The sequence below is a fragment of the Manacus candei genome, unplaced genomic scaffold, assembly GCF_025592945.1.
Source record: "Manacus candei isolate 608988 ecotype Guabito, Panama unplaced genomic scaffold, ASM2559294v1 h1tg000027l, whole genome shotgun sequence".
Taxonomy (NCBI): Eukaryota; Metazoa; Chordata; class Aves; order Passeriformes; family Pipridae; genus Manacus; species Manacus candei.
The window spans coordinates 7604739-8181454 of NW_026138075.1; the positions used below are offsets into that span (position 1 = coordinate 7604739).

At 38.4% G+C, this 576716-nt stretch overlaps 9 protein-coding genes across 19 annotated transcripts; 4 read left to right on the forward strand and 5 right to left on the reverse strand.

Annotated features, from left to right (window-relative positions):
• Positions 1-202: 202 nt before the first annotated feature.
• Positions 203-51212, reverse strand: CEMIP2 (cell migration inducing hyaluronidase 2). Of its 3 annotated transcripts, none has more exons than XM_051789335.1 (24): positions 50925-51212; positions 38521-38857; positions 33983-34123; positions 32887-33448; positions 29375-29544; positions 27920-28108; positions 25139-25308; positions 22505-22714; positions 21913-22118; positions 21235-21304; positions 18307-18435; positions 16534-16622; positions 14505-14636; positions 13993-14028; positions 13163-13318; positions 10369-10546; positions 9668-9883; positions 8759-8967; positions 7914-8099; positions 6528-6747; positions 5955-6053; positions 3971-4119; positions 3166-3272; positions 203-2500 (listed from the first exon to the last, which is right to left on the reverse strand). In XM_051789335.1, exons 2-24 carry the CDS (start codon positions 38843-38845, stop codon positions 2304-2306), a joined length of 4146 nt encoding a protein of 1381 aa, XP_051645295.1. In that variant the 5' UTR covers positions 38846-38857; positions 50925-51212; the 3' UTR covers positions 203-2303. The 3 variants fall into 3 exon arrangements, with proteins under 3 accessions (XP_051645295.1, XP_051645294.1, XP_051645296.1); XM_051789334.1 differs by lacking the exon at positions 50925-51212 and adding an exon at positions 50064-50198; XM_051789336.1 differs by lacking the exon at positions 50925-51212 and adding an exon at positions 49597-49803.
• Positions 51213-71214: 20002 nt separating this feature from the next.
• Positions 71215-87321, reverse strand: ABHD17B (abhydrolase domain containing 17B, depalmitoylase). Its single transcript, XM_051789467.1, has 4 exons — positions 87064-87321; positions 80709-81183; positions 73191-73370; positions 71215-72741 (listed from the first exon to the last, which is right to left on the reverse strand). The coding sequence occupies exons 2-4, from the start codon at positions 81173-81175 to the stop codon at positions 72522-72524; spliced, it is 867 nt and encodes a 288-aa protein (XP_051645427.1). The 5' UTR covers positions 81176-81183; positions 87064-87321; the 3' UTR covers positions 71215-72521.
• A 98-nt stretch (positions 87322-87419) lies between these two features.
• CUNH9orf85 (chromosome unknown C9orf85 homolog) lies at positions 87420-103328 on the forward strand. The gene is made up of 4 exons (XM_051789500.1): positions 87420-87571; positions 100215-100321; positions 101947-102060; positions 102872-103328. The coding sequence occupies exons 1-4, from the start codon at positions 87470-87472 to the stop codon at positions 103032-103034; spliced, it is 486 nt and encodes a 161-aa protein (XP_051645460.1). The 5' UTR covers positions 87420-87469; the 3' UTR covers positions 103035-103328.
• A 101-nt stretch (positions 103329-103429) lies between these two features.
• On the forward strand, positions 103430-173003 carry GDA (guanine deaminase). Of its 4 annotated transcripts, none has more exons than XM_051789435.1 (15): positions 103430-103866; positions 139474-139694; positions 146378-146466; positions 149357-149528; positions 151993-152080; positions 153334-153439; positions 156186-156213; positions 157607-157714; positions 158744-158851; positions 160979-161076; positions 161571-161638; positions 162086-162232; positions 164438-164556; positions 165473-165500; positions 166501-173003. In XM_051789435.1, exons 2-15 carry the CDS (start codon positions 139650-139652, stop codon positions 166569-166571), a joined length of 1275 nt encoding a protein of 424 aa, XP_051645395.1. In that variant the 5' UTR covers positions 103430-103866; positions 139474-139649; the 3' UTR covers positions 166572-173003. The 4 variants fall into 4 exon arrangements, with proteins under 4 accessions (XP_051645395.1, XP_051645397.1, XP_051645396.1 ...); XM_051789436.1 differs by lacking the exon at positions 103430-103866 and adding an exon at positions 138953-139282; XM_051789437.1 differs by lacking the exon at positions 139474-139694.
• On the forward strand, positions 117377-477923 carry ANXA1 (annexin A1). 2 transcript variants are annotated; one of them, XM_051789454.1, is made up of 13 exons: positions 117377-117381; positions 463901-463972; positions 466116-466209; positions 466984-467078; positions 468391-468504; positions 469090-469180; positions 470135-470214; positions 471126-471182; positions 472506-472599; positions 473201-473296; positions 474316-474374; positions 475253-475375; positions 477316-477923. In XM_051789454.1, the coding sequence occupies exons 2-13, from the start codon at positions 463907-463909 to the stop codon at positions 477373-477375; spliced, it is 1029 nt and encodes a 342-aa protein (XP_051645414.1). In that variant the 5' UTR covers positions 117377-117381; positions 463901-463906; the 3' UTR covers positions 477376-477923. The 2 variants fall into 2 exon arrangements, with proteins under 2 accessions (XP_051645414.1, XP_051645413.1); XM_051789453.1 differs by lacking the exon at positions 117377-117381 and adding an exon at positions 122651-122655.
• On the reverse strand, positions 189579-206119 carry ZFAND5 (zinc finger AN1-type containing 5). 5 transcript variants are annotated; one of them, XM_051789455.1, is made up of 6 exons: positions 205740-206119; positions 202702-202859; positions 202167-202278; positions 201652-201749; positions 191468-191593; positions 189579-191231 (listed from the first exon to the last, which is right to left on the reverse strand). In XM_051789455.1, the coding sequence occupies exons 1-6, from the start codon at positions 206102-206104 to the stop codon at positions 191083-191085; spliced, it is 1008 nt and encodes a 335-aa protein (XP_051645415.1). In that variant the 5' UTR covers positions 206105-206119; the 3' UTR covers positions 189579-191082. The 5 variants fall into 5 exon arrangements, with proteins under 5 accessions (XP_051645415.1, XP_051645416.1, XP_051645419.1 ...); XM_051789456.1 differs by lacking the exon at positions 205740-206119 and adding an exon at positions 204872-205013; XM_051789459.1 differs by lacking the exon at positions 205740-206119 and adding an exon at positions 204852-204964.
• Positions 262157-316996, forward strand: TMC1 (transmembrane channel like 1). The gene is made up of 20 exons (XM_051789360.1): positions 262157-262322; positions 270331-270393; positions 270527-270896; positions 272346-272486; positions 281760-281850; positions 283120-283201; positions 285027-285133; positions 289882-289980; positions 292468-292610; positions 295103-295247; positions 297261-297455; positions 301614-301793; positions 302046-302198; positions 303383-303511; positions 306442-306509; positions 308503-308742; positions 312616-312741; positions 314458-314536; positions 314631-314760; positions 316728-316996. Exons 1-20 carry the CDS (start codon positions 262289-262291, stop codon positions 316994-316996), a joined length of 2844 nt encoding a protein of 947 aa, XP_051645320.1. The 5' UTR covers positions 262157-262288.
• On the reverse strand, positions 335613-385882 carry ALDH1A1 (aldehyde dehydrogenase 1 family member A1). The gene is made up of 15 exons (XM_051789388.1): positions 384904-385882; positions 369359-369430; positions 368938-369056; positions 361617-361721; positions 357548-357688; positions 354317-354446; positions 353207-353268; positions 351115-351243; positions 348551-348664; positions 346335-346437; positions 345604-345788; positions 342397-342561; positions 340348-340505; positions 338390-338464; positions 335613-336230 (listed from the first exon to the last, which is right to left on the reverse strand). The coding sequence occupies exons 1-15, from the start codon at positions 385004-385006 to the stop codon at positions 336158-336160; spliced, it is 1734 nt and encodes a 577-aa protein (XP_051645348.1). The 5' UTR covers positions 385007-385882; the 3' UTR covers positions 335613-336157.
• On the reverse strand, positions 420004-451388 carry LOC127471864 (uncharacterized). Its single transcript, XM_051789257.1, has 10 exons — positions 451379-451388; positions 439218-439418; positions 437087-437191; positions 436147-436268; positions 435628-435708; positions 434063-434185; positions 433394-433499; positions 430621-430817; positions 430071-430237; positions 420004-420178 (listed from the first exon to the last, which is right to left on the reverse strand). The coding sequence occupies exons 1-10, from the start codon at positions 451386-451388 to the stop codon at positions 420004-420006; spliced, it is 1287 nt and encodes a 428-aa protein (XP_051645217.1).
• Positions 477924-576716: the final 98793 nt, after the last annotated feature.

Consider the following 576716-nt stretch of genomic DNA (forward strand, 5'->3'; position numbering starts at 1 on the left):
ATGCCTGAGTTTTGAGACAGGCCCATAACTTCAGTCACCATCAGTGTCTCCATTCAGAGACAAGTTAGGTATACTGGGAAAGAAGAGTAGGATATGCTCCAAAATTTCATAGGTAAATTGGCGTTTGAAATAAAATAGTTTATCTTATTCACACAGCACATATTATAAAATCACTAGATACAAGAACAGAAGACACCTAAACTTTTATTGCCTTGTCAGATGTAAGAATTTATTTATGTCATTTATTAAGTGTTTAAATTTACACCAGAAGACAATTCTTCAACTTCAGGTCAAATTGTTCATCAGTAAGCCCTACATCAGAATATTCTTGAGACTTCCAAGGACAATTTTTACTAGACAGCTTAGAACAGCAGAATTTCATAAATAATGGCCAACCTCACAAGCCTGAGGGTCACTACCTCATCATTATTTCTTTGCTGAGCATAACCCACAAAACAGAGGAAGTCTTAAAGCCATTTAAATCCCCAAACACTACCACTACTGCACTCAAAGCATTTAAATCATGCTGCCCTGCATTAATAACACCAAACATTATAACTAGTCAAAGATTTACCACATCTTCCCCTACCAAAATGACATCTTTTTTTTTTAAACATTACAAGACCAACTTGTACTCAGAACATTAAAGCAACTGCAAAATACACAATCATTCATTTGGCTTGGTTTTACAATAAAAATAATGTCAGTAATCTATTAGTTAACTTCATCTCTTTTGTTGTGCTCCTTTCCCCTCCCTTCTCACTTAGGAAACTACATTAGACCAGGCAGTTAAATTGTAGCACTGAGGTAGCATATTTCAACTGAACAGAATAATAGGTCTGCTACTGTGCCTCCTCTCCTTTAAAGCACAAAAAAAAAAATCCCCACAGTTTTTTAACTTCTTTGGAGAAGACAGGCATATAGCTCATTTGCAACAGACACTGCATTTTGAATTCAAAGCACAAAGAGTCTCTGAATGGTAGATACATGTAAAATGAATGAGAAAATATACAAGGAATTATGTCAGTTTTTTTAGAACTAGGGTTACATTTTAGCTCCATGGCACCTGTTGTTCCCTATTTGAAAATGCATCTTTACAGTCCCTGAAATTTAATTTCAAAGACTAGGATCCTGAAAAGGGGCAGTTGTACCTCTGTTCATCTAAATGATTTTCATGCTATCTGCAGGAAGGGCCAAATAATTGCAACAAAACCAGAAAAAAAAAATCAAACAGACCTAATATAAAGTCAATAGGAATTAACAACATGAGTATACTAAAAGGATCAAAGTTAAGGCAAAAGATATAACCTGAATGAACTGAAGATATAAAGATATATGCCTGAATGAACTGAGAGCACTTTCTGTTTATTTATAAGTTAAAGCTGGGATAGCCTATCAAATTAAAAAAAAAAAAAAAATCACTGCAGGAGTAGAAACTCAGTTTCCTAACAAATTGATATTAACAGAATCTCAGCTTTGCCCTTTTAGCTACAAGCTTTAAAAGACTAAGCTGAAGTCAAACTGTACTCGAGACTGCAGCCTTAAAATCTAGACTATTTACTACAATAACTCTCACAGATACACCTGTGTATTCAGCGGGAATAATAAACAATGATCCTAAAGAACAGTAGTAATTTCCTGTTCTGCATGCCATGCTGGTACACATAGCCTTGTAAAACTCTGTTGCATGGTACACAATCCTCACCCAGCCCCAGGCTGGATCTTTGAATTCCCCCCTCCATCTTTCACACAGAAAGTAAAAATTTTACTGCAATTAAAACCCCTTAAATCAGCTACCTGCATAAGGGAAACTGGGTTTTAACAAGCTGGAAAGCAGACTGAGAATGTAACTAAGCTGACTGCTAAATTAACTCTTAAAAAAACACCTAAACAGCTGAGGGAAAATGTGTAAGTTATAATGATCAATTCAAGCTGCTTATGGAAGCATTAATGTAAATCATTCAAGTAATCCAAGATGCACTCCAACATCTGTTATTAAAAATTTAAGGCTTTTATGAACACCGTCTTACATACAAAAGGAGTAATAAACAGAACAAAACTGTTTACAGTAAATACAAACATCTGAAAAATCTCTGAAACCTGTTTATACAAATACTAATAAATTCTTTAATATTTTATACAACTAGAAGGTGCACAGATTGGCATTCAAGCAGTCAATGCTGGCAAACATCTGTCAGACAATAACATGATTTACTCGGATAACAATATAGTTTAAAATGCCATAAATTAAAAAATAAGTTAGTTCACATTTTTTCCCCAGCTTTTATGTACATCTTAAATCTTTAACGAGATCTTGTAGCCTTCTTCAGAAGCTCGAGGTCTTTCCGTCGGCTTTTGATTGCTCTGGCACAGCCATACTCTTCCAGTTGTAAAGGGATATACTTTTCTATCTGAACGAGCCCATGCCCAGCAGGACCAGTAAACAGCTTAATCCAGGATGGCTTAAAGCTTCCTCTGAAGCCCAGGAAGGCCAGGCTTCCTGTGACAAAAACAGCTCAGCATTACTAAACCAGCCAAGCTCATTGAAGCACAATACACGACCGGTTAGGAAGAAAAGGGAATGTTCCTTCAAAATTCTCTCTCCCACATTATTCAGAACATTAATCCACTCTCAGCTACACACATACCTCACAAGGAAATACTGATTTGCAATTTCCTTTTTCAATATACAATATGAAATAGTCTGAAATCTTAATTTGAAAACACAGCTAATTGGACAGCTAGAAAACCTGCTTTCTGAGACACAACTTGTGCCAAGCCTCTGAATGGACGAGAACTACCCCATGTGGTTTTATAAAGTCATCATCCCTCAAAATACCAAGAGCTGTTCATTTCTAGCTTCAAATTTTGTTACAACAGGAAACACTAGCCAGGCACAGGAGATTGCTTAAAAACAGATTTGCTGGGTGAGGCACAAAATACAGGCTTCACGAAAAAACTCCAGGACTCTTTTTGTATAATCCACAGGCACAAAGAACTGCCACAGTAATTTCTCTGTTTCTGCAGAAGCCCACACCAGTGCAAACTGGCAACCACTCACCGCCAGCTGCATCCTTTACACACACCCCATGAGAAACCCACCACGCCAACATAAACACACAGACCAAGGTGGTGTCAAAGAAAATGTGCAAAATTTCCACCAACCGTTGCTCTGAAGATAAGGTGGTTTCGCTGTCCCCAGGGACATTAAGGCTTCTGCTAAATTATTAGGAATTTCTAAATCACCTCTTGTGCTCAGTAGAACAATAGACCTGCAGTAAAAACAGTACAGAGACAGCAGCTGTTACAAACACAATATTTTTTTAATATTCTGCTACATGTCTTTACAGCTAGCTGGTCTCATAGTCCACTTCTTTAAGAGTACTCATGACATGGAAACAGTCAACCCTTTCTGAAAGCAGTACTAAAATTTTTCATTTTTAAACTGACCTTAAAATGTAATTTCAAAATCACTGTAAAGTGGTATTTAAACAGAGTTTAATATTTTGTATCAAAAAATTAAGTTTAGATATTAATCCCTAATTAGCATATTAGAATGGTGATTTTTTTTCTGACACCAACTCTTTATCTTTCTTTAATGATAAGTAATTTTCTCCCTATGGGGAGAGAACAATATGATATCTTTCACATAGTCCTTGCCAGTGTCCTCATTAAACAAAAAGTTATTGTTTTACACAAAGAAGCGTTATTACATGATGTTTAGTTAAGAAAATAAGGTGAAGGACAGGCAATACCACAAAATCAAAAATGTTCAAAATTTGCTTTATTTTCTTAAATAAGGCTAAACTGTCTGTTAACACGGTCCTGTGTTTGCCCTTTTCCCTCAACCTAGATATCTCTTTTGCTCACTTTCAGTGCTCCTGTATAAACACCATTATGTTAAATCCTCATCAGAAAACGGAGCTACAGCGTACAGAGCATATTGGAAATAAATGGTCATTATGCATACCTTTGTGGAATTCCAGATTTTAAATATCCACCTACATGCTTAATGTCTATTCCAGAAAATAATTTGTTTCCCAACACTGTGCCAGCGCAGGCATCTATTATAACAGTAAGTATACCATTATCCTTGAAGGAAAACATGGTGTCATTGACCTGAATGGGAGGAAAAACAGAGAGAAAATAACGTTTTTCTTCCTTTCTTAAAGTTAATATGAATCAAAGAGCAATTCTACTACATTCAGTGTTAATGTTATTCTAGTTTAGACACAGTGGTATACTCATCATCATGGCTGGGCTTCGCGAATGAAGATCTGGGAAGGGCCCTGCCCATGTTTGTTACAAGCACACTGGTGGCTAAAAAGGCCAATACGAGATAGGCACGTCTGGTTGCAAAAGGCACAGCAGAAAGACTCCTTAGGTGATATATTCTGCAAGACACGATTCTGTGTTGTCTTTTCTCCTTGAGAGTGATCCTGTGTGCATTCTCAGAAGCATCGGCAGTGTTATAGATGGTGTGTCTCCAGGCCTCCCGATTGGAGGCCAGAGTAGACCAGTTATGGTGATCAATATGGCCAAGGCTGAGATGTTGTTTCAGGGAGTCCTTGTATCTTCTCTTCAGGGCTCCTCTCTTGCGGCAACCAGTGGCAAGTTCGCCATAAAGCAAGATCTTAGGGAGGTGGTGGTCCTTCATCCTGGAGATGTGTCCTGCCCAGCACAGCTGTGTTCTCATCAACATGGCCTCTATACTTGTGACTGCCGCTTGTTCTAGAACAGATGTATTGGTCACATAATCTGACCAGTGGATGTTTAGGATTGTGCGGAGACAGCGTTGATGGAAGCGTTCTAGGAGATGCAGGTGGTGGCGGCAGATGACCCGTGATTCAGATCCGTATAGGAGAGCAGACAGCACTGTGGCTCTGGAAACACTGATCTTTGTACTTTCCTTCAGGTGTTTACAGAGGTATACTAATTTCCTTACAAATACTTGTTTTCCCTAACATTTCTTCATTTTTCTCCTCGAGAGGACGCTGCCACTGGGACTTCTAAAATTACACAGGAGCCTTAAGTCCCTGGCTTCTACAGAGATATTGCATACTTCGGGTGACTTGATACCTGCCTCCATCACTGCTCCTGCTTCAGGAAGATAAAATTCAGATTCTGAACCACCTGGACTTCTGGACAATAGTGCAGTTAATTGTTCCCTTCAACAGTCCAGTCACTAACTAGTGAGTGCTCTTACTGCTCTGGATATGGCAAACACATTCCTGTAGAAGTTTGCAGTTGCTAAGGTTATGCTACTCACATGACATTTGTCTGGCTGCATAATTCAACCAAGCCAATGTACTGACACTGAAGAACGAAAGGCACATGCACACTAAGCTCTGTGGTGCAAGGGTGTCTGCAAATGCTATTTCAGTATCATGTGCAAGTCTCCTTCAGCATGAGAATGGAAAAGTCAAATTAAACTACTTTTTATACAGTATTGCATTCCCTAGGCTTATTGGGGCCACACTAGGACAAATACAGAAACCTCTATAGATTCTTTAGTAATTGTCATTTTGAGGACTTCAGCAAAGCTTAGTGGCTTGCATGACCCATCCTATTAACTTGCTAATCTGTTAGCACAAAGAAAATGTCAACAACATGGATTTAACAAACAGGTTGTTAGGTTGTGTGTTTCATGTATTTCCAAAAAAAGCCAAAAATGTATACTCACACAGACTTAAATACAAAACTTCAGATTTTAAACTCTCCCTTATTGGAACATTGTTCTCTCCAGAAGAAAAGGATTCAAATACAAAATGGAGCTTTGAAGCCTCGCTTTCTGAGGTAAAACATCAACTTTTTGAGTGTTCGGTTTTTAAACAATGAACCATCTTTTCATTCAAGTGAAGAAAACTGAGGTAAGCATTATGTAGAGCTATACAACTGTTATAATACAAACTGCTAAAATGATATTTAAGAAGAAAACCATAAAGAATACTTACAGATATAAATGCTTGCTGACCCCTGCTTGATTCTTTTGCATCACATGAATTAATCTGCACAAGGAGGTAGTTTTTGTGAGGATCACTGGTGAATACCATCTAGATATCAAACAAACCAGTTAATTACTGATGTGTCTTCAACATTTTATCATGCCAGTTTATGACAGCCCATGCTCAAAAGCAAAAGAATCCATACGTCAGTGGCATTATTTATGGTACTAGTAATCCAATTTCAAGTTCATGCTAATAAGCAGAGATCCAAAAATAGAGGAGGAAGGTTGGTCATAGATTTTTGCAGCAAACCTATTCTACATCCTCCAAGGAGCACAGACAATACTGAAGTGCAAGGCATCAGATCTACCTATGCTTCTCCTCTGTAGCACTGAGTGAGAGGTGAACAAAAGACAAAAAGAACAAAAACTACAATGGACTTCCCACCTTCTGGCATACAGAGATTAATAGTGTGACCAGTGCAAAGTGGTAAATTCAGTACTCTGTGATGAAAGACTGAAATTTGGACTAAAACTGAGTAGAGAGCATCTACAGTTCATGAAAAGTTTTATTTTATTTTACCTGAGTTGTGCCACAACTTGTACATGGTACAGTAGTTTTTGCTGGCATCTGCTTTATGATAGTTGGTCCTTGGTAGTACTTTGGGTAAGCTTTTGCCATGCAGTTACTTATCCCTTTTGCTGAATCTTTGGTCACAATCTTGATCCTTTCACATCCCTGAGATGAGCAATAACTGTGACCATCCCTATTATATTTGGCTTGAAGAAATAAAAACAGTAATCTAACAAAAAGAGGAAAAATAATCTAAATTAACCAGTGGAAATAGAGGTATTTATTTTAAACCTTAACAGCTATATTTCGTAATTTTCAGAAACACAGAAACTACAGTATTCACTTCTGCACTGCTATCCAAACTTTTTCAAAGTATTTACAGTTTACTAGCATTAGGAAGTCTCCAATGATATACCTGAATTTTCCAACAATTAGAGACATCAATATGAATGCAGATGCTTTGCAAAGAAGCAAAGTCCTCAAATCAGTGGCTTGCAGGATACAAAAACCAAACTGCAGAGTATAAATATTTTCTTTGATCATAACATCTTTAGAGACATGCAGCAGTAATTGCTTGGATATTCAGCTTCATGTACCAGCACTGGACAATGAAACTGTGCTATTGCGAGTGCCTAGAAATGCAATTTAGGGCGTAGTAGTCAAGTATGTTCACGGTACACAGAGACTGGTAGTTCTTCTATTACATATTCAAGTTATCACTGCAGGTCTTAAACAAAGAACATAAATGTCTTTTCAAAAACTACATTCATCTGCATATGTATTAAACACAAATTAGCAGACGAGAACAAAATAAATGAGAGAACAAATTAAAAGTCTAAGATCGATGTTTGCAAAACACACAAGTGGCGTACATAGGACTGCATTTATTGAAAGCTGACCATATCTTAAACCTCTCAGAAGGATCTCAGTGGCCACTGTCAGAAGTACTTTTGAAAGAGAGACTAGGTTTTTTTATGTTCTTTTGAGACAGCTGAAAACAGATTAGGATTTTCAGAAATATAGTTTTTAAATGTTCTTGCAAGAGAAAGCTTCTTGGAAATTTCTAGAATGTTCAATTTAACAAGAAGGCACTAAGAAATTAGCTCCTGAAAGGCATTGCTCTGCAGCACACCAGATACCACATTTTCCCCAGACACAGGGTAGGAAATATCACTGGCAACTGCAGTTCTCTTGAAAAGTATTTCAATGACAATGACTGCACTTTGGAGATGTAAAGACATATAAAGAGAAATATTCTTTCAGAGAGGCTTTAGGCTCCATCACTACAGCTTCCCTCTTACATAGGTGTCTCGATCAGTTGCTTTTAACACTATCAAACTGGACATTTTAAGGTTAAACAACATCTTCTAGTCAGGTCAAGTTGCAAAGAGTTACCCAGTACTGTTGTCAAAGTAAAACTTCTTGTCTGATCGATTCTTTTCAAGCTCCGTAATTGAAGAGACAGGCACGTAGCGCTCTACTTTGCTTGACAGAGCAGACGACCGCCTCTGAAAGGTTTCCAAAACTATAACAAAATCTGTATTTGGTTGGTAACAAAGACCAACACGAATCCAGTCATTCCTAAAAACAAAACATATGAATCATTGTAGGAATAGTTTAGATGTCAAAACACAGCAAACAGACCGTTTCAAAAACAAGCAACAGGAAAACAAAAGTTCCCAAACCCTCAACCAGAAGATCTTTCTTCCCCTCTCTACTTTAAGTCTTCACCATCCCTGGAGGTTTTAAGGATGAGACTGGATGTAGCACTTAGTGCCATGGTCTAGTAACCGCAGTGGTAGTGGATCAAAGGTTGGATCTGATGGTCTCAGAGGTCTTTTCCAACCCGGCTGATTCTATGATTCTTTCCCTCTATGCACAGTCTTTCATTAAACGTTATAGTAACTCTGATTCTCTCAGAACCTTTTTTATACTTCATAGACATTTAGTAAGTTTATCTGACAACAACATCAAGTATGATAAACTGTTCAACCCCAATTCTGCTCAATTGCACTATTTGTACATTTTCTTCTCTAAAGGTTTTTTCTTAAAGACAGCGTACTGGACAAATATTTAACTTCAGGTGGAGGTCTACTGCTTATTCTCTTGCTTTTCATACTTTAGTATTTGTAATTAAGAAAAAAACCCTAACCTCAGCTTCAGTCTTCTTCATGGTTGCAAACTCTCACACACATTAAATGTGCCTTTTTGATCACAGACATGAAAAGAAGTAAACATACTTGTTGAAGTTAATGAGATATAGATAGGTGACGTTTGGAGCTTTTCCATTCCAATGTATTGTGTAGCCCTTCTGGAGCATCACTACTGGCTGATATTGCTGAAAGGCAGCTCTCTGATTAATACCTCGAAGAACCATGGGATTGGCTGGGTACTCATCTCGGATGATAGTCATGGAAAGATTCTGTCCATTCCAGGTTTGGACATAAACCTGTATGATATTAAAGAGGGTGAAAAGAAAGTGGAAGATTTAGACAGTGTGCAAAAGGAAATGAAATAGCAAAGCATAATCAGTACATTATTGACCAAAATGCTATAACTTGATACTCCAAGTTATGTAATACACAAATATCTCCTGAATAAAAGTACTATTTGAAAAACTATTGTAGATTTTGTCCATTTTACAGACAAAAAAGGGGAGGGAGGAGAAAAAAAATAATAAAAAAAAACCAGCTATGATACTTGACCACACAGACCAGGAACCAGAATGGGAATCAAACCTGTGAGAGCTGTATTAGAAGATGGTATTTAACATCTCCAGAAAACAAACCAACCAAATAAACCCTTAAAATCCACTCTGTGAAAAAAAAAGCAGACAGAACTCGAGTGGAAGACAACAGCTCCAATGCAAAAATGTTTTAGCCTATAGGGCTGCAACATATAACTCTAGGCAAGCATCCACATTTACTGTTACCTTGCAGCGTCTAATAACGTACTCCCAGTCCACATGCTGAAGGGAACATGACACAAGACACAATTGGCCAAAAAGTGTAATATACATAAAAGAACTTCAAAAAGCAAAAAAAAATTTGAAATCTAAAGATATGGAATTTTGTATTTCTTGTGACCTGTGACCCCACAAGTAGTTCATGTTGTAGATTTGCCCCAAACAGAATACCAAGAGTACTAGCCTGTGCATAGTTCCCACTGCAAACTACTCCATTCCATTTTGTAATATTAATGCATTTGGGGTGTTGAATCAAGTAATTATCCATTCTGCCCACATAGGTATCCTTGTAGTCAGTCACTGAACCATCTAGATCATGAAATATTGAGTTCTTGTCACCATCCAGATCTCCTTCTTCAAACCAGGGACCAGGCTTTCCAAAGAAGGCTTTCAAAGAAACCTGACAACAACAATTAAAATTTTAATTTTTTTTCCTCAGGTGAAGCACAGACTAACACTTGCACATCTGCAGAAACACAGAACTTTGACAGTTTATTAAAAACCTTATGGCAAAGACAGTGGAATCTTGCAAACCAGACACACTTTTTTAGTAATGGGCTCAGGCCAGTTCTTGCTTCTGAACAGTGTTAATATTTGCAACTGAAAATTCATTACAAAGGATATACCTAATCTTACAAAATCTTACCAAAACCTCCCTTTCAGCTTTATCAGAAAGTCATGAATCATTTATTATAATGTATCCTTCCTCTGTTTGTGTTGGGTTTTTTTTTTGCTCAGGAGACAATACACCCTGGGTGACTGCCAACCAAGAGAGAAACTCTAGAGTAGGCATGCATGGAAAAGACGACCTAGGGCCCTTGTCTGCTTATTTTAAATAGAAGAAAATGATTTACAATACTAAAGGAAAATCTGTGATAAACTTACGTTTGGATCAAACTTCACAAGAGAAATATTATTTTTTGGTGTCATCTGCCATGGATTTTTCATCAAGAACCCAACTGCACTGGTAAATCTGTCTGGAGTTGGCACAAAGTTTTTGAATGTGCACTTAGTAAGGTGAATAGGTCCATCATAAATTTGAAAGCCTCTGATTGGAAATGTCCTGTAGATGCAAGCAAATATTTATACCATCCTGTAACAAAAACCATGATATGCCTGAATCTGTGTCATAAATACATTTCCTCTCAGAGGAATCACTCTGAGAATGACTCACAAGATAGATCTTAGTAAAGGAAATATGGGTTCTGCACTTCTCTAATGAACCAAAAAATCTCCCACTCTTAAATTTTCCTGTTAGAAGAGCTATCACTGCCCACTGGCAATTGTGCCTCTTTTCCAATATGAAAAATACAGCAGGAAAATAATACCAGCTGCTCTTTGACCGATCATGGCAACTGGGAGAAGGGACTGTAGATTGCAGGAAAGGAAATGTCACTTCTAACTTGAAGGAACATGCAGAGAATGGCAGACTGGTAAGCCTCAGCTTGATCCCCAAGAAGATGTTGGAGCAGCTAATCCTGGAAACTATTTTCAGTCATCAGAAGTAATCAGCATGGATTCACCAAGGAGAAGTCATGTCTGACCAACTTGAAAATTGGTACTGGCCTGGTAGCTGGGGGTAGAGCAGTGGACAAGGTTTACCAAAACTGCAGTAAGACTTTTGACATTATCAAAGATCCTATAATATCCTCATGAAGTACAGGTTGCACGAGAGGACAGTTAGATGGACTGAAAACCAGCTGAATGGTTGGCACAAAGTCTACTTGGAGGCATACTGGTGGTGTAACCCAGAGGTTAGTACTGTTCAGCATCTTCATTAGTGATCTGCATGATTAGTCTAAGTATAGTCTCATCAAGTTTGCAGAGGGCACAAAGCTGAGGGAAGCAGCTGATACACCGGAGGGTTGTGTCGCTATCCAGATAGACCCCAACAGGTGAAGAAATGGGCAGATGGGAACCTCATGAAGTCCAACACAGGGAAGTGCAAAGTCCTGCACCTTTGAAGTAACACCTTTTGTGCCAATGAAAACCAAGTTGACCATAAGCCAAACAACGTACCCTTGCCACAAAGAGGCAAAAGGTATCCTGGGCTGCACTGGATTACCAACAAACTGAGGGTAGTAATCCTTCCCATCTGTTCAGCACTGGTGAAGCAACACCTACTTTTTCCCAGTACAAAACAGATACGGAGATACTGGAGAGTCCAACAAAGGACCATAAAGATGACAAGTCCCTGGAGTATCTCCCATAGGAGGAAACACTGGGAGACCTCACACTGTTCAGCCTGGAGCAGAGAAAGCTTAGGCAGGGATCTCAAGGTATAATATCATCTGAAGGGAGAGTGCAAAGAAGATGGAGCCAGACTTCTCACTGTGACAGGACCAAAGGCAATGGGCATAAGATGAGAAAAAGGAGGTTCTTCCTAAACACCAGGAGAAACTTTCTCACTGTGAGTTTGACTGAGCACAGGCAGAAGTTGCCCAGGGAAGTTGTGGAGAATCTATCCTTGGGATGGCTTAAAGCCACCTGAACATGGCCCTGGAACACCAACTCTAGGTGACACTTTTTGAGCAAGGCAGTTGGACAAGACGACCTCCAGATGTCCCTTCCAACCTCAAATGTTCTGTGATTCCCCTCAACTAGACTGAATGCCTCATCTATTACTGTGACATTAACTTCTTTCTTTTAAATGGCCAAGCAGCAAAAAAACAGGGTGACCTAAACTTAACTCACCCTTCATCCTGGTTTTGACCAAGAACATGAAGGGGTGGAGCCTGGAGCTCTGTGGGCATGGTCAAGATACTGTACTATTCAATACCATCTTTCATCATGGTTGGGGAGCAAGGGAAAGGGACTCTCCCTTGTTACCCTTTTTCCAGGGAACAAGGGGCAAACAGAGCAGTGGCATAATGGTGCGGGTGGCATAACAATGGTCCCCACCAGAGAGTTTGTCCACTATTGTTTTTCATTGTCTTGGGCTTGAGGGAAAGACATAGCCATGGATGGTCTGTCAGCAAGTTTGTTCTTTGTCTTGGGAGCTGCATGGCATGGGTCAGGTCAGTCAGTGAGCACTTTTTTTTTCTGCATATAAATCACCCTCTTCTTGTATACTTTTGTTATTAATATTGCTGCTTTTCCTGTTATTTTTCTTATCTCATTTCTGTTTCCAGTAAATTGTTCTTATCTCAGTTCAGGATCTCTCCCTTTTGTCTCTCTCACCTTTGGGGGTGAGAGTGTGGGAGCAGCCTCATGGGATGTAATTTCCAGATGGACTTAAAGCTCAACAGTCTTCTTTTCTATTCTAAGTACTCGACCCTACATTAAACAAGCCTCAGAGCAGGTCAATGAGGAAAAAAAAAAAAAAAGGATCATAGTCATAGACTGTGATTTGTCAGATTGCAGTCTCTAGCCCCAAACTGACCTTTGAAATTCTTTTACCTGAAAGCTTTTTTCCTTCTCTCTTCCAGACCCAAATGTTTTTTAAGACAAAGATTTCATTTAAGTACCATAACTTAAATTGCCACAGAAAAGTGACCTGAAGTAGCATCAGATAAAACTTCCTCAGCAAAAAGGTGAGTGACACAGTAGCACACAAAGCATTATAAAGAAAACGAAACCATCACCTTCAATGGAGTCTTTATCTCTCACAGCTCAACCAAGAAGTGTGTAGAGAGAATGTTTCTTGTATTTCTACTTCCTTCACTCATGACATACTTACCGATTTCTAGGCAGAGTGCGTGTCTTGTTGTCTATTCCTCCAGTTCCTGCATATTTATTTTGGCCACCTTGAAACCCATAATTCTTGCTCTCACCTATGAAAAGTGACTCTGATACCTCCTGGCTGGCACCTTCATCGTTTGGGAAGCTCCCATCACTATCAAGGCAACATCAGAGGTCAGTCTTTAGCCAAGACTCTCCAGCAGCTGAATACACCAAGGGACAGTCCTACTTTTACTTCAGTAACAGTCCTCCTAGACTTAATTATTAAATCTGTGTATTATAAATGAATCATAATAGAGCTCACTCTCTGAAATGTTCAGCAGAGAGCTGAACATTAAAAATTCTAACTCCCTTCCTAATGTAGCACTCTTCCTTTGGCAATCCTAAAACCAGTTTGTCATAACCTAAATGGCAGCAATTTTGGTTTAATACCTAAGTAAGTTACTTGGGTTTTTTTCATTAGAAAGAGACTCTAAGCCCTCTAAATGGTCATCCCCTTTCTTTCCATTATTCACTTTCAATTGTTCAGACGGTAAATAAAAAAACTGCCTAAAGGAATCATACAAAACCAAGAATACCTGGATAAACATAGCCCTTCTGGTGAAGAGGCAGCCAACTCTGGTGTAAACCAAGTACAGGTTAAATTAAAGTGCAAGCTTTGGTAGCTATGTCAGTTTACAGCCTCTATAACTTCATCTGTACCAATGGAAATAGAACCAGGCCCAGAAATAAAACTACAGCCTTATGAAAGTATACCTATTAATTTTAATAAATATGTGTAGATTTTCTAAGGTTCTGTGCAAGAAAATACAGAAACAAAGTACTCACCTAGCAAACGTCAAACCTATTCCATTGTCAGCAAACCTAAAAGAAAGTTCAAAACATCAGGGTTTATTTCTGGATTACCCTACAACAAGCTACCGTAAGAGGATATCCTGCTATGGACTGAAAAAAAGCCTGAATTTTTCTCTTAGTGGAACTTAGAACAACCACACACCTAACTCTTCTAAAAATGCTGTTGTTAAAAGCTAATCAAATAATTTGCTACACATTTTAAGCAGGACATGAGACCTTCAGGGAACTCATAAATACCTCAGCCTAAATTCACGGTCTCTACAGCTTTTAGAGTTCTTTTTATTACATGGTTTCTTTTTTTTGCAGCTTAAGGCAGGTTCTCATCTAATCACATATAAACTTGTATATTTCAAATATGGTGTGAAAGTTGGTCATGATATCGAGAAGTTCCCCAAGTTAACCAGCAACCCTCCTAACAACCCTGTTGTAATGTAATTTACATAAGCTCTGTAACATCATGCAGCCGTTTGCTTCCAAATACCTACCCTGAGTTTTGAATGAGGATATCCCCTCCTCTGACCCAGGCCCCATGATCATTGTTTTTGAAAGAGATTAAACTGTCAATCAGGGCAGCAACTCGAGGCTTTTCAGGGTCTGCATCTTGATGAGGTCGAAACCTGGGAGAGATGAAAATCCAAACATTCAGCAGAAGAAAACTGTTTGTTTCACGTGTCATACATGTTGGGACAAGGTAAGCCTTAAAGATAAACACTCATGCTCATCTGATGGGTAAAGTCCACTCTACTTCACATTTGGAATGAGAGAAGTCAAATTCAGGTGCATCTCTAGCTCCATTACTATTAGAAAAATGTTTCTGGGTATAATGAAGCAGGAATATAAAATTTCTCTTTTCCAGTAACTCTCACAGGCTTCTGCTCAGTCTCTCTGAGTTTCTTTAGCTGCATCTCATCTCCCTTTATCCCCTTTTTCTTTTTGCCCTCCCCACTCGTACTGCAGCATTAATGTAAAAGTTTGATGAAGGGAATTAAAGCTCCTTGGAAGGACTCACAGGGCTGATGTTTACTATGCAAAAACAGGCTGGACATTTGTCTAACTGCTCCTTCGAATCTTTCAAACTTTTCTGACATAAAGGACTATTCCTTCTTTAAGGACTCATGAGATATTTTTCTATTCCAACCCAGACAGTCTGCATTGCTAACAAGATAGTCTCACACAGTAAATTATGGCTGGAATCTAGTCTAAAGAATAGGAAGAAACAGCCTGATTAAGAACTGATGAAAGTTTCACTTGATTATCACCAAAGCCCCAGAGAAAAAGTAATACATTAAAAAAATTTACAAATAGGCTTTTTGAGTGGGTAAAGATATCTACATCCATTACCCAATCACTTTGTATAATCTGCTTGGGTTTGGATCTGCCCCCTCCCCATTCAAGGGAGGAAGGGGAGAACAGGTAAATGTTTGGTTTTGACAGTCTCAGTCTCCTCAATTAGCATCTAAATCCCTCCAGTTTGGTTCCATGTACAATAAATTACTGGCCTCACGTAGTTACACAGTGCCTCATTACTTCTTTTTCTGTGGTGGAACTTGAACCCCATCTCATGCACTGAGTTTCTTACATCCTTAACACACTACAGGTTCTCATAGGACATTTTGCCCCTCTCATGTTCCTCTTGACTGCCTATTACAACTGAGGTAAACTGCAAGGATTACATGGGTTTTCTGTCAAAACATGGAACTAGCAGGTTCATTTCCAAACCATGAAATTTTGAGTATCACCAAAATTAGGAACTTTCCTCTCTGCATCTGCATCTGTCACTTAACCGTCCTTGTCTTAAACACAGGCCAATTGAACCAATATCAACCATATTTTCAGTCCTAATGCTTAGTTGTCACAATAAAGTGTTGACAAGATACAGTTATCCAATACTGTCATTTAATCACCATCCCAGGCTATTTTATTTGAAGTTCAGGACAAGATTAACCAGGCACAAACTGAAACTTTCCAAGACTCTCCATTGCTTTCTTTCACTTTGTAAACCACAGAAAATTTGGTTGACTGTACCATCTCTGCAAACAGCCTTTACTAAAACTGCACCACCGAGCTATGACCTTGAAGTCCAGAATGTACAGCAGAAAGCATTCAGCAGTAGGAAAGGCAAGTGGATGTACTACAGAAGCCTTTTTCTAACAGTTAGTTAAAACTGAGTCATAAATCAGATGATCAGATTTGAAAGGAAACCTTTCCTTTTAGCAGCAATTCCAGAAAACATTTTAAACGTGACAGTAGAGCATGTTTAAAACAATGTCCTCCATGAGCCTGAAAACTACCATGAGCAAGAATTGTGAAGACACAGCCAAATCCTTTAAGATACTCCATCCCTGTTCTTCCCAAAACATGAACAAACGAGGGAAAAGAAAATATATAAATTTATTGTTTTGTTATAATTTATAAATTATTGTATTGTTTTACAAGTGTTTTTCCTCATGTGAATGTAAGAGCAGCCTCAAAACTTCACCGTTTTTCATTAATTTAAAAGAAAATATCCTTTACCTTGCATTGTTGTCCAAACAAAGATATTCTCTGGGATCATCAGCACTAGCATTAGTTGTTTTAACACCCTTATCAATGAACAAACCAGCCTGAAACAAGCAAGAAAAGAAAATTCATACTATTCAAAATTAAAGATAGAGAAACACTGAATTTATAAAATTTAAACACTGCATTCCATACACAAATCAGAAACTCCTATATCTTTCAGTTTGTCTTTAACAGGCATATTGTCTACGGGAAAACTAGCTAAATAATATAATAAACCAGTCTGTGCTAATTTGGGAAGAGGAAACGAACTATCTGGCATTGAAAAAAAAAGAAAAGTAATGGAAGATCACTAAAATTCACTTCGTATTTCTTTCACGACATCTATTTGAGGTTTTACATTTATTTCCAGATGGTGTTCTGGAAAATCTGGAATCCAATCTTATGGTGAATTCAAATTCACCATAATTTCACCATAACTCAAATTCACCATTCGAATTCAAATCTCATAAACTGAAGGAAAAAAATAAAACAAAACAAAAGAAAAACCACAAACCACTGTGAAAAATCCTTTGTATTTCACTTAAAAATTAAACTACCCTCACCACTAAAGGCTCTGTTTGTCTACGCAATCATCAGGTTGGAAATTTATAATCCAGTATGATATAATTTACTTGAGAAAGTAAAAGGAGGAAGCATTTGTGTTCTTTAACCTGAATTCCATAAAAATACCTGCAACTACTTTCACCTCTGATCCAAATTATGATTACAAATAAGTCTCATGCACAAGTACATTCTCAAACCTGTTAGTGGAATTTTCTCTTCTAACATGGAATTTTAGTCCACAAACTGGGTTTAAAGATGATACCGGCTATATAGCTGAAACTTTTTTCTTCCTACTGCACTCTTGTTTCCAGTATGTTTTCATTCCAATCTGAACAAAATGCCCTACAGTATCAAAGAGGTCATTAACACAACCTCCATAAAACATTGCATCCTTTCTTGGTATCCCAGACTGATTTTGTCAAGCAAAATCAGTTTACCTGGCAAAAAAAAGGCAAGAGTGATTCTATAAGGTTTCAATGGCTAAACTATGAAAATGTCTATAAGGCAATTTCAAACATCAATAAGGATTTAGAGTCTAGGTGGCTTTGTGAATGTCATTATATTTATACACCCCCACACAGAGAGCAGGTAGATTTCAAATGAAATACTTTAAGTTAAAATGTGGAAAAAGTATGAAAGTCGCGAATAAAACAATCATCAATGCCTCTGTCTAGGCTGAGAACCTGTAAGAAAAAACTGTTGCAAGTAACTGGGCTCCTGAAGGTAACACTGAAGCTTAATTTTTAGCCAGAGACTGTGCCACCATATGCAAACACTTGAGTTACCCTACATTACAGATTCAGGAAAACAAGTCACAGCTACTCCAGGAAGCTATTAGATGAATTACAACTATAATGAACTTTGATTCTTCAAGGGTCAGCTTTCTTCAGAATAGAAAACAAAGCTACAAAGAGTAGCACCTGAAGCGCCACTTCTGAGAAAAAGTCCTTATTAGAAGTATTAATTGGTCGTTTATGCCTTATGAGGATGTGAAACACAACGAATACTTGAAACGTGGTAAGAAAATATATGCATACTGATTATAAACCATTCTACAATACAGTTCAAACACAGCACAAATCTATCATCTAACCAGTTCAAAATATAAACAGACAAGTCCTAATATACAATATTTGCAAATAAAGAACTTCACTCTTTTTTTTTAATGAGATAATACATTACCTTAAAGTTAGAATGAACCCTGTTGTTATAGAAGATTCCTAGGGGTGTAAGCTCTGATTTGGTTTCAATGGCTAAACTATGAGAATCTCCTGTAGCAACCCTGTGGAACAAATACCATATTCCAGCATCCTGCAAGTAAGGAGAGAATAACACTACTTATAAGTGATTCTGATACTTCTATTGGTTCTGATACATCTTTTCACAAAGTAAGTGTATGCAAAGTTGAACTTGGACATTTTAAGTAAAGAAGCAAGTAACAGCATAGTCCAAATCAACAGTGCCCAATAGAATATATTTTTTAAATAAAGTTTCCAAACAAGTTCCCAGTGAGAAAGCAGGATTCTGCAAATTAGTCTATATTCTAGTGAACAATATGCGCTAAAAAGCGTTTTGCTTCTGACTGAAATCATATAACACCACACATTTAAGATCTTCTAATACTTAAGGAAGAAAAAGTGTCCAGGCTAATGTAAGTAATTTTTGCATTTCAGTTACATGTCATCCCACACACTTGATTTTCCTTTTTTAGTAATAAATCATACTATTCACAATAAAATACTCAAAACCATTCCTTCTCTCCTTACTGTTACAGTCTGACTAAAGGCGGTTCATCTCTGCTCACATCAGAATCCACAAGATCTTTCAGAGGAATGGAAAAAAAGCATATCAAGAAGTCTGGCCAGTTCAGAGCACTGTACCAATAACATGCAGTAACAATTTCAGTATCTGTTCATTTTCTCTACTTCTTCAACATCCCTGCTCTTAAGGAAGCTGGATTTATCTATTAAATAAGACCCACAAAAATTTCCCCTTTCAAGCACATCTGTGTTCACAAGAGGTGGCACCATGACAACACCTGCATAGCAGATACCTACAAAGAGGAAAAATTTTGCCTGACCATACACTCCATGCCCTTACAACATTAAAAAAAATATTCACATAAAGCACATTAAAGGGTTAAACAGTAGCTACAAAAACACTGCATACTGAATGTTCCATCTTATAAAAAACAGTCATCATCCTTTTCAAGAAACATGGATTAAGCCAATTCACCCTGGCTTAAGAGATTTCAAATGTACCACCCTGGGAATATGCTCATTTTTCATTATCTGGAAATTCTGCTTCACAACAACATTCCCCATCCACTATGATGACACACTTTAACATTTCTAGTGACTAACCATTACAAAGCAAATGTGGATGTTCCATTAATAAAAAATACCAAAACCTTCCTTCCTATATAATTAAATACAGATCCGTGTTTGGCAGTAAATTTTATCCAAAACACATCCTGATGCTTGAAAAATCGTAAAATAAATTTAAAAGCTTCTTAAGCACTTGAAAGCATTCAGAAATACGAAAAGGGTTTTTTTTTTTCCCTCTTCTCTCTCATACACAGCCAAAACAAAAGAAACATCTACTGCCAATACACCCTTACAATGGGCTTCATTGTATAATGAAGGAGTTGGGGGGAGGAATAGAATTATTTGCTTGTGAATTGCTATAGTTTATATTAGCAAAGGCTCTACAGTGTAGAGTTTGTATGAACACAGTTGAAACATTCTATTTCTGAAACTTATTAAGCTGTAGTCCGTTTATACCAATGCATTTACATTGGTGCAAGGGAGGTATAGCAGGGTGGTAAAACTTTGTAACATACAGAAATGGTTGCTCTGATCAGGCACATTCTGGTAAGAAAAGGAAATAACATCTACTGGGATGCTCTATGGAGGCAGAAAACAGACCTTACAGGACCTTAAGCACCAGATCAAGGAAGCTGTTGTCTTTAACTTAGCCCGCAACGCTAAAACTGGTCTATATGAAGCAGGCAAAATTGTAAGATATGGCGTTGGGAGGAAAAGAACCGATTTAATTCGGTAGGTGAGTCTAAATCCTTCCTAGTGGTAGACAGTTAAATAGAAAAGTTCGTAAAAAAAAAGACACAATCAAACAAAAACACCACCCCCAAACTCAACCCCCCTCCCCCAAAAAACAAACAAACAAAAAAATCAACAAAAAACCCCCCAAAAACCCCCAACCAACAAAAAACAGACCACACAAAAACAAGAACAAAATTTTCTGATTTTTTTTTATACCTTAGATATTTCAACTCAGTTAAATATTTTGGATCTGATTCTATTTATTAATAACAGTTTATTATGTTATCCGTACCTAAAAATACACACACTCATATTCTTCCAGCACTGGAGCCTTTGCAACAACAATGAACAATCTTTCCTGTTTTCCATCCCACTGATTTCTTTAAAAAAATCCACTCAAAACCATACACATCTCAGACTCTCCTCCAACGCAGAAGTAGAAAAGACTCCAGCCCCCCTCCTCCATAACCTGTACAATGTAGTTCAGCTTTACTTTGCAAGCAGTTGTAACAAGATATCTGCACTAATATAAGGTTAACGACAAGCAAACCCATATCAGTAGTCACTGACTAGAAACAAATGAGTAAACATTGACAGGAAAAAGTAGTTTAGTTGTTTCTTACACAATGAACACCCTTTCGCAGTCATTTTTCATTCCCATGACTACAGCTATAAAGACAGATCTTGCAGAGCTGTCACTAAACTCATGACAACCTACATAAAATACAGAAGCCTTAACTGAAATGCGCTAGTTCTGTGAAAATAAAAGAATTTCTACATATACACATCAACACTATAGTCAGGTCTATTAACTACAAAGAGGAAGAGATCTCCTCTGTTGTGGCCAGAACAAAGATTTCTGGCATCTCTCAAATGCACATCTAGACACAGCCTGCACCTTCAATGTCAATACACTGCCAAACATATTAAGAACATATTTATACATAAAAAAGAAAAATATATGCACTTCTGGCAGTGTAAATGTTACAGATTTTACAAATGCCAGTGACATGAGTAGTTTGTGATGAATTACATCAATATGCCTCACCTGTGAGCCTGCTGCTGCGTTATTTATAAGATGATTGTTGGGGTGAGAAATCCAGAATGTCGAAACCGCCCTGAAATATTATTCAGAAACAGGTTACTGTTCTGAAATATTATTCAGAAACAGAAAAGCTCTAGCTCCAATAAAAATTCCCCCTTGCTAACAAGCACACCAGAAAAAGCTAAACTGGTGAAGTCACTGCTTCACATATGTAATAAAAAAATCACAAAACCTACCACATTTAGAAGACAAAAATGCCTTTTTTTAGTTCAATGCCCAATATTGTATTTAATGTTGTGCAAATATCCCATGCGATGACAAACTATTTTAAGAAGCTTTCACAAGAAATAAGTATCACTTATGTCTCCAGTGGTGAGAACCTGAGAATATGAGTAAATTTACACAGAATAAAGATGTTCAATAGGCTTTTAAAGCCACTAATATAACAAGGAACAACAATCTTCCTATAAAACAACTTATTGTTTTATCTTTAATAAAAGACTAAATGTTACTTTTTATTCTTATTTTTTAAACACCAATACTATGTGAATTATATTTAAGGTGTCTGCATTCACTAAATTATAGATAAAAGTGTTCCCATCTGTATTTTTTTCAAGAGATCATCAGCAGTTTAACTGCTGCAGCTGGCTTGGTTTTAGTTTTTCACCATGACATACTCACATGCAGTCTGTGGCTGGCACTGGGACATAGTTTCCATACACTTTATCCCTAATACCAATACACATGCTGCTGTTTCTGTCTGTAGGTAGAATAGTGCCTGGTTTTGTGACTAGCCCAAGATTGTGGAACAAAGTATTCCTCTGCTCAATGCCATCTTCTATGAAGAAACAGTGACCTAGTGTGTCGTAGCCAATGGTGTCCTTTATCTGCAGAAATACAAGTTCATTATGTCAGTAGTAATAGCATTTACTGAGATTTATTTGACAAATACCATATAGTTATACAATCTTGGCACAGCTGCAGAGTGAAGCTTCAGTATCAGCAGCTCAGATGAGTCAAACACCCAGTTTTATTTATCCCTTACAAACACACTATTATTTCTGGAGAGCTTAGCTGTCTGGAAGAATCCAAAAAAAACAGAATGGTGAGAGCTGTTAAAAATAAATTACTGTTTGCAATTGTTCATTTATTCACTGAAATAAGAAAAACATCACTGAGCACTAAAATTGCAAAAGGGATGGGACTAGTTTGGGGTCTAAATGCTCTTCAACATTTATTCCAACACAGTATGTTTTACTCTCCTTGCACCTACCAGCAAGCCATTAGTTGCATGAATAGTCACACATCTGGAAAAACAGTGATGAATGGAAAGACCTTCCACGTAAGTTTTAACACTATAACCTCCTTTTTCATCCACATCTCCACAAAGGTGAAAATGAACAGGGTAACTTCCAATTTGCTGCTGGCCCATTTGCTTCAATTCCACGTAGGAGAGATGAACAGATGTAAAATTCTTCAAAATCTAAAAATATGAAGTCCAGAGTGAATAACCAATTATTTGCTTCTTAACCAATGGAAATTTTAAGTTAATACATCACCTACACCAGAGGTAAAGAAGTTAGATGTACACGGTTGCCACAGGACAACACAGTAAGTTAGAACAATCATTACTGTCTAGCTCTACAGAATGCCTTACAAAACAGTATCCTTCATAAATAAGTTGAAAAGTTTAACTTCCATGTGGCTAAAACAGAGGAATTTTCCCCAGATATGCTGCCACACTTTACTGTTTGGTCTTTATCAGGTGGCACATTACATATTCTTTACATGTGCTGTCCAAACAGAGAAGTCACTCACATCAGAACCTGTCTGTACTGAAGTTGCACCAGTGTAGTCCACCTAGCACAGGTTTAGCTGAATAAAAACCAGCTATGCAGAAAAATAGATTCAAAGGAACCTGATGAGATTCCTAGTCCAATTGGAAGCTCAGCGCTGGGTCAGTTTAAAGACAGTTGCCCTGAGCACATTGCTCAGAGAACACCTCCAGCCACAGAGATATAAATTGGTTCTGCCCTTTCGTTTTCCCAGTATCTAAGCATTATTTGCTTTGCTGAAGCCTGGTCCCATTGCCTCTTGTCCTCTACACCTCCAAGAATTGCTCTGGCTTCTCTGAACCCTCACCAGTGCCTGAAGACAGCAACAAGATCCCTCCTCTCAGCTCCTCCTCACTCATCATCACTTGCTGCCACACACCACCATCCCTGGAGACACCCCGGTCCATCTAAATCATCTTTGCAATGGGAATCCAAAACTGGACACAGCACTTCAAAAGGAATTTCTTTATTAAGTAAGGATAAAAAACTGCCTTCACAATCATACAAGTTTACAGTAAAGCTACTGAGTACAAAGTAAATCATGATGGGGCTGTAGCAGTAATGAAGGAAAGAAAAAGTATTTTCTTCCACCTAACCTGCTAAGAAAACATAAACCAAGTGCAACAGCTAAACTGCAAGGAGCTAAGATGACAAAAAAAACCAGAAGCCAAACCAAAACAGATCCTGCCTTTGGTTTGTAATTTAATTTTATTAACCTACCTGTACTGAGTATTTATCAAAAATTTTCATACGTACTCTTCTCTAGGAAAATCAGTCATATGGACTTTTTTCCTCCTCCTCCACTAAATGAACTCCTAAGGTTTGCATGCCTAAAATACAGACATCCCTGATCTCTGACTCTTTAACATTGAAAAGCACCAAAACTGCAAAGCAATGCCGCTCCCTCACTGCCTCTAAGCCTCCTTTACGCTACTGTCCTAGTGACCAGTAGGAAAACCAGAATGATCAAGAGCTATTACATTTCTTAGTGTCTAGGATTCCTCTGCTTGGGCATGCAAGATTAGCATAAACTAAAAATGTTTTCAGTGCTAAGTCTAGGTTTAGCAGCAGCCATCTACTACTCTAAACAGTCCCCTGGAAACAGTTTAACAACTTTAATGACTCAAAATGTTTGTCTGCTGTATTTACACTTTTGTGGCAATCAAGGTTACACTTTGCAAGATACCCAGCCTGTCATTATCTTCTTTCATTACATTATCTTAAACATAAAGAAGTGCTTTGAGTCCACCTACTTTCTTCCACAAAACAAAAGCTGTCACACAGTAGGGAAAGAGCATATTTTCTTTCTCACTATTATGTCCACCGGCATAAAATTAAAATCTGCATTCAAATATATTAGAAAGAAATTTAAACTGTGATGACCACATAATGAGCCCAAATACATTTGCAATTAAAATATGAGGCTTCAAACTTCTCTAGCATCAGTGAAGCACTGCTGCTCAAACCTTTCACCTAAAAATGTAAGTGAACACAAGTTTAAATTTTACTTTCTATAATACTACTTTCCCTCAGCTTTATGTTTATAATACAAGAAATCTGAAGCATTTTCCTTTATATAACCTTAGTACTTTCAAATTTTTAAAAAATTAAATACAAAACCCCATGGTCCAACACAGTTTCTTTTCTCTCCATGCCTCTCTAGTGCCCAGTTTCAGATGAGGCAGATATTTAGGATTCAGTGCTTATCACCTGGGGAGGGAGGAAGGAAGTGAAAGGAGGAAAAAGAGATAAGAGGGAGATCAAACTTTATTTTGTAATATAACCGGATACACATACATGGACATTACTTTAAAGGTTTAACCCCTGCCACACAAAGTTGCAATATTTGCTGGATATTTCTATAACACTTGTGCATTGATATCCCTTCCTCCAATTCTGCATAATTAAGTCTTGAGGAGCAAAATCTACTTTTGGGAAAGCTGAGAACAAAGTCATTTCCACACAAAGGAACTGTATGAATTGATGTTAAGTTTTCAAGTACTTTACAGTTTAACATTCTTTTTTGTCCTCGATGTGCATGATAGAAAGTTACTGTAAAATATTTTTCAAACCTTGATATGTCCACCAAACGTATCATAACTAAAGAACTGACACTCCTTTTCACGGTAGCAGGTATTTTCTGTTTCTCCCTTTATTAAGATATTTCTTGTAAGAACTCCAACTTCTGCTCTCATGTCCACTCCATCAATAACTTCTCCTGCATGAGGAAACTGAGGATTTTCTGTCCAACAAAAGTTTTGAAGGGGGAAAAAAAGAAAAAAGTTGTCATTGATTAAAACCAGAACCAACTTATATAAATAAGCAAGTTAACCATAGCAACAAAACCCATGCATTCCTCTTACCACACTATTCTCTCTTAGTTTTTCTTATGGTAGATGTATCTCTTATTTTAATAAGAAACTAATCCTTAACGGATATCAACATTTTATTTGCAAATGTGTCTTAATTTCAGTCCAGTAGTTTGTGAACAGGATGGGGAAAAAAAAACAAAGAAAAGTTTAAATTAATCCAATGTATTTAGAAAACTTCTAGTGAAACATAGGTGCACACTTGCTTTAAAAGAAAAAAAGATGCTGGCTACTTAACCTGTCTAAAAGACAAATTAAAAACTGAAAATGAGGCCCAAACACCTTTAGAAAATACTGTATTCATCCTCTCCTAAAAGAAAAAAGGATTTGCTTTCCTACTTATATTTCCTCTTTCCTAGATAGCTATTCTGAGTATTCATAAACTAATAACAGGAAAAAGAAGAACCTCTGGTTTAATACTGTTCTTCCAAAAACCAATTAATTTCTTATTTGAACTGAGAAAGTTCAAAACCTGCAAACCTTAAAAAATGCTTTTATTGATTGCTGAGTACAGATTGTCACTATCCCTTCAAGGTTTACAGAAGGATTAAAGCCTAAACTACCAGAGAAGCAAAACTAAGAGTGATATTAACTCTGGATCTGCTGTTGAGGATTTAAAAAGACAAATGATGTCCGCAAATGGGCCTGCACTCCTCTCCCTGAAGGCTTACCTATTGTTTTCCCCTGCATTTGACTAGCAAATATAAATCAAGTGAAGAAAGAGCAAGTAGGGCACCTACAATACAATACTTTTTAGGTTTCCTACTACAAAGAGGTGAAAATAGCTAAAAGCTTAGCAAAAACTTCAAGTAATAATTTCAAAAAATGGAACATTCTTCAGCATGTCAAGTTTACCATTCCACAGAAAATTCTTTCTTCATAGAACAAATATGTAGGGTGGTTTGGGGATTTTTTTAAACTGTATATGTTACCAAAACAAAGAAAATCCTACTGAGAGTGAAAAAAAAAAACAAATGGGCAAGTTCACTTCCTTAACACCTTCTAAAGATCTATAAACAATTTAGATAGGATTTATTTTCAAAAAGAGACAAGATTTTGTATTTTATACCATATTGTAAATCTTGTGAAAATGGGGTTTTTAAAAACCTTCGAAAGCAGTTGCTTTCTCACACACGATTTCCAGATGAAACAGAATTCGCACATACACTATTAAATCATGACAAAAACCTTCTTAAATTTTGCACTGCAATGTTCAAGTTAAGTTTGCTCCCTAAAACACACAAAATGATATTTAAGAACAAAGACAAGGAAGCATTGTGTTCAATGGCACTAAGACACCTCCAAAACTTCACGCAGCCTGGCATTCTCCAATGTATAATAAGGTAAACTCAGATACACTTTTTTCATACTCAAGACTTCTCAGTGCAGTAAAACATATGTGCACATGCTAACAAATGCTGTGGGAAGCAAATTTCACTGCAAGGGGGACATACAGACTGGCAGTCCCTTAAGGTAGAAGGGAATAGGGAAGTTTGAGGGCACGCACAGAAAGCTTCCAAGAATGAACAAAGTGAAGGGCAGTTTGAAGAGGAAGTCGCACCATGCAGAGACTAATAGGACAAACCACATTCAGAACAGCACTAATGAGCTGCTGCAAACTAACACTGCAAAAACACTTAAACACTTCTCATTAGTCTGTGCTACCGACTGACACTGCAGCCCACCAGAAGGAGCGAGAGGGAAAGCTCCAGACCAGAAGCTGGAGGACCACCAAGAAGGAGGGCATGGAGTGGGTGTGGAGCAGCAGAAGGAAAACACAGAAGCCAGCATAGCTGGCAAGTCAGTCCCCTGGGAGGTTCTTGTGATGTCAAGCAGAATGATTCAGATAATAAAAAGGAAATGGTCAACAACACACACAACCATTTTGTGCGCATCACACCCAAAGGAAAAACAGATCGCAACCACCCAGGGATATTCTGTGTGAGCAGAGTCTTGGAAGGGCCACTTATTTTATAACCATTTTGTTGGTGGGGGGTAGAAAGGAGACTGAGGAAATGGAGAAAAAAAGGATTGCAATTTTCTTTTTTCTTCTTTTTTTTATTTCTCTTTTTTTAATAACAGAAAAAGTTATAATGATAACATTTCAAAAGAGGGGAAGAACACTAAAGGCAAAGGAAATGGTAATGATCATAACAGCTATTCAAGTACATATAAAGAGAATTTGTGAAAAGACAGAAAGAAGCCAGGGAAAGAAAACAAGCATAATCCTCTTGGAAAAAAACTAAGGCATTCAACAAGCTTGGGAAGAAACTAGAAAGAAAAGTTAGTACGGTAAGCTTTGAGGCAGACCTGACATTATACAGAGTCATTTTGCAGCAAAGAGAATTACACGCTCGTGCATATGGCAACAAAGTCACACAGGGACATGTGAAAAGGCTGTTCTTTACTGCTCCCATTGCAAGGGACTGTCCATGGACAAATATATATTTCACACAGGCCTTCAACTGGGGACTGCTCTCATACCTTTGACTTTAACCTGATGCTTGGTACATTCTGGGCAGGGAAGGAGGGTGAATTCCTCTGTCTGATACATTGAATAGTCTGTGCTTGCAACCACAATCCGGTCTCCAGGCTCCCAACTACTAGCATCATCCAGAAGATTCAGTATTACTCCACCTACCGCTTCGACCTGGAAGCCTGAAACTGGGACACCTAATTAAGGAAAAAAAAAGTAAACACAATATAAGATTATATTCAACTTTATATGAAACCATTCTCTAACCAAGTACATACTAATAAAATATGTATGAGATTTCACAAGCTCCAAAGCCCTCTAAACTAGAACTCTGACCTTAAACATGCCAGTGTGACATTCCTTTACAGCCTGCTTATTTATTTGATCTCAAATAAAACAAAGGGAAAAGTCAGAACTAACACCAACAGGAAAAATCTATGATTTAAAAAAAACCCACAAACTAATATCATATGGCAACAATTTGTAGGTCCAGCTACCTCTGCTTGTTTCTAGTGACATTTGCCATTTTAAACTCTGCAAATGTAATCAAGGTCCTGGAAAAAAAAGTAGAGGGACTTTTTTTTTAAGCACAACTAACAGAACAGTTTGGCAGACTAAATTACACACGTATGATATTTCATTAGCTTATGATGGATTTGCATAAGTTCAGCTGCTTTTGCTAACTCTTGAACTTAACTCTACAGCACCAGCAAGTAAAAGAGATATTTTTTAAAAAATCCACCAAAATACAAGTCTATACATTTTCATAGGGCCATAATGAACAGTAAAAGGGTAGTACCTAATGGCTTAATTACTTAACAAGTAAACACATGACTACCATAAAAAAATTCTTTTGAGGAAAACACTATATTGTTTAATAATTCTAAAACCAGAAAAAGGTAACTACCCATAAAAACCTCAGATCAAAGCTATCTTAAGTTTAAAAAATTAATAAAGGATAAAATAAGTGATAGACTTTCTAGCTTTTTACAGCACAGATTCAACTTTGTATGAGAACAGCTGCCTAAAGTTCAGCATTCAAACAGCAAGAGAAAATTGTAGAAGAATAAAACACTTCTCTTGGCTTCTATCAAGTTTTCTTTTTTAGCACTATAATCAACATCTTGAAAGCTCATATTTAAAATATACATGGCTGAAAAATTACTAAAATAAAATTTAAAAAAGCATCAGCATTTATAACACTCCTATCTCCATTTAAATATACTAAAAATTAAGATTCTTAATATGATACTGATCACATGCTCTATACAAACAGACTGAGAAAATAGGTAGCACTGAAGAACTATGTGCTCATATTTCATCCACAGCAAGCAAAAACAACTTACAGTAGCACTCAAAAATTTAAATTGCAACCAACATCTCTAGCAAAAAAAAAAAAAAAAAGGCATATATAATATTTTTCTTCTTCTCCAACTGCAGGATTTCAAAAAACACTTTCCTACCATCATTCCATTCGCTGTAAGCTCTCACAACAAACTTCTGCCCGTCCACTGTGAAAAACTCTTTCTGAGCAAGAGCTTTCCCACCAGTGCTGTGGTTTTCATAGTTTCTCACTGATTCATTACAGGAAGAATTTCCACCACCTATAACACCAACTAAAGCCCACGCTTGCCTGTGAAAATCAAAAGTAAATGTTTAAATAAAATGGCTTTTAACAAATTCTTCACAGAAAAAGGAAAAGACAAGGAGCACCAAAGTCTAAAACCCCTTTTGTCTGCTCTTCTAGATTAATTTTAAAATGCAACTTCAAAATGTAGAAGAAAATGGGCAGACCTCATTGAAAAGAAAAATTGTTTAAAATAGCTGGATGTCCTATACACAAAATGGCAAATAAAAGAGCTCTCACTGGAGAAGACTTCCATATACATTTTTAGGAAAACATTCAACAAGATACACTTTTTTCCAAAAGCAAAAATTGCTAGAGATGAGCAACAGACAAAAGCAATACAGGATCCTATTCCCAGAAAGCATTAGTAGGGTGCAGGAGGACTAGGAGCCAGTGCCAACATTCCTGCCATGGCCCGCTGCCATCAGCCAGCAGCATCCCAAAGGAGTGGCCAGGACTCCCAGGGGACCACATGTTCATCAGGCCAGGAGGGATGGACACAGCCAACAGCACCCACTGGCACTGGCTACTGTGTTGGACAGTCAATAGTTCTTGAATCTTTCAGGATGCTCAGATCCAGAAAAGGAACCACATGCTGTTACACAACCTCTGCACAAGAGATCAACAAAATGTCTGAAGGTTGAGACCTAGGGTTGTTGTTTTTCACTCCTCCCTGGCCCACCCCTCAGCTGGACACCTACTTGGCTGAGCATCAGCATAGAGCAGGGAACTGCCCTGGATGTACTTGCCCTTCTTATGGCTCTGCTCAATGCATCTAAGTTTTTGGAAATTAAAAGCAAACAACACACCACAGAAAGTTTTTACCAAGTTCAAAAAAAACAAGTCTATTTTGCTGTCCTCTGTAATGCCATAATCATGTGTACAGAGGAAGCAGTCGAGATCATCTAAAAAAGCTGGACAATTTTGCATCATTAAAGTTGAATCATTCACCCTAAATGAAAACAGTCTTAACTATCTGGACTACAGTCTGTTGCTAATGATTGTTTTAAAGGCAGATATTAAAACCACCTTTGATCCACCTGCCTTGATTTCAGTCCCCTCTTGATATTTTTGTTGATTGGGATTCATTAACATGTTCATAGGAATAGTACATATTGGGTCAGCTTTTCAGCAGCAGCAGCAAACAATCTGAATGTTTCACATATCAACATTTAAAATAAAGGTATTTCGATGCATGTTATTTTGCAGGAAGAGGTAGAAGGAGAGAGGGATGTAATGGAGTATTCACCTCCATGCTGAAATCTTCTTCACTAGCTTTACAGGTTTAACAAAACGACCCTCAGTGAGCCATCGGGGAGAGCTTCTCGCCCATCTTCCACAGCAGAACAAAACAATTTTATGTGCTTACAGAGCCTTTACTGACTACGGAAAACAGACAAGAATCAATTCAGCAGAGAAGGAAAAAAGGTTGCTTCTTCCCAGTTGCAGGCTGAAGAAGTTCCTCATTTCAGACAAACTCTGTGGAGGTCACAGGCAGAGACAAATCCCACAAATCTACACCTCTCAGGACAGGTCGGGCTGGCTGCACCACAACCTGAACAATCCAAAGCCACAGGGGGCTTTGCTGCTTTCAGAAGTGGTGCTCTACTTCAGGACATCCAGGTCTTGGCATCTCTGACCAAACTGCTTCAGAGGCAGCACTGCAAGTGCTTTCCATTCCATGACTCCACCCTTACACAGTCAGTGACATAAATGTATTCCTGACAGGAACTGAGGTCAGAACATGCCATCCTGACTGACACGCCAGCCCGCCTCTGCCAAAGCATAGGGAGGAAACTAACAGGAATCCAGATGTTAGGGCCTAGTGAGGGATAAGAATAGAACAGAAAAACTAAATGACCAATTTCCTGGAAAATACTGGAAAAAATAGAGAGGTTATACAACATTGCCTCAATGGAAGTTGAAGAACAGACTGACAGTCACTTCGTAGACTGGGTACACTTTCCCTTGTATCGACAACACAGAATCACAGAATGATTTAGGCTGGAAAATACCTCTAAGATCATCAAGTCCAACCTGTGACCAATCACCATCTTGCCAACTAGACCACGGCACTAAGTGCCATGTCCACTCATTTCCTGAACAACTCCAGGGATCCCTGAGCATCCTCCCATCTCCCTGGGCAGTCCATTCCAATGTTTAACAATCTCTTCCATGAAGAAATTCCTGCTGAATTCCTGAACCTCCCCTGGTGCAGCTTGAAATTAAGTCCTCTTGTCCTGTCACTACCTGCTTAGGAGAAGAGATCAACCCCCACTTGGCTAACAGTCTCTTTTCTGGTTGTTGTAGACAGTGGCAAGGTCTCCCCTGAGCCTCCTTTTCTCCAAGCTAAACACCCCCCTCTCCCTCAGCTGCCTCTCATATGCATTACTCTCTAGACCCTTCATCAGCTTTGTTGTCCTTCTCTGGACAAACTGCAGCACCTCGATGTCTTTCTGGTTGTGAAGGGCCCAGAACTGGACACAGAACTTGAGGTGTGACCTCCCCAGTGCTCAGTACAGAGGAACAATCACTTTCCTGGTCCTGCTGGCCACACTATTGCTGATAAAAGCCAGGATGCCATTGGCCTTCTTGGCCACCTTGGGTACATTGCTTTGTATGTCCAGAGTAGTGTGAACAATCCTCTGCAGCACAAAGCCACGTTCAAAACATGCACTGCAAAAAGCCATTTGCAACAACTAAATGAACGGCACAGCAGTTTAAGTTTCCTGCTTTAATAATTCCTGTTATACCTCTTCTACTGTCTCACCAACCAAATCCTGACCAACTGAAAAGAATGGTAAAAAGATACAGAAACACCTTGTAAGTGCACTTCAATTACAAAAAAATTCCAGAGATCAGTTCCTTTGCAGACTCAACGGAGGAGTAACGTACTTCCATTTCAACAGTGCAGGAGTATGAGTAAGATGGTATTTGATACTCGGGATTAGCATCCCTTAGAATCACAGAATGGTTTGGGTTGGTAGGGACCTTAAAAATCACTTAGTTCCATTCCTTGCTTCTCTAAAGTCAGAGGCATTAAAAGCTCCACCTAACAGCTGTTTTCCACCTGCATCTTAGAATGACAAAATAATCCTTGCTGCACCCAGTTTTAATTTCTGTAAAGAACAGTAAAAGAGAGCAATTACAAGTAATAAAGTCTGTCACACAAATATCTGTAACTATCAGGCTCTGCACTATATCACTAACTGAGTACTATTACTGCAGTACTATGCACAACACGAGAATTCTCTGAAAACTTTATGAACAGACACTGCCAAAGGTAACAAATCCCCCAAATCTGCATCTCATCTTTACTTAGCACAAAAGGTAAAATAAATTATTTACCTGTAACTTAATCCTCTGACAAACTTACTTCCCAAAAGATTTTGAATAGTCACTCTGGTTTCCTCCAGTAGATTTTTAGCAGCAGAATCTCCTACAGCAATAGCAATAATGCGACCAGGACTTCCATTTTTCAGTAAGTTCTGAAGCTTCAAGCTGTCTTCTGAAAATTCATGAGTATCAAACTTCAGCACTTCCAAAATCTCTGCTGTGTCCTGATCGATCACTCTAACATTTAGTCCTCGGGAAAAATTCTTTTTAAATGTATAAGGACCATAGGCCAGCCCTGAGAAATACAAAGTCTTTGACAGAAAAGTCCATGATAGCTTCTGGTGCCCATGCAACTCCAGTGTTCCTTCAGGGCCCACACCAATAAATTTTTCACCAAATTCTAACACATCAGCACCTTCATTTGATTTCCCATACAAAATAATAGTTGCTTTGGATTTATAGCGGCATTTCTCTGCTCCAACGTGAAGCATTCCACCATCCTTTATCAGGATAAATCGAGTTCTCAAGGTAATATTTTTAGAACCTTCTTTATCATCAGCAAAAACAAGTATACCTAAAGGAAAGAAAATATTTCTGTATGTCAAAGCAAAATTCAGATAGACTCAAAAAACTTCTGCAATAAGAACAACAGAGAAATTACAGATTTATTTTCCACACCCACAAATTGAGCTGTTATGTTCTTACATATATTTATGAATATTTGGGAAAGCAACTGCTACCAATTGTGATTTATCTTTGTAAGAATTTGCTTGGTCTATTCCTAATTATTTTCTGCCATTTTTGTAGAATTACTAATATACAAAAGGTACCAGCAGAAGACAAGCAGATCTTGTACAAAGAAGGCTACTAAACAATCTTTTTTTACTATATATCCTACAGAAAACTTTATCAGTGATGTACCGAAAAGATACTACAGTGTTCATTCATCTTTTGAATTACATACTTGACCTGGTAGCAGGCTGAAAAGTAAAAGCACAGCAACTGGTTAATAAGCTGCAATGTAAACTTTCAATATATTTTTATGTAATCACAGAAGTAAAAAATACACAGAACACTGAAGCATGGTGTTTATCCTGCTATTTCATACCTCCATCCTGTATAACTATAGAGTGTACTGTAGCATCTGAGTTCAGACGAAACAAATCCCCTTTTTTGATAAAAACTCTTTTTTCAGGATCTTTTCCAGGGCTCCAGTTTTTAAGACGAGGATTCTGATCAGGACAATTCTCTGCAATACAATGTGAAATTCAACTTTCAAAAAACAAACACCGTCACATCAATCAAGGCATCATTAGGATGAACACAAGTAAGTCAGTCAGTCACTCACAAAAGATTCTCACCTCTTTCTATGGTTACAACACTGTACCCACTGATGCCACTGTTTGTATCTGAGTAGCCAAAAAGACACATGAAAGGTAGCTAAACTCTCAAGGGTAGGAAGGCCTTCTTACACTGTATGAAACTACTGATAACCACACACTGTTGACAATAGATACTTCTGAACTCCATCTGATTTTTTTCTTATTTGCTATATCACCTGTAGTAGATGAGAAGAGGCAAGTAGGATGCACTCAGATGCAGAGTAATCACACTGAGCAATGGAAGTCTTAGGCCAGCTACCTAGGCTAACTAACATGGTTGTAAAGCATCTAGGTCCCTTCCCTATGTCAGAAAGGCTGATACCATCTTGCTTTTAAGGACGCAAATCAATTCTTTCAGTGTAGGTTTGCAGGCAAGGGATAAAAGAGGGACAAGACATCCTTATTATATTTAGTATAATACATAATTGGCTATAGCAGTTTCCTGAGAGACAAGACATTTGGATTTAAACTTATTGGTTTGTATCCCTTAGGAAGTCGGCTTAAGTATCAGGCTACAAACCACACAAGAGTAGACACACATGCAATCCTTGCTGAAACTCCACTGAAGGTCTGGCAATACACAGGCAATAACACCAAGCTACAAGGTCAGAAAAGGAGAGGCAGCAGCAGGAAGTGACAGGATTGTGTGATTTCAGATGAAGTTACAGCAATGTAGTATTTACAACACATACCTCTTTAGCATATTAAGCATCTGAGTAATGCAGCAGCACAGGCATATTCCTTGGAATATGTTACCAAAAGTCAGATTAAAAATATTTTTCATATGCAAAAGACAACTAAAAAGATGCCAAAATAAACATGTTAGCAGCTGAATTGAAAGTCACAGTCAGAATAGCCTTTGCACAATCTATCTTCTGAAGAAAAACACTCACATGTGAAGTGCAATTTCAGAGGCAGAAAGCTATTAGCGATAGTCCATTCTTGCAAAACCTAAAGAAAGCAAAACCTATCCACAAGTTTAACACAAGCCAGCCTTAGTTTTGCTGACAGAAATGTTTTTCCTTCAGTATTAACTCTCAGCTTATCAAATTCCTCCCAACTCAGGAAACCCACATATACCAAAATTTCACTACCACTGCAGAAAAATTAGCAAACTGCAGAAAGAGCAAAAGACATATAAGTAGCAGTGTAAAAAGAAAAACAAAATTAAATCTTTTGGGAGGATCCTATGAAGACAGCATTTGGAAAATGTAATTCAATAAGGGAAAGCCAAAAAGCAAGAAGTATTGCAATTAGCAAGACTGCTGAGCACTCACTGGATAAAGGCAAGTCTACTGTCTGACTCATGCAGAGTCCCTAACCTCTTTTCCCCAGATAGCACACACACAAGCGCTGTGAAGAAACACTTATTTCCTGGCTGGTAGCAAAGGGCAATGTGAGGAAACCATGAGTCAGCAACCTGATGACTTCTGCTTAGTGTGATTCACAGGAGCAGATCTAGTGACTGAATTTTTCTGTTGAGTCAGAAAGAAGAGATATAGCACAGTAACTAAAAAAAAATACAATTTTAATATCTATTGTACATTACAATCCATCAAGAATGCCATCAGAATCAGAAACGGGCACTCCTGTAATGCAAACACATGCTTCTGGGGCATGGCAAACAGATGTGCTCAGCAAGAGTATTTTGAAATTCTCCCTTAGCAATTGCAGTGGGCTGCACGGAAACACCAAATATTTAGAACTTCATCATATGTCACCTCCAAAATTACTGATTACATCTTACAGACGACAGTCATTGCCTCTACAGTTTAGGTTAAATGAAATCAGAACAGATCAGAAACCAGTAGGTAGTGATGACCTTGCCGAATTTAGTCACTCATGTTGAAAACTTTTCAAGTCAAGCCTCTCTAGTTCAGTGCATTTCTGTAAAAATGGGCCAACTCTCCTTAAGGTTTTGTTCCTTCTAATAGCGGGGGGGGAGGAAGTGAAATTTTTGCAAATCGCTGAAGAAAAATACATCACCCCACCCACAAGAAAACACCCTGACAAAAAATAAACTCTAGAACTTTCCATGAAGCCAGTATATGAAACTTGGCAGGAGAAAAGACGGCAGGAAGCAGTTCTGAAGATATAGTTAAACAGTTACTTTCTACCTGCTTAGACATCTTGTCTGGAGTTTTTAAGGCCTCTGGGAAAAAGTTATCAGTGTTATATTATGCTCAGCATAAGTTTATCACAGCTGGGCAGCTAAATTTTCTGAGGATCCTGTTTATCCTGGGCAAGCTCCAGCCCAGAGATTCAACGGCAAAGCAGAACTTTCCACTGAAAACCTCCTCAGCTTGTCATCCTGACCATGCAGCACAAACCCAGGGAAATGGGGAAGAAAATTGCATTTCCAGTGTTCTTTCTGATCTCCAGTGTTCAGGACTCTTTCAAAAAAGAGATGACAGGATGATAAAAGCAAGGAGGAAAAAAGAAACCAATTGACAGGCAGGAACAGAAATGCAGACTATCGTTTTCCCTTTGGGGAAGGTAAGCCAGAGGTTTAGGATTTACGCTCAATTACTACCAAGTGCCACATTCCCTCCACTGCCTTTTAAACAGCCATTACGAGTACTGACAGTATGCATTTCCAATTAGCCCTGAGGAAGAACACACCTAACTGGAACTGATGTCATTCACTGCAGTACTGCATGTGCTTGTGTTGGAGCTAAGCGTAATAACATTTCAACTTGTTGGAGAACTGGGAAGTTGCTCCAACAACCATATGTCAATCAGACTTTCCTTGGTGCTTATAGGAGTTTCTCTTGTGTCAGGATTTCATAGTATCACAGAATGGGTAAGACTGGAAGGGCCCACAGTGGATCATCTGGTCCAATCTACCTGCTCAAGTGGGGCCATCCCAGAGCTCACAGCACAGGGTTGTATCCAGACGGTTCTTGAATACCTCCAGTGAGGGAGACTCCACAGCCTCTCTGGGCAACCTGTTTCAGCACATGGTCACCTACACAGCAGAGAATTTCTTTCTCATATTAAGGTGGAATGTCCTGTGCATCAGTTTCTGTCCATTAACTTTTGTCCTATTGCTCAGCACCACTGAGAAGAGTCTGACTTCACCTCAAAGTACTTCACAGAGTCAACTGGGTGAGGCATCCTTCAGTCCTCTGTGAATGTGTCTGTAACCAAAGTACTTACTTGCATATGTACCCGTTACCAGTGATCCAGATCACAACACAGGAATAACCTTCTGTTTACTACTCCCTAAGGTTTTGTTGCTTTCCTTCATTATTATTAAGAATACTCAGTAACTTCACCCAAGAAGGTATCTCAGCAAGCTACCACCAAGAGCAGTCCAGATGGATATGTGCATTCATTCTGTACTGTCATCTGAAATCTTCAACTGATTATCTGACTTGTTCAGCCTGTGTTGCGTTGACTTTGGAAACTGCATCTTATTAATTACTATGCCAAAAGCTAGTGAGAAGTCTGTTATTACAAGAGTCAACAGTTTAAATTCAAAATCCTCTTTAGCTTTTAGAAACCTGACTTCTGCCTTAAAAATACCCTAAAAATTCAAACAAAACAACCAAAACAACCTATGCTCCAAACTATACTACCAACATTTAGCAACTAGCAACTGCACTTCACAGCAGCTCCTAGGAGTAACTGGCCAGAGTGATGTACACTGTGTGATCAGCAGTTAATCACATCACCTGTTCATGCTTTACAGACACTGACACATCTCAGAGATTCTCCAAATTCCACAAAAGTTGCTCAGTTTTCCAAAATGAGCTGAAAAAAAAATAAATCAAGACTAATAGATCAAAAAAGGGCCCTGCCCAATTTGTGTATAAACAGAGCAAACATGTACAGTTGGTATAGGTTCTCCCAGATTTTTAAATGTTTTTACTTGAATGCTTTTTTACTATCTTCTTCAGTTACTGCTTACACAGATAAGGACTTCATTTTGTCTACAATTTAGGAACCTACGAGACAGCTTCTGCAGACAAAAATAATTATGCTTCTAAAACATTCATGCTTTTTCCCCTCAACCAGTAATATTTATTTACTGCTATGCCTGTTTCACTTAAGTAAATCAAATCATGCATAATAAAAACGACACTGATAACATAAAAAGGAGTTGATCTTTGCCCCAAACACTGCCTCCTTCAATGTTAAAATTGCACTAAGTGTCCTATTTTTGCACTTAACTTTCAACACTAATCCTGATGCTGAATTATTGAGTTATGATCACAGGTAGTATAACTTCTAGGATGATTTTGTTTGCAAAAGAACTTACCATCTGGAGCATATTTTGAAGCTATTCCCAAAAAAATCCCCAGTGCAACAAAAAGTGAAAGGCTAGAAATGGCAAAGCAAATAAGAGTATTTTTATGCCTGTTGGCTTCTGCCTGTCGGCGGTGCTGCTCCACTGGTAGGGACGGAAGTCTTGTCCGGGCTTCTTGTCTGGCCGAGGTAAATTCAGCAGCAGCATGGCTCTGTGAGGGTGGTGGGGGACGGAGAGGAGCAATTCTCCCTGGGATGTACCCCGAAGACCTGTGACTGCTCCCGTTCTGAGGCCGGAGGAACGCAGGGGAGCTCCCCCTGGCATCAGTGTCTTGCATGTTATAAAGTCACTGGAACACACACACACACACATATAGGGAAAAGACAAGAGACAGGCTTTCAGAGCACACATCAAAATACATAAAAGAAAAAAAGAAATAACGACAGGCAACTTTAAGCCACATTTCTTAAGAAGAACAGCCACTGAAGCTGTGGCTATTTACGAAGTATCAGCCACTCAGTTGTTACTGGGCGCTTGACACGGTATAAAAGCATGGAACAATAGCACATGTGTCTTCAACAAAATTAAGCTCAAAAGCATCTGGTGTGGGAACCCAGTAAAGCACAGACCATTTCTTCATAGTTCCAGTAGGTATTTTTCAGAGTGTTTTCACAGTTAACTTGTATTCTGCAATTAAGAAATAAGCTGAACAATGAGAAAGCTAGCAACCCCTGCTTCCCCACAGTTATGTAAAGAATGCCTAAATGTATTTCTTCTGTGCACAGGAGCTGAACAAAATCCTCACTGTTTTCCTTCATGAAAAAGAAGCTGAAAGAGACAAGTCTTCCTTCCACACCGGAAGCAGTAAAATGCATTTAAATATACAAAATACAAAATACTATTTTATGTTTATTCATGCTGACACAACTTAGTCAACACTCTTAATGAGCTGAGGCATACAGGGCCCACAAACTTTACTTACAGTAGGATTTAACTGCTAGTAAATGTGCCTCAGGAACAGTCCTATAAGAGAGCCATCTGCATCTCATTCAGCAAACCCTGTGGTTTTCCTCACTGCTGAGATACTTGAGTTTGGTCACAAAGCCTGGAAGCAACATGTCTCCTCCATATCAACGTACCTATCACCCAGAAGCGAGTGCTGCATTTATTTCAGTTACTAGTACTGCTTCCACCTTTATTCTGAAGCACTCAAAGAGGAATGATTACCAATGCCATCACTATCTGGCCCATCCTCACCACCAGTTCTAACCCATCATGCTTTTCTGCTTTAAGAGACACAAACCTGCATTTGGCTGTTTTCTCAGGTTTTCCAGTCAACAGTGTTGTAGAGTACTCACAAAGCTGGCATGATTTTTTTTTCTCATTACTATTAACATTTCTTATGGATAGAACTTTTTGAGAAGGCTGCTCAAGTTTCAGTTAACTGAAACATAACTTTTTAAACTAAACCCTGAAGGGGATTTAGGCATAAGTCATGTGTATCAAATAGCAACGTGAATCAGGAAAATAAAAACTACTAATAATGGAAGAGCATAAAGATCCTCTTTCTCTTCCATTAAAAAAGGGTTACTCTGAAGTGTCAGGCACGCTGATGAAGAAGAAATGTGACAACTGTAATCTTATTCTGAGAAGTAGCAAAGGAGCCTTTTGTCTCTCATGGTGCAAAATCTCATACTTCACAGTTTCAAGGCAAAAGAGCTGTTACTATTGAACAGGCTGGATAATTCTTTCAGGGAAGACAATGCATCTCCAGATGTATACACAATGACAATCAACGCACTGAAACATTAACTGGAGTAGCTATCCCAAAGTGCAAAAATTATTCCAAGTCCTCCAGTGCGGTGCAGTGTTTCTTGCACCTGTTCGTTACAGCAAATTGATTTTCAACACTCTCCTTTCTGTTCTTTGAGAAACTATTTCCCAAACATAATCTTCTCTTCCCAGACTTAACTGCCCAATGTGTTATGAGTAGTGGAACAGTTTGCTTTCATCACATGTGCTTTTACACTCAACTTGTCATCTCTCAGTAGTGAAAATTCAATCATTTCTATGTTCTAGAAGCGGTGTTAAAAGCTAAGCAGAGAAGGAGCTTTTCAACTAATTCAAAGACAGTCTAGCTGAAACAAATACTGGACTAACTTGTTGATTAAAAGTTTTAAGAAATCTGATCCCACATTAAGATTTATTTTATTTTATGATTTGAAACCCTTACTCCTTAAACTTAAAAAGTTTTCAGTTATGGCATTTATCTGTGACACTGACAAAATAACTACAGAGTTCATTATAGCATGACACAAGGAGTTAACGAGTTTGTTAATTACTCAGCTATATCATCTAAATTCAGATTTGCCATGCAAAACTTAGTTTTACAAAATAATTTTACCACAATTTTGCCTATCAAGGTCACAAAGTACTGCCAGACTCCTAAAGAAAAAAAAAATCATTCCTTACAACAGACATTGAAAACACTTGTGTCATATTTCAAGCATATTTTGTTTTGTACAAAGCATTCTGCTTTGTTTGCAAATCTCATTTTGGAAACCGTAAAAGTTTTCCAATTATCCCATTCAAGTGCAAATACAGGTCACCCCAAAGACAGGTGGAAAAGAGACTGCAGAACTGCTTTCCTGCCCATTTCAAAATAAAAATAATGAAACAAAGCCACAAGGAGATATTTAGGACATGCTAGAGAACTACCGTATAGTTTTCCATTAAAACAGGAGTAACCATTGCAACGCTTCCTGCCCTCTTCATGTATTATTTGAAATTCTCTAGCTGGAAAAGGATCTCTTCTATCCTGTAGAGCAGTTACTGGCTTCTTTAAAAGACAAATTGATAATTGAATTCAAATTATTGGCTTGTTTATTTCCACTCTGTGGAAGCCTTCAGATAGCACCACAAAAATGCATGCATAGTAATTGGTTGTATGGTCAGTTATGTCTCAGAAATGCGATTATTTGAGTGCATGAATACAGTCTGTATGTCACAAATACAAATTTTTCTCTGTAAATCCATTTACAGAGTAAAATGCAGGACAAAAAACCACAAACTGTTGAACTACCTAAACACCCCATTTCCTTGCAAGTTCCCATGCACCTGAATTTCTCCATGTTTCCCTTTAACCTGTGCCTATGCTGTGGTCTCCCAAAGTAGCTCATGATCTGGGCATCTCTTCCTGATGGTATGACCTCAGACAAGAACACCACCCAATTTTACAACTGTACTGTAATATCGAGAATAATGCAGTATTTTACTTTGCGCCTTGCTTCGAATTATTTTCAGTAACAGTCAAGTTCTTGCACCATATACAACCAATTACCTAAGAGTTATACAGAGCTCAATCTGTACAAATGTTATTTGTCATGCCATTCAGGCATGCTGTTGTTTCAGTATTCCTGAACTGGAATTCAGTATTCCCTTCAACAGGGTATCATGCAAGATTTTAAATCCATTATTCAACACAGCTTTTAGTTAGGGCCACACTTAAACATGTGCTTCCAGCTCATCAGTACCAGGGAAGCTTCCTATGCACAGACTCAGCTGGAATATCTCAGATGCTTCAGCCCACAAAGTATTTGTCGCCATCCATCTGCTGGATGACTGCACTACTTGCATATCACTCTTCTGCAAGAGTAGTGCTACTCCACACAATCCAGATTTTTGTTCATGCACCCCTTCCTAAAACATAAGCAAGTAGTTCTCATACTGATATCATCAGCCAACTCAGCTTAAACCACCTAAAATAAAAACTTAAAACATTTTGTTTTGCACAGCATCTAAGTGAAAACAGTGAATGCCTGCAAGTCTGGATCTGCCTACAGAGCATCTGAGCTGTGTAGACAGCAAACCCCAGCAGGCAGACAGCAATGAGCTGCTGAACAGGCTGCAACATCTCCAGTCCCCTCAAGAATTCCTTCATCACTTTTAACTTGAGCCACTACCACACTCACAAAAGCCCACATTGTTCCACACTGCCAGAAACTAGAAATATATGCACTGTACAACCAAGGAATAACACCTGAACCTCCTGAGACGTGACTGTGTGCCGAGAAGCAAGTGCCATACTTATCCATTACTCATTTTGGGGCTGGTTTCCTGGAAAGGGATCTGATTCTTTCACTAGATAACTCAAAACATCACCTGACACCACCCAAAATGTGAGAAATATTCCAAGATACTTCACGCTTCTCTGCTGTCAAATAAAACCCATCAAACATGCTAGAAAACTCACACACCCCTGCACCTTCTGAAAACTTTGTCAAGAAAGTATGCTTACTTCCCTGCAGTGCACAGAAATTAATGTTTCACTTTAAGCATGTTTTAAGGATCATACCTCTTAAAAATAAAACAAAAGAGAAACCAGAAAAAAAATCACACACTTCTGTTGATCTGGGCTATCAAACACCACCAGCTGTAGTGCTGACCTATTACCCCACTGTCTAATTTCAGAGTATATAATTTCCATTAAGGAAAAGGCTGAGGAAAGGTGGAGGAAAACAACCACCAAAAAAAAATAAATATTTCCCCATGCAACACAGCACCACATGCTGCTTTCCTGGTAGAGGCACTTGTCTGGTATGAAATCAAAGTGCAGTGAGAGATCCAAGAAAAGGGACAAGAATTCAGTATTAAAAAGGTTCTAAGTAGGTACAATTACTGAACAGAAAGTGATATAAACCAAACACCTAAAGTACGACATGCACATTTTTACAAGCCTTCAAGTTGGTCAACTACAATGGAGATACTAATTCAATGCTTCAAGTGCCCTGGAAGTCCCCAGTTCAATGAATCCCAACCTCACCATTAAGAATAGTCCCCTATAGATACACAGGGTGCCCACATGCTTTCCTATCTGCTTCCACATTTCCCTATCTGCTTCCACATTTTCTTCTACTTCCTTATTCTGAAATTACACCTACCTATTCACTACGACCACAGACAGCAATGTTTGTAGGAACCCACTTTTCCACCTGTGTACAAAAGCTGGAAAGAATATGTGCACATTAAAACACACTAGTACAGTAAAGTAATTGTTGGAAATGACAATAACTTTTATAACAGCCTGAAAAATCCCAGCTGACTTAAAAAAAACATGTAAAAACTCGTATTGACATCTTCTAGGCACACAAGCCATTTGCTGCATGCCACCACTTCTATTTTTTACTGAATTTTTTGGCATACAGAAAACATGCAAAATTGCATGATAAGCAACCATTTGAGCCAAGGACCATGTTTCCTAAAACAAATCTTTCAAAGTACAGAATCACAGAATCACTTTGATACCACATATCAAGAGACAGAAGTGAAAGCATGCATTATATTTACACTGTAAGACAAGGTCTATAGATAGAAGTAATCTTCATCAGCTGCTCCAGTGAAATCTTAGAGCACACTAGTCTCTCTCCAGGTCAGAAGCAAATTTCAAAATTATAGGGAAAGTTGAACTATGTATGTTTAGGTGATACGATATACGAAACAATTAAGCTACTAGCTATGGATTAGAAAGGATAACATGGTGAGGGGGAGATGATGGTGAGATGATTGCTTCCCAAGGGAAGTAGACAGGTAATTTGTAGCCTCTGGAACACAAGTATGTCTATGGGGACAAGCATGAAATTATAGCATGTCAAGCAAAACCAATATCAGATTCATGGCTTACAGTATACAGGACAGCCCTGAATTTAATTCCTAGCCTCTTGTGAAGGTGTTTGGTAGATCACCATTAGGGATAAGACTGAAAGATCAGAGGTAAAATGGGTATTTGTACAAGAAAAATGGTTCCCCACTCCAATGACAACTGGGCTTTTGTCCTTCACCCACAGTTTGTGTGAATAAACTCTGTAGAGCTTGCTTGTTTTCACTTACACAACTGTCAGGAGAGTATTTGATGCAACAGATGAAATATCTAATTTTGCAGAAAGTTCATCTATAAAACTTACGGATTTTTGTACTTCTGCAGAGATGTGTCTTACTGTAGAAACTGCAGGGACATGTTTTTTTTCCAAACATTGTCCTGCAAGCTTTCAAGAATTCTTAACTGACCAGAAGACATTGCTATTTTCAGTCTGCTCAAATACAACTGTAGTATTTTCAAGTCTTGCCCCATTAATGGAATGGAACATGAATGGAACAATTTTTACTGTTTCATATTTTCAGGAATGAAAGATTTAATAATTTGTCTATGACAACAAGAGTGGAAACTTGCATTTTAATCACCCGTCTGTTATTAGCTTGCTGCATGAGTCACAGCTTATTTCAGCCCCAAGGCTGTAATATGAGAAAAAAAAAGAGGTCACTAGCCTCACAGGGACATTGGAGGGGTAGTTTAGAAAACACTTTGTTCTCCTCAGCTCAGTCATGCATCTGAGTACAAGTCTACTTTAAAGTAAATTAACAGCTCCATTTCAGTCAACACCTTCACGTGAAAGTGATGCATTTGCTGCTGCGTTCATCTTAGAGAACCTGAATATGATGGTAGGAAAAAAAAAACAAACCACACAAAACAGCAAAAAACTTAACTACTTCTCATATTGACAATAAGAAGTGGTATCTACAGCTATCTGCAGTCTTGAGAAAAACACAAATCCCATCCAAACAGCCACAGCTTAGGACTTCACTGCAGAAAGTTTTCTGTGTAAATGGTAATACACTTCAGAGAGGTGAAGGCCAGTTCTGGCAATACACTGAATCACTGATGAAATAGAGTTCAGGCCTACAATCGTCCTCCAAAGAGGAGGAAAGTAAGATTTTCAAATTAGAAAAGTTCTCATAAATAGATTATAAGAAGTAAGATTATAAGCATATATGACTGTACAGAATATAACAGGCAATGGGGAAAAGAGTGAGATCCCATGTTTAGCTTTGTTCAACAGATACAAGCAAAAATACTCCTTGGTGTACTGACAGAACCACTCAATAATCAGAAGGTTGTCATGTTTAAATTATATTTAAAACAATAATCAGTAGCATAATACGCTCTCTTCCATATCAGCATGTGCATTTCCTTCTTCTTAGGCAAATCTGTTAAGTTCTTGTAATTTTTTTCTCAGTCCAACTCAACCTTCAGTAAATGATATCTCACCCCTTATTCTGCTTACTTGAGGGACTGTTTTTAGCCGTGCATCAACCACAAATAAGACAATGCTGCTTGAAAAGCTGAACTGTTGCAGCTGCACACTCACATTCTTTGAAGTTGTCTTGCATATGTATGAGCCAAGGTAAATAAGTATGCCTTAAAAAATTAAGTAAGAGCTCCAAATCACTTCAATGAGAACACAGCTGTGACATCAGCACTTCTTAGCTGTTTGCACTCCCAAAGGATTCTTCATCCTGGTGGTGGATGACTAAGAGAGAGGATATATGACACAGGTCCATACAGTCAGAAGTAGCAGGAAGAATGCAAATGAGTTCATGTCTCTTCCAAGGGGAAAAAAAAAAAAAGGCTGAAACGGAGAGGTTTCTGAGCCTGACTCAGTACTGTATGCTGTGGACTTCCAAGAATTTATGTAGGTTAAGAGAGTAACAAGGCTGCAGAAAAGTCAGTCTCAGTCAGAGGGCTGGTGGATAAGTAATACTGCCTCAAGTTTAGGAAGTCCTTGAGCAATAAGCTGTTCGAGGATGAAAGCAGTAGCATCATTATGTAGTAACCAGATACCTTTTCCTCAGAATTGTCAGACATTTGGCAATTGCCTGGATGGACACTAAGCCTGATACAATGTGGTCACTCTTCTACTATGCTTTAAGATCTCATTTAACTGTCTTCTGCCTTCACTTTTCCAAAATCACCTCTCCTCCTCTAAGGATCAAATCCCTCTCAGCTCAGCCACTGCAACTGTCTGTTGACATTGTCAGCACAAAATACACCTTAACATGACAGCTTACATTAACACGCCGGACTGATACACAGTATATGAAACTTAAGTACAATTTTCACTTGCTGTAGGAATAGTGACATGCAGCAGAATGGCGCAGCACATACCAGCTAAACCCATCAGGGCACAAAGCCTTCAAAGGAAGAGTCTTGTGAGAAGAGTTTCTACCAATAAACTATCAAAGAATAACTTCCTGTATATCTGAATGCCAACATCCTCCACGGCTCTAAGGTACCACAGGAATCACAGAACTATGTGAGTCGAGAGCTTGGTGAAAAACAAACAGTGACGTAACTTACACTGAAACTTACACTGACTTAACATGAAACTTTTGTACAATCTTATAAAATAAAAATATGTTCTATTATTTTCCTTTTATAAAAGTCACAGATGGCATATTTGGGATATCCCAAAACAGAAGTAAGTCTTCAAAGAGCAAAACAAAGACCTGTAATCCACCATTAAGTATGCCTTCTACTGAGCTAGTGGCCACATTCTTATTCTGGCTTACTGTGGTAAATTCCATTCTAGGAAACCCCAAGAAATTTGCACCCAGCCATTAAGTACTGCAACATCCTGCCAGGTATAGCTGGTCATCTTGCAGGACTGTACCACTCTTTTTTTCACATTTCCCTTCTTTAATCCCATGCACCAAAAAGATAGAAGAGCTGCTGATAGGTTCTCTTGCATTAAACTACTTCACACCAAAGGAATAAAATCTGTTCTAAAGTATGCATTCTTTAATGCCTTCAGTATTTCATTTCAATATTGGCAAACATCTGACTTTTCTCCCTCACATCTTTTACAAAGGTATAGAGTTTCCTACTCTTTCTCCATTTTCTTTCTCAGTTTTACTCTTCCAAGAAAATATTTCAGTGGATTTCTACACCCATATCTACAAACAATTGCCAAAAATACCTCCATTAAATCAGTAGTGAAATCCCTTCTAGTAAAAATAAGCTGAGAATGAATCAAGTCTAAAAATCATGATTTAAATCAAGAAACTCCAATTTACAATACAGATTTTAATCATGTTTTGATGCACACGTTAGATGATTCTACAAAACTGTCTTAGTAATGCTAAGCATGAACTTTATTTATACAGTTAAGACTACACTCTTATAATTTTTTAATATACAGAAAGAGAGATTTACCAGATTTGTCTGAGGTTTTTAAATCGTTCGTTCAAACACACAGGTGAAGAACAGTGTCGCTGCAAGCACTGTGGGACAAGTTTCCTTGAAGACATGCATGATGTGGCCCATCAGCCAAGAAGCTCCTTTAGCTGTGGGACAGGGGTGTAGCCTTACAGCTGTATAGGCTGCAGCATTAGCCCCCATCAAACAATGGGGACCAAGTTCCTTCTCCTCCCCACATGCCCCCAGCTCATGTACAAAACAAAGAGGAGATGGAGCTCCAGAGTGTGGTCAGAGCCATCTCACAGGTAAAGAAGGAAAGGGCTATCTCCTACTCAACAGGTAAGAAAGACATAATTGAGTCACCAAGTAAGGTCCCTGGTATTTCTAATGTCCATCTTTTTTTCCTCACATGGAGAAAAAATAATGACCTGCAGAACACTGCTCATTTTCTGCAAACAAGACTTCCACAGCGAGAAGCTGAACTGACTAACCTCAAAACACACAGAAAAAAGCATAATAAAACTGTTTAATAGAATTTTTCTGAAACATGACAGACATACAATAAAGGAAGTTAACGACTGTGTTTTGTATTAAAAGCAAATTAATAAGTTATCTGTAATTAAAGAACATTTCTAGTCCAGACTGTCCAAGGCATGCAGGCATTTATTTGCATCTTTGGTGATAAGAATATTGTTTTGAAGTATTTAAATCAGACTGAAAAGCACCTGTCCCACTGCACTCTCTCATTACTCAAGGAAATAAAACCTCTACCCTCCTTTTAAGTACAAGCTACTCAAACATGTATCAAGTCAAATTTAAAAAAAAAAAGCTGTAAAATAACCAAGGTAGTCCCCCAGCTTGTGCTCCACCTATCTTTATACTTATGCCTTAGAGGAAAAACAACCTTTTTGTACCCCTACTCCATCCCCTGATATGTCAACTTGGAAGAAATGTGAGCTGTGTCACCAAAAGGTAACTCTTCCAGCCATAGGACCTGTTACAGATGGCAACCCTTTAATGGATTTCACAGAGCTTTCTGAAAACAATGGCTTTTCCACACAGGGGCCACCATCTTCTACTAGTTAGTGTCTCCACCAACCAGCGACAAGTCTGATGAACTGCCTAAAAGTTTCCAGCCAACCCTCACCACCATTTTCCCCACAAAATACTGTGGGGGTGAAAGTGATAATATTCATAATTAAAAAACCCTACAGTCTGCCATTGAAAAACACCTATCCACATCTCAAAACAGCACACTCCCCAGCTACTGTTCAGATGATATGCTGAATTTTAGAAGACACTCATTTAGCATGGACCTCACAACACCCCTTGTCTTTGTCCTCTTCCCCCCCCACACACTTTTTTCTTCTCAAATTTGATGATGGGGGCATTATGAGTGCTTTACATAAACTGTTACTCCTGTGGACACTTTGTCTAGCTCAAAGTCCCTGGCATACAGACTTTGTATGTATTAGTAGGGAAAGTGCAGGAGGCACAGGCACAACAAACTTCATCAGGCAGATTCTACATCTGCACAGGCAGTGCATAGTATCTATGCAGACAAAGCATGTTGAAGAGCTACAGACTCCTAAGAACAAAGATGAACATCCCTTCCTCCCTACTGCTACCCATAGGCCATTTCCCATCATTTCACAATTTTTCTGTGATTCATTAAAACTTGACTAATGTCACACAAAAATACGAAGTACTGCTTTATCTTCATTTATCTTCATTTAGTCTTTGTCAAGGCCCAGGTGCTATTTTCTTTTTATAACTACTCAGAAATTTAAAATCTCTCCCCTTTTAAAGAATCCGTGCCACTACTTCACATGTAAAGCACAAACAAGGACAGCATCTTCAGCACACAGCTCTCGCCTAAGCTGTGATGTAGCAAAACCGCGGGGCATTCATCACCGCACACCCTCTTTTCTCGGAAGGGCTGAGATGATGTACAACTCCCACTGTTTCTTCCGTGCCTCTGGGCAAGTAAAGCAGACACTAGTTATTAGTCACCAGGAAGGCACTCCACGATAACCCGATTATTCGGGGATACCTACCAAGTCCCAGCGCAGTCCCTGCCGCGATGCTGATTTGAGCCCAGCTGCTTCCCACTGCGATTCCAGCAGTATCCCACCGGGCGCGCCAACAAAGCCGCGGCCCAGCCAGCGCGGCCCCGCCGCACCTGCCGAGCACCCGCGGAGGAGTCGCGGGGCCCACACCTGCTGGGCACAGGCCAAGCGCCCCGGAGGCTCCCCCGGGCGGCCGCTGCCCGGCTTTCCCCGCCCCGCCGCCGCCTGCTGCTGCAGCTGCCCCCGCTCCGTCCTTCCCTCCCTTTGCTCTCCACTCTTTCCTTCCCTCCCCTCCCGCCGGCCCCGGGAACAAAAGAGGCCACTGCGGCAGAGCCCCGCCGGCAGGCGCGGCAGCCCAGCCCAGCCCGGCCCGCACTCCGGCGGCCCGCCCGCCCCGGCAGGCCCGGCCCGTCTCGACGCTGGCGCCGACCCGGCCGGACCGGGCGCGATCTCACCTGGGCCCGGCGCTGGCGCGCTCAGGGCGGCGGCATGGCGCTCCCCGCCCGGGACACGGCGGGAGGCCGCCGAGTGCTCGCCAAGTCCCGCCGCTCCCCGCCCCGGCTGCCGCCCTTACGCAATTGGCAGCGACCGGAACCCCCGCGGGGAGTCCCAGCTCCCGGCCCCGAGCGGCGGCGGCTGCGCCCCGCGGCCCCGCCCCCCGCGCTCCCACCGCCCCCGCGCCGGGGGCGGAGCGGGGCCGCCCTCACCGCCCTCACCGCCCACCCGCCCCTCGCCGCGCCCGAGCCGCCCGGCAGTGGCTCCGCTCCGCGCTCCGCCGAGCACAGTGATTCCCGCCCCGGCTGGAGGGGTCCCCGGCGGGACTGCATCCCCCCGGCCCGGCCGAGGAACTTCCCGGCGGGACTGCATCCCCCTGGCCCGCCCGCCCGCCCGCCTCCTGCAGCACCCGGGGCTAGGGGGGCAAAGAAGAGGCGGAGGGGTACTTTGCACCCCTGCCCTGACCTACGGGTCTCCTCCCGGCTGGGTGGAGAGAAGCTGATTTACAACTAAAATATCAGAGGCAGCGGTATATGCCCATGTCCGAGTTTTAAAAAAGAAATAAAGAAAAAAGTCCGCAGTGTAGGCGCGCAGGTAGTGCCGGGGCGCTGTGAAAGGTCCGCCGGGTGCAAAAGCAGGTGAAGAAGCGGGAGGCGTCGGGGAGAGGCACAGTGCGCTGCCCTCGTAGAGGCAACGGTGGTGGGGGGATGGAAGGATGAAGCGCATCGGAGGCGACAGTAGCAGAGGGCAGAGGCACGGGGCAGCTGTCGGTACACGCGCGCTGACCGAGCTGACCGGGGAGAGCGAACAAAGTTACTTACAGCAGTCGTAGTCCGGGCAGTCTTATCTGGGGAAAGAGATGACTGGAAAATCTGATTCCAACGCGCTTTTTTAATTTTTTTTTTTTTTTATTTTTGGTGTCTGATTTGAAACAAAATCAAACTAAACCCAAAAACGTACTGAATTTCAAGGAACCTGTTTCTGTAGCTGTTACACACCGAAGAGCATCAATTGGTTTAGAAATTACGAGGGACTGTGAAGCTCCAGGACTTGCCTTTGCTGAGGACCCGGAGCCCCAGGGCACCTCAGCCTCCCAGGCTGTCAGCTTTGATGTAGATCTGACATTGGGCTTGTCTTAAGCTTCAGACCTCCCACCGTTTCCTGTGCAACGAGGTTGGGCCAAACTCATTATAAATCGGAAAAAAAAAAAAAATTAAAAACGCCGTGATCTGATTCGAGACGCTCCAGTGAAATACGTCGGGAAATAGCCAACGTTTGCCAACATAATTTTTTCCTTGGGAAAATTCAGACAGGTGGTAACAAAGTGGTAATTGGGTTATATGTCTATGAACAATGCACTACGTAACTTTGGTTCCAGCGATTTCCTCTTTGTTTACCAGCAAGCACAGCCCGCGTGTGCTTGCAGTACATGGTGACATCTAGCGCCTAAATAATAGACTGCAAATCAGCTGAATTAGTCTGAAATCTTGGAGATCAAACTCGGACCCATTGCTTGCAATATTTCACCAGAACTGCGGGGTTCGGGGTGATACCACTGCAAACCACGACACCGCGGAACACCAGCTGCCGTGCGCAGGGACCGCGGGGGAATGAGCAGCTGCACTACCTCGGGTGGGGACTGTGCTTGCAGCTCTGCTGCACAGTTAGGGCTTCAGGCCGTGGCTTTCAGGACTGAGATTTACGGTAATATTTTATTCAAGACAGAGATTTTTCTGTATAGACACAAAAGAGATTGAGACAGTTCTTAACTTGCTCTTCTCACTAAACTACAGTGAGGAAAGCCTTTAGGTGTATGAATAAGACATTTCCATCTTCACTTTGATCATGTTTCTGTGTTTCTATTCCTTCTTTGTTAGCTTAATTTTGTTGCAGTTCCCAGGACCACAATCATTCTAACAGGTGTGATTGTAAAACTTTGCCTCTTTTCGACAAACACACGTGCAAACTAAATATTTACATTTGCAATTACTTTGGCTCGAATTAAATTGAAGGGTAGTTTGTCTTTTATCAGAATGGCACTGATGACTAAAATGGACATCCATTTGACACATGTAATATTATGTATGTCCATGAAGTGGACATTGAAGATTCAGTTCTCTATTTGCATGGGCAAACTGTATTTGTGTGCTATGAAATTCTAGCAAATAAGTAGTAGCTGTACTGTTTTTAGGATGTGTCTCACCTTCTGAACATTGTTTTTTTTTTTTTAATATCAAAACACCCTTTCAATTATCCTTCATCATATAATCCTGTACAAAAAATAATACTGAATTATTCCTAAGGAATGCCAATTGTAATACAATTTTGATGCAATTTAATTTGTGGTAGTTCCTGTACTCCACGAATTACTGAGGATCAAGCTTTTCCTCTTCTTTAAGAAATTATTTTCACTTAATGCAGTACTTCCACAAAAGATGTCCTTCTGGTGATTTTAGCAGAAGGATATATTTCCAGATCTCATTAAATAATAGAACAAGACTCTACAAATGTGTTATTTCTCAAACAATTTTGTTACACAAAGCACTGCTTATCCACTGGAAAGAAAGAACAGAGAGTATTTACTTTTCTATATACTTGTACACAGAATGAAGAAACGCAGACTGCTGATCAACATTCCCAGCCAGAAGCCTGAAAAAAACTCATTTCAGTGATATCTGTGTAGATGTTTTGCTAGTACTACTATATAGGAGCATAAAGTAGAATCACTTCTACATACTTTAAGTAGTCTGAAGCTAAATATATTGCATTATATATGTATGCATGTATGCATGTGTATATGAGTGCTCACGTGTGTGTAAATATTTTAGGCAACCCACACAACACATACTTGTCAGTCTTAGGCAATTCACAAATTTCTGTCATCCATAAAATCACTAGATCATAGAATCATAGAATCATTAAGCTTGGAAAATACCTTCAAGAGCATCAAGTCCAACCATCAACCTAGCATCATCACAATGTTCCCACTAAACCATGTCCTCAAGTGCCATATCCACAGGTCTTTTGAACACTTCCAAGGAAGGTGGACAATACATTTCAGTACTTTAAACCCTTTATGTGAAAAAAAAAAAATTCCAAATGTTCAATCCAAGCCTCCCTGATGCAACTTGATGCTATTTCCTCTCATCCTGTCCTTTTTTACCTGGGAGAAGATTAAGACTCCCTCCTTCACTACAACCTCTTTTCAGGTAATTCCAGAATGGAATTATCACTGAGCACTTGTAATTTTTTCAAGTGATGGATGCATTTGAATAAAACAATCCCCAAACCCTGTAAGTATACAAAAGATCAGACTGAGATTACCTGAGTATTTGAAATCTCTGTATTAAACCCCAATGTCCCACTAAAGCGTTAGTGCATCTCCATCTGGTATGACTTCTTTCATCATACTGCTTTGAGTTTCAGCAGAGAAAACTTTGGGCAAGCGTATAAACCAAAGTTTTAAAATGGCAAAAGATAGACTTGAAAGAGATTATTGATGGCATCACTATGGTCTAATGATTTCAAAATAAGAGAGAAGGAAGCCAGCTTTTGTCATTTTGAAAAGAAACAGATGGGGGAGCAGTGGTAAGTATATCCAATTACTAGTTAAAATTATATCCTAATCTCCGAATTCCCATCAAGATCCCTGTGATTTAGAAAATACTGCCACTGGTCTATTGAGACAGGACAGCAAATGTACATATTTCTTTCCTTACTTAAGCCTTTCTGGCATATGTCCCAGGCACTCTGTGGTAATACCTTTTCCAAATAGTAGCTGTGTTTTAAATTATCATACAAAACACATGGAATTTTAATTAACTTCCTAGGAGTTTAACACATTGTGTCACCAAAAAAAAAGTTATATTCATGAAATAATACAAAAGCCACCTAGGTTGAAGGAAGGTTTACTCTTGGTAAAAGCCTGTTCTTACTTTGACATATTGTGCTTCAACCACAGTTAACAGCAGGTAACAAAATATAACAATAGTTCAAGGGAGAAGATGGGAGTTTAAAATGCATATTGGGGGCATGTAGAGGTAATTTGTAACCAGGTTTTAGTAGGGAATAGTTTCAGTGTACCATCTTCTCTTGCCCACTGAACAATCATGCCTTTTTCTTACTTTACGTCAAAACAAACCCGTATACAACTCATTTGCTTTAGGCATGTTTACAAAAAAGTGTGACCTATTTCTGAGTTCTGCCTAAATTTCTACCTGCCCTACTCCTCCTTCACTTTGGCTGAAATCAAAAATTTTACAATGGAGAAATACCTCATAATTTCAAGACCCTAGGTCATATAAAGATGAGAAACTGTTGAAACCCAAAAACTGATACATTTTTAGTGGCTTTTAGATTTCCTCCTCTGTAATCAGACTCTGACAGTGAATAACAAAATAATTAAAAAACTTCTGCTGATGATGGGAGTATAGGCTGTGTTGAAGGGTGAAAGGAGAATTAGTAAACTGGATTTTTAAAAAAATAGTTGAAAATAAGTATAAAGAGCAAATAAGAACTAGGGGTAGGGAAGCAGATATACATAGATATACATGAAAGGGAGTACATCATTGAGACAACAAGAAAAAAAGAAGAAAAAGAAACCAACAAAACCACAAAGCAGATATGGGTACAAAGAAGCTGTATTTTGTCTTTTACACTTCTAAAGTGCAGTTTTATGAAAGATAAAATGCAAGAAATCCATATTGCATTAGTTTTAAATACCAAATCAATCCATTCACTCACATTAAGAAATATAGATACTACTTTCTCATTGTGTTTACATTTTAGTTCACTCTTATTAAAAACATGTGATTGTGACTGTCTTCTGTATTTAAACCCTTTTCCTTGGGAAGGCTTCTTGAGACAGGTGTCACTTCAATATTTATTTTAATGTGAATTGGGTTGACATTTATGTCAATTTTATGAGCTAAGTGTAACAGCAAATTTGACTTGCATTTAAGGTAAATATTGATGGAAACTGATTGCTAAATGAGTTATCAGAAACCTAATCATAAGGACTACTGGGTCTAGTTGCTTGTTTGGTCAAGAAACATAAACAATATCTAGCCAGGTACACTGTTAGGCTAGTCAAACCAATGCATCTGCCAGAAATTTTTAATTATGAGACACTCCACAATCCATAATGCAGACTAAAAATTGTTAAATGCATAATTTCCTACAAAGTGCCTGCTAGACTTTACTTGAGATTGTTTGAAATATCTATGATAATTTCTGTTTCATCTCATTGCTTCTAAATTAGGCACATAATATTTCCATGTGGTAAATTTATGTCCTGATTTTTTTGCTTTGTTTTTATCTTAATAGAGAATGATTTTGGTTAAAACTTTGTGAGTGTTACATGAAGAACATAGCATAAACCACAGATTTCTGAACTGCATTCACATTAGCAGATACGTACTAGTAAGCCTGATACATGACAAAACTGAGTTCTTTTAATCTTAGAGAAAGACAGACAGTCTGAATTTCACTGTAGAGAAATGCATTTTAAGTGCTTTGCTTTTATGGTTATTTATTATGTATCTGATTGAAGAGAAAATATAAATATTTTCATAAGGATAAATGCTCAGGAATATTACATATTTTAAAAGCATTAACACCTTTGGAAAAAGAACCAAGCTATAATGCTTCTAAATTGTTGCCAAAAACAGATATAGAAAGTGTTGAAACCCTGTATACTGGTACCTTGATTCCTCCAAAAAGAAACATATGCAAGTAGGAATACCTTTTGTGTATTTGAAAATATAACAGGCCAACTGCAGCTTTAGGACATCAAGGAAACATTAATTTCCATAGCACTAAAACCAAGTTCAAAATGGAACTTTCCATCAAACATAGTAAGGCACATTTCTTTCACAAGGTAACTGGCTAATGCAAATCTTTGGACAAAGCTTTGGATTCTCAATTCTGATACACATCCAAAGCATAGTCCTCAAAATTTTACTCTTTTATAAAAAATTCTCTTAAAGACAGCAGAAACACATTTGACACGTTTAAGTAACACTGTAGAATAAAGCAGTTATGCTTACGTTGTTTTGTAGCAAAGCAATCACGTGCATGTAAAAAATCAGAGGGCTTTGCTTGCTGACTGACCCTTTTTCAGTCAGACAAATGTCTGACTGAAGCTTTTTCCTTTTGGGAAAGAACAAATGCAAAGAGTAATCATGATTACAGGAAAAGTTATCTGTTGGGTCCCTTGCATAGCATATCATCCTGACCTTTTGGATTTTTTTACAAAAAAGCAGGAATTGAAATATCTCATATGAATGACAGCTAAATGTAAAAACAAGAAGTATTTGTTTGCTCAATAGATTTTAATCCTTTGATTCTCTGAGAAGCATTTGCAGTCCTGCAGAACATGCATCACCTTAAACAACTGGAAGTTCAGGTTGAGATACTCAATTATCCTAAAAATCAGGCTACTTTTTCAAAGTCAGCTCCTAAAATACGAGCTTGAGGTAAAAGCACCATGATCATTACTATTTTTGCAGATCATTTCTTTAGAAAAAACATAAAATTATATAAAAAATATAGAACAGAGGTTCATCTAGAAAAGTAGACTCTTTCCAGCAGTAGCTGATGACATTATAAGAGTATATAAAACAAAGGTTGAGGAAATATACATCAACACTTACTTATGTCATAAGATATCTTATAGTTCTTATCTTGAAAGAAATAGTTACTCCTTATTCACCTTTTCCAGGACACTCCACATGTTCTTCTGTGCTCATCTTCTCTTGAGATAGTAATAAATGTATCAACAGAATATATTTCTTTGTCCCTTACATGTAAGCTGTTTCATATCTCACCATTTATTGTTCTTTTGCCAATTTGGCTGCCCTTTTGTTTAAGGAAGACAGAAAGAGAACTGCAGTATGCTCTAGAACATAGGCACCATGGATTAAAAAACTACTTTCTTTTTATTCTCCTTTCTCCCTAAATCATCTCTGAAGTCTTTTTGCTTTGTTGGTCACTACTGAATATCAAGCTGATGTTTTCTTATTAGTATTCATTGCAATGTCAAGATGTAATTTCTGAACAGTAACTGTTTGGAGCCTGTACTTTTGTACCTAAATTTTACTTTAGATTTCCCAACAACCTGTAAGTACTATATGCTATCAAAATCACATCAGCAAGTTTTTAAGGAGCTGCCCTTCAGATTGTTCATGTTCTCTTCTGAACAGCATGTTCCTGTTCTGTGTCAATTACAAAATAGGAACAATGCAAAAACAATAACCTTTGCAATACACTACTCCTTTGAAGAAAATAGACCATCACTTCCCTCTTGTCTCCTTGAACACTGTCATTTAATTTTAAATAAACAATGAGGGGGAAAAAAACAAGAAAAAATACCTAATAACATACTTCATGTTTGTACATAATGCATCCAAAACTCAGGCAGCAAATATTTCTTAGACACTGTTTTCTCAGTGAAACTTCAAGCTGAGCATGGCGAAGGTGTAATATCTGTCCAAGCAATTTTCTCCATTTCTGAATTAGACATAGCACAAACTTTATTGCACAGACTTTATAGACAGGCTCATAGACTCATAGCACAGAGGTGAAAAACTTAGCTGTAGATGAAGTCAGATCCTGGGAAAAAACAATGCTACAGTTGGAGGGGCCTACAAGAAAAACCTCACAACCAAACCTTCAGAGAATCAGAAGTAATGACTGCACAGAAAAGGTCTTGCTGGGTTTATTTATCTCAGAGCCTGTTTACAAGACTTACTTGGAGAATATTTTGCATAACACATGGTGTTTCCTACCATCAATTTACACTGTTTACAGTCATAAGGAATCATCGACAGTGCTGAGCTAATACAATCAGTAGGCCTTCTCATGGGTCCAGACTGAAATTTGGGCAAGGCCTAAGCAATACAGCAGCTTCTCACTGGCCTCTACTGCAGGGGTGCGCTTCACGCAAGCTTTGGAATAAACCTCCACCGCTACATGCACCAGATTCATGCTCCAATCCTAAGGAATTAAGAAAGGAGACAAGAGTTGAACTTAGTAAACAAAAACTTCAATGTGTATGATGACAGCTACTCATACTTTCAGAAAATTTTTTGAGGAGGACTGCTCAGAACCAAAATGTGTATGAAACTGGGAAAATTTGTGTCCTCTCCTTGAAGTACTCAGCAATTGGATATAAACCCTTAGACATTCAGAGTCCAGCTAACCAAAAAGACAAAGAGTGGGATACAGTTGTTTCCCAAAGGTATGGATGCTTTAGGTCAAATCTTCAGCTATGCACAAAGGGTTATCACAAACTTATAGAGATTAACAGGGTATTTGTTTTTTTACTTCATTTGTTATCTAATGTCTTAGTCTTTTGACATTAATATTTCAAATCATACACTTTTCAAGAGATAAAAATCAAATCATATAGTTAAATTATTGCATCAGGAGAAGTGAGGATATGTGAGAGAAACAGACCTGAAGACATCAGGTCCGTGCAGAAGGAGGGGCAGGAGGTGCTCCCGGTGCTGGGGCAGAGATTCCTCTGCAGCACTTGAAGATTATGGTGATGCAGTTGTGCCCCTGCACCCATGGAGGTCCACAGGGGAGCTGAGATCCACCTGCAGCCCCTGGAAGATCCCACACTGGAGGAAGTGGATGCTTGAAGGAAGCTGTAACTCAAGGGGAAATCCATGCTGGAGCAGGCTCCAACCTCCTCCCCAATGCAAAACATTAACTTGATGTAGAGATAATGAATAAAAATCAGACACAAATGGACACAAATATATTTGAATAGTGTTATTTCGCATCTCTTCTCAGATCTCTTCTAAGAGCATAGTGCTGAATTTGAAGCAGTACTACCTGACCATCTGTACTGTATAACAAATACTCAGGACTATGTTGCTAGATACAAATCTAAAGGGTTATTCAGTAGTAATGACCTCTTTTTTAAAAAAATGTACAGCTTTAATTGGTCTCCAAAGTTTAAGCTTTTGTTTACCATTCATCTCTCATCCCTCAAAAAAGGAATCCTATTTTATCTGATGTATTTACAATTCAGTGTCTAAGTTTCTTGTGAGATAGTATACAAATATATTCAAACAGTCTTCATATCTGCCTTAGAGCCTGCAGCTCTACAATTAAGTTTCAAAATATGCATATCTATTTAAGAAGAGAGATTGGTGACTGGTACAATAAAAGACATGAGATGTGAATGGCTCCCATATGTCTCATGGCTTCTAATCCTGAAACTCAGTAATCACATTTTAAAAGGAAATATTAGTAATCACTTTGATTGGGAAAAAAAAAAAAAGAGGTTAGCGTGGCTGATAATTCCTCATCACTATTGATTAGTGCCATATTCCAATCCAAACATGGATTGGAACACATATTTACCTGCTATTTGGAATTGCCTGCCAGGAGAATGAAGTTTAATCCTCTCTTTAAAAGAATTTCATTTTCATCCTGGTACACATGACATCCTTTTCACTAGCCATATTTTCGAATGTTCCCTCAACAAGGAAGGGAGACAGCTACAAACTTTATCTTTCTTATTTTGTGAATAAAATGCTGATTTTTTCATATATGGCTGACAACAACTGAAACTTCACAGGAGGTCTGCTCCTTTCTTCAGACTGCTCTTGATCTGGAACTCAAGTTAGAGAAGCATTTAAGATCTGAGTAGAATTGTCAAGTGATCGTCGTTTTTCTTTCTCTTGGATGTGAACATGGCCAAGGAACAAGAGAGCCCTGGAAAAGATGATTCCTAGACTTTGCACAGGAACTGGAAGGAAAAGAAGCTTAGGACAAAGTTCTCTATGTCTTAAAGCTCTTCTAAACATTTGAATAATGCTAGCAATGAATAAACTGCATCTTACCGGGCAAATCTAAGGCATGTGACTGATACATTTGATGTCTGGCTGACACTCAGCAACACATCTAATCTTTCAGTAGCAGAACTGAAATCTCGTCCAGATTACAAATGGGTTAAACTCAGAGAAGGTGTGAATTAGAGGTCAAACCTGTAATCTCCCACGTCACGTACACCAAGGTACCCATTGGTTATGACCTCAGGCACCTGTCCTTGACAGCCACAAGCCCCAGCATGCGGAATCTCAAAACTGGTCCTGCAAGTAAGCAGCACATAAGGGTATGTGGAAACTCAAGCACATGTAGTATTGTCAGCTCCTATGCCTTCTTCATTAGCTTGAAGATTAATTATGTTTGCCTTACAGTCTCTAGACTCTTTTATTCTCTCTAGAATGTTATGATTACACCAGAATCTAAGCTTTCTTTTTAAAATGAAGTACTTTAGCTTCTGTTTTGAAGATGGAGTTTGGCAATATAACTTGTGTGCCCGTTTCAGGTTCAAAACACAGGAGGTAAAACAAAAGGCCCAGGCCTGGGTTAGTTTTTGTTGTGGGAGGGGAATAAACTCAAGAATTTTAGTGGTCCAACATCAGTTTCAATATATTGGATTAGTATATTAAAGAATTCACTGATCTTCCTTGTTGAAAAACCTCATAAACATCCTCTTAGAAACAGATTTCATACAAAACTTTACAGAACGCATTCTGTTTAGAACTGAATTCCAAACATGCTATCTATAAACAGCTCTATAGAAAACTTTATTTTTTAAGTTTATCTCATTGGCAATATAATTTCTAGTTCACAATGCAGTATGGTCTTCCCATGATTCTGCCAGTATTGTCTCACAAACAGTAGAGCCATTAAGTACTACTTAAAGGGTAGCAGAGACCTAACAGTACACAGACCCTTTTATCTTTGAGTCAACTTCAACAAGTAGTCCAGGAGATGAAAGGAATGATTGATCTGTGTTTATAAAGTGAGTTTAAAAAAAAGTACAGAGGAGTTGCCTGATGCCACCATGGGTAAGCATACTGAAGGCAAGCAATCTTCTCAGTCCAATTCTACCCAAACCAATGTCTGTTTTGTAACAATTACTGTCCTTTCTGATACTCTTAGCAGAAAGGTCAAGCTCAGGAAGATTAAACACATCTTTTTGGTATCTACTTGTTCTGGTCCTTAAGTCACTAACATGGACCGTTTATACCATTGATGGACTCCTACAAAAAACATGTAAAACTACAAGGAAGTCAGAAAAAAATCCCAAACACTAAAATCCAAGTACATATTTGAAATTTAAGTAAATTCATCTAAAGGGGTTAATATAATTTGACAGTTTTTGTGCTGTCATGAATTCCTGTGCATGTAGAGCATTCAAACCCAGAGCCTTTTTATTGAACTCCAGACTGCATCAGATAATCTGATTCTTCAGGCTAGCATGTTATATGTATTAATGTCTGATAATTCAGCTATAAATCAGCAGAGGGCATAAAGAAAGTCAGAAAGCTTTCAGTTGTAATCTAATCTGAAAATACCTTTCAATAATCCATTGTTTTAGCATAATTTTTTTCACTATCAAAATTTGCCTTTTTTTACGGCTACAAACTACTGCTTCTAGGCATAAGAAAATGAATTTTATAAACATTAAATATAAATGTTATCAAACAGATATAAAGATATATTCTTTAAATACAAGTCTATGGTATGTTCTTACAGCTGCTACCTTCCCAAAGCCTTTGTTATATGAATTTCCACAGAAAAGCACATAGGAAAATAAGAAAACAAAGGCAGGTGTTTGCAGACTTACCCTTCTCAAGAAGGCCCAGTATGATTTATAAATGAAGTTTTGAATGTCACAGTACTGGCTTACATTTGAAAACTAAGAGTCAGCATATGTAAAAAAAGTTATGCCTGAAGCAGTGAGTCTAATCTTATCTGTGCAGCTGAAAGCATGATTCAATGTTTAATTCAAAGGACTCACACAACTCAATGTACTGATCCTATTTTGACAAGAATCTTAGAAAAAGACAAAAGACTCGATGTCTTTATCAAACAGTTTTAGGTCTACTTTGGCTGTAGCATGATTAGAAACTTCTAAAGTCATGGCCAGTGCCTTCAGTAAGTTGTGCATATTTTTTGAAACTGTAATTTTTGTCCTCACAGTTGATAAATATAAGATAACAGAACCTAGAAAATTCAAGTGTGGTAAGGCTGAATGATCATATGTCTGATTTTGGCTGTCTTAACCAGCTGTATCAGAATCTGTTCCTGCACAGTACTGGGAACACTTATTAAGAGCTCAAGCAGCTCTGCACCTTGTGATATCACCAAGGCCATCAGAAATGTCAGCAATAGCTTTGAAGAAAGCTCATCATAAACTTTGCATTAGGGCTTCCCTGGTGGTCTCCAAAGCATGTATGTGGTAGGGGGGAGTACACCCCAGGCTGTGTGCAAAACAACCCACTAGGGTGCAGGAATATGGTTTTTAGCATTAACAAATAAAACGAAATGAAATAAAATATTTTTTTAAAATACTGTTTGTTTCATCTTTATCTCATACTGTTTTGATTTTTGTATATGCTTTATAATGTATATAATGTATTAATACAATAGTACATGTATACAAATATATATGTGTCTATTAGGGGTACATGCTTAAAGAGGTTTTACTGATAGAGGTGCATGATCAGAAACGTTTGGACATCACTGTTTCAGCCCTAGTACACTAATGGTATCAGTAAATAAGAGCAGAGGATGTGCCATTCTTAGATGTAAATTCTTTTTATCAGAATGACCTGATTTCTCCTGGACATAAAATAAAATACAGGAAATGGAAAAACAGAAGTAACATAGGATGTTTCCCCCTTTCCTCTCCTTTCCACTTCCTTTTATTTTTCCATTTTCCTTCTTCCTGTCTTTCACTGTATTTGGCACTTCTTCATCTATTAATTTCTCCACTCCCATTAGGATTAGTTACATTTTCCTTTCAAAAAATGTTTTATTTTATAAAGACAAAACTCTTAACTCCTTTTATATTTTTCTTCTCACTTTTCCTTTTACTCATTTTGTTTAGTTCTGTCAAAATCTCTCACTACTCCAGGAATCTCCCATTTCCATCTTATTCTGCTCGTCTTGCCCTCCTGTCCCTAACCACAAGCTTTTTATCTGAATTGCAGATCCATCTTTGGGCCTTCCCCAGGCCTATTTCCTGTCCCCCAGCTGAACTTTAACCTTTTTTCTTTTTCCCCAGTGGAGCTGTGTATTTCCAACATCCTCTCTTTCCTGTTATTTTCTCTTCCCACAACGAGATAGAAGAGAAATACTTAGGAGTAGTGACATGCCTCTGTAGTGTTCTGTTTCCTCTGGCCTTCCAGCTACCCTTCCGCTTGGCAACAAACCTCCCCTTACGAAATCAGGAATAGCTGAACATTTGCTGCAGCAAGTCCCTTCCTGTCTGCGTTCCTCTGCACCACTGAAACGCAGAACATGGCATGCAGTCAGTGGAGCCTCCTCCACTTCTGGCAGCAGGTTGGAAGATTTCTGAGATGATGTACAGGTTTGTGAATCACTGAACTGGTACAGGGACAGCTAGACAAGAAGAGTGCAAGGGTGAAAAAAGGGAACAGGTAAGAGCCTGCAGGAAGAAATGAGTGTGTCCATTCTAGAGGTGAAGCAAAGGAACAAGACAATCTAAACTCAAGGGAAGATTGGCCACATTTGCATGTGGCAATTACTTTAATTCAAATACTGTAACAGCAGCAAACATTAGAATAAGCAATTTGGCAACGTGCAACTTAAAAGCCTTTGAAGTCTGACATTATGTATTTAGTTGTTTCCCTGCTGCTGCACTTTAAAAAAAAATATTAACCTGTTTCGACACACACAATGGTATAAGAAATTATCAGTAACAGTGAAGTGTAAACCAAAAAATAGTAATGTAGATACTTAAGGCAGATATCAAGTAACTTTACGAACATGTGAAAGATGACCATTGAATTAGTCCTCAAAATATTTGCTGATTCATAATTTCACTGCTTTAACTATACTAAAAAAAAATAATCTAAGTGCTTTGGAGAGAATGTCTCCCTTTTTTTGATATATTTTATTCTATTAATATATTGTTTTAATTATTCTATCAGAGAAACATTGTGAGCACCTACATTCCATGAATGCCATCTCCTTTCCTACAGTAATGGTCTCAAAAGTCAATAAAAACATGTCTATAGAAATATTGTTCCATAATATACATCGACAGCTAAATTATATATTTATACCCTATATATATCTACCTATATACAATATATATTGTGTCTCTCTTTATCAGATTATTGGAAATCACGTGCACATATTTTCAGTAATGCAGTTTCTTAGTGCACACTATGTGTGCACTACTGTTCAAACATGACATAGCATAGGAAAACTAAATTTTATTTGCTTTACAAATAAAAACTATGAAACCTGCTAGAGAGAAGTTGGGCAAGACGATGGCAGAATTGTTCACCAAATCCTGCAAACACAAAATGGAAGACAATCATTTAGCAGTGAAAATTTTAGGACATGGATTTAGAAGAGAAAAGAAAGTACTTCTTTTAGGGTGAGTGATGAAACTGTCGGATTTGTAGCCATGGAACAACAGTATCAAGAAGTTTGGAAAGGGAATAAATACAATCATACATAAAAGATATAAAATGGCATAGGTTTGGACATAGCCTTTAACATTTTTAGTTCTCTGATTTCAGGTGTTGGTGGAGCATAAGAAGATCTGACGAGAGAGTATGCACATCTACAACCTCTTCCTAAGTCACACCTCTGATTAGCAATGTTGCAGACAGAACACTGGGACATATTTACTTGACATGCTAAGGCACTGGACAATTTACTTGACATGCTAAGGCACTTTTTAAGAGAATTTACTGCAAGAAAAGCATTCACCATGCATTAGTTGCTAATCTGTTTGCATGTTCTAAGATGTGTAAATGTGATATGATTAAAAGAAAGAAGCATAAGGAATCATGCATTTATTGTGGGTAAGGTCACAGGGTTATTGCAGAAAAACCAGCATATAAGAAATTAATATGTTTGCTTAAGTAAAACCTTTATTGTGCACCTATATTCTGTTGCTCTACATGCAGTCCACACAGTGCAGAAAGCTGCAATGATATAAAATCTAGATGTGGAAACAGATGTCTCTATGTTTCATGGAAGCTCAATGCAGTGGAATGGCTCCTATCATCATAACCAAAATGGTTCTTTAATTAGACTAATCATTCACTAATAATAAGAATCTAATTCTTGGCTATCATAAATGATCACAGTTGACTAAAATGAAGGTATACAATTATTCAACAGCTATATACCTACAGAGTTATGATATGTGTGTATTTCAAAAAAACTAATCAAATGCTTAAGAACACACACCTTAGTTATTCCTGGTTATTTATAAAATAAACAATTTTAAAACAATTTTAAAATTGTTCACTGAAGTAATAACATGCTAATTACAAATCAGAACAAGTGACAAAGTTTAAATAAAAGAACAACAAAGTTACCATTAAACACACATTCTCATGGTCAAGTCCTCACATATCACACATAGAAAAAGACAGATGACTTGAATAGCTGTTGAACACTGACAAAGCAATAATCAGAAATGAGTCATAATTCTTTGTTCCCACATGAACACTACTGCTCATATGTGACTGTTTTTTGAAGTAGCTATTCCCCAACCACAGAATTCATAGAATTGTTAAGGTTGGAAAAGATCTTTAGGGTCACCAAGTCCAACCACTATCCCATGTCCCCGAGCATTGTGTCTACTTGTCTTTTAAATACCTCCAGGGAAGGTGACTAAACCACTTCCCTGGACAGCCTGTTCCAATCCTCGACAGTCCTTTTGGTGAAGAAATTTGTGTTAATACTCAATCCAAATGAGTATTAACATGGGGCAACATGAGGCCATTTTCTCGTCCTATCACTTGCTACTTGGGAGAAGAGACGGACCTATGTAAACAAACCTGTTTATGCAAACTTCAGTACAAAGCAAGCATAAATGTCACAGATCAGACACTTGTGGGAAAATACAATGTGATTTTGTAATTGATGAACAATGCCTTGCATTTCCTTACAGTTAGTAATTGAAAATCTAGCACAACAATGATGCATTGTAACAGCAATGTCTGAAATTATCATAGCTTAGATTTAATGTTTACCTTATCTGCTTTATTCTGGAGTTGCCTTCAGGGTTGCATATTTAATTTGCATAATCAGATTTGCCAGTCTTTGTGGTTTTATCATGCCTTATGATATCTCACGTCTCTGAAGAGCTCTAGTTACTGACAAGTGAACCTCAACTTTTCTTTGAAACAGAACCCTCTAGCCTTTGTGACTACAAACACATAAAATACAGCCTATCATTTTAACTTTTAGAATTACTCCAATTCTTTTTGTTTAGGAATCATAAATGACATAACGTTAGGTCATCTATTAGACACCTGCTACAGCAGAACAGTAACTCATACATTTTCAAGACTGCTTTCTTTGCCTGCCCTCCTGTTCTGGCTCCAAGCATATGGCTTGTGTTCCACCACTTGGGAGGCCACAAAACCTCTGACAGGTAGCAACTTTCATTCAAGCTTGTTGCTAACTATACAAAAGAGTTGGCCAAATACAAAATAAAGACACAAACTATGTACTTATTTAGTGACATCTTGGGTAGTAGAAAGGTCTGAAAACCATAATTCCTCATCAGCACTTAGGCTTTATAACCCAGATCTTTTGTGAATATGCTTCTAGTGAATTAAAACATTGCCATCAACGTAACAAAACAGAACCATCCTGGCAGGCTGTTTTAAAGCAGTAACCACCACTGCTCTTTTAAAGCAGTGATCACACTGAATAGTGTGCAGCATCTACCAAATGGACCTAGCAAACCTAATTTAATAAACGTTTGGGGCAAAATCGCAACGCATCATATGTGCCTACATATCAATAATGCTCTGACAAAGCTGCTGGTGATTTTTAGTTCACACTCTCCTTGCTCTCCTTAGAACGGCTTACAACATTTACAGTGTACTTAGACTGTATGACCTTTAAGAGTTGATGACTTGCCCAATCAAAGATCTTAGCAATACTTAAGGTGCCAGAGAAAGACTTGCACTGCTGTTATATTTCTTCAAACAACTAGATGAGTTGCTGATCAAATGACTTAAAATGCTGTTCTAGCTTAAGACTTATTTGGATCTTTGGCATAGCTCAATTTTAGAATAGAGTAAGTCCACCATTTATCTGACTCCAGAAGAAAACTTGGGGCAAAAACTTTTGTGGTGTTGTGGTTTTGGAAGTCAAAAATGTCCCAGTGTGACAGCCTGATTATATTCATATGGATATGCCCTATGCTCTAGGAGACAGGGCACAGTTACCTATTTTTGATGCCTGCAGCTTCTAGCATAATAAAAACGTAAATCAACTATCTCATCTTCAATAACATCTCTTTCATGTCTTCTCTGCAGTGCTTGCTGAAGGTTAGAAAACTATTTGCCCTCTTGAAGCAAAAAAATTTGAAAATGAAGCATTAAAATTACAACCATTTGTATGATGCCTCCTTTACCAACCACAAAACCTGTTCTAGGCAATAAAACCCTTCTGAGGTTTTCTAATTATTTTGAAATACATTATTAGACTAAGACACCTTAATAATGCCTCTGGGAAAAAGTTAATGCTGGGATAATTTCTTATGGTTGGTCCTCCTTTGCTGGTAGGATAATCTGTTTTTAAGACCACTTTTTCTACACTGTCCTCTTTCTTAAAGCATTTTCCTTGCCACTTCACCAGAAGTTTGCTAGAATTTTACTTCCTTCCACAGAAATAAAGAAGACACATTAACTGAGGGGGAGGAAAAAAAACCCGGAAGAACGTACAGCATAGAATTTATTATCATCATATCATAGAAATTCTTAATAGGGAAACATTGTTCCTTTGTATGGCTATTTCACAATTAATAATCTCACAACACAAATTGGTTATGAAGTTCTATATGTCAAGAGTTCTAAGAGTTCTAATGAGTTCAAGAGTTCTAATGCTGCTATTTAATTTGGTGCTACTTAAGCTCTATTGGTTTTCACACAAACTTTTAACAGTTGGAAAGAGTCAAATGCTATTTGAATTAAGTGACAGAGAGCAAGCCTGCAAGATGCACAGCTACTAGCTCATGACAAACTTCCCCATAAACAACTTCTCATTTCCATTCTACAGAGAAGTAGAGCAAGCTTTATTATTCAGGTTTTTTGAAACAACCCAAAACAACCCTATCTCCATTCGGTCTCCTCTGCTGCTTGCCAAGCACATAGCATCACAGTAGTTGTGAATGCAACAGTCCCATCTTTGAGAATGTTTAAGGTACCTTCTGAGCACTTCTCTTTTCAGCTACTTTACATCTAGTTTTTCAGCCTCCCATTTGTAGTACACTGTAGCAATGTGATCTCTGACACTGTCTGTGGTATAAATTTGTGTATGTCTGACTCAGTAGCAATGCATCAAACAATGACGGCCTCATGATTAAGAGAAAAAGGGGTCTTCCCCTAGCAGTCTCCTTTGTTGCTTTCTGTTGCTTAAAAATGAAAGCATCAAAGGTAGAGAGCATCAAATGAATATAATTCTTGTAACTAAACCTTCACTTCTGAGCTGGTGCACAAATATGTGTAATACTAAATATCTCAATTATTTGCATACTTCACAAAAAACACATAAAGGCAGAAGCTGAAAGGGACCCCTTGAAATCATCTGCTCTGACTCTTGTGCTCAGAGCAGGGTCAGGTACTGCAGGTTGCCTAGGGCTGCGCTCAGCTGAGTTCTAACTATCTGTAAAGATGAGACCTCCACAGTCAGTTCCAGAGTTTGATCTTCCTCACAGGAAAAAAAAAAAAAAAAGCTGTTTTCTGATTCCAGATTAGATTTCCTGTATTTCAGTGTGTGTGATCACTGACTCTTGCCCTCTCAGTGACAAATACTGATTTGGGGAATGTGAGCTCTTGCCACACCCTCCCTCAGATATTCATGCACAATTAATATCCTGACAAACCTTTTCTTCTCCAGGATGAACACCCCCAACTCTCTCAGCCTGTCTTCCTCCAGTCCTTCAGTCATAGCTGTGACCCTGCACTGGACTTGCTTCAGTACATCCATATCTTCCTTACACTCAAGAGCCAATACCTAGATTCAGTTCATGTGTCTGTACTCACACTGCAGAGTTGAGGGGCAGGATACTTCCCGTGACCTGCCATCAAGTCTCTGCCTAACACAGCCCAAGACACTGTTGGTCACCTTTGCTGTAAGGCTGCATTGTTGGTTCATGGTCAGCTTGTGGTCCACCATTCCTTTTCGGCAAAGTTTAGAACAGATCAGTCCCCTACTTACATGCTGTTCTCTTTACTTTTGATTTTAATATAATGACAATATTTACTGTATAGGGAGAAAAATTAGTATCTGTAGGACCTGGAATATTCCATAGAAGAGGTACCCTGTCCTAATGTCATCTAATTAAGAGCCCAAAAGTAAACATGCAATTTTTTTTCCCCACTAAAAAAAAACCAAACAAAAATCCCCCAAAAACCAACCAAAGAAACCAAACAAACAAAAAAGCAAAAAAAAAAAAAAAAAAAAAAAAAAAACAACTCGAAAAGGAAAGCAAGCTTTAAATCAGTCAATAAGAGAATAAGAGTAGCTAACTGAACATATAGTGGAATTCTCTGCTGCCACAAGCAGAGAGTAGAGAGAAGTTTTATGTAGCTGTGAATGTAACACAGCAAAACATGTCCAAAAGACCCCACTTTTAGATGTTAATCTCATATTTTACATAAAGTTATTGTAAAGGTTGATTTGCCAAGGTTTCCAGAACTGAAGAAGACAGTTTACTGTCAAATATTTGTCTCTTAAAGAAAGAAAACAGAAATGACACCACAAGGTTCACAAAATGCTCTTTTCTTTTTCCCTAAAATACAGACATTGTCTCATTAATGAATGCTGAATCAACTCTTATTTATCATGAGACAATTGCATTTATAACATTAAACAACACCCATTGTCAGTTTCACCAAAACGATGGTTGAAGGACAAGACAACCAGAATGTCACATGTTTTGTGCCTAGCTGCAACAGCTCGGAGTTGTCTTCTGTCACTAGCAAGTTTGCTGATATAATACAATTCTCAATGCAAGCTAGGCTTTGCCTTAACCCAATTTTAGTTCCTTCAAGTAAAAACTTATCTGAAAAATCTAGGTGTAAAACACAAATCAGAACGAACTGGTAATAATTAATAATGGATAAGTGGTGCAAAAGAGAGCAGAACCTCTTCTCACCAGTGTAATCCAGCACAGCTGCATATACTGACGACAAAACACTGTTAGTCAGGCCTTTTGTTCTGCCTCAACAAAACACAGAAACAAAAGCAGCAAAACCACTGTGCCACCTTTTCTGCCTCTTTCAATTACAGGGTGCCATAATATTCCCTGGCACAATCAGATAGTTCTTGCGATGCCACTTGATCATTTGCCTGCAATTTGCAAGCCATCAAAATACAGCCCCCATCTGTATCACTTATCATTGCACTTATACATTCTTTATTTGTGAATTTCTGAAGAGGAGTCTCAAAACTGGCTTCATTCATCATACAGAAAGCACTTAAACACTTAATTGTAATGACTTCTGTCTAGAACAGACATAGTGGCCAGAAAGTAGCAAGAAAAGGAAATCAAACTGTGTATTCAATATGATGTAATAAAGCTGAGTTACACACCTTTAGCCAAATACTTTGTATTAGGATAAAAATCCTCTAATCTAATGTTATTTTGCCTGAACATATTCTGAATTTCAGAACACATTGAAGCATACTTGATCAAGAAGACAAACAAGAACCCAGTTGCTTGAGAAAAAAATTTCCTTCAACTCAGTTAACTCACCAAAATGCACAAGACAAGACATCCTTTTAATTTTGAAGGAGGAAATATCAGAATTCATTAAAGAAGAATGTTTACGAGCATCTTTGCAGCAGAAAACCTGTATGCTGAATGGCAAATAATAGCAAGATGAGGCCTGGGGGTGGGAGGGCAATCAGAACAGTCGCTGCTGATGAAGAAATGTGCTGACAATTCATAACAATGGGTTAGTGCTTTAGTTCTAAGATTTCCTAGAAAAAATGGGGAATTGCCAGCATTTTGATATTGCAAGCAACCATTGCTATTTCTTTGAAAAAAAACTAAGGAAGAAGAGTAAGTTTGTGGAATATTGTTTACTTTTAATCAACACATCTTAAAGTTTTCACAATACTTGAAGCTACACTTAAGTATACAACAGTCTCAATCACAAAAAACAAGCAGAACAATTAAACTACATAAGGCCTTAGAAGCACAGTGTGTATTGCTGGAATATTATTTTGTTTCCAAATAGGGTACATATAATTAAGTTTGTTTTTCATAGTTTTATTAACGCAAAATGCATTCTAGGGAAAGGCGACTTTATTTCACTATGAGTTAACAGAAAAATGTCAACATTCTCTTCTTGTCCCTTCTCCCACCCCATCCAGGCCTGAATAGTAAAATTTCCATACAATACTCAAAACCCAATAAGGTTTTGCACTAAGCATTCAAAAGTAAGCCTGATCAGACAACTGCAAACTTGCAAATTGTTTATTACAATGTTGGATAAATTTCCAGGTTCTTTTGAATGAAACACTGTATCTCTACACAATCAATGTTTAAAACTACTTGGTTTTAAAAAAAACATGGTCCAAAAAGTCTTCTAGGTTCTAAAAGTCTTATCACTTTCAAAGAAGTAATTTGTGGCCTCAGTAGCAATGATGTGAATGATACTTGCATTACAACAATGATAACTTCTGGCATTATTTTGGCAAGATTAAGACTCCTGAGGACATGAATAGGTAAATTTTTTTAACCTGAAAGGTAAGGGACAACAGAAGTACAAAATAACTAAAGTAAATCTAAGCACAAAAGATATGAAAAATATGGGAAAAGATAACTATTTTGACCCTCTCCCCCTATAACAGGGCATGGATCATTTCCAGTGACTGTCTGTTCTTATTACATACATTAGTAATTGCTCAAAATCATGGCTATTACATTTTTAGAGAACAACTGCTTAGAAGTCTGGTTTTTAGTAACACCTGTGCAACAGAGTAAGTCACAGTACATTTTGAGATGTTTAAAAAATACCTATAAACTTGTTTTTGATACACTAAAGCACTTGGCAACACTTTTACAGCATTTGATTTTATATAATTAAAATTTCTTACAGTACTCCTTGTGATTTTTTTTACATCTAGGAAGAAAAAACCTCACACAAAGTCATGTGAACTGCTACGTTTGACTGCAGGATCATGTAATTCCAGTTTATAATGCTGGCACTAAAACCTTCCTTAATTATGTTAACAAATCATTACCTGTACATTTAATGAAGGCAACCAAGATGATTTGAAAACACAACATTCAGGTTTTGTGTTATGTATCTATCAAGATGTGCAGTTCCGCAGTGAAATGAAAAAAGCCTATAAATATACAAAGAAAATTACAAGTTCACCAGTTCATGTGAGACAAACTGTTTTAATCTTTCCAGGTACTGTCCGTAGAGTTCCACATCATTATGGCCTGCTCCTTCTACCCACAGTGGTTCTACAGGTCTCTGGCAACGCTCAAACAATGCTAGGCCATGTGAAAAGTCAATTACTTCATCTTCAGTCCCATGGATTATTAACACAGGAGATGTTATTTTAGAAATTTTGTCAATGCTGTAAGAAAAAGATTTTATTCATGAACACAGGGATATAGTTCTGAAATATATGACAGGAATTTTCTTCAGTTAAGGTCTACTTAGTTTTACAGTCTTACAGAAATATATTGCAAAAGACTTTCTTCACAGTTATCCAGATTAACAATTCACTGGACTGGAACGACTTGTTAGAACTAGGAATTTACATGTTATGTACAGGAAAACTAATTACTTCTTTAGCAGATATCCACTAAAAAGATTAGGGATATGAAACATCTAGGTTTACAAAGTTCTACGAACTTCAAATCAAATGTTCCTCTTTGTTATTATTCATTGATTTTTCTCCAACTGTTTTATTAGACCCTTGAAAAATATTTCAGAGAATTTACCAGACTACTTGTTACTCTTCTAGTTGAAAACTTCTGTACTAGAGAAAAATGGTGGAAAAAAACCCATCCCACAACTTACTTCGGGAATGCATCAAAGCAATAGGTCTTCTTTGTATCAGGAAAAGCTACTCGCATTCCTGAGGTCAGTGGAGAATGAAGGATTACAGCAGCACTTTCATATCTAGCAGCAAGATCCACAGATGGTACTGTTCCTATACTCTGGCCATATATAATCACATTTTCAGGGCGGATTCCATACCTAGAAAATTAAAAATGTTTAAAAAAAGTGGCATATAAAGTGAAACAGATAAAACAACTACAGAGCAAGGGAAAAAAGCATTTCTAAAGGTGAAAATCTTCTGAAGGGTGTCAGCAAGACTGTTCTATGACATTTGTGACTAAATGCACAATTATTTACTCTCCACTTGCAGTAACTTTTTTTTCCTTATGTCTGAATGATATTGAAATAAGGGTTTAATTTATTGAATATGGATTTGTGAATACAGTTGTGACTTGCATACTAGTTGAAAGTCTTTACTAGTAACTCTAGTGGATCTACAACAGAAGACTGATGAAAGCCTTACTAGCTCTTTGGTTATCATCAAATGGAGCACAATCAAGCCTGCAAAGATTTGGTCAGCTTTACTCTTCTGATACCTGTTAAAAACTGCAAGCTGGTAACATTGTTCATAAATGTAGTGAGACTTAAAGCATTCTCATACTGACAGTGGTCAGAATATTGTGCATTCCATGGAATAGCCGAGATTCTTGGTCTTATCAACCTAATCCACAAGTAAAACAGCCCAATAAAGCAATACCGAATTAATACCAAAGCCTCCCTCACAGTAAGGTGAAAACACTCTTTTTTCTGTAATCAACAGAGGTAAAGAAAAGAAACATCTAGTTAACACTTATACAAGTCAGACTTAATATATTTTTCTGCATTAGTGTGGATACAAAGAGCCGTTGCTACCCACGTAACACTAGAAAAGCCAGTAAGGAGAATGTTATGTGGGCAAGAGCAGCATCCACAGCAGAAGTGAGCTGCTGATGCACTGACCTCTGCTAACCAAGCACTCTCAGCCCAGGTCAGACTGCAACAGTGTATCTGTACTTGGGAAAGAAAGTACCTTAAATAGGAAGAGATACTGCATTGCATTAAAAGAGAATCCAGAAAACCCCCGGAACCAAGAACAAGCTCCTTCCCGCACTCCCCAAAAAAACAAACCGCAAAACCAAAACTAAACCAAAAAACCCAAACACTAATAATTGTTGTCATGCATCACTAGAAGTTTGTTCAGCTTTCTAAGTGAGAGCGGGCTAGCCTAATGCCACTGTGGAACAGCATGAGGTAACTTTAGTGTTTGCCACTGTAATTCTAAAAGGAATGGAAATCAAGTGAAGGAAAGTGTACCTGTTATCTCATCTACAATAAATGCACACATCTTTTCTGTCAACGCTATACAACACCACCCATACCCACAAAGAAGTTATCAAATTAGTATATTTCTCATACCTTCAGTAAAGTCAGGGAAGCAGAGGTAATGAAAAATTCATAGTATCTTATAAAGAAGGGTAAATAACTGTATAGTAACTGTATAGGTCACCAAACACTAAAAGTCCAAAAGACTCAAAATCAGGAACATTGGAAAAAAGATGTTTCACGTGTACCAAGACATTCAAATTACCAACCAACAAAAAAGCCATAATCCACAAGTACTTTTCAATAAGCCAGAAGAAATGTCCCATATGTTACATGAGTATTTAATACACAGTTAATAAAAAACTTATATCTAGGAAGATTGCAAGAAAAACAATATCACATTTGAGTATTACTAAAATGCTAAGTATCAGTATCAGAACTCATTAGGTACCCCAATAAACTTTCCAAATCGGGTTTAAAATCCACTATTCTCATTTAACATTGTCTATTTAACTATTCATCTCTTTATTTAAATTGTGTTCTGTTAGACTGAAATATAAGATTTAAAAGTATTAGCACAGAGACATTCAAGGAGTCTGCTCTTATCATGACTTCTTAATTACTACTGGTGTTTCCTAGAAAGAGTTTCTAGTCATAATCAGATCATGATCAAATTAAGACTTCTACCAAACTAAGACTCAATCATCAGCCTGGAACAAGCTACACCTCCACCTCCACCTCCCAACAGTTCTTGAAGAATAAAAAAGTTCAAACAGTCTGATTAACAAGATTTTCTCAAAATTCCAACATACAAAAATACAATAAATGAAAGCTTTGAAATAAAATCTAATGTAAGGTCTTCACTATTTTTGCATCTCTTCTGGAACACCTGAGAACAGACGTGCTCCTATCCTTTTACAATTAATCTCCCAATTCACATTTGTCCACTCTGAAGATACAGCACGACCTTCTCTCCCTTCCATAAAATCAGAACAAAACTTGCATTAATACCTGACACTTTGCATCATTAGTATGGCATGCAGATTGCACACAGCACATTATGACACAACACAGCTCTCCAATAATAAACCCTGCAAATTATCACACTTGGATAGTGAGTTTTACAAGATGCACAGAAAATTAAAGCACAACTTAAAAGCATATTTTGGAACATATATTCTCCTCTTTTTCATCATTCTTTCCCCTATTTTGGATCTGTCAGCCTAAAGATAGATAAATGATGGCTACGAGAAAAATAATCCAAGAAAAGCATTTACTATATTTGGATTAAAGTAATCCTTTCTCCGCCACAGTCAAGCAGATTGCCTCACAGTGCCCAGCAGAAAACTATTTGGCTTGCAATTTGAAAACTAAAAGAGCGAGGCCAATAACCAAAAGTGGTGGTTTAAAGTAGACTTCTGAATATTCTGGCTTGAAGAGAAAAAACCAAAACCCAATAAACCCCCCTCTCCCAAATAACAAAATCCAAGCAGCTTGGAAAACAGATCACCATCTGTTGTTTCTAGTCTTCCCTCTTCTCTTGGACAGGCTTCTGAAATCTTTGGGAAAAAGAGTCCACTGTGCCTCAGTTGCTATCTCTCAGAACTATGACTTTACAATCTAAAACAGAAGAATTCTTGAAAAAGTAACTGTTGCTAAGTTTCCTGGTCATAAAATTTGTCTACTCCTTTTGATAGTCCCATAAATGTTAGTTAAACTACAAGAAGTTTTGTACAGAATTATCAGTTGACTATACACCTGGTCTCCCAAATGAGGAAGTGTCAGATCAAGAGAAAAAGTGACAGTAATATTGTTCTCTTAATCAGTGTCTTAGAAGTATAGGCCATCCTGAGGAAGAGAAATGTGACATTTACAGAGCCATATGCTGCAAGTAGTTGTCCTGGTGACAAGAGGTCAAAGACATGCTGTAAAAATTGTTAATATCTTTGAAAGCTCATTATGCTGATAATAGGACTAATATAAATACTATTGGCCATTCAAGTAATCTTAGATAACTTGTATCAGCATAGGTTTTTTGAGGGGTTTTGTATTTGTTTGTTTGTTGTTGGGGTTTTTTGTTTGGTATGAGGTGGTTTTTTTGGGGGTTTGTTTGTTTTGGGATTTTTTTCCTTTTTTTAGTTTTTTAACTTCAATTACCTTTAAGAACCAAATACCATCTTGAATTGCCATGATACACTGTCAGGCTCTTAAAGAATACCTGCTATTTTGACCTTGATATACGTAAGGGAGACTGCTGTTCTTAATCTAGAACACTCACTCAATTTACAACAACAGAATAAAGCATCAGTAAAATCAACCTTAGAAGGGTACATTTTCCATAACACCTCTGAAGCTTACACTGATGAAGAGTTGCAACAGATGCTCTCGAGAAGCTACTGTTCCTAAAGATATTGCAACATACATATTTAGAAAACTGACACCAGCGCTTGAGGCACATGGAACAAAGAGGAACATCCTGAGGGAAATTTCAATGCACTTTCAGAATCTTTTGTCATCATGGACATAACATGTAAATTACAGCTGCAAATGGCAGAACATCAAGGGCACGAACATTATCCACATCTTTAACTATCAACATTCCAGGCCATGAATAAAATTCATGAGTGTACAGCTCCTCCTCAATTGAGATGCTCGTTCCCCTTCTTGTGTATAAAATATTTAACACTGGGAGAAGAAAAAAGAAACTATGTTATATGAAAGGCAAGTCTATTGACAATACATACAGTAATCAACAAACTGCACCTTCTCTGTCTTTCTCATGACAGTCAGGCCTTTTCTAAACTTCACAATGCTACTGATACATTTGTTCTATTAACAAGATTTCTCTTCATAACTGAGTTTTTTCCTATCAATTTAAATAAAAGTTCAATTTCTCTCCAAATATACAAAGTTACAGTACCTCAACTTCCATCTAAAAAAACTCTACCTACTTTTGAATTAAAAAAAATTAATTTGTGAATTCTCAAATGAACACTTTTGGCCAACATCCAAACAGATTCAATCTTATTCCTATATCTGGCTGTTCCAATTATGGACATCCTGTTCACTTTGACACATCGATCTGATGGTGAGATTTAGCCTTCAATTTTTCAATTATTAGACAGCCCATGACAAACAGCAATGAAAATGGCTGTTTGGCTTCTTACAGGTAAATCTGGTCATGAGGCAATTCTGGCAAGTCTTCAGAGGTTTCTGAAGGAGTGCCACTTGCCCTGCATTTGCCTGGGGCTGGTTAAACCTTTCCACCCTTGCTAGAGTGTCATCAAAGGCCTTCAGAGACCAGAACAGCAGAAAACAGGCGTATCCCAAAATGACTCCTGGCATTTCAACACTTTGTAGCTATGACAGTCAGAAAAAGAATGTCTTCACTTGCCACGTTTACATAGTTCCATGCACATGAATATGCAATAATGTATAACTTTTCCTAACATGATGAAGGCAGTGAATCACATTGCCTCCTTTCATGGGCAGCTTCTATATAGGTACCTACTGCTTCCTATTAAAACACTAAAACCAGGTAAAGAATAGGAACACAACTCAGAATCTGCATCTGCTGTTTACCTTTTCTGTTCTGCTACCAAATTAGCTTTCCGTATTCACTTACATCACTGTTAATATTCACATACCCTTACAGCAAAATCTCACCATCACCCTCAATACTAGTTCCAGACTATTTCACCCTGGGTGTCCAGTCCCCACCAGACTGTCATTCTGATTTACAGATGAGCATTGGATTGTCCCTCCAAGATACAAAGCTTAAGATGCTACCAAGTCTTCACCACAATCAGTTTTGTTGACTGTAGAACTAAGTCCACATCAGCATTTCAATTACCCTAGAAACATCTTTTAGTGCTGGGTTCTATGATCCCATTTCCTAGAACAAGGAACGCAGGGAGCTGTGGGTAACTGATCAACCTCCAAAGGTCATTTCTCCATTCTTCATCACATCACAAGCTGTGAGGCACAGCTTAAAAGTCTAGGGTCCCTTATCTCATCAACAAGAATTTCAAAGGAGTTACAGCTACACTTATATTTATCCTGCAAAAAACTTGCTGAATTAATTTGCTTTTGCAGAACAGGTTATAAAATGTTGAAGATGATGCCAGTGTAAACTGATAGTCCAGGAAACTGAATCAATATGGCAGCAAATGTTCAAAGTCTTTGTTCTGGTCCAGATATTCATCAAGTAGTTAAACACAGCTGAGCACTGTCTCAGGGCTCAAAAGAATACCATGGAGTGATAACCAAACATTCAGATACAAGGACAAGACCAACTGGAAAGTTGTTCTAAGTACTACAGATAAAAGTAGTAACATCAACCCCTTTCTAAGCAACGGACAAAATTCAGTTCACATTTGTGAAAACCACAAGTTGGGCAGACATAACCCAAACTTGAGACACTCTACAGAATTATTTCATTTCTATAGAAGGTTTTGACACAAAAAATAAACAGAGACAACAAATAGGACTGAAGTGAGGTCATTCTTAAATGGAAGAGAAATGCAGATAGATGTACGATGTATTTAGAGGTTCCCCCAAAAACATCTGCTCAGAAAAGAGCATGTTTAGATGGGACATTATAGTCATTGAATGGTTTGTGTTGGAAGGGATCTTTAAAGACCATGTAATTCCAACCTCCTGGCCTGTGGCAGGGACATCTTTCACTAGACCAGTTTGCTCAAAGCTCCATTTAGCCTGGCCTTGAACACTTCCAGGGATGAGGGAAGTTGCCCACAATTTCTCTGGGCAACCTGTTCTTCTCTGGGCAACCTGGTTCCAGAGCCGAATCATCATCACAGGAAAGAATTTCTTAATAATATATAATCTAGATCTACCCTCTTCAGTTTAAAGCCATTAGCCCTTGTCCTATCAATAATGAACAATCTTATTTGATTAGAGAAAGTACACTTCATTGTTTAAGAATGCATGTGAGAATTCAAATGGCAATTACAATTCCTTGTAGGTTTTCTACTCAGACATTTATTATGAGGAAAAAGCAACAATAATTACAAATTAGTTCATAAAACAGAGTCTGTAAATTGACATTAAAAAAGTATTGTTTCACCATCCAGTTCTCTCACATTTTCTGGTACATTTAAATAATTCAGACTATCTTCCATATTGTTCACAAACCATATTATGCTTTTGGTCACTATCACTGGGTATTTGACCAAGTAGCTAACTTCCAGATCACCCATCAACTACAAACAGTGCACCTGTTGCAGTGCTGGGCTTATGGAACAGATCTAGTCATATCTCAGCTTTCCACCATAATAAAAATAAACACCAACACCTAATGTAACAACACAGTATGCATGTCTTTGAATATATGAGGCTGAAAATCTGTCCTCTGTGGTTGAATAATGCTTATGATAGTAAGCTTTTCCCCTACTTTATTACACGAATAAAATACACTTCTTTGAAAAGAAATATCATACTGTTGTTATAATGTAAAAGAAATGCAAGACAATATGTGTATTTGAAACACTGAAAAGGGATAATCTGCTCTTTAACACTACATTGACCAAGTTCTAAACTCACTGTGACAACTACCAGGCTCTAGTCTTTTGAAGTCTTTACACATGTCATTACTCTAAGTCACATCACTGATACTGTAATTATTAAACAGGATGCTCAAGTTGCAATGATCAAAGATGCTCTACATTAAATTCAGGGTTTCACACCTTTTCAGTGCAAAATTCACAACATGCTGAGATTATTTTTTTTTTGTGCACAGCTATTCTTATGATTGCATAGGATTTTAAAAAAATATGTTTTGTCGTTTGGGTGTTTGTAACACAAGAAGAATATTGATCTAAATAGAACAAATAATGGTGAATAATGCTCTCAAATTTAAGAAGCTGCACTTGGTGCCTAGGATTCTCACCTGTATCAGTGAATGTCTCCAGTCTTTCATCTTACTATTTTATCTTGCCAAAACCAGAGGTTTAGAACACAGAAGCAACATCCTTCCAATTTGTATTTTTTCCTTGTCCAGTTTTATTCCATTTGAGATAACATCACCGATTCAAAGTCTTGACTTTTTGTTCCCACCACAATGTATTTACCCAGATCCATCACATCATACATGTAAATGAAGTAAAACCATTTGAAAAGCATGCTGTAGAAGAAAAATGGCAACTAATGTCTTACCTTGTTCTAAGAGCCACCCAAGCAGCATCAATGTCAGCATACAGATTCTTCTCTGTTGGCTTTCCAGAACTTGCACCATATCCAGAATAATCATATGAGAAGATGTTGCAATTAATTCGTGAACCCAGTCCTATATAAAAGCTGCTCATCTGACCCAGGTCAACAGCATTTCCATGCGAGAAGAGCAAAGTGTACTTGGCGTTAGGTGAGCAACGCACAAACATACAGGCAATCCTGTTACCTTTACTTGTTCTAGTCATGAAGCATTCAATGGCATCTTTTTCTCTAGAAGAATATTGCCAGTCTGCTCGCTCTGAGAGATGTAAAGTCCAGCGACTACCACTCTCATCGCACATCAGTGTGTATGTGGGATCGGGGGGTAAGAATGCCAGCTTGGAGGCAATTTTCCCTGGGCATGGTGGACAACAGAACAGGCAACACAGTTCACTAAAGGAAAGATTATTCATCTTCTAGTCTGAAACAGGAAGAGAGAATGATATCAGTTTCTAGTTACAATCCTATATTAAAAAAGAAAAAAACCTAATGAAAAATGTAAACAGTGTCTTAGAAAATAATACATAATTTTAGTGGAAACATTTAACAAAATATAGATTCAAATATATATACGTATATTTCCATATAATATCTAAGTTGATATTATTAGTTACTTTACAGTGAGCATATTATTGAAGAAGAGTGATAACTCTAAAGCCCTTTGATAAATATCAAAATTAAATATGATTACCCAGGGTAAGAACAAGCATGAGTTTTGGAGCTCCTTTGGAGGAAATGAAGGGCCTCATCCTATGACATTACAAAAAGTGTTCTTCCCATTGACAAATACATATGTTTCAAAGAACAATTAAAACACCTGGCAGTGTTGCAATGTATTAAGGCTATGCAGATCTCTGCAGCCAAAAATCACTATGGCATTTCCTAAATACAGAGAATATGTACTGCACTCATGAGATATGGGCTCCTCCAGGCAGTATCAGGAGTATGAAAGGTCCATGAAGGCCAAAGCTTAGAAGACAAAAGAACATGACGCTTGTCGCTTAGCTAACACTGCAGAGCTTTGGTACACTAAAATCCAGCCACAAACTCATCTTTGCCCCATGTACTGGCTGACATAAATGTTTCCTCAAAAGCAGACATTAATTTACATCAGGGAAAAAATCCTTTGTTGTGATGATAGTTTTTTTGAGCAGTGGGAAGAGCAATAAAATTTGCCAAGTACCATGCTGAAAACCAGAACACTTAAGATAAGCACTTACACTTCTTTCCTTGTGTTAAGGCATCTGACATTTCATCTCAACTTAAACAAATTTTTAATGTCAAATCTATCTACAGGTCTCCAACTCACCTCCTGACAAGTCCCTGTGAAGAGAAACACCCTCAGCTTCACATACCAGCTTTGACTGATAGCCTTAAGTTTACAAATAGGAACAAATCGAGCAGATTTCAGATGACAACAGTACTGTGCTGTTTCAGAAATATTAGGGTCATCTGACAATAAAATCTTACTGCTAACTATAATAACTGACAATATTTAGGTCATATTTCAACTTTTGTCCTCTAACTTGTATACAAGTATAGTTTTCATGCCTGCACAAATTTCTCTTTAAAAAAGCTTCAAGAACACTGCTATAAAAACACTTGAACATATATCACAGAACAACTATCTGTATTTTGGATGCATGAATGGTCTCTTCCCTGTGGTAGAGTATGAATGCATACTGCAACACAATTCTACATGGAGCAGACTTTCAAAGTAGCAAACACAGGCAGGACAGTCTGACAAACAGCATGAGTGTTCTGGGAATACTACTTCTCTTTGTAGGGCACAAAAAAAGGGGCTGCTGCAGTCAAGAGCTTTCATCCCAAGTCTCCAGTTTTCTCCAAAACAGAGGGAAAACACAGATGCTTAGATATGGGAAATCAACACTAACAGTTTAGAGGAGATGGCAGGAAGGGTGCACTGATCAGCTTCCATGAAAAGGTAGATGGTTTCTTAATGACCACACTCCTGCCAGCTAAAGCAACAACAAACTTGGGTAACTATGTAATCAGCCCAATTAGTCACTCATATTTGGAATAATTCATCTGTTCCATCAATGTTTCATCTGTTTCTCATCTGTCAGATAAGATTATAGGAACATCAAATTTCATTTTTACGCACGAGTCAGGACAAATGGAAGGAGTCTATGGAGGATGGCTAGGGATTGGGAAAAGGCTTAGGCTGTCTTATGCATAGGAAAAACCCTATACTTCTTTTTGTTCCTTCTTTACTTCTCTAACATTTGTGAGCACCAAAGGAGCAACTTTTTCACCTCTACTTAGTAAGTTCATGTTCACAGTCCAGAGAAACTCCTAGGATGCCTCAATAGGTTTTTCATCCAAGGACTACTTATGAGCCAATACTCAAACATACTTCTATTTCTAAGAGAAACTATTAAATGGATCTGTTCCAAGTGAGTTTTCCCACCTTCTCAGAAAAGCTGAAGGCAAGTTAGATATTCTACTTTATTGTAAGAGGTAGATTTTTTTTTTTTTTTGCTGAAAAATGTAAGAGAATATGTACGTACAAAAGTAAGGTATAAATAGCTTGTTTCTGCACCCAGGAACAGCAGACTGCACTGTATACAGTATATTGCATACTATGATAGCTGCAGATAACTTCTTCCCAATCCACTTGTCAGAAAGAATTAGAACAGTTTACATTATTTGTAACTATAAACAGCCTAGCAACACTACAAATATGATCTAACTCAGAAAATATTTGCTATTTGTCAAAGTAATCTCAGAAGACTGGAAGCTGGCTGATGGCATTCATGCCCAGGGCAGCACTGCAGTAACCACAGTTAACCAGCTGAAGTGGTACTGTGCCCCAAGATAGCTTAGATGTGCTAAAAGTGGGCTATCACACAATATGGAAAATGACATGCTGAAGACCATGGATGAAGCATTATTTCTCCCCTGTGCTAGACTAACGCAGACTTTATATATTGTTATTTTAATCCAATGGCAGATCTGTCTAGTGTAACTAAAGATTCTGATTCTAGAGTAATTCTCCATCTAAATCATGGTTAACAATAATTCTTTTCTTTAGAACACACATACTGCTTTCTTCACTTAGAAGACCCAAGAAAAACAGCAGATCCCTAGCATCACTAACTGAACAAATCTGACACAAAACACCTGCTGAACTCCCTCAGGAGGATACCTTCAACTAAATGCAAACAATGTTTCTATTATACTGGAACTGGTTTGTCATTCATTGTATTCACATAAGTGTGTTCTTAACCTCCGGATCTGGAATGGAACCAGGATGTAAGAGAGTCTCCAGGGCGTATAGAGTAATTCTGCTATTACTGTCTGAAAGTTCAACTGAATCAGCATTTCAGCCTAGTAGTTATCCAGTAGATGTCGTAATTTAATGTCAACCAAACATGGATTATCTTTCTTCAAAAGTTATTCTGTTCAGACACCTTAATGGGGGATTAAACTTACCATTACTTCACCAATAGTGTTATTTTGATATTATTATTTTATAATTTGATTTGTTATTTTATATTAATGTTAGAAAACATGATTTCCTAATGATTCCTCCATCCAGAAATTATTATGGTAAAAACTACAAGAAAAGTCACAAAACCCCTTTCATTTAGCACCACCCGGCCTTGGTAAAACCTTTGGAGGTCAACAAAACCAGTCTAAAATATAATTCATGAAAAGTAAACAAGACACTACATGTGATGTTGCATTAAAAATCAATAACAAGTGGGCTTGATCTATGCCTAATCTGAGCTCTTACTGAAACCAGGGCAAAACCAATTCTGACTATAAATTACCTTAAGCATACAGTTCCACTAGTATGGATGAGTAACTTTAATGGGACTCATTTGACTAAGACATGTTGTGCACACCTAAGTCTAACACTTTCTGAGCATGTATGATGTAAATCTCTGAGCTCATCAGAGTAGCATCATCAGACTCTGAGGTCAACACATCCTAACAGCATAACTATCTCACCTTCTATTTGACATTTCAATAATAAGGATGCCAGTGCTGTGCTGCAAACACAGTTTCTTCTGCTGGTAAAATATATTAACAACAAAAAGAACATTATAAGAGAAACATACATTCCTTTTAAAACCGTACTGCATTCTTCAAATTAATTAAGTAGGAAAATTCTGTGGAAGAAACTGTAGAAAGCTGATACACTTCTTTTATTGCAGTGATAGAGGCTAAGAAATAAAACAGACCCAAGTGGCATCACCTACCCCTTCTGCGATAGCCTTTAAAAGGAAGTCCAGGTCATTTTATCAATTTTATCTCTTTCACCCTCTTACGAATAATGAAGTAACACATAAAATTACAAATGTAAAACTGCCCACAGGCAGTAATTTCCATTTGTTCTTTGGCAATTAACCTTCTCATAAAGGCTGGCAGAAGGAAGGGGAAACATCTATTTAATCTTAAAGAACACCTCAAATACTTATCTGGTGATTCCTATGATAACACAAATGTAGTTCTTTCATATAAGCAATTACTCCTGTCCTCTCTCTGCAAATTGTAACAAGAAGGTGGAACCTATTATTCACATCTTTGAGTACTTCACCACATATTAGCCGTAAAAGCCCAACCCTTGTAAACACTTATCTAGAAATCTTATATTTACATTAAATACAAATTATTCTAATTGTATAGTTAAATTAAATTACATTTTTCATAGGAACTATTCACAAGAACAAAGTCAAACTTGTAAATATAGCTGCTGGTTTGTAATTTTAGTGTTGCACTAACTGTACCAGGCAAGGTATTAAAATTTTGGGGTTTTTTTGCTTGGCTGTTGTTTGTATGTGGTTTTTTGTTGTGGTTTTTGTTTGTTTGGGGGTTTTTTAATTATTATTTTTCATCATATATTACTGGAACAAGAAATTCTAAAGTATTTTCCCTCACACTTTCATTAAACACAATGAAATGAAAACTTGAGGTCAAGTCACTACTGAAGTACACTTTAAATATTTACTTCAACATCTGCTTTAAATAAAAAATGGAACAGAAGGATAGTCATCCTTCTAAAGGATGGCCATCCTTTAACTACTTCAACAGTTATCTGGTGTATTATATAAAAGGATTAAGTTTACAGAATATTAAGAAAGAATACACAATAGCTCTGGAAAACAACACAAAGGAAGCGTATTCAATAATGAAAAAGCCATACCAAGAAATACTGTGAAGTAACTGTTTAAGATAGTTTTCAAAGAGCAAAGCAACCTACATAAAAACACAGAAGCCTCACATAACCAAAACTTCATTTTGCTTAATTTGATTCTAAAGAAATAAACAGCTTTACTACTCTCACAAATTGTAGCTAGTTTAGCGTATATGGGGATATTATTCGCCTGCTGCTGGTTACATTGTATATCTCAAACCCAATGGCACAGTTGGAAAAAAGAAAAGGAATACAGGAAACACTAACTGAAAAATCCAGACATTCCTTATCACCTAGAAAACAAACTAACTCTCTAAAGGTCCCAGACAGACAACTCCGGGATTAAGTCAATTGCATAATGTCTTGCACGCTCCAAAGTAAGGCTCTGCCCCACGGATCTGCTCTGCTAAAGCCCCCTGCCCGCCGTGTTTCGGCCCCTCCACCTCGGTGTTCGCCCTGGCCGGGCGGTCACGAACCCGCAGCTCCGCCTCTGACACCGCTCTGCGCTCAGGGGGCTCCGTTCTCACTTCCGCAGTCACCAAGTTTCCAACCTAATCCCTGACCAAGCACTTTAAACTTTCAAATTAACAATACCTGAGAGCAATTTTAACGCCAGCGTCACTCCCACCCTCAACAGCAGAAACTGAGGGAATAAATTACGTCAGGCTGGAGAGAACTAAATGAATTCCTCAGGTGTCTGTATCTGAAAAGGACTTCGGAAGTCCACAGCAGTAACACGAGGACAATTGTTTAGACCTGAGAAGAGCCAGGCTTTAACAATCGTGTCACAAGCCACCGAGCTGGTTTCCAACAAAGGCGTCCAGGGCAAGACCACGGAGACTGGAGCGTCGAAACAGCCCCGGACGCTGCGGCGGCGACACCCGGGGGAATCGGCGGGAGGGCGGCCGGGGCCGGCTGCTCCCCGCGCGGCTCAGACCCGCCGCCGCCGCCCTGGCCAAGCAAATGCGGTGGGCGCCGCAGACCTTCCCGCCCGCCCCGGGCCCGCCTCTCGCCTGCGCCGGGCGGCGCGGAAGGACCGGGGGTCCGAGTGGGGGGACGGCTCGCCCACGCACCGGGCAGCGGGTCATCACCACACCGCCCACCCCCGCACCGCCGCCACGGGAGGCGAGTCCGTACCTGCACCTGGCGCTCCGCCCGGCGGCCCCGCGCTGTCCCGGCTGCCGGGCCGGCGGCGTGGGGAGTGCCGGCTGTGCTGAGTAACGGCGCGGCGGGGGCGGCCCTCAGCGCCCCGGTCCGCGCCCGCAGCTCCACGGCAGAGAACGCGCGGCCCTGGCAGCGCTGAGCCCGCCCCGCGCGGCCTCGGGAGCGACGCCGGCCTGGCCTCGCCCGCAGACTGCACCGGCGCGGCGGCTGCCGGGGCGGCCGGGGGCGGCCGGGGCGGGGCTTCGGCGGCCGCAGCGCCAATGGGGCGCAGCCGCAGCGCTGCCCGGCCGAGGAGGCTCCGCCTGAGCGCGGGGGGAGGCGGCGGCGTGTGCGAGCGCCGGGGCCGCGGGGCGGTTCCGGGGCAGGGGATCGGCCGGGAATGAGCTCGGAGCGGGGGAACGTGTCCCGCACGCGGCCCCAGCGCCACCAGAACGCCCGCGCCTTTAGGAACGACAAGTACGACACGAGCACCCGGCTCAAGGTAGGCGGGGGCGGCCCAAGGGGTGTGGAGAGGTCCCAGCGGGAGAAGGGACCCCTCCGGAGGCGGCGGAGCGCCTGAGGGCGGAGCGGTGGAAAGGGTTTGGTGCCGACACTATGAACAGGGCCCTCTGAGGCCTGTGAAGCCACGGCCTGCCCCTGTGAGGTCTGTGCCGGGTCCTGGAAAACTTCGGGATTGCAGACGAAGTCACGGGGCAGTGGAAGCCGAGGCACCTCTTCGTTAGTGTTGGAGATACCTTTCACCCTGGCCTGCCCAAACCAGACACAGTGGTGCTAAGGGAGTGATCGGAACAAGGCGCTTGAGTAAGCTGTCACAGATGTGTGGTGTGAAACTTGAATCATATTTGTGACATGAAAGTACCTCGTTAAGCCAAAGAATTATTAAGAGGAAGACTGAAAAAAAGCACATTTGTGCAGTGAGTGCAGTAATTAAACGTTCCATGCGGTGTTATCCATGTGAGTTCCTGAAAGGTGCTTGGACTTCTCAAACTTTGTAACTATATGGTCATACTTCAGGGATCTTGAAGTTTTCAGATTTGAACAGGAGTTGTTTAGTTTGAACAACTCCCCCATCATCGATATAAATCTTGAGCTTCACTTAGTATACTTTTGAGACTTTAAACTGACTCACGTTTGCTTTAATTTCTTAAAAAAACCCTGAAGCATCTTTTCTGATTAGTTACATAAGAAGCTATTCTGTCAGTGCTTTTCCCACGCGTTACCATGGTTTGATATCTTTGCACTGTTGTTACAGAAGACTATTTTGTGTATTTTGTTTCTAAGCAAGGAAGCGGAAATGTTTTACAATATATTCTTGGAACACACTCATGCTTGTAGTTGTGGTAACATACTAGCACTGTGGGAGGGTATGAAGACAAGTAGTGTGACTGAGAGGGGGTGTTTCCTCTTACAAGGTAAACTGGAAAGGTGAATGAGACAAAATAGAAATGAGCATTCTAGAAGAGACTTATCTGGTGCTATTGCTGTCATGTCAGTGTTCCTTTAACTGAACCTTACTGGGCTGTAAAAAGGGGAAGAAAGTAGTAGGTTAAAGCCATGACACCAAAAAGGGAGATTTGGGTTTTGTGTGTGTTTGTTTTGGTTGTTCGTTTAGATGTTGTAGAACTAGTTCTGCAGGTTCAACGGGCTGCTTTCCTGGGACTCTAAGCAGTGACAGTATTATTTATTGAGTGATTCACTGCATGAACTCTGATAGGAGAGTGTTTTCCTGTCAGGCTACATGCACACACACCTTCAGGCAGTCATCCTAGGAGGACAACTCTAATTCCAAACCCAGGCAGATGGAGCTCTCTTAGCCCTGTAAGGCCATCCATCCAAGAGAAGGATACTCTAATTAAACCTACATCCTAAGGACCTCACTGTCACCATCCAAGCTCACTAGGCCCTGGCACATGAACTTTAGGATTCAAGGGTGGGTCCTGTTCTGTGCTTGCTGCGTCTCACCTAAAAAATCCACTGTGCAGGCTCGAGAGTGATATCCACATTTTTAAAGCCCTGTAGCAAGAGGTGAAGGTCGAAATGGCAGGTGAAAGGTGCACTGGAAGCCACAGACCCAACCCTGCATGCAGGAGGTTCAGGACATTGGTCGCCTGAGACTGACCCCAGAGATGACAGTCTCTTTGGGCAGCATCCTGAATGACCAAGCAGCCTTTTTCAAGGAGAGCACTGCTTGCTCCACACAGAGAGGGGCCTAGAAAAGGTGGCCTAACCAAAGCCACCCTTCACCCAGTTGGTTAACCATGGCCAACGGGCATTTCTGATGCGGTCAAACAAAGTCTAAGAAACAAAGGCATACACCTGCCTTCAAAGGTGTACCCAAATTGACACTCGCATGCTGGAACATTAGAACCATGCTTGATACTGCAGATGGTGGTCGTCCTGAGCGCCTTTCTGCCCTAATCGCCCATGAACTGTCACAACTCAACATGAACATTGCTACTCTCAATGAGGTTTGTCTCCATGAGGAAGGCAGCCTTAGAGAACATGGTGCCAGTTATACTCTCTTTTGGTCAGGTAAACCCAAAACTGAAAGGCATCTTTCAGAGTTGGCTTCATGATTAAAAACTCCATTGTTCCTAAACTTGAAAATCTGCCGACAGGTCATTCTGATGGCATTATGTCCTGCACCTCCCACTACACAACAAGCAACACGTTGTCCTCTTTAGTATATGTGCCTCAACTCTCCAAGCTGACCCTGCCAAAAAAGATAAATTTTTTACTGACCTGTGCCGCCTTACCCAAAAGATTCCCGCAGATGATAAGATCATTATCCTTGGTGATTTCAATGCCAGAGTAGGAAAGAACTTTGAAGCCTGGAAAGGAGTTTTAGGCAAGCATGGTGTTGGAAACTGCAATGATAATGGTCGCCTTCTGCTGGAATTCTGTGCGGAGCAACAGCTCACCATCACCAACACTATCTTTCAGCAGAAAAATAGTCTGAAGACAACCTGGATGCATCCCAGATCTAAGCATTGGCACCTCACTGATTATGTCTTGGTGCGACAGAGAGATGTCTGCGATGTCCATCATACCCACGTGATGCCCAGTGCAGAATGCCAAAGAGATCATCGCCCTGTGCATTGTAAATTTAACTTCAGCCTTAAGTTCAGACCTATAAGGGGCGGTATTCCAAGGAGGAGACTCCAAGTTAACAATCTTCAAACAGCCACAGTGAGAGACAGATTCCAGGCAAATCTTCAAACTAGGCTTGAAAATCATTCTATAGATCCCTCTCCTGAAACACTTTGGCAACCTATTAAAAATAGCATCCTGCAGTCCTCTGAAGAATCCTTAGGGTTCTCCTACAAGAAGAAAAAGGACTGGTTTGATGAAAACAATCAAGAGATCCAGGAATTGTTGAGGAAAAAGAGATCTGCTCACCAAGCACACCTTGCTCAGCCATCTTGTCATGTAAGAAAAGCAACCTTTCGTCTTGCATGCAGCAAGCTCCAACAGAAACTCCGTGGCATCCAGAACAAGTGGTGGGTCAATCTAGCAGGAAAAATTCAGTTATGCGCTGATACAGGTGATCACAGAGGATTCTATGAGGCCCTGAAAACAGCATACGGGCCTACATACCAGGTCCAAAGCCCTCTACTCAGTGCAGATGGTCAAATGCTTCTAACAGATAAAATCTCCATTCTGAATTGATGGTCTGAACACTTTCAGACTTTTCAGTACTAGCCGTGTAGTTCAAGACTCAGCAATTCAGTCCATCACACAACAACCGGTGAAGAATGAATTGGACACTGCCCCTACTATGGGAGAAACTCTTAAGGCCATACAGCAGGTGAAAACTGGCAAGGCAGCTGGGGTTGATGGAATTCCACCCGAAGTCTGGAAACATGGGGGCCTTGCACTCCATGCTAAATTTCACGAGTTTGTGGTGTGCTGTTGGGAACTAGGTGAACTACCATCAGACCTTTGTAATGCAGTCATCATCACTTTGTGTAAGAAGAAAGGAGATAAATCAGACTGTTCAAATTACCGTGGTATTACTCTGCTCTCCATTGCTGGCAAAATCCTGGCAAGAATACTTTTGAACAGACTAATACCCACTATAGCAGAAGGAATTCTACCTGAAAGCCAACGTGGTTTCAGAGCCAACAGGAGTACCACAAGACATGGTGTTTGTTCTCAGACAACTGCAAGAGAAGTGTAGGGAACAGAACAAAGGTCTCTATGCAACTTTTGTTGACCTTACCAAGGCTTTTGATACTGTGAGCAGAAAAGGTCTATGGCAGATTTTGGAACGTTTAGGTTGTCCTCCCAAGTTCCTTAAAATGATCATCTCACTTAATGAGGATCAACACGGCCAAGTCAGATATGGCGATACACTTTCTGAGCCCTTTCTAATAACCAGTGGTGTGAAACAAGGCTGCATTCTTGCACCAACCCTATTCACAATCTTTTTCAGCATGATGCTCCAAAGGGCCACAGCAGACCTCGATGAAGAAGATGGTATCTACATTCGATACCGTACTGATGGAAGCCTTTTCAACCTAAGGCGACTGAAGGCCCATGCCAAGACCTTAAACCATCTTTTCCAGGAGCGGCTTTGCGCTGATGACACCGCCCTTGTTGCCCACACAGAAGCAGCTCTGCAGTGTTTAACATCCTGCTTTGCAGATGCTGCTAAGCTCTTTGGGCTGGAAGTCAGCTTAAAGAAGACAGAGGTTCTCTATCAACCGGCACCTCAGGAAGTCTTCCATCATCCCCATATCACCATTGGCGAATCAGAGCTCAAATCAGTCCAGCAGTCTAATTACCTAGGCAGCCTCATCTCCTTGTACGCTAAGATTGACTGAGAGATAGACAATAGGTTAACAAAGGCGTATAGTGCTTTTGGAAAACTCCATAAAAGAGTTTGGTGAAATAAACACTTGAAGAAAAGTACAAAGATCAGTGTTTACAGAGCCATAGTGCTGTCTATTCTCTTATATGGTTCTGAATCACGGGGCATTTACCGCCACCACCTGTGACTCCTAGAACGCTTCCATCAGCGCTGTCTCTGTACAATCCTAAACATCCACTGGTCAGATTATGTGACTAATACGTCTGTTCTAGAACAAGCATTGAGGCCATGTTGATGAGAACACAGCTGTGCTGGGCAGGGCACGTCTCCAGGATGAAGGACCACTGCCTCCCTAAGATCTTGCTTTGTGGTGAACTTACCACTGGCTGCTGCAAGAGAGGAGCCCCAAAGAGAAGATACAAGGACTCCCTGAAACAACATCTCAGCCTTGGCCATCTTGATCATCATAACTGGTCTTCTCTGGCCTCCAGTCGGGAGTCTGGAGACACACCATCTATAACACTTAAACGCACACAGGATCACTCTCGAGGAGAAAAGACAACACAGAAAGAATCATGTCACCTAAGGAGTTTTTCTGCTGTGCCTTTTGCAACCAAACTTTTCTATCTCATATTGGCCTCACTAGCCACCAGCGCACTTGTAGCAAATGTGGGTAGAGCCTTTCCCAAATCCTCGTTTGCGAAGCCCAGCCGTGACATACATACACAAAAATATCCTCGAGAGTTGGTCTATCAGAAAAGTCTTTTAAGAGAAACTGAATTCTGACATCAGTTTTGTGACTTTAATACCCACATGGCTGTTTTTCTTCCCTTTTAAAATATTTTATATCCTATAGAACAAAATACCGTGCACTCCTATAAATGTAATTTTTTAATGTAACCAAGGTTTACTGTGGGCATCAATTTGTATCTTTTTCCTTTCTGTTTCAAGCAAATTATTTCTTTTCTTTCTGATCCTGCCAGTTCATGGAGAGGGCTGAGCACAGGGAAGAAGTGTCCTAAGAAGGTGCTTCCTATCCTGAGGTTAGGTTAGGTGTGTGGTAGGGGGAAGAGATGCGTTTTGTTTTGGTGTTTGGCCTGTCTACTGTTACACACTGTCCAATGCAATACTATCTTTAAAGGCTACAAAATGCTTATTAACTTAAAATTTGGATCCTGCTGCATTTGTCCTTTGAATTACCAATATTGAATATTTACTACAGTGACTTCAGGTTGTACAGTGTGTGGAGTTGAGGTGGTTATTTATAGTGTAATTGCTGCTTCTTTTGATGAAGCAGTATCTGCAGAGGAAACTGATCTAATAGTATTTTGACTTTTCTCTGCTGACAGTCGTTATCCAGTTGTTTTGTGGTTTTCTGAAAGGTTTTGTGCTCTTTGTCACTGACCTTGGCCATTTCTAATCTTAAAGGCCATAGATCTGGTTACTTGCAAAAGATCCATCTTTCCTCTAATGATTAGTCTTTACTACAACATTACTCTGGAATAGGCTTGTTGAAGTGAAACACACTTGTGTTAAAGTACACGGCCTTTCTACTGTATTTGCTACAATAGTACTGGGAAAGCTTGCATTTTAGAGTGAGCTGAAGAATGAATAGCCAGGGCAGGGTAAGACACTGTGTTCTTAGTGATTGACTCTTAGAATTTGTTTATGGGTTTTTGATTTAAATGGTATATTCCAGAACAGCTCTTTGGAGTACTGAGGTGAGGATCATACATTATGTTGTATGATTATGCATTTTATGTAAAGCACATTACATAATTCATCATGAAAGCTGCAGTAGTTCCAGAAATGAAAACAGGTATCATTCAATGAGAACATTTAAAACTCCATTGTAGTAAGATGGTAAACCACAAAGTGATTCATATTTACACCTCGATGACTGATTTTTTTCTCCATTTCTTTCCTTTCATTAAGTACAACCCAGATGATAATCCACATTTGCCTAAATTTCAACTGTTTTTAACTCTGTACCTCAGCTTTACCATTGTGTTGATGTCCGCTACATTTTCAGCTGGATATATGGATAAATAACTTATTGGAGACAGTGGATGAGGCTGTGGGAAGGCAGTAGGAACAGAGCAGGTGAATATAGATTAGATGCTGAGTCAGTGATCCTGACTTGAAGCACAGAAGGGAGATAGAGATAAACCAGTGCCCAACTGGAATTGTCAGATAACAGCATTGCAGTGTTTTTAACTTATGCTCTTGCTGCAGCATATGGTTGCTTGATAGGCTAAAGTTTATTCTCTAGCTATCCCTGTTATTCTGTGTTCAGAAGTACCTTCAGGCTTGGGTTGTAGCCTCTCATGTAGGGAGAATAGGAGCAAATATAACATCTGTTCTGGACTCTAACTCAACTTTGGAAGTAGTGGGGAGAGTGAGAGAGGGAATGAGTGGTTGCACAAGGTGTATATGGTGTGTGTGGGTGTGGGGGGTTGTCTTCGTGTGTTTTCCATTCTTTCTGGGCTATGTGTTGAGAGTTGACTGACAGTCCTTCCAGTTCTCCCTTAAATGCTATATAGACATCCATGTGTTGATTAAAATTTGAAATACACTTGATGAGAAAGTATCTGTAGAAAAAGAAATTTCAAGTAACACTGATAGAGTATATGAGCAAGTGAAGCTCTATGGGAGACTTAATTTCAGCTGGTGAAATATGTCTTAGAACCCTGAAATCTGCCATCTCAGTTTCACATTTGCTAGTCTGCACTGATCTGCTATAACTGCCTTATAGTGATGTGCTGCAAATCCTGGGGAGTTTTGTTTCTCTGAGAAGTGCAATTGTTCGGAAGTGCTGCATTCATCCTTGTTGATTGAACCAGTGTCACCTGTGTTTCTGACAAGAAAATTTGTGGGTGGCGTTAACATTACATTCATTTACAGCAGAATAGACTACTGATGTGTGCTCAATAGCAGGAGTCTGCTTTCAATAGAGAAAATCAAAATACTCATGGATTCACATATAATTAGAAATTTACAAACAGATGCTGAAGCTTCTTTGAAACCCTGTCATTACACCTTGCTTGTGAGTGCTTTAATGCTAGTTTAAGCTAGGGATTATTTTATTTGCCAAGTTAGTAGGTGTAGATGCATGTGTTTACTTTAATACATTCTGAACTGCTTTTGGCAGGATGTTAAGTGTTTTATTATTAGGTTTTGTGAGCAGAGGATGTTGATTCCTTAATGTACAACTGTGTGTATATAGGGTGCACATGGAATATTTTGTGACTTCATAGGTTAAGATTGTTTATGTCTGTCTATTTACGTATTGCATAACTGTAATTTCTTTGGAGAATATATAGATCTACTGTAAGCACTAGATGAGTTGCACTTGTCATTGAAGCAAAGTATGGCAAAGAGAGCACTATTGTCTAAAACAGAGAAATGAGCATAAGGAAAATCCCAGAAAAACTGCTGTGACAGAAACATAATCTAACCTGTTGAAGTAGTTTTCACACCAAGAAATTAATTTCAGACCACAAGCACTACCTCCTATTTGGGTGTAAAAGCTGGGTAGAAAAGTTGGAGGGGAATAATGAAGTTGACAAGCCTTATGCAGCTGTTTGTGTGATTGTTGGTTTTTTACACCCTTAAAGGAAAGCAAGCAAATGGGCAAAAGAAGAAAATATGAGTACATGAAAGTTTAAACAATATACAAAATATAATAGGATAATAGGTGACTATTAATAGGAAAAGTAAGCAGCAGAGGGGTTTCTTTGATTTTACTGGTGACTTCCCCATTCTGACTGGGAACTGAGAAACCAGAAAAGTTTATCTTCCAGTTTGTTAGGAGAACTTACTCTCAGATGTTCTTTAGTGATTTCAAAAATCCGAAAAAACAGCTTATTGAAATCTTTCATTAGGGACAGCTTTCTTTAAACTTCTTTAGTCTGCATTGCTTTTGGAAGTGGTATATTACCTTTTTTTGGTCAAAGAAAATATTGTATTCAGTGTAAAAAACCACAGTAAATTGTCAACTTGTTTTAGTAATAGTTGCATTTAAATATCATGCTTTTTTTTCTGATCAAAATAAATGTAAAAGACAAACACAAGTCAAGGTTAAGCTCTGTAATTGCCTGCTTTACATCAATCCATCATTCTCTATTGACTTTCTAAACCAACAGTCTGGTAGAGGGATTGTAGAGTCATAATCTCTCTTGTATTCAGATGTGCTAAGCCAATGATTAACTACACTGTCCCATACTTGAAGTGTCAACATTGAGTAAAAAATGCAGGAAATTGCTGAGGGGGAGGAAGAGGCTGTATGTGTGCCTTTTAGAAGGAGGAAATTAGAACTTTCTTTCTTCCAGTTTGTTACCTTCTGAGCAGATGCTATGTGATTTCTTTGAGTAGCTGTGTAAGATTTATGGTCCTGCAGGTAACAAGGTTGAAAAATCCAGGTGTATTTATGCCTTGATCAGGACCCTAAATGTGATTTTTGGCACACATAAATGTAATTATAGACTCATAGAATGGTTTGGGTTGAAAGGGACCTTAAAGATCATCTAGTTCTGCCCTCACTGCCGTGGGCAGGGATCCCTTCCACTAGACCAGGTTGCTCAGAGCTCCATACAACCTAGCCTTAAACACTTTGAGAAATGGAGAATTTATAACTTCTCTGGGCAACCTGTTCCAATGCCTCACCACCTTGACAATAAAGAGATTTTTCCTAATATCTGATCTAAACCTATTCTTTTTCAGTTTGAAGTAATTTCTCCTTGTCACGTCACTATATCCTCTTGTAAAAAGTCCCTTCTACCTCTCTTATAACCCCATTACGTACTGGAAGGTGCTCTGAGGTCTCCATGGATCCTTCTCTAGGCTAAACAGCCAAACTCTCTCACCCTGTCTTCATAGGAGAGATGTTCCAGCCCTGTGATTAACTTAGTGGTCATCTCTGGACTTGTTCATGTCTTTCTTATGTTGAGAACCCCAGAGCTGGACGCAGTACTCCAGATGGGGTCTCACAAGAGCGGAGCAGAGGGGCAGAATCACCTCCCTTGACCTACTGGCCACGCTGCTTTTGATGCAGCCCAGGACACAGTTGACTTCCTGGGCTGTGAATACACATTGCTGGCTCATGTCCAGCTTCTCATTCACCAGCAACCCCACAGTCCTTTTCCTCAGAGCTGCTCTCCACCCACCGTATATTTGTGCTTGGGATTGCTCTGACCCAGGTGTAGCACCTTGCACTTGGTCTAGTTAAATTTCACGAGGTTCACACAGGCCCACCTCTCAAGCCGGTCCAGATCCCTCTGGATGACATCCCTTCCCTCCAGTGGGTTGAACCTGCCACACAGCTTGGTGTCATGGGAGAACTTGCTGAGGGTGCACTTGATCCCGCAGTCCAAATCCCTTCTTCTTGTCCTGAGTAATGAGGTCTTCGGCATCCTTCCAGAGAGGACCCACATTTTCCCTAGTCTTTCTTTTACTGCTGATGTACCTAAAGAAGACCTTTTTTTTGTTACCTTCGATATCCTTGGCCGGATTTAGTTCTGCCAGTGCTTTAGCTTTCCTAACCATCTCCCTGGCTGTTTGGACAATTTCTGTGTATTCCTTTCAGGCTACCTTTCCCTGCTTCCACCCTCTCTGAGCTACCTGTTTATGTTTAAGTTTGTCCAGGAGCTTGTTCATCCATGCAGGCCTCCTGGTTTTCTTCCTTGATTTCCTCTTCGTAGGGATGCATTGCTCTTGAGAATAGAGGAGACAATCCTTGAATATCATCGAGCTCTCTTGGACCCCTCTTCCCTCTAGAGTTCTATCCCACAGCACTCTACCAAGGAGGTCCTTGAAGACACTACTCTCTGAAGTCCAGGGCAGTGAGCTTTCTCTCACCCTCCTCACTGACCCAAGGATCTTAAACTCCACTTCTTCATGGTCACTGCAGCCCAGGCTGCCCCTGGACTTCACATTGCCCACCAGCCCCTTCTTGTTGGTGAGAACAAGGTGCAGCATAGCACCTCCTCTCATTGGCTCTTCAGTCTTGGAAAGTTGTCATCAGTGCATGCTAGGAACCTCCTGGATTGCCTATGCCCTGCTATGCTGCTCCTCCGTCCTTGCCATCTTGGGCTTTCAGGATGGCCAGTGTTTCAGCCTGATTAAAAAAAGAAAAAGAAATCACTGTGTGATTGTTGTGTATTCTGGAGCCAGATGGTAAGCGTATTGGGAAAGAGAATAGCTTTATAAATCTTCATTAATAATAGCTTTGCATATTTCCTTGTTCTATAGCAGATGCTTAGCAGAATTTATCATAGGCTGCCTGTTTGACAAACTTTGGTTTTGCTTCAGATGAGAGGTGAAGTAGTTTCTGTTTCATTCTTCTACACTGTATATGCCACATGCAGTCCTGAGCCTGGCCTCTTGCATTCCAAGTGCCTTACTCATGGCTGAGCCTGTCTCTCCATCACTTGGTACTGTAGCTCCAGCCCCAGCCAGCAGCTATTGTGTCAGGATGTGTTGTGGGAAATGAGGTGGTTTTCCTTCAGGAGTGCCTTTGGAAAGACAACTGTCTGTCTTCAGCTTAAACTACTGCAGTCTTTTGATATTCATTGGGTTTTGCCCTAGCAATACTAGAAAATAGCAGAAAACAGTAAAGAGCATCTGGAAATACAAATTACAGTGTTTGTGTCTGTCCCCCCTCCTGCATTACCAATCAGTGCAAGTCAGGCGAGTGAGAGGGAAAACTGGAAAGTTCAGGTTAATTTGCAGGTTGATAGAAGCTTACTGGAGCCTTATTTCAGTGCTGGTCAAGCACTGAAAATAAGGCTTATCTTCGAATGGCATGAATTTTGAAACACTGAACACTGTGCTCACAGTGGTTTGAACTGTGAGCCCTCTAACAGGGAGAAGTTACTGATGCTGAAAACTTACTGATTATTTTCTTGTCTCAGAAAGTTTGTACATTAGCCAAATGTTTGTGTTTCTTGGAAAATGTAATTCATGATACCTCAGAACCACACCTTTCTGTATTCAATATTCAAGCAGTCTGCAAAACCTTGTTTCTTTGATTTCCTAATGTGCAAAGTCTGTAATTGATAATTTGGAAAATAGTTTTATTTTAACTGAAATTGTCAGAGTACACCACACCTTCAGTTAACCACACCATGGGAAAACTCCTACCAAATGGTGGAAGTTTAGTAAAAATGGAGACAATGGAAAACAAGTCCCAGATTATACTCTCACTTGGAAGTAGCATTTTCTCTGCCACAAACATAGAATATGATACTGTATTTTTAAAACCGGGCTTGTTGTTTGTCTAATGTATCGAAGTAGAACTTTGTGGAGTAGAGAGAAGCTCTTGTGGGTCATAAAAGCAGGAAAATACTTCAGAACATGTTATATTCATAGAATATACTCAATGGAATATTCATATTCATAGAACTTTTGGTTTATTTGAAAAAGAATAACATGAACTGTAATCCAAATTAATACACAATCCGTTCCAATGAACGGATTTTAGGTATTCTAAGAGGTAGATGTGGTTTAGACCATCTTAATAATGTAATGTTAGTGTGGTAGCCATTTTTAAGTCTAAAAAAGGCACAATGATTTTTTATTACATGCAATTTCTTAATTGTGAAATTTCTTTTTTAAATTTCTGAATGAATACAACATCCATACGATAGATAATGTTACTGCTGTCATTCTTAGATAGAGGAGAAATAAAACTATGTTGAACATACAAGTATATGTTGCCTGTTATTTAAGGTGGCAGTGTGGTTTGGTACTACTTTCTATCTCAGAATAACTTCTCTTGCACAAATAGTATTGGCAAATTGACATTTTATATTTCTAAGCAAGGTAAAACAAAATGTTTTGGAGATCTTAAGGTAAATTTTGATTGTGTTGAAAATACTCTGTTGTTTAAATGACCATTTTGAGGATTCTATCTTAGTTACATGAGAGCAAAAATGTATTAGTTTTTCATAAAAGAAGGTTAGGGTTAGAGAGGGATTGAATGGTTTGACAGCAAATAGTGTTTGGATTCTACTTTATTGTTATCTGAGAAAAAAATCCTAAGGCTATTTGAAGTATGTAGTATAGTGATAACTTGAGCAATAATAACTTAAATCTTAAGTCTTGTGAGTTGCCTTCTTTGGATAAAAACGGTATATTTCCAAGCTCTTTTATTCTTAAATCTGTTTTGTAAAATTATTAATGTTAAGATCAAGTAAACATATTTCTAAATACTGTATTAATCATATGATTGATGGAAATGCTTTCTAAGCAAGATTACACTTATTACAGTAGGAAATCTTCAATGTATTTTTGTTTTTATTTATTTACTTAGAAAATAAATGCTAAGCTTCATGATGGTGTATGTCAGCATTGCAAAGGTATCTTGGAGTGGCGAGTAAAATTCAGCAAGTACAAACTACTATCAAAACCTAAAAAATGGTGAGTTAAGATACTTTGTGTTAATTGCTGATCATGTAGTTTTTGAACTTTTGGAAAATATTCTTGTTTTGGAAACTTAAGGAGCTGCTACTATGTAACATTTCTAAAATTTGGAGTCTGCAGTGACAATATATAAGCAATCAAAAATTTTAAATTTGTATTAATGAATTAAAATTAATTTTCTAATTCATTATTCTTTTACCTTAAACTTTTGGATAGAAAACACAGAGGAAAAGCAACTGCTTCCCTCTTTGCTGTTAAAAATGGTTGAACTGTGGACCTGGAAATTTCCAAGACTTGCAGTGTGTCCTCCTGAATAAAAATTCAAACTGGACCTGTTGTAACACAATTTTCTAAGTCCTTGTTTCAAGTCAGTACTAGAGGAATCTGCACACCTCTTAACTTTTGTACTTCACAAATGTTTGCGATACATGCATTTCAATACCTCTTAGCACGTTTGCTCCTTTTCTGTAAGAAACTATAATTTCCTAAATATTAAAATGCTGGCATTGTTTGCACACAGTTCTGTATTACGTGGTTTTGTATAAGTGCATAACAAAGATGATAAATATTTTAACCTATCACAAACCTATACATTATTTTAATTTTCCAAACTAGATGCTCTCTGCTTACTTCTTATTTGCTCAGGTCCTTACCCTCCTGTGGTAGCAGAACAGCCGGTGTTTCAGCAGTGAAACACTGAACCCAGAGAAACCACAGCTGGGCTGTGGTGTGTGATGCAGCCAGGTTTGTCACAGTAGCTTGCTCAGTGTTCATGTGTTGCATTCTTCTGAAATACTCAGGAACTGCTTGAAGAGGTTCTGTAGATGTATTTGTGCAGTTCCCTGAGTAGATGATGTATTTTATTTTTACCTTCATTAGATTAAAAAGTCATTAATATTGTTGCTGTTACAGTTCGTTTACTTTTGGGGGCATGAGAACCAAGAAGTGACTTCTAAGACAGCTGCATTACATGGAGTATATTGTTCTGGGTTATGTTCTCCAAAGATACAAGGCTTTAGAAACATCAGCTCAATGTTAAGCCATAACATTTTGGAAATTGCTTAATCTACAGGGTTTTATCATATTTTGAAAAAGAATAGGCCAAAACCTCTACATAATTAGGTTGGGTTTGTTGAGAATACTTTTCCATGCAGGCTTGTGTTCATAGAAAACAAAGTCCAGCACTGACTCAGTTTATGCTGATAAGTTTAAGAGCAGCGTTTGAACTGAAAGCTTTTTATTTGTAAAATCCATGTACCTTTTTATACCGTATTCTACTTTTATCATTAAACGAGAAGAAGTAGTTATGCAACTTTAAAAATAAAAACTACCTAGTGAGATGAATGGAAACCTTTCTTTTGTCACTTCAAATATAAAAATTCTTGATTTAGTGTTTCTTTTTCAGTTCTTGTTTTAATAATTCTTCCTGAAAAAGGTATAGGAGGGAGATAAAAGGCAATGATATTGATAGTGCTACTTGTTGAAACACTGGTTGTTTTACTTGAAACTGGCATAAAACAAGTTGTTCCTCTTTTGAAGAATATGTCTGTATTGTGTTTGAACACAGAATGTTTGATATGTGTCCACAATATTTTTTAATCATGTTTTCTTTCTCTTCACAGTGTGAAGTGCCTCCAGAAGACTGTAAAAGATCCTTATCATATTATTTGTCGGCCATGTGCTAGTAAACTAGAAATCTGTGCAAAATGTGGAAAAGAAGAGGAAATAGTAATTCCGTAAGTACCTTATAGTTTATATAGTTTCAGTACTGCACTGTTTCTTCCCCTTTTAATAAACCTTGTTTGGAAATTGCCAAGAAGCTGTTGTACTTTACGCCATATTCTGAATAATTCTAACAGGAATCAGCAGGAGTAAATTTCCTCACTTTCTTCTTATGAAACTGGGGGTGAAGTGCTTATTGATGTTAGTGAGGCTGAGCCAAAAAAAGTTGTACTCAGATAAGACTTCTAACACCAAAGGGTGAATTACACATCTTCCTTAAGAGCAAAGCACTTCAAAACAGCTTTTAGTGTAGAGCATCATAAAATATGCATAAGCCAACTTACTGTTTGCATTTTGTCTGTCACTTGGTGATTCAGTTACTAGTGAACAGAAAAACTAAACAAGGACTGATATTGAGCACAGTTACCACAGTATATTTATTAGACTTTGGGGGTTTTTGTTCTTTGACTGTCTCTTTACTGAGTATGATGCATAAAACACTTTAATTTACTGTGGACAGCAACAGCTGTCCAGCAGTTGCTTAGGTGATCAAGCTGTTAATTTATTTATTTTTTTCCTTCACAGACTCTTCCATATGAAATACTTTTTGATGTATAAAATACGTACTTTACTGTGTTCTATATCTTTGCTATTCAATGTGAAAGTAACTTTAGGTTATTGTTCCCCTCCTCCTTCTTCTTCCCACCTCCTGCCATCATTCATCCCATACTGATATGAAATATTGGGAGAGTATTCTATCTTCCATCCCATTCTTGTTTAAATTCCAGAAGTGGGTGGTGATAACATCCATCTTGCTTTCTGCAGGATTGACAAAGGACAAGGCAGAACTGAGAGGGAGACTACTAAAACCAGCCAAGAGAGCAGTGGATTGGAGGATGAGCTGGATTTTGATACAAACTTCAGTAGTACAGATAGTGATGAAGATTCCGATGTGCTTAAAGAACGATTTAAAAGTATGAACTTCTGAAGGACAGAGATCTAAAAGGTTGAGTTTATATGAGAAACTATATGCGATCAAAAGTGGTAAACCACTTTTAAACTGCTCTGAAAACCTGATTTGACATCTAAGGTCTTTACATGTAAATGTTGGCACTCTGTACTATGATGTTTTTTGGGGGGTTTGTATAAATAAATATTTTTTTGTATTAAGAGTAGAATTTCTTGTGAAAAGATTCAGAAATTGAATCTGTAAGCACAGTTAGTTATTGCATACATATAACAACTTACTGTTTCTCTGAAATAAAGCCTCTTTGTATAATCATGTAGTTGTTCTAAATTCAATATTACATGATTGTTGTATTGCCACTTGGAAAGCTACATGAAAGTCTAGAATAAGTACAGTCTCGTCATAAAAAGAGTTAAACCAGATGTAATGGCTTATTGAAGGAAGAACTTGCAAAATTCTGTCAATGAGTTTCCAAATGGGGTCAAAATACCAAGTGGTCATTACCCTTAAGCCTGTTGTCTCTTTTTTGTGGGAAAAAAAAAAAAAGAGGGTCTAAATGCTATCACCATTTCATGAGCAGTTAATGCTTATTTACCGTATATAAATATGCATAGCCAGCTGGAAGTCAGTCTCTTCTCCCAGATAACTAGCAAAGGACAAGAGGACACAGTCTTAAGCTCCACCAGGGGAGGTTTAGGTTGGACCTTAGGAAGAACTTCTTCACAGAAGAGGTGATTGGGCATTGGAATGCCCCAGGGACGTGGTGGATTCACCGCCTCTGGAGGTATTTAAGAAGAGACTGGATGTGGCACTTAGTACCATGGTCTAGTTGACAAGGGGTGTTGGGTCGCAGGTAAGACTCAATGATCTCAGAAGTCTTTTCCAACCTAGGTGATTCTGTGATTACAGATTTGTGACCTTGTTACTACCAATGTTTTGTAAAGAAAATACCTGCAGACTACTTAGAATTCATCATAACAGGTTTCACACTTCCTCTTCCTTTGACTCTAGGTCTAGTGTTGTGAATGATGATCATACAGTTACTCCCTTCCCAGTTTTCAATTCTCTCTAGGAGTCATTCCAACATAGATTAAGCTCTACAAAGAACTTAACTGAATTTGCAGTAACTGTGTTTTACTGGATTCAAGATGGTTTGATTTCTTCTCTTCTGCCTTATCTCTATATACATTCAACTAACAATATATAGGCATTAACCTATGACAATGTGCTGTACCATCTTTACTAACTGTATAGTAGCTACACATCTGCTTTGGTGCTTTGTCTGATTTGCAAGTGGGTATGGAAAAATTTGCTTCCCAAGCTACCTTTTTCAAGTGCACTGTGGGGGAATTCAGCTCTGGGATTATTCCCCATCCCTGCCCTGGAATGAGGGAAATACTGCAACTTAATCCTTTGGCTACGGATAGGCACCCCATGTTTGTTCTGAAGAGTCAGTGAAGCTGCAAAACACCAGTAAGCTTTTCTGCTTACTACCAGAAAAGGTTGTTGTCAGGTGTTTTCAGAAGTGACTGAATCTGAAAGTCACGTTGCATTGACAGATAAACCCTCCCAGCAGAGCAGCAGTGACATCTGGCTTGGTGTTACATCTGTTGTCCTGCCACTTTATTCAACAAAGGCAGAGTAAACAGGAAATATCACACATATACACACACTGCAGATGACCATGTAGAGGGGTGGGTAGAGGGAAGTTAATAAGTAATCTGGATTTAGCTTCAGAAAGGATCTGTCTGAAAGGGAAACCATGTCACCAAAAGCTTGGCTTTTGAAAGTGACATGCGTATGGGAAATGTTCTTCCACTTGGAAAAATCTATAATGGCCTAATCCTTTGTCAGAAGGTAAGAGGAAATCCTGAAATGATAGGAAAACATGTCATGGAACTGGCAGGACCTGTATAATGAGAAAATTAGGGGAAGTACTCTCTTGTCGAAGGAGTGGTGCAACCTGTCAGTACCAGGGGTAAGCAGAGCCACACACAAATAAGCCACGTGTAGCAACAGAATATAAACAGCACGGGAAGTCCTCTGAAGTCAGCATCCTCATGTCACACACCTAATGCTCTGTCTGGAGCTTAGGTAGGCAGTTGATACCAGAGCTGATGAAACTTTGCTGTGTGACGGCAGCCTAAATGATGCTCTCAGACTGCAGGCTGGCAGGCAAAAGATTTTATTATAAACAAACTTGTTCTTTTTATCTACTTTTTCTCTGTCCACGTGCTAATATAATATATGTCATTGCTGAAGTGTTCTTGTTCACACGTCTGTATCTCATCACTAATTGGTCTCTAGCTTCTGTGCACGCGCCCCATCCTGTCTCCTGACAGGTCACCGGCGTCTCTTCTCATGTCCAAACATAGTCCTCTATCTGCAGCTGTTTTTCTTCTCTTTCTCACACTTTCTTCCTTAATGAGGTTTTACTTGTTCCTTTGCCAGGCCACAGCTGTAGCTCAAGGTCAAAGCTGCCTTACTACAGCTGTGAGTGAGCACAGCTGCAGAGGTGACTGGCTGGTGTTAGTCCAGCCTCTCTGAAGACAGCTTTTGGTTCTGGGTCTATGTCTTTGGTCATAACTGTGGTTAAAAGATATGCTACTGGAAATGATTGCTGCAAGACCATGTACCATGGTGGCTGTGAGTCAGCTTACAAAGTTGCACCTTTGCAAGTGTGATAGTTTTCACCCTAGGCCTTCCTGGAGATGTTGAAAAAACACTTCTAACAGGAACAATAAGAACAATTTTAATTTTAATTTTGACTGAAGTTAGAACATATTTGTAACTGCATTAAGATATTATTTTTCTAAGAATTTAATAGTTCTGAATTTCAATTTTTCTTTCTTTTTTTTCCTTTCTGTTATATGAAGAACTTATAGAATATAGGATTATGCAGGGGTATGACCCCTTTAAAATATAAAGAATATAAAGAATATAAAGAATATATAGATGAGAAAATTTTTAAGAAAGGAAGAAAATCAAAAGTCACCAGAGATTTCTGAAAATATCTTCAGCTTAGTCACATAAAAGAAATTATTTTTAGAGTTTTTAATTGAGATTTTGAAAGCTTTCTACCTCTTTTTTCACAAATAATAATGAATTTATGTTTATAAACCTTCAAAAGATAAGAAATAATAATGTCACATTGCCTGCAAGGTATTGAGATGCAGTTCAAAAAGTACATCTAGGATGACTGATTGGGGGTTTCAAGAATTTATCTGGACCTCATGGGTCCTCACTGAATACATTACTGAAGAAGAGAATGATGGGTGTTAATAATTAGTCATCTGAAAAATAAATGATGCATCACAACTAATGCAGTGATGTTGCTGACAGTTGAATTCCGGTTATCTGATTGTCTTTAGGAGTGTTACTGATTCTCATTTGGCATGACTCAGTGCTGAAGTAATTAATTAGATAATGGACTGTCAGCATGTGCAAGACAGACATGCAAGATGATTCTGAATTCACAGGGGGAAATGCTTATCACAGGCTTGAGCTATCAGAACTTGTCACTGTTGACTCATACACATTTCTGGGAACCAAATTCCCATATATAAGGATTTCCTGGGACAACCTGGATGCATAGCAGTATGAGGAGAGTCTCATATGAATATAGTGCTACCTCCTAGCATAATTCCTTAACAGTCTTCTCTGTCAAAGTTCACAAGCATCTCTGAGGCATTGTGTCATCAAATGTTTTGAAGGATACAAAAAACATTGCCCAGTGATTTACTTTTAGTTTTGCATGGGCTGGGCTCTTCTATTCTTGTCTTGGCTACTGATTAATCTGTATTCCTGTAAAATACTAAGGTAATACCAGCCTCTGAAGGTTTATAGGACTACTGGTTAATTAGGAAAAGCATAGCTTGTTTTCTTCCTATAATGGGTGTGTACTTGGATGTTGAGGTGCAAATCATAGCATTAGCAAGGAAAATAGAAGAAAATATAGCAGGTAATCAAATGTGAGCCACCTTGTGAACCTCTAGCCCTACAATTATATGTGTTTACTTTGTTTAGAAGTTCTCATAAGTAAACACATGCTGGTAGAAAATGCAAAACTAACTGCTTATTGGAAGCATCAGACTGACCTACAAAGTTAATGAGGAAAGCTTTGTAAGTGACATGGAGAGACATTCTCAACTATCAGATATATAGGGAGCTGCTCATGCGCACTGCCAGCATCTCACTTAATTCTCCTGCATGCCTTTTATCTGAAAGGTAATAAAATTCAAAGCTATATGAAAAAGAAAACATGTTCTCTGCATGCATGCTCTCATCACATATGATGAGTGTGTAAAGTAGGGTTCCTAAACTTTGAAACAGTTGAAAATACACTAGTATTTGAAGTGAACTCCTTCTAGGAATTGATAACATGTTCTCAGCCAACTTACCTGTAACAAACTAGAAATCAAATATCTGGCCTGTTTCAGACAGCAGACTTTTGTGTCAGAGCCTCTAAAATACTTAAGATGAAATCATGCAGGAGTTACCTTTTTTCTTCTGAAGTCAATGAGGAAACAACAATTTTTACTAATAGAAAACAACTGATTTATTGTACTCATAATTCAGTCATCAATAAGAAGCTTGAATTCAAGGGTCTGAAAACAGGGGTCAAAGACCACATACAAGACATCCAAGATTTTACCTGAATCTCCACTTAGCTTTGCCTTTGACATATCTTTAGAAACTCATATTGGAAGGGTCTAGTGTATTCTTATAGCTATAACTGCTTTGAAAACAGTATCAAATATGTTTTTCTCCAGAGAGAAGAGAGTGGTTTTGTATTAAAAAAAAAAAAAAAAAAAAAAAAAAGAAGGAAAGAAGATTACGCCTGTTCCAAACTGGCAGCACTCACTTGAAATCTCTCATTTTAGGACACCTTGCATTTCTGAGTCTCAAGATTGTAATATCTGTACTTCTTGTACTAGACTTGCAGTTTTCCTAATCTTAAGTGAGTAAGTATGCCATAATATGTAAAAAGTATCCGTGAAAAGTATCCATGGTTTACTTATTAGTATATACAGTAGCAATGAAACTTGTAGTGTTTATTGAATCAGCATTTGCAAAGCTACATGTATAACAGTTTGATTTTTTTTTTTCTCATGGACTTTATGATGTCCTGATTGTTACATTCCTTTTAGGGAACATAATAATCTATCTTTGTTCTACGGCATGGCTCTGCATTGTAGAAGTTGCTAGCCTGAATGGGAGCTGATACAGCCTCAGACTGTCAGCAACAGTATGTTACTGTGGGTTATTCCCAGTAGAAGCAATAGAACTAGTGCCAAAACTGTAAAGCAAACTTCATGGATCCCTCTTGGAGACAGATTGTGTTGGCTTCATTGGACACAGGGGAAGCTTCTACCAGCTTCTCAGAAAGAACACCCTTGTAGCAGCCTTCCTACCAAAACCTTGCCATGCAAACCGAGTACAAAGTGGTTTGTGAGATGTATGTGAAGTGAAATAAAGCCATGGGTTTTGGTGAAAAAAATAAAAGGGCCCTACAATACATTTTTTTAATAGTAGAGAAATGCAGAATAATCCCAAGACTTCCAATTCCAAGGAAAAATAAACCCCATAAAATCAGACTACTACTATTCTTTTTAGCAACAACAGATTTACTATTGCCTACATGACAAAGATTTTAAAAGTCTTTCTCTGGAAATGGCTAATATCTCATGCTCAAAGAATAACTCTTCAATAGCAGCTCAATCTTGCTTACAATAAATTAGTGATGGAAGCTCCCAGAATGGAACAAGCTCGTACCTTCATTATTTAGAGAGAAGTCATAATGCAATCTTTATGTTATAAAAGTCAAATCCTGTGCTCTGAAAAGACCACAAGGAATTTGGCTAAAAGATTCAAGCTGTTTTGCCAAAATCTTCCTATTTCAGGAAATTGTTACATAAAGGATTAAGCCATCTCAAAACTATGCAGTGACCAGAACTTCAGCACTATTGTTTTTGCTGTGTTTCAGCAGAAAGTGTTCTACTCTTTCCAGTTTTTGTATTATCTTGAGTTGCATTTGAGTATTAGTAGTTCTGACATTATGATCTCTTCTTTCAGGAAAGAATTACATTTTGGATCACCATATCTAGGTAGTTGCTCCTTTCTTATCCTCATAACTACACACAAGGTCTATGGAGACAAAGCATAGGTGATGGCTATCTATGTTACTTCAAAAAATCACATTAAAAGAAAAAAAAAAGACTGTAGCAGTCACCCAGTGTACTGTCAAGATGCATCCTGTTGGGTATTCTTGTCCCTTGCCACTCCAGACCAGTTTAAACCTCTCTCTAGAGGCCGGAATTAAAAGTGTGCTCAGCTTCCCTGCTGAGCAGAGATATTCTGCTCACCATTAATGAGAACACTGTGTGTGGTCCAAAAGGATAGGGTAATGTGTATGCCTCTAGTCTTTAAATGGAAAGAAGGGTCTCTGCAAAATATCTGAAGGTGTCAGACAAGGTTCTCAAGGTGTCAGACAAGGTTCTCAAGCCGGGTTTGTCCAAAATGCCATTTAAAGGAGCGGGGGTCAGGGAGGAAGGGGGTAGTGATGGTGAAAGAACTTGTGAGTAAGTCCAGAGGTTCACACAGCCTGCACGTACCTCTCTTCATCTTCACAGTCTTCAGCTGTCACTGTAATGTTCATGAAAGTCAATCCAAATAATAAACCTACAGCTTTACCGTAATTAGCCTGACAACAAGTTAGTGTTTGTTGCCCCCTAGCATGTCAAAGGAGGTATGCAAGCAGGTTCCAAGAAATGAAATACGTTGTTGCTGTTTGAGTGCCCTTAATTTTGGGTGTAATTAATGTAATTTAAATGAGACTTTGTAATAGACAGGAACTATTACATAATGTATGTGTTCTCCTGGGACCTAAATGGAAATTAGCTACAGATTGAGACTCCTGCTCCTAAAACTGAAGCTAGACCTTCAGAGTGACAAGAGACAAATTACAGTTATCGCCACTTTAACTCGGTAATTTGATAGGATTTTTCTTTTTAACGAGTTTTCTGGGAGATAGGTTTTTGGTTTGGGTTGGGTTGGGTTTTGTTTTTTTTAATAATAAAGTTTACCATTAGTGATGCTATTGAGCATAGGTCTGTCCTGCACAAAGCTACTGCTTTAATAGCCATACCACTTAGTTGTGTTATGCTGGTAATGCTATGCTCCTTCCTAAAGGTAAGTTGTGTTACAGGGGAACTTCATTTACTGGTCTTGAGTAAACTATATTGGTGGTTAAATATATTTTCCCTGACTGTTTTAACATCAAAATGGTTAACGGGGTTTGATGTCAGATATGCTTTAACTGAGAATTGAGTTCAGGTTTTTTTGTTTATGTTTTTATTTAGAGGAGTGCTTTGCTATTTCATTACAGAGATGGGCCCCAAATGTGTGTGGCGGTTGCTGTTCCGGAGTATACTGCATACATAAATCACCTAGGGTAGATGCATGAGGTCACAGGAGCTACCAGATCAGCAAAAAACTAGCAACAGAACCCAAAACTTTCACATCCTAACCCGGTGCCTTACTCAATTCATTTTGCTGCTCACCGTGTAACTTCTACACACAGTGTTAACTGGGAGGTATGGCCTCATGCAGACTTAGAAAGTTGGCTCTGTGTTTTCACTTAATTGGTGTGGAACAAAGAAAATAGTGCTAAAAAAAACCCTTGTGATCGAAAAATCAGAACATTTGTTTGCCAGTGACAAGATACAAGCCGTTTTGGTGCTGCTTTTACTGAAGTTATCATGCTTCTCTCGAAAAAGCTAACTTTCAACACCAGGTGTCACTGTAACAAAGTGAAAAAGTTTGCTTGAAAGTTAGCTTCGCATTGATCGGTGATACTCCAGGCTGGGTATCTCGAAAGAGCTTTGTTTGCATGCCTCGGAGTTGGCTGGCCAGCTTTTATCTCTCAGAGAAGCAGCTCTTCTTGATCTGTGCATTGAGCTGCAACCCAGATGATGTGTGCTCCTAGCAAGTTGCTGAGGAGAGGAGGTTGGCATTAAGAGCAGACACCTGAGCTGGTAATCATGCTTTTAATGTGGAGTCTGCTCTTATGGAAACCTTAAAAGGTCATGCTTCCCAGCCTGGCCAACCCACCTGCAGCTGGAGTACCACAAGCAGACATATATTGAATTTCCAAAAGTCAGAGCTACCAAGCTCATACAGTTTGTTGGCCTCTTGTAATGTGAATAATTACTTAGAACCCAAAAAATCCCACCCCAAAACAAACAAACAAACAAACAAGCCAACAGTACACAAATCATATATCGATCACAGCAATTACAAGACTACACATTGTTAGATGAAGCTTAACTCATGAATATCCTCAGAAGTCTTGGAGAAACTGGTGTAGAGTTGTTGAGAGAGAATGAAGCCTGAAAATGAAAAATGCTGCCACCAAATAATATTTCACCCACAATATTTATTTTTGGCAGCAGCTTCTCAGGAGCACCCCTGAGCTGCTAGTTAAAAGGGCATCAAAGGTAGTGTGTGTCAGGGTCAACACAATTTTTACTTTTCTCTTTAGCTAACTGAAAAAAAGAACAGAAGGAAAAGATTTAGTTTGGCTTCCTGTGGTGAATTCCATCTCAATAAACACCTGCTCATTTACTATGCTGGGCCAGACTTGGCTAAAAGCCAAATCTCCCCACAGCTGCTTGCTCACTCCCTTCTCCCACAGCATGTGAGAAAGTAGAAGGAAGACAAGGAGACAATTGAGATTGAGATAATTACAGTTTAATAGGGACAGCAAAAGCTGTGCACAGAAAGCAAATCAAAAAGAGGAATTCATTTACCACTTCTGGGAGCTGTTTAGCTGCTACCAGAAGAGCAGGGCTTTGCCATGTGTAACATTTACGAGCTGCTGTGAGAAAGTCAACCCCATCCCAGACAGACCCAATACATTCATGTATTGAATTTGCTTTCTGAATTTTTTCAGTGTTACAGCAAATTCAGCTCTGAGTGACAAAAATAGAAACAACTGTAAAATTTTCAATACAGATCTTTGTTGATGCAGACTGAATAAATTTGTGAGAAAATATATCCACATACACATGGGAACCATATGAACCAATCTGATGAAATGTTTGCCCCTCACTAAAAATTAGTTGATATATTCACTGAGGGATAGAATGCATGGTAAGCAGCTCTTTTCTTGAAAGAAAGATTTGAACCTGTATTTTAAAAAGAATGACTTCCTCATTACTTAGCTACTTGAAGACTGTGAACAAATAATACCTGTAAGGTGCTGAATATCTAGGATTGTGTTATTTGGAATCAAAGAGTGACATTTGAGTTTATAAATGCTTGGTGGTTTGCCTTTTCCTCTTTTGGAGGTTCCTCAATCACTTCATTTCAATAATGTGTGTGTGTGTGTGTCCTAGAGAAGTTCGAGGGTGGTCATGAGTTGGACAAGTTACAATCATAAGTGGTTAGGAGTAGACATCTGGAAACTACTTATTGGCCACTTCTCTTCAGACCTTTTCAGAGCTCCCTCTTTTTTATTTCATGATTAATTTCATATTTTGACTGATGATATCTAGCAGATAGCCATGTGCATGACAGCATTCAAAACCACACCAGCATGTTGTTTAATTTAGTATTAAGGGTCTATGTTACTATAGTGCAGCTTTATAGAGCAGCACTGCAGAAGATTTTTGTGCTGGATGTACTGAAAGGCTTTCCGAGAAACGTGGAATTGTTAATTTATCTCAGGTGTCCTCTTTTTGGCTGGAATAGTTAATTTTCTTCCTAGTATTTGGTACAGTAGTGTGTTTTAGATTTATACTTTTTGAAGGAAAAAGGAATTTAAAGGTTTAACACCACCTGGCAACTAAGCCCCTGGCAGCCACTGGCTCATTCCACATCATCTGCTTCCCCCCTGCCCCTTCCAGGGGAATTGGGGGGGAAGGGGGTGAATTGGAGTAAAACAGAAGAGTCATGGGGTAAGATGAAAATAGTTTAATAGGTAAAGCAAGAGTGCACACACAAGAAAAGCAAAACAAGTAATTAGTTCACTGCTTCCCATGGACAGGCAGGTATTCAGCCAGCTCCAGGAAAGATGTTCCATTACAGGTAATGGTGACTTGGGAAGACAAACACCATCACTACAAACCTCCCTCTACCTCCTTCTTCCACTGAGAAGGAGCAGAACATGACACTGTAGGGTATGGGATATCCTTTTGATCAGTTGGGGTCAGCTGTAATGGCTGTGTCCCCTCCCAACTTATTGCACACCCTCAGCCTTCTCTCTGGTGGAGTTCAGTGAGATGCAGAAAAGACCTTGGTTCTGTGTCAGCACTGCCACAAATTCAGACTGTATAAAAATCAATGGGAGTTTTGATACTAAATCTACTGGTGTCTGGAGCTGACATTTTCAAATCTGTACTCTGCTAATGGTTATTTTGTCTATGAAGCCTTATGCATGACAGCATAACAGCACTTAGAATAAAACTTGATTGTGCTGAGAAGACCTTGTGGGTCATATGGAGTCTCACTATAATGTGATGATTCACAAGGGTATTTGCTCACAAATGCTTGTTCATCCAAACTGGTCACACAGAAACTGCTCTGAAAAGCTATTAGAGCAGTATATATTTCTGATGCGAGTGTTTCTTCATGTGAAGGTTGAGCTGAAGGATCCATCTTCCAAGGGTGTAAGACTAGTGGGCAGACAGGCGTTAAGTAAGAGTGTTATCAGCCATTCTTCTGTTTTTCTAGCCCTTTCTCAGCAGCACCAAAGATTTCAAACATCCCTGCTGCTGCTAACTAGACTTCCACACACCCCAGTGTACTGTCTGGTGGCCACAATCTATACAACTACATTGTCATGACAATCATCAGGTCACCCATTAAAACAGTCCTAATGAACAGAGGCTTGATATTTTTCTGCCTCTGAGGGTATTTTGTGCACTGAAAACATAATACATGAAATTTAACATCATCTGTTATGTCTTGCCTAAATTTCCACATAATTTTTTGTTGTGAACTTAAGTGATTTCTATGGTAACAGCAGAAGAGTGTTTCTATATTTATAACATCACACTGTGGGTGGGCATCAGTGCTCTTCTCTGTTGAAAGATATTTACAATTTAACAATTATAGGTAAAGTCTAAGACTTGCTTAAAACAGATGATACTTTTTTATTGTTTTACTTTGTAGGGAAGATACAGCAGTCAAAAAGTTCATTTTTTTTTTTTCAGAATTTAGTTCATGAATCACTTGACTGCAGCAAATGTGGTGACTGGATTAGCTACACTAGCAACGTTCAGGTGTCAAGAACTCTTCCTTTACATAATGTAAATCATAAAAGTGTCAAAACCAAATGTCTGGTCATGATCATGGCTGATGATATAACCATGGTTTTATCAAGAATATGAGCATTTTTAATTAAAGACCAAATCAAAAGCAAGAAATGGAAATGCACATGAAAGCTACAACTTTCACAATGCTGTAACGATTTAATGAAATAGTAACAGTATTAATATTGAATTAAATTAAGTGAAATTAGTATTTGTTATCACAGAATAAATCTAATAGTTCTTGGCAGATATTCTAAGTGGGCATATTCCTAGTGCTTTTTGAAATGGATAAAGTAGTGGCTAGGTTTCCATTAAATGTTGAAAGCAGCTTTTTTTCCTGAGGAGCACTTGAATTTTATCCACAGTGTTTCTTGAGTTGTGAATGGCTCTACAGTAAAAGGCACAGGCCATTACCTAAGTAAACTGTATATGGAACAAAGTAAAGGGAAACAAAACATATTGTAAAGACACGTAATATACCCTTTTAGGAATTAGATGTTACATTGGAATACCATTTCTCTCTGCATGCTTCCTGGTTTACATAAAATAACACAGAAGCATAGAAGGGTTTGAGTTGGAAGGGACATTAAAGATCATGTAGTTCCAAATCCCCTGGCATGGGCAGGCACACCTTCCTCTTCCAGAACTATCAGGTCTTTTCCTTCCTAATTAGGAGTGAGTGGATGAGAATTTGAAAAACTGGACAGGAAGAGAGAAAGAGTGTCTTTTTTTTTTAACCAGTAGACAGAAATTAATAAATAGAAAAACTGTTTTCAATAATATTTTCCTAGTCATATTTTTCAGACACCAACTTCTTGACTAGCAATTTTTTTCTGATAGAAAAGAGAGCTACAAAGACAAACACATCAACATGGAAGGCCTAGAAAATGTTCCATGAAACACAAACCACTTGTGTGTTAAACTTAAAAACTTAAATATTAGTCCTCTGGGCCTTGTGCAAACAACTGGAGTCTAATTTCACTCTCTGAAAAATATCAAATCTATTTTTGTGCCACCTTTAAAAAAGCAAACAACAAACCAACTTTGACTCTTTGACTTGGTCCGTTCATTTTTTTTTTGTTGTTCCTCTCTTTTACAATTGCTGTTTGCAGAGTGCAGGAACACTCTGATTAATGTCTGCAGTGTTTCACATCAAACACAGACCTGTTCCTTTCAACAGTTTTACTGAAGTGGGTCCAACTCGTAACACAATATATGGGGCAGACCAGTTTAAAAATATTAATTATACATTCCCTCCATGTTTCTGGCTTAGAAGTAAGTAACCATGGTGACTGCAAAAGCTGAACTCCTGCACAGATTCTGAGATTATCATCTCTCACAGGTTTCTTTCCTCCTTAACTCCCCAAAAAGAATTACTTTGCCAAAATAACTCCACTACTCCATAACATGATGCCAATTGCGAAGCTTCTTATAACTCAGTCTAACTTCAAACTGTTGCCATTTTATCATGCAGCAGGTTATCTCTTATCTCAAATCTACATAGCAGTTCTGATGGCAAACTAGAAAAAAAAAGCTGACCAAACAAGTCCAAAGGACATTCTTGACATGCAAGATAAGGCTTTCAGCAACACTTCTATGCCTGGGGAACCCAGTATGTGCTGACTCCTTGACACATGAAGCTTACTGATGTGACCTCTGCAGCTCATCTCAGAGCACAGTGTCGGCCAGTGCACAGCAGGTTTGTACCCAACCTGGGAAGTGTCTCCAGGATCACCACTACCGGGAAGTCCAGCTTGGAAAGGCTAGAAGGGAGTCAACATCCAGAGAGAGGCAGAATGGGGACAGCAGGTAGTGGAAGGAGTCCCTTGCCTTCAGCCCTGACAAGCCATAACACTGCCACTACCACTAACCACCCCAAGCAGTCTCTCTGCCTGGCAAGGGGCACGATCTCACTTCATTTGGGAATACACATCAGGCTTTCTTGTCCAGTGAGGTATCACCCTAACAATGAAAACTAATGCTCCTAGAGTTGTTTTCCCATATGTGTGGTATTTACAGTATGTACATCAACCTGAATTGTGCATGGTCATTCCATGAAAAACCATGGACTGATCTACACATCTTTTGCCCTATTATAAAAGCATAAAGAATCACACATCTCATCAACAGATGGTTTTTACCTTTAAATGCATATGTCCATAAATGATTCTTACCATAAAGAGATGTCTGCAAGTGAAGTGCTCTGTTTACAGGAAGTGCACTCAGATATATCACTTCACATGTCTCTGTCTGACAAAACTGGAGCAGCAACTGTTCTACCTGAGTAGCTTAGGTCAGCCAATCCTTGCTTCCATGAATTTCCTTGCATCAGATAAAGCATCGCCAGCCAGCCAAGGGAGGGGATTGTCCCACTCTGCTCTGCACTGGTGAGGCCTCACCTTGAATACTGTGGGCAGTTTTGGGTGCCACAATATAAGAAAGATATTAAATTATTAGACAGTGTCCAAAGGAGGGCAATAAAGATGGTGAAGGGCCTTGAGGGGAAGCTTTCTGAGGAGTGGCTGAGGTCACCTGGTGTGTTCGGCCTGGAGGAGACTGAGTAGAGACCTCATCGCAGTCCACAACTTCCTCGTGAGGGGAAGAGGAGGGGCAGGCACTGATCTCTTCTCTGTGATGACCAGTGACAGGACCTGAAGGAATGGCCTGAGGTTGTGTTGGGGGAGGTTTAGGTTGGATATTAGAAAAAGTTTCTTCACCCAGAGGTTGTGTGGGCACTGGAACAGGCTCCCCAAGGAAGTGGTCACAGCACCAAGCCTGACAGAACTCAAGAACTGTTTGGACAATACTCTCAGGCACATGGTGTGACTCCTGGGGATGGTCCTGTTCAGGGCCAGGACTCAATAGAGGTCCTTTCCAACTCAACCAGTTCTGTGATTCTGTGATTCTGTGAATTGTACACCTCTTGGAAGTGTAAAGAAAGACTTTTGCATAAAATTGCTTTTATACTGAGCACCAAACACACTCCTACTTTCTCAGTTTCAATTGGCTAATCTGTCTTATGTTGTAAAGCCTTGTCAGAAAGAAGAAACTCAATTATCAAGATAGACACAGTGCTATTTTCCAAAATCACTTTATAAAGAAGCCTCCAATACAATCATTCTGAAAAAATAAGAAAAACACCTTCACGCAAAGTTGGAACAGAGGTTCCACAGTAATTTTGTTGTTCATCTATATAACAAACACATTTCTTCAAGCTGGTTCAGTACAGTTCTTTTTAAAAAGGACAAAAGTTCACTAGACTATACTTAATGGAACAAAGTCTAAGCCAAGGAGGAAACTTGCATTTTAAGTACCTGCTGAACTGTGACTGCAAAATGGAAATGGAGACTGCCTGTTTCTGTGATCCAGATGTAGTTTTAAAACTGAAACAGCTCATCTCTGCAGGGCTGTATTAACACCAGAGGTGGACAGATTACTGCATTTTGGTAGAGGATGAGAAACAGGAATGCTGCTGCTAGCTATAAAATCAGACATCTGGTGTGGTATACATAAGGTCTGACTAATGTATTGATTATGATTGATTTTTAGGTGCTAAGAGACTGCCTAGTCTTCTGTCAGACACTGGATCCTTATATTAATTATTGGCTCAGACCAACTTAAGTGTGTGGGGGTAGGGCAGGTTGAATTTCACGGAGGTGAGATGACACTCCATCCCATACCCCAGCCCCTGCGAGTGTCCTGGGGCAGCCCTGGAGCAGCTGTCAGTCAAAGGCAGCCCAGGAGCATGCCAACACCACCCCGGACCCCCTAACCCAGCCTCTGATCAGCTGGCACAGTGGGAGCACCACCCCTCACCCCACCCCAGAGCCCCAGAGTGGAATGGGAGTCCTACCTGGGAGGGGTGACCATAGGGGGCCAAAGCACATAAAAACTATAGTATGTGCTGTTCATGTTGCTTGAACCCTCCCTCTTCTAGACTGCCAGAAGGTAAGTGGACCTAACTGGATCTAGGGATGAAAGTGATATTTCTTTTTCTCTTTCTTTACTTTTTCTTCTTCTCCTAATCTTCTTTCTTAATATTTTGGGTAGTTTGAGGCCAGATAGGTTGGATTTTGCTAAGTCATATGGGTTAACATGTGTTAAATCAGTGGTTGTCTGTTACCCTTTAAACTTTTGTGAAGTACTCTTATTTTCTAAAAGTTTACCATTAGAAGTACCCTCTGAGAAATGTGTGGAGCTTTCCTCCTATATGCTCTCTCTTACGGTGCTAGAAGAACTGAGGGCTCTTTTAATAATTCAGTGGGTGAATTCTTGGAGCTTTTTATGTTTTTAAAGTAAAACTCCTTTGGTGAGCTCATAGCTCTGGAGTCTGTGGTCTTACATCTTTGAATATAAGTAAAAGCACAGTGGAAATTTTGAGGTTTGCCTGCTCCCATCACAGCAACCCATAGACATCTAAAAACAACACCTGCAACACTGCCAAAATGCACTGCTGTTTATGTCCTCACAATGGTCTTTAACACACTCGGGACCCAAGATTAACACTACTGTAGGCAACATCTGAGGAACAAACCTTCCTCTTACAAATAATGTCTTTCACACATTGTGTTAAAATTTATAGCTGCCCTTGTAAATTTATTTTCCAGTGTTATGCATGCTAATATTCAAGTCCTTCACAGACCTAAGAGAATGTAAGCACTATCATGATAACCATGGCTACATTGTTGTTACAGTTTAACTTTCAGATGGCTTTCAAAAAACATTGGTTTCAGCAGTGCTGGTAATCAGTCCATGAAGTCTAACTGTAATTTTTTCTGATGAATTAGACTGTTCCTATATCTCAGCCTTGTACAGCAAACTTTCTGATTTATTAGGACTAATTTTTCCTGACTGTGCTTCCAAAAACTGGAAAGATCAAAATTTACTTCATGACTGGCAGGAGGCTGCTGATGTGTGGTGATTCATCACTCTGGCCACTCTAGGGGACCTCACCTTGGACTCCATGACCACCATTATACCACAGCCTTCAGCAAAGACCCCAGGCCTTGCTGCACCCCTGCTGCAGACAGCACCATGTCCCTCTGAGATGTCTTCATTCTCCATGACAGGGAAGCAGTTGCAGAATTATGCTCAAAATCCTGTTTATGGTAAAGAGGAATCAAACTTTACATACAAGTAAAGCTAGAAATGTGTTGTTAGGATATTGGAAATCTTAAAAGTCTAATTCATAAATCTTTAGGCATGTACTGCATGTGAGGGTGATCTGTCTGTGACTTCTGGCACCCCACTGATTGCAAGGGTTGGTTTGACTGATTTGGTAGCTGGGCAGGTTTCTTTCTCCTTTCTTTCTCCTTTCTCCCTCAGTGTTCCCTTGTGTCCCTCCCAAAGCTGTGTGCTCAGCTGATGAGGCCAACCTTCCTCATAGAGATGGTATCATTCGTTGGTCAAGGGTATACGGTAGCTGCACTCCCCTTCCAGAAACTCCAAACAAGTCCAAGGTCCATTTGTTTCGGAATGTAAGGTAGTCAAGCTTCCAAGACTGAAGACACATCCAAGTGAGGAGCTGCATGAAGCAGTCTGCCACTGCTTTTTTAAAAAATAAATTTTTAAGGCAACAATGCCGGTAAAGGGTCTAGAGAGTAAGTCTTACGAGCTGTGTCTGAGGAAGCTGGGGGTATTTAGTCTGGAGAAAAGAAGATTCAGAGGGACCTTATTGCTCTCCACAACTACCTGAAAGGAGGTTGTAGTGAGGTGGAGATTAGTCTGTTCTTCCAGGCAGCTAGTGACAGGGTAAGAGGAAATGGCCTCAAGCTGCATGAGGGGAGGTTCAGGATAGACATCAGGATGAATTCTTCACTGAAAGTGTTGTCAAACATTGGAACAGGCTGCCCAGGAAGTCACCACCAATGAAGGTGTTGAAGAAATGACGGGTCATGACACTTAGTTCTATGGTCTACTTGATATGGTGGTGTTCAGTTAAAGATTGGACTCAATGATCTTGGAGGTATTTCCCATAGAATCTTAATGGTTCTATGAATCTGTGATCTAGATCTAATAATTACAGAACATGAAATAATAGTACTTCAGTCAATAACTTCTATGGAAAAGTCTTGGTAATAATAAAATGAAAATTGAAGCACACACATTCTGTAGTTTCTATTCCCCTTTTCCTGGTGCTTTCCACTTTCCATCTTTCCACTACTCAACTGCATCTTTAAGTTAACAGACTTGGGTTCCTAGAGAGGACAATGTCAGAAGCTGTCATCCTCACAAACCCTTCAGGAGGAAAAAAATGTTGATGTTGCTGGTTTCTTCTTTCTGTCCCCAGGAGCCACTTGAGGCCACTTGTACACATTTGCTAACATGATTTTCTTTTCATCTTCTTTTTTCTTCAGTGATCTGTAGTATCATGCTATATCTAAATTTACTATATATGGTGCCCCCTACATGTATTAATTGTCATTGATTTGTTCTCTGATATCTTTTAAACCAGTTTGTGGACATCTCTGGGTCTGCCTCTCTTTAACTGATCACAGGAGAGTTTTTCATAGCTGCAGAGTCTCTCCCCAATCCCAAGCCCATCTCTTATCACTCCATGACTGTAGTCCTCTGCACTATATCTTGCATCTCTGTTTTTCAAGGGCTTTGCTATTGCACTAGACCTGGGTTTCTCTGCCCTACATCATTGTGTAAGAGATGTAATTATCCCATCCTGTATAGAATGACTGCTCATTACCCCTGTCTATAAAACAAATGCATACTTACACAAGTAAAACAGATTGATCATCAGCATCTGGTCAATTAAAGAAATTGCTTTCACAGCTAAGACAAGAAATACAAAATTGTAGGTCAAAAAAAAAAAAAAATCAGACAGCCCAAGACTGACAAGCCTCAGACTCAAGACCTTGTGAATTCAACACAAAGAGTAAGTGTGGCAACTCTGAGACTCTGTTAAGCTGCTCTGAGCCACTGTGGAAACAGACACCATTTCTGCCATGTCTACCATAAAAAAGCCAAATACCAAGTGCTTTAAGAACATACTTATTCTTGAAACTCTTGACAGGAGAGAGGTGTCACTTCCCAGAAATATTTGATAGAATCAGGATGAAAAAAAAAAAACCCAAACCATGACATTTTGATTTATCTCTAAGAAGTAAAAACACTATGGGACTGTCTGGACATATCAGGTTTGGATTAAGGAAGGAAAATAGAAATGGCAATGGCAGAATGAAGGATGAATGGATAGCATGGATGGCTTCATGATCAGAAGTATAAAACATCTATTGTGAAAGCCATATATCACTGTACCTTAAAAAATCCAAAACAACAACCAAAAAACCAAAATCCCAAATCCAAACTGTATATTAATTGAATACTCAGACAAAAACCTTCAGTGTGATTCCAAATTAAGTTATATAAAGCTCATAAGTTGATTACCTTAAGTCACACTTAAAAGTTCTAGGAAAATACCACCTTTCAGACGACTTTTTCAACTCCTATAAGTCTAGTGAATGTCAAGTGATGGTGCAACTCCTATTATACGCCTATAAGTGAACAAATAAAAATAACCAGTTGTTCAATGATTACACTTTACCTTTGTATGTTCAAAAATAAAGTAGAAAATGTTTTTGGATTAGAAAGATTGATGGTCAAGTCAGGGATCATGCAGGAGCACTCAACACCCACACATGCCCTGGGATCTGTCAGGCTGCACCCCGGAGTGCTGAGACAGGTGGCTGACATCCTTGTGCAGCCAGTTTCCATCAGCTTTCCAAGGCTTTGGAGACCATGGAGAACCCCTGAAAGGCATCTGTTACACCTGCCTTCAAAAAAGGGTGAAAGACACCCTGAGGAACCACAGGCTGGCTGGCAGTATCTGTCTGAGGCAAAATCAAAGAGTGAGTTCTCCTGGAGCCCACATTTGGGCACATGTGTGAGCAACAGTGATGGGGAGCAGTCAGCAGGATTCAGGAAGGGTCAGTCTTGCCTCACCTACCCCACTACCTTCTGCAATAAAATCATGGGGACGAGAGGAGAGCAGCAGATGTCACCTACCTCTGCTCTAGCCAGGCTTTCTGGAATGCCTCTCCCCCAGTATTCTTGTATCTGAGCTGAGACACTGAGGTCTGAGAGGAGTAACGTGCTGGCAGGTGAGAACTGGTTGGGTGGTGGGCTCACAGCATGGTTGTTCATAGGTAGGATGCTGTTTCAAGGTCAGTGTGAACAGGACATGACCTCGAGAGCCAGGGGAGGGTAGGGAGTGTCCCTTGCCTACAGCTTGGACCCCTAACCCAGAATTCCTTTGTTATCATCTTTGGTTTCAAAATACCAGTACAACAGTTAAAAAATATCTGAGAAGAAACTCAGCATCTGTGTTCAGCTTGGAACTGGCAAAAAGATTTGGATCAAAAGGAACACAGGCACAGGTCAGCCAAAGGAAATATCAGTGCTAGAGGCAACATCTTATGTCTGAAGGAGCCTGACATAATAATTTCAAGGCTGGTCCAGCAGAGTGAGATGATTTTTTCTGGAAAATCTAGACTGCATACTGAGTATTTACAAAAGCAGGCTATCATTGTAGGGAAAGATGTTGAAGGTTTTGACACTAGGCTTAAACTGAAGCTGCAGTCTCAGAAGGTATGAGCCTCAGATCACTCTGGAGATCCTGGCTAGTTTAGTTGGAGCACAGTAGAAGAACTGTGAGAGAAAACTGTCTCTACTGATTAACATGAGCACAATCATGACATTTTAAAGGGGATTTCAAAACCCTCTGTCCACTACCTCCTCTTTCAGCCCATTTCCCACTTATCTTCATTCAAACATCCAGTTAATGTGATGTATAAATAAGAATAACAAGCTGTGAAAGTGTTTGTTATGGACTGATAACTATTGCTACCTATCGAAGGGAAGGGAATTGCTGCCTTGAACCGGAAAGTTGTAAATTGCAAAGCCAGACCCGTGAGCAGGTCTTCAGACACAACCTGTATTTGAACTGCTCAAATACAACATGATGGATTTTTGCATATCCAGATGTAGTGGGTTTCTGTGGCTGGGTTTTGGTAGTGGTGGGGGGGCTACAGGGGTGGCTTCTCCTAGAAGCTGCTAGAACCTTCCCCTGTCCCATGGAGTCAATGCCAGCCTGCTCCAGGATGGACTTCCTGCCACTGGCCAAGGTCAAGCCAATCAGGAGTAATAGTAATGCTTCTGTGATAACATAGTTAAGAAAAGAGGATTGCTGCACAGAAAAAATTCCAGCTAGGGAAGAGCGAAGTGAGAACGTGGGAATAAAAATGTAGACACCAAGGTCAGTGCAGAAGGAGGGGCAGGAGGTGTTCCAGACACCAGAGCTGAGGCCCTGAAGCCCGTGGTGCAGACCATGGTGGAGCAGCTGTGCCCCTGCAGCCCATGGAGGACCATCGGGGTGCAGAGACCCACCTGCAGCCCATGGAGGAGCCCTTGCTGGAGCAGGTGGATGCATGAAGGAGGCTGTGACCCTGTGGGAGGCCCAGGATGGAGCAGGGTCCTGCTGGATACCTGAAGCCCATGGAGAGGGAAGCCCATGCTGGAGCAGGTCTTTCCTGGGTAAGACCTGTGTGGGGGACCCACATTGGTACAGCTCATTCATGAAGGAGTGACCCATGGGACAGCAGTTTGGGAAGAGCTGCTGCCCGAGGGATGGACTCATACCAGAGAGGTCCATCAAGGACTGTCTCCCATGGGAGGGACCCCACAGGAGCAGGGGAAGGACTCCTCTCCCTGAGCAGCAGCAGAAACAACAACTGACCTTAACCCCCATTCCCAGTCCCCCTGCACCATTGGGGGGGAGGAGGAAGAACATGGAAGGAAGGAGGGGTGGGGGATGGTGTTTTTAAGATTGTTTTACTTCTCACTCTTTGGCTCTTATCCTGTTAGTAATAAATATAAGTACTATCCCCACTTTGAGTCTTGTTTTGCCCGTAAAGGTAATCAGTATCTGACCTCTCCCAGCTGTTATCTCAGCTCATGAATTCTTAGCTGTTTTTTTTTTTTCTCTCTCCTCTGTCCAGTTGCAGAGGGAGAGTGAGAGAGCGACTTTAGCAGGCACCTGATATCTGGCCAGGGTCAACCCACTACACTAGAAAATGGAAATCTTCTGGGAGCACTGGTAACTTTTCCTCAGGGAATTATTTCGATATGTCCTTTGAGAACAACTTATTTAAATCTAACTAGTTATCATTGTCATGGAGACACATACTGCTGGTCAAACAAAATGCCTACAAGGCCATCCCGCTTCTCTGTTTGTTTATTATGTTAGCATTTACAACTATTTGTCCTTCTGTCTGTTAAACAAAGAAAAGGAGGGCCTGGTTATGTGCCTTTGGCCCATGAGCAGGCCGGAAGGATAACACAGATGGAAAGCCCATTGAACATCTGCACTGTGCCTGAGGGCAGCAGCATGTAACAGACTTAACACAGTGTCTGAATGCACCATCTGAAATTATGCCCTTTTCATGCTTAAAAGCCTGGTCTGCTTTCATCTAGCCTCTTAGTGCTTTAGTAAAAAACAAACTTTGAAAAAAACCCACTGAAATATTATTTTTTTCTAGCATGTATGTCAGAGACTGAAATGGTTAATGATTTATGCATTCCAGGGATTTGCAGGCTTTTGACTTTTGCATTATACCTCAGATGGGCAGTTGGACCCATCCCTCCCTCCAGTGCTAAGCCCTAAAAAGGCAAACAACTTCTCGTCCCAGGGAGGTGCAAAAGCGTGCTGAGGGTATATAAACTGACTGGTGACTTTGGAATTTTGGGTTCTCCTTCTCCCCCACCGCCTGCGAATCAAGCATCGCTGGATCCAGTGGGCGGTGACTGTATCCATTTCTTTTACACTCGCAGCTTCTCTTTTCCCTTACTCTCATCCTGTTTTTTCTCTCCCCTAAGCAATTTCTCCCCCCCAAAGTTATCTCTATGTTGCATTGTTGTATGACAACACCCAAAATGCTAGCATACCTGTTGATACAAAATTGCTAAAATAAACTTTGTTTTCAGACACCGATTATTTAGTGTCATTTCACTTTAATCCACCCCAAGGGAATTACTGATAAAAACCTGAGTTACCCCCCCTCCCCTTTTCCTGGGTCGGGTCGTAACAATGTAGAAGCACGCAGAAGTGCTGGAAGAAGTACTGAGGCTAAAAATCCCTTCCTACTTTACCCTATGCTTCCTTCAGTAATACATGTTATAACAGCTTAGAATTACAGAGCATTTGTATCCTGATGTCATGTTTCTGAACAGTTATGGTCTCCATTTCTGTTCCCTTCATAAAAATTAAAGCAAATAGAATATGTAAGAGTTTTGATAGAAAAATTTTTATTTGGAGCCTGTAGAAAGCAAGAAATAATATCAATTGGGAAACATTAATACAGTTTTAGTGTTGTATGAATAAAAAGTAAAAACCAAGATAGATAATTTGCAATGAATCACTGACGGGAATCTTTCTGATTTCAAACCCACTGGTGGATGGAAAGAATGTATCTGTATTTTACTTCATCCATAGACTAAGAGACCTTGCTCATCTATTATATGAAATGTTCATGAATACATTTAGTCTAGAAATTAGAAGAGAAATCCTTTCCATTAGGCAAATGAGGATCTAGAATGTGCCACCTCACAAGAGTCAGGACAGAAATCCTATCTAGCTTTAAGATGGAAATGGATATTGCATGGCTTTATAGGACTTCATGAGATCACATCAGATGGCTGATCTCAGTGACTGAGGAGGCCCTTCCTGCTGCTATATTAATATAATTAATCTTTAAATAATAATAGAATTCAATCTGGGATGACATTAACTGTAGATGAATTTGGAAGAAGCTTATTGTTTCTAGTTTAAAATAAATACAAAGCTGCTTTCAGATGTAACAGACAATGGAAAGTGTCTGTTTTTAAGCACTTAACTGAGATTTTTCATTGACTCTGCAGTATGGCAAGGTTCCTAACTTTATGAGCTAATCCCTCCATCTGTTTCTTAATAATGACATGATTTGTGTTTCTTCAAACATAGCGCAAAATTGAAATGTGCCTTGGTGGGAGCAGTGATTGAAAGGGTCAAAACTTTCATATATGAAGTGCTGTTGGCTTAACAGTTACCAACACATGTCCAAACCAGCCCTACAAACACACAGCTGAGTCAGTTCTGCTTTTCAAAGTAGTTCAGCAGGTGAATAGCTCAAGAACAGTGGTGTAGAACAGGTTGATTCATATGGGCTCTGATGCAAGAAAGGAAGCCCTTGATTTGGTGAGGTATCAGTGTTCACCCCTATTTTGTACCTTCTTTGCAGAAAGGATGCTGGAGCTCTTCTACCTAAAAGCCCCAACGGAGCTGAACTAATGAAAGGAAAAATTTATGGAGCTGTCTTTCTTGAGCTGTGTTCTTTGATTGAAGCAAGCAATGCTATTAAAAATGGGAAGGAGAGAAGAGTGATCCATTGGTATTAACTAACCATGGCTCCACTGAAATGCCCACTGCCTGAGCACAAGTAAGCTCTGGACTGAGATGATTTCATGCCATCGCCAAATGCTTTTATTGCCTCATAGCCTCTCTCCTGGTTGCTGCAGGAGAAAGATTCTTAGTAAAACTCTTAATCCAAACAATTTACATTGTGCAAAAATAAATGAGGCATTCAACTGAAGTAAACACAAATTGAGCTATATGATATTTATTTCTGCTGTGAAATGCTTACTCTTTTGTCAGAGGCTGGTTGATTGGAAAGTGTGAGCCAATGCCAAATTCTTGTTATTCCCAAGACTAGACAGAAGATCACCCAATTTTGTTTTTATTCAACAGAAAAGATCTTTTACTTTTGCTGCATTTTATTGTTTTTTATGCAGGCTGTGATATGTGGGCTGCTGAAATACTTATGTAATGTACAAATGCTTAGGCTTCATCCTATGCAGAATACCTCTTTTCCTGCTTTCTGCCAAGTCTCCCTGGATACAACGAACAATCATTTGGTAGAATAGTCAATACGTACCATCTTAGTAGCAGTACTAGTTGCATTAATTTCTAAGTAGTTAAGACAGTAAAATGCAAAGTGCTTTCCCATTATTTCTCTTATCGAACAAGAGCTGAAAATACATGATTCAAAATATACATTTTTTCAAGGAAGACAAAGACCCAAAAGGAAAGATCTGTAACAATATTTTAGATTTTTGAGTATATGCTCATCCTTTAGTGTTCACTGAGTCTTCAGGATGATTGATTGGAAATACAAAGCCTCATTTTCAGCTAGTGGGAGTCAGATCAGCTCCATTAAGGACTGATGTATGAAGCAAGGTGGCCTGTGAGTGTCAGGTTGAGTATAAATACAAGACTGAAGATCTTTGGAAGGGAAATTCAGCGTAGCCATGAAAATTATCTCTTTTTATGTGCTGATAAGGACTTTTATGAGACAAGGACTTCCCCATTATTAAGAACTGAAATGAAAATTTAATCACACTTCCCAAACAGTTAGCTAAATATAAAAACTCATGAAAAAATATGTTACTGTGAAGAAGAGTGGTCTGGAAACACACGAGACATTTAGTAATTCTACATTATTCCCTTATGCAGAAAGCAGTCAATAATTTTTCAAGCCCTGACTTTCAGATACAAAACCAACCAGTTGCTCAAATATCTTTGCATCTGTAGAAGTAAGATGGGAAATAATGAAGAAGCAATTTTATGTAGTGTAACAAGACAGAAAGAAGGGAATTATACAAAGGCAAAATTCCATTCCCTTTCTTCAAGGACACTGGATTGATTTTTTCCATAATAAAATGATCAGCCTGTTTAATTTTGTCCTTCTTTATTATGCTATTCACAGTATTTGTCACAAATCTTACATATGTAGTCTTAATCACCTCTTACTGTTGCAGCTGCAGGGATGTATAATTGGGTCATAGCAGGTGAGACTCGTATTACAGCCTCCTCTTATGGAACTCCTAACTGGAAATAAAGCATTTAGTTTGATGTATCATCGTTTAGGAATGGTATTCTCCAATTTAATGCTCCCAGTAAAAGCCTGTGCCACCTACTTCCCCCTCCCCCTCCCTCCTTCCTTGTGGCAGGCTGGAGAGGAGAACTGGAGGCACAAAAGGCGAAGATCACGTGTTGAGATAAGAACAATTTACTGAAAACAGTAAATGAGATAAGAAAACAACCAGTAACAGCAACAATATTAATAACAGAAGTATATGAAACATAGAGAGTGATCCACATGCAAAATGTTCACCACAGAGCCTGACCTGACCGCAGGCATGTCACCTCAACCAGAAGAGAATCCTCCTTGAAAGAGATTCGTTTCCCCACAATGACATGAGGTGGTATAGAATAACCTCCAGGTTCTGGCCATGCCCCCTCCTGGATACTGCAAAAATTAACCCTGTCCTGGCCAGAACCAGGACAGAGGTGAAATAGGTTTATGGCTTTTTCTCTTCTCTCTTCTTGTCCTCCAGTTACCGAAATCTCAGATGTTCCATCTAAAGTTCATCCAGTCATGATCTGTTGTAACTAGGACCTCCAAATGATTTAGGGAACAGGTATAAGACCTGAAGTCAGATCTTGACATGACAGAAATAGCTGTAGCCATTATGATTGTGGAAGAACAACTTATTAGCTGAAAGAACAACCTGAAAGAACAACTACTTGTGTAGGCCACCTCATTATAAGAGGCTGGGTGAACTCAGTTATTCCTCCCTGCATAGTCCTTGAACTCTCTTCCTGAGGTAAAACTAAACTTTTAAATTTTTAAATAGAAACCTCATAAGTCCTTTAGCAAAAAACTTTGGGGGCAGGAGTCTCAAGGCTAGTATAGTAAGCTGTTTCACATCCTCCACATTGAAACCGCCTCCCTGAAACTTTTTATACTTCAGTTGACGATCTGCTAAGCAGAAAGCTATTAAAACTCTTTCTTTTTTGGTTATGAAAGCAAGTACTCAATGATAATTGGACAGTCACAACAAAAAGAATTGCTGCTAAGTGAAACATACAATTTCAGAACCTTAAATCAGAAAATAGGGGGGAAAAAAGCAGGCCCAAAAGTACTGATTAGGTTTGCATGTACCAGCTTATCTACACCCCCCGTGAAATAGATATTGTCTTAGCAGGCACACTTTCACTGCGAAAGTATGTAATGTTATCACTCTTTAAAAAACTCAAGATTGTATTTAAGCAGGTGCATCTGAGCATGATTTAAAGGAATGAGTTATCGACAAAGTGGGTGGTTGCATGTGGGAAGTGAATGAAAGCATTCGGCAGTGAGGAGTTAACGAATACTGGTGGGTGTTGTGATCTTTCTTTAAGGCACATGGGCTGAGTTGCTGCTAGTGTTCATACGATCTTCAACTAATGAGTTGCTTAGTTTTAACTGTTACAAGGTATTAGAAGAGGCATCTGCTCAGTCTCAAAATCAGTTCATTTTAGTTGCCTAGAAAATGCTACAAATTGGCTTTTCGGATTAACTCCTTCACTCTAAAAAGTTGTTTCACAATGTAAACATTCCTTATCAATCTTCGGCCTGGAGAAATAAGTGGTCCCTATCAGTAATAAAAGAAAGATTTAATACACACAAAATCTTGTATTTCTGCTGTATTTTACTGCCAAAAGTATAGAAAAGTGTAAACCTTAGTTTCAAATTGTGAATGAAAAACACCCTCAATTGACCACTTTTTCATTTGTAATTTGCCTGTGTCAAATTAGCCTGGCTTTTTCAGTTCAAATTTAACTGTTCATCTGTAGAGTCAATAATGCAAATAGGGCTCCCTGTGCAGATCAGGTTTCCTTATAATTTGATACTTTGTGGTTACAAAAGTGAAGTAAAATCAGGAAGTCTGACAGCAACCATTTCAAAATCACTACCCATTTTTTTCAGTTTAGCTAGTTCCAGCATGATTCAAGATTCTCAAACATACATGGGACTTAAGTTTTGCTGTAAAAACAGAGTATACTTTTAGGGCAGTGTTTGGGGAGGATCACCACTCATAGCAAGTGATCAATAAGGGTAGCTGAGATGCTCACAACACTTTTCACTCAGAAACTTTCTTGGATATTTTACATTTTGCATGATTCCTCTGGTGTGGCACGCCAGACCTGGCATCACTGAAACATAGTTATTGCCTAAAGTGCTCTAGATTTCGCTAGCACACGGCTCTGAAATAGCCCACACATCTAACTTCATTGGTCTCCCAGTGTCCTCCAGCACTGCCCCAGCTGTGCAAATGCCTCTGAATCATACCATGTGTTTCCTAGAAACCAGGAGCTGCCACACATCTCTGGATCCCATACCATCAACTAGATGATCAGTAGATACTTGGAATTCTCCCTGAATATTGGCAATCCCCTTCTGTGTGATGAAGATGGCCTACCTTCTCATTAACCATTGCTGCAATACTGGAGACCAGTTACATTACAGTTTCAAAATCTCTCTGACTTTATAATGGAATCCATCTATCCAGACCCTTCATCGAAGAATGATACATATATGTGACCCCTAATCTTTCAGGTTTGGGAGGTGTGTAATTGTTGAAAGAACAGATACAAGCTTCTCATCTAACTGTCACGTTTTAGGCAGGTAGGCAATGCTTTACCAAAATCTCTTGGAAAAAAAAAACATTTAAAAAGCAAAACACAGAGTGATGCATTTTCTATACCATCTATTTTGAGAACAAAATTTGAAATTGGTGCTGATACTGTGAGACTTACAGAACTTCTCCTGGGTATGTACGGGAGTATCTGTTCTTCTCCCTCAGCCCAGCAGATGCTTCTGTCTGCATCTGCCTTGGGAGCAATAGGGCTGGAACACATCAAAACTAGTGTGGCTGTAGAGTCACGGTGTAGAAGTTCTCTTTCTCCAGTGCCACAGCTAGAGCAGAAACAATACTTTTGGCTGGTACTTGCCTGATTTTCCAGACCTTAATTTTTTTCTCACTGACAGGGCAGTAGTACAAAACTGCTTTTCCCTCAGACACTGAAGCTCTCACTGAGAATCTGTGGTAAGTGCCTTAGCTGTTTTTCTGCAGCTCTGTGTGGAGGATTGAGAAAGAGGAGCCCATTTGATTTGCATAAATTAACTGCCTTTTACAAAGGCTTAGTTTGTTGGATTTTTTTCTGCTGTTGTATCTAACAGAAAAAAAATACAAAAATACAGTGGTTTAATACTTAAAGTGTGTGAATGAGTGTTACTTACCAGGGACCAACATTCTGGAAGGAGACAATTCACTTTGCCTGTTCCGTCTTGTCTTTCTGTCACAGTGTACTATTTAAAGCGTCATACTTGCATATCAAAAGGGCCTGTGAGTCATGAAAGTACTTCTGAATCACAAAAAGTCTTGCTTGTGCCATGGATGAAAAAATAGCTTCACTGTGAATGTTAGCAGGCAGCAGATAATTGAATGCCTGCGTGTATGTGAGTAGACGTCCAAGGCAGAACTTCTACATTCCCAAGAAGCAGCCTGCTACTTCTCTACTTGCAAGAGTCATGGGGTACAACTGTAAATATTGATAACACCCGGTCTAAATACAGATGGCAAGTCCTGAATCCTCCAATTCATGAAGGGACATGAGACACCATTTAAGAGACTGATCCCACAATCTGCTTCTGTGTACAGACTATTCAGGCTGGGAAAGCTGGAACCTGGAAAAGAGCAGGTGAAGATTCTGGCTGAAGGCAACCTTCCTCATACGAGGGAAGATTGTGGAGATCAGAGAGCTGAGTACACATGAGCACGAGGGAATGCCAAGCATCCCTAGCCAGCAATAAACAAGAGAGCTAACTGCACAAGAGAGGTGGCACAGCAGGAGGACTTTCTACCTGATCGTGCTGCTATAGATGGAGGCCGACAGCTTGGAGCTTAATGCTGAGGGAAGTGAAGATGTAAGTGCACGGGTCTTAAACAATCCCCAGATCCTTGATGGGCTGTCATTCAATCTGCCTCATTTGGGAAACCTTGACAGGTTGCTTCATATGCTTTATAATTTAATAATTTTGAAAGAATTTCAGAGCTGCAAGTTGATGCACGTAGTTGCTTTGGAGTGAAGGTCCCACTGCTCTCACAACATCTGAATGTTTAACCAGTCTGTTGTATCAGATAAAACACAAGATGGGGTACCATACACAGTCTGCTGTTCACCACTCCACCAGCTCATGAGAACAAAGACAGATCTCTAGCCATACTATACACGTAGAAGTACATTATGGGTGTCTCTACTAGAATTGTGAAGATATTGCTGTTTGACTCTACACTCTTTTTACTAGTCACTCAAAAAAAAAAAAAAAAACCAACAAAAAAACCCCAAATTGTCATTGGTAGAATTTGCAAAAGACACAGAGATAGGAAGAGTAGCAAATAATACAGTCCAGTTCTGTGATCTTGATTGCCCTATCTCAAGCAAATAGTACATACTTCAACAAAAACAAGTGTAAGGTATATCCTCAGGAGGGAGGAATGTAGGTTGCATTTATTCTGTAGCCAACTGTTCCATAGGATTGTTTGTGATTGATAAGTAAGACAAAATGACTTGTCAGTGCAGTAGCACAAGCAAAATGGCAAATATGCCGGTTTCAGATGTATAAATAGGGACATTACATAACCCCTGCATTTGCCTTTAGCATGATTGTTTCCGGCATATGGCATTCAGTTCTCAATGTCCACAACAGAAACTGAAATCAGAAAAGTGACATAAGGAACATTTAAGCTGGGAAAATAGGCTGTATCTTGAAAGACAAAAAACATGATCTATTTAGCTTGTCAAGGTGAAGGGGTCTGCTTGATCTCAACAAAATCACAGCTTTCATAAAGAGTTTTTCTACTCAGTATAAGCATACTGTTTGTCTGGAAACCCAAGGTGAACAAATTCAAATTATAAATAAGGTGGTTTTCTCCTGATTTGTTTTTGTTTGTTTGTTTGTTTGTTTTTTCCAGGAAAGGTAATTATCAATGAAAATAGTTTGGCACATCTTATTGAGAGCCATAATGAGTCTCTATTACTGGCAAATTATTTATCAAGGTCTTCCTAGAGATGTTTGAGTAAACACAAGTAAACACACATAACCTCAGGTGTTGTCAACGGTGCATATTACATAGGTGATCATAGTACAGGATCACAATTGTCCCTTCTTTTTTATATAAAATTTAGTTGCATCTATGGTCAAAGGCAACAGCCATGGAACACATCTTGAGTCATGTGTTCAGTTTTGGGCCACTCACTATAAGGCAGATATTGAGGCACTGGAGCATGTCCAGAGAAGGGCAATGAAGTTGGTGAAGGTTCTGGAGCAAAAGTCTGATCTGTGTGGCTGAGAGACCTGGGGGTATTCAACCTGAAAAAAAGAGGCCATTCTCTTAGGAGCTGAACTTGATCTTCGTGGGTCCCTTCCATCTCAGACTATTCTGTGTGTGTGAAACAACTGGACGTGGCACTTAATGCCATGATCTAGTTGACAAGGTGGTGATAGGTCAAAGGTTGACCTCAATGATCTTAGGGGCCTTTTCCAACTGCAATGGTTCTGTGTGTGTGATTAACAGCAAGAAAAATACAGCATAAACAGGAATCACATTAAAACAAAACTGAAAAAGTGTTGTTAGCTACCATCTAATCAATAACTTGAGAGAAGTAAAAGATGACAAGCATGATGAAATGATGTTCTCGGACAACATTGGTTAAACAGGGCAAGTGATCCAATGCTTCTTAAAACTCATCTGTAGCCTCTGCAACACTTCCCTATGTCTTCGTGTTCTGCTTTGTGGTAGTATGCTGTCTGTGTATGTGTTTATAATGCTCCAGGCAATAAAGCTTCTCCACAACTTTTGCAGATGCATTTCCAGCAGAACAATTTTGCCTTGGCATTATTTTTGGCAGAAGCATTTGAATTTTTTGTGAATTCTGTCAGGGTTCTCTTCTGGAGTCATCAAAACCATCATGGGATGTGTGACTTTGTTTCTCTGATGTAAACTTGAGATTCAAGAGGAAAAGCACACCGTAAAATTGTGAACACTGATATTACTTTTGGGGGGGGGGGGGGAAGAAAAAAGGAAAAAGACCGGTATCTTCAGAAGAAGGCAGACACTTAGAATCACAGAGTGCTTTGAGTGTTTTTGGAGCTTTAAAGCTCATCTAGACCAAGTCCCCAGCCATGAGCAGGGATAATTTTCAATAGTCCAGGTTATTTGAAGCCCCATTGAACCTGGTATTGAACACTTCCAGGGATGTGGCATCCGCAGCTTCTCTGGGAATCTGCTCCAGAGTCTTGCCACCATTATAGTACAGAACCTCTTTCTCTCTTATGTATGACCTCAATCAACTGTCTTTCTGTTTAAAAATGTGACCCCTTGTGCTATTACTAAAAGCCCTGGTAAAAGTCTTTCTTAGAAGAAATAATTATATAAGATATATGTAATAAAAATATATATTGAAAGGACAAAATAAAATCTCAATTTTAGTCTTCTCTTCCCCAGGCTAAACAATTCCAAGTTTCTAAGCCTGTCTTTATAGGAGAGGTGCTTCAGCCCCCTCCTCCTCTTTGTGGTCATTGGACCCACACTGGCAGGTCCTTATCTTTCCTCTGCTGGAGATTCAATGAAACTATGTGCCTATGAATAAGTAAGTTAGTTAATTCAGTTTAAACACATCACTAGTACTACTGGAATTCAATAAGTGTCTGATTTTTAATTTTTAATTTTTTTTTTTAATTCTCACAGTTTATACATTTATGTTTTATTACCTTCTGGAATAAAGTGATGAAATAATAATACTGTGTTATTAATTTTATATTTCTAGTAGACTGTCTCCAACATGATCATGAAACCTTTCATGACAATTTTACTACTATACTGAACACTGGCACACATGAAGAGATCCTTTGAACAGCTTAGAAATGCAATTGCTGGTTGATACATTGCAATTATTAAGTGATTTTACAGAAGTATGTTTGGATGCCTATGTTATTAATTAAATTTTTAAATTAGATTAGTCATCATGGTTCAGAGTTCACAAATCACTTAAGAAGAAAATAATTCCAGTATTACTGGAATTTGCTCCTAAATAAAGCAGGAAAAGTGTTCACTTGTGGACAGCAATAAATGGGAAATCAATAGTAACTGCTCACTTGAATTCCTCATGATAATTTATTTATGTTTACATGTCTGAATTGTTTTATGTTCTGTTAGCATCGCAAAGTTAGGTAAATCTCTAGTCACTTAAGAGTATATAAAGAATATTATTTTTTATTGGTTTTAAGCATGAAAATGAGACTAGCAAGAGAGTGACTTTTGAACAGTTACGTAGAGTGGTTTATAATGTTGCCATGACCAGAGATCGGCTGATCTCATTATATTAAGTGTGTTGCATTCACCATGCAATGTAATTCCACAGATCAAGTTTCACAGTGAAAGGTCTCAGGGAACAGGAAGTCATGTCCAATTTGTTTTCCATAAACCCCTGTTAACAAAGGCAGACACCCAAATTCCATTCTGGTTTCTTTTAACATGATCAGAGGTTAAGTCTAGCAAATGTGTTGATTGATCCTGTGTGTCTTGTGGAAAACAGAAAGAACTTTGCCATCAAAATCTTTTGACATATTTCACCCATTCATGCTAGTGCTTCTAGTGAGAGATGACTTTTACTGATATTTGTATATTTCCTGGCTCTTCTAAAGAACTTTACTAGATTAGTTACTACAATTCCTGTTATGAACAAGCCTTGGCAGTAAAAGAGAAAAATTTCAGAAGTGTTAGAACTAACATCGGCCAATCTGTGTTTCAGTTAATTATGTATCAGTGAATAAGTAGGACACATCATCTCTAAATTCTAATTATGGGATATTTTATGACAGTACTATGGCCCCTTTTGGATGTAGAAGCATCAGAAGCACTCCAGCTTCCCCTTGCAGTGTTTGAGGCTTGGTTTCCCAAGCCTTTCTAGAATTGGATATCAAAGGCTGAAAGCTCTATCTGGGACCTGCAGAGTGAATACCCATGGTGGTAAATGACATGGAGTTGTGTGTGTGGTCATTGCTCCTTACTCTTTTTGGCTGGGTCAATTTTCAGTTTTAGATGGAGTTGGAAAAATTAAGCAATATAAACAGATTCTGATTATATAAATGTTTGTGGGAAAATGAGGTGTCTGAAGTAGCCTATGCTGGAGTAATACCTAGCTCTCAACTTAATTTCAGACTTGAGAAGAAATATTTAAATCATGCTTAATTTTTTTTCTGAGTAATCCCAAGTATTAGCCACATAATCTGCTCTTTCTTATACAGAAAAAAAAAATCACTTAATAGCAGATAAGTAAACTGTATTTTTCCAATCCATTTACCTAGTTGCTATGTTACCAATTATAGACAAGGTACATTTTTTCATAATAAATGCTATAATAACATTCATTGCTAGATCAGAATAATAATAATGTTTGTGATCTGGTGCTCAGGCTCCACAGGCACTGGCCTCAGACTCTTGACAACAGGTGTTTTTGGCTGGTGGCAAATACCCCATCAACTACTTTTTGAAAGCAGTGGAGAGAAGCAGGTTTCTTCCTCTTTTTATTTCTCAGATGTTGGAGGATCAGCTTAGGTGCCCTGAAACTTTGAAACAAGTAATTGAATTATTCATTTGTTTAGTGTGACAAATGAGAAAAAGATCAGAAACTGGAAGTGTTAAGGAGAATGAAGGCACTCTAATCCTGTTAAAATCTTCCCTGTCCTCCTGGAAGTATATTGACTGATTATTCTTCTGATCTGAAATATGTTTGGCTTCAGGACTCAACTAAGGAGTCATTTCTATAATTGCTCAGAAGTCAATAATTTAGAAGACACAGAGAGTCTGATAAGCTAGTGAATAGTGAGGCAGATTTTTTTAAAAAACAGCATTAGAACAAATTACACATTATTAATTATTGAATGTCTTAACACATACATGATAATTTCAAAGAGTTTTAAAAGTTAAGATTTATTTTGAATGCTATTTAAAAAAGCATAATTTTAAAGAAGGTAAATCTCTCTCTTCAGACTCTTAACCAATTAAAAAAAAAAAAAAAGAAAAAGCATGGTATTTCACTCACTTGTTAAGTTAATTACTATGTAACAGTCACAACTGAGCATTACATTTCTATTCCAAAAGGTGAAGTGCTTGGCCCAGCATATCCCAGCAAAACTAAACATACATCAGTGTAAGATTCTTACAATATTCTGGAAGAATGACTCAGTTTTTCATACTTGGCCAAGGTCTCACCCTGAGTCATGCAAGTATCTAGGGCATGCATGTGTAACTGTTGCAAACTAAAAACCAAAAAAATTCTGGGAGGAGAGAAGGGTGTTAGCACTCTTCCGCAACTTCCATGCTCTCCCATGTGACAGCTGGAAAAAGCAGAAGAGACCTCTAGTTCTTTTGACAGTGAAATTATACAACTTCAGAGTGTTTGGAACCCACTAACAGAAACAAATTATCATTAACAATGTTTCTTATTGACATTTCTCCACCAAAAGCGCTGAAGGAAGAAACTGTAAATGTTTTTTTATTTTCTTCTCTTGAATAAATACTCTCTGGATTATGTCTCACTGAAATCGCTGGACTATCATTCTTTTTGTAAGGAAGCTGGAGGAAATCTCTGAGGTTTTCAATGGAAAACCAAAGTTGAAGGAGCGTGAGATTCATGAGATCAGCCCACTTCCCTACTGAACACAACCAAAAGGTTTCTTGGGAACTGTGAGCTCTGCTGAATATTATTTTGGACAGCAGTGTACGTGAGTCTGGGTAGCAGCCAGCACAAGAGCTTGGGATTCTGAACCAAAAGCTGTGTGTAGCCTGATTTGCGTTAAGTGAAGCACACAGCTGTCCTAGGGCAGCACACTGGAGAGGAAAATCAAACTAGTTGCTGCCAACAGGGCAAAGGCAAGCTGTATGGAGCTGCAGCTATTTCTGGGGAAAGTTGTTTTCACTCCTCTCTTCACAGAAAGAGTAAGTGAATTTACCTCTGCAGGCTTGGTCCCTTCACCCTATTTCTCATCTCCACCCCCTCTACCTTTATTATTCAATAGCAAAAACAGCCTCTCTCTCACTATTTATCCTTCCTACAGCAAAACCCAATTTTCCTCACCTGGAGTAACAGCTTGGAATACAGCTCATTTCAGCTGCAGCCTTAAGAAACACAATAGCATCACCCTGAGAAACAACTTTGGAAGAGGGATTTTGCAAGTGCTAATTTAGAAGACTTTTGGTTCTATTTTTAAACGTTTATTATTCTGTTCTTCAAGGAAGCCAGATTACTGTTAGCAAACTAAACTGCATGAAAGATTCTTACGCCTGCTTCTTCTCCAAACTAGATTAACCTGCAAGACCAATTTATGATTTTTTTTGCGTGCTAGATTCTAATGTCAAAGAAAATAGAAATACAACAAAAAACTGCCTTGTGTCTTAAAACACTCAATTTTATCTTGGGAGATTATTTTTAAAGTCTTCTTAAACTTCAAGACCTATCACAACAATTGCCAATATAAGTATGTAAAAGTCACTTTCACATGTTTGTTTTATTCTGAACACCCTTTATTGCCCGATTAAGCTGATCTCAAAATCCAGGTAAGGACATTCCATTGATATCAGTAAATACATTTTTTTTAAACTTCATTCTGAGCAACCTAACATATTCTTATAGAAGGGAGGCAAGTTAAAGGCTGGTGACTTGTCCATAGCAGATCAAAATTAAATTTATTCTGTGATTTTCCAGTGTGTTTCTCTCTCCTACCAGCACTAATCTGGAGAGTTTGTCGGAAAGATAATCTGCTATGCATTTGTATAGTGTCAGCACAGTGGGAAGTGCAAAGGTCTTTTAATGATAAACCATGTAATGACAAACTTTGCAATGTAGCCTTGAGAGCAATAGTGTCAGTGCCCTTGGTGCCAAGTTCATTCATAACTTGACAAGCTGATGAATAAGGATGTCTTCAAACAAGAATTCAGAGGACATTCATGGTGTTATCCTTGGTATACATCATTCTGTCTCTGAAGTTTTATCCCAATATTTTCAATAGTGATCCTCTTAGCATGTGTTCATGATATACTTTGACTTAGGTTGCTGGAGGGAATATGGTTCTGGGAACACAGTTCTCTGAGTTAACAAAATTAGTTTTTCCCTGTCTTTCATTTTCCTGAAGTTGCTTTCTCTTTTTCTGTAGATCATCTTCAGAATGAGGCTGCCTATTTCTGGTAGTTCTGGTACTTCAGCTGGCATCTGTTTTCTACTCCTATACCCTACAAACGTGCCTCGCACAGAGGCCGAGGACCGAGGAATCTGCCTGAGACTTGAAGATCTTAAAGGTCTTTTCCAACCTACAAACCCAACCTACTGTAAATGAAACTTTTGCAAGTGGTTACAACCTTCATGTTGTTTGCAAAAGTGAGTTGCCATACACTAGTAAAGAATTAACAGACACCTTGTCGGCTTACCCACCGCTTCCCAGGGAGTAACTGGGACCGCAAAAGACGCCGGGCATTGCTCCGGGCTTGCGCGACCCTTGCACGGGGAAGGACCCATCCCTCGGAGAGGGGATCAGCGTCGGGGAGGCGGAGGGTTCCGGGTTCGGGGCACCCCTCGCACTGCCCGCGGGCACCTCCCGCCCTCCCTTCGTCGAAACCACTCCCCGAAGAGAAAGTCACCAGGGGGTGGGGAAATGGTGACAGCTCCAGGAAGCCGCCGGCGGCACCGGGAGACACCGAGGGGCGGCAGCCCGCTGGTGGCAGCTCGCAGCGCCGCCCGCCCAGCCCGCCGCCATGGGCTCCCCGCAGCGCCCGCCGCTCGCCCACGTCTTCAAGGGGACCTTCGTGCACTCCAGCGCCTCCGTACCCATGGAGATCCTCCACGGACACCTTCTGGGGGTGGACGATGACGGGACTGTGAGTGGGGGCTCGGGCGGGTGCCGCCGGTCCGGTGCGGGCGGCGGGGGGCGCGGGGGGTGCCCGGTGAACCCCTCGGGGCTGCCCCGCTTCGCTCCGTCGGTGCGCCGGTCCTTGGGAGTCCTGCGCTCCCCAAGGGTCCGCGAGGGGCGGTGGAAATAACCCCTTTCAGCCCCGAGTCCACGTCCGGGGGTGGCGAGTGGCAGGGCTGGCTCCGCCGGTCTGTGGTGAGAAAGCGGAAAATTTTCGCACTCATGCCCGTCGGGGAAAGCGCCGCGGAGAAGTGATTTCGCTCTTGCAGGAGCCGGAGGTAACCGAGATGGAGCGTCCCTCAGCACGAGTCTGCAGTTAGCCGAAATCAGTTTTTGAGGTGTGCTGCGTGTTCCCAGAAAAGCAGCGCGCCTCGTCTGGACATTCTTTCAGATTCTGTGTTTTCTTTCAGTTTCAGAAGCAGGTTTTTCAATTCTCAACGTGTCTAAACAGTGATTGTGGGTAATTGCAGTGTGCCCCCTGCACAACCTTCCGAGTGGAGTTTTTTATTTTCTTGGGAAAAAATCCCATGGCATATACCCATAAAGAGTTAGGGATGTTAGTGGTACAAGCCAAGCTTTAATAATAATGCAAGATAATAATAATAATAATGCAAGATCGAGTCTGGCAGGGAAGCTGTGTCATTCCCTTAACAGCATCACACTTGAAACTCAGTTTCACAGTGCAGGTCGTGTAGGTAGATTAGTGATTTCTTATAGACTCCATAACATATATGGGCACCCTATGTAAAATTTTCTTTCTTGTGGCTAAATAACAGGCTTCACTGTGTCAGGCTTCAGTAACATTTGAAATCTGTGCAAAGCACATTTTAAGACCTAACAGTGTTTATTTTCTCTATTCACACATGTCTGTGAGGACCTGTTTCCAGGCATCTTTTATAGATGTTGAGGATCATCTTTTATAGATGCCTGGTGCAAGGTGTATCAAAGTCTGTGAGAATCTGTGTTTTGATGTACAGGAGGGGAATTACGTAATTATATATGGCTGGTGTCCACTAAAAACAATAGAATGAAAAAAGGATTTAGTTGGTGTAACTCAGGTGCAGAAGACAGAAAGTCATACCCCATCCCACTCTCTCTAATGGCAATTTCCATTAAAGTGTCTCTACACAGCATCCATAGGAAATCAAGACTTTTAAGTGATTTTCTTGAAAAACAGATACCTTAGGAAGCTATGTGTAGGGATCTGTGCTCTCACTCTCTTCTCCTAGGGAACAAGGATTCACAGTATACTGTTTTCCTTGCATAAACTGGCAGAAAGTGTTATTTTTTTTCTTTCAAATATTTTCCATTAAAACAGTTTTGCCCAAAAATGAAATACCCACCCGAGTATGATAACAATCACTTTTATTTTATTCTCTTTTTTTTAAAAGTTCTTGGCATTTTACTCTCTCAGTGAGTTTTGGCATCCCCCCCATATGCTCTCTTCCCTCCCTATTACATGAAATGTAATCTCTTTCAGAACAACCACTGGAATCACAAAAGAGTTGGCTTTTCAAGAAGGGCATAGTCGTTAGAAAATTACTTATCTTTATTATTCAAATTTACACCAAACCTGCTTCAGTGTTACTCCCAGAAGTAAATTTAACTGAACAGATATTGTTCTTCTGCCTCATGTTGCTAACTCCATCGTAGAAAAATCTTGCACAGTCTCTGACGCTGTGAACAGATCAGCTTTTGTGAACAGCTGGGTCCCGTACTGCAGTGTGAGATCCTGCCTGTCCTTCAAGGGACATAAAATGTCAGCTCTCTCTGCTTTGCCTGTAGATGAAAAGGAAGGTTTAGCAAGGAAAACACTGCTGTCAGGTATGAAAACCCACACTATTATCTTCAAGTTAGCAAAGTAGGGACTGTGTTTAACTGAGTGATTTGCAGAGCAGTGTAGTGTCATTCTTGAGGAACAGCAAGTAGAAAGAGTAGCCTTCCTTAGGCTAAAGAAAACAGACACAGGTGCAAAATGTGAGTTATCATTGAAACGTTGGAGTAATTAACTTAGCTGAGCAGAGTATTAAGTAAACAGAAAAAGTATTAAGCTAAAAGCTCCTGATGAAGTCATGAAAACTCTTGCTAGTTGTGGAATAAGAGTTAATATTTTTAAGTGGTTTTTTTAAGTGATTGGGACAGCAAGAGGATCTGTGTTAGCTGTACAAGGAGGAAGGTACCAAGGTACCAACATCCATATGGAGTTCATTGCTTAACATTTCTCAGCAGGTTGTGTGGTTCCCTTAGCAACTGAGTCTAATAAGTGTTCTTGTCTCTCATTAAGCCTCAAATTTTAGTTTTGGGAACTAGGCAAGCAATAGGCCTCAAGTCTCTAATGCAAAAGTCATTTAATGACTGTAGAAGCAGGGAGGGAAGAGAGCATGTGGGTGGGGAAAAAAGGGATGGACCCCTTCCCATGTTCATCTGTGAATGTCATAGCCAGAAATAAAGAAACACAGGCACTGTTGGATCAAAAAAAACTGTGTTCCTTCAGCCAGTATCATTCACTTTCCATTCTCTTGTTAGCAAAGTTATTTGCACTGTGGTACTTGGAGGCACTCAAAGTTTTCTGCATCAGCTTTGATGCACAGTTTAGTTGACCACCTATGCTTTATGGAGGAGCTTTGGGCATCACTTGGAATAAAAAAGGCCTGAGTTAGGGAGGTCTCAGCTCCTCAACTTTGGATCCTTTAGCCGCATCACATGGGTGGCATATGAGAACTTATAGAAGTGTTTGAGCAATTGTTTTTGCAGCTGTTGATGCCGGTTTTTGTGAATATACCTTTCCTAAAGTGCCTATTATTCTCCTCGACTTCCTTCTTGGCAAGCTGAAGTGCCTATGCACTTACTTCTTGACTCTGTAGTGACACTGCTGTAGAATTTTTTCTTGCTTCTACAGTGTTAAGGTCCAGAACTAATTTAAAGAACTGTCCACCAGGTTGGTTACTTTGAATGCACAAGCAAATACTGGAGCAAATGTCCAAGTGTAGGACCTCAAAGACCTTAAAGAATTCAGTTTTAAAAAGGTGTCCAGAGCAAATTCATCGTAAAGCAATGGGGAACATCTTGAGTAAGGAGTTCCATTGACAAGTTTGTTTGAAGGGAGTATAGATGTCTTGCTGATATACCCATAGTCTCATTTGACCATAATGGACAAGTTGTCAGGTTTAGAATTGATTTCTTGTGATCATATTTTCTTAATTTTTTTCATGATGTAAGTATTTTATTTATCTGCACCCTAAGAGTACATAACAGCAACTGCTTTTCCATGGCAACGCCTGTTTCCAGAATTTGTCATCTGGTGTTTCATGTTTCTCTCTATCTTTTTTTTTCTCCTTCTTTCCCCTTCTTCCCCCAACAGATCTAACCTCACTCATTCTGCATCCATTTTGATTTCAGTATCTGAATGACATTTTCGTTTTTACCCATCAGTAATTTCAGTAGGTCTTTATTCCAAGCATTCTACAGCTATACAGTTCGTTAAGTTGGCTGTATTCCTCTTTGGAAGGAGAGAGATACTGCTTCAAGTGAATTATTAATGGAATACTATAATCTTGCAATTTTTGCTAGTGTGGTATTTATTTATAAGGTGTGATTTTAATATGTTTTTCTAACTAAAAATGTAAAACATCTGATCTTTAGACCATGTAAATCGTATAAACCATATGTTTGTTTAAAAGACTAGTCAGCTAAAAACTTCTTGTTTATCCACCTTTGCTTATTTTCCTCTACGGAAAAATTAGAAAATGGTAAATTTCTATGCAAGAGGTCACACATACAAAAAAATGGCATGCAAATAACAGCCAAACAATGCTTTTTTGCTTCTCTTGCCCTTCCTCCTAAATTCCTTCCTATTTGCCTTTTTTACAACTACTTGGTCTTGCCCTTTTATTGTTGTTTTTTGTTTGGTGTTTCTTTGGGGATTTTTTTAACTGCTGCCTTAGAAAGTCCTGTTATAAGGGTGATACAGGCCTTCAGCATGGACACCTTCTCAGGAGCAGAAGGATTCTGGTAGCAGTAAGATTATTCCCTTGAATTTAGAGGAATGAGCTCTTATACCAAGGGAGTTAGAAGACCATGAATTGGTTTCTGGCAGAAGCTGTGGTTAGGCAAGTGTCATGGGTTTAACCTATAGCTGGGTTTTAGTAGCAGGGAGGGGCTATAGGGTGGCTTCTGTTAGAAGCTACTAGAAGCTTTCACTGTCCTATGAAAAGCCTATGGTAGTCAGTTCCAGGAGGGATTTCCTGCTGCTGCCCAAGGCTGAGCCAATGAGATGCGCTTCTGTGATAACATATTTAAGAACAGGGGAAGAGAATGTTTTGCGCAGAAGAAATTCCAGTCCGGGAGAACAAGCAGTCACCAAGGCCAGTGCAGCTGGAGGGAGGGAGAGGAGGGGGGGGGCCTACCCATAAAGAACCACTGGAGTGCAGAAACCCTCCTGCAGCCTATAGAGGAGTCCATGCTGGAGCAGGAAGATATATGAAGGAGGCTCTGACCCCCTGTGGGAGGCCTAAAATGGATCAAAGTCCTGCTGAAGACCTGTGGCTCGCGGAGGGGGAAGCCCACAGCGGAGCAGTTTTTTCCAGGTAGGACTTGTGGCCCCCGTGGGAGACCACATCGCTACGGCTCAACCCATCAAGAACTGCACTCGCTTGGGGAAGTCGTCCACGGGGCAGCAGGTTGAAACTGTTGCCTGAGGGGTGGATGGACTCACGCTGGAGAGGTTCCTCAAGGATTGTCTCCAGTGGGAAGGACCCCATGGGACAGGAGAAGGACTCGGAGCTTTACCCCCCCTGTAGTCCGTGGTGAAGACCACGGTGGAGCAGGCTGCTCCCTGCAGCCCATGGAAGGGTGACCCACAGGTGCAGCAGACTTGGAAGAACTGTTGCACTATGGGTAGACTTCTCTTTCTGCACTGATGCAGGGGGATGGATGGAGAGATGGAAGGAAGGAGGGGTGGTTGGAAAGTGTGTTTAAGACTGTTTTATTTCTCACTCTTTAGCTTTTATTCTGTTAGTAATAAATTTAAGTTTTATCCTCACTCTGAGTTTGTTTTGCCTGTTATACTGCCTTCTCTCAATCCTTATCTCTACTCATGAAATTCCTTTGCTGTTTTTTATTTCCTCTCTCCTCTGCACTGATGCAGAGGGGAGGAGGGAGGGTAGTGGAGTGGTTTTAATAGGCCTCTGGCATCTGACCAGGGTCAAATCATGATAGCAAGAATTCTTAAAAGCCCAGTTTAGGGAGTCTTTGGCCAAGGGAGGCGTCAGGGTCCTCTACTCTGTCGAGTGTTGAGGAAACCTGGATCCCACATGGAGCCTGTAGTGCAGTGCCTAGGCTCCACAACCTTTGTTTCTTGGAGAGTTGTCATGCCTATTATTGATAGACTAGAAAATCAAAGAGTTGAGAATTCAATTGCCAAGAGTCATGTGTAGATTAAAATACCGTGGAATTTAAAAAGAAATAGAAAATGTTCTAAAATTATGACTTGGCAACAGCGACTCATCATCAGTACAGTCAGTGTTCTCCAGGAGTCAAATGGGGTTTAGTTTGGTTCCAGATTGTGGGGTTTTGTTTTGAAATAAATGAAGATCTTAGCCTCCTTTTAGCCTGTTCTGTAAAATGAAAATGTTAGCTGCATTTTTCCCCTCAATTTCTTTTGTCATCCTAGGCACTGAAGAAATAAAAAGAACCCTAACATTAATGACACAAACAGAAAATTAGAAATACTTGGTTTGATGTCAATTACTGCTAGGCAAAACAAATTCTTTGCCCCCTTTGGTTGTGAACACTATAACTGTATTCCCATAAGGCTGTTGCACACCTCCACAGCAAGTGACTACTGCTGCCATGATGTTACATTGCAGGAATGCCGGTGGACACTGAAATCTCTGCAGATCTGCCTGGGTATTACCTGAAAGTGAATTAATTGTTTTATTCCAAGTTACAAGATGGGTGTGGTTATTCACTGGATTGTGAAAAGGTATTTCAAAATCATGCTAGATAGTCAGGAAGAACAAGTATTCCAATGCAAACCTGTCACCTTTGTAGTAAGTGCGTAAAATCTGCTTTAAGATATCACTTGTTTTGCCTTTACATAAAGCTGATGTGGGGTACAGGCTTAAAGTACCTAACTATGTTTTCTTTCTTTCAGATTGTGTTTTTGGAACAAAGTGATCAGCAAGAGCAACTGGCTGAGAAGTGGGGTTTCAAAGCATCTGACATAAGACAACTGAGTAAACAGTATGTGTTTTGTTTAGATTAATTTCAGCAAATGCAGTTTATTCTTTGAAGGAAGTAGATTGAGTCTCTGTGAATACAATTTCACAGGGAGCACATAAAATCCAATTCAATGGGCAAAACTTCATTTCAGCTCCATGAGAACTCTTTACCCAAAGCTGCCTGTGTCCCAGATGGGACTCAGAGGGTGGACAGTCCGTGTGCTTTTTGCATTCCTTAGTTTGGGACTGCAGACATGGTTGACTTTTGCTGGCTGATGTACACTGCACAGAACCAAATGCCGTATTTAATTTTCACACATAACCACTTCTGTAGTCACAGATGTAAATGCTGTTCTTTCTTGAGATTACATTTTATATCCATTCTGTTAGCAGTGAGCTGTACCTAACTAAAGTGGAACTCTAGACTTAGTAAATGTAGGTAACACCGATGTTGCAGATATAAAACGCATTGCCTTGGACTTTGACACACTTCATAATAAAAGTTAATACAATTAGAAGATTTAAACCTTCTAAACACAGAGCCTTGGATTTCTCACTGTACTGCACCTAGAGTACTTCAGGCAGTGAAATCCCCTAGCTTTCTGGTGAAGTGAAATAGTTTCGAGTGCACTTACTATGCTTTGTCTCCTTTTTAATTAAGAATGGTGTGAAACAAGGCTGCGTTCTTGCTCCTACCCTATTCACAGTCTTTTTTAGCATGATGCTCCAAAGGGCCACGGCAGACCTCGATGATCAGGACGGTATCTACATTCGATACCGTACTGATGGAAGTCTATTCAATCTAAGATGACTGAAGGCCCACACCAAGACCTTAAACCATCTTGTCCAGGAGCTGCTTTATGCTGATGACGCCGCCCTTGTTGCCCACACAGAAACAGCTCTGCAGTGTTTAACATCCTGCTTTGCAGAGGCTGCTGAGCTCTTTGGGCTGGAAGTCAGCTTAAAGAAGACAGAGGTTCTCTATCAACTGGCACCTCAGGAAGTCTTCCATCATCCCCACATCACCATTGGCCAATCAGAGCTCAAGTCAGTCCAGCAGTTTAATTACCTAGGCAGCCTCATCTCCTTGGACACTAAGATTGACGGGGAGATAGACAACAGGTTAGCAAAGGCATATAGTGCTTTTGGAAAACTCCACAAAAGAGTATGGCGTAATAAACACTTGAAGAAAAGTACAAAGATCAGTGTTTACAGAGCCATTGTGCTGTCTACTCTCTTGTATGGTTCCGAATCATGGGTCATCTACCGCCACCACCTGTGACTCCTAGAACGCTTCCATCAATGCTGCCTCCGTTCAATCTTAAACATCCACTGGTCAGATTTTGTGACCAATCCATCTGTTCTAGAACAAGCAGCAGTAACAAGTATTGAGGCCATGTTACTGAGAACACAGCTGTGCTGGGCAGGGCACATCTCCAGGATGAAGGACCACCGCCTCCCTAAGATCTTGCTTTATGGTGAACTTGCCACTGGCTGCTGCAAGAGAGGAGCCCCGAAGAGAAGACACAAGGACTCCCTGAAACAACATCTCAGCCTTGGTCATATTGATCAACATAACTGGTCTACTCTGGCCTCCAATCGGGAGGTCTGGAGACACACCATCTATAACGCAGCTGTCTCCTTTGAGAACACACGCAGGATCACTCTTGAGGAGAAAAGACAACACAGAAAGAATCATGTCTTGCAGAATATACCACCTAAGGAGTCTTTCTACTGTGCCTTTTGCAATTGTCTGTCTCGTATTGGCCTCATAAGCCACCAGCGTGCCTGTAGCAAATGTGGATAGAACCTTCCCAAATCTTCATTCACGAAGCCTGGCCATGATGACTATGCTTTGTCTGTAGCAGCACTGTCAATGTCTTGTGGCTTAGCTGCAGCATCCTTTTAGTCGTTAAAAAATCTGTATGCTTTGTTGAAAGGCTAATCATATAGTATATATGAGTCATCAGATGTTTTCTTAACTTGAAATAGCCTGAGGAAAGTGGAAGGTGCTGAGAATATGGATCAGGTTGAGGAAGATCTTGCGGTATTTATAGAAAAGAGGAAAAACAGAAAGAAGGAGAACTACAAAGAGATGAAATCACTGTTCATTCAATAGTCAGGGAGAAGGGGAGAGACATGAGAGAAATTTACAGTATGGAGTTTCAGCCCAAACCAAAACAATTATAGCAACTTCCTAATAATGTTGATATATTCATCCCTGTATGAATATATTCATCCCTGAACATTACATGACAACAAATAGTTTTACAGTTCCATTATAAATATGCCTTTCCTGTCAAGATACTGAGGAGAGATTTTTTTAACTGATGTCCGTGTCTGCATTTGTAGACACAGTGGCTGTTCTTCCATTAAACCTGAAAATTCATTAGTTTTATATGTATATATATATATATAGAGAGAGAGAGAGAGAGAGGATAGAGAAATAGAGAGAGTAAAACTGTGATATTTTTGTAAATATAGTGGTCAGGAAGTCAGAGGCATTCTAAATATATCCATACTAGAAAGCAAGACTTTGACCATTTCAGGTGGATTCCACAGTGGAGTAATTTTAGTTACTGTGAAGTCAGTTTGCATTTGTTGCTATTTAAACTGGATCAATATTAGAGATAATTGGATTCATCATGCTCTTATATTGTTTTTCTCAGAATTAGCTGTTTATATATGCATTTCTGTGTAAATGTTATTATTCAACTACTTCATACTGAAAAAGGGATATGGGTAGAGTTACAGTAGGAGTTGATAGGCTGATGCTGAAAGAGGCAGGGTAATCTGTACTTGCCATTTACTCTGGTGGATTTTGCTCTGGTGGATTTGTTTAAAACAAAGCTACATACCATGGAACATTTTGAGACATTTTGGACTATTATAACTTTATTTTCCTTCCCTAGTGAATTCTTCATGCCAGGATTGGTTGATACACACATTCACGCCCCTCAGTATTTATTTACTGGTACGAGAGTAGACCTGCCTCTTTTGCAGTGGTTGACTACCTACACGTTCCCAACAGAAGCCAAATACCAAGACAGTGGTTTTGCAGAAGAAACATACACCAGAGTTGTTGTAAGTCCTGCAAACAACATTTACCTACTTGACGACGTTCATATTTGTGAAATACAGATATGTTTTCAGAAGGTCAGCAGAAAGAGCGGAGCGTGTTTAATGTTGTGAAAACCAGATAAAACCAACAGATGGCCCCTGTTCTAATTGCCGACCCTTACTAGCTCCAGTCTTGTTCTGTTTTTAATCACAAGGCTAATGATGAACTTGTTTATCATCCTTTCTCAGTACAATGACCAACACTTATGACTACTCTCAGAGTTAGTATAGCCAGAAGGTGCAGACAACTTCAATGCAGAAATAACCAAGCTTAGTAAAAAAAAAGAAATAATTCAAGAGATATTTCCTTTTCTGCATAAAAATCCTTTATAATGAAATTATCTTCTGCAAAGACTACATCAAAGAGAAAAGGCAACAAATCTGAGGTGTCTTAGGGTAGTTAAGGAAGACATATCTACTGCTGAGGTCCTTGCAGCAGGAATGCAGGGGCATTTCACTGCAGAGGCTTTAGATGGAGTCAGTCAATGGTATTGTGGCACAAAGAGAGACCTTGTTAGAGCTAGATGGGTTCTGAACAATATGAAGGCTTTAAGGTCTACCGGACAATAAGCAGCTAGGTCACATTGCAAAGTAATAGTTTTGTCCTATGACTGAAATTTATCCTGTAATATGTGGACTGAAATATCTTCAATATATTAAATTAATTGGCCAGCATAATTTGCTTTCCATTTTTCTATTACTATGACAACATATTTTGTCAAAATAATAATATAACAAATCTGAAATGATTAGTTATACTGTCCTTGCCACACAAATTTAAAAAGAAATTACTTTCTGCCATCTGCCATAGTAAAAACATGTAGGAGCAGCTTGGTCATAAGTTCTAGTGACAGACACCATGCCTTCAGCTGCTTAAAGCATATAGGTGATTTCATCTTCCACCTTGTGCCTCAACACTCTGTTACAGTTCACATTCAGTGACCTCAAAGTACTCACTGTGCAAGGTGTTTAACAGTATCATCTGGAAAGAGACTGCCAGTGAGAGATGCAAGTTAGTTGTAGGAGCTTCAACACAATGGTAAGGCTCTCCCCATGTGTATTGAAAAGGACAAGGTCAGGAAAATGCCTTCACCCACAAAAGCTACAGAATACCAGTCACTTTGCAGTGTTCATTGAGGCTGACAATAACCTTCAGCTGTTAGAAACAGGACTAAACTTACAGGGAGCAGATATTTTTTCGTATGTATCATTGTAGTTTTGGAGTTGTAATGAAAACACAGTGAATGTTTCTCAAACCAAAATCTTATTTCCAGTAAACACTTTCTGTACTCAGCAAAAGAAATAATTTAGGTGAAATTTGCCAGCTTTCAGCTGGAACCTTCTCTGGTCCCTTCAATTTTAGGAAAGTCAATTCTTTGTGCTGATGATTTGGAAACAGAATGATTTTGGATTTCATTTAACAATGTTGATAGAATTCCAGAAGTAGAGAATTCTGGATTTTAAAAGCTAAAACCGACAAAAGTAGTTTATCTCAGTAATGACATTGTTATTTTTGAGACTTATTTTGGGAACCCTTAAAGACTTTCATTTGAATATTGTAAAGAAAAGACAGCTTGGCTTTGTGTTTGTCAGATAATTAACCCTAGCCGTTCTCAATATTGTATTGGATGTCTCACCTTCTATCTCACTAAAAAAAATAGAAGAAAATTCTTAAATTACTTGGTAGCAAGAATCCAAATATGTAATTTAAACCCTTATGCTGGATGAGTAGTCAATATAGTCATCAGTCCCAAGATCAGTGGAAGCTATAAATTTCATCATGAATTAATGTAACTAAAATTGCACTTCATTTGCTGTTACGCTCTCCAAAGGTAATATGAACAGGTGTCAACCACCATCTCCTTTCAAATGGTATAATTAAATAAATAATTAGATTACAGTCTGAGCAGTTGTGCTTAGTTTACTTTTACTTTTAAGTTTGTTGCTTTGTATTTGGCAATAGGAAATGGTTTTGATACAGAAAAACTTGATTAGTTTTTCCAGCCACATCAGATGGCCAAAAGAAAACCACTGCTTTTCCCAAAAGCCTTGATTTGTTAACACCAGATAAACAGTGCTTCGCTGTGAAAATTGGAGAGCTTTTCAAAACCAGGAAATAACAAAAATGACTAGTTGTTTGTATATCTAAATATAAGTTGGAGTATTTCCTGTTTGACGGAAGAAATATAGAGTGGTTTCTATGGGCTTAGTCACTGCAAAAATTCTGTGAGGAATTTTTGTATTTATTAACACACAGACTTGAAAGAGCTATTATGAAATTAAAAATCTATATTTACCTTCCCACTTCACTGCACAATTTCACAATAACTAAATGTTCTCACAGTTTGAAATGAGTCTGCCTGTTCTGCTTTTTGGCAGCTTTACTGTTTTTTTTTTTCAGACAGCTGAAACTGATTTCTTTTTATAGAGACGAACTCTAAAGAATGGCACGACTACAGCTTGCTACTTTGCAACAATTCACACAGATACTTCTCTTCTTCTTGCTGAAATTATAGGTAAGACTAACAGTGAGTTTTGAAGGATGCCACATGTATCATATTAGTTGAAGGAATCAGAGTTTAGGAGTTTCAGACTTGCTAGGGGTCTGGCTGTCTCTAATTTGTTTTTAATTTGTTGTACCTCTGTCCCCAAAACCCACCTTGATTACACTTATTCACTTCACTGCCTCTGTCCTGCTGTTGTTTCTGCTTGTCTGTTCACTCCCGAATCAGCTGCTGACTGAGCTTGCATTAGGTCTGCTGGAGTTGTTCTCCAGCTGCAGCTCTCTACTCTTTCTAACCTTTTGTTATTTGAGGTTTAAAAGACTGAATGTTGGCACATTAATGTCCTAATACTCCCAAGTTGTAGCGGATAATCAATGTAAAAAATCTTCACACACCCTCTGAAATCAGAAAAATGAAAGCTGCATCAGGATCTTTCCCTTCTGTTCACAGTTGCAAATGTCTCCTGTTTGAAAATGTTGTGGTTCTTGCAGGATTTCTCAAGGCTCAGACAGCTCCCAAAGCAGAAAAATGTAATAAGTGTAAATGTAACAAATTTCATTCAAAAATTACCTAGTCTTTCTGATTTGGTAGGAAAATTTGGAAGCCATTGCATTCAGCAACTCAAACAGTAAAAGTGGACAAAGAAATTTAATTTAGAAACACATTTGACAGCTTAGAATTGAATATTATATGCATGTCTTGCACATGAATTCTGATTTATTCATCTAGCATGGATAAATCTTAAGAAAGATGCTAGAATAGCTCCAAAAATTTTCTCCCTCTAACTGTGTGTGGGAGGCATGTTAACAACCTCATTCCTTTCTTTTAAGGAGAGATGGTTTGCTGAGATCTTTGTGCTTTTTCTCATCTCAGGGTAGTCATCTACTACAGCTACTGTGCTTTGGTGCTTGTGTTTCTCACCCTCTATTTCACAACCATTCTTCATATAGCACTATTATGAATTCTGGTTGCAGTTAAACTACGGTAATCTAGTCCTCAGTAATAACAATTATAGAGTTGGGTACTAGTGTGCAAGAGGAGAACTCCTATTTAAATATAGTTTGTTTGCTTTCTTCCTTTTTCCTTTTTATCCTTAAAAGTCACATATATAGTCCCAACTTAGAGATAAGACAAGAGTATGAATTCTGTTCATCATAAATTAATCTTGGTGGGGTGGACTTTACTTTCATATTTCAGTATAAGCGTTGATAGTGTTTTTTGAGAACCAGTGATTCTGAGATTTATATTCTAATGCATCTCAACAGATAAATTTGGTCAACGAGCGTTTGTTGGAAAAGTCTGCATGGATATGAATGACAGTGTGCCACAGTACAAAGAGATTACTGCTGACTCTGTCCAAGAGACAGAAAGGTAAAATGATTAAATTGATGGCCTAACCTTTTAAAATAAAATTTTTCGTAATTGAATAGTGAATGTGAAACTGAGAACTTACAGGTGTGAATTTATTAGGAACAGGTTTTTTTCTTCCAGCAGTATTGTCCCCTACAGTTCTGGCAATTTCTGCATACCCAGTTGCTGCACAGCCCAAGTAGCATCTCTCTGGCTTTTGCAAAGAAAGGGAGAAGCCTTTTAGGATTTGAGAGAATATGTGTGGTTTCTGACTCCTCTTTTCCCTTCACAGATGTGTGTAGAGTGATGTGACCTGACATGAGATGGTAGGGTGGCAGCCACTTCCGTTGCCACCATTATCGTCTGAGCTATTTCCTTCCTTGTGGAAGTTAGCTTTCATATACCCCATTTTAAACATGCTGTGGTTCTCCTCCATCATAGCACCAGTCAAACTATTCTAATAGGCAGCTGAGTGAATGAAGGAGAATCAAACAAAGGCAATGCCCATTGTAGAGGAGACCCAAGACTGGAGTACGACATCCTGCTGTCTTAACGTTTCTTGTGTCTTTTGCACCCTTGCTCAGAAGCAGACATACAGCTCTTCTCATGAGACTGTTTGTTTACTTGTATGAAGGTTTCAAATATCGGTACCCAAGAGGAATATAAACATCTTATGGCACTTGTGTGAAGTTGCTATGCTATTTTTGCAAATCACGCTAGAGGCGTGACAGAAAAGTAAAAAATGGTCATGAGTTTCTAACAGTGTTTATATTTAAAGACATCTTTAAAATGTGTAGTATTAATAATTTTCACTCTACTAACATTTGTTTTCCCTCTTACAAATTCCCAGTTTTCATAATACAGCACAAATCCTGCTGAATGGGCCTGAAAGCAGCAGAACTCCCAGTTCTGATATTTTTAAAAGCTTCAGAATGATCTAAATAATTTTCTTTTAAATATCTATTGTGTGCCTCCAACTCATTCCTTTTTAATTGTGTTAATAAAAAATGTTTCTCAGCTTTGAGTGAGAGTGTGCCACAAGTAGTCCAGAACTTACTAGAGAAGAGGGCTGTGTGCTTCTCAGCATGGATCTGGAGTAGTTACTGAATCACAGCCATACAATTGTAGAAAGATGAAAAAGTTCTCTCTTTAAGAGGGCAATGTTTTAGTGGGTTTTTTTTGTTATTTGTTTTTTTTTTTCCCCAAGGAAATGTGATCTGCCACACTCTCAGAAAATGGGCTACACTGGTTTTAGTTCTTTACGGTTACCAGCAGAACTATTTATATTGTATGCATGGAAATAAGATACAATTCCAAGTGCTTCATATATTAAATCTAAATTCAAGAAAAAATTTGAATGTACTATTTTCTGTCAAGGGGGATTTAATGAAAAGGTAGGAAATGGAAATCCAGAATACAATATATGCTACTAATAGTTATAATCACTTGGAAAGAGGAGTATGTATGTTCAAGTCTGTTCTTCTGCTACGGAAGACAGTGATTTGAAGCTGAACTTCCTTTCTCACAGTGAAGTACATAAGCCAACAAAGTATAAGGTATATTTGGTAAAGATATTTTAATTTTGAAACAATGTTCACACTGTTCAAAGAATGTGAAAAAGAATGAAAACAGCCATACTGAAGTTTTGGCTTATCATCTGAGCGTTATACTTCTGTTACAGTTTCAGCTCAAGTGAATCTTTTATTATATCAGGTTAATCAGTAAGGGGAGAGGCAGGCAGATGATATTGAATTCACATTGTGTTTTGGCTCTCCAAGGTAGACAAGGGTGGGCTCAAACTCCTTTGGTCACTGCAGAAGTTGAACTAGGGTATTTTACCTCCAGCTGGTGATCTAGCACCAGCTCCAGTGCTGTGAATCTATCCTCCAGCATTATTTTCTTTTCCATCTGAAGATATTAGATAAATTTGATTCAATGTTTATTGTAATTAAAATCGCACAGTTTTCTGAATATAAACTATGACATAAAAATTCACAGAGTTCCTGTCCAGAAACCGTCTCAATCTGGCATTTGGAAATTACATACACTGAACATAAAGAGCTTTCAAAGAACTTCCTCCCTCCAAAATCAGAGGAAGTTTTGTTTACTCATCTGCATTATTCATATTGACTGCTTGGGGTTTCTTGTAGAAATCTGAGGTAACTCCTTTTATTTAACAGAGTAAGTAAATCTGTATTTTCCATAAGGTAGACAATCTGTACACTAACATTAATATAATAATTTCCAGAAAATCAAGGTTCTTTAAGTGAACAAAGACATTTGCAACTAATGTAAGTGAGGTATAAAATATTGCTGCATCTTTTAAAAACTGGATTTTAAAAGAATTTATTTAACACTGCAGCTTAAATTCATGGACAGACAAATCTAAGATGGTTTGTTTTTTCTATCTCTAATGTTGCATCTCTACCTTATAATTATGCTTTCAATTCATTTAATGTAGCATGTGTTTGGTTTTCAGGGAGAACACAGAATAATTACCACTTGTCTAATGGTAATTATTGCAAATGAAAAAAATAATCTGCATATTTGGGGTCAAATTCAAAACTAGCATAATTTGGTGTAACTATTCTGACTGTATTGTGTTGTCTGTTTTTATTTCATCTGAAAATCTGGTTCAGCTTTTTGTGAAAAATTGATCTATGTCTGGAGTGTTTAACAGGGTATCCAAGTATATATTTTCTATATTTTTCATAATTTATGACATAGATCACAGATTTATACCAACCTTATTTTTACCTTTTTTCAGGTTTGTTAAAGAACTGCTGGAAAAGAAAGTAAGTAGAGTTCTCCTTTGCATCCACTTCTGTATTCGGAAGCCATTTTGTGAATATATGAAATCATTAATCATGCTGTCCAAAGCTGTTGTCTTAATGAAAAATCAATAAAATAAACCTCTTTCTTTGTACGAGAGATGCTATCAGTCTGAAAAATGTTCTGCTAGCCATGTTGTTGAAAAATGGACCTGTAACAGTGTAAAATCAGTTTTCTGTGGTCAGAGCAAAGCAGAGTAATGTTCTGTGTGTTTCTCTATTGACTTTAAAATATCTGGCTTCCTGGGAAGGATAATTTTCTGTTAAAGAAAGGGGGAATTCACTTGATCCTCTGCGGTATATAAGTAGACTAATTAAAGAAATTCTCACCAGCAGAAATCGGTGTTTTTTCAGTAGAGTTAGTAATCCATTATAAAATTGGTAGTTTTGGTCAACACGTTTGAAACACAGTCAACACTGTGTTTCAAAAGAAATTCAGGTTCACACTCCTGAGGTAAACATAGATGTTTACACTCCAATATTACAAGTGGAGGTATTTTCCTATCAGTCTTTAGTTTTCAGTGGCTTTTTTGACATTGTATCTCAAAATATTCGAGGGCAGATGCCTTGAGTTTGACGCCTAAATGATATCTATTAGCAGAGTAAGTTGGCTAGTCTGCAAAGCCCTGAGCGTCTTGTATCTGGGAGATGATACAGGAACCTGCAATCCAAAATATCATATGCTGACTTCTACACAAGTCTCTCCTGGGACTGAAGGCAGAATTGTAATTCTGTTGTCTAGTTTTTATAAAAATTTTAATCTAGATGTGCAAGGTGTAAACCTCTGTAGCTCTGCTCTTGGTGTTTTCTCCCCTGTTTCCTGCTGTGTAGCATATCTGATTCTACCGCTATTCTTCCTATCTAGATAGTATGGGGATAGTTTGTTGCTATTATGAGTAGAAAAGATTAAACAAGAAAATGGCCTTGGTTTTACAGAAGCTTACAGTTTTGCATCATTACATCTTTGATTGTCACAGAAAGGGAACTCAGAAAAATGTCTGGTCATTCATCTGACTTATTTCTGGTAATGCATATCGGACTGTCAGCAAGGATGAAAAAGTATCCAGTGCTCCTGAAGACTGGTAAAATCTCAGTGACTCAATGAGAGACTTCTAATTAAAATAAATTCTTTAATAAAGTTCATTTAAATTGTTTTAAACACCCCCCCACACACACACAGACTTCGATTCTCTATTTCTGTGATGAAATGTCTAATAAAAGTAAGGAAATAACTATACAACTTAATTTGAGTTGGTGAGGATGCAGTATGCAATAAACAATGAAGACAAAATGGAATTGCCACGTAAATGTATACAAAGAATACAGAATACAAAGCCTGTCTTTTTAATATTTTCAGTACCCAAGAGTACAACCTGTAATAACCCCCCGGTTTGGCCCTTCCTGCACAGAGGACTTGCTGTGTGCACTTGGAGATTTAGCACAGGCTCGTGATCTTCATGTGCAGGTAAGCTCTGAGAGCTCTATATACAATTTCAATAGTTTAGACAGACAGCATACTGACCAGGGAGTTTTCATGATTGCAGGAAAACACTTAAGCCTCTCCACTTTGGAGTCTCTTTTTGATTCCTCTGAAATTACAAAAGATACTCTGTAAGAACACTGTAACTTGTACAGGAATTGAGAAGGCTCATAGCTGGATGCACAATTCAGCAAGTCCTGGTGCATGGTCACACAGGAAGACTGGCACCTTGTACCAAAGGGTAGAGCAACCCTTGGATTGCTGAAGGTTGCTCTCTCTAGTCAATTCTGTCCCCCTGCCTTCCATTGTTTCTCTGCAGAACAGATTTCAGTATATAAGAGTATTAATCATCTTCGTATCTTACATAACATTTTTAATATAGCTGTAGGATTTCTAGTTGAGAAAGTTTCTGTGTTTAAAAAAGCGATATTTTAAAGCTTGCAGGTGTGTTGAAATGAATTTTTTTTTGTTACACAGTTCTAAGCATATACTGTTTTAAAGCTATGCTACATGTAGATTTTTTTTCATTACAAAGTGGACATTTTGAAAATATATGCCCCAGTGGGAGTACAGAAAGGTCATATTTTTATTTGAGGCCAGTAATCAATCAGCCCATCTGCAGATACATGGAGGAGCTGCCTATCAGCTACCCTGATCTCAGGGTCCATTCTGTTGTAGGCTGGTTCTCTCTTTTACCTCACAGGCATATCATGTTTTATTTTATCTATTATTTTGACATTTTCCAAACCCTAAATTTACCATTATGTCACCACACTACTGGGATGGACATGCATACCATCCCATATCACTTTTAAAGGAACAAATGGAGCTACTCCTTTGCGTCCCAGAGATCTCTCTGATGAAAAGAGAAACCTAAGGACTAGATCTAACTGTAGTTTTACAGATACTGGTTTCTATCATTGTATGTTTAGCACCAGTAGATTGCTCAGAAGGTTGTAGTGTGAGGTTCAATGTTATTTAAAGCTTTCACTGCTATGTATTTTCTTATTTCAGAGTCACATAAGTGAGACTGAAGAAGAAGTCAAACTTGTGGAGAACATGTTTCCTGCCTACAAGACTTACACTGATTTATATGATAAAAACAAGCTGCTAACCAGCAAGGTAGCTGCATAAAAACTTCAACAACATATCTTAGATTAATCCATATAGAGAAAATGATGGTTTACTGCATTTACCTGAGAAGTTTATATTGTTTTGTCAAGGTCAGAGACATTTGGGGTGAAGTATGGATTCGTTTTATGTTCTCTGTTGAGGTATTGGAACTTTAGACAAGCCCACAGTTTTCCTAAGCATTTTAGGGGAGATGAACAATAAACTTATTTTATGGTCCCTGATCCATTTTCCAAGGGCTCCAAAGAGAATTAGGGCAGTAGGATTAGAAGGAGCTGTTATTGTAGGAGCTGGTAATTCTTGGACAGTACTCACTTATCCTTATATTACAATATCTTTGCACACTGGTTTGCCTGAAGATTTCTTCTATGGTGTTATGGTAGGACCAACTTCATTTTTTTGTCAATTTCCTAAGGGAAAGCATCCTACCCTGTTGTGTTCAGAGTCTCAACCTCACATGCAGACAAGTACACATTACTGCTTCATTATCCAAAAGCATTCTCATCTCATTACCTGACTTTGCCCAGCATTGAAAGACACAGTGGCCTGAAGAGTTGAAATTCATTAAAGCTTTATACTGGTGAGATAAATGCAACCAGATCTCATACCAACCCACAGTAATAACAGGTTGGAGTCCCAGGACACACCTTATTAGAGAGTGGAGAACCCATGCAAAAGTGAATATGAACAGCTCAACTACAGTCAGAATGCATAAATATCAGTCAATTGATTTAAAAGTTTAGGAGAGAATTTCCAGAGGCATAAAGGGCAGCTGGAAACTCCCCAGGAATTAGCTATTGAACTGCCATTTTTGTGTTTGAAACTGTATCCCAATAAATTACTTGTTTAGTGTCCTTTTTTACTTGAGAAATCAATATGGACTACTGAAGTAGGTACACAGTATTAACCTTTGTTTTCTAGCACAGTCCTATGCATGCTGATTTGATGTGTCAGTGAGTGTACTAAAGCGAATATTAGTGCTGGAAAAACATGGTTCTTAATTCTGTCAGACTTTTATATGCACAGAAGTGAAAATGGTAACTAAAAATCATGGTTACTGGTGCGTTCTGGAGTCAGGTTTCTGGTTGTTTGGAAAACCATTCTATTAAACACAAGCATAACAGAACATCCAACATTCTCTGCTGTCCAGCCACCAAAACTAAGACATCAAATCAATTTTTAAAGTGTTTTAAAAGCATGTTTTTTTTTGAAACTGTTGCCGAAATATTTCCTTCTTTTTAAAGAACAGTACAGATCAGCACAGATGCTTCAGCAACAACCATATGTATGTCCTCAACTGAAGACGTGGCTGTCCTTGCATTTTCAGCTGCACTGAGCTTGATGAGTAGAGATGGCAAGGGTACAGTGCTATTAGGAGATACTGAGTGGAAACAGCCTCTGTGCCATTCTCATTTTTATCAGCAGATTGCAAGATATGACAGAGCTCTTGCTCTTCTCTTTCAGTGGGCATTTGGTATATGAGGTAATGAAAATTAGATTTGTCTGGGAATAATTGGTTTATGTACTATTAAATTATACTATCCTATACTATGTTTTGTATATACTGCTAGTGAACTTATTTTTAAAGTCAGCTATGTAGGCTAAGAATTAAAAGCTACACAACAAATTTCATTATTTTACTTAAAGATTATTTCATATATGTATATATATATATGTATCTATCTCCACCTGGTGCAAACCTTTAGAGAGCCAATGAGAAACATGCTAAGAGTACATACCTCTTCCATTGTATCTGATAACCCCTACTTAATCTCTGTGTTAGGTACAAAATATAAATCACAAGTTTACTACAGTGCTAGGACAACTGGGGAATTCTTGCTTTTGCTCCTTGAAGCTCTTAGGTCAGAGGAGTCACTGCAACAGTCAGCACCCTATCTTCTTACATTAATCAATGAAAAAAAGCTGAGGGAATATCTCAGGCATATTGAAGGTAAATACCAATTTACACTTGTGAATTTTAAGAGCTTCATTCAAGAAGTACCTTAATTTCACTTGATGGTAACGTATCCTTTTGGCTATTGAAAGCAGTGCAGCAAAACGTACAGCCACTTAAGTAAATGCAATATTGAGTAAATTGGTGATTTTCTTTTTCTTTAGACAGTGATGGCTCATGCCTGTTATCTTTCTGAAGAAGAGTTGAAACTTTTTAGTCTTCGTGGAGCTGCAATTTCGCATTGCCCCAATTCTAACTTTTCGTAAGTAAAAAAAAAAAAAAATTAAAAAAGAATGATGTATAATCAAATAAAACTGTTGTTGTTCATGTAGTACTCTGAGTCCACACTACCACTGAAATGCTATTAATGTGATATCCCACTTCACCATAAATGACCTATTGGACTGAACATGACCATTATGATCCACTTCTGTGTGGTGTGCTCTGGCTTGTCTTGTGATATTTCAGTCTAGTCACTATATCTATATTTATATTTATATCTATATGAATATTTATTTGGAAAAAAAATATTTTTGACTGTTCTATCAATGGCAGATTCAGGCCATCTCCCTTCCCCCCAAACTATGCTTGTGTTTTGGGAACTGGACTATATAGTCTTCTTTCTATTAAGCAGAAATAACAGTATCCAGCCAGAATAAATAATAAATCAATTCTATTGCACGCATTCTGAGAACCTTTGTCATAAAATGGCTCTGTGGCCCCGCTCTTCTTGAACATATTTCTTCTTAAATCCAGGTTGCGCAGCGGTGTCTTAAATGTGCGAAAGGTCCTGGAACACAATGTGAAGCTTGGTCTTGGCACAGGTTAGTAATTTGCTGTAAAAATGGTTTCTTTTGGAAACCATTGGGAGATACAAAAACATGCCCACCCCTTCATATTAGAAGTCAGCCTGTCTCCAACTTGTAGTCCTGCTTTTATTTCCCCTACTAATTCTAGAGTAAGGAAGTGTATAGTATTGAAATCTAAGGCTGCTCCAAAAGTGTTTCAAAAGAAAAAAAAATGAACAAAGAGTTTTATTCCTGTTTTGAGAGTAAATAGGGCTTGAACAACAACTTCTCAGATTTTGTGTTGTGTTCTCTTCACCTGATTGCATGTGAGAACACCTTTATTGGGAATTATGTATTTCAGAGGCAGTGCTTAGTGGTAAAACTTGCTGTGTTTACCACATCTGTCTCTTTGTAACTTTCAATAGAAATTTAACATAGAGAATTATGCCCAAAGCTTGTTTCTAAGAGTCTGGTCCCTTCTAGATGTTGCTGGTGGATATTCAGCTTCTATGCTTGATGCTATCAGGAAAGCAATTATGGCATCTAACAGCCTTCAGATCAATAAAGTCAATGAAACAGGACTAACTCTTGAAGAAGCTTTTCAACTTGCCACTCTGGGAGGAAGCCAAGGTAAGAAGAAAATTCTTTGGTGGGTACACAGAGTGCTACAGCTGCTTTTCATGTTATGTCTCCCTGCCTTCATGGGAGATTCACAGATTTCCTGGTGCTGGAGTGAAGTTTAAAATGGTATCTGGTGGGCAGAGATATCCTTCAATCTCTCATACTCATACTACACTTATTACAAAAGAGTACTCACAGTGATGTGGAGAGTTTAATAATGCAATCTTAATGGCTTTTCAGGGTTGTACATTTGCTTTGCAAAGATCCTCAGACTTCTTAGTCATAAGGTCATAAGTGCTTGTATGTTTATCTCACCAACTGGAAATTTTTTTTCTCAGCAACCATCATATAGAGGAAAACCTGTGCAATTACTGTAGGGTCATGTATCCTGTTTGTCAGCAATTTCTAATTTTGTTTCTGGTTTTTGAGCTGTCAGTGAGGCAGTTTATCTCAAATCAAAACATTGCGTGACACCCCTCACTCAGAGAAAAGCACAAAATTTAAACAATACCCAGCATGGTTGTTTATGACACAGTTGTATCTGCAAAATAGTCATATAGTATATGGGTTATCCTGGTTTCACTGGCAAGTTTTGTCATGATCACTGTGCACCTACTAATATATACAATTTTAAAATGTTAGTGGGACTGGTATGATTTAGTGAAGACCAAATCCACACGTAAGTAAAAAGTTATTAGTACTTCAGTTAGCAGAAATGAAGTCACTACCTACTAAAGAACTGGTCTTTCAGTGTAACATTTTTGTAGATGTCAGAAAGCATGATTGGGAACTATTATTGGCAGTTTGAAAGATGTAGTGAAAATGTCATCAAACAGGTTTTCTAAAGACTATATTTGAATTCCTGGAGAGTGTAATGGAAATAGAGAAGAGAGAAGATGGGCAGGGAAAAAAAAGGGATCTTTTTCCACCAATATATGTTGTTCCATGAAGCGTGAGAATAAATCACCTGAGACATAGAAAGGAAAACTTCTAAAAATCCCAAACTCATACACGATTTCCCTTCCCAGCTACTCTTATGTTTTTTCTCTCTTAGGTTTACTTAGTAAAGTGGTGATTTTATATATTGATTTTGAGCTGTTTTATCCTTACTGAATCATATTCAAGGGTAGAATATAAATCACTTGTATGACCTTCCATTAACCTGGACACTGGAAGTAGAAATTCCGGTAGCAGAAATTTAAATGAGTGATTCTTCATTGGAATAATTTGCTTTGTTGAGAGTCCTGAACACTTGTCACCCTCTTGTGTTTAATCTAAAAATTGCATTATTGTCAAAAACCTGAAGAAATGTGAGATCATTTTAGTTGAAACTAGTAGGTAGTCAAAATATTTCACCATTTGTAGGAGTTTAAACATCTTTAAGTTATTGTGGTATTCCTGCCACACTCAAATTTCACTGAAGGCTGAAGTTCCTTTGTCACAGCAATCTGAAAAGAAGTGAACAAGTTATTTGCCGATATTATCCTCTTCGATAACTTAGTTTCAGAGTATTGGAAAAGTTGATTTAATTCACTGGTACTTTCTACAACTTAAAACTATCCTAGTTTGTTTCAAAGAGACACAAAGGCCTCTCTCTAAGTATTTTAAGCACTTTCAAGTATCCAATCACTGAAGATGAATATGTAGGTTTTCAGTGTATGAGGACTTGAGAACCAGAGGTTGTAAGGAAGCTTTGAAAAAACAAATAAATAATATACTACAAGACAAGCCTTACAGGTGAGTATGAGACCTTCAGATCTGGCTATGATTTTTTTTCCACACCACATTGTTCTTTGTTCCTGCTGATTACAATTAGTTATCCTCACTGTACACCTTTTTATTATCATATGTTACTACTCTAATAGGTCTATACAACCCATCAAAGTTGCTTAAACTTGGTAAAAAATTAAATCTAATGCTGCCATACCAAGGTGAGTGTTATTATATACTTTACTGTTTCTCTGACTTAATTTCATTGCCTCTTTTGGAGTTTTAATGTTTTTGTAATGTAACAAATTGTTTCTTAAGTTCTTAGGTTTCTTAGGAATTCAGATACTGACAAACTCACTGTTGAATTTTCTTTTGTGTTTTTCCTCAAAATCATCTCAATTCTTGTTTTTCTTATGAATATCTCAAGTAAGTTGCCAGGTGCTTCTACATGGTGGAAAGAGGCTGGTGCTGAAGATGTGTTTGTGAGCTTATTTTCTTCCTCAGCTCTAGGACTAGATGATGTGATTGGAAACTTCGAGGTGGGCAAAGAATTTGATGCTCTGCTAATCAACACGAAGGCTTCAGATAGCCCTTTTGACTTGTTCTCTGCTGATAATTTTGAGGTAATCAGAACAGGATTAATGATAAAAAAAAATAATGGAAATGTTATGGGGAAGGTCCATGATACAGACAGAATAAGTCTCTTGAGAGTTATTCTGGTGACAGGAATCAGATGTACTGTACCACTGCTGTCTGTGCTTCAGCCTTAGAGGTTCAGCGTTTCTTTTTCTTCAGAATCTTGCTGTCCTCAGTGACAGTCCCATAACCCCATGAGAGCAAAAATGCAGGTAATACCTTTAACGCATGTTTATTAGCCCAAGATGACAATTAGAGTTAGCTATTTGCACTGACAAATGGCAGCCAAGGAAAAGCAACTGAGTTTTAGTCAACACTTCGAGTTCAAACTGAAGAATGGTAACCTGTTCCCAGAGAAAAATTAGGCTGCCTTTGCTGCACTGCTGTTATAAAACTAAGCAAGAACTCAAGACAGCTAATTTGAGTTAAAAGGACAGTTTTTATGTTAAAGCAGTGTTGGCCTCATGCAATGGACACACCTTCTCATATAAAGACCTTTTCTGACCAAGAAAGATAGTTAACAGCAGTTACTTGAATTTATTGATGTGACCAGACTGTCTGGAAACAATTCCAATGCTGTAATAGAATTATTTTTCTGTTTAAGTCTAAACCTTTTTAGCTAAGTTAGCAGTTGTTAGGAACCTAAAAATTATTTTTCAATGAGTAAGTGAGTTTGAGAACTCTAAATAAGGGAAAGGGCACATACTTGTTTATGCCATCAAACTTGTGCAGTGTTTTCTTCCTCTGAAAGTTAATTATGACGTGCATGTTAAGTTTTGATTTCACTATTACTAAGAATATTTGGGGAAACAATTTTTATCAGTTCTTTCAAGCTTTGAATAATTATGATCTGGGACAGGAGATACTGCTTTCTGAATTTGGTTTTCTCCCATTTTTTTATAGGACATTCTGCAGAAGTTCCTGTATCTAGGTATGATCTGATTTTCAATCCACATAAAATTCTCATTTCCTACATCAAACATTGTCTAAATTAATTTAGAGATTAATAATAAATTTATACATAATTAAATATACAATTCTTTACAGTAGCCAAGTATATTTATTCAACTCTTATTGACATTAACATGTCCCTGATAATTACTGTAATGTTTTACATTAATAAATAAAAATTGACTTGTATTTATTAATATATATTTTAAAATACTGAGTAAGAATTGAGTGGTTTAACTTTTGATCTTTGAGACATAGTTAAATAGTCAGTTTCATATGATCAGTTGCACCACATTTATCTTTATCTATAGCACGAGCTAAATTGTATTTCTCAATAAAGTAACATTGACATGCTAGTCACTAGTTCAGGACCAGTTCAGTTCAGAAGGACTTCTGTAGACCAGTTGTCATTGTGTTTTTTCTACTTTCAAACAGAAATGAATGGTCTTTAAAACAAACAAAACCCAAACCAAACAATCCCACCCCTAAGGGAGCAGGTATGCTTTACAGGGCACTGTCTGGACCAGAGCTGCACTGCCTGCTGTATTGTTATGTTAACTGGTGTTAGCTCTGGCCACAGTTGTGTCGCCCTCTAACTAGATTTTTGCCTTTTTGAGAAGCTGGCTGGGGCAAATCATCTTTACTGCTGAGCCAGTTCAGATACTGTGCAACAGTGCATTTTCTGTATAGATTTATAATATTTTCATGGTTTGAATCTACTGAATATACATAAAATCCATTACACCATTTCAACAGCTGAATGCTATGTTTCTTTCTTAAAAAAGCATGGGTAGTTTAAACATTTTTTGGTGTTTGTGGTAGCTCTGTCTGTTTCTCTCCAAATGAACTTTCTTAGTCCTAGGAGAAGGGCATTGCAAATTATGTATTCCAAAACTGATTTTGTGGACTGCGTAATTCTCATTAATTAAATCAGTGTATATATTTATGTGCGAATCTCTATTTTGACTATGTTATTTCAGGTGATGATCGGAATATTTCCGAAGTGTATGTGGCTGGAAAGCAAGTGGTTCCTTTCTCAAGCTCTGTATAAATCCATTTGCCATTTGCAAAATACTCTGCTGATCATTCTCCATCTGATTTGGAAAAGATTGATTAAACACAGTGCCTGATCATCAGGAATGACATCTCATTTTTGTTTAATGTTATGTTATAAAATTTGCAAACATTAAAGATTTTGTTAGACCTTTCAAGAGTTACTTTACCAAAATTGTCATAGTTCTAGAGTTCTATTTAAATTTCACTGCAAAAATAGCATTTTTGCATTGATAGGGGATTTGATAAATACCTTAATTAAAGAGGACACCTGCTGTTCTGTTTAATAATAGTATAGGAAGCATTATATGGAACAATGAGATACTCGTTGACTATAATGCATATAAATTAAAATAAAAACACTTCTAGTAAATAGATTTTGCAGCTAATGAATATCATGAAAGAAGGCAATTTCCATAGTATTATCACCAGGTATGGAAAAAAACAGTTTCCAGTTTTTCTTAGGAACTTTTTTTAAAAAAAAAGAAAGAAAAAAGTAATTATTTAATTAAAAGCGTTATTTTTTAAGAGGAATTAAATAAGAAGTGTGTGTTTATAAATAATTCAGGGTCCTTATCATAGAGTTTAGAATTGCCATTTGTAGTCAGACACTTCATTGAATTACCTTCATGTGAGCGACAGCTGAATCAAACTTCTGCTAAATTAGAAGCAGGGATTAAGATATCTGTGCAGGCTACACAATGGTCAACAAATTAAGAGAGTGTTCTGGACTAGAGGGAGTGCTCCATCTAGTTCAACCGCCTGCAAAATCTTCTCAAACTCATTTCCTCCTGGCTGTTCAGATGGGATGATATGATGCCCCTTCTCCTTTCTGTAAGGGAAGTGAGTGCATTTAAAAAATATCCAAGAGAAATGGGCTCTTTCTGACCATTATCACCTTTGACTTGAGGTGAAGATTGTCACTGGAAAAAAGCAGCTCAGCTCTGCTGATCTTTGTGTCTTTCAACATGGCAGTCATACTTCCAACTCTGTACAATTCCGGGTGTAAAATATGCCCTTTTGGTTTTAGAAATCTGTGTGACTTCCTTTCCTGAAAAAAACATATTTCCCTACTTTTTATCAGAGCCTTTTTTTTTAAATAAGATTTTTTTGAGGAGGGAATTGCTTCTTGTTTCTCTGTTAATGTTTTTGCAACACAAAGGATGTAAGCTTTAATTTCAGTGTCATTAGAGACAATATTGTGTCTAGATACTATAAATATGGGTTGAATATGGTTTTAAGGCCTGCTTCAAACTTCTTCGATTTCACTAAAGTTTGTTTTGCACTTTTATCTCACTGCCTGGGGATATAGGACTTCCCTCTGTTCACAAAACAAGGGAGGTCACTGCACCAAAGTTTCACTTCATGTCTACTTCAGAGAGAGTGCTTGGCCCAACATCACTCATAATGTTCTGATTTTAAAAGCATTTTGAAAGCCTATGTATCATTATGATTATATCTACACGAGACAGCATAGCATCAAGGGGAAATGTAACAGCTAATTTGGGCACTTAAAGCAGTACAGTCTGCCCAGTGTGGTTTTTTTGCTGAAGCTGAGGAGCCATACTAAACAGCAGGGAACAGTCCTGCAGTCCTGCAGCTGCATGGCTCACTGAGGGTTCACTCAGGTGTTTTCCCAGGGTGCTGCACTGAGCTGCTGCTTGGCTGAGATACAGCCTCCCTACCCATTGAGTTCAATCATTCCTGAGGCTTTAGGAGTAAAGATGTTAGGATTCAGACTTCCACATTCCATCGGGGTGTTTTCTCAACCATTTTGTTTTTCATGTGTCCCAATCACCTACACAGTAGCACAGTCATTTGGCAAATACAATCTTCAACTTTTTAACTTGGTTTCCTGATTCAGGGAGTACTTTTTCTCATGAATTTTGACATGAATTTAATTGACCAGATTTCACTTTCCAAAACCAAAGATGTGTGAGACACATGTTTTAATCCTCCCAGTTACTGTTTGAAACTATTTTTAGGCAGTTACATGGTTTCCAACTTTGTCTTTTCTGCAAGAATATTTTCTGTTGTGAAGAAAGATCACACAGCCTTGTATACAATATATGCTAGTGCTCTACTGCTATGCCTCCAGAGCTATGAATTAAATCAGTGCTTTTACTTTAGTGGTAGTCTTAACTGTCTCTGACTTAATTGTTTTTCCATTATTTTGTGGTGTTGTTAAGAAAGAGATTCAGGATTTCTTTTTAAAATACCTGGGTGTGGAGAGGTTGCTTGTTTGCAAACTGGGAATACAGAAGAACTTTGACAAGTTCAAGACTACACTGCTGACCCCGTTACAAAGGGACTCCCTAGGATAACTGCTCCAATGAGCTTTGTATCTGACTATTCACTGTGTCATGAACAGTTTGATATTTGTTAAATTCAGGAACAAGATAGGAATTCAGCCTACCTTTATATAGCTACCTATAGCTTTACTAGTGTCTAGTATCCAGATCTTACCCAGACTTAGAAGTGGAAAGTTAACTTTTTAAGAATCTCAGCTGGAGGAGGAGCTCTGCCTGCAGGTAGTGCCATGGGCTGCCCGCACCACCCTGCAATGCCCAAGACAAGGAGGAGCGAGGACCAAGATTATGCTGAGGTGCTTAGGGGTAAAGAAAAGAATTCTGACTTTGATGTTTGAGAAAGCCAGTGGTGGCTTCAGATAACAAATAAGTTGTGAGGGTCTTTTGACAGCAACATCTTAATTAGAATGGAATGGAAAAATAATGTATACCAAAAAAACCCAATTAAATGGAGTCATTTGAGGCAGTCCCAAAAGCTTGTTCAGTGGAAAATGGCTTATGCACAGAAATTTTAAGGTTTTAGGTCATACAGAGAAGTACTTAGTAGTCAAACTTCTCTGAAGTAATTCTGGGAAAGTCACTGAGGATCCCATGGAGAAGTTTTGGTCCTTGGGACTCTCTACCTGTGTGCATTGCCAAGATACTTATTACAGTTGGGGAGGATCAGTAGATGAAAGCAGTTACTGCTGAGACTTGTACATCTACACTATATGCAACTCAAGACTACATATATTATGTTTCCTTGGACAAATGCCTAAACTGTATATGCAGTTTGAAGCAGGCCAAATAACGGGTTCAGATTCTTAGTCTTTCTTTTAGAGACTGGAGTGTATTTGAAAGGCAGCTGAGCCTCCACCATAGTTTCCTCCAAAATAAGCTTAATTCTTGTGTATGAAAACCACCCTGCAAACTGAACCAAGGTTCAGTAAGGGGCAATGATTGGGAATTCACTTCAGAACAGCATTATTGTCTCAAAGCAAAATGCTAATGGAGACTAGGACTTCGAATGTTCTCCCTCCATCCTTACTGTCACAGAACTTAGTAGCTGAATGCAAAGTGAAGCAACTCTCTTCCCCTTTCCTCCATTTTCCTCATACCAAAAAAAAAGGAAAAAAAAAGGAAAAAAAAAAAAGAGAAAAAAAGTTAAACCAAGACAACTGAACATTAAGGGGATATGAATATGAATATGTGGAAGAAAATTAAGAGATAATTTTCAATTTGTATAAATTGACAGATATATGACAGTATAAATTGACTGATTTGAGTTGAAACCTCTGGAAAAATATACCATCAACAGATTCCAGATGTCTCTCCCCATGAGTTCTCTTACCAGATGGTGGATGAGATCTTTGTTTCTTAATTTGTCTTTATGTTCAGTGGTAGCACACCATTCAGACAAATGAAAAAAAGGATATTTGTGAAGAGCTTGCTTGTTGGGACAATATGCTTATTCTGTTCTATGGTCAGATAAGATCTTATTTATTATAAATAGAATGTATTTGAATTACTGTTATATGTTGATCTCATCGTGTCACTTCAGGTTTTGAAATACTAGTAAGAATTGCCTATGCATTATGCAGCATTATTTAAATTATTCATGTGTGGCAAGTGGAGTTCTGCACTTTAAAATGTTGCCTTGGCCTATTGTTTATATTTATTCTGTATTTTTTGTGCAATACTATGGCTTTGTAGGGGAAAAAATGTGTATTTGTTCACTGTACTGAAAGTTTTGGTAAAGGGACTTACTGTTGGAAAAAGGAACTTTAAAATGACCCTGTTTAAAAGTGTGTGCCTGATTATTCACTCGTGAATGGAAAAATTATAATGATTTTATGAACTTGAAGAGAAACATTTTAATTAAAAATATTTTCAGATAAATAGAATTTTTTTATATTTTAATTGTGATCATGCAATGCAAGTTAGCAAAAAGTAATAAAAATTCTTGCTAAATATCTATGGCTTTACTGAGCAAAGGTGAACATAACTATTCTGGATTATTAATTTTAAAAGAATACATAAGTCTTCAGAAACAAAAGGCCCAAATTCTTTCAAAGCATATTCAAATTTTAAAAGAATCTGCAGGGGTCAATTCATCTGGAAAGCTATGGTGTAGGAAAGAAGAAAGAAAAGCCAAGGGATTTTGAAAATTGGAGAAAGGACAGGGCAAAAATTAATTGCAGAAGAGATTTGAAAAGAGTGGTAGCAGAATACAAAATATTGCAAAGCAGAAATTAGATAGATTAGAGGAACTCATGAAAAGAAGATGACGTCAGTGAAGTTTTAGGTGGGAAACACTCATCAAAGAAGATACCTTCTCAGACAATGTTTTGTTAACTCATGGACTTCATTCCTTCAGAAAGTCATTGAGGTCCAAAAACTGGGCAGATTTCCAAAGGAGTTGCTTACATGCTTAATAATACAAGCTCAAATAGTTGTACCTGCTCACAGTGCAGTTATATAACAGTTTAAAACCTCTCAACCTCTGCTTCAAGATTTAAATCAGAATTACCTGTAAGAGCTCCAGAAGAAAGGTAATTCAAGGGCACATTTTGTTTTATCTACAATTGTCCAACGAAATGTTTGGCACTGATCAGGACAGAGGCAGAATTAGTTTGATCCCAGGGAAGAATCTCTGTTCCTGTATGCCCCAGACACCATCCCATGTCATGTAACTGTTGACTGAGTCCAACACAGGCTAAACACCTGGTGTGACTGAAGTGACTAAATACAAGCTGTTTTAAAAATCAGATTGTTTTGAAGTTAAGCATATTGCAGAGAGCACAGCACATTTTAAATTGCACAATCATGTATCTAATACTGAACTTTTAAGTTCTAGGAGCTTTGGCCTAAAGCTGTGGGGCTTTTAAGCCTTCGCGCAATACGTGCAACAACTTGTGCTTCTCTCAACAAGAAACTAGCAAATTACATTTGCAAGGCTCTCTGTACAAAAAAGAGTAACAAAACCAACAGAAACTGTTCCTGGGAAGCCAAAAGGACATTAGCAACATTAAAAACAATCTACTGTTTAAGGTTAATAGAACTGCTAGTTTTTGTCGAAAGGCTGAGAAATATTTTTGGAGGGCAGTTTCCTGGAAAGCTGAGTGGAAATTCTTTCTTACAAAATGCCCAGAATCAGAGTTGTGCTCCAACCAAGGAGGTTCCCTGTGGCTTTTGCAGAGGCAGTCACTTCTGTAGAACTGGATGCAATAGTCATGCGTAGATTCACACTTCTTTACACTGTCATGACTCAGAAGTGTGTATTAGCTTTAATTCTGGCTTTGGTTTATGGTTTCTCATACACTTGGTTTTGGTTTGGAAATAATTATGCTGAAGAAGTGAAGCTGGGAGAAGGATAAGGCTGAAAGGCAATCTTACTTACACTGACTACCTAATGCTTCAGTCAAAATATTTGTCCCTCCGGGTAGGTGTTATTGCGTTTACACAGCTCTTAGACTCAGTGATTTGGCTCTTAATGACTTGAGTCAACTGGTAACAATTAGACTCAGCCAAGACCAAGACATAAATCGTGAGCAGCTGACAAAAACTTAAAAATGTTTTACCATGATTTGCACTTAAATCACCAATGGCTTTCCTTAGCCAAGGGCTCCTAGGCACAGTTAGGTAAAAAAATTCCCTGGAGATATGCCTTTAGGAGATGGGGCTAGCGTTAGTGACAGCTGAAGGTTTTAAACTGCATCCTGTCTGGCCTTGCAGCTTTGAAGCTGGGTTGTGTACCCCTTTAACAAATTTTACTGATAAAACTTTTAAAAAACATTTGCACATACTCCTTAGCTAAGGAGGTTTGCATCCCTTGCTTCAAGACAAACTCTTTCCCCAAAGGAGAGTTCACATCTCACTGGAGTAGGTTTTCCTGATATTGGTCTTTGATTTGTCTGCTTGTGACCTGTTGTATATAAGCTCTGGTACTTTCACATGTGAAAATGCCTAACTGGAGTTAATATTGTTGAATTTATCCTTCCTGTTGTACTCATGCAGTTTCAAGGAAGAGCAATGTATTAAGAAAAATGGTGTATGTGATTTCCACTGTTCTGCTTGGTTTTGATCATGCTAAATGGGAAATAATGTTGAAACAAAATAAAGAGGCCTTGCGTTTACACCAACCCTCATCTCTTTCTGTGTTTGACTTTTGAGGAGGGAGAGAAAGCTGCTGAGCTGACTAATGAAGAATGAAGACCAAAATACTCAGCAAAATACACTGTTCTCTGGGAAACTTGGGCAACCCCTCATCACAGGAGTTTGCAAAGTCTGCATAGTATGTACAGTATCATTTTAGGGGTTCCTTTTCCAGACCAGAAATCTTACAGCTTTTGATATATCTTTTTACCAGACTTGTTGGCTTCATAAGTCAAAGCCAATGCTTCAGTAACCTTTTAATTTTTTATTTTTTTATTTATTTATTTTAAATTTTATTTTTTGTGTTGAAGTATACTGTCCTGAAATGGTTGCTTCTTTTGCTTGGCAGCAAGCATACAGAGTCACATCTCCTTTGATGTGTGTTTCTTCACTTTCTTACTTTTCAAAGCTTAAGCATAAAAATGTCTCCAGTCTATGCAGCTCTGAAACTCTCCAGAAGTGGATTTTCTTAAAAGTTGCCATAGGAGGACCACTAATTACACACTCAGGAATTGTATACTGAAATTTTGAGAATTATGTGCAGCTGTTATCAACTTACTCAAAATTGTGTACACAAGAAATAAAGCTGGTCTGTATTTTCATCAATCAGTTTATCAACACAAGTCGTGCAAACTACCGAGAAAAGACAAGTGAAAGAACACTTCTTTATATACTAATGTTCTTAATAGAAGGGCCCATTTAGGCTTTCAGCATAGGAATTGTGCCACTTAACACTTAATTTTGAAAAATAGCAGTAATAAATGCTTTTGCAATATTTCACTGGAGTACTAAATTGAGACTTACCTATTTAAAGCAGTATAAAACCCAGATGAAAGCACAGTTCTTACGGTGTAGAGGGTTTGTGAGTCAATTTGAAAATCTGAGAGCCTTTGGGTATGTGCTCAGTAAATCTCAGGCTACAATTACCTGTTTTGCTACAATGAGTGGACATAGACATATATTGTATAAATGGCAACACAGAGTTTGGTTTGCAATCTTAAAAAAAAAACCAAACATTGGATAATCCTGCACACTTTACCAGCGTAATTTTCATTAGTCTTCTCCTGTGGCTATTAAGAAGAATACAAAGACCCTTCTTGGTTTGTGATCAGACAGTGGATCACTTACAGCTGAGCTGAATGGGTTTATAGTTCATGACATGAGATCATAGTTAAAATGCAAAAGGAAGGTTCCTTGCCCTATGCTTGTACTCTGTAATTAGCTGTCTTCCTTCCAAAGCAACAAGTTTGTGACTGCGTTCTTGCATTAATTCTGAGTAAATATGTCCTTTAGGAATTACCTCTAAATGTATGGCCATAAATGCCACGAAATCAATTCCAGCTAGCTGTGTACTGCACTAATGCTCATTGTATTCTCTTGGTACTCTAAAAATTATTCCCTGGGCTTTTATTTTTGAGGAGGAATCCCAATTGTTGTATTTTTATGGCTTGTGAAATAGCAAACAGATGTACCAAACAAGATCAGTGTGCTGTTTTGCACCACACAGAAGCCAGTTCTGAGTAATCCTCCCTTCCCAGATGAGGGGCTGTATCTGTTGGGGGCATTTCCACCATTGTTATAAAAAATTCATATTCTCCAAGGGATAACTGAGTGAAAAGAGAAGAGTTGGAACTATGTGCAGAAGATGCTGTTACAGAAACAGAGAGTTACAGATTTTTAAGCCTAAACCTATAACAAAGTGAACAGTTGCAATCCTCTGCTCTGACCTTTCCAGTTCAGAAAGGGGTGGCTGAGGCATCCCATGAAGCCTTGTCTCATGTCTTCGGCCCCACCTTTGGGGCTGAATGTCTCGATGAAACACACACAGTGTGAGTTTGAGTGACCAGGACTAGAGTTGTTTCAGGTACTGAACATAAAGAGCGGCATGCACATGCTAAACAGTCACTGTCTTGACTTATTATGGGTTTTGTTCCCTTAAGTGAAGAATGTGTTAACAGTCTAGGAGGTTGCTCAAACACCATGTTGCTCAGCCAACCTACACAAGCAGCCTAAACTCTCACTGGAGGCCTGTTGGAGAGCAGGGAACTCCCATCACTAGGGCATCTTCACTTCAATGACATCTCAAACTGTCAAGAATAAAATTAAGTTCAAATTGCTACATTTGTACTACTTCTGATACAAAAGCCATCTCAAAGCAGTTCGTGTGCACTAACAGCTCTCAGCTGCACCTCTGCCTGGTTTGTTAGCTGCTGCTGCCCTGTAGCAGCTGCCACTTCTGGCTATAGGTGCTAATGTGGAATTGAGACAAGGTTGAGGCATCATGAAGTGGTGTGTGCCACAAGCAACCTTCATAAACTCTTGTACTTCAGTTTTAACTCTTTAAAAGAAACAGTGGTTGCCAGTACTACCTCTCCTTTCTAAAATCCTTCAAGGAGTTAACAGGGAAAGGAAAAGAATGTAAATAAGTGAAAAAACACAGGAAGAATGAAAGAAATAATGAAAAGAAGAGAAGGATGGGAAAAAATGGGAGGGGAAAAGGCCTCCTGTTTTTTCCTACTGCATTTCCAAGACTGTATCTTACAGAGGTATTTCATACCAGTGGGAGCAGCCCAGGGATCTGGGTGGAGGGGGACAGACTGTGAATGGAGGGTGGTACTTGCCTATGCTGCTCTCTCCTATCCCTGCATGGGCCTTCTGCTCCTCTCCTGGAGCATGTCTTCTCAAGGCTGGCTGGCAGGACATCTACAGTAATCTTAAACTCTTGGTACACCACAGCCCTCATGATACTGTCACAGTATCATGTTGCATCACATTGTGTGAGCCTCTCAGACCTTCAAAGTACAGTATATCACCTAGAGAAGCAACTGCTTGCATGCAATATACAGCCATTGCCCTACATGCCTACTGCCATTTCATACTTTTGCCTCCAATGACATATAAATCTTCCATTAAAAATGTCTGACCCATACAGATAGTTGAGTAATAGCTGAAATCCAGGGTAGGCAAAGGGATTAGAGTTGTGGATGCTACACTGTCTGACAGTTGTGGTACTTCTTTGAACAGTCCTCCAGCCTTCTTGTAGTATTGAAATCTGCACTGGAGAAGACGACACAACCTGCCCAAAGAAACACTTGATTCCTTGGTGTTTAGGTCATGCAAATTGCATTTATAAAACCACTACAACAATAACAAAAACCCCCCAATAACATAGACTGTCCAGGATCTGTGGAGTTGCAGGGTGATAATTGTCTGAAAAGTATATGCTGTGCAGGCTGCAATGCTGAGGGCTACAGCCTGTGAAAGCATAGAACGAAGGTTGATCATGGCATGTCCCAACTCACACTGCCTCATTTTGTCTCAGTCCTATATGAGTGTTTGAGTCAACAGCACCATCATATGTGTGTGGCTGCAGGATCTGTGCCAGACCTCATGGAAGTCCCCATACAGGGCGTGAGGCTGTAGACTTGTGTGTGCTTGTGCTTGGAGCAAATCCTCTTCAGTATTTTTTAGGTCTTTCTTGCAAAATGTAATTTAAAGAAAAGTGTCTGAAACTTGCTTGGTAAGGACCCCCTCACTTCCTAAACTCCTGGGTGCAGCTGTGTCCAGACTCAACCTCAGACTTGATTAATGGTCTATATTTATAAGGTTTAAGAGCCCTTTGATTAATTTAACACTAACAAAATTTAACTCAGCACTGTGGAGGCCACACCTGGAGTACTGTGTCAGTTCTGGGCCCCTTAGTTCAGGAAGGATATTGAGGTGCTTGAGCAGGTCCAGAGAAGAGCAACAAGGCTGGTGAAGGGACTTGAGCACAAGTCCTATGAGGAGAGGCTGAGGGAGCTGGGGTTGTTCAGCCTGGAGAAGAGGAGGCTCAGGGGAGACCTCATCACTCTCTACAACTCCCTGAAAGGAGGTTGTAGCCAGGAGGGGGTTGGTCTCTTCTCCCAAGCAACTATCAGTAAGACAAGAGGGCATGGTCTTAAGCTCTGCCAGGGGTGGTTTAAGTTGGACATTAGGAAGAATTTCTTTACAGAGAGGGTAATCCGGCATTGGAATGGGCTGCCCAGAGAAGTGGTGGATTCTCCGTCCCTGGAGGTTTTTAAGATGAGACTGGATGTGGCACTCAGTGCCATGGTCTAGCAACCCCGGTGGTAGTGGACCAAGGGTTGGACTTGATGATCTCAGAGGTCCCTTTCAACCCGGCTGATTCTGTGATTCTATGATTCAATAGAACTCACTATAAGCACAGGAGTCAATTATAATTCTGAGTGAGAATTAGCCTCCTGTGCACTGGCCCCTTAAGGGCTGTCCCTGCCCTCGTAACCGTAGTGTGCCCACTTTGAGGAATAGGAGGCTTTCCTCATCAGAAAAGGGGAGCTTGGAGAAGAAAACCAAGAAAAATGCAGGTTTTCCTTGGGGGAGGAAAGGTCAGCCATTTCTTTTAGTCCTTTTATTCAGTACAACTGTGATTTCCAAGACAGTCTACTTTTATATTAATGTTCCTGCATTTTTGCTCTGTTTTAACCCCAATCAGAAGAATGGATCACCACAGAATTTATTTTACATATTCTTTTAGGAGCATTTTTAATCCCTGCTTAAGTAAAGAGCATCTGTTGTTAATGCTGTCAGGGATGGTTTTTGTTTCTATCCAGATGTTAAACTGCAAAGGGAGATACAAGTATTCAGGCAACACCACTGACTGTGCAGAAAGAGAGAGAGGCACTATTGGTACAATAAAAATCAAAACTTTGTGAAATACAGAAAAATGAATGGCTACCTCATTATCATGTCACCTCATAAACTGAGGGGTATGGAGGCCATGGAAGCAGCCTGTAAACCACTGGGACACTAGGGTCCAAGGTAGCCTTCCTGTTCCTTGCCTGGGCACTTGGGCTTGGGGTCACCTGAAATGATGGAGGGGATTTGCAGAGCGAGTGCCCTCTGGGGAAAGGGCACCGCAAAAATTGATCCATTTCCCACCAAACATGTGTCCCTCTACTCTGGTTACCCTAAATATAAACAGAAAAGATGCAAAATCATTCTTCTTCATAGTCAGCAACTTCAGATCAGCTTTCCCCTACAAGGAGAGCCAGGCAATTGTCCTACTTGAAGCAGGTATGTGCTCAGTGGTGCACCACCCATTGCTTACTCTGTGTCCTCCTGCAGGGATAACTCCCGTCTTCATTATGCAAGGATGTGAAAGGGACAGACCTGAGTCAGACCAAAGGTCTGTGGAACAAAACTGTCCTGTTTCTAGTAAGGTTGATGAATAAGGATGTGCAGGAGGACAGCAGGGCACAGCACAAACCTTCCCTCCTGCTTTCAGCCAACAAGTCAAATAAGTTTAAGGGCAACGCTGCAGCAGAGAAATTTGGTTTAGCTCCTTAGTTTGTCCAATTCCTTTCTGCTACATTAACATTTTTTCTCTCTGTAACATCCAGTGACTGAGTCCTACCTGTTCATTTTGTATTGGTTGTCAAAGTCATTTCCTCTGTTTGTTTTGCTGGCTGCCTAAACACATACCTGCTTCCCAGATGGCAAGCTGTAGTGAACAGTATAATGTCACCTTTTCCTTATCCTTAAAAATTGGTTTCAAGGAAGAGTAAGGATGTTTTATACCTCTTATATTTTTGTTTTAGACTTATCAAAAGGGTATTTTCATGTATTTATTTTGTAATTTGGTTCAACAGAGAAAGATTAGAGTTGAATGGCAAATTACATGTGAAGCAGACTGGGCTGGTTTCACAGGAAGAACAGCCAGTCCTGCCTATCCCCAAAACACATGGTTTCGTAGACCTGAAGCAGCAGAAAATTTTTCAAGTGCCAAACAGCTTTGCATTTGCCTGCAGCCGTGAATATATCCTGTTTCTCCATACCAAGGTTGATAGACATGCTGAGCTGGGCATTGCTGAAGGACAGTGTCAAATTCAGGGTTGGCCAGACTTTAGAAGACATACCATGCAGCTAACACCCTTCTCTTGATCCAAGACTGATTTACCGTATCAAGTGTCCACCTTTTCTTCCTTCCTGTACAACTGTGGTGTGTGCCTTGAGAGCCACTATGAAGAGGAGAGCAATAACTCTATGACAGGGCACAGAAAGAGGGGAGAGAGGAAAGAGAAGTGTGTTTCATTTCAACCCACTTGCCCTTATGTATGTAAAACCTCAAAAATAGATCCTTTCTGAAAGAAAATGAATACAATAAGACATGGTATTTTACCCTCCTAATAGGGACATGAGAGGAAGCGGCAGCAGTATCACCTTTCAGAGATGTTTTTTGAGTTCCTGCTGGTGTGCGTTCTGTAAGCGCTACCAGAACTTTATGTTCTGGGAGAAGTTTAAAAATCTGCATCAAACCACAGACATACTTGAGCTCTAACTTCAGCAAATTTAAAGTAGCTTGACTGCAAATGGATGCACGAAGTGCAAAATATCCCTTTGGATCACTATTCATACTCACTTCTGTTATTCACATGAACACTTAGAAAAATTACATTTTGTTTTCTAAGTTTTCCCAATAAACATCCAGATACTTTGGTGACAAATGAGGGGTGGATGGAATGAACTGCACAATATTACTAACAGTAAGGTAAAGCACTTGGAACTTATTTTCTAAACCCAAGATAAACCCATGCAACCTGAATATTCTTATAGATGCAAAGACCATGAAAATTTCATTTGCCCTTCTTTTGTGGCATAAAACCAAGGTATTAGACATTACCAAGAGTTACTTCATAATAACCACAACAGTTTTTTGGCAAGACTTACTCAACCTTTTACTCCAGAGGGCAAGGCTAACAGAATGGCCCCACTGCTTTTTATGTCTTTGGCAGAGCCCAGGAGAGACCAGCTGGACACTGTTGCTTCCCTGACAAGATAGGGGGTACAACAAGGCGTATCTCCCTTGGCCTCAAGGATTCACCTGTCAGCTCTGTCCCTCTCTGGAGCAAAGGAAGCCAATGCTGACTGATTGCAAAGGTCTAAGCATCTTGCTCTGATAGGCAGTGAAAGATTGCATCATATTTCTACCCTGCTGCTTTGGGAGAGTTAAACCTTTCTGCAGGCATAATTTAACCAACTGCTTCCAGTCTCAACAGCTTGCAAAGATTTTTATAAAGGAGATTCTTTCCTGTTCAGCAAACAATATTGCACCTTGGTTACTAATGTCATCTAAATAATTGCTTTGGGTGTTCTTATAATTTGGGCAGGCTTCTGAAGTGTTAACTGTGGTATTAGTGTTAAGCGCACTGAGCTGTGTTTTGCATTTGCTGAGATTGTGACTAACCCAGTTTGCTAAATCTCTAAATGTTACCTTCATAAAAATGTATTTCCAAGTAGTATTTGATAAGTAGATTATTCCACTACTCACAAAAATCTGTACTAATAATTAGACAAAATTAAGTATGAAAGTGATTTCACTGACATAAATAGCTCCCACACTCCTCTCTGCATTTCCCTTGGTCCATTCACTGTGCAGAAGGTGAGAATCTTGAAGTAATAGTGGCCTCAACATGACACTGGAGGTTAAAAAAACTGTATACTGGACTTTGAGACTCCTATTTTCACAATTTATTATATCATCATAAAAACAGAATGAATACTCCTATTTATTGCTGTTTGCATGTCAAACCACCTAAACATGACATAAAATTCCTGGTTGCAAATCTCTATAAAATCATAAAACAGGGGAAAAGAAGTACTCCCTCTCTACACTGACAAGAAATAATATTTTTTGGTAGTGTTTTCCTTGCAGTTTCAATGGGTAGCCAGGAAAATGTTTGCTGTAAAAATCTCCCAAGTCAGATCAAACATGGAAAAAATTTACATGGAGGCCCTATAAAGAATGATCACATATTGCAGACATTCTGCCTTCATGGCAGCTTGCAAGGCTTTGTGCAAGCTTTGATGGCACATTTTTGCCTTGCCTTTGAGCACAAGTAAAAGCAATGTCAGCATCTCTTGGTAACATTCAATCTTCCCTGGCACTTGCAGCAAGTGTGGGGGTATGAGACTGCTCATGCTGAAGCAGTGCTGATGGAAGGGATGCTGTCGTGTCCTCTTGCAGGCTCAGCTCTGCCTGCTGACTTCAAACATTTTCTCCATCTGATAGTCACTTGTTTCAGCATCCTGGGGACCAGCACAGGTGATATGACAGGTGTAAATACTCACCCCCTTCAGGGTGCACTTGGCAAGGCCTGGCAGCTGACCACATCCACACACTGCTGAAGCTCCACATCCAGCATCACAGTGGTGGTGTGGCATAGACAGCCACTGGGGCACCATGCCCTGCCCTTCAGATAGCCTTTTGGGCTACTGGAAGTCCCTCTGAGCTCTCGTGCTTAGCAGAATATGGCCAGAGTGATCCAATTTTGTGGTGCTGGAGTTTGGCACTATCAGCACAAATAAAACAAACATGCCTGTCCAAAATATTTACTTACTCCTGAAGTCTTATTCTGGGACTAGCCAATGTCTAACAATTTTTTTAACTGAACAAATGGGGTAGTTTTGTCCTTAATTTGTAGTCTTGGGAAAGGGGAGCCTTAACACATCAGTTAGTTTATTTTATTGGAATATTCTTCTAAATGTAGTTTATTTATATTGAAATTCCTTGTAAATACCTGGGAAGGAGGAAAAAAAAAGATTTAGAGTCACCGAAGGGAGAGGTTTGCTATAGCTGGAGGATGTGTTGCTGGGCCAGCATGGGCTGGGGTTGGCACTGCAGCAGGTAATGGCTACAACCCCCACAGCCTTGCCAGCCAGCCCAGGGTTGCTGGAGGGACACAGGTTGCCCAAACAGGACTGTTGAGAGGGATGGCAGGTGGGACTATGGCTTGTATGGGCATGGCATTGTCAGGGCTCAACCCGCAGCATGAGACCCTCTTGGGCTGTTGGGGCCATCCTTCCTCTACACCTGATTTTTGTGAATCCCTTTCAGACGTGTCAGTAGGGAGCTGAAGCATGGAGAAGAGTATTATACAAGCTGAATCAGTCTCTTGAGCTGGTTGTTATTACCTTTGTGGGCTGAGAATGGCTCTTTCCTTGAAGTAGAAAGAAAAAAAGCTATAAAGTGTGCTCATGACTGTAACCCTGCACACACAAGAGGTTTGAAAATGCAAAAGTATGTATCTGATCTCTGAACACAAGGCTTTGCTTCTCTGCAAGCAGCACTCAGACAACTGAGATGGGAGTGTGAGGGGCAGGGATTTTCAGATCCAGCTCTCATCTAGAACAGAAAACAGGCATGTTTGAACTACAGACTTTTTAAAAACCACAGTGACCAGGCTTGGGAAAAAACAGAGATTTCATAAGATCTCTGTGTCTGTACTTTACCTAACTAAATTGTGCTTAGTTAAAAAAATAAACACAAGTCAGCAACCTAACTGATGCTAGTAAAACATTCCCTAAAAAAGGTATAAGAGGGTGTATTTAGCTGAAAGAAAAGTGGACTTGCTTAGCTCTTGCAGTCAATAGTGGGATTCTTGTGCCAGCTTTTTTAAAACTAGCTCTAGATTTGTAGCCCAAAATAGCATACTACTTACACTGCAGGCTGTGCATATATTAACTTACTTTCTTTAGTACTAATAAGGTCTGCAAAGATATGCTCTTGGCATAACCTTTTACCACAGTTAGTTGAAAACCAACACACACACAGAGCAGCTTTTCAAATTATTTGAACTGCTTTAACAAAATCAGTTTGTTTCAGACTGTTAAAATGCTACCACGAGAGGGGGATGAAATGAAAGAGAAAAGCAAAGGCCAACCAAAGCTTCTGCAGGACTTAAGTTACAGAGGGTGTTCCTGAGGTCTGGCAGCAGTAGTGTAAAGGTATTCTTGCCTACTGCCGCGTTTCTTGTTTGCCATGGGTGTGACACAGTTGTTTCCTGTGCTGAAATGTCAGCAACTGAAGAATTTTAATAGCCTGATGAGAACCAAGTGTGGTGGTGGGTAGATTTTAGCCTACAGAGAAGCATACTGGAGTTCACAGATATTTTGGCGCAGCGTTTGCTGTAAGGTAAAAATAGAAATGGTCACTGTAGGATTCATCTGGTTTTGTCCAGCAGCATGATATGGTGGAGCTGTGCCTTGGGTAGTGCCTGTTCAGGCCCCGGCCAAGGGGCTGCTGAACATCCCCTGGTCCTCCTTTATGATAGGGGAGAAACTGTTGCCACTCCAGAGCTTGGGGGAAGCAGGTATGCAGCAGACACTCCTGTAGAAGCAGGGAGAGCTGGGTCCACAACCTGGCACTGCTGCTTTACACAGCCAGGGGACAGTTTAGAACTCAGACGCTGTGCTCCTCTTGCTGACAGATGTCTGCACTTGGAGCATCCCCAGATGTTGTATCTCTGCTCCTGGTAATGTAACTCACTCACCCTCTTTGAGATCTGTGGCACTGCTCTCTAAAATGTGGCTTTTTAAACTCAGATCATTGGACCAAAAACAAATCAGGAAGAAATTCCATGTGTTAGGGTGGAGCAGGGGGCCAAAACTAGGGCTCTAGGACAGTCAAGCAGCTAGTGACAGTAGTCTGCTAACGTGAAACAGCTGGAGTCAGAAATGCAGGACCATGTGTGTCCTCACTGACCCCTTCTGCACTTCATCCTCACCTCTGTGCATTGGGACAGCAACTCTTACCCACCACCATGAAGGGCTCTGGGAAACAAAGAGGAAGAGGCTGTAAAAGTCTTAATGTTATTCATTGATATAACCTTTGATCTCCAGCAGCTGTTTGCAGACTGAGTGTTAAATGTCTCTGTTTACTGAAGGCTGGTCAACACTAAGAAATGACTCCATGCTGAACTGTGATTCAGCCTCAGCAGATGACAAACACAACTACCTCTGCTTACGTGAAATGATGAGTAAATAAACTTGAACCTCAAGGCCATTTCCTAACATAATACGTTTTCCAAATTCTAGCTTAGAAAATCCTGCTGAGGAGCCAGTGAACAATTACCACTGTTGATCCTTCATTTACTGACATGTAATTACTAGTGCCATCACATTACATCAAATGTAAACCTATTTCTGCAACCTGCAGGTGACTGGCTCAGATTCAGCCAGCAAACCTTGAAGCCACAATAGCAAATGCTATCCTTTTCATCACTGCTACAAGCTTGAAGCTACCAGCCAAATTGTTTTAGCACTGAGACTGAAACTGCAGTTCCCTAGAAGTGTGTGCAAATATATGTGTGGTGGTCTCACCTCTCCTGCCTGTCTGTGCATCATCCTTGCACTAGATCTGGTGGTTTTCCATGAGCTGCTGTGGTGACTGAACTGGCAACAAAACATCCAACAATTTGGTCACACAAGGCCTGTCAGAATTTGAGCTTCTAGTAGAAATACACAAATCCATACGGGTATTATCCATCAGATGACTCCAGTATAGCAATCAAAGGAACTAGTTCAGTCTCACTTTGAAGATGAAACCAGACTGAAAGGAATCAAGATTTTTCCAGGGTCATAAATCTACTTTCCCCTCATAAATCCCATGCTACTTAAAATACAACTAAGAAAAACCTACTTTAGCCTAATCTTGTTTAAACCTAGTCTGACCTGGTCTCCTAGAAGCATTATCCAAGTCAAACAGTCCCATGCACAAACTGTTTCATAGGTTTCCTTAGGAACTCAGGGTATAGTCTCCATGTCTCCAACATCTCACAAACCTACCAAGGGAAACTTCAGTCAAATCTAAAAATGCTGGTTGCTCAAGGAAAATGCTCATCAAGAAGTGACATTGGTTGGGTGGGTTTCAAACAACATAAAATGTACACTATGGTAAAGAGTACATAAACAGGAATGAGGAACAGCGAATTACATTGCTTTTATTTTCCTCAGATCTGTGCTACAATCTCAATGATACTACCAAGTGAAGATTCACAGTGGGACCTTATTCTGCCTTCCTATATTGGAAACTAATCAGGCAAAAAGGCAGGCACTGTAGGTCTCCAAAGGTGAAAGATCTGAACTATAGGAGCATTTCTTCACCTACATGTTTGCTACCCAGTACCTTGGCAAACGCTTTGTGCTTCTAACACCTCTTTCACAAGAGTACACCAACAAGTTGAAAAAACATCACCACCAAAATGCTTTTCAGACACCGAAATACATTAACTACATGTCAAGACCACTATCAATGAAATCTGAAAATAAAACCAACTAATAAAGGGAAGTCCAAGTACACATCTCTAAATGGGCCCAGTTAACATCTAATGGCACCTATCAGACACTGGATAAAGGGACTGATAAGGTTTTTTACAGAATCACAAAATATTCTGAGTTGGAAGAGACCCACAAGGATCATCGAGTCCTTCTCTTAAGAGAATGGCCCACACAGGAATCAAACCTGTGACCTTGGTGTTACTAGCACCGTGCTCTCAGACATGACCGCAGCGGAAACAAGAAGTTGACATAAAAGTTCTGCAGTGAGCAGGGCCCTGTAGTGAATCATGACTTCATTTTATCCTGTTTAGGTCATGTTGCCTCCATCTATATTGATTTCATTAATATACCATCAGAAGGCGCTATAGGAAGAATCTAGAAACACATGGATCAAGATGAGGCTAAAAATACCTTACCATCAACAGCGCTCACAGCCCTATCAAAACGATCTCAAAATCCTGGTAAAAGCCCCAAAACAAAGCAGTTTAAAACTGTTGATTTTTCCCTACTCAAACCATGGTGAGGATGGCTGGCTATGGGTATGATTGGTAGTAAAACCAATTCAGATGCAGACACATTTTGCAGTAGCTTAGCAAATGATTCAGTGGGCAGCTAAGGTGTCTTGAGTCCAATCAGGCAAATACATTTCACTATTATGCAGTCTGTGATTCTAACTCTTTCCTTGGATTTCAACATTTTTCATGAGGCATGCCAGCTTTGGTGGTTCATGTAGCAAACATGACTCTGTCTCAATAGAGAAAGTAATGTTACACTGATATTTGGGCTGGTCTTAAACAGAGATCACTGTAAATACTATGTATCACCTTGTGTTCAGTTGAATCCTTTGCAGTACACACTGTTAACCAGGAAGAAAAATGAAAAAGATGAAGGCATTTTATATTTCACCTACAAAATTCCTTGATACAATACAACCTATATATATTTAAAAAAACCCAACATAACCATTATGCAAAACAAAACAAAGTAAGAACTTGCTCTACAGTCATAGTAACATAGCTGAGAGATGTTGTCACTTGTGTATGGGTCAAAAATAGTATCACACAGCAATGGTATTTGTTTAGCATTACAGGCAGCCAATTTGGAAGGAGGAGGAGCAGGAGGGTTCAGGCTATGGGTAATCTGTAAAATCCCTACAGAGAGGGAGGCACTTCACTCTACAACCCTCTCAGGAGCCCATGGTCAGGCTTAACTTGCCTTGAGCCAGGACTCATTACACAATAGAGAATCAGAGAATCACAGAATATTCTGAGTAGGAAGGGACCTGCGATGATCATCAAAGTCCAACCCTGCATGCTTGTACTCAGGTACAAGAGCATATATATTTATCCCATTTATTTTTTGTTTTCTTTCCATAATTAATAAACCTTAGATTGTGATAAGCAGGCTTATTGCTGCTTGGGAATAAACGTTGTGAGCTGGTTGCAGAAAAGAGCTAGTACTACAAGAGGGGTTAATAATGATATAGATATCTTACTTAGCAGGTTTGAGCCAAAGTAAGACTCACCTGAGAAACCCAACCTCTCACATTGCTACAATGAGCTGACATGAGAAACACACACTGAAATGAATTGGCATTGAAAAAAGAATTTGTCATCTTCATCTTACCATCTAGTAAAAAAGGTGAGTGAGACACAGATTCTTCAGGAAGCTATGACACTAATAATTTCAATTATCAACTTTTTATTTTAAATGGTAAAGATCTTACCTACATAAATTAACAGTCAAGGCAGTGTTTTTTGTTACCATTTTGGGTGTTGATTCTTGCATTTCAGCGTTGCCATCTTTACCTTTATTTTAATTTAATTTAAATCACAGCATCCTGATATTCTGCTGATTTGCATCCTACAGAATTCAGTTCTTCATACCATCAGAAATCTCATCCTTGGTTCTGTGTTATTAGGCTGATGAGCCCTTTCAAGCAGAAATGGTCTCTATTTTCTTCAGTGAAAAAAAACCCTCGAACTCCAACCTTGCTTCTTTGGCCATCACTAAATTACTTCTAAAATAGGCAATTTAAAGGCTGAAGTACTTTCTGTTAAGTGTTTACAGTAGATTAAGGGATAACTCAGGTTTGTAAAATGGTATTTAAAACTCTGTGGTGATAACTAACTCTCACTACAGGTTCTGCTCCTGGATTATGCTTTAACATTTCCACACACAGCCACTCTCACTATTTTTCCAGCTCAAGTTTTTTAACTGTTCAGGTTTGTAATTTATTAATTTCAATGTCATCCAAGTACTTTCACATGTACCACCAGAACCCTCCCAAATCAGAGTACAATCCAGCAAATATCCTAGGTGTTTAATAACAAAAAATGATTGAGGGAGTCAGTAATAGGTCATTTGTGAGAAACTGTTATTTCTGGCTGGCTGAGAAATTAATGAAACACACATAAAAAGCACACATCTATACAGAAAACAAATTTCCTTCTGTGACTGAATCATAGCTGCTTAACACACCCAGGTACCTAAAACAATCTAATTTGCTTTTTGCTGTACATTTCCTCCTTCAAGCATACACATCGGATGATACTGTAGAACAGCTCAGGAACACCCAGAAACTGACATGTGTTTTGACTCATTACAGACACCAGACATGAGTCAAAATCCTTGAAGTACCCTTTCAGTGACTGATAGACATGACATACAAGCATCTAAGACACTCCCTTACACCCGTGAACAATTACCTTCCAAAACAGAGTAAACAATGATCAGAAGCATGGTTCCAAAGGGTTAAGTACCATGAAGGTAGCCAGGGCTTCTTGACCCCATGGCATCCTTAAGCATCACAATCAACCACGTCATCTGGGAGCTCATGAGCTCTGCAGCAACAGGTTGGAACCACCACAAGGTCATCTTTAGATTCCAAATTTGAGGTCAACAGTAACAGTTGTTCAGAATACTGTGGAACACAGTATTGCACAGCCATAACACAGTGAGGCAACTATTTCAGATTGAAGATTATTCATTTTTCATCACCTGTTTTCACTTATTCATTTGTTTTTACATAAAAAAGTCCTGGTCATCTGGTAAAGTTGTTTGGAATAGAGGAAGACTCTTCCCAAAACAGTGTGTTTATGTATGAGTTAAGAAGATCTCAGTCTAACAGCCAAATGTTAAATGAGATCAGTAATATGTGATTATGTTTCTCTCTTGGAAGATGTACCACGTAAGTTTAAACATTCCCCCCTGCCCCATTCCACACACTTTGTCAACATCTGCTCTTGTTAAACAATCTTCCCCTCCTTTGTTCTGTGAGCATCAACAGAATTAGAGTTCCTGAATGATTATACACACTATATACACTATCAAAAGAACAAAGGTCCAGGGAGCTTGCAGACTTAGTTTTGAAAACAGGTTCATACCCCTCTTAAGTGTAATTTACATGATACCATTCACAATTTTAGAAGAAAAAGAGGGATTTTTCATTTCATACTTTCCTGTACAGATGTACCAAGATTAAATATTTAAACAAGAGTTCACAAGTACAGATTTGTACAGAAGAATGCAGACCATGAGACTGAGACCATCATCATCATTACCTAACAGTATCAGTACTATTACCTGTCCTAAACCACTCTAGCCAAGACAGTATCAAAATCAGACAGGTCTCCTCAAATATCCAGTTACAGGGCATTCTCAAGTTCAGAAGGGAAGGATAAAAAAGGATAAAAAAGAGAAAAACATTCTATGTTGTAGTGGAGTTGCTGATATTGCTTTAATACAAAAGGTAGAAAAATAACTTTAGTGCTTTAAAGCAGTTCCATGATGACATCCTAAAATTCATCCAGGAAAATGAAGTCCCAGAGCATGCCTGTGTTTCCTTATTGGATGTATACACAGTGGCTGGAGTATTAACTTATGTTGACTATCAGCTGACTGGTGGCATACACATTATCCATTTCTGATACAAAGCAATTTTTGTGCAACATCCAGTAGCGAAGATGTCTTCCTCCATGGCAACACATGCTGCGTACTGTGTCCTTTTTCTTCCCCATTGGGAAGGATAAATTGGGCATATTTACCATTTGTATTTGGCTGCTGACACTGACAGTAACTCTGCCCAGGTCTGCTGGTGAGATGTGGACAGAATGATGTAGTCAGCGTACTGGCTCTATCATAACAGATCCACTGGAAATAAGTTTGAAGTTCATTGCTAGTACTGTCCTTTGCTCCCTTTAAGCACACTGTTGTTCGTCGGCATTTTTGTCAGGCCATCAAGTAGTTACCTGTACTCCAGTTGCTCGTGAAAGTTGTCTCAAAAGAAGTTGGTAAATCCAAATAAGAAATAAGGACGTAGGCAGGCTAAAGCATAAAGACAACATCTGTAAGAACTCAGTATAAACTCTGCACCTCAACTTCTACAAGGTCATATCCTCCCTACAGCAATAATTAAAACCAATGAACTATCACAAAAGGAAGTATTTCCTTCTGTACATTATTTTTATTATTTACATAATACAATATAGCATAGATGCTGGGTAGCTTATGTGCAATACATAAATAAGAACTATCTGTACATGTTTGCATATCTAATAACTCAGAAGAACAAAGTTAGAAGCAAAAACCTGACACTTTTAATAGTGAAGTAAAAACTAAGACTGAACACTGGCAATAAAAATCAGAAGGTCAGGAGTAGCGCCTTGTGTACATACGTAACTATTTACAAATGCGAACAGGCATTACCACAACACTAGTCTAAAACCGTATTTGTTTATATAAAAACACAAGTTTCATACATCACAAAACCCCCTTCCATTATAACACAGAAGTGATATATATTACCAGACAAGCATCAGTGAAGAATACTGCCTTTTCTAGAGTTGTTATTGTACAATGCCATAGATAATGCAGCCCATGCAATACACCCAAGAACACTACAGTCCTATACCCAAGTACAATTAAAAATGAAAAAGCAGCCCTCCAGGAGTGGTTCCAGCTACCACTACAGCAGCCATGTTGGGTATGGTTTTCCATGCAGAATGGTGCAACTGTTAATACATTTAAAACTAGAAAAATTAACTCCTAATATTCTTTTGAACTCGGAACACACAGAACATAAGTAGTATATGAATAATAAACTGCTCTAATATATCAGCAACTTATTTAGACCCGTGTTGCTTGATAGAGCTGCTGTGGTATGTCTAGAAACGTATGTAACCTTATTCTGTAAGCCAATCTTACAATACTGTGCTACACATTTTTAGCTATGCAAGGAAAAGCAGACAACTCTGTTGCAGGCTAGTTCATAAGCTCTTAACAGGACATTTCATTTGGGAACATCTTTTCAAGATTTTAAAGTCAATGTAATCTTTTCCAAAACAATTTTCTTCTTCTATGTATCTGATTTTTTCCATTTTTCTCAGTGCAATTGTTAAGTGACTTAAATATGGCACCGACACTCATCTTTCTGGGATGGGGGACCCTTCTATACAGCTCACATTCTGCTGGAAAACTAAAATGGAGTGTGGAAACTAAAATTAGAATGAGATTTTAAATGATGGAAGTAGACTGCCACCGTTTTGATGTATCCTTCTCCAAAACAGGCCAGTAACATTAGCCAAACATTAAATACCTCAAGCACATCTCAAAAGGCAGATCTGCTGCATACATGCAGACAGTACACATCTGTTTGGCACGCGTGAACTAGAGTCTGTCCTCTGTGCATATGTATTCCTGTGCAGCTTTCTGATCATCCAACTATATTCTGGGAAGGGCATGTATATTTTCAAGGGCTGTATCTATCCAATTCTGCCTGTAACAAACACCCAAACATTTCGAAATATCATTTAGACAGACAGGACTAGAAGTAAAATTTTGAAGAACAAAGGAAAATGGCCATGCACCTGCTCTTTCATGTTTTTTAGGATGTATTGAAAAAAAAAAGCCCCACAAAAAGTCAGTCAGTCTTTTCACAAGCAGGTTAATTTATATTCTCTGAATTTTTTCAGCCACGACAACTGGATTTTCTTTTCTGATTTTTGCTGCAGCTTCTGCTTTGTAGTCATATGGGCAGTTATGCTTGTCAGAATAACGGTGAAGTCCACAAAATAAGTTTCCACATCGGCAGTCAAATCCTGTACATAGAAAAAAAAGAAACATCACTAGGAAGATTTGCTTTTAATTAGGTTAAAATTGTTAATTAAAAGCATAGTTACCACAAAGGGGGTATGTTTATCTACATTGACATACAGAGCAAGAAAAATGAATGGTTGCAAATAAATTTAGTAGAACACATAATTTATCAAGTTTAATCTAGCAAGATGTAACTAATCATCCAGATTTGTCCAAAACTGACAAAGTGTTCTCATACCTGTAAGGCCAACCTTCTTCCTGCACATGAAACATCTGTTCTTCTTTGGTTTCGGCAGTTCAGCAGCTCTCTCTTCACTCTCTGAAGTACTAGGCTGGGCAACTGATGGGCTTGGTTGAGTAACAACTATTAAAGCAAGCAAAGGAAATCAGGGTTAAATTTGCTTTTCTTGACTTCACTAGGTATTCAGTAGCATACACATATTAAAGATTTAATTCACCCACCAAGCCCCTGATGTTTGCTGTCTAAAGTACTCACACAGAGTAGTCTACAAAAATATCAATCAGAAATAGGGATTTTTAGGTATTTTATTCACCCCTTCTGGCTCTACTTGAGACAATCAGACTTTTCCCAACACTTCCACCAGCTACAAAATACATAGTACTTATTCATTACACATATACAGCCTTGAAAATTCCTTCCAGAAATTCCATGTACATATTTAATATTTAAATAAATCATCTGATCAAGTAACAATCTAAAACAGGAACAATATTGTCACAGCTAAAGTTGCTGAACAGAGGAATACCTGTAGAAAATATAACTAACATACTTTAGAAACAAATGAAATTCAGTAATATGTTACTACCACAGTACTGGGTTACTCTGCCACTACTCCTGCGAAGTCAGGTATCTAAAACAGTTCATCAAGACAGCAGCTAGCAAGCCACTAATTCTGTGACAGATCCAGAACACAGTTACAAAACACAGTTCAAAAGAGCTCTCACTTAAATAACAAAGTGTAGATTTGATTGAATATCTGCATTTTTGTTCTTTATCCAGTTTTATTGTCAAAGCAGGTATAGTCAAAATGAGTAATTTCTCAATTACCTCTTTTATGAACATCTTTAAACAAACTTGAGTCAAATTTTACTGAAGTTCTCTGAAGAATAAAAATGTGTCCTTTTGTGAACCTGTTCATTTTATTTAAGAGTAATTTTTTTCTCAGAATTTTTTTATTGATATCCTTTTTATATCCAAACTGGAACCAAGGAAAACTGAGAAAGGTGCAGTTGTACACAACTTTAATACCTGCTCCTGGTACAGGTTTGCTGACCACTCCCAGTTATTTGATAACATCTACTGTTCTGGAACAGAGTAAACTACAAAATGCATTCCAGAATAAATGGAGCACATTAGCCTTAAGGACTTATTTGTAATTAACTTTATACAGACAAATATGGTTAGTTGAGATTCTTTTGGATCAGTACTTTTTTTTTAAAAGTGTGTTTGCATAACCATTCATAAGTATTGTGAAAATCAGCTCACTATTACCACTAACACAAAGAAAGCTTCACAATTCATTGTACAACAAGAAAGGTTCCAGGCAAGACAACTGCATAATCAGAACAAGATTTAAACATGACAAGCTCTGAGAAGTAACAGGGAATCTTCAGCGCTCATCACCAAAAAATTTCATGCAGTAAAACAAGCCGTTGCTAATATTTTCTTATAGTTTACTTACACATTACAGCAACAGTCCTAATGAACAAACAACCAAGGCCATTTTCTGCCTTGATTTTTTGTCACACCACATGGATCTTTTTTATAAAAAATTTGGGAAGTTCAGTGTTACTGCTGTTTTGCCAAGTACAAAGGATAAGAAAAATATCACAGTACCAGTACTACAATCATTACTCCTATTGTTACTTCTGCTGATTTTTTCCCCTGAGAAAACAACTTCGTCTTGATTACCATTTTCTAGATGAACAAATATGATCCCCTGAACTTGTCTTTAAATCCCAAGAAAAGCAGTATTCAGCACCAGTTTATCTACCGGAGAGCCTGTGACCAAAAACCAGGTTAAAAACCAGCAATATCACAGAATATAGCTGTTGGATACTATTGCACCTTGGCTAACAGCCATCAGCTATGGCCTTAAAATGACAAAAAGACTAAACACCGTCCAAAAAGCATGGTCAAATCCTTTTAGATTTGTTATTGCTAGTTTGTTTAAAAATGAAATGCTAATTGTAAGCCATGACAGATGAAAAGGAGGAACCAGAAACACTCACACACTTTGCAATTCAGTGTGTAGTTTGCTAGGGGAAAGCCCCATCTGCATCAGAATTAACTTAAAAATTTCTGGTCTGGGAGTATGCATGCTTTTTCAATCATATGCAAAAAAAAATGTAGAAGGGTCAAATAAACAGTGATAAAGTGACAAAGTCACTCAGAACATACACTAAGATAAAAATGAGAAGAGGAACAATTTGTATCACTGTCTAACATGTCAACAAGGAAGTAAAAATGGAAACAACTTCCCAGGAACTACCACTCTACCACAAAGCAAAGGCACTGAGAACAAATCCATCTAGGGGAAAATGTTACCAACTACTACAGGTATACTTTCTTCTTTGCATCAAATAACTGATAACTGGCAGACTGTAAACTGTGAAGAGATGAAAGTGATTATAAGAAACTGCAGTGGTACAGGCTGCTGAACGGAATCCTTCCTCCAGAACTAAAATGTCTTTCAAGAAGGAAAAGCAGTACACAATATGCAGTAATGGTCATTAAAAGGTCCCAAGACAAGGGGACATAGCCCTGTAAGTTCAAATTAAAATGTCCAGTTATTACTCCCCATAAAGGATTCTCCTGTTCATTTACACCAGCAGATTTAAGTCTGATGATTAATTTTTATAGTGTAAAATGTTCATAAATGTGCTTTTGAGTAATGGCCAGGACAGAAGCAAAGCTGCCTACCCTGCCCCTTACTTAAAGCTCAGAATGAAACTCCTCTTTTATCAACCTGTAGCTTAGATGAAAAATATTGAAAATTGTAGTTGTTTTCACCATGACATCAGGAGCTCATTTAAACTAAACCACTGTTGTTACAATTGCTTTTCACAAAAGGCTTCGTTTAACATAGATGCCAAATCCAGCTGGGGAAGTACAATTCCAGTCCTCAATACATTAAACTAATTTCATGCCAGAAATCATACAGTGTTAATCAAACTGCTCTAAATGATTTCTGTATCATCACCATGGAATGGGTAGCAGCAAAATACTGAAAGGTCAAAAACAGTAGTTACTGGTACCTGTAGATCTGCTTCCTCAGGAACCGTGTTCAGAGGAAGCAAACTCCTCACTGCAAAAACAGTTTCTTTCACTTTACCAGAGATTCTGTTGGCACACATGCACTTCCTCATCCTTATCTCCAAACTGGAGGAAAAGGGATTTGAAGGATAGACTATGTGGTGGACAAAGGACTGACTGAATGGATGAGGCCAGAGCAGTGTGGTCAATGCCTCTGTGTTCAGGCAGAGGCTGGTGATGAGTGGCGTCCCTCAGGGCTCTGTCTTGTGACCAGTGCCAGTGATACAGACAGTGGGACCGAGTGCACCCTCAGTACATCTGAAGATGACATGAAGCTGACATAACAGAAGGATGGGATGCCATTCAGGGAGACTTGTGAACTGAGTCCACAAGAACTTCATGAAGTTCAACAAGTCCAAGTGCAAGGTGCTGCACCTGGGTTGCAGCAATCACAGACATGAGGACACACAGAGTGTGTCTCACTTACAGCAGTCCTGCAGAGAAGGACTTGCAGGTTCTTGTGGATGAAAAGCTGGACACATGCTGGCAGCCCAGAAGGTCAACTGCATCCTGGGCTGGATCATAACAGGAGTGGCCAGCAGGTCGAGGGAGGGGATTCTGTCCATGTGGTAGTTTGCTCTCATCAGACCCCACCTGGAGTGCTGCATCCAGCTCCGGGGTCCACAGTACAGGAAAGATGTGAAACTGTTGGAGCAAGTTCAGAGGAGGGCTACAAAGATGATTAGGGGGCTGAAGCACCTCTCCAGTGAAGACAGGCTGAGAGCTGGGGCTGTTCAGCACAGAGATCAGAAGGCTCTGGGAAGACCTCATTGAAGCCCTCCAGTCCTTAGAGGGCTTATAAAACAGAGGGATAGATACTTTATACATGGGCAGACAGTGACAGGACAAGGGGAAATGTTTTTCAACTACAAGAGGAGAGAATCAGATTAGATGTTGGGTAGAAATTCTTAACTTCAAGTAGTGAGGCGCAGGAACGGGGGAGTTGGAACTAGATGATCTTTACACAGCCCCTTCCAACCCAACCCATTCCATGGTTCTGTGTACCCCTCTCCATCACCTTGGTCATTTCCCTTCCCAGTCTCTGGCTCAAGACCTGATAAGGTTTACTTCAAATGAATTTTATCACATCAGTTCTCTTATTACAATGCCAAAAAACTTAGGACCAACAGATTTTCAGAACTGGGCAGGTTTTTATTAATTAGTATTTTGGTCTTAATCTGTAGGCACTATAAAATACATTACCATCATGCCCAAGGAAGACTATTATCCTAGCAGATTGATGATAAAGACTAACATAATCCCAGTATTGGGAGAAGTGCCTGATAAAACTCCACTTCGTCAAGAACTTGGGAAAATTTCCTTCATATGTAGTCTGAAAGCAAGATGCATCTTTACAAGAGAAGCAGCAAGGCCACGGATGGAAGGACTTAGCCACACAGTTAGCCTAACAGCTACTCAATCTACACACAGAAGGGTCCTACAAACTGGAGAACAAAACTCTTCTCAGATTCCTAAATTATTAAGCTACAGTGACTTCGTGGGAATGCCATTAAAATTAAAAACCACTCTAAGAAAATGATGTTCAAAGCTCTCAGTAGTTTTCCTTACATAAAACAGCATGGTTGCTTCAAAAAGGATGCTGATTACAGGTATTTTCCCACTGAGATTTCACATTGGTAAAGAATGAATCCCATGTTTCAACTGAACAAAACATGGTGAAAATAAAATAGTATTATTTTCTAGCCCTTCCCATATGAGAAGAGACCAGAAAGAGCTACCCCAAAAGTAACAGCAGTAAGTTTTTAGAAGCTTCTCAGACAAAAGGAAAATTCACCAAAATACGATCCCAATAGCTTAAACTGTAAGCATACCAGTGGCACAAACTTCAGAAAGCATAGAAAAAAAAAATTTGAGCATTTATTATTATTTAAGCACTGTGACTTGGGGACAAGTCCAATTCCACAGCTGAAGAAATGTAAAAATAAAACAAGAAGGAGAACAGGTGAAGTGAGAAGTCATCTAAAAGACATCAGATGCACTTCTGCAGTTTTGGAGCTGAAAGCTGAACTTGAGATAGTGCTATTCTTACATTACATAGTAACACAATTGTCTTAGTTTCTGCTGGGATGGAGTTAACCTTCTCAGCAGCTGGTACAGTGCATTTCGGATTCAGTATGAGAATAATGCTGATAACACACCAATGTTTGAATTGTTGTTAAATAGTGCTTATTTTAAATCACAAACTTTTCAGTTTTTCATGCTCTGCCAGCAAGCATATGCACAAAAAGCCCTGAGGGAGCATTGCTGGGACAGCTGACCTGAATGCACTAGCCAAAGGGTTATTCCACATCATAGAACATCCTTCCAGGAGGGAGTTGGCTGGGAGCTGCCAATCACTGCTGGGGCATGGGCTGGGCATCAGTCAGCAGGTGGTGACCATTTGTAGCGTGCATCACTTGTGGAGTTTCTGGGTTTTATTCCTCTATCTCCCCTTTTCATTAAAATCATTATTGTTGTTATTATAATTGACATTGCTTATTTTACTTTGTTTTAATTATTAAACTGGTTTCATCTTATCCCACAGGGTTTAGTTTTTTTCCCACAGCTGTCCTCCCCACTCTGTAGGGGGCACTGAGCTGTGTGGTACTTAGTTGCGAGCTGGTGCTAATCCATGACAACAATGTATTTGTACATAAAATTTTAGTCTGAAAAGATGGACACTACTTATTATGCTTTATCAAGCTTCCTGAATGTAAATACCTTTCTATATTCAGGAACTACAATTGCTATGCCAACCCAGTCCTGTAATAAAAGGCCACAGAATAAACTTCCATCAAGCTTACTTTCATGCCAAAGAATGGGAATAGAAATATTCTGCAGCATGAAACTCATTTCCCACATGACCAACTCTAACACATGTATTTAATATCTTTACTGCCACATTAATACAATGTAAAGTTTCAGTATCACAGTCATATGGTTTAATACGGTCATCATAAAGATGATGTCTGTGGGATATCATTAGTAAAATAATAATACCATCCTATCATGAACAAGAATAGGACCAGCAGTTGGGTCCGCAGCCTCCTTTTACAATGTGGACAGTTTCAGGGCTTACAAGAAATTCCATTTCAGAAATTTCTCAATCAGGGGCATCTACCAAAGCTACAGCATACATGGGAAATGAAGGAAAGCTAATTATTTTCAACACAATACTGAGTTACCACATCAGACAATATTACCAACAATCACAACAGAACTGTCTACGATAGCAACACAGCTCAACTACTACAGCCATATGTGAAAATGAAACAGAATTACAACAAGACCTAAGGCATGTCATGTATTTAACCATCTTGAGCCTACAATATCTCATAAGCTACTTTACTTTTATCTTACTCACAATAATACCTGCAACACACTGTACACATCACAGATGTAACACATTGGTTCTACCCACAACATATGCAAGGGTTTCTCAACCTGAATGAAGGACAGCTCTAAAATAGCTCTAAGCATAATGGCTTGGTAGGAAGTCAAAAGATGTGTGCCAACCAACTACTGCCCACTGCCTTTCAACACTGCCACTGGTGAATTCGGGAAATGGAAGGGTAAATTACAGCATGAATGGAAGTTAACAGTAAATGTAATTTACACAATATCATTATCAGTTCATTTTCTGGTTTACTTTTTTTGTAAGCAGTATTACTTTGCAGCTGTGGGTTTACAAACAATAGCTAATCACACTACTCCCTAAAACAGAGCTATTATTGCCTTCAAAAAACCACAACCCAACCAAAACCTCCTGAAAAAATAAAAACAAAAAACAACCACAGAAAGCACCTTAAACCTCTGAAACACACACATGCTGATACTGTGTCTGAAAACACTGACAGATCTGACTAGAGGCTGTTCATTCAGCAAGATAATGACATACAAAAGTACAAAAAATGCTAAAAATATGCTGTGATTTGAAACAATTCAATTTTTTAAACATACTTGTTTCCAAACCCATTATTTTTAGTGGTTACTATTAATTTAACTCTCTTTTATACACTTATTTCCATTTAAATACCTGCTAAAACAAGCAAAAGAAGTTCCTTAAGAAAGGCCTCCACTATGCCTTGCTAACTTGGTAGATATATTGCTCTGACAGCATAACCCACAGAATGGAACAGAGTTCGCTACATTTTGCATTTAATTCCTACAACTCAGCAGGGCAAAAAAAGCAACTGTGAATCATATTTCTATAATACAAGACTGTTAAAATTCAATCCTTACAAAGTGTAAAAGCTTATCAGAATCCTATAAAATCTGTATCGTAAATAGCATTCATTTATGAGTTTGAGTTTGGACATAAAGTTTCTTTGACATGAGAAATTCAGACACAACTGCACTGAACACATGCCACTGTTCAGTTATGAAACTGCAACAAAGTAAGTTGAACTAAAAAGTTACAGTTACATGAACACGCAGCACCTTACATATGCAAATTACAACCAATTAAGTGACCAACTAAGTTGACCAACTATCCATCATGCCTGTCTTCAAATGTTAAGGTACAATTAATTGTCTCAGCACCATATTTGTTACCAACGAATCCAGGTTGAAACCTCGACCTGCACAAAGAAGAAAAAAAAACTGACTCCCTCCCCAGAAAATAAAGAAAACCTAGCTTGTTATGCTTCACTGTTTGATTTTTTCTCAACTCCCCTACCTTCTATACTCACTTGTTTTAATTCCAAAAGCAAACAAGTATAATTTTATGCTAGAGACTGTTAAAAAAATTAGTTGATCAGATGTAATTCTATTTTTAAATTTCTGGTTTGTAAGGAAAACATACAAAATTTCATTTGCTAATGAAAATCTACAGAAGAGGATGTCGCTTGATACTGTTGAAGATACGGTTATTGATCTGTTACTACCTGGTAATAATATTGTTGCTAGGGTCAGACTATACTTACAGCCAGCCTGTGATACCTTAACTACTCCATGACTGCAGCATTATCTCAGAGAATTACACCTCACAGGAAGTATTAGCTTTGTTGTTATGAGGTGATGCGAATTATTTACCATTATTTCAGTATGCCCTTGAAAGGAGAGACATCATAGATGCTACTGGAAAAAGGAAGATAAAAAAATCTGCCTAGTCCAGACACAACAGGAATTTTGTATAAAAAGTCTAGGCCAGCTTCTCTTGCCTGCAAGACACAGATCAACATACCATTGAATACAGCCAACACTGTTTGTTTAAGATCTCCAACAAACACTAATAGTATACAATGACACTATCTTATGCTGTCTAGGATCTGTGCCAAACCAAATACTTGAAAGGGAACTTGGACATCAGAGCAGGTGAGGTTGCCTCACGAATTTACAGGGATGTTCTCAGGAAGGTAGTTTTGCTCTTCAAGTTTTTTCCAGAGACATTTAAGTTCTTTGGTACTTTTTCCAGTGATCTCTACACAAGCTTGTGACAGCTTTTACTGGTTTCAACCTGTGAGATTATTTATTACAATATGTAAGTATCTTGAGCTGCTTTGGATTTCTCCCCCATTTTTATCAATAGTGTGCTATGTGACGCTATCTATCATACAGTTGACTCACAGTACATGAAAAACAGGTAATATATCAACAATAATAAAAGATTTCCTTTACAACTGGCAAAATGACAGTAGTTCTAAGATTTAAAGTCACCTATGACTACATCACTACTACCATTTTATGTATTCCTATTTCCTTCTTGTCACATTCAGGTAGGAAGGATTTCATAACAAGGCCCAATGGGTTAATGAATACTGTATCAAAGTCTTAATTATTTTTCAGTTACATAATGAAAGCCTCTTCAGACAGCATCAGCTACAGGAATTTAATAATTGCAAAAAAGCCCCCCTCAGTCCATACATAATGAAAAACCCAACATATCATATAACTGTACTGTTCGTGTCACAGAACCTTGACTTAGCATGACTTACGCAAATGGTAAAATCCTCTGTACAAGTACTGAGCAATTAAATATCAAGTGTCAGAGGAGTCTTTGTCAGCAAAGATATAACTACATAAAAATCACTGATACAGTGCTGAGTAGCATCTGTTGCAATTTTCATGTTACTGACTTCATACTGAAAAAACGGATTTTATCTTTGCTTGAATCAACAGACTTCCTACTAAACATCAGCTTTTAATCTTTAAAACTGTGTCACAACTCTTAAATACAGTGTGGATATGTTTAAGTACAAATCAAGTGTGTTAAGATGTCCATTTGAACGTACTGATATGGATTTAATCACTAGTTGTAGTTTAGCAAGCTATCCCTCCCTCCATGGAACAGTTTACACTTTGAAGTTTAACTACTACAACTGTAACAATCCAGGATGAGAATAAAACTGTTAAATGATAATTAATACACAGCAATTAAAGCGACAACTATCCTACTTTCCTGGAACAATGCTTTGGGTCCATCTACTGATTACTCAATAAGTTTGAGAACCCTAAGCAGCTTCGTTAATGTTTTTAAGCCACGTATTCCCTTTCCCCACATCCTCGCTCCTCTGTAGAATGGAATTTATTAAGCACAGTTCTCCAAAATGCAAAAAGCCATTTTGACTGCCATGAGTCAGCTGGAATTGTAGTGCTTGATAATACACAGAATCTCAATAGTTTGATTTCAAAACTGAACACCTTGACCAAATGCAATTTTAGAATGCCTCACCTTTAAAAACAAAGGTTTGGGATTCAAAACCACTCTCACAAGCGTCAATTTTTTTTACTAACACTGAACATTGTATCTTAAAGCTCTCCTTTTTCTCAATTCTGAGGAGAGAGTACTCAGAAGCACCCTTAACACAGTTCCTCAAGACTATCACTGCAACAGGAGACAGCTACTCAGAAGATAAACAAACCCTCCACCTTGTGTTAAGTCACTGCTTGTACCCAGTGTTAAGGCACTGCTTGTACCCAGTGTTAAGGCACTGCTTGTACCCAGTGTTAAGGCACTGCTTGTACCCAGTGTTAAGGCACTGCTTGTACCCAGTGTTAAGGCACTGCTTGTACCCAGTGTTAAGGCACTGCTTGTACCCAGTGTTAAGGCACTGCTTGTACCCAGTGTTATTTTGAGAACATACCTGGCTCCGTCTCTGTTTTGGGTGTTAATTCTTCCTCTCTTGAAATGCTCATTTCTGTCATTTGCTGTGTTACAGGCAAAGCGGCAACAGGCACGTTTCTGTTTAAGTACAGTGAAACACACAATTTACATTAGTTTTACATTCATGATAAAAGCTTAAACTGTCCATTCTGGACCTTAATAAACTACTGGTTCAATTACTACTGATTCATTTTCCTGACATGTGCTTCTATTGTCTCCAAAATAATTTTTTTACTGTTTTAGTTTCCACAGAAGAAAACAGGCAAGCCTGTAGCAAATTATTTCAGCAAATAAACAAAGAACATTCTTTTAACTGAATCAGTGTCACAAATATTTGAATAATTTTTCATTTACACAGATTATCTTAAAGCCCTGTCAGGTCACGGGTCCTTTTTCCTCTGCAGACACTCACTATGATAGGGCAGGATTGCTGCAAGCCTTCAACTTGCTGCACACTCGGCTCATTCAAACCTCATAGTAATACTTTAATTTTACCTTGTTTTTTCAGATGTGCTGCCAGCAGCACCTTCACAGTTGTTTAAGCTAGTGTCTGCTCTCTGTACAGATGCAGAGTCTGAGGTAGGACTGTTTGAACCACTGCTTGTTCCTGTACAACGAGAATTTGACATGTTACAAACAAATTGTAGCAAACACATTAGTCAAATAGTCTCCCATACAGCTATGAACTGTCTGTATAAAATCTTCACTGCTACTGCATATTACTTTTTACTTAAAGACATGGTAAACTGTTAAACAAAATACAGATTGCATAAGAATACACTAACAGAGGAGGCTAAGTGGGAAAGCAAGTTATGACTGAATGCCAAGCAAACCAGAATACATTATACAGAAATGTACTTTTATCTTTACTGTGATTTAAAGTAGTATCTCTTGGATATTCATTGTTTTAGTATATAACTTTCAGAAGTTCTCCTAAAAAATTTTCTAGGATTCCTCGTAATCTTCCATAGCTTAACTTGGAAAGAAGTAAAAAAAAAAAAAAGAAAAAATCAACACCACACACCCTTACCCATTGGGCTGATTCTACCACTATTCTGCTGTCGCTGAAGATGTTCTTTGTAGCAAACAGAACACATTCCATTTGTCCTAGGATTTCCATAAAATCCACATCCTGTAGTACACAGCATAGGCCCTGGGGTCTGGTTTGTCTCCTGAGTCATCTCGATGCTGTAAATAAAATCAAGAACTGCATTAGGAGCTGGCATGTCACCAAAATCAATTACAGGGTTACAGAATTAAAAGTATGTCTGCTCACCTGCCCCCCAAGTGATATCAGCATTCTTAAAGAGGGTTATATGAATGTTAATATGGCATTCACGACTCCAACTGTATTGCTAAGTAATATCATTATGAACCATTAAGAGAAGAAAAAGTATCGAGAAATAATATACCTGTTGGGCACTGAGTTGCATGTACAAGTTAATTTAATTTGACAGCCAAAAAAACTCCTTAATTACTAATCTCTGAGCACTAACAGAATGCAGAATAAGCAAGACCAAGTTTATACCCACAAAACAGTTCTAGTAAACTATATAGCTTACTTTTTCTAACTCCTCGCTTTTTCAGTGCCGATCTCTCATCATTTTGAGGCTAATTCCACTATTAGCAGTTCTTGCTCTCACAATACTCTTCCAAGAAAAATACAATTAACAACCTGTTTACAGGTAAGCTTACACGCTTACAAAAGAAAAAAGAACCCTGTGTCTTAATAAAGTTATAGCAAGACTTCTGAGCCTACCAGAGGCAGTCAGTGCCAACTCTCTGCCGTAAATAAAAATTTTCACCTCGTCATCTGCTAACCTCTGCAAAGCAAGGTTAGTAGAAAACTGCACAGCAACCAAATCCTTGATTCCCAAGGACAATAAAACTGGAACACAGTAATCACACAATCTGCTACAATTTGAGGACATGTAAGAATACTGCACTAAAATATAAATTTAGTAGAAGTCATGTATATGGCACCCGAAGACATTTTAGTGTAAACTTTAGATTGGGTATGAAAATTGCAACTGACAGCTGCCTTTGTCCAGCTAAACTAAACTCCTGGCATCAAAGTAAACCAAAACCAGAAGAAAGTAAACAAGCAAAATTCATCTGCTTGCTTGCTGGTGGTCACAGGACCCAATTTTCCAGATATAAATAGCTGTACTATTTATGGCTTTATAATACCTTCCAGGTATAAACAGTGTCTTTTCAGGCTACACAACAGCTTCACACTTACTCTGATACAGTTTGGCAGCCATACACACCACGCAAGTGAGCCAGAAAAAAACATGACCCACCTAGAGAAATCTAAAAACAATCTCGTCACCTATATTGTAAGACCTATATCTGTATATTATAAATAAAGACTGTACTCCAGTCCTTTTATTACTAAGTCGGTAAGATCTAAGTGCCACCAACCACACTGCCAACACCGACCTCAATCTACTTGCTTCACTTCCAAGTCAGTGTGCCACAACAGATTTCACCATTTACTAAATCTTGCTTTAGGTGCTAACGCTACTATTATCCTACTACAAACTACATACTCCGCAGCTCCTTTTGTCTGCACATTCTTCCACCACTTAGAAATACGTGCCCCTAACGGAAAGGTCAAGTCGTTGCTACCCGACGCTGAACAAGTCGAGCTTTTCCAGGCTCCGGGATGCACTCCGGGTGTCACCCGAGTTCACTCCAAAGGCGCCCACCTCCAGCCGCACACTCACCCCGGCCGACCCCGCCGCCGCGGCTCTGTCCCGGGCGCTCGGGCGGCAGACGAGCCCTCGCTGCCCGCTCGGTCACATGGCGAGCGGGAGCGCGCTTCCGCCCATCAGGCGGAAAGTCACGGGCCTGGGGCGCCCGGCCGCCCCCGCCGCCCGCTGAAGTCAGTCCCTATTTATATCTCCCGCAGGCCGCCGGCTCTGGCGGGAGGAGGCGCCAGTGAAATCCGACCGCCCTTCCCTTTCAGAGGAGAGCGGGTGCTTATAGGCAGCCCAGAAAATGCGGCATCACCAGCCCGCCGCCTCCCGCTGCCCTTCTCCCCGCCAGCGCTGTGGTCGCTGCTGGGCGTGACCGAGGCCCGGAGCAGCCTCCGCTCCACAAACGCGGGGGTGGTTATACCCAACCGCTCCTCTTCGAGGAAAGGAAACAAGATCATTGAGAAAGGTCTCATTTCACCAGCAGCAGCAGGTCTTCACCTCAGGGCTGCTCCGGCTCAGGGCCGCGGTCTCCCGAACATATTGTCCCGCCGGCAGCCCCAGCCGCGCTCCCCCGCCGTTACCGCCTCAACGCGGAGAGGGGGCGGGTAAATCCCGTTACCGACCCCGGCCGCGCTCCTCAGCCCCCCCCCCTCCTCCCGCGGCCTCGAGGCCGTGACCGGGCCGGCCCCGTCCCGCCGGGCTAGCCGAGTCTGCGGAGTAACGACAGAAACGGGCGCCGAAAACAGCCATAAAACTCGGGCACTGCGTCAGCCATGGGCCTGCTGACCTCAATACCCATTTGCCTCAGCATCTCTCTCCCGAAGAGAGGCCACGATTAAACACGAGAAACAAAACAAAAGGAGGGGGGCACAGGGATTGCGCGAGGCCCTCGCCTGTCAGGGACGCGCTCGGCCGAGGCAGAGCCCAGGGTCGGTACGGGAGAACCGAACCGGCACCGGGCGCTCCCCAGGCGGCTGCAGTCCGGTGGCTGACTCAGACAAAGGGGGGGCCCTGCCAAGAGCCCGCAGCGCCTCAGGCCTTAACTGTGGCCCCCCCACTCCCCTCGCCTCCCCCGACGCCGGGACACAAAAGACCAGGGAGGTGTCGCGCTCAGGAGCGGTGGCGGCGGGCGGGGATGACCGGTCAGGCCGCTCCCCGCAACCCCCTGAGTCACGGTGGCTCCGCCGCCGGCAGGCCCCAGCCGCCGCCAGGCACGGGAACCTCGATGTCTCCCGCCTGCACTGCCCCGCGCCGTGCGCCGGGCGGGACGAGGCGGCCGTAGGGGCCGCCCGCGAGGAGGCCCGGGCACACCCCGCCGCCAGAAAGGCCCCAGGGAGCCGAGCCCAGCCCGCCGCCCCTCACCCACCTGTTCCCGGCGGGGGCCAAGAACCCCGCGGCGGGTGCCGGAGAAGGCGCCGCGGACGGCTCCGGGCGGCTGTCGGGAGCGCGGGGGGCGCCGAGCTGGCGGCCGCGCCGCCGCCGCGTCGCTCCTTTGTTCCCGCAGCGGCAGCGGCGGCCGTGTCGGCAGCGGCGCGAGGCGGGACCCGCCGTGCGCGGAGGGCGGGCGGCGGGAAAGCGCTGGAGGCGGGGAGACGGGGAAGGGGAAGAAGAGGACGGCGAAGAGGAGGAGGAGGAGGAGGAGGAGGAGGAGGAGAAAGAGGAGGAGGAGGAGGGAGGAGCGCAGCCCGCCCGGCGGCCGCGGCTCCTCCCGCTGCCCGCCCGCCGGTACATGCGTGGTGCTGCCGCCCGCCCGCTCCGCCCGTTGCCGCTCTGGGGCCGTGGGCCCCGCCCTGGCCGCGCGCCCGGCGGGTCCCGCGCGCGTCACGGGAGCCCCAGGGCACGGGGAGGGGGGGGGGCGGCCCGGGCGGGGCAGGGAGGGGTTTTCCGTGAGGGAGAGCCTGCTCGGCGATAGGCATCCGCGGGATGTGGTGCCTCGGCGTCGGCTCGTTGCGTAAAATCGTAGGGAACACAGGTGGCCCTTAAAATGTAATTTCCTAGGGTATTTTTTTCTTTTTTATTTGACCTAAATTTACCTTACAAGATCGAAAGCAAAAATGCAGAGGTATTGCCCCGAAACAGAAGAGAATTCCAATTTAAATTCTCAGTTATGAATTTCATGACCAGCTGTCTGATCACTGTCCTGTCCCTGCTCTGAAGGTCCGACCTTCACATATGAAAAAAGAATAAGGAAGTAGCCACATATTTCACTTAATCCAATGCTGAAGAGCAAATTATGCCTCCTGTTTTGAAGACTATCTTATCTTCTAAGAGGCCAATATCTTCAAAAATACTGTGAGGTTCACAGAAACTGCTTTGAAGACAGATCTCTTTTAACTTGGGATGTTTGGAATATCAGGGACCTATAAAGATAGAACACTCCCAGGGTAAACTTAGTATTTTATCTAGAGAATAAAAGATACTTGCATCTTCGAAACCACAGCTTCAGAAGATTTTGGACCTCATGTTGCTTGCCTAGTGGCATCACAAGCAAGTTATGCTTCTGAAGAAGCTGGTGACTGGTTAGAGATTGATGCTTTTGAAGAAGTCTCAAGTGAATATCTTCATTGTAGAGCAGAAACATACCACTGCCACTGTCTTGCAGCGGTTGTTCCTGGTTGTGTGTTGTGAATTGTTCAAGAATGTTGGCAGGTGAGGGAAGCAGGAAATACCTGGTTTGGGAATCTGAGGGTGACAGGGTATGGAGCAGGGTTTTGGGCACTCCTCTGAAAGAGCAACCTCACCTCCTGATGAAGAGCATCTGCCTTCCGGAGAGACTTGAAGCGTTGCATCCCTGAAATGTTTTGGTAGTGATACACTGTTTTTAGACATAGATGGTGAGCAGTCCAACTGAGGGATAAGTGCCCATCTTTCCCACAGATTCTTCATCTATAAAATGTGTTGGACTGCCTTATGGTGCGTAATTGTAAGTTTTCACCTAAGATGACTAGCAAACTATATGTGACCATAAGGCCTACATATTTCTGCATCCAACTGTTTTCTGCAACACTGCAAGGAAGAAGCCCAGGTGTTTCTTTCATCCAAAGCATTGCTTTTTTTTTTTTAAGTTACTCAAATCATCTAAATCAGTGTGCATGAAATGATCCAATGGGGTGCAGGAAGAAAATATTAGAACTTTAGTAATGTATGTATGTAACTGATAAAAAAAATGTATACTAAGGATGTTTTCTCAACAATATTTCAATAGGAATGCATGATCAAAAAAGTTTGGAGACGACCGATTTAAATTATGTCAGTTGTGGGGTTGGGTTTTTTGTTTGTTGGTTTGGTTTTGTTTGGTTTTTGGTTTTGTGCGTGTGGGTTTTTTTGTTTTGTTTGTTGGGGTTTTTTGGGGGGGGGAGAGTGCGTTTATGCAACGGAAGGATTGACTATTTACTTTATTCAACCATGCATCTTCCTCTTAATTATTTTCCTGAGAAAATTGCTGTACTGATGGTGTGTATCCACTTCTCTTGATAGTCTTAATTTTCTGTGTTTTCTTTTTGCTACAGTAGTCACTCAGACTGCAGTGAGTTTCTGCCCAATCTAGTATTTTATTTTATATATCTGACAAGCAAAACATTTCCTTAATTTGCCTTGTTGGATTTCTCTGTATTTTTGAGTATCTCCTAGGCAAAGACCAAGCTGTACTTGTGGTATGATATGACCACACATCCTGATACAGAAAGCCTGAAACATGACTGGTTCTCAGTCCTGGAGGATCAAACATGTTTTAATTTTTCCCACAAGAGATGAGTATTTGCAGGTGGACATTGTGGCTGTAGTGTTGATAGATAAAGAGGTCAGAGGAGTGAGGTAGGCAGAGAAGCTGCAGTATGAAAGCAGGTGAATCTGCAGCACCTGTTTGTTCAATACAGGTGTGTACTGTCCCAGTTCACATAATGACCTTGATGGTGGCCACATTCTTTTGTCTGTGTAGCTGTACAGACCCTGCTAGCCTACCCAGCTCTACATGTGAACAGTGCGCCTTTCTTAGTACCATTATTTGTGGCTGATGTAAATGTAAACAAACTAGTCCTTTCTGGCCAATACTGGGATGTATGTGGTACAGAAGATAAATTTGTCAGGCACAGCACTCACTTAGATTTCTGTGTGACATAAAAAGATTCCTGCAGCTTCATTTGGAGCAGTTCATCTTTCTATCTTTTCAGAGTGGGATTCTTTTGAGCTAGTTTGGATATGTGGCTTATCATTTGCTTATCACGGAGATGTAAATATTTGGCAGGACACATTGGTAACGGTCTATGAATGTCCTCATTCAGTCTAAGGAAGAAAAAAAACCCCACAAACAACTTAACTTTAACTCTCTCCTCACAGAAATTTTCAGGACAATACTATTTTTGTTTTCTCTGATGCTGGGAAGAGCTCAGGAATAATTCATCAATTTCTTCAGAAAATAATGTGTAATCTCCCTTCCCTATACTCCAACACTTTCATGTGGCGTTCAGTGGGGATCCTCTGAGTATCAGAGTGTAGGGTTAAAACCAACTTATAAAATTTCCTGAGGGAATGAAAATTCTGGCTGTGAATTGGTGGAACCATAAAAAAAACTTACGTTTTTAAGCTGCTTGGATCCTTCACACAGAAGATCCCCAGGAATTCTTATGTCTTGGAGCTAAGACTGGATCAATGACATAGAAAGGAAAAAGCTTTACATCTACTGCCATATAGGGACTCATGCAATACTAGCAGCATTGTAATGAACAGGTTTCTGGGGTATTGAATATATAGAAGCCACAATTATTTTATGACAAATATGGAACTTTTAAAAGGCTGCGATTTTAAAGGCTTAACTGAAGCTTGCTTATCAGGACAAAAATGTTCTCCAGTAACAGGAATAAAACAGACTACTGCTACAAGACTAGAGCTAATATGAGACAGTACTCTGAGTTACTGGTCTTTGAAAATGTGCTTTCTGTTTACATTTCCAACAGGCCATAACTGAGGGATGGGAATTATGCTAACTTTTCACTGACAGGTGCCTTTCTGGAGAAAAGCAATTGATAGCCCCTCATTCCTAAGAGTTATTTACATTATTGAATTATGTTTTAACATTACTTAAATTTTGTATTATGTTGTTCATAGTTTTATTTGAATTTTGTAGCTGGATATGGGTACATAACAATCCACCTAATTTGTGATTAAAGAAAATAGTAATCATTATCCAAAGTAGACTATTAAATACAGTTTAACTTCAAAGGAAAATAAACATTTTACAAGCAATGTTTCTGTGCTTGCAAAATAAACTACATAAATAAACAGGAAAATTTCACGTGCTTTAGATGGACATGCGTAGAAACAATACATGTTTTGAGGGAGATAACACAGTGAGGGCAGATTTTCCATTCTGATACACACTTTCTCTTTTTTACATCTTTGCACTGAGGAGAGACTGCTTCAGTGCTGGAAACTTAAAAGCAGTTTGTTTGAACTTTGGCTCAATTCTCAAGTGGAGTCCACAAATATCTGCATGCCTGCAAAACTGGATGATTGGCAGACAGATAATCTTTTTCTGCAAATCTAGGGACTTTTACGTTAAGATACTCTTCTGGGACAGTAAGGGCCAACTGAAAATTTGGTCTATATTGTGCAAGCATATCACCTTCAAAAAGTACATGTTGCTTGGTGAAACGGAGAGCATCCATGCACTCCTTTTAACTAAAATACTAACATGGTTCTGAGGTCCTGCATATTATTCTGGATTTTTTAAGCGTTCAGTGGCATGTGGAAGATGGAGTTACAGTATTTCAATGTGCTGTAGTGTATGCATGTATGTGAAACGACATCATAGCACATCTTGCAGTTTAAGGTGACTTTATAGGCATTTCTCTGCAACCACAGATACTCATTAGTAAAGTTTCATTAACTGTTAAGACCAAATTTGTACATATCACTAGATTTGAAAGCATTCCAGAAAGCTAAAATATCTGGATTGTATCCCCTAGTATTTCTGCTGTAACTCACACAGAGTTGTTAAAACAGAGGCTAAAACAGTGCTTCCCCAGACAAGCTAGCAGTTGGGTGCATAGCCAGACTGAGACAGTCTTTAAAGAAGATGCTTTGGCAAAGTAAGCCCCACCTTAAACATGAGCTTAAACATGTCCTTCCAAGGTATCCAAAGTACATCATCTAGAGATCCGTCTAGCCAAAATTCTTAAATTTTCTTTTGAAAATCTTCACTTAAGTGACTTTTAAGAGTCACTCAAGAAAACCAAGATGCGTATTAGTCTATTTCCACAACAGCCAGTTTCATGTAGTGACCAGTTTGGGCTTCTGCAAAGGAATTCTTTGTATGCCAGCTGAATATTTTTGCTGTGGCATTCTCAGATGATGTTTACTTAACTTATGAATATAAAAACTTTAATGAAGAACTTACTCTCACAAGCCATTTGCATCATACTCTTTTAGAAGTGTCCATGTGCTTGTTTAGACAAATCTTTGTAACGGTCTATTTTAAAAATTTTGTAAATGAAAACAAATGCAGTAATTTTCATTAAGATGGTGGTTTGACATTCATGTTTTATATCCAGAAGTAAGATATGTTTGGAAAAAATACATAGCCCCTGCTGAGAATGCAGTTTGAAACATAAAGAATATGCAAAATTAGCAATTCTGAGAAAGCATTCACTTCATTGCACTCTAAAGGCACCACAAACCCAGAGAAAACTTCATGTTACTGCTTCTTCATTTCTCAGCACTTGGAGATTTCTTTGTCTATGTATTCCTGACCCAGTTCCACATATCTGATGGCACCAGTTTCTAGCTTCTGATTTTTCCTTTGATAGTCTTACTACAAATAAAAAAATGAAGAGAATTCACTTATAAAAAAATAAAGGCAATGTTTACCCAGAATATAAGATGATGGTAATACAGAAGTGAATGCAGATGGCAGCTGGGAGAACTGTCTATTCAGATTCACTTACCAGACTGTCTTGCCGTTTTGGGTAATGCTTCATGCCTCCCTGCATTTTAATCTTAAATAATAAAAAAATCCAGTAATTACAACTTTGATCTATAATATCAATACATAAGATGCATAGCCTTTTTCCTGCTGATGATCTCATTACATTTGCTGCTTCTTTTATAAAGCCCCAGTTGCTTGGGATAAGATGCATTTCTCTCCTGGACAGAAGAGGGCCTGGTGTATTGGGATCAAAGTGGGGATTATATTAAACATTTCTAGAAATCAGGTCAATCCCTAAATATGGATTTATGTACCTAACTTTAGTTGAACATGTTTACCTAATAGACTGGGACAAGAGCACATGATCATAGTGGGAGAATCAAAGGAAGACCACAGGAGCCTGGTGTTCTGTGATTTTTGTTTAATCTATAGGAGACTCCATCAGTGCTCACAGTGCTCCTATTGAGAAGCAAATTTACTGATATGAATGTCTCTTGGCATCAGATCCTTTTTTTTACCGTGCTGATAGGCAAAGATTGGACAGTTTAGTTACTCTGCTCCTGAATAAGTTTGTTGCTACTCAACACCTGGTCTACTGGCTCCTGATGGGATGCACCTTTCTCAGAGGGGAAAAAGGGTTCTAGCACAGCAGACAGCAGGGCTTGTTGATAGAGCTTTAAACTACTGTGAATGGGGGAAAGGGGGAAACCCAGGCTGTCCAGTGATAAGTGATGGGATGGTGTGCCAAAACTTGAAAAAACAAGCACTTATGGGACCCCTCAATCTGCTTCACCAGATGTCGGCTACAATGTACCACACCTGAAACATTTCTACACCAATGCACGAAACATTGATGATAAACTAAGAGAAGCTCTGAGTTTATCATCAAAGCTCAAAGCTTTGGCCCAGTCCCAGAGACTTGACATCAAGAGCATAAGTGAAACCTGGTGGGAACGAGTCCTGTGACTGGAGTGCTCTGTTGGACAGTTACAGGTTCTTCAGGAGGGATAGCCAGGGCAGAAGAGGTGGAGAAGTGGAGAAGTATATTATAGAAGGGGTAGAACCTTTGGAGCTCACAGGTGGCAATGGCACAGCTGAGTAAGAATCAAGGGGCAAACAAGTAATGCACATATACTGTGGGAGTCTGCTATAGACCTCCCATCCCTCCCAGGACAATAATGCTAACAAATTATTCTTTGAGGAACTAAGGGACACTTCCAAGTCAACTGCCCTTGTCCTTATGGGGGACTTCAACTTGCTGGAAATTAACTGGGAGCATCAAGCAGCTGGTACAAACCTGGCCAGAAGATTCCTAAAAAACCTGGATCGCAACTTTATGGAAAGGGTCCTAAGAGAGCCAATTCAGAAAGATGTCCTCCTTGATCTGCTTATCAACAGAGCACATCTTATGACAGAAGTGGAGACTGGTGGCCATCTTGGCCACAGCAACCATGAAGTGGTCAAGTTTAAAATCTCTGTTGACAGGAGGAAAGGTGCCGCTAAAACCTCAACTCTGGATGTGAGCAAAGCAGACTTCAGGCTGCTCAGAGATTTAGTAAGGAAGGTCCTCTGGGAGAAATGTTTTTGCAGCTGCTGAGGTCCATTGATGCTGGTCAATTTTTCAACATCATCTCCTCAGGGCACAAGAGCAGGCAATTCCCAAATGCTGGAAGTCAAACAGGCAAGGCAGAAGGCCAGCTTGGCTGAGCGGGGATCTTCTCTTGGATATAAGGCAAAAAAAGAAAGGTGGTTGCCCAGTGTAAGCAAGGTCAGGTGACATGGGAAGAATACAGAAATGCTCCTTGCCACTGCAGGGAGAAAATTTGTGTGGCCAAAGCTCAGCTGGAATTGCAGCTGGCCAGAAATATAGAGGACAATAAAAAGAGTTTTTTCAAATATATTAGTGGCAGTAGGCAGTATAGAAATATCAGCACTGTTACAGGATGAGGACACTCACCTCCCAACCAGGGACAGAGACAAGGCAGTGGTGTTTAACACTTTCTTTACCTCTGTTTTCATACACTGATGACAGACCAAGGGGGTCTCACTGCCCTGAGCTGGACGACCATGACTGCGAGAATGATCAACTCCCAGTCACTCCTGAAATTGTGCAGGATCTGCTGCTCCAGCTGCATCCCTACAAATCTATGGGGCCTGATGGGATTCATCCCAGAATCCTCAAAGACATGGCTGCCATCATCATCAGAAAATCTCTTTTGATGATTTTTGAGCAGTCTTGGGAGTCTGGAGAGGTCCCAGCTGACTGGAAGCTGGTCAACATTGTTCCTATTTTCAAGTAGATCAAGAAGGAGGACCCTGGAAACTACAGGCCTGTCAGTCTCACTTCAGTGCCTGGTAAAGTTGTGGAGAAGATTATTCTGGGAAGTATTGAAAAACACCTGAAAGACAGTGCAATCATTTGTTAGAGCCAGCGTGGCTTCCTGAGAGGAAAGTCCTACTTTTCAAAATTGATTTCCTTTTATGAAAGGTAACCCACCTAGTTGATCAAGGGAAACAGGTGTATGTAATCTTTCTGGATTTCAGTAAAGCTTTCAATACTGTCTCTCACAGGATCCTTCTGGAAAAAATGTCCAGTCCACAGCTGGATAAACACATCATATGGCGGGTGATCAATTGGCTCACAAGTTGAGCACAGAGGATAATGATGAATGGGGTAACATCAGACTGGTGACCTGTCACTAATGGGGTTCTACAGGGCTCCATCTTAGGCCCAGTGCTCTTCAACATTTTCCTAAATGATTTGGATGCAGGACTGGAAAGGATACTGAGCAAATCTGCAGACCATACAAAACTAGGAGAACAAGCTCCCCAGGGAAGTGGTCACAGCACTGAGCCTGAGAGAACCCAAGAAGCATTTGGACAATGCTTTCAGGCACATGGATGTGACTCTTTGGAATGGTCCTGTGCAGTGCCAAAAGTTGGACTTAATGATCCTTGTGGGTCCCTACCAACTCTAACTGACTGTAGTGGCTTGACTCCTGGATGAGTAAATGAATGTGAATTGTTTCTTTCCTTTCCAGCTTGCAGCTGTTTTATAGCAGCGCTAGTGTGTGCTCTAGGAAAAAAAGCAGACAAAGGATTGACTTGTCCGCATGCTGCTGCCTTTTCTTGTGTCCAGATTTGGGCAGGAGGGTTGTGGAAGACTTTCCATGCTTCTGGCTCCCATCTCCCCTTTGTGCAAGGACTCTTCTGATTTCAACTGTAAAATTAGTCATGCTTGTAAGTGCTTGTGCCAAGTGGATGAGTTAGTGACTTTGAGGAGGCTACAGTCATGAACTATAGCTTTTGTTAAAGGATTTGAATGGATTGCTGGCTGGTTACTGGCTCAAATCTGCAGAGAATAGATACACAGAGCTCACTGGGTTGTATTTGTGTGCCTTTGGGTGGCATTTTACCTGGTACCAGTGTCTGGATACTCTGCTTACTCCTTTTCCCCTAATCAAAATTTCAAATTATTTTTCACAGTGTAGGCAGTGGATTTGGTGTGACATGTAGCTTAATTTCTCCTCCCTACCTTTTACTTGCTGTTACACTTTGGAGAAAAGATGCATGTCATTACTCTCACATCTGAAATACCTTTTGGGAAGGTTTGTCATGCTCCTTCTTTTTCTGCTCTTTAGCTGTGGACATCAAGCCCAATCCCCATCCCACTGTAGTGCATAAAATTATCCCTTTTAATTGTGACACATAAAAATTACTCTCTTTGCCTCTTTGTGGTCAGAGTAGAGTGAAATTACATCACATTAGCAGGGTATCAGGGTGTGTTAGTGGAGCACAGGGGAACCTATTGTACAGTAATGAAAGGCTGACAAAACGGCCATGTGGGGCTCTGGTCACACCCTATCAATCGGAGGAGTTACCTGGCAGCTCATAGGGGCTGGTAGTAGAAATAAACCTATGGACCATCTTTCCAGAAAACACAGCATTATAAAAACGTGCATTTAACTGAGACCCTAAAGGGTGAAACGATAAGAACAGAACAGCTACAAAGGTTCGTATTCATCTTTGATATGCAGTCTTGTTGCAAAATGTGGAATATGTAAAAATTTTCTTAAGAAAGGATGTTCTTTGATGTTTAATCTTTGTACACTTTCAAGCCTAACCAACAAGATGGGAGATTTAATCCATGAAACAGATAACAGCTAACAAGCAAGCTCTAAGTGATGTCTATGTGTTAGAAAAATAAATCTTTTTTAAAGTTTAGGACTCGGCATGCTTGAATGATCTCAGATCTAGGGGGAGGTTACAAAGGGTTGGGAAAAAAGGGTGCCTGCTGTTAGTGGGCACAAAGAATGCAGAATTTATGGGACATCTGTTAGAACTCCAAAGATAAGGAAGAAACTAACAAAGCCAACTCAGCAACTGTGCTGAATCCACTCCAGCTGAGTAAAAGGTAATTCTGGCAGGGGGACAGCACAACCACCGACTCATAGCCACAGACCCAAGTAACCTACTAACATAAAAGAAGAGGAAGACTGAATATGTGGGCTAATTAGCACAAGAAGTAAGCGAATCATTAACCAATTGAAGATAGAATACTAATTAACAAGAGAACTATGTAACTTGTGGGCCATGAACTCTAATTCCTTTGTTTGCCAAAATGCACAAATTGTAAAAAGTTTTGGTAGTTGGTATGCTTGATTTGTGGAACTCCACTGGGTACTTAGGCTTGTGGAACTCTGAAATAAATAATCAATGTCTCTCTCAGCTGTGTAACTATTGGCTTCTTGCACACTGGGTAATGAATCTGATTTTTGCAGACAACAGTCTATTTGTAAATAATCTGTAATTACTGTGAGTCACTGCATGTGATTGCATCTCCAACAAGGACTTTTTCCATCCTTTTTTTTAATATTGATATTAATGATTTTCAGTATATGGTACTGCTTACATTACTGAAATTGAAAACTTAGGTGAAGTTTTATAGCATACTGTAACTTTGGGGATCATGAGATCATTAATCCACACATTGATTCATGTCTGATGTTAGGCAAACTCTTACTGATTGAGGGAATGAACAGGAGCTGTCTGTTAGTGGTTATCACCCACTGAAGAATCTTAGCATCTACTAATAACAATCTTGATTTTTCTGAAAATTATCTGTGCACAATCTTCATCAGTGTCCCTTGGTTCGGGAGCTCCTGAAAGATTTTTTCATCTGCTTTTTCAAAGGTTACATAAACTTCCTAATTTTCATGCTTTTTCATTTCTCAATGATCTCTGCATATTTGAGTTTGACCTACAACTAGGCTAGCAAATCCCACAGATGGAAATAAGGATTCTTGAGCAAACTTCCTGAATTTGGGAGTAGTAGGGACCAAAGAGCTCTCCAAATCACCTTTCACACGGGTCTTTAACAGAGATAAGGAATCCTAACACTTTTCTCACTATTCAAACTAAAGCAGTGACTGGTAGTGGTAGCAACCCTATAGACTTAAGTTTCCTAAAACGTGAAACAGCAAAAACAGAGACATGTAATGCGGCCTGGGCTGCTGGCCTCTCTTGCTGGATGACATACAGCGCTCTCCCTTTTCCTCCCCTTTTCCAATCTGGGAGGCTGAGTATAAATATGAAGATGCTCCAAGAAGAATCAAAGTTCCAGGCCTATAACGCTGTATTACTTTCAGCTTGTTCTGCCAAGGAACACAGGCTTTGTTCTTGTAGCAGCTATTCATCTGCTTTTCTGGTAGATGGGAATTGCATTCAACCTTTTCCCAGTTTCCTCTCAGTGCTCTCCAAGGGATGAACCTCTCCTCTGAGGAGCTAAGCACTTGCATTTTTTGGGAGCTACTGACCTTCTCAGAGGACCCAGGCTATGCAGTAAATGACAAAGTATTTTTCTAATGAAAAGAATACGTTGGAGGATTAAACAAATTAATATTTAAACAAGGCCCTTGAGGCAGCCTAAGACACTGTTCCTAAAGAAGCACAGGCATTTGAAAAGACGCAAAGGAACAATAAGAACATATTTTTAAAATCAAAATCTCATGGAAAAATCTTTGAGGGTGGGACGATGGAATACAGATTTCAGTTCCGGCTGTAATTAAAACCATAAGCTTCTGTTGTGATCTGATTAAAAAAAAAAATCCAGGAATCCTTATGGAAGTCATTATTTGACCCCTTGGTGCACCACCGAAAGAGAGAAGAAAGCTCCAATGTCATAAGTTACTTCTTATGGGCAAACTCCTTTACCCACCACAAGCTCCATTGATTTTACAGATTAGTAGGGTAATATGGTCCCAGACATGAACTCGTTACTCAGTGTGCAGTGCCAACTGACACACCAGGGTGAGGTGTTTCTATTTTTCATTCTAGTTTGCACAAAGTAGGGAACTGCATGGTAACTCGCGAAATGTTGGCTCGCTGATCATTGAAACTTTACACTATTCATGCATTTTAACAAACAGAGGCATTGGCATTCATTGGTTACAGATTGCACAACTTTTTTCATTATTTAATGCTTGAACCCTCATTTACTAGTTGTATCTCTTGCTTCTCATGCTACTTAGTCCGCAGGTGCAATTCTTCCGTCCACGTGAGTCTAGAGTCTGTTTTGAGCCAGTGCATAATAAGTTGGTGGTTGTGGTGGCCCACTGCCAGAATTACCTTTCCCCCAGTTACTGCTCAGTTCTGCTGACTGCAGTTCTAGTGGCTCTCATCCAGCCCGTTCATTTTGGGATTGTCTTCACTTTCCCTTAAAAAAAAAGATTAGCCAAGCATACAACGTTCTCATTGCAATTGCTTAATTGTAACTGTCTAGCTATAGCTACTGATTAACAACTACAAAAAAAATTGAAAAGTTTGATTCAAATCTTGAGGGGCTCAAATTTTGAGGAAGTCGATATCAAAGTCTAAAATGGACATAACCAACAGCTTTGGGGAATATCAGTGCTTGGTCTCTGCTTTACAGTTGTATCAACATAGGCTTATGTTGGCTGGGTGATGACAACTGCACCAGAGTGGCTCTAGTGAGTCAAGGAAAAGGACTTGTGCTGTGTTACACGGAGGAGCTTTGCCCAGCTTAGTACCTGCACTGTGATGCTGTAGTGTGTCAGATCAGTGCATCCCTCTGTACACTGTGCAACACAACTGTGCTGGTTTTTCCATGCATTCAGGGAGATAGGGAGTTCTGACTTCACTCCCCAAACCTGTGCTTCAGCACAGCAGTGTCCTGTGTCTGCATCAGCCCATCCAAGGTGTGCAAGGTGTGGTCCCCATCCAAGGTGTGCAAGCCCATCCTGCTGCAGCAACTTGTGGTACGGAGGCCCCAAATGCACAAGGAGAGACAGCGTCAAACTGTGAGTGCCTGCAGACATTCTTCAGCACTTATAAAAGGATCTAACCCTTTGAACTTCGAAGCTGTATAGGCAAGAGATGTGCTATGAAAAGGGTGTCTTCTGGCCATTATAACTTTAATAATCTCTTCTTTAACCTTCTCCTTTTTGAAAACGTGTAGGCAGCCATTGTCTCGGCAAAAGAGAGAGACCAAGTACAAAAGATATCCGGTGAGAGGGGGTTTATTTTTTTCTCTTTCTAGCTATGAAAGGGTTCATTGTTCCACCTCCACAGTTCATTGCTGCTTATGAAGAAAGGAGCAAATTACTGAGTGCTGGCAGAGGAAAAAAATGGTATTGAACTGGGATTAACAGGGGTTTTCATCATGACAAGAACATGCCAGATAAGAAGTCAGTTGATTTGTGTCAGATGGCTGATGTTATATTTTAATATTGAAGTGGTGGCCATCCTGTCTGTGATGCCTTTTGGAATTGTTTGTACTTTGATTTAATCTGGAATTACAGCTTTAAAACAGATTCAGGAAGGCCCTGGGGGGAACAGTTACTTGTCAGCTGTGATTATATTTAATTAATGCAAATGGGACATTTGCCATTTTGCCCCTTAATCTTAGCTCACCAAGCTCTATTGAGACTTTTTGGAGGTCTTTTTCCTCTTGATTCTCTGGGTTCTGAGTTACATTATACTGCTATGTTCTTGATATGAAGTTTTTAGCAATCACTGTTGACACACAAAAATAGATAATACCAGACAATTTAAAAAAAAGAAAAAAAATCTCCCTTCTGCATAATATAGAGAATAAATTTATTTTCCTTTCTCTATGTGTAAAAAGTAGCAGTGAAGAAATGTGGCTGAACAAATGAAGGCAAGATGGTAGTGTTTCTTCTAGTAATTTTGACAGCATTTTCTAAATGGGAATTTTGTCCAATCGACTATATTGATCTAATTATAGTACTATAGTTATGCTGAAATTAATTCCCATGTGAGCAATCTTAGTCAGGAAGAAGAGTGTCATGTAAGGATTCATGCCGATATAACTCAACCGAGATATTTATACCAACATTATTCGACCCATAAATCTCTCCATGTAGATAAAATGCTTAGCACACAAATGCCTAGGGCAGAGACCTACCCTTAATATACAGCGAGACTTGAAGTTATCTGGAATGAGGTGCTGGAGAGTGGCTCAAGGACCCACCCTTTTGTTCCGCATATCAATCAGTTCCTCTGCTGAGCTTTAAGCATTAAGAGTATCATCGTCAACTGAGAAGGCTCTTCATCAGGGAAACAATATAAATGCTTCATGATATGCTGTCCAATACAGCATATTTTTTCCTCACAATGTTTCGCATTCACTGAGCAAAAACAAATTTAGAGTCATCCCTAGCTAATTTTAGTCTGGAGGAAAAGAATGGAATTTTCAGGGTTGTCTGTAGGCTGGAGATATTAACAATCGCACAGGCAACCTGTATTTGATATAAATTGGTTAAAAGTCTCTGTGCAGTGCTGCTATAGTCTGGATAGTTACTATGGCAGTATATGCAATTAGCATGATGACTGATTTATGTGTAAAATTATGATTAATTTTAAGTGGGTTTGTGGGTCTACATTTACATTTCATGTCTATTTTTATTTCACAAGGACAACTTTTTGATAGAGTTTGGCCTTCATTAACTCTTAATAAATAGTTTCAGTTGATTTCAGTGTTGCATGACCAGGTCCTTGCAGCATGGACAGTACAATAAGGAAAGATTATCTTTGTGGATCAGTACTGATTGTAGCTGGGGACTTTTGTGTGTGTTGAATTTACTTCGTAGTAACCCAAGCTACATTGATTTAGAGATCCGCATATAGGCAGTGTATTCCCGTACTTTAACATGATTGCCAGCTTTTGTACTGATGTTTTTTTGTGCTTGGCTTCCCTATCAAAATGCCTGCATGATGAGGAGCAGAAAATGTACATTCAGAGTGTATCAGAGCTTCCTGGAACACTGCTGATAAGTGCTACACAACATCTGCAAACAAATGTTTGGTAGCCTGTATGAGTACAATGAAATGGAGGAGAGAAGCTTGTCTTTGGAGGGGTTATGTATGGAGGACAATCAACAAAGTAGCAGGGCAAGGAGGCAGAACCTAGGAATAGCTGAAAAAGGAAAATTGCTATATTCTGGGAACTGGCCTTGCAGAAGCTGATCTTATGGACAAATGAACTAACAAAGCATACTTTCCTATTGCTCTTCTACTTCTTCTGCTTTGGTGTCTGACTGCCTGTACATTAACCTGAAGTCACATCAGCTGCAGTCACTGAAAGCCCCGTTCAAGAGGAACAACTGCCCATAAGAACCTGTAACTCAGAAACTCCAATAACAATGCTTCAAAGGAAACAACAAATCAGAGCTGTATACAGAAAATCTTCATGGTTCTGGACACTGGGAAAATGTTCAGCAAGTTTAGGGGCTGGTGAGATATTTTCTTTCTTTCTCACTGTTACTCTGTGAAGAGTCAGTGCAGGGGCTGTACTGCTAGGCAGTGAATTTTGGTGAAGATTTCCTTTTGACAGGCATAAATTACTTTGCCTCCTGCCAGAATCATACCTTGAAGTGTCATAACCCTTCTGTAATGAAAACAGTGACCCATGGAAGCCGTGTTGCTTTGATGCCTCTGGAGATGAAGGTGGTGCTTCATGAACTCCTTCAGCCTCTGGAGTTTTCACAGGGGCTCCAAGAGGCAAGGAACCTTGAGTCCAAAGATTAAAGTTTTCCAACCAAGATCCCTCTGATCCTACAATTCAAGCCTGCACTGTTTGCACAGCATGTTAAGCACTTGCAATTTAAGGAAGAGAGAGATATTGTTTGTGCAAATGAAATTGAATCTTCTCTTTTTGCTCATTAAACCAAATGCCACTGCCCATAGAGAGCTGGAAAATACTATTTTACAAAGTATTTGAGGAGATATTCCATGGAGAGTAGCCACCTTTTCTTTGAGCTGATAGGTGAAAATGTTTAAGAAGATCACTTAGCAAAGGTACACTTAGCGCCTTCTTGTCAGAAAGTTTACCTCATACAAATGTGAGTTCAATAAGGCACATTTCAGGTGAAGCAAATGCCTGTTCTCAAAGGACCTTGACTAGTGGTTTCACACCCCATGAACTAGGACAACTGAACCAATATACTAGTAAAAATGTCTTTTGCCGAATGAATGTCTTCATGTCTTTGTGAGACGTCCCATATCCCCAGCAGTTCTCCCTTAAGAAGTGGAATCTTCTAGTGCTCTCAGACTGCTTGGAAAATTGATGTCTTTCTCTCTCTGCAATGCTTCCTGTACTGCTCTAGACAATATTGCAGCCAATACATCAGAATTGGATTCTGAGGTTGATCTTACCCACCAAGGATCACTCTTTACCAAAACATGCTGCGTGGTTACCCTCCATCTGCTTTGCTGAATGTTAGACAGTTCCTGGTATAAGCAAGTCTTCATCAGCTGTGGTAGCTTGAAGGAAGAAAACAGGAAGATTCTGATAGGAAAACACATAATAATGTCCGTACATCTAATCAGTAGCAATCTTGAGGGCTGCTGAGAGGAAGACAGTGGCAATATATGTAACTCAAGAGATTGAATTACACTGAATTACATTGAATTAAGAGATGTGCCCCCCTTCATCATAATTGTTCTGATTGTCAGACTATCAGCACTATATTGGTTAGCATCTGCAGGCAACAATGGAGCATCACGAACTTCCAGGTGCTCTATGTGCTTGCAGGAGTCTCCTATGTGTATGTTCCTGTTGCTGAAGCACGCAGATCTCTGTGTTCTGCAGCTATGCGTTGCTCTCTTCTCCCAGAGAGTGCCCCTTTATTGCTTTGTCCTAGTTACAGGGGCCAGGACCGGTTTATCACTATGTGGGTATAACCAAAACTGTGTGTTCTACACCCTCCGTGTCATTCCTGATGGACTGTTAATAATGGATCATTTGCAGCAGCTGCCCAGGGCACACCTGACACTCAGACTACAAGCTGGATGTTAAAGAACTCTGCAAGGCAGGGGAGTGTTTCTCTGTCTTCACACCAATGACTCTGCTGTGATAACTCCCCTCCAGGGAGTTATTGCACTTTCACACCCAGCCTCAGGGGTCATCTGGACTGGCATAATAGGTGGCTGCAACACCTAGACCATCAACGATTCCATAAATATCCGATGATTCACAGAGTTAAATCACCCATGGTGAAACTTCCCTCACCCACCCACCCTCCTCCCCACCCCGGTCGAGGTACTGGACATTCTCACCTGAACCTGAGCATATATAATCTTTGGGTTTGGGGACTTCTGGTACCACCCGTTGGATCTAGAGGAGGATCAGAACTCCAACAGGACTGCCATTGCTGCTGCCACTCTCAACAAAAGTGCGATCATTGCTTCGACAGAACTGCGACCATTATCTAGAAAAACAGGTTTCCTTTCCTTTTACTTAGCACCCACAGGGCCATGTGATGCTAACAAACACCTTTCTGTTCTTGTCCCAGAGTCCTGGGTTATGCATGTGTATTTGGGGTTAAAATCAGTTTTTTCTTTGTATGATTATATTTATTGTAATCTTTTTAGTAAATTGTAACTCTGACTTGGAATTTGTCTTGAGTTGGCTTCATTTCTCTCATGGGTTTACTTTTAAGCCAGCACATGCTCCCAGAAAAAAAATGTTGTGGGGAAAATCCTTCTTTTAAATTTAGAAAGATGGCATAATTCAGGGAAAAAAGAAACAAAGAATTTATTCGGCACTCTGGGTGCTTCTCTCACTGAGTTTTTCGGGGAGAAAGACCCCATGGGCGTACAACTTATACATTTTATAGTTTTCCAAAATCCTACCCTTCTCAGATAAGTTTTAATGTATTCCTTTTTACCTAAAAAGGTTTCTTTTCTCTGAAAAGGGGCTTTCCGTTTATCCCAATTGGCTACAAGCCATTCCCTGTCAAAGGTGATGGATCTTCCTTTGTTCTTAGCCCGACGAGAAAAGGAACCTTGTGTACAAAATGGCCCTAAAAGATTTAATTTCGAAGAATTTTCTCATTTCCCTTGTCCCGCTGAAAGAGACCCTGATACCCGAGTTCAGCTCTTGGAACCTGGATATCTTACAACTTCACGATACGCCTATTTATAAAAAAACCCCATATTTTTATTTCTCATAGTGTGTGAAAAGAAGGTGTTCTGTGCTGTCCTTGCTGAAGCAGGTATCCAGGCTTCTCTTTCTTGCCTTATGCTTGTTCTCTTTCTTGGGCAGCTGCAGATGAGACAGAAGGACCTGTGATTTCCCATGCACTTCCCAGTCTTCTTGTCAGCATGGCAGTATGAAAAGCAGAAAAGGCCTTGGCCTTGTGTAAGCACTGCTCAGCAGTAACAAAAACATCTCTGTATTATCAACTGTGTTTAGCACATCCAAAACAGAGCCCTATGCCAGCCACTGTGAAGAAAATTAAGTCTACTCCAGCCAAAACCAGCATAGGCCCCTAGAGCCATTGTCACAGTTGCTGATTAGCACAGTGCTTGGCTGGTGGCCAGCTTGCAGTGATCAGGGTCAAATGTACACACACTGTGGGTGTAGCGCGTCTACCTGACTATCAAACTGAAGTGGGGCTTGCCTTTACAGTGGTTGTGGCTATTTAGTGGCACTGGCTGTTCAAAAGGGTCAGATCATGAGATGGCAGGAGAACATCCCATAATTTTTCTTGTGTGATCCCAAGGTGGGGCATACCAGTTTTAAGTTGCTCCATGGCCCACACCCAAACACTAGGAGAGTGCCACAGGGAGTGGAGGTCAGCACTGTTGTAAACAAGTGAAACCATCAGAGGAAATCTTCCTTGTCTGAAAGCACTAAGTCACTGTAAAATGAAAGCTATTGGAGTGCTGCCAACGTGTGCCCGCTCAGATGGTACACTTACCGTGAATTACATATTCTTGATGTAACCCAAAGAAAGCAGACTAGCTCTGTGTCATTTCCTGTCTGGGGTTGGCTTGGCTTGGTATCACTGAAGTAAATGGGCTTGCACAAGTGAGCTGTATGTATCCATTGCAACTGCTCTAGACTGCCTTTTAGAGACTTTATTGACTTACTTGATGTGATCCCAAAACTAGAATAATTATGACCATGACACTAGAATTTAGCTTCTCTTTAGAAAATAACATTATATAGCATTCAACAGTCTGGGCGTACTCCTGCCTTTTTGCATGAAGGTTCCAAAGCTGGTGGTGAAATCCTTCAACATTATTTCATTACCAAAATATTTCAGAAAAAAACTACCTAGATTGGCTACCAATCTGAGAATAAATATGCTAAACAGCAGTTGTGTTATCTTTCCAATTCTGTTCCAAGTTATGGCCTAACTTCAAAATAGCAACATCTGTATATTGCCATAAAACGCCACAGACCAGAATTACAGCTGTGTCAGAGTATGGAGGCTGAGGTGCCAGGCTCACTGAAGACTGCTGTATTCAGAGATGCTGCTAGACCAGCAGACTGCAAATTCCCTTAACGCTAATTGAGAAAGTCTGTCAGCAAATGGCTGGAAAATGGAGGATGTTTATCTCACTGCTTCATTATTGCTGCACAGGTGTCACTATTCTTTTTCTTCGGTAGCTGAGTGAGGAAAATGTTAAAGTGCATGAAAATAAAACCAGGCTGCCACTCTAAGCACTGATAGAGACAATGCTGAGATGAGAGTAACAACGGGGAGCAAACTCCTTTCTTCTGTTCACAAATTTCTCATCTTCATTTAATTGTCCAGCTTTCTTTGTAATGAAGACCAACATTTAATAAAGAGAAGCCATATTTACTCATTTTGACTGAGATCAAATTACTTTTTGTCTTACAGATAGCTGCTGCTTACTTATTAGCTGTACAATACGTAAGGCCAAAATTTCAATTCTCCCCCAAACTGCACGAAAGAAGACTGTGTGTGTGCATGTGTGCGTCTTTTCTCTGCGTGTGGTGAGAGGATGCCAATTGCCATCATTCCTAAAATACAGATGAATAAAAATAATGCAATATCAGCCCTGTTTGACTCCATGCTATTGCTGAACATTTCCTACAGCTGTCAGCGCTGTTCTTCTGTGAACTGTAGCAGTTGTCACAATGTCTTGGAGAATTGTATTTTAAAACAAAAGCATTACTTAACACTTGGAACTATGACGTCTCTGTGAAACTGTAAAATTACAGGCAGTTTTGCACAAGTGTCTTTTGAACAACAGCACGGTATCTCTCCTTCTTCCATTCAGAATTGATTAAAAAACCTCCATCCACACCTCTTTCCTTCTTTTGAACTAGAACACAATGTGGTTTTCTCTTTCTCGAATAAAATTTATTTTAAGGAGCTGTGCACAACAGGTTTATGTGTGTGATGAATTGGAAAACACTTATGCTCAGAGTGTGTCGAGGTTCACTGAGGGATGTACACTGCATGTACTTTTTTATACAGGAAAGGAACAAAATAAGAATATATTTACCATCTGTCTAGGTTTTATTTACTATCATTGAAGAAAACAAACATAATGGGTGCAAGACTACATTTCTGGCAAGCATTCTGTTGGAAAATGTGCAGCAAAAGTGTGTTAATATCAAAATGCAGAAGAAATCAAGCCTATTTTGCTGGCTGGCACTTCTCTTAAAGTGAATAGGAAAATGTTTGAATCACATGAAGATTTCCCTATCAATATTTAAGTGAAACATTTACAGTGTTTAATAAATGATTTTCTGTATTAAGTATGTGTATAATATAGCTTATGTTATATATTACGCAATATGAGAGTTGAAAAATTGACATTAATACAGGATAATTTGAAGATGTTTTACCACTCAAATCCTTTCTCCCCAGGTCCTTGAATTTCCTTCATGAAGAATGTTGAATTTTTTGATTGTTTGCCATTCAAAAGAATAAAAAAGTGAAAATCCTTCATAAAACTGCCACTTCTCATTACTAGTGATGACTGCTGTATTTTCAGAGCGTTGGTGGTGATCATAGATTGGATATAACACTTCAGAGAAAGCGGAAGAAACTGATTTGAGACAGCTACAATCTAGAAAATATGTTTTAAGGAACAGGATAGCATAAGACTAGATGAAGAAAAATGGCTTTCCTATCCTTTATTTTTCTGGTTCTGTGTCCCTGTACTATGTACTTTTAAGCCATCAAAATAAGCTTTGAGTGTTCACCATCAGTTTCTAGCCCCATATTCAGTAATAGCAAAATGTGGGGTATTACTCAGGCTCAGCCTGCTGCCTGTGATCTGCCACTGTCAGAAACTGATAAATCACCATTCTGAGCTTTGTCCCCAGCCCACCACATAATTTAGAAGATAACTACTGAGTAGTAAGATTTTCTTACTGTTTGCCGAGTAGGGTAACTTTTTCAATGAAGAACGAGGATAGAGGCAACTGAAGATTTCAGCTAAATCAAATGCTGAATCACCTCATGGCAAATGATAAATCACACAAGTGCTTCTAGTTTCTATGGCATTGTCACCTTTGTAGTGGGAGGAAAGAAGTTCAGGTAGGAAGGTAATCTAGAGCCTGTTTCTTTACACAGGGCTTCAGAATAATGAGCAACTGGTATGCTCTAAGTGGGATATTTATTACAAGGCATGCAATTTTAGTCTGAAGAACAGGTAGAAATCATAAACAGAAAATACATTATACAGGAAGCTACCTGTGTACTTGCAGCCAACACATGCTATTACCCATGAGTGAAAGTGACATTTTGAGAATGCAGAAGAGTTGCCCAGACAGAAATCTTTCAGTTTCCATTATAAGAAGGTTTAAACAGCAAGAGGAAACCTCAAATTTTAACTTATTGTATTTTCTTTATATATTCTTGTTAGCATTTCATAAACAGACTGCATGAGATGTAGCAACATTCAGGAAAGCATGCTGCTTGTCAGTAAGGGTTTGGTCATGCCTCCACTAGCAGAAGTCTGTCCCTGTACTTTTGTATAATTCTGCATTCTCTTTTAATAACTGGTCACCAAATATCCACCCCAGCAGCCATGTGGTTCTATGTCGGGCTGCTTTGAAAAATTTTGAGGATGGTAAAAGCTGTCACCTTTGCAAATCTGCTTCTTTGCTGTGGCATTTGGCAGGAATGATGTGGAAACAAAAGAAAAGCAGAAGTGGAAACAAAAGAAAAGAGACATAAAAGTACGTAGAACTTACCAAGGGCAGGCCAAATGCCATGAAATTAAGCAAAAGCTACACTTTAAGAAAGGTTTTCTCATTTGGGAACCATTAGGCTTGCACAATGGCAAAGAATTGGTGGAAGTCTGTATGCACCTTTTATAAAAGGACTTGAAAGCAGTACTGAATATATGTCAGGGGATACAACTGGCCTGATAGTAGAAGGATAGAGGAGTTAAAAGATCTTTTCTATCTTTAATTCTTATGATTCACATTCTACCAGTTAGCACATGGTATAAGGAGAGGAAGTGTGGTGTAGCCACACTGGTGCAGTTTTACAGATGATATTATTTCAGTAGTTATTTCACATCTGGCAAGAACCACTCAATTAAAGTTCTTAACCCATCTGACATGGGCACATTTCGGCCTTCAGGGCCTCATTGACACTAACTGAGAAAAACAATCCACCTTTTTGAGAATTCATCATTCTCCTTCCTGATGAACAGTGATGCACTTTGTGAGCAAAATAGTTGTGCCAGCCCTGTAGTGTTGACTGCTTGCATTCAAAAATCAGAATTGTTCTAGCTTTAAACTCTTTAGTGTTCACAGTATTTTTGGTTTTTTCTCCTTCAGGGAAAAAAAAAGCCTAATCTCTTTCAGAAATAGCAAGGATCCCTGTAATGAGTGCACACACTGGGAAATAAATATCCATCATAAAATCAGACATGGTTTTGTGTTTGCAGTTCACTTACCTGCATGAATAAAAATGATACTTATAGGCCAAATTAGGCCCTGGTTTAGACTTTTGCATGATTTAGAAATGCAGAGTAAGAGTTGTAGTTTTGAGCATGGATGGCAGTCAATCTTTTCAGTCCATGTTATTCTGACCTCTGCTGACTGTGAGGAACAGCATTATTCTGGATCCCCAAAGCCCACTGGGGGACAGGGAAGAAAGAATTAAATCACAGGATGGGATGACAATCTGCAGGGATGTACACAGTCAGCTGGCACTTCTACATCTGCACCCCCACTTCAAAAAAGAGGAGCCATTGTCACCTCACACTAATCTGCATGACACCTCATGGGATTGGGAGTCTAACCACAGCTCGCTAACAACCTGAAGAAATACTCCTGATGTTCAGCTGGGGATGCAGTCTTGTTGGAAGAGGTGCTGTGAGTAGGATCACCAGACTGACTGGGAACGATTTAAGGCCTGGAGGGACTTGTATGGGGCCTGAAAAGACTATTATTCCATGGACTCTCTTGTTATCCCCCAGTTTTATACCAAGTTTAATGTACTCCCTTGTTCTCCCCTGGTTTTCCCGCTCATTTCTCACTGATTGGCTGATGGATGCCGCAGTGCAGAGTGAGCTCCCATTGGTCCTTTCCCCTGGATACTCCAAAGTTCCACCCACCTTTCTCCTATTCCCCAATCCCATTCTACCCTGAGTTGTCAACCCCATGCTCCAACCCAGTTGTGGAACCTCCCCTTGCCCAAACCTTATATAAGTCCTTGTTTCCCCCAATAAACTGGCCATTACACCCTGACCTTCTACTCTGTCAGAACCCTTTGTGTAGTGTTGCGTCCCTATTCCTTTTACCCTCGGGCTGTGGCAGTGCTGTGTGACATGAGTTGGGCCCTGTCTACCTGGGTGGCTAAATTGCTGGCCCAGTATCAACAGCTTGCTTGTCAGTTTATGACCATGAGATGCCAGACAGAAAGGTAGTGTTGCACCTTCTGAGGCAAAAGGCAAGAGAGATAAGTGTGTTGTAATAATTTATTGTCTCCCATGCACTGTCACTCACTTGTGTCCTGAAATTCTGGTCTGTTAATATTCAGGAAATGGGCATGTTTAAGCAGTGTTTACTTTCTTAGCAGATCCAAGGTTTCTCTATTGCAAAATAACCTGACAATGAGACGGTGTTAAAATCAACAAATAGCAGGCAAGGAAGTAAGTAAAACCATTAAGGTCAATAAGGTGGTGATGATTCCTGTTCTACCCTTCCATCAACATGCCAACTTTTCAGGTTTTGAAATAAATTTTTTAACCGACTCTTCTGTAAACCCTGATGTCCGTATATTATCTCTGCTATTAATCTTGAAGCAAACACATGTGCCCAAATATTCACAGAATCACAAATCACAGAATATGCTGAGCTGGAAGGGACCCACAATGATCATTGAGTCCAACCCTTAACCCTGCACAGGACCATCCCCAAGAGACACACCATGTGCCTGAGAGTATTGTCCAAATGCTTATTGAACTCAAACAGTCTTGGTGCTGTGACCACTTCCCTGGGGAGCCTGTTTAGTGCCCAACCACCCTCTGGGTGAAGAACCTTTTTCTAATATCCAGCCTAAATCTCCCCTGGCACAACAGGTCATTCCCTCAGGTCGTGTCACTGGTCACCACAGAGAAGAGATGCCTGCCACTCCTCTTCCCCTCACAAGGAAGTTGTAACTGCAATGAGGTCTCCCCTCAGTCTCCTCCAGGCTGAACACATCAAGTGACCTCAGCCACTCCTGATATGCCTACCCCTCAAGGCCCTTCACCATCTCCATTGCCCTCCTTTGAACACTCTCTAACAGCTTAATTACAGCTTAATTAATCTTTCTTACATTGTGGGACCCAAAATTGCCACAATATTCAAGGTGAGGCCCCACCAGTGCAGAGCAGAGTGGGACAATCGTCTCCCTCGACCAGCTGGTGATGCTTTGCTTGATGCCCCTCAGGACATGGTTGGCTCTCCTGGCTGCCAGGGCACTGCTGACTCATGTTACAGTTGCAATAGACCAGGAGGATTCCCAGGTCCCTTTCTGAGGCACTGCTTTCCAGCATCTCATTCCCAGTCTGTACAAACATCCAGGCTTGCCCCATCCCAGGTGCCACCATCACTTTCCCGTGTTAAACTTCATATGATTGGTGATTGCCCAGTCCTTTAATTTTTTGAGGTCTCTCTGCCTTCGAGGGAGTCAACAGCTCCAATGAGGTTTTGTGTAATCTGCAAACTTGCAGAGTATCCCTTCCAGTCCTGTGTCTGCATCATTTATGAAGATGTTGAAGAGCACAGGACCTAAGACCGAGCACTACAGAACCCCACTAGTGACAGGTCATTGATGTTACCCCAGTCACTATTACTGTCTGCACTTGACCCGTGAGCCAATTGCTCACCTGCCACATGATGTGTTTATCCAGCTATCTGCTGGACATTTTGTCTAGAAGGATGCTGTGAGAGACAGGATCAAAAGATTTACTGAAATCCAGAAAGATTACATCAACTGGCTTCCCTTGATCAATTAGGTCGGTTACTGTGATGGGAACAGTTCCAGGCATGGAGAAAAACATACAGCAATTGACAGGATTTTATTATATGGACCTTACAGTTATTATATGGACTTTACTGTTATTATGTGGTTTCATTGTATTCACACTACACAGTGCACAGCCTAGACATGCCCAGGCTTGCCATGAGTTTGCCAGCTCCCTGCTTCCCCCGCTCCTCCCCCTTTTGCCCGGGTCCCTATCCTGGTTTGTTCCCCCCCTTGTCTGTCTCATGTTCCACCCTATGTTCTGGCCCTTTCCCCTCACGAGCTGATAAAAGACTGTGTGCACCATGAATAGAGGATTCTACTTGCACCCTACCTTGTATCCCGGACCCGTGCTGTGCTATGGTCCCACCCCCCCTTCGGACCGCGGCAGGTTACTGTAGTGGGTTGACCCTGACCGGATGCCAGGTACCCACTAAAGCCCCTCTCTCACTCTCCCTCTGCAACTGGACAGAGAAGAGAGAAAAAAAACAGCTAAGGATTCATGAGCTGAGATAACAGCTGGGAGAGGTCACTTACTGATTACCTTCACAGGCAGAACAAACTCAAAGTGGAGATAGTACTTAAATTCATTACTAACAGGATAAGAGCCAAAGACTGAGAAATAAAACAATCTTAAAAACACCTTCCCCCACTCCCTCCTTCCATGTTCTTCCTCCTCCCCCCCAGTGGTGCAAGAGGATGGGGAATGGGGGTTAAGGTCAGTTGTTGTTTCTGCTGCTGCTCAGGGAGAGGAGTCCTTCCCCTGCTCCTGTGGGGTCCCTCCCACAGGAGACAGTCCTTTATGGACCTCTCTGGTATGAGTCCATCCCTTGGGCAGCAGCTCTTCCCAAACTGCTGTCCCGTGGATCGCTCCTTCATGGATGAGCTGTACCGATGTGGGTCCCCCACAGGGGCCAAAAGTCCTACCTGGGAAAAACCTGCTCCAGCGTGGGCTTCCCTCTCCATTGGCTGCAGGTCCTGGGCAGGACCCTGCTCCATCCTGGGCCTCCCACGGGGTCACAGCCTCCTTCAGGCATCCACCTGCTCCAGCATGGGCTCCTCCATTGGCTGCAGGTGGGTCTCTGCACCCTGATGGTCCTCCATGGGCTGCTGGGGCACAGCTGCTCCACCATGGTCTGCACCACGGGCTGCAGGGCCTCAGCTCTGGCACCTGGAGCACCTCCTGCCCCTCCTTCTGCACTGACTTTGGTGCCTACCTTGTTGTTCTTCCCATGTTCTCACTCTGCTCTTCCCTGGCTGGAATTCTTTTTGTGCCACAACATTCTTTTCTTAAATATGTTATCACAGAGGCATTACTGTTACTCCTATAGCAGAAGAACTTCTTCCTGAAAGCCAATGTGGTTTCAGAGCCAACAGCAATACCACAGACATGGTATTTGTTCTCAGACAACTGCAAGAAAAGTGTAGGGAACAGAATAAAGGTCTCTATGCAACCTTTGTTGATCTTATAAAGGCTTTTGATACTGTGAGCAGAAAAGGTCTGTGGCAGATTTTGGAACGTTTACGTTGTCCCCTAAATTTCCTTAAAATGATCATCTTACTTCATGAGGATCAGCATGGCCAAGTCAGATATGGCAATGCACTTTCTGAGCCCTTTCTAATAAAGAATGGTGTGAAACAAGGCTGCATTCTTGCACCAACTCTGTTCACAATCTTTTTCAGCATGATGCTCCAAAGGGCCTCGATGAAGAAGATGGTATCTACATTTGATATCATACCGATGGAAGCCTATTCAACCTAAGGCAACTGAAGGCCCACACCAAGACCTTAAATCATCTTGTCCGGGAGCTGCTTTACACCGCTGCCACCACCCTCATCGCCCACACAGAAGCAGCTCTGCAGTGTTTAACATTCTGCTTTGCAGATGCTGCTGAGCTCTTTGGACTGGAAGTCAGCTTAAAGAAGACAGAAGTTTTCTATCAACCTGCACCTCAGGAAGTCTTCCATCATCCCCATATCACCATTGGCCAATCAGAGCTCAAATCAGTCCAGCAGTTTAATTACCTAGGTAGCATCATCTCCTTGGATGGTAAGATTGATGGGGAGATAGACAACAGGTTAGCAAAGGCATATAGAACTTTTGGAAAACTCCATAAAAGAGTCTGGTGAAATAAACACCTGAAGAAAAGTACAAAGATCAGTGTTTACAGAGCCATAGTGCTGTCTACTCTCTTATCTGAATCATGGGTCATCTACCACCACCACCTGCGACTCCTGGAACGCTTCCATCAACGCTGTCTCTGTACAATCTTAAGCATCCACTGGTCAGATTTTGTGACCAATACCTCTGTTCTAGAACAAGCAGCAGTCACAAGTATTGAGGCCATGTTACTGAGAACACAGCTGTGTTGGGCAGGACACGTCTCCAGGATGAAGGACCACCGCCTCCCTAAGATCTTGCTTTGTGGTGAACTTGCCACCGACTGTCGCAAGAGAGGAGCCCCAAAGAGAAGATACAAGGACTCCCTGAAACAACATCTCAACCTTCGCCACATTGATCTCCATTGCTGGTCTACCCTGGCCTCCAGTCGGGAAGTCTGGAGACACACAATCCATAAGGCTCCTGCTTGCTTTGAGAACGCACGCAGGATCACTGTCAAAGAGAAAAGACAACGCAGAAAGAATCGTGTCTTGCTGATACCATCCAAGGAGTCTTTCTGCTGTGCTTTTTGCAACGATCTTGTCTATCTCGCATTGGCCTCTTTAGCCACCAGTGCACTTGTAGCAAATGTGGGTAGAGCCCTTCCCAAATCTTCTTTCATAAAGCCTAGCCATGAGGTGATTGTTACTCCTCATTGGCTTGGCCTTGGCCAGCGGCAGGAAGTCCCTCCTGGAGCAGGCTGGCATTGGCCTCACGGGACAGAGGAAGCTTCTAACAGAAGCCACCCTTGTAGCTCCTCCTGCTACCAAAACCCAGCCACAGAAAACCACTACAGTTACCTTGTCATAAAAGGAAATCAATTTTGATAAGCAGGACTTTTCTCTCAGGAACCTGTAAGTGACCAATAACTGCATTCTTTCAGGTGTTTTTCAATACCTCCCAGAATAATCTTTTCCATGATTTTACCAGGCACTGAAGTGAGACTGACAGGCCTGTAGTTTCCAGACTCCTCTTTCTTGGCCTTCTTGAAAATCAGGACAATGTTTACCAGCTTTCAGTCAGCTGGGACCTCTTCAGATTCCCAAGACCACTTGAAAATCATTGAGAGAGATTTTGTGATGACATCAGCCAGCCCTTTGAGGATTCTGGGATGAATCCCATCAGGCCCCATAGATTTGTAGGGAAGCAGCTGGAGCAGTAGATCCTGCACAGTTTCAGGGTTGACTGGGAGCTGATCATTCTTGCAGTCATGGTCATCCAGCTCAGGGCACTGAGACCTCCTGGTCCATCATCTCTGTTGAAGACAGAGGCAAAGAAAGAATTAAACACCTCTGCCTTGTCTCGGTCCCTGTTTCCTGTGCATACAGGTTCCAGGCTGAACTAGTCTGGATATTAAGTATACCCTCCAGGCTTTTAAAATTATAATCTTCTAATTAAATTGACCTGGAGAAAGGTGAAAATAATTACATGAGAAAACTTTACTGCACAGGGGACAAAAGTTCTCATGAAATCACAAGCTAAGGTCTGTGTGAAGGCTATTTCCTTTTCTACAAGAAAGAGGGTTTCTTTCCTCCCTGTTCTATCCTTCTTCTGTGGCAGGCTGTCCTGCATGTTACAGTCCTGGGTATACGTTTTCCACAAGCAGAGTGAAAGGCTAAATTTTTAAACTCAGATCTTGTTAAATATAGAAGGCATATTGAGGCTGATAATTCATTAATAATTCATTTCTCCCTCGATAGATATTTTTAACACAAACTGTGCAAACACAGGAGAATATAGATCAACCTAGAAAATGAGTTGTCCCATTGAAGTTAATGAGATAACTTGCATGGATAAAGCAGGTTTGTAATACTGACCACAGACTGCATTTTATGGCATGGATTTTGTAGTTGTGCAGTCTTAAATCCTGCTTTGAACGGGTTCTGGTTAGAATGAAGAAAAAGAAAATTCCATCCTGGTAGTACTACAGCTGTATCACTCTGAGTTTTGAAAACTGAAGAGAGGTTTTTTGGACTTTTTTTTCCTGATCTTGACTGGGCCTTACACAACAGGATGTGGAAAAGCAAAACTGTAGGCCAGTAGTATTTTCTTTTTTTGCAGCAGCATTTTGTCTACATTGAAAAGGATTATAAAATTTGAAACATAGCCTCTTCAGTCATCTCTTTCCACTTTTAAATTTAGAGTACTTAATTTGAAATATATACACAAAAAAATTGGGCTTTTCAGAGGTAATTTTTAACCGCTGTAAGTAGTCTGTGAGGTTCTAAATATTTTAGAAGTCTGCTCAAATCCAAAGCTTTTCTGTTGAAAATAAAAGCAAGGTTGTACTACTTTCAAACAAACTTATTAACAGTAAACAGAGCTCACTGCTTGGTAGGAACTATTTGCTATCTCCAACTAGTTAGACTAGCAATTTTGTTCTTTTAATAGATGTAGTAAAAATGATGAACAAAATTGTAACCTGATCATGTGTGCAGGTGGTCAGAGAGCTGAGGACCTGAAGGCACTGTTCTCGTGTTTCCTGGGATGCAGCTTTGGAATTGGAACGCTTCAGCTTCTTGCCATGATTTGTGTCAGCCAAATGCGAGGCATCAGAAACTGTGCCCTGAAAATGGTATCTTTGGCTGATACCTCAGACTCTTGGTTTGTAGGTATAAATCTGAGGCTCTCAAAACTTTTACACTGCTAATTCATTCATAAATGCCAACAGTTTTAAAGAATCTGGCTCTTTTTCACTCCTATAAGGCTGTCAGCAAGAGGAAAGTCAACAAAGTCTGGCATCCTGTGAAGATCCTTAGGGTTACTGCCTTCATTTTATACAAATGTTCCAGTTGTTCTGAAACAATACTGTAGAAGTGTGATATTTTTCATGCAACAGATAATACAAAAACATCCTATGGACCAGTTGCTGTGGTTCCTCAAACTGTTAGTGGAAGTGGAAAGCATTTTTAAAACTGTGAGTATAATGATTTGTATCGGTAGTTCCTGACTGATAGTGATGCCAGGAAAGGAACTGTGTGTGGCCAATCACCAGGATATGACTGGGGGTACTGCATGTGGGGCTTAAGTTTAGCTTATTAACTGCAGAAGAGTATAATAGAGCTATATAGTGGCCAAGAGTGAGTGCAGATGTATGATGTCACTTGACATTTGTGGGTTAAACGCCAGAAAGTACAAATGAAGGAGCTATTGTGGATTCAGTCAAGGCCATTTATCCTGTGAACTTTGCACAAAAAGCAGTGTGGGGGAAATTCAGAACTCCTCTGGTGTAATGGTGGGTTAATACTAGCTAAATTGTAGACATGGTTTTCTAGTTTACTTAAGATGGTGAAGCTACAGTAACACGAAGGAACAGAAAATGTTTAAAAAATCCCAACAAAATTTATTCACCAAGCAGCAATACTTGAATCACCAGCACCCTGTATTTTCCACTTAATCCACTAAGGTACTATGTCAGGGGAGGCTTAGGTTGGATATTAGGAAAGGTTTTTCAACTCAGAGGGTTGGCCACTAGAACAGGCTTCCCAGGGAAGTGGTCATGGAACCAAGCCTGCCGAAGTTCAAGAAACATTTGGACAATGATCTGAGGCACATGGTGGGATTTTTGGGGCTCTCTTGTGCAGGGTCCGGAGTTCAGTTTTGATGGTCCCTGTGAGTCCCTTCCAGCGCAGGATATTCTATGATTCTATGACTAAATTGGTACACACAGCAAGTACTTTCAGTCTGTCTGCAAGCAGAGATGAGTAATCAGTATTGCAGATATGATACATTCACAATACTTTGTGAGAGTAGTATTTTCATCCAACACACACACACACACACACACACACACTCACAATGTTGTGTTAACCTAGTTAATAATTAGTCAAAACTTGTTTATACCTTATCATATTCCTCCTGAAGAAGCTCACTGAATTATCCTACATTATAGATATTAACCTATTATAGATATTAACCTATTATTTCTCTAATGCTCATATCATCCCTTGAAATAACAATAACAAAGTTCCAGTCCTGTGATGAATGCTAATTTGTAATTGATGTTGTTGAAGAACTAGTTCATTGTCTGAAACAGTTTCTTTTTTTATAGCTGGCTTTATAGCTTTTTAGCTTTTGCTGTACTGAAACTCCTACAAGTTGTTATTTGGATATATGCAAATGAGATGACATATAAATAGAAGTTCAAACAGAATTATGTCATTTTGGCATTTCCTTTGGAAAAATTAGGTATTTTTATTTGGAGATAAATCCAATTGAATTTATGTATTTAACATGTGAAGGTTTCAGAAGGAAATTTAAATCAGCTCTATAAATGGCAAAGTTACTATTTTTCTCCTTCCCTTCTAGTGAGAAATGGGCATCAGGGAGCATTTATTTCCTTCCACTGATATTCATAGGTATGAAAGTAAAGGAAAGCAGGCAGTACCATAGAGGTAGGAGTGTTTTTGTGAAAAGATGGTTTTGGAGTGACCTTGCTGTGAACTGAACCCCAAAACTATTCTTACTTCAGCTGGCAATTACATACAGCCTTCATCCTCCTCCTGTTAAAATTTGTGTCAAGATTTTGAATATATGAACAAATATTTTCACTCTAACAGTAAAACAGAGTGTCTTGAGGTATTCTGATCTCAGGAAGGAAGGATGTGCCTCAGGTTGCTGGAAGGAAACACATGCAGCTTTTAATTTTAGATATCTTCTGAGTTCAGTTGTGAAGTGGGGCAGACATCAACAGACTGATTCTAGGTGACCTGAGCTGCAGCAAGAGTAGACCATGAAGTGGGTTTAGAACTCTACAGGAGTTTTAAGTATTTGACATCTTCATTACAGCTCAGCTTTAGTACTGCGATTGAGAAGTTATTAAATGCAGTGAAATAATTTTATGTTTGAGTTCACTTCTAGTATTTCCCTCCCTAAATTTTATCATGAAAACATGTTAAAATATATACAATATCTGCAGAGGAATGAATCTAATTGATGAGAATTTTGAATGCTCACTACCCAGAAGTTGACTGGCAAAAGAATGATAAAAGAATCAGTTCCTACTGTTTTAGAGATTGTTTAAACCTTTTCTTCTAAGAAGGTATTTTTGGTTTGGTCTGGGTTTTTTTTCCGCATTCATTAAGGGTGGTTTCACTGGTGCCCAGTGCTATTTTTCTGCAGTTTTTGCTGAAATATGTGTTTCCAGCAACAGAAGACATCAGCGTCAATGTGATAAAGCGACATGGGCAGAGAAGAAAAACAGAAGGGAGGAGAGATGCTGAGGGAGATAAGGACCCTTCCAATTCCCCTTGTTTCTTTCACCTTGAGTAGCTGAGAATTTTCAGGAAACAAGTAAATAAATGAGAAAACCCAGAGCAGCCTGTCCTACCTTCCTCTCCTTGCTTACTTCTGGGCTGTACCAAACATCTGGTGCCTAAACATGACCCTCGGTGGATGTACAGGCTGTTTTCCAGTGCTGTTCCCACCTGTCATCCCTGTGTTTTCCAGAGGTTTAAGGGTCTCTTTGGTCATCCCTGTTCCAGCCCTGGGTGAAGAGGTGCAGGAGAGCATGTTGCTTTTTAATGGTGGTAAATAGGGAGTAACCTTCACCATTTGCATTTGCCTTCAACTCCAAGATATTTAACCAGCAGAAACATGTATTGGGTTCAGAGGGTTCAAATAAACAAGTTTCAGCTCATGCCCTCTGTGTTAGTCAGCTATCTGGAGGGAAGTAATTTACAGCTGATTCTGCCTGCCTCTTGACCTCACTAGACTTCTGCCCCCTCCCTCCCCAAATTCTTGGTTGATTTCCAAGGTATGACTAATGCATTTCTATAAATGCTTTGGGCTTCACACCCCAGCTCTTCTACTTTGGTAATTTGTTTCATCATATTCCTGTTTACTAATGTTCCAGTCAACAAGAGGTGTTTGCTCCCTGAGGGGAACACAGGAATAACAATGCCTAAAATTATTCCTAATCAAGTTCCAACTACTACATGATGAGAAAGATGAGAGATTTATTATTGTTAATATAATCCTAGTGGGATGTCAGATGGTTTGGTGATGGGCATCAAGATAAGAGCTCAGCTACATAAATAGTGACAGGTCATGGTATTAAGGTTGAAAATGGAAGACTGTACTCTTCTACCAGTGAATGTAAATCAGTCATCAGAACAGTCGCAAACATATTCTGTTGTTTCATTTAGACTTGTCTAGGCTAGCATTTATCAAGAGTTTTACCACTGTTACAGCTTCATTACAGTGAGGCTCAAGCTTTATAGTGTAGGAAAAATAAAGTTATTTAATCAATCCTAGCCTTGGTTGAAATACCATTTATTTCTGTCTGGTAAACTGGTGACAGGTGGTGCAGGAAAACTACCCCAAGGAGACACAGAAGTGAAGCTGCAACATTGGAAAATGGCCAGCCGTGTGTCTCCCATCTGTGTCCAACAGAGAGGGGAGGTTGGGATCTGGCAGGGCTTAGTAGCTGGTAGGAGGCTTCTGGGGAACTGCAAAGGGGCCCTTGAACTCCCTTTAATCCTTGGAGAGATTCCTGTGGGTATAGGGTGGTGGGTGTGACTATGAGTGTGACCTAAGCTGGAATTCAGGATCAGGGACTGGAGAGGTCACTGAGACTTTGTGTTGTTCTTCCTCTACTCTCTTGTACTTGGCAGAAGTGAGAATCTTTCTCCATCCAGCATGTACATGAATATTTGTATTCTTTCTGCCATGTCACCCCAAAAGACATTGAGACCTTGCTGAGTTCTTCACAGAGACACAATCATTAACAGGATTGCATGGAGGTCCATGATGCTATGATCAAGATATTGTGTTCATAATATGTGGAAAAATTCATTAATTTCAACACAAAACAATAGTGTGTTGAAAGTCATTTATTCATCTGAAAAAGCAAGAGGACTTTTGTGTTGTTTCTCTTTAATATCACAATATCACAAAGACACAATACTCCAGGGAGGATCTCATGAACATAGGAGAGAAAGCAACTTAATGTGGAACCTCAGCTGGAAGATGGATAAGACACAGCCCTGTACATGCAGCGTGCTGCTGACAATATGGGTAGTTATCTGGGAAGGTCCTAACCCGTTACTGGAAATAAAGACATATACATTAGTTTCATGTAAGAACAGTTTTTGCACAGTTTTTTAAGTTCTAACCTGTTGAAAGACTATGGTAATCCATGTAATTAGCAAAAAGAACGCTTCTGCTCCTGTTGAGGTCCAAAAATCAAAAAGCAATTACACCAAGAGTGTTTATCATTCCACCTCCTTTATTTCAGCTGCTGTTTTATCATTTCTCATTCCAAGATCTGAGGTAAATTCCTTTCAGTTTTTACATTGCAATTGACAAGACCTAATCAGCTAAACTTTTCAGTTCTTGTTTTGCAGATATCATAGAGCTGATAAGAAAACACTGATAAAAGCAAGTGAAGCTTCAGCTGCTTTCTGAAAAAAACATATCGGAAGCCAGTATTCACAAAAAGGGAACCATAATGAAGTTTCTGCCACATCTAGCCTGAGATGATGATAGCAGTGTTATGTTGCTTTTTGGAAAAGAAAAAAAAAGGTAGATACCTTGCTTGATATTAATTAGGTGATGTTTTAGATTTGAAAGTCATGCCCCAGATATTTTCAAGCCTTCTGATGCTTCCAATACTCCTTTGATTTAGATTATTATGAATGTAGTTGTTTTTATAGCATTTTCCTTGTCAGGGGAAAGAATTTTGCTGCTTGTGTGTTTTAATTGGCATTTAAAAACTCATCTTTTTTTAAGACTTCCTTCACTGAATTTCATGTGTTTAACAGTAAAGGAAGTACATATTCTGTCACATAATGTGCTAAAATAACACTACTATGCGCTACTTCAAGCCTGTATTGTACTTAATAAAGAAGAAATTGTTCAGGCAGTTTTTTTGCTTCTATTCCCAAGCATTATTTAAACAAAAAAACTCAACCAGTGAAAAAACCCAACAAAACCCAACACCACCACTACCACCCTCCCTCTCTCCAAACCCAAAACCTGAACAAAAGAGAAGTACTTAATCAGTCACAGTGGCAAGGATAAGATGTACCCACGTTGGAATCAATAGGCTCATCAGTTAGATTCCTTATCCAGCACATTCTTCCTCCAGTTAGCACGCATTTGTGCATGGAAGGATGAAATTTTCTTCCTGAAAACAGTTCCCAAATTCCATCAAATATGAGTATGGACAAGTAGGAGTTATATGTGAGTAACCTTTTGCTGAACATTTGAGACAAGACATATCAGTATGTGTGTGAGGAGTGGGTGAACCCAGGTAGACAGAGACTAACGCATCGGATTTCCACACTGCCCCTTCAGTATTTTCCAACTACAGTTAAACTGTGTGAGCTGCTCAGGAAAAACACGGGTTATAAATGACATGATAGGAGGCACTGGGTGAACCCTGTAGTCTGCTCCAGAGCTGTGGGCTGCCAGGAGTCCAGCTTTGTCTCCTGCCGTGCATGTGGGGCCACTTCAGTCCAGCAGACACTAGCTGGTGAGCTGGCAGGTGCAGGGGATTACACAGGAGTGTAAGTGGAGTGATGTTCTTGTTGGGCGTAAGTTTCTAGGAAGTCACTCAGTGGTAAGAATCACTTGCTGGATTTCTTAAGAGGCTGGATCAGGTTTTAGAGTGGTGGTAGGGTGTTCCAGTACCTGAAGAGGGACTGCCATAAGGAAGCTGGAGAGGGACTTTTTACTAGGGCACATAGACAAGAGGTAGTGGTTTTAAACGGAGGGTTGGTTTAGCTTAGATACTAGGAAGAAATTTGTTACTGTGGGGATGGTGAGGCACTGTCATAAGTAGCGCAGCAAAGATGTAGGTGCCCTATCCCTTGAAGTGTTCAAGGCCAGATTGAGTGGAGATTTGAGCAAACTGATCTAGTGAAAAGTGTCCATGCCCATGGAAGGGGGTTGGAATGAAATGATCTTTAATATCCCATCCAACTAAACCTATTCTTTAATTGTATTGACTCTGTGATTTACTCAGACACATGAAAAGGTTGACAGAACAGGTGGCTCTTCAATTAATTTGTTTTAAAGAGAATTCCTGTAGGAGAACCAAGTGAGGGAATGAAGAGTTGGGATGTTACTGACTTATTAGCAGAGGGTGTTCATAATAAGGATGATCCAATATAGGAAAGCTTTTTTGTCCCAAGTAAACTGAGGGTTCACAACACTCTTCCAACCCAAAGCTAGAATTCTTCAGTTAAGTTACCTCTGACAGGCATCTACCTTGTTTCAACTAAGGAAGTACAGTTAGTAACTATTTCTTGGATTTTATTTGCAAATAAATCTGCTTAAAGTAAAAAGGGACAGATTTGGGAATGTCCCTATAGAAATATTGATATTTCTTAAAAATATTTCTGTTTGGATAATCTACACTTAAAAGTGAATTATTAAAGGGTAGAGTCTTGATACCAAGTGCAGATGGTTATAATACTAAGATTTTATTTGTCTGACCAAACTGGTTACAAATATAAATTATCCTTCATATGTTTCCTCTGAATTCTTTTAGTGTTTTGATTGGTAAGACTCAGGTGACCACATGGTTGTACAAATTTCAAGAAATAAAGTGATATTTCATGAGCAATAAATTAAGAAGATTTTTTTGCTTACAGCAGGGACAATGACGTACAGTGACAGTGACACGCGAGGTACTTTCCAAATGCACAGAAGAGTCTGTAGCACAATGGGTCAACATCTAAGAGGAAGGCAAAGTGACAGAAGAGGGAAGTAGAACAGCAAAAGGTAATTGTTATTGAAACAAACAAGAGTGTCCACAAGCAAAAAACAAGATAGACAAAAGTCCCTAAAGACCCCAGTAATATGTTTAGTTTGGGGGTTAAAGACAGAATTAAGTTAAAAGTGGAAATAATGTTGACCTGTGGAGAAATTCATGCATGGGCTGGAGGAGGGCTATCAACAAAAGTATAGAAATGACTTTGTGAGAAACTGCCAGTCACAGAGACATAAATGACTGCTTAGCAGAGTGACATGAGAGACCCTGAATGTAGAGAGACAAAATTATAGAGCCTTGAAAATGGAAAAAAAGTCTGACAGCTAGGGATAAGGATCTTAATTTGTTCCAAAGGCTACAGCTGTTGACTGTACTCCTCGGATGTCTCCAGCCTATTTTTTTTTCCTTCCATTTTGCATCCTTCCTTATTCTATTTGAAGTAAATTTTAGTTATTTAGAATGAGATGAAATCTGGATGGAGTATGAACCAATGCAATGTTCAGCTGCTTTGATCCTACTCTTTATGGCCTACATAGCTACAGGAGCAGAGTTTATTCCTGTCCTATTACTCCTGGAAATTTTATACCACATTCATTGTCATGACTCCCATGGTAAGTAGGTACTCTTTGGTGTAAGCAGCAGTGGCAGCAGTAGCAGCGACAACAAGGAGCACCATTTGGTGCAATCTAACCTGTGAGAGAAAATGTTTTGTACAGCCTGAAGGGGCTGCATATGGAAGAGTTATCAGAGTAGAAATCCCTTTCTACGTGAGAGGAGATGGAAAAAGGGTATAAAAGCAATTTGAAAAGAGAACAGAAGGTGAAGGCTGCAAGTACTTCAACATCATACAGCACAGTCCCAAGTTTCAAACAAATGTAACATGAAGGTTACATTTGTAACCAGGGAAACAATTTTTCAGTAATGAAGGACAGCATGAGTGTAAGAGAGGCTTGAAACATGTTTTGTTGTTCAGACATAACCAGAATAAAGGCAACAGTATAGCAGTCTGCCTTCCTCTTATACTTCAAGACAGTACTTAAAGATCTAGAAAAGGATGTCTTAGTGGGAATAACCATCATGGGAGATCAGCAGAGATATGGGAGTGGAGATTATGTCAGTGGGTAAGAAACACTGACTGAAAAAGAACACTGGAAACCCTTTGGTGACTCAGTGAGAGTGGTGGGAAATGGGGAGTAGGACCTACTGAAGAATCATGCAGTGACTTCACTGCATCTTGCTATGGCGGACTTACTTCCACTAAAATAAAGTGCTGCAGAAAGGGATTCCTTGATTAACTAACTGAATCTATGACTGGTCTCATGTTTTAATTTTTTTAAATTATTTTTTTAAAATCATAGATTCTGCTAGAAGTATTAAGATATTCTTCCAAATATCTGCTGAAAGGAATGATTCGTTTGGAACAAATAATAATAAAATTGTTGGGGGGCGAGAGAGGGAGAATGAGGTGGGGAAAAAAAGGCTAATTCTAACAAATTAAACCTTAGTAAGACTCTTAAACTCATGTGAAAACATTTAGTGATCTTTTTTGTGCACTTTGTTATATTTCTAATCTATATATCCTAATGGTCAACTCTGTCACTTTCTGGACAAGAAAGGACTGACAAACCAGATATTTATTGAGTATAATTTTTAGGATACACATATTTAAAGAACAATAGCGTATCACAATTGTTTTCAAGAGTACATGAGCTTCGACTGCAGTTTTCTCAAGGCAGGGATTTTATGGCTTATTCAATGCTTGTCTAAAGAAGCTTTTGCAAAGTAGCATGTTTATTTGTGATGTTACTGAATATAATAATACTATCTTATAATAATATTATAATAATAATGTTTATCATAATATCTTTTTAGCTTAGTGAGCCTTTTTTCACCAAAGAATTCCATCTATTAAATGTCTGAGATACCCTAAAAATTACCTTAAAAATATACCCCCCATTCTTTTCTATAGTGAATTCAGTGTTCTGGATTCACAACCCTGAGGACTATTTTATCTCCCAGAAAAGAAAGAAAAACACTAACTGTTAACATTTTTCTAGATAATGAAAAACAATATCTGCTAACCCTACCTTCTTGTATTTTTATGTTGTTATATTTTATGGTAGTGCTATGACCAGCTTTACTTGATCCTGGACACGCCTGCTGTCTAACGTCCTCTTAATTTCAAAATGCTTGTTTAAGGATTTGGCTAGTCAATGAAAGTCTGAAAGAAGGAGATTTATATGGTCACAGAGGATCTCTTTTTCTACCAGTGCTTTCTCTTGGCACTAGTGTACTTTGGACAGCACCTGCTGAGTGTGTCCCCAAAAGCTCTAGATCATCTAAAATGGATCTAGATCATATAAAATGCCCAATTCTGAACATTTCTTTCTTGGATGAAGAGATTATTGTGACCAGCTTTTTGCTGCCAGCAGCCAAGTAAAGGTTACCTTCCAAAGGCTTGCTTTAGTCAATGGAATCTCATGAGCTGTGATTATCTGGAGCACAAACTCCCTGTCCTATGTGTAGTATTTAGAAGAGGCTTAAGCATCTCAGTAACTTTATAATGTTTTTTCAACTTAAAAAATGGTCTATTTTTTTTTCAGAGAGTCATATCCTTGAAGTCCTTGAGGATACTCAGTGTTACTACTTGAGAAAACATGTACACATTTTCAGAAGACATGCAGTAATTTTTCAGGTTGTTGATTGGAACTGGTTATAACTGCTGTTGTTTTGTATTATGCAATCATATTACATTTCAAGTTTTGTATTGCTTATTTTAAAACTGTCTGTTATGGACTCCCAGTAGAAAATAGAAATATATAATTTAGTTCTTTAGCCAGTTGATCATGACTACATTTGCATAGCAAGAACTTTTCATAAGTAGCCTTTGGAAATTAAGGAAAGATATCATTTAATGAAAGCTACTTTTCATAAGGAAATTCAAACTATGACTTGATAAGCATTTCTTTTAGTGGCTGTGTTGTGTTAGAGGCTGTTACCCCTTTCATTTATTCTCATCCTGGTATATTTGCATAACCTTAACTCTGCCCTTCATTGCCACGGGTGAAATGAACTTCTAAGGGTATTCTTTTCAGAAGCTATATATAGAAGGGGGCATTGCAGATGGCTCTTGAAAATAGAAAGTGGAAAAATTGCTCTGTTTCTTAATTTGCAAGTATACCTTTTAGTTTTATTTGTTCTTCTCTGCTGACTTAATAGAAGAACAAAGTGTATAAATCTTGATCTAGCACTACTCTTCACTAAATAGTGGTTATAGTCTTTTTTCTTTCTGAGGAAGCTTCATTTTTAAATGCAATTAAGTGAAACGCGTGGTTTTGAGTTCCATTTGATGTGACTTCTTTGGCAATGGTACTATCATAGGAAAGAGATGAGCTGCTTTGGTAATAAATAAACATACTGTTTGGGTGTGAAAGGCTTCCTTCTCTGTGTTGTGCTTTTTGGCATGGTGAGTTGAAATTATCATGCACTATTCCTCAGGTGTGCTGTACAGTCACCACAGAGCACCTGCTCTGCTCTCCTAGTGTCCCAGGGAGTTGCAATTTGTGTGTCTGGCTCTGTAAAACAGATAAAGCTTTGAAGATTGCTGTGATTTCAGGGAAATCCCGTTTGGGGAAATTTGACAAGTTGTTTTTATGAACACTGTACACACTGGAGGTTTCCATGAGCTACAGCTATAACCAGTTTTAAAGCAGGCCTAAAATTTGGGGATTATTTCTCCTGCATTGGCTCAGACTTGGTAAACCCAAGAAAACAAAGACCCACTTTGGTTTGCAATATCTGATTCAGGTTTGCCTATAGGTAGTGTTTTAATGATATGACACAGAAAAGACAATTTTTTTTAATTTACAAATAGAAAGAATATTTTCCTCAAAAAGGTGGGTGAAAGCAGGACCCTGAATCTATTTACCAGTGGAAGTGTTTATTTATTTCAAGCGGTAAAGTAGATAATTTCTGTATTTTCTTACTTTTATTGAAAGGGAAGGGGACAATGTGAGGTTAAACTCTTCATATATTTTTTTCTCAGGCTCGGGAATGTCAGTCACTGCTCTAATCATCAGCTCTTCCCAGACAGTTGATGAGGGTCAACTGAAAGATAAGGTGGATTCTGGGCTATACAGGTATCCAGGACACATCTGTGTGCTCCTCATGCCTATGCCTGAGCACCACATGCCATTTTGCTGTACTTTTCAATTTATGTCTTTCCCATCACAACAAAATCTCAACAATATTGTAAAGGTCTCAGCTTCCCCTTAAAGTTTCATTTTTTTAAAATCTAGAGTGTAGGTGGCAATTTCTTATATATCACTCTACAGCATAAAACCTGAGCACTCAGTCTTTTGCCTAAGAACTAAGGGCTTTGTCTCACTGAAACGAAAAAGTATATTAAGAACATTATGAGAAGAATTGCTTCAGGCATATTTTTCTGTGTCATAACAATTGGCACATTACAAACTACTATCCTCCATTTATCTTAGCAAAGAGAGTGCCTAAATCAGATAGCTGAAGATATACTGAATAAACCCAAAAATACGTGGGTCCTTCAGACATTTTAAAAATTATGTGTTAGATGGTAGCACCCTCCAAATAAAAATTGCTGGTCTAGAAGAGTCGTACTGAACAGAACACAAGAACCATGCCTCAGATGACCACAGATATATTAGCCATATTCAACATGAATACTTAAAAAGGAGGGAACTGAGAATGGTCTTCTCACAGTGTAGAAATTTCATGTTCAGCTGTATTGAGACTGAGAGCTAGTGCCTGAGCCCTGGTTGCATGTGGTGTCCTGTTCTGCAGGACCAGGCTTAGTGGAATGAGTGACAGATAGCGGCATGCACAGCATCTTCAGTTCCTGAAAATGACTTAGCTTTGCTTAATTCAGCTAGACTCATTTTTTAGCTAAACTAAATCACGCCAATATTACAGACTTCATCGGAACCCTCTTCTTGCCCATGTCATGTAGTACAGCATCTTAGCCTTTTCCCTTCTTTAAGCTACTAACGAATAACTTGGTTTGGAGTCAGCTCTGCATTCATCATTCAACTTTACTTCCTGCTCACCCCCTGATACAAAGCAGGGAGACATGACTCGTGCTTTTGCCTTATGCTATTCAATGCTTCCAGAGTGCCTGCAGCCAGTGTGACATGGTAAAGAGGGGGAGGGAGGGATGACAGCAGTTACTTTTCCTCAGGCTAACACTGAGATCTTTTAACACTGAGCTTTTGTAATTTAGAGCATGAGAAGATGTATTTTGCTAGCAAAGACATATTAAGTAATAAAACAGTGTCTGGAAAGCAGATATTTTCAGTGCTCCCACCCAGGTTAACCTAACATGCAGTCTAATTGAGAGCAACATCTGATATCAGCTCCGGGGAAAAATATTTCCCTGGTTTAAAAATAGGTCAGGAGGAAACCTGACATTTCTTTGGCTACCGATTGGTGTGTTTGCAAGTCCAGGCCTGGAAATGAGAAATAAAAAAGTGTCAAAGGGACTGGAAAACCTCATTGTGCTAAATTCATTTAGAGCTTTTTTTTTTTCCACCAAGAACAAATAACTGTCAGGCTTTGCAGTCACAGTGTTATAAGCATCTGCTTAGTTTCTTGTGTAATCCAGAGCAAAGAGGGGAAATGGCTGGTTGAAGAGTATAGCTTCTTGCTGGTGCAGAAGATCCTGCGAAATGTGTTTGTGATAGCATCTTCAGGGGTTATGGAGCAGACACTCCTATTGTCTCTGGGTTAAAAAAGTTGTATCAGCTCGTGCTTCTCTTTCTGTTTTCATTCACTTCATCCAACTGTGCCGGTGAGAAACCCTGTAATAACATGAATGAGTCAGTTTTTACGTTGCTCAATATTTGTTTTGAAATTCTGACACAGATTTGAGCACCTGGCTACTCCTTCTTCCATGATGACTTGGTTTTAAAAACAAATGTGGAATTGTTGAACAGTTAATTTAAGGAGTTAATGCAGACAACAGCTCTGATCGAATTGAACAGTTAATTTAAGGAGTTAATGCAGACAACAGCTCTGATCGAATAGAAACAGTCCTCTGTGTGTTTGAGAGTAGATTTAGTCTCTGGGGCGGCTCAAGAATTTTTTCTGTGTGGTGCAGTGGTTCTCTGCCTGGAGTTTCAAATATACTTTTGTGATCTCCATGCATGCAACGATATAGCATCTATGCATACAAACCTGCAGGGACCTTGTTTTTGTACCTTGCCACTGAGTCTCAGCTGGGGAGAGCATCTAAGGTGGAGAGAAAGGGACGGGGGCAGGAAGAGAAAACTTCAGAGGCCCTATCAAGCAGGATCTTTTCCAGTGTGCGTGCTCTGACTCAGGATGTTAGAAAGAAACTTGAAAAATCTTATTGCAGGCACACATGAATGTCACAGGGTGAAGCAGATTGTTTTAGTCATTTTTTTATCATGTAAAAAGCCAAACTCCCCCTCTCCTCTTGTAGAAGAAAAGAACATTTCTCAATAGTCTCTGTAGGTGTTGGATTTTTTTCTTCACTTTCTAGCAGTCAGTGAAAGCATAAAAGCATCAAGAATGAATAAACGAACAAACAAAACCGACAAACAAGAGCCAGATTCTTTAAATCCCAGTGGCAATGCGTGGATTTTACTCTGGGAACCATACTTGTCTACACACAGAGATTCCAAGGGTCCAAATCACCCCTGCTCTACTTTGTAGTAGGCATCTCTGTACCTTGTGGTGACTTATTCTAGTGTGTCCCCACAGGATCTCACTGTAACTGTCTCAAGAAAAAATAGTAGTGATTCCTGGATGGTAAACCTTCAGGTGTCCAGTGTATGTCGTGGTGAGTGGCAGGGCTTGGCAGAGACTGGCCATGTCTGAGATATCAGGCCAGTGAGGCTTCTCCTGAGGGAACTATCAATTAATGAATGCAATGCATCAGACAGGGACATGTGTTTCCTAACTCTTCCAAAAGAGTGAGGAACCAACAAGCAGAGATGCTGGTTCAACAGGCTGATAGGGGTCAAGGTATGAAAGGGCGTCCAAATTATGCATGGGTTGAGGGACAAATTCATGGCAAAGAAGTTCCCTGAGGACTGCTTAATGCACAGGTTCAGGAAGTCTGTGAACTAAAAAAGGTGAAAGCTGTGAGGAGGGTACTAGAGAGAAGAGTTGGAGACGCCTGTCTTCTATAGCTTGTACTTATGGCCAGTGTTACAGGCAAGACAAACCTTTGCCCATTCCAGAAGAGCTGTTCTTGTTTGTAGTTGTGCAAAAGTTCACAACCTATTTTGAAATAACACACCATTAAAAGAGTGGAGTGTTACTTTGAAAAATGTCCTAGAAAATGACAGGGGATCTTTTCTGATGCTTTTTAAAAATATGGCTCTTTTACTCACTCATCTAAAATTTTCTAAAATGTTCGTCTGTAGTTAGGGATACTGACATTACTGGGGGCAGGGGGTGTTCATCACGAATGGATGATTTCTCCCCTTGTGATGGTGAAACATTTTAACTCAGAATTTCTGTATAGGCTCTTAGTGTTAGTCGTAAGCGTATAGTCATACATTATTTTTTAAGAATTCTGTGAGGTAGAAGGAAATTACAAAATATAGGTGGAATGGTTTCCAGAGGGCAGTCTCTGCCTTGCAACAAGTGTTCCTACACGTTTTAGTACTTGTGACTCACCATGGAGGATGATGTTTATTGTTAAGGCCAGTGCTTTCGTGAGAGCCCATTGATTTAGTGTGGCTCTGTGTTTGGGTGCTCAGATGCGGATCTCATTGGGAACTGACTCTGATTAAGCTTCATTAGTTTCAGTGGGTGTTAAGAGTCCCACTACATAAACATCCTTTGTGAATCTCACTGGCTGTTCTGCTGCATTTTAGTGAATATCTTCCTTTGTACTCTGTGTTCTGTCCTTGAGAAAAACAAAGGTGTCTAAAAGACTTTATTTGTCCTCAGACGTGCCTCTGGTATAGAAGCTGCCCTTAGAACCCCGCAAACTCAGCTCACCAAAAATTGATTTAAGCGAGGTCTTTGGTAGGGCATCATCCAGTGCAAGGTTTTCTTAGCTCACGAGGCAATGAGTAACTTAGCTAGACTTGGCATCACCTGTAAGAATGGCACAACTCTCACATGACAGAACAGTGTGGTTAAAAACAGGAAGGTCATCTTCCATTTTTAAATCATGAGGTGCTGTATAAACATTAGCACATGTGAACTTCTTATATCTAGCAAATTTAATCAGTGCAATTAAACAATCTAACTGGCATAATGCCACAAGTGGGTAATTAGTCTGAAACACATTTTACCATGGTTGTTCTCTTTATAGTGACTCACAGTAAACCAGCACATATAAAGAAAGCCATGATATAAAATGCATGAGGGTTTTTTGTTGTGACAAAACAAAACTCAAATGCTGAATTGTTTGCTGTCTAAATTGTACAAAACTGGAGAAAAAGCACAAATCATAACTTCTGGTTACAGTTTTGTTCTGGGGTTGTCTGGCAGTTAGGAGCCATATACTTTTCTTGAGTATACCCTCTACAAAAGCAACTGAGCACTAGCCACTGGCAATCTTGCACAGCCTACACTGGCTTGATTAACTAACTGACAGTAATGATTTAGTTACTGTGACAGGCACAAAATCCAGTTGCATACCCTTGCAAATGGTGTGTGTATATGAATAAGTTCTTTTTTAGTGATCAGTATAAAACTAATAGAGAAACTAATCACTCTCCTAATGATCTCTTTCTGGAGGACCATTTTTGTTCTCTATCCCTCAGAAAGAACACAGGGAGAAAAACTGATCATGTTAGCTCATTAATATAGATACTGAAATTTCAATCATATATATATATGCACAGTAGCTAAACAGTGTCAGCAGCAAAAATGGAATTTTGTATGTTTTTTCTTTTCATTATATGATTATATAAATAAAATTTTGACTTTAAAAATGAACATGAAAAAGTAGCATACTAGTACAAAAATACAATGATGAAATCTGTTCTGATTTCATCTCATCAGAAGTCAATCTTTTTGGTTTAACATACATGATCCATGTAGTATTTTTAAAACTAAATTATGAGGGGAAGAAAAAGGAGTAAAGGAGAGATCAATCTCTTATGACAGACTAAACTGAAAATGAGCGAAGAGAGAAATTTCTCTTCAGTTTATCATTAATTCTGAGTAAAATGTTAAGATGAAGAAAAAAATAATTGCCACAAAAGATTAGAGATTTGCTCACTGCTGAATCACATAATTTTTATAGGTTCAAAACTAGTTTTCAATGGATTTACATGTCCAAAACTAGAATAATGAAATGGTGAATTTCAACAGTGTCTTATCATCTGTGCAAAGACTTCCATAAACCTCCACAGTTTAATTTGGACACTCTTTGATGAAAGTGGTTGGGGTGACCTCAAGTCACTAACCTTGATATGGTCAATTCTTTGATGGGGGTTTGCCGTTGGCTTTGCTGAGAATCAAACATATCATGTTTATGCCATATGATAAGTAGGAACATGCTTAGTCACTTAAATGTGGCTAATTGTTTTCATGGACGAGATTCCTGAAATACTTCACATGAGTATGTGCTTCGATGTTCACCTGAAATAGGGTCTCCACTAGTCCTCTGGGCAACCTCTACTGCACTCTGCTGGGTCTGGTCAACAATGGCTCTTTTTAGCCCTTGAGAAGGTTCATACACTTTCATTTTATGCTCACAGAGTCTCAGAAAAAAAATACATTAATATATGCTTCAGTCAATTCTTAAAAACCCAGTATAAAATAATAATAAAACACACAAAAATAGAAATAAAAGAAGAAACAAAATGATCACAATATTCTCTTACCCTGCAACAACCTAGCCAAGTTGAAAATCTGCTGGAGGAGGAATGCTGACTATAGTTTGTACACTGAACGTAGCTTGTACAGATGCAGTGTCCTGTCACAACGTCTCATTGATTTGCATGTTAGAGTATGTTCTCTAGAGTATGTAGAATTTATATCAGTGTAAATGAAAGCTCCCCAGATCTAATATCTTGAATCTCTGAATGTTTTCCACCCTGTTTCAGACACAGATTCATTTAACCAAGTTATCATAAAATCATATAATCATTTGGGTTGGAAGACCAAATGACCTTAAAGACCATCTGGTTCCAGCCCCCATGCTATGGGCAGGGACACCTTACACTAAATCAGGTTGCTCAAAGCCCCACCCCACCTGGCCTTGAACATTTCCAGGGATGGGGCATTCACAAGTTTTCTGGACAACCAGTACCAGTGCTTCACCACACTCACAGTAAAGAATTTCTTCCTAATATCTAATATAATCCAGCCCTCTTTCAGTTTAAAGCTGTTCCTCCTTGTCCTATCTCTATGTGCCCTTGACCCTTTCTAGATGTCTTGTAGCCCTGTTTTATGTAATGGAAAGGGCTTTAAGGTCTCCCTGGAGCCTTCTCCAGGCCTCAACTCTTTCAGCCTGTCTTCATAGAAGAGGTGCTCCAGTTCTTGGATCATCTTTCTCTTTGTCCTTGCAGGTGGGCTGTTCACTGTTCTTATCTTGTTGAGTTGTAGCTTCTGCTGATACCGTAGTCTCCTTGTCATCTGGTTTGTCCTTCTCCCTAGATTTAGGATAACCATTACTTAAAAATAGCCAAAAGATCGGTGTGCTATCTATAGTCTTCTCACGCTAAAGACAAAACCCAGCACTGCACTAGCTATTGGGAAATTTACTAAGAAAATTAGCTCTGTTCCAGATGGCAACATACCTTGGTGAATGTTCAGAGCTTGCTGTCTAAGGATTCAGCAAATTCAGATACTCATGGCATGAAATTAAATTTAAACAAACAATACTAAATCATGCAGTATTATAAGTCATTCTACTTTGAACTCATTTAATAAATAAACAACTAATATCTTTTAACATTTCTTATCTTGAGGACTCCAGAGCTGGACCTAACACTCTGGTCTCACAAGAGCAGAGTAGAGGGGCAGAATCACCTCCCTCAACCTGCTGGCCATTCTGCTTTTGACACAGCTCAGGATGTGGTTGGCTTTTTGAGCTGCAAGCACACATTATGGGCTCATGTTGAGTTTCTGATCTTCCAGCAGCCCAAAGTCCTTCTCCTCAGAGCTGCTCTCAATCCATTCTCCACCCATCCACACGTATTTCTGTTTCAGAATGCCTTGAACCAGGTGTTGGACCTTGTACTTGGCCTTGTTGAACTTCATGCGGTTGGTCCAGGCCTGTACTGTCAAACCTGTCCATGTCCCTCTGGACAGCATCTCTTCCTTCCAGCATGTGGACTACACCACACAGTTTGGTGTCATCGGCAAACTTGTCAAGGGTGTGCTCAGTCCCACTGTCCCTGTGACCAACAAAGATGTTGAACAGTACTGGTCCCAATACTGACCCCTCAGGAATGCTACTCATCACTGCTTTCCACTTGGACACTAAGCCATAGATGGCAACTCTGTGAGTGTGACCACCTAGCCAATTCCTTATACACTGAGTAGTCCATCTGTAAAATCCTTGTCTTTCCAAATTAGAAACAAGGATGTAATGTGGGACAGTGTCAAATGTTTTGCACAAACATCATCTGGGTAGATGATGTCTGTTGTTCTTTTCTTATCCATCAGTCGTCCATCATAGAAGGGCCCCAAATTTATCATGAATGATGTCATGGTTTAACCCCAGCCAGCAGCCAAGCCCTACACAACCACTCACTCACTCCCCTACCAGCAGGATCAGGGAGAGAATCAGAAAGGTAAAAGCCAGAAAACTCGTGGGTTAAGTTAAAGACAGTTTAATAAGGAAAGGAAAATCTGCTCACACAAGCAAAGCAAAAGAGGGAATTAATTCACTGATTCCCATGGGCAGATAGGTGTTCAGCCTCTCCAAGAGAGCAGAGCCCCATCCCACGTAATGGTTACTTGGGAAGACAGATGCCATCACTCCAAATGTCCCACTCTTTCTCCTTTCCCCCACAGCTTTATATACTGAGCATGATGTCATATGGTATGGAATATCCCTTTGGTCAGTTTGGGTCACTTCTCCTGGCTGAATCTCCTCCCAGCCTCCCATACACCCCCAATTTCCTTGCCAGCGTGGAAGTATGAAAAGCAGAAAAGGTCTTGGCTCTGTGTAAACACCGCTCAGCAATAACAAAAACATCTCTATATTGTCAACCCAGTGTTCAGCACAAATGCAAAACATAGCCCTGTACTGGCCACTGTGAAGACCAGTGGATTCTGTGTTTGATGTACTCCAGTGCTGCTCCAAGGGAGAAAAAACATGCTCAGCTGTAATTTTGAAGTCATTGCTGTCGGTAAAAGAACATACCTTAAAGAAGCACTTAAAAATCTTAAATCCTTTCGGAAGACAAGAAGGGTCTTGCATTCACAGCACAAATATCCTCTGCTCATCGTTTTCTAAAACAATTTCCTCTGTTAAGCTCTTGCCAACCTTGGTTTGCAGATAAACTTTGACTAACTGACATCTCTAGCTTGTCCTGCTGAAGCAGGAAAGAGACTTTTGTGATTCAGAGTGGAGACCACATGGTCCCTCAGCACCTTGGGGTCTGTGGACAGTGACGGGAGCGCTTGTACTGACTGCTAAGGAGATGCCTCATTCCTGCACCTGCATTTATAACATCACTAAGAGATTCAAATTTCCCCCGTGTGAAAAAAGCAGCACACAGCAACCTGTAGCCAAGTAAAACAGCACTACCTCTCCTTGTCAGCCCCGGGAAGAGTGATACATATACTTGTGTGCCATCTACTGGCTCTTTGCCTATGTAATAGGTACTTACAAGTAGTCATGCTTCTCTTTCAAGAGTTTTTGTATTAGCTTCTTCATGGTAGCTTTCACTGCCATCTTTGTTGTGTGCGTGTTGCTTTATCCAGGACTGTAGGGTAAGTTGCATCCCTAGCAGGACCCTTGCATCTCCCACTGCATCCAGGACCCGGACCTCCAGAGACCTGTAACCAGGTCCCAGACCTTCAAGTCTTCATGCTGGTACTCAGAAAAACTATACATATCTTAGCATCCTCGTTCTTCACTTATAATGGTTCTTCCCATTCCTTATCCTTTCCGCTGCCTTTGAAGGTATCTTGGGACAGAAGCTAACGTGCCTCAGCTGAAACATTCAATCAATGTATACATAGATAATGGCAAAACAGCTAATTATAGAATCACAGAATCATAGAATATCTCAAATTGGATGGGATCCCTAAGGATCATCAAGTCCATCTCCCTGCTCCTCACAGGACTATCTAAAACTCACATGACTGAGAGCATTGTCTGTAGGCTACTTAAAATCTGACAGACTTGATGACCACTTCCCTGGGGATCCTGTTCCAGTGACTGACATGCTTTCAGTGAAGAACCTTTCCCTAATGACTAATCTGAATTTTTCCTGATGCAGCTGCATTTGCTTTCTTCATGTCCTATCACTTGTGCCCAGAGAGAGGAGACAAGCACCTCCCCCTCTGCTGCTGCCCTTCCACAGATTTACCCGTCAGCCTTCTCTTCTCCAAGCTGAACAAGTGACCTCAGTTGCTCCTCATAAGTCTTGCACTTGAGTCCTCTCACCAGCGTGGTCACCCTCCTCCAATCAAACTCTAGAGTTTGAGGTTCTTGCATTGAGGCACCCGAAAACTGCACACAGGACTCGAGGTACAGCCACCCCAGTGCAGTGTAGAGTGGGACGATCACCTCCCTCAATGAACTCGTGATTTTGTTTTTGATGTAGTCCAGGACATGGTTGGCTCTTTTGGCTGCCAGGGCATACTGCTTACTCATATTCAACCTGCCACCAACTCAAACCCCCAGATCTCCTTCTGGGGCTGCTCCCCTGCCTCTCATCCCTCATTTTGCATAAATGCCTGGAATTTCTCCATGTTAGATGCAGAATCCAACTCTTGCTCTTGTTAAATTTCCAATGGCTGGTGATTGCCCAGATCTATCTACATATCTCTGTAAGGCCTCTCTACCCTCCACGGATTCTACAGTTCCTCTTAGTTTAGCATGCTAGGCAAAATTACTGAATGAATTTACATTTGATTCCTGTGTCCAGAAAATTTACAAAAGTATTAAAAAGCACTGGCCCTAAAGATAAGCACGGGAAACCCCACTGTTAGCTGGATACCAGTCTGATGTAATCCCACTTACTATAACCCTTTGAGCCCAACCCCTCAGCCAATTGATCACCCAAAGTATTATGGATTTGTCTAGGTATGTAATGGCCAATTTATCCATAAGGATACTGTAATAGACAATATCAACAGTTTTGCTAAACCCAACAGGCCTCCCCCCCATTTTTCCCTTCTGGATGAAAGAAGAGATGGATTAAAGAACGCAGATCTTCTTGTTTTCTTCTCTAGTTTGCATTGTTGAGAAGATCAATTTGTGCATGCCAGCATCCATTTACTGCTAGAAACAACAGCCAAAAAGGATTTGTGTGTCATACCATAGTAAATTTAAGTTAATGATATTTTTTCATAGGATTTTTGAAGTTACAAATAATGCATTCAAGGGTATTTAACTTTACAACTTTGATTTTAACGAGAATGGGATTTTATGGTTTCAAGTATGTATTTTCAGCCTGAGCTTGTGTGTCCAGGGTTGGAGCATTCTAGTATTTTTCCAGTAATGGAAGTAAATCTGGAGTCCCCTCACTAGATGCAGCCACAACTAAGTAGTAAATGCAATTATCTGAGCAGTGTACCCATATGTCAGCATAGAGCTGTGAGCAGTCAGATGTAGCCGGCAGAGTGTGATATTGGATCTTAATAAAGAAAGCAGTTCTATCAGTGACACTTCATTCAACCCTTCCTTTTCACTAGGATAAAGACAAGAATATGATTCTAAGTAGAATGATCTATTTCTAAGTAGCATTATTACTAGAGGAAATATATATAGTCATATCTTCACAAGAACTTCACAAATGCTCCCAGCTACAAATTTTCAGGGGTCCGAAGAACAGAGCATATGGATCTGTAGAAATTCTGCTAAATATTTTCCTTTCTAACAAAAACCAGAAAATTTTACAGAATTTTAGTGAATGTTTAGGAATTTAAAGCTGGTTTTGAACTTCTAATAAGGCATTCTGATGACTAATATATAGCAGGATAGGTTCAGTGACCAAGACCAATTTGGATAAATTCCTTTAAATCATATATATTGCCCTAATTTCTTGTGATTCAGATTGATTGACCAGAAAATTTTTTTAAAGTGGCTTCTCCATGTGATTTCTGATGTTTTTTCTCTGAACCCAGTGCTTGTGTCTACCAGGAGAATCTAAAGAACCTGAGTATAATGAAAATTACATCCTGCTGTACTTCTAGCTTAATTTCCAGTTTTTCAGAAAAACTTGAAATACAGTATTTCAGAAACATCCGAAAAGTTACAAATGGCTTATAAGTAGTATTTTCAGAATGTCATGTATTTTTTTTTCCTTATTTGTTACACTTCCTTTTCATGAGGGCCTCAGAGATCTCTACACAAATAAAATTTTGTCTATGAGTAGATTTAAACTGTAACTATTTTCTCTGTGAAGACCAGTGCAGCATGAGAACAACATTACTTGTGTTTCTGTTACATGCCATTCCTTAATCAATGTTCAAGAGCTGAACTTGTTGACTTGGGAGTTAATATTTGAAAAGAGTGCGAGCCAGATTTTGAAAGTTTCTGGCATGAAATCAATCTGATCTGTCGTCTGACTGTGCCTTTCCACCCTCACCAGGGTCCCCCCAGTGCACTGCTGCAGGCTGGTGCCCCTAAGGGAGGTTTTGACCCCCATCCCACCTCAGGCCCTTCCTTGGGCAGCCTCCCGCTTCTCCCAGACTTGATCAGCAAAATCATCCACTTGACTGTGAAAAGATGTGGGATAATGAGGGTGGTAGGCACAGACTTACCAGTTAATGCCGTTCAGACTCTTCTGACTCATTTGAATGCAGCAGTTTAGTGGAAGATCAACATTACATATTATGTTAGAATGAAAAAGGCATTTTAGCTAGTATGGCTACAGTGCCATGACTTCAGCTTGTTTACGTATCTGCTTCCAGAACGGCCTAATTTTATCATGTCCTTCAACAGGGCAGAATATACATTTTGTGTTCCTCTAAACAAAATGGCATTTTAAAATCCCATTCTTAAAAGAGTCACCTTTAGCAATAAAGTCAGAAAACAATTTCTTGCCCTAAGTTTTGCAGTAAGTTTAGAAACCAAGGAAAAATTCACCTTGAAACATGGAAAAATCAACATTCAGTGCATTTTGTTATTGTGGAGAGTGTTTACAGCTGATGTGCAAAAGTATGAGGAAAGAAGTTATAGTGGTTCGTTCTTTGTGCATAGGTTATGGCACTGTAAATTAAAAGCTGACTAAAAGCAAAATTGATGCTAGCAGATTTACTGAGGCACTGATGTTTGTACCAAACATAGTTATGGCAACAGTCTTTGGTGTCATCATTATTTTTCCTTGGTAGACTTATTTGTTTGGCAGATGGCTATCAAATGGTTTATCACTTGAGCAGTATGTGGAAGAGTATATGGACCAATACTTTCCATTTCTCCTTCATTATGGATTTTCAGCTGTGGTAAAGAGATAACTGTGTATTTCCATCCTCAACTTTTGCATACTGTGCTATGCTTCAGCTCTTAGGATATATAGTAAGTGTTTCTGATAAGAAGATAGAGATTTGAACAAAGGAAGAAAAATGTGATGTATTTTCCAACAATGGAAAATTTTGCAGTGTTCAACAAACCCAGTTAGGAATGAGGAGAGTTCACTAAACCTGTCTGCACTGAGGCCACTCTAATAATGTTTATGTATTAATAGCATTCTACATTATTCTGATTTTGTTACTATTAAATAGAGTTAAATTAGGTTAAGAGGTTTTTTTTTTATTTGTTTGGTAGTTCGTTTTGGGTTTTTTTTTGTCTTTTAAGCCTGGTGTGCTGTAAAGAGAACCCTGTGTAAATGAAAATTGTACAGTTTGTTCTTAATCTCTGATTACTATTTGAACTCCAAGGTTAAAGAGAAATATAGCATGTATCTCCTTGTTATGTTATATCCAGTGGCACATCTGTCTTCAAAGGTTGGCAACCTCTTTCTGTCTCCTGATCCTGGCTGCCCTTTCCCACATCATGTCACAATTTGATTGCCACTTCTATGTTAATACAATTGTTTGTGGACCGTGCTGTGGATGGGATCACTGCACTAAGCTGACTTAAGAAACTGATTATTTGCTTTGATTAGTGACCCAGTCTGCAGGGCAGACCCATAGACATTTTTGGTGGCACACTGTTGAGGGCAGTAAGTAATGGAACTCAAAGACAAGAGTTAACTCCTATAGCCACGAATATAAACCACAAACCAGACTGGATTTGGCTTGTTTACACTAAGCAGTTGTACTGTGAGAAAAGTATTTATTTAAATCTGATCACTGACTGAGTCAGGACACCTTGAGAAACAAATAAAATGGGATGTGCAATTCACATATATAACAAATATTCACCCAGAGACCACATTCAGACTGCATATATGATCTTAATTCTTTTACTTAGGTGTCTTTTTAAATATTACTTCTGCATCCTTGATTTTCATAATTTTTTTTGTCTTTTTTTTTCAGGAAAGATTAATTAATCAACCATCAATATATGTCCCTTTCCTTTTCATATATCCAGTAAAATATTTTCCAATGTGGCTAATAGATGTAAGTGAGGTATTATTAACTTTAAATTCTGATGAAGGCTCATACAGTTTAATCAATTCTATGGTCCTGATTTGACTGCAACTGCAAAACACCCTGTTAGAATTGCTTCTTTTTGCAAATGCTTGCAGAACCATTAACTTGAATTCCATGCTCACCATTCTTCCCAAGATGTTCTTTTTTCTGTTATTAAAGTACAGAAGTCTACCAAATGAATTTTTAGAACCTATTATTTTTCTGAAACTTGAAACATAGTCCAACTATGGATATTCAGAGATGATTTCAATGTTTTCTTACATTTTTTTGTTTGAATTAGAAGTCTTTCCCCAGTATCTAAAAGCACGGGATCTAGATGTTTTGTAATGACTAATATGAGAATGCAATAAAGGAAAAAATTGTTCAGAAAACATTTGCTAGGGACTCTTATAATTGTATATGTGAGCTTAATTTCTTTGGGAGTATTTCAAACATAGCATGTTAGTGTTCTAACAGAAATAGGAATGCATTTCAGTTAAAACAAAACAAAACAAAACAAGAAAAACAAGCCCCAACTGAAAAGCCCGAACTTGAAAATTAAAAGGTAAGGTATCCAGCATCACTGGATTAACATCCAGATAAACTTCCTTCAGACATCTGAACAAAAGCTCCAAAGGAAAAAAAAATTGCATTCGTAGCCATGTGGGTAAGAGGATCCAGAAACCAGATGTTCAAACAGGAACATCTGAGAATGCAGAGTATTCTGTAGATGCTTACGCTTTTTTTCAGCTGAGTAACACTGAAAGAATTTCAGATGAGTAATATGGGGAAATTATTGTGGAATAACCTAGTTAAATACAGATCAAGAATTATATTTTATGCTGTTTTATCTGTAACATATTGTATTATTTGTAATATATTCTTTCATATTCTTTACTTCCAAGCCTCATCTGTCTTGCTAACTACATTTTTGCTTTCTTTCACCATTAACTTAGATAAAAAGCCAATCAGGGTAAAACTGATAAACTTAGGATGTAATATCTGGATAAAGGCAGAGTCTTAATAGAACTCCAAGGAAATGCAAACACAAACCAGTAGATATATCAGCATCCTGCTAATTTTGCTAAGATCTTTTAAATCAGTGTCAGGCTGTTCTGTTAAAGCCTTGCAATTTAAATATGTCTAAGGTATAAGCTGACTTCCCTGAAAAAAAAAAATAATCCCTGTATCCTCCTCCACATGTGGAAGTGGAGACCCATATACAGCATAGGAGCGTGTCCATGTGGACATTGTGCAACATCCTTGCTCGGTAAGGCACTTAAGCATTTAAATATTAGCGTTAGTCATAAGTAAGTACATTGCAGGAGAGTTTTTGTTATTTTCAGCAATAATAATAAAGAAGGTGAACAACATATTTGATTCTTTTGATCCTAACCTGTCAACCCTAAATAGTAAGCTAAACATTCATGAAAGATTAATCACTTAGGAAATTAGTATCTTCTTATATTTCAGTGAATGAAACTTCACCAGCGCCATCTGTTCAGTGACAGACAGGATGATGTTGTGCTACACTTCATCTTGAACCACTCAGCCTTCAGACTCTCTCCTGTATAGGTAGCACCTGCAGCAGCTGTCTGAAATAGTCACGATGCCTAAGCATGAAAAGTCAACAGAAGGAAATGGTAATTACAAATATAATTATGCAACTGAAGCACGTATTCATTTTCTGCATGTAGTTCAACAGCGTGCAAGTTTTCTTCTCATTCTTTTTAGTGTAAAATCTTGCTATTCGTAATTCACTCTTTTGCTCATTAATATGTTTTATTGTGGAAATTGGCTGGTTATAGCATGGGAGGGTGGCTTTCCACTGGTTAGTAAATCAAAAGAGTGTAACTGCAGCCCTGTTACTTGTCTTACACTTATATGTAATTTATAGGAAAGACTAAAAAAACGGATGTATTTTGTGGCTTCTGTAAGCTGCACAAAAGCAGTGCTTACTTTTCTTATTGCTTTCAGTATTTGCTATGAAATGTCAAACATCCCTCACAGTAAGATTAATAATATTTCTATACTGATACTACCCTGTTCTGGATCTAGAAAATATTTTTGTAGGATAATAATGCCCAACAGTTTATACTGGCAATGTACAAGGCAACTCTTTAATATGAGAAGTGCTTTCTGTTCCCATGGGCAATACTACTCTTTCTAAAATACAGATTTTTTTCATATGGAACAAACGTAACCTTTATTATCTTCAACCTGGAAGAAAATTGTCAGGGACCTTATTCTAGACTGGTTTCTGAATGAATTCATTAGATCTTGATAAGTACCAGGGCTACTTCTACTAAACAGGCTTTCTATATTTTTAATCCATAGTTGTAACGCATAGTAGTAATAAAATATTTTCTACTTCCATAGAAAACATCAGAAGGGACTGCTTAGTTTTTTTGGCAGCATATAACAGCATATAACTTTAAAAGTCCATTGTATTTTTTCCCCTTATGTCTGAGCTCCTCTGTTATTTCTTCCCCTCAGTTTTTTTACTACAAGACCATTTACTGATGAATTTAATTTTCAAGCAGTTCATGCTAATGGAATTCTTTTCAGCATGAGACAAGCACAAAATTTAATGCAGCATAAGAAATTACTTAATGGCTTCAACAGAATTTCTGAGTAAGAAACCATATGAGCTTGATGACAGAACATGTACATTTTTATAAGCATTTAAAATAAGAAAATTCTAAGAATATCACGGTTCTAAGTTTACCATAAACACCTGCCTTCTACTTGCAAATATCTGACTGAATTGACTTATCTTCTGATTCAGTGACTTTATTGTTCTTTCAAATTCCTAAGCTGGAGCTCCCTTACAAGTAAATATAAGACACTTTCAGAATGTAGTTCTCAATCCACTTCTGACTTAAAAAGTTACAAGGGCTGGAGTTATCTAGCACAGGGCTGAGGAGCTAATCTAGTGATTTCTTTGCAACAGGTTTTGCTTCATCATTGCTGACAGTCCTGAGGAATATTCTTGCAACATATGCAAAAAATGCATTCTAGAGCCATACATTTTTGGGGTTTTTTTTTATATTTTTAGTGAAGCCATTCTTGGTTTGGCCCTTCTTTTTGTTTCATAGTATGTCTTCTGCAAAAATCTATGACAGTGGGAAATGTATGGTTCATTATGCGGAATTCATGGCTGCGAATTCATTGTTCCTGGCATCTCATGCAGGAAAAGACAAACAAAAGCAAAAATATTCAGAGTGTATATTTAAAAGGGAACAGTTGGAAAGTGCCTATTACTCTCTAAATATTATAAAGAGAACATGTGATGAGCTGGTCAGCTCTAGTTATGCACCTTAAAAGAGCTTTCTTCTCATGAGATTGTCAAAAATACAACTGACTTCAAATCCATTAAGAACATTACATATGTAACTTGAACATAAACTCTTTCCTTCATACTATCATGTATTGTTCTCATTTTAACAGTACTATGAATGAATGACAATAAGCTAAGTAAATCCCATTTTAGAACCTGAAAAAGTCCGATTGGTATGATTTACTGCAGTCTCAGACTTCTCAGAGTGCATTGAACACTTAATATTCTGATCTTAATTCTTGCAGTAAATACTGCAATTAAAATGAAAAATTGCCCACCATCACACAATGCAATGTGAAGACACAATGCACGTGTGGTGTCTCCTTGTTGTTTTATTAGAGTAGCCAATGGCTCCTGCAAGCTCATTAGTTCTCTAGTCTTAATTAAGGCAAAGGACTACATGGTTAGATCTTTGTGGGCAGAGGTAGGGAAAATGTAGATGTACATACAGAGATGGTGTAAGATATAGAGCTCTGGAAACTTTTATGCATGTTTTCCTGAAGGTGGTGAAATATGAGGGGCTTCTCACTGAATTATCTTCCTCCTCTACCTTCTGTAGGTTTTATAACAATAAAATCAGATTTGGCTCAAAATTCTTGCTCTGAAATTGTGCAATAAACCTATTCATCCCTGAAGAGAAAGTTTGTCTAGGAGAAATCCTGACCCACAAACTGAGAGGCAGTTTTCAAACCTTGGCATGTTTAAGTACAGCCCAGAAGGAAACTGGAAAGAGGACAGTGTAATCAGATGATGCATCCAGTGCCAGCCATGGTGTCAACATGACCTATGTGAGCTCAGTCTCTGTCATTTTAGTAGAACATCAGTAATCAGTAACTTTTCCTTACTAATGGAGAGCAAATGAGCTATTTATGGATGTGAATTGAATGGATTCCATTTGCTCCCTTATAGTCCTCATCTGTAATTTTCAAATTTTGACTGGGCTACAATTAGCTGGACAAGCATCTTCACTGGCAGTCTGCAGAGAGGAAAAGCTTATTGCCCCTGAGCCAACTTCTGGAAATTCTTTATGTGTATAAGTCTGCAGGACACAGCATATATATTAAGGCTAGAAAGTCTTCCAAGACCCTGGTGTCTCTATGACATTGTAGTATAAACAGTCTGCCTACTTTACTATTTATGATCTTGCCAATTCAGATGGGAAGGATAAGCACGATATTAGCTTCTATATGTGTAACTGAATAGGAATTATTATTTTACTTTATAAATTCACAGCTATTACTGGACAGAACAAATTTTTTGTGTTTTGTGATTTTTATTTTTTGTCCATTGGCAGAAAAAATTGCAACACTAAGGGGGAAAAAGAGAGGAAAAATCAAGCATGATCTCAGATACAGAGTGTAATGATTGTTTTATGCAGGTAACTTTTATTTGAAATTTCAGTGTTTCAAATTCCCTTCTTTTGGGCCTGAGGTGGGTTAAGGTGTTTTTCCCAATGTCTGGAAACAGACTAAGAGGATGAGATCTCTAGTGTTAGGGTTTCAAATCTTGGATGTTGAAGTCTACACTAATTCACTCTTGCAACAGAATTTCTGTGAGATCTTGGTATATTATTTCTGATATGTTTCACAGCTGTTGCTTGTAGGGATATTTACTGGACCTGAAGTGTTCTGAGATACTCTCATATTTACATGATCAGAAAGAAAAACACAGAAATGTACGTAAATACATAGAATTGAATATTGTGTAGCTCTTCCCTCTTTTTGACTAGTACTTCACAAGCATTTATTCTCTAATATAACCTTGTGTTGCTGACATTTCTACATGTTGGGCAGTCAGTTTGTTATCTATCTAGGCTGATGTCTTTCCAGCACTGAAAAATGCCCAGCACGGTCCAGTTCAGAGGAATACACAGTAATTGCTTGCACAGCTCTATTGGTATACCATCTATGTCTTTGACTTGACAATTAATAAAATAGAACTTTATCTTATAACATATACAAACAGTCTGACAGCATTTTTTGATATACAGATTACTTTGCATAGTGCTGAATTTTTTGCAGCACCAAAATGCAGAATTGTTTAACAGCAGTCAGTTTCACATAGCAGTAGTGGGAACAGGGTATTACAACGAGTCACATTGCGTGAGATAGTTCCAAGAATCATTATGCCTCTCACAGTGAAAATCAAGAAAATTATGTCAGTATGGAATAAATTTTTAAAAGATCCAAACCATGAAATCTGAGTAGTAGCCTCGATAGAAGGTGTACAAAAAACTTGGGAAACAAGATAAGGACAAAACAGCCCCCATAATCTGCTAAATAGGCACCTCATAGAACAAAGACTGTGGTGTTGCTAATTTTTTTTCTGTCCTTAGTTCTGTCAGCAGCCAACATGCTAATGTTTAGAGCTCTCTCCTGAGCTGTCTGCTGTTCTGTCTTGTGTCTGTGACATGCAGGTTAGACTGAGCCCGTATTCAGGATGCCCTCTTTTAGCCTTGTTGGCTCATTTGTGGCTATAGTCTAAATAAGACTTCAGGTAAAATGATAGTTTACTCAGATTACACTGTCACTGCCCTTAATCTAGAAAGATGAGAACGTTTCCCTTAAACTGCTGTGGAAAAAAAATAAGAAAGTGATTGTATTTCCTAGAGCAAAAGGAGTTATGGACTATATCTTCAAATATACTTAATGATATATACAAATGTACTGTCATTAGGACAAGATGATGTATCCTGGAAGATATAGCAGTTGAACTTTTGCTCTGGGTCACATAAACTCAAATTAGGTGAGTCAAAGGCTAATAAGCTGATATTACCCCTATGAATATTAATACTGTGAAGATAAGAGGTCTTATCAATCCTTTTCTAGAAAAATGAGTAATTCTAGACAGTGCTTTTGTGAGACTTAGTTGATTTTATTGGAGGATTCACCAAACTTTTGATAAGCAGGATCACATGAAGATCTGTTTAAAAAATCCCAAGACCAGTATATGAACTTCCCCTATAGTGAGGATTTTGTTCCTGCATCAAATACTGCATTTTAACTTTAACAGGCCACAGTATCAAAAATGCTCCTTGGCTTCCTATAGTATTCTATTACAGTGTCTGAGGAATGCACTCTACGGTTTCTCTATGTTGCAGTTTATAGCAGAGCATTTAAATTAAGTGCTACACTGCACATATATATAGTGTCACCATGAAGTGTAATTTGTGTATTGTTGAAATACTTCTCCAGTAATTCAGTAAGACAGGGTTTTCCACAAGCACCTAAATTGCTGAGTTATGGGCTGCCTGGCCTGTCCCTTTCCTCTTTGAAAAGTATTACAGAGTTTATCACCTGTAGTAGCATTCAAATAATAATAATAAGCACAGTAATGTTTTTATCTCTTATTGCTCAAATACACAACCAACTAACAACACAGGTCTTTTACGGGGCGTGCAAAACAGAGAAAGACAGTTATGTGTCTGCTGTGTGGGGTGGTAATGTAGCTTTCATGCAGTCATGCCTATACACTGTTAAGGACAGATCTTGGGGTGGCAAAGCTCTTCTATCCCCTCTACTCAGAGATTTGTTTCCCTCCTGAACAGCACTAACTGCTATAAGAGCTGTCACAAGTGAATAACTTTTAGTTCTATCGTGAGCTTCAGCTTTTATGTTAGTGACACAGCTCATGGAATAAAGTAGGGAGCTAGAATACTGGAGTCCTCCAGTATTCTAGGAATAAAAAGGAACTGACTTCCAGTTCCTTTTAAAAATAAGTTCTAGTAAAATGCTTTCTGCATCTGCATCATACCCAAAGACCTGGAAGAGATCTCTTATTCTGTAGATACACCAGAGGAAGAAGGGCACACCACATTTTATCTTTCTGTGAAGTTCTGTTTGGAGATACAATTTTAAATTTTTGCAGAAAAAAACATTTTAAGCTGTGTCTGTACTTGCTGGGTGTTCTTATAGCACCCACTTTTCTTCTAGCTGCATGATTCCATGTAATCACTGGCCGTGTTTTCTAGGTTTGTTTTGTGGCTACATCTATTTCTGTTTGATTTCATGTGTTTTCTTTATTTCTTTAAAAATTTGTCTTTATCTCTCATGTGCCTGATCATTTAGATGCAAAAAAACCAAAACCACACTTAAGTTAATATTCAGATATGCTCCTCTGTAGTAGCGTTCTCAATACTTTCTTCAAGCAGTCTGAAATCTGTAAATTAGCTTAGGACTTCATTTTATCTCAAATGTTGGATTCAGTGTAGCAAATTTATTTTCCTTATGCTATTACAGTTAGACAGACTCCAGCAGCAATCTTCTACCCTGTTTAAGTCTCTATGTTGCATGGTCCCTTCTCACTTTCACTGTTACCTGAATATGATATTAATATGATGTCAACTCAAGCTTAATACACTTCACTGCTAATGCACATTTCAGTATATATGGTAAACCTCCTCGTGTTTGCTAGTTGTATAAGCTCATCAGACTCTGCGTTGAGGCCAATATTTTACCATTAAAGTGCTTTTCTGGGAAATTCTGTTCGGCTGTGGGAGATCAGCAAAAACATTAGTTTCAATAAAAAATAGTGTCTTACTGTTGCATGTGAAGTATCTGTTTAGAGATGTCTGTCTTCATCTTTACAAGCTTTCAATAGCAACACAATGATCTTTATCAAAAGATGATCCTGTTACTGTCAGCAGCAGAAGGCATGTGTCCAGGCAGAACAAAGGAGCAGTTATTGACGCATTACACTGATAATGCTGAGTGATAATATTTTTGCACAATCTTAAAAATTATGGTGCAGATGCTGGGGAAGTGATAGAAAGCGTTAATCACAATTGAATGTTTTGTGGAGGAAATACATACACTCCAGTTGTAAAATGCCAGTCAAATTCTGGATAATAACTCTTTACCTGTTACTGCACAAAGAAGACCCTAGATTCCTTCTTGTTTGCAGCCTTACTTATTTTACTGCTTTTCTTTGATATTAAGTAAAGCTAAGAAGTTGTGCTTCATGGTTATCTATAGTAGTCCCTAAATAAATTGAACTGCACATAAATTTTCAATGAATCACTAGTGGCTTAGTAAAATGTATGAAATGAACTGGGGAACTAGGGAATGCTTGAAAAAAGAATATAAAGAACAATTATAGATGAATGAAAAAGGAAGATATCTGTAGTTTCTTCTCGCCTGAAAACTGTGACTGTAGGGATCATTACATGTCACCTGTTCTCTCTGTACAGAGGGGAAATTAGACAACAGACACACTGAACATGCATAGTGTATAGGAGTGGAATGACTGCTACCTATTTCTACTATTTCATGGTAATATCTCTTAATCTTCTCATTAATTTCTTACTACCATCTATTTCTATAAATTCCACTGATGTGTCTAAGCTGCTGTCCCACATATGTGTAGAATCCATTAGCACCTGACTTCTCGTGTGTTGCTTCTGAAGAAACATTGCTAAGGAATATTAGTAGCAGTTTCAGAAGTGACCTGTTGAGTAACATGTTCATACCAATGTTTTCAGAGAGCATATCAATTAGATATTATGATGGATATGATACATATGAGAGGAGTATTTTAATTTATTCTCTATATAAGCATGATCTCAGTTTGGATAATTTTCTGCTTATTGATGGGCAACAGAGACATCATCGCTTAATAAATTTATTGAGACTGAGAAAATTAAGCAAGAGACCCACTCCAAACCACAGATGTTTCTAAGGAAAAACACTATTCTTCTGAAATAGACTATCTCTCTAAAGCCTTCAACATTTTTATTGTCTCATGAGTGGTAGAGTGGGACTGTGGTACAGCATGCAAGTGAGCTAGGTCAAGTTTTGTCACTATGCTTAGAGATTTGGTTGCTGGAACTTAGTGTAAATCTCCTTCTTCTGGAACTACCCTCTTCAGCTATGTTGCAGCTATGAATCTTCAAGCCCTCCAGTCAGACAAATCAGAAAATTATTCTTTTACTCTTCTTTAATCTCAGCCAGTCCTTTTTCTTTCATGTTTAAGAAAATCTTCGAGAATTCTCTGAGAAGTATTTTCATCCTCCTTGTTCTTCTTCAAACCATAGAATATTTTTAGAATTCTCCTGTCCTACTTATTTTTGCCATGAGGGAGAGTTCATGGCATCACTTTGAGGCTTATGTATTTGAGCACTGAAGGAAAGTGGAACTATTTTTTCTGTTTTCATCTTATTTCTTGAAAACTATTTGCCGTGTTCCAAAACCCTGTGTTCATGGAACGGTGTAAAGGAGTACAAAGCAGTAATTGCCAAGAATTTCTTGAAAACTCTGCATTCCTAATGACAAATCCACACTTCCTGTGCACTGGCCTTTGTTTTCACTCCACAGATGGCAGTGGTGACAATGAAGAAGGCAGTGCAGCTGAGAATGAAGAAAATGTCAAAGGAACAGGTCAGTAATATGGATTATTTTGAGGCAGATTCAGACATTTTCTGACTATCAGTATGAATGAAAGAGTAGGAAAGGTCTCCTTCTAACATACTGCCTTATCTCATGTGTTTTTATTTTTTTAAATTGATCACAGATAAAGGTGGGAAGAGAGCAACTCCAAGAACTGCAAGAGGCCACGGCAGGGGGAGAGCCAGGCATGGTGATGAAGAGAATGAGGATGATGAAGATGGGACAAGGAGAGCTGGGCATCACAGGCACAGAAACCGTAGAAGAGGACGAGCAGCTGGAAATGAGGGTAGTGATTCTGATACAGAAGCTACAAAAGCCAGGAAGAACCAGGCAAACCAGAAATCCAAGGAAGGTGATGAAGAAGAGGAAGATGGGAAAGGGGGTAAGAGTGGGAAAGGCAAAAATGAGAAGAAAGCGGACAAAAAGCCTGATAAGAAAGGGAAAAAAGAGAAGGCAAATAAGAAGAAAAAAGACAAAAAGAAATCAGGATCTGGGTAATTCAGTAATTTTTTTTTCTTACAATAAAGCCTGCGTAAAACTTGCTTTCATTTACAGCTGTGAAATACCAAGAGTCAGCAGGACTCATATGTTACAGCTGAATTAGAGCCAGACAGATATATTTTTTCCTGCAGTAAGGAAGCACTGGGTGAGTGAAATGGGAACTTTCCACAAAGTCATATCTAATTCAGTGGAGTGAAGTCAGAGTTTTGTCACAGGTCCAGGGTGGGACCTCAGGAAATGACCAGCCAGACCCTTTTGGGACTGCTGATACCCCGCAGATTAGGTCAAATCTGGTCAGGCAGAATGGGAACTCAAGCCAGGGTCACCCTTATTGTGGTTAAAGATCCAAGGTTTATGAGCTGTTCTCTAGAAAAAGGGAGAGAAAATGATAGAGGAGAGAAGAAAATGACAGAGAGAGGTGATAACAGGTGAGATCTCTCCTGCTTTTTCCTTTCTAGAAAAATAAGATCCCCCAAACTCCAAGCTGATAACCCGACAAACAGTCAGGGTCTAGTTTTATTTCCAGTATAGAACTAAAATCTTGATGCTTCTCAAGTTCTTTTTTCCTAGCCAGGTTCGAGCCAGATTTTTTATAAAAGATTGGTGTCAAAATTCCAAAAACCCAGAACCAAGGACTGAGATGGGATTTTCCAGTCTGTCTCTCACTCACTTCCTCTTAAATATCACTGTTCAACTTTCCAAAGCATCTAATGCAACCAGGGGCCTTTGGAAGAACCCACTGACATACAGCACTTCAAAAAAGCATTTCTATTTTTCTACCGTCCTAGGATTCCTTTGCTCCTTGTCCCTCCTTGTGCTTTTGAAAGGAAGCAACCCATGGGAATGGTGTATAATGCAGCAAATGGAGCTAGGCATGGTTTTCTCAATAGAGAGGGAGAGAAAATCCCATCCTGCATTCAGTACTTACTACAGCTTTTTCTGTTCCCAGAGACATTACTGGAGAGAACAGTGGGAGTGAAAGGAAAGAAAAAGTACAATGAGATATGTTGTTGTATTAATTTGTCTGGTATCTCATTTCTATATACTTCTACTTCATTTCCTTTCCCTCTGAGAGTACCTAAAATCTTACAGCTGCAGCTAGAGCATCATCACCTCACCACTGTGAGTTTGGTTGGACTCTTAGGAAGCTGGTTACACTTGCAGGAACAATCAGTGGGTGCCAGATGCTTCCCCAAGAGCTCTGCCCGCTCTGTCTGGAATGCTGAAGGTGTAGTGCTGGTTCACCTGCAGCTCTGCACTTCATGTGCAAGCTTTGCTTTTCATACTTAAATAAATTACAAGTCTACGTGAAGTGTGTCCTCCCTTCTGTGCAAGTATGAAGTCTCAAAGTTAACTAAAATTAACACGAAGTATGTTTTTCTGTGAAAACTTCCATCCTATCTGAGTTTGGATGATGTTTTTTGTTCCTGCTTTGTTCAAAGCTCTGATTCTGACTCTGAGGAGGAACCAATTACAGAGGAGGAATTGGCCAAGCTGAAAGAAGAGGTAGAAGAAAAAAAGAAACTAATTGCCACACTACGAAACAAACCATGGAAAATGAAAAAGAAGTTGTCTGTCCTGAAGTACGGTTTGTTTTTCATAATGAATATCTGCTATTCTGCTTTGCACTTTGCACTGTTTTTCTGAATTATTGCTGTAATTTTTGACCTGCTCACAAAATTAATTTCAAAACATTTCTAATCTCTCTTTCCCAAGATGTGTTTTCACAGTAAGTAGAGGTAAATGGTATTGCAGATCAGTGCTTTCTTGTCCCTGTAGAGCTGAAATCAAGTATGAAAAGCTAATATATTTTTCTTTTTGGAATTTCCATTATAACCCCATGCAAAATCTTTCCTTTTTTTCAGTTAGGTTGATGTTGGTAAATTCTACCATTGGTAAGATTAATATCTCATTAACATCTCTCAGAAAAATGAGAAATTTCATTATTACCTCAAGATTACTGGGGGGAGAAAAGAGGATTTATCTCTCTAGTCTAAATTTTTTGAAAGAAGATTTTTTTCAACTTAGGAAAAAGCAAACTGATTGGAAACTGAACTTCCATTTTGGTTCATTTTAACACATACCACGGAGAAAACTGCCCTAACAAACCTATTGCTATATTTTTACAAAAGCTAAAAATTTTAATTTACAGTTAAATTTCCACCAAGCACAGAAACTGGGTAAATGGAGAGAAATTAATTCTTTTGTCAAAAACTAATATGCTCCTCTGTTTTGAATAGCTCATTCCCTGCAGCATTGATCAAATGCCAACAAAATCCATGTACATAAAGACTGGTATTATTGGCATTATTCTTGCGCATGTGAAAAATGGACACATGCTGGCTTTAATCGCCTTAAACTTGTAAATCAATAACGTGACTTTTGAATACTCTTATATTAACATTTCTTACTCTTGAGGCTCTTGGTAAACAGTTGTTATTAGTGAGTATTTCCCTATGTCATCTGCTTCTTCCCCTGTGGAGGATTTAGAGTATTTTGAGATGTGTGGAGAAAAAGAACAACCAATCTTCTTAAAGATAGAAGAACAAATTGCCCAATTCTTTGTATTCCAGCTTTCACAGTAGAGGGATACTTCTCTGGAGATTTATTCTCAGCATTATGAGAAATGTTATTTAGTGTAAGCCAAAACAAACCTCACTTCCACATTTTTTTCAGTATCAGTACCATTTTTTCCCCCCAAGAACGAAAAAAAGTACTCTCCAGGAATATTCCGTATATTCATGACAAAATAAGACCCAAAAAATATACTCTTTTCTTATTATTTTGAACAGTGAATGTTAGGATCGATTAGGACTTTTCACTGTAAATGTTATTTTTTTAAAAGAAGTGTTGTCAGAACAAACAATTTTTTTGGGGAAATATTTAATTTCCTCTAAAATTTGTGTTCTAAAAAAAGTAATAAATTTAAAATGGTTCAAATAGTTTGCTTCAACATTCTCAAAGTAACTTTTTTTCATGACTTAGAAAGTATATGGTGGGAAAGATGATTTATACTTAGTTTCAGTGACTGCTTTGCAAAATGGTAAATCTTTTCCTTCATTATTATGTTCTGAAAATGTATGATCAAACAATAACTTTAGAACACAGATGCAGAACTAGTTACTCTGCAGAAATGCCTTCTGTTGAAACACGGCTGAGAGCTCATTGTGAAAATAAGATTCTTAATAGAGGTGCACTGGCAGTTTAGATCAGCTCTAATTTCTAATTTAGATCCCTGTGTCTAAAAAGATGTATTTCAAACAGCCCATAATTATTCTGTGAAGAACTGTGGCTAGATGAGGCTACTGCTTTGTTGCAGAGTCTCCTTCTGTGGTTTGAAGTTGAGCTGTGCTGATATGATCAGACTCTAACCTCATCTTGAGATATTATGGTCAGATCTTTAGAGGTCTGGAGATACAAAAAAAATGAAGCAGAAGACACAGAGAAGGATGGAAACATATTATGCAGAAATAGCATCACCACTTTCCTGGGCCTTAAGCAATAGATATGTTAGGCTGGGGACATAGTGGCCTGAGAGTTTAAGCGTGCCTGGAATCCAGACTTTTTCTCAGTTCCAAGACAAATATTCTCTATCAGGAGAGTTTTCTTATCTATTAATTTTCCTTCCACTGATTTATATGGTTTGTGAGGGCTGTTGTTTTATATTTCCTATGGGAGATGATAACTTGTGCACATTTCTTCTTGCCATTGCATACTCAGGTCAGCACAAAATTACCTGAAGAGCCATCAGATGATAATGACCATCAATCATTACTTACACATCTGAGATTTAGAGAGGAGGGTAAACTATTGAAAAGATTTCATTGACAGAGTCCCTTAGGAGTCAGTCCTGAGGGGGAAAGGAGTCCAGGAAGGCTGGATACGCTTTAAAAAGGAATTTTTAAATATTCAGGAGCAGGCTTGTTAAATATTCAGGAGCTGGCTTCTTCCCCATGTGTAGGAAGACAAGTTGTCAGGTGAAAGACTAGACTGGTTAAATAGAGAATTTAGGCTTGAATTTAGGCAAAAAAAAAAAAGAACCTATCATTTCTGGAAGGAGGGTCAGATAACTTGAGAGGACTGCAAGGATGTCATGAGGTCATGTATACAGAAGATTAGAATGGCCAAAGCCCAACTAGAATTTGATTTGGCTGCTACAGTTAAAGACAACAAAATAGCTTCTACAAATACCTTGGCAGCAAAAGGAGAGTCAAGGGGTGTCTCCATCATTTGTTGAATGCGTAGGCACCATCCTGAGAGTGTTTAACAGGCATCTGGATCTGGCAGTGGGTAATATGGCTTAGTGGTTTAGGGGTTACAGTGGTATTGCTGAGTTGAAGGTTAGACTGAATGATCTTAAAAGTCTCTACCAACCTTGACTGATCTATGATTCTATGATTTTTGGGTTAGAAGGTACAAAAAAAATAAAACTCATGGACCACAACTTCAGCTGTTGCAAATTGGTGAACATCCAGGGAAAGCTATCTCAACCTACCTCTGAGGGTCTACTTTTGGGAACTGCATCCCTGTGTGTGCATTTTTTCTGTTTGAGTTTTGCAACAATATGAAGGAAAGGGTTGAGTTTAAATGCTGTGCTACTGTATTTGCTTCTGGTATACTCATCTCACTGCCCTTATTAATGCTCATACACTTGAGATAACCAAAAGTTTGTGCTATAAAATCACAAAGTCTGTTAGTAAGTATGTAGTTTATATCCAACAGCAAAGCTTGTCATGGTACTAATATAACCAGAGAATTGAACACAAGAATCCAGAAATGTGCCGACAGTGGTCTCACTTTAAAGTTGTACCACAAGCCAGTTAGTAAACTGTGAAAACATGTGAAATATAAATAAATAATAAAAAGTATATTTATATAAAAAGACAGTACAGTGCCAAGCTTAGGCCTTTTTAAGGACTTCCAGGTAAACACAGACCATAAAGAAATACATGAGAACTTCTTGGTTCTTTTTTTCTCCTTAAGAAAATCAGAGCAGTACAAAGTCTGCATAGGATCACAGAATGGTTTGTGTTGGAAGGGACATTAAAGGTCACCTAGTTTCAACTCTCTGCCATGGGCAGAGATGCCTTCCACTAGACCAGGTTGCTCAGAGCTCCATACAACTTTGCTTTAAACATTTCCAGGGTTGGAACACCCATAGGTTTTTCGGGCAACCTCTTCCAGTGCCTCACCACCCTCACAGTAAAGAATTTTTTTCATAATATTTAACCTAAACCTACTCTCTTTCAGCTTGAAGCCATTCCCCTGTGTCCTGTCAATACATCCTCTTGTAAAATGTCCTTCTCCATCTTTCTTATTCTGGAAAACTGCAGTTAGGTCACCCCAAAGCCTTCTATTTTCCAGTCTGAATAAACCATGTTCTCTCAGTCTGTCCTTATAGGAGAATTGCTCCATCCCTCTAATCTACTTTTTGGCCCTCCTTTGGACTTACTCCAACAGTTTGATGGCCTTCCTATGCTGGGTACTCCAGTGCTGAATGCATCACTCCAGTGTATCAGAGTGGCAGAATCACCTCCCTCACCCTGCTGGCCTTGCTGCTGCTGATGCAGTCCAGCACATGGTTGGCTTTCTGGGCTGTGAGTGCACATTGCTGAGCCATGTGCAGCCTCTCATCTGCCAGCACCCCCAAGCCCTTCTCAGGAGGGCTACTCTTGACCTGTTCATCCCCTAGGCTGCTTAATTGCTCCAAACCAAATGCAGCACCTTGCACTTGGCCTTGTTGAACTTCATGAGATTCTCATGGGATCACTTCTCAAGCCTGTTCAGGTCCCTCTGGATGGCATCCTGTCCTTCAAGTGTGTCAACAGCACCACTAACTTCATGTCATCTACAAATTTACTGAGGGTGTACTTGATCCCTTCATCTATATCATTAACGAAGATACTAAATGACACCAATCCCGACACAGACCTCTGAGGGACACCATTTGTCACTGATGTCTGTGGGGACTCTGAGCCATTGACCACTACATCTGGATTTAACCATCTGACCAATTCCTTACTCATTTAACAGTCCACTTATTGAGTCCATATCTCTACAGTTTAGAGAGAAGAATGTTGTAGGAGACCATGTAAAGGCTTTACAGGAGTCCAGGTGACCCTTCCCTTGTTCACAGGTGTAGTCACTCCATCAGAGAAGGCCACATGCTAGGGAGAGAATATATTATGGTGATTTTTCACTAATTTTTTAGCATAATTTATTTTATTACGGGACTCAGATCACCCATCAAGACAGGTGAATTTGAAATAGGATTATTTTGATAAACATGCAAACCCCAAAGATACATTAAGATGCATGCATAAGATAGTGAAAAATTCTCATCTTTTGATGCACTCTTTGTACTCCCATAAATCAGTATTTAATCTCTCTTACTGTGGACATACTGGCAGTCCTGGAGGCCAGACTGGTTGTCCTGGAGGCCAGCTGGATATTAAATAACACTGTAATTTGCCCATTATTACTGCTGAACAGCTTTTCAAGTGGCCTGTGCCTGACAACAGTTCTTTTGAAATATGTTTTTAGCCAATCTTTTTAAGACTTGGAGAAGTCCTGGATGATCAGTATTAATGTGACATTTCTTTTTAATGAGTTTCTAGATCTTAGAGTCTGAAACCTTCCTGACCTGTTACTGAAAGATGTGATCAATCCACTTAAATCCAATTCATTAGCAACAACCTCTGAGAGCTGTAATTCATCCTCTCTCTGCAACACAGAAGTACCCAAGGTACCATACACCTAGCACTTTGGAAGCTGTAACTCCACACCTAATATTAATTATTAACTCAGACTTCTCCAGGACAATAATGCCTGGCCCCATGAAACATTTACTAGTTCTTGCATCTGTAATTCACTTAATAAGCTTTCTCTGAAGTTTCTTTAAACTCACAGTTAGCTAAAGGGGCACACTTTGGCCTATCTTGTGATATAGATAATTTACCTATAACACGATACCAGTAATTACAAAGCTCTGTTTTGTTGCTCTGTGTTGATTTTGACACATCCTCATGTTAGTGAAGTCTCATTACTTCCAAGTGGGCATGAATATGTATGTATGTTATGTGCTTTTGGTTTTTGTTGTGGTTTCTAAAGTAATTATAAGACTACTTTTTATTACTTGATCATTCTTCCTGTTCTCACATTTTATTTATAGCAAAAAAGAAATGGAGGAAAGGACAAAGTGTGACAAAAGGCTGCAGTGATGTACAAATAGAGGTCTTCCAGTGAGATAGTTTAGACATCAAGGTATAAATCTTAATTGAGTAATCTATTGAATTACGTTTAACAAAAAAAGGGTGTGTGTCACAGATATGGAAAGGACATGGTCCCTGACTGAAGTCCCTAACTGATGCCAAGTTTTTGCTGAACTTTAAGGGCAGGAGGCTTAAGTAACCCATGAACCACAGAGGTTGGGAGTAACCTAGTGGGACTAGTTTGCTGCAGAACTGGTGGGAAAAGAAAAGATGAGGAGCAGAACTAAAACATATTCTGTTTGATGACTCCAGCATCATCTGGTAGTTATGCTTTCTGTATTAATTCTTCGCATGTAACTGTACAGATGTTTCAGCCTCATTACTCATAGGGCCTTTATTAAACTTTTTTTCTGCACTGAATTTGCTTTTCAGATATACCATTAAAGCTCTGGTGGGAATTTTTCATAGTATCAAGTTGTTATTGAGTGTTGCATTTAATTACCAATTAAATAAAATCTATAAGTGATGCAAGTATTCATGGATGCAACTAACAGACAGGCTGCTGTGGGGCCCTTAGTAACTCCTCTATATATTTGCATGTGGTGAGGTTCTCTTGTAAGACTTAGCATCTCTAAAAGAGCAATATCAACTTGTTATTAAGAAAGTTATTGGTGAAATCCACCACACACTGAAACATAAGACATGCTTGTAGAACATTAAAAGCAACTTGATTTCATTTATTCCAACAGTGGAAGAAGACTTTAACTTTTCTTTCGCAAAATAATTGATTTTTTTAATATTCTTTCAAATGCATAATAATAATAGCATAAAAAAATCATTTAGATTGGAAAAGGTCATTACGATCATTGAGTCCAACCGTTAACCCAGCACTGCCAAGTCCCTCATCAAACCAAGTCCCTCAGCACCACATCTATATTTCTTTTAAAAACCTCCAGGGATGGTGTTTCAACCACTTCCCTGGGCAGCCTGTTTCAATGCTTGACAACCCTTTTGGTTAAGCAAATTTTCCTAATATCCAGTCTAAACTGTCCCTGGCACAAACTGAGGCTGTTTCTTCTTGTCTTGTTGCTTGTACCTGGAAGAAAAGACTGACTCCCATCTCACTACAATCTCCTTTCAGGAGTCAAACTGAGAGTGTTTTTGATCCCCTCTTCCAGATCATCAGTAAAGATATTAAACAGGATTAGACACAGTATTGAGGTCTGGGAAACACCACCTGTGACTGAACACCAGATGGATTTAACTCCATTCACCACCACTCTCTGGACCATATAACCTGTGCTACTTTTTTATTAATTATGCGATGATTATTAACGATGTGATGACTTTGGCTATTACTTCTCAAGAATGGGAAATATTACTGACACAGTTTTTGATGCATATTTGAAACATCCACTTCTCATGGTCACTGTGATATATGCATTAATGCCAATAGTTCTATTAGTTAAAAAAAATCAAAGTGCATTTTTACTGACTAGAACAAAATTCAGTGTAAATGGAAAATGAAAGTAATACTGCAAGTCCACCATTTGGGCTTAGCTGATTTCTTTCCAGATTTATACAAAAATCTATAAGTACAGGAAAACAATGTATTAAAAAAATGAGAGGAGTTACTTCATACTTCTTTCATGAAACATGAAAGTAGCTTCACAAATATTGTGCATGAATCCCACTGGTTTTGTGCTCCAGCCTTACCTTGGAAACTGAGTTGGCTGCATGCATAACCACCAAGTAAGAAGTAACTGGTTTGTTTGTGATGCAGTGATGAACTTAGTCCAATGCACAGAAACAAAGTGAAAATCAGAGAAAAATAAGTTATAAAGCAGAAACATTTGAGGAAGAAGGGATGCAAGGAGAGATGAAACCTCAGCCACTGGCAAAGTAAAATGTAGGGAAGCATCCAGTAGAGTCAGCAGCATAAAACCTCTAGGTCCAGTTAACCACCTTCAAAAAATAATGTTTTGGTTTGTCCTGAAGAAAAAACTAAAATACTAATAACACTCCAACTTGAAATATTGCTTGATGGAGGGTCAAGGAGGCAGAGGAGGATAAGAAAAACTAGTCTTAGTAGAATACCTGTGAAAATATTTTAAAATAAATCAAAAAGGCTTGAATTAGGCATAAAAAATAAATATTTTCATGAATTTCATTGTGAAAAATCCTATCCTATTTTTGCTTAGCTTCATTTTATAGCAGAACAAGTTTGTGGGGAGCTTTAGTGTTCATCTACAGGTGCAAGATGTGCTCATATCTGCTACAGAGGATTTTTTTACTTATTAATGGTTGTTTTCTTATTATCTCCTTAAATTTCTTACTGCTTCACTGTAAAAAAAACCCAGCCTACAATTTGAAGTATTCATATTCCTCAGCATAACATAATTAGTGACTGAAAACACAAGTTTTCTACAGCTCTGTAGGTTTTGATTTCAGAAATTTTTCATGGACAAGTCTAAATTACTTAGAGATCAAAATGATAGTAGGAGGGTTTCCTTTCTAGTTCAGAATACGATATGCTGACCTGGGAGACTGGCACATGTTCAGTTTATCAATTCTGGCTGCTTTTATGGCAGTGTTCCAGCACTGGCTGCTGAATTTAGGAGGAAGCTGCCATCTGCTGTTAGGACTGCCTTAAATCTGTTGACTGCAGCAAGATTTCAAATGCTGACTCTTGGATGGGGTTTCCTGGACACTGGTTTCCTGAAGCTGAACCAGTCTATTTTCTATTACTAATTTGGGAGGGATGAAATTTAAGTGTGGATTTTTTTTAAGTATCAAAATGAAAGAATGATCTGTGACCACTGAACCATAAAATCTTGGAAGGACTCAGAGTGGCTTGGAGAATAAGAAACACACAGTCAGTGCCAATGTTAGCTAAATACAGAAAGATCAGACTCCAAAATCCAGAATACAAATGTGATCTAGAAGCACAGAATTGGGAACAAGGAATCTAGACCCTTAAAATGACACTGACTTGATCCTCAAGGAACAGCTCTGAAGTGGTGAATACGTGGGCTGTATTATTTAACTTACATGTATTTATAAGCAAAACTTTAGTCTTATGGGGGCTAGTGAAGTTACACTTCTAAGAATGACTCTGGGAATGATACAGCTAGAGAAGATATATGCAGAAATTCTCAGGAGTTGAATTAAACCTAGTATTGAGTAGCATAGCCACAACAGAACCAAGGCTTTAGTGTATATCTATCTCCAAAACAAATAATGAAAATAAATTTTCCTTAGGTAGCTGGACAACAATTTATTTTAAGTGGGACCAGGAGGACTAGCAATTTGTAAATCATGCAAATGAGCAGTAGCTGAACTTCTAAATTCACTGTGACTAAAAATATTTGATACCATTGACTGGATGTAGGTGGATCTCAGAGCTACAAATACATTTGGATTGGAGCAGATTTCTGAAATTGCTTGTACTTTTTGCACTACATATGATTAGTATTCTGTGAAATACAAAGTTTCAGAGATTTTCTTTCCTAACATTACTAAGGGAACAAGATTTTATAAAATTCTATGAGGAGCTGAAACACAAAAAATTAAATTAATATGGTCGAGACAATATAAAATTTACTGTATCATTGTCTATATCTCTCTTTTGCCATCATTTTTCAGGGAAGCCCAACTTTTTGTTGAAAAGTTTGAAGGTGCTCTTGGAAAAGGAAAAGGAAAAAAATTCTATGCATACAAAGTGATGATGACCAAGGTAAATTGTTTGTTTCACTAACTTCCTGTAAAGCTAATGGCGAACCTTTTGTAAATTATTGCCATAGGTACTCATCTTCCAAAGTAGAGTTCCCTGTCTTTCTTTGCATTTTAAAACTTTTATTTCCACTGCCCTTGCATGAAAGTATTTCTAATGAGAGCTGACAGTTGGATTGAAATTTCTTGTCCAAACAAAAATCAACTGTTTTACAGGAGTTTTCAAGAATTTAATTTCTTGTGAAAGTTAATTTCTCTTGGTGTAGATTGGGTATTTTTGTGGACTGAATCTAGAGCTCAGTCTTTCTCTTGAGATTCGCATTCTTCCAAATACATATTTTGACTTAGTTTTATGTTCTGACACTCCTTTACAGTACAAATCTAACTGTGTTGAATAGGAATGGTTTGGGAGATTCACTTCAAAAGCACACTGTTGCCCCAAACTAAAATGCTGATGCAGAAAAGTGCTAAGAATATTTGTCAGGACTACTTGTTATGACCAGGTTTACCCTTAGTTAGACTGGATTTTTTGCAAGCAACTGTGTGATCCCGTCTCCTAAGCATTGACGGTCACAAAAAGTAATTAGGCTTTCAAACTCAGTTGGACATAGGAAGCTCAATTACAGAAGTTAAACTCATTAATAGATAAACTCCTGGGTAAAGTATTTGTAGTTAAATGACATAGCTTAAGCTCCAGATTTAAATTTTGAATAACAAAGGAAATAAGAAATTAGGTCTCAGAAACAATTCTAAAAAAAAGAAAAAGAAAAGAAAAAGGAAAAGAGAAAGAAAGACAAAAGGGAAAAGAAAGAGTAAAAGGAGAAGAAAGAAAAAGAAAAAGAAAAAAGAAAAAAGAAAAAAGAAAAAGAAAAAGAAAAAGAAAAAGAAAAAGAAAAAGAAAAAGAAAAAGAAAAAGAAAAAGAAAAAGAAAAAGAAAAAGAAAAAGAAAAAGAAAAAGAAAAAGAAAAAGAAAAAGAAAAAGAAAAAGAAAAAGAAAAAGAAAAAGAAAAAGAAAAAGAGAAAGAACATGACACAAAAGGAAGTGATTAGTTAATAATTGTGGAAGAAATAGAAACTTCACACAAAGCCAATAGAAGACATATTCAGAACAAACAAAAGGAGATGGTTCTTTGCAGGCTGTTACTCTGTAGACTCTGACAAAGGATACTGTGCTTGGTTAAGGGCTTACATTAGCTCAAGGGAGAACTGAGCATCTGGACACTGAGATGATGGTGTGTTTTTCTTTTTTTTCTTTTTTTGTGACTCTTTTCAGAAATGGATGAAATTTCAAAGAGACTTTGAGAATTTTAAGACAGCCTGCATACCCTGGGAAATGAAAATTAAGGAGATTGAAAGTAAGTAAATAAAAATAGTATCAATTGTCATACTTCTGATGTCTGCCAAAATGATAAATTACTTCAGAATATGTGTCAGTATTCAATGCATAGTTTAAAATCAATTAGTATTTATTTTTTCATTAGTATTGGTTGAGCTTGATATTATAGTTAGTTGAAAATTTCCCTGAGAGAGTATTAGTCACTTCATAGAAAAAATCCTCCATACACAGGTACCAGTTCAAGAGCCACTGTAGAAGTTAGTCTTGGAAAGGTGGAATTGGGATTTAGCTATTTCCTACCTTCACTTTATTTTGTCTGTATTTATAATATACAGATTATACTACACAGACTATACTGCAATTATTTCTGCCATTTTTCATTATCTTGATCCTCTTGTAATATGTATTTCTCTCATTCTCAGACACATATTATAGCACAGAGAAAATGATAGCAATCTTGGATGTCCACATATACTGGACATAAATATAAACAATGCAACGTAGTTGGTACTATAGGTATGTTTGATAGTAGATGTTTGTCACAAGTCAGTTTTGCCTTGTAGTTCCAGTGATGAATTTAAATTGCAGCCCTTTGTTTGGAACACATTTGACTTAACTGCATAGATACCTGAGTGAGGTTCTGCCACTGATGAAATGCAGATGAAAGTGCAATGAAACTTGTTTTAGAAAAGTTGCATTTGGAAGGATTTGTGGGTTGCATCAAAAGGCAATAACCAGAACAGTAGAAAAACAGGAAAATGAGAAATGGTGAATTTTGTGGGGCTTTGGATTGAAAAAAAAACCTTTGAGGAGAACTTATATAATGTCCTTAAACATACAGTCTACGGACTGTTTAACAGATTATCTATTCTCTTGAGGTGGAGTTTAGAACACATAATCTATTATGGATACATAATAGCTATCTTGAGTAATGGTTCTGCAAGATTCTTTAAAGGAGTAGTCCTTGCACAAGCTCTTCTGCTTGTAATAACTTCCAACAGGCATATTTCTTACCTTTTAAAATAAGAATTGAAAAATGGAACAGGATAATTTTTCCAGACCTGTTTCTGTATCTATTTATCTTTTCATTTGAAACAACTAAAGTTTTTGCTGAAGGGTATCAAAATCTCAACGGGATAGTTTCATAATCTTGAGGGGTAAGATTGCAAAGTTTACTCCTTTTCTTTAAGTTTTTCTTCTGTTCAATGTATTGCTAGGGAAAGCTGCAATTGCTTTTACTTGCAGAAAGGATCATCTGCCAGAATGCCAGTAATTTAAGGAAGCCTTCATCTGGTAATAGGACTGCCTTCACACTGCATACTGGTAGAACACATAAACAGCAAAGTAAAAGAAAGAAAGGGTACAAACACTTGCAGATAATATTGTTCTTCCCTTATGAAAAAATCTGGTGAGCACTCCAATAACAGCGCTGACAATCCCCATTGGCTAATTCTGTGCTGCTTCCTATTAACATTGGGCAGGTGCTGGCTTAGCATGTCGAGAATGCTTAAAATCCACATCAAACAGAAAAAAGAATAAAAGGAATCAAAATGTACTTACAGAGGTTACTTAATAGTAGCAAGTGTCATAGCTTTTATATGATCCTAGGTAGTCCATATAACTAATACCTTTATATTTTTTATTTCTGTTTTCTCAGCTAGGTCAGTGAATACTAGTATGCAATATGCAAAAAAAGCTAGTAGAATTATGGTAATAAAGACGATTAAAAGCCTCCACTGATTTTCTTTATTTTAAATAAACTTTGATCATCTTCATCCCTAGGTAAAATAACTTCAAACAGCTAATTTATCTGCCTTTTTGTCACATCTGAAATGTTTTCACAGGTCACTTTGGCTCATCAGTAGCATCTTATTTCATATTCTTGCGCTGGATGTATGGAATAAACATGATTCTCTTTGGACTGACCTTTGGACTTGTAATGGTGCCTGAGGTGGGAATCTTTTAAATTTTCATTGAAAATTGCCATAGGAAACTGCCTTCTAACAGGAAAGGAAGGCTCGATATGCAGATGGGACCCAACTCATAGGGAAGTCTGCTGTCTCCCAGGGGCTTAGGTAAGAGACATTACTGAAAAACTCTCCAGTCTAATAAGGCCACATGAATACTATCCACTACTGGTTGTTCAAGCTGGTAGCAATGGAATAACAAAGAATTCCGAGGACATCAAAAGAAGCTTAAAGGCCATGGGAAGATTTGTAGGGGGATCAGGAGCACAGATAGTGATTTCCTCAATCCTCCTGGCAACAAGAAATAATACTGATAGGAATAGATAGATCCATCGGGTCAATGAGCGGTCCAAGGTTGGTGTAATTGGAAAAATTTGGGGGTTTTTTGACCATGGGTTGATCTACTCAACACCTGGTCTAATGCACCTATCTCAGGGAGTAACAAGAGTTCAAGCCACAGGAGCTCATGGGCCTTGTTGACAGAGCTTTCAACTACCTTGGAAGGGTGAAAGAGACAAAACTAGGCTTACCAGCAATGAACAATGAGATGGCGTGCCAAACCAAAAAAACAAGCAGTAATGGGATCCCTCAATTTGCTTCACGAGGTGTAGGCTAAAATGTAACATACCTGAAATGTTACTACACCAATGTAAAAAACATGAGGAACAAACAAGAGGAACTCAAAACTTTAGCCCAATCCCAGAGATTTGATATCACTGCCATCAGTGAAACCTGATGGGATGAATCCTGTGACTGGAGTGCCCTGTTGGATAGTTACATGTTCTTCAGGAGGGATAGCTAGAACAAGAAGGGTGGAGAGGTGTCACTGTATGTAACAGAGGGGACAGAATGTATGGAGCCCACAGTTGGCAATGGCACAGTTGAGAGCCTCTGGGTAAGAATCAAGGGGCAAACAAATAATGCAGATGTCATTGTGGGAATCTGCTATAGACCTCCCAGCCAGGATGATGATGCCAACAAATCACTCCTTGAGGAACTAAGGGACACTTTCAAGTCAACCACCCTTGTCCTTATGGGGGACTTCAACTTACCAGAAATGAACCAGGAGCATCACACAGCTGGTTCAACCCTGGCCAGAAGATTCCTAAAAAACCTGAGTGACAATTTTACCGAACAGGTCCTAAGGGAACCAGAAAGATGCTGTCCTTGGCCTGCTGCCTATCAACAGAGGGGATGTCATGAGAGAAGAGGAGACTGATGGCCATCATGGCCACAGCTACCATGAACTGATTGAGTTTAAAATTTCTGTTGACAGGAGGAAAGTGCCAGCAAAACCTCAACTCTGGACATGAGGAGAGCAGAATTCAGGCTGCTCACGGAATTAGTAAGGAAGGTCCCCTGGGAGAACTGTTTTTGCAGCTGCTGAGGTCCATCAGTGTTGGTCACTTTCAGACCACCTCCTAAGGGCACAGGAGCAGGCAATTCCCAAATGTTGGAAGTGAAGCAGTCAAGTCAGAAGGCCAGCATGGCTGGGCAGGGATCTTCCTTGGAAAGACAGAAAAAAAGGAAGGTATATGCCCTGTGGAAGCAAGGCCAAGTGAGACTGGATGAATTCAGAGATGCTGCTTGCCATCGTAGGGAGAAAATTCATGTGGCCAAAGCTTGACTGGAGTTGCAACTGGCCAGAAATGTGGAGGACAATAAAAAGGGTTTTTTCAAATCTATCAATGGCAATAGGCAGTATAGAAATATTATCAACCCATTACAGGATGAGGATGGTCACCTCACAAAAAGGTACAGAGGTGTTTAACACTTTCTTTGCCTCTGTCTTCAACATCAGTAATGGATCAAGGGGTCTCAATGCCCTGAGCTGAAGGAGTGTGACTGCGCGATTGATCAGCTCCCAGTTGACCCAGAAATTGTGCGGGATCTGCTGCTCCAGCTGGATCCCTACCAATCTATGGGGCCTGATGGGATTCATCCCAGAATCCTCAAAAAACTGGCTGAAGTCATCACAAAATCTCTTTGGATGATTTTTGAGTGGTCTTGAGAATCTGGAGAGGTCCCAGCTGACTGGAAACTGGTGAACATTGTTCCTATTTTCAAGTAGACCAAGAAGGATCTTGGAAACTACAGGCCTGTCAATCTCACTTCAGTGCCTGGTAAAGTTATGGAGAAGATTATTCTGGGAGGTATTGCAAAACATACGAAAGACAATGCAGTCCCTGGTCACAGCCAGCATGGCTTCATGAGAGGAAAGTCCTGCTTGTCAAACCTGATTTAGTCTTATGAAAGGTAACCCATCTGGTTGCTCAAGTGAAGCCAGTTGATGTAATCCTTTCGGATTTTAGTAAAGCTTTTGATACTGTCTCTCACAGCATCCTTCTAGACAAAATGTCTAGCAGACAGCTGGATAAACACATCATGTGGTAGGTGAGCAATTGGCTCATGGGTCAAGCACAGAGAGTAATAGTGACTGAAGTAACATCAATGATCTGTCACTAGTGGGATTCTGTAGGGCTCCATCTTATGAAGATGTGCTCTTCAACATCTTCATAAATGACTGGGACATAAGATTGGAAAGGATACTAAGCACATTGGTAGACAGTGCAAAACTGGGAGGAGCTGTTGACTCTCTCAAAGGCTGGGAGGTCCTGCAGAGAGACCTTGACAAATTAGAGAGATGGGCAATCTCTAATCATATGAAGTTCAACAAGAGGAAGTGATGGATTCTGCACCTGGGATGGGGCATCCCTGGCTGTTGGTATAGACTGAAGAATGAGATGCTGGAAAGCAGTGTCATGGAGAGGGATCTGGGGATCAACAGCAAGTTGAATATGAGTCAGCAGTGCCCTGGCAGCCAGGAAGGCCAACCGTGTTCTGGGAAGAATCAGGCCAAGCATCCCCAGCTGGGTGAGGGAGGGGATTGTCTTGCTCTGCTCTGCACTGGTGGGGCCTCACCTTGAATGTTGTGGCAGTTTTGGGCACCACAATATAAGAAAGATATTAAGCTATTAGAGAGTGTCAAAAGGAGGGCTGCGAAGATGGTGAAGGGCCTTGAAGGGAAGCCGTATGAGGAGTGGCTGAGATTACTTGATGTATTCAGCCTGTAGAAGAGGAGACTGAGGGGAGACCTCATTGCAGTCTACAACTTCCTTGTGAGGGGAAGAAAAGGGCAGGCACTGATCTGTTCTCTGTGTTAACCAGTGACAGGACCTGAGGGAATGGCCTGAAGTTGTGTCAGGGGAGGTTTAGGTTGGATATTAGAAAAAGGTTCTTCAGCCAGAGGGTAGTTGGGTGCTGGAAGAGGCTCCACAGGGAAGTGGTCACAATACCAAGCCTGACAGAGTTCAAGAAGTGTTTGAATGATACTCTTGGACATGTGGTGTGACTCTTGGGGATTATCCTGTGCAGGGTTAAGGGTTGGACTCAATGGTCCTTGTGTGTCCTTTCCAACTCAGTGTATCATGTGATTCTGTGAGATTTCATAGGATTGGACCCCTAAATAAGTTTTTAATCTCTTTGTGATCCATTTGAAACTATTAAAGTATACTAAGCCTGTAAAGGTGTACTTTCTTTGTGGACAATTGTCTCTACAGAGAGATGCCTTGAAATAGACATGACAGAAAAAGGTAAAATGTATATAGGGTTGTCCACTGAAAGTGTGTTTTCCTATGTCTGGGATGACATAGGTATGATTTTGTTTGATTGTTTTGGGCTTTTTTGTTTTTTTTTTTTGTTTTTTTTTTTTTTTTTTTTTTTTTTTTTTGTTTTGGTGATTTTATGGAGAACTGAGTAAAGGAACTGAGACTAAGAAGAAGCCAAGTGGAGTATCTTGACTAATATGTGCATTGCAGTAGGAAGATTCTTTATGGGGCTCAGAGGATATTTTCAAATGTAATACTCACATGGTGATAAGACCCAATTGGGCTGTAAATTCATGAGAGAGACCTGTCATGCTTTGTATTGTTTGCAGCATTACAATTAGTAATGGTACTTAGAGCAGATGTAATTCAAACAGATATTACTTCTATGAAATGTAATATTGTTTGGGTTCCTTTGAGCCATCATATTGTCCTCCTGAAAGCAGGACTTTTATGGAATTAAAATTATGCGCCATCTCCCTGATTTGAATATTCCATATCCTCTTATCTTTCTTATTTTCTAGTAAGCAGATGGGAAACAATCAGGTAGGAATTTCCAACAAATTCCTAGTACAGCATTTCAATAGCATGATCCATTTTCCTTAGAAGCCAAAACAGACAAAATGCCCAACAGTTTTCATGTTAACCCTGGAAGAGGACATATACTGTACCTGAGCAAGCATCTTCCCAGTAGCAATGGGATTGTCAGAATCCAAAAACTGATTCCCTGCCATCTTCCCACACATTTCAATTAAAAAAAACACCCAATAAAATCCATAATGCAAGAAAAATTAATCTTCTGTTCTTCTCTGTAAGAAAAACACCATTGATTTTGGTGTTCTGTTTGGACTTCTGTGTTGCCTTTAAATGTAAGAGACATAGTTTGATAATCCATTGAGCCTAGTGGAACTTTATATTTAGAAAACACCATTGAATGTATATGTTAGGGACAGTTTGAATCACTAATGTGAGGATCCATGAAAGGAGTTGTACAAGTACGTCATTCTCGCTAAGGAGTTTAGGAGCATAAAACAAGTCTTCCTAAGAAATGACAAATCACTCTCCCTTCCTTCCCTTCCTTAATATTTTGCTTTAATATGTAAATCACTCTCATTTTTTGGTTTCAGGCTTTGATGGGTAAGCCATATGGCTCTTTACCTAGAAAAACCGTCCCAAGAGCTGAAGAAGCAACTGCTATGAACTTTGCTACTCTCTGGGATTTTAGTGTAAGTCCATAATCTTGCAATACTTCATATTCATATGACTCTTTTATTCATAAATACTTCATTGTTTAATATTCAGTGATTTAATATGAATTATTTCTAGAGATAATTGGCAATAGAATTAGTTTACATATTTTTTTCACAAGCTCTCTGTATAGATGTTTCCTTCAGACAAAACACATAGCAAAGCTGTATGTTCACAAGCTCAAGTATATGTAGCAATCCAAAGACACATGGGGAAATACCTCAAAGATGGTTTGCCATCTCTGGTTTGCCATTTCTTATGCAGGAATTTGGTCTTCTGCTTTTGTATGACTAAGATCCTGAATTTTAAAATGCAGTGTGACTTAGGAAAAAAAAAGGAAATTAAATTAAAAAGAAACACATCTGTATTCTTTTTCTAAAACAAAGCATGTTGCTTTTAGTTTTTTTCCAGTCTTACAGAACATGCAGATATTTTAGCTGAATTGAGAAGCATATTATAATGCTTTACTGTTGATGTGATTCCCAGTCTAACCTGTACTGATAAGCTAATGATATACTTCTAAATATGTCATACTGCTTTTTCTTCCTGAAAATAACAATTTTATCTTATTGTGGCAGATCTCTATAGTTAATGTCTTTATATATAAAGATGGTACAACTTTGTGTAAAGTCAGCTGGTGAAATTTGTTATTACAACATGTTGTTTAGAAGACTTACATTTCTCTATGGTGTGCAGTCAATGTCATCCTAGGGTATTCCATCTGTGAAAACACACAACCTGAAGTTTTCCTTCAGGTTCATGGAAGCAGCATCCATTGAACTAAGTGTGATTTCTTCCTCAGTCCCCTGCACTCCTTCCATTCTGAAAAGAAGTTCCAAGACTTTTAAAGAGTAATGCCTTTACATATCTTTTAGCACTTCAGTTGTTTTAGCAACAGCAAGAATGAATATAATGTTGAAAGCAGACCCATTTCTTGAAAAAATAAACTCAGGTACAGGTTACTCCAGTTTACAGCTCAGCTCCTCCGGCTGTCTGCAAAATTCATGTCTAAAAGTGGCATCTCTATGTCAGTCTGGCCCCTCTGAGGTCACATTCAGCCCATGCTGGGTGAAAGACCTGTGTAGGCTTTACCGCCCTACACAGGCAATCCCAGGAGGTGCACAGGCAGATTTTTTTTTTGCTTGAAATTGTATTTGTATTGTTGACATGGTAAAGAGAAACACTTTTGGCTTTTAATAGATATTAATTGGAATTCAATTTTAGCATATATTTTTCAGGTAATAGTCCAAACATAAAAAAAATCGGACTCTCAAAGCTTATTGCAATAAAATATTTGATCAACACTCTTTCATGCTTGGCTCACAAGGGAATGAAAGATATCTTCCATGCATGCCTACCTTTATAGAGCTAAAGTTGTTTCAAATTTTACAGTGAAATGCATTTGACAAAGCCCAGGAATCAATATGCTGAATGACACACAGTGAAGGAATTATCTTTAACTTTGCAAAATATAGCAACTTAAAGAGTTCATAATATAAAATATATAAGAGAAAGATGTTATTAATTTTAAGGAAAATGGGCAACTGAAAAACAGACGGGAAACATGGCTTTTTTAACTCACAACCCCCCCAGCCTGTTGTATTACCATCAAAATAATGCATTGTCCATCCTCCAATTACATGTTCAAATACTGTGTATTTGACTTGAAATCCTCACGTCTGTCTGGAGCTTTGCCATTGCTGTGCATGAGCTAAGCTGAGCTTGTAAAGACTCTGGCTTTGGTCTTCTTCTAGGAGGTGAGTTCTTGTTCTGAGAATTATCAGGAAGTTTTAGATATTTTATCCATGTCAATACCAGCAATTTCTTACAGTTAATAAGATACTAGTAAATTATTCTAAAAAATCAGTGATCTGAGCTGTAGAAGAGAGGGCAGTTCCTATTAAGATATTTAGAAAAGAAGATACACTTTTAATTGCTGAGAAAACCAATGCACTCATATTGCAATTTTTATAACCTTGGAGTTTACTCTAAATGTGTAAAAACCCTACCTACTGAATAATCACCCATAAAATGCAGCTACCTATTGGTTAATATTAACCTATTGGTTAATATCAAATAGGCTATGTAAGTAAATTTTAGAAATATGAATATTAAGTTAAAAATCTGGCATTTAATCTGCACACAATCTGAAAAATAAATTTTGTAAAATAATATACTTTTGTCTTTACAAGAAGTTTGTGGATGAAGAAGTTTTGACGCATTAAATTGTAGACAGAGTGTTCACGAAGAGTTTTAAAGATAAAAGATTTTGGAGTTGCTATGAAATATTTTATGTCTTTTTTTAAAAAAGGAGACCTTTTCCATCCTGTGATATTTATTATAGTTTTGCTTACAACTGATTTGATTTCATTGAAGTGAATATTTCAGTACATTGCTATTGTTACAGTCGGTGACTATGAGCATAATTAAGAAATTTAACATTATAATTTTTGCTGACTTTTCAGGGCTTTGCACAGTATTCTGTACTCTTTTACGGTTATTACAATAACCAGAGGACAATTGGATGGTTGAAGTTCAGGATGCCCCTTTCGTATTTCCTTGTTGGGGTTGGGACTATTGGCTACAGCTTCATGATTGTCATACGAACGTAAGTGTTCCTTGGCTCTAGAATAAAGTAATTCAAAGAAGCAAATAATTTCACTATGGACCCCCGAGACTGTCTTTTTAAAAATATGGTAATTGTAAGGACAAGGCAATGCAAGATCAAGTGCAAGGCCGAAGTTGTGTAAGATTCCTTCAACCTATATTATTTTTCTGTTGTTTTGCAGCACAAGCTTGTGTTACAGTGTTGTGAAAGTGGGAATAGATCTTTACTGAAAAAAAAACCCACTTCTGTCCTGATCTTCAGAATAAAAAATGAATGCATAAAGTATGGAAGAGAGCTGTTAGCCTATCTTTCTAAAATACTTGGCATCTTTTCATGATACTTGTCAGCTAACATTCAGGAAATTCAATTGTTCTACATTTAATGATACCTTATGTGAACTAAACTATTTTACAAAGCAGGAAAGAAGCATATGGCAAATAATTCCATGTGTAGCTCACAGTCAGCAATAAATGCTGCCATTTTTTATAATCTTTAGTACCCTTGATTCAAGCAAAATGACCACCTAACACAGTAATACAGTTAGCCCTAGCGGTGGCTTCACAAAATGCCTATGGTGAAAAAAATCAGAGCGTTGCAGGTCAAGATTCAAAGACATTTGTAAATATAGAGAAAAATGCAGTTAATCTATTGCCACTGTTTCATGCTGAAGGCAGTATTTTTCATTTGCGTGAGCACTGGATTAATTCACATTCTGTCTTTCAAACTGGTTCCTACGTGGGGCAAGAAGCATTTCAGAAAAAAAAAAAAAGAAAAAACCAGAAAGTCTTCAGTCACATACATGTATTTTTGGAGAGGAAAAAAACCTACCAGAATAAAAAAGCAATTCATTTAGTTCAAAAATATATTTAAAATATTTTTTTATAATGATTAGAAAAGTTTTAGTCTCAGATAATTTTATTTCAATGACTGTCACTCAGACAAAAATAAATAAATGCCTTCTAGCAGAAAAACCCTATAGCCCAAACAAGGGAATATCCTTGAGTCGAAAATACATTGTATGTGCTAACTTTCCATCTGGCCATATGACACTAATGCTGACCAACATTTAGATAATCATATGAGAGTGCTTGCAGAGTTTTCTGCTCTTTTCTGTTTCTCCAGAAAGAACCACAGTGGGCAGTGAAACTAAGAGCAGTGTAACAGGAGGTGCTACTATTTTTCTGCTGCTGACTGAGAACTGGGAAAGGAAATATCTATGTGAAAGAGATAGTGAGGATTATAAACACTGTTACTCTCTTTAAGGGAAATATTTACATAAAGGGTTACTCTCTTCAGTTCTTAAAGTGCACAACATAAAATTGAAACATTTCTGGTCCCAAAGAAATTATATTCTAACCAAAAGATTATTCATTATTTCATTAGAAACTCTTGAGAAGGAATTATCTTAGTCTATAAACTAGAAACAGGGCAGATTCTACCAAGAATCTTCCATGATCTCTGATCCTTCTGTATATAACCAACCCTGGTATTGATTTATGGCAGCTCAAAGGATTTGCTGTATTATTTGCTTACTATTCTTCTCCTAGATTTGAGAGGATATGGTCTCTTAAAAATGTGGTATGTAGAATGCATTAATACTAATATTAATAACATAACTCTGCTGCACTAGTGAGCTTTAAAATAGGTGTTGCCTTTTTGTCACTGATAAATAAATACATTATTGAAGGCCTAATGATTTTTCCCCTACCAATACACTTCATCCTTGTGCTTAATGATTTGAAATAGGTGACCAGCTATGCAGAAGCAAGACCATGGTTATTACATGAATGACAACTGTTTGAAACAGAAAATTTTGTAGTTCAGATTAAGCCAAATCTGAAAAAGTATTTCTCTGAAGAAATAATCTAATGTTTCTGCATACTATTATAAATCTCTTGTGTATGTGTATAGGAGATAGAAAGCTCTATTAGTGATATTTTGTATTCTATAACCAGATTTTGTTCTGGCTTGTTATTTTAGAATATTTATTATACTCTTTGATATATTTATTTATTTTGGGGATTTTTGTATTTATTTGTTTGTTTTGGTTTTAGACTACTTTTTTAGAATATTTTATTTATTATAATTTTTCTCTTTTTTCTCTTTGCAAAGTGTCTAATAAAATCTATTGCAGTTGAGGATGCTCTGCAGCTTTCTATTTAAGAGATTGTTTGATACTGTTTTTCCACTGTGTTTCTTATCGAGCAGAGTTTTGTCAAGGTGTTAATGAGGTACATTCATTCTTCCTCATCAAATTGTGTGTTGTGAGCCCATAAATTGTCTAAATATGAAAACCACCATCCTTTTCTCTTGTTTCTTTTTGATTTGAGAAAAAATTTAGTATAACAACTGACAGCAAGAATGATACAGGGTTTGGTTTGTTTGGGTTTTTTTTCAGAAAAATGTTAAAACTAAGGAACAATTTAAAAATCATGCTCGCCAAGTAGAACTAGTTCTAACAAGGTCTTCCTGTGTCTTTCTGCCTTTTGTAGAATGGCAAGAAATGCAAATGATGATGGTGGTGGAGATGATACTAGCTTTAATTTCAGCTGGAAAATGTTTACAAGCTGGGACTACCTGATTGGCAATCCTGAGACAGCAGATAATAAGTTTGCCTCCATCACAACAAGCTTTAAGGTAAAACAGAGCTCACTAAGGAGAGGTAACAATATTTGTCTTTTACATTAATGTGAATCAGATGGAACTAAGGCCAAGTGTAAGTTGTGCCTGGGGCCTAGAAACTTGAACTCAAACTGGCATCATACACTTCTGAATCTGAGTCTTTGTGCCTTGTCATCTTATTTTTTCATTTTAATTTTGGAAGAAAAGGGTTTATCATGTTTTGTGTCCTCCGTGCTGACAGCACAAGCTATAGAAAAATTATTCTACTGTAAAAATAGTATTTTCCTTTTTCTCATCTCTGATGACTTCCAATTTCTATGGTGCTTGTCTGGAAAAATTTTTTTTGGATGTTGGTCATATATTGCTAACCTCACATTACCACCTTCTCTTGTTACAGAGAAGAGATATAAAATAAAATAATAGAATCATCTATAAAGGGCTTTTTATCATGTCATAAGAATTGGCCTCAGAATTTTGAGTGTATACCTGCTTTTCAGTAAGAAAAGAAGATTACTTTCCTTGCACAATGTAATGTTTTTATTTTCAAATTAATTACGAAATATAGCCCAATTTGCAAAACAATGTAAGATGTTCTTAGGCCTCTTTTCACTGTACAAGTATGTTGATTTCAAGAGTCACTGTGTGAGGAATCTGGGGCAAGGAGCTAGATGCATCACAGTGAAAACAGTGAAGGGGATATATTCCATATGTTGAATGTGAAAGAATGAGTTTCCACACTGGGGTCTCTGGGACATGTCTGTGTATCATGTAAAGGAAAATTTATTTTTCCATGTAATAATATGCAGGGAATACACTGGCAAAGTGTTGCCAGACAATGAAGAAGATGCTAGGCTTGAGTGTCACTGACAACATGCATGAGGGGAGCTGGAGGACTAAGCACCAGCTGCACTGCTCAGTTGCACACACCACCTTTCCTGTCCACAGTAGGGATATTGCCAATTTACCAGCGCCTCCTGCCCATCTTCTCAACTGCAGGCATAACAGATAAATGCAGTTAAAGTCAGCGTAAGTCATCAAGAAAAGATCCTAGGAAAACAAATACTGAAGAAATACATACTTAAAGCACTGAAACTGTCAGCTTTCCCTGTCTGCCTATTAGAGTCAGATACTGAAAGATATTTGGGAAAGATAACAAATCAATTGAGACAAAGGCTTAATTTTGAGAAATAAACTCAGGAAGATTTACAGTGATCCTTGCAAATGAGCAAAGAATCTCAGAGATAAAGGGTGAAGTCTTGACTTGGGTGAGGTCATTGGAGTTCTGTTCAAAAGCTGCCGCAATCTCCTTTCATTTATGTGACAAATGCAAGCTGTAAAAAGAGCAGAGCCATGCAGGGCAATTATTACAATGCAGGAGTTCAGCTTCCCCTCTGGGCAACTTATCTCTGTAACCAAACTCCCTTTCATGAGGACACTCCACAGTAAAAACTCCTTCTGCAGCAAAAAGCTGGAGACTAGAGTTACACCAGTCTTAATATTTATCAGTCATGGCCAAGGGTAAATGTGGGGCAAATATTCTATTCTGAAGTCTGAAGGTCTGCACTGTCTGCCTCTTCTGGGATTCCTACATCTGGACCGTATTTTTTTTCCCTCCAAATTGCTGACTTTCAGAATGAAACTTTTTCCTCTTTTCTCACGAATGCACATTTTTAAAGTGTGACAGTTCCTTTGCTGACAGATAATCACACTGTGTCACTCAGCCACATATCACCTTGCAAGCTGACAAAACGTACTAGTTCCTTCTTGTCACATGAGTACAAGTGTAACAAGACTCAGTGGGGACACGCTCAACAAAGGCAAAGCAAACCCTGGGAGCCAAATCCCCAGAATTTACCAAGGCCTAAACAAGACTTTATGAGATAGTATAAGCTCATCTCAAAACATGAAATGCAGATGTGCATTTGCATCTTTATAATTTATTTAACTGACTTCTAACAATTTAGGAAGTAATATGGGGCCTTCATCATTAAAGTATTTGTAATATTTTTTTCTTTCTAACAAGTGCAGGAAGCAATCGTGGAGGAGCAGGAGAGCCGAAAAGAAGAAAATATTCACTTGACTCGATTTCTGAGGGTTCTTGCTAACTTCTTAGCCCTATGCACACTTGCTGGAAGTGGCTACCTCATCTTTTTTGTTGTCAGAAGATCCCAGAAATTTGCCTTGGAAGGTCTGGAGAACTACGGGTGGTGGGAAAGAAATGAAGTTCGTGCTAGCATATTTCTATGATAGATGTGGTTTGAAGCTGTGTTCCTCTGCTTTGCATGTTGCATTTTTTTCCTGATATTTAAAAATTCTGAGTATGGGTGGTAAATATCTAACAAAAGAATTGCTTTTGACTCCTGCTTCATAAAATTTCTTGGTTGCTTCTTCCAAACGTCAATACAATGCTTTGTATTTAGTTTCCATTTGAGGCCATTATGTTTCCTCTTCTGTGCTCTTAAGATTGTTTTCCAGACACTCTATGAGTTCACAAGCTCTACGCAAGGAACCCAGTTTCCTGATGCTTTCCTCTGAGACTGTCCCAAGCAAAGTGACTGGTGTGTGGGCACAAAATTATCTGGGGCCTCATGGATACAACTCTGCAGCGTAGAAGGAGGTTGAAACTCAAGCCTTCCCATTCCATCTGCCCTATCCAAGGGTCCTATACAATTTCTTTTTGCCTAATCTGTGCCTAATGCTACTATATCTTTGAAAATATATGAGAAAAGTTTATACTTTTGAAATTTAGAACCCCATCATGGTTTTTATATTTTGAAAAATCAATATGTTGCGTTCTGTCTCCTTAAAGCTTTGCATTTTCATTTGTAATAATTTCTCACTTTTCAACTTTCAAATTGCTGTGCCTCATTTCGCTTTTTATGTTAATAGCATCTGTTCCCCAAAATTAGAAGTGCTTTGGAGATGGGGAGCATGAGCAGTCAAGGCATGGAAAAATGGAGACAGAAAGCAAATGAGAAAAAACAGACATAATTCAGATATGTGGTAAAAAATATAGAAAATAATAAAAATATAGAAAGTGAATGTTTGAGAGAAAAAAAAGCAGTACCTTCTGTCCTGCCTCTCACATGTAACAACAAGAAAACTTTCAATATAATTAACAGGTACTATATGTAGTACTGCCCAAAGAATACACCTTTTCTCCTAAAATATGTTTACTATGTATTCCAGTATGAGAACTAAGGGACATAAAATAAATTAAGTAGAAGCCAGGTTCAGAAAAAGCAAAAGGGAAGGAATGGTAAATGATGGATGCCAGTGCTATGGGTACCAAAATTTACTTTTGTGTGAAGGAAGATTTATATAAGGCATAAAAGAGAAATACTCTGTGTGTTACTTGATGCATAATGAACAGACCTGAATGAACAAGTTCCCAAACTTAATGTAGTTGTAGTCTATGACTTATTCATATATGTTTGTCCTGTTATTGCTCATCCCTGGGTACCTGTTGGCCTCCACCAGCCTTTGGTGTGACCCAGAACATCTCCTCTTATGCCTCTGGGACTTGTTCCCTTGGGAGAATATGAGACACCGGAGTCAGTGAGGATTTTGATTTAAGACTCTTCAGCACCACAACAAGACCCAACATTCCTATTGATAAACAGGATACACATCCGGTTACAATTAGTCTGAATTTTAGTAATTTGTGGTTAGTCACACTATCTGTAGTTGACTTGTTGCCATTTTGGGCCATATTGAGCATAATTTCTTATGTCTGATGGTGACTAAGACAGTGTGGTATAAACTATGTTAGATACTTTGAAGACCTTAAGATCAAGTTTGTGCAGTTAAGTACAAAGAGAAATTAATGAATACTTTTACGACCAAACTCTCATCACCTACTATAAGCACAGAAAATAGGACAATTCTCATAAGTGATAATTTATTCAAAGCACTAATGTATGAAACTCAACAGAACTGTTAATATAATAAGGTAAAAGGTAGCAGTCATTCAAATGTAAATCCTGTCTTTTTAAGTTATAAATCCAAGTGATGCAACAGATGATAGCTACAAGTTTTTAGTTGGTTGTTTCTCTTTTGAATGTTATGAGTAACAGTGACTTATTACTTTAACAAGATAATCCTAATTACAAATAACGCTATCTAAATAAATAAATAAATAAACATCAGTGAATTCCTGTAATCATTAATACAATATCTACATATTTGTCAGGGGGTGCCACAATCCATGCACAGAATACACTAATTGCCTACAAGTGCAAAAAGCCCCCAAACTCATTTGTTAGCTCTAGAAGTCATTAAAAACCAAGAATCTAAAAACAAAAAGAAAACTATTTACTTCTGTTCATCAAGAACACCAGTCAAATGTACGTAAATTTTTAGTAGTAGGAACATACACATTTGCAAGTGAGTGAATTTATTTGTTGGTTTAGTGCCTTTCTGCTGCCATATTATTTCCAAGAAGCAAGAACAGTTTTAACTCTCTTGGCAGCAGAAAATCAGAATTTTTAAAAAGTTTATACTTGTTCTAGCAAAATGGATTCAAGCATGGCTCAGAAAAGCTTGTTGCAGAACAATTAGAAGACTACGGTCCTGTGAACAATTAATTTTTTTGTGACTAAATCAAGTTATTCTTCTTAGTTGTTCTGGTATGATGAATCTCAAATAAACATCTTTGTGCTTTCTAACAACCTTTATAACTTAGAAACAAGTTATAACAAGAAAATATCTCCTGTTTATTGTTTATTGTTTTTAGTCCCTTACAGACACATGTTTTGTAATACAGTGTTATTTCACATTGAAGGTAATTAACTGCACTCTTAAACTTTTTCATTCCTTTTCATTTATGGCTGGCAAAATTAATTAGAACAACAAGGTTCAAGTAGACTTGAAATAACTTTCAGCAATCACTTAGGAATGTCACATTACTGGAATGCCTCACTCCTCTGTAGCATTTATAAGTTATGTTGTATTTTTAATTTTCCATAAAAACTAGTTATGTCTTGTGTTCTTTGTTTTGTTTTGTTCCAGTAAAATTGTTCCATTTCCATACTGCTAAGATGATGAGTTAATTTTATTAGAGGTTTCTAAGAAAATCAGGCCGAAAGAAGAGGGACTGATTTGAATTTTCTTACAAACTGAGGAGATGAGATATGAGATGGAGAGCTGGGCCATATGAAATCACCAACCACATGAAATTTAACAAGAATAAGTGTTGGATTCTGCACATGGGATAGGGTAATCCTGGGTATACGTACCAGTGGAAGAATGAGAGGCAGGGGAGCAGCTCCAGAGAAAAATATCCAGGGGTTTGAGTAGATGAAAGTTGAATATGAGTCAGCAGAGCACTGTCAGCCAAAAGGGACAATGATGTCCAGGAGTGCATCAGGCACAGGATCGCCAGCAGGTTGAGGGAGGTGATTGTCTCACTCTGCTCTGCACTGGTGCGTCCCCAGCTTGAGTCCTGTGTGCAGTTTGGGTGCTTCAATAGAATCAAAATATTAGAGCATGTCCAGAGTGACCAAGATGGTGAAAGGCTTTGATGACCAGACTAAAGAGGAGCAGCTGAGGTCTCTTGGCCTGTTGAGCTTGGAGAAGAACAGGCTGAGTGGTGATCCCATCAAAGGGCAGCAGCAGAGGGGCAGACACTGAGCTCTCTCTGGGAAACAGCAACAGAGCACAAGGAAAGGGAATGAAGCTGCATCAGAGGAAATTCAGATTGGACATTAGGTAAAGGTTCTTCACAGACAGTGTGGTGAGTCACTGGAACAGGCTCTCTTGTGAAGTAGTCAGGGCACTAAGCTTGTCAGAGTTCAAAGAGTGTCTGGATGACACACTTATTTATTTGGCTTTCTTTGGGCTCTGTGGAGAGCAGGGAGTTGGACTTGATGATCCTTATGAGTCTCTTCCAACTTGAGATACTCTGTGATTTTATGATTCTGTGACATCTAGAATTAATTTTAGGTGAGATCTCAGATAAATTAAATTTAGTGCAGTATTTTTGTAGGAAAGCTTTTTATAGAGTATCTGTCTGTCTTTGGGGAAGATGTGGTAGAGATGATAGCATAAACCAGTACTAGAGATAGGTTTTGTTAAGTCCTGTTAGAGTAGAATTTTAGTTAAATTGTAGATTATGGTCAGAATAATTAACATTTGAATATTTTTGAAATTTATGTGAAATGAAAAAAAAATCTTATATCCATCTAAAGTAGATTGCAACTGACTTCTCAAATCTTTCTTCCTTTGTGAAAACAACTTGTGATACTTAAGACTGGATTTTGGTTTTTATTAAATCAAAACCCTAATGTGAAGTAGTAATGGCTTTTTCATCCAAATAAATAATAATAGAAGAATTAATTTCTAACATTTCACTGTAAACTTTTTTCTCCCCTTCCTCCACAGGTGAACATGGTTATGTCACTTTTAGGAATGTTCTGTCCAACTTTGTTTGATGTAATCAGTTCTCTGGAGAATTACCACCCTCGAATAGCTCTAAGATGGCAGCTGGGACGGATCTTTGCCCTTTTTCTTGGCAATCTCTACACTTTCATTATCGCCCTAATGGATGAAATCAACCTCAAGGCAAGATATTTACTACCCTTCACTATTTTTAACATGCCACTGGGCAAGAACGAGGAAATGAGGACTTCCAGTCAATCACAGGCATGTCAGTGAAAGATATACTTTTCTTTCTATACTTAAAGTACATCCATGCCTGAACTATCACGGGAATCTTGGAACAGAACACACTGAGAGTTTGTAACAAGCTCATGCTGGTTTTTTTTTTTTTTTTGTTGTTGTTGTTTTTTTCTCCCAATTTATTTTTTTACTTAGTTGGAAGAAGAAAAGATAGTCAAATATAACATGACAATATGGGAAGCCAGTCTGTACAATGGTACTATTCCAGAAAATTCGACTGCTCCTCCAATACAGGTGGACCCTGCTGATGTCCCCAGAGGGCCATGCTGGGAAACAATGGTGGGACAGGTAATATATCTCCTTTGAGCTCATATTTAAAATAGGTCAGTTACACAATATGATGTCCAAACTCTCTTTATTTCTGCTAGCGTGTCATTAAGGTGGGAAAAGGTGAGCAGAAGCAGATGTGGGACCTTTTCTTGAACTAAAATTTTTAAAAAAAATTATTTTATTTTATTTTGAACCCTGTCTAGAAGGAAATTCTTTCTCCTGTTAGTTGACAGCATTGAAAACATTTATTTTTTTACCCTTCTTTTCACTATCCTCTTGACTTATCTTCCTCTTCCTGATTCCATCTTTGTCTTGCAAAACTAGTTTAGCAATTTTGAAAAACAAGGACATGTGTGCAAGACAGCTCTTACAGCAGTATGCTTTTGAGAAGTTGTCTCTGTCTTTAGCATACGTAAAATAATGTAAAACAACAATAGTGATTAAATGGTAAATCTGCTCAACTATTTTCTTTGATTCAGTTGAGTATTTATTCATATTAACCCATCAATATAAAATGTGGTTTCCAAACAATTTTCTAACATATTCTTTTCCTCTGTTTGATCATACTTTGCTGTTATTGTTCTGTCCACAAAAACAAATTCAATTCTGAATCACTTTCGCTGTTTCTCCATCACTCTGACAATTTGTCCTCCTGAATAAATCACCAGCAGGGAGCATATAGGGAGAAAAATCAGACCCTCTATTCATTTCACTGATGCTGAATAATAAGCTAACACCAAGAGCGCATCACTGAAATAACTTTCCCCTTAATTTCAGATCAGGGAGAGTAATAGCTTTTTGGACTGTTGAGGTAAGCTTTGGACTACTGGGCCTGTTACAATAGGCTTTAGTGGAACATACCAAAATAAAAGTAGAGGAATGAGGATTTGCAGCAGTTTAAGATATTGGCTCAGATTTCTGTTATAGCAGCAATCTTGGCTGGAAATCTTTCCCAGTCTAATCATTCCCAGGAAGTCTCATCTGAAAATATAAGCACCAATTAGAGTAAAGGATACCTCTAGCAAATGAGGGGCAGTATTTCCCTTGGCCTATTACAGAATAAGTGATTGTAGAGGAGGATCAGAGTCTTTTCCATGCTGAAGCAGGATAATCACAATTACAGATCTAGTCCAGTATTTCATTATTATTGTAACTATTAATTACGTAAATATATTCTTAAAAGAGAATATTGCTCTAAACAGGAATTTGTGCGCCTGACAGTGTCTGACACGATGACAACATACATCACGATTCTAATTGGCGATTTCTTGAGAGCTGTCTTTGTTAGGTTTTTCAATTACTGCTGGTGCTGGGACTTGGAGTATGGATTTGTAAGTATCTGATTTTAAATGTCTTTGTTATCTATTACCTCACATTTATGTAAAAAATTGCATTTTCCTTTCAATCCTACAGTTAATTTTTGGATAGACACATTATCTTCAAAATCCCTGTGTTAGTTTTTCTTGGCATTTGTATATGCTCTAATATTTGTCTTATTATTTAGATTCTTGTAACTTAAGGAGTTTTAGAATGTATCTGATTGTATAAGAGCACTGAGTACATATTTTTCACATGTTTATAGTTTGAAGACTTGTTCTCTCTTCCACATAATACAATTGCATTGATTTCTATGGGAGGTGGGATAGGGTTTTCTGGCACACAGTGCTTGTGGAGAAATATAGGAAAGATCCTGTTCTAGAAATCTTATTATATATATATTTTTATTAGAATTAATTTAGCTTAGATAAAGTTAGTAAGGCTGGTAACTTAGTAAGGTTAGTAACTTAGTAAACCTAGTAACATAAGAAGTATAGAACTTTTCACTTGGGAGTTGAGACTTTCACACTTTGACCTGATCTAGGCTAAATTTGCCTGCTAAATATATACTGTAAGATTTGATGCTGCTTTTCATCCTTAAATAGTAGTCATGGTATTCTAAAAGCTTGTGAAGTTCCTGAGGACTCTTTAGTACAGAAAAGAGCAAAGTAATTTAAGACTATCATAGGTACCTCTGCATAACCAGTCATCATAGCTGTTCTGCCATAATTATGTCCTTCTTCCCTCAAAATTTTGCCTTCCTAAATGTAGAAATTGCTTGCTTTATTAAAAACTGGAAATGTTAATTTTCCAGAGGAAGAGAAAGTTTTGGTATTTTCTACTAAAAAACTCAGGTATCTGATACAGCAATCACATTGTTACTCACTGGCTCCTACAAAATTTCAACATTGTTTAAAGGTTTTACATTGTGCCTCAAATAGTACTGGTATAAGGCTGGAGAGAGACTACCAGACAGCCAGGTTGTGCACAAACAAATTATAACTCTTGCAATATCAAAATCAAATGGAGGAGTTTGAATACAGCATGGGCAGAAAAATTGCCAACAAGACATCTCCTCATAGGGAATCCTGGAACCAACTTATAATTGACTTTTTTAATTGGCAGTATATAAGACTGTCTATGATGGTCTGGTCCATTACAATCTGCAGGTCCAGTAAACTGCTTGAAACAACAGATGGAAGTAGAAGTTGAAACTGGAAATCACTGAATTTCTGTAAATATCTGATCTTAAAAGACTCCTTAGGAACTAGTTATACTTATGTCTCTGTGGCTAGTGGTCATGGATCCATTAATTTTTAGACTTTTTCTATATCCTAAATATTTTGACAATCAAGATATCCTTCGGTGAAGAATTCCAGGAATTAACTGACATGTTGTGTGGAAAAACTGCTTTCTTTTATGTGTTTAAAAATTAGATTTCCAATTATTTATTTGTTAATGCTAACCCCTATGTTATGAAGAGCAGTCATACATTATTTGATTCTGTGTGATCCTATTAATTCTCTCCATGTTGCTTTTGATATTATATCTTATACAGATCTTGTTAGTTTACAACCTTTCAAGTTGAATATTAGTAATCTATTAAATTGTTACTTGTATGGAAGCAGATTCATAAATACATGCAACGTAAGCAGATCACTGTAAACATATGCCCATGTGTATACATACACAAAACTACACAGAAAACCTCTAGGGACCTCAAATATTCCAACAATATAACATAGTATAAGTCAAAATTATGGCTTTAATTGATGATTTCAATAGAATAACTTTGTTGTTCAGCCATAAGGGAATAGTTATTTTTGCGTCTCATGCCCTTTACTCCTTCTATCAGTCATCAGCATAATTGATACTTAGAAATCACACATTATCTGTGGTCTTTTTGTCCTCCAGTATGGTGATTCATGCAAGTCACCAGCTGTGATGTAGCAATACTCTTTTATGAGAAAGGTGAGTGAACAAGATCTTCTGAGGATGCAAACCATATAAATAATATGTTTGAAACAGATATTTAAGTGCAAACAAAAAGTTTACAGCCACAATTTCTTACCGGAAAGTTTTCTTCTGGTGCATATGCACACATACTAATGTGTATGGATGCATTTCAATTGTTGCTTAAATTCAGTGTATTAATTGTTTGCAAATGGAAACGTTCATGAATAAGAAATTAATAATTAGGGCAAAAGAACTGATGTAGAAATGATGAAAGATTTGTAGAAGCAGAATGAAGGGGTCAAATGAAGAGTTCAGAAACATAAGACTAAATAGTTTTTGTGGCATGTCTCTACACCAGAAATAAAAGTATCTGATACAGGGCTTTCTTCAACAGACAAATCAATAATGACACTCCATGGCTGAATTTTAAAATAAAAATTAAAATCAAACACACTTGATTTATAGATAAGATATTCATATTAAGCAAGGAAAACGATGATTGGCAAAATCTATCAATGCTTAAAAGAAATTCCTCAACAGTATAACTGCTGAAATATGAAAAATAATGCTGTAGTTCAATCAGGTATTCAATCACACTAAATCACATTAATCACATTGAATATCATGTCTGGTACTGTATTAGAAGACACATTACATGACCCCACTAGCCACTCCAACGAAAAATTTCTGAATTTTTGCTTTAAAATTTACCCAGTAACCAGAATAATTTTTAATTCTCCCTTGGCACGTTCCTCTGAAGAAATATCAAAAAGATTTTCAATAAAATACTGCAAACTATCAAAAAGACTGCCTTCTGCCCCTGAGTTATACTATTTATTTTGTGATTCGCTGATAAGATGCAGCAAGAGGCCTTGTAAAATGATGCCAGTGTACTACTGCTGTAGGAAGTGAGAGTTTTAATCTACTGTAAGTCATCTTAAGTACCCTTCTGCAAACCTAATGAAAACATCTGTATCATTTCTTTCAGCCATCATATTCTGAGTTTGATATAAGTGGAAATGTGCTGGGACTGATCTTTAACCAAGGCATGATCTGGTAGGTGTGACAAAGCATGTTGCATCTGCAGGATGGAAGGATTTAGCTGTATCTGTGAAGGATTCTACTGAAATCCTGATCATGTCCCATTTCTTTAGTTTGATGGAAGTATAATGAAATATATACCAAACTCTGGTACACTGCAATCAGTGAGAACACTTCAAAACTAGTTCTGGGCTAAGATTTTGGGACCAGATACATCAGGGGTTTGCAATGAATTGGTAAGACCAACCAGTAAACAGCTGCATAGATTAATCTTATACTTTTGTTGTCTGACTGCTTGCTGTACTGTTTAGCTTTGAATTTCAGCCTTTCAACATACCTTACCAGTCTTTTCCCATGTTTCCTGTGGAAAAAGGCCTTAAAACAAATGTATTTACACTTAACTGTGCAGGCATGTGAATGTGCAAACAATGCTACTTGTTACAGAATCTTAGAATGCCACAGAAATACAGACAAGGGGCTGCAAATATCTTGCAGTCCCTGCAACCAAACCCCGCTGCGGGGTTGCACTGGGAACCTGACAGTGGCACTGTGTGTTCGTTCACATGGAGGATTTGAGGATTTATCACTGTGGATGACCAGGGCCTTGCCACCCCTGGCCTTGCAGTGATGGCATGCTGTAAGTAGGGCTGGACAGAGTCCAGCCCTGTTGCTGGCATCTGAGGTATTCACATTGTGTCCTATATCTCACAAAAGCAGCTCAGCTTTGCAACTGGCATCTTGTTATCTGCCTTAGGACTGCCATTCCAGTTTCTGGTAGGAAACATTTCTCATCAAAATGATGAGGCTCCAGCATAAACTCTATTTACCATTTGATACTTGCCAATTGATGTCACTAATACTTTTGACTGCTGTAATAAACACTTTGGAAGATAGGCTGAAAATCATTCTCTACAAGACAGATGTTGGGGACTGGGTGAGGGACTTGATTCCTGATTATTCCCTAACAAAACTTCTATACACATCTATCATTTTTATACTTCATTACATGTACAGACTCTGTGTACACTAAGCTGCCATGCTCCAATATATACTGTCTGACACAGAAACTGGGACTTGTGCTTTTGTGATTCTATTTAGATACAAAATCCTTCATTTTACTACTTATTGCAGAGCTGGGACCACATTTTCATGCTAATTCATATTTGCAGGGCTAAGGCAATGGAGCTGTGGTGTTTTTCAAAATAATATCTGATGATTTAAACTGAATCAGATACATCAGATGAGTTAAAAAAGATTGACTGAATTATAATAAGCACACATTGCCCGAAATATGTTTATCATTAATACATGTGTAAGATAAATTAGCTTCTCTTTTATTTGAGCTTTGTAAATTCTCTTTTGCATGCTTCTTCTCATCTGAAACAGAATAGAAGGAAGGGCCAAGCAAATGAATGTAACTGCTCTTCAGTCAGCATGACACAAGAAACAAGGTGTGATAAAAGTAAGGTGGTGCCAGCTGTGTCAGTGTGACAACCATACAACCACGTATAATAGGGGAAAACCAGTGTTTAGCAGAATCTATAAACAGATTGTTGACCTAAACCATTAAATGATCATGAAAACAGAAGTTAAAATAAATGTCAACTAAGTAAAAATATCCTTCCTAAAATAGTGTTAGTATATTAAAAAATAATAAAGTATAAACTAAATTATTTTGTTTACTCCTAACTGTTGGGGTTGGTAATACTTAGTTTTTACACAAAACAAGCAAGATGCTACCAGACAAATTAAGAGTGAATAACATTTCATCAAGTGATCATTTAATTTGCAGAGAAAGAGGACTTTTAAACAAAAGGTTCATATAGAGAATTTTTTCCAGTTCTTCTTAAAAAAAGAAAAAAGACCAGTAAGAAAGACGGTTTTATGAATTTCTGAGTGCACAGTGCATATGGCTACAAAGCACATTGACGCAGTGAATGGCTGGTATATCTAGGAAGACAGAAGTCCTATAACAAAGTGGTTAATTTTTTATTTGCTTCTTTTCTAGGATGGGATCTTTTTATGCTCCATGTCTCCCAGCAATCAATGTGTTTCGCCTCCACACATCAATGTACCTGCAGTGCTGGGCAGTGATGTGCTGCAATGTCCCCCAAGAGAGGGTCTTCAAGGCTTCCAGATCCAATAACTTCTACATGGCCATGCTGCTTTTCATCCTCTTTCTCTCCACACTGCCTGCTGTGTACACCATTGTCTCCATCCCACCATCTTTTGACTGTGGTCCTTTCAGGTTCTTTGCATTTTATATACCATTTTTTGTAATTGATGTAGTGAACAGCTTCATCACATCACAGTGAATGATGCAGCACAGAAAAACTGCTTCTATAATAAGCATTAGCAACTGATAGGCTGAGTGTTTAATTGAGTTTAATTGTGCATAATTCTAAAGCTGGAATCCTGAAAAACTGAGCAATTCCTTAGGAAGTTTTGTCTGAGGTACAGAACAGAAAATCTTTTAGTTAATTTTAATGTAAATATTATCATTATTGCTGCACTAAAGACAAACTATTCTTCAGGAGTAGAGCAGTGACCTGTTGTGAATATCAGTCTGTTGGCTTAAAAGTGATGGCTTTTAGGAAATGTCTGTGTCGTGGGAGGGGCATATCAGAATGCATGATATGTATTGTGGTTCAGTCTTTGACTGTCATGACTCTCTCCAATTCAGAATGCCACGTGTCTGTACTACCAGTGTCAAGCTGAATTTGTTTCTGAAGTCTTCAAGACCTCCATATACCTTAGTTCCTTCTAAACACTTTGGCTTGGCCTGCCTATGCAAACATATGCTTTGCATTCAAACTAGTTTAGATTTTGCCACAGTTTCTCCTTCTATGCACGCTACATGAGACCATTTTCATCATCTTTACCTGCCAGGTAGCATGAGATACAACTAAAATGATTACACAACAACACTCAAGACATGAAATTAAAAATTCTAGAAGTCTTTAGTCTTTGTTTTTAAACAAAATATTAACAAAGCAACAGTAGGAGAACAGTAAGAGACATTCTGTTTGCAATGAGAGGTTTAGATAACACATTACTGTTGTAAGTAAAATGACATCTACATGATCCCCAGTGCACTTTCTAAAGGAGTAGAAGCCTCACCATATTAACTTTGGCTAAAGGTAAAATTGGAGAGATTGTTTCTAGACACCTGCAACAGCCACAGGTACCAAAAAGGGAGAATTGCATGACATGACAAAAATTGTGATGGAACAGAAAATCGTTTGAATTTACAGAAGAAATTCTCATGGCTAGGCTTCGTGAACGAAGATTTGGGAAGGGCTCTATCCACATTTGCTACAAGTGCACTGGTGGCTAAAGAGGCCAATGCAAGATAGACAAATCTGGTTGCAAAAAGCACAGCAGAAAGACTCCTTGGATGGTTTCGACAAGACACAATTCTTTCCGTGTTACCTTTTCTCCTCGAGAGTGATCCTGCGTGCGTTCTCAAAAGAAGCAGCAGCGTTATAGATGGTGTGTCTCCAGACCTCTCAGTTGGAGGCCAGAGCAGACTAGTGATGAAGGTCAGTGTGGTCAAGGCTGAGATGTTGTTTCAGGGAGTCCTTGTATCTCTTCTTCAGAGCTCCTGTCTTGTGGCAGCCGGTGGCAAGTTCACCACGAAGAACGATCTTAGGGAGGCGGTGGTCCTTCATCCTTGAGTTGTGCCCTGCCCAACGCAGCTGTGTTCTCAGCAACATGGCCTCAATACTTGTGACTGCTACTTGTTCTGGAACAGGTGTATTGGTCACATAATCTGACCAGTGGATGTTTAGGACTGTATGGAGGCAGCGTTGATGGAAGCGTTCTAGGAGTCACAGCTAATGGTGATAAATGACCCATGATTCGGACCATATAAAAGAGCAGACAGCACAATGGCTCTGTAAACACTGATCTTTGTACTTTTCTTCAGGTGTTTATTTCGCCAAACTCTTTTATGGAGTTTTCTGAAAGCTCTATATGCCTTTGCTAACCTGTTGTCTATCTCTGTCAATCTTACTGTCCAAGGAGATGAGGCTACCTAGGTAATTAAACTGCTGGACTGATTTGAGCTCTGATTGGCCAATGGTGATATGGGGATGATGGAAGACTTCCTGAGGTGCAGGTTGATAGAAAACTTCTTCAAGCTCACTTCCAGCCCAAAAAGCTCAGCAGCATCTGCAAAGCAGGATGTTAAATGCTGCAGAGCTGCTTCTGTGTGGGCGATGAGGGCATCGTCGTCGTAAAGCAGCTCCCGGACAAGATGGTTTAAGGTCTTGGTGTGGGCCTTCAGTCGCCTTAGGTTGAAAAGGCTTCCATCAGTACGATATTGGATGTAGATACCGTCCTGATCATCGAGGTCTGCCACAACCCTTTGGAGCATCATGCTCAAAAAGACTGTGAATAGGGTTAGTGCAAGAACGCAGCCTTGTTTCATGCTGTTAGTTATTAGAAAGGGCTCAGAAAGTGCATTGCCGTATCTGACTTGGCTGTGCTGATTCTCGTGGAGTGAGATGATCATTTTAAGGAACTTGGGGGGACATCATAAATGTTCCAAAATCTGCCACAGACCTTTTCTACTCACAGTATCGAAAGCCTTGGACAGAAGAAATTTTAACAAAGCAAAAGATACAAATTAAGATATTTTATGAGAGCCATAGCAAAAAAATACAAAGGGAGACATCTGAGGTCAGATCTGAGTAGAAACAGTTATTCAATTGGATATTAATGAAATGGTAATATTATTTTTCAAAATGAGAAAGATGCCTGCCACTTTTTCTTGGTCATATGCAGAGATAAGTTGTTCTTCATCAAAAATATGAAACCTCCAATATAACTGTTAATGAGGAGCACATAAAACTAATGAAGTTTCATTCAAGCTGGGTAAAGGTAATGCCAAAGTTGAGCAGCCAGTGGATAAATACTGATAATACATGACTCTGTATTTAAAAAGAAAAAGATTTTCCTGTTGGTAGCTCAGTGGCTCATCTATTTTGAAAATTTTGACTCTTTGGGGCTTTTTTTTTTCCTTTTTTTTTTTTTTTTTCAAATTTTAGTCCATTCATTAAAAGCAACATATATAACTCAACAGAGACCTGCCAGTAGTAGGGAAGACAGGACAGAATTAGCAAAGTTGTGACAGAAAAAGCTTTGTGCATGCTGGGGAAAGATAAGAAGAGCACAGAATGGAATTTCTCATCTACCACGAGTGACTAGAGAGTGTAGAGACAAAGAACTGACCTGAAGAATTCTACCTGCAACATTTTTATACTACCTGGAAGAGGGTAAGTGTTGAGAATGAGTTAAAAACAAAGACCCATTTGTCAGAAATGCGTTACAAGAACTGAAGAGCAGCGACAGGAGACTGCAATGACAACTATCGGTGGCAATTTGGAGACAACTCCTTTAACCAAGTAAAATTACCAATTAGTCTTGATACACAGAGAGGCATTTTGCCAGTCTTGCTCAGTTAAAAATATCAAACTCTATGTTCTGAGGCACAGACAAAGGCAAAATAAAATGTGAAGAACTTCTGGAACATCTACTGAAATATTTCTGAAGAAGAATAGTCTAGGAAGAAAATACTTTGTAGATAAGCCAGCCATGGAACAATTACATATGAAGGTAATTAGATTGCTGCAACAATAACAAATATCTCCTGAAGCACAGCCACTGACTTCTGTAGCGTTGGTGCACAGCAAAGAGAGAGGAGAATTGGACTGAACACTGCTGATCAAAAACTAATTGCAAACAGACTATTTTTTGCTTATCGACCATAAAAACTGGATTTGAATTTTCCTCCATGTCTTCATAGAGCACAAATTTCACTTCACTCATTGGTTGGTGGTGAGGAGTTCACAACTCAGTGCACTGATTCACTGAGGAGTAATCTTGGTGGCAACTGCAGGCAAAAACTATTACCGTACAATAAGAATTTTGGTGTTTATTTTCCCCTCTAGAATACATAAATATTACTTAAGATACTATTCCTTCTGGAGTGCAAAGCTTTAAATAAACATACAGTTTATTGTCCTTTTCCCAGGTTTGATGTGGTGTGATTAGCATATATATTCATAGTTGCCATAATATTAGTATGTGACATATTGTCATCTTTTCTGTTTAATAGTGGGAAGACTAGAATGTTTGAAGTCATATCAGAAACTCTGGAGCATGATTTCCCTTCCTGGTTTGGGAAAGTATTTGGCTATGCCTCTAACCCCGGACTCATCCTACCCTTTATACTGCTGATGGTGTATGTATAGAATATTAACTATAAGGCCTGTTAAGTTTCTTTCACTCTGAATCTTCACTACCTGAATATCTAATTAAATACAGTACTGACTGTCCAGTGGTCAGGACCTGAAGAATTCGTGAGTGTTTTATTTGATCATATTTAATGTCCATTTGCAGAAAGGTTGATATCTCTCTTTTGTTCAATGGCTTTCTTTTTGGTTTTGTTATTCTTTTCAAAACAAATGTTGCTTCCACAATAATGAAAAAGTTATTAAAATGCAAAAAGCCTGTGGGGGCTCTGAAGTGTTGTAACATTGATCTGTTAGTCTCATACACAGACTAGCACATCATATATCCTCAGCAAGTTCAATAGACATGAACACCATGGAGCAGAGTTATTCTCAGTAACTCTCAGTGAGTCTGGTCTTTGATGCCTTTAATTTTTAAAGACTACTCTGTGCTATTGGGACAGGTGTGAAGCAGGGTTTTGGAGACTTTATAAAATAGGGCTGGTAGAGATTTTTGTAAGTCAGTCAATACCTGGTAAAGAAAATGACCCCAGAATATTTTTTCTGCCTTATAAAAGCATTTTAACCTGCGGTGTGCATATATATATGTATTGGGTTATGTAGCATACTGCTGAACTAAAAATTAATTCTGCATAAACGTGAGCTTGGATTTAACTTTGCATTGTAGAACTGTGAATAAATATGAAGATGATTACAAAATACAACAGAATTTGCAGAAGGATTTTGCATGAGGAAGACGAAATTATGAGATGAAATTTTGCCAATGTTCACTTAATATCATATTCTATTTTAACCCTTAGCTATAAAGGGCAAAGACACTAAAAATAAATAGAGGGGAAAAAAAGTAACATAGGGAAAATACAAAGCAAAGTCAGGCAAAGCAGAGGAAACAGCATATGCATCATTATTATTAGTAGTATGATTATTTAACTATATAAATAGAAAATACAACTATAATATAAAAATACTATCTGTTATATAAAACATGTATGTATATATCTATATGTCCCATATATTTATATTATTTATATATTATATTTAATATATAATTATTTTTATATATAATTCATTATTTACTGATTACATCAATAAAAGACTGCATATCAGATTTTTTCTAATTAAATCAGGATGGTGAAAACTACTGATTCCATAGTTATCACAACAGTAATTTCATACACTAACAAATGAAAATTGCATTATGTTATGCAGTTATGTTTTTGTTTACTAGAAGAAGGAGGTTATAATTAAAAACAAAAATGAAAAACTATGCTTTTGGATGGTTTTTTTCCACAGTATTTCAGATTGCCTACTGTATTAGTTCAATAGCTTTTACAAATATGATTTAGTAATTTTTAAGGTATATCATACAAATTAACTTTTATAAGTTATTCTGTAGAAGATATTTTGCAGTGAAGCACTGCTTTATGGAACATCCTTAGCTGCTGTAAGATTGAAAGTAGAGTATTAAGAGAGAGAGAATAATTTCTTTTGTTTTTTACCCCCTCAAAAAACAGTGCCTTCTTCATACTGTAAGGAAACACATTGTTCATTGTTCATTGTCAAAATACTAGTACTAATTAGGCACAGTACATAAGGAAAAGATATAGACTATATATTATCACAACTGTAATTGTTGCTATACGAATGTTCTGAGTCCTTATATGTAAATCATTGCCTAACAAGAAATTATTATTCTTTACATTTAGCCTGAGTATTTATTATCTCAACGCGACATCCAAATCCTACAAGGAAGCTAACTTGGAACTTAAAAAGAAGTTACAAAGTGTAAGGAATAAAGAATTATTGATTTTTTGGTTTTACTAAATGTTAGAGAAGCTGTTTGGGTTGCTGAAAGATGCTTTCTCTCTCCCCATATTAGCAAGCAGAAGAAAATAAAAGAAGAAATAAACAAAAGGCACAAAAATCAAATGAACAAGAAGAAAATCCATTTGAGACAGAACCGCCAAAGCCTAAAGGAGGCAAGCAAGATGAATCCACTCCAAACCAAGGTAAGGACTGGTTTGAACATCTCAGTATGAGGAATTCATGTATGTGTGATCGTAGTCTTCCTTACTACTTGACTGCTTCCTAACCTGAAACATATTCACAATACTGAATTGCAAGTGTTAGCCTAATCTCCAGTTCACTTTTCTTTCTTTGGCTTGTTTAAGAAATACTGTAACATTATTCCACACCAGGCAGCACGAAAGTAGAAAGCTGAACTATAATGAATTGAAGGTCCCAGTCTCACTGAAAAAAAACCAACACTTAAAGACTTGTCTGAATGTCAGTGATGCCTCTTATCTACCATAAATCAGTCAAAGTCTAAATCTTGTGCCCCTTCTGTCATATTTTGTTGACCCAGAAATACTCAGGACAGTTTGGTCCTCTGTGCCAGGTTCACCTAGAGAAAGTATAGTCAGAACACAGTATGGTAGCACTCCTTAACAGAAAACCTAGATTGGGCAGGCAGGTTTCAGTCTGTCCTGAGGGTTTTTGCTGGCTGTTTCCTTTTCCTCATCATGCATGCGTGCCACATAGCAGCTCAACTGGCTCAAGCCTAGGAGGGAAACTCAGGTTAGAGATGACTGTCTTTGGAAGAGCCATGTCTAATTACTGCCTTCATTACTGTTGCCAGATGATATCTAAGTGCATCTTGGGAAAAGTCTCTACTTTCCCCCATGGGGGCCTGTATGATTTGATTATTAAAGTTATTAGAGAGATGCCTCTGCCTGAATTAAGGTGCAAACAAGACCTATGTTGAAATAGTATGGATTTTATTTAACAGTAAATGTGCGCTAAAGAGAGATACAAATAAATAGGAAAGGGGGAAACAGGAGAGTGACAGAGAGAGACAGATCAGACAGAAAATATCACCATGATGTGGGTACTGATGGTGTCCCATTGGTCCTCTTCCTCTGAACTTCTTGGTGTTGAGGGTCCCACACAGAGTTCAATGGATTAATATACATTCAGCCTAGGTGAGAATGCCCAAGCACCTCCCCTGGGGAGGGAGGTGGAAGTTTTACACTGTCTCTTGCAACAAACAGGATCTGTTGCAAGACTTCCATATCACATGCAGTCCTTTGATGTAAGGCCTCACGAATGGGTCTGGGGGGCGCTTTGGGGGTCTTTGATGGTTTATGACACCTTCTAAGACAGGACAGCAGCCTCTCAAGCAGTGCGGTTGAGCCAGTTATGCCCCATCAGGCCTTCAATGGGCAGAGGGGGAAGTTTTCCAACTGTGTAATGGAGGGCAAATTACCGATAAAAAGCACCAGCAATGTGCAGGGTCTGCTTCTTGTCTGGCTTGTGGCCTCCCCCTGGCATGTGCACACCTGGCCTCAGCAAAGCAACGTGGTACCTTCACAAATGGGTGAGTCATTAACCATTTGAATTATTTGAGTCATTAACCATTGACAGTCCAGTCTCTCACAGGAAGGGAAGAGTGTGCAGACCTGGCCTCAGCAAATGAGCCTGTGGCCTATAGTCTCCCTCCACCAAACCCAGCCAGAGCTGATTTTCAACACAACTGTGGAGTTTGGCTTTCCTTGTGGATACATCCTTGTTTACTTCTCCTTAGACCTGAGATAACTGGATGACAATATCACCTTTATCTTGCCTCAAGTTCCCCCCATAGTCCTCCAGGTAGGAGGCATATTGGGTAGGTGGGCTTTGTCGGTCACAGACAAAGCAGTTGGTTCTTTTCATGGTTTGCTACAGTGGACAAAAGTACTTCAGTGATTTTAACAATGTTTAAGCCATTAACCATTTCAGTCTCTCACAGTATTGCAGAAATAACTGGATGGAAAATACAGCACAAAGGTCATGAAGATGCATTACCCCAGGTTTTGGTAGGGGAGGCCCACACTTTCTACTGTGCTCTGGAGTGGTCAGGCAGCTGAAGGATTTCCCTGTGAGGGAACTTCTGGCTTGCATGCTCTTTTGTTAATTCTGTCCTCCAAACACATTTCAGACAACAAGAAAGGACAGGATGGCAACGAATCAAAGAAGACAGGACAACCACAAGAAGCCAGCTCCTCTCAGGTGCTCCAGCATCCTGGCCTTGCCCCAGGCAACCATTATCCCCCACAGAGCCAAGCAGGAAACCTTCCTCCCCCATCCATAGCTGTGACAAGGCCCCCGGGGCCAAGAAGGTATGGAATGCCAGGCTATCCACCTGGAAATCCGTGCTTCCCAGGGCCACAGCCAGGAATGCCCAGGGGGCCTCACAACTGCAGATAAGGAGCCTTGAGCACATGGTGATATGATGAAGGAGGACGAAGGACAGAAGAGTGGTCCTAAATCCGAACACGCTCCTGCAAGTGCAGAACCGACTATGTTTGTTGTAAATCTTCATGTGCATGGAAGTAACCCACGTGCTTCAGTTTTTGCGTAATGGGAGCTTCAGAAGAAAACATTGCATATGTCTTGCATTTGAAGACACTGTGAAAATGTGTTATCTGTGTCAACAGGTTACTTGAATTATGGTTATAAAGTGGGGGATATTTTTTAGAAGAATGGAAAGCAATTTGTATTCAGTTGACTGTTTTCTTAAAAGCTTGAAACTGTGTCTCTAATCTTTTCCTTTTTCTTAGAAGAACAGTTCACTGAAAACACAGCTATATATAAAGTTTGTGAGAGTCAGTTATGTTTAAACCCTGCATATATCTTGTCTTCTGCTGGTCATATATTCTTGGCCAAAGATTTCAGACTGTACATGGGAAAACTAGGACTAAACACAGGACAATCTGCATGATTCCATATAAAGTCTTTGTGGAAGTATTAAAAAGGAAAAAGAAAAGAGATATTTTGCCTGTTACTATGAAGAAAATTTACCTCCTATTAAAACACCACTTTTTAGCTAATAATGGTTTATTTGCATTCTTAAAGACTAGGAATAAATTTAAAAAATCAGAGTGGTAAAGAAATATCTCCTGTGCAGAAAAACATATACAGGGAATAGAGGTAAGACAGTTATGCATTAATTTCCCCCAAATGGTCACCAGAATTGTATTATGGCATAGAGACATTTAATATTGCTTAAGAATGTCTGCTGTATAATCTTCTCTGTAAATTTATCACTGAATACTTGTATTGGCCTCCACAGGGTCCAAGGTGAAACAGGTCCATAGTCTAACAGGTCTTATGGAAAAAGAGGATAGATGTGCAAGCTGATGTCACTTATTCCAATGAGACAGGTTGATTTTTATGTTCTGATTTTATTTCCTTTTTCAGAACTTGGGTCTCGATAATTCACAAGTGTAATAACTCACAAGTGTAATAACAACAAAATTAGTCAACTGACTGTCTTCTTAAAAATAAATGTAATTCCACTGAGGGCCTTCTGTATAATAGGGGTCCATTTTGTATAGTAGAAAAATATTAATCATATCTGAGTATAAAAAAAGTCTGTGACATCCCAAAGCAACCTCCATCTAATTAAATCATGGCACTTATTAAAAAAAGGCTTACAAAAACTCCCCAGCATACAGGCATCCCCATAAAACACAGCAATCCAGAAACAACTTCCAGCTCAAGTAGTCTTTAAATCAATTGTGAGAGCCTGGAAGGACAAACCAAAGGAAAGTTAGCTTTATACTTAACTTGACTCCTGCACTGCTTCTGTAAGTGTCTGCTAGACATATCTGCAACTGGGGTGTTGTGGGTCTTATATTTTAAATTAGAGAAAGTGCAGATAAGTGCAGTGTAAGTTGTTTCATTTTTCTTAGATAAAATTTCTTGTCTATGGCCTTCAGACATGCAGAAAAAATACAGTAATTTGAACTGTGTATTAATTTGAAATCTTCTAATAGGATTAATTTTTGGAATGCTCATGTCTCTAGAGAAAAGAAAGAAAAGACTGTCAGTAGTCTTATTGAAGTTAAACATGGGATCCAGCATTCTAGTGCTTCCATGCTTTTAAGATAAACCTTTTCCTACAAGCTGAGATTGATCTATCCTGAAGCAGTGATTTGTACAGAGGTTTTAGCTCATTGTTTCTTAGCATCTCATAATAAGAAAATGTTGGATATTCCTTACGAAATGCAAGACTGTTTATAGAACAAATGAAACTGATTTTAAAAATGTTTTATGGCTTGGGTATCCTGATGAACTTGCCACTGGCTGCTGCAAGAGAAGAGGTCCGAAGAGGAGATGCAAGGTCTCCCTCCCCCAAGACTCTCAGCCTTGGCCATATTGACCTTCATCACTGGTCTACTCTGGCCTCCAATCAGGAGGTCTGGAGACACACCATCTATAACGCTGCTGCTTCTTTTGAGAACACACGCAGGATCACTCTCGAGGAGAAAAGACAACATAGAAAGAATCATGTCTTGTCGATACCATCCAAGGAGCCTTTCTCCTGTGGCTTTTGCAACCAGGTTTGTCTATCTTGCACTGGCCTCTTTAGCCACCAGTGCACTTGTAGCAAATGTGGGTAGAGCTCTTCCCAAATCTTTATTCGTGAAGACTAGCCATGATGATAGATATATATATATTTCCAACAATGTGTTCTTATAATACACCTGTATATGCAGTGATGAGCATGTAATAGCTAATATGAATAGCAATAACAAGACTACATATTGCTCATCAGACTGCTATTACTGAAAATGAGATATTTTTATTTGGTAAAAAGGTCTTTCATCACTCTGTTTCATGAAGCTGTGACTTCAAATAGAATAGAAACAGCAAACAGAAATGTTGCTAAGATTAGGACCCAAAAGCACTACCAGTATAGTGTTTGGGTGTAAACATTCTCCTTGGAGTATTTAGTTGTATTTACATTATTAGAAGATTTCATGTTAGTTTAAAGAGATGAAAGATGTTTGGCATTAATAATAATTCAAGGTAGGAATAAGAATCATCTTCCTGTGTGTCTGGGGAACACCTGAATATACTGACCCGCACTTCAAGGGTCTGATTACTTAATATGAAGACTTAAAGAAAGGAGCTCATATATGACATCAGAATATTTTGCTTTCCTTTGAGATAGAATCTCAGTTGCAGTGTATAGTCATAGAAAATTATGAAACACATCAGTTGAAGTGTTAGCAAAATAATAATAAAACCCAGTATTGCACACTCTGTTGGAGGATTTTTTTGTCATTTACTTTTTATTAAAAAGTTTTGTGTATTTGTATTTGGTTTTGTTTTGTGCATTGTCTGTGCCTCAAATGCCCCAGGTATGTACATTTTGAAAAATATTGTTGACTTAATTTTAAAATTGCAAAAGAAAAGAGAATTTTCAAAACTTGTGGTTGATTTTCTGCCTAAATCTGCTGTTATCATGTATAAATGATATCATACATAACTAATGAGGTTTTCAGTAAATAATGTTCATCACTTATCATTTGACTTCTTTGTCTGTGTCCTTGCCAGCTCTCTGCAGTTGTAGAGAGCTTTTAATATTGCAAATTTTTAATCCATTTTGAAGAACTTCCTAAAAAAATAGAACTAGAACATTTTTCCCTCTCTTTCTTGCAAAAAGATAAGAAAAAATTCATTATTTAATTAGCAGTAAATAATATTTGTTACCAATTGTCTCAAAATACTGGAGCAGGAAACAAAACAATAACATTTGAGATATTTAAATTGCATAAATCTTAGAGCAATAGTTTTCAATCAATATCAATTCTACCCATGAAAACTATAATTTTAAAATATTGAACTTTCTGACTACCAAACTGTACACGTAGTTATGTCAAGTGATTAATCCTCAAACTAAAAAGTACTACTATGCAATGAGCTAATCAAAAGAGACAGAATGGGCTAATCAAGCATTAAGACCATTAGTTTGCATCTCTGATAGGGAATTTCTTAGTTTTTCTAAGTAGATAAAAACTTTTTTAAGAACTGGAAAATTAAAAGTGATAAAAGAAGAAAAATAAAAAGTGATATGTAATAACTGTAGGAAACAAAATCTTCTAAAATAATTTCAGAAGTTCTTGAAGTGTGAAGATCAATGCTTCAGCAAAACACCAATATCTGCTCATAAGATGATATCAATCTAATACATAACTTATATAAGTAAAAATTTGATCCCTATAGTGTGACAACGTAGCAAAATTTCATTGTCTTTAACACGGAGTTAATTTTTCACTAGCTGAAGGTAAATGTGATATTTCAAAATCTTTTTTTTATTCATCTAACTTTTTTTTTTAATTAACTAATAATCACTCTGCAAATAGAGCCATGTGTCCAGATATCTTGGATAAAGGCTATTTTTAGAAAGTCTGCAAGTTGCATTCATTTAAAGGAATCATATTTAAAACATTGAGGACATTTTTCCCAACACCTTGTAAGCCATGTTATTGCTTGTTGTTATAATCCAGTTAGTGAGAGATGCTGTGAGATCCTGGATCCGAATCTCACTGAATTATTGATATGGGTCGGAACCACCTCACCGTGAGTGTGTGTGTGCATGTGGGAAAGGGCTGGGCCTGGACCTGCAGGAACATGGCAAAACCTGCACACAAGGCCTGTGCTTGGGGCACAGGGCAGAGCTGGAGGGCAAGGCCTGCTGCCCACCCAGAGCACAGGCAGAGCTGCAGGCCCTGCCGCCAGACATCAGTCAAGGCAAACCTGCCTGGCAGCCCGCCCGCACCACACCCCTGCAGCCTGTGACTGCTACAGCACAACTCCCTCTGGCCTGGAAAGCACTGCCGAGATATCCTGACTGGGAGGGAAAACTGAGCTCCATAAATACACGAGACTCCACAGGGTCTTTCTTGTCTCTCTCTTCTCCTTCTCCAGCCAACACCATGTGAATCATCGAATCTTATCGGTAACTATTCTCTCCTTTCTCTCTCTCCTTCTCTCTTTCTTTACCCCTTTTAAGCTGTTTTCTTCTGTTACTCCATTCCTTCTCTTGTAGGTAACTTAAAACCAATGAACTGTGTTTTACTAAAGCTGGTATATGGATTGGTTTTAGTGGGTGTTTCCTGTGGAATGGGTCTTTGTGCTGAATGTTTTACTGAAATGCTTTTCTTGGTTGTATTTTACTCCCGTAAAAACCTTTTGCCAAAATATCTTATTTTTCTCACTAAATTAAAAAGAATTTCTCTTAGAGAAGAGTGTGTGACTGTTTCTCTGGATGCTAATGAAAAAAAAGACTTTTAAAAAATCTTAAATAAAAATGTAACTACTCTGGGCATTTTATAGCTTAATCCAGAGCACAACAGATGGCTCTGCCTGAATTAAGGTGCAAAGGACATCATATGCTGAAACCAATAGTTCTGATTTTATTTAACAGTAAAATGTGAGGTAGAGAGATAGAAAATAATAGAAAAGAAAGAGGAGAGAGAGACAGAGGCAGTGACAGAGACAGATTAAGCAGAAGTTAGTTACCACCCATAGATCCAGCGGCATCCCATCAGTCCTTCTTGACCCTGGGCTTTGTGCTGGTGGGGGTCCCTGTATCGTTCTGTTGGGGGTACCACTTGTATACAGTCCAAGTTCTGTGTATCCACAGGGTAGTCACAGATGCCATTCCCATAACTTGGAGTGGTATGTGTATGAGCAGTTTGTTCCTTTTCCACAGTTTGTCACAGTGGGAATTTTTGTCTGAGTAGTTTAACCAGGATGCTCTAATCAGATCTCAGTTCACCAGGCCTGTAATTAGCACTGTCCTGTCTTAATTTCTTATCTCAGGTTCCCAGAGTGTTGGCCTATCTTATGACAAGTTTATTCTGTGGCTTCACAGTGTTTTGAGACAGGCAACTGAGCTCTTCAGGTCCTTACAGTTGTAAGTAACTAAGACTGAAAGACTCTCAAACATCTTATGTAATTTTAGAAGCATAGACTTGTTGCCTGTGTATAGCACCATTCTGGCAACTTCCACTGTCTTTGATGACCACGCACAACAGTGATGCTGGTGAAGCATAAATCAGCTATGTTCCAGCTGCAACTAGATTAAAGTTATGGAAGTGCATTTCTTTTTTCTGATAAGCAGTTTCCTATTGTCAAGATTGGCTTCAGTCCTACCAAACAAAAGCAGACTGACAGCTCTGTCTGTGCCAGTGCTGCTCTTGCTTGCTGAATAGCATCATGCATGTGGGTATTCTCAGCTTGTAAACTTGGTCTCTAATGCCAAAATAAGCTCCTTGGTGTTTGGCATTTCCTTTCCCCAAATGAACTTTGCCGCACAGTAGAAAGCAAGTATTCTGCCACTTCCACACACAGAATGTAAAATAACAGGCATTAGAAGTGAGATGCTCTGACATATGGTGACAACATACTGTAAATAGCACTGTTCAGAGAAACAGAGTGCCTACCATCTACCTGTTATATGATGTTACTTTCATTACAAGGATCTATCTATCTATCTATCTACATATCTATATACAGCCCATGTCCTAGGTTCTGTGACAGCTTAGAAAATGGACATCAGCTATAATAAAGAACATAAAGCGCATTACGTGTTTTCTTCTTATTATATATGGTTTTCTTTCCTGCTTCAGTATGGTCTCCCAGGGGCTTTCTGAATAATTTGTGGTTAAGGCAGGTTGTGTAGACAGCTCTCCTCTACCCCAGCCAATCCCTCCCCATCAGGGTGCTGGTAGCATTGTGATTCCTGGTCAACAACTTGCAGGCCTCCATCATCTAAACATTGCCTTTTCTTCTTTTCCCTTCCACTTTCCTGGAAAGGAAAAAAACCCAAAATTACATGTGCCTTGATCTTATCTCCAGCAGAGGTCAGAACAACATAAGATACTTCCCATCATCCATGTGAGCAACTGCCTTAAGAAAGAATAAATCCTTTCTATTTGATCCTGTAAAAGTTTACAGAACCAAAACTGCTTGTATAGTTTCAAATCAACTGGGAATTCATGGAAATGCCAGAAGTCTGCTCATATGATATTTTGATTAGTGCAAATGATGCAGGTTTTGCTGTTCTGTGGCTATCTAAAAGAAACAAGAAATTTATTAGCCCATCTGAAATAGTGCATGGAAAAGTTCAGGGAAAAAAACCCTTTCCAATATTAGTGGCTTTTTTCAGAGAAAATAAGTGATAGTATAACTGCTTGGGAATAAGTCTTTTGGTTTCTGCTTTTTAAAGCAGAATTGCTGAACCAGGTAGTCTGAATCATAGGTACTTCTCAGACTAAAATAGTCCACCTATCCTCTTATAATAATATGACAATATTAAATGCTTGTTAAAAAGCCAGTTTTAAACATTATTTATAAGTATACAGAAAAGGCAAGCTGCAAACTCATCAAAGTGAGTTTTCATTTCAGAAGCTTCTATTTGGTCAGGAAAAAAAAAGCCCTCTGTCTTACATGTCTTGTTTAAAATAAATAAGTATAGATTTTCATTTTCCTTGATAAATGTATAGATGTGTAGTAGTATACAGATAGAAAAGTTTTATCCAGAATAATTTGGGGAAAATCTTTGCAAAACAAAGATGTTCAGACAAACTATAAACTCTAGTTCCCTCTATAGAGGTGGCAAACAGCACTCAAAACAATCCATATTATGATGAATATATAATGGCCTAAACACCACAGTAGAGATCACATGCAAAGATATGATTAAAGAGAAATCCATGGCCTTTATAAGCTGTGACAGAATAGAGCAGAAGTATTGTCCTTTCTCACATATACTGCCCATGTAGGTTGATGCAATACAGCTTCAAAAGCTGAAACATCTGTTTCAGAAGGATACAGGTACCTATCTCTTAATTTTTCACATCATGGGCAAACAAGTTCAAGAATACTTCAGACTTTACCTTTCCATTCCCTAACAAAAAGCAAGCATGAAGGTGCAGAAAGGAAGATATTTTCATCTCAGTGTAAGGCAGAACAGCCAGGTTCCATGCAGAAGAGTGTTATATCCAATCACCACTTTGTATTTCAGCTAGCTATAACAAATAAATGTACATCTGAAAACAACACTTCCTCTAGACAACTTCTAGCAGTGCACCAGCAAAAAACAAAATGACCTAAACTTCAGCTACCACTATGCAATGAAGAGCAAGTTCTTTTTGTCTTCTGTAAGTCACAAGCAGACTAAAATAGTATGGAAATTTTACAATAAGAAACAAGGAAAATTAACTCCAGGAAAGTATGAATACAAAACCGGACATCACTGTGGAATCGCAGAATCACAAAATGGGTAAGGCTGGAAGTCACTACAGTGAGTCATCTGGTACAACCTCTCTACTCAAGCAGGGTGCCCTAGAACACATTGCACAGGATTATGTCCAGATGGTTCTTGAATGTCTCCAGTGAAGGAGACTCCACAACCTCTCTGGGCAGCCTGTTCCAGTACATGGTCATCTGCACAGTAAAAAAGTTGTTCCTCATACTCATGTGGAACTTCCTGTGCATCAGTTTCTGCCCTCTGCCTCTTGTCCAATCCTTGGCATCATTGAGAAGAGCCTGGCTCCATTCTCTTGACATCTTCCCTTCATATACCTGTATACATTGATGAGGTCTCCTTTCAGTCATCTCTTCTCAAGGCTGAACAGGCCCAACTCCTTCAGCCTTTTCATAAAAGAGAGTGTTCCAATCCCTTAATCATCTTTACTGCCCTTTGCTGGATGAGCTCCAGGAGCCTTGTACTGGGGAAACCAGAGCTGGACGCAGCACTCCAGATGCAGCCTTACCAGGGCAGAGTAAAGGGTTAAGACCACCTCATTTAGCCTGCTGGCAATGCTCTTCCTAGTACACCCAAGGATACCACTGGCCTTCTTGGCCACAAGGACACACTGCTGGCATATGGACAGTTTACTGTCCCCCAGGACCCCCAGGTCCTTCTCCACAGAGACCAGGGTCTCCTCTTTCCAGCAGGTCAGCCCCCAGGCTATGCTGTTGACTGGGCTTATTCATCCCCAGGTGCAGGACTCCACAAATTGTTGTATTTTTGAAGGTTCCTCTCTGCCCATCTCTCCTGCCTGTTGAGATTCTTCTGAAGGGCTGCAACAGCCCTCTGGGATATCAGCCACTCCTCTCAGCTTTATGTCATCAGGGAACTTGCTGGGGAGGCATCTTACCCTTCATCCAAGTCATTGATACTGGACCCAGTATTAAACTTTGAGGGATACCAATAGTTACAGGCTTTCAACTAGTACTTGTGCCACTGACTACAATCCTTTTGCATTTGCCATTCAACCACTTCTCAACCCACCTCACTGTTATCATCCTGCATCATTGTTAGCTATATTTTACTTCTGATGTAGGATTATTTTTCTGAACTGTTTTATGATGTGCCAAAGATACATAGCAGAACTGCTCATTTTACATGTCAAGTGATGGTATCATCTCTGTACACTCGGTGAGCTTTGATTACTATCCATCAAGGCTGCTTGAATTTCCTCTTTTAGTTTGGTTTCTTTTGCTAAGGTTAGTCTCCAAACAAATACATGGCCATCCAAAGTGATTCAGTTGAGACCTCTCTGTTGAATGGTCAAGGAATTGGTAGATACTGTGTCAGATCCACCTAACTGAGAGATACAAAATAAGAGGCAGTACCGGAATCCTCAAAAAAAGATAGGCTTTCATGTTGGAATACATTTAGAATAACAGAGTAAAACTTTTCCCCTTGCTTTTTCTGAAATTATCTGAAGTTTCTGTGAACACATCTTTCCACCAGCAAAATTACCCTGGTACACATGTGTCTACTTGGGCATGTCTGGGCCTGCTTAAAACTTGATTGTTTCAAGTGCCAAAAGCTGAGTCAACCCATGTATACCTAAATTATACCAAGAGTAAAAAACTCAGTTTCAGGTTTAAATCTGGTCAGATGCTAGCATTGCAGAGCATGGCTAACACTGTGTGAACAGTCAAACTAGTTGTCCCCTTTTTCTGTCCTGGTGGCACATGGATTTTGTTGTGCAGGACTCCAGTGTCAAATCTCTGATAACAGACTTTTCGTGGTGTCTTTTGTCTCTCCAGGAAATGTCGATACAGGAACCTGCTCTGTAGATGGCACTTTCTCCTTTCCTACTGCTTTATTAGTAACAAAGTATCCCTGTGCCAGAGATAGACTCCAGAGCCCAGTGATTTTAGGGGATATTCCCTGTAAATGCAGGAAACTGGCCACTAGCCTGTGTGCTATGTTTGGTTGCCTATTACTCATTACTGTTTTGCAATTGTTTGCTCGGTGCTTAGCATGCAAGATTTTTCAGATTTCATTTCAATGCACTCAATATGCCCACTTGAATATTGAGAGCTCAGAGAACCTGGAGATGTTTGTTCACAGACAGCAAGGATACCTTCCGATTAGATTGCAACCCTAATGTTTATGCAAGGTAATGTTTATGCTATTTTGTCAGTCTCCTAGAAGAGATTTCAATGAAGAGAAAAAAAAAAAGGCAAAAAAAGCAAAAAAACCCACAAACTTTTAACTCAATTGTACTTTAGCTCTACACATTTTATATGGGATTGTGGCGTAAAATGTATGATATTCTCCCAGGCCAATTATGAAATAAAGAATATTTCAGTCTTAGGTTAAAACAGGATCCTTCCTGGTCTTGCAGTAACTGTATCATTGTTTTTTCCTGTATTTCTTATTGCACTGACAGATGAGGAGAGTTAAAGTACTGTTGTGCAATCACCTCCTTGAGTCTGGGAACATTTCCTTTATATGAATTCTTCTGCAGGTATTCTTTTGACAGATTATTTTTTTTCATATATAGATTTTTTTCTTTATGTTACTGTTGAGGAAGTGTTTGTATTGCACTATAGAAAGGGAAGAACGTTTTTACTGTGAAGGGAAAACAAGACCCATCTGTCACAAATGTCATAGCAATAGAATCTGATTTCACAGATAAGCCATTGTCCAAAATCTTCTTGAAATCCACATTAATGACTGCATCAAAGATTGAGCTGAAAGTTGTCTGTCCATTAGCAGGTTATCTGTGGATTATTCTCCTCTTTTATACAGCTATTTTATAAGCATTGGTAAGAAAGGACAATATATAATAAGATAAAACATAAATTAAATAAAATATTTCCTTTACCTTTCTGCATAGGTTCTCAAATGCCGTCTTCTCCTTTGCTAATTACAAAGTATCATTGTACATATTACTGATGTCTGCAGGCATTTCAACCTTAAGTACTTGCATTTCTTTTAAGTCTAATCTTAGCTATGAATTCTTTGAATCTGTCCATTATACCAAGTATGTTCAATATAATTTTTTTTCTCAGTTCTAAATTTTTCATATGTATATGCTCATCTCTACTCTTCCTGGAATTGTATTCCTTAGGGAAATATATAAGGAAGAGCCATAAAGCTTAGGAGCTGGACTTTTTAAATGGTAGCTGAAAAATGCCTTGAGGTAGAATGTTTCATTTATCGTCACTTTCAAATGTTTTAACCAAAAGTGCATTCTTACAAATGCTAAAACATCATAATTGCTTTAATTTTGCAGCCTGTTAGATAATATGAGACATTTTCTTTCTAAGTCTGCAAAAGTTTCAGTTTGTTCTTCTGCATCAAATCCCTACTGATAGCACAGCTTTTCTGTTGGCATAGAAGTATATTCTCCCTTCTCAGTAAGGATTCTTGTTTATTTTATGTCTTTGTTCCTGATTGTTTTTTGAGCTGTGCTTTTTAGGCCTGTAAAATTTTGGGAAGACAAAATCTTGTCCACTTTGTCGACTGGGGTCCCTCTGCCTTCATCTTATGAACAAATTTGACCTTGGAATTATATATTTTACTAGGTGACTGTAGTTCACTGCCATACTAAGACCTTAAATCATCTTGTCCAGGAGCTGCTTTATGCTGATGACGATGCCCTTGTCACTCATACAGAAGTAACTCTGGAGTGTTTAACATCCCGCTTTGCAGACGCTGCTAAGCTTTTTTGGCTGGAAGTCAGCTTGAAGAAGACAGAAGTTCTCTATCAACCTGCACCTCAGGAAGTCTTCCATCATCCCCATATCACCACTGGTGAATCAGAGCTCAAATCAGTCCAGCAGTTTAATTACCTAGGTAGCCTCATCTCCTCGGATGGTAAGATTGATGGGGAGGTAGACAACAGGTTAGCAAAGGCATATAGAGCTTTTGGAAAAATCTATAAAAGAGTCTGATGAAATAAACACCTGAAGAAAAGCACAAAAATCAGTGTTTACAGAGCCATTGTGCTACTCTTTTTATATGGATCCGAATCATGAGTCATTTACCGCCACTACCTGCGACTCCTAGAATACTTCCATCAACACTGTCTCTGTACAATCCTAAATATCCACTGGTTAGATTATGTGACTAATATGTCTGTTCTAGAACAGGCAGCAGTTATGAGTATAGAGGCCATGTTACTGAGAACTCAGCTGCGTTGGGCAGGGCACGTCTCCAGGATGAAGGACCACCGCCTCCCTAAGATCTTGCTTTATGGTGAACTTGCCACCGGCTGCCACAAGACAGGAGCTCTGAAGAGGAGATACAAGGACTCCCTGAAACAACATCTCAGCCTTGGTCATATTGATCTTCATCACTGGTCTACTCTGGCCTCCAGTCGGGAGGTCTGGAGACACACAATCCATAATGCTTCTGTTTCCTTTGAGAACGCACACAGGATCACCATCAAAGAGAAAAGACAATGCAGAAGGAATCGTATCCTGCCGATACCATCCAAGGAATCTTTCTGCTGTGTCTTTTGCAACCAATCTTGTCTATCTCGCATTGGCCTCTTTAACCACCAGTGCGCTTGTAGCAAATGTGGGTAGAGCCCTTCCCAAATCTTCATTCGCAAAGTCTAGCCATGATGATGATGATGATGTAGTTCACTGCCACACACATTTACAGATTTGTGCATCAGTACTTAATAGCAACAAGCTTTCTCACAGAGAGCACAGTGACAAAAAAGCAAGCAGATATTTTTGTTTAATCATGTAATGTTTTATTTACACAGTAAGAATTTTAGTTTTAAATATTTAACTTCTTTCTGGATTCTCTAAACTGATGTGGTCTTTATTCTGTCTCTACATTTGTTTTACATTTCCCTGGTTGAATACCATTGTTAGAAGTCTCACCTTCAAAATAATTTATTTCATGGACCATTCAAGAGAAAAATTGAAATTGTGCATTTGGTTTGTTTAAGTATTAAAGTGCATCTTTGAAATAAAAACATGGTTTTGGAAGTTAAAGCAGTAACAACACACAAGCAGCCCTGAGGCAGTAAAGCATCAGACCGCTGATTCTTCTATTCAGAGCATATCAGTGCTCCTAGGAGATGTTTACGTGAATCACAGGCATAACTAGAGCTGTCAAAATTAATGCTAGTGACAGCTGACACTCCTAAAAACATTTTGTTTAAAAAATCTCTTAGTAGATGAGACTGAAATTTTTGTTCAGGCTATAGAGTGTTCAGGCTGGTCTTTGTTGTTGACAAAGCCTGGACAATTCTGTATGCAAGATTTAACAGTGAAAAATTAAATCAGACTCTGCTGGTTGGTGGTTATGAAAAGTTTCAGACTGTTAGAAATTAGTCATTTTGATACAGAACTACCTTCTCCAGCTCTTCGTATGACATGCAGGAACTCCTAATGAATTGTGTGTCTCTACTTTTCATGTTTTCCGGCTGCAATAGTACCATAATACCACATAAAAATCTGCATCAAGCTGCCTCACCCACTCTTCTCGCAGGCAGCTGCTTGTGTGCTAGGGAGGTAGGCACAGGAGGAGGCAATGAAACCACTGTAATCTTGACTCAGACAGGCATGTTTGGTGAGAAGGCAGCATAGGACTCTTTCTACCTATATGTCTAGTCTGTCAAAGTGTTTAATTTTCATGATCTCCCTTTATGAATTAAAATTTTGCCATGTTATGTCCTCGTAAATTCACTCTATAATAGAATGACTTACGTAGGAGCTCATATTTGTGTGTCAGTTGCACAGGATTAGTACTTAAAGGTAGGTTTTTCTGTCAGCAAAGTATTTACTGAAAAAAAAAAAGAAATAAATGGGTAGTAACCTAGTAAAAAACACACCTCATAAAAAATTATTCATTTTCATAAGTAAAGTTCAAAAAGTGTCTTCCACTGTCATAAAATCACATATTTAAGTAGGCCAATTTCTAGCAGTAAATAAGCCGGTGGAGGTTAGCTACAAATCTTGTGTATTCAAAGAGGCAGTGGAAAAATTAAAGATAAAATTTTGAAGGTTTTACAAGGGCTCTCTTAGCGGTGGCTACTACACCACGTACAGAAAAGGAAACAGTGTAGATGATTCCTGAGATTCTGTCTTGTATCAGTGAATAGTGTAATGGGGACATTTTTCTTTTTGTTGAAGATAATTTTGTTAAAGATAATGTGGACCTCTCTGAAGAGGAGTACAGTGACACAGTGCAGGCTGAGGAAACTTATTGTGATTGAAACAAACATCTTGCTTTGCTGAGTGTAATGTTTAGGCTCCTAGAACGCTTTCTTATGGAGCTGGACCACTCCTTAGAGCTAATGGCACCCTTTTGGTGTTTTGTTTTTTTTTTTTAAAGCCTTCATAAAATCATTAATGTTGGAAAAGACCTCTAAGATCATCGAGTTCAATTGTCGGCTCCAGTTTGTTTGCTGAGGTCTAGAGAGAAACATAATGAAACATAACCTTTCTGTCATCAAATCAGCAAAACACAAGGTATGAAACAAAATGTTTATCAGACTGCAAGGTATCTTTAGCTGTATAGAGGGGACTGTTTCTTTAATACCATGGCTAATTTACATGTAAATAGCTCCACAACTGTATTTCTCAATTATTATATTTGAATTATATTCAATTATATTCAATTATATTGAAATTATTATTATTATTATTATTATTATTATTATTATTATTATTATTATTATTATTATTATTATAACATTCAGCATGGACAACTAACTTCATATTGAACATCTCCTTAAGTGTTAACAGAGAGATAGCAATGGAGCACAGAAGAGTAGCTACATCAAGAAAAGAAGGCTGAAGCAGTACAAACCTTAATGCTTTTCCTATTGTAGATTAGATGTCATAAGGAGATACTAACAAAGCTATGTTTTGGGGTTTTTTTCTGACATGGAACTGGTGCATGTGACCTGGGAATGCTCCTCTCCTCTACCTCCTTACTGCTCTATCAGCTGTTGTTGCTCCCTCACAGAGGCTTATGCTTTTTAAAGATTGCTATCAATACAGTGGATAATAAGGGTCAAAGATTCTTTATGTAAGAGTCAGCTCTCTAACAGACACAGTGCTTAGAAATATATGATGTGTCCATAGTAAGTGGGTGTTCATGTGTCTATGCATGGGACTTATTTAAACTCCAAATACAATGTTCACATGACACTTTTCTTTCATCACACTCCTACAAAGTCTTTCTCAGTTCCTGAATATAGGTAATTGTGGGCAGTGTTGCTTGATTCACTTATTTGCCTGTCAGACATTTTTCTCTTCCAAGGGCAATACACCTCCAATGTTGCTCTAATTTTGCAAGTCTCATTCTTGCTGTCACCACAGTGTGCTCCTTGGTCCCAAGCATAGTCACTACATGTAATAGGGAGTTCAGAATCAATGTAGAATCCATATTACTGGAGTTACCAACATGCTAGGAACCCATAGGTAGGGCCTTGACAGTTTGTAGCATTTGTCAAGGTTTGATGATCAACAATCATTGTTTCATTCGCAGCAGCAGGATTCGTGCTATATGGATCGTGCTATATTACCAAAGCTTCTTGATAGTACATGAAGAGGTACTCATAAGGTACATGAAAAAGGGATTTTTCTGTGCTGACAGTGGAAGGATCATGGCCAGTGATCCTGCAGGATCATGCAGTGCTTTGCTTAACAACTTGAATGCTTGTCAGGGTTTATCATATTACTCTTTATGTCCAGAAACATCTTGGATTGGTCATATTGATAATTTGTAATTGTCAAGTTATTATTTAGTCATAATATTATATTCCACATGGAACTATAAGCATTATGAGAATATAAACTAAAACAATATAACAAACCCTCTCATTGCTGCAGTCTATTCTTGCTTTCTTCCTCTTACAGATCCTCTGTAATAATTTTTCTTGGTACAGTTGATACTTCTATTCTGCTTCCATTGAGGACAACTACATGGTATTTTGGTTAATACTTCTGCCAAATCTCACTGCATTGCCTCCTAGTAATGTGTAAAAGCAACTATGGTCTTCCTCTTGCATGGACAATTTATTATACTGTGTATGTATCCTCTCTGTTGCTACTCTTTGAGGATTGTTTCACAAGGTGAATTTTCAGCAGTTAAATCACCCAATACTCAGTTCTTTTTATGAGTTCATTATGCCTGTCCAATTTTTCATGCAACATTTTATTGACTGAATCAGCTTATGTAGTGCTTCGAGATCTTTTACTTTTGTTTCCAGAGCACTATATTCATCAAGGCCCTGTTTTTCCATCAGCATAATAAGGGTTATAATTCATTCCTTAAGACCTTCTACTAGGTTCACAGGAAACTATTATTTCCAAATTTTCAAAGAGTCTTTTTTTTGCTACTTTAGTTTAAAGTGGACTTTTCCTAATAAGGAGTTATTTAAATCTCACTTGGAAGACAATATTAACACCAAGAGAACTGGAGCATGACTTGAATGAAAAGACAGAGAGCAGAAGGATCAGGAATTCAAAAACAATATGATAGCAAGCATGATAAAGGGGCTGGAGAAGCACAGTTCATCTATTAAAGTCCTTCATGTTAAATCTTACAAAATTATAATAAGATCTTACAGTGAGATCTATCAGAATCTCAAGGTGATCCTTAGCTTTGCTTTCCTTCCTCATCAGACTCCTCGTACTTCTGTTACTGCTTCTGTTACTGCTCCCTTCCTTTCTCCCTTTTTTTCTTTCACTTATCTTTTGTGTCCCAGATGGAATAGCCTACCCTGCTTCCCCACAATCCTTTTGGCTGCCAAGTTCTCACATCTTTTCAAATACCTCCCTAAAGCCCTACTTCATCAGGGAATTTTCACTCTTTATCCAAGCCAGATGCCTTTCTTGCTCTGAATATTTTCTCCATATATTCTCTTGTCTGTCTTAAGACCTGGATATCTAGTAGTCAAGGATTATCAGTAATTTTCTTTCTTGAGACAGAATGAGAATTCCTTACAACTTCACTATTTTGACTGAAATAGCCTAAGGGTCTCTCTATCCCTCTGTTGCTATTCAAAAGCTTCCCTCTTTTTTAAAAAAAATATTGTGTCAGGGGTAGGGAAAGGGCAGGGATCACCTCACGGAAGGCAAGACAATGACTTTAAGAACTCCAAGTTTCTAGGACTTGGTTTTCTATATAGTATAAAATTCCTTGAAACAGACAATTTTCCAATAAGACTGCAATATCTTGTCCTTTGTCCTACTTTCATGAAAATTAAAGGTGTGCCTTCAATAGTGTTAAAGGAATTTTCACTAAAAAAAAAATAGTCCCACTGAAATCTGTGGAGATTTTCCTCTACATTGTTTACCTAGACAACCACTGCCTTCAAGAACTACATGAAAAAATATAATTGTTTCAATCCAAACATAGTAACTGCTGCTGCTATTAGTCCATTTTCAGGGGCTTTGAAAGGCCATGCAACAAGTTCATTTCTCTTGTTAAAATTCTTTCTCGGTGAAATACCAACTACAACTTTGCTAACACTTTAAGCAATGTTCATAAAAATATCAACTAATACTCTTGTGTTTCATCCCAGTAAATTTCAATGGTACTGCTTTGGCACGTAGCTGGGGTAACGTGATAGTGATCCAAGCCCAGAAAGAAAGGACCTCTTTAATTACCTGTGTAATATTTGCAGAGTTTAAGTCTTCATTTATTACTGTCCAGATCACAAGTCACCATACTCATGTGCAGATGTAAGAAAGACATATAGCAGATATTTCACCATCAGTTGGAGACTTTAATACTATGAACATAATTACAAAGACACTTAATTTTGAAAGGACAATTCTTGTGCTCACAGATACATTGTGTTATTACTAATAGTGTGTACATTGTGGAGAGAAATCCCCTCCTGACCTCGTTTCTGAGTCAATAAACTGGCATTGAGGAACAAATGGGACTATATTATGATTTTTTTTCTGGTTTGGTCACCGTCATGTACTGTGAACTAGTGTGCGCTTGTAAGGGATGCCAAAGGGTATATCTCTTTACACTGACATCTCTTGTGAACAACTTCAGTGTGTCATCAGATTGATCCAAAGCTCAAGGCATTTGAAAAAATGGGAACTTAAAAGTGCCTACTAGATGTTACATTTTGATCATACTGAAACATTAAAATTGACAAAACAAGACCATCGAAAGCTTTCTTTTACCTGTCAAGACTGTCAAAGAGGAACTGAACCGTACATTTACAATGTTGCTGAAAACAGTATTAAAATAGTTTAGACATTCTAAACAGAATGTATATATGCATGCAAAGGTCGAGTTGGTCCTTCTCCTATACTCCTCTATTATGCTGGGTTTTCCCTTTTTTGCGTTATATTTCAGTCATTCTTTGCTTGGGCTTGCAGTTGCAGGCAGCATAAGTAGGGTAGGATTTGCAGTCCTGTGCTGCCAAAGGATGCCGGGAAGACAGGAGAACCAACCACCCACATAGCACACATTCAGAGGCGACTGGCTTCAGACTAGCCCTAGTGTGCTTTTAAGAGATGAATGGTTAGTGATTGGATCATACCAGACACAGGCCAAGTGTTGTCCCTTTTGGCTTAGTGTTCTGTGTGTTCATATTCTTCCAATTATAATACTGACAAAATATTGGGGACTTTAGTTTCCATATAGCAGATATAAGTCTGATGAGCTGAACACACCAGTGGTGCCTCTGTGCTACACAGTGCCAAATAGTAAACTATTCTTTATTAGTATTATTTATTAGTAAACTAGTGTAGTAGAAAAGTCTAATGAAAGGAGAAGTAGTAGGTTTTGTAGGTGAATTTTAATTTTTTTTTTGTTATACACGTTTTTTAATGTTATACACGTTACATTTGTGTAGCATCATGAACAAATTTAATCGTCTAAGAAATACATCTGGAGAAAGATACAGAAAAGTATCTATCTGCTAACTACTCATAAGTGCTTTTGTTATGGTCACAAAAAACAGAAAACGCAAGGAGAGCTTGCCATCTAACATTTAGAAGACCACAAAAATTCAAACTGTACCTGTAAAGTAGGCAAATTTTCATAGCACTACAGAGAGCTTCAACTGAAAATAGGAATAGATCTTTCTGGACATGAACTTTTCAAATTAGTTAGCTATGTACCAGACATTAAAGATTCCTTATCACAATTAATCAAATTAAACTTTTCTATGTTATTCCTTATATTGTTAATGCAAGCAAGTACCTCTTATATAATCAGAAAGCAAAAAGGTTAATGAATCATCTGGACAATAAAACATTTAAGAACTCAGATGGTCTTTTCAGATTCATTTGGAGCTGTTAGATTCTGCACCTCAAGAAGCATTACGAGTTCTTTTGTGGGATTTTGATTGTGACAGTCTTAACTTCTGTGTATTCATGGAGTCCATATTCTCCCCTAGATAAAAGAGAACCAAGAGCAATATTTATGCTAATGCTTTTTATATGAGTTTTATTCTGGATGAGATTTTCAGTGATGCTGTGCAATTGGCCATATATATATAACAAGTACACTGGACATATTTGGAACACAGCTGTGCAGCTAAACTGCTGCTGAAAACCTTTTGAAAAGCTACAGCAACAGTTTCCTGAGAAAAGTGGGAGAGACAGTAATTTTATCTGTGCAAAAGAATGGCATTTAACTTAGAGTATATCTAAATTGCATTTCTGTGCAGCAAATCAAGAACATATTAGATCTTCACAAGCATGCTCAACAAGTTATTTGCAAAGGTCATAAAGGTCTTCTCCTAAAGCCAAGAATTTTCTCCAGCATTAAAGAATAGACACTTCATCTCAAGCAAGTGGAGGACATAATTGATCCATGATGAAAACTCTCAGACAATGAAAAAAACTTTAATATTTGACATGTTTTAGCATGATTCACCTTTACATTTTCAATGATGAGTTGAAGCTTGTTTGTGTGCCTAGATATTTGACATCTGACACAGACAAACTAGACTTAACTGATTGCTTTACAGAACATAGATTTGCTACAGTATAAAGTTCTGCCGTTCTCACTGCCATGTTACTAGATAGGCATATAGGCAAAACAGAAGTCTCTGGTCAGGACCCTTGTACTAGGGGAATATGTTTCCTGATTCCCTTAATTTCTGAAGAGGCATTCTGTTAGTATGTGACATTCAGTAGTTTAATTCATAATGGTATTATCATTCCAAGAATTATACAGGGAATTTAATTCTGGGGTTCAAGGAAGTGGCTTGACACTGAGTTCCTAATTATTTCAGTGCAGCTGTTTCACACATATTTCTGCCTCTCCTAAAATTGACTGCTGTATATTTACAATTTTTTTTCCAAACAGACATCTATCTGGTGATAATTCTATCCTTGTCCTTTAGCAGGGATATTTTTATTGGTCTGATAATTGTGACTTTGAACTAAAAAACTTAATTAGCACAAAAGCTTAACTGCTTCCAAATGCACTGTTGTAGAAAATATTTTTGATAGTCTCTTATGGTTTTTCTGTTATTTCTAGCAAACGAATTCAAAAAATATTTCTGCTAAAGACTGTGATTCAGAATTGATTATGTCCAATTTTTTGGCACCCACCAAGTGCAAACCAGTATTTGATAATAATGGTCTAAATTATTGCATTTTTCCATTTTGCAGTTTTCTAAAGCTCTCAGCATTGACTTGAGTCCATTTCCTTTGAAGCTAGTGGGAGCTTTGCCATAAGGAGCAGCCTGTGTCCAGTGATGAGCAACTATGAAAATACTAGTCTTTATCTCTTAAAAAAATATATATAAAAAGAAGCTCTGAAGCACCTCACCTACACATATATTTTTTAATTACTTCTATCATTCATTAAAATTTTTATGCATTTGTCTTAATAAAAGGGAAAGCTTACAAGTATTGATTTTTAGTTATGGCTTTAAAAATAATTTTTTGTTCCTATATATGTGGTATTTTTAACAAAGGACAAATAAAGGTAAGACAGGACATGATTCAAGTGGAAACTGGACTAAAACTTAGAGGTCTGAAAAAATTTGATTAGTTTATGATTTTTGTATAATACTCCACTTTTATTTTGGGAAAAAAACCAAAGGTCCAAAGACTACAGAGGACTGTTTTCATTATAACTTTTGACCAAGCTGGCATGTACTGTAAAAACATTGTTATCACAAGGCTTTAACTGCCAACTCTTGTTTAAATCTAGGATTTTGAAAAGTCTCTTTTTTTCCAAAGCCTAGCATTTGAAGAGGATATCACAAAATACACACATATATATCTTCATGAAAATGACAGTTTCTCTACATATACAATAGCTGTAAATCAAAACCAAAATGGTCAGTTTTGCTCATCAGTGGATTGCAAGCTTCTAAAGCCAGTAATTTTGAAAAAGGGTGTATCTTAACAATTTTCTTATTTGTGGAGGAATTGTTTGGTTGATATTGCCTCTGACAACCTGAAGCCTCTAAATACTAGCCTAATATGACAAAATCTCAAACTGGACATCCTAGTTATGCATATTTAAAGTTGGGGTTTGGAATTTCGTTTTGTAGTTCCTGTGAATCTACATTTTTTAAAGTATTTACTTACATTTCTCGTCCATTTCCTGACATCTTAAAACCTCCAAAAGGACACTGAGCAGACACTGCACTATAACAATTAACCCTGGAAGAACAGAAAAATTACTTTTGATAGTGTGAAGAAACTTTTTTCACTTCTGTAAAATCAATGTTTTTTCTGTCAATTATAAGCAGGGTAATAATACTCACGAAGGGTCTTCAAGCAGAGTGACCATCATACCTTTCTCTGATACCCTCAATAAAGCTCCTAACTCGTACATCAGCTCTCAAACAAAACACTAGCCAAAGCTAAGTCTTCTGCAGGTCCACTTCTTATTGATAAACTCATGATAGCTTCGGTATATGTTTAGGAAGTTTTGTTTGATTCTACTCAGTTAAACCATGTTCTGTATTGTATTTGAGAACAAGATACAGTGAGTAAGAAAGGAACTTCAAAGGGGAATTTGTAAGTATGAAGAATTTTGGCAGAATGTGCATCCTGCTTCCTGACTGAGAAGCTCTTTTTGTCTTACAACCTTGTCAAATCAAATATTCTCTATTTACATATTTTATAATCTCTTCTGCCAGTCTGCTGGTTTCAACAGAAGAGATTCTGTTCATAGTTAAGGATTCCTAGACCACCAATCATGTAAGAGCAAAACCCAAAGATTCTACCTCTGTTTGAAACTTCCTTCCGTATAAAGAATAACAACTCCTAAGTCAAAACTGTTAAGTTATTTTTAGAAAGTATCTGGTTTTAGGTCACAGGACCCCGGCAGGAATTTTTGCTCGTTGCAAGTGCTTTCAGATAAAATGTAAATTGGACACAGATTTTGCATTCAAGTAAAACTGGTTGTTCTCCTTCTGATGCATTGAAATAATTGTAGGGAAAAGCAGATCTTTGTCAGTGATAGTGTCTAGACTCTGCTATGCCTCCAAGCTTTCACTCTTATATCTCTTATCCTTTTATTTTCCAGCTCTATGTAGGTTGCCTCTTCTTTTCCATTGCTGGAAATAGTTGGCCTTGTAGCAGTTCTCCCTCAGCTTGTGTTTCCTTCCTTTGTTCAATCACATTTTATCAATTTTTTCCATTACAGATGGATGTTCTGCACAGGCTAATGGCCACAGAACTTCAGATAACTAATTTCTTTACACAATACTGAAAACGATCCCCATAAGTTATGTATTCACAGAATCACAGAATATGCTGAGTTGGAAGGGATCCACAAGGATCATTGAGTTCAACTCCTGGCCCTGCGCAGAACCATCCCCAAGAGTCACACTATGTACCTGAGAGCACTGTCCAAATACTTCTTGAACTTTGGCAGTCTTGGTGTTGTGACCACTTCTCCAGAAAGCCTATTCCAGTGCCCAACCACCCTCTGGATGAAGAACCTTTTTCTAATATGTAACCTAAATCTACTCTGACACAACTTCAGTGTGTTCCCTCAGGTCTGTCACTGGTCACCACAGAGAAGAGATCAGTGCCTGCCCCTCCTCTTCCCCTCATGAGGAAGTTGTAGACTGCAATAAGGTCTCCCCTCAGCCTCCTCTTCTCCAGGCTGCACAGATCAAGTGACCTCAGCCACTCCTCATACGACTTCCCCTCAAGGCCCTTCACCACCTTTACTCCTTTCCTTTGCATGCTCTCTATTAATTTATCCCCAGATCCTGAACGTAAAGAAAGAAGGCACTCTCACTGTATTTTTTTGTTGTTTCCTTTCCTTTTTAGCAAGTCAATTTCCTTTTTTAGACTAAGTTTACAGGCCAATTGTGTGAAGACTTTCAAGACATAAGTATTTAATAGCACATTAAGTAGGGAAAAGTGAGGGGAGGAGATACAGAGAAGGATGACAATGATCCACCTCTACAAAGATGACAAGGAATAAATATAAAAATATACTACCCAAAAAAGTGTGAAAATGTCCTACAATCAGTGCCATTGACACCTGCAGATCTAAAGGAAGAATTTAAAAAAACATGACTTACCATACTGTTCCAGCCTGAAGAGCAGCTGCAAATGTCAATGCTTTATCAATGTCTTTGGTAAAAACTGCTGCTGCTAAACCATACGTAGTATTATTTGCTCTCTTGATTACTTCATCTATAGTTTTAAACTTCATGATTTGTTGAACAGGTCCAAATATCTGTATCAAACACATGTAAGCTTTTAAAGTGGACTAGAATAACTTACTATTTTAAGTAATTTATGTTTATTAAATTTACATCTATTAGATGGTTTTGTTCCTGAATTCATTCAGCCAAGACTGTATATTTCAGAAAAATTTCTAAAAAATACTGTAAATTCACATAAAGATTTTTGAAATATGATGTAAATCAAGATAGCCTATCATAAAATGATTAATAAAACAATAAATAAATAAATTATGAAAACAAATAACAAGGATTAAAAGACTCCCACCATAAAGGTAGCTGACATGGTGTCACACTCTGCTAGATATCTATATTGGTTACCAACAAATGGGGATTTTCTTGGCAAACTAGTTTTAAAGCTGAGAAAGACATGCAATTTTTCTTCACCTAAATTTTCTATTAGACTTTTATCTCTGTAGGTAGCTGCACAATTGGGAATGTACTCCAAGTGGAACAACTAATTCTGCTTTCCATATGGGTGTTAGGTGAGAAAATAGTCCTTCAGGTTCCACTTTCCTACTACCAGCACTCAGTGTTCTCAGCCAGAGGTGCCCATGCCCACCACAATACGCCAAGACTGTGTAGTGTGAGGGGACATTACTACATCCAATTACTTCTATTACAACAGATTGTGAGCTTTCTACCTGACTGAGTTTTAATGTCAGTTTCTAACTAGTGTTGCAATAGTTGATTTACATAGGTCAGAAAACCACTGAACATTCCCCTACTGTAAACTTCAAAACTTGGATATTCTTTAAATTGTCTTGGCTATCTGGGGTTTCATTTTTCCTTACATTTAAAATAATGTGAGAAGCAGTCGTTTTACTGCTGATCAAAGAGAAACTAATAGAGCAGCAAAAAAACCCATAACTCTGTGTGGTTTCTTACCTGACTCCTGGTTGGCAGAAACAATCCAAATTCTGTCTCATAGAGCTCTCTCCTGTTTTACAGCTTTCTCCTTGTCGCAATTAACTCTAGCTGTTGTGGTGTTCATTTTAACTAGGGCTGTTGACTCTTGGTGGATGTAGTAGGTATGTTCATCAGACTGCATCAGCAGTATTGTTGGCTTTGTAAAGCAACAGTTAGGAGTATTTTGAAGGACCTTTTTTTATGAAGTATAATGGACACCAATTGCAGCCCAGTTGCAGCAGTTATTAATCAAGATGAATATAAAAAAACACAGAGAAGAGGTCATGACTGGACTTTGAGGCTGTGTTTACAGAGCTAGCTGATATAGCAGCTCTGCACTCCTAACTCTCTGCTGTTCCTTGCAGACTTTCACTGATGCCCTGGCACTGTCACCTCAGTTGGGTCAGTAAAAGATTCTTCAGTCATGTGTAGACACACTTGTAAACTGATCTAAGTTAAATAACTCCACAGAGGCAAAACTCTGACGTACAGTAATTGCCACCGACAACAGGCATGTGGAAGCACAAATCAACTAGTTTCTCATATTGCAAAATAGCTGCCTGGTACATGTTGTGTCCAAACACTAAATTAAGTGGCTCCCTAGGCAGTGTAAATTGTTCACAAGCTGTGCCTCCACTGTTTGCTTCTCTGTTACTGGTCACTGTGATGCTGGTATGTGACACATAGGCAGTCTGGGCTGATGTTAATAATCCAAACCTCAGCATTTATCTGCTTCCACCCTAAATAGGAGACTTCGTTGGCAGGCCAGTCTCATACTCCTCTCCCTCACCACAACCAAGTTGGTGAAATGGGCATCAGAAACCAACAAAGGCACTTTAAACACCACCAAGATGGAACAACAGACTTATTGAGAGCATTTTTATGTCATTGCTTGACCCTCTAAATGAGTATTTTGTACAGACATTTAAATAGACAACCTTCAGTGAGAGAACAGATGGCTAAAAGTTTATTTACCTCTTCTTTGGCGATGCGCATATCATCAGTAACATTAGAAAAAACTGTGGGCTGGATGAAGTAACCCTTGTCTCCCCATGGACCTCCCCCACATTCCAGTTTGGCTCCTTCTTTTTTCCCGCTCTCGATTAGCTCCAGGATTTTTTTATACTGCTCCTTGTCAATCTAAATGAAAAGATATTTCAGGGATGTAAACAGCACACACACTGATAACAGTTGGTCTTCTAACTCACTAATCTAAACTTAACAACGTTCCAACTTTGTTCAATTACATGTGTTGAAGTGGAACAGGTGGTGAGCACTGCTAATATTCTTGACACTAACTTCTCAAAAATTTGTAGGCTTTTCTCAAATAGACCAATAATCAGAAATTTTGACATAGGAGGATGAGGTTTAGAGGGACAAAATTAATGTGACTTATACTTCTCAGTACTCTTGCCAACCAGAAATGGTTCATCAAATCAAAAATTGCTGGGCTTGACTCTGAAAAAATAATGGAGAGCTTGATCTAGCCAGTAAGACCCTTCTGTCCTGCATCAGGTCTTGTAGATTGGCCATACTGCTTTCCTAAAATATTAGAGGAAGTTAAAAAACAACTATTAAATATAATTTAAATTTAATGTTATTTTTTAATTCATTCTGATTTATTAATGGAATAAAGACAAATACACTTGGCATTTGAGAAACATAGATGACAAACTGTTTATGATATGAAGCCAATCTCTGCCCTTCCATTCACTCAGGCTTACCAACAAATTCAATATATCCCAAGTATATTGCAGTTTAGTTCTATAGTTTGGCAAAATGCAGGGCCTTAGTCTGGAAAAGAAGTTTATGGTGACAGTACAACAAGTGCTTATATTTCTCTAACTCCTTTCAGTTTGCTGTGACAAAATGGATAAAAACAAATAGTGTAAATGGGGACTAGAAACAGATAACACATTGTTTTCTCTCCTCCAAGGTCTCCAAATCCACCAATCACCCTTCAGGCCTGAAGGGAAGTTGTGCACAAGATAACATGTATGTCAAAAAAACCTTAATGATAAAGGTTGTTTGGTAAATGCCTCTAACATTCTCTTTTTCTTTTCTTTCTTTGCTCCATTTTCATGATTCTTTCCTTCATTATTTCAGACTTCAGTCCTTCAAGCACTAGCTCACGAAGATACTGAGATTACTTCCAGAGTGACTCTTGCACAGATTATTCTTCTCTGTGATCATACACATCAGTTAGCAGAGCAGAGTAGGTGTGTATCTTATTCTCTTATTTGTGCAATAAAAATGTTGAGTTTCAGTCTGAGCAACAAGTTTTACTATGGTCTTAGAACACAACAATATTTTCCAAGGTTCTGGGGATTTCTGGACACGTATTAGACTAAACAGCTATTTAAATAAAGCTGTGATAAAAGTTTATAGCTATAAGGATATGGATTTATAAGGAGATGACTTTTAGTTCACTGCACTCTCTTTGTCATTTTACTTTCAAAGAAATGTTTGCCTTACTGGATGCTGAAGACATAAAATTTCTGCTACCCTGGTGGCCACATAAACATCTTGGAGAGAAAACAAGGTTTATATGATACAGCTCATGTTGTCAGTCCTTCCTTTGTTATAATCATCATTATTTTTCTTAATAATGCGTATATAGGATCTTTTGAATTCCAATAGGGCTTTTGACTCTGCTTTGGTGAACAACATGCACAGTGTTACCCAAACTTGCTGTCTAGGGCAGGTGCGGCCCCAGAGGGCCTGTGAACTGGACAACAAGTATGTCTTTTTCTCTATGGCAAGACATCACAGTGAATAGGCTTGATATGGGCTATCAGTTTTTGTTTCTAGGAACAATCAGTCAAAGCACAAGCAATTTGAAGACAAAGAGAGATATTTAACATAATTACCACAAAAGAAACTACACCCAAACCACAATTTTCCATTAAAAGGGGTCATACCAGTTCTAAAAACAGTAACTTTGCTAATCTGTAAAATTGTTAAGTTTCTGCTAAAGTTTGCTAAGAAGAAAAATAAGTCAATAATTGCAAATGATGAGACTAGAGGAGAAAAAAATTTTCTGTTCTTTAAAATATTTTCAGTATTGCTTTTTCACATTTAACCTTCCTTATTTTTTTAGTAGAAGTTTACTTACATTTCTCATTCAAATTGTTAGTATGAATTTCAAACTCAGTAAAGCCACAATAACCTGATAGAAGATCTCTCTTAATTTTATATTAGCTGTACAACAGACACTTGGAATTCACTTGTTTGAACCTTCCTGCCCTTGGCCTTTTAAAATTTATTCAGATGAATCTATTATCTTGTATCAAAACATAGGAAAACATTGTAGGAAAATAAAATAGTATCCTTCCTTAATATTTTTAAATTTCCCAAATCTTGTGTGGCTTGGAATGTGTTTTTTTCCAATTTACTTGGTGTCTTTTATTACATAAAATGACTGTGATAACCAGTGAAGAACACGTTATACTATCAAATGTATGGGAATTGCTTTGTCTCCAACTTTTTCCTTTCTCTAAAACAGTTCTTTTATTCTGTGATAATCAAATGTACACATAATAGCTCTGCCTGCAGTATAAGCTGATATGGAAATAAGATTAGATGAGAACTAATTTAACAATGGTCTGATGTGATCCATTGAATTCACAGCATTGTGATAACTATAGTTATTAATGTTGCATTTTAGCCTTCATTTGATGGGGAAACTACTGGCATAACCTTTTAACAAAAGCAGGAAAAAATAATAAACTGTTGTATTTAAATTGTGTAATATTCTAAAACTGAGAGCAGTTTAATGAAGGTCTAGCACCTTGAAAAAGGAGGAAAGACACTAAAAGTCTTATTTCCTCAAGCTAGTCACTTACAGTGGCACTATTTGAATACGTAATTAGCAACCTCTAACATGACATGGGTGATTGTAATGCACTTTTACAGCTGGTGCATTGGAGGTTTCTCAGAGCACTTATATTTTGTATAATTGTTCTCCTCGCTAATAAAAGGAAGTAGAAAAGAGGAGACCTCACCCTTTGGCTTATGATAGTGTTGTAAACAACAATCTCTCCAGTTTCTTCCTCCTCATTCTCTAGACTATCCACTAGAAAACCATACTTAGCCTTGAAAGTACTGCAACAATAGGTTTATAAGCACATTAAATTGCAATGTTGTGACATAATTATGGTGGAAACATGTAACATTACTTACTTGAGGGCCTTGCTGTACATTAGGCAACAGAGGATTCCCAAGAGTATACTTCTTTGCTCTTTCAATGCTTCGGCGAACAAACTCATCATAAATAGGCTCTTCCACAAAAATTCTAGATCCTGCTATACAGCACTGTCCCTGGTGATAGAACACACCAATATGTGCAAATTCCACCGCGGTGTCCACTGCAAAGAAATGCAGAGTTCATCAGATCATAAACACAAATTGTCACATCATAAACTCTTTAGTAAGCTTTGTCACTGCATCTCATTTCCCTTTTTAGCACTTTTTATTTTTATGATGCTTTAAACCATGTACTTATGTCCGAACTACTCTTATCAAGAGCAGCATGATACACCTAGTTAAACACACGTTAAGCTGTTCTAGGTGAAATGTAGATCCAACGTTATTTGCTGCGTCAGCAGTAGCAACAGGAGTATTTAGCTAGAAATTTAATAAACCTGTATAAATCTACTTTTGGTTCTGCATTCATATTGCATTAGCATGATCATTACATTAAGGTTGGACAGGTTGTCATAGATCCATAGCTATTCAGGAGCCATCAGGTTTTGGTGGCAATCCAACTTAAAACTATGGCATGACCAGAAAACATTAAAAATTACTCAAATAATTAAAATTAAAAATTACTTGAAACAATTTACTGACAGAGAAAAAAAAAAGAGAATTAAATTTGCAATAGTAGTAGTTTATATAATAAAATTGCTACTAACAGTCTGCATCCGCAAATATAATGTTAGGACTTTTTCCTCCAAGTTCCAAGGTAACTCTCTTCAGATTGCTCTTTCCGGCTGCCTCTTTAATCAGTTTGCCAACCTAGAGGGTAGGGAGAGGACAGTTTCATCTCAAAAAGGTTATAATGACCTCAAAAACTTCTCTGACTTCCTCAGAAGTGAAAATCCATCCACAGTTATCTACTATCCCAGCAACAAAATGAAAAATAAATTAAAAAAAAATTGAAGAGTCAGGGTGCAGGTGACTTGTAGCCTATGAATCAGAACTGTTTTCTAGAATAGTTTCCCCCTGTATACATTCATATTGTTGCCTAAAGATCAAGGACAAAAAACTCACAAGGCAAATTTAGTATAGGTAAGATATCGAGCAGGTCTTTAATGAAGGCATTCTGGTGCAAGGAGTACAAAAGTGCTCACACCCATGTCCAGGGGTTCCACAACTTATGGTCTGATCCAAGAACTATCTGCCCCCAGATCCTCCCCAAACCTGCCCCCCTGGCATGCCTCCCCAGAAATTGAGTTGGACATCCTAAGACCCCTTTCTTCCTCATCTTCCTCTTCTTCACAGCACGTACTGTCTTTGGAGCTTCTCCGAGGTTCCAGGGTTGAAGGTTGCTTTGACTGTGATGCTACCTTGTTGTTCAGGCCTGGGGTGCATATGCGCTTAAACAGAATGTGTTTACTATAGTTCTGCCTTGAAAGGAGCCTAAACAAGCCTAAAAAATTTAGAAAATTCTGTATGAAACAGGGGAATAGGGTTTGGTGAGTGTTAACTACTATTCTAAAGGGCGACAGACTACACAGCTACATTAAAATCTACAAAAAGCTAAAAATCCTAAAAATCCTGAGGCATCAATGTGAACTGCTTTTTGGGTTACCACCACTATACTTGCATGTATCTGTAACCTAAAGTAGGCACTGATTTCTGCTCTGCCTGTTGCTCCCATTAGGTTGAAATTTCTCTGTTTTATACATGGAAAAGCCCTCTGATGCACAAAGATGTAGGAAAGAATCTACATTGCCTGTATGGACACTTCCTTGTTCCAATTTCTCCCTTAAAAGAAAAAAGAGGAGGAAATGGATACTGTGAGGTAGAACTGGTGACATAATTTAAGGAACTACTTACTATGAGTAGCCCTGGAAAAACTGTGAAGGAAAAACATGCTTGTAGCTCTTGTGGCTTCGGTCTCTGACTGCCTGTGTATAGCAGACACCAGATAAACTTCCTCCCTCTGTCAACATTCCTGCCATCATTTCTCATTGCTAAATTGCACTGCTAGTAGAGGACTGCCACCAAAATCTACAAATACACCCTTGGGTCCATTTGCCTTTGGAGGGTCATGGGGCACTGGGAGTTGTAGTTGTTACTGTGGGATATTTCTTTTGTGTCTGGGGTTTGGGTTGTTTTCTTTTCCCATTACTTCAGAACTAAAGGTTTCTAAGAGTAAACGTAGCTCTTGCACTCAGTGTGTACTGATCCCTGACAAAAGGGAATGATATTTATCTTTGGAGTCTATATCCAAGAAGTTAAGAGACCAGATGGCAGCTTTTCCATTTAGTATGCAAGCAGACTGACAATATAATGAACTGTATTAAGGATACAGCTATATAATGCCTGCAGTGAGAAATCTTCAATTATATCACTCACAGTTCTTCAGGTTGAAGGTTAGGGAAAATTAACAGTGACCTTTCTTGTAATTATTAAAGTAATACATATCCAAATACTCTTCTAAAACCACCCAGATGATCCTAAGTATCATTGAAATACCAAAAAGCCATCACCTCATCTAAGTGTGTGCAGAACCAGGCATGAGATTTCTTAGGTACCTTCCTACCATCCTATTGTTGTTAAAATTAAAGGGAACAGAGCTTCTTAAAAAAAGGTGCAAACTATGTTATGAAAATGTTCTGTTTTAAGTGCATAAGACTTAAAATAGCCTTGGTATACTAGAACCTAGTTATCTCATTGACTGCCTTTGTTTGAAGGGCTTGCCAGCAACAGCAAATACTGTTTAAATATGTTTAAAGTTAAAAATAACCAACAAATCATTAAACAGAATTTGTTTAACAAACCATCAGTCAAAAAAAAGATGAGAGTTAAAATAATTACATAGAACAAGTTAAGACATTAAATCATTTGTGGGAATCAGAGGGGTACATTTCCTGCTTATATTTTCTTGCATTCATTACAGTACCTCTGTAGAGCCTGTGAAAGCTACTTTATCTATATCCATGTGGTGAGAAACTGCTGCTCCAGCAGTGGGTCCAAAGCCTGGCACGATGTTCACAACTCCAGGTGGAAATCCTGCCTGAATTAGAAGAAAGAACTCTGTAAATTTGGGGAAGGATAATGACTAGAAGAATATGTTTCTGGCAGTTTTACTTCCCGTCTCCAGCCATCTTTTCTCAGCCATACATTTATTCTCAGCCCTACATCCCCAATTGTTTTCATTCTCACAGTATTTATGCCCTTTTAGTTCCTTGTTGGTGCCATTTCCAAAGAAATACTTTTTTTTTTTCTTTTCTCAGTCAGATGTGTAAAGAAAGACTGCTTATTTTCATGTCTGCTTCATTAAAGCTGTTTAAATCAACATGTGTACTTGCTGACTTCTGCACATTGACAAATATGCTAGATGGAATTTAATTAATGATCTGCTGACTAAAATTCTATTAAGAAAAATGATGGAAATACTACTTCAAACTCAATGTCTTTGCTTGTTCCTCTGGATGTAGGTTGAGAGTAGAGTGGGCAACATGACAGTTTACAGCAAAAAAGAGGCAGATCAGCTACCAAGCATGAAAAAGCAGGTCACCTGAGATATGCACACTTCCAATATCCTGCACATTTTTTGTGCAAATAGACTTTTCTTGTTGTTCAAATCTATGATTTCCCTTCAATCCTGTATTAGTTATGTTCCATTCATAAGCAAAATAAGCTACTTTCTTCCAGCAGGTTGCCAGGCAAACTCCAAGGATTTGTGAAGTGTTGCTGGCTTTTTTTGTCAGCAGCTATGGGATCTTAATGGCACTTGCAGAGCCATTAAACATTGAATTAAAATATTAAAAAGATTAATCTCCTGCATTATCACTTAAATAAGTCTCTTTATAGCATTAAACAGGACTTCGATATTTCATGCCAAAGTTTCAATTTTTATTTGGAAAATGGTGAATTTCAGGTGCTGAGTTACAGCTCCTAAAACTTAATGCCCTGTGTTATCAACACAAGAGTGTTACTTTTATTCTACCAATTTTTATTCCTGACAATTTCATGCTCAGATACACTCTGTCCATGTTTGTTATGCTCATTTAATATTCTAGATTAATATTTACCCTGAAATTGATGAGGCAGTGAGGTTCCTTTAATTTGCTTAGCATTGTATTTCATACTTAATTTGTAGAGAAAAGTAAGAAGAGTAATTTTTTATGGAACTAATTCACACTGTGTCTCTTTGAACATTTAATTTCCATGTTTGTTGTAGAAGCTCTTCTCTATATATATTAAAAAGGGAGACTTGTGAGGGCTGTTAAGAACTATAATGAAGATTACCAAAAGTGATAATATTTTTTTTTAATGTGGACACTTGAGAAGTAGAAAGTTAAATTAGACCTTCAGCTATTTTCACAAGTCTAAAGCAGCTATTGAAGTGATGACTGTCAGAGATTTGGCTCCAACTTTGTGTGTATAATCGGATACTGATCACATTTCCACTTATGAGCATTCTTTTCAGGAAATCAGAATATCAGAATAGATAGTTCATTAAACTGATAGGAGAACTGAGTTACTTTCCCTGTAAAGTTACTTTTTTCAGAGACATATACTTTCTGATACTTATTGTTAAAAATTAATAGGGAAGGTGTCTCTAATATATTTTAGTGCAAATCCTTGTCCCCAATATTATCTAATAGCATTTACTATGTGATGCAATAACAGCAGGACTTGGGTCCATCCTGATAGCCATTTAGTTTCTGTGTAATATTAATACATAATCAGTCAATATGCTCTGCTGAATCATTGTTTTGAAACAGATAAGAAAATGTGCCAAGTCATTTCCATTAAAACTCTGCAAGGTTACTGCCCTGGTGATTATTGACATCTGTGCCAACTTTTGAAACATGTTAGATTATATTTGTTGATTTTGTTGGGAAGAAAGCTAAACTATTTAACTACTCTCTTTGGGTGTTTGCTGGCCTGGGCACCATAGTTAACTCTGGAGACATAGAAGAAACTAACACACTCTCGTGTTCAAAAGCACAAAGAGTATTCTCATAGTTTCTGTGTGAAGAGAGTTCACAGGTTTGGCAGCACTCACTAGTCTGATTTTACAGCTCCTTGTTAATAATAAACCCAGGTGGATGAAGACTTTGTTCAATTAAAAAAAAAAAGCTGTACAAACAGGTTCTTCTCTGTGATAACTATACTAATAAAGTCCTTGCCACCCACATCCATGAGTTCTTGCTTCCTTTTGACTTTGAAAGGTACTGTGCTTTTGTAATACAAATATATTTCTGAAAGAATGGAGTTTTCTAAATGGCTGTTGTGGGGTTTTGTATGTGTGTACTAGGTTGAAAGATATGCATACTTTTGCCCTAGATTGTCTTTACTGGTTTACAGTAAGGTAAGTTCCACAGTGCAAGGCTAGGCATGCAATGAAAAGTACTGGCAGAGGCCAGCCCGATTATATTACTTCTGTGGCATTTCAGTTGCAGTATACTCTTACATTTCTGAGAATGGTAAATAACTTTGTTGTTTACGACTTACCTCTTTAATTAAGGCTCCCATGTAAAGGGCAGTGAGTGGAGTTTGTTCTGCTGGTTTGACAACCACAGTGTTTCCACAACAAAGGGCAGGGGCAATCTTCCACATGAACATAACCAATGGGAAGTTCCACTGAAAGACAGATGAGAAAGTGTATCCGATTTCTAATACATCACCAAAATGCCTCAGCTTTTCTTATTATAATAGTGCAAATTGTCAACTCGGTGTTGAACTCTTTGTTGAACTCCTTTCATAATGAAGATATTTTGAAAAAGTAACTGGTAGACCATGTAACACAAAGACTAGTGATTTTTGTATATGTAAGTACAGGGGATCAAACGTACTAGTTAAAAGCTCAAGAAACAGTAAGTGTACTCCCCTAACAACCTTACTGACAGTTGTTGAACTAGTGGTGTAATTGGGAGTTTTGCTATTGTAAATGATCACATCTCTCATTAATTCAGTTTTCTAACGGAGGCAAGGTAATAACAAATAATGCTACCCCGTCCCTCTTCCCTGGAAGTTTCAATGGTGGTTATTGGTTGTGGTCTGTCCAGACAGACTGCAGAGCAGCTGACTGCTTTGGACCCCGTGTTCTGCAGTGCGAGGGATAATGTGATCAGTATAAAAACTCTGCCCCTTTAAACATATTTCTAATAGTTTGGGAAGCATTGAGTCCACAAGCCTCAGCTCATAAGACACCTTTATAAATGGAAAAAAAGGTAGTTAAAAGCTTCCTATTATATCAAAAAGGCTTGGAGGAATATACATGCAACTATTCTTTTTCTCTCTCCTTCTCTCATTTCAGTCTCACCCTATCAGCAAAAAGAGTGGGAGCATAAATAACACAAACTGAGGAATTAGAGGATTTTCTGAATATTCATTATTAAAGTAGGATTGTGTGAGAGAAAGGAAACGGAAATGTTGAGCTATCAGAAGTGGTTTGCAACATTCACATAGTCCTCAAAATTTTGCTTTATGTGGAAACCTCCAACTTGGTGGTTCTTTTTTCAATGAAGAGAAAATTAAGACATACGCAGAAATCCTTGAACATTTTATCAGGGAAGGCAGTGTTTGTGCTAACTGCTGCTTATATTTCCAGTATGTAATTTTATTAAAATGGTCACATCTAGTGTTTATAGTTTTTTATCTTATCTTAACTGAGCTTTTTACTTGAGCGTTTTACTTGAAATGTTTTGTGTCTGACCTACGAGAGAATCTAAACCATCAGTTTCCCAGCTCTCCTAGAGACTGGATCCAAACATATCCCAGCAGTGTTCTCCAAATCAATGTGGTGGTATAAAGGGATAGCAAATCTTCAAGCTCAACTGAAAGACATGAGGAACCTGTGTGGCACTCACATGTTTGAGCAAACCTAATAGACAAGGTGAGTATTTCAGAATCTGTTAAGTTGTCAGGCAGGTCAGGTGAGACTGCTCACAACTACCATGTGCAAAGAGGTGCTTGGATTAGGAGTGTCTAGTGCATGCAACTGTTTTCACAGGCGCCCACTAAAACTGTATAGACCTCACAAATAAATTTAAAAGTAGAGTTCTTCAGGGCTGGCTTTTTTGAATCTTTGCTTAAAATAAGTGACTTCAAAACTGGGAGTTTAGACATGCCAAACATGGCATTATTGGACACATTCTTTGTGTTGTTACTTGTACCACTATGATGGTGAGTCCTAGCTATAATTAAAAATCCATCTGTCTGGAAGCTACATGAAGCAGAACAGATATTTTAGGTCTTAAACAGCTTATTGTTGGTAGGCTGTAAATATTACACTCTCTTACATGTTTGTTTCTAATTCTTTCATTTCCTACAAAACATAATTTCATCTTTCAAACTATTCTGTCAATCTTTTGAGATTTATTTTCCCTTGATATACAGGGAGGAGGGAGACAAGGTCAAACCAGGCTGACTCATCAAAAATTGTGTTGCAGAATTTGAGTACTCAGGATAGCCTTTATCTTTCAGGATCTGAAAATTTCTGGTTAGTAATTTTTCACAAATGCACTTGCATAGACAAAATTTCAAAAGCATTTCCACTTGTAACAAGGAATATTTGTGTTATACATAAATAGTTGCAACTTACAGGAATAATTTGGCCACACACACCAATAGGTTCATGTCTTGTAAATGTAAAAAAGTTTCCATCTATGGGACAAAGAAATAATTAGACATGCAGACAAAGCATTTGTAAGAGATAGTTAAATCAGAAGGATGATAAAGTTGGATACAAAACTTAGCTGGATACAATTTTACTTATAAATGATATTTTCAAAATTTTAACTATGAAAAGATCCATAAAGCACATCTGGATTCAATGCCTACTTTCTTCGTCCAAAGTTTTTTTTGCCAGTCTGACTGACTTTTTGCAGTGATAACCCTGCTTCTCAATGTAGTATGCAGAGCACACCAATGAGCATTCTTAATTTCTTTTTTCTTTTATCGCCTTTTTTTGTTTCAGAAAGTGCTCTTTTAAATCCTAGGTACATATCAGACATTTTTTAATATCAGGTCTCAGCTTAAATCAAATCCATTAAGTATAAAGTTCTCTTTGATTCAAACAAACATGTGCTCCGTTAAGCCCAGTATAGAGATCTACGTGATGCAAAAAAAGTTGGAAGTATTTATCACTCCAGTTTTCCTTAATTCCTTCTTTATTGCCATTCTTTGCTTTGTCCTTCTGAGAAAAGGTGGCTTGAAAGACAATGTTTTCACAGAGCTACATAATGGGAAAGGGAATAGAGTGAAATTTTAGCAAAATACTCTTTCCTTCTTCCTATCTCTTAGTACTTACTCTTCCTAGTACATTATCCAATAACTGAAACAAATATTACTTCTTTGTGCTAATTTTAGCTTTAATAAGCAAATACCTGGTTTTCACTACTGTAGTCTTGCATAAACCATACATTTCTATGCAAAAGTACACTACAGGTTTCTGAGATATACATACAGGTTAAATTTATTGGTCAATAAACAGTACTGGTTAGTAGTGTATAGAACAAGAAATAAATGTGAAGAACTGTACTAAATGTTTAAACTGAAAACTGTGATAAATCTTTAATAACCTATACTAAAAACTATCTAAAACATTTTCCATTTGAGATATTTTCTGTGTAGCACAACTTTTAAATAAGTCAGTTATTTACAGCTCTCATTGGCTTCAGTTCTGTACTTTTGTTATCTCAAAAATACTCACCCATTGGAACAGTACGCCCATGGATTTTATCAGCCCAGCCTGCGCAGTAGCGTAATGATTTGATACAGGCACCTAAGTCCATTAGGTAGGCAGTGGAAAAGAGTTTCCCACCGTTAATGGCTTCCATTGTCTGCAATTAAAAAGTTAATATCAAATACTGATAATGGTTCTTATGCTTGCACTTTGTCATTTAGCTTTTGGTAGTTCAGGTTGAGGATTTTTGTCTTTAGTACAAACATTTAGATTAATTCCCCTCTGAAGGACACAGTATTTGAAAAACTTAAGATAGCAATTTACAAGCGAGAAATGTTCATGATGGTTTATTTCTCTGGAGCTATGCAGGTAGCATTATCACGGCAAATTTGTAATGTTAAGATGAACTGAAAAAACAATAACATTTCTCCCATCTGAATCAGTTACACTGTTCTAGTTTATATTAAATATTCTGCAAGCATAGGTCAAGAGATCAGGTAGGACTCTGTGCAAGTAACTGATGCAAATAAAATGAGTGGTCTTCCTTGTATATCAGCAAGAAGACTCAAATCATGGCATATAATACCATAACATACATATATATATATATATATATGTATATGTATATATATATATGTATATGTATATATATATATGTATATATATATATATATATATGACATGGCTTATAACCCTAATGCCTGGAGTGTTTGATGAGCAAAAGAAATGTCTGAGTCAATTAGAACTCCTAACAGAAAAAATAACTATGAAAAATAAATATTTACACAGAGGAGACTCTCTTTTATTGGCTAACTACCAACTGAGTGATCTAACTCATCTTATTTGAAGTTAAACCTGATTCTCCATGCCAGGCAGATATAAACTTTTACAATAATGATCAGTAAATATTCATTCAACGTCTATAACTCTTCAGCGGACCAGTTCTGCTCCACCCACAGAAACACCAGCACTAAATACGATTGATTTTCAGCCAAATCCAAGAAGTGTGGTTTGGATTATTGCCATTTCCATACCCCTAATTATTGGGACATCTAGTTAAAGACCACATGCAGTTCTTAAATAGTGTCAACATCTTTTTGACACCCCTAGTTTTCCAAAACAGAGACACTGAGGACCTCCAGCTTTTTTAACAAATCTGTTATAACATTCAGTAGCAAAAACCCAGACTATGGTTTAAAGATCTAATCAGGTCTTAGAAATACATTTTTTTTTTCTAAATTTGTTGGGATTCTTTAGCATTTCAGGTTGGATCTACAGACTGATCCTTTAAGAACAGTTGTTCAACAATAGTGCCCCAGTGAAGTCTACAGTTTTAGTTGACTGGACACTTTTCAGATATCATACTTGGGAAGAGAACAGAACAAACAGAGAAGACAGCAATTTTCGATGGCTTTCTGCAACAAGGAACTGATTAAATGAGATATGCCCTTGCCGTTCCAGGCAATATGTCTGGCGCTGTTTTGTTCTGTTTGGAAATGGGAGAAAATTATTCCCTGTCCTCAAACTTATGAATCTTCTAGCTTTCAACTTCACAAAGGACTGAAACATAAGAAACACAATTCTCAGTGGCTTTTTCAGTCCCCTGCTTTGACTTCTTGTTCCATTCACCTGCCTGCAGGGCTGTTGAGCCTCTGAAACATGTTATCATTAAACAAAGCAGTAAAACAGAGTAATTTCAGCCTGGTCAGATGCATGAACACAGGACAATACCTCTGCAATGCGCTTTTGGGATCTATTTTGATCTCTAGTGTACTCTAGGGCTAGAGATATAGTGATCTCTAGGGTTATTTGTTATTCTGTAGTACTAGTTTTGCAGGTAGGATAAGCTGTGAGTGGAGAAAATCTCCCTTCACTTTGATGAAATCTGGAAAGCAGTTCATTCAAACATACCTTATCTAAAAGGGGAAATGAGTCAGTAAGATGTAAGAAATATAAACAAAGTCAGTAAATTAGAAACTAGGGAGGGACCTCAGAGAAAAGCAATACTTTCATTTCATGAAAATGGCAAATGGGAAAAAAAACTAACTCAATGTTTTTTCCTGTAGAAAAAAAAATTATTATATCTTCATCCTCTTTGAATTTATAATGCCCTAGGCGCTACAATAAAGAAACAAATGCCAGCTTATTCAATATTTAATTGGCAAGGGGATGTACTTTCCTATTAAAAATGTACCTCTGCTATAATTTTGTCTCTCTTATCTCAAATAAATCTAGCATTGTAAAAGACGTAAGTTCCAGCCACCTGAGATTTCTCCTGAGTAACTATAGTACAGTCATAAGGACATATAATGGGCAATAGATGCTTTGTAGTTTTATGTATTTGAAGGTTTAAATTTTATGAGCTTATCAACAGTATGGTTTATGGCTAATGGCTAAATACTTCAAGCTGTAGCTGGATCAGTCTGAGTGATGATACTTCTCTTTAAATTTTTTTACACCATTGACAGAAAACCAGTATTCATCTTCAGTGCAAACAATAATCCTGCCTAAATTTTAATTTCAGAATGTTCTTGAAATAGCATCATATGTGGGACGTAAAACAAGGGGAGGGATGCATTTCTATTTTACATGTTATTTCTTGACTTAGTTCACTATCTGTAGGTGGAGGTGTTACAACTTAAGTGTTTGCTGTTAGGTGTAGTAAAATAGCCAATACATAGTACTTGGTGAAGACAGGACATCATTCCCTACCCCTCATGTTCTTCTTCCCTTTAAATAATTCATTGATGCCTTTGGTTTTGATTAAGCTTTGTCACTTATTACCAGTTTCAAACTGGAGTTAATGAAGGACCAGTGATTATGAAATATATAGCCACAAAATTCAAAATTTCTCCCAGTTCTGACTTGTATCATCTATAAACACTGAGCCAGGCTTTTTGTTTAGGCTTTGATTCAGGCTTTGATTTGTGTTTGGGCCTCTGTTCTGACTTTGGTGTAGAAAAATGTTAACCATGTGATCTATGTTAGTATGTCCTTAAGAATCAGCAATTCAAATTACCGTGATTGTAGGTAGTTTAAGTATCACTTTAAAGTGATCAAATACTCAAGTACATTTTGGATTTGGGATGTTAATAGGTCAGAGTACAACACAGATTACTGTGGTCATTTTGCTGTAGAGATGAAAAACAAGTATTAAGAAAGCGTGACTTTCCAAAAGGTAGGCACGTTACACTTCCTTGTATCTTTCTTTAAATCGGGACTTTTGTCCCATTTTTTTTGCTCACATATCATACTCACAGCTAAAATCAGCCGATCTCTTTCAACTAAGTCAGCCAGTTTATTCAAGAGCCTTCCTCGCTCCGAAGCATCCATTGTGCGCCAGGGTGACCCAAGCTCAAAAGCCTTTCTAGCTGCTTTAACTGCCTCGTCTACATCCTCCTGTGGGGAAAAAAGAGAAACTTTTTAAATCAGTAATTGATTCTGTCATCAGTCTTTTTGGTTGTTACTTATGTGAAGTTTAACTTGAAATGTAACTTAAATTTTAAATAAGAGAAACCAAGACCAATCTAATCAAAATTGGTACAGTAATTTTAAATGCATGGGTTATTTTTTTTTTCAAACACTTCTGTTGCTATCTCAGCAATGTGAAATTGTATGAGAAACAGGTGGTCGGTTCTCAAAGCTTCTAAAATAAAAGCATATTGAGGAACTCTATTTTTAAAGTTTATTTTTTTCAAGCCCTCTTCATACAACAAAAAATTACACTGATGATACAATTTATTCTCTTTTATTTACAAAGAGATGCCCAAATCTGCAAGTTAAATGTTTAATTATTTATCATCTAAAACTATTTTGTGATGTAGTGAAGACCAGGTTAGAAAAATCTGTGCTTTAGGATGTTTCATAAAATGAACACAAATTTATTATTGAGGAAGACAAATTAATAAATTTATTTTGTGAAGATTTAAGAAAAATCTATGTTTAAAATTATTTTGAAAATTAAAAAAGCACCCAGTTTAAAATGCTAAGCTTAAATATTTTGAAATCTAAACATTGTCTTTGAATATGTCAGCTAGTTTGTCAGTCCATTAATAGTCCATTTTTATAGCATATTTTGTTATTTATCATTTGGCTTTCACTGTAGAAGGAAAATCTATGATGAATTATATGTAACTATTCTGTGCAAATGGTGTTCCAGCATTCAAAAAACCCCCCAAAATTAAAAATCTCTTGTGAGAAGCTTTTAGTACTTGGAATTCTCCTATATTTCATAATTCTTGTAAAACTTTACCCAGGAAAACAATTACATAAAAAGCAGATTTATTCTAGATTTTTTTTGTTAGAAATGAAAAAAAAAAGAAGTTTCTGTTTGTGTCACATTTCCCTGAGAAATTTGTGTGCAATGTTTGAAGGATTTCTTTCAAACTTTTTTGTGCTGCTGTTTGCTAATCAGTGCTTTCTTCTCCAGGGAAAGCACTATCAAGGTTGACTAAGTCAGCAAAGTCAACTGAGTTAACACCAAAATCATTAGTTTTAAACATGAACCAGATCTTAAATCTTTAACTGATGTTGATAGCCAGGAACACATTTTTAAAAGCTGTGAGTGAGGTGGGTTAGTGGCTTAGAAAGCTCAACACAGACCTGTTAAGCAGGAGGCCCACAGAACTTCCCAATTTTTTTTCCAGGAAATTCAGGAAAAGGTAGTAAGGAACTATACAAATAGCATAGCCATTACTATAGGATCATACTGACCAGTCACCTACATCAGGTAGCTGAAATCTACCAGTTTAAGAAGAATTGCTTTTCTTCAGAATCTTCAGAATGTTGTCAAATACATCGTCACTATCTGTGAACCCTGTCATAAATATTCTATAGCTTTGCAATATGACTTGAGGGGTTATGGCTTAGCCTTTACTGGAAAAGGACAAGGGGGAGACAAAAGTCATACTAGTACAAATGATGTAAATTAAAACTACAGTACCATGTGTTCTTTCTACTAGAAGTGCAGAAATAATTAAAACCAAGAGAAATAAGATAAAGGTTTTAAAGGGCCATGAATGAAAAGTAATAAAAAAATTATTGTTCTTCATCAGTATGAAATTTATTTCGGGTACATAAATCTACACTTATGAGTATAAAGACTCTTTTCTGGGCCAGTTTAGACTTTTTTACATTTAGTTTATGTACATTTACTTTACGTACACTGACCATTTGTTGAACTGTTTTATTATTACTAGGGGCCTCTAGGATTAGGAATGTAGCTTGAAAGAACAATCAAACTGAAAGGGAACAGTTCTCACCCACATATATTTGTCTGTGCTTTTTAATCTCCTCTTGTTTCTTGAAAAATACTACTACAAGGAATGGGACAGTCTTTTGTCAACCCTGTTTTATGCACAAATTAAATGCCTAAAATCTTTTGACTCATTATTTGCAGTCTAGGCTCTAACATATTAGGTTCATAATGGTTGTGTAATTTACTAGATTTGTACAATTCACTTGGCAATTTAGTTAATAGCAGTTGTCATTACACATTAGTTTGCAAAATTATTGAAGAGAAAGAAAACCTGATTGTCGAATAGTATTATCTCTTTATTTAATGAGTTGCTGGAGTGCTGGTAAGGAAAGAAAGAAAGAAATTTTGTGTGGTAACTGAACAGATGCAAGTCATGAGTAATTTAATTTGAGGATGATCAAATATCACTGTTTCAGCACTAGATATAGGTAAATGGGACTAAACAAAAGCAAAGCCTTTGAAAAAAACTCCTGGTTAGATATATGAAATAATTAAAAACATACTTTCTCATGTTTTTCTAAAAAAAATTTAAAATGTGTCTTCATTATGACCTTCTTAGAAGTTTGTGGTCACTATTGCTCATGTGCTAGACAGCCTTAGAGACAAAGTTTATTAGGAGATTCATGGTGAAATTATGGACCAGAGTAACTAAGATTTAATGAATTGATTTAATGAATGATTCTGAATGTATTTCTCAAAAGAGAATTTCATTTCAGACTGAATCTTTGTGCAGTAAATTAAAGTATTCTGAAAGAGCCCATGCTTACTATATTGGTAATAAATTTTTGATGAGCTTATAACATGCATAAGCAGCTTATAAATGTTACAGTATCTCCTGGATAGAAAGGTGTTTAATGAATATTTTACTGCTAAGCTTAAAAAAATGCTTGTATACAAAATATTCTAGGTATGCATATTTCTTTACTTAAATAACATCATTTTGTGAGAAATGTGAAAAAATTTCCTCATTTTTGGATATAAAAAACTGAGCTTGAGGGGAAAAGTGTAAAAAATGAAATAAATAAATAAATGAATAAATAAATAAATAAATAAATAAAATTAAATAAACCAAATCAGTAATTATAAAAACAATTTCATTTTCACTTCTCATACTTGCTTCCTCAGAGTTTATAGAAAAAATTGGTCATCACTTTTAAAACTGTTCAGCAACATTGCCTGTCCTATTTAAATAACTACCCTTCCCCCAACTTGATAACTTACATATAACTATATAGTAGCACTAGTTAAATCCTTTTCATGAGAAAAGCACATAATATAACAAAATACAGATCTTAGCACTTAGGTTTTCAATATATTTTTGATTACATGGCATCTATCTGTAATTTTCCACTAGGGAATCTCATAAATACATACAAAAAATGTTTGTAGGCAGTTTTCAACAAGTTTTTTAGTCCTCTGTTTAAATTCATTGATTCAACATGTTTTAAGTAGATCATTTTTGGTAGAATTAGTGACTACTTCATAGGCCACATTCAACTTCAGTGTTTTTTAGGACCACGTTCCCATATATTTTTCCAAATAAAATATTTGAAGGGGCAATACTGAGAAGACATATTCATAAAAATGCTGATGGTAATAATAATCTTCACAGTGTCTGTGTGGGAAATTATAAATATTTGCCCTCTTCATATTATCTATAATAAAAAGTTTTATATAAGTGTGTAATGAACAGGTTACATTACTGACTAAGAAAGAGCATGAAAAAATAACAAAACCTCCCAATTTAGTTTTTAGCTGTCACTGATCACAGATAAGAAAAAGAATTTATAATATTAGTAAGAAAAACCCAGCAAAAAATATTTCTTTAGAACTTTTCTTATATGAGCGAGATCCTAAAGTAAATCAGTTTTTCACTGTCTCTTTACAAAAAATACTGTGGCTTAATAAAAAAAAAATAAAGATAAGAATTATTTTGCAGAAGAAGTGTACAGAATGAAGTAGGTACATGCCTAAGGTGGTTACATCACAGAGATGGCTGCTTGCCTTACTGCTTTTAAGATGAAGAAGTAAACTTAAAGTTAGAATTAAGAGCAAGAAAGAAAACTCTACCTTGTCACCTTCTTCAACCTCACAGATTTTCTCTTCATTTGCAGGGTTAAAGACTGCAAATTTTTTACCACTGATCGAATCATGCCACTCATTGTTTATAAATATCTGCAGGGGAAGAAAGAGTGCAACAATATTAGTAACACATATATAACTGCTTGTCATCTGCTTTGGTGAATAAACCTATCTTTCATACTTGAGAGCTACCTGATTGATAGATACCTGAATTAAAATTGGAATAGACGTTTCTAAATTATTCTGAAGAGATAAGTAATCACGTTAGCATAACAGGGATCAGCCTTTTAAAATTGCCTTCTTTTGATGAGGCAAACTTTCTCTACATTATATTTTTACTTTGTTTCATATCATAAAAATATGCTGTTACAAAGGGATCCTTCCCTTCTCAAACTGAAATCTGTGATGTGTGAGGGAGGTACCTCCCTAAACGACCTACCTAGAACTACCTGGGTTTCCTGTGCTCACAGGGTTGGTAAGGATGGAGGGCCTTCTTGTTACACAGCCTGACAGAAGTAGACCCAATCCTTGGGTTTAGTGAGTATAATACCTTAAATTAGAAGTATCTTGGAGAGCACTGTTGTATTTAGGTTTACTTTGATTTTTCTTCACTCTCTCGTGCCAAAGAAAATAAAATCCCAACCAAGACTAAACCAAACCAAATCAAAAGCCCCAAATAAGCAAAACCAACAGCATAGTTTTCTGAAATTCAAGTTGAGACTGAAAAACCCTCTCCATAGTCAATTGAATGAATCACAGAATCACAGAATGAATAAGGCTGGAAGGAACCACAGTGGAACCATATGGTCCAACATCTCAGGTCAGGCAGGATTGTCCTAGAGCACACTCCACAGAATTGCATCCAGATGGTTGTGGGTGCTTAGGACATGTGTAAGGATCTCTGGGTGAAATCCAAGGTACTTATCTCTGCTCACAAATGCAAAATAGAACCTAGGTCTTACATGTGGATGCACGAGATCTGTACAACTCTAGAGCCTGCCATGTGTGAGGCACTGTTGGTAAATTGTTGGAGGGGGTTAAATTTTCTTACTGTAGGTTAGCCTCAAAACAGGCTAAGAAAGGAAAGGCTTTTTGGGAAGACCTGATAAATGCACAGCTGTTGAAAAGAGGAGACTATGTTGGTAAGAACTGTTATGTAGGTTGCTCTTTGAAGTGAACATGATAAGGTATGCAGTCTGATGTTAACAGTACCTGTCCTTCTCTGCCTGACCATCTCTGTGATGTCTGGGTCAGTGATAAAGTGGGGTCTCCACACCGAGATGCCTTCCCAATGCTTGAGCCCACCTTCCTGGTGCTGGTGGGCTGGTGCTCTCCCTTCTCACTCTCTCCCAACGCCCTTGTGTTGCTGGCATGCATGTAAGGTCTTGCGCATACTCATCATTGAGACCCTGTCAGACTCTGACTGACAGTACCAAGTATTTTGAGCTCAAACTGTGCCTCTCTTTATGGTTAAGGTGTCTTGCCTCACCTTTAGTCACTGGAGCTTAGCCATTGACACCAGCTAGCAGAAAATATATTATTCCTGTTTCCTCTCCATTAGGATAAAGGACCTAGCAGTGCTGCTTAGAGTAGCAGGAAAATTGAAATAGAAAACCAGAAAATACTTTGGGGTAGACAAAGTCAAGACACCAGAACTACAGGATAAATACTTCCTGTCACACAGACCTGGGGACTAAACCCTTCCACTACAACCACATATGTTATGAAAATGTGTCTGATTTCAGGAAATAGATTTTTTTGCATAGTGTTCAAATTGCCTACTCTGACTGAGTGGTAGTCAATAATTAGGGAATATTTTGTGAATAATGATCAAGATCAATAAAATACTGTATTTGAATAAATGAATATGGCAACAATTTGCCATTTAATATATTTAATTTAATATATTCCTGTATGTTTCAGATTGGCTCTATGTGGGCACCTTATACAGGCTGTCATTGTAATGTCTGACCATCAGGACTGACCAGCAGACTCCTGATTTAACAAAAGCTATCAATCCCTGGAAAGTCCCTGGAGATTTCAGACAAGTGATGAAGCTGGTTATAAGATTATCCACACGAAATTCTGACTGTGGTGAAAGGAGAAAGACAGCAGTTAAATGGTTAAATGTGCAACAGCCCCCTCTCCCCCCCATCTAGACATATTGCCAAGAAAAGAGACAAAGTAAAAGGTAAATATTAACATAACACTGCTATGATGTTACAGTATGCTAAATTCATATCTGTCCATGAAAGGAATAATAGCAAAACATACCATTTTTGGAAATTTTTTAAGTGTTTGTTTAAATACTACATTTATTGCACCAACCAATATTGCCCGTAGTATTAGTTTAGAATATATCTCTTATTGATGTTTCTAATACTGTTTCTGTTTAAAACATAACTTCGCTATATTAAATATATATACAACATTGTAACAGGGCTGTATAAATCAAACTATCCAGATGTCTTTCATAAGCTAGATAGCAGCCTTGGAAATGCAGGTATGAAAGAAAAGAGAAGGAAAAAGTCAAAACTCTACAAGTAAGGTGTATTAATACATTGCAGGCAGCTGTACATGTAAATGTGCATTCAGCCACGCTCATTAAATGCTGTGGAGTATTTGCTACAAACCAAAAGGATATGGATCTCTAAATCAAGGCAACATCAAAGTACCTGCAGACAGCAGCCTCTAACAACAACCTTGACTGAGAAAAATTATGTTTGGGATCATCTTGCAATAGTTTACAGTGTTTTGTCAGTCAATCAGAACTCCACTGACATCTAGGGTAACATAAATGCAACCCTTCTGTGGCAAGCGCTGTGCAGGGCTTTGTCTGTGATGACTGACTATGGCCCATGAGGTCTAGGAGTACAATTTTGTTTTGCAAGGATTTAGAAACGTCGTTGCAGGTATTTTGTAAATGTTACTTCACTGGAATTTTAGGAGAGAAGATGTATTTTTATTTCAACTACTCAAAGTATTAATGACTTTCAAGTTTCTTTGCAGTAGAATTGGAAATACACATTTCCTGTAAATGAGACTGTACACTTAGTGTTTCAAATAGAGCCTGTCAACAGGCAGTCGAACCCCTCTGACTGTCTTTATTTCACAATGACAGAGTGCTGTAAAATCTTGTTTCTCTGAAATGATTGGTTTCAGCTCAAATGATCTAACACCATTCACCATTTGGGGTTGAAGTTCCCTGCAAGACTACAGTATTTCTATCCTTTTTACACAATTGATTTCATCATTCAAGTGACCTGAGCAGAGAATGGGGAGACAAGACCTGAACTTTATATTTTTTTCTGTCATCTCAGTGGTTTCGTTTCGTTCAGTCCTGGAGTATTTTGAAAGGACTGTGAGTTCATAATACAAAAGTATCTGCTAGATGGGAAGTGCCATAATTGTGTCTGTGCTGCATGAGGGAAGCTCATGCTGACTCTGTACAGCTTTGTTTCAGATGGACCACACCACAGCTCTGCTGAAATAAATTTTAGGGCCCTTGCATTAGGTGTCATCACTTTATGAAACGTAACTTTTTGCTGAATCTTCCTTAGAATAAGAATCCCCTTTTTCTTGTTTCAGTATTGTACAAAGTCTGTACAGGGATTCAGGCTTCAGTGCTTCTGCAAAATGACTTAAAAGTGCAGCTTAAAGAAGAAAGTACTTAATTTCTGCTGTAGCAAAGATCCCGTATCAGCATCTGTCTATAAACTTATTCTTTTCTAGGGAAGAATTTTAATGTAATTCACTATTATTGTTAAAAATAATACAGAAGTGTAGTCAAGAAATGAAATAGAACCAATTAAAATGTGGACTATTCCTAACTTAGCTATTAAGGATAACTTTGTAAACATGAAATTAAATGTCTAAGCTATCTTCTATTTAGATATCAAACTTATCGTACAAGAAAAAGCAAAACCTCTTCTGCCCATAAATCTGCCCCTTGCTGTAATAAAGTTTTTCTTCTCAATACTTTTCAAATGAGCCCCATTGACTGTTTCACGAAGATAAAAGGGACCAACAGATTTGAACAGCTGCTCAACTGACTGCTCACAAGCTTTCTAGTGCAGACTATAAACCAGGGAATTACACCAACAGTATTTTTTTACAGGCCAGGAACAGCGAAGAGACATCAGGGCTGAGTTTGGAGTCATGCTGAAGGCAGTTCAGCACCACTCAGGTGAGATGATGCACAGTGCTGAATCATGTACACCTGCTCTTAGAGGTTATGGCAGTCATTCAGATATTCTTGAGTACTGTAATATGCTAACATTTACTTGGCAGTAAATTTTAGAGATACATCTAGACCTTAAAGATTTGCAGCCCAAGAGGAGGCACATTTCAAGTGCTGTAAGTTCTAATGTACCAGTCTCAAAATACATCATGGAGTCTCGCTGTATGCTTTAAGCAATAAAAATAAAATATGCAATATTATTTAAGGAACTACTAAAGAATGAAGTTTTAGCTTTAAGCAAATATGTCAGTATAGAATATCTGCTGTGAAATCTTATTTTTTCCCACTGCAGGTTTTTCCTTACAAGAATCTTATGTTTGGCTAATATTTCATGTAACTTTTTTCCCCTCCCTTGAAATTGTATGCTATTATTGATATAAGAATTACATTTTACTGCTGCAATGAGCTAATAATCAGAGAACACACTCTTTCTATTCAATACTTATGTAAATTTTTCTTATTTGTCAGTAAGGGACTTTATGTCTACAAAGCAAGCTGATCTGAAAAAGAGTGAGTTTCTATAGTACCTTTCTAGCTGATTACCTTTCCCCAGATATTCCAAATATATTTTTGTGCTTTTCTGCCTCATCTTTGTTTTGAAGCTAGTGATGCAACACATTGATGCTCAGCTATGATTTTCTTTATTCAGAGTGGCTTTCTGATATTCCACATGCAGATTAGTGAGAGAATGTTCAGCCATTTTCTACCCCTCATGTAATTTGACAACCTAATAATTAACTAATCTGAGTTTCTCTGATTAAAGGAGTACCACAGGGCTTAGGGTATGTGAAAGCATCATGACAGAAAGTATTTGTCACACTATTGTCTAATTCTGCAGTGTTAACTAAGTAAAATATTTACTAGTATAGTTTTAGCTAGCTACCAAAACTTATTCAGTTCACGGGCATATCTTTAAAGGAGATTCAGATATGAAACCAATTCAAGATCACTTTGTGGTTCAAAATCCAAGCCAATTTTAGTGTTTAAAATACTTCCATTTGATGATTGAAAGTGAAATTCCCAGGAGTGTTAAGTGTTATACTAGTATACATGTTACACATGAAAAAGGATTAATCTGAAATGTAGCTATACCTACCTATAAATCCAGATTCATATGGAAATAGTTAAATGAATTCTGTGAAAGGCCTCAAATGATCTCTCTCATAGAAAATAAAACAGTGTTAAGTAAAGAGGAAAGTCCTTGAACATCTTCTGAAGACTTCTCTTCAGATTCTCATGCAATGGCTGTTGATACTATGTAATGGTAGGAAAAGAAAAATTAGAGTGTACAGAAATGAAGGATCTGATCCTACGTGCTTCAGACAGAAAGGGTAATACATCAGCAGTAATTAGTGATTCCCTTGTCTCATTCTTTCCATTGTAAGCAGTCACCCACCCCCTATGTTCTAACTTCTCTAACAGGAGAGGAACAGGATGGGAGAGAAGGCAAGAGTGGAAAAGTTTTATTAAATTGTGAGATGAGTGCTGGATATGGGCCAGCATTTCTAATATCCCAAATCTCTGTCTCTCAGTAGGCTGCTGTGGCTTTCAGATCATCCTATATGGTGTTTGAAGACAGAAGGAAAGCATTGCAAAGATCAAACCTCCACAAGGGTTGGATTTTGTTGGATTTTGCAAACCAGTGCATTGCATTTCTGCACAGGTACAAATTATATATACAACTTTATTGCAAAGGCAAAAGAAATATTTGGAATGTGACACTCTTGTTGATTGCACACTACAAACTACAGACTTTTCAATTGTCTTGGCTGGCTGTCTTGTGGTTGCTTTTTATATTAACAGAATAGATTTTTACTAGTGAAATATTTTAGAAGGACGAAAATCTTTACAGGAATTCATATCTTGAATATTCAGTTACATCAGGCAGTGTTTTGCTCATATGAGTTGTCTTCCTCTGGAAAACTAAAAAATCAAATAGTAAAAAAACTTTTTTTTTTTTTTTTTTGAGACAGGAAGAGCAGTAGCGGGCTATCACGTGGCATGGCAGAACTACATAGCTTTCCTAGTCTGTTAAATATTTACAAAGTAGGATCCTGTGTGATTTATTCAAGAAAGATATGCATTGAAATCTGCTCGATTTTTGCCTTTAAAAAAATAGGATAGAATGTAATTCAAAAGGACTAATTTAGATGATTGCTGAATACCTCGCTTTTGGAAAAGAAAATAAGCAGTGGCTCTAGAAAATAATATTATTTCCCTTGCAACAGTATCGAGAAAAAAGAACAGTGATAAAGGAGTCTCCAAAGATAAGAGGTCCTTTGTGATCAATTGTTCTACCTGAATTTTTCAGAGAGTAGAGTTTCAATATTCTCTGCCAACACTTTTTTTGAAAATTCTAGGAGATATCTGTGTTTTATGATATAATATTATGGTATAAAACAGGAAAAGAGTCTTTTCAAGTTGGAAGCACAAGTCTGGATACAAACCTTCTTTATCTGTATGTTTCTAAATGTATATGGAGAAGGTTTTTTTATTTCAAAAAGTTTATGGTAATATTGAGTAGTTAGTGTTGGTAGACTTTATTAATAGGTACTTGTTTAAGCTGAAAAACAGATTCATTATCTCTAAGGTTAACATGTGAGCAGAATTATTTTTATTTTAGTTTCATTTTCACATATCCCTTTCCACATATTCTTATTAGGTATAATTATTTAAATCTGATCATAACGTGATGCAGTATGCTGACATTTTAGTTCGCTCTCACTCTTCTGAAAAATAATATAATAGTAGAAACCTTTCCTTCTTTGCTTCATTTATACTTTCTGAGAAACTTACCACTGCTGAAAGTTTGTTTCAGGAGAAAAACAACACTCACCCTAAATTAAATATAGAAAGATTGTATCATTCTTACACAATTAGGTGCTTTAACTTAGGTTAATAGGATCACTGAACATCAATTGCTAATATGTGTAAAATCAGAATTCGGTCAGAACAAACATTTAAGCACTGATTTACAGTGGCTTCTGTAGTATATAAGGTTAAACTGAGCACATCCTACTGTCTAAGTTGAATGCATAAGAAAGATTAAGAAATGCAAATGCTACTAACCTTGGTGTACTTAATTTTCAGATCTTTGATTGGTTCTGGCACAGCTGGCATAACTGTAGTAGAATTGCTGTCTGAACCTTGCTTCTTCATGTTTTCAGTTGAGAAGTTTGAGGATGTTCCTGAAACACAGGTGAAATGAGGTATAAAGGAAGTGCAGTGGTTTTTGTCCTGACTGAGCCCCTAGCTTTATTTGTGCTTTTTTATCTGAACCAGCTATGGTATATTTGCATACAGGAATATGATTGGATGAAAGAATTCATTGCAAAGAGAAAATGACACTACCTATTTTTATGACCGAAAGCAACAGCCTTTTCACTGAACTGAGATTTCGATGAAGCAAACACTGCTGAAACAGTCTGCTTACAGGCAGACACTACAAATTCCTTACTGGGGAATAGAGTTTTAGGACTCCTCATCTTACCTGTAAAATTGCTTTCTCTCAGCAGGCAGGTGCCCAGATTTAATGTAGAGTTCTTCACGTACTTGAAGGCAGCTCTGAAGGTAAAGACAGACTTGTTAGCTCTGGAAACAAACTAAGCCTTTCTCACTAGAGGGATGATGAGAATAATTACCAGAGCTAGAAAGCATTCATTAAAAACAAGCCACTTTAGATTACATTTTAATATGGTCAGGGTACATTTAAAGTACTGGAATTAATGTCTGTTGTGTAGATCATAGAGATAAGGGAAGACTATGTATGAAGGATACAAAATCCTTCACATATTTTTCAAGAAATGTGAAGGTAAGAAAAAAAAATGATCAATCCAGAAAATCTCTGTGGGCAGAACTGAGCAAAATTTTGCTGCTATTTTTTTTCCAGATAGCACCACAAATTTAAGGACAAAATTTTTACCACAGTACCCTTTGGAATAACTGAGTTCAAAACAAATCATTTAATAGACAAGATTTTTCTACACTGGTGAAATCCACTGGTGCATAAATGTCCTGTTCTGATTATTCAATGAGAAAGGTATCTCTTCTACAGGCAAATCATTTTATAAGGCACAAGAAACTCCTTTCTTCATTAAGTCCTACCTTTTCTGATTGGTGGTCTCCCAGGACTTGTTTTTCTATGCTAGGTTTCTGATATATGCACTGTGGATTAATGCCATAGAAATAGAGAGAAATGATCTCATTGCTTTGACTGAGACTACACAGATGCTTGTAAAACTCACTGCACACATTTAACTCATGTATCAGGCATCATCTACACCATCTGTCAATAAAAGGCCTTTAACTGACAGATGAGATAGGATATATCACAAGATTAATCTTGCCATACATTAATTATATTTCACATACTTTCTGAATTAAAGGGCATGCCTTAATTATTATGGATGATTTTTGTGTTTGGACATATGGTTTGAGCAAGAATTTCTGAACTTTAGAAAAGTTCAAGTTATTTCTGGATAAGAAAGAATTCTATTATCATGATAATCTTCTCTCAGTGAGATATAAAGAGCCGTGTGGACTTAAACAAGTTTCAGCCATTCACCTTGTCATGTGAATGAAGAGCACCCATTCCTATTGCCGTAACATCCTGATATCCAAGGTTACCTGCTCGTTACTTACTTTGGCATGCATCCTTCAGGTCTTCTGCCTTAGCTGTCTGGCTTAAGACACCCAAGCAAATGACAGTATACTTTACAGTTTTGTGAACAGTACCTTCAGACCTTAACATTTTGGGTTACAGTGTTTGCCTGCCTTAGAGAATGTCTTTAAATTTCATACAAAACCCAGAATATCTAAATAGGGTTTATTCATTTCTATTTGGAATATAACTTTTCAGTCCTATTCTCTGGTACCAATTTTTTTTCTTTTACTTTTCCTTGTAATTTTCAGGTTTAGACACTAATGTCTACTCTAATAACCTTCCTGCCACTCTTTTCTCCATTAACCACAAAGAGTTTGTCTCTGTTTAATTCACATGCCAATTGCTCAGATTTGCCTGACTGGATCTAAAAAACAGAGACCAGTGGATTTATCTTGTTTCAAGTAAAGCAAGAGACCTTTCTCCCAAATGTTCTAAATGCATTCTCATATTTATGTACCACAGCATTCCTGATTTTTTTAAAAAAATATTCAATCTAGAATTATGATAACTGCTTTGGAAAATGATAGCATTTATCGTCTTTCCATGTCTATAAGGATGACCTGAAATCTCCTTAGAGATGTTACCCTGGGTAAAAGTTTCAACTTTTCCAAACATGCTGGGAATCATCGCTTTATTTTCCACACCATTTATTCATTTAACACATAGTTTGCCCTCATTTTTTTTTTTGTGTTTCCCTCTTTCTCCTTGGATTTCATGAATCACCTTCATTACCATTCTTCCCGTGCGTCCTTTCTTTTCTCTCTAGACTTTGTATATTGTTGAAAAAGTCTTGTCTCTTTAAAAGTTTACTTGCTATCTTGAGCAATCCAGTTGCTCTTTCCTTGGACCTTATCTGTTGAGACTTGCTCCAAGCATTACCATTAATGTCAATAAACCCCTTAACTTCTCTGATGACTGATTTCCCCCCTTTTCTCTAGGAAACTATTGCTTAGACAAATTGTTTGCATTCATCCCAATCCTGTCTCCAATAACTTTCCTATTTATTTTCAGCCTAGGAATGCTTCTAACCTAGTGTAGAAATTATTTAATTTTCCTCATATACCATGTTCTTGTTTATTATGGCTTCCTGCTGTTTTTATTCTGTGGCTTTTTTTCCTCCATCCTGAATCACTACTTTTTCACATTTCACCTTAGTAATGATGTACAGTTCAAGAATTAGTAGGTAACCTCTACAAAGTTGCTATAATTCAAAACACTCAAGTTAATAATCTTCCATGGTGACTCACGCACTATTGTCCAAAGTTCTCTGGAATAGGTGTTGCACAGAATATGCTGTTACACTCGACTCTTTAGTAGCTGTATTGCATCATCTATGCTGAATTTAGACTGAGTCTCTAATACTTAAGTACATGCTTACACTTTATAAAAACCTTATAATAAAAAAAATCCTTTGAAAAATCTCTATTTAGACAATATCTCTGTTACTGAAAATCCTGATTATCTGAACAACTTTTTTCAAATTCAGATTATACATGGAATTACGATAGGCAGTTATTCAGTGATTCAAGTAGATTCCCTGCCGGTACTGACAGAAATGGGTACTAAATCAGGAGTGGAAGATCAAGTGTCAAAAGCACCAAAATATGTTTTAAAAGTGGAAATCACTGAGATTTTTGAAATCCGTGGACTCTCACTCTGAAATGCTTTATTTAATTTGTTAATCTTCCTTATACCATCCATTACTGTCAGTAGAACAGAAACAGTAGTCACTTTTGCCACTTTTGCCATCATAAATTTATAGTCCAAAGATGGTGGGATATTAAAGTTCTGATAACTCTGTGATTTACTGAAATCAAAATGACAAGATCCTCAAGGCTGCTGAACAAATTCCTTTAGCTTCTGCAGAGCACTATCTTGCATTTCTGAAAATCCAAGTTTTTCTTTTATATAATTACAGATATCTCTGACCACAATTAGCAGTTCTTCACTTATTATAAAATTTCTGTGGTCTATAAAATCCTGGAGTGAGGCAGCTGACAGATGCATAACTATGTATTTGAGTTTGAAATTTGAATTCAATTACTGAAAATTCTCTTTTTGCTACATGGATGATAACAGCATATGATGAAATGTGTTAGAATATTCTCCATTCTCTTCACTCTCCTGACCAGTGAGGGGACTTGATGAAAAGGCATGAAACTGAGTCAGGGGAGATTTATGCTGGATATCAGGAAAAGTTTTTTCACACAGAGGGTGAGTGAGCACTGGAACAGGGTAGTAGTCACAGCACCAAGCCTGTCTCAGTTCAAGAAGCATTTGGACAATGCTCGCGGGCACATGGTGAGATTCTTGGGGTGTCCTGTGCGGGGACAGGATTTGTATTCAATGATCCTGATGGGTCCCTTCCAGTTCAGCGTATTCTATGATTCTGCAATTCTATAATACCTCCACAAACAGGTCATAATACTAACTACTGTTTGGCTGATTCATGAAAACACCTTTGCTCCAGTAATGGTCAGATTTAACTTCCATTTGTTCACTACAGTGAGGGAAGAGACAGCACAAGAAAAACTAGTGCTACCAATTTTGTAAGCTTGGTATCAAAGACACTGAATAACTTCTTGTTACTAGTGCTTGGGCTGATAGTAGATGCTGTCATGAGGCCTACTCTCTGCTGAATCCATGATAATGTTTTTGTCCAAGATACGCTTGCTGCAGGGAGGGACAGGTAAGTGTTTCCTCTCTTCTACACTGAAGTGTGCGTAACCACAGATGAATGTCTTTTCCATTCATCTTCTGATTCCATACACATACCAAACACTCTCTGTTCACCTGTATGATAAATATGGACCTTTACAACAAATCCCTTTCATAACAGACAGTAAAGTATGACAACAATGCGAGAGAGAACAGAGCACCTAGGAAGGAACTTCGGGGTCAGGGCAGAAAAGTCTGTAATATCTACTCACTCATGGGCAGCAGTGTATTAACACATAATCACTGAGCACAGGGACACCAAGCTTAAACTGTGGACCAGTGGCTCTGTAAGTCAAGTTTACTGAAGAAAATCAGTCAAAAACCCTCTTTAGAAAATATTTCCACTCTTTGTTTTTGTTGGGGTGAAACAACATGATATATCACGATTAATTCAATGGAATGGGTCACACCTCAACAAATTTACATCGTAGTGATACAGCTATCTATGTCTGAGCTATGTATATAGCAACTCTCTGTAATCAGTGGTAAGAAGCACAAATATTTTTAAGCACAGATCTGTTCATTCCAAAGTACATAAAGTAGCTCAGTATCCTAGTAATCCAAACAGTATGCTATGTGTGAATAATTATTATTGGTTGCTATAAAGGAAGACAATTTATCCACTTTTGATACAAATACCTTACTAGAGATAGGTGCTGATCTGTGAGGTGGTTTTCACTTTATTTTTTTCACCCACCACAGGGAGACGTCTTCCTAGCTACCATTTATGAACTATACAATATTGCTTCTGGAGTGTAAATAAATTATTGGGACCAGTGTTGTTTAACTTCTTTGTCAGAGACATGTACAGTAGGATCGAGTGTACCCTCAGGAGGTTTGATAATGACACCAAGCTGTGTGGCACAGTCAACACTTTGGAGAGCAGGGATGCCATCCAGAGGGATCTGGACAGGCTTGAGACATGGGCCTGTATGAACCTCATGAAGTTCAACAGGCAAAGTGCAAGGTCCTGCAGCTAGACTGGGGCAACCCAAAGCACGAGTACAGGCTGGGCAAAGAATGGATTGAGAACAACCCTAAGGAGAAGAACTTCAAGGTGCTGGTGGATGAGAAGGTCAACAGTCTTGGTAAAATACACTGGCAGCCCCAGGAAGCTAGAAGTATCATGGGCTGCACAAATAGAAATGAGGCAGCAGGTCAAGGAAGGTGATTCTACCCCTGAACTGTGCTATCATGACACCCTGCCAGGAGTGTTGCATCCAGCTTTGGGGCCCCCACTGTAAAAAGAACATGGAACATTGTTGGAACAAGTCTACAAAGATACTCACAGGGCTGGAGCACCTCTTCTGCAAAGCTGCAGAGAGAATTGGGGTTGTACAACCTGGAGAAGAGAAGGTTCTGGGGAAGAGACCTTACAGCAGCGTTCCAGTACCTGAAGATGGCCTGCCATGAGAAAGCTGGAAGAGTGACTTTTTATGAGGACATGTAGTGACAGGACAAGAGGTAATGGCTCTAGCTGAAAGATAGCAGGTTTAGATTAGATATGAGGGAGAAATTCTTCCCTATGAGGTTGGGGAAGCCCCAGAATAGGTTGTCCAGAAGTTGTGGATGCCCCATTCCTGGAAATATTCAAAACCAGGTTTGCTGAGGCTCTGCAAAACCCAGTCTAGTGGAAAGTAGTTCCAACGCTGTCCATGGCAAGGAGGGTTGGACCTAGATGATATTTAAGGTCGTTTCCAACCCAAACTGTTCTATAATGCTATGATGACAAGTACATTTTTTAATATTTATCTTTCTGCTACTTGGGCATCTACTGTAGTCTATATTTTCTGTAGCATGAATCATAATTTGTATTGATTTTGGAAACAGATGTTTTATTTTTGTATATAGGACAATTTCCACGTAAAATAATGACTAAATTGCAACACAAAATCAAGGAAAAAAATAAAAGGAACTGCATATACTGTGGAACAATGAGAGAGAGAGTAGCAGTTCAGGAATTATTACACCATTTTTAAAAACATTTAACTACAGAACACATTGCCACAAGAAGCAATATTCTTCATAATATACATCAGAAGACTATCTATTTAATTGTTGGAGCATTTCCTAAAATTTACAGGAATATTTGGTAGCAGGTAGTATATTTTGTTTCCTTAAATTAAAATTACTTGTAATTGTTTTTTTCTTTTCTTCAATTTATTACCAGATAATCAGACAAAAGTGAAAAGGATAACAGTTTCTGTGAAGAAGGCAATAGAACAGAAACAACTAAAAAGAACTCATTATCATTTGATGCATCAAAAATGCGTCTGTATCTCTGGAGAAGAAAGAAATTCTCAGAAAAATGCAATAAGAGCTATAAAACAATGTACCTGACTTGTACATATTTGTGCTAAAATACGGAACATAAGAAATTGTATTTTACTTATATCAATAGAATTTTTCCTAATTTTACTAATTATTACTTATTATTCAATTGTGACATCAAATATTTGCCATAAAGTCATAGAACAGTCCCTTAATAAGTTAACAACTGAAAAAGTATAAGTTTATCATCTAGGCTATAATAATTTTCTTGTCAGGAGCACATTATTTAATTAAAACATTAATAGAGGTCTACTGTTTTTCTAATTATTTGCTGAAAGTTAATGAACATTTATAACTTTTTTGCAACACTTCTTTGAGAAAACTAGACAGAATATCTGGTCTGTGAAAATAAGAACTCTTCACAGAACAGTGTTATCGCAACAATGTATTAGTTAATAAATGAATACAATTTTATTGATTATACTTTCAGCATAGAATGGTTTATATTTAGAATATATTTTTGTGACTCAGAACAAACTTATTCCTGTTTTTCCTGTTAAAAATTAAACTACTTTTTAACTTTTTTTTTCAGTACATAATTCAAATGAGGGAGCAAGTAATAACTAATGGAATAGTTTAAAGGTTCTTCAAATAATTGATTATGAATAAGGAGAAAGATTTTGTGCCACAGGTCATAGATAAAAGCTCTTATCAGTGAACTTCGTGAATAATTTGATGCAAATCAATAGAGTACAAGTGCAAAAACTGGTCAGGGTTAGATCAGAATCAGACCCAACACTAGTTATTAACTTATGTTGTTAGCAGCAATTGCTGCCAAGTAATTTGCAGCATTTCCTTCATGAACCTTTGTTTCAAAACCAAGTTTTAGATGGCCTCAACTGATTTTACATAATTGCTATGTTGTGCTTTTTAAGCCTGTGTATATTAATTGTGTTCTTCAGTTATGAAAGTCTCAAAATAACCCCTTCTACTTTTAAAGCTTTGAAGAGCATCTAAAAAAGTTACAGTCAAAGATATATTTAATGTCTACCTCTTTTGTTAATATTTAAAAACAGTTTTCTGAATGCATATGTCTTAATTTCCTTACACTGGTTTTTATTAGTCTTGATCTAAGTATGTTATATTAACAATCAGCAGCATCATAACTACAGTGGGTTTGAAATATTTATTTTTTGTGGTTTTTGGTATAGGATATGTTTGGGTCCTGAGATCTTTACAGTAAAATAACCCCCAAACCTGCTGAAAAACATGAGGAAGCTGAGGTTCCAGAAAACAAAAAAGAAGCAAAAAGCAACTATAAAACTATATTTGTGAAAGCCGGTGGTTCATAACTGCAGATGTAACAGCTTTGTATTTAAAGTACAGTAAGCCTTATTGTTACAGTGCAAAGCGGAGGACTGCTACAGCATAAATCTTTGTACTCAAGATGAATACCTTTTCCATATGTCAAGGTAGTAAAGTGCTATAACAGCATTTAAAACTTGCAATATATAGAAGACATCAAAAGGATGTCTACTGAAGTTGCAATTGAACCAATGTAAAAATAATATGAAATCCCTAATGATTCATTTGTGTCATCCTGTCTCCCCCCCCCCAACTTACTTTTACCACTATTATTTCCGGAAAGTTCCTACAGACCTGTCTAGAAACCATGCGGCAGACAATCTTCAGATCAAAAGTCCCCTTTATAACACTTGAAGTGTAATGAGAAAAGCTAAGAAAGATCCATATTTGCAGTATAAATGTGACTTCTTAGAAATAAAAAAGCCTTGGCACAGTGATTCATCATGCAGCATTTCCAGAAGGACTGTGACACCAAGTACTTCCCTTGTATTATAATGTCAATGGAGGATTTTGATGGATTTCCAACTCCTCTGTTTCCCAACTGTTTATTTTGACTTACACAAACAAACAAATAATATGGAGCAAGTCCTGTCTTTGTTTGCAAATTGCAGGGAGGTTTCTGTGGATGCTGTCAGAGATTGGAGTTTCTAATGAAAAGTGAACTTTAACCAGTTTGTAGATCTGTGCATCTGTGGTCTGGAGCAATAGTGTTCAGAATACAAATTTCAATATAGAATATTTTTGCAGCATATTATGAAGAATCTCTGTTTTCCAGTTGACAGAATCTGCTCTCCTTTTAAGGCAATTGGTAAAACTGACATTATTCCCTGTCCTACAATTTAAATCTTAATTTCAAGTTTAGATGTAGTGAACTGACCACATTAGCTTGTAATTTGTAATTCCTGTTTTTCTCTACTTTGTCATGGTTGTAATCCAATATTCATGTGGGTTTTGATAGAAATATTGTACTACTGTACTCATTAGTATCACAGGTGAGTGAAAATTAAAAGCTAAAATACTTGACTAAGATTTTTGAAATTATGTGATTAGTCTAGCTTCCACTGAATGCTACCAAAACCTTTCCCATTGGCTTGTGAATCTTATGAAGAAGTAGCTTTCAGGTCTGTATACCATTTAATTAAATAATTGTATTTAAAAAGGAATATGAGATGTGACAAATTTGAATTATATCAGTAATTTCTGTATGATCCCTTGAACTCGTTTCAGAATGGAAAATAGATGATAACATCCTAGTACAGGAAAATCAGGTAAATAACATACACTCTGAGAACTAATCTTCTGCTTTGTTGCAGAAATGTGTTAGCCAGCAGATTTACAATTGCAAATCTAGCAACAATAAATCTTGGAAGAAGCCAAGCTTACAGTGAAAACTGTATCCTGGTATGAGGTGTGTGACATTCACTTTTCATCTAAAATTAGAAGTATGTTTTGTGGATGTGCTAAATGTGTGTGCATTTGTATATATATACAGGTTATTGCAGATATAGATAGAACTAGATATACTTTTTGGGTTTCCTTTAGTAAAACCATTTCACCATTTCTCTTCTAAGAAGAAAATTAGAAAAAGAAGGAAAATTCTTTCTCTAAGGAACAAGGATGTTTGAACTGGAAATATTGTAGTCCAGTATAATGTGTATTGTAATTCTGAGGGGAAAAAAGTGCCTGAAAATATTTTCTGATTGTTACAGAATTTATAAGAAAATAGAAGTAGAATTTTTTTTTTTTTAAGTTTCAGTGTTTGGGGTTTTTTTGTGTGTTTTGTTGGGTTTTGTTTGGTTGGTTGGTTGGTTGGTTGGTTTTGCTTTTGTTGTTGTTTGTTTGGGCTTTTTTTTGGGGGGGTGGTGTGGGTTTTTTGCTTTTTTTTTCTAGTCCAAGACGTGAGGTATTTTCAGCTTCACTTTCCATGAACATATTAAACCTTACACTCTCAGATTGCTCTTCATCCTGCTTGATACTGTGTAGCATTAGGCTAAAGCTGTGATCATTTGTGAACCCAGGCCTATGGTAATCTATATAATTAAGAATGTAAACAAGCCCCCTTTTTACACAATTTGTGTGTAACATTATATGGCTGCTGCTGCCAAAGTGTCCCACAAAAAGAAACACGTTCAGACCTTTTAAGAAAAACTCTGAGGAATTCAATATATTTTTTAAGATTTTTTAAAAAAAGAGATCGATTTTGGTTTCACTTCACCATTTAGATGACAGCAGAATAATTAAAAACCTTTTTTCTGCCACTTTGTGTAAGGAAAACTACGAAAGCTGAGAATATTAACGTTTCTTATTCCTAAGAAAAATAAGTACATGTGAAATACATATTCTCTGACATATTGCTTTGGTAGTGAGCATGTTAGGTTTTATGTACAATAATTATACTAAAAACTGAAAAAGTTCTTCAAATTATAGATTGTTTGGATAATAGTTGTACTCTGAGGTGATAATGATAGTAATAAGCTGAAATTTCCTTGGATGATCAGCACATTCTGGAGAAAGCAGGGCCAAAAATAAGCCAAGGGCAGGATACAGTGGCTAAAAGTAGAGTTGTTGTTTGTTCCTTACAATTTTTCCCTGAAAAATAAGTGGCATATAGCTAAAGTTATAAATCTGGCTTGAAAAATTAAATTGCTGCTATACTTTCTTGTTTAGTTAGCCTGCCAAACTCCACAGACACAGAAATTTTGCAGGCAGTAGAAGACAGTATTTAGCCTTTAACAACAACATAAATGTTTTGCTGAGGATAAAGTTTGCATAAAACTATTCTTTTGCTATCACTGCCAAGAAAGATTTAAAATTTCATCTCCAAACTAAATAAAATTCTGATGTTTTCTCAAAATTTTACCTGGAATTTTGTATTAATTTGGCATAGGCAAGTATGAAAACTTTCACCTAACCAGAAGGTAAAAAATAAGTGAGATTGAAGGGATAAGCAGCAGAGAAAGGAGGCATCGTCACACTACATATAAGCTAAAACTTAAAACAGTAATGAAAATAAATAAAGTTTTGATAGACGAAGATTTAGCTATTATGGCCTAAGATATGATTTAGAATAAAAGAGAATTGTATGTATTGAACTACATAAGCTGAGAGAATGTAAGCAAACTTATTAGGAAAGATGTCAGTAAGAAACTTTGGTTTCATAGTTTGCACTCTGAATATTTTCTCATTATAGGTTAATGATGGCACAATCCTCCTTTGACCACCTCATTGAGTGTGCACAAGCAGACAATTATTTTTTCTTTCAGTGTATAATCATCCATACCTCCGCAATGTGTCTTTTGAGAAGAAATGTTCCTAAAGCCACTGTAAAATGTATCAATTGCTGGAAGCTGGAGTAAAACCTGCAGCAAATGCATTTTAAAAAACATTGTATTCTAATCAGTTAATCGCAGTAGTCAGGGACATACAGGGGCTCTCAATCTCATTTCTAACACTGACACTTTTCACTTTTAACAGTTCTTTAGTAGACCTCCTTTCCCTCTGTCCTGTTTTAAATCACCGCAGTACACTGCAAGTGTAAGTGGTAAAGTTGACAGCTAGATACTCTGTGCACTATAATAATGTTTTGCTCTTCTTTCACGACTAACTGTTACACCAATGAAACTGTAGTATCAGAATGGAATCTACCATCTGTTTTTGTTTCTTGTCTGTTTTTCGTAAGACTAAGTTCCCTTTTTAAATATTTCATCAGTAGCAAATTGAATCGGAAAAATCCACATAGGTGATTTCTTGTCAGAAATCAAATTAAAAAAAATAATTAAAAATATACTTGCAATAATTGTGTAGCACCTGTGTGGTACTTGTCTAATATTTTCCAGCATCCTAAGTTCTTAGAAACCCAAACCTATTTGGGTTTGCAAATTTGCAAATATTCATTTGCAAAGTATCCTGCATTGCAAAGGACACTTAATGGTGGAAAAGAATAATGTCATATTTCTGCAAAAAGCAAAGAAAAATCTGTTTCTACTCAGGATTGTTCTAAGAAAAACTGCAGAATATCTGTCCGCTGAGGAGAAATTATATGAGATTCAAGTGCTGTAATTTGCAATGAAGAGGAAGAACAACTGTAAGATGAGAGCAGGTTTAACTAACTAGAAAAGTCATGTAAGTTCATATTAAGTCAAAAGAAGACTAGTAAGTTGTCACTGTATGGAATTAAATTTATCAATGCATTTAGTACTCACAGTTCAGAAATGTTCAGTATTTGAAGAATTGCATTTTCAGTTCATGTAATCCAATTAAAACTATTTAATCATAGCAATGTAAGAAGTTCTGAAAGACAAAGTGTGAAATTTATTGACAATATTTGTCTCATGATTTATTTTCCCATTTCTTCTCTTTTTGATGGCATGTAAAGCAAAATAATATGAACATTTTATTCTATTAGACTATGATGCGTAGTTTTAGTGAAGCTGCAGTTGTACAAATAATGCGTTTAAATACAAGTCAACATCAAATCTACTCTTTTTTAAAATGAATGTAGAGAAATAGCTTTCTGACTATTTAGCAGTGGTAACTGCTAAAAGTTAATGAGTGAATTTTTGATATGGCATTTCAAATTCATTCATTTTTGTCCTATCCAATCCCTAATTCCATCATAAACTGAAGTGTAGGATTTGTTAAATAATACACACTGACAACATATTTCTGTGGCTATGTACTTTAGTACAGTATTTCATTGTTCGGTTTATACAAAGACCACAAAGAATATTTCTCAAAGTTAGTCATGACAATTTGTTTTGGAAAAAAGTTTTAAAATTCAAAACACAAAAAATGAGAGTGTCATAACTTCACGAATACCTCCAAATAAAAGTTCTCTATTTTCTTTCTCGTTTTTCCCCAGATCTGACACACAAAATGAAAAAAGCTGCTTGCTTTGATCTGAAAAGACGGTACTTCTTAGGGAGCTAAACTTTCTTTACTAATTTTGGAATAACTGTTAATGCTAATAGAAATTAGAAAAAAAAGACAAATTAAATTTATTTGCTCAAATTAGGCTTAAGTATTATGCTAGCAATCAAGAGGAGATACTAACCTGAGTATTATGTAAAGGCATTTTGTTAAATCAGTTTGTGCCTATGGCTTTACAGACAATATGGAAAATTCAGCATGGATATTAAAGATAGAAAGCACCTTGCCTGATGGTGAGCATTTGCAGAAGCTTGCCAGTGGATTAAAAAGGGAGTGTTTGTAAAAAGGAATGGTCTGGCTTCAAAAAAGGAAAGGATATTTTGGGTGGTTAATTTCATTACAGTAAGAATATGTCTGCTTTATGTCCTAATAATTTCAGATGTCTCTATCCAGGACTAAAATATAAAAGCATTCAAAAATCTCTGGGCAAAAGAGGGGAAAAAGTCTTGTTTATTGATTTTTTGCTGCTATATGAAGATGCAAAAATTTCTGTGTACAGTAAGATGTACTGACTATCTAAATTCTTTTCCAGCATCTCTTTTAACAGATTGAAGCTTACTAATCATCAAAACTTTCTACTGAATCCCTGGCTTCTAAGGAAATTAGCAATCCAATTAATATTCTGTGTTTCTGGGCACAAGATGACTCTGTTTGATTATAGTTAATATTCTTCTATATTTAGCTTAAAAAAATTCTTTGAGTTCACAAATTCTACTGCTACAGCTCAAACATTATGAGCTTTATTGCCTTTCTGCTTTCATTATCTCTTTTCTGTTTTCCTGCATCATTTTTGTCCAGATAGCAGTATTAGCTTTTATGTATTTTTTAGCATTCTGTCTAAATTTTTAAATATTTCTTAGACTGAGTTTTAATTTTGAGGTGAGCTTTAGCACTATATCAAATCCAAAAATATAATTTTTTCAAGTGTCAAAACACCAGTGTTTCCTCCTACAAGTATATTTGTCTTCATGAATCTATCTCTATGTGTCTCAAGAATAAGGCAAAATCAGCTGCAAAGCAAATGTAAGCATTAGCAGCACATGATAAATTGTCATCACACTAAAATTATTTACTGGAGTTTTTAGTATCAAAGTTATTAATACAATTCAAAGCAGTGTTTCTTAAAGGATATTATATAAAACTCTTGGCTTTATGCTTTTTTAGTATTTTGGGTTAGACAACCACACATATGAATCACTGTGTGCCACTAACACCCACAGGACACAACCACCTTTTGCATTACCCATGCATTTTCTAAGTTACTTTTCTTTTTGTTCTGCAGCTGTTTATTATCTTGCATTCTGAAACTTTCACAGTGTGTCATACTGAGCATGGCTCAAACAAAGCTTTCTGTCAAAACTCTGTCTGAACTGAATTTCATAGATAGCAGTGAATTGAGAACACTCAGGACTGTGGCTCTGCTTTGCATTACATAATAATCTTCCAGTCATTCCACCCAGTTTGTGACAAACATGTGCTCTGTTTTATTACATACCAAAATGGTTCTTAGACCACAGTACTATCTTTCCCCTACTCTTGCCATATCAGTTTATATTTTAAAGGAAGAAAGGAGTTTTGTGTGGATTGCACTGAAAAATGTGCTGTTTTAGGCATGAAACTATTACAGGGGCTTGCACGTGAGTTTGATGTGGGGAAAGCTACAAGAAATGATAGGAACCATGTTTCTTATCTGCTGCATGTGGGGGTATATATATGTTTACTCTTGAAAAAAATACCAGTATGTTTACTGTATGTGTGATAAAGTGGCAATTATTTTCTGCCTTTCTAATGGTATGCACTTTCTAGATATCTTTTAGATAGATGTTGGATTAATTTAGTTTCACTATTTTCCTCTACTATATTACTTTCTGACTAAATAATGGATTTATATATAAGTTCATACAAGTTTAATGGTTTCCATGTAACACTGGAACTGATATACTCTCTCATGTCAAAACTTTATAAAATAATAATGGCATCACTGCATAAAATTATTAATGTCATCGAGTTTAGGGATTTATAAAGTCTTGGATTTTCTTATGCTACACTCACATTGTGATCTAAAACATATGTGAAAGATTGGGTAAATTAAACAGTATTGTCAATACTGAAATAAGGTGTTACTGTAAATTCTTTTGATTCATTAGGAGAAAAAAGAATAATTTTTCATCTGTGATATAAAGGATACCCACAGTAATCACTACATTTTTGCATTACTATAGAAAGAAAAGATCAAACAGAGGACTATTCTAAGGGCCAAATCTGTCTCCTCACTGGATCTAATGAAGTTTGCAGATAATTGTACCAGTAGTTGAGGAAATAAATATACAGTATATTGGCAATAAACTGTGAAAAACTCCTAAACTTCTTGCAACATCTCCTTATGGAGATGTTTGGTCTCATGTTGACTATGTCCAGCTAGAAATTTCTCACATCTCACCCCAATAAAACCACCAAGGGTGTCTTTTTGAGGGAATATTATCTATTCTTGTGTGTTCTGATAATCAAGCTTGTACTTTGTCATTCATTAAGCATTCCTTTTGTGTCCTAGTAGTCTAATGTCTTTTCTGTCATAAAGAGATGGTTTTGGCAGAAAGGAAATTATTTTCTCTTAACACATTCAATGACATTTTTATTGCAGTTGTTTCAATGTCTTTCCTCTCTTTTCTTTGCAATAGGTTTTTCATTCTATATCCTGGATATCAGATTTCAAAAGGACCATGGGATTTCTTTAATTTTAAAGCATTATTACATTAGCATTGCTAATTAATAGATAAATTATTAACACAAATTACTGCCATGGAACTTCATAAGCATGAAGGCACATACATACAAAATCAGAAATTTAATGTAGCAATTACTGTAAACATGGCTGTCATAGTTCATGAACCTTATATGACAATCCTTGAGGATTCAAATTTTATGTATTTATGTTTTTACATACACATTTATGAAAGTACTCACAGATATATGTATGTTTAATGCAGGCATATATTTTTGTATTAGTTCGCAGCTATACCCGACTTTCCTAAGCATACATTTCATCCAAAGAGTACCATATGTAATCAGTCAAAAATGCAAGGCCTTACCTTCAGAATCAGGACTTGATTTCTTAGATCTGTTATATTTCACTTCCTCAGCACGCTCTGCCCTAAGGTCTGTGATCAGCACTACAGTCAGAATACCAGGCATGACCTCTATATATACACAATTCAGTAACAGCAACAAGTGAATACTTGTTTCAGTTTCACATTTATCAAACGATATTACTCTTAGAAAGAGATCCTTCAAGCAAACACTTAATCTGCATGGAATTGCGAGTGATCTTGATGATACACTTAGGGGAAAAAAAAAAGGAGATTATTGTACAACACAGTAGATGAAAATACCCGCAGCCATTGCACGTACCACTCATTCTGTTAACCATGTAATATACATTGTCATTTTGACGTGTAGACTATTTCTCTTCCTCTATCACCTCCATGTCAATCCAATTCACTCATTCTTGCCGATGATGAAATGAAAAAAAAAAAAAAGGAAAGAAAAGGAAACAGGGAAAGATTGTTATCCCAGATCTGCATTTGCGGTACATTTTAAAGCCAGTTAGATTAACCATTGGGAAGATGTTAGTCTAGATAAGAGAATCCCCACTGGTTTTCTGTCTCCCTTAGACAATGAAATCGCGTAGCTGTGTCTGTGCCTCTGTTTTGGATTGTTCTGTTTTAACACATAACAGATTGAGGGCTGCCTACTATTCCTAATTAACTCAAGTTAAACTAATGAGAGAGAGGGTGGAGGGAGTGCCAAAAAAAGAAAAGAGATCATGAGTTGGAAGAGATTGAATTACAACTTAAAGGGGATGGAGAAAGGAAAAGAAAAAAGGAAGGAGGGGGAGGAGATGCAAATAGGGTTAAGGCTGAAAAGTAGGGAAGAAGAGCCTGAGAACTGATTTGCGCTTCATTTCCAACAAAAGGCAAAGATGTCTTGCAAAATCATCAAAGTAATATAAGCAATCCAACATTGTGCTGTCAGATTCTTTCTTCTAGTTAGAAAATACTTCAGCACCCACTACTGTCCTGGTTCTGCTCTCATACTACTGTTACAGGTAGGTTAGTTGTTGGGCTTGACAGCACAACCTGTAATGAAATGGCAGTTTTAAAGTAAAGTGAGAGTCAATTTTCAAGTGTGCATATATTGTGTTCAATGCAATGTTTAGAAGGGTGCTTTTTTGCCCCAGGCTCAGGAGAAGACTGGCCAAAAATCCCATGTTTCTGTGCCTGAGATTTCCTCTCTCTAGCTGAGATGAGGACGGGAGCCTGCAGAAGGCAGAAAGGACAACAGGAGTGTTTGCCGTGGTTGCAGCTGAGGCTGTAGGGCTTGCTAGGAGTAAGACCTCACCTCTTCAGTGGATGTCCCTGCTCCAGATTCAGGTTGGGATGGAGAAAAGAGGGGTGGTAAAAGCTAGGGAGACAATGTGAGAAGTAGAGGTGGAAGGGGAGAGCGGATTATGAAAGGGAGGCCAGCAGGCTGGGGGGGGACAGTCACTGTGGGTCAGGTTGAAGAAAAGAAGAGCAATGAAGAAAACATGGTGTCAGACCAAGAGAGGGGAAGGGGTAGAACAAACCAGGAAAATGAGGGAAACACTGAGAAAGCAGTGGGAGAGGCTCAAAACAGAGTAGAGCTGGGTGACGAGGAGTTTCAGCGATCAATGTGCTGTGGAGAGAGGAAGAGGAGAAAGGAGAGAGGTGGGAGAGGCAAGGGCCAGGGATGTAACCTAGTCCTCACCACTCAAGCCCAGAACCAGAAGCTCTTGCTGGACTCCATGCCTGTATGTGCCTGCACCCACCTACTTACAAGTGTGCATGTAGCACTTACTTTACTGTAACCCAGATTAGGGTTAATAACAGCATTGACTAATTCAGCAAAACCCTAAGGGCTGTGACAGGTAAGCAGGAAGAAAATAGCCAGCTAGTTTTGGCTGGCTGTGGTTATTCGTGTCTAACAAGGCCAGCTCGTCGCCAGGCTCTGTGCAGATGAAATGAAGCAATGGGCTGCAGCAGGGCAAAGGACGTGCCATGTCCTGACAGGCCGAGGTGTGACCTGACAAATCCTAACCACCCTGGACATCTTCGGAACAGCAAGGAGAGGGACGGCATGAGCACAGGGTGCTGGGGCACAGCTGGGGCTTGGACTTTGGGGAGAATGAGCTGGTTAGGGAGGATGGGAAAGGGGGGCTCTACAACACCTTGTTTCAGACTGAACACAAAAAGCAAATTAATTACAAATTCAGGCAACGGAGGACAGAGTTTTGCAAGTTGTCTGAGATTTTTCTTTTTATTTTTCCAAGGAAATTGTTTGATACTTCCATTTCACATTGGGAAAAATAACTTAAAAAAATTCCATCTTCAGTAGAGGGTTTTTTTTGTTTGCTTTTTTTTCATTTTAGTCCTTTTTATTCCTGGGGCAGGGTATGTCCTGTATAAGAAGAACACAAATATTAGCTTTCTAAATGCATTCTGCAAATGATAAACAGTGTGACGTCTGTGCCCAAAGTATATGAGCACCTGTATCTTTGCAATCACTAAGTCATTTTGAACACCCACAGAACTTAACATATTGCACGGGCAAAGAGGTGTGGTTGCAATAATCATAAGATAAACATGTTGTGGATTGTGCATTTCTACAGTTATGGGAATATCCGTTTTCCTGACATGTATACTCCCAGGTCCACATGACCCAGAGAATTTACTTACCTACAAATATACCTCACTTGAAAACTTTTAGGAGAAGCTGTTGTAGAACACTGAGGGATGTTCTATTTTAACCTGCACCTAATTATAGCTGTTTGACAAAGCAAGGATGAAAGGAGAATTTAAATTGTAATTTTAAATTCAAAAGTATTGATTGAAAATTCTAGTTACCTTTAAACAGTTCCTTGCATGGGACATACTGCTACTAGGGTTTAGAAGCTAGCAAACAGAGATGTAAAGGAATACATATGTAGTTATAGGTCAGCTGTGTTTTGCATCCACTGCTATCATAATTTGCCTCCCAAAAAAGAAAATAATATGAGAGAATGGTTACTGAAGAGAAAAAAGTCTATATATTAGGCTTTATTTCCCTTAGTAATGCAAGGCCAGTGGAATATACTTTTGTTCTGATAGGATAGATTTGACCCTAAGTGAGAGGAGAGGTCCCAGCTGACTGGAATTTGGTGAACACTATCCCAGTTTTCAAAAAAAGCAAAAAGGATGACCCTGGAAACCACAGGCCTGTCAGTCTCACTTCAGTGCCTGATAAAGTTATGGAGACAATTATTCTGGAAAGTGCTGAAAAGCACCTGAAGGACAACACAGTCATTGGTCACAGCCAGCACAGTTTCATGAGAGGAAAGTCCTGCTTATCAAACCTGATTCCCTGTTATGACAAGGTAACCCACACAGTTGATCAAGGGAAGCCATGTGATGTAATCCTTTTGGATTTCAGCAAAGTTTTCGATACTGTGTCTCACACAATATTGTTCTGGACAGAATGCACATCATGCAGTGAGTGAACAACTGGCTCACAGGTCAAGCATGGATGGTAATAGTGAACGGAGTAATATCAGACTGGTGACCTGTCACTAGTGGGGTTCTGCAGGGCTCCATCTTAGGCCCTGAGCTCTTCAATATCTTCATGAATAACTTGGACCCAGGACTAGAAGTAAATTCATAGATGATATGAAATTGGGAGGAGCTGTTGACTCCCTAGAAGGCAGGGAGGCCCTGCAGAAAAATCTCAGTGAATTAGAGGACTGAGCAATCACCAACAGTATGAAGTTCAACAAGGGGAAGTGATGGGCACATGGGATGAGGCAAACCCTGGATGTTCATATAGACTGTGGAATGAGATGCTGGAAAGCAGTGCCATAGAAAAGGACCTGGGGGTCCTGGTCATGACAGATTGAATATGAGTCAGCAGTGCCCTGGCAGCCAGGAAGGTCAACCATGTCCTGGGAGGCATCAGGCAAAGCTGGTCGAGGGGAGTATCTCACTCTGCTCTGCACTGGGGCAGCCTCACCTTGAATATTGTGAGCAGTTTGGGACACCACAATATAAGAAAGATATTAAGCTATTAGAGAATATCCAAAGGAAGGGAACAAAGGTGGTGAAGGGCCTTGAGGGGAAGGTATATGAGAAGTGGTTGAGGTCACTTGGTGTGTTCGGCCTGGAGAAGAGGAGACTGAGGGAAGACCTCATCTCAGTCCACAACTTCCTAATGAGAGGAAGTGGAAGGACAGGCACTGATCTCTTCTCTGTGGTGACCAGTAACAGACCCAAGGGAATGGTCTGAAGTTGTGTCAGAGAATATCCAAAGGAAGGGAACAAAGGTGGTGAAGGGCCTTGAGGGGAAGGCGTATGAGAAGTGGTTGAGGTCACTTGGTGAGAGAAGGTTTCGATTAGATATTAGAAAAAGGTTCTTCATCCAGAGGGTGGTTGGGCACTGGAATAGTCTCCCTTAGAAAGCGATCCCAGCACCAAGTCTGCCAAAATTCAAGAAGTGTTTGGACAATGCTCTCAGGCACATGGTGTGACTCTTGGGGATGGTTCTGTGCAGGGCTAAGAGTTGGATGATCCTTGTGGGTCACTTCCAACTCAGAATATTCTGTCATTCTGTCATTTTGTGACTTTTACCTCACAGTCACATTTCAAAAGTACAAGAATAAATTGTGACGGGGGTAGGTTTAGGCTGCTGCATTTCACCTTGCAAATATCACACCTGGGATTAGTATTTTACAGAAGGCATATTATGGTTAACATAGAGTGCTGTATGACAAAACCAGTCAACTGGGTGCAGGATGCCAAAAAGGTGACTGTTACACTATTTTTATACTTGATTATCTAGAACATATAACTTCTGTGCTCATGACAGCATTCTGTGTCTTTGTACTGGAAAATACACAAGTTGGAAATGTCTGATTCCAAATATTAAGAATATACATATATTTTTAAAGATAGAAAGCAAACAAAATAGTTCTTCTGTGGTTTTGTCAGTTTTAACTAGCAGATCCTTCTGTATTGCACCTGTGTGCACACATAGATAAATGGGAAAGATCAAATTTCCAAAGTTGTAAATTAACTTATCTTTCTGAAATGGGTCTTCTACAGTGCATAACAGCTTTTTTCCCCTTATCAAAGAGACTCTTGCACACATTTATAAATTCAGATAAATGTTTTAGAACATCTAAAAAAGTTTTCTCATTTTCATGAGAAAACAGAAGAAAAGGGAAAAGTGATGACAATTTGGCTGAAGTCCCAGCAAAAATAGGCAAAACTCTGTAGAGACTGACACAAAGTTAATGTAGATAGTCCTATCTCACTAGACTAGACTAGAGTATAACCCTTCTTTGACTAAATGAAGCTGTAACAGACTGCTCCAGCCATGGATAACCTTACATAACAGGATGCCAGAAATGAAGATTTACAACTTCTGTGACATTTTGTAAACTGAATTGTCGTAGGTTTAGGCATCAAGTGTTTGACCTCTCTAGTTCTCAGGAAGGCTGAAAATGAATTGAGGATATAAGGAAGGGATAAAGCCCCAGTTTGCACCTTTTGCCCATCTGCTTGCTGGAATAGCTTGCTAAAAGAAGTATTAGGTTAGACTTTTCTTTTCTGAACTGACACAGTAATGGGAATGATTGTAGAAAAATTAAAATCAACTACTTGGAGAACTAGAGGTTTTCCAAAATACATAAACGCAAATCCGAACTTACAGAAAGTAAGATCTTGAGTCAAAGAGGGAAAAAAACCCGAAAAAATATGAAAATGTGCGCTTTCGGTATAGTTCTGATGTAGAAAAAGAGTGTGATTTGTATCACACAGTGTAAATAACAAGAAACTACATTTAGCTTACTGTTATGTGTTGAAATCAATGAAGTTATACCAGCTAAAAATTTTCTATCACATTTATCTGTAGTAGTCCTTCCTTCCAGATTGAGTTCCACTGAATAATAGAGAATTTCTCATTCCGCTCATTCATATCAAAGTATTATTTTTTAATTTCTGTAGTTAACTTTAAGTTATTAAAACATAATTTGTTTTGGGAAGATAGGTCCAAAGTCAAGTCAATAATAACATCTTCTGAGTAATACTTATCATAGACTTCTTGGGTAAATCACCCCAGAAATAGATTTTGCTTTCAAAAGACAATAAATATTCTAACTGTATTAAAAGTTTATCTGGAAATCTATTATTGAAAAATCCCATAATATAAAAAATGTCTTCAACAAGTACCTTACTGTGTGGTAAAAAAATTCCATAGACATTGTGATTACTCAGCAACCACATGTACATTGGACTTTACATTTTACTATAAAAAGTAACATTCTGAAAACTCTGCATGATGGAATCCAGTGAGTTCCTGTGAGTAAGCACCTATCCGAGACTTCAGAGAGCATTAAAAAATCAACATACACTCTCCAATTTAGTATTTTATAATTACTAAGGCTAAGTAGCTACCAAATCTAAACTTTCTTTTTAAAAACAGTATCTTCATTTTTAGAATAATTATGGGATCACAAGATATTCCCTCTTGCTGCCGGAGACCACATTTTATTTTCTATCACTCTGTGCTAGCAGGAATTTCCTACAGCTGTTGCTTTACCAAACTTAAGAATTTCCTAGTATTCTTACCTGAATTGTAACTCAAGTGAAATGGTACCATTATTATGAGACCTTTTGAAAAAGTGGTCCAAGTCCATTTTTACTGGACTTTGTGAGAAAAAAGTCCAGTAGCTACCAACTTGTGTTATGGCAGGGATGGAGACTGAGAGATGGCTAAGGCAAATCATGTCATAACTCGATGAACAGAAGTCCCAGATGAGGCCCTCTGAGCTCTCCTGGGCAACTGTGCAAGCACCTCTCTCCCAATGGGGTGCCATTTGGAGCCTGTCAGCTCTCTAGGGCACGAGTGAAAGACTGGCACTGATGATGAAGCCTGAGCCGATACTGCCTCCACACACATATGCTCCTTGAGGTGCAATCCATGCCCATTCAGAAGCACTAAGAGTTTGATATGAGTATTTGACTGAACTTGAGCAGAATTTTTGATAGATTCCTTTAAATACATAGATACAGATGTATATAACTCTTTATCTGTTCCCCTATGAGCGAATCGGCTACGGTATGAATGTTGTTATCTTGAATCCATTATTAAGTCACTGTTATAATTGTAGCAAATATTTTTGAATAACTGTATAAATGTTAAATAAGTCAATGATTAAGTGCTGCTAAACCCTTTTGAACACTTATCTTTTTCTATCCATATCCTTTGCATTTTTACCCTTTTTCATTCCCAGTCTCCATGTATATTGATCTACATTGATTTTAATCTGACTTCCTTGTGTGTTCTTCATCTCTGTAGTAACAGAGTGAACCTTGTCATCGAAGTCTATTAAAATTGCGCTTTCACAAATTTATATTAAAACCTGTTTTTTGACAATCTCTTTGATGACAATTCTTAAAGCAGCCTAACCATTCATTTGTGACATGAGTTTGTCAAGCACAGCATCAATGCCCAAACGGATGTGAACACACAAGAGCAGTCAGTAGTCTTAGCATCCACTTTTACCAATTCTGTACATCCTGCATCAATTATGTCAGCACTTGACAGCACTGTGACTATCCTGCCCACTCATGTATGCGTCAGTTACCTGAATGATGCAGCGTTTGACAACCCATACTCAGGTTTTAAGTCTGTTCATTGCATGTGAACCCTTTCTACTTTTTTCTTTTTCTAGCCTTCTAGTACTGAAAGCTCTAAATCAATTATCAACACTCAGTTTAGACTTACGCCTGAAGCTAACGTCACACAACATTTACATCCACACAGCTCAATGAGTTTAGTCACACTACTCTTAACTACTCCAGCAGCGCAACAAGGTCAGACCTATATAATGAGAGGTGATTTACATTTAAGGTGTGATTTTTTCTATTTGGATTGCGTGTGTTTTCACAGTTGGCAAATATTATAGCAACCACTGTGACTCCATTAGTTCTAGTGTGGATTCTTGAGAAACATGAATGTGGTGTAACACTGTGCCCACAAAAGCTGAGTATCTCTCAGTAGATAGTAATGCACTCTGCAGAAGGGAAGCTGTATGTTAACATGTGGAGAAATTGTTTTATTACTCGTCATCTTTTGACTCAGTCATTTGCAGATCAGTGGCGGATGAAGGCCTCTTGGCTCTTGTTCATCATATTTGGTCTTTGTTCTTCTGTAGAATGTACTAGCAGTCACCAAGTCAAACTAAGAGGAGCTTAGGGAATTTAGACAAGTACGCTCTCTAAATAATATCTCGTGTGATTGAATCTTCTAGTGTGTCACTTATTATGGGTTGATTTCAGGTATATCTATGTCCATCACAGTAAAGCAATGTATGTCAGTATGGAGAAAATGCAAGAATTCTGTAGTATAGTATACTATTATTATTGAATTTTTTTAGGACAAAATAGGCTCTTGAAGTGAACTACATGTCTGATACACCTCAGAGTGTCACACGTATGCTGCATAAAAAGTAAGGCTTAGTTTAACTTGGTATATACTGGAAATTAAGTTTAGCAGCAAAAAAGGCATTTAACATGCTGAGAAATAATACAAACATTTAACACATGCTCCATGTTAACTGTAATTCAGATTTTCATTGAAAGCAAAAAGTGTTTCAATATTTGATTTTCTACAGAACCCCTGTATATCTGACTCTGTGAAGCAGTTGTTAGGAAAATTCTAGGCACAACTCTACTAAATTTGTTGCCAAGCAACAAACCTCTACCTCCAAGACTCATGGTCAAGTTCCTATAAATGCAGTTGGAAGAGTGATGCCCAAAGCAAAAGCAATTGATGAGTGTTTGTCAGTTGTCGGAAAATTAGTACAGCAGACAATTTTATGGGAAATGCCTCGGTCATTGTGCTACTTTTTAAAATGTGTGTCCTTGTAGTTGAAAAGAACAGCACCAAAGCAGTTGGGAAAATGCTGGAGCTTTATGAAGTGTCACATATTGAAGGAAGAGAAGACGAAGTCCCCAGCACGCAGCGCTATTCAGGCTGTGATACTGTGTGAACCAACAGGTTGGCTCTGAAGCAGGTCATGCACTAGGACTTCCAGAATGGGATAACCAAAATCGTTCAGGAGAGGTGTGATTTGTCTGTCCTTCAACCTGAAAGTATTTGTGTTGATTATTGTTTTAAAGTAACCCTAAAATCTTGGAGTTTGTTGTTTCTGACTTTTCTGCTGTTAACAGACAATTTTTCTGTTGTTTTCTGAGTTAACTGTGAGGGAATGATTAGCACCTTGTCATCATAAGCGTGGTTGAAATGGAGCTGACTGAGTGATGTAAAGAGCCTATCCTATGAAGCTGGACATTCTATTTCTGTTCTATTTCTTTATACAAACAAGACCTACTTTCCCCACCTCAACCCCTTCCTAAGGGCTTCGTTTTTAATTCTTGTTGTCTTTGAAGAAAGCGGTATGTCTGAATTAAAAAAATCTCTTCTGTTTTCTTGCTGTTTTCTTCTGTGGATGACCACCCACAATAAACTTGAGAAGAGCTTGTACTGGTCAAAGAGATTTAATTTAGCTATTTTTTTAGTCATTTTCTTTGGTGGATTTTTATTACCTTTATGAACTCTCATGTTTCACTGGGTTTTATAATTTTCTGAAGGCAGCTGCTTTGTCAGTAAAGTGTCGTTTGAGTATGACTACTCAAATCGGTTATTTTCTGTATTAGAAGAACTTGTGTATTGAAAGAAGTTTTGCTGCTCCTGGGGAACAGGTCTACTGATTTAATATTGACTGAGTCCCAAAGATGTTTTAAGACTGTATAGTCGGTGGACATGCATTGCTTTCTGATTGGAATTTTAGTATGTCGCTCTTCATAATTAAATATCATTCTAAAAAGTACTACAGAGATTCCATGATATAACTTCATTAATGGTTGAGGTATCATGAACAGAATTTTTGTGTATGTGTTTAATCCTCAGCATTTCTTGCATCATGGTTTTTCTTTCAAATGGCATTAATAAATTTCAACACTAGGTGAATGAATTGTTAAAATGAATTATTTTGCAGTCTTTCTTTAATATATATTTAGTTCTGAAAACCTGATAAACTAATAGACTGTCTTCTCTAAACATTACATACAGACTTACAAATTGTTTAGTAAAAGTACAAGTCTTTTGTTTCTTACCCATTCTCTACTTCCATTGATAAATATTTATTTATGTCAAAACCCAATTTTGATGGCGGAAATCCCTCAAATCTGAGGTAACTCAAGTTACTTAAAAGACTGCAGTGGTAAATAGTTCTATGCTGCCAATTCAGTGCTGTTGATAATATACTTTCAACATTTTTGATGCTATGCATATGATTAGTATTTGTTATGGCATCATTTGTATAATATCTCTTTTGGAATAATGGCAAATAGCAATTTTGGGCTTAGTTCTCATACTTAGCAAATCCAGACTAAAAATTAAATAATTTAAATTTATAGCATGTATAATCAAGATTAATCTTAGGCTTTGTTGTAAGGAAAGCAGATGTGATTGGATTTTTTATGCTACATTATCAAAAGTGTTTTAGTCAGATACCCAAGCATTAATAATCTGTTTTTGTTTTGTTTTGTTTTGTTTTGTTTACTGTTATCTGAGAAACTTCTTGCAGTTCAGTTTTCTGTTTAACAGTTATCAGTAGCATTTTCCAAATAGTATCTGAAGTGACTTCTCAGTCCAATGCATATAATCACTATTTATTTTATTGCTCAATAGTTGCAACTGTTTTCCTTCTAAGGTTACATCTGTCTTTCCTAAAATCCTTCCATTGTCCTGCTTCAGATATTGTTACTTTCATTAACACTCCAGATATTCTCACAGTACGTCAAGCAAAGAAAGCTCGGTTATTATTCCTGGTTAACTTTTGATCTGTTTCCAATAAAAAAAATGCCAGTGGGAGCTGCTACATCTATAGGAGTAAGAGGAATGTGTAATGTTTTCAATCCTTTTACTGTCTGTCATTCCAACTTAGTGTTTTAAACTGGGTCTTAATCAACTGTAAATAACCAGTGTGAGAATGGTGACAGTGTCAAACTGTGGGAGACCTAAAGGTGTTAAGTTCTGAATTAACATACACATAAAAAAAATGCCAAAAGCCTTCAATTACTGTTGTGATGGTGGTGCTGTTACAGGCACAACAAAGACTCTGTGTTCGCCTCTAATACTGATGACTGATCAAGGAGTTTTCAAATTGTGGCTAGACGTTAAAAAGAGAAAATCAAAATGGTGGAGGAAGAAAATCCTATAGTTGTTTTCAGAATTAGTAATATAAAATAAACCCATGGCAAAGTAGAAATTAACTATATTATAGAAAATAAGTTAGCATTTACACAACTTGACAAGAAAAAAATATCCTCTTTTTTATATCCAATAGCAGGACCTAGAGGTCAGTTAGCAGTTTTGTAGGGCATAATTTAGAATGAAGACCTATGGTAGAAAAATTAACAATGCTTGAGTTTAAAAATTGAGCTATTCCAGTTTTTGTACCACCTACTTTAACTGATTTACCTTGCTTATTTCTCTGCTCAAGCTGTTCAACACTAGTTGGAGTTAGGTCTGTTCAACACCAGTTGGGGTTAGTTCCTAGAAACCACATTTTTCTCCAAGTTTTAATATATCCTAAAACTATTTATCACTTTAATGAAGAGCCTGCACCACCAGAGTTCTGTTCTTTTTTTACTTCCCATTGTAACACTCACATCTAACAAGCAATAAGAATGTAACTGCTGTATCAGACTGCCTTTATTTTCATATTTAGTTATTAGAGTGTCTAGTGATATTATTTATAATTTCTTCTTATTCACATTTGGGGTTATTTTTATACTCATAATAAAAATCTTTGTTATTTTTATTTCATTCTATGAAACTTGTATATCCACATGAAGTTTTAAGCTACCACATTTTCTGTATCATCATTTTCTCTTTTCAAAACTTCTTGTGTCATGGCTAGGCTTCATGAACGAAGATTAAGGAAGGCTCTATCCGCATTTATTACAGGTACACTGTAATAAATTTATTACGTTGTAATACATTTATTACAGTACACTTCTTGTGTACTAAGGCATGTAATACACTCTAACTGATGCAATTTCAACCTCATTAAAAAGTAAAGGCAGAACTAATTTAGCCTGAAAGTCCAGGTTTTCTGAACATATGTAAATAGATAGGTGGTATTAGCTCATGTGACCAAGGGTTGGGAGGCAGGAACATATAGTGTTATAGAAGATAATGACCTGTTTCCTAATTCCCATTTCCACCTACCCAACCATTGCTATAACCTGAAGTATAAAATATTCTCAGTTTTTCCAACTCCATGACCCTGGAGTCCCTGGGGAGACATGGTTGAATGGATGTCCTGTTCCTCCCAACCCTCAGCCTATTGCTACTGAAATTCCTCATTCCGAAACTTCCCATCTCTGTCATGTGCAGTTGTCTCTCTTCACAATTCCCTGTCTCAAATGCAGAAACACATGCTGCTTAAAGAGGACAAAAGTGGTGAAGTGGTCAAGATTCATAAAGTGGTGAAGATTGTCTGAACTCAGGTTACCATACTTTTTGTTGCCATTAATTTGGAAGATTACTGTTTAACTTTTTCACAGTCATTCTCTAGTCAACATCAAAGTTAAATGAGAAAACTAATATCTGCCATCAAACATGATAAAAAATAAAGGATAGATTAGGGATTTCAAGCTATAGCTGTTTGTTCTATTTACTATTTTTCCAGTCTAAAGTGCTCCTACCATGCCTTACTCAACTGCTGGCAACAATCCTTCTGAACATTGTTGGGTCCTGGAATTCACTAACAGATGAAGAAAGGAGGGGGAACTGTCCCATCATTAACAAAAGTTCCTTACACATCAGAGCAGCATACCTCTCACATTTGTGCCTGTGCTTTTAATTTTACTTAAAACTGACAGTTTTTCATTATGATGAGATCTTTACCTTTATAAGGAGGCAATGAAGAGACAACCAAGGGAACGTTCAGTCTGGATTCTCAGTTCTTGGTCACCAAACAGAGCATGATCCAGAAAAAGAAACCTGACTGTGGAATTTTCATGCACTTCTATTTGCTCAACCCTTTTAAGGACATTATTGTACTTCTGGGTTGTTGGAACACATTTTTCTAGAAATTCAGAATGGAGATGATCCAGGTGGCAGCTGTTAAAAGTATTTTCTACCCTTTCTGTTGAAGTGTCAGTCTTACTATATAGATCTTGAGATTTCATCTGAAGAGTTTTCTTTGCTTATTCATTGTTGCTTACTGGGATTGTCTTTATTATACCTACATGACAAATATCTAGACTATACAAACACATTACAACTGTGAAACTACCTCTGTGAGTTGATATAGTTTAAAACTGCCTATATTTAGGAATGATATCTGGAAACCCTACAATAGCTTTACATAAACAGTACATCCATGGAGTGATACTGATGTAGTGGTGGTGTGAAGAATTTAACTCCAATTTAAGCTCAGATGGTCACATAAATAAGCATGAGCTTTGTTCTTTATCTCTTAAGAGTAAAATGGTATTAGTGTTTTATTTGACTGATTTCTGTAAGTTCCTTATTCTTCTCATAAAGCAATTTCATGTTCACAGACTGTTAATGATTTAGTTGCCCTGCTGGACTGTTTTCTGTATCTTCTTTTTGTTATACAGCTAGCAGCCATAAAGTTTTGCATTAATTTCAGCTCAAGGGGTGGTGCTTTTCCTGAGTCAAACTCAGTATAAGGCTTGTCTGCGTGTTTTTACTTTATATCTGTTAAATGACTTAATAACAGTATTATGCAAGACTTTTAAAATTAAAAATTCATTACAAATTAATACCATCACTGTGTTACCCATTTTACTAAACACAGTGGTGGATTCAGTAAAAAAGAGTATAACATTGTGGAGAATCACAAACCTTAGAGGAGATCTGTGCCAGAGCAAAGTACATAAGAAACTGAGATAATGAGATACATAGAAGTCAATAGAAACTAAGATTCCTGCAACACAGGCTTTTTGAAGACATTGCCAGAGATTTCAATCAATCTGTGCTTAAATGACAAAGTTAAATATCTACTACTACTCAACTTGTAGCCATGCAACCTTGGGGTCTGCTCTGTGAACAATGCCAAAATTCAGTAACTGATGACTTTGAATGGATGATTTCAAAGAGAAAAAATGGCCGTTGGATTATTTCTTCTCTCCAGGAGTGGAGCAAGTGGGCTGTAAGGAATTTTGTGTACTTTCCCTCTTACCTAGTGACTTGGTGCAAGCAGAAAGTAAAGGCAAGAAATACTTCAATTCAGTGATCTGTATTGCATTGAGGTGAGGAGTAATCACAGTATGACTAGACATATTAGAATTGTTTAGAGGATAAGAACACCTTGGAATGCATCCCCTGAGAATGTGTTGGAGCAGAACTTAGTGAAGGCTGGGTGATATAGTATACTGTGCCCCTTTTAACAAGATGACTGCAGAACTAGGCAGAAATCTTTTGCTTACTTTTCCAACATTTGTTTCCAGTATAGTACAGTAATATTTAAAGATGCAGAGTAAGGATTTAAGGAGTCACAATTGGCATGGGACTGTTTGAATACACAGGAAGAAGTATGCCATGACTATGGAATCATTAGAGTTGCATTTCTAGTTAAGGGTGTGGAATTTAGCCTGAGGTAAAATTCCTGTTAGAAAGTTTTTCCCACATTGGCCAAATAAGGATTTTTTTTTAACAAAAGAAAGAATGTAAACCAAAATGTTCTTTTAGCAAGGTAAAAGAAAGAACATCCTGCCTGGAGTCCAGACTGCTGGCTTGCTGAAGTACTGAGATTTCTACCTGGACTGTATCTCCAAAACCCCTGTAAGAACTGAGGAAATACATGAAGCTGTTTAAAAATCTGAAGACCCTGGTTCTTGTGATTTCAGCCCAAGACTTCAGTCAGGAGATTTAGTATTTCTATTTAACTAATGTGTCTTGTAGATAATTTCAAAGATTACCACTACTTCCTCTATTTTTCCCACCACCCACTATTTGTATTCCATAGTTTATTCTGATTGAAAACAGAATGGACTAATTCACACTATATTTCTGAATGATACAATCCATAAAAACTCAAATCTCCTTTTCCTAACCACCATGACACCCTAATTAATTTATTCCAGAGAAAGCTTGGTCCCTGAGATTGATATGATACAAAATGGATTTTGACACTGTTTAAGATTAGCAGAGTGCAGAGGGCATTGAGACACCCTGTGGTTGGTTCCCCCATGCCCTGAAGGTGACATTTTCTATCCATGCACTTTCAGTCCAAACTTCTTGATACAATGCGATGTTGTTTTCCTCTTCTAGAGTGTCTGTAGCCCTGATAATTTACAAGAAGAAATGAAACCTGCTTGGATTTTGCAGAAAATGAAGTTTCTGCACAAGTCTGCAAGGTTTTTGCGTGAAGGCTGTACTTCCAGCTGGATTTTTTTGGTCAGAAGCAGCTCTGTAGTTTGCTTCAGAAGGGAAACTGAAAACAAGCTTGAAAAGTACAGTGGTTTGGCATGCCCCAGTAAATGAGAGGGATCTTTGGCCATGTAGTTGTACCCAAAGAGTTTCAAAGAATCACAGATAGGTCAGGCAGTAAGGGATCACAGGTCATCTGATCCAACCTCCCTGCTCATGCAGAGCACAAAGCTCATCCTAGAGCTCATGGCAGAGGGTTGCATCCAGATGGTTCTTGAATTTTTCCAGTGAGGCAGATTCCCCAGCCTCTCTGGGCAACCTGTTCCAATGCACGGTCACCTGTACAGTAAAGAAGTTTATCTTTATCATACAGTCCAAGAATCAGCTGGGTTGGAAAAGACCTCCGAGATCATCAAGTCCAACTCTTGATCCAACATCACTGGGTTACTAGACCATGGCACTGAGTGCCACATCCAGTCTCATCTTAAAAACCTCCAGGGATGGAGAATCAACTAACTCCCTGGGCAGCCCATTCCAATGCCTGATTACCCTCTCTGTAAAGAATTTCTTCCTAGTATCTAACCTAAATCTCCCCTGGCAGAGCTTAGGACTATGCCCTCTTGTCTTACTGATAGCTACCTGGAAGAAGAGACCAACCTCCACCTGACTAAAACCTTCTGTCAGGGAGTTGTAGAGAGTGATGAGGTCTCCCCTGAGCTTCCTCTTTTCCAGGCTAAACAACCCCAGCTCCCTCAGCCTCTCCTCATAGGACTTCTGCTCCATTCCCTTCAGCAGCCTTGTTGCTCTTCTCTGGACCTGCTCCAGCACCTCAATATCCTTCCTGAACTGAGGGGCCCAGAACTGGACCCAGTACTCCAGGTGTGGCCTCACCAGCACTGAGTACAGGGGAAGAATCACTTCCCTGGTCCTGCTGGCCACACTGTTCCTGATCCAGACCAGGATGCCCTTGGCCTTCTTGGCCACCTGGGCACACAGCTGGTTCGTGTTCAGCTTCTTGTCAATCCAAACTCCCAGGTCCCTTTCTTCCTGGCTGCTCTCCAGCCATTCTGTGCCCAGCCTGTAGCGCTGCAGGGGGTTGTTGTGGCCAAAGTGTAGGACCCGGCACTTGGTTTTGTTGAACCTCATCCCACTGGATTCAGCCCATCTATCCAGACTGTCCAGGTCCTCTGCAGAACCCTCCTACCTTCCAGCTGATTGACACTTCCCTTCCAGCTTTGTGTCATGTGCATATTTGCTGATGGTGGACTCAATCCCCTCATCTAAATCATCCATATTAAACAGAACTGGGCCCAACACTGATCCCTGGGGGACACCACTAGTGACCAGCCGCCAACTGGATGCAGCCCCGTTCACCACCACTCTCTGGGCCCGGCCCTCCAGCCAGTTCCTAACCCAGCACAGAGTGCCCCTGTCCAAGCCGTGGGCTGACAGCTTTTCCAGGAGTATGCTGTGGGAGATGGTGTCAAAGGCTTTGCTGAAGTCCAGACAGACCACATCCACAGCCTTCCCCTCATCCACCAGGCAGGTCACCTCATCATAGAAGGAAATCAGGTTGGTCAGACAGGACCTGCCCTTCCTAAACCTGTGCTGACTGGGTCTGATCCCTTTTCCATCCTGTAGGTGCTGTGTGATTACAGTCAAGTGGAACTCACCGTGCATCACTTTCTGCCCTCTGCCTCTTGTCCTATTGCTTGTCACCACCAAGAAGAGCCTGGCTCCTTCCGCTTGGCACCCTCCCTTCAGATATTTACAGACACTGATGAGTTCCCCTCTCAGTTGTCTTTTTTCGAGGCTGAACAGGCTTGACTTTCTCAGCCTTTCCTCATAAAATAGTTGCTCCAGTCTCCCAGTCAACTCTGTTGCCCTCTGCTGGACCTGCTCCATTCTCTCTTGTCCTGAGGAGCCCAGAAATGGACACTGCATTTCAGATATGACCTCAGCTGGGCTGAGTAGAGGGGAAGGATCACCTCCTGTGACCTGCCAGCAGTGCCCTTCCTGATGCAACCCAGGATACTGTTGATCTTCTTGGCCTCAAGGCCACACTGTTGGCTAAGGGACAGGTTGCTGTCCTTCCTTCTGAATCACCAATATTACTGAATGGAATTTGCTTTAATACAAACTTCATATGTTTCTTACTTCACTACACATTTTTCAGCACTTTTTTTTTTTTATATGACACAGAAGGACTTATTTCTAAACATTAAACTGATACCTCAGAATGACCTGGCCTTGAGGACTTTTCATGAGCTGGTTAACCTGTCTAGTTTCTCACTGTTTATAATCTTTTAAAGAACTGATTGTCACTCATTAAATATTAAATGAGAAACAAACATTATCAGATTGTAAATGCAGGGAAGATTCTTGTGCTAAAACTACCACTTACTTCCGCAACCCTTTTATCAGAACATGCCTGCATAAGCAATGATAGGAACGACCAGCAGCAGAAGAGGTACCTCTCCTGGTAATTGCAGCTCCATTCCTGGTAATGTACAGGAAGGGGTATCACTGAAATGATGTTGAGTGAGCATTACCTCTCAGATAGTTTCGTGTGCTGGGTGCGCAACATGTCTCACTGAAGGTGATGGTTTTGCTGGTCACTTGAGTGGAGGAACTGCAAGCAAAAAACTGAAATAAAGTAGTAGATGTTCTGTTTTGTTGTGGTGATCCAGTTGTTTCAAAGCTGAGATATTGAGTACAATCACAAATTCATCTTCAACTTCTTGCAAAACATGCTATTTTCATTTTCGGAGTAGTAAATGAGATGGTGAGATGTCCTTTCTTTGCAGGACAAAGTGATCACTGCAATGATTACTAAGCAGTTGTCACTGCTAGAGAGTAGTTAGGGTTTGCACTGACTTTTAAGACAGATTAATTAGCTCAACTTGTCATATAAGTGCGGTAATAAGGATGGATCAGGATTGCTTCTTAGAAATAGAATAAATAAATCGTATCCATAAGCGAAGCCTTTGGAGTGTCACTTGTCATGGAGGGACAGGGAGCAAAGTACTACAACCAACAAGGAGCCAAGATTGCAGTTCTTGTCTCATCTTTATCAGATAAATAATGAAGTTTTTGTTATGTCCAGGATCTCAACATACTACTTAAAAATACAATTAAGAATTTTTATTTCTTCTAAATATAATTTTGCCTTTAGAGGATAAGAAAGTGAAAAATGCAACCAGCTTTATTAGGTTTTTTATAAATCAACAGATAAAATTTGAAAACAGGAGGATACTATAAATTTGTTTTCATCACAGGAGGACAAATTAGTAGAGTCTATTAACCTCAGGAAGGTTATGACAAAGAATTATGACACAAATTATGAAACAAATTATGACACAAGAAAGGAACAAAAGAGAATATAGTTTTATTGTATAGAAAGGCTGAGTGAAAAGTCACAGGGCAATGTAATCATGCCTTTTCACACAGAGTAAATAGAAGAAACGAAAAGCGCAGTTGTGAGAATGGATAGCTGAAGCAATGAAAGCCATCACACTCCAAACATGTGGAGAGGTGTGAGCAGAAGCTGAGTAATGTGACCTGAACACTGATACAAAAAACCCAACACCTAAGGCACTGTTTAAGGGAGCTTTGGGGCAAAGATATTACCTTGTCAGTCAGAGCAGTCTTGTTAGTATGTCTTTTAAAGGAAGAGCTAAGAAAGAGATACGGGATAAAGTGTTACCCAAAAGAAGCAAGAGACTGTGAGCAAAAGAACTGCTAGTTAAAATCTAAAGACAGCAGCCCATCCATGCAGCTTTTGTTGAAATGCTCAAGGAATGTCTTTGTAGCAGTCCTGCTTCTGTCTTCGTGTTTCCCACCTACAGAAAAACATGAGCAAAATAATAAATAATTGCTGAATCATGAGTACTAGGTAATTGTTCAGAATAAAAGAAAACAATACTTTTCTGGGGAAAGGAAACAGGAAGTGAGTTTAACAGTCAAGATTCCTAGCAGTCCACACAAACAAAGCTGAAGAAATAGCAACAGTGCATCAACCCAAAAAGCTGACTGTGAGTAACAGTCAGCACATGATCTGACATGATCACAAAGTCTGTGGAGTGTTTGGTGTACTTGTCTTCAACTCTGTTGGTGTTGCTGTCAGCAGTAAATCTGTCGGGACATTATGTTTTGGCCTTGAGTTTTCCATGTCTATGACATCATGTATGTTACACAAAATTCAGGAAACAGGTAAGTTTATGTTATTCCTACAACATAATATAAGTTGTAGAAATACAATTAAATATAATATGACTGATTTTGCCCAGCAGGTTACAAGAAGATTTTACATACAAGCACTGCTCAAATGTGCTAAATCACACTAGTAGTTGATTGCACTGGAATAATGTAGATGATAAACACTACCAATGTCAAATGAAAAGCTTTCTTTTTTAAAATCTTTTTTTTTCTCTTTTGTCAGAGAGAAAGATGGCTGACAATTGATCTAAAATATGAATTGCAGATTATTATCAATAACTTCAACAGAACTGGCAGCCTGAAATGTTCTTCACACTGAACTCATACTCTCTCCTTATAGTGCAGAAATCTCTCATGAACTTCATCCTTAATACAATCTACTAATCCCATACAATGGAACTTTCACATCTTTTACAAGCAAAAGAGGTCTTAGTATCATGACAGTTTGGAGATTTTCTCATGACCCATTTTTCTTCCTACATCTCCACAAGCAGGACATGGGATGTTGTTAGCAAGGAAACAGAAACACTAATGAGAAAATAATATAACTGTGTTACTCGAAGAACAGGTCTCTTATTTTAGGTAGGAGCAAAAGAAAATGTATATTGACTATGTTCTGTTTTCATCTAAGCCAAAAAGCAAATGCCAAAGAAAAACATCAAAGGTCATGGGACATTAATTTTCATAAAGGTGTTGAAGTTCAAATTAAAAAAAAAAAAGTGAGAAAGAAAAAAGATCAATTGCACCTCCTTGTGTCTACAAAAAAAAGTGATGAGTCTTAGACACATGGCTGTTTTTCCCTATATTGAGGCAGTGAAGGCCATTCTATTTGCATATACGCTAAAATTAAATAAGATAAAAATCCAAATGCATTTATTCAAAGATGTATTATTTGTTCTGTGTCTGTGTAGAGCATCCTGAAGCAGATTAATGTGAGGGTGGGAGGCACTGACACAGAGTTGTGGATTCCTCATCCCTGAAATTGTTCAATACCAGGTTGGATGGGGCTTTGAGCAATGTCTCTAATTGAAGGTGTCTCTGCCCATGGTGGAATCAGGGGTAGGGCTTGTAACAAGGTGATCTTTAAGGTTCCTTCCAACACAAATTACATTATGATTCTATGATTACTGCAAAAATGACATTAAATAGGGATCAATAATTTATTTGGTATTTACACAGGAATTGGCCTACAGCAAGAATATTTTCTGAGCAGTATAAATACATCAAAATCAACAACCAAATATTGTCACTGTTGCATAAAACTATGACACAAAAGCTGGCTACTCCTCTACTCTGTCTACTATTGATCTGTTTCAAGGGCACCATGTCAGGTCCTTTTTTTTTCCCTTTTTTGTTCCTGCTGCAAATATCTTGTAGTAGACCTTCTGTTAAAGGTTGTTCAACTATGCTGACAGCCACAGGTGACTGTAGAGCATTCAAAGTTACATTTTGGCTGCTTATGCCTCCCCAGGAGCTTCAAGAATCGACTGTTAATTTTACCTTACTATCTCTTAGAGAATATATTCACTACAGTCATGGTTTTGGTACTGTTTCACCTTCCAGACTGTGCAGAAAACAAACATGTAACAAGATGTCTCCAGAAAACTTTCAATGACATACAGAAACTGAGCAATATTCAGCGAACCCACTATTCCCCTGGGGTTATATGGGAGAATCTTTTACTTGGAAGTCACTTTGTGAAGATAAATATTGAAGATATCTAAATTTATCAGTAAAAAAAAATTAATATAAAATAAAATTGAAACCTAAAGCCACAAAAAAATCAAAAAACCAATAACAACAATAAAATCCCAAACAAATGAAACAACCAACCAAAAACCACCATAAAAGGCAGCTCTCCAAACAGAGATTGCAACAACAACAACAGGGTACTAGGAGCTTTGAAGTTTAAGTTTGATGTATCTTCATGTTGGGAACAGCTAGGAAGACCTTGGTTATTTTCTCTTCTCTGTTTACTTATTCCACTAAAAACTGGACAAATTACTTTGGTCTCAGACTCTTTAAGAAGATTATCTCCACTTGACATCAAGTGTATACACACATACAGGCTTAATTTTAAATCTATAATATATTTTTGGTTTGAGTAATCTCCCTTTTTTCTCTCATTTTAAGTAGTATCATTATAAGGTGGAATCTATTTGTGTAAGATAATTAATATTTTCTGAAATTTATTTCTGTATTTATAGAAACTTTATTGTATGAAAGTGAGTTCCATGGACTGAGAAACAAATAAGGAATTCATCAAGGTATTGTTCTTTCAGTATTGTTAAATATTGTTACCTGGAAAAGTAACTCAAAAATTCTGAAATGCATTCTATATTTCTGAATACCCTTCTGTTTTTCTGAAACATCTTCTTATTTATAAAATGCTGCAAAATATATTTTTTTCAGTAGAAGTGAACACTATAGGTCCATTTTCAGAAAATAACCTCTATATACTTATTAGTCTGAAATGCTTACTTTTAAAATTATCTTTTCTGTCATTTCTCATTTCCTGACCAGAAAATCTGGGAGCAGTTTAATTTCCACAAATAGTATCCATTGAGAACCTGGCACAGCACTGCTTGCTTAACATAGAAGGTGGACAAAGATTTGAGCTCTCCTGAATTATCACCCAGTCTATGCATTCAGTGGCCTAGTATAAAGAAACCTCCAAATAACATTTGGTGCTCATAGCTACACCTTCGTTGTCAAATCACAGTCAGGTGATGCCAGATTTTTTTGCCACAGGGACAATGAGATACAGAGAATGGTCTGTTCTATGGAAGGGAAAACTTGTCCTTGCAGATAGAGAAGTTCATACTGCTTTTGTAAACCCTGGTTGTTATTGCCTTTAACATTGCTCACAGACAGTGACAAGAATTATTCACATACAATGATGCAGCTCTGTTCATCTTTCCTGAAGCTGTTCAGAACTTCTATCTGGAATTTCCAACTGCCATCAGGCTTCTCAAGAGCTGTGGCGAGGGCAATTGCCTAGGCATGAGATTCAACTTACCATGACCTGATACCGTTCCCAAAAGGGCCATGGTAGGATTTGATTTGATACTCCAGTAGATGTGGAAATGTAGCTTTCACCTAGTCAATCAGGGGAGCTGTCAGAGAAACACTGTGGCACTCTCAGTAGTCTCGTCTTCTCACTCAGTGCTGTCAATTAGATTGATTTTATTCTGACCAGGTTTTGCAATGAACTTTCTTGACTAAATTCTTTTTTTTCTGACAGCTTCCTATCTATAAAATCATGTTGTCATCAGAGAATATGAATGTATTTTAACTGCATGAACTGAGCAGAGAAACATGAAGTTAACTTACTAAAGTTCATGAAAATAGAAGACCAAAGCTTGCAGTAAAGACTTACAGTTTTGGTTTGTTTGATTGGGGGTTTTTGTGCTTTTTTTGTTTGTTTTTTTTGTTTAAGTGCCTCAGATTTTTTGAGACATCTATCTTGGGCATTTTCAATAGTTGCACCTGACAATACTGGATTTATTTGTGTCCAGTGGAATTTCAATTTCAACCAGAGAACTGTAGAATAACTTCAGTTTAAAAGCACCTCTGAAGGTCAAGACCAAAACTTTACTCACATGTGGGCCTACAGAAGTAGACAGATCCTGTCTGGCTGAGTTCAAAATAGCTCCAAGGATGGAGGTCACACTGCATCCATGACAGCCTGGTCTCTGGCCATCTCACTGTGAATTTTTATTTTTTTTAAATCTAACCAGCATTTCCTGTGTTTCTCTTACATCTTATCTTCTTGCTGTGCAATTCTGGGAAGGATCTAGCTCAGTTTCCTCTATGACATCCTGTCAGAGAGCTGGAGGCAGCAGGACAGTCCTCCTTAACCTCCTGCTGGGTCAGATGCTCCAGCCTTTAGCTGCCTTGGTCACCCTACTCTGAAGTGATTTGTAATCCACCTCATGAAAAGCATGGATAAATTGGTAAATAAGGGGCTAGGAGTCTAGGCTTCAACGAGCCATGCCTACTGCTGCAGTGGGGAACTACTACCGGCATGAAAAGCTGTGTCAACTGAACTCACCACTCAATTATTTAATTGTTTGATTGCTGTTCAACTATTTATTACTGCTTACAATTAGACAAGACTTATCAGGATGAGGTTGCTTGTCTTTTGGCAACCTCTTCTCTTCTCTAAATGACACTTGCCTCCAGTATGAAGTGGGAAAACCATGATACTGGGTTATGACAAACAAATTTTATATTTTAAATTAGGAACATTTAAATTTAAAAATGGATTTTTTCAGGGTGCAAATGTTGGTGGTAAACCAGAGTACAAATGAAATGGTATGTGCAAATTAACTACAGATTCTCATAAAAAATGGCTGTCTTCATTTGCTTTGGAATGAGATTCTCTATCTTATGTCTCTATATTTGCCCTATATTAAACAGGCACGAGGACTTGAGGAGAACACTTATCGAACTAACTCATGAGACTGACCACTGTCCCAGTCACACTGTTATAGACGTCTTTTGGATGAAATCATTCAGTGGAAGCTATTTAGTTTTCAGCCATGGTTTGGATATAAAAGAAAGGAGTCGGAAGATTTCAGCTGTGATTGACTGATTTTTCTGCAGTCTGATCAGAGTTTGTTCCCATTGAATCAGTAGTGGTTTTTTCCTGGTAGACTCTTCTGTATCTATGAACATCTACATAAATGAAAGCTGATGAGGGATTCAAACTAGAAGAGACCAGACTGTTATAAAGAACACATATTTGCTAAGCAGTTAGAGTGGCTCTACTGAGGAGGGTCTTTTTGTCGTCAGTAGTAAACTAAATGACTCTGAATATAAGCTCTGATGGTTGCATTTCAGGTCTAAGGGAACCACTGAATTTGCAATGGCTGTCCTCAAACTGAATAGCCTGAACAGCACCTTTTACCTCTGGTTTAAGCAATGTCATCCTTGGCAGATTTTTCCTTCAGATGATGGATCAGGTGGGCTCATGTTATTTTTGTTTCCTTTTAAAAAGAAAAGGTTTGGCTGTTTAGTGGAATATGTAAACACAGACATTGGGTGAGTGTGCCCAGTTTCAACTCAAGTGGCTAGAATGTGAAAAGCATGTTATCCATTCATTCCCAGTGAAGTACAAGAGAAATGATATTAGAGTGAGCCATAGTTTTCTGGAAGTGGTTATCACTGCAGCTGTATGCACACAAAGTGATACATGAACAGGCCATGGTTTAACAGTGCATCAAGTACACATTGATATCTTTCTTATGGTTTGAAAAGTAGGGTTTACTTGTTTTGTTTTTTTCTTAGACTTTCATTTCTGCCATAAAGGTAAATTAAAAGCACAAATTTCGTCTGTGTCCAATTTTAAAATCACCCCAAGTTGAACTTCAAGAAGTTAAAACATCTCTTTAGGTGTATGGGATTCTACCTGACTGTTCAAACTGAGGGACTGTTCAGATGCTGTAATTTTGGTAATTTTCCTGCCTCTGGTGTCTCTTGGCTCTTCAATTCATATATGCTGTGCATAGTTCTTTTGCTGCAAAGGATCATGAACCTTTGTAGCTCTTTTGACACGCCTGTTTTTGCACATGGCCTATGCCTGTAGTTGACTTATTAAGCATCTAGATTTTTGAAAGTCAACACTGTTTTAAATATAGAGCAGAAAAAATGAGTAGCCAAAACAAGAAAATATATTAGTGTATATTTTCATTCTTGCTTTGAAGGAAGGTTTAATACGGTTTGGTGGCCTAGAATTATTTTTGTAAAACAGCATGTTGGTGTGGCATGTGTACATGTCTCGAATGAACAGTTTAAGGTGACTCAAAGAATTACCATCAAAGGTATTAGCAAAAATGATTTTAATATGAATTTATAAAAATGAAACTTACAAATGTTTGATGGCAAAGTTCACTCTATTACTTACTACATGGATGAAATACACAATGAAACTCAAGTCAGAGTTGACTTAGAATGATTTACACAGAGACTGAAGATGCACAAGGAAAATATTGCTAGTTTGGTTAAAAGGGTCAAGTGGAGCTGTCACACTGCTCTAGCTGGGGTCCAGGCCCTCCAACTGGTGAACCATGACTGACCAGAGTTACCTAATGCTGTCCTCTGCACCAGTCCCTGTGCAGACTGACCTACCATATCCGCATGGTGACTGTAGAAGGGCAGGAGGTCAGACCCTCCCCCCAGGCAATGACATGACTAGGTCCCACCAGAGGGTCTCTTGGGTCAGTCCTCCTCTCATCAGTGAGCTTGCAGTTGGGAACTCTCCCCTTGGGTTAGGAGGCTACCCAAGGGAACTCCTCAAGGCTGAGAGCCCTTGCCTTCTTGAGGGAGTGATTTAGCATTCCAGGTTACTCTTCTAAAACTTAATTCTTTAGTCAGCTGTGTAGTAACAATTCCATTTGATATCCCAGATGTGTAATCAGCTAACATCGATGGAGATTTAACTGGTTTTGTAAAATAAATTTTGTTTGGTTAATTATTTGTCTCCAATCATGAGTCTCTGCAACAGTTGGTGGTACACGCAGATAGTGGAGGTGAAGGATGACCTCAGAACTGAGATGACACTTCAAATGAATTCAATTTGCTGAAGCAGAACAGAATCAGGGGTGATGCATTTTCACTCTCAAAAAATTGATAGTCATAGTTTTCAAAGAGAAGACAGACTGTCCTTAAAATACTGAATTTCTTCAGATATCAGACTAAGATAAACTCTTCATATAAAGAATTGTGTATATATGTATAAACTATTCATACTTCTACAATTATTTGGTTTTAATAACTTGTTTCTCTCTGGATAAACTTTTCTTAAGTTCTATATAATTTTATAATTTTACTTGTTGCTTGATAGCGTATTAATTAAGAAATATTTATATAAAATTATTTATCTAGAAAAAAGGAGGTTTCAGGAAATTGTGGTTTTGTTTTTTAAAGCTTAACTCTGTAGTGTCATGCTATTTAAAGTTTCATATTTTTTTACTGAAAGGTCATATAATAATACAAAAACAGTGCATCCAACAAAATCTGCATATGTTTTAATAAGCAAGATATTATGATGGTAATGAATAGCTATTTCAGTTAACTTTTTTTAAAAAAAGGAGAAAAATAAAAAATAAATATTTTTTGGTATTTTTTGGGGGACATTTTTCTATAGGTCTAATTGTCTGCATGTGCTTCTGATGTGCATTTCAGAATTACACAACAGAAAAATACAAGCACGTTGTACATTAATGAATGGATATTGTGTGCCATCAGCAACATCCTTAGATGTGAGGGCAGCTGAAAATTCTTACAAATGTGTAATTTAACCCTGAACTGTTCTGCATGTGATTTTAACTTATCCCCATTTAAAAGAGAAATAGTTTCAGTGGAAATCGTGAATTTATAGATTTATGATGTGTTGTGTGTTTCAGCTTTTGAAAGATATCATAAAGTAGAAGGCAATAAGATTATACTAATCCACAGAAATTGCCTTGCAGAATTTGCTATGAAAATAAACTGCAGTGTTACTGTTAGCAACTGCTCCTTTAGAGATTATGTGCAGATTGAATCTTTGATAAATTTAGCAATATTATGTGTCATGCCTTAGGATGTAAAGAAATGATGAAATAAAAATGATGAGTCCATTTTAACAGTAATTGAGGGAAACTGCAGAAGTCTGTTTTCATGGAACTATAATTAAATTTTGACCTTCTAATATGAGCTTTATTTCCAACATATTCCTCATTACTAATTCATGCAGTTGCAATGATTACACAATGTAAAGTAGGCATTACAGTAATTTTTAGCATTATAGAGGAAGACAAATTTAATAAATTTAGTCACTATAATCTTGTCATCATATTTTTAAAAATATTACCTGTGCTGGGATATATGTAAGTCTTCTGATGTTAAAAGAATGAAACTAGCAACACTTCACTTTCTGATTTTTGGAATAAAAACCCCTATTAAGATAAAAGCAAGTGCCTCATCACCTATTTTCACCTATCATTCACATCCTCCTCCATTAGTTATTAAGCCTGGATTTCTTAGAAGCCATGTTGATAGAAAAAAAATATTCAGCTTAGGCTTCACTGTAGTGAAGTAGTCAGCCTGACCTCAGTGCCTGGCAGGGTTATGGAGCAGATCATCCTGAGTGCAATCACACAGTACCTTCAGGATGGACAAAGGATTAGACCCAGTCAACACAGGTTTAGGAAGGGCAGGTCCTGTCTGACCAACCTGATTTCCTTCTGTGATCAGGTGACCCACCTGGTAGATGAGGGGAAGGCTGTGGATGTGGTCTGTCTGGACTTCAGCAAGGCCTTTGACACTGTCTCCCATAATATACTCCTGGAAAAGCTGGTAGCCCATGGCTTGGACAAGTGTATCCTCTCCTGGATTAGGAGTTGGCTGGAGGGTCGGGCCCAGAGAGTGCTGGTGAATGGAGCTGCATCCAGTTGGCAGCCAGTCACTAGTGGTGTCCCCCAGGGGTCTGTGTTGGGCCCAGTCCTGTTTAACATATTTATTGATGATTTAGATGAGGGGATTGAGTCCATCATCAGCAAATTTGCTGATGACACCAAATTGGGAGGGAGTGTCGACCTGCCGGAAGGCAGGAGGGCTCTGCAGAGGGATCTGGATAGACTTGAGAGATGGGCTGATTCCAATGGGATGAAGTTCAATAAAGCCAAGTGCCGGGTCCTGCACTTTGGCCACAACAACCCCCTGCAGCGCTACAGGCTGGGCACAGAGTGGCTGGAAAGCAGCCAGGCAGAAAGGGACCTGGGGGTACTAATTGACAGGAAGCTCAACATGAGCCAGCAGTGTGCCCAGGTGGCCAAGAAGGCCAATGGGATCTTGTCCTGTATCAAAAATAGCGTGGCCAGCAGGACCAGGGAAGTGATCCTTCCCCTGTACTCTGCGTTGGTGAGGCCACACCTTGAGTATTGTGTTCAGTTCTGGGCCCCTCAGTTCAGGAAGGATATTGAGGTGCTGGAGCAGCTCCAGAGAAGAGCAACAAGGCTGGTGAAGGGACTGGAGCACAAGTCCTATGGGGAGAGGCTGAGGTAGCTGGGGTTGTTTAGCCTGGAGAAGAGGAGGCTCAGAGGTGACCTCACCACCGTCTATAACTACCTGAAGGGAAGTTCTAGCCTGGTGGGGGTTGGTCTCTTCTCTCAGGCACTCAGCAATAGGACAAGGGGGCACGGGCTTAAGCTCCGCCACGGGAAATTTAAGTTGGATATCAGGAGGAAATTCTTTACAGAGAGAGTAATCAGGCATTGGAATGGGCTGCCCAGAGAGGTGGTGGATTCACCATCCCTGGAGATCTTTAAACGCAGATTGGATGTGGCACTGAGTGCCATGATCTAGTAAATGGACTGGATTTGGACCAAGGGTTGGACTCGATGATCTCGGAGGTCTTTTCCAACCCAATCGATTCTATGATTCTATGATTCTATACTTAAGTTCTAAAAGTGTAAGTATTTTCTAGAGACTAAAATTTTTTTTCTCCTGAACCAGCAGATTAATATCATAGATCTTATCACAGGATGAGAAAAAATAGACAAGCAAACACACACTCTTATTATGTTTATATTTAGAACATAATAAGTGAAGTCAGGACTATTCAGACGTACATGACAACTGTCCAATAAACAAGGATCTAACCGAAAAAGTAATGAACTTTGTACTTGGCAAAAGACAATACCTGGGATAGAACTTCACTCATATTGAAATCATCTTAATAATGTTGCTACATTGACTGAATACCAGTATTTCACAAGACCAGAAGTTATGTCTGTCCACAGATTTTGGACTAGCAACGAAGCCTATGCAATTTCAGTCTTTTTGAGGACACAAATTTCAGTGTATTTCTTTTTAAAATTTGTCTGTGGCCTGTCAATGGTTTTTGTAAAATAGGATCATGTGAACAGAAGAAAAATTGGGAATGAAATGTATATCCTACGTATGACTCTGTGGATGTGGTCTAATGGTTATGTATTATTATACTAGTATGCAAGTACCAAAGAATACAGCATTTGATGAAGCTGTGTATCTAGAAGAGGTCAAGATGCGTAAAAGGGCAGAGAGATACTAAAAGTCAGTAAAAAATGCAACTGTCACAGTAAGAGGCTCCTAATTTAGAACTGAGGTATGCTATCTCTTGAGGCACCCAAGAAAGCAGTTTCACCAAGAACACTGTTTGTCTGATGGAGAACTTGCTGCCTTGTAGAGCATGCCATTAATGTCCTCACATGTCAATGGAGTGGGATGGGTTTTACTACCAAGTGCCTCAAGCTGATTTTAAATTATTGGTTTACGTTTATTGTGTTTCAGTGAATTAAAGATGATTCATAATACTAGATTATGAATCTGGTATTATAAACCTTTTGCAGATAACGCTTTTGCAAAAAGGACAGTGAAATGCAAGAACAGAGGAACAAAATGGCTGGTGGAAATGAAATGGAACCAATATTAGGAACTTGGTAAGTAAGGAGAAGGCAAAGAGCTGAGGTGCTGAAGTCATGAGATCAGGACAGAGGAGATAAGGGAGCAAAGGGCTCCCATGCACTCAGTTTGCAGTCTTTGCACAGGTGAGGGCCAGGAGGATGCACCTCTGGTGTTGACCTTGAACATGTCAAAAAAATATCCACAAGCACAAGCATAGAGTCTTTTCTTAGTGATCAGTAACCTCATTTTCATTAACGTCACAGAGAACTCAAAGACTGTCCCATCACCTAGACACTCAGGGACCAGGTCATACCCCAGCCTCAGTTCATGGCCCCACTGTCACACTCTGCCACTAGCAGAGAGGAAGCTGCCGCAAGCAAGCCTGAACTCTGTCCCAAATGTGGTGGGGATGAAACTGACTGCTCTGCTTCTTAAACCTGAGCCCGATACTAGGGACACTGTGATGTCTCCATATATAGCCAGAGTCTGCATCATCAGGACCATCACTGCTCAAGCACACAAAGTGAGATGAAAATTTCCACTCACTTTAGGATTGTTTTTGTAACAAAGGAAATATAATGCATGCAGCATTTGGACAAGACAACCTGTTTGATAATTTTCAGTTTTGCTTCTGTGTCTATAGATGCCATTATGAGAGTAGATAAAGAAATACTAGTGCACATGTAAAGACTTACATGACATTAATGAGAAATGTAGCCTGTGAAATGATTCTTTTAACTATAACTTGGATTTGATGGAAGGCAATAGATTTGGCTGTGCTGAATGAAACAAGAAGACTATGCTTTTTCACTTACTAGCAATTTGGGGTTTCAATATTTATTTCATATCATAACTGACTAAGAGTTTAATAATTTATCTCCATTTCAACCCCAAAAACAAGTGGTTTTTAATTTATTCACGTGAAGCAGGAAAGGTATAGCATAGAAAAAATATGTTTTAATGTGAGCAGCAGTAACGATGACCAGGATTGGGATATTTAGACCTGTTTCTTTGGCTTTTCATAATGGTCTTAGATGGGGTCCAGATTTTTGAAGATTAGTAAAAGAAGTATTATTAATAAATGAAAGATGACTCTCAGGAAATCAAACATTCCTTACCCACTAATTTTAGAAGGACATGGAGAACAGCTTGGATATTTACAGAATTTGGGCTATTGTCTGAGGAAAGACTGTTCCAGGGTAACACAGCATCGTTTTGATACTGACATACTTCTGCTTACTCCTTGCACAACCAGTACAGTTTTGTTCCCAGAACTCCTACCTATGCTCTGTCTTTCAGTTAGACCTCTTCAGGCTTCCACATCGGCAAACAAGAGATGCACACATTGGGAATGCACAGGTTTTGCCTTCGTGACTTGCAAACTAGGAATTTCAAAGGCACTCAGGTAGGTACATTTTGTTCTAAGAAAATTCAAAACGTAATAAACTCCTAACATCCATTTCTGTTTCTGTGAATCTGCTCTGGATTAGTAAGGTCAGGTTCCTTCCTGGAGAAGGAAAGAGCACTTTTCTCAGAAAATCTGCTTAGGTAAACCTGGAAAAAATAACGTGGGGTTGCTTCTTGTTTTAACAAGTAGTTTGTACCTTTGTATGACGAATATTCAGGCAGATGGAATTTCCTATGCCTTTACATTTCAGCCATAATGAAATGGCAAAACCATTAAGTTTCTCTTAGTGAAAATCATTGCAGAAAATGATTGTCAGAGAGATGCTTAGTTCTGATTTGTAATGTAATACTGTATCATCTGTTGTTACTCAGGAGTCGATTAGTTCTCTTCTCACATAATTGGACATGACTCAGGACATATCTATTAGAAAGCATTAATTTCACATGCAAGGATTATTTTAGCAGGAATGTCTAGGGCACTTGCACCCACCAGTCCCATATATCTAATATGAAAGTCAAGCCTATTACTTACGATACTTATGGTGTCATTAGAAAGATTTTTGGATGAAAATTTATCTAATTTCTTTGTTTAATTTTGAAATAATTTTAGAGACATTTCTACTGTTCTAAGTATAAGGAACACTTATTACCAGATTAAAAAAAACTAACAGAAAAGTTCCAGACTTATCAAATGATAATATAATAAGTATCAGTAATGACATTTTTTGAGGTGGTGGGTATTAATAAAGTAATTTTAATATTTTAATTGATATTCATGAGAAGAGTTAGAGTATTTTAGAATAGGGGGTTTAAATTTATCACAGGTCTGCTTCCCCCCCCCCGTATATGCAGGTGGTTTGTAATTCAACCTCATTGTCTTCTCTTGTAGATATTTGACAACCCACATGTCTACATTCTGAAAGTTTTAGCTTACATTTCGTTTTTCTGATGAATGTTTAGGTGTTGTGTTATTTTTTTCCCTTTATTGCAGTGGTTATAGAGAGTCTTTACAGGACATTCAAATACAATTTCAATAAGAAATTTATATTGTAATATTTTACTCAAGAAGAATTCAGTATTTTATGAAAAAGATTAAATATTTCTATTTGAGTTTTTTGCAGGTCAAAAGATTAGATATGTTAAATAACAACTGTGGTATACAGAATTTTTTCTAAAGAGTATTTCTATAGCAAAGACTCTTTTCTTGTGAGAGAAAATAATTTTTAAATTAAGTTTCTGCATAATGTAATTTTTCTAAATAATTATTATTTGTTCTTTTATTACACTGGTCTTTAATTTGATTACACTATTTTTTAATTTTTTGTTTCTTTGTTTCCATGTACCAGAGGAATAGTAAAGTAAAATTATCAGAGATTTATAATGCTACTGTGATGTATCATGGCCTTTTGAAGGTCAAACAAGGAGAAAAGTTTAACATTATAGAAACAGTGAGAATTTCTTGGGAATAAAGGGCCTTTTTTTGTTTCATCTGAGGATGATACAAGTACCCTTCTTTCAGCTTTTGTATTTAAGACTCAATTTTGGTTTGCTTAAACTAAAGTTTCCTTTATGTGTGTGTACATGTAAAAGTGCACTAAAATACATCAATCCCTTTCAAACCAGAAATCAGTTTGGAAGCTGATAAGAGAGAAAATCTGATTTTCTTTTCAATTTAAAAAAAAACAAAGAAGAAAAGTATGATAACTACTAAAAAATGTCCCAAAAAATTAGTTATCTGTTCTCTAAGGCATTAGGAACTAAATATTATGCATTTTACAGTTCTTTTAATAGGATCTAGATCATAGAATCATAGAGTGTTAGGGGGTTGGAATGAACCTTAAATATCATCTAATCCCAACCTCACCAGCCATAGGCAGGGGCACCTCCCACTAGACCAGGTTGCTCAAGGCCTTATCCAACCTGGCCTTAAACACTGCCAGGGATGGAGCATTCACAGCCTCCTGGGCAATTTGTTCCAATGTCTAACAATCCTCACAGTAAAACACTTCTTCCTAATATTTAACTTAAACTTCCCCTCTTTGAACCAGTACCCATTACTCCTTGTAATAACCCTATCACTACAATTCCTGACAAAGAGTCTCTCTTCAGCTTCCCTGTAGGCTCCTTTCAGACACTGGGAGGCTATTATGAGATCTCCACACAATCTGCTCTTCTCCAGACTGAACAGCCCCAACTCCCTCAACCTGGAGGAGAGGTGCTCCAATCCTCTTACCAACTTTTGAGTCCTCCTCTGGACTTGGTCTAACAGTTCCATGTCCTTCTATGTTGGGGTCACCAGTCTAGTTGGGGTCTCAGAAGAGAAGAGTAGAGGGGGAGGACAACCTCCTTCGACCTGCTGGCCACACTCCATTTGATGCAGCCCAGGATTTGGTTGGCTTTCTGGGCTCTGAGCACACATTGCCAGCTCATGCTAAGTTTTCTTCAACCATCACCCCAAAGTGTTTCTATGCAGGGCTGTTCTCAATCACTTCCCCGCCCAACCTCTAGGTGTGTCTGGAGTTGCCATGACCCAGGTACAGGACCTTGCACTCGGTCTTGTTAAACTTCATGAGGTTCACACAGGCCCGCATTTCAAGCCTGTCCAGATCCCTCTGGATGGCATCCCTTCCCTCCAGCGTGTTGACTGCACCACACAACTTGATGTTGTCAGTGAACATGCTGAAGATGCACTTGATCCCACTGTCTATACCATGGATAAAGATGTTGAACAGTACCGGCCCTAATACTGACTGCTGGAGGACATCACTTGTCACTCGTCTCCACGGGGAAAAAGCTGTTTACCACAACTCTTTGTGTGCAGCAGTTCTTCATTCACCAAGTAATCCATCCATCTAATCCATGTATCTCTGATTTGGAGAAAAGGATGTCATACAGGACAGGGTCAAATGCTTTGCATAAATCCAGGAAGATGAAGTTAGTTGCTCTGCCCCCACCAATGCTGTATCCCGTGTAACTCCATCAGGCATGATTTACCCTTTGTAAAGCCATATTGGCTGCTACCAATCACATCCTTGTTTTTCATGAGTCATAGTGTAGTTTCCAGGAGAATCTGCTCCATGATCTTGACTGGCACAGAGGTGAGACTGTAGTCTGTGAGGGTTGTAGTTCCCAAGGTCTTCTGTTTTCCCATTTTTAAATTGGGGGTTATATTTCCCTTTTTCCAGTCATCAGGGACTTCACCTGACTGCCATAATTTTTAAAAAATGATGGATAGTGGCTTAGCAACTTTGTCTGCCAGCTCCCTCAGGTCCTGTGGATGAATCTCATCAGGTCCTGTGGACTGTGCACATTCAGGTTCCTTAGAAGGTCTTGAACCTGATCCTTTCCTGCAGTGAGCTTGGAGCCTTAATTTTCCCAGTCCCTGCATTTGTCCTTCTGGAGCACTTGACATTGAAGACGTAGGTATACGAATTGTTGGGAACCTTAGCCTTCTCTTTGTCCGGGGTAGACAGGTCTCCTGTTTCCTTCTGGAGAAGGTCAACATTATCCCTATCCCTTTTTTTTGTTTGCAACTTATCTATAGAAACCATTTCCTGTTAGCCGTAATATCCTTGGCCAAATTCAATTCTAGATGAGTCTTGGTTTCCCTAACTTTATCCCTGTCTTCCTGTACAATTCCCCTGTACTTCTACCAGGCCACCTGCCATTTTTACATCTTCTTTTTGCACCCTGAGTTTGCTTGGCAGCTCGTTATCCATCCACAGAGACAACCCGGCATTTTTGCCTGATTTCCTCCCTGTTAGGATGCATTGCTCTGGAACTATGATTCTAAAATAAAACAATATTGTTTTCTTATTCTTATTTTTATCACTTATGATATATTGTTTAATTTAATAAAATTTAAAATATGTAACAGCTGCTATTTAAAATGCTGTTTGAAAATAATTATAATTAAAATTTAATTCTCAGCCCTAATTTTTATATTAAAAGTAAAAATCAATTGCCTAGTAGAGAAATTAGTCCTTTTCTCTCTGTTGCAGAATTGAAAACAGATAAAAACTGGCAACTTGCGTATGAAGCCATGAAATTGCTTCAGTAAACTGGAATAGACATGAGATTAAATGCAAGTAGGAGCTAAATTATAAGTTTTGGAGTCAGACATTCAAAGAGTTTAGAAAAAAAGAACAAGAAGAATTGCGTCAAAACTTCTTCATATAAATAAATATTTTCCTGTAAGGATTTTAAATAGTTAACAAAGCTAATTAATAAAGTTAATAAAAATATTTTTTTATATATTTTATTTTACACTTCTATATGTAAAATTTGAAATTACTTTACACTATACAGTTGATAGCTGCACTACAATTCAATCTCCTTTGACTTATAACAGAGCTCTGGCTTACTACATTCTTTAAAACTGATTTAAAACTGCCCTTAACTGTCTCTCACCAAAACATCAAAATTCTAACTGCAGCATAAAATCAAACAGGAGTCTATGTACATTCTGCATATAGATTGTAAATAGTTTTTATAAATATTTAGGGTTTTTTTTTTCTCCCTGTGGTGGACTGGAACTGGTCCAGTACTGTCTAAAGCTTGCACTTATCATCAGTGTTGCTGCATCCTGGAGTTCGTCACAAAGCATTCGCAATCACCTCCTTTATCCACTCTAGTTGTTTTTCTCTGAAGCATCATCACCATAATGCATCTACATTTTAGTGACATTCATGTCCTTCTTTCTTTTCTCTTACGTTCCCTTCCAATACTCTTAGAGTGTACTCCAAGACTTAATTGAAAAAGGCCATAAGTACATTAATGCACTCAGGAACAGACATTGTGTTCCCAGCAGTACAGTGATAAGCACACTTATCAACTTGCTGCATAAAAGCACTGTCATAGGGATGCTTCATCTGTACAAAGTGTTCTTTTTGGATAGGTGATTCAAACCTAAAAGCAGCACGTAATGAACAGGCATGCAGTTAAAAAAACTAAAGCCTGTGGATGTCACCGTCTGAATGACAGGTCAGTGCTGGTATAAAACTTTTTTTCAACTTAGTATATAGATGGTAACAATAGGGGCTTGATTCAGCTGACTAACTCAAATAAACCACTCAGCCCCAGATATCTATGCTTGGTAGAGAAAAAATAATTCTAAAAGTGCACATTTGGTATTTAAATTTGCAGCCTGCATTTTCTTCCAGGAACTTAGCATTATCATCTTCAACAACCACGTTAGAGGCAGCAACAAGTTGTTGCTGTTGTTGTCTTCAACAACAACTGTCATCTTGACATTCATTTATTCTTTATTCGATCTATAATTTCAAAGTTCATAGTTTCAAACTTTTCCTCCTATCTATTTCTTTGATTTCATCTTCTATGAAGTGTGGAAGTTTCAAGCAAAAAGTTTATTAGAAAAGCCCTTATGTTGAGTCACGAGGTGCACAAAGGATCCCCTTGCACTCCTCAGAGAGAAGTCTGAATCCAATTGCAGCTGAATCCAATTTTAGCTCCAGACTGTCAAGAGTTATAGGAATTATAGAGGTGTGATTAAACTTTCATAAAACTGTCTTGCAGGGTTAGAGATGGAAAATCATATCTATTTACATAAAGTGAATTATTTATTATGAAAAATGATTAGACAAAAAGGTCTTAATCAGAATAATTTATTATAGAGTATAGAAGCTAAAACTATTAGTATAGTATGATATAGTATAGTGCACTATATCAAAGCAGTTGTATTAAAGCAACTATATTAAAGCTATCAAAAAAGAAAGAAACAATTATTAAGTACCCATACCTATGACCTTGGGCATATTTCTTTCATTCAGCCTTGAGGAGTAATCTTGAAGGGCATCCCTCTCAAGGGAGATCTCCATACATACTCTAAGAAAAGGTGTGTTAGAAGAACCTACCAGATGAAAGTGGACTGGACTTTTATAGTGTAAAGTGATTGACTGCCAGTCATATGTCTCCACGTTGTCCCAGTCCAGTTGTGTCAGTTTATCGGCCAAATCTTTGCCTCACTATCAGGATATTAATTTTGCGGTTGATGTGTCAGACTGGTTTTAGCATAATTTATCACAAAAAGCAGTATGATATATCCTCTCTCAGTCTACCACTGTAGCCTTGAAAATAGTGCATTTTTGAGTTGCTTGACCTCACTCCCAAGGAAAAGTATGCTGCTACAGAGGCTTGTGCTTCACATAGGCAAATTACTCTTTGGAGCTATCTCTCTGCATACATTGCTTGTAGAGACATGTTAAATGCCCCATTTTAGACAGCAAAAACTTATTGAGATATATCACATCTACTTGCAAGCAGATCTATATGTGTTTGACTCAGTCACAGAATCTTTCAGGCTACTCTTGTGGTGGGTTTTTGTTTCTTTCTTTTTGAAGATTTTAAAAAAATATTTAATAAAAGGCATAAAATTTTCAAAACACTTAAATGCCTGCAAAAGTTTTCTGACATTTAGAGAGCCATGGGTCCTTAATGCTTCCAATTCTTTGTCCACTCAACAGATACTGCAGAAGGTGTTTTTCTACTTCAAGCTTTATTTCCATTTCCCCTCTCTAAAATGGGGAGTTTGTTCCTGAGTTGGTATCTTTCTTACTGTTCTTTTGTTATTTGATAAACCTAAAACCTCCAAACCAAACAAAAAAATGCAACCAACAATATAATTAATAATTATGAACAAAAATATTTTACAGTTTTTATTCACTACTTAACAATAAAGAACTTCTGTACATTAACTGACATGATAGTTATTGTGTTAATGTCTATGTAGGGAAAATAATTATTTCATGCAATTTTGAATCCATTCACTTTGAGATTCAACAACAACAATGTCATAAATGCATTATTGCATGCTGGTTTTTGATGAATTTTGATGTCTGCGATTGTGTCAATTTCAGCAAAGAATCACAAAATCACAGAATGGGTAAGGTTGGAAGGGACCACAGTGGGTCACCTGATCCAACCTCCCTGCTCAAGCAGGGTCATCCTAGAGTACACAGCATAGGATTGCATCCAGACAGTTCTTGATTAACTCCAGTGAGGGAGACTCCATAACCTCTCTGGGCAACCTGTTCCAGTGTGTGGTCACTTACACAATAAAAAGACATTCTTCCTCTTCTTGTGAGGCATATTCAGGTGTAACTTCCTGTGCATCACTTTCTCTCCATTGCCTCTTGTTCTACTGCTCAGAACTACCAAGAAGAACCTGACTGCATCCTCTCAACACCCTCCCTTCAGATACTATAGACATTGTTGTGGTCCACTCTCTGTTATCTCTTCCTGAGGCTAAATGGGCTCAGTTCTCACAGCCTATACTCATAAGAGAGATGCTCCAGTACCTTGATCATTGTCATAGTTTCAGATTGTCCCCCCTGGAAGCCAGGGGGCCTAGAGGTGATTGGATGCCAGGGCAGTTTCCCCTGGAGGGCAAATTACTGCCTGTCTTGTTCACTCCTGCTGAAAAATCATATATACGCAACTGGTGGAAGTTGTTGGCAATTGTTCTGTCTGTCTGCTGTGTGTGTGTGGGTGTGAGAAGGCCAGGGGTGGCAGGGTCTCCTTCTTCCACCTCTGGGGTGGAAGGGGGGCCCTGTGGCCCCACAACTCTGCCTAAGCCAGGGTTGGAGGCAGCATTGGAGTGAGTATGTGTTTGTGAGAGACGAGACTCACAAACAGCTGGTAAGCAGGAGAGAGAAAGAGGCAGGCCTTGCAGCCAAGCCCTCTTTCCCCCCCACCCTTTGCAGTTAGGCTGTGGAGGGGGGCTTCTCCTTTCCCTCTCACTTTAAAGTGGAGGGGAGGCTCGGCATTGGAGCCAAAGTAGATGGGCTAAATGCAGCTCAGTGCCAGGGAGATAACCCCAGGCACTGGAGATGGACCGGAGACAGGCCTGGAGGATGTCCCTGCAGTGATTTAAATGCAGGACAGCCGAAAACATGGAGGAGGAATGAAGATTCCAAGACGCGTATTGTGATAAGCTGAACTACAGCAGCACAGAATGGAGGTGTGAGAGAGAGAGAGAATTACACAGCAGAGATGGCAAGGAACCAAGGAGAAAGGACTCAGAGCTATCTTCTTGGACTTTGTGAGGAAGAAAGGACTTCAGCAAACAGCTGGATGTTGGTGGGGGGAGTGTTCAGGTTCTCCTAACACTCCCACAAGAGAGAGACTGGGTACCTATCAGCCCTGAAGGGTTTTTCCCAGACTGAATTGAAGGAGAAGCTTAAAAGGACAGATAGAAGTGTATAATATTATATATATAGTTGCTTTTAGCTTGTATAGTATTTATTTGTATAAAATAAATGTATATATACTTCCCCTTTCCGCTATAAAAGCCTGGAAATTGGATTTTGGATTTTTGTGGCGGCTCAAACCACCACAGTCATATCTGTTGCCCTTCACTGGATGCCTGCAGGAGCTCCATGTCTCACTTGTACTGAGGAGCCCAGAACTGGACACAGTATTCCAGACATGGCCTCATCGGGCTAAGAAGAGGGTCAGGATCACCTCCTGTGCCCTCTTGGTAATGTTCTTCCTAATGCATCCCAGGATACCATTGGCCTTCTTGGCTACAAGGGAACACTGTTAGCCTGTGGACAGCTTGTTGTATACCAGGACCCCCAAGTCCTTCTCCACAGAGCTGCAGTTCTCAATACATGTCACTGTCCATTAATCCAGTCCACACTTCCTATGGTTGCCTAAGTAGATGTTGTGAGACAGTGTTGAAAACCTTGCTAAATTCAGGGTAGACAATATCTGCTGCTCTCTCCTCATCCATCCATGTAGTTGTTTCCATGTAGAAGGCAATTAGGTTAGTCAAGCATGATTTACCTTTAGCCAATCCACGCTGACCACTCCTGATCACCTTTTGTCATCCATGTGGAAAGAGCCTCCAGAATTGAGGCACTCTACCACCTTTCTGGGGACTGAGATGACTGGTAGTTCTCTGTGTACTCCTTGACCTTTATGAAAACTGGGGTGGCATTTGCTTTCTTTCTGTCCTCAGGCACTCTCCTGATTGCTCTGACCTGTCAAAGTTGAATATGAGTGGCCTCACAGTGGTGTCTGCCAGCTCTCTCAGTGCCCATGAAGGCATCCCATCAGGGCCCATGGACTTGTGGATGTTGTTTGCCTAGGCTGAGAAAACTCAATTCAAACAGTTATTTTTTTCAGTTATTTACTCTGATGTAAATTCATATGAGGCAATACTTCATTTGTATTAAACAGGAAATCCACGTGTAAGATCCCAAGTCTTGAGCTATGAGCTCACCAAAGGAGTTTTACTTTAAAATATGCAAAGCTCCAACACTCATTAGAAGATCCTTCAGATCATTAGAAGATCCTTTGGTTCTTTTAACACCTTAAGACAGAGCACATAGGAGGATAGCTGTACACATTTTCCCAGGGGGTACTTTTACTGGTAAACTTCTAGAAAATAAGAGTACTTGGCAAAAGTACTTGATCTGGATGAGGGGATTGAGTCCACCATCAGCAAATTCGCAGATGATACCAAGCTGGGGGGTAGTGTCAATCTGCTGGAGGGTAGAGGGCTCTGTAGAGGACTTGGACAGGATGGAGCATGGGCTGAACCCAATGGTATGAGGTTCAACAAAACCAAGTGCCAGGTCCTGCAATTTGGTCACAACAACCCCATGCAGCGCTACAGGCTGGGCACAGAATGGCTGGGGAGCAGCCAGGAAGAAAGGGACCTGAGGGTGCTGGTCGACAGTGGTTGAACATGAGCCAGCAGTGTGCCCAGGTGGCCAAGAAGGCCAAGGGCATCCTGGCCAGTAGGACCAGGGAAGTGATTCTGCTCCTGTACTCTGCGTTGGTGAGGCCACACCTGGAGTACTGGGTCCAGTTCTGGGCCCCTCAGTTCAGGAAGGATATTGAGGTGCTGGAGTGTGTCCAAAGAAGGGTAACAAGGCTGCTGAAGGGAATGGAGCAGAAGTCCTATGAGGAGACGCTGAGGGAGCTGGGGGTGTTTAGCCTGGAGAACAGAAGGTTCAGAGGAGACCTCACCACTCTCTACAACTCCCTGAAAGGAGGTTGTAGCCAGATGGGGATTGGTCTCTTCTCCCAGGCAGCTATCAATAAGATAAGAGGGCATGGTCTTAAGCTCTGCCAGGGGAGGTTTAGGTTGGATACTAGGAAGAAATTCTTTACAGAGAGGGTAATCAGGCATTGGAATGGGCTGCCCAGGGAGTTGGTGGATTCACCATCCCTTAAGGTATTTAAGAAGAGACTGGATGTGGCACTGAGTGCCATGGTCTAATAGCCAAACGTTGGACTAGGTGACCTGAGAAGTCTTTTCCAATCTAGCTGATTCTGTGATTCTCTGAAGTTTAAAGGGTAACATACAACCAAAATAAAGCATTCCACAAAGTATTGACTTAGCACATGCTAACCCACACAATTTAGCAAAATCCAGCCTATCTGGTCCTAAATTATCCAAAATATTAAGAAAAGGGATTAGGAGAAGAAGAAGTAAAGAAAGAGAGAGAAAAAGAGAAATATAGCTACCATTCCTAGGTCCAGCATAGGTCATGCTACAAGAGTCTAAAAGATGGAGAGTTCGAACAAGCATGGTGAGTACATGTTGCTGTTTTTATGTGCTTTGTCCCTCCTGTGGTCACACCCCCTGCCCCTAGGTGGGACTTCCAGTGTGCCAGCCAATACGAGGCTGGGTCAGGGGCTCTGATATGTGGTATGGGCAGTTCATCTGGGATGTTTTTTACCAATAGCTTCTCTGGGTTTGCCCCAAGAGGCTTGCAGGGGCTTGCGTGTGGGACTGGGCACAGTCAGTGAAATTTGACCTATCACCTCCCTGCCCACACACACACTTGAGTTGTTCCAAGCCAATAATTTATATAATAATCCAGTGTCTCACACCATATATCCCAAATCATTAGATGTATGAATATATGAAATGCTGCATCGTGTCCAGAGAAGAGCAACAAAGCTGGTGAAGGGGCTGGAACACAAATCTTATGAGTAGCGGCTGAGGGAGATAAGGGAGCGAAGGAGACAGAAAAGGAAGCTCAGGAGGGATCTTATTGCTTTCTATAACTACATAAAAGGGGGTCGGAGTGTGATGGGCGTCAGTCTCTTCTCCAAGGTAACAAGTGAAAGGACCAGAGGAGTGGCCTCAAGTTGAGGGGAGGTTTAGATTGGATATCGGGAAAAATCCTTCACACAGAGGGTTGCCAAGCATTGGAACGAGTTGCCCAGGGAAGTGGTTGAGTCGTCACAGCTGGAGTTATTTAAAAAAAACATGTAGATGTGGCACTTAAGTACATGGTTTAATGGTTGACTTGACAGTGCTGGGTTAATGGTTGGACTGAGTGATCTTAATGGTCTTTTCCATGCTAAAGGATTCTATGACTCTAATATACTTTTACTTGTAACAGGTGTCAAAGGCCACCAAGATGCATAAGGATTTGCATGTAAAGCAAATATACAGGTGAAAAATATAACTTGGGAATCTTTTCACACAAAGAAACATTTCACCATGTCATTCCCTAGTTAGCCAAGCTGTGGTATTCTTGCATGTAAATGTGCTTAGGGGATAGAGATACACAACTGTAGGTCTTTGTGCATAATTGCCATTGAAATTTGCTCTATAGAAAATGATGCAAATATGGACATCACAGAATATAATCCAGAGGAAATCTCAGATCTTTTAAGAATGCTTAGGAAAATGAGTGCGTTTTAATAACTTCTTTGAAACCATGTAGGGTGGTACATTGTAATGTATTACCTTGATTTCCACTCTAAACTTCTGCATGAGTTCCTTGGGATGGTGACTCTGTCTCCTTAGAGCACATTGCAGGGTCTTCTAGGGAGTTCCAATAATTATATAGTTACATATAATCAGCATTTAACTCAGTAAATCTTGTAAATTAGAAATAGTCATTCTCTCAGACACATCCACCTTCTCTTCCCTGACTAAAAAAAAAACCCAAAACAACCAGGCTTTGTATGGCAGAATCATAGAAAAAGCAAATCAAATATTTGGAGGCAGGTTCTCTATTAGTAACCTTAGAAAAACATAGTGTGTTAAATTTATGCAATGAATATTTTTAAGTTTTCTTGAAAAGGGCTTACTTCCTTCTGAATTCTACATTTGTTATTGCAATCAGTGCACGGCTGATAAATCTGGGGAGATTCTGTTCACATCTATCTTAGACATGCACTGAGACATTTAGGCACAATATACAAAAGACATCTATTTTCAAAACAACAAAGATACTAAAGAAAAATTAACAGTGGGGTATAAATTTGGAAACCATATGTTTACAAGCCATGACTCAGTATTAGAATTCATATGGTTACTCACTACAATGCACATAATGGAAGATGTGTCATGGGACACATGGCATGGCAGCAACATGTGTCTAAATGCCTCTTACTGATGTACTATTGTTTCTTATATTCAAAAGTAAATTGGCTGAGGATAGTTAGGCTTCTGTCAATTGACAAGGGGATTTCTCACCTGTCCAGGCTACATAAAGACAATCCCTTTTAATCCAGTTGGGGATTTCCCCTGTCTGGATACAATCAAACACAATTTTCTCTGCTTCAACATATTCTAAATCAGACTTTGCTTTCCCAATATTTCTGAAAAGCTTCGTTGGGAGGTGTATCCTATCATTAAAAAAAAGAGAGAGAGAAGTTTGTAGTGAACTTCCTGTAGAAAGAATAGGAAGAAAATATGTTCATGTTGCAGTACAAGGCTGCCAAATAAGCTTATTTCAGCATATTTTATAATACAATGGATGAAACTTGCATAAGCCAGTTAAGCTGAAATATTTTTCTGCTTTTTGTGGTGTTTCTAAGTTACTTGATTTTTTTGGTAATATAAAGTATAATATAAGTAAAATATTTATATTATATGATATATTGTATATATCATATATTTTATATACACTATATATATAATATATATATTATATTTATAATATTGATGCCTTAAGGTCCATTTAGTTTTTTGATTTTTCTAATTTTTATAAGTTTTATGAGTAGTTATATAGCAGAAGTAGATTTAGAAGCAGCAGCATTTATTCCCTTACCCTTAGCACAGAAACTCTCCAACCCTATTACCCCATTCTATGCTCCCCATACCAATTCTACCCCTGGATTCCATTAGAACATGTTTAGTCTCACTCTAAGATAGGCCTGTTCTATCTGAAGAATGCTTGTACCTTAGCCTAAAACGCAGAACATCGTCAGAAACTAGGTGACCGTGTACCCTTTGTGCTCTGAAGAAGATGAAGATTAATGAAGAGGTGGTCTCAAAAGACCCCAACCCCAATTCCCCAGGGGCGTGACTGAGGGCAGTCCAGGGCAAAAACCATGGGGTGGAAACATCTAGGATTGGACAAGCAGTATTATAAATTGTAAACATCTGTAACAGAGAGGCTGCACATGTCTTGTAACCTTATGCCTCAGAGGCACAAATTAAAACCCTTTCCTTATCTCACCTTCAAAACTAATTTGCCTTGGAGTTTTTCCTCCCTAAATTTTCTTTTAGGCATCATACAAATAAAAAATACTTTGATATTTTTCCCCCCATAACTGTACATGGAAATTATAACAGCATCCTTCAAAATGTAGTTTCTCTTTGTGAAAATATGTTATTTTTCTATGTTATTTCATTATTTTTCTATATTTTTCCTATCTTTGTTTTATTCACTATTCAGTATACCTTTTGTCATTCATAGGTTCATTTCCATAAAGTACTTCATAGGACAAAATGTCAGCCTGAGCTTTGTTAAAGGCTTCTTTCCGATCAACTCTTTCATCGTCGTTCTTCCTGATAAGCTGACTGACGCATTGCTGTGCCCCAGGAACATCACAATATATGGTGTGAACCTACCATGAATCAAAAATTAGATCACATTTCCTGTAAAGCTGGTGCATCTGTTTGTAATTCATGCAGTTCACATAACTGAAAGGGTAGAAAACCACAGTTTTTTTCCATGCTTCACTAATTTACCTTTGAAAATAACGCCAATTAATGAGTGCTCAAGTTGGTCTAATCAGTTTTCTGTAGGCTGACTTTCAGTGGGTACTTATGGTTCTTTAATTCCATGTGTTATTCCTAAAATCTAGCCTGTAAATCAATGTGCACTAAATAACATTTCACAATTTTTAAGATCATAACAATAATAAACAAAACAGCACTTTTTTCTATACTGAACTATATAGAAAACCCATCAAATAAATTTTCATCTTTGCAGAAACTGTGTTCTTACCTTCTTGACAAGAGATTCCAAGAAGACTAGCATGGTCATTTGAGGTTTCATTGCCTTGTTAAATCTTCTTTCACTTTGCAGGAGCTCAGTGACTTCCCTCTCTCGTTTCTGCAAAGATCCTTGTATCTTTTGAAGAATGGTGTGTCCCTGCCAAAAATATCCCTTTTCCATTGACCATTCAGTCACTAAGACAGGATCTAGATTTTCATTGTTTTCATGTGAAATTTTTAAGATTTTAATGAGCAAGGTAGAGCAAAAATGGAGAAAACAAAAGAAATATTGAATATGAAGGTCTGTATATATATATATATATATATATATATTATAATTCAAAGAAGTGGATATTTAAAAGATTTTTGTGGCAAAGTTTTCTGCTATCAAATATTATAGTGAAAAAAGAACACTATCAGTGATTCCTGAACCAATGGATTGATTTCATTACTGTGATATTTTAGTCATTCATTAAAAATTTATCATTCTCCAGCTATGTATATATTTGTACACAATTTTTGCTATCAGTTAGTCCCATGGTTTATTTCTGCTTTTGCTATAGTCAACCTGACTGCCTTTGAAATACCTGCAATAATCCCCTAAACAACCAATAACATTTCCATTTTTGTGCTCACTTGTTCTGCTTTTAATAGTAAAACCTCCGACACATATGATTTTTCTCCTTCTGCCTTTTCAGATTTTGGCTGAAGAATTTTTATCTGGAAATTCATGAGGTCACGCAATCTTTCCACATGAAGACTGATGTTGTGCAGTTCCTGCAAAGCTGCATTGAAAACAAGAGAAAACTAGGTAGGAACAACTTAAGCATTTCTAATCTTCATTTTCCACAATACTGTTTATGCCAAATGATCTCCGTTTAGAATTCAAGAATTTGTCATGAACTAATATTTTGTTAGTAATCAATAATTCATTTCAATTTATTAAAACTCAAAGAATTATAAAAGGGTCATGTTTTATTGGGTTTTAAACTTCCAAAGGGAAGACTTAAAGTGCTGAAATAAACCTAATGTGAAATGATGCTGACTGTAATAAAACAGTTGTGCTAAGGAGTTTGGATTCATGACAGACGTTATTTGTAGCTTCAATATTCTTTTATTATTCCATCTGCACACACAGTATTGCAATGGAAGGGCTTATATTGACTTCAGTTGTCAAGCAGCAAAAAGCAAACAAGAAAGAAATCAAGAAACTACATCTGAAATATAAAACTCACTCAGTGCATGTTGGGTATAGAGATAATCTAGGTTTTTACACAAATTTTGTAGAATCCAGACCTGCAAGGCAAGAAAAGAAGATAGCAGGAAATCAGTCCTCTACCATTTTTCATTGTATTTCCTTGGGGAGAATAGTCAACAATAGGAAATGAATGCTGTTGCCACTTACAGGTACGAAGTACACAAACGGGCTATTGAGCAGTAATTGGTTCTTACTTGAAAAGAAAATATTGAAATAAACCAGAGACTGCTCAGACTCCAGTGTTTTCACAAGAGCCTGAACCAAGTTGTCCCACACTTATACTTTCTAAAACATTTGTCCATGTTTCTGGAATAATAATTAGAGACAAAACCGATAGATACTCCTGAAGCAGCTGAATAACAAAAGCTTTTGGAAGAATTCCTAAGACAGCCTTGAAGAAAAGGTTGTGTGCACCAAATTTTACCAGCATTATTTGGCCTAATAAAAAGTATTCCTTCTTCCTACAAGCCTTAGAATATTGCATCCTCATCAGTTCTTTCTCTTTATTGTAATATTTCTGCTACATTTTCTTTATATGTAATAATTAGGTCAATTGACTTGTAAACCCCACGATTTTTCATCAACGAGGCACAGTAGACATAAGTCAAAGTGTTTGAAAAGTAAAAAAACCCTTTAATTTTAAATACTGTTGCCATGCAAAACTGAAACAGAAGGTGGAGCCACATTGCTTGAAAAAGGAACTAAAAAACTTGCCTGAGATCTTCACTCAGAAATCCTACAGAAATCTGCATTCAGTTTCAGAAATGCAAAAGAGAATCTGGTTCACAGACTCACTGCCCCCAGCACTCCCCACCACAAATTTGGTTAGGATCTCCCTGAATATGGGTCTTGGAGCACTATCATGAAAATTGGCTGTAACAAAGTGATGTTGATGATTTGCAAAATTGCAGAAAGACTTGACCATATCAAACAGAATAGAACAGTAGGTAGAAAATAACAAATATCAGACCATGATCACAGATGCTATCAATGAAAAAAAAAAATCTTTTCTTACACCTAAGAAGTCATCTCAAATCTTTGGTAAACTGAAGTTGCATTATTACAGAAAAATTTGGAAAACCTGAGGAACTTTAGGTAGTTTTCTGTGGGAACTACCAAATGAGGTAGTATTGTTGCTATGTCAGCCAGGTGAAATGCAGTATTGCAGTAGCTTAGATGATGGTATGTTGATTTTTAATGCTAATTGCTAAATAAAAAAGAATGAATGTGCTGTACTGTGATCTAAGAAATCTTCAAAAAGACATGAAATGTGAAATGAGAGAAAAAATGACAGTCTAGTAGTTTTTAGTGGAAAGAATAATGTAGTAAGACAAAAAGGCGTATGTCATCTTCATTGCTGTATAAAGGGCAAAAAACTAGATGGACTCCCTGAAAAAAAGAAGGCAAGTGCACAGCAATTCAGTCTTGGCTGATTCAGATGTAGATATCTAAAGGCAGACAGGCAGGCAAACGGCACACACTGGATGCAGTAATAAGAACACTACACCAAAAAGAAAACACAAACTTGCTTTGTTCACCTTTTCTTCTTCCCAGTTCTTTGTTTGTTGTTTCATTTGGTGAAGAAGATCTTCATTCTCTTGGATCAGTTGCCTATTTCTTTCTCTCAGGCTCTGAAGATATTAAAATAAGGCACGATTTTAATGCCATTTTTCAGAAAGGCCTAAAATTTGAGGTTTTTTTGTTCCATACATGCATTGAAAAGTCATAATATTTGGTCCAGGCTGCTAAGACATGGAGATCTCACACAAATAATAATTAAAATTCCCATTTTGCTATAACCATGTGACCACAGGTAGTCTGATTCTAAAGACCCTCTCTAAAGACTTGAACACTCTGAACTTTTTCCTGTAGCGGAAGAGAATGAGGAACTGGATAAACTATAATATCTGTTTCACCAGAAAAGCAGCACACATCATATATATTCTAGAATGAATTCAGATTTGTTTGCATGAAAACAGAGCTATTTCCAAGTGCATAAACACAGGCCAAGCTATGAAAACTTTGAAGGTATACTGTGCAAGGCTTTACTAATCTCTAGAAGGAGACAGACATAGTTTTGTATTGATTTCACAAACTGTGTGTCTTCATTTGACTGTTAGTCTAGAAGAAGAAAGCAACCTCTGTAAGTACCTGCTAGGCTTATCCCAATGTAAAAATTGTAATGCTGGGTTACCTTAACTGTATCTTCCCAATGTGTGTTGCTCTTGTTCATCAGTTCTTGGTAAGCTTCTAATTGGGATTTTAGACACCTCATTTTCTCTCCATAATGTTTCTTTATAGTAGTTATAATCTGCTCCTGTATTACAAAATATTATTGAGAAAATGAATAGTGATGAGAGCAGAAAGCCAGGCATGATTTAAGAAATAGTCTCCACAAGACCTAGTCTTTGATGCTCTTTATTCAATTGCTTTTATTTTCTGCAAACATTTCTTATTTATCACAGGAGGTTTGTACTTTCATTTGCTGCAGACTTTGAACAAAAATTATTGTTAAATTAATTTATCTTTTATGTATCTTTCTGCAGAAGTAAAACCCAAAGCCTTTCTGAGAGCAGACCAGAATGAAGTCATTCGAAGCATAGGTAAGCAATTTTAAAGAAATTAAACTTACCTCAGAAAACAAAAGCTTGGAAGTAGCATAAAAAAATACATACAGCAACAAAAATGAAAGAGGTTCTATGAAGAAAGATCACTACAGTCCCTGTGTTTGCATCAGTGCCCTGTTATGCATCTGTGTTCTTCCTGATTCTCTTTCTCTTCCCTGAGTGGTCTGGAGTCAGTTGAAAGTGTAAGATGGGACTGTACCAGGATTACATTTCTACTGAAGCATAGAAATGGATTTACACAGGTATTACAATTCTTCTGCATTCCCTATGAGAGGTTATCTAGCCTTTGTACACTACATACAGGAAACTCTCAAGTTCAGTTGACAATCTGAAGAGTTTGTTCTCTTCCCCTTAGAGAGTCTAGAGGAATTTCCAAATCTCTTCTGTCTGTGCACCAAGAATAAACTTTAAATGTGTGGAAACATACACCTTCATAGGAATGAAGTGCCTGTTTTACTCTAGATTGGAAAAGGAGAATGATGTGACAAATAGAAAGATAAAGCAGTAGCTTCAAGAAAAGATTCCAGAAGAGTGTAGCCCAAGTTGATGTGGATTATTGTATCTTTTGGGAGAAATATTGACTGATGGAATGCAGAAATGCTTTCACAAAGTCAAATGAGGCATTTGGAGTTACGGTCACAGGAATGGCACCTCTGGATCCTCATTGTGACCTTTCAGGGTTTACAGGTGAAGAGGTCTAATACTCTGTAAGGTATATTGACAAAACATTTTAAGGCTAAAGCAAAGTAGATGAAAGAATACCACAGAAGAAAAAGCCATAAAGGCAACACAATTCAGCACCGTCCTTTACAATACAGTCATTCTTGAGGCATAGCTTATATAAATGCAAATGTTCTAACCATGGTGTCAGTAATGAAAAGAGCGTGTAATTTAAGAGAAAATTCTAGTAACGAATAAAGTTTAGAAAAATTCCTGTCATTGTGCCAGGTAAAAAGTAAAATTAGACTTCACATAATTCTAAGATCAAATATATTTCAAGATACAGTGACATTGTTTACAGACACTTAGAAGGATAGGGGTATAGAGATGTAATTGTGAATGAAGTAGATTTTATCCTTCTGCATCATTTCAATGGTAAAACACAACAGTGATAATGTTCCAGAATACTTACATGGTTTTCTTTCCTTATATTTTCTAGTTTTTTGATTATTTTCATGTGTTTGCTTTTCATTTGCTGCATGTCTTTTACAATCTGTAGAGGATGAAGGAAATTATCAACTCAGAGCACTAGCAATGCTAGTTATAATGAACCATCAAACACCTTTGAGGTACATTTCTCAGAATGACAGATACAGTGCAGCAAAGTATTTGATCTTAAAAACAGGTAAAGGAGTGCAGCCAAAGCTTTCAGGCTTCAATAACTAGAAAATATGTTATGCTATTGAACAAAAATCTGTAGGTGACTTGAAATGGAATTTCTCTTCCGGTCCTAGTATGGAATCTCCCCTTCTTCCTTTCTACTGTAGTGATGTAAATTGAATATTGAAGACACAGTCACTAAAATTTTTCTAAAGTTTTTGAAAAAGTTTTAGTCTGTGAAGTTTATTGCTGGAAAAAAAGGGACACAATGGAGAAGACTGCATTTTTGCATTTAAGCATTAGGTAACAGACTGTAGAGGGTTTTTTTTACCTTGACGATATACAATGTAGCCAAATTGTAGGGAATATACAGCACTTCTTTGTTTGTACACTCCTTCAGCTCAGTTGCTTTGTGATCAGTATCAGAACAACCTCCGAATGTGGTAACATGATCTATTGCATAAAAAAGTTTACTTTATCAACTAAAAGGCACAGCAGTTTCAGATGAACATTTAAATCTTTTTATTAGAGGCATCAAATATCGTTTTAAATCTTTGGGTTTCTTGTTTTGGTGGCTTTTGTTTTTTGGAGTTTTTTCTGATAACAAATAAAATAGACTTTTGGGAGGAGAATTATAGCAACTCTTACTTATCAACTTTGATCTCTGGACACTATCACACGTATTTATGTAGTTTAACGATTACTTGTCCCTCACTACTCTGATATTTATTACTTTCATAAATTCATGTCATTACAATTAAAAAAAAATCATGCAGAAACATGTTGCCTCTTAAGAAAACTAGCTTTTATCAGAGTTAAGAAGACACTTTAAATCCTTATAATATTACAAGTTATTTGACAGACACTGTTTATAACAGCATATGATATAAATTCTAATCTTTTTTCTTAATTGTCCTTTTTGTTAAATAAATACATAAAATTACTTCCCACCCCCCCTGAGATCTCTCTGGCTTAACACAGTAGCTGACTTCCTATTGGAAAATTACTTTGAGTATCATAATCCTCAAGCAAGTATCATAATTAACTAACAAGTATATAAGGTCAAAAAAGACTGATCTAATTACTTAGATACTTAGAATAGTGACTTGTATATATCTACACTTAGTAGCTTCATTTGAAAATCCAAGCTACACAACTACATTCAATTAAACCTCACATACAAGAAACTAAAAAAAAGAACAATCCTCCTAACTTTTTTAATGTATCACATGTTCCAGAAAGCAACAATAATACTTGATAGGTAAATATACCTTTTTTCTGAGTTCTGTTTTCACTCCATCCAATCAGGGAATTCAGAAATGACCACTTGTTTATATTCATTCCAAGCTTGTGCAACCATGAGTTTCCCCCTCCATCTGTTAACAAAATTCAGGTCCTAAAATCTTCTTAAGGTCATTGAAATTTTTGCATTAATTCTCTTCAGACCAAAAGCTTTTTAAATTATTAAAAAGGTTACAAAAGTATGAAATTGCAAAGTCACTGAGAGAGCTGCAAGCATAAGAAGGATTTAATATTTGCATAAGACTTGAATGGTTCCACCTGATCCTAAAAACAGAGAGGCAATCAACCTAAAGGCTATATTCCGGACTTGTTTCTCATTTTCTGTGAAAATGTTTTCAAAATGTATTCTGAAAAACTAAAAAATAAACTGGATTTTGCCCAATATCCTGGAAAACATGTGTGTATGAGGGGGTGTGTGTGAGGGTGTGTGTGTGTGTTGGGGGAGGGGCTGTATCGCATTGCTATGTGAGGTATGTCTCACCCTGGTTTATTTATGAGCACTCTGGATGCATAAAACACTCCTGCTGAGAGAAAACAAAGCCACAACACTTTCAAGTGTTCTGGTGTGAAAGAGAAAACAGTGCCTGAAAGAAGTCTTCTGACTCTTTGAGTTGGTCAAAACAATTATCAGAAATTCAGAATTTTTGTCCACTGGAGAAATCCAAATGTATAGATACCTTTCCTGAGTTCCTAAAGCAATACTCATTTACTTACATAGTGCAATGATTTTATATAACAAAATATCTGTCTCTTCACATTGCTTTTACTAGTACTGTAGAAGGATGCACTATTTTAAAACACAATCTGTCCAGCTACTAGATGGAGTCACCAGATCCTGTTCAGATACAGACAAAAAGTCTTGTTTTTAAAATCCAGTTTTAATGATTTATAAAATACATAACTAAACAAATTCTGAATTCATTATTGTCATCACTATACATTACATACATGTATAAATATATCAGCTTTTGTTCTGTGAATTATGTCATCAAAGGACACATATTGACTTCTGTATAGAACAGCTACTTCTTAAAAGACTTGACCTCTCACATCTACATCCTTTTGGTTCACATTTGGCTTTCTTTCTGCCACCTTGGAGACTCTTACTAGCCTTCCACTTCACATAATCTTACTTTAGGCAAAAGTAGCCACTAGTGTGTCATGCTTGCAGGCCAAGAGTGTAGAGTCTATCCTTCTCTCTAGGATAAAGATTAATTTCAAACCCTTAATGGAAATCAAGATATAGACTTCATTTCCAACTAGAAAAAATGCATTACTACATCGTCTACTGAAATGACTACGAAGTCTGTCTTCAAATTATACAGACCACTGGGAAGAAAAATATTTGAAACTCCTACGAGTTAATTCATGAATGCTAAAAATCAGTCTACATGCTTTCTGTTTAACTTTGCATCTTGTAGAGTATGTCACTCTAAAAACTACTGAACATACCTTTTTAACCACAGGTTAAAAAGTTAACCACAGGTTAACTCCTGTGAGTTAACCCTTACAGAACTCTCTGGTATGGCAGGGACAAGACATCTGTAACAGTTCTTTCTGTTTCTTTTCAATGCCATCATTCAGACTACTCCAAAAAGGCACTCTGAGTACCACAGCTCCTTACAGTTTAATTCCTTTAGAATGTAAGGCTCCTCAAACCAGAGGTCTCTCTTTTCTCAGATTACAACTAGAATGAAAGCATCCAGTACAGACTAGGCAGCCACATTATTGCTCCTGAATAGTTTCAAATGTATTTTTTGACAGTTTTTAGAGAAGTTGCACACTTCATTCTAAAAGTTACAGATACAGAATATATAAAAATTACGTTCTGTTCTGATGCCTTTAGTTTTAGCATGTACAAAGCCAGTATGCATCCCTTGTACATGAGAAGTTTGATGATCACATCCGTAAGTTGAACCACGACAACAAGAACTCTCCTACTTAGTCTATACTGTTGCTCATCTGTATTCAAACTATATTAGCACCATGTACTATAATGGTTATGCAGCTCTGCTTCTGTGACACTACAGTAACATCTTTTGTGGAAAACAGTGAAGTACAATCCCATTTTAAACGTCTGAGGCATAAACTACTACTTACCCTCTTCAGGTGTGTCTTCCACTGTAACACTTTTAATCACACATGAAGGATGTTCCTGTGTGTCCTCTGAATAATCAATAACGCTGCCCGGTAGAAGAGCAAATGAGTGAATGGTGGTCTGTGGTTTAGCTTCAGGATCAATTCTTGCTGAATCTTCAGAGGCTTGCCAGCCTGAAGGGTTAACTGTTTGCACCAATACTTCTGGAAAAACAAGCAATATAATTGTTTTTAATAAGATACTAGACAAGAAAAATTGAGAGTCTAAGAACAAATATCATGAAACAAGATCAGATTTGTAAGATCATACCCAAAAAGGGAAACTGACAGCCAATGTAATTAAACCTGGGTGAGTTTCTTAGAAATTGATCAGAGCAAACCTTTAATTTTGGGTCTTTTCTTTCTGTCTGTTTTGAAATGTAACATTATTTGGTGATTTAATCTTGGTTTGACTGTCAGATTTAGCTGAATAACAAGTACATCAAGGTCCATGAAATAAAATTACCAGAATTCTCCACCTATCCTGAATAAAACCTACCAGCTCTCTAGCAGCTTCCACCCAAAAGCACATCTCAAACACATAACTCTTCATGGTGTATATGGCACAGCCAGGAAGAAAATGAGTGCTTGATTTGGAACGTGAAATACAAATGATAGGCTTTTTGGGAAGCCATCAGAGCCCATGGGCAGGAATTAAAATGTAGGTGGCTATAAGTTCAGCAACAGAACACATATTATTACAGAATTTCCAGCTATCTGGCTAGGGGTCTCAGCATTGGTACTTGCTCACTTCCTCTCAACATTGCACAAACTGTCCTGAAACCTTTAAAAACTTGGCTTGTGTTCATTGAAAAGGCCTGTAAATTACACTTCCAGAAGTAACAGTGGTCATAAAGAATTGTGATGATAGCAAAGTAAAAATGAACATAAACTGGTTGAAGTTGTGTATAGCTAATGAAGCTGACAGAATGTTTTCATATGGCAGATTGAAAAATGCAGCTCAGAAATGGAATATAACAAAGATAAGATGCTTTAACTAATCCTTCCCTCCCACCATCACCAGAGTTTTGAACTTTTTTTATGTTTCCCCCATCAATTTGGTAAGTAGCACTAGCCAAAGAAACAGCATAAGAGTATTTTCCTATATTTCTATACCAGCTTCTGCTGTGTTTTAACCCTGTCTGGCAGCTCAGCCCCACGCAGCTGCTTGTTCACTCCCTCACAGTGATGGGTGAGAAAATCAGGATAAAAGTGAGAAAACTCATGGGTTGAGTTAAAGAAAGTTTAGTAGGTAAAGCAAAGCTGTACATGCAAGCAAAACAAAATAAGGAATTAATTCATTACTTCCCATTAGTAGGTCGATGTTTAGTCATCTACAGTAAAACAGGGCTCCATCATATTAATTGTTACTTAAAAGACAAATGACTTAACTCCAAAAATCTTTTCTTCTTTCTCTTTTCTCTAAAGTTTTATTGCTGTGCTCAATATTGTATGGCACATGACATTCCCTTGGATGCTGCTGTAATTTAGGAATAGTACTCCACAATTCAGTGCCCCCACTGAAACTCTCCCAAATCACACACCACTCTCTCACTGCCCCTTCCCCTCCCTCTTTCTGCTGTGGTGGTATGGAGTTGAGAACTGGAGGCACAAAAGGTGAGGGTCATGGGTTGAGATAAGAACAATTTACTGAAAACAACAATGAAATATGAAAGTGAACAGCAATAATGTTAAAAACATAAGTATTCAAAAGAGAGTGATTCACATGCAAAAATGCTCACTGCGGACCCCAACAGTAGGGGACAGCTCCCACATTTTCTTAACCAGATGGAACTGCTTCTCCCGGTAGGAGAGAGTGTTCCTTTCTCCTGCCCCCAGCAATGATGTGGCCAGAATCAGGACAGACAGTCGGGGTCAACTCTTCGTATACTGCCTGCTCACTAGTGGGGTAATGTGATGAGCAGAAAAGGCCTGGGAGCTGTGTAAGCACTGCTCAGTGCTAACACTGTGAGTTATCAGCAGTGTTCTGGTCTCAAATCCGTAGTACCATAAAGGTTGCTCTGAAGAAAAATTAACTCCATCCCAGCCAAATCAGTGGAGCTTCCAAGTAGCCTGAAAGGTAGGTGATATTAGACTGGTAGGTGAGTGAAAATTCATTAAAGCTAGAAGGATAACAATGGTTTTCATCCAAGTTAAATGTGATAAGCATTTAAACCTATGCAGTAAGAAAGTAGAAATATAAAAACTCTGTGCAGAAAACAAACTGCTATAAGCTCTTGTGCTGAATACAAGGTTTGATGAAGGCTACATACAAATACAATATTGTTTGATCGTTCTCACTATAAGAGAGATAAAGACTGAGAAACACTCTGACACACACAGAAGCACCATTGGAAGAGTGAAGGAGGCTTCAGAGCTATATGAACACATTTTAAGCTAAGATTAAAGATGAGCAGTATAGCATTTACTGTAGTAAGACGCTTGTATCTGTAAAGAGAAAACCATAACCTGCTGGATTCTAATGTAGTTGGGATACAAACAAGGATTTTTCTCAGTCTCTTTTAATAAAAAATATTTTTTTAATAAAAAAGATTACACTATAAATTCCCCTAAGCTATCATCATCTTCATTTCTGTATATCAAATAACAGTGATTTAGAAAGAAAGGACTAAACCTAGTAAGTTTTGATGATCTTTCATTCATACAATGTGACTGAGTCAGGAAGTCCTTCCTTTATGTCCAGGCTAACTGGTCTGCAGTCTAATGGAAGTAATTCCCAGAAAATTTAATCTTGTGATCAGAACTCAGTTTAAGTGAAAAGTATTTTCACAATTTAAGAAGGCATCTAGTATGTTTCTTTCAGACTGTAAGATCTTATTAAATAAGTGTCTTTCTTTGTACTTGGAAAAAGCCTCACCACATAAGATAAATACAAAACCACAAAGTTCTACTGACAGTCACTCTACTCCAGTCTTTCCTTTGTAAACAGAGGATTCCACCAAAGATTTTTTGAAATAAATATCTGTGCCTGACTTTGGAGATCAGGACTTTTGATGCTGAATGTTTCTAATGAGCAGTGAGAAAATACCTCCTTCATCTATATAGTAAAAGTGCAGACAGTAATCAGTAACATCAAATTAGAAGTAGTTTGGAGTTTTATTTAACCTGTAGTTATTTCTTTATTGTATTTTAGGCACAGATTTGGGGTTTGACTAGATTTGGGGTTTGAAGTGAGGGTTTGGATCAATTCTACCCAGCATTATTTAGAATGTAAAAGGAGAGACTTTTAATTTGAGAAATGGAGGCAGGCCCCTCGTAGGTACAACCTGAATAAGTTCTTTTCTTTTAAAAAGACTTAATAGAATTCCCCATGGCCGGGGGTTTGGACAAGATGATCTTCACAGGTCCCTTCCAACCCAAGCACTTCTGTGATTTTGTGATTAATTTGCATTACACCCTCACTTCCAGATATGGATCTCAATATGTTATTTCTTTTCAACTTTAATTTCCTAATCAGAATTTTTCCATGTACAAGACTAATTTTGAAATGTAGAGGGGTATCATTTTTACATGAAAGTTTTAATTTTCCTATAAAGCGTTAGTTCCTCTGACAAGATAGGAACTTTCTTAATGTGTTCCATTCTTGGAAATTACAATACAGCATTTTTGTCACTCATCCTCTCAAGTGTTAGCTGTTTTTTGTCCTGTGTGTACATACAACTGCTAAATGTCTAAAGAGAAATATAAAACATTCTCACATTCATAATCTTTACACTGAAGTCTTGAACAGAGAACATATTCAATAATCCTCACTGTCTATCATCATTATGTAACCAGCTGTGTCAGGAGGGAAAGTGAACAACCACTGTCTGTGTCCACATCTCCAGTGTGATGGTTAAGGAACCTAGGTGACAGGCTGTGCTGAGAAAGATACCTGCTTGGTTGAGTTGAAATCTTAGTTTACGCTTTAACACTGATACCTGGGAAGTACAGAAGAATTTTCTTCTTTTTTGAAATAAAAGTTACAATTTTTACAGGAACATTCTGTCTTCCAATTTATAGCCCACTTGCTTTATAGCTAGGCTTTTCCTTCCTGGTATTTTATGCTGAAGAGTTAACAATACACTTCAGTTGCCATTGTAATGCATGCAATAGTAATGGAAATCTGTTAATGTTATTTCTGTGCTACTTCATGCCAATTCCAGTAAATTTTATTGTTCTGATATCTAGATGTATTGAGCACAAATTCTGAGATCCATCTTGTAGTGTTGTCACATCCCCATTTAGGTACTTTTTTGCTATAGTGACTTCTATTTTACTCCTTGCACCACCATATACTGCTGTGTGACAGTGGGCTTTTTTCTTTTCAGAAAAGTGGCTACTAACAATCTTCAAAATGTACAGAAACAGAAGTATCTTCAAAATATTGCTTAAAACAGGCAAACAAGATGGAAGAGGACCACTTGTTTGGGGGGTGGTAGCTTATAGCTTCAATGTTTTATTTTCCCAGTGCCAGAGAATTTTTTTCCCTAAAAAAATAAAGACTTCAAAGCATGCCAGCATGGAAAAAACCATGATTCTATTATATTATTATTAAAATACTATTATAATTCATTCTAAGGACACATTTTCATGATACTTTAAAAGTATTTGTGTATTAGAATCTGCGTTTTTAAGTGATCAAAACAAAAAACAGAAAAAATGGCATTGCACTGCACTCTCAGTTTCCACTTTCCTCATAACTAATCCCTTCTGAAGACAGAGAAAAGACAAAGCAGATGTGCCAAGGTTTTTATCGTTACATAAGAGAATGTTTCTGAGGATCTCAAAGAAAAGGCAACTGGTCTGGCACTTGTTTTCTTTGCAGTCATGAAATATTACATATGTTTTTAATTCTTAGTAGTAACGTCGTTGAAAGGTATAAATGCTGCTATTGTAGTTACACTATTATTGTACCAAAAGGAAGACAGTTTATGACAAGCAAGTTGTACCTGCTTGTTCTTGCTAAAGAATGGAGGAATGGTATTTTTTAATACAGAACTGTGGTCAAGATTACACTTTTGGTACAGAATTTTAACTGTATATTGAGTAATAATTGGCTGTTTTGGTAAATGTTTCTTTTTCTTTTTTGCTAGGAGGAACTAGCCAGTAGTACTCAGCTATTGGAGAAAATATACATATTTAAACCTCAAAACTGTGTGTCCTGCAGAACTTCTAAAATAATAACAATAAGTCCAAATTAAAAACAAAAGAAAAATTGTAGTCCTTTCATTACAACAAAAGTATAAACTATATAATGCATATATGCACATAAATTCTTTATATTTAAAATATTTTTTTTTAAACTATAAGATCAAAATTGTCATGATAACATTGACTGATATTCTGAAGAGGAGACCTCCAAGTGTTTCATCTCTTCCAGTAACCACTTCCTTTTGCAAGACAGAAGTGGTGTGGTGGTCCCATAATAGAAACATCTGAGCAACAGTCATAAGAACCTGCCTCAGGCCTCTGAATGTCTTGGTTTTTTGCCATTAGCTTCAGAAAATTTCATAGGCAGACCTATACTGTATTGTGGTAAGAAAATTGGCTCATGGGTAAGCAGCAGAGCATGGAAGAAATGAAGAAAGGTGTGTCATGGGGGTAAACTTTCCTTGTATGTGCTAATCCGCTGAAGTATTACCTAATATTCAACTTCCTAAAGTCCAGTGGAATGAGAGTATAAACACTTGCTTTTACTCTTTGCACATTTTGGAGTGGGTATCTCTTTGATGTTGATAACAATTTCTGTTCTAGGTTCATTCTGAACTCTATTATGTGCTTAACGTCCTCGTATCCCCACACAAGATTCTGATAAACTTACACTCTCCTTGTGGAGTTTCTGATTAAAATTTTGTCAGACAAAGCAGTTCTAGTTTTACAATTTTTATATTCATTTTATTCTGGATCAGCTACCAGAACTATTTGATGCAGTAATGTAGTTCTTTCGTTGCATCTCATCTCTGAGATTCTTACACAGTTGACCTTGTTGAATCCTACAAAGTTTATGGGCAGTTATTTCTAGAGTTCTGAAATTTGCTAACCACAAAGCAAAGATGATTGTATTTTGAATTGATTACTTCTACTGAATGCACTATCAGTTTGAGAGCTAAAAAAACTTATTGTTTTTCCCTTTCCTCATTTTTGGATGAGAAAAATAGAAGTGATGGAAGCATGGTTTCTTTACTAGTATGTAATTAAGTTTAGTTTCATGAAGTTACAAAACAGCATTGCCCCAGAAAAATGTCTCTGTTCTGGTTTTTGAAACAGTACAGCTTGTTAACAGAAGTATGACACCACCCTCTTTAAACTTCTTTGAACCTTACAGATCAGTCAGTTTTCTACAGTTGGAGTCACTGAATTGTTAGGTCTCAAACTAACCTTGTGGGAAGGTGGAGCCATGTGCTTAACAGGTGTGTTATTTTGGGGTTTAAAGCTACTGCAGTATTACTACTGATATTCACAGAGATGGCAGGTTTGATTCTGTCCCAAAACTACCTAGGGATCCACCTAGGCCGGCTAGTTGTTGAAACAAGTTGAGCATTTAGTCACTGAAACAGGTATTATTTCTCATAGTGTCACAGTTTTCCGCTCAAACTGCCTGGTGACTGATAGCACACAATTGTCTGACCTTAACACGCAAAGATTTAGCTGACACATGAAAAGAAGCTCAGGGAGCTACAGTAGTTATAGGCTAAAGCCCTGTATGGAAATACAAGTTAACCAATTAGTCTTCAATTCTCAAAAATACTTGGTTTATCATAATATCAATATACCAGAAAGTGACATTCTAAGGTCATGTCTGAAACTAGCTGTGGGAATGTCACAGCTAGAAACTCTTTCAAATGCTTTTTTCTCTTTCTCTTCCATCCCCACATTGAAATATAAAAAGAGAATGGCTGAGAATTTGCTTGGAGATCTGGACTTAAACCAAGATAGAATAGATTATCTTCGTTAAAAAGATAGCGTGGTGTCACTAATGTTCCAAAAGTCAAATATGTGCTGTTGGCTCAGCCACACTACCTCTAGTCTAAGGTACAAGAGACCTCCCACTTTTGTGGCCTATCAGAGGTTTCCAGTCTGGTCTCAGGTGGTGCTCTCAGCCTCACATATGGTATACTTGCTATTAGAACAACCAGGCACTACAGTTTAGCTGCTCGAAGGAGTGATTCAGACCATCATTTAAGTGGGAGAGCTTGACATCTTCTTCTCAGGCTGTGTGTCAATGGGTTTTATCTTATTGTTTAAAAAGTTTGGTGTATAAATAATAAAACCGCATACATCCATTATAGTGGTGTCATATACCTTCCAATAGTTTTCTAACAATTTGGTGTGCAGAAATCTTTTCAAACAAAAAAGCCTGATGTTAATTGTTTTGCTTTGGCTTTTAGCAGCAGGAGAAACGGAATTACACTTCTTCCAGGATGAGGATTGTGATGACAAGGGAATATTTTCTTCAGAATAGGAATACTGGTTTAAGTAAAATTGAAAAAAGACCCCACCAAAACAAACCAAAAATACACCACAAAAAAACCCCAGGAACAGAAATATACCCTGCCAAATAATATATTATGAAAAAGTAATTATTATTCCAGTGGTTAGTGGAGCTTTTTGTTATAAAACCAAACTCAAAGAAACCCCATCCAACCCCAAACAAAAAATACAAACAAAAAACCAACCAAACAAAACCCCCAAATTATTCTGTGAATATGCATAGAATAGATGGCAGTGCCTCTGAGACAACCTAGAAAATATAATCAGGCACGCCTGTCTATCATATGTTATAGTAAAAGAAGAAACACACACTGTCTGCTATTTAAAGTATATTATCTAAAGAAAATCTCCATGTAGACAGATGAAAATCAATCATTTTTTTTCTTATGCAGTGTGTTCATGTTCTGCATATGGCCAAAAAAAAAAAATAGCGTTATAAGCTTACCTAGACCTTTTATATCTTTGAACCAGTTTTAACAGAATATCTCAGTAATTAGTCCACAGTCCGAGAAATTTTACATGTAGCATTGCCAGCTACAACATGAATCTATTTAATGCCTTTTCAGATTAAAAAAAAAAATCACTATAAAAAATCACTATAAAAAATCTTAGGATATTAGAGATTAAAAGTCATCTCACAGATGTATAGGATTCTTCCTCTGGAGTTTCACTGCACAGCAAATTCTAATTCTCAGTACTTTAATTGTAACTGTAATACCAACATTGTATGCTAAGTGTATTCTATAAGATGCAGGGAAACAACTAAAACAGTCCTGTGCTTCAAAATCATATTGAGCTTTCCTTGGCTTCTGATTACTCTTAGAGCCAACCTAGACTAGCTCTGATAGTGGGCCTCTGAGGATTTCTGTAAATCAGTCACATATGTAATTCATTCAAATTGCAAATTTTGCAAGTATGCTACATATCTGGGAACTTCTGAAACACAAGGCACAGCTTATTGTACTGACAGGTTCTACAGACATCAAAGAAAAGATGCAGTAAAGGGGTGGAGAAACAAGTTAGGTTTGTATGATATGTTTCCTTAACTCCGGAAATACAGTATTTAAATCAATAATGTACTCAGTTAAATATTTGTGGATCTCACTATATGAGTATTATAAACTCCACACAGATTAATTTTTCTATGTAATAAAAAGGCATTTCAAGAGTATGGCAGAAAAAAATAGAAAACAAAGAATATCTTTGTGTCTATTTCTTGTTAATTTAACATTGTGTTTTTGTTGTATGAATCATTGTACAGCAAGGTACAGAACACTGCAATTTTCATCAACATGGCAAAATAGTGGAGTGACTTTTAGCATTTACATCAATTTCTCATATCTTGTCAGGGTAGGAATTTGTTGAAATTTATGATTTCTGAGGAGCAGTAAGGGTGAATTAACTTAGTACTTGGTCTCAGCCCCACCCCTGTATTGTGACTAATACCCACTCATTTTCAGGGAGCTTGCAGTATCTCACTAAAGGTTGTCTGCAATGACAGAAGAATATCTATAAAATACATAACAAATGTACTTTTAATAACTTTGTATAGAGAGGTTGTTGGAGACTAAGCTTCTTCATTGTTCCTGGTTACAGCACTATCAATGCATAGTCTCTCTGCTATTCAATATTACCCACAGTGCAAGTGAATGCACTAGGCTTTCTTATGAAAACATCAGTGGACTGAATGGAGCCTGTCCCACCCTATGTGCTCTGACGCAAGACAAGGAACGGCAGAGTGAGAGAGGATTGGCAGGGTTTTGTGGGAGTATCCTTAAAACATGGTTCATTAGAACAGCCCAAATGAAAGAGAAGACAGTTGCTTCTGTGTCTTGGGCAGATGGACAGTATTCCCTTCTTCATTAATGGAGCACAAAACTTGATGTGGATAAAGAATAACTGTTCACGCAACATCCTAAACAAATAGGTGTTGACAACCAAGACCACATTGTTACTCTTTGTTTCTTACAGAAAAGTGGAAATTATCATTTTTATTGCTGGCACTGCTGATTGCTCAGTAAAACAGGAAAGTAGAGATGTAGTTGCAATATTCAGTGTAGCTGAGTGGTTGGAATATGGGCCTTCTGGGGCCTGTCTCTTGATTGTGGATTGGATAGTAGCTTCCTCTGCTATTTACCCACTCTCTGAAAGGTTTTAGAAGTCTGGTCCTTCCTCACTGGTGCTGTGTCACATTGATATCAGCTGGTATGAAGATTCATATGGTAATATCTTTTATAACTCCATCTCATCACCTGAAAGTAATTTAACAACGAACTCAAAAGATGTGTTAAAGGCAGATATTTGTTTACGTTACTACAAGCTACAATTCAGTTTTTGTACAAATGGAAATGAATTATGCAAACATTTTCCTTTTACTCAGTCTGGTCAAACTACATTTTTGTCTCTAACTTTCTCAGGTTACACTGCCGTAAGCAACAACCCTGCCCAATGGTATTGCCTAACAGAGTTGTCACTCAAAGGTGTTGCTTAACTTGTTATTCCTCATTCTGGTGTGAAGGAAGGTTAAACAGTCAGTCAGTCAGGTTAGGTACACTAATATAGTATATTAGCAAGACGAAGAGAATATATAGAAGCTATCAACTGCTAAATTGCCAATATGGAACGCCAATGTCAACATTCCAGCTTGCTACCACAGACAGCAAAGCTTTTTCTTGCTATATTTTGTTTATCTTACCACTTTCCTCTTAAAAATAAAAATATGTATTTCCTACTATAAGCCACAGAAATGCTGGAGAAAAATGCAAGAATCTATATTTAATTTTCCTTGGAAAATTATGTGAGTTTGTATGTATATTGACACACACAGCTATTCCATTTGTATTGGCTAGACCTGAGATTCCATGGTATTCCCAATCTTTCCTCATTCGTTAGTCAGATGCCTGAGAATACAGACAGACCACAATGCCCCACTAATGGAGTGCTATTCATCTCTAAATCAGATATGACAATTTAATGTTAATATTTATTATTGCATTTAAATTTTAAGCATAATTCTCGAGAAGTATATTTGACATCTAAGAAAAAATTACTTTTACAAATATGTGTGGGGAGGCCTCAAATAGGTTCATTATTATTATGTAAGAGAAAACTATTCCCTCATGATCCATGGGCAGGATCTGCAGGTTGCAAAGAAAAAGACAGAAATGTTCCTTATCTTTCTCTCACGCCTCTTTTCAGCAGCCTGCTCCCTAAGGTGGGACAAAGCAAACTATCCTGCTTTTTTATTATAGGCTTTGCATGACTGTTCATTTATTCTTTGATTAAACACCCTTGAAAAGCAGTCATAGAATCTGGCCTTCTGCTTTCACTTATGTTAACCCCTAAGTACAATAAAAGTCTCAAACTATAAATGACTGTAGATTCTGAACATTTTAATTTTTGAGACCCTAACTTTGGCTGGCTGCCAACCCTCACATATCGCCACATCCTGATAGGCATAAGAAACAAAAAAGTCTAAACACTCAAAATAGTATTTTATATTTTATATAACAAAAATGCTTTTAAGAGTACAGGTGCAATTTAAAGACAATTTTCAGATGTCAAAGCTAGGATACATGCTATCTCTGTGGAAGATCTAAGAGGAAACCCACAATTTTTGGCAATATAATTTTTTAATTTTGTTGTGGCATAATGATCTCTTCTTTGAGGCAAAATCCTCTGGCAAATTTATTTGTCTTGCAAGTTTGGGACTTTTTTTAGCAAACAGGAGTTAAGATTTCAGGGAAGTAATAAGTAGCAGGGACATGAGAATTTGAGCAAAGGTCTGAGTTTTCAAAAAGATGTTCCTAAATAAAACAATCGTAGAAAAGAAAGTAGGACTTGCTTATCCCGTTTTTAGTCACTTATTAGTTAGAATAGTTAATGTTTAAAGTCCAGCTGAAACTCCCTCCCCTTTAGTGTAAGTTCATTGCTTCCTGCAACTAAATTGATGACTTGTGAAGATTTCTGAACTCAGTCTCCTGAGAAAGAACTCAAGGTTCTAGACCACCAAACTTTTTAGTCTTTCACCAGAAGCCACATTCATCAGCCCTTTGATCATTCTCCTGTACAATCTCTCTTGTTCATCTTCTAATATTGTATTTCTTGAAATGACAAGTGTCATGCCCGAAATACTTATTAACTTGTTGATCTGTGGAAACTCAATCCTGTTTTTCTGAAAACTCACAAACTTTTTGTAAAACCTGCAGTGACTTCACTTAGAAGACCTTAATTTGTCACACTTTTCTAAAAGTTTATGAAGACAGGTACATAATTTTCCAACTGGCCCCTAGCATTTGGACACACACTTTCCTAGGTTAGCAAGATAGCTTTTGAAAAATAATTAGCTGTATTTAAAACTATACTCATTCATTTGTGGTTATCTTTCTGCTATGTAAACAACTTAGGTCTCTTAATATGTCTTTCATATCTGTGGGTTCTTTTTTTTTTTAATTTTTTTACACCTGAGAAGCTGAAAACAGAGGGTTTTCCTCTTTACACTTTCCACTCAGCTTATTTAATATAATAGTGGCCTGGCTCCACCCTTCCACTCTCAACAACTATATGCCATAAGGTAACATTATGAACTTTGTTTTTTTAAACTAAACAAATATTATATCCTAAAAAATTACCTTCATCCATGGTAATCAGTCTGTTTCTCAGGGCCAGTGTTTTCACAGAGATGAGATTAACTTCTGGTATTTTCTGAAAGCCTCCCACACAGTGTACATAAATATTTAACCTGCAAAAAATGCAAGAGCTTCATTAGGCAACAAGATACCTGTAAAAAGTAAAATGAGAGACATAGATCAAGTTTCTTCTGGCTGATTCCTAGGGTGGGAAATGTTGGTTTTACCAGTAGATTAGAATTTAATAAATGAAACCAAATGCTGTAGAAAGCATAATTCTAACTGAAAAAAAAAAAATACAGGCTGATGTTATATATCTGAAACCAAAAATACCCACAAGGGTTATTTTAGAAGTGTTTCATCAGAATATTTTACAAACCTCCACTCTTCCCTATTTCAGCAGAAACAATCTGAAATAGTATTCTGTTCCATTTCCAGTAGTGATGAAACTGGTAAAGATGCAAGTGGTGTTTTATGCAATTTCAGCCTTAATTTCATACGAACTGAGCTACTACATGGTTCCAGATGAAACTGTTGCCACATTAGAGCAAAGTTTGCCCTGCTTTTTATGATTGCTTCACATACGTGTATGGCCATTTTCCTTCTTTCATAATTAAAGGTAAAGCCCCTACTCTTTTATCATTGCCAATACCATTGTGCTGTGACTGGCCTCAGCTGAGATAGGCAGATTATTTTGATCTGCAAATCAAATATGCTGTTCTCTTGGAATAACTCCAGGCACAAAACTTCTGATATATTCCTATATTATTATGAACAATACAGCAGCAGAAACTGGGAGAAGCAAGTATTATTCCACAGTTGCAAAAGCAAATACAGAATGAAGTGTTCACAGGCTGGTGTGATCCACCCTCGGCAGGTGAGAACAGTGGCTCAGGATTTCTACCTCACAGCAATTGTTCTGCACTCCACCCTTATGCCAAAAAGGATTAAAACCAGGAACTTGCCTTTAGATTGTAGTCCAAAAGGAAGGCTTTTGGTATCACTAACTCAACAAGCAGTTTTGCTGTGGGTTTATAGGAAGCAGCTTCATTGTGAATCTTTGTACAAATAATTGACAACTAATTTAATTTTGAGGACTATTTTCTCTAGTATGCTATTTTGAATATGTTATAGCTTCACTGGGGAGCAAAGAATATAGCATGATATGAGACCTAGATAAAAGGCTTCTCTGAGAGAGTACTTTTCTTATAAAAAAGGAACCCTTTTGTGATTTTTCTTCTTATGATAACAAAAATATAAAGGGGTGCTTTTTTCTTCCCCCATCCTTTCCTCTTACCACATCAGTAAAAAAAGAATAAGGAATAGGAAAGGAGAAAAAGAAATGGGAAAAATCAACCATCTTAACAACTGAGGGTGGTGGATTTTAAATATTCACAGCCTTTTATTTTATAAAATTAAAAACATATTTGACAGGTTATGTGTCCAAATCTTTTTACAGTAATAAAATTATATATGACATATGATAAGCACTACAACTATTGCTAAAAGAAGAAACTGGCAAAACAAAAAAAATTACTGGACTTCAAGTTGTATTTAAATAAGATATTTTAGGTTCCTACTTCAATTTTTTAATATTCACTGTAATGTTTACTGCTTTGTTTAATCTTTTAAGGAATGTGTAGTAGTCCTAGTCTTGAACTATAATGTGACTATGCTAGCTATTAAACAAACATAATAAAACAGATTAGTAGTGCTACATATATCTTAAGGCTGTTTCTTTCAGTACTTTTGTTCTGATTGGTATTCTTGCTAATTTTACACTAAGAAGAATCCCTACCTGACAAACCTTCTTTACATTTTTACATAAAACGCCCTTCACAAAAAGCCTATAGTAATCAGTTACACTTAATGCCTTTTTTTAAAATCAACATCATTGGGACTCACTATTCCATTCTTATCTCTGGTATTTTCTCATCCATAATACTTCATGCATAATTATGTGAAGATAAATCTCATGTTCCTCTTTGTGTATTCCCATTTACTTTGGTTCTCTTTAGAACCTTGTAGCAGCTCCGGGGAGAGATAATTTATTGTAGTATAGAATTGGGCCACATTTCAAATGTCACATCTGCACCTTTCTCTGAGGAAATGAAGATGCAAATCCCAGCTCTGAGTTTTGTATCTTTAGGCACTTCTATAATGGGACAAATTACAACAAATACAAATGTGCCTTTAAGTTTCTTCTCTTTGAAATAGTAACAAGCTTAAACTCTTTAAAATTTCTCATTAATAACTGTGGCTTGCACTATGCCACCCACGGTGTCCTGGTGGTATTTCTTCCCAAACAGCAACAGTCCTGGGACAATCCAACCTAGGGTAAAACTGAAACAAAAGAATAGTTTTCTGAGGTTTTAGCTGGAAATGTAACAAGGAATTCCTATTCAACATCGCAATACAGAAATCTGTAGGAAATCTCCTGGATATAAATTATATTACTGAATGTCAACAACAAAATTATATTTAAATTGAGGAAAAAAACATATAAAATGGAGAAGGCAAAGAAAAGTACTTTTTCAAATGGAATACTGCAGTTTAGATATTTCGCTATGGGTATTTTGTTTTTGTGAAGGTTTGAGGTAAAAGCACATGAAGAGTTTCATTTTTTTCTGAGAGGAAACTGTTCTAATGTTCTGTAGAAGTAGATCAGTTTTGCAATCACTGACTAACTGAGAATTAGTTCTGTCTCCTAATTTTGGCAGGTAAGCTGTTGAGTGAAATAGTAACAGTCAAACTGTCTCAAACAAATTTTCCTGAGCACAAAACCCCCCTATTGTTAACGGAAACAAGGTATTACAAGAGCAAATGGAATGTACAGTTTCCTCAATTTTTTATGACTGTTCTTACCACACCCTGAATGTAGACAATGAGCAAAACATGATTTACTATTATTCACTTATTATGTGATTCCTGTTTCTGCATGGTAATGGGACCCAAGACAGGGCTGTGCCACTCCGAACAAATATCAGCTTGATTGAAGGGACTCTGAAGTTTCAGAGTATGATACTTGCTCCTCATTGTAAATAAGGAATAAGATATGGTTTATTGTTTAACCTGGGCATTTTTTGTCAATCAATCTGCTCACTGGTATAATTCAACATACAGAAACAACCAAAGCAGCACAGTTTGCTAAGAAGATATTTGTAAATATACTCATATATTTATAATATTTATTTATAAACTTATTAATTTTCTTTAAAAGAAAAAGAGATGCACAAGAAATGGCAGTAGATGTAAAGCTACTTTGAAGGATCTAAGCAATGTCAGAATGTTAAATAAACTGGGAAATCCTAGATGGCTAAATTTAACCTCCATATTGCAATGGCACAGGTGATTCATCTGCTGATTAACTTTTTGCTAGTTAGTGCTGTCTCTTCTTCCTTTGAAGTTACGACAACATAATTCTGGAGCAGGGTTCAGTCTCTTGTAAATCACAGAACTGCTCATCCTGCTTCTTGGTCTCAATGGAAGACACTGCCCAGTTCCACTTGTCCTAAGACAAGTTGTGACACATCAGCACCTCTCCTGGGTTTACTATTTGGTTGGGGTTTTTGTTCTTGTTTTTTGTTTTGTTTTGTTGCCGTTGTTTTGGTTTTGTTGTTTTGGTCGGTTTGTTGGTTGGCTTTGATTGGAGGTTTTCTGTTTGGTTTTGGGTTTTTTTGGTTTGGTTTGGTTTTTGTTTCTGTGTTGTTTTTATTTTTTTTTTCCATCAAGACTTTTCTCTGTCAAGGGCACTGACCTTTCCACAGCATTAATAATACAGTTCGATTGTTTAAAGAAGCACTCTGTCATTTGTGTTCCCTTCCCTTGCATGTCACTTCTGTTACTATTTACACTTTCTGATCAGCATTACACACTTCACAGACAATAAAAATCTTATGCATTCCGAATTTGTCTTGTACCCTTAGTACTTTCACCTGAATGTGCACTAAGTTATCTCTTCCACAATGACTTACTATTTTTGTCGCAGCTATATCAACATACAAGTCTGTTTTTCTCTACTGCAATTTGGAGGAATATTTGTGTAACCAGGGTTTGTTTGCAAGGTTTTTTCCTAGAGGCTTCCTAGCAGGTACAGATTTTCCACATACAAATTACTTTGGCATACAACCATAGCGGAGTCAGGGTTTATGACTGGAAGGCAGGCTGACAAGTTCAAAAGCTTCTGGAAGTGTTTCTCAGTTTGTGCCTGAGCCTCCGGGCTCCAAGCTACAAGTTCACCAAAGGGGGGTTATTTAAAAAATATACAAGGCTCCAAAAATTTGCCCACCAAATTTGTTAGAAGAGACTTCAGTTCTTTTAAAACCTTAAACGAGAGTGTAAAGGAGAAATGTTGCACACGTTTTTTTCTGGAGGTACTTTTACTGACAAACTTTAGAAAATAAAGGAACTTGGCAAAATTTTAAAGAGCAATATTCAACCAAAATAAAACATCCCACAAAGCATTGACTTAGCATGTTCTAACCCATTCAACTCAGTGAAATCCAACAAATCAAGCTTTAAGTTACCCAAAATACTAAGAGAGGAGATTAGGAGAAGAACAAGTAAAGAAAGAGAGAGAGAGAAAGAGAATTATAACTACCACCCCTAGATCCAGCATATCTACCTACCAGGAGTCCAGAAACATGGTGGGGTCCAAACGACATGGAGAGCACATGTTGCTGGTTTTATTTACTCTGTCCCCCCTGTGCTCACACCACCCCACCCCCAGGTGGGATTTCCAGCCCACTGGCCATTCTGGAGCTCCGGGTCAGGGTGAGGGGCAGTGCTCCTGGTGTGTCCGCCAGTGTGGAGCTGGGTTAGGGGCTCCAGGGTGTGAGGGGCAGTGCTCCCAGGCTGGCCAAAGAGACTCCAAGGGTCTGGGATATGGGAGAGAGCATCACCTCACTTTCGTGAAATTCGACCTGTCCTTCCCCCTCCATGCACACTCACTTGAGTTGGTCTGAATCAATAATTAATAAATAATCCAGTGTCTCACAGTGTCCCTAAGATGAATTTCTGGTTCCACTAAAATGAGAATTTGATCTCATTTAAACTGAATGGGATTTCTAATTCCCAAAATGGTTACCTTGGCATGATTTTACATGCAGCTATTCTGCCTGTTTGTAGTAGGGCATGGGCTATTTTTATTTCTCTATGTAGGGGGCTGTTCACTAATGTTTTGTGTCTTCTGGAGAGCCAGCCTTTGTTTTACCATGAGACTCAGAGTATCCCTTTAACCTTCTAAAAATCTCTGGAGCTACAGAATAGGTATTTATTGCAACTAAGTGAGCAGTAAGTAGTAGACCTAATTACAGAAGTAGGTGTATGTTTGATTAATGCATGGAATTCCTGTTGCCTGGGAATTTTTGCCAATTCAGTATTTCATGAGGCAAGAACAAAATGCTGGCAAATCTATTATGAAGACAGAGGTCTTAAATATTCTCTGCATTGCAAAAGCAAATTCAGCTAATCCTATCTAGAAATTTCCTCAAAAATATTTATTAATTATTTTGAATCAGCATCAAGACACAAAAGCATTTTTTCTGATCTTTTCCCTATTTACAAGCTTGCAAAGAGGTCCACAGCTGAAACATGATCTGGTTGGTAAATAACACAGTAATGAAAATAAATCCTTTAACAGAGAAACCATAAAAGATATTACACAATTTTGATTGTGTCTTATTGTGTCCAATATTTTGGTTTTTTAAGCATGAAACTAGAAAAGTTCTGTGTCTAGATTTGAGGCTCTATGCCATCCAACCCATAGTATAGGATCACAGGGATACCAATGACTACAACTCGACCGTAGATGGACTGACTAGAACCATGTATACTAGGTGCAAATGAAGACAGTGTAGCTGTTCTCACTGAATTTGAAATCTAATCTGCTGTAATGTCAAAGGAATAGATGAAGGTCTGAGGAGGCACTGTAACTCAGCATGCAGGAAAGATATTTTTCTGAATAATGTAACTGAGATATGTTTCTTAAAACAGGGTTTATATAGGAATTGGCAAATATGTATCAGTAAAAGTACTGTGTTCTTTCTGGACTACCTTCTTCGAACTACTACTGTCTTGGGTAAAACCGTTGTAACTTATACACAGTCTTAGATCTGTATCACCTATATCACTTCTCTGTTGCTTGAAACTTGAGTACAGCTGCTACATTGCAAGTCCTGGTTGCCTAAGGAAATGGAGTAATGTTTCTCCGTAGTTTTTTAGGATGTGGATAAAAGGTACTGAAGATAATTGAAGTCACAGGGTGCAAGAGATGAAAGGCACAGATTCCAGGTGGCTCAGGCTTGATATCAGATGGCTCAAAATGGATAACTATCCTGGTGTGAAACAGGCAGAGCTCTGATTTATGACTTATTGCCTGACAGTACTCTCAGGAGCTCTTTCAGGATAAAGCTATTTCATAACAATGTGATATGTTAGCATCAATTTTAACTTAAAGTTTATCTCATATGTAATCTGAAGGTCATTTGTAAACTGGGGTTTTCAGCTGAGTGTAGGTAGAATGGTCATCTCCCCAGTTCCCTCAGATTTAAGTCTTCTTTAAGGTAATTTGGATAGAATAAACACAGAGCTACAACAGGGTTGGCAGCAGCCTCTGAAATAGATGTAATGGCTGCTGATGTTTCTCTCAAACTCCAAGAAAATTTCTGACTCAGTGTACTATTATTTTGTGTAGGCTTGGGGAAATTCTGTCTCCCCACTTGAGCTGTTATCACTAGCCTCAAAAGAAATATTTAGTATGGCCATATCTGACAGTTTACAAAAAGGAACCTTTATTTTTTGTCTCATATGAGAAATTTGAACACTATGACAGTGTCTGCATGCTTTGCCACTTCTGAATAACTAATGCCAGGTCAACAATACACAGACTGTTACAGCTTTATGAAGCAAATGGTGGAGTAACAGTTAAAAACTTAACAATAAACAATTGTTAAGAGTTCCATCCAATTAAACTGCATTTTTTAAGTGTCAGCATTTTACACAATAAGGCACTCTAGCACAGATGGTGACTCAGTCCAGCTCCAGGAAGATGATGAATCAACATCTGCCCGCCCATTAAGAAGGAGGAAAAGTAAATGCAAACAGCTTTTGCAATGCGTTGTAGTACAGTGGAAACACAGACCTTAAAGAAAATACAATGAATTAAAAAAAGAAACACAACAAACAAGAAACAAAAACCCAGAGATGAAAAATTACTATGAAGAAAATTAGATAATAGTCTAATTATGGAGAAACTATATTAGATAAAAGAGTCGACATCAAGGAGTGTCTAACTTGTAGCACACTGATTCCTACCCTTAGATATGCTCATTTATAGACAAGGGAAACAGTTCCAGAAAAAAAGTGTAAACAGAGTTTTGGCCAACGCTTCACACAAGTGAAATAAGACTGGTAAAATCATTCTGATAGTCGGGAGTGCAGGAGTAATCTGAACATCACATATCATAAATAAATAAACCTAAATACAATCTGACAGCTTGCTCACAATATCACCGTCAGTTGGTAGGCCCCTTCAATTATTCAGTTTATGCAAATATCTGAAATACTTTCGTAAAACAATGTATGAAATGTGTGGGGAAATAGGAAACAAAGTGCAGGGGAAAATTGATGTCAGAGAATTGCATGGGCTGGGTGCTCCCTGGGGGCTGGCTGGTGTTCCCATGAGAGTCAGCAAGGCCCCTCATACCCCAGGACTGGGGTGGTTGGCCACTGTCACCTTCAGCCCTCCTGGAGGCTCTCCCCTTAACCTGGTTGGAAGGGGAGTTCCTTGACTGTGATAATCCTGCACCAGATTATCCCCAGCACCTGCAACCAAACCCTACGGGCAGTACATGTTTAGGGTCCAGCCATTTATACAGAGCTATTTTAAACAGAGGAAGGGGTAAACTATGCTGGAATGTATACGTAACATTGTGTTACATTTGAGAAATTTACGAGAGTCCCCTCTAATAATAAACATCAGTCTGTTCCACTTCCTCCTCATCTATCTATCTACAGGTAAGGTGCTGTGCTGGACATGTTCTGTAAAACGTCTTTGGCTGGGTTGGTGAGGAAGTGCTTGCAGAAAACCACTTCTAGCAAGCTGGGATACACCCTCAGCTTGTGCAAACCACTCTCACTTTGATCTTCAGAGTCTAATCTGATTGTTTCAACCTCTTTCTAGTTATGCAGGTGCCAGTTATTGCCATTCTATTAAGCCTGCAATTTTCCAGGTGTTTCTTTTCAAGAAAAAAAAAGGGGGGGATTTGTATTAAGTATTAGACCTCTTTTATTCCTGGGCCATTTCTGCCATGGGCCCATGTGCAGAAGAAGCAGAGCTAATAGCCACCAGAGCTCAGTGAATTGAGGAAGCTGCATTGACTCCTCACTCTTTTTTATCTAAAAGTTGCAATGAGCAAAGATATATCTTAATATATTCACTTTGTACTGGTATCAGACATGTCATAATGTGAAGGGAGTAACTCAAGTTTAGTTTTCTTAACATTTAATCATACAATCCCGAAAGATTTATGGCAATTTATTACAGTGAGGGATGGGACCACGGCAGGAGAGGAGAGCTACCACAGCATGCTTATTGGCTGTCTTTTCCTTTCTGAAATCTGCACATGCTTTCTCCAGCACATAGTTTCACAATGACTTTTTCCGTGTGGTTCTCTGTTTTGGGCAGCACCCAGATAGCTGCTGCAGATGATTTCTGCCGCTGTGGAAACACTCTGGTTGCTGGGTGGAGTCTCCCTCACAGGCTATAAAAGCATTGAGAACACTGCTCCTTTATTCCTGACTGTGCAGCCCCGCAAGGCAGTGTTTGTGAGGAGGAAGGTAGGTTTTTGTAGTTCATTACTGCTCTCTGTAAACCTGACACACTTTAAGAATCCTACGCTGAATTTGCCAAGTGATCTGGTGCAAATTTTCTGTGGGTTGGAATTGCTGGCAAAGGAAAAGATTGATGTGGGGAGGAGAAGTTCTTTCAGTTTTGAAATATTTTATGGCAGGGTTTGGACAATTATTGTTTTCATTTAATGGAATTAAATAAAGGGAGTTAAAAAAAGCTTAAAAGTTTAAAAGGAAATGTATTTGAAGTTGCCCATTTCAATGCTTTCTCTTTGCCTTTGTAGTAGGCTGCTCTAGAAATCTACAGTAAAACTGGAGGTCCTAGAAAACTACTATTCTTTCTATGGAAACTTAAAATATAGATACAGCTGTTGTTACTTCAACAACAGTTTGTTGCTTTGGGACTGTAGAGTCTTTGCTCATTAAAATGATGAAGATCAAATCTTTAGAAATCAAATCAAACCAATCTTTTAGAAGCATAAGAGCAAAATCCTGGTTTTATGACTAAGAACATAGGCAAAGCCACGTAAGTGCTCTGTCATCTGTGGTTTGTTCTGCTAAATCTTTCCACAGAACTTTACAAGGATGAGATTGTTTTTCTCTCTGATGTTTTCATATTCAGCAGAATTTCCAATGCAAAATGAATTATTGCCTGTTTTTCTGATAGGGTGTCATGACTATAATTTAGAGCAAGATCTTGGTCTCTAGCCTTGGACAGTAACTGGAGATGTATCTGACATGGTTCATGATATGGTTAAATAAGCATAAATAAGCATAGATAAATGCTGCTGTTTGACACAAACTGTAGTGTAAAAGTTTAGTTTGTGTCCTTAAATATTTTCAGTAGAGTACCTTCTCAAAACTTTAAAAAATTCAGATATGTCCAGTTCAAGGATGCATCTTTTAGGGACTAAGAGCCAGACAGAAAGCAGCATTGCAATAATTTTTGTGAAACAACAGTTAGGGCTTTCAGTCTGTTTGATTTTTGAAGCCAGTTGCAATGTTGATCATTCCAATTGGGAATGATAAAATGCATAAAAATCACAATATTTTTCAAAATGAGATATTTTAAGTTTGTAATCCTTTTTCCTTTCAAACAGGACATCTACTGATTCCAGATTGAAAAGTGGGACACATGGACAGGACAATATTTTGTTAAATAGAATAACTCTCAAATAGTTATCTGGTATGAAGTAACCAGAAAGGAGCATCATGCTTTTCTATGTCAACTTCTGTTTGTATCAGTAGGCACATGCTTTTTCTTCTCCCTGTTTATAATCTATGTCCTGAGCGTAAAAGTAGACAAAAAATATGACAACCATCAGTCCTTTCAGATTTTTGATACTAAATTAAAATAATATTTGAGCTGAATGTATCTGTCCTGGATCTAGGTACTGTTTACATGAGCTGTTTGCATTTTAGAGTGGCATGAGTCAAAGCATTTGGAAAGACCTCGTCAGGGAGCTGGCTGTCTTCCTAGATTCCAATCTTCTTTTTTCTTATTAGACACATAAAGCAGAAGAGTTTTATATGTAAGTTAGTTTCTTATCTTTCTAAGCCAATTCAGTCTAAGGTTTTTAGCTCCTCTCAAGAGCCATTGCCTACTTTGACTTCTATTAAAATTGTTTACTAGACAAAAATAGATGGATCTGCAGGCCAAAATATCTTTATTTAAAAAGAAAAAAAACCCTCAAACTTAGTTCTTAAGGCAGAGATTTTTTTTTATGTATAAGTTAAATTAGAAAATACATAAAGGTTTAGAAGCTTAATAAACAGCATAGTATGTCAGCCTTCTGCTCTAGCCAACCCCAAGAGCAGCAAAATCCCTAGAGCTGGGTGTGAGGGATGGGTGTGGGGATACGCAGAAAACATGGATACATTCCTGAAACCAGCTCTCTCGGAGAAGTGTTATTTTATCAACCAAAACACAGTTTTGTTCCCTCTTCTTCTTAGAGGTGGTGTAGAATTAATCTTGTTTCTTAGTTTTAAATGGTTGTACGCTCTGTGAATCCACATGTCAACACATGTCGGTGTTGATGACTCAGTGCACCCAGTATGGAGACTTTCAAATGTTTTCATCCTGCTGCATATGATTTTTGTGTGTTCTGTTATAAAATGTAGCAGAACTTCAGGTACGATACCACTTCATCTGCCCTCATTAAGTTCTGTCAATACAAGAAGGGTGTAGGAGTCACTCTAGCAGCTTGATAAAAGCGTTCTTGTGATAACAGTGTAAGTGTGCTTTTCTGATCCTGAACAAATGACACATTATAAAAGTTAGTCCTTAAAACTTACACAATATTCTGACCATTGTTTGCCCAGCTAAGACCTACTCTAAATACCATACAAATACAGATTTGGAATCAGTTTCAGGTTTTCTGGCAGCACAGGCAGAGCTGAATTTTGTGCCCTTGGGGCTGAAGGAAGGGCACAAAAGCAAGAGTTTTCTGGGGAAGGTGGAATATAGGTGGTTCCCGCCTCAGAGAGGGGAGGTAAGGAGAGCTTAAGGCAGGCTGTGGGAGGTAGCTGTTCCTTTGCTGCCTGAAGAACATGGAAGTAAGCTTTACAGTTTTGCCATGAGGCAAAAAAACCAGCTGGACTGTAGCTACGTAGCTTGGTCCTAAATGTGTGTTGCTTTAACAGACTGGTCTCTGCCCTTCCTGTAGGACCTACAGCATGTGTTAGCAGTATAATCAACATTATTTTTTATATCTGTATATATAACCTACATTACATAATCTGTACCACAAGACCGCAAATAGAATTTTGTCTCTTCACATTAGATTCAAAATTAGTCTGGCTTACTCAGTAACTTTAGTTTATTGTTTTTATGTATGCTTTAAAACCAAGCCTTCCCTAGACTTTGCTGTGGAAGAGTGTTTTAAAAAAAAATTCTTTTGAATAACTCTATTTGATAAACCATTGGTTCCTCCTTTCTGTTCACTCACTATTTCAGTTAACAAACGGAGAATTTCTCACCACCTATTTCACAACCGATAGGTTGTGTGAAGCAACCTGTTAATTATTTTTGATTGCTCAATGTAGCATCACAACTCATATTTTTTCCCATTCTGCATAGTTACTTATGAAAAAGCTGGATGGATTTTCCTTTCAAGTGGTAAAAAGCACAGTTATGCTTTTTTATCTCTTCTTAAATGCATAAAGCTCTATTATTATGTAGAAATTGTAGGAAATATGTAAGAAAAAAGAACAATGTATAGGAAAATATCCACTTTTACACATCTTCCTTAGAAAGGAAGTCAAAGAAATGCCACGAGAATACTTGTCTACCACTGAATTTGAAAATAATTAAATACTCAGTAAGCTAAATGGTTATAGCTGATAGAGAAAGACAGACTAATTGGGTTCTGGGAACTTCCCTTTTTAAGTCAATTCTAATCCTAAGGTATTGCTAATAAGCAATTAGTCTAACTAATTTAAAACTTCTGCAAGTAACTAAGAGCATGGGGGTGAGCAAGCAGCTGTGGAGCATTGCATCCCCTGCCAAACATCAAAGTTCCCTGTTTCCAACAGCACAGGTCAGTTACGACTTGGGAAACTAACCACTGCATGTCATAGTTCTAGAGAAAGGACTTCGAGTGTGGGAAACCTTGAGTTTCACTGGTGCTGAAAATGATGAAAAATTAAAATTTGATGCGTCTCTTTCCAGAAACTGTCAACATGGCTATGGTATCAGAATTTCTGAAGCAGGCATGGTTCATAGAAAATCAGGAACAGGAATGTATTGTAAGTATTATCAGCTTTTGAGAACATAATGCTTGTTTTTCTGTAGTCTTACAAGTGATTTAAAGGCACAGACCACCAAAAGCTTTGCATACATGCAAAGGGAGGAAAAACAATGGCAAAACTTTGATGGATTAGAACTGGAACTCAGTTTTATTGCAATGTATAATGTAATAACTGAGGAAGTCTGCTATCAGATAATCAGAAAAAATTACTCTTATTTGTACATATTATCTAGTTATCAATTCCTAAGCAAAACTAGTTACTGTTATGAAACTGTAATTCCCAGTGGCCAGTCACTGATTCACTCAAATTGGCCTCTTTGAAGTAGTAATCTGTTGCTGGCATGTGTGAATGTGTAAGAACATGTTCAGATGATGTACATGAAAATCAGGGACCCTTACGCTGAGGTACAGGAAGCCAGGAGCTGGAACCCAGGAATGTAGAGGAGGAAGTAAAGTCATTAATACATGTCCTAGTTATCATATCATCTCATGCTTATGCTTGAAAGAACCACATTATTTAATAAAACATCTCAGACAATCACTACTGATACAGATTAGAAGGGAGGAATATGGTGGTGAGAAGTTTAGAGTTACTTCACTAGGATGATACAGAGAAGCTTTCTGATAATGAGGTTAAGATACTGAAATGACTGTCAGCAAGGGCAAAGCAGTACACTGCAAAGTCACAGGAGTTCCCTAAAGAACTTATTATACTGAAAAGAAATATAGGAGAAATTTCTGTAAATAAAGTTTTCTGCTCTAGGCCTTTGTGGATTTTGTAATATTGACTCCACAACATTTTGTGTGTAAAACTTTGACTTCACCATCCTATCCCCATTTCACTCCCAGGGTCCTGAGACATTCTTGGTTGTGGTGGTTACAGGCAGTTTTTTATTGCTGGTAGATAAGTTTGTCATGGAAACCACTATACAAACTTGATGAGAACGAGAAACAGGCAGCAAAACAGTCCCATTCCTTTGTTGACTTATCATGCAAGTCTCAACGATGTTTTGAAATGTATGCAAGAGACTTTTAAATATGCAGTCTGTCTGCTCTCATGACTCCTAATGATAAAATTGTGTAGGGAGAAGAACATCTAACAGATGTTAGAAGTGTACAAAATTCAATACAGAGCGTTGTGTGTAAAACGTGTATCCATAAGACCTTGCCATTTCTCTTGTGGTGTTTAATTTTAATGGCAAAGGATTGAAAAAATTAAAATAACAGTTTTTGAAACAAGAGAAAGAGTACAGGTGACTCTGAAAAGTCTAGCTAAACTGATTTTATTTTCTAATAAAAAAATCTCACTGTACATCAGAACAATGGGAATTTTACGTAAATTTTTCATCCAAGAATCTTGGGGCATCTTGTAACTTCTGAAAAAGAAGTAGGCATCAGTTAGGTAGCACTATTGAGTTATAGGTCCTACCACTAACATGATTTGTCATGTTGCTGACTTCAGACAAGCCATGTAATCTGTTGTATAATTCCCACAGGCCTTTAGGGGCTGATTAGAGAGTGTCCACCTAGGAGTAGATTCACCAAAGGCGATAAGTAGATAATGCTTTGTGCAGAGTGTGGCTTACGTCTTAAGTTTCAAAGTTAGGCAACAGGTCTCCACTTCCTTATAAGATTAGATTTGAATTCTTCTCCCAGATCTTGAATGCAAGAAGTGTTTATAGCCTTAGATATGAGTCATCTGAGAAGAGCCTTAATGTGATGCACAGTTTGCATAAGGTGAGGAGATAAATTAGTAGCGCTTTAAAGGCAGTGCCTGTAGGACTTAATTGTAGTTTTAGAACCTTTAAAATTTGGACATAATTTGCTAATATGACAGTTAGTGTTTTCCTACACAATCCAACTTAGTCTGAGAAACAGGTCTTCAGGTAACTAAAACAATATATGAAGTACTTTCTTTTTAATATATGAGCTGTGAAAGGAATAAATCTGATGCATAGCCATTACTGAATCTGTTTAATTGCCTGGAGTTACAAAATAGTGTGTCCTTCATATTTCTATAATAGACAACCCAAAATGCATACTTTATTTAGGCATCCAAAATTGCTTCTTTGCAAAAATATTCTTTGGAAAGAGTAATTTTTATTTTATTTTTAATTTTATTTTTTATTTCCCCTCTGCAGAAAAGTTCAAAAGGTATCCACGGAGTACAAACATACCCTAATTTTGATCCATCAGCTGATGTTGTTGCTCTGGACAGGGCTATTACTGTAAAAGGTAAGAGGAGTATATATCTTGCTACACTAAGACTCTTCCTGAGGAAATTTTCAGAATAGCACTGTATAAAATAGCAGAGCAAGAGGCAACGGCAAGCAGGAGAGTTGCCTCTGCTTTTCAAGGCTTGACAATACATTAAATTATGCCACTTGCTAAAGAATCTCAACTCTTTGATAACCTGATGTTGTATTACAGTTTCAGACCTTAATGCTGCATTAAAGTTCTTGAATATGTTGAAGGAAGGTTTGTAAAAATTTAATTTCTAGAGAAGGAAAAAGTATTATAGCATACCATACTGTTACTTTTTGACTTGATTTCTCTAACGTTCCTGCATGAGGCAGTGAATATGCTGATGATGTAGTGCATCCTTCTGTTGTGCTTCTCTTTTTTAATGAAATTCACATTTGACACTTCATCTGTACTTTGAAACCTTTTTCAGTTTGACTAAATGAGATTAAATGAATATACCATCTCTTTTTTTTAGTTTTTTTTGTTATTGTTTTCAGTTTAGTGGAAGTTCTGCACTCAGGACACTTTAAGAATTTCTGTATGAAATTGCAGAAACATACATTTTTGAGTTCTATAGGAATCTATTTATTTGGTTTCTTTACTACAGCACTAATTATGAGTCCATAATGATTACACTTTCAGTTAAACTTAAGTGTGTTAAGAAATCAAAATATGACAGGAAGCAAATAATAATAAAAATACAATTGGCTAAATGATGCATATATTTTGAATATATTGGGAGTTTTGTTGTTTGGTGATTCATAGGTGTGGATGAAGCTACCATCATTGACATCTTGACTAAAAGAACAAATGCTCAGCGTCAGCAGATCAAAGCTGCCTATCAGCAGGCTAAAGGAAAGGTAAAATATTCTAGCCAAGATTATATTTACACTCAGAATATCAATGTTTCTCCTGGGTTAGATGGCATGTATGAATCTAGATAGAATACTGAATTGGATAGGAGAGTTACAGGACCATAATACTGTTCCAAAAATATACCACCACTGGTATAGGGCTGGGCCTACAGCTGTGTTTTCTTACCTCTGAGTGATAAAACTGCTAGTCCCTGGAACCGAGAAGCTTGGAAGTTACTACATGTTTCTATGAGTTTAAATTGCTCTTACTCTTCTCTATTACAGATTTTCTTCAGTTAAACTTGTAACTCTAAATTGAAATTGCAATTTCACAGTTGGTAATACTGAAGTTACTTAGCATTTGCTTCTTGGAACAGGGATTCCTTTAAGTGTAATTTTAAAGGCCAAGTCAGAAAATAAGTCTAATATCTTGTTTTAGCCTAGATTTCCTGTTTATGTTCAGGAAAACCTCACTTGTGGTTTTCACAGCTCTCTCCTGCCTTAGAGGAAGCTCCAGCTTTGCAATTATATTTTTTAAATTATTATATCAAAATATAAAGACATAGGGAGACTAATGATGTTAAACTATCAGATACCCTAGTTCCTGGCACACCATCTAAAGCAGAACAATACTAATTACGGACATAGGGTTTGTTTCTGAAATAATCTTGTTGGTCTAGCTATCTTGGCAAAGCAGGTTGATCTTCTCACTCTCACAGCTACAGCTTGGACTCATACATGGTGAACAGTAGGGCTGAAATGTTTAATGTAACAAAATAAGAGTACTGGGGATTTTCAGATAGGAGGCAGAATAAATATGAATTTTAATTTTTTTTTCACTTAAATTTAGGTCAAATTAGAATGTAACCCATACCTTAATTTCAGAACTTGTGATTTTGTCTATATATGTCCAGAGTTTCCCCTGCAAATTCTGCATCCTTCATGCAATAAGTGGATAAATTTAAATGTTATCCACATAAGCAACTTAGTCATAATTTTAAGAACAATATAGCATTACCTTCTCTTGAAAAACAGGCAGCCTATTTTGAGTCATCTTCTGATGCAGTAAATGGGTGAATACAGCTGAACCGCAATGTGTGAAAACACTTCTGAATATTTACTGAAAAACCCTGATGATTTGATTAACATAAACATGACAAAAAATTAATGTAGGTCTTCATAATCTTTTTTAGTAGCCAACGGGATGATGTAGACTGAGATTCATTGGAGGTCAGACTAGTTTTTGGACTGTAGCTGAACAGCAGCTACATCTTTACCATTCATTGGCTTAGTGTGTTTCTTATTCTTCTTGACACAGAGTCTGGAAGAAGCTTTGAAAAAAGTCCTGAAAAGCCACTTAGAAGATGTTGTTGTGGCTTTGCTCAAAACTCCAGCTCAGTTTGATGCTGAAGAATTAAGAGCCTCTATGAAGGTAAGACAAAATCTTCAGAGATAAACTTTGTTGAAGAACATAAGTAATTATCAGGGCCTGTAAGTTACACTGGACTTCGATTGCAAAGCTTGTGTATTGGGTTTTTTTAACCTCATTTTGCAAAACAAATCTATACTGGTAATTCAGATTATGGAGCAAGACCCAGTAATCTGTACTGAATTTCAGGTCGGAGGAGACTATTTTGTGAGAATGAACTCTGCCTTCTGAAAATGAGTTGCTAATATAGTGATAGAGAGCCATAGTGTTTACATATATGTTCACATAAGGGAAAACAAAAAGAGAAGAAGGTATTTTTCTTCATAGATTTTACATTCCTATTTTTATGTGCACTGTTTGGTCCCTTTAGCACTTCTTTTGGGTACTAGGATATTAAATGTGATAAAATTTTAATTTCAAAACAGCTGAAATAACAATGTTGTGTGGAAGCTCAATGTTTTTAATTTTTATTTCTTGTTCCACGTGATGCCTTCAAAGCCAAGTCAGTGATTTGCATCTAATTTCTGTTACAAATTTTAAGTTTGTTCTATTGAATGACATTTCTGAAGATTCAATCACTTTTATTAGGGGCTTGGAACTGATGAAGATACCTTAATTGAGATTCTGGCCTCAAGAAACAACAAAGAGATCAAAGAAGCCAACAGATACTACAAAGAAGGTAATTCAGAGCAAGAAAGAAGTATTAATGGTACAACTCTGTCATAGGCACATTAGAATCACAGCCTCACTTCTTAGTATGAGAGGCAGAGAACATTACAGGAGGCAAATGAAGCTTCACAAAAAAATTGAAGGAGTTGTGGGGGAGGGACGTCATACTGACTTTTTCTGACCTAAGTAGATCCCAGTAGAGAAGGAAAAGGTACATCATCACTGCCAGAACTATGGGTGTCTCATGGAATGAGTCACACATTTAGATGTTTTCTAGAATGAATGTTAAACTGAGCTGCTTTTCTTCCCTTGTAACTAAACAAGGCTGACTTTTGGAGATATCACTAGGCTTGAAAAAAAAGCTTATTGAGTTAGAAACACAGACAATGTTAGCAGTAGGAGCAACCAGTGAACTACAGGAGGAAAATATTTAAAGAAATAAAATGTAGTGTGGTGTCTGTCATATATGTCAAGTTTACTATGTTGTCTAATTAAATCATGTTTTCAGAGATTATGAGCCAAGTCTTCTGAGACATTTCCATTCAAATAATCTTAGAAGCCCAAATTAATAACTTGACTGTTCTGGAAAGCGTTTTGGTTTAGTTCAGTACTGGTAAAACCAGACAGAAATAAGAATGAAAAAACAAGCAGCTCAGAAAAAATCTTGTGTATTTCACAAGCAGAGCCCAAGACAATGCTACCCACAAGACCTTAGAGAAGGACATTTTTCATCAGATTTTGGGTTTAACCTCCAATTTCACTGCATATCTTAGAATTTTACAGGATACATTACAAATACACTTCTTCAGTAGAAGCTAAATGAGAGAAAGTAAGACAACTGCATATTTAAGTGGGGAATTAAGAAAAGACTGAAAAAGATCCTAGGATGGTTTGGAAAGGACATTTAAAGATTATCTGACCAATCTAGATGATAACTTCCAAACAAACTACAATTTGATTTCAGTGCTGAAGAGAGATCTGACACAAGACATTATCTCTGACACATCTGGTGACTTTCAGAAGGCTTTGGTTACTCTAGCCAAGGTATGCTGTGCTTAGGCATTTTGAGTGACGTTATCTGTAATAAAAAATAAATATTATCAAGTCTATTTTAGAGAGTCATACAATAAATAAAGATTTGGGTAATGTTTATTTCCTTACATTGCTTTTTACTTTCATATCCTAGATCAGTTGTAATTTTTCTTAAACAAAGTACAATGAGATTTTATCCTGAATGCATTTTAAAAACCACTATTTTTATTGTAAAACATATTTGTTGTTTATCAGTCATGCTTTTAAGACTTTTTTGGTGCTGTCTCTAAGCACTTGAAAAAACAACAGGCATAATGTCATGTCAATTGACTAGAAATAGAAAAAGCAGAAATACTTACAATTAGAGAAATAAACCTTTTGTCCTGCTGTTAAGGTATGTTTCCAGTACTTAGTAATGGGACAAGGGCAAGGAGTTAACAAGTAGACAAAGCATTTTTTAAATTTATGTTCAAAAGCTGAGTTTAAACACTGGAGCTTCCTGATAAAAATGGATAGATTTTTGAGTACATATATGAAGCTTGTACATGCACACAAGATTATTTTTTGATATGTCCATGGTTTGGTTTCTCAGTTTTTGCTTCCAAATCAACTTGAAAGAAGTCTATTGAATGATCACCAGGGAGCAGATCACAGGTTCTAAGCCTGCAATTTCACATCAAGAAAGAATACTTCCTGTGGATTTTCATGTAGGACTTAAGAAATAAGTTGCTGGTGGCCTTAGAAGTCTGAAATTTGATTGATTACAAATACAACAGCTTTATTCATAGAATGATTGTCATAACTGTAACTATTTCCAGTTATGCATTGATATGACAGTGGTTCTGCAGAACTCTAAAGTGTTGAGCTTTAGTGAACTGAATGATTGTGAGAACCAGTGAAATTTTGTTTATTTCCTTATGTAGGCTGACCGATGTGAAGATTCTCACGTGAATCATGAGCTTGCTGACAATGATGCCAGGGTAAGATCATACTTGGCTCTCCACAGAACTTCTGAGTTACTTGAGATTACACTGGCTGCACATGTTCTGCCTGAATCCTGTACATTGCAGACCAAATAGAGAATGTCATAGAGCAATCTTTTCTGAGGGTATAGTGTTTACATGAAGTAATACTTCACTTACATGAAGTTCATGTAAGCTTCATTATCGGAAGGAAATTAGATCTTCACCCTAATATCTAGCTTCAGAAATGTTTCTGCAAGGCTTCTTCTAGTTCATATAAAGTGTGCAGACCATTTGAAGTACAGGTCAACAAGTGGAGGAATTAGGTCTAATCTTCCTCCCATTTTTAACACGGTTCTTGAATTGAGGGACAAAGGTGTACTCATCTATGCACATAACTAGCTAGCATACCTTGACCAGTGTGTTAGCCAAAGCTATTGCTTTGGAGTGATAACCTTTCAAAATTATTGGGTAAACTTCACAGTCATTTTCTCAGTAATTCTAAAATAAACACCTTTTCCTTCTTTCTTCCACCATTAGTGGGACTATTATTGTTAAAGTCTTGGTAAAACTTAGTAGTCTTTCCTGAGAAATCTGACGTCATGGTTACAATTTAAATGTAGATAGACTTTAAACTGATTTTTAAAAAATCCAGGAAAAAAGAAAGGCTGTGGAGAAATACTGCTTTTATTCCTGGTACATAAAGAGTTTAGTTCTATCATCAGCCCTAGATATGAAAGTAAATTAATACTCTGTCTAAGCTCAAGTTCAGTACTGCTTATCTTTATGCAGAGTGTTGTTGAGTCTTTTTGTGCTGTGTGGCAGTCTTTAATGATTACTTTTAAACAGGTTTGAGGAGGTAAGGAAAGTGAAGGACACTGGTTTGTTTCTTACTTTCTTGGAAGTAAGTCACTCCTGGAAAGACAAGGAGTACTTGGTGCATAGCCTTCTCTTGCACATTGGACCAGTTAATAGCAGAGATAATTTGTTAGTATTAAGAATGCCTACCAGTCCTAAACTCCCATGCAGACTGCTATATCACGATAAATGAAAAATAACTTAATTCAAGAATGAAGTATGTCTGTGTGAGCTAGATGATGATCGTAAATTGTCTGAAAGTATGTTTTCTAGCTGCACTGTGTTTTCTAAGTACTATTATAAGTGAAATATGAAGTATAACTTGACAGAGCTAGAGTGGTCTGAGGTATGGTAGAGTTTTGTTATGGATTGTGTCAAGGGCTAGGGTTCATTGCTGACAAGTAATGACTCAGAAGTACAGTATTCCTGTTTGAGGTTTACTATTCCAATATTGACTTTACTACTTTCTTTTCTTTATGACAGGCCTTGTACGAAGCAGGAGAGAAAAGAAAAGGAACGGATATTAATGTGTTTATTACTATTCTCACTACGAGAAGCTACCCACATCTTCGAAGTGGTATGTTGAATGAAACTTTGTGCTTTGCTGGCATGGATTTTGCACATGGCCTGCTCATGAATTCAGAGAGGATATAGATTATCAAGATGTGACTCTGGCTGCTACAAAGGTCTTTGTAATTGGAAGAATGCTTGCTGATTAAGGGTGCAGTTGGAAGCTTGGCTGTTCTTCCCATGGTAGAGATGAGCAATATCATTTAGGCTGTTAACAAAACTGTTACCATGAAGTCTCAAATGGCTAGTGATCACAATGCCAAGCAATCAGTGTGACAGAGGTTCTGAACACTCCTCAACATAGTCTTGCTCCTAAGCCACTTTGCCCTAGATAGAGGGTTATCACACAATGTCACAGGCTCTGATAGTCAGTGGACCACTTCTACCCCTACCAATGGGAACACGAACCCTTCCATCCTAACAAAATCCCATTCCATATGCAGACTTCACTAGCCCATGAAGTAATACTGCTCTTTACACTGTGCTGTCTGAAGAAAATGAGAAAGATGACTTACAAACAGTCCTCTGCTGCAGCAGAAGAGGCAGAATGAGGCAGAGGCAGTACTGTATTTTCATCTCTATTCACTCAGTTTTCTTCCCTTATTTAGTCTTTCAGAAGTACAGCAAATACAGCAAGCATGACATGAACAAAGTACTGGATTTGGAGCTCAAAGGTGACATTGAGAATTGCCTCACTGCCCTTGGTAAGTGGTTTTGTACATTGCAACCTACTGTATGTACTGACTGAAAACTTAAGTTTTACTTTTGCTACACTTGCTCTGATCAGAAACTTTTCTGGACTTGCCCTGCTTCACTGAGAAACTTCCTGAGTAAAAAAAAAATAAAAATCTAATCCAATCATAGTGATTTAATTAACTTAGCTAAAATTAATTAACCTATCTGCTGATGAATTACTAGAAATACCTCCCCTGATATATGGGACGATCTTTTAAAGAGAACAGATGAATTGTCAACATAAAAAAACCTTTATAAGAAGTCACTATGCCAAAAACAACAAGCACAACTTGTGTAGAAAACCCAATAGTTTTAAACTTGTCTTCAACCAAACCCACTCTTCTCCAAGTTTTGTGAAAACACTTTTAATATATGACTATTAAAAATATAACAAATTTCCTTCTGTGCTTGTGTTCAAGAAAATATTCATATAAAGCTAGTGACTGTTCTTCATGAACAATAAGGTGAGGCAGGGACTGATTCTAACAAGTGGACCAGGCATGGAATCAGGAGCCAGGCACCTGTTTTGTTCTCAGCTTTTATATCACATAATATTTTTTATCAAGCATATTTTGAATAAAATAATTATTTCCATCAGATACTTCTTAATATCAAAAGTGTAAGGCAAGTACTTACCATAACTTGGTTTGCAAAACATCAGATCATAACCTTCAGCTCTTCTGTAGAAGACATAAATGTTTTCACCTTTTTCTTCTTTTCTTTCTTAATTTTGTGGCAGTAAACTAGGGAGAACACTCTTGTCTTTATAGTAACTGAATTCCCTGACTGAATTGTTTTCTGAATAGACAGAGGAAAGGAACTGCTCCTTCTCCTATATTTTTGAGACAGGTAACAAAGAAGTACATAAATAGGATGTGTTGGTAGGAACAATGAGACTGTTTTTAAAGTGTTCTTTTGCCAGACTTTTGTCTTCAGTTGCTTCTTACATGTAGAGCAGAAGTGACATTATCTCACTGCTTCATTACAGTGAAGTGTGCCACAAGCAAGCCGGCTTTCTTTGCTGAAAAACTCCATTTGGCGATGAAGGTAACCTAAAGAAAGAACTTCTCTTTGTAAACATGAGGTGCTTTATAAGCTGAAAAATAACAAGCTAGCTAGAGCTCTCTAAGCTCTTCGTGTGATAGAAAAAGACTGTGGAAGGAAATTCAGTGTATTTTGTTCACTCCTTCTGTTCCTGCCTTTGAAACCTGAGAGTCTTTCCATAGGAGGAGCTGTCTGTGTGCTGCAGTGTGTTCAGGAGGGTGTCTATCCATCCACACATATCTTTCACAGTCAACAGTAAGAGAAAGCTGACTGGAACTTTTCTTACTTGTGAAACCACAAAAATATTAGTGAGAAGGAAATAGGAGAGCAATTACAGAGCACGAACCTTGTGGAAGACTAATATTTGATGAGACATCCATGATCCTTCTGGCAAATCTGGAACCCAAGTTGAGTGAGGCAGGTGGAGACTGTGAAACAGTCTGGTATGCAGGTATTGTCACAACTCTTGTGACTTGTTTGGGAACAGTATGTGAAAAATTGAGTGAAATATTATGAAGATACGGATCATTACACTGTTAAAAAAATAATGAAAAAAGTGAACTCTAGGTTGTCTCTGATGTCTAGCAAGCACTGTGAAGGAGATGACTCTTTTCAAGAAACAGATAAAAGAAATATGTAAAAAAAATTCAGGGTGGAGATAGACTGTTAGAAGTGAATTGTGCTCATAGGGAACAGAAGGCAGATATGAGAGGTCTCCATTATGCTTTAAGGAAAAGGATGTGGGATTTGTTCACCTGCAAAGAAGTCTAATGGATTAACACACAAAACTTGATTAAAGATGTTTCAATGACATAAGCAGTATCATTCTTTTCCATTTTTTTTTCTTTGTTCCTCCTTTCTTTTTTTTTTTTTTTTAACAGGGTGCTGGGACACGGCACAAAGACCTCATCAGAATCATGGTTTCACGCCATGAAGTGGATATGAATGAGATCAAAGGCTATTACAAGAGGCTGTATGGCATCTCTCTCCGCCAAGCCATTATGGTAGGTTTGCTCTCAAGTGACATACAAAATGCAAAACAACCAGAGGATTTTTGAAGTCCAGTGAAGGTTTGTTAACTCTTCTGCTCCTCAGTCACCAGTTCATCCTGAGTATCTCATTGTAACTGAGTAACTCATGTTTCCAATGGTCCACATGGTGGTAGAACTAATTCCTTTTCTGAGTCCATTTTTTTGTCAGAAAAGGGGTAGTAATTTGTTAGTAAAGATACATATCTCGGGATATCATCTTTCAATAGAAGCCAAGAGCTGAATGGAGATTACAATATCCCCAAGTTCCTGTATTTAGGCAGACATAAAGTACCTTGGCAGGAGAGTGGAGATGATTGCCCTGACAGCTCTATGGGAGACATTTGACGAAACTGGCTATTGGGTTTTAGCATTTGAGGTACTCCTGCAAATGCATGTTAACTTTTATTAATGTTTATTTGGCCTGCTTTCCAGATGACCTAAGTAAATGAGTTAAACTAAATAAAATATATTCTCAAAAGAGACTGACTACCCAATGTATTTTCTGGAAAATTTAACCAGTGAGGGACTTGAAAGCTAAACTTGGAAAAGGGTAGAGCATCTTTTTGGAGGCTAGTAGTGCAGACAAAAAAAAAATCTTGACTGGAGTAGAAACCTACTCTCTACACGTATCAAAATACCTTTTGGATTTTTATTGGCATCTGCTACTTTTTCAGTTAGGTGCCAAAGGTTGCTTTTATTCTTCCCTCATGATTGTGGGTGAACTGTAATTTGCTATGTAAGTACATCACCTCATCATGTCCTAGAGTGATAATTGCATCCAAATGTCCTGAAGTATAGCACGGCTACACTAAACAGTTAATATGTCTCTGAAAAGTAGATTCAAATTAGAGAAAAAAAAGCATGTAATAATTACACTGCATACTTAATGCATAATATCCATTTTTACCAAGCTGAATATCCCATGGTGGATAGAGTATTTCTGCAGTATTAGCCTTTGTTTGAGATACTCCTAGACACAATGTGTATAGCGTTTTAATATTAATGAACATTGGATGTCACTGGTCAAGGAAGAACTTTCACTATATTTAGAGAAGAAAAGCTTAAGCTCCTGGATGTCTAGAAATCTCCTGTGCTTCTCTTCTTTATTTTTGCCATTAAATCTCCTGGCCTTTTGTGCTGGATCTGGCTGAGTTCATTTCCCCACAGTAGCCCTCACAGTGCTGTGCTTTGCATTGGTAGCTAGAAGGGTGTTGATCACACCAGTGTTTTGTCTGCTGCTGAGCACAGCATCAGCACTGTAACATTCCTTCCTCAGTTGAGGGCAAGATCCAGGGAAGGGAGCCAAGTAGGCCAGCTGATCCAAAGTGACCAAAGGGATATTCCAGACTATATGCCATCAGCTCAGTTATAAAAGCTGGGGCAAGGATCAGGAAGGCACGCACTCATTATCTTCAGTGGCTGCCTGCTACGGAACCATTACATGTTGCTGAAGCCCTGCTTCTAGGAAAATGGCTGGACATTGCTGCTCATGGAAAGTAGAGAATAAACCTTGTTATGTTTTGTGCCACTTTTGCACATATAAGCTTTTGCTTTAAGAAACTTCCTTTTCCGAAACCACTAGTTGTTTCACATCTTACTCCCTCCCCTGTCTGTCTGGGAAGGGGAGTGATAGAGGGGCTGGGTAGGCACCTGGCGTCCAGTCCAGGTCAACACCTTGTCTACAACTGCGTGACTCTGGAAATGCATGTGTTTATTTCTAGGTTGTACAGATAATTTCACTGAGGGTACTCAGTTGCAGCACAGTCTATGGTGAACATGTGTATTATCAAGTGATTAATTTATTTAGGTGAAGCACTGATGCTTGGTACGTGTATATTGAATGCTTATTGAAATTTATTTCACTTAAGACCATTATTCTAACAACTGTGGGGGTTTTGTGCTTAAATTGACAGGATGAACTCAAAGGGGATTATGAAAGCATCCTGGTGGCTTTATGTGGAAGTGATAACTAAGTTTTATGTTCCTGAAACACACTCAAGCCCAGTTGATGAAGGTCTATATATTTACCTGTCCATATAAAAGACAGGCTTTACATCGTGAGGTTTCTGTGGAATGGTACTTGGTCCATATGTATTTTGTTGCAAACCTGTAACCCAGAACGTATTTTTTTTCCAGTATCTTTATTCTCAATGGCATTAATATCTCTTGTTATCATTTATCCAAAGTCAAAGAATGCCCACAAGTTTCTATTTGCTTGATTATTCAAGAAAATGGTAAAGTTTTCATTTATTCTAAGCAAATAAACTTTAAAAAATAAAATTAAGCCATGTGGAACTTTGTATGTCCTTTGTTGCTATTCTGCATTTAATTTCAAGTTGTCTGAGTACTGTATGTGAAAATCAGTAAATAACTTAATCAAAAAATAATGTAGAAATATCAGACTGTATAGCTGAGTTTGCACCTTTCATTTCACTTCAGCTAGGGTTTATGTAAGCCAGATACATGAAAAACACCTAAAGATAACCTGTTAAAAAAAATTAACTTGTTAAAAATATAAAAAAGCTAACAATATCTCTGTCTTGTTCTTTCTCATTTATATTGCAGAGTAAATAAATCTGTTGTATTTAGTGGAAAAAAAAAGAAAAAATTGAAAAATTCTTCATAGCTCATTGTGATAGACTGAAATGTTCAAGGTTAATGACTCAAACAATTGGCCATTTGCAAAAGTATCGGGTGCTTTACCAAGGCCAGGTTTGCACTCCCCAAACAAAAGAGAGAAGAACTTTTGAGTATAGCAGGTTTTAAAAATTACTTCCAATTAAAGCTGAAGTAGTTATTAAAAATTTTTTGAAGGAGTCATTTTTTGGCTGAGTTCAAGAGGGTGTAAGCAGCAACATGTTCTTTGTGAGAGTCCAGCCTAATGATTCAACTTCAAAACACAAACAAATGAGCACCTAGCATTTTCATTTTGAGTACAGGAGGAGATGGTAGAAAGTTAAATGTGCTATTAATAGAAAAACAGTTGTTATCTGATTGTGAGTTTTGCAGGACCATACACAGTTTTACTACTCCAACAAGCGAGTTAAATCCCCCTAGGCATGCATTCCTGTCTAAGAGGCACACATTTCTGTATGGTTAGGGAACTACTTCCATACACATTTAAAAAAACCAGAAGCTTTTGATAAAAATTCTACTCATATGGCTATTTCACAAGTGTTTTCAAGGTTATGATGTATTTTTTATAACTTGTTATTTCCATGGGAAATATGCAACAAACTACTATAATCCAGAAACTGTTGTACTGCAAAAAAGTAGGGCTGAGGTTAATACTTGTGAAACAGAGTGATTGCACCGTCTATTTCACTGGCACAAGGCCTCAAGATGGTTTGAGTAGACATGAAGGATGTTTCTAAAGTAAAAAAAAAGAATGGTTTTCAGTTATGCTAACACCTAAGTAGAAAGGTGATTTCCTGGCATTGAGAAAGGGCAACCCTTGTCCTAAAAAGCAATGTGCACAGTAAAGGGGAGAGACAGAGAATTAAATGGACCAGCAAAAATAGTCTTTTTTTTCTATGCAAATTAATAAAAGCATCAACAGCAAAATGTAAGTGCAGGTCTGTAGGAATACATACATATCCAGAAGAATTTGTAACAGAGTTAGAATTCATTTTGCTAGGAAGGCTTTCTGCCTGGGTGGCGGTTCTTTCTCAAAGGCAGTTTCAATGCTTCCCCTCCACTGCATAGCAAGAGAAGTTCTCAGCCTTGTTGTCTGGTATGCAGAGAGGTAACATGTTTGCAGACATGTACAAGGCCTCCTTGGGCCAGAGAGAGTCAGGGAGGAGAGAGAGAAGATACAAAAAACCTTGGAGGAGGAGGGGCATTGCCTTTTGCCCCTACAGGCCCAGTCCCTGCAACATGGCAAAAAAGTGGTCCTGGCATCTGAAATAAACCTTTTTTAATCTTTCCACTCCCCAGGCATTCTTGGGAAAAATACCTGCGTATGTTTACCTTACGAGGTCTAAGCAGTTTGACTCTAGTCAGAATATTGTTAAGAAAATCTGGGTTACCACAGAAGACAAGTAAGCAAAGGTTGTTTAGATATTGTTTGCACTTATCCTTTTGCATCAAAGCACAAAATGTCACATAAAATCACTGCAAATGAGTTTGAAATGTAAGTCCTTAAGGACTCCATCCAACAGTATGCTTTTCTCTGTGGTGAGCTGTAGGCATGGGATGAGTCCACAGATTTGTACCAAGGAAGGCTGTTTATAAATTTTCTGCAGCTGTTTTCTCAATCAATATATTGATTGAGATCTTTTATAAACTTATATAAAAATCAAAACAGAAAATCTACCACAACAAACTATTGCTGAAAAGAACAGCTTGGTGCTTACTCAGGCTGTCTGAAGGATGGCTTGCTTGGGCATAGTCAGTGTGCTGGAATTTTTACCACTATTTTAGTGAAACAAACAATGAATTTTACATGAATTTTATTATTTTTACGAATTTCATAATGCCTCTTCCGAGCTGGGGAAAGTATTTCGTAACAGCCTACAAAAAGAAAGAAGCTTTTAATTAAGTGGGAACATGGGATATGAGGAAAGTAGCCCGCCACGTTTTAAAGACAGTCAGATATGATTTTATTGGAAAGCCATATATTAGACTTTGAGTAAAGTGGTGATTATTGCATTCAGACTTGCGAGGAACGGCGAACCACTCATTTAACAGGGAATGGCCATTCAGCCATTTAAAGCTAATGAAGGGGAGGTAAGTGATGAAATCAAGAGGAAAGGAATTTTCAGTAAATATATTACAAAAAAGGCCATAGTGAAATTCATGAGAAGGTCTTCCTTGCTATATTGCAAATTGGTGGGTGAGGAGGGGACCAAGAAGCCACAAGAAAAGCAGCAAAAAGATTGAAATATGATTTTTTTTCATCATTGTACACTTATATTCTATAACCAGAAAAGTACTGTGAGGTCACAGCTTCAAAGCAACCACGTAAATGAAAGAATTACCCTGCATCTTCATCAGGTAAAGCTTTTTTAAGGGATAGTAATTTTTAAATAATTTAGAAAGTATTGAAAAACCATTACTTGAAATACTATTAGTTCCTTCACTACTGTTGATAAACGCTTCTAACAGGTAAAACCTGCATTCTGAATCGATGGTCTGAACACTTTCAGACTCTCCTCTGTACCAACCGTGTAGTTCAAGACACAGCAATTCAGTCCATCACACAACAATCGGTGAAGTACGAAATGGATACTGCCCACACTTTAGGAGAAACTCTCAAGGCCATACAGCAGGTGAAAACTGGCAAAGCAGCTGGGGTTGATGGAATTCCACCTGAAGTCTGGAAACATGGGGGCCAAGCACTCCATGCTAAATTTCATGAGTTTGTGGTGCGCTGTTGGGAACTAGGTGAACTACCATCAGACCTTCAAGATGCAGTCATCATCATCTTGTATAAGAAGAAAGGAATTAAATCAGACTGTTCAAATTACTGTGGCATTACTCCATTGCTGGCAAAATCCTGGCAAGAATACTCTTGAACAGACTAATACCCACTATAGCAGAAGGAATTCTACCTGAAAGCCAATGTGCTTTCAGAGCCAACAGGAGTACCACAGACATGGTATTTGTTCTCAGACAACTGCAAGAGAAGTGTAGGGAACAGAATAAAGGACTCTATATAACCTTTGTTGACCTCACCAAGGCTTTCGATATTGTGAGCAGAAAAGGTCTGTGGCAGATTTTGGAACATTTAGGTTGTCCCTCCAAGTTCCTTAAAATGATCATCTCACTCCACGAGGATCAGCATGGCCAAGTCAGATATGGCAATGCACTTTCTGAGCCCTTTCTAATAACTAATGGTTTGAAACAAGGCTGCATTCTCGCACCAACCCTATTCACAGTTTTTTTCAGCATGATGCTCCAAAGGGCCACGGCAGACCTCGATGATCAGGACGGTATCTACATTCGATATCGTACCGATGGAAGCCTTTTCAACCTAAGGCGACTGAAGGCCCACACCAAGGCCTTAAACCATCTTGTCCGGGAGCTGCTTTATGCTGATGACGCCACCCTTGCTGCCCACACAGAAGCAGCTCTGCAGTGTTTAACATCCTGCTTTGCAGACACTGCTGAGCTCTTTGGACTGGAAGTCAGCTTAAAGAAGACAGAGGTTCTCTATCAACCAGCACCTCAGGAAGTCTTCCATCATCCCCATATCACCATTGGCGAATCAGAGCTCAAATCAGTCCAGTAGTTTAATTACCATCATCTCCTCAGATGTTAAGATTGATGGGGAGATAGACAACAGGTTAGCAAAGGCATATAGTGCCTTCGGAAAGCTTCATAAAAGAGTTTGGCGAAAAAAACACTTGAAGAAAAGTACCAGGATCAGTGTTTACAGAGCCATTGTGCTGTCTACTCTGTTTTATGGGTCTGAATCATGGGTCATCTACCACCACCACCTGCGACTCCTAGAACGCTTCCATCAACGCTGTCTTTGTACAATCCTAAACATCCACTGGTCAGATTATGTGACCAATACATCTGTTCTAGAAAAAGCAGCAGTCACAAGTATTGAGGCCATGTTACTGAGAACACAGCTGTGCTGGGCAGGGCACATCTCCAGGATGAAGGACCACCGCCTCCCTAAGATCTTGCTTTACGGTGAACTTGCCACCGGCTGCTGCAAGAGAGGAGCCCCGAAGAGAAGATACAAGGACTCCCTGAAACAACATCTCAGCCTCGGCCATATTGATCAACATAACTGGTCTACTCTGGCCTCCAGTCGGGAGGTCTAGAGACACACACTATCTTTAACGCTGCTGATGACTTTGAGAAAGCACACAGGATCACTCTTGAGGAGAAAAGACAACACAGAAAGAATCGTGTCTTGCAGAATATACCACCTAAGGAGTCTTTCTGCTGTGTCTTTTGCAACCAGACGTGTCTACCTCGTATTGTCCTTTTTAGCCACCAGCGTGCTTGTGACAAACGTGGGTAGCGCCCTTCCCAAATCTTCGTTTGCAAAGTCTAGCCATGATGATAAAATGCACTAGAAATGCCACATTTCTCACATTTAATTTATTAAGGCTTTCTGATCAGCCATCTCCTGCATGAGTCGGATGGATTCTCCCTGTTCTCCTTCACTGTAGATGCTTTTCTGACCCCTTTGGCTTTGCCTTTATGAAACAATGAATTTGCGGAAGGCTGGTAGAAGGCCGACAGCTTCAGAATGGCGTTTCCAAAAATTTGAGCTCTGGTGCCACCTCGTGACTATGTTGAGAACAAGGACAAGGAATTGTATTACAACAGAAATTCAATCTCAAAGAGGCGAAGGTCTTATCCTGACACTGTTTTCTAGTCTGTAGGAATAAAGACCGATACGGTAGTTCACAATATTATGAGAAATTGGAATTTTTCACCGCTCCAACATTGTTTTTTCATGGTGCTCTGGTTTCGAAAGGAACAAGTAGGGAAAAACAACTAGCTGATGTATTCTCAAGGGGAGATGCAAAGAGAAGTTTGTTCCTCAGAGCACCGAGACAGGCAATTACAGAATATGGAAAAAACCCCAAACAAAACACATCACCAAACCTGCCTAAAACCATAGCAAATGTGTATGGGTGCTCACACCAAACCTTGTACTTGAAAGAAAGACTCATCCATCATGCTGTCTGTCTTTATTATTCAGCAGATTGAGCAAGTAAGGGGGAATTTCTAATAGATGTCGTGATAGAAGGTGCTATGGAAGGGTGATACAGCTAAACAGCCTGGTGTGTTTACATAACATAAAGATAAAACTAGATAAACTTATTTTTTTTTAAATCAAGCTACCTTTCCATCTCCATTGCAGAGGTGCTGATGTCCAATGTTATCAATTACTCTGGGCTTTTATTATGTGCTGAATGTTGTTCAAATCATTGGAATAACATTGACAAAAAGTTCTTTAAAAATCTGGGCTTTAGTTTTTAATGTCCTGTTTTGCAGTGTGTTGAAGTACCTCCTTCATTCAGGTGGATCAAATATGGAAAAGCTAAACACGCTGCTTCTAAGGAATTCAGATTTACAAAACTGGTGGCAAGTTATAATAGCTGGAGAAGGTGCCCACTACCACATTTACTATTGTTATCTATGCTGTTCTTTACAAATCAATAAATCACAATATTTCTAGATTTGTCTGAATAGAGAAGGGCAGAAAGTAGATCTTGTATATTCTTTGATTGTGCTATGCAGAGCTTTGTATTAAATTTTTCATTGTGACACTAATATAGGTTTCCTGAGCAGTTGCAGCTAATTGGTATTGTATAATATGCATTTCTGTGACTAGCATTAATACCTCTGCAATTAAATTTATTCTGCCTATTTCAAACTCTGCTTAATCTTTCTTTCCTATCCACATTAATGATTGTGGGTCATTATAAAAAATTGCCATTTGATTTTTCGAAATAGCTGATGAATGTAATTTGATGTATGAAGAGAAATTTTGAATTTCCTACTGTTCAGCTTTATCCATTTTGAAAGTCAACACTTCCTTCTTCCACCACCTCTTGCTATATTCTAACCTATGCTAGAACTTGGCTACTAAACTACTGACAAATTTCTTAGAAGTTTCTTGAGGGGTTATGTAAGGCTTCAAGAAGTCCAGTTAAATTTAAGGTTTCTTCTGTTATTTCTGCCATTTTAGTGCAAAGCACTTCACTCTTTGCGGAGTCATGCATGTTTAATCATAAGGATGATTAGGAGATTTTTAATATACTTTTTCTATGTGTTTCACAGTTCAGTTAGTATTAGTTTACTGGCAAATAAATACTCTTGATTTCTGAATTGGCAATATTATTTCCACACTTATTTATTCCAACTAATAACTGGAAATTAATAAATATCATACATTGTTTATTATGCCTGCAAACACTATCCTGTTCTTCAAAAAAAGAAACTGGAGTGGTTGTGTGTGGATTTTTTGTGGTATAATCTGAAGTTATCTTTATGTGGCATTGTTTGAAATATGTCAAGTTTACCTCTAATTAATTGAGATGATTGCTTCCAGAGTGTCTGAAAAATAGGACAATTGATATCATGGAAAATTGAAGATCTTGTTAATCCATGGTACACCTACCAGGTATGGAAATGGTGCTGTAGTTGAGTGTTTCTATCAAACTCAGATATGAACCTGTGGCAAGTTACCTTAACTTGCTTAATCCCACTCCACAAAATGTAAATCTTAGAATTTGGAATTTATAAGGTCAAGTTCATTTCATCTGTATGTGTATTTAGCCTATTAGTAAGGAAAATACACAAATGTAGTATATGAAACTCTTACAAATACATGATTAAAACTTAAAATGACAAAGAACTTCCAGTCTCTGTAGATTAATTTGCACAAGACTAATTGGGGAAAAAAAGTACCTTCAGTGAAACATCAGTGCTTTTACACTGATATTTGTATCAGGGCTCTGTGTTGGAGAAGATTTTTACTTCTCTCTTTAATGCAGAATACAAAATGCTTTCCTGAGATACAGTTTGGTTGTACAGAAATTGTCCATGCTGCATAAAAACACTAGATGTAGCTGTTGACACTTGCAGGAGAAAGGGCGCACACACCCAAACCCATACCCACGCTTTCGCTCTTGCACACCCTACACCCCCCCACCTTCTCCATCTGAGTATTTGCTGTGTGTGTGGTGTTTTGAATTTTTTTTTAAGTAAATCTTCATATTGTAGCTTTCCTTAATAATTAGATAGCTCCTTTCACAGTCTGTGAATTTGTCAGTCCCTCTTCCATAAGACATGATTCAAAAATGTAGACTGTAAAATTTAAACATGACATGAGTTTCATGAATTAATTATTAAGTAATGATATTTGAAAATATGTTAGTATATATGCTTCCAGCAATTGGCTTGATATTGCCACTACAGTGGTGTAGTGCAGGTTTCTCTTGCAGCCTTGATGCATTTTACATAGGTAGGACATGGCAGTAATCCGACCAGCTGCAATTGCCACAATACCAGATGGATCCCTATAAATAGAAGCCCTGTAGTAATCTGGCTAGATTATTGAATTCAGTGACCACTTGGCAAAATATCAGGGAACACTTGCAGAACTGAATCAAAACATATGATGAGGTTTTAATTTCAGTTACTTTGAGAAATCTCCTGTATCCTGTTCTACCATTTTCATTTGAAATGCATTTATAAGGTTACACAACTTGTTATACTGCTTTTTAAAGTTTTTTTCCATCTATCTGTGCCATAGTAATTTTCAAAATAGTTTTGAGAGTGCCACTCTGTAATATTCTACTGTAACAGTTTAATTTCACAAAATACAATGTGAAATAAATTATGAATTCCTTTATTGATAAAAGTAAGGTATACATGTAAGAATATATAAAACTTTTTGCATTATTTTCCTCTGCAAGTTAAGACAAGTATGTTTGTAGGAACCTGTATTTGCATTTACATGCTTTTCTAAAGTATAATTGTAAAACATACATTTAGGGAGGGAGAGACATAAAGGATGAATATGGTGGTGGACAGTGTCATGCATTTTGCTGGTTGTCATGCTTCATTCATGCCCTGTGAATGAAAAAGTGCTGAAGCCAGGGACCTGATGCTGTTTTTCATTTCTAACTGATAAATTCAAAAAAATATTTACTATAATAAAGTGTTAGTTTTAGAGGAATGTTAATGTCTGACTCTTGATGAAAACACATTCCAGTGTTTTTATGAATGTTGAAGTATTTGGAGAGATGTAAGAGTTTTGGGTTTAGTTTACTGTTAATGAAAGTGTTCTATTTGTTACTAACACAAGTTGTGTTATACAAACTAATTATTGGAAGTAGAGTGGCATCTACACCCTTATCTGAATGAAAGTTAATACCCTGCAGGTACCAAAGACCTGTCATATAGAGCGTCATCCATTCCCATATGCACTTGTTCTTTGAGCCCATCTCCTGCCCTCAGTTGTGCTTCTGTGACATTGTATAGTTTTTAGGGTGATTGCTGTGGTATAAATACAGTTCCATCAACATTTGTAGATCTATATGTGGTCCAGGCAGAAGTGCAAGTAGATCAGCAGTGTAAGAAGTCTACTGGTCACAGAGATAGGATTATAGGTATTTAAGCAAATCCAGAAGCAAAACTTCAGTTTTGCCATGAGAACCTCCAGAATTCAAAGTAAAATTCAGTTTACTTTATTAACTGAAGAATTCAGTTAATAATGAATTACACTGGTTTCTCAGGTATCATTCCCTTCTCAGCCAGGGAAAAGTCACTGCAGCCACAGAGCCAGGAGAAAAACAGCAGTAGTTGTACCCTTTCTAGTAACTTAGTCCTGTGCTGCTGCTGACCTCAACACAGTTTTGCCCTCTCTGTGCCAGTCTCATAAGAGAGGTTGTTTCCACTCTCCTCCTGTCCCCTTTCTCTCCCTCCTCTCATATTTAGGGTAGCTGCTGCCATTGGAAAGTCTAGGGCTTAAAGGTAAGAGCTGCATTACAAAATGTGTACACAGGCCAGAGAAAGTGTACAGAAACTACCACAGCAATATCTATCATGCAAAAGTTGTGAATCAGGGTAGGAAAAGTAATTTTTTTCTTCTGTTTCCCACATTGTTCCTAATCTGTGTTCATAACAGGGGGCTGCTTTCATTCAGTCATGAACTCTGTGCTGCCCCTCTGAGGTACAGCAAAACAATTTTAATTTGTATGTTTATGGTACAAAGGGTCATGAAAACAAGCTCTCTGTGTTCATACTATTTTTGCATAGTCAACAGGATGATTTAAAGTTTAGGGTGGCGGATTTTCATATTTCCATCAGATACTTGGAAATGTAAGCAAAACAAACCACTACAGTTTAAAAGTTCCAGCAATGACTCAGTCATCTGATATAAAAAAGGCAACCCCCCCAAATGTTGAAACCGACATCATCCATTTTACAGTATTTGAACCTTTATTTTAACAATCCCATCCAAACGTCCAAATATCTTCCATTTGTTTAGGGGTTGTTTTTTGGGGGTATGTGGTTTTTGTTTGGAGGGGTAGTTTTTTGGGGCTTTTTTCTCCTTTTTGTGTGTGTGTGCTTTTGTCTCTTGAATTTAGGGAAAATCATTAAAGAACTGAGGAATCTGAAATTAATTGTCAGGTATTATAAACTCAATTTTGAAACTGAGTTGCTTGCTGCCACACAAAGGTGCTCATTTGGAAAAGAATTGCAAGTACAGTGCATTACTCACACTCTTGATTCGTTTAAACTGCCTGCTTAAATTTTGACTACTGACTAAAGAAGCCTACAACCTCTTCTAGACTGCTATGGTTACAAATAATTGGTTGATCCAGTTCAAAACAGATGTTGCACTGCATTTCTTGTACCTAGAAACAGGGAAAGTCTGAATGCGGCTGAAGGTCTGCTCTGTATCTTGCTATTTTTCTGGTCCTTGGACTGGTGGAGGAGGTGATCCTTTTCTTCATGGCACCTGCAATGTACATTAGCAATCCCAGATGCATATATACAGCACTCACAGTCAACGCCTAGGACTGGTGGTGGAAAGAAGCAGGATGCCAGTAGTGTGATCTCTTCACGGCTACCATGGCTTAATAGAAGAGCAGGTACATTCAGCATCAGAGGTATTCAACAGCCTTTTGACGATGTTGTAGAAAGTACCAAAGTGACTTGGTCTAAAAGTTACATATGTCTGACCCACTGTGGTGAGCCTGAGCCTTGATAAAAAACTTGTGAGATACAGGTCAATATAAATGTTTTCAATCTGGAGAATCAAATGGAAATATGAAAACAATCCAGGTTCAAAAAGCAGTCCTAAACAACAAACCTAGACTAGCATTTCCAATAACTGTGACAGGAGCTCTTCTTGTTATAGTCTCAAATAGCCTGTTGCCACATACTTCCCTTTTGGTTAGACTTAATAATCTTCAGGTAGGTGAAAAGCCTTTTAGACCCTGGAAATTTTTAAATGCCTTACAAGGCAAAAAGACATAATACAAGCACAAGGTGGTTGGTGTTCAGCATGGACTTGTCTGCTGGTACACGTAGACTCTGTGATGTTTTAAGCAAAATAAAAATTAGCCCTTTTCTTTATATGTGATTTTTTGCAAATATTAGTATCCTTCATCAGGAAGGGCCAGGAGGAGGACCCAGGAAACTACAGGCCTGTCAGCCTGACCCCAGTGCCTGGGAAAGTAATGGAGCAGATGATCCTAAGTGCAATCACACAGCACCTACAGGATGGACAAGGGATCAGACCCAGACAGCACGGGTTTAGGAAGGGCAGGTCCTGTCTGATCAATCTGATCTCCTTCTATGATCAGGTGACCCACCTGGTGGATAAGGGGAAGGCTGTGGATGTGGTTTATCTGGACTTCAGCAAAGCCTTTGATACTGTTTCCCACAGCATACTCCTGGAAAAGCTGGTAGCCCACGGCTTGGACAGGGGCACTCTGTGCTGGGTTAGGAACTGGATGGAGGGCCGGGCCCGGAGAGTGGTGGGGAACGGTGCTGTGTCCAGTTGGCGGCTGGTCACTAGTGGTGTCCCCCAGGGATCAGTGTTGGGCCCAGTTCTGTTTAATATCTTTACTGATGATTTAGGTGAGGGGATTGAGTCCGTCATCAGCAAATTTGCAGATGACACTAAGTTGTGGGGGAGTGTCGATCCGCTGGAAGGCAGGAGGGCTCTGCAGAGGAACTTGAGCAGACTGGAGAGATGGTGTAATTCCAATGGAATGAAGTTCAGCAAGGCCAAGTGCCAGATCCTGCACTTGGGCACAACAACCCCATGCAGTGCTACAGGCTGGGCACAGAATGGCTGGAGAGCAGCCAGGAAGAAAGGGACCTGGGAGCTTGGATTGACAGGAAGCTGAACATGAGCCAGCAGTGTGCCCAGGTGGCCAAGAAGGCCAAGGGCATCCTGGCCTGGATCAGGAACAGTGTGCCCAGTAGGACCAGGGAAGTGATTCTGCCCCTGTACTCAGCGCTGGTGAGGCCACACCTGGAGTGCTGTGTCCAGTTCTGGGCCCCTCAGTTCAGGAAGGATATTGAGGTGCTGGAGCAGGTCCAGAGAAGAGCAACAAGGCTGGTGAAGGAACTTGAGCACAAATCCTATGAGGAGAGGCTGAGGGAGCTGGGGTTGTTTAGCCTGGAGAAGAGGAGGCTCAGGGGAGACCTCATCACTCTCTACAACTCCCTGAAAGGAGGTTGTAGCCAGGTGGGGGTTGGTCTCTTCTCCCAAGCAACTATCAGTAAGACAAGAGGGCTTTGTCTTAAGCTCTGCCAGGGGAGGTTTAGGTTAGATACTAGGAAGAAATTCTTTACAGAGAGACTAATCCGGCATTGGAATGGGCTGCCCAGGGAAGGATTCTCCGTCCTTGGAGGTTTTTAAGATGATGTGGCACTTAGTGCCATGGTCTAGTAACCACAGTGGTAGTGGATTAAGGGTTGGACTTGATGATCTCAGAGGTCCCTTCCAACCTGGCTGATTCTATGATTATATGATTCTATGATTTAACAGAGGAATGTCCTAAGAGATTCTCAGGAGATGTCTTGCCAGCTCACTGGCTCCCATTAGCCTCCATAGCCTGCGCTTTAAAACATCTCACAGCTTTATTAATGAAGCCATTTAGCACGTAGCTTGCTGTGTGATGTAGAAAGTGTAATTGTTTTAATTTTACTGGAAATATTCACAAATGCAGGAGGACACACTCAAATCCAGAAAATACAGAGGAGTGACACCATGTGTTCTGTAGTATTGCTGAGGACTGATGCTGAGGTCAATGCCACAGGTAAATGCAGTGACTGAGAATAGCCCAGAATGGTTGCTGATGTGTTTTACTTTCTTATTTCACTTACTTTTTCAAATAGGTTTCTAATTCCACTGACCCAATCTTTTAGAGCACAACCTGAAGAAATTTGAAGCAATTTCCAAAGTAGGGGCTGTGTTTTCACACTTGCTCTGGACTCATGGGAAATCTTGCTTAAATCCTTCTTGCACTCCTTTACAATGGAATTAACAATCCTTCCAGGACATCATCCTCTAGAAAGTGCAGAAGAGTTAAAGGGCTAATTTCTGTTGCACACATAAAATCCAGAGGCAACAGAGACAACAGCTACCTAATTTTTTAATGGAGTGTATGTTTTGTCACTGAAGAAATATGACCACTCTTGTAATTCATTCGGCAGGTGCTAATGAATACAGAAGATGCTTCAAATTAATTTTCATTTAATCCTGTAAGAATCCTAACTCTATGGTCTTTTAGCAACACAAACAAAAAAAATGAATAAAAATGTGACATTGAATATTATGATAAAATTTATCTCAAGAAATTTAATTTCTCTTTTCAGAAAAACAATAATTAAAAATGATGTAGCAGAGACAAAAACTGCTACAAAAGTTATACAACTTTCCTGCATTCTTGAAGGTAGGGTAAGGAAAAATGGATGCCAATAAACCCCATAGAAAATATGTAGCTGACATTACTACTGGTATTGTGAGGAAGGTATGCTTCTTTCTCTGGCTGTGTTCTGAATATGCAACACTCTGTCTCTCCCTGCCCCCTAAAAAGATGTGCAAGTCTTTTTTAAGGTAATCCATCTTTTTTTTAATTTTGCATTGAAACTAGAAAGTCAGCATAACTACTTGTAATACATATTCTTTGCAACATATTTGTAAACAAGCATATGCTCCTACAAGTTATAGGATATTTAATAATTGACAATCCACTGGAAGGAAAATGAAAAAAAAAAAAAAAAGAACTACTGATCTCAGACTTTTCTCATGATTTCAAATTATTATTCTGCTCTTTCAAGCCGACTGCTTTTTCTAATCCAATGACAAGCCATAATACTTATTGCAATGAATAAGTGCAGTAGAATTCTCCACTGTAACATCTGTAGGGGTGAAACAGCCAACTCTGTTTCTAAAGCTGAAATTCAAAGTTCTGTTCCCACTTCCTCTGAGCTCGCTGACATCAACAGAATTGCATCTGGGTAACTATGCTGTTACTAAAAAAGCACAAGACTCCATGCTCTAGTCTGTGGTCAGTTTTAGTTCGTTTGGTTATTAGCCTTCTGTAGGGTGCTTAGGGGAACACTGTACACATTATGCTTGGACTGCTACCTTCAAAGGGATAAAAGTGAGAGTATTGGAAGCAAACAAAACACCAGACTTTGCAGAAGCTGTTAGTAGCATAATACAATAGGCAGTAACAGGTAAGCCTGTCATTACTACATTGTTTTCAGACACAGCCACAGAAATATTTGCAAACCAGGGGAGCATCAGGGGAGCATCAGGGCAGTGAGGAGGAGGGGGAAGTTGTGAGGTTTTTTTCAGGTGCCTATGTAAAAGTCCTTGTTTGCATCTTTTTAGAGGGGAGGCTGTCCTTTTTTTTTCATATTGTAATTATAGTGACATAAAATAAGTAGAGGCGGCGGTAGTCCTTTAGCACCCAGAAATCTATTGTAATATCCCAAGCACCTTTTATCTGTGTCCTTGACATAGGCAAAATGTTAGAATTCTGCACAAAGTACAACAAAAAATCCCAGCAACAAAGTACTGTGTTATTCTTCTGTATCAAATTAGAGTCCTGAGTGCTCTAAGAGATGGTCTAATCAAGCAAGGAAAAAAAATGGCCTGAGGTCACCCTCGCTGAATGACAACTTGGCAGAAAAGACATTTCTGAGTCTTCATACCACTTCCTGCAGTTGATTGTAATAGCTGTTGATTGTAATGGTAGTTTGAGCCATTTTATATTATGGGAATTGTCAAAATCTGTAGGGTACAAAGACTCAGGTTTACAAAAACAATCATTAGGAGTTGCAACTAATGCAATCTATAGCCTTCCTAAATACTAGATGGAAGCCATCTCTTACAATACTTTTCTCCTAACTTTTGCATTTCTCTCTCTTTTGCTATGCTATTATAGTAATTATTTGCTTTCATTATTTCATCTGAGGACCACTGCGTGGGTTGCCAGATTGTTCCTGGTAGGAGTAAAGCCTGTCATAACCTAAGAGCAGATTCTCCTGTTGTTATGTAAATAACATTTAACAAAGCTTATGCAAGAATGACATTTTTGGCCTCCAGATGACACATCATTACAAAAGGAGCATTTGAAAATTGCTGCTATTTGTATGGTCATTTCCAGAATGTTGGTTTTGCAGCTGAAATTTCATATTATTTTGTAGCTGAGACAAAATACTAAAAAGCGATCTAAAAATTTATTTTTCTTCACCTTCCTCATGTCCTGTTTCTATCATTATTTTCTTCTGTTTCTCTCCCTGCTGGAACAGCAGAGAAAGTTACCTTTACCTTCACCTGTCTGTAGCATGTGGTTCTAATGGCACCAGAATTTCTTACATTTGTATTCCTGATGGTGCAACCAGCCTGAAAGTTTATGACACCATTAAAATACAATTTTCTATAGTAGACTTTTCACATATATTTTTTTACAGATAAAGCTGAAAAGTAGTCTAGCTTTTGGACAACAGAAGTTCTCAGCCTGCCTCTGAATGCACCTTTTTAGCCTACTGTATACCTACAGATGTGGTTTCTAAGTGTGTTTTTGACTTTTGACTATCACTTAATTCAAACTATTGGTCTTGTAAAAGATTAAAATGTACACCATGGTGAAGAGAAATAAAGTGAAACTGAAGATTCTTTAGTCCTAAGGGGTTCATGTGTTAGATATAAGTCAAGGGAAAAAAGTAAATTAATGAAAAAATTTTGGTATCAAATATATATTTTATATATATTATATATATTATATTTAAATATATAAAAATATATATCAATCATATATTTTAATGGATCTTATTAGAGCCCATAAAAATTCACTGACTTATTCTGTTCTAATTGCCTCTGCTTTCATTTAAACAGTCTGCTGTTGTGGGGATTTGGTACAGCCACAGCATAAAAAGTCAATAAAAAAAAAAACTAAATCTGAACAGTTTATTTTGCTATTTTGCTATTTACTATCACATCCATAAGCACTGGTCTTGTTTTTTTGTTTGTTTTTTTTTTTAATCATTAAACAGATGACATATAAAAAATTAATTTTCCTTTTTGTATCTCTCCATTGTCCATTAATATTATCTGTTTTCACAACCATGAGGGTATATGTTGTTTCCTCTTAAATGATGAGACAGAATAACATGCAGAGGACTATTTAATCTTCTTTAAGATGGCATAAAATTCCTACTGTCCAGTTGCAGACTCGTATAATATTTACTTGACACCCTATGCACTCACTTCTATTTTCCCACTATCTAAGACTGAGTTTCCTATTCATTTTTTAAGGTACTTAGGTTTCATCGTGTTAAAAGTTAATTTGGAGATGGATCCATCAAAATTTTATATATCTATCTGCTAACAGATAGTCCCTTCACAGGGCTCTTCTATATCAAATGAAATAATTTAAACTTTGAATAGTGTTCCTGTGAGTCAGCTGCCTCAAGCTGGATTTTCCTCATTTGGAAATACAGATGTGGAAACACTATCAATCAAAACAAAGCATGTTTGCTGTGTAAGTATAGGTAATTTATATAGAACACCTACCTTTATGTTTAAAACAGAAGGGAAAAGAGACCACAAGCACACATTTTTCAGCTAGTCATTTTAATTTCATTTACAGCATGTATTATTGTGCAAGGCTGCTACTAAAGCAGATTTACTTAGTGAGCCTAAGATGTTAGTTCTATCACTGGACAGAAATGCTTTTATGTTTTTCTTCTTGTTTCAGTGAGGTTATGATCTTGGAACGTAACACTTCCAGTAATATATACATATATATATAATATATGTTCAATTTTCAGACAAATGTTTCTAGATTTAAAGTTAATTTTACAGAAACTTCTGTTTAACAAGGTCCTAGAAAACATTTGTCATGTAAATGTACTTGTTTGGAATCCTAAAACAGAATAAATGAAGATGCTTTTGGTGAAGGTTAGTCATTGTAAAGGTCATTGTGCTGCAGCAGTGGCAGCTAGAATAGCTGCTATGGAACATTTCAATCTGAGAAAAGAAGTTTATTTGTTGGGGAAAAAAACCCCACATTTAGTTCTTGAGCTGTCTGCAAACAACTGATTTATCACCTTGGCAAGAACTTGGTAGAAGAGTCAGTCCTTAAATATCTGATATTTTATCTGTGCTAAGAGATTTATGGGGAAATCAGGTTTGAAAGGAACCTGACTTCACTACAATTGCAGTCTTTTTCCGTAGAGAGTTTTACATTTCCTGTTTCCCATGCACCTGTTTTATTGCTATCCAGTGACCATTTGTCATATTAAAGGTGTGATTATGATCTTCTTGGCAACTTTGGATAGACATAACCCTTCCTTTGTTGCATTGCTACAGAAAGTGCTCACAAAGCTGCAGTTGCTGAGGGCACATTCTTCAAAGTCCTGCTAGTCTTAGATGTGCTAGCATCAGATCCTAGAATTTTATTTGTCAGGCTATCCAGCCTGATAAAATATGTGGCCTTGAAACATGAGGAATGTTTAATATGAAGCTCCTGGTGGTACCACACCCTAGAGATAATCAGAATTTAAAGAATAACATTTTTCAAGGCCTATGGTCAAATCCCTAATGAAGATCTTATCTATTTCAGTAAGGTGTTAGAATACAAACACAAATTTTACCAGAACTGTTATGAGGAAGATGGGGAAAGTGTTCTTGTGATAAAAGAACAAACTGCTGAATCAGTTTGAAACATGATAAATGCAGCCAGGCTGAATTAGATTTTAGCCCTGTTTTAAGACTGTTTATACCTATGTTTTTCTGAAACCCTATGATCTTACTCATATGTTCAAGACGAATTTCCTTGTTCCCATTTTCTCAAGAACTACATGTCTGATGTGACACAAGCCTAGTTCAAATTCATGCTCTGTCAGCAAAGCTGAGACGGTGAGAAAATAAACAGCCATTTTCCCACAGGTCCTTTATAATTTCAAGTTCCAAGGTATAAGATCCTCTTGGCTGGAAAAGTGGGAAACAATTCCACACATAAGAAAAGAAAGATTTCCTATTTTTCACTTTGAAACTCAGAATGTTATAGGACAAATCTTTCAAAGGTTTAACAACATTGATGTTCATTTTTTTTACAAAATTAATCTTATATCTTTTTACTTTTTATTGATGCTAAAATTTTGGGGTTTGTATTTTTTGAAATATACAGACATAACAGAAAGGCCTTATGAAGCAGCACACCACCTGTATGACTGCATAGCTTTCTAAAAAAGAAAAGGAATACATATGGGTTGAATTGCTTGATTCTTTTTTTTTTTTTTTTGCTATTTTGATATTTTTACAAAGTTGAAAAAACTATGCTTTGTTAAAGTCTACTAATCCTTCTGTACTAAAAAGAAATTCCAAGAGCTCTGTGGAAGATAACTAGATAACATTATTTACAAACAAGTAAAAAAGTGTGTAATTTTTATGTTTCAATCCTGGTTTACTAGTACATTATTTCCTAATTTTCTTTTGTTAAACTTGTTCATTAGAGGATATCTTCTATAGCTCATTTCAAATTAATCTGATTAAACGACAAAAGATGACTCAAAAAGTGTTAGAAATACTGCAGATGAGAGTATAATGGACACCTTGTCTTCTCATCTTGGAAGGTTAGATTATAAATATCTGCCTTTTGTCCTTCAGTACACACATTCAAGTCCCTCAGCCCCATCATTTGTAACTATGTTTCCCTCTGCATCCACTAAAGGATGGAGTTTTTTCTCAGCCCTTAATGTGTTGATAAGTATTTATAAACATTTGTTGTTGCCTTTTATGGCATTAGCCAGATTAAATTCTGGTTGGGCTTTAGTATTTCCAGTCTTCTCCTTGCAAGAGAGAAACCAGTTGTACCAGAATAAACTGGTGCCGAAAGAGTAGATTTTGAATGAGCAGATAATTAAAATCGGAATAAATCAGTAGGTAATTTGGGAACCTCTGTATTTCCCCTTATGGAATTTGTTTGTAATTATAAATGCTGTGTGTGACTATACTCCTGAATCTATTTAGTGCTAAAGCAAGAAACTTCTTTTTTGCCTTCATTTTATATTTTCACCCTACTGTACCCCATGACAGAGGGCACTGTTGGCCAGACTACCAGTAAACTCTTATACGGAGGCAACTTTCTCTCTGGATGCAAAGGTGAATCCAAACTGGAAGCTGTCTCCCACTATAAAAGGTTGATTTCTCCGGAGAGAAGCCCGTAATGTCCTATAAAAAGGGTATATCAAAAGGAGGAGGAGAAAGACAGGCATTTCTCAGTATCTTAGGGTGATGGGAAAGTTGCACAGGTAGATTTAGCAGAGGAAAGGAAAAGATAGAAGAATCTTTATAGTCAGAAGAGTACAGATTAACAGAACCCCTGAGCAAGGCCTGTGAAGATAAAGCTTCCCACTCCACAGACTTCCACAGGAATTAGGAAGCTCTGTGGTTGAGGAAGAATTCTGCTTCTCTGTGTCTTTATAAAAGGCACTGGTAAGACCCACCAGTGTACTCAACAGCTGCCTGTTCTCTTGTACCTCCCCTTCAGTCTCAAGCAATTTGTTGAAATTTTGAGGGAGTAAGTGTGTTTCTAGCACAAGAAGAATCTTAAAAATCAAGGCTATTTGGAATCAAATAGGCATCCTGAATTCAGAGATGAAATTTAGGAGAGATCTTTGGTAGAAAATGCACCATTCAAAATCAAAACACAGGAAAATAATCGCTACTGTTAAATCTCCAGAAATATCAAATATTGAGTACTCTGTTAGCTGAGTCCTCCTACAAATATCTTGTGACAGGCCAAACAATGTCCCTGGAACAGCAGTAGGTAAATATTCTGCAAAGGTGCCTGGGCTTGGAAAGGAAAGTGGCTGTTGTTAAAATAATGGTTTGAGAATTTTTTTGTCTCAGTGCTTCTTGGTCTATACAAAAATGAGTGGAAGTAATAAATTAGGGGTAAACGTTCAATAAAAATCCAGATTAAAAACATAAGAATGGTGAGCCTAACCCCTGCAGCTAGAAAGGCTGGTAAAGAAGAATGAAGGGAGGCTTCTTGTGATGAGGGAAAGATTTTTGTGGCGGCTTCCACATTTGCAGACCATTGGACAAGGTGAAAATTCACCCAGGAAACTTTCTAAAACAGAAATCCATCCCCGTCTTACTCTGCAAAGAAAATTACAATCAATCCTTTTAAAGTCCACCTCAATTAAGTTCAAGGTTCATAAAGAAATACCGTAATGGCGAAGTTTATCGGGGCAAAGACAGTCATCTGCTGATAGTTGGGAGTAACAGTTCATAGGTTTTTGTGCCAAAATCTTTTACTCTTTTTTTCCAGCTTTATTGGTGAAAATTAAATATTTTACATTTCCTCACATGTCTCGCCTCACTTGTATGACAGGTAAAATATTACAGCAAACAGTAATACTACAAATGCCAACCATAACCAATCTAATTCCTTTGGTTTGGACTGAAGAACCTGTATTTTTTTCAGGCAACAGTCATATCTTTAAGACACTGCCAGCTGAGAATCTCTCTGGGGTTGTAATACCAGGACATTTGTGTATATGAGATGCTACTTTGAAATGGTGCACAGAGCAGTGAAGAATTTAGCACTAATATTTAGCTTGTTAGAGAACAGAATGTATTTATTCCTTTCTTCAGAGCCTTATTTACGGTACACTGGCACTTCTGAGTGAAAGAATGGCAAACAGTTAATGAAACATTTGATTGCTATTAATTACTTTCCACTTAATTACCTGCCATGTGGATCTTGTTGAGCTATTGATTACTGGGAAACATACATCCCACTGGGGATAGTGTGATTTAACTTCATCCAGTGAGTCAATTAGCCCAAGTAACACTGGAAAAGCTTGTGCTCTGCCTCAGTGGCTGGGGTTTCTTGCCAAGAATGGTACATAAGCCATTTATTTGTTCATTAAAACACAGTACTACTGTCAACAGGAGGCACTTACCAGGTGTTATTGAGATTGGTAAAATGTCACTGTTTCATCAAAGATTAGCAGCAGTTCATAGCTGCAAAGTGGGTGAAAGACCCTCTCTGGTTTGAGAGCACAGATTGAATACATGAGGTCAAGATGTTAACCCCTGTTTGCTTCTCATTTGTGAGAACTTTGGTTATAAATTTGCATCAGCTCTCCCACGTGCAAAACATCCTCACTGTCATTAATTCAGAAGCTGTGTGACAACAGCCCCTGAACTGTGGCATGTGACATTCAATTAATTTCACCAAGAATGAAATACATGGTATGTCCCCTAACCCAGCAAAACTAAACAATTCTCTGTTCTTTAGCAAGGATGATCTTTCTAACTGACAAGAACAGCCTGCTGTCTTCTCATGAATCAATCTGACAATGAAAAGACATTTTTTACTTTCTTTCTTTCCTCCCCTGTGATTTAAGTTTCAGACACAACAAACTATTATTCCTATTGATAGCTCTCCTAATATGTAACTGAATCAATTAAAAAAAAAAAAACCCTCTTGGCTGGAAATAAATTTAAAAAAGCCCAAAGAACAACCCCACAACTACCTAACCAAACAATAACAACAAAAAAAATCCCAAACAAACCACAACAAAACAAGAGAACGGAGGTGGGGAATTAAATTTGTTCAAAGAAGTCTTAAAGTAGACCTTACATGGAATGGTTAAAGAAAAAAATATTGAATATTGTAAACAGAAGATTTCCAGAGAAATTACTTTTAAATGTGAAGTTTGGATTGAAATATAATTTGGAGATCATATTTGAAAGATAGGTTAGATTACCCCAGTGGTGGGTAAAAAAGTCATTCTAAAATGAGAATCCTCTAGGTAAACTAAACAAATAACTGACCACAAGTGATTGATTACATTATGTTAGATATATACATATGTATAACTGAAAAAAAATTAACATGGAGACAGTTTTTTCTGTTAGAAAAGTCATACAGCTGTCTCATGAGAAGATTTATTTCACAGTGACTGTGTAAGGATTTGTAAATATTGAGGAAAGGATTCAAGTTTTGTTATCTGCCATAAATGAATGATGTGGGTTTTTTCCTATACTGTATTTTCTTTCTTAATAGAATGCATTAATTTCCATTTTACAGTTTTAAGTCCATAAGAACAGCAACTAACTTTAGATAATATTTTGCAAAATACTGAGAAATGTTACACATTTGTCCTAACTTCATTTTTGGAAATTAAGTTATTTATGGGCTCTGTAAGAGAGGGTCATTGGATTTGACGAGTGTGACAATACTATTCTTGCAAAATAAGAAAATCAAATAAATCCAACAGATATTCATCTTGCTATAAGACAAATATTTTTTCAGGATAGATCAAGTATAAAATTGAAAAATAGAAACAGAAATATTTAATTTAATGGCATTTTCAAAGGTTTTGGTTCCTTTAAAGTTGAGTATATGAAGACATTGCACACTGCTAAAGCAAAGTGGTTCCTTAAAACTGTATTTATATTTGCAACTGAGAAAATAGCTAAGAATGGAAACAACAAGGGAACTTTCTGAATGCATTTTAAATGTGAATTTCCACTTCATGGACTTGTGAATCAAATCAAAAAAAAAACAAAACAAAACTGTTTTTTTTAAGTTTGTTTCCCATGTTTCTAGAACTTTGCAAGATTGTAGTAGGCTTTTATAAAACTAGCTATGTAAGCTGCACTGGTTTTAAAAATTACCTTAGTTGTACATGCCCGTATATAATCTCATTTATCTAGTAGAATAATTTTGGATTGTTACAAGCAGGTGGAAAAGATAAGGCTTCAAACTGTTGCTAAAATGAAACATACTTTATGCTACTGTTCAATAGTGTACTGAGTCTGTTGCAGCGCAGTTAATTTTCCTCATAGGGGCTCAGACAGTGCTGTGCTTTGCACTGGTGCCTAGAACAGTTTTGGCAACACACCCATATTTTGGCTGTTGCTACACAGTGTTCACACATCATCAAGGTGGGATCACCAAAGACTCCTTCTCCCCGACAAAGTTAGGAGTCTTGGGGCTGGGCAGAACCCTGGGAGGAACCCTGACCAAAGATAATCCCATGCCATGTGACATCATGCTCAGTAATAAAAGCTGAGAGGAAGGAAGGAAGAAGCAGCAACATCAGGAGTTAATGATGTTTGCCATCCCAAACAACTGCTGTGCATGATGAGGCCCTGCTTCCCAGGAAGTGTCTGGACATCTGCCTGATGATGATAAGTAGAAACTAAATACCCTCTTTTTGCCTTTTTTTTTTTTAATTAAATTGCCTTTATCTCAATCAATGAGCTTTTCCGTCTTAGTGTCTCTTAATGTTGAGGAGATGGAGTGAGCGAGTACCTGGGTGGTGGTCTGACAGCTACCCAAGATCAACTCATCACAAAAAGTTACAGTTTTCTTGGCTTTTGTAGAGCTTGCACACTTGGTGCAAGTGCACAGTGCATATATTTATGTATGCACCTCTCATTTTCTGTTTAAAGCTATTGGAATATATTAGGGTATGCTGCTTAATCAAGCCATAACATTCACAGCAATAAAACAAAGAAAGTACAAATTAAACAAAAGACATTATCAATAAAAGGCTACGCTAATTGCTATAAATCTCTTTGAGATGTTCAAGGCATGAGAGCAAGGGGGAAACTTCTTAAAATCTCTATCTTGATGTAATTTTTTAATGCAATATAGGTCTTACTGTATCTTACCATAAGGTTCTGAGAAGCTGTGAAATAACATAAGTGAGAAGCAGGGGATGGGGCAGAAATTACTGTAAAACATTCTTGTCTCTCCAGTATCAGTGGGTTCTGTGGTGGTAAATTAACATGCAAAAATGAAAGCAATTGACCAATTTTAGATGTCGTGACACACAGGATTATTAAATTTATTGACTCAGACCAACTCAAGTGTATGTGTGGGGGGGGAAGGGACAAGTCAAATTTTACAAAGGTGAGGTAATGCCCTGTCCCACAGCCCAAACCCCTGGGGTTTCTTTGGGCAGCCCAGGGGTAGCTCTCAGTGAAAAGCAGCCTGGGAGCACTGCCCCACACCACACCCTATGGAGCCCCTAACCCAGCTTCAGACTGGCTGGCACACCAGGAGCACTGCCCCTCACCCTGACCTGCTGGCGTGTGTTGGGCGGGGGTGAGCACAGTGGGGACAAAGCTAATAAAAGCAGCAACATGCGCTCTCCATGTCGTTTGGACTCATGCCATTTTCTGGACTCCTGTAGCTGGATATATGCTGCATCTAGGGGTGGTAGCTGTAATTCTCTCTTTTTCTCTCTCTTTACTTCTTCTCCTAATCTCTTTTCTTAATATTTTGGGTAGCTTGAGACTGAATGGGTTGGCTTTTGCTAAGTTGCTAACATGGGTTAGTATGTGCTAAGTCAATACTTTGTGGAATGCTTTAATTTGGTTGAATGTTGCCCTTTAAACTTTTGCCAAGTTCCCTTATTTTCTAAAGTTTACCAGTAAAAGTACTTCCTGAGAAAATGTGTGCAGTGTTTCTCCTTTGCACTTTCTCTTAAGGTTTTAAAAGAACTGAAGGCTCTTCTAATAAATTGGGCGGGTGAATTTTTGGAGCCTTGTACATTTTTAAAGTAAAACCCCTTCAATGAGCTCTTAGGTCGGAGCCTGGGGTCTTACAGATGGTTGTGGAGTCTGTCTGTATGTTGTGGAAGAATTATTTAGTGGAGTGTGGTGCTTTAATGTGTTTAATGGTAGTAAAAAAGGGGAAAGGGACTTTGTTTTTCTGCTTATGCTGTAAACAAGGTTTCGGGGGAAATTCTTTGAAGTACAGAGATCTAAGCTGGCCAATTTTGAATCCTGCCTGAGGTACTACAGAGGAACAGTAGGTATCTGATAATGTTTGCACTCTGAGTAAATCTTTTTGGGCATCAAACACAATGTTGACAAACCTGATAAAAAGTGAATTATTAAAAGACCTGCTTAAGATAAATAGGGTGCTCATATGACTTATGGTGTTGAAGTTTTAGTCTCTCTCCAGAATTACAAAAGAGCACATAAAGCAGTAAAGGACTAGGTTTTCAAAAGATAATTACTCAACATACATTCTTAAGTCAATATCCACAGCTGGGTTTTCACAGTTACAAGGACCCAGGCCACAGTGAAGTCTATGGGTGCACTGATGACATCACCATAGGGATTTAATTCCTTGTATCTTGACTATGTCCAAATATCTACTCTATATGCCAGATTTTCTTCCAACAATTCTGACACTCGTCTCTGTTGGATTGGGTCTGTCTGTTTATTTAAATGGACAATGAAATATGTTAGTTGCAGCACTGTGGTTTTGAGTCAAAATATAGCATCTCAGGACTTCAGAAGGGGTTACAAATTATGCCACAAACATGGATAACTTGCACCATGTTATCATAAGCATTATCTTTCTGTATGATTTTATTTTCCTTCCCTTTTGCACTGAAAAGAAAAAAAAAAGGAAACATTACCATGTACGGTTTCAAAGTATTAGGTTTGGTTATAGTTATTATTATATGGCTTATAAAGTATTTTTATGAATGTATTTGCATTCAGTCTATTTGGAGGATCACATTGGTAACCATATAAAGCAGGAATAAGGTTCTGTTTCTGTAGTGTTAAAAACTGATCTCCAAAGTTGGCCTGTTTACTGACAGGACTATGAAATTCTCATTACATCCTCTGTTAAACTTTGTTGAGATAGACTCTGGTTATTACAACTAAAAAAATTTATTTGACCTGTTATTCCAGTAGCATTGCTGGAAACCTGAGAAGCTGAAAATTATGACGGCTGAAACTATGGAAAAGTTTAAAACCCTATTGCTCCAAACAGTAACTACTGGCTTAGTCATAGAAACTGATAGAGAAAATGGCCCAACAGCGTGCCCAGCAGAGTATACAGTTTCAGCAATACAAAATCTTTCTGGTTTTGCTTGGGTTTGTTTTGTGGGTTTTGTTTGTTTGTTTTGGTTTGTTTTTTGTTTTTGTTTTTTTTTTTTAAATATCAGTGGTGTCACTTGATTCACAAAATAATACTGTGAAACATAAGAAATTATTCTCAACTTTCTTTGATAGCAGCAAGACACAGGGCCCTGTGGGCAAGGACACAAGTGCTGGGTGTGCTAGGACCAAATTTTCACCATGTTAAAACAAGTAGGTAACAACCTGTTAAAGTGTACAGGAACTGGAAGGGGCTGGATTGAATCCTTGCCCCTTCTCGCAAGCAGCAGTGTGACAGAGAAGCTCAGAAATGGAGGTGGCAGTGTCAAGCTAGGTTGGCCACAGCTGTGGAGGGCTGGTTGAGATGGGGATAATTCTCAGCTTTCAAGGATTGCTGCAAGCTTCCTGACTATTCCTTGCAAAGAAATCCCCCTAATGCTATGAGCTGTCATGGTTTGAGATAGTCCCCAAATCCAATTCCCTAGCTCCATTCCCCCTCCCACATCTCAACCTAATGTGAGATGGCTTTTTCCAGACAAAACACACCAGACTCAAAGTGGGGGAAAGGGAATATATATTACAATGACTGTACAAATAAATACCATATCACATTATACACACGATCACAACGATCTCTACCATGACATATGTATTTACAATGGACCAGATCTCTTCTCCCCTCCAAATAAAAGTCCAGGACGGAAAGAAGGACAGATCCCTTCCAGTCCTTAAGCAGCAGCATCTTCTGAGGCAGCAGTCTGTCTTCTTCACATGCATGCAGCAGCTGATAGCTGGCTTTCTGCCAGCACTCACGAGGGAGGTATCCAATCTCCCTCGGCCCCTTGATGCAGGCAAAGGGGTCTTCCGTGGGCTTCGTAACCCCAGACAAGGTCGTATCACCACGTCATATCACAAAGACACAGGGGGGTCTTCGTGACAGTCTGGTATCTCCAGGAGACTCAGCTCCTTGTAGGGCCTCTGTGCCCTGCCTTCAGGCTGCCACCGTGGCAGCAGTGCAAGGGGGGAGCCAAGGTCAACTCCTCCTGCATTCCTCTGGCCATCCCGGTCCAGCTCCGGGACACTCTGAGCTTCTCAGCTCCTCTCTCTCTCCAGTGCTGCATGTCTAAAACTCTTCTCCTTAATAGGAGTCCATCTCCCTCTTTTCTCAGAGGGATCTCAAAGGAGTTTTGAGGGGCTGGTACAGTCTTACCCCCAGAACTCTGTCTCTCAGGCTGCTGGCTCTCTTTTTCCCAACTCTCCTTCCAGGAGTCCTTTTCTCTGGTGCTGCATGTTGCTTCTGCTGCTCCTTCAGTTCAGGTGTTATCTGTCCTGGCTCTCTGCCAGTCTCTGGCTGCTGCTCTGCGCCCATGGAGAAAACATCTCCCGGCATACTACAGGCACCTAGCCCAGCTTTATGCTGTTCCAGGTCCCCGCAGCCCCCAGCCAGGGGCTGGGAGGCCCCAGAGGGCCCAAGGGGCTCAGAACCCCTTCCTCGTGGCTCTACAACATGGTCACCTCTCCAACAACAACCAAACTACAACTCATCTCTTCCGGTGAGCTTGTGGGATGTTGACATTTCTGCAGGAGCACCCATTGGACAGAACTCCAAAACTTCCAGGGGTTTCCACCCCTTGGGGTCTACCACTTTTCTTAGCCTCTGGGGGAAAACAAAGTTCAAACCACAACAACACTCCACCCCTCCCTCCTGCGAAAATGCCAACATATCACAACAACTGAAAAAAAACTCTAATCAACATGTAATCTTCAGTAAACTAAAATATAATCAAAATCTCTCTACTACACATCAATATAGCATCATCACAAACTTAACTCTACTCTTAATACTTAACTTACATTACTATAGCCTTACTTTCACTACAATGGTACAGTCTGTGTTTTGTCTGGAAAACTTTCTGTTACCACAATCATCATGGCTCTTATCTCTTTCCCCTCCATGGTTTGCAACCATCCTCTCCTACCATTTATGTCAGCACTCACGTCTTGGAGTGCGACATGCACTGCAGAAAGGAGCTAGAGAGCTCCTAGATGGAATGCAGGGGGAGTTGACCTTGGCTCCCCCCTCGCACTGCTGCCACGGTGGCAGCCTGAAGGCAGGGCACAGAGGCCCTGGAAGGAGCTGAGTCTCCTGGAGATACCAGACTGTCACGAAGACCCCTGTGCTCGTGATATGATGTGGTGAAACGACCTTGTCTGGGGTTACGAAGCCCACGGAAGACCCCTCGGTTGTGAGACGATGGGGCCGAGAGAGGCTTGGATACCTCCCTCGTGAGTGCTGGCAGAAAGCCAGCCACAGCTGCTGCATGCATGAGATGAGGAGAAACCTGCTGCCTCAGAAGATGCTGCTGCTTAAGGACTGGAAGGGATCTGTCCTTCTTTCCGTCCTGGACTTTTATTTGGAGGGGAGAAGAGATCTGGTCCATTGTAAATACATATGTCGTGGTAGAGATAGTTGTGATTGTGTGTATAATGTGATATGGTATTTATTTGTACAGTCACTGTAATATATTCCCTTTCCCCCACTTTGAGTCTGGTGTGTTTTGTCTGGAAAAACCCATCTCACATTAGGTTGAGATGGGGGGGGTGAATGGAGCTAGGGAATTGGATTTTGGGGCTATCTCAAACCATGACAGAGCGAAGTCTCAGTTACACATCTATTGGTCATCTGGGAGTGAAGACAGAAGAGTCATCATGAAATGGTTAGAACACTGCAGAGTTATTAAGGGCTCACTGTCTTCAGCAGTTCCTGTTCTTCTGACCCTTCAACAAACATGGAGATAATAAGTTACTTTCCAAATGCAACGGACACCTAAATGACAGTGTTTTATAACTCCCAATGGGATTTACAGCCCTATGTGAACTACATACTCTATCTAGTCCTTTGGAAACACAGTCTTGCAGCACAGTGAACTCAGTAAGGTTTTCCCTCCCTTCATTGGTGTTGGGGAAGAAAACCCACAGATACAAGTATTACCAGTGCAGTCCTGGCCTTAGTGATCTGTACTTTCACACCAGAAAAAGGAAGAAACTCTCCTGGACTGGTGATGTAAGCTGTCTGTAATGGTTTGGATTGAACTGTTGCTACAACCTTCCGCAGAGAGTCAACTGAAAGAATTACAGTTGCATTCCTTCTACGTGACCCAGATATACTGAAACTGTACATTTTCAAATTGTGTATGACTATCTACAGCCTGGCTATCTCTAGCCTTGGCTTTTATCAGACCAGGAAGACTCTCAGGAAAAAGTGTTTGTGACCTTCAACTCTGTTCTGCTTGGTGTATGGAAGCATCAGATCACAGAATCTGAGCTAGGCTGTAGCTTGTTCATGGTCCCAAAAGGAAGAACTGGCATGCAGTGTATCTGAGACTGCTTCATTACTTATTTTCTCTTAATTTTTTCTTTTCTCTTTCTCTTCTACTTTTTTCTTTTTGAGATTTTTCTGCTTGGGCCAGTTTATGTTGTGAAGATGTGAACTGGATATGTAAATACCCTTCATCAAATACCATGTCTTTGATGAAAAAGCGAAGTCCTTAGAAGGGTCTTTTAATAAATACTAACAGTAACATTTGAGTATATTTGTAAGTTACCCAAAATAAGATGAATACATTTTGAAATGCATCAGAAGTGGTAAGATATAGTTGTTTTAAAAAATGGAGAACAAAAATCCCCCTAATGCTCTCATTTTTGAAAAGGACCATAGCCATTTTGGTCTTGTCACCTTTTGCAGAATTCTAAGAAAACTGCTGTGGCACTGGTATTTTGACTATTTTATTTACAAACACTTAGACCACACGTACCACACGTCGTAGTTCAGTCATGTACCATGCCAGAATAGGGTAGAGATGTGGCCTTTTTGCAGTGACAACCATTCTATTGTCCATATCTCATCCTGGTAGAGTTATGCTTACGTATACATCTGAAGACTTGTCGCATAGTATATAAATCATACCCATCCAGACAGATACAGTTACAGAAATAGAAAATATCATATCTTGGAAGACAGCCTGTGTAAAATGAATCCTTTGAGAAAAAAACCAAACCTGTTTCTTAAAATAAAGACAAGTGCTACTAACAGACAGAAGTTATTTGCTCTAAATAGTGGGTCAACAGGACACAGTGTACTTGCAAGACGTATACAATTCCCATTTGCGACTGTAAACACTGTGGGGTCCACATCCCTATGGCTGAAAACCAAAGTCTGTTAGCATAGAGATGGGTGATACCTTTTAAAATCCCTGCAGTGTCTTCCTACCTGCTGGGCTTAATTTCAGATTCAAGTACTGTCATTAAAGAAAAAAAAATCACACAACTCTTTCCGCCTTTATTTGTGGCACACATTGCATTGGCTTTTCCTCAAATATTTTCCTGGTGCTACAACTCTCCAAATATTTTCTGAATACTTTTGAATACTCTCATTTTCCTTTTTTGAATGACATGTACAATCACAACTTCTTGTTTTCTTATAAAAAAAGATTCTTGCAAGCCTATCTTTGCAACGTTAAATAAGAAAAACACCTCTACTGTAAAAATTTTATTTAGAATTGTAAAAACTGTTATGATCTGGAAGGCATAGACTCCCTTCAAAGATCAGTTGCATTAAGCCTGATTCTCATTCTGATTTATTTGATTTCAGATATAATGGTATTAAATTAACAAAGACAAGCAATGAACAAAACTCTGGAGATGAATTAGCCATTTTATCCAGTCCATTAATCTCTTCCTCAATTCCTGAGAATTGTGGCTCACCTAGACCCAGAGATCAAATAAAATGCCTAATTGGGAAAATCCTAAACAAGAGTATCCTGGGGAGCTTAAATTTATTTGTCAACTGTTCAAACAACTATGTTGTTTATAAGTCTTTAAAACCCCAATACTTTTCCATCCCTATAACTTAATCCAGATACTTTAAACCCAGGAGAGTGATTGAGAATTGGTTTCAATTAACTGGAATAGGGAGAAACGCTTACTCTAAAAACAGATAGTTGTGTTGTGAACCTTCTGCCAAACATGCTGAGAATTTTAGATCTAAACATCAGATTTGAGGGATGCTCTGAAAACTCTTTGAGAGTCATAGTAAACACAGCTAATGGTTATTCTTTTCTTTTGATAGCCTTTGTATTAAGCACTGTGCTTCTCTAAGAGGAAGAAATACAGTATAAATGAATGATACTTTCTAAAAAAGAAGTTCAATAACTAAATTTTTAAAGACATGTGGAAGGCAACAAATATGGGAGACTTTTCTGCTTGTGATTACTTTGAATTACCTGTTGATTTTCCTGGAGATTGAGGAACACAGTCCTCAAGATTGATCTCCACTTTCTACTGCCACAGAAATGCAGAGAACAGTTAAAAGTCTATACCTGGTTTTGACTCTGATAACATCTCATATTCCCATCTGTACTAAAAGAACAGATAAAAATTAGTGATGCAACATTAAATAAATTTTCTGACAGCACCGTGTCTCATCAATAATTTAACTCTCTCCTTTGGGAAAAAAACCCCAAAGTTTTATGGAAAAATCTGTGTCCAGGAAACAGAGGCTGAGGTGATTAGGTGGTTTGAGGTTTGGGTTTGTTGTTTGCTTTTTTTTTTTTCTGATTTACCTTTTGCTGTCCGAATCCCTACTTTAAATTTGATATGACATAGAGATTTGACATGTGTCATAGGTTTACTTGTTCTAAAAAACCAAGCTTGGAATTCTTTTTTTCCTCTAAACCACTGTGAAACAAAGGTGGGAGGGGGATTCACACATACAAAAGAACTAGCCAGCAGCCCCACATTCCAAGCTAATGGACCTCAGAAGATTATGGAGGGGGAGGTAATTTTTTTCTCCTCGGGAAAGGGCATCCTCACTTACATATTTTTGTGGTATCCAGAGAGCTGTCATTGGCAATTGTTTCTCTAATGCAAAGGTGCCTTTATTTATGTTGTCACAGAGATCTGTGTTTGACAACCCTCTTGTTCAAGTCTATAAAATTTCCAGAGACGTTACTTCGAAACAATCACATTAGTGACAATCTGTACTACAGGGCAAAAGAAATCTGTCAGGGATGACATAAGTACAGTTTGGAACAGATCAGACAACTTCTTGAAGCCTCTGCTGTGCCTATTCCTTAGCGATTTTGTCTTTGTCTCCAACAAGCATTGGTCTAACAATGAAATAATAAAACTAGCAGGAACTTCTCAGAATGGAAAAGGGACAACTGGAACACATAAGACTGGTAAAATACATTTGTGTACAAATTTATCCTCTTCTCCTTTCACAGGACTAAGAAATAACAGCTTCTTGATGAAAGAGTACTAGAGAAAGAAACCAGATAGATTAGGGTTATAAAACTCTTGCCCTGAAAAGACTATAGTGTATAAATTTTAGTTTTTAAATGTAATATGAATTTGTTAATGTTTCTGAAGGTTTTCTTCCATATGTTAAGAAGAAACTAAAATCTTTCTTCAACAAAAAAGAAGAAAAAAGATAGAGATCTATTTCAATTCATTTCAAATTAGGTTTATTTTCATCCTCAAAAAAAAAATTGAGTCAAATAAACATATGTACACATGACTTGCTGCTCTTCAAAATATGCCATAAATGTTGCTCCCTCTAGTCTGACTTGAAGTGCTAAAATGCCCTCTTTCATACTGTGAAAGAGGATATATTTTGACTCTAATGACAACAGGGTTTTATTTATACTAACATTTGCGCATTAAGGGACAGGAAATAGAATTCAGAAGTTGCGTGCTAAGAGGAAAAGAATTAAAGTTGTTAATGTCAAGCACTGTTCAATTTTTGCAGATGTACAAGTGATGCTCTCTTGTTTCACACAGTAATGGATTTTTCTTTGTTAGTACGTGACATTTTGTATTTGCAATTGCTTCCATTTCCTCACTTAAGAGAAAAAATATAAATCTTCTTCCCATCTTGTCTTCATAATCAGATGGACACAGACACCTTTAATGACTTTCATATCTTCTACTGAATCACTGACAGAAATATTTACTTGATGCCACTTTTAATGACTAGCCATTATTTACCTTTGTTGACAGAGATCTCTAGTATTTGTTTGAATTTAGAGGATTTATTTTCCATTTCAAAATATTTACATCCTCAAATTGCTCACTGATGTTTCATATCTTACTAGTACTAATTGTTTCTTTCTTTACATTCCTTGGTTTTTAATTTTTCAACTCTAATTTCTCTTCTAGCCCTTCTCATCACTCTAGAAATTATTATTAATCTCACAAAAACAATTTTTGGCAAAGATTTTCTGAGCTGTGGTTTTGGAAGAAGAATGACCAACCTGATCTCCTTTTATGATGAGAGGAAAGCTGTGGATGGATGTGGTTTATCTGGACTTCAGCAAAGCCTTTGACACTGTCTCCTATAGCATTCTCCTGAAAAAGCTGGCAGCCCACGGCTTGGACAGGGGCACTCTGTGCTGGGTTAGGAACTGGGTGGAAGGCCGGGCCCAGAGAGTGGTGGTGAATGGTGCTGTGTCCAGTTGGTGGCCAGGCACTAGTGGTGTCCCCCAGGGATGAGTGTTGGGCCCAGTTCTGTTTAATATCTTTACTGATGATCTGGATGAGGGGATTGAGTTCACCATTAGCAAATTTGTAGATGACACTAAGTTGTGAGGGAGTGTTGATCAGCTGGAAGGCAGGAGGGTGCTGCAGAGGGACTTGAACAGACTGGAGAGATGGTCTGATTCCAACAGGATGAGGTTCAACAAGGCCAAGTGCTGGGTCCTGCACTTTGGCCACAACAACCCCCTGCAGCACTACAGGCTGGGGACAGAGTGGCTGGAGAGCAGCCAGGCAAAAAGGGACCTGGGAGTTTGGATTGACAGGAAGCTGAACATATGCCCACAATGTGCCCAGGTGGCCCCTTTCATTCCCACCTGCAGTCATAGGAGCCATCCCACCACATCTCCGTGATACCAGTAAGATCATAGCCCTGCAGGCATGTGCAGGTTTGGATTGACAGGAAGCTGAACATGAGCCAGCAGTGTGCCCAGGTGGCCAAGAAGGCCAAGGGCATCCTGGCCTGGATCAGGAACAGTGTGGCCAGCAGGACCAGGGAAGGGATTCTGCCCCTGTACTCAGTGCTGGTGAGGCCACACCTGGAGTACTGGGTCCAGTTCTGGGCCCCTCAGTTCAGGAAGGATATTGAGGTGCTGGAGCAGGTCCAGAGAAGAGCAACAAGGCTGATGAAGGGACTTGAGCACAAATCCTATGAGGAGAGGCTGAGGGAGCTGGGCTTGTTTGGCCTGGAGAACAGGAGCCTCCGGGGAGACCTCATCACTCTCTACAACTCCCTGACAGAAGGTTGTAGCCAGGTGGGGGTTGGTCTCTTCTCCCAGGCAATCAGCAGTAGTACAAGAGGGCATGGTCTTAAGCTCTGCCAGAGGAGGTTTAGCTTAGATATTAGGAAGAAATTCTTTACAGAGAGGGTAACCAGGCATTGAAATGGGCTGCCCAGGGAAGTGATGGTTTCACATTGTCTAGATGTGTGCAAAGTTTGTACTAGTTATATCTTTTCCTGAGCAAATCATATGGAGGAGGGTCATAGGATGATTATCTATGAAGAAAACCCCAAGTTTTAAAGATCTCTTGTTGCCTAGCTTTTCCTCATTTAAAATTGTATGGGAAATCAGAATTAAATATTAAATTAAATAATCTGTCTATTAATCTTGTGTTCACAGCCCAGATGCCCTCTGTGAATGACAAGCATGAGGAGCACAGGAATACAGAAGCCTGGTTTAAGATCCCTTGTGTGGCATGAATGCAGTTCCATCTGGCATGACATCTCACAGTCCCTGTAATTCTAATACATGTTATGAGTGCAACAACATGAGCAGACACGAGTTATTTCATATGTCAATAAAAGGTGTCACTCTGAGTGTTGTTATTGTTTCCTACTGTTCTTCTCTCGGTGGCTATTTCTAGGAAGAATAAATTTCATTGCACATGGAAACCTGACAGCATTAGCAATCAAACTTTTTCAGTTATTGAATTATATTTTGTATTGTTCTGACCAATAAAGATTGCAGGTTATGTTACTCTATATCTCCTGACAAAAACTGCAACATGGTCTGCAACAAGTCTCTCATGGTCTGCTTGGGAAAATAAACAAAAGTGTTTCCCAATACAAAGAAATTGTCATCCTAAAAGCGTTCTGGCTGCCATGTTACAGTTGCTACATCAATACTTGATACAAATCTGTATAAGTACTGTTATCTCACGTCCGACAAACATTGCTGAGGCACTTCACCTAGCAGAAACTGAATAATATTACTGATGTTTCATGATCTTTCTTCACAACCATTTGTCCCATGTATCTGCTTCACAGACTACAAAACGTCAAATAAAAAAATCAGTTATGCCATGCATAAGTAGATGCCTAAAAGTCACAAATCTTTAATCTAATAATTAATAAATAAATAAGAATCCTTTTCAGGACACATATATTTTAATGAGGCAAATTACACCAAGCAGGTCACATTGTAGTGAAGGAAATTGTACCATTAACTATTCTAGGAGATCTCTGTATTTTCTTTCTTTACAAAAAGAGAGACCTGGGTTTCACTAACAGCAATTGCTTCAGTCTAAATCTTTGATCTTGCTTGGAGGATAAGTACTATGTAAGTACTTTGACAACTTCTGCATCCCATATAAGTTATTTGAACTTGTACATTGTCAATCAGAACTTAAATCAACTTTGAAATAAGGCAGGCCCAGTAATTACAACTATACTTATTTTACATAAAGAAAGCAAACTTTAAAATCACATCCTTAGCTTGCCAAGCCTATTGCTTTCCTAGGAAAGCTGTCTGTTCTTGTTATACGGTCTCAGCGAAATACGACAGGTCTGGGACAGCAGCGCAGTGTAGGAGGGCAAAGAGCAGGACTCTCACTGTAAAAACAGGAGAAGGAAGTCCTTGACCTTTTGTGTGGTCTATCCTAGCCCCTCCATCTCTGATGCTTTCACCAGATGTTGTTGAGGTGTCTGGAGAGGTCCATAGCCTCAAGATCCAAATGCCTATGCCCCAGGAAATACGTGTTTGGGGCACATCATATTTATAGACAGAGAAGTCCAATTTAAAATAAAATATTTAAAATAAAATAAAATTAAAATGTGTTTACTTATATTTCATAAGTACTGAAGTAGTTTTCAAGAAGAGTTTTGTATCAGAATTTCACACCCATTTTTTGGAACAGAGACATACCATACAGAACTCTTCCTAAGGCAGGCTCACAGTGCTTCACCATAATAACACTGTGCAATCCGCTTAACTGTTCCCTTGGCAAGAATCATATTGTTTTAATTGGAAACAGCAGCCCAAACAGATTCAGAGCAATGTTTTTCAGTGTCTCTAAACAACGGTTAAATGGCTCAACTAATCTGCTTAGATGGCACACCTGTATTGCCTTACAGCTCTCTACAGTACTTTTCAAATTGTATTTTTTAAAACACACTCCCTACCACATGCTCTTAGCTCGCTTCATGCTGTGTACTCTTTATAATTGCTAAATGAGATTTTTCCTTAATATAGTTTAATGTAACTCCTTCATTCAACCCCTGCTTCTTCCATGACTTGCCCAAACAACAAAATTCAGTGTTTACTGTTTTCAATACTGTTTACACTCAATAATTACTTTTTAAATCAAGAACTAAAAAACCCTTTGTGTTTATTGCCTGGACATATTTCTTTTAACACATTGTATTAAGTAGAGTTAATATGATGATTACAGACCCAGATAAATCTCAAAGCTATGGCAAAGGAAGCACTGCCTATCTAATATTCATCTGAGAATCCTCAAAGAGCTGGTTGATGTCATCACAAAGCCTTTCTTAATGATTTTTCAGGAGTCTTGGGAATCCAGAGAGGTCCCAGTTGATTGGGAGGTGGCTAATATTGCCCCAGTTTTCAAGAAAGGCAAGAAGGAGGACACAAGACACTACAGGTCTGTCAGTCTAACTTCAGTGCCCATTACGATAAAATGGAAAAGATTATTCTCTGAGGTATTGAAAAACACCTGGTGAACAATGCAGTCATTGGTCACAGCCAGCACAACTTCATGAGAGTGAAGTCCTGCTTATCCAACCTGATTTGCTTTTACAGGGTAACCCACCTAGCTGATCAAGGGAAGCCAGTTGATGTAATCTCTTTGAACTTAAGCAAAGACTTTGATACTGTCACTCACAGGACTCTTCTGGACAAAATGTCCATCAGACAGCTGGATAACCATATTAGGCAATGGGTGAACAGCTGGGTCCCAGGTTGGGTACAAAGAGTTAAAGTGAATGGGGTGACATCGGGCTGGTGTACAGTCGCTAGTGGGGTTCCACAGTGACTCCACAGTGGGCCATCCTTGGCCCAGTGCTCTTCGACATCTTCATTAGCGGCTTGGACTCAGGACTTGAAGGAATGTTTGGCAAGTTTGAAGATGATGCAAAATTGGGAGGAACTACCAACTCCCTCAGGGGCAGAGAGATCTCAATTGATTAGGGGACTAGGCAATCACCAACCATATGAAGTTTAACAAGGGAGTGTGCCAGATTCTGCACACTGGGGTTGGACAACCCTGGGTGTAATGAGATGGTGGAAGCCAGAGCCACGGAAAGGAACCTGGGGGTCTTGGTTAATGGCAAGCAAATATGAGTGTGCCCTGGCAGTCATGAGGGCCAAGTATGTCCTGGGAGGCATCAGACAAAGCATCACCAGCTGGTCAAAGGAGATGATTGTCCCTTTCTAGTCTCCACTAGAGCAGCCTCACCTTAAATACTGTGTACAGTTTTGGGCACCACAATATAAAAAAAGTTATTAAGCTATTAAAGACCATCTGAAGGAAGGTCATGAAAATAATGGAGGATTTGGAAGGGAAGCCATATGAGAATCAACTAAGGTCACTTGGTTTGTTCAGCTGGAGAAGAGGAGACTGAGGGGAGACCTCATCGTGGTCTTCAACATTATCATGAGGGGAAGCAGAGGGGCAGGCATTGATCTCTTCGCTATCATGACTAGTGACAGGACTCAAGGAAATGGCATGAAACTGAGTTAGAGGAGGTTTAGGTTAGATGTTAGGAAAAGTTTTTTTTTTTTTCCCAAAGTGTGGTTGAGCACTGGCACAGTTCCCAGGGAAGTGATCACACCTGCCAGAATTCAAGAAGTGTTTGAACAAAGCTCTTATGCTCATGGTGTGATTCTTGGGCTGCCCTGTGCAGTACCTCAGGATCATTGTGCAGACTCAATGACCTTGATGGTCCCTTCCAACTCAGCATGTTCTATGATTCTATGAACTTACATGCACAAGGAGTTTCAATGAGAATGGTGCCCTGCTGAAAATCATGTTGGTGTTTTGAACTTCCATTTCCTGAGGTGAGTTCTTCATCTTAAGTACAGAAAAGTATGTGTACTTGTGCCCTACTATCTCTTTTAACAATTGTTTTCCATTAAGAACTGATCCATCTTTTACTTTCTGTTTCTCTTTCTAGGTTAAGAAAGGGAACAAAACATTCCCAAACCTTTTAAAATACATCTGCTTTTAGTGAATACTAATCTGTTCAGAATGTACGTCCTTTTAATTTGTGATAAGAAAAGAATAATCTTGGGGTTTTTAGAAATTATGCCTACCCTTGTTAATATAGCCTTTCTAATCCTCACAGCTTGTTCCTAAAACAAAATGAATCAGCATCAAAGAGCTGTTTTAATTATTTGCCTTTAACATCTTTCTTAATAATGTGCCTTATAACATTAACATTACCTCCTTTCTCCTTCTTAAAATAAAAAGAGAGAAAAAAATAAGTGTTCTAATGTATGGAGGTCTTTGGATTAAAATGCAAGTATTTTGGAAACTGAAATTACACAGTAAAACATACTGAATAAAATGTTTTGATGATACTTTCAAATTATCTAAAAAAATGCTGTGTTTAAGTTTGAGTAGAGTAGAAAACAGGTCATACTTTCTGCAGATTCACAATTCTTCTCTGAGGCTTCCTAAAGAATACATGACTGATCTGGAATGGACAGAGTACCCCTGTGAGCAACTGAACATCCTGTTCCAAAGTAGTTATGCAGACAAGAGCAGTGACAAGCTCTTACTAGAGTCAGCAACTCAAAATGCTGAGAACCTTGAAGGTCTGAAAAGTGCTTGTTGACCTTTGCAGTATCAGAAGTTTCTGAACCAGCTGCTGTCCAGAGTGAGGTGGAGAAATCAAAACCAGTATCCTGTCTCTAAATACATTTGTAGTTTCAGACTTTCATAAGTCGTCTTTCACTAAAGCCATTTGTCCAAGCCTGTGAGAATGGGCAGCCTTTCATAATAATTTCATTACTCATCAATATAACCCAAGTGAGATAGTTTGAATGTGCAGAGGTTTGGAAAGGCGCTAGAAATGCAGCTCCTTATCCAAAATAATCTTAGACGTCTTGTCAGATGTACCTATTTTCAAGTTTCTATGTATTTCTCACGTAATATTACTCACTTAAATTACAGAGAGGGAATACTCTTCTGACTGAGAAGTCCAAGTAAGACATGCAGCAACCTAATTAGAAAGCAAATTCTATTACTTCCACATGCATCACCTTAATTATTTTATTTGAAAATTTTCCTCTACTTTTCCTCTTCTTGATATTAATCAATCTCTTTAGCTATAGCTCTATCAAAAGAAGTAATGCCAGGATAGCATATTGCTCAGTAATTTTCACAAAAAGGAAACATGCACTTTAATGAGTCTTTCAAGCCCTTAATGCACAATCTCAGGGTTACTTACCTGCCTCAGCTACTCAGAAGGCTGGGAAGTCAATCTGGTGATCATGGCATGCTATTTTGGTCTCCTCTGTGGTCATTGAACCTTTATGACTCCTCTCTGGGTTTTCCACCTTTTATTTTCTGTGCTATACTGCCAAAACACAGTAAGTAAAAATCTTTCTCTGTCTTTCCTGCTACACTCTGGCAATGTTGCCTACTCTTGGAATCCTTTTACCACCTAGCCATAACAAATAAAACTCACTTTTATGAGTTTTTAACACTCTTACACTCAAGTTTTCCATATTTTTTGTTTTCTTCTCTGCTATATTTTATTCCTTCTCCTTTTTTCTCCTCATAATCTTGTTTTTCTTTTGTCAGTCTTCCTATCTACTCTGTTTTAAACAATTTCTTCATATCTCCATTCAGACTCTTAAGACAATGGATCTCTTCTGCCTTTTCATTCTCTAAATTCTTTTTTCAATAATTATGTCAGCTTTGAATTCACAACATGCAAGTAGAAACTGCATTTCTAAGAAAGGCAGAGGTACTGGAAGAATTCTAGGAACTGTCACTGTTGAGAAACTTGCTCTGCTCATTCAGTTTTATTTTTATTTTTACCTTCCAGAACTATGAATTTTTTTTATAAATTAATTGTTCAAGAGAAGAGATGAGATTGCTGGTTTTGCTTTCTGCTTTGTGTAAAAATACCATATGCCTGACAAAATTCCTACAGAGCCATTCTCATTCTGTAGGTGGAGAGCTGGTGTAGATCTCACCTACTCCCTTTTGCAAGCACAAAAGGGTGGGTGGCTGAAGACAAATTTATCAAGGGATGCTGAACTGTTCTTGTTTCTCTGGGAGGTGTGAAATGAAAGATCTGGAAGATGGAAGTGGTGTCCACTGTGTTCATAAGCACAGGTGAGAACTAAGACCCATGTTCATGTGTGTAATAGGAAATTATTGGTATACAGATTTTGTTATGTGTGTTTAAGGACCAGGCTAATGTATGCAGAGACTGAACTTCTACCCTCTTATGGATAAACAAGGGAGTGGTTTCTCAGTCTCACAGGACTGAATTGGGAGCTCCTATTTTCTTCTGGGAAATCTATGTTACGACAGACAGGTTTTTCCATTCTATTAATTATTCTAGAAATGAATTATGTTGTGACCAGAAAAACAATCAGAAGCTATGCACTCGGAAGAGAGGGTAAAAAGTAATCTCAGGGAACTATAAGAAAAGAGAGAAATGAAGAGAGTAGAGGACAAAGGTTAGCAAGAAAAAGATTAAAAGATCAAAGCAAAAATCCTCTCAGGCTATTGTTTCATATGCATTAATGTAAGTATAATAGTAGCATTTATGCGTCTGCAACCAAAATACACAGTTGAATGAAAAAGATGTCCTGCTTTAAGAAAAGTGGCAAGGCAAAAATTGCAGTATACAGCAAAGTGAAGATTCGTATAGAGAGCAGGAGAAAGTTCTCTGTATAACGCATCCAAGAGCTATAGTTCTGGTGCTAGGAAAAAGCAAGAGGGAGTAAAAATCTCACTCAAATTACGTGTAATTTAACAACATGATGGTGTTTCACAAAATCATAGAATATCCTGAGTTGAAAGGGACATACAAGGATCATTGAGTCCAATTTCTGTCCCTCCACCAGACAACTCCAAGAAAAACACCATGCGCATGAGAGCATTTTATGAACTCTTCTTGAACTGTATTAGGCTTGGTGCTGTGACCACTTCCCTGGGGAGCCTGTTCCAGTGTCCAACTGCCCTCTGGGTGAAGAACCTTTTCCTAAAGTCTAAACTAAACGTCCCCTGGCACAACTTCATGCCATTCCTTTGCGTCGTGTCACTGGCCCAATGAGAAGAGATCAGTGCCTGCCCCTCCACTTCCCCTCATGAGAAAGTTGTAGACCGCAATGAGTTTCCTCTTCTCTAGGCTGAACAAACCAAGTGACCTTAGCTGATCCTCATATGGCTTCCTTTCCAGACCCTCCACCATCTTCAAGGTCCTCCTTCTGAGGTTATCTAATAACTTTATATCTTTCTTACATTTTGGTGGCCAAAACTTCACAGAGTAGTTGAGGTGAGGCCACACCAGTGCAGAGCAGAGCAAGACAGTCACCTCCCCTGACAGGTTTGTGATGCTGTGCCTGATGTCCCCAGGACACGGCTGGCCCTCCTGGCTGCCAGAGCACTGCTAATTCATATTCAGCTTGCTGTTGGCCAGGACCCCAAGGTCTCTTTCAGTGGAGCTGCTCTCCAGCCTCTCCTTCCCCACTGTGTACCTATATTCAGGGTTGCCCCATCCCTGCTGCAGAATCCCACACTTGCCCTTCTTAAACTTCATATGGTTGGTGATCGCCTATCACTCTAATTTGTCAAGATCCCTCTGCAGGTCCTCTCTGCCTTCAAGGGTGTCAACAGCTCCTCACAATCTAGTCCTGCATCCAAGTCATTAATGAAGATGTTGAAGGGAACTGTGCTAATATGGAGCCCTGTGGAACTCCACTAGTGACAGGTCTCCAGTCTGATGTCACCCCATTCATTACAACTCTTTTTGCCTGGCCCATGAGCCAACTGCTCATCTGTTGTGTGATGTATTTATTCAACTGTGTGCTGCACATTTTGTCCAGAAGGATACTGTGAGAGAGAGTATAAAAGTGCTACCGAAATCCAAAGAGATTGCATGAAATAGCTTCCCTTGATCAGCTAGGTGTTGTAAAAGAAAATTACATTTGTCAAGCAGGAATAACCCCTCATGAACATAAAATAAATTTAGAACTGCATTTTACTGTCTGTGTTGTATGTGGTTCAAGGAGAGCTGCTCCAGAGATTTGTGTTAGTGCTAGCTAATCCTGCTAACTGATTCCAAAGAACCTTTCAATCAGGGGAAGGAAAAGCTCTCTTTGATCATCTCCAAAACAAAAACATGCAGCTAGATTTTTCTGTGTTGCCTTTTCCCTCTACAGTTGCAGCAGTAATTGCTGAACATCTGGCTTTACTTACAACAATGAACATGCTCAATGACTTAGTTTATCATGTATTCAGCTTATGTTTTACTCTGCTCTAAAAAGAATATTAAAACACAATTTCAGGGCTAGATTAAACAACAACAAAAGAACAGAGTGGAGAATTATGTTTCATCCTTAGCCTGTCCTACCATAATTGAATATTTACATTGCCTGTTTCTGTGCTGTCTACTATTGGCAACACAACAATTTTACTTTGAGACAAACACTTTTTATGTTTGTGTTTACATCATGTTTTTGGACTGCCTTCATTATTCAGTGCATGCTCTAAATATTGCATCTGGGAGGGTTTTGGAGGCAGGGGGAAATCTATGCACTAGAGATTTATAATATTGTTAAACCCCGGTCCAGAAGCTCCACACTTTTACTGGGTGTTACATTTTAATTTCAGGCTTTAAGAGATTTTGCTTACAAAGTCTTGCAAAGACATTTGATTCTTTGATACCTTGAGTTCATATCTGGAAAAAAGACTACAAACCTTTTCTCTAAGAGACTTCTTTTAATTTGGTGAGAAAATAGGCATTTTGGTAAAAAGAGTTTTACAGAAATAACATGCAAACTACAACATGCAAACCAAGGAAGAGGAATTTACTGTAACACATAGTACAAAAAGTTCAATTCACAGAAGCATTACACTTAATAGCAAATTACTAGACAAACACCAACCCAAACTTAAGTTAAATATCCACAGTTTAAGTGTACAGACAATAGGTGCTTAAGTTGCCCACAAGAGGAAGGAAAGAGAGATTAAGACAAGAAAGAATAAAGACAGAAAGAGAGGAGAGAGAAATATAGTTACCACTCTGGAGGTCACATGTTGACAGATCAGCAGGGCAGAGGCCAAGGTAAGATGGAAACCATGTGTGTGTCTGTTTATAGACTCTGGCTGTTGTGGCCACCCCTTCTAGGCAGGACCTTTGGCTCACTGCCACTCACTGTCCCCCTAACCAAAGTGAGGGGTGCCACACCGCTCCAGGGGGTGTGGTGTGATTGACAGCCCAGCCACACGGCCTTCCCTGCCGTGTGCTCTGCACGGGCACAGCCGTGTTGGCTGCAGGCCTAGGCTTAGCCCTCCCCCCACCTCCACACACACAGACAGCATGGTTTATTCAACCTATCAATCAAACAATCCGGTGAGATATGAATCTAGTCTCTGACAAATATCTCCTTGGTACCTTTCATCTTGTTGAATATATTTTGTTTATTTTGTTTACTTCACCTCTTCTTCCACTACGTATCTTGAGAAAGAGAAGGGGAGTCTACAGAGACAGAACAGATCAAACATTACTGGAGCAGTGATGCAATCCTCTTGTATTTTGAATATCTACAGTTCCTTTCCTCCTTGCCCCTCGCAGGTAAAGAATACAGAGCAGATTGAAAGAGAAAATCAGGGTTATATTATGGTAGAATCATAGAATCATGGAATACTCTGAGTTGCAAGGTAACCACAAGGGTCATCAAGTCCAACTCCTGGCCCTGCACAGGACAGCCCTATGTACCCGATTGTGTTGTCCAAATGCTTCTGGAACTCTGGCAGACTTTATGCTGTCACCATTTCCCTAGGTATCCTGTTTCATTGCCCAGTCATGCCCAGGGTGAAGAACCTTTTCCTAATATCCAACCTAAACTTCGCCTGACATAGATTCATGCCATTACCTCGGGTCCTCTCGCTGGTCACCACAGAGATCAACGTCTGCCCCTCCTCTCCCTCTCATGAGGAAATTGGAGACTGATGAGGTCTCTCCTCAGTCTCCTTTTTACTATTATGAGATCAAATTACTTTACAGGAGCAAAAGCCAAGGATTCTAGTTCAGAGAGAATCTGAGAGAATACAATCAGAGGAGTAAAAATAAATACTGAGATTCCATGGTTGGTAATTTTGCCACTGCACTGTATTTGCACTCAAAAGAAAAAAAAGTCTAAAGTACAGAGGAAACACAAGCTTTTATTTAAGGCAAAGCTTCTGAAATCTTTGTTAACCAAGGAAGAGTGGCAGAAAATTGGAAAGTCACTGGTAGAGGTTGCTACCCAACCTGGCAGGTTTTTAAAAGCTGTGTGCCCTAAGAGGAACAAACACAGTAAGTCAAATTATTAAGATTCAAAGTATCTTCTTAAAGGAAACTTGTTAAAACACATTATGTCATATAATAAAGTAATAAAAAGCCTACCCACCTATAAAACCAGGAAAACTTTCATGTTCCTGGGACACCATAATCTAATTATGTTTCACATGTTCTGTGAAACTATAACTAAAACAAAACCTACAGTAAATACAGTGAACTCTGATTGAAGCAGCACTGAGAGAAGAAAGGAACTTAGGTACATAGATATTATGTTGCTTGTGCCTAAACTGTAAAGCTGAATGAATGAACTTCCAGGAACCCTGCCTAATATTGGATCAATTATACTTAGAGCACTTCTGAAAGATATCTGTATGATACTCCCTATGCCAGAGTTTCTGATTAAATCCTAAAATTTCCTTAGGTGTTCTACTTCCAGTTAAGTTTGTCCTCAAATACAATGTGGTCATTGCTACCACAAGGATTTTTTTATTTTTTTTTATCTAGTCCACCATATCTACAGAGAGATTACTCTCATTCTGATTTGGTATTTTTACTTGTCTGTTGATGCTTCCTCAGATGACTCTGAACATCCTCAGAGCTTTAGGACGTAAAGGTTAACATTGGACTAGAAATATATCCTGTCTCTCTTCCTTGTCCACTGTAGTGAGGACTGGGAACTGGGCCATTGACTCAGTTTGCTTTGCAAGTCAGTTCATTTAGGCACAACCTGTTATTGAAACTACATCTAATTGCTTATAGGGTTGCTCAAAATAGCTTTCAGCAAGCTTTACCCTAAGCTGGTCCCAGTCTTCTGCGTAGCTCTTTCGTCTATTGTCCTAGTTACAGGGGCCAGAACCGGTTTATCACTATGTGGGTATAACCAAAACTGTGTATTCTACACCCTCTGCGTCATTTCTGATGGACTGTTAATAATGGATCATTTGTAGCAGCTGCCCAGGGCACACCTGACACCTCAGGCTACAAGCTGGGTGTTAAAGAAAGTTGCGAGGTAGGAGAGTGTTTCTCTATCTTCACACAAATGACTTGGTTGTGATAACTCCCCTCCTGGGAGGCATTGCACCTTCACACCCAGCCTGAAGGGCCATCTCTGCTAATGGGCCACACTGGACTGGCATAATAGGCAGCTGCAACACCTAGACCATCAAAGACTCCAGAAATATCCCATGACTCACAGAGTTAAATCCCCCACTGTGAAACTCCCTGCCCTGGGGGAGGTACTGGGCATCCCCACCTAAACCTGAGCATATATAATCGTCAGATCCAGAGGAGGATCAGAACTCCAACAGGACTGCCACTACCACTCTTGCAGAGACTGCAATCATTACTTCGACAGAAGTGAGACCATCATCTGGACCAACAGGTTTCCCTTCCTTTTACTTTGCACCCACAGGGGCCACGTGGTGCTCAGTATAGGGGCTAATGAACACTGTCCTGTTCTTGTCCCAGGATGCTGGGTTATACACCTGTCATTGTGGGTTAAAACAAGTTTTCTCTGTATCATTGTATTTATTGTAGTTTTTTTAGTAAATTATAACTCTGACTTGTAGCCTCTCTTGAGTCGGGTTAATTTCTTTTGCTGGTTTACTTTTAAACCAGCACATCTGTGCACAGGTTAACAGACCTTGGCCTCTTTCCGTCCTTTGCTTCTGTTCTGTCCAAATATATTTCCTAAGGTTGCTGTTATTAAGGAACTTTTCTCTGTTTTCACCCACGTCACACTGTACGAAGACACAGCAGTTTTCACAGTGCCATGGATAGTCAGTGGATACAGAGCCAATGAATGACATGATGGGCAAAAGAGGAAGAGTCGGAGAAGGACAGACTTGCTGTGGCAGCCAGAGAGAGACTTCTAGAGAGAAATTACAACACAAGAGAGAAGCCCAGTGTTTTTAACTTTTCAATGGTTTCACCTTTTTTAAACCTGAAGGAAGTATCATGTCAACAGTCTTGTGTAACACATTTTTATTAAAACAGTTTTCCTTTCTTCTTAATTTTTTTCACTACTTTTATTTTCCTTCTAGTTTTTCTCTCATTTTGCTATCCTTTCATATTTTTTTCTTTTACATTTCTTTCCCCATTTATCTCCAGGCATATCTTCACTTCTTTATTTTCCTACTGACCTTTATATGTTATTCATGGTGTTTTCCTGACTTCTTCCCTGTCCTTCTTACTTGGATGTTATCTCCCTTTTTCTCCTGATAGCTCCCCTTGGACAATTCTTCCTCCAGCCTCTTCTGTTGAACTTGGGGATAAAGGCTATGTTTTTCCAGTGCTATCTCTATCTTTGCAGAAGTTTAAAGCAGACAGCAGTTTAATGAGCAGCAGTGAAGAAGAATGTATTTTAAATGGAGCATATGGTTAATTTATTGTTTAGCTTCAGCTCATTAGGAATGCTTGTACAATTAGAGATGGAGAAAAGGTTGGTTTTCCTACTATTAATCTCGCATCCTAGACTCACTTTATGTCTTATACTAAGAGAAAGCAAAGGAGACCTAGGAAGAATGGAGACAAAAAAAAGTCAGTGAAATCCATTAATTTCATTTATTTTGAGCAGGTAAAATGGGGCAATAACCCCTCTGGAAAGAGTTTTTCTGATTTGACTTGGACTTCTTCCCATCACATAAACACTTATGGAATTCTGACACCTCTAAGCACATATAAGAAACAGAGACACACATCCTTCTTTAAGAACTATGTAGAAAATAGAACTTGTGCTCTAGATTATTCCTCTCTCATTCCACAAGTATTTCCTCTTTTTTTTTTCTTTCTCTTATTTTCTTCTATAGTTCTTGAATCAAAAAGTGATATGACTCTTAGAGCCTAGAAATTCAATGTGTTTAGTTGATTATAATTAATATTTAAGTCTGGATTTAACTACCCACATGTGCCATAGAGGTGACTTAATAAATTAATTAATCAATTATTATATTAATAAATACTTTTTTCTTTTGGCTTTCCTCACGAAATTATGCCAGTTATTATTGATTCTGGTTGTTCTGAGTTTTCATTGAAATGTCCCTGTCTTAGAGCCAATAATTATGCTGTTTGATGTAAACTGATACAAGTAAATTGGAAGGCTCCAAGTAAGGGAGTTTAAAATACCCCACTATTATATAACAAACCCTCATTATTTTATTTTCCTAGTGCCACACCCAGCCAACATTTTAGTTTACTGAAAGAAATCTGAAATCAAATATTGATCTTTGACAGATTTGGATGTAGTAGTGGTTTTATGGTAATCTGGTCTGGAAAGTCATTGATTCTTCTGTACATGGCAAAGTGATTTAATGTAACAACTTGATAAGCCACAGCTTGGTGCAAAGTGATGGATGGAACATGAGTGTTACTTGAATGTGAAGAGAGGGAGAAATAACTAAAGGGAAAGAAACAACAAGAAAAAGAAAAGAGCCAAATGACTGGTGAGAAGAGGTAAAATCAAGGTCTGTTAATGTGCTTCAAATAATTAAATGAAGTATACAACTAATCACATAATAGTTTATATTATTGCATTATATAAAGTAACTAATCGTATTATATAAAATAAAATATTGTTATTTTAAAATAATCAGCCATGTATTAAATATATTTTTTTTTCAGATGGATATGACATGAATTTCCAGATTTATGAAAGTTTAGGAGATTTCAGCAGGATCGGTATTTTCTTGCTGGTTTTGATAGATGGGAGATCAGCGACATATAAAGGTGAAGATTTTGTGCATTTATTTAGAAGCCTCTTGGATTCTCTGTAGCAGATACAGCCACAGAATAGACCAACATTTACCTGAGGGATGCTTTGCTTCTGAGTTGGACTAACCATCCAAGCGTATTTTTCTGATAAATTCTTCACTGTCTTTAGTGTCACAGTTACTCACTGTAGACATACCCTAACAAATATTAATGAGAGTGAAAGTAAGCACTGGAATAAATCTTCTGGAGCAGACAAATCTATTCACGCGGACGGGAAAAAACCAGTGCAGTCTTTCCGCAGTGTAATGCAGCGTTGCATGACCTATATCCAGTAGTGGAAGCGCCTAGACTGCAGGAGCCCTGAGCTATATCCCCTAGAAAGCCAACTATCACTTGCAGCATAGTGTCTCATTCAATGCTAAATTTGGGATAATTATTTTACACTGTTGTCTTGTTTTAACAAGATTACAACTTAGAAATTAAGAAACTTCATGTGGAACTGTGGAAAAGAAAAAGAACAGCTTTTTATTAACAAAATCCGAATAAACAACAAATGGTGCAATCAAAAACTTTCAGAAGAAACAAAAAAGTCGCAATTCCCCAGGTGGGGGGGAAGAAACCCGTGCCAACCCGGCGTGATGGTGGTTGGGGGGGAGGCAGGACTGTCCCAGCAGTTCAATAGCTGCTCGCAGCCACAGCCACGTGTGCCCGCAGCCTGCAGCCGATGGCTTCACAGCCCTTTCTCCCACAGGCAGTCCCGAGAGCAGAATACCTCGCTCTGAGATGGGTCGGTCTCTCTCTCAGTCCTTCTCCGTGAGGTGTCCCGCGGGGAAAAAACCACCCTCCTCTCATAAAAAAAAAAAAAAAAAAAAAAAAAAAAAAAAAAAAAAAAAAGGGAGGCGGCCACATCCGGACTCCGGCTCTGTCCGGTTCGCCGACCAAACCCAAAAGCCCCAGAACCAAAGACTTCCCAGCTGTCCCCGTGGCAACCGCGTTTCCCGAGGGAGCTCGTCCTCCCCCTGCTCCTGCGCTGCTCAGCACGCGCGACTTCACTCCGCCCCCCCATCCCGGAAAAAAACAGATGGTGGGGGAGCGGCGGATGTTGGGGAAAAAATTCCAACATCTCTTTTAAAACCTGTGACAGCTGTGTTTTATAAGTAAATATGTCAGCCTAAAGTTTGACATTTCCATTTAGCCATGGCAGGTCAGAAAGAGACTCCAGACTGTACAAATCAAACCAAACACCCTCTCGGTATCTCAACTGGTTATTCCAAACCCACAATAGCAATCTTGCCAAATGCTGGACAATCTGGGAATACTGTAGTTGTGCTGAAGTTACTCTGAGTCCAATCATACTTCCATTACTGTGCCAGCAAGGAATAGCATAACACTGGCAGCAACTTCAGAAATTTGGAAAAGCTGACATCCTTAGACATCCTTAGACAACCTTAGACATCTAGTTGTCTAAAATAGTGTTAGAAACTTTTTATAGTTGTTTTGTGTGGTTCTTTGGTGTTTTGTTGATGTTGTTGTTTGTTTGAGTTTTTTTTTTTTCCAGCATTACCAGTCTTCAATCTTAAATTTAAACTGAGAACTATGTGAGATTGTAGGAAGCTGTCAAAGTTGTCAGTGTTTCCACGGATGATTTGTAATTTTTAGTTTGCAGACTGATTCTGGGTTTAGTAAAGTGCCACCAAACAATGATTAATTCATGTTTTGGCAGTTCTTTATGTCAGTGTTAAGCATGTTTGAAATCAGAGGCATATATTAAATGGACTGTTAAAAAGTTACATTTGTGCTAACCTTTTCACAAAGACACTAAAAAATGCTGAATTGTTTTTCTGCTGATTTAAGAATTAGTTTAGTGACTCCAGTCGTACCTTTTTGAAGATTTAACAGTACTTATTTATTGAAACTACTAAACCAGTTGTGATGAATAATCACATGCTTGGGAGAGATCACAGTGGGTCACCTGGTCTGATCTCCCTGCTCAAGTAGAGTCATCCTAGAGCACATGGCACAGGACTGCATCCAACCAGTTCTTGAATATCCCCAGGAGGGAGAATCCACAACCACGCTGGGCAACCTGATCCAGTGTGCAGTCATTGTTGTGGTTTAGACTTTCTTGTTGAATTTTCCCATGCCACCATGCTGCTTTTTTGGGGGAACGAGCCCCAAGGGAGGCACCTGCTTTGTGGCACCAACCCATGACTTTTCAGATACAACGGGAAGGTGGCTTAGGGACATCATCAGCCAATTCCCTCAGGACAATGGTATGCATATCAGTGGATCACATCAGGTTACTTGAACCTGATTTTCTCTTATGATGAGAAAGGCTGGACTTTGCCCCAGTCCCTGCCCTGAGATTCAGGGTCTCAAAGGATACAGGGAGACAAATTTCTAGAGAAAACATTTCCAGAAATGTTGTTGAGTACTTCAGCCTTCCCCATGTCAGCTGTCACCAGATCCCCTGTCTCATTTATGAATGGGGATACAATTTCTTTCATCTTCCTTTTCTGACTGATGTACCTAATGTACGAAGCCCTTGTTTCTCTTCACATTCCTTGCCAAACTTAGTTACAGCTAAAGTTGTTCCCTAGCTTTCCTGATCTCATGCCTACAATCCCAACCCATATCCCTATATTCTTCCCAGCATGTATGTCCCTCCTTTCACTGCCTATCCATTTTTGGTTTGTGTTTTGGCTCGACCAAAAGGTCCTTACTTATCCATGCTGGTCTCCAACTGTCCTTGCCTGATTTCTTGCACATGTGAATTGATAGTACTTGTGTTCTAAGAAAAATGCCATCTGACATCTCTCTTCTGCTCCTTTACCCTGAGGGCAGTTTTGCAGATCTTTCCATCCACCAGTTCCTTAAGCAACTGAAAGTCCACTTTCGCAAGGTTTAGGGTCTTGACTATATTTTTTGTTTGGCCTATATCCCTTGAGATAGTGAATTTCACCAAGGCATCATCACTGGAGCCCATGCTTCTACCAATATTGACCTCTCCAACAAATACGTGTCAGCAAGCTCTGAGAATAGCTACAGGTATAAAAATCTTCCTTGAAGAAGACTTTTGTTTCTATCAAATTACAGTTACAGAACAATAAAATGAAGTTGAACCTGACCAATATCTAAAACTTTTAAATTAATTTCTTTTCAGTCTTTGGAGTTTCAACATCTTAATGCTACATGATACAAATGAAAAATACCTTTAATGCAAAGGCTGCCAACTAATTACTAATGCTTAAATTACGATGGTAGTCAAGGCAGAACAGTGTGCTGCATGGAGCTGAACAACTGACTGCTTCTGAGCAGTCTTCCTTCAGTTACTTGCTTTAAGAATCTCTGTTAACAGACTGTGAGTGTATGATGTTCTCATTATCTTGATGAAATGGTGGAATAATTGTCCCCAACAATTTATTGTGCAGAAGTGTAATGTAAAACATGAGAAACATCAAGACCTAATGCACTGCAGCTCTCATCAATATCTATGCAGTGTGTGTAGGACTCCTGTAAACCAAAGAACCTTCATACATCCAGTCAGAATAGGTACAACCAGCCTTAGGACTATTTGCAGAGGTCAGTTCCAAAACCCCTTGATTTGATTAACCAAACATCAGTGTTTTCAAATGTTGGATGCCATTTCAGGAGCAGTAAGTGGGAGCAGTGTCAGCATCAAGGGTCTTTTACAAAAAACTTGTGGTCTTTTCACAACAGAAAGGGGGGCCAACCTTTTGTTTTCAAATCATACTGTCAAAGGGAGAAGGCAAGGTGAATAATAGATGAGGCTATTTTAAGATATGGCAACTGTAGGGTTTCAAGTAACTACATTTTTCACTTTTGCTTGAAATCAACTTATGAGAAGAATTTATTCCCTTTGCAGTCCAGTATGGCTCCTGAGCATTCCTCATGAGTTTCAGAAGTCAGTAAGAGATGATGTGTAATTTCCTACTTTGTGCTGTGCATGCATTTCATGATGGAATTGGAAATAATATTTGGGAAGGCCATTCTTGTTGTAATCTGGAAGTGAAGCAGTCTCAAATGGAGATCACATTTTTAGTTCTGAGATGATCTCAGAAGTTTCAAAACAGTATTTGCTGCATTAGAGGTTGGAGAAAGGCAATAACAACTTACTTCAACATACTTTTCAGTAAAATGGTTTGAACTGATGGGTAGCTGTATGAATTGGTGCTGTATATTGCAATTCTTTATTAGAGGAAGGCACAAAGCACTGTCTATATCCAGACTTTTTCCTACTCCCACAATACAAGCACTTTTTACTTTACAATAAAGATTTTTATATGACTAATAAATCTCCTCTGGAGGGTGTGGTTATCATAGGATAATCACACCCTTGGGGGATTAAAAACACTTATCTCTGGATCATGACTTGTAATACCCCAGGGGTGTGATTATCTCGGGAAACTCACACTCTCTGTCATGCCTAATTGCTTAATTATTATGGTGGCAAGTTCAAACTACTATATAGGCGTGAAGGTTGTGTCAGCAGTTCTCTTAGAAATTTCTGTTTTCAGAAATCTGCCAAGAAAATCTGCCTCAGGCTGAAACCTGTGAAAAACATTCTGCCTGGGAGCAAATATCTCTACTAGATTTCTAAAAATTAACTTGATTATATTTTAGCAATATCAGTGAGAAATAAAAGTTAACTTTATGTGTTTATGTAACAACTGACATTCAGCCAAGGTTCTGACACTGAATTAAATAAGTCAAAGATAATGACATTTATTTAAAAATATCTATAATTATGTAATAATACAAATTCATGAAGTCCTTTGGGCAAAGGTGCAGAGAGTTCAAATACCTCTCTGAAAGTTTATTACTGCTTCAATAAAAATCAGGAAGGAATCTTACTGAATTATAGTACTAATGAATCCAACCCAGCTGGATTGTACTGAGTGAGCACAGTACTAACCATAAGTACAAACTGAATTTCTTAATCAAGTTCCAAGAATCATGGATAACATAGTTTACTGAGGGAAATAATTGTTTGTACAGATTTAAAAATTTAAACATATCTGGTAATTGTAGTTAAATACGTTCCCAATTTATATTTGCAGAATTGGAATTGCTTTTATTTTTATTATTTAATCCAAGTGAAAATTGAAGCCTAGCACAAAACATATTGGTGTTCTCATGCTGTAGCTTAAGCATAACTAAAGTAAAGTTATAATGGTAACTCTGCAATATATTTCATACTTTCAGTATTTGAAAATATTCTTCCTATTTTGGATGAATTTTCAATGCATTGATCCAAAGTGCTATTTTGCATCAATTTTCAAATGTCTGTTTAACAGTCTTGTGTGAATTTATGGCCAAAATTTTTTTTTCCAATTAAAACATAACAAAGACACAATATGTATTATTACCTTATTTTTTACTTTAAGAAAATACAAAAAGCCATGAAAATATCTGCATTTTAAAGAGTTTTATAAAGTCTACAGAGAATTCAGAAACAATTCTATAATTTTTTCCTTATAATATAAAAAATAAAATTAATCACTGGTATTTTATGCAGGAAACTCACTACCTTTCTGTTTATATATTTGCTGACAGGACAGGATCTGAACTGATTGGAATGGCAAGACAAAACTGTAACCTAAAGGATTTTTAAATAATATTGGTACATGTGTTTTTCTCTGTTTTTCTTAAAAACAAAAGGAAAAAGTATTGGGTTTTTTTCTCTGAACTGGATAGGGTTGGAATGACCATACCATCTACATATATGAATCACGTGAGCAACATGCAATTTTATAATACGTATTTCTCTGTTATAAGATGTTACTCACAGAACCTGGCACAAACAAGGAAAAATAAAAAAACTTGAGAGCAGGTTGCGCATAACTATAGTAGCTCATCTGCCCAACAAGCCTCAGAAAAGAAAACTTTTCCCTAGATTGTAATTTGAAGAAGAGGTAGGTGGGTTATATTGATGGACTACAGATTGCCCAGGTCTGCTGTAAGTCATCAGTTCACAGTGGATAGTTAGCAGCTGTTAAATAACAAACTCTCTTTGAAGCCTAAAAAATACTCTGAGAAGCATGAAGCAGTAGAAATCCAAAGAACATTTCTAAAGTTGAATAAAGTTAAAAAGTTGATATATTTCCTTTTTTTAAAGATTATTTAAAACATTAATTTCATGATGACACTTAAAAAACTTTAAAGAAAGCATTTGTGTGCCATTAAAATAGGCATGTTTAGCTCAGTGGAAGAATTTCCTGATGTCACAAGATCTCTCGTTGCAATAAGGCTGGTCCATCACTCTATGCTGAATTTTCTACTTCAGTAGAAATAGAAAATGGATGTTGATCAGTGGGTAAAATCAGCTGGCGTTTTTTGATTATGGAGTCTAAGATGATATATAGGGAGGAAAAATGAACATGACTAGTTACTAAGTGAAATGATAGAAGGTATAAGACCAGGATATAATTTTGTTACCATGAGGGCTTTTTGTTATATACCACTAGAAAAATGAGAGAGAGAATGGGACATATTATGTAGAGGATAAAATATATATCTCATATGAATTTAAACAGAGTTCGTATAAAGATTAGTGACTTATATAATTAGAGAGGAATAAAGGAGCTCGATATTTCATACTAGGTACATTAGTTAACAGAAGAGAGATACTATATGGTACGACTGTAGAATAAAAGACAAAGATTTTTTGACTACTGCCTCACAGTTATGGTCAAAATGTTTCTGGATTATGTCCTTTCAATAAGAAATTCCATTTAAAATTGCTTACCATGAGTGCTTGCTCTCTGGATATGAGAAGAGATAACCTGACAACTTCTGACATCAATCTTGAAATGTTTTTGTGGTTATTTGTGTGTAAAAAAAAAGTGTTGAGGGGCAGGGAAATGTCAGAAATTTGAAACAAGAGGCGTGCAAAAAGAGAGAACCAGAGTAGAGAAGAAAGGTACAGAAAACGAGAAAGAGGAGAATTCTATTCTTGTGAGTAGAAAGAGTAAAGAAAAGGGACAAAAATCCAGTGAAACTCTGCATGCATATAGGACTTTTTAATCAACTTTTTCAACTGAACTTTTTTATCTACTTTGGCAACACATGGGGATAAGATAAGAGGTCACGGGAAATAAGAGTGACAAAGCAGGAATGAATGAAAGGAAGAGAAATAAAGGACAGTTGATGATGGTTGACAGTAGCATTTCTGATACAAGTGAAGAAATTTTAGATTATAGCCATGTAATGTTGTGGTTTTACTGACTGGTGTATTTAGCTGGAGCATTTTATAAATACCTATTCAAACAAAAACACTCTGATACTTCTAGCTACAAATAAAAATTAAATAATTTTTCTTACATATTTTATTTTACAGCTTTTACAGCTACAACAAACAGTATAAAAATGTTTAACAATAATAAAAAAAGACTGAAATTTGATTCTTGGTGCAATAGTTAGATAGCCTTATTTGCATAAACAATAACCTTCAGACTAAATTTGTGACAACACAGATAATTTGGTGGCTGTGCAATGTCAAAGGCAAACATGAATTTTAACTACATTATTTTGTCTAAAATCTTTGTTTCAGTCATCAGAAAAGGTTGAGCTGTGCTGTTCCTATTAATAACTGAAGACAACTGCACATGCCTCCCTCATATTACTTGTATGTAAGCCAAAAAGAAAAAGCTTTAAACCTTCCAGTTAAAATTAGAATATCTTACTAATTTCTGAATCTTTACCAATTCAAATTGAATTTTTCTAGTTTGTTACAAAAGATTATAGTTATTATCCAAAAGCAACTGCCCAGGAAACTGAAGAACATATGTCAGTAATTTATATTTTCTTTTCTCTTGTCAATAAAACACACTGTAAAACAAAAGAAATTATGGATAGCAATGATCATTGAAGAGTGATTCTGACTATTATTTTTAGAATAGCTTGCCTTTCCCTAAATACAGGAAACTTAATTGCTTACTTTATCAAAATTATTTGTCCCTAGTACAGGGCAAATCTCACTCTCCAAATCTACTTCTCAGAGAGTTTGCAGGTTTGATGTGTTGTTTATTTTTTGTGATACATATATACAAATATCAGCTATGTGTGCATGATCAGATTAATTAAATTATTGGAAAACCTATACAATTCTTCTGCTGCTTAAAGAGCTTTGGAGGAGAAAGCATCTTACATGGTCTAGTAACTGCGGTGGTAATGGATCAAGGGTTGGACTTGATGATCTCAGAGGTCTTTTCCAACCCAGCTGATTCTGTGATTCTATGATTCCATGATTTAAAGAATATTTATCTACACTGTCAATGTAATTTTATGAAACGAACAAGAGGTAAATCATATTTTATTGAATGCCGATAAGCCATTATAAACTTCATTGCTTCATCCCAATTTAACAAGTCAGACCTTTTGTCAGACATCAGCTTGCAGTATCCTATTCGTAACGAATTTGGAAAAATACATTACAGAAAGAATGACTGTAATGAATGGTCTGTCACTGTGATGTGAGCATATGTAACTAGGAGTTGCAATAAGAGTGCTATGGTCAGGCTGGAATTTTCATTTCAGTACAAATTCTGAGAAATCTTACATATGTATCAAGTATGCAATTCCTTGTTCTTTCTGTAATTAAGATAATATTTAACTGAGAAAATATTAAAGAGTAATTAAATATTTGTCTGAGTTGTAGCCTTCCTGTTAAATTAGGATAGGATGGGGTTGATGGTGGTATAGAAGGGAAGATTATATGATAAATATGTTGACATTTTTAAAATGTTGCTGAATTCAAGGAGTTGTCATCTAGATTACACCATTCCATTAAATTTTTTCAATTATGAGAAATGAACCAAAATCATGGTGTTAACCCAGTCCTCCTTCTACTGCCTTTTAGTAAGCAGAATGAAGCAAATCTTGCCAAGAATATTTACTTTTCCATTTAACTGTGGAATGGTTTTTCTTTCATGGGTTTTGGTGTCCTACGAACAATCTCATCACCAAAGGCAAATATGACAAAGACAATGGTACTTGTAGAGAGCCTCAGAATGAAATTGTATTATGCCAAATAGCCTCATTTTTATTTTTGTGTGTGTGTGTGTGTATAGTTTTGGGGATTTTTTCTTTTTTTTGGGGGGGGGGCAGGGTGATTCTTTTGTTGTTGTTGCTGGAGGTTTTTTTGTTGTTTTTTTTTCCAAATGGCAGCTACAATATGAACTCAAAAAATTTGTAGATGATGTATTGCGTGTGACAGCCTTTATATAATAATTTATCTGTCATGGCAGGAAGGAATTCCACAAGTGCCACCACTTATTACAATTTTCACAGTTCATAGAGCTTATAGTTGGAAGGAGCTTCTGGGTCATTTGGTGCGAGACTCAACCTATGTACTAATTTTCTTCACGTAACATCTACCATCTCTTTGACCACATCTGATGGAGCTTGTGACTTCCTTAGTGACTTCCTTGTTGGTAACTGCATTAACCCACTCATACCTAATTTGAATTTCTTCTGTCAAACTAATATTTTTTGGTATGATTCCAAATATAAGCTTCCAACATCCTGAGAGCACACACACACACACCCATGCCCCTTGTTTGTTTGTTTGTTTGCTTGTTTTAATTAACACTTATGGTGTAATCATTGAGCACCAATCTAAGCTTCCTAAGTCAGAAATATTAAGGCTAGCTGAACACAGATAACTTCATAGTAAATGGGATTGTAGAGCAATTTGATACTGTAGTTTCTTGAAACTCAGTGTGTTGTCTATTACTTTCATTGGCAGTATCTGTAAAGAAAATGTCAGTTGGCAACAAGCCCAAGTTTCACAAAGTTCTTCTAAAACATGCATAAGATAAAAGCATCCAGAAAGTCTTGCCTAGTAACCTGGAATTCACAGTGAGAATTACTTCTACCTTGGAGAATTGGTGCTCAGAAAAGATTTAAGAATTTTGTTTGAAAGACCCTTTGTTTGATGATAGATTAAAAAGAGTCTGGATGTGTGACAACACCTCAGGATTTAAAATCCATTGTGTCAAGATCCTGTGAGGCGAACAGCTGCTAAATTGAGCAGTCTGCAATCATATTTCCTTGGTGCTTAACTTTGATATCTTTTCCTCCTGGCTTTTTACAAGCTTTTTCTCCAGTTAGGAAGTGGACCATGTTAATCTCTCCTCATTTTTACATGCTTTCTAACTCATTGCCATCCTTTTGTAGAATAAAGTTCATTGTGAATATATTACAGTGTAAATGCTGCACGAAAGAATATTGCATCCCTTGTTTTACTAAGTTTAAGATTGAAGGGTTTTCATTGCACGTTTTGAATCTTCTGCAGACTGAAGGAAGAATCCGTGCTTCTTCAATCTACTCCCACTTATCTGTAGTCTGATTTGTCTTTTATCAGTTTAATGTAGCAGTAGTTATTTTGTCAAGCTCTTGATGGCTTCAACAATTGCCATATGGAGCATTTTGAGCTGCTGAGTTTCTTCCTTGCTTTTTATATATTTGTTTATTAATAACAGAATTTTCTGTTGTATCAATTGCCAGGTGTTTCAACATTTTGTGATTTACCTTTACTTAATGTAAAACACACTTGTACCTTGAGAAAGGCAAAAGATTTCTAAAGAAGGATCTCTGCAAATTTCCTTACTTCATGGAGCATATTTTTGAAAAAAAATACATAGAAATTTTCAATGTTTCTGGAGATTCTTAAGAATATTATTTGTCAATGTAAAATTCTATTTTTGTGTTTTTAACTGTTTAATAGAGATAAAAATTGGTATGTGCCAGAGTTATGCTCCTGTGACCCTCTGAAGGATAGCTGAGTCCTTTCCAAAGAGTATGTCTATTATGTTTCAAAACAAACCTAAACCTGTCTAAACTGGAGGAATAGTTTCCTAATTTTATTTTGAGACATCAGTGATTTGGTTTTGCTGACAGTGAAAAAAAGGTCAGCCTGAGGCAGACAGTCAACATGGACAATTTTAACCTGATATGCTATCAGTATAAACATTTGCTCTTTCAGAACCTCCTTAAAGATCCATCAATAAATCAATAAGAGAATGTCCCTGTAAGTGAAATATTTTAAACATGATTTCAAAGTAGATGACAAACTCTTTAGAAATGTTGCAAGAACTTATATGAGAAAATGATATGTTGACATAAGGAAAACCAAATGGCTCTTGATTGATTCTTAACATTTCTGTCAGAAGAAGAGCTGATTTAATTCATGTACTTTGTTAAACAAAGTGAAATACAGCTGGCTTAGTGTATTGAGACAGCACTAGGAAGATGTGCACAGTGTAAGCACAAAATTTTAAGGATTGAGGTTAGATTATCTCTCTGCCAAGATAATATATTAGTGATCAAAGTTGACATTGACAGCTATGGGAAAGAGATAACATATTTAGACATCTTACGGTGAAAGATGTGAGCAAAAGGATCCTCTGTCTCCCATACCTGTCAGTTTCCACCGAAGGGCATTTAAAATCTATTCCCCTGTCGCTATACTTTCTGGTGAAAAAGGAATTCCAAACAGAGGCTATGTGGTCTTTCCTCCTCCTTCCCTTCATTGTTCCTCCCCACCCCCTTCCCAGAACTGTAAAGGAAAGTTTCATTCAGTCTTCTCATTCATTGTACATTTGTTTGAAAATCAGCTAAAGTACTAATCTACTATCAGGAGTAAATCACACAGGATATTTTTTTGTTAGGCTGGTCATATATTGAATTTGAAAGTAGGACATTATGCTGGAGAAAAATCAAGCATGTAAATACATATTAGTCTCCCTGAAACACCTTTCTGCAATATCAGAGTAGAAAGTGATAACAGCAGACAGTTGCAATTGTGGTTACCACTCAGCTTCCTCAGAAAAAGTTGTATGACACATACATGTCATATGTATATTATGTATATGTATATCTGTTTGACAGCTTAAAAGCTATATACCATTTTTACAACAAAAGAAAAAAAAAGGTAAATACTGAGGTTACCTTTTCCCTCTTGGTGAAATGCATTTTACCCCACTGTGAAAACAATTTAAATGTCGCCTATTCAAGTGCTTAATTTGGGGACATTTTTAGGCATGTGTTATTTCAGAAGCAGCCATAAAAAAATCAATTGCAAAAATGTATTTCTTTTTGTGTCTTTTTATGTCTGTAAATGTGTGTGTATTTTGGTTCAAATAAATAAATAGCATATTTTGGGTTTTATTTTGACCACACACATTTGAACCTCAAGTAAGAAGTGAAGTTCTACAGAACAAGATTAATAACATACTGCGCGGTGTAAGGATTTGTTTGCTGATGGAAATGTAGTTAAGGGCATATTTCCTGTATAGAGGGGAATGAAGTGTGGAAAGATTACGAAAAGACAAGTACCATGTATATCCATGGAAATGAAGTCTTCTACTTAAGCAGTACCCAGAAAAGGTTCAAGGAAGTAGAGATGAGGTGGGAAGCCAAAGAGCAAATTTACAGTAATTCAGAGCAGGGTTTCAGACCAAATTTCTTTTTACTTGGGCAAATTCCCTTTCCTCTGGATTGTTGAATATCCTCAGAGAGAAGTTCTTTAACCTTTGCTATCAAGTGAAACACATTTGAGCAAGAGACAGAGGTCTAGCAGATTTTTAGCTTAATTGTTGTGATGGTAATTTGGGAGTGGAAATCACTATAGTGAAAGATTCTGATCAAGTTTATCATAGTATTTTACATAGAACAGTGCAATTCTGAGAGTACACACTAGATGCATCCATGACAGAATAGCTAATGTGTGGTGGATAGCATACTCTTAGGAGATAATGTTCTAAATAATTTATCAGTTAGAAGATATCAAACACCAGTTGTATTTCATATCTCTGTGCATTCAAAGTACCATATTGCAGCTGAAGCTGCAGTCAAATTCAGATGACATTTGTTAATAGGAAACCAGAGAATTGTTTTTCAAATAAAAATATGATACGATGTTGTGTTCCAGAGGAATAACAAACAAATGAACCAACCCCCAAAACAAACAGAAAAACCAACCCCAAAAAAAACAAAACTAAACCCCATCACACTCTCATTTTCAAGAAGACTGAATGCCACTGTCCTCTGGTCACACATTTAGTTAGGCCTGTGGAGAGCGTCAGAGCTGTCATGTGGGACCTTCAGAGTAGTCCCTGGTTTGATAAATAAATAATCAGATTTTTTTTTTCATCAGAGAATGGGATCTGAAGGAGGATTTAACAATGGTAATGAGGACCTTTCCAAGTGAAGGTAGCAAGTATAGATAGCTCTGAAGCGTGCAGTTACCAAAAGTAACATTTTCCATGGGGTCCTAAGTAGTTGCTTTTTAATGTTTGCTTGTTTGAACATACTTTTGTCTCCTGGTACATAGGCAGAACTCAATATGCACAATTCCCTTGCAGATGTGCAGATGGAAAGCCTAAGAAAGCAATCCAACAATACCCTCCCTTTACTTACTGAGCCAGTGGCCGTGTCTGAGTGAAGAAATTCTCCATCACAGAGGAGCTTTTCTTTCCTTATGGTTTTCACTGCATGGTCTGAGGTGCAGGGCTGCCAGTAAGTCTGCAGGTCCATCAAGACAGGGATTCAGTCCTAGATGTATCTGCAGGGAAGGAAAAACATTCCTGTCAAAGGTCTTTGCTTCTTTATGCATCTTTCTTAAATAGAAAAGATCCGGGCTTTTGGCAGTGCTAGAAAAGGAGCAAAATGTGCTTAGCTTCAATCAGATTTGCTTTGCTCCACAAAAGTCCTTGTGCCAGCTCATATGTGACATATAATCTGTATGATGGGACTCTGCAGAGCTTGACCCCTAGGGCCCCTTCCATTCAAGGCTATCTGCTCCTTTTGTGTTCCTCTGCCCTCAAAGGCAGCATTATCAGAAATGTATTCATGAGAGCTTTCTCACATCATTGGTAGAGGTATTAATATTTGGTTAGAAGCCCTGGGGAGGTTGGTTTCAGTGCTCAGCAGCATGCTACTGTTGTCTCAGTTAAGTTTTGGCATTCACTCAATGTTCTACTGCCACTGGCATAGTGTGGAAAAGATGGTAAACCAGTGAAGAAAGCCTTAACATCTTTGTATGACTTACCATATCTTGATCAATGCCAATACTTTTTGCAATGAGATTGGAGAGCAATTGTGAGCATATGAATTATTTTGTTTCAGATTTTTAGGAGGACATGAAAACATAAAAAATGTATCTGCAGGCCATGATGTCAATGCAAAGCTAGACATTATCCCCATATTTTTAATTTATAAAGTTGTCCAAGAAATACTCCTGTTTTAATGTAAATCTTTATATTCATACTAAACCATGACCATCCGCTTTAAAGAGCAGACAGCTGCAAAGAGAGATTGTCTTACTTAACAAGATTACAACTTAGAAATTAAGAAACTTCAGGTGGAACTGTGGAAAAGAAAAAGAACAACTTTTTATTAAAAAAAAATCTGAATAAACAACAAATGGTGCAATCAAAAACTTTCAGAAGAAACAAAACAAAGTCACAGTTCTCCAGGTGAGGGGGGAGAAAACCGCAGTAACCCGAGTCGGAGGGGGAAAGGAGAGGGGAAGGCAGGACTGTCCCGGCAGTTCAACAGCTGCCCGCAGCCACAGCCACGTGTGCCCGCAGCCTGCAGCCGATGGCTTCACAGCCAGCGACGAAGGAGTCCTTTCTCCCACAGGCAGTCCCGAAAGCAGAATACCTCGCTCTGAGATGGGTCGGTGTCTCTCTCTCAGTCCTTCTCCGTGAGGTGTCCCGTGGGGAAAAAAAACACCCTTCTCTCAGGAAAAGAAAAGGAGGCAGCCGAAACCACCGCCCCCCACACCCCTTCCCCCGCCCTTGCTCTGTCCATTCGTCCGATAAAACCAGAAATCTCCGGACAAAAGACAGCAACAGCGCTTCCAGGGAACTTCCCCTTCCCCCGCTCCCGCGCTGCCCAGCAAGCGCGGCTTCGCTCCGTCCCCCCGACTCCCCTCATCCCGGGAGAAACAGATGGGGGGGGAGAGTGTTGGAGAAACGGGACCCTGGGGAAAAAATTCCAACGCCTCTTTTCAAACCTATGACAGACATATTTAATATAACCTCCATAAAAAGCAGAAGTAAAGACAGTAAGGGAACTGTGTTTTCAGAGCATGTCAGTAGCATCTGGGAAGTCTTTCCTCACATTTAATTAATCATGTAGAAACTGCTTACTCTTCTGTCAGGTGGCCTATATGCAAGAGAGAAACAGGATGCTGTAAGAAGAGTTCTAACATCATTGTACTTCTGAAACTACTGAGACCACTGCAGCATTTAGTCAACTTACCAAGACTGAAGTTAGCATTATTAAGACCTTTTTCATAAATATTAGTTTAGCAATTGCTTTATGGAGTTGAAGTTCAGTGTCAATATGCACTATTATCTGTAAATAACCTCTTTAAAAAAATGTTCAGGAACTTTCAGTATAAGGGTAGATTGGCATTTTTAGTCAGAAGTGTATGGAACATTGAGATTTACAGTATCAGTCTTCACATAGATTTAAAAATTTCTGGTTGGTTTTGTTCCAGGTGATTGATTTTTTTTCAATTTAAAAATCTGAGGGAGGGGGAAGTATATTCTAATTTGTTAGACAGAAATATACAGGTATATTGAATGGAGTGATGATGTAAAGTTTTGTTTTATTATTACAAGAAGAAAGTAAAAAATGCCACTGTGTCAAAATGTCAATTTGAATTTGTTGGTCTTAATTTTACAGAGGTCACGTTATTTGTCTATGCTTTTTATTTTTTTTTAAGTTGTTTCGCATTGGCCTTGGTTACAGATATTAACTGAAATAATTTTGAGTTGTACTATTTTCTGTCACTTTTTTGTAGAACTTTTGAGTCACTATGAACTTACAAACATTTAATTGACACTTGCTTAGTTCATCTGTGGTATGAAACAAGAAGACAAACATTTTCATTCATCTGTACTATAAAATTTATATTTCTTGAGGTTCGCAGCTCATAGAAGCATTTTATGTTAAAAATCATTATTTCATGTGATAATTTTCAAAAAAAGAATTTTTTTTTAATTAGATGTATAAAGGAGATAAAATATACTTCTTTAGTATCCAAATTTAGCTCTAGAATCTTGCAACGACTTCATTAAGAGATACCAATTTAGCCATTCACTCATGAATATAAAATATTCTACAACCATGAACCTTACATGTCAAAACTGTCTTACCAATTTATCTGTATATCTTGTTAATCCCCTCTATACTTTCAGAATATGAGCCTTTTAAAGTAAGTTATACATTATATGTCCTTTGCAGTTTCACATTCAAATATCTCAACCCTAAAATCTGGCTGGTAGAAGTGCAGCTCCTCAGTCTATGTGTATGCAATCTGCATGTACAGAACTCAGTTTATGCAGGTACAAATTGAAAATGTTGCCTCTCAGCTGTGCCACCACCATCAAACCGCAGCATTAATTGCGGGAGTATTTGAAACTGTGTCCTTGCCGTACTGCCTGCAAATAGGAGTGTCATGCTCCTGAATTACTTATGATGGCTTCAGGGGTAGCAAACGCTGTAACGGGCTTTTTTGATAGATGAGAGATTTGGTATGAGCACACAGCCTGGGAAAAGCAGTCTTTGACGAGGGCCAGGAGGGGCCACTAGGTGACACTACCACACCACAGATGAGCAAGTTGAACGTTATTTATACAGCAGGTAAAAAACCATGCCAGTAGAAGCTTTTCCTATAGTTCATAACATTTATCAGTTATTTTAAACCGTAAACATTGTGCATTTTTCCTTTATTCAAACCATGTAAACTATGTGGGGAATATTCAGATTAAAAAAACAAACAAACAAACAAACAAAAAACAACCAAAAAACCCAAAACTTCAAATACGGCTGGCCTTACTTTGTTGCTCAGTTATTATCTCAGTTCACCATCATTAAATAAATCGGTAGATAGGAATAATAAAGTTTGAACTCAATGTTATAAACTCATTCTGAGTTATTTTTGCTGCTTTTTTTGAGCATTAAGCCAGGGTGTTTTTATGAAGGCACTACAGACAGACTAAAATTTTAAAAAAGTAAAATTTTCAGAGTAACATACATCACCTTTTTTTTTTTTTTTTACTATTACCACTATTACTAATGAAAATTTCAAGGTAATGAAAATTTCAAGGTAATAAAAAGTGTTTTTCATTTTTCTTCATATTTTTTAAAATACTATTTTACAAATGGACATAACACTACATATGAATACATCCTGTCTGTAAAATATATCCTCAGTAATCTTGGACCTTATATACATATATATATGTATATATATATATGTGTGTATATATATATATACATATATATATATATATAAATAAACCCATAATCTAGTTAAACCAAAATAATTTAAAAACATTACATATCATGCTAATGAATTCCAAGGATGTTTTCCATTGTTTTCTTTTTATTTAAAAATGGGCTTTGAAAGCTAACGAGTCAAATACTATGACAAGAAGTGATAACTAACCTCAGGTTTACATGAAAGGCACCACAGAACATATACAATTATAAATGATAAAATAACCTTGGCAGTGGTTCAGTCCAATTTGTACCACAACAGTTATTACTGTTAGCAGGTGGGGTTCTTTTCCCTTCTTCAGTGCTCTTGAGTTTGGTTTGGTTTGTTTTTTTAACGCCTTTGATTTCCTCATTGAGCTTTCCCCAGAAGAATTTGAGGCTAATATTCCTTGATGGATGATAGTAACTTCATTTTTCAATAGCCACATTCCTCATGTAGCAACAACATGCTTTGTTTGAGGAGGTTAAACACAAATGAAAAACTGCTATTCCCAGGCAATGCCTAGCCTGCAATTCTAAACTGTAATATTGGACTATCGTCAGTGCAGTGTAGACAGAAATTCTATTTTGTTTTTAAACTACAAGTTTTGCATCCATTAGCTGCATGGTTAGTAATTAGTGTTTGGGCCAAACAAAGAGTCAATATGATGTCATGTCTAGACAACATGTAAATTAATATGAAAGCAATTGAGTTACAAATTCTATACTAATACAAATTAATCTGAATTAAGCTTAATCCACAGTTATTAACTGATTAAATGTGGCTGTTGGTAGCTACAGGGTGCTGACTTCCATCTGTGATTATTAGGGGCACAGTTTAATCACTGATTCTGCACAGAGAAATATTTAAAGCAAATGTCATATACAGTGACTCTTAATGTTTGTTAATTGAATGGAACATCTAGGAATGGAAATAATAAATCTACATTTTTAAAATATGTAGAAGGTCTATCTTGATTTTCATAATTACCTTCTGGTTAGAGACAGCTTAGTTCTTCTGTTGATTCTGAGTTGATTTCTCCTTTGAGAAACATTTCTGTAGGGGAAACTATGGGACACTTTGAAAATCAATACATATTTGTAGTATTTCCATTATTACTCAAAATATGTGAAACCTGTTGCCAGAAATAAGCAGGTATATGTCTGACATTATCCCACATTGCCAAAGCTGATTACATTTCAGAGCTGGATATTCACTAATGTAAACAACACAGTGACAGACATGTCCACTAAAATTGCAAAAATATTGATGGGAGCTGAGCAGAGTAAATTCTGTGTAGATTTACATAATATTTTTTTAGAAAAAAACACCCAAAATGTTTTCCTTTTAGGCCATGCATATGTCATTTAATAGTTTTGCATTTTCAGTCCTAGCAATAGGTAAAATTAACATTTAAAAAAATAGAATTGAAATGGAAATTACCTCACTAGAGAAAGCTGCAATATCTGTGGTTTACAGACACTTACTGGCTGATATTTTCTGAGATTTTGTTTGGCTTGGCTTGGTTGTTTTTGGGGTTTTGGTTTGGTTTTTCGTTTTGGTTTTTTTTGGTGGTTTTTTGGTGGGTTTTGTTTTCTGTTTTTACAAAAAAAGCAATTAAAAAGATTAGGAAAAGTAAAGTATTTTATATCTTCTTTCTTTGTGACTGAAGAACTAGTTCATCAGTAAATTGTCTCAGAGCTTTGGAATCTATTATGAATCTATCATATAGTGTATCATAACTGATATTTGGAAACTATGGGATATCAAAACCAGGGTCATTCTCTTCTATAGACTCTTTTATAGACATTCTACTCATTGCCATAATAACTGAAGCTGTCATGACAGTAGTCTTTGCCTAGCATGAAGCCCTAAACAATTCTGACAAGCTGGAGCTCATTAAGAGACAGTCGTTTTGTTGACATGTCTATCAGCTCTCAGGGATGTACCAAGATGAATAGACCCAAAACAATAGCTCCATTTGTTAGAGCAGTAGCTTCTCTAATACATGATGAGACAATCAAGCCAAGCCGCCTTCAGCACAAAGACATAATTAATCAAATGGACAAATGGTTCAAATATTGCTCTAGTATATTCTGTAGTGGACAGAGGTTTCCATGGAAACATTGGCATTTCCATCACAGTTAATGACCATTCTGTACAAATAAGTGCAGAAAAAGATAGCTATGCAGAAAAAACCCCCAACCAATCAAATAAATAAATAAGGAAGGAACAACTGACAGGTAAAAGGACATGTTTGAGAGTATAACTCTGGCGTGACGGAGAAATTAATGACTGTATTTTCATATATTTGCAGAATGCAAGGCTCAAATAGGCCATCATGGTCATCTTGTTTGACCTCCATAACATGTGCCAAGGAACTTCACCTAGTAAACTTCACATTAAGCCTATAGTTCTGTCTGGAATTAGAGCATAAGATTAAGAAAAGACATGTAGCTTTATATAAAGTATTGAAGAGTCTATCATGTTCCTGTTTAATTTATTCCTATATTTAAATATGCTAACTGTGAAGAATTTGCACCTTATTTTGTATTTTGCTTCTGTCCATCCAACTTTGTCTTCCAAGCAGTGCCCCTTGTAATGCTTTTCTGAGAGATTATGCCATATAAATCTGTTTCTTCTTCATTCGTTTCTGTTACAATCCACTCTGCATTAGCTCTATCAGCACAAGATATATTTTCTAGGACATCACAACATTTTGTAAGCTATTTCTAATAATTTGGAGCCATTATTTGCAGACTTCATTCTTTCAGTCTGACTAATGCTTCCTACGTTGCTTTCTCTATAATACTCAATGTTCGCTAATGTGATAGAGCAAGAAAAAATTTTTGTCTCCTATGGGGAAGATTAATTATCTAGTATAGGATCCCTTCCCTTCCCAAACCTTCCCAAACCTTCCCTCCATAAAGCCAAACATTAATACACAGTTATTTAGGAAAAAGAAATGTTTTAAGGGGAAGCAGAAAGAGGTTACAACAACAAGAACTCTTTTTCTGGTTAAGGATTTCAGAGCTACTTTGTGTCATTCATGAAGAAAGCGTTTGCTCTACTTGTTGAGTCATATTCTGACTCACAGAGTACATCTTGGTCTATGGCTGTGCTGAACCACACAGGTGTCTCTTTCTTTCTGAAATTGCAGACAATGTAAACAATCTTCAATATCCTAAATTATTTTTATATTCTGAAGCCTGAGAATGGACACACAGGTTGTGCAGAGAGGCATCTTATAACAAGGTCTGGTGATTTATGTGCATGCACCAGACTGCTGATGGAGGGCTCTCACTCTGTCCAAGGAGAAACATTTGGAAAACTCTGTGACAATTGTGATGGCAATCTTCTTCAGGAGTTTTTAAGGAAATTCCTGTGAAACAGTGCTCAAACTCACAAAAAGTGAATTTTGCTATGTCTGTGGATGCTGCAGTATTCTCTCCCCAGAATTTCTCTGGCATTTTTGTCCAGCAAAATCGAGATCTGTAAAATGTCCCTTGGATGTCATTCACATGATCTCTCTGTCGCTGCAGGTTGCTGTATAAGTTCAGATCAGTGAAGACCTGCAGATCTGTTATCTACTTAGTATCTAATCAGTACTGACCCCAGCAGCAGCAGCATCTGCCAGGCAGAAGTGCAACCACCACTGCTCCAGAAAAAAGGAATTCTACAGAACTAGACAGCTTTGCACTTTTTCAACTTTAAGGGTTAAAAAATATAACAGTTAATTAGAATAGAACAACAGCTTTCTAAAAAAAATTTAAAAAAATAGCTTTTTAGGAAAATAATATAGAGGTTGAGTTCCTAGTGATTAAAAAGGATTGTTAATGACCAACTGCAGTCCTGGTGAGAAACCTCATGGCTCTTCAGAATAAGTTTTGGATTAAACATTTGAATTTAGTGAATAAAGATAAATGAAGGAAAACATCACTACAGTTGCCTGGACAAATCCCAAAGACTTTTCCAAATAAAGAATCCCACCCTCATTCTATGCCCCTTATGTGCAAGTATAGCTAAGTATTTAATTGACAGTGTTTGGGCTTTTTCTCACCCAGTGCTTTCAACAGTTAAATATTTAATTTAGCAATTCTTAGTCTTTCTAACTGCATTCTTTACAGTGCTTAATGCACTTTAGTGATTTCATCTTACTAATAGAGTGCCATAAGGGAAATTTAAGAGTAAATCTTTCTGTGATGACAAAAACCTAACTTATCAAGATCTTCTGTAACACAGAAAAAATTTAGCAATTTTTTGTCTCATCATGCTTTACAAAACCTCCCATAAGACCTGATTCCACTTGCATTTTGTAGTAATTAAAAAAAAAACCAAACCAAACCAAACCAACCAACCAACCAAACACAACCCCACACCCTCCAAATCACTAACACCTGTTCAGGAGCTTTCTTTGAAGAAAGTTACTGAAAGTAAATTATATGGAGCTCTATGCATTGCTATATTTTTACAATAATGCTCTAAAAGCTTTTTATTTAATTATATTTACATTCTATACTTAACTAAATGATATTTTTATCTGTTTTTTCTTTTTCTTTCATTTGGTGCAAATACCATATTGCTCTAACTACTTGGGATCAGCAAACTCTGCCTATACATTTGGCTTGTAGATACTTTTCTCATTGTCACCTTGGAATTCTGTATTTAATATATTTTATCATGTCCCATGTCAGCTATTATAATTTCAATGTTCATTATCTTTGTACTTCTGAACTTCATATGTAACCAGGCCACTCTTAAGCTTTATGAGATATGAATCTTTCATCTTCATCCATTATCCCTTTCACTGGATTTGTATTTACCTCAGAAGCTAATTTAAGAATGCTGTCATACTTCAAAATATTGAATTTACTGCAATCTTCTGTATTTTTCTGACTTACTCTTTTTCCCTCTCTCTCCATTCTTTGCCTTGGTTCTCTGTTTTGTATTTTCCCTGTCGCTCTCCACAGCTAATTGCCACCTCTTACATTTCCCACACCTTTCAGAATAATCTTTTTTTCATCCTTTCTGTATAAAAGTTGTGTTCTGATAGCACATTGCTACTTACTTTTGATGACCACTTTTTTATCAGAAAAAGTGAAGTCGAAACTAACATAGGATAAATCATTAGTCATTGCTAAAGTAAAGTCAGTGTTAATGGCTAATCCTACTAACGACTGTGAAACACAGTCATGATTGTGTTACTCATGGGCAACTGTAAGGATTAATACTTCTAATAATCCTGATCTCAAAAATGATACTTTCATTGTAGGGCAGATGAGTAACAGGGGTAAGAGGGGAAAAAATAGGATTGAGGAATGGGAGAAGACAGAGAGAGAAAAAGGAAAAAAATCACATAAAACATGTTATTTATTTTAACATTTAATTGACATGAAACAACTTAGGCATCTTATATTTACTTTGTTGAAGTGACATCTTTATATTACTACCTCAGAATGACAGTTTGCTATTCATCTTAGCACATTACTGCTTGTTGCTACTCTCGTCTCACTATTTCATTGAGGTTCTCGATTCAAAAATAAAGTTTTTCCCTGGCGTGTTTTCAATAACCACTATTTAAACATTTTCAGAAAAAATATCCTAAAACTTTATTTATTGCACAACAGGTAATAAATTTTGTCTGATATGGAAACAAAAGCAAACAAAATTCTATATTTTTCATAGTTTCCTCTTTCTTCTACTCATATATGTGAACAGACACACACTTACATGTGTTTGTACCATGCAGAGATTCAAAGAGTTTCCACAAATTAATGAGCAATTTATGGACTACGAAAGACAATATTAACTGCACTTGCACTTTCAGTTTTTTCACTGTAGTTCTATCAGAATAAGCATATAGTTGGACTATACTTTTAGTGGAGACAGGGTCATAATATAAAAACAGTCAACTAACTTCATTTGCATATTGGTGCTGATGACACTCAAATCTCTTAAGCAGAGGATAAACCTGCTTAAGACCAATGTGCACTGGGTACTGCTGAATAAAGCAATGCATTTGCTCACATAATTTGCTTGTTAGGACTAAAGCAAATGGGAGTGCTTTAATCCTTACCTTTTTCTGTCCAAGTAAAGTGTTAAGCTTTCTAAAAGCTCAGAAGTATAACACACTTGATAAAAGATCTTACTTGTTTCATAGTTAATTTTTCTTTTACATGAGGTATGGGTAAAATTAATGTTTCTTAAAAAACAGCAATTATTTTTTTAAAAAAACCTCTTCATAAATGAGAAAATGTGTTTGATTTTCATGACCACCATATACAGAATTTTTTAAAGGATTCATGTGGAAATAATAATTTATGGTCTATGTTTCTTCTGATATTTTTCCCCCAAAACCATCTTTAGCTAATGTTAAAATGAAAATTGTAGTATTAACTTCCAGTTAACCTCAGCTGAATGTTTTTCGTGTGACTGACTTTCCTAACATTCTCATTGCTTTAGAATCATTGTAATGCAGGGAATAGTTGAGACACCTTGCTGGGAAGGTGGGATTCAGATGTTATCTAGGTGACCAATGTCTTCTGCATTTGATGACAAAAAGTAAATAAAAGAAATTAAAAAAAAAAAGAAATAAAAAAAGCTCTCTCTGTGGGACTGCATGCTGTCTATTCTACACTAGAAAAGAGAACCTGACATCTGAAGCAACGGAAGTCAGTTACACAGCATTAAAAATGTTAAAGAGGGGCTGGAAAATCCAGAGCTCCTAAAGCAGTGTTATTCAGCCTGCAGCCAGTTAGCCAGTCACAGGCCAGCCAACATCAAGAGATGCTCAGAGAGTCGCTATTAAGAGACTGCAAGATGTCTTAAGAACCAGATGTCTTCCTTCATCTTTCAAAGGCTGACAAATACTGGTCAGAAAAATACCAGCAGGAGAAACCCCAAAATCCACTAAACTCTAACCTTGCAAAGTCTGATGACCTTATAAAAGACTCCCATTAACATTATGGATTGCACTCAGACTTTTTTCACTTGAATTTAGATAAGGCCATATTTATAAATTAATGCTGGACTAAAGAAATTAATTGAATGGTATAATGCCTACATTTTTTTAATAAAGTATTTAATGCAGAGTCATATAAGGAAAAATTAAATTTAAATTGCTGTGAAAACAATCACAGACTGGACAAGATACAGCCCATGAGAAGACAACTGCAAGTCAGAGACAGGCATAGTGATTTCTCTGTTGTTTTATATTTTAGAGACAATACTCATGTCACAGAACTTTGGGCTCTAAGTGAATGTAAAACTAACTGAGTATGCATGACTTTGCTTATAAATGGATGAAACATTTTCAATGAAAATTTACAATCAGGACATTGAGGAGCTGATCAAAATCAGACAAAAACAGACTGGAAGGACTCCTATTATGTGGCTGACTGAAATAGAGAATGCAGTGGTTTCAGAAGACCAAAGGAGGTCAAGAACACTCCCACACAATGCCTTTGTGTTTGAGATACAAGTGCATATTCACTGCAGCTGCAAGGTTTGGTTAATTATCCCTGGATGCCAGCTTCAAACTATGGTCTGTAAACTTTTAAAAGCTCTATACTCTTATATGCTTTTTAGAAGAGAGAGTACAGAAAAGACTGTAGTGGTGCCCTAAGTGGAGTAAAATATCTGAATGCTATCAGAACTATAACAATTAAAAATATTATTTTTTTCTCATCACAAGAAGACACAGGGCTGTATATACCTTCTCCATTCATTGTTTAAATTACTTCTGATACAGTGCAGTGACTCACCCACATGCTTATCACTGTCCTTTAAGAAAAGCACCAGCTCCAGATGTCTCAAAGGAAGTTATATTATATAAGAATCAGAGTTAGATTGTAAAGAACCTCAACTGTCAGAGAAATTATTTAGCATATGATGGATGCCAAGCTTGTGAGGTATGGTTAAACACTTAACAGTCTTGGAAGCTATAGTACAAAATGAAGGCTAACTTTGTCCATTAAGCATATGATAAGACTTATTTATTCACATATTCCTATGACATATGTAGTTAGGATGTGTTAAATGAGCCTTTAAGTCACTGCTTTGGGCAGCTCAGTCCAAAAACTGAGACACAAACTTGAAGTTATTATGCTTTTATTAGTGCCTAAATACAGGAATTTGTATGCTGGGATTTAAAAAAAATATAGTCTGCATGTCCTTTTGAAGAATTTTACTTCATTTCCCTAGAAAATATTCCCTACATTGTATTTGAGCTTGAGGGCCACATGAATAAGTGAGCGTATTTAACACCCATCTCTAAATTACTTCCAAGTAGTTCTTTTACCTTTCACAGCAATAAAATTCATGTGTTTTATTTGTTCTGAATGCATACCATTGGCTTTGGTGTTTCATCATTTATCTTGTCTTTCTGTGAAGGTAAGAAATACCCACAAGTGGGTGCTTTCTACCTGTATGAATGCCAACTACTCTTCACTGACATTTGAAGGCTGTAATTTGAATTTCTCAGTACTTTATAACCAACCAACAGAAAAAGTTTATGTGAATGCAAAGCAGTTCCTATATGACTGCTGTATGTAATAAACATGCTATTTGATTTTGCTACTATATTAATCTGCCACGACCTAGTGTTTTCCTGGCATGGCTCTTCTAGTACCGAAGACAGCCAAGCTTTCACCAGGGCTACAGAGATGCCAGGTTTTGCAAGTGGACCAAGAATAATTTTGAGCTTCCAAACAGATTCAAATTCCTCAGCAGAGTACATTTGTATTCATTACTTTGCATCCTCCTTGACCACTCTTCCTTCTTTTCCCCCTGCATGTGAAAGAGTTGGAAATGAGAACTGCAATAGACTGATGTGGTCTTCAATCAGCTCTGTGATCTGTACAATACATTCAACTACTGTGCAATCTAGAAGTGGTCTGGGGACATTTTGAACCTGAATGCAGACATCCAAGTTCAGACATCAATCATGAGCTTCCAAAGCTAATTATGACTACAGGTTTCTCATTATGAATCTCTACATGACATCGCTCCTCCAGAAGTTAAATGCCAAGGAAAAAATAAAAATCGACAGGTTTTAACGTTGTACAGATGATAATAACTTGTGAGCAGCAAAGATCCAACTAGAAGGGCATGGAAGCTCACTGATGCTCTCCCATTAGGATTGGTACACTAATGTGGGAGCTATACTAACTAGGAAAAAAAGAACAAACATACCCACTTATCCTGTCCCAACCCACATATGATGACATATATCACTGGAGTTGTTCGAGCTAACAAGGAGCACATTTTTTAAAAAGCCTTTTTGCAAGACCACGGAGAATCATAAAAAATATCTGCAATATCTGCACTGTAATTCAGATAGTTTTAGCAATATCAAAGTAATTACCAGACATTTCTGCTCGTTTTATATTATCACATTTTTCAATTCTAAGTAAAAATTATAAAGTTAGATAATCAATATTGGAAGATATCAACAGTGGACCTACATCAAAATATAATTTTTTATAATTACGTTTTATGTCATTGTTTCAGCTCTTGTAAATTTCCCTCCATAGTCGTTCATATAGGAAAATCACATGTAGTGATAGAAAGGCAACAATACAGATGAAATATTTAAGCCATGCTGTTCTTTTTTGATGTGATCACTCTAGATTAATGAGCCTCAAGTAACTAAACAAAGAATTATATGTCTGTGTTGTTACTTAGAGGTTGTCTGTGCTTGAGTTTTGACTTCACATACCCATCTGAACAGCTATGTTCATGTCAGAGCCTTTTCTGAGTTCACCTTCAAGTGTCTTCATTTCCAGCCTTATCTGCTAGGTAGAAAACTATGATATTTATAGTAATAGCTACCTTTTTTTTTAACTTTGTATTTCTCACTGACATCATCTATTTCTATATTGAACTTGTAGCATAGAGGCCATCACAGAACACTTCAAAAGCAGTAGCAGTGAGGTCCTCTAACTTTTGAAAATCTAAATGCTTATGAAAACTTTTAAGGCAATACCAAAGTTTCTGTATTTCTCTCTGGTGGATATTTATAGCATTCTCCGAAGGGAAAGTGTGTAGCAACTGCAGTCTTTGTCATCCTCTGTGCTTTTCAGAAATGGAGAATACCTTTACAGTGAAATTATAGTAGAAAACCTTCCCTCCCCACCTGAATTAATAATTTGTCTTATATAGAAATACCAGCCTTGATAGTCAGATTCTAAAGAATATATTTGGAGACTGGAAGCATGTGAGTTTCAGACTATTTTTTTATTCTCTGTACTTACTTACAAACATGAAATTTCATCATAAAAATGCTAAAAAAAAATTTGAAAAAATAATAGATTGACAGTCATTGTAAATGCATAAGATGTGAATGTGGAATGAGTAGTTAAAAGGTCAGGAAAATGGAGCAGAAGTCTGAAATAATATTGGAAGATATATTTACTGTGTTGGCTTTCATTAAGTCCAAGGCAGAAAGTGGGCAGGCAGGCTAGGTTGGCTCACTGACAAATGTCAGCTCTCACATGGATCTTCATATCTACAATTTTTGTGTGGATAATGTCAATTAAACACCAAGAAGTGACAGTAAGCTAAGGGAGGGAGTAGAGGTTACTAATGGCTGTTTTTCAAATACTTTGACTTGCTAAGAAGTCATGAGTTTTTTAGCAATGAGGTTGTCTATTTAAGTTTAATAAGGCCTCTTACTAAACTTCTCTTTGCAAGTGCATCTATTTTTAACAGTTAGGCTTCTGTGTAAGTGCACAAAACAGATGAAAATGAGATAACTATTAGGATAACTTGAGAAATAGTGAGCTCTGTGGAAGAGTTCATGCACAAAAGACTAGTACAAAATTGAAATAATAATACAGTTTGACTAAGGTAAATAAAAATTAAAAAAGCAAATTCTGTTTTCTGTCACCTGTTCAGACTTAAATAAGAAATTGTGATGTGTTTGATACACTGCATGTTTTCAATGAAGAGAAAAATTGATTAACACGCAGGGAGAGAATTTGGCAGAAGTTAACTAGATGAATTTTATAAATAATGTAAAAGTAGCACTTATTTCATTAAATCATATTGTCTAAAACTTAATATTTAATTTAGGTTAATTGTTTATCTGCTTTCATTTCTCAACTTAAATAAGCTATATTCTTGTCAGATGAAACATAACTCTCTGTAGCTCTTTCTGCATTAATGGTGCTTTGACACTCAACAGCAAGGGTTTTTGGCTTCTGCAAGACTGATATCAAGAGGGACCAAAAAAGGTATTTCTGCTAGAAGCTGGTTAGCTAGGACCTATGCTATAAACAAAGGAAAAAAAGCTAGCCTGTTTCAGCAGTTGTCCTAGTTAGGACAGCTGAGACCAGTTCTATGGTATGGGTGTAACCCAAGACTGTGTATTCTATAGCCTTCCATGCCATTTCCCAGAAATTGTTAGCAGTAGAGGCCTGTAGATGTTCCTGTCCTCATACCCTTTTATGGAATTCCCTGCTCTAAGGAAAGCACTGAGCATTCCTGCCTGAACTGGAGAATATACAAACTTGGAGTTTTGGAACCTTTACCACTCGTGGGATCCAGAAGAGGACTGCAGCTCACCGCTCTTGGCCAGACTGAGACCACCACCCTTGACTGGACTGAAATCACCATCTTGACCGGACTGCAACAGCTCTCCCACCAGCAGGTTTTTCCGCTCTCCCTTTACTTTCCCTGGGGGGGCCCAGGGAACACTGTTTTGTTCATATCCCAGGGTGCTGGGTTGTACATTTGGGTTTTTGTGGATTGAAGCCGGTTGTTTGTCTGTATAATCATACTTGTTGTGTTGTTTTATTAAACTGTTATTCCGACTTGTGGTCTCTCTTTTGAGTTGAGTTCATTTCCCCTGCTGGTTTACCTTTAAACCACCACAGCAGTGAATAATAGAAATACAGTGATGAGATAAAATAATAGAAATACAGTGATGAGATAAAATCACACTGGTCTAAAATTAAGGATTCCAGTGAAAAAGCTCTGTATCTTATTACTAATTTCTAATGTAACTTTAAATATGTGTGTCTTGAATTTACTGAAAGAACAATAAACCATGATTTGTCCCTTAGTTCAACTGGTTCATACTTTTATTATATTCTGTTTCTACACACTTGTGTAAATTGGTCCGTTTTGTATGACAGTTAAGGAAATGCCTTTGTTTGCACAAGTATGTCCAAACAGCAATGAGAGAACAGCACAAGACTTATCAGCTCAGCATGTAACCTCAATTCTCCTGCAGAAGGAGCAGAGAAATAATTTGGACTCTGGTTGTATGCATGCAATCATTTTTCTAATATACGAAAAGAGCATAGATGTTAGAATTAGATCATAATTCAGGAATGTTTTGTGAACATGGAATAAAAGTGGCAATATAAGAAAGATATTAAGGTCTTAGAGAGTGTCCAAAGGAGGGCAATGAAGATGGTGAAGAGCCTTGAGGGGAAGCCATATGAGAAGTGGCTGAGGGCATTTGGTCTGTTCAGTCTGGAAAAGAGGAGACTGAGGGGAGACCTCATTGCAGTCTACAACTTCCTTGTGAGGGGAAGAGGAGGGGCAGGCCTTCTCTCTGGTGACCAGCAACAGGACCCAAGGGAGTGGCCTGAAGTTTTGTCAGGGGAGGTTTAGGTTGGATATTAGAAAAAGATTCTTCACCCAGGGGGTGGTTGGGTGCTGGAACAGGGTCCCCAAGGAAGTGGTCACAGTACCAAGCTTGGCTGAACTCAAGAGGTGTTTGGATGATACTCTGAAGCACATGATGTGACTCTTAGGGATGGTCAGGGCATCTGATGTGCAGGGCTTAGAGTTGGACTTGATGGGACGTGGACCCCCATGGGTCCCTTCCAACTCAGCATATTCTGTGATTCTGTAATCTCATTCCCTAGTCTATACAAATATCTGGTTGGTGATTGCCCAGTCTTCTAATTTGTCAAGGTCTCTCTGCAGGGCCTCCCTGTCCTCAAGGGAGTCAACAGCTCCTCCCAGTTTTGTAAACTTGTTCTGCATCCCTTCCAATCCTGTGTCCAAGTCATTTATGAAGATGTTGAAGAGCACAGGGCCTGAGATGGAGCCCTGCAGAACCCCACTAGTGACAGGTCACCAGTCTGATATTACCCCAGTCACTGTCACCCTCTGTGTTCGACCTGTGAGCCAATTGCTCACCCACCACATGATGTGTTTATCCAGCTGTGTGCTGGACATTCTGTCCAGAAGGATCCTGTGAGAGACAGTATCAAAAGCTTTACTGAAATCCAAAATTATTACATCAACTGGCTTCCCTTAATCAACTAGGTGGGTTACCTTTCATAAAAGGAAATCTGGCTTGATAAGCAGGACTTTCCTCTCATGAAGCCATGCTGGCTGTGACCAATGACTGCATTGTCTTTCCGGTGTTTTTCAATAATTCCCAGAATAATCTTCATCATAACTTTACCAGGTACTGAAGTGAGACTGACAGGCCTGTAGTTTCCAGGCTCCTCCTTCTTGCCCTGCTTGAAAATAGGGACAATGTTTGCCAGCTTCCAGTCAGCTGGGACCTCTCTGGATTCCCAAGACCACTCAAAAATCATTGAGAGATTGTATGATGACATCAGGCAGCTCTTTGAGGATTCTGGGATGAATCCCATCAGGCCCCATAGATGTGTAGGGATCCAGCTGAAACAGCAGATCCTGCACAATTTCAGGGTTGACTGGGAGTTGATCATTCTCACAGTCATGGTCCTCCAGCTCAGGGCAATGAGATGCCCTTGGTCTGTCATCTGTGTTAAAGACAGAGGCAAAGAAAGTGTTAAATACCTCTGTCTTGTCTCTGTCCCTTTTTGTGAGGTGACCATCCTCATCTTGTAATGGGCCAATGATATTTCTATACTGCCTATTGCCATTAATACATCTTTGAGAAAACTCTTTTATTGTTCCCAAATTTCTGACCAGCTTTAACTCCAGTTGAGCTTTGGCAACAAAAATTTTCTCCCTCGCAGAGATGCAAGGAGCATCTCTATATTCTTCCCCTGTCACTCGACCTTGCTTCCACTGAGCACCTTCTTTTTTTGCCGTGTTTCCAGGAAAAGATCCCTCTTCAAACAAACCAGCCTTCTACCTTGCCTGCTTGACTTCCAACATCTGGGAATTGCCTGCTCTTGTGCCCTTAGCTGGTGATGTGTAAAAAGTGACCAGCACTGATGGACTCCAGCACCTGCAAAAACATTTTCTCAGGGGACCTTCCTTCCTAATTCCCTTAGCAGCCTGAAATCTGCTCTCCTCATGTCCAGAGTTAAGGTTTTGGTGGCACTTTTCGTCCTGTCAACAGAGATTTTAAAGTCGATCAGTTCATGGTCACTGTGGCCAAGACAGCCACCAGTCTCCACTTTACTCACAAGATCCCCTCTGTTGACAAGAGCACATCAAGAAGGGCATCCTTCTGAGTCGGCTCCCTCAAGACCTGTTCCATAAAGTTGTCATCCAGGCTTTTTAGGAATCTTTTGGCCTGGGTTGTACCAGCTGTGTGATGTTCCCAGTTGATTTCTGGCAAGTTGAAGTCTCCCATAAAGACAAGTGCGGTTGACTTTGAAGTGTGCCTTACTTCCTCAAAGAATAATTCATCAGCATCATCATCCTGGCTGGGAGGTCTATAGCAGACTCCCACATTATATCTGCATTACTTGTTTGCCCTTTGATTCTTACTCAACTGTGCCATTGCCACCTGTAAGCTCCATACATTCTAATCATTCTGTTACATACAGTGCCTCCCCTTTGCTCCTCTGCCCTGCCTATCCCCCCTGTAGAGCCTGTATCTGTCGAACAGGGCCCTTCAGTCACGGAACTCATCCCACCAGGTTTCACTTACGCCAATGATGTCAAATCTCTGGGACTGGCCCAAAATTTTGAGCTCCTTTTATTTATTCATGGCGCTGCATACACTAGTGTAGAAACATTTCGGTTGTGGTACATTGTAGCCAACACCTGGTGAAGCAGATTGAGGAATCCTATTAGTGCTCATTTCTTCAAGTTTTGGCACTCCAACCCGTTGCTCATCACTAGTGAGCCTGGTTTTCTCCCTTTCCCCCTTCCAAGGTAGTTTAAAGCTCTATCAATGAGCCCTACTAGTTCCTGTGCTAGAACTCTTTTTCCCCTCTGAAACAGATGCATCCTGTCAGGTGTCAGTAGACAGGTGTTGAGAAGGTCACCCCATGGTCAACAAACCCAGCATTTTTCTGCTTATACCAACCTCAGAGACACTCTCAGACCTGATGGATCTGCCCATTCCTATCAATATTATTCCTTGTTACTGGAAGAATGAAGGAAATCAGTGTGCTCCTGATCCCTCTATCAGTTGTCCCAAGGCCCTGAGGTTTCTTTTGATTGCCCTCAGACTTTGTTATTTCATTGCTGCCAGTTTGAACAACCAATAGCAGATAGTAATCAGAGCGCCTTTTATAACTGGAGAGTTTTCCAGTAATGTCCCTTACCTGAGCCCCGGGGAGACAACAGACTTTCCTGTGAGTTGGGTCCAGTCTGCATATCGGGCCCTCCATTCCCCTTAGAAGGGAGTCTCTTATTACAACTCCCCTTCTTTTCCTGTTAGCAGAGAAGGTCGTGATGCCACTACAGGTGATGCTGTTTTAGGAGTCCCACTATCCCAGAAGGACCTTCACTCACCTCATTACCTCATCAGTTGTCTGACCTTCTGGTTTCAGAGCCTCATATCTGTTGTTGAAGGTACCAGCCCTACCTGCCAAATTCTGAGGAGGAACCTTCCTCCTTGTACGTGCAGTGATCTGATTCCAGCCTTCATCTTTAACAGGCCCTTGACCAACTGTCCTTTGACTACTTACCCTGCAGGATTCTGAATCCATCTGCTTCTCCACTACCATGGAGGTTTGAGACACCCGAGACTCTTGAGATGCCTCTGAAAATGATCAGTCTATCTCTTGCTCATTTGCTCAAATACTGTGTAGCCTGTTCAGTTCTTCCTGTAGCTTCTTCATCTGGCAACACAGCCCTTCAATCACAGAACACCTTCTGTAAAAGAACTGGGTTTTGGCCCCAGCCTTTTGGAGGCACTCCTGGCAACCTTTGACCTGGAGAGCTGCCTCTCCCATCAGCAGGTCTGGCTGTCTGGAGGCCTCTGACATGGCTGGTTCTGTGACTCCTGCAGCTACAGCGGGTTGAGCATATCAGCACCATACCTGAGGAAGCTTAAATTAGTATGTTAATAAGATTGTGGCTGAAAGCATCTCTTTGCTCTTCCTTACCAGCTACTGGCTCTGTTTGCTGCCTCTATTGGGTGCCCCCCGAAGGTCAGAGAGGAATCTCTTCTGCTCATCCTGCCTGTGCAAACTGCTGTGCCACGCCCTCTTAGGTGTGCCACACCCTTGTTTGCCCGCTCCTGTTTGCTGTGTTCTGGGTCTCTCACACTCCCTGGAGCCATTTAAATCTCCCTTAGTTGCTGCTGGCACTACCCCCTCCTTGCCTGGTCGGCTGTCGAGGGCTTCCGGGTCCTCACGGGGCTGCTGCTTGGGTGTTCCTGGACTCACAAAGCCCCTGCACAACTCAATCCTCACCCCCAGACCTTCCTCCTGTCACTGCTGCTGCCTCATCGACCAGACCACAAGCCCTAACCCGCCCTAACCCATTCATTCTTTTAATGTCAATTAAGAGATTCACACATAAACAAACCCGTGCAAACTTGTCTGCTTGCAAACTCATCCCCAGATGAAGCTGTCTGCAAAGCAATTGTATCCATCCAGCTGGCTGCTCCAGAAATGTTGAGGATGGGTATTTTTTAGCACAATCTGGAGCACAATCTCCTAAAGGAAACTGTTTATTCTTTGTTTCAGGTGAGGAAACAACAAAATATGTTCATGGAGCAGGGTTTCATTACTGTGCACACTCTCCAAAGATCATTCTCTTTCTATTGTGCATTAGACAGCAAAAGAAAACTGCAAGATGAAACATGTCTTCTAACCACTGAATGTACACATTCTAAGAGAAAGAGCAACTAGTGTAATTTATGGCAGTGTTTAAATGAGTATTTCTATTATATCTGTATAGTGAACTCGGAAAACTGGGCTAAAATAACTCAAAATACTATCAAAATTCAACCAATTTTTAAAGGACTTTCAAATTTTACCAGATTGCCTGTGCTACAGAATACACTTTTGTTGGATTTCTAATCAGTGCAAATAGCAGAAATCCTCTATGAGCTAGTCATGATTAGGGTAATTAACTGAAGAACTGAACTCCATTTTGCCTCTGCCAAGCAGTCACCTGCCAAGCTGGACAATGAGCAATCACTCAAAATGTCCATGGTTAGCCACCCTGTGTTCCTCATTTTCTTGGCACCAACTGAAATATCTGTAGTCTGAAATCCAGGAATGTTGTAACACAGAATAGGAACATACTACATACTTTATTCTCACTATACACTCCAAACAACTGACTTATAAATGTCTTATCTGGGCCAACATTTCCAGCTATTTCAAGCTCTGAAACAGAATATCTTATTCAACTTTTATTGCCACAGATTTCTCTTTAATGACCAAAATATCTTCATAATATCCATTCAAATATATTTTAAATTTTACTAAACAAACTGGGAATCAGTAGAATATAAAGCAGAAAACTTTAGCATAACTGTAATGGTGAATATATACAAAATTATCAAATATAATTAAAATAATAAGTAACTGTGCTGGTTTAAAAATAAACCGGCCGGAGAAGTGAACCCAACTTGAGAGAGACTATAAGTCAGTTACAATTTGCTAAAAATAAATTACAATAGATGCAATGATACAGAGAAAAACTGGTGTTAACCAACAAAAACAGATGTATAACCCGGCACCCTGGGACAAGAACAGTGTTCATTAGACCCTGTGCTGAGCACAATGTGGCCTCTGTGGGTGCAAAGTAAAAGGAAAGAAAACCTGTTGGTCCAGATGATGGTGGCAGTTGTTGAGGTAATGATTGCGGTCTTGTCAAGAGAAGCAGTGGCAGTCCTGTTGGAGTTCTGGGCCTCCTCTGGATCCCATGAGTGGTACCAGAAGGTACCAAAAAGTCCCAAAACCCAAAAATTATATTGCTCAGTTTTAGGTGGGAATGCTCAGCACCTCCCCCAGGACAGAGAGTTTCCCAGCAGGTGATTTGACTCTGTGAGTCATGAGATATTTTTGGAATCTTTGACAGCCTAGGTGTTGCAGCTGCCTATTATGCCAGTCCAGTATGGCCCATTAGCAGAGATGGCCCCTCAGGCTGGGTGTGAAGGTGCAATGCCTCCCAGGAGGGGAGTTATCACAGCTGAGTCATTGGTGTCTTTAACACCCAGCTTGTAGCCTGAGGTGTCAGGTGTGGCCTGGGCAGTTTCTACAAATGATCCATTATTAACAGTCCATCAGAAATGACAGTTTTGGTTATACCCACACAGTGATAAACTAGTCCTGGTCCTGCAACTAGGACAGTAACAGTGTATTTATTCGAAAAATATCTACAAAAACATTAGTTCAACACTATTTTAAACTCAAAGGAAAACTCAATCTATTTTGACTAGGCAAGTTGAATATGAGTCAGCAGTGGCCTGGCAGCCAGAAGGGCCAACTGTGTCCTGAGGGCATCAGGCACAGCATTGCCAGCCAGTCGAGGGAGGGGATTGTCCCGCTCTGCTCTGCACTGGGGTAACCTCACCTTGAATGTTGAGGCAAATTTGGGCATCACAATAAAAGATATTAAGCTGTTAGAGAGTGTCCAAAGGAGGGCAATGAAGATGGTGAAGAGCCTTGAGGGGAAGCCATATGAGGAGTAGCTGAGGGCACTTGGTGTTCAGCCCAGAGGAGGCTGAAGGGAGACCCCATTGCAGTCTACAACTTCCTCATCAGGATTAGACGAGGGGCAGGCACTGATCTGTTCTCTGTGGTGACCAGTGACAGGACCTGAGGAAATGGCCTGAAATTGTGTCAGGGAAGGTTTGGGCTGGATATTAGAAAGAGGTTCTTTCCCCAGAAGATGGTTGGAACAGGCTTCCCAAGGAAGTGGTCACAGCACCAAGCCTGTCAGGGTTCAAGAAGCATGGGTGATATTCTGAAGCACATGGTGTGACTCTTAGGGATGATCCTGTGCAGAGCTTGGAGCTGGACTCGATCCTTGTGGGGCCCTTTCAACTCAGCGTATTCTGTGATTTGGTGACTAGCTGACACTTCAAACAAAAATAGATAAAGTCAGAATACAGTACTTACTTCATAAGACTCTATTTAGACAGATACATTTAACTAATTTAATGTAATGGATATTTCTCAGTAGTTTCATTTATGTAGATTAACAATGGAAGCTCTTCTGGAAAAATCACATATTGACGTGTGAACTCAAGTGTCAAATGCAACAAAATTTTAAGTATGTTGTTCCCATTGCCATCACCACAACAGTGTTTTACTGTGATCTGTCAAGTAAAATGATACTCTACTCACTTGTCTTAATGTAAATAAGTTCTACATTTAACTACAAAATTGTAATTAGATCTGTCAGTAATTGTTAATGACAGTACCTATATTTTATGAGTCGAATAAAACATAAATCTTTATAATAGTATGGTAAAAATTCCTCTTGTCACAACATGTTTAAGAGTAAAACTAGAGATCTCTAAATATTTTTATAAGATACCATTACCTGAATTTGTAGTTTATCCCTTGTTTTCAGCTATAGGAGTCATGCAAGAAATAAAGTTGTTTCTTCGTTCAACCTTACTGATGCTCAGATAGCCAGACTTAGTGAAAGTAAGTACTAATAAAAGGCCATAAAAACTTATCAGCAGCAAAATAATTTTACTCCACATCAATTCCAATATTTTAAAAAGAAGACATTGAAACTATTGGCTTTTAGTGGCTTTAGAACTGATATTACCTAAAGCATATGAGCATAATTGGTACTTCTCTGATCTTGACTCCTGCTGAGAGGATTTTACAGAAGAAAGCAAAGATAAAGGAGTTGCATGTTACTGCTTCTCAGAGCTTTATCTATGTCATTGTTAGCATTCACAGAGGCATGACTCTCTGAATCTCTGTGTTTGTATTTAGTTTCCATATTCAGTCACAATACCTGCTTTCTCTCTCTCTCTCTGTTTCTCTTCTTCCTTACTCTGCTTGTTGGTACTCCAATATTTAGTGGCCTAATTACTTTAGCCTCCTTTGCTTTTCCTGATGTTGTTATCTTCCTGATGAAGATAAAAGCACTTCAGGGAAACAGTTTGATTTTTCTTTGATGTACTGGAGTTTCACTGAGTCAACTATGATTTTATGCATCAAATCACTTTTCCTTGATCAAATGTTTCCTGGATACTGATTTGTTAAAACAATATTGCTTTCAAACCTTGTACAAACTGAAGTTTATCTCTGTACTGCTAAATTAATTTTTACTTTTTTTGTTCCACAGCTGTCACATAGTTCTGCTATTTTCATATAAGGTCAGTTGGATGCCCAACACTATATGATTTAACTGAAATGTAAAATAGAGGAGAAAGTGCAAGCACAGCGGGACTGTGGCTGCTGAGCAGTGAAGAAAAACTACTCTCAGCTGGTGGTTGGAGCTTTGGAGGTACAGGATAGAAATAGGTGTAAATGTCCAGGAGGAATATGGGAAAGAACTGCAGAGTCATGATATTTTGATTTTTGGGAACATTTATAGCTGCCTTTCACCTTAGAGTAGTAACCTATAAAAAATGCTACCTTGCAGGCAGTTGTTTAGGTCAGACCACTGTGGCTGACTAGATATGTGGCCTCAAAGAGACACAATGACAATAAATAACATATTGCAGGGCAAAATTAGGATAGATCACAAGATTAGGATGTTGTAAAGCCTGTTATGCATCTCTCAAATGATATAGGATGGAGATATGTTCTTCTTTAATCAGAATGTGCTATTTGCTTTAAATTACTTGTAAGGTAACACATTGTTCTACTGTCCTAAGTGACTTGGGTTTGAATTCTATGTCTGTTTAAAGATTATGAAAATTAATGTCAGTGATTTGTAGAGAACATTTGTGTGGTTGGAAGAAATACATTGATTAATCAGGAAACAAGACAGGAAAAAGGCCCAAATTACTCTTGTAACAGCCAGTCAGAGCTGCTGGAGAAAAGATATTATTTTGTATTCAAATTCATTAGACATATGATGCTAAGAAAAAATGCTGAAACTTGAGATGCCAATCACAATCCAAACAAGATCTGAGAAGAAAACAGACAATTTGGTTAAGTAAGGAATAGTTCTAACTAAAGAGATGTATATTCATACAATTGGATATAAGGAAACAATATTTTTACTTTTCCAAGGCCTGTGCTATGTTTGTGTGTAGAAAAGGTGCAAGATATAAGAGATCCTTCAGAAAATAATTAGATGGTCTTGTGTAACAAGGGGTAATTAGTTGGAAGCTATTGCTCGTGTTCAGCTACTTGTTAGCTTTTACATTGTTTGTCACCTTAAGAAACTCTTTTTTGTCACCATGGTGACAAAGTTGGTGTAAGCAGAAAAATGTTGGGTTTGTTGACCATGGGATGATCTTCTCTTCACCTGGCCTACTGACACCTGACAGGATGCACCTATTTCAGAGGGGGAAAAGAGTTGTATCATAGGAACTAGTAGGGTTCATTGTGGACAAAAGGAAGGGCCTGGAAATTATTAACATAATTCTGGTGTTTTTTTGGTAATCTGGTGAAGAAAGTTGCTAATCTACCTAGAAATTTATACTCAGTTAAGCTTCCCTGAGTACAGTAACCCTTTTTTTTGTATGTCTGATAGAAACAAAAGGCTTTTATCACTTTATGACAGAACTAAATGTGTACATTTAATAGTGCACAGTAAACATTGGGGTTTGTTTGTGATTTTAGTTTGGTTGGTTGGTTGTCTGTTTTGTTTTGTTTTTCTTTGTTTTACTTTGGTTTTTTTTTCTAATTCAGTAAGATGTTAGCTGAAAGCAAGCTAGTTATTGACCATTAATCATTCTTTTATTTCTATACATCCTGCAGTTCCCTGCATCTACAATAGTTGTAAAGCTGGATGAAAGCCTCGCTTCACTGTACCAACCAGGCACTCTAGTATACCTCCCAGGTGCAGCAGCAGTTGTATAATAGTAAAACAATATCTACGAATTGATCAGGTTTCACATTCTTAGGACCAGATTGTCACCTGGTATAAAATACGGTTACATTAAATGTGGATTTCATATGCAGGATAGAATGGGAATTTCTTTGGGATACTTAGGACACTAAACCACTGCAATTCAGAATAGAGGTCAATCTGACTCTATAGGGGCTGTTAAATTAACATTAGTTAGTTAGTTAGTTGGGTAGTTAATTAGTTAGCTATTTATTCTGCTGTTAGAATTCTATGTTGGAACTTCTTACCCTTCATGACAATGTATTATTTTAACTAGCAACAATTAAACATTCAATTAACTGAAGTAGGTCCAGTTCAACATTTTTTTTCAAGTATACATCCTTCTGCATAGTGACAAATTAGACTTGACTCTGTTTGACAAAATACAGTCAAAGGAGAAAAGGCTGTTCATGGCTATCTCCTGAAGAGAGGAAGTTTGCTTTATGCTCATTTTCTTCCTTGTAGATGGTGAGGATGTGTAGACAAAGAATAGATAATTGCTGTCCTACATGGGGAAAGAAATAATGACTGAGCAGTAGACAGAATGTATGATTCCTGTCTCTGCTGAAAAAGGTTTCTTGAGGAAGCTCAAAATTTTAAAATTTTAATGTGAAAATATCAAGAATTTCTTCACATTTCCCAAATTCTTTCTAGTTAACTTCTTCTACCCTCAGTAGAGCTTCCCACTTTGTTTCAACTCAACCATTTTCTTATTTTGCTTTGTTGATTAGTTGCAAAAAGCCAACATTGCGCTTTGAATGCACAGTGCTCATGTCAAAGAAGTCAACTAGAATGCATAAGGTACTATTCTACCTAAGGATGGTGTGATCTGTAGCTCATTGGGAAAAATTAGTGGAATTTGCTTCTTTTTAGTAGGGTTTCCGCTATACCCTCAAAGATAATCCATTAATGTGACTGTTCACTCAGATCCTGCTCAGTTTTTTTGCTAACACAGCTCATGCCAAGGCCTGATTTATGCTGGGAGGGGCACCACTAGGTTAAAGCAAGAGCAACACAAATGCAAGACAGGTGTCCAGAAAGAGCTAGAAGGTCATTATATAATCATTATCACCTGTAGATTGGTGTGTCCTGCAGCCATCATCTTTGCATACAGATTGTTTGGCAATCAGTACTGACTGTCTGCCGACTGCTAACTTGTAGAAATGGTAAAACCAAGATTCCTTGCTGGAGGCTATAAAAAGTCAACTTACCTAAAAACCTTTTCAAGCAGATCCAACAGCAGCTGGAGTGTTGAGACTTTTGTGCTTCCTGGTCTGATATAGTGGACTTCTACACCATAAGTTGAGGAAGATGGATGAGCACTCCCATAGTAAACTGTGCACAAGTTAAGATTTATGGATTATAAGTGATGAAACTCTTATGACTGAAGTGGTGAATAAAAAACTCGTTATAGAAAATGCTCAGCAAAGGGGATTGAGCCCTTGTTTGTTGTGTTTGTTTTATTTTTTTAATGTGTGGGGGAGGCAATTGAGCTGTGGACAGCTTGGGCCCTGAATTTGAGTGCTTGCAGCTGTGAAGTTGTGAAGGAATGTAAACAATGAAGATGAGAAGGTGGACAGGGAGGACAGAGCTGCGGGGTAGCTGTGATAGCCAGAGAGCCTGGACTGTTTGCTGAGTCATCCTGAGTTGCTTAATCTTAAGATGTGTATGTAGTAAGGGCACCAGCGGAGGTGAAACACGCTGGCTAGGGGGGACTATAAGTTGGCCATGTTTGTATGAAGTAAAGGCTTTTCTGCGTGAAATCCCAGTGTGGTGCCTGTCCCGACAATGACAAATGTGCTCATAAAATAAAGTTTAATTTACAAAGTACATTGTCCTGTAAATTTTATATGCACTGTGACAATGAGTAAAAAGGAAAGAAATTGAGCAGATAGGTTATCCCCTCAAAACTACTTTTGTGTCTCCTCTAGTTCTTCCACCTGAAAGACTTAAGTTTTATTAAGATTTTAATTTAGGAATTTAGACTTCAAGTATCTTAAAAAGTTTTAGGGGTCTCCACTCAGATTACAGTGTTTTGCCCTCCAGTCATGTACTGCAGTGCTGTCACTAAGGGACTTGCATTGGCTTGAGAGCTACATCAGGAGAGTCATAGGAATGGTAGATCAGATGTCTTGATATAGTTTTTTTAACCTAGCCTAGGAGAAACTGGAAGGCTGAGTCTTTGAAACTCTGTCCAGTCTCCAGATGCTTTAGACCTGAATAAAGTGCCTACATTTATCTGAGTTGGTGGTTTAATGGGTGAAAGGAAAGAAATATAGACAGAAACAGCTATGTTTGTAAACAAGAAAACCAACAGTGACTATAGGCTGCTAAAGCTCTGGTAAAAAGAAAAAAAACCTTGCTTGTAAACATAAGGTCTCATTTGATTTTTAAAAGCTGTATATTTTTAAAAGCTGTGCAGGGAAGTACTACTATACCTGAGACAAGTCAGGAAAAAATTTGTACAGATTGATGATGGTAAGAGACATGAACTTTCACAAATAATTGTGTTTTCTTCCAAACTGTAGTCCCTTATATCATCTAAAGGTTTTTGTCAGGTTATTAGTTAAATATTAGACAACTATAGGAAGTGGATTGATCAACATAACTGGTCTACTCTGGCCTCCAATTAGGAGGTCTGGAGACACACCATCTATAACGCTGCTGATGCCTTTGAGAACACATGCAGGATCACCCTTGAGGAGAAAAGACAACACAGAAGGAATCGTGTCTTGCAGAATACACCACCTAAGGAGTCTTTCTGCTGTGCCTTTTGCAATTGGACATACCTGTCTCATATTGGCCTTTTTAGCCACCAGCGTGGTTGTAACAAACGTGGGTAGAGCCCTTCCCAAATCTTCGTTCGTGAAGCCTAGCCATGAGATAGGAAGTGGAACAGAAAAAATCAGAATGCTAAAATCATTTGACTGCTTTTGTGAGAAACTTGGAAGGTAGACTGACAATTGTTAAACAGTTGATAGTGGAAAGAACAAAATCATATATAAGGGCTAGAAAAGTCTGTTTCTTTGCATGAAAAAGAGCAAAAACTTTCTCTTAGACTCATCTGAACTTAGCTGGGACAGCTGAATCGCAAACATTACTCCCCTAAGTTGTTTCTGTTTCTTTTTCTTTTTTTTTTGCAATGTTTCTAGAAAGCTCAGAATCTAAGGAATGATCCATATTGGGTAATCACTCTGTTCATAGAGAACAGTGTACAATGTTACATTTCACAGAGCACACACTGAAATGTAAAGGCTGTTAAAACTGTTTTAATACAGTGTCTCTGAAATTTCCATTTCAAAGCATTTAAATACAGCAAACAATAGAAAACCTTTTCAACTACTTCTGGAAACAGTTGAGTTTTAAAAAATCCAGAGCTGTAGCTTTATTTTTTGTATAGTGGTACGAAAGGATAACTAGGAAGTACTTCTCCATTTTCACAAGTTTCTTGCTTCCTAGAAATTATGGTGAGGAAGAAAATTTTAAACACTATTCTTTGGCTTGAATGCATGTGGTGGTTTCACTCTAGGCCTTCCTGGAGACCAACTTGTAACCAGGAAGGAACTAGAAAAGTGATCACGGAAGTATTCCATGCTATTCCTTTACGTAACTTGAGGTATAAATAAGGCTAGCGGGAGGCATCTCGCTCTCTTCCTCTCCAGCGAGGTTCGAGAACGGCGGGTCCCTGTTTTGGTCTGGTTTATCTGGAGCTGAGGCCTACAGTGACTACCGTTATCTGCCACGCGTGAGGGGAGAGCCTTGGGCCGTGTCTAGCCATCCTGCCTGTTCGAAGGGAAGTGGTGAGATTTTTGCTAGTTTGCCTTCGGTCGGCTGGTTGGCTTGTTCGGTCCTTGCCCCTTTTTGTCCTTCTCCCTTCCCCTTTCCCCCCCCCCCCCCCTTCTGTGTGTGGTATTCTCCTTTTGTGTATCTGTCTCATATGTAATATATATATATATATATATATATTTGCTATAGCTTTGGCTGCTTGGTTTTTTTCTTTTCCCTCTCTGGGAGGCAGGTCCTTGTTGTCGAGTTTCGGGGACTTGGCAGGAAGCCAGCTCGAAACTTGCACAATGCATTTAACGCAGCACCCATCAACATTATTTTTAAAAAGGTTTTGTCCTGACCTCTTTTGATTAAAGCATGCATCATCTTATAAAGCACAAATGGCTGTTAGGATATGGGATAAAAATTTTTAAGATATTTTTGTTAATTTTTTCCCCCAAGTTAATATAGACTGTGTTGCTACTGGTTTGTGAATCCTTTATACACTTAATATTCTGCATGAAATTTTATATCACATTATACTGAACAACCCAAGGTAAAGGACACAGAACATACCCCAGGTCCTTGGGGACTGTAAAAAGCAGATTTATGTCCTTGGCACTTTCATGCAAATTTACTAGTGGCTGGCATCAAGGTGAACAAGAAAATTTTAGTTTCTTTGGTTTTGATTTAAGAAGTGGCCTGGTTTTTTCATGACCTCCGTTTGGAATTCTTACTGCCCAAAGACACTTATAAAATACCAAATGTCCTCAGTGGTTTCCTGAAACATAATTGATGCAATGACAAGGACATTATGCTGTTCTCAGTAGTCTATTTCCTCTCCATTTGCTGATGTCACACTGAGGTGTCAATTAAAGATGATATGTGCAAATCATTTAGGGTTATAACGAGATAAAAGAAAAGGTTGCAAAACATGAGGTCGTAGCTTCACAATTAAGGATGCAATAAATGAAGATGATTTATGTAGGGAAATCAGAGCAGATAGAAATGGAATACCCTGATTAGTTCATTCATTTAAACACATCCTGCTTAGATGCAACAGAGCGACCCCTCTGTAGATTTGTACAGTACTTTTATACACATTACCTGACATATGAAAAATTGTTTCACTGAAAAAAAGATGGAATTCTTTCTGACTTGGAGGCATACACTTAACAACAGATAACTGTTGAAGATTCACTCCTGAGTTAGCTAAGGTCTTCGTGTAAGTAAAAGGTAGAGATAACACAATACCCACACTGCAAAACATATTGTCAAAGACATCAGTTACCAAACACCTGTTCCCATACTTCCCCCCCCAAAAAAATGTGGAAGAGAAATGTGACTGAGAAATACCACCCAGTGATCAGAAACTGAAGAAAACAAGTAGAATCAAGAAAAGGAGACAAATTTCTTTCTTTTACAAACCAAGAGGACTCTTGGTTTGTAAAAGGCAGTCTTATTTTGACTCCTGTTTACTTTCAGGCAGGTTGACCAGCAGACATGGTCTATTCCTAACACCCACTCATTCTTATCCTAGACAAAGGTTTGTCTACAAGAAAGAAAATTGGCTCACGTTTGGCTTGCCAGAGCATTCTCCCAGGTAGAAACATAGAATAGTTTGAGTTGAAAGGGACATTTTAGGGTCACCTAGTTCAATACCCTTCAGTGAGCAGGAACATCTTCAAATAGATAAGGCTGCTCAGAGCCCTGGTTGATAGACAACTTCTGTCTTCTTTAAGCTGACTTCCACCCCAAAGAGCTCAGCAGCCTCAGCAAAGCAGGATTTTAAACGCTGCAGAGCTACTTCTGTGTGGGCAACAAGGGTGGCGTCATCAGCATAAAGCAGCTCCCGGACAAGGCGATTTAAAGTCTTAGTGTGGGCCTTCAGTCACCTTAGGTTGAAAAGGCTTCCATCAGTACAGTATTGAATGTAGATACCGTCCTGATCATCGAGGTCTGCCATGGCCCTTTGGAGCATCATGCTGAAAAAGACTGTGAATAGGGTTGGTGCAAGAACACAGCCTTTTTTCACACCGTTAGTTATTAGAAAGGGCTCAGAAAGTGCATTGCCATATCTGACTTGGCCATGCTGATCCTCATGGAGTGAGATGATCATTTTTAGGAACTTCAGGGGACATCCTAAACATTCCAAAATCTGCCATAGACCTTTTCTGCTCACAATATCGAAAGCCTTGGTGAGGTCAACAAAGGTTACATAGAGACCTTTATTCTGTTCCCTACACTTCTCTTGCAGTTGTCTGAGAACAAATACCATGTCTGTGGTACTCCTGTTGGCTCTGAAATCACATTGTCTTTCAGGTAGAATTCCTTCTGCTATGGTGGGTATTAGTCTGTTCAAAAGTATTCTTGCCAAGATTTTGTCAGCAATGGAGAGCAGAGTAATACCACAATAATTTGAAGAGTCTGATTTATCTCCTTTCTTCTTATACAAGGTGATGATGACTGCATCTTGAAGGTCTGATGGTAGTTTGCCTAGTTCCCAACAGCACACCACAAACTCATGAAATTTAGCATGGAGTGCAAGGCCCCCATGTTTCCAAATTTCGGGTGGAATTCCATCAACCCCAGCTGCCTTGCCGATTTTCACCTGCTGTATGACCTTAAGAGTTTCTCCCATAGTAGGGGCAGTGTCCAATTCATTCTTCACCTATTGTTGTGTGATGGACTGAATTGCTGAGTCTTGAACTACACAACTAGTACTGAAAAGAGTCTGAAAGTGTTCAGACCATCAATTCAGAATGGAGGTTTTATCTGTCAGAAGCATTTGACCATCAGCACTGAGTAGAGGACTTTGGACCTGGTATGTAGGCCAGTATGCTGTTTTCAAGGCCTCTAGAATCCTCTGTGATCACCTATATCTGCACATAATTGGGTTTTTTCAGCTAGATTGATTCACCACCTCTTCTGGATGTCAGGAAGTTTCTGTTGGAGTTTGCTGCATGTAAGACGAAAGTCTGCTTTTCTTACATGACAGGATGGCAGTGCAAGGTGTGCTTGGTGAGCACACCTTCCTCAAAAATTCCTGGATCTCTTGATTGTTTTCATCAAACCAGTCCTTGTTCTTCTTGAAGGAGAACCGTAAGGATTCTACAGAGGACTGTAGGATGCTGTTTTTAGTATGGTGCCGTAGTGTTTCAGGAGAGGGATCTATAGAATTTATAGAATGATTTTTGAGCCTCATCTGAAGATTTGCATGGAATCTGTCTCTCACTGTGGCTGATTGCAGATTGTTAACTTGGAGTCTCCTCCTTGGGATATTGCTTATTTTAGGTTTGAATTTAAGCCTGAAGTTGAGTTTACAGCACACTGGGCATCACGCGGATATGGTGGACATCGCAAACATCTCTCCATAATCAATGAGGTGCCAATGCTTAGATCTGGGGTGCATCCAGGTTGTCTTCAGACTATTTTTATGCTGAAAGATAGTCTTAGTGATGATGAGCTGTTACTCTGCACAGAATTCTAGCAGAAGTCGACCATTATCGTTGCCGTTTCCAACACCATGCTTGCTTATTATTCCTTTCCAGGCTTCAAAGTTCTTTCCTACTCTGGCATTGAAATCACCAATGATAATGATCTTATCATCTGCAGGCACCTTTTGGGTAAGGTGGCACAGGTCAGTGTAAAATTTATCTTTTTCAGCAGGGTCAGCTTGGAGAGTTGGGGCACATATACTAAAGAGGACAACATGTTGCTTGTTGTGTAGTGGAAGGTGCAGGGACACAATGCGATCAGAATGACCTGTCGGCAGATTTTCGAGTTTAGGAACAATGGAGTTTTTAATCATGAAGCCAGCTCCTGAGAGATGCCTTTCGGTTCTGGGTTTACCTGACCAAAATAGTGTGTAACCGGCACTGTGTTCTCTAAGGCTGCCTTCCTTGTGGAGATGAAATGTTGGTGTTGAGACGTGGGCAATTAGGGCAGAACGACGCTCAGGGCATCCACTATCCGCAGAATCAAGTATGGTTCTGATGTTCCAGCATGCAAGAGTCAATTTGGGTACACCTTTGGAGGCAGGTGTATGCCTTTGTCTCTTAATCTTTGTGTGACCGCATTAGAAGAAGATGCCCATTGGCCATGGTTAACCAACTGGGTGAAGGTGGAGATGAGCTTTGGCTAGGCCACCTTTTCTAGGCCCCTCTCCGAGTGGAGCAAGCAGTGCTCTCCTTGAAAAAGGCTGCTTGGTCATTCAGGATGCTACCCCAAGAGACTGTCATCTCTGGTCAGTCTCTAACAACCAATATCCTGAACCACCTGCATGCAGGGTTGGGTCTGTGGCTTCCGGTGCACCTTTCACCTGCCATTTCAACCCTCACCAGTCGCTACAGGGCTGGGCAAATATGGGTAAAACCTTCGAACCTGTACAGTGGATTTTTTAGGTGAGACGCAGTATGCGTGGGACTGGACCCACCCTTTAATCCTAAGGTTCATCTGCCACGGCTGAGCGAGCTTGGATGGTGGCAGTGAGGTCCTCAGGACGTAGGTTTAATTAGAATATCCTCTTAGATGGGTGGCCTTACAGGGCCAAATGAGTTCCATCTGCCTGGGTCTGGAACTAGAGCTGTCCTTCTCTTAGGATGACTGCCAGAAGGCTAGCAAGCTCATCCTGCCCGTGGACATATTATATCAGACCCTGCGTTTTTGACCTGTCTGGCATGGGAGATCCTACCGAAGGCATGTACCATCGCCAGCGTAGCTCACAACCACATAGGGGTACACAGGCTTCTTACCCATTAAGTGGGTTGGGCAAGCCTTTCACTCCCTACTTTTCTGCTACTCATCTATACTCAATCCCAGGGAAATACCCAGGAACATCCCTTTGTCCTGGCCACCCTTTCAGGCCACAATAAATATATCCAAAACATACTGAACCTGGGCAGTAGCCACAGGTGAGCCAAAACCAAACCATTCCGGTCCCTGCACTCACCCGGGGCTCGGGTACTTCCCATGACCCCCGCCCGGCTAAAACTCCCCAACTTCCCAGAAGAACCCACTATCTACCCTGGCCTTATCCTCCCCCCACCACGTCACCACAGATCCTCCCCTGTGCTGCTCACCTGCAACACTCCACACAGGACTGCCCCGCCTGCCCTTCCGCCAGTCTGAGGACCCCCATGGCCTGCCCAACACCCCTCCCCTCCCCCAAATTGGGCTGGCAAACCTCCGTGCGTTCTGCAGTTCCTCCTTTCCTCCTCCACAAGGGCGCGATCCCCAGCACCCACTGGCCGTGCTGTGTGCCCAGTGGAACCAGCGTGTGGCCCCCTGCAGCATAGCCCCGGCAGACCAGTGTCTTACCACTCTCATTGCAAAATGCTTATTCCTTATACCTAGTCTGAATCTACCTTCTTTTGGTTTAAAACCAGTAAAACTTGTCCTATTTCTTTAGGGCCTGCTTAAAAATCTACCTCCATCTTTCTTATACATCTCCTTTAAATATTGAAGGGCTGCAATACAATCTCCTCCAACCTTCTCTTCTCCAGGCTGAACAGCCCCAACTCTTTCAGCCTTTTCTTGTAGGAGAGGTGTTACAACCCTTTGATCATTTTTGTGTCCCTCTCCAGACATGCTCTAACAGGTCCATGTCATTCCAATGCTAAGAACTCTAGACCTTTTTCTCCCTAACCCTCTCAAGCATGTTTTATGGGATATATCCTTATTTTTTTGTATAAGTTAACATTGGGCTCCAAGATATCTTTAACTGCCAGTTGGACACTTTACCATCCCACAAATAAACATATCAATCAACTTTTAGTTAAAATTTCACATGAAATCATAATTATACATTAATCTTAGAACTTTCCAGTCAGTTTAATAACTCCTTAATGGAGATTGGTGAAAGTATGGATGCTTGCCAGAGGTGGGATCCCCAGAAGACATGCACAGAAACTATCCTAGCACCTATAAGGTAAATTCCAGGAGATATGATTCACAAAAATAAAATGCATATTCACTTACATTAAAACATCTGCATAAACATATATGTATATGTATATATACCTTTCTCTCTTTATATATACATATATTATGTGTATACATCCTGATATAGGCTGAATATTTCTGCTTTTCCTCATAAAACCCAGTTCTTCTGTTCCATAGTAGTGAAGGAGGGAAAGATTTTCAGAGAAATTTTTAACCCTGAAGCTTGAGCCCTTTTTTTCCTCCCTCCAGCTCTTCTGCCACAGATAACAAGCCATGAACATGTCCTTAAGAACTCTCCAGGTAGCTGACAGTCAGAGCTTTTTCAAGCTTTTCAATCTGTTCATGTCCTAGAGTTGGTGGTGCCTTTTCCTGTCTCTCTTGTCACCTGAACACCAATTTTGCTTTTTCATTCTGATGAATTTCAACTACTTGCGAATAGGATTTTGCCCTTTGGGGATCTTCCCAATTACCCCTCCCTCCCTCTGCCCCTCCCATTTTATAGCAAACCTCACTACAGTATTTGAAGCCATTGACACACTGTTTCAGCATATATTCACTTTTCTGCACAGAAAATCCCTATGGGTCAGGAGTAAAACCCACTGCTTCCTTTTTATAGCAAAGAGAATTCTTAAACTCTGCAAAAACTGCAATTTCTAAAGTCAGGGCATAAAAAAATGTTCACGGCTTTCTGTGAAAAGTCAAAATGTAAAAGAATAGGACTCTTGGATGTTCTGAATGTTGTTCTCCTACATGTTTTAAAACTGTTCATACTTAATAAAGCAGAATACAAGATGTGTGTATTCTCCATTATTCCAAAGGAACTTTTATTTTTACAAGGTAGTATGAAACACATTAAGGAATTTGGAGCCTGCAGTAGTTGACCATGTAAAGTTATGTCACCATTTCAATTTGTGTAGTTATTGTTTTGCTTTCTATGATAGTTGAGAGTGACTCTAGGCATAAAATTTCTATCTGTATTGTGCTCAGAATTTATAATTTACATATACATGTCAGAAAGAGAATAGCAACAGAATGTTCGTTGGTACTAATAATGAACTGGAGCATCAGGATTATAAGAAACATACATGTTAAGTGCATCACTATGTGAAATATAAAATGACAAGAATAACGTTTATTGGATTGCCCTTTCTTCATATTAAGTAGATGGTTAGCTATGCATCAAGCTGTGAACTCTTTACTTGTAATTACTGAAACAAGTAGCACTGTCAAAGCCAGTTCAATTACTCTCATGATTAATGACTCACTGAATCTAGTTCATAAATAATTGACATCTACTACCTTGAAGCTTCCCTCTATACTTGGTAAAAACTGTCATCATTCAGGCAAAATAAATGGCAATAGGAATGTTTTCAGCAAAGATGATGAAGCCCTTCACAAGTCAGGATAGCTACAATTTGCATGTACTGTGGAATTCTGAAAAAGGACAGGCAATAATTAGTTTTTTGTATTTTGATCTATTTCTACATTACATTTAAAAAAATAACATTTCTTTCTGATTCCACCTTTGCTTTCAAAGTTGTTGGCTAACAAGTTCAATCTGATATTCTCAGCACACCTTGAACTCCTGTCAATTCGTTTGACAAAGGGATAAAGGCATCATGTCACCGTAGTGGTTAGCCTACCTTCTATTACACAGGAGAAAACCTTCAGTTAACTGAAGCTTTCCAGGATATTCATATGACCTATCAATTATGGATCC

Excerpts from the sequence above, each read along its gene's own strand:
- CEMIP2 (XM_051789335.1), bottom strand. The coding sequence starts at position 38,845 with ATGCAAGACACTGATGCCAGGGGGAGCTCCCCTGCGTTCCTCCGGCCT. Across the intron at positions 14,637-16,533 it reads TGTTTGGACAACAATGCAAG|GTTTCGACCTCATCAAGATG; the intron begins GTAAAGGATATT and ends CATCTCTCCCAG. Across the intron at positions 8,100-8,758 it reads TATCTCATTAACTTCAACAA|GAATGACTGGATTCGTGTTG; the intron begins GTATGTTTACTT and ends TTTTGTTTTTAG.
- ABHD17B (XM_051789467.1), bottom strand. The coding sequence starts at position 81,175 with ATGAATAATCTTTCCTTTAGTGAACTGTGTTGCCTGTTCTGTTGTCCA. Across the intron at positions 73,371-80,708 it reads TGGGTGGCTCTTAGAACAAG|GTATGGAATCCGCCCTGAAA; the intron begins GTAAGACATTAG and ends TTAATTTTCTAG. Across the intron at positions 72,742-73,190 it reads TGCTTTGATGCATTCCCGAA|CATTGACAAAATTTCTAAAA; the intron begins GTAAGTTGTGGG and ends TTTTTCTTACAG.
- CUNH9orf85 (XM_051789500.1), top strand. The coding sequence starts at position 87,470 with ATGAGCTCGGAGCGGGGGAACGTGTCCCGCACGCGGCCCCAGCGCCAC. Across the intron at positions 87,572-100,214 it reads ACACGAGCACCCGGCTCAAG|AAAATAAATGCTAAGCTTCA; the intron begins GTAGGCGGGGGC and ends TTATTTACTTAG. Across the intron at positions 102,061-102,871 it reads GAAGAGGAAATAGTAATTCC|GATTGACAAAGGACAAGGCA; the intron begins GTAAGTACCTTA and ends TGCTTTCTGCAG.
- GDA (XM_051789434.1), top strand. The coding sequence starts at position 140,069 with ATGGGCTCCCCGCAGCGCCCGCCGCTCGCCCACGTCTTCAAGGGGACC. Across the intron at positions 157,715-158,743 it reads CTCGTGATCTTCATGTGCAG|AGTCACATAAGTGAGACTGA; the intron begins GTAAGCTCTGAG and ends TTCTTATTTCAG. Across the intron at positions 165,501-166,500 it reads GCAGAAGTTCCTGTATCTAG|GTGATGATCGGAATATTTCC; the intron begins GTATGATCTGAT and ends ATGTTATTTCAG.
- ZFAND5 (XM_051789455.1), bottom strand. The coding sequence starts at position 206,104 with ATGTACCGGCGGGCGGGCAGCGGGAGGAGCCGCGGCCGCCGGGCGGGC. Across the intron at positions 202,860-205,739 it reads TTGGCCCCCGCCGGGAACAG|CATCGAGATGACTCAGGAGA; the intron begins GTGGGTGAGGGG and ends TTTTATTTACAG. Across the intron at positions 191,594-201,651 it reads CAAAACAGAGACGGAGCCAG|TTGTTACTCAACCAAGCCCA; the intron begins GTATGTTCTCAA and ends TTGCTTTAATAG.
- TMC1 (XM_051789360.1), top strand. The coding sequence starts at position 262,289 with ATGCCTAAGCATGAAAAGTCAACAGAAGGAAATG. Across the intron at positions 262,323-270,330 it reads AAAGTCAACAGAAGGAAATG|ATGGCAGTGGTGACAATGAA; the intron begins GTAATTACAAAT and ends TTCACTCCACAG. Across the intron at positions 301,794-302,045 it reads TGGATGAAATCAACCTCAAG|TTGGAAGAAGAAAAGATAGT; the intron begins GCAAGATATTTA and ends TTTTTTACTTAG.
- ALDH1A1 (XM_051789388.1), bottom strand. The coding sequence starts at position 385,006 with ATGCCTGGTATTCTGACTGTAGTGCTGATCACAGACCTTAGGGCAGAG. Across the intron at positions 369,057-369,358 it reads GAGAGAAAGCAATTTTACAG|GAACATCCTCAAACTTCTCA; the intron begins GTAAGATGAGGA and ends CCTGTGTTTCAG. Across the intron at positions 342,562-345,603 it reads ATGTACAGCAAGGCCCTCAA|ATTGACAAGGAGCAGTATAA; the intron begins GTAAGTAATGTT and ends CTTTTCATTTAG.
- LOC127471864 (XM_051789257.1), bottom strand. Across the intron at positions 436,269-437,086 it reads AAACAGAACTCAGAAAAAAG|ATCATGTTACCACATTCGGA; the intron begins GTATATTTACCT and ends TTTATGCAATAG. Across the intron at positions 430,238-430,620 it reads TGGAATCTCTTGTCAAGAAG|GTTCACACCATATATTGTGA; the intron begins GTAAGAACACAG and ends GATTCATGGTAG.
- ANXA1 (XM_051789454.1), top strand. The coding sequence starts at position 463,907 with ATGGCTATGGTATCAGAATTTCTGAAGCAGGCATGGTTCATAGAAAAT. Across the intron at positions 466,210-466,983 it reads CAGGGCTATTACTGTAAAAG|GTGTGGATGAAGCTACCATC; the intron begins GTAAGAGGAGTA and ends GGTGATTCATAG. Across the intron at positions 467,079-468,390 it reads ATCAGCAGGCTAAAGGAAAG|AGTCTGGAAGAAGCTTTGAA; the intron begins GTAAAATATTCT and ends TTCTTGACACAG.